The sequence below is a fragment of the Papio anubis genome, chromosome 7 (assembly GCF_008728515.1).
Source record: "Papio anubis isolate 15944 chromosome 7, Panubis1.0, whole genome shotgun sequence".
In the NCBI taxonomy this organism is placed as follows: domain Eukaryota; kingdom Metazoa; phylum Chordata; class Mammalia; order Primates; family Cercopithecidae; genus Papio; species Papio anubis.
The window spans coordinates 105578815-106069819 of NC_044982.1; the positions used below are offsets into that span (position 1 = coordinate 105578815).

At 40.2% G+C, this 491005-nt stretch overlaps 2 protein-coding genes, 1 non-coding gene and 1 pseudogene across 9 annotated transcripts; 3 read left to right on the forward strand and 1 right to left on the reverse strand.

Moving 5' to 3' along the window:
- The first annotated feature begins 20542 nt into the window (after nt 1-20542).
- On the forward strand, nt 20543-188069 carry SH3GL3 (SH3 domain containing GRB2 like 3, endophilin A3). Of its 6 annotated transcripts, XR_649338.4 has the most exons (11): nt 20543-21055; nt 127657-127725; nt 133594-133666; nt 137265-137408; nt 139872-140048; nt 141676-141809; nt 146061-146219; nt 156455-156558; nt 158132-158241; nt 178957-179153; nt 187410-188069. XR_649338.4 is itself a non-coding variant. In XM_009210789.4 (10 exons), exons 1-10 carry the CDS (start codon nt 21011-21013, stop codon nt 187613-187615), a joined length of 1221 nt encoding a protein of 406 aa, XP_009209053.2. In that variant the 5' UTR covers nt 20550-21010; the 3' UTR covers nt 187616-188069. The 6 variants fall into 6 exon arrangements, 4 of the variants coding, with proteins under 4 accessions (XP_009209053.2, XP_009209054.2, XP_003901360.1 ...); XM_009210789.4 differs by lacking the exon at nt 178957-179153 and having other exon boundaries at nt 20550-21055; XM_009210790.4 differs by lacking the exon at nt 178957-179153 and having other exon boundaries at nt 20553-21055; nt 137272-137408.
- A 35506-nt stretch (nt 188070-223575) lies between these two features.
- Nucleotides 223576-485530, forward strand: LOC101025385 (ADAMTS-like protein 3). Of its 2 annotated transcripts, XM_031668415.1 has the most exons (15): nt 223576-223766; nt 225225-225326; nt 271227-271346; nt 347077-347204; nt 378814-378859; nt 399442-399678; nt 411265-411391; nt 444222-444296; nt 450191-450348; nt 468192-468303; nt 473258-473396; nt 474604-474654; nt 475956-476160; nt 481046-481193; nt 482826-485530. In XM_031668415.1, exons 2-15 carry the CDS (start codon nt 225258-225260, stop codon nt 482912-482914), a joined length of 1704 nt encoding a protein of 567 aa, XP_031524275.1. In that variant the 5' UTR covers nt 223576-223766; nt 225225-225257; the 3' UTR covers nt 482915-485530. The 2 variants fall into 2 exon arrangements, with proteins under 2 accessions (XP_031524275.1, XP_021797518.1); XM_021941826.2 differs by lacking the exons at nt 223576-223766; nt 225225-225326 and adding an exon at nt 259117-259496.
- Nucleotides 284042-284142, forward strand: LOC116276043 (annotated as a pseudogene).
- On the reverse strand, nt 402252-402358 carry LOC116275998. The gene has a single exon (XR_004185462.1). It is a non-coding gene; the product is annotated as a U6 spliceosomal RNA (small nuclear RNA).
- Nucleotides 485531-491005: the final 5475 nt, after the last annotated feature.

Here is a 491005-nt window from a genome sequence, read left to right on the forward strand (position 1 = left end):
CTATATATATATATGTAAATAAATAAATAATCAGAAATGTGAATATCAGATAAAACGGCATTAAATGCAACACATTTTAATGGAGCAGGCTGGGCATGGTGGCTCATGCCTGTAATTCCAGCACTTTGGGAGGCTGAGGTGAGTGAATCATGAGGTCAGGAGATAGAGACCATCCTGGCTAACACGGTGAAACCTCATCATAATACAAAAAATTAACTGGGTGTGGTGGCACACGCCTGTAGTCCCAGCTACTCGGGAGGCTGAGGCAGGAGAATGGCATGAACTTAGGAGGCGGAGATTGCAGTGAGCCGAGATTGCGCCACTGCACTCCAACCTGGGTGACAGATCGAGACTCCATCTCAAAAAAAAAAAAAAATGTAATGGAACAAAGAACATATTTTCACATAAGTAAATGGTGTAATTGCAATGAAGAGGTAAATTATAGAAGGCCATGCATTACATAATTGTTGGACAGAAGATAGAAATCTTAAAAAATAATCAGAAATGCAAGGTAGTAACTTTTTTTTTGAGAAGGAGTCTCACTGTGTCACCCAGACTGGAGTGCAGTGGCATCATCTCAGCTCACTGTAACCTCTGCCTCTCAGATTTAAGTGATTCTTCTGCCTCAGCCTCGGAGTAGCTGGACTATAAGCATGTGACACCATGTCCAGCTAATTTTTCTATTTTTTGGTAGAGACGGGGTTTTGCCATGTTGGCCAGGCTGGTCTCAAACTCCCGACCTCAAGTGACCTGCCTCCCTCGAACTCCCAAAGTGCTGGGATTATAGGTGTGAGCCACTGTGCCTGGCTGCAAGATGGTAACTTCTGGTTCAAAATTAATGTCTGGTCAGCAATTCCCAATGCGGCCTCTACTGGCTTCTCGTTAAAGTATTTTGAAAAGGCTGGGCGCGGTGGCTTACATCTTCACCCCCAGCACTTTGGGGGACCAAAGTCGGTGGATTACCTGAGGTCAGGAGTTCGAGACCACACTGGCCAACATGGTGAAATCCCGTCTCTACTAAAAATACAAAAAAATTAACTGAGTGTGGTGGCACATTTCTGTAATCCCAGCTACTCGGGAGACTGAGGCAGGAGAATCACTTGAACCCGGGAGTCGGAGGTTACAGTGAGCTGAGATCGCACCATTGCTCTCTGCCTGGGTGACAGAGTGGGACTTGATCTAAAAATAAAATAAAATAAAATAAAAATAAATAAATAAATAAATACATTGAAAATTTGAAAAAAAAATGGGGAAGGAAAACTCACCACTATATTGAAAAAAAATTGTGCAGAAAACTCAGTAAATGATTCTAAGAAAAAAAATCACTCTAGCTAGAAAGCAGACAGAATTGCACTGAGAAAAAGCCTGTGAGAATTGTGTAATAGGAGTTGCAGAAAGGGAGAGGGCAATAAAAAATATTTGAAGCAATAATGTCCCAAGTTTTCCAAATTTATTTAAAAATATAAACATACATATCCAAGAGGTTTTGCGTTATGTACTGAATGTGTTCCCCTCAAATTCCTATACTGAAGCCCTAATCCCTAATGTGATGCATTTGGAGGTGGAGGCCTTTGGGAGATAATTAGGTTTAGATGAGTTCATGAGGGTGGGCCCCTTATGATGGGGTTAGTGTCCTTATAAGAAGAAAGTCACCAGAGTGGGCTTGCTTTCTCTCATGTGCAGCCTCTCTTTCATTCTCTCTCTCTGTCTCTCTATCTTCAATGTAAAAACATTGCAAGAAGTTGGCTGTCTGCAAATGAGGGAGAGAGCCCTCACCAGGAACCAAATCTACCAGCACCTTGGTCTTGAACTTCCCAGACTCTAGAATAGGGAGAAATACATGTCTTTTGTTTAAGCCACCGAACTATGGTATATTGTTGAGCTAATACACTCAACAAACCCCAAAAAGGACAAAGAAAACTACAGTAAGGAACATCAGAGTAAAATTGCTGAAAATGAGGGATTAAAAAAATTCAAAAGACTCCCAGAAATTAGAGGAACACTACAAACAAGGGAACAAAGCTAGGAGAAGAAAAATTGTAGACTACTGGGTTATAAAATATGCAAGCCAGAAGAAAATGGAATGGTTTGTTTCAAGTGCTGAAAGAAATCTGTCAACCTAGAATTTTATACCCACCGAAGGTATCTTTCATAAACAAGTATGGAATAAAATTTTTTCCCACACAAAAAAGCTGAGATAATTCATTGCCAGTAGACCTGCACCACAAAAGATGTAACAGGAATTTTCTTAGACAGAAGGAAAATGACACCAGATGGAAATTGAGACTTGAACAAAAGAAAAAGAAAAAAGAGCACTGGAAATGGTAAACATGGGTAAATATAGGATACACGGCCGGGCGCGGTGGCTCATGCCTGTAATCCCAGCACTTTGGGAGGCCGAGGTGGGCGGATCACAAGGTCAGGAGATCAAGACCATCCTGGCTAACACGGTGAAACCCAGTCTCTACTGAAAATACAAACAATTAACTGGGCATGGTGGCGGGCGCCTATAGTCCCAGCTACTCGGGAGGCTGAGGCAGGAGAATGGTGTGAACCCAGGAGGTGGAGCTTGCAGTGAGCCAAGATCGTACCACTGCACTCCAGCGTGGACAACAGAGCGAGACTCCATCTCAAAAAAAAAAAAAAAAAAAGAAAAGAAAAGAAAAAGATACAATTTTTTCATTAAAAATTTATTTTGAAATAATTGACTGTTTAAAGCAAATAAAATAAAGTATATTATGGAGTTTATGATATATATAGACATAAAAAGTAAGAAAAGAAGAACATGAAGGATGGGAGGGAAAAATAGAAGTACCCTGTTGTAAGTTTCATATGTAATATGTGAAGTGGTAGATATTATTTGTAGGAGACTGTGATGTTGTTAAAGATGAATATTATAAACCTAAAGCAGCTACTAAAACAAAACACAATGAAAAGCTATAGTTGATAAGCCACTTGTTGAAATGAAATGGAATCCTAAAAAGTAATAATTAACACAGATGAAGATGGAAAAAGAGGGAAAAGGGAATGAGGAACAAATGGGAGAAATAGAAAACAAATAGAAAGATGGTAGATTTAAACCCAAACTTATTAATGATTACATTAAATGTAAATGGTCTAAGCCTCCAACTAAAAGATATTGTCAGATTGAATTTTAAAAAGGAAGAACCAATTATATGTTATCTATAAGAAACTCCCTTTAAAACGAATATATATATGGGTTAAAATCAAGGATGAACAAAATACTGTGTAAACACTAACTAAGCACCCAAGAAGCCCACTTAGTCAGTACACCAGCAAATGTGGAAGGCCAGCTCAATTTTGTTTATAGATTTGCCATCCTTCTAGAAGTTGACTCAACTTTTAAAAAAGAGTTACACCCTACAGTGAAGTTGTACCCACTAGTTTCTATGGGCTACTTCCTCTTGCATATGTTCTGGGAGGCCTGTGTGGGAAGCATCTTCCATATTGCAAAATAAGGTGTGATCCCAGTCCTCAATTGACACATCCATTCTCAAACCAGGTGCCTTTTCAGTAGCTCTAGCACAGATACCACTGCTATCTCTAAATAATCTTTTCTCCTTCCATGCAACATTACCACCTGTCCTGGGGCTATTTTCACCCCTGAGAACCAATCTGTTTAACTTCCGAGGCAGGTACCGCTTGGCTCAGTTCGATGGAATTCAAACAAATATAGCTAGACCCTGCAACACAGCTCTCTAATTCTAGGCAGCTATGCACTTTAAGTTACAGAAAAGGAAGGAGTAGCCGGCAGACCAAATCAGTCTTACTGGTCCGCTGCTAGGTTGGTCACATATTGTGGTCTCTTCCAATCCTCCTCTTATACCATGAAGAACTCCACACATCTGCTGGTGATTAGGAGCAGCAAAGTAGTGGTCTAATTCTTTCTCAACCAAAAGCACACATGCATGTGCACACACACTTAATTTTAAAAAAGCCTAACAAATTCCCTTTTAAAAAGTAATTTAATTCTGACCAAAGCAATATATGTGTATAATTTTAAAAGACAAATGATACTGAGTGACTTATAGGAAAGTAGGTAGTCCTCTACTCTAGTCTCCTGGAACCTCAGTTTCTGCTTCCCGTCTTCCCTACTCAGAAGAAATGCTTTAAACTCTTCTAAGATTTTCTTCTGTCTCTCTTTTTCAAATCTTAATATTTCTGTACAACATGTTTATACTACTGCTTACGATTTTTGAAATTTTAGAAATCATCTATTGACTTTATGATTGGAATTCTATTATGCTTTCTAAACCACCATACATTCCCTCTCCCCATCCTCCCAATGAAGTTATATCACTTTTTTTTTGAGATGGAGGCTCACTCTACCGCCCACCCTGGAGTGCAGTGGTGCTATCTCAGCTCACTGCAACCTACACTTCCTGAGTTCAAGTGAATCTCCTGCCTCAACCTCTTGAGTAGCTGGGACTACAGGTGCCTGCCACCGTGCCTGGCTAACTTTTTGTATTTTTAGTAGAGACGGGGTTTCACCATGTTGGCCAGGCTGGTCTAGAACTTCTGACCTCAGGTGATCTGCCCACCTTGGCCTTCCAAAGTGCTGTGATTACAGGCATGAGCCACTGCTCCCAGCCTATATCACATTTTTTTTTTGTCAAGTGAAGATGTTGTGTTGTCATTATGATTATGAAAATACTGTTCATAGCTAGAGCATGTATTATGATTTTATTTAACTTATACTATTTTAAATAATTGTCTTACTTTTTATTTACTGAGTTTTATAGACATTAATTATCACTGATTCAGCCCCGAACATTCTGAAAAAAAGTCTTACACATTTCTGATGCTGTCACACACACTCAAGTAACATCCGAGTTTCCTGGTTTTCCCTTACAGACAGCCCTCCTGGAGTGAGTTCTGCTTTTAGGGACTCACTCGCATTGCTTAACCTGTCCTGTCCTTTCCCTTTGCAAATGCTTGTGTCTCAATTCCTGAAACTTCCCAGGCTTCTGGGCTGGGAGTCAGTTTCTTTTTACCAGTTTCTCTTCCCCTGCAGGCAGTCAGATTTCTGCTTTCACAGCTAAGTCGGTACCATTCATACAACTGCTTTACATTTTCCCAAATTTGATTGACATCTCTGGTCTGTCATCTCTCTCATTCTCCTTCTTATTCCTTTAGTGTTCTTCTATGAGATTTTGGGAAGAAGTGGCGGTAAACACGGTGTTCCATCTGCCTTGGTTAAGTGAAAAACCTCCTTCAATCAATTCTTAACTTCATTGTTCAAGTGATAGAATCAGTCTAAAGTCATGCTTAATTAACAATGAGGTTCTGAGAAATGCATCATGAGGTGATGATGAGGGTATGCGTGTACAAACCTAAATGGTCTACTCTACTATACACCTAGCCTATACAGTGTGGCCCATTGTTCCTAGGCTACAGACCTGTACAGTATGTTACTATATTGAATACTGTAGGCAATTATAACACAATGGTAAGTATTCGTGTATCTAAACATAAATAAGGTACAGTAAAAATACAGTATTAGGCCTGGTGCAGTGTCTTATACCTATAATCCCAGAGTTTTGGGAGGCGAGGGAGGAGGATCGTTTGAGGCCAGGAGTTTGAGACCAGCCGGGGCAACATAATGAAACCCCATCTCTGCAAAAATGTTTTAAAAGATTATCTGAGTGTGGTGGCTTGCACCTGTAATTCTAGCTACTTATTGGGAGGTAAGGTGGGCAGATCGCTGCAGGCCAGGAGTTGGAGGCTGCAGCGAGCTGTGATCACATCACTGCATTTCAGCCTGAGTAACAGAGTGAGACTTGTCTCTAAAAACAAACAAGCAGCAAAGAAACAAAAACAGTATTAAAATCTTATGGGACCACCATTGCATATGTGGTCCATTGTTAACCGAAATGTTGTTTTGTCATGATTATATTTGGGGTAAAAGGAGTGGTTAAGGATTAGTCTACTCAGCTTATCCCCATGTACCATTTCTGAGTAGTAGGCCTTATTCCAAGTTTGGGGGCATCCTTTATAGTCAATCATATTTCTCTGTCTCCTCAGTATCTCTTCCACATGTGCCCATAGTCCATAATGACTCTGTCAGGGCAGAGGCAGAAAGAGATGCCCTTGGATCTCTTCCGTTCCATCTCTTGCTCTCAGCCCTTTTACCCCTCATCTTTTCCCTGGGCCCTGGCCCTGGCTGTGCATTGTCAATCTGTGGATTAGCCCTTTGGAGTGGGTTTTCCTGTTTTGTCCAGACCCACTGCTGGAGACAGGGTAAAGGGAGCCTCAGATCCTGCAGGTGGGATGGAAAAAGGCCATTATGGTCATCTGGTCTCCAGGTGGATTACCTAAAATATATCAGATATCTTGTGCTGTTGGCATATCTCCTGTGTTTTATTATCCTGAAAAGTGTCTATCTTCTTCTAAGACTTGGGTAATATTATTAGCATCTTGTTCAATTATCTTAGCCTAGAGGGGGTGGGCTCTAGGAAGAAAATAGAGGAGGGAAAAAAATTACAAAAATATTTTTTAAGTTTAAGTCAATAATGTTGGATGTATCAATTAGAATTTTATGATCCCTAATTCTTTGTTTTTAAAGGTACACAAATAAACAAATAAAAGTGCAAAGGAGCTGAATGAACTTATGTGATAGCTCTTGCCTCTTTTCATTCTATTTGGGCAGGCCTCATTAATTTGGTATAAACCCTCTGTATGCCACGACTTGCTTAATAGTTTTCTAAGGTGTAGCAAGTTCTATAAAATCAATTTTTAGGCAGCAAAGTGGAAATAAGACACTTCAAAGAGATACATCTGATATATTGGATATAAATTCTAGGAATTTGTTAAATGTGTACTAGAGACAAAAGTTGAAGTACCCTTAGAAGGATTGGCTAAAAAATAGTCATTGATGTGATCAAAAGTTACCCAAAATCTCCAAAAGCATGGGTTGTGCATTGAACAAGGTGCCTACTCAAGGAAGCACACTTACACTTCACTCCCTAGGTTAAGTGCCTGTGGGAATCTTATGTCATATGTGAACTAGATCATACAACTGTAAATTTTAGAAAAATGTGTCATTAAGGGAATCGATGCTTTGGCTTTTACACGAACAGCTTCTCCAGGGCCCTCCAGCAAGTTGGGACCCAGATCGGGTGGCAACTAGTACTTCTCTCCTACGCACTTTATCTGGATCTTGTGAAGAACAGAAAATCAAGAGCTGGACCTTGGACTCTGAGACTGCATAGCCAAAGTACTCAGTTTAGAGAGTTAAGAAGTTTCAGGTATTCAGGGAAACTCGAGTGTTTCAGTCCATTCAATCAAATTATTTGCAAGAGCCTGAACATCCAAACTTCCAGAGCCACTTAAAATAGACCCCATATTGGGAAATCAAGAAAATGTAAGACAAAAATCAAAGGGTCAAGATTGTATAAAAGATAAACTCACAAATCCCAGGAAAGAACTCTACCAATGTCCTTCAAAGGTAGAGAAGAGTCTCAAATTATTTTCCTGAAATTGAAGAACTTGGAAAATGAGCTGGGGCCAGGTCTGGAACATTCAGCATTTGTTGCCTTAGGGTGGGCGTGCTCCCCTCCTAGGGGGAGGTGTGAGGGCCAAACTTTCCTGGAAGTGAGCCGCAGAGAGAAGATGAGATGGGGGTCCCTTTCCTCACAATCAGAAGGAAGTATCAGAGGAAAACACGCGTTCCCAGGATCACATTCAAGTGGAGATGAGCGGGCTGGAGGGAACTAACACCAGCTGGACACAATTTTCTGTATAGAATCAGGTGAGGTCATCCAACAAGTGTCAGTCGGGGGAAGGGCAAAAGCAGAATGGAAAACAGGAGAGGACGGGTTGTTTTTGAAGTTTTGAGCCTTAAATGTATTGCACGGGGTGGCCAGGATTAGGTGATTGGTGATTTGTTTTGTTTTTAAACAGAAGTGATGGACCTGCAAAGGAGAAAATTCAGGGCATTTGTGCATTGTCATTGATTTAAGCATTATTATTTAATTCCTCTTTTAAAACTTGCTGCTAGATCTAGTGAAAAGCTATGAACTTAATGTAGTTTCCTCACGCATATAGAAAAGCGCACATATTTTAAGAATAGGACACAATGGACTTTCACAAAATTAACCCTCGTGTGCACACAGACTGAGAACTCAAATATTAGCAGCACCCACGGCTTCATCCTGACCCGTTCCTGTCACGACTGCCTCCCCTAAGGGTAAACAGTATCCTGATTTCATACAGCTTACATCAGTTTTCCCTAAAATCAAATGAACTTTAAAGTCAGTCCCTTCCTGCTCTGCAAACCCATGGTTTAAGTCATTCAATGGCTTCTCAAAAATTGTTTTGTGTGTGGGCAGAGTTTGTCAGGTTCTGTACTAGCTAGGGGTGTGTGTGTACAGAAGCAGGCAAGGTAAACTTCGTCTTCCAGAAGCTTGATCAAAGTGAGCTGGCAGAGCACGAGGAGGCTGGGTGTGGAGTGTGTGCGTCGGCACCCTGAAAGTCCTCCATAACTTCACCTGCACTGGCTCTCCTTCCCCAGTGGGAGTGGGTAGGAAAGGGTCAGGAGTCAGGCAAAGCCACAAGGATAGGACAGTGCCAGTGGGTCTAACACAGGTTTAGCCAAATTTTCCAGCTCAGGGTCTGGTAGGGAGGAGAATAAAGCCATCCATCACTACAGTGAAATAAAGGTCACATTAAGGCACAAAGTAATCCAGTCTCCAAATACATAGCATGTAATACCAAATGAATAGTCTTGCATTTCTCTGGTCAGGGAAAAGCACTTGAAGGAGTCAGAGGCAGGGACTCACTAGACTCCAGCCACTTCTCTAGACTCTTGCTTTTCCTAAGACCACATGGGACACTTTACGGAAACCTGCCCATGTGTTTCAAATGTGAGCTTCTTTAGAATAAAAACCTTCATCTCTACTGACTTGGCTCCCAGCACAAGGCCAGACACTTTTAGGCGCTTAATAAATGTGTGTCAAATAAATGAGCCAATGAATGAAACCTAGTGTGCTTTAGAGCAAGGAATAATCAAGTGCACCCAGGTCCTGGTTCTCTCTAGGTCAATGTGCGGGCTTCTGTAGCCACAGCCTGGGAGGCAGGTCAATCACATTTTGTTGCGTAACATTTCATCTTTCTGAGCTCTGTCTCCCCATCCCTGACTTGGTCACGCATATCTCAAAGAGTGGCCGTGAGAGTGCACCATGGACCTGGCATGTTCTGTGCACACTGTGAATTCTTTCCCCTCGCACGTCCAGGGGCCTCCTATGGCCTGGGCTGTGGAAGGTGGCTGCAGGCCACTAGTTCTGTGCTTCATGGGTTGGGGCATATTCTATTCCTTGGAAAAAATCTGGCAAAATCAGGCTCAGAATTTTATATTCACCAGGGACAGAGTGATGATGATATCAGCCTCTGAAGTTTACCAGCAGAGATGCTAACCCAGAAGAGAGAAAATGCCATCCCCATGGCCAAGGGGAAGACATATCTGGTACTCAGCTGTTTTCCATCCAGTCAGTTTATTGAACTCAGGAGCTATTGGCTGTGCATGTTCACTATTCACGTAACGAAGGTATGTTAAGTAGAAAAGCTGCATCCTGGGTTTCTGTGAGACTGATGGGGACTTGTCACATACAACCTTGCTACTAACTGTGGTCCCGGGCCAGCAGCACTGTCATCACCTTGGAGTTTGGTAGAAATGCAGAGGCTTAGGCCTTGGGCCCTTGTGCAGACCCAGGGAATCACAACCTGCATTCTAACCAGTGCCCCAGGGAATCCACGTGCACATTAAAGATTGTAAAGCACTGCTTTAGAGAGCGATGGAATCACCCTAGACAGTGTGCATTTTAAAGCTCCACTGTTTCACTTTCAGGTCCCTTGCTGCCCCCTATAGACCATAATCCTAACAGCAATAGACTAACTAAAATGCAAATCAACCCAGGGATAGACACAGTCTAAACTTTTCTTGTATGATTAGAGGCACACATAGCACAAGGGGGAGATTCTTGAAATACCAGATGCTAAGTACATTGCTGCTACCTTTGCAAATGCAGCAGCATCTTACACTAAAAGAGAACCACAGTTTCTTTTCATAAGGACAGTTGAAAAGAGAAATACAAAGTCAATCTGGGGATTTATTTATTTTTTCTATGACTCATAGAAAAATGGGTGGAAAAAGCACACTTTTTTAGTAGCCCAGCAAGCATTTTGGCCTTAAAATTAAATGTGTCATTCTTTCTGGATTTTCTTAGAATAATTTAGTAAAATACAATTCCATATCTATTGCCTCTGAGTCTTGATGATTGGTGTCTTCAATGAATTCATTTAGCGTATTTTATAAAAAGAATTTGACATTTTTTCTCAAAGGGAAATGGGGACAATGGGCACAGTTAAAGCATTAGTCCCAGTTGGTGCCTGGAGTAGACAGGTAGAGGAGTTTAGCAAGCTTGGACTGTTGGGATCTAGGGCAACAATCTCCCATGGCCAATGAAGGCCACAGATTTCTATGCAACCCTGACCAGTGACCTGAGAAGGATCAAGCCATAGGTAATAATGCTACTAATTAAATGTCTCGTGCATTTAACAGAACTTCCTTGGGTCCTACAACACCTGTGAGGACACTGTTATCAATCTCATAGTGCTCTTAAGGGGCCAGGACTCCCACAAGATCAGGGACAAGGCCACATTAGATGGGAACTTCCTGTTTTTCGTGACAGCTGCTGTGGACACCTAGCCAGATGTTCCCATGAGAAGACCCTATTTCCTGTGTTCCCTCCCCTGCTGACCATCACGGCAGGATTCCCAGCTGTTAGTGCAACCTCTGGCTGCAGAGCAAACACACCGTTCCATGGAGGTCAGTACTAGCAGGACCACTGCTCACATCCCCCTGAATGCACAACATGACAATGACCTCTCACATTTTCTTGGCCCTTCAACACCACCTACTTTTACCACTACTCTTCTTTAATCATCACTCTCAACTTCATGTTAAATCTGATACATTACTTTAGGTGCTCATCTGCTCTATTCGTGGTTAGTTACTTATTCATTAACTGAATATTTATGTTTATTGAGCAGCTCTAGGACTCCAGCTATTCTCTGGTATTGGGAGGCTGCAGTAAATAAAGCAGATTAATTCCCTTTCCCTTCTAAAACTGCGTTGTCCAACACAGTAGCACTAGCCACGTGTAGCTATTTAAATTTTAATTAATTAAAATTAAATTAAAAATGGGAAGCCTCCATTATCAACTTTTCTGTGATTGATAGCCACAGTTGGGTAGTGGTTGCCAGTATTGGACAGCAAAGATAGAGAACATTTCCATTATCATAGAAAGTTCTATTGGGCAGTGCTGCTTTCACTCACTCTGGTAGTGGGACATAAATGACAACCTAAAATATATATATATGTATGTGTATATATATACATATATATACTAAAACATCAGGTAGATAAAGTGCTACGGAAGGGAATAAAGTGAGTAGAAGGAATAGATAGAAAATGATGGCATTGTGTGCTTTTTGTTGTTTTTGTTGATTTTTATTTTATTTTATTTTATTTTTATTTTATATTTTTTTTGAGACGGAGTCTCGCTCTGTCGCCCAGGCTGGAGTGCAGTGGCCGGATCTCAGCTCACTGCAAGCTCCGCCTCCCGGGTTCACGCCATTCTCCGGCCTCAGCCTCCCGAGTAGCTGGGACTACAGGCGCCCGCCACCTCGCCCGGCTAGTTTTTTGTATTTCTTAATAGAGACGGGGTTTCACCGTGTTAGCCAGGATGGTCTCGATCTCCTGACCTCGTGATTCGCCCGTCTCGGCCTCCCAAAGTGCTGGGATTACAGGCTTGAGCCACCGCGCCCGGCCGTTTTTGTTGATTTTTAGAGACAGAGTCTCTCTCCATTGCCCAGGCTGGAGTGCAATAATAGCTCACTGCTGCCTTGAACTCCTGGGCTCAAGTGATCCTCTTGCCTTGGCCTCCCAAAGTGCTGGGATTACAGGTGTGAGCCACCTCACTATACCAGGGGCTGCTGTTGTAACAATTGACTCTAGTGGTCACTTCCTTTTTCTCGGAATTCTTCCTCTGGTAGCATGACACCATTCTCTATGTGTTCTTCTACCTATCTGGCTAATGCCACAGGGATGGGACAGCCCTTCTTGAGATTCTTCCAGTAAGAACTGAAAATTTCTGTGGCAACGTTTTTGCACACCACACCATTAAAATGAGCTGTTGTGTCAAGACTCAAGATGCTAGTGTGCTTTTTTTAAAGGTAGAAGTAAATGACATGAAACTAACCACTATAGACTCATGGTTCAAAGGCTTACCTCTGTCGCTTCTCAGCAACACCACAAGGTGGCAGCAGGGGTTTATGAAGGCCATCTGTGTCGCTCGGCTAATTCCTCATCCCCAACACAAACTTGATGCATCTCTATTAGAAGTGAAAAATGAATCCTCTGGGGTAAAATATGGAAATGTAAAACGGCACCTATGTAACTGACAAAGGCTATTTGGAATTACAGCATGACCCAGAATTCTAATTGAATGTTTGTTTATAGGTTCCGGAAAAGCAGAGTCAAGTATTGTAGATAACTGTGATATGCATTAATTCCCTTTTGCCTTTACTATTGAGATGCATAGCAGTTGTGCAGTGTGCCCTTTACCCCATCCTTTTTTTTTTTTTTTTTTTTTTGAGACAGAGTCTCGCTCTGTCACCCAGGCTGGAGTGCAGTGGTGCTATCTTGGCTCACTGCAACCTCTGCCCCGGGTTCAAGTGATTCTCGTGCCTCAGCCTCCCAAGAAGCTAGGATTACAGGCAAGTGCCACCACACCCAACTAATTTTTTTTTTTTTTTTTTTTTTTGAGACACAGTCTTGCTCTGTCACCCAGGCTGGAGTGCAGTGGCGCCATCTCTGCTCACTGCAAGCTCCGCCTCCCAGGTTCACGCCATTCTCCTGCCTCAGCCTCCCAAGTAGCTGGGACGACAGGCGCCCGCCACCACGCCCCGCTAATTTTTGTATTTTTAGTAGAGATGGGGTTTCACCTTGTTAGCCAGGATGGTCTCAATCTCCTGACCTCGTGATCCGCCCGCCTCGGCCTCCCAAAGCCCTGGGATTACAGGCGTGAGCCACCACACCCGCCCTTACCCAATTAATTGTATTTTTGAGTAGGGACAGGGATTTGCTATTTGGCCAGGGTGGTCTCGAACTCCTGGCCCCAAGTGATTGGCCTGCCTCGGCCTCCCAAAGTGCTGGGACTACAGGCGTGAGCCTCTACACCCGGCCCCATCCTCATTTTTAAACAAATAAAAATACTTCAGATTTTTCCTCTACATTTTAAAATGAAAAGTCTTTCTGGCCTTTTCTTAACAGTCAATTGATTTTCCCTCAACTTCATGTAAAACAATAAGCAAAGAAAATCTATACATTTGCTCCCAGTTGTGATCTTGTGAGTTCAAGGCAAATTGCCATGTTCAACATCTGGGATTCATCATGTCTGCTGTTACCTCATCGGTGGGCACACATCTTTCCCAGATGTGGGGGGGAAAAAAAACCCACTTACGAAGTTACAAGGAAAGCAAAAACGGTATCTGTGCTTTCAGCTTTCTGCTGCAGCCAGGTATGTAAGGGAATTCAACTGAGAGAAATAATGCTTCTAGATCTGGTTTATCTAAATACTTGGCACACTGCACAACTGTTATGCAGTTAGCGGGCCAAAGCCCCACCCTTTCATGCACAAGTAAGCCAGGAGGCCTCCTGAGAAGAAAGTTTGGGTGAGAGATTTTTTTCTTTTTTTTTTCCAGGAAAAAAAAAGAGGGAGAGAAAGCTAGAAGTAGAGAGGTCAAGGTTAGCCTAACATTTTAAGGTTAATAGAAGGCATCAGTTCAGTATTTGAACTTGGCTCTCCGAGGTCTGCCAGGCACTGCAATCTGGAGCTTGTGTTAGGCTACATGTTGATGAGTTGTTGTTGTTTTTTTTGGTTTTTTGTGTTTTTTTTTTTTTTTTTTTTTGAGACAGGTCTCACTCCGTCGCCCAGGCAGGAATGCAGTGGCACAATCTCAGCTCACTGCAACCTCCGCCTCCCAAGTTCGAGTGATTTTCCCACCTCAGCCTCTGAGTAGCTGGGACTACAGGCGTGCACCACCACGCCCGACTAATTTTTTTGTATTTTGGGTAGAGATGGGATTTCGCTGTGTCGCCCAGGCTAGTCTCCAACTCCTGGCCTCAAGTGATCCACACACGTTGGCTTCCCGAAGTACACTGGGATTACAAGTGTGAGCCATTGCACTTGGCCAATGAGTTTTTTAATGACATTAAATTCAATTCAGGCAAATAGAAGACACAAATCCCATATCCATGTTTCTTTGCCTCCTTTCTTCTCCCCCTGCCTTTTTTTTTTTTTTTTTTACAAGATGCTTCTCTAATGACTGTGTATCATGGGAGCAATGAAAACTGCATTTTTTATATATATATGTGTGTGTATATATATATATAGTATTTAGGATTGTTCAAATTCTTTAATGCACTGATTTTACATCTCAGAGTGGAGTCCATTCTGAGGAAAGTCCATTCCTAAATATAGAAAGAAAACTTTAATATGGAAAAAGATGTTTAATGTGGCATTATTTAAATCATGAAAAATATGGGGGGTGGGAACCTTTAACTGTGTATTAATGGAAAATGAACAATTATAATTTGATATATCTACATTGGTTTAAGTGGTCATTAAAATGTTGTGTGTGAAGACCAGACAATATAGGAAATGCTCAGTTAACTAGGAGAACAAAGAAAATATAGTATGCATAGTCATGACACTGTTATGCTTAAATTTTGCACAGGAAGAATCTCTACAAGCAAAATATACCAAAATATTAAGAGTGATTGCTTCAGATATGATTCCAAAGGTAGTTTTTCCATCCTTTTACTTTTTGATAATTTCCAAATTTTCTTTAAATGTTATTGTATAATAGAAAATATATACTTATGAAAATATTTTGAATTTAAAACAAGTTCACAAATCTTTTATTTCAAAACTTGTTTTTAAATTGTCTTCACTCCATCTTTGCCCTCATGTCTTAAAACCAACACTCTGCACCCTAGTCTCCTCCTGGTTCATTTGCTGTTTCAGACAAAAGGTACTGGGCCCATTCTGGTCTCTGCTCAAGGGTTCTCATATGGAGCAGGAGGTGGCCTGAGTAGAAGGAGGTGATGAGGTGGCCCTAGTGGAAGTGCCCTGACCATGGCTCATTCTAGTCATGCTGTGGCTTCCATAAAGTGTTTAATTATTGATGCTGATAGAGAATATAAATTCAAATATATTTTAGGTAAGTGGTAATCACTCATTGAGTAAAGATTAGATGAACAATTTCCAAAAGCAAAGAGGAAGAAAAAGCAAAGAAAATCTGAATAATAGATAGATAATAATCATAGAAGAAAGAACTATGGCTGGGCATGATGGCTTATGCCTATAATCTCAACATTTTGGGAGGCCAAGGCAGGAGAATCACTTGGGCCCAGGAGTTTGAGACCAGCCTGGGCAACATAGTGAGACCCCATTGTACAAAAAATTAAAAAATTAGCTTAGTGTGGTGGCATGTGCCTGTAGTCCCAGCTACTTGGGAGGGAGAGGTGGGAGGATCACATGAGCCCAGGTTGTGGCTGCAGCGAGCCATGATTGTACCATTGCACTCCAGAGCCTGGGTAACAGAGCAAGATCCTGTCTCAAAACAACAACGACAACAACAAACCCCCCCCCCCCAAAAAAAACCGCAAAAAGGAACTATGTAGAAGAAAAATAATAACATACCACACAACGACAATATTTTCCTTTTTTTTTTTGAGACAGAGTCTCGCTCTGTCGCCCAGGCTGGAGTGCAGTGGCCGGATCTCAGCTCACTGCAAGCTCCACCTCCCGGGTTTATGCCATTCTCGTGCCTCAGCCTCCCGAGTAGCTGGGACTACAGGCGCCCGCCACCTCGCCCAGCTAGTTTTTTTGTATTTTTAGTACAGACGGAGTTTCACCGTGTTAGCCAGGATGGTCTCGATCTCCTGACCTCGTGATCCGCCCGTCTCGGCCTCCCAAAGTGCTGGGATTACAGGCTTCAGCCACTGCGCCCGGCTGACAATATTTTTCTTTTTGTAATAAATATAAATGCTTAAATCTCTCTAGGAAAAGGCAAAGACATATTTTGGTCCAGAAACAAAATTAAATTTTATTCTGTTTATAAGAGCACGTGTCTACAACAAAATGAAAAGTAAAGCACCAATTAAGAGATAAGCACATATACACAAAAAGTAAGGATACAAATATGGGTATGCGCAAAGTAAAACAGAAGGCAAAAAGCTGTAAGTAGGAGAAAATATGTTTTTTTCCTACAGATAAAAGAAAAAATCGACAAGGAAAATATGACAGTAATAAATACCCATAAGTAAAATACCATAGCACTGAAATGTTTAGAGCAAAAGTCCCAAATATAACATGCAACAGACATAATCACAATTGTAGCAAGAGATTGTAGAGAAGAATATCATACCACTCTATCTTTGACAAATAAAGTAGAAAAATATTGAAACAGAGCATTTGAACATGCTCAGACCTGATTTATGAGATATATGATGGGATATTTTGAACATTAATAAGCATGCTTCCCTCCATTTCTAACTCCTATCCAGAATTCTTCTGCCCCCCGACCCTGCCCCCCAGATAGATATGAGTCACTCGCTACAGAATGCAAATACTCATTAGACTCAAAAGCTGGCCTAGGCATAAGACAGATGAATGTCAATGTGTACTAGCATAGCACTCTGTGGACCAGAAAAGAGAAAGGAGGTGAGTCAAAGGCCACAAGAAAAAGAGCATAGGCTGGGAGCAGTGGCTCATGCCAGTAATTCCAGCACTTTGGGAGGCTGAGGTGGGCTGATTGCCTCAGCTCAGGAAAACCTGGTCTCTACCAAAACACAGAAAAATTAGCCGGGCATGGTGGCGTGCGCCTGTAGTCTCAGCTACTTGGGAGGCTGAGACAGGAGAATAACCTGAACCCAGGAGGTGGAGGTTGCAGTGAGCCAAGTTTGCGCCACCTCACTCCAGCCTGGGCGACAGAGCGAGACTCCATCTCCAAAAAAAAAGAAAAAAAAGAAAAAAGAAAAAGAGCATAAGAGAACACTCAAACCTCTGCCAGAATATGGGCCATCTGGCAGAGTGCCAGAGACAACCACAGTGTCCTTCTTGTCATTGACTTGTGAAGATCACCAAATGCCCCAAATTCCTTCAGTTCATAGGGATGTGTGTCTGTGCCTCAGGACACTTCCCAGTCCCCATCAGTTTTATTCCATATGTAGACAAATCTGTCAAACAGTCTAGGATACTTGTATACACTTGTACACCCCTTCCGTAAACAGAGGAGCTGTGGGCCCTTGGTGATTGAAGGGTGATGGTGATGTGAAGGGGAAAGCCTTGAGCTGGCCAAGGGGGATCTAGCTAGCATGACTTGGAAATCTTCCTCTGAGCTAGAAGCTGTGTAGAATACACACTCCTGTTACAGATGAACTAAACATCTGTATGTTTGAAATGGAAAATGAACAGTATTTCCAACCCCTATGATATGTGTTTACAATGAAACAACAGGCTATGTTAAAAAAAAAACCTTTTCAAGATATGTTATTTAACAATAGTATCACAAGTCTAGAATTTAACATAGAATAAATTTTAAAAAATCAAACCACCTAGAAAAGGTTTTTTGGTTTGTTTGTTTGTTTGTTTGTTTTTAGACAGAGTCTCACTCTGTCACCCAGGCTAGAGTGCAGTGGCATGATCTCGGCTCACTGCAACCTCCACCTCCTGGGTTCAAGCGATTCTCCTGCCTCAGCCTCCCGAGTAGCTGGGACTACAGGCGTGCACCACCATGCCCAGCTAATTTTTTTGTGTGTTTTTTTTTGAGACCGAGTCTCACTCTGTTGCCCAGGCTGGAGTGCAGGGGTGCGATCTCCGCTCACTGCAAGCTCCGCCTCCCAGGTTCATGCCCTTCTCCTGCCTCAGCCGCCTGAGTAGCTGGGACTACAGGTGCCTGCCACCATGTCTGGCTAATTTTTTGTGTTTTTAGTAGAGACAGAGTTTCACTATGTTAGCCAGGATGGTCTCGATCTCCTGACCTCGTGATCCGCCTACCTCGGCTTCCCAAAGAGCTGGAAATTGCAGGCGTGAGCCACCATGCCCGGCCTAGAAAAGCTTTTTAAAAAATTGTCCTGAATAACATTTGGATCAAAGAGGAACTCAAAACTATAATGACTACAGGCGTGTAATTAGAAAATAGGAGATCTATATTATTCATGAAAACAAGGTATGAAACCAAAGCCATACTCAGGAGGAAAATTTATAGTTTTGAAAAAATAAATAAAAGACATAAGAGATTAAGGATACCCAAATACACTTTAATGGGCATTTGTTGTTGCTCATATATAATATTTTAATATATATTCTCTAATATCTATGTTCTCTAACATATGATATATATTAAAGAATGTATATATTATATATACATAAAATTTGGCTGCCTAACCTCTGAAGCTTCTTCCTATAGTACAGAAATCTGCCATGGAGTGAATCCACCAATCAGATGCTGCCCCTGCTACTTTGCAGCTGGAGTCACTGCCTGAAAGGGCAGCCTTCATATTCTGGTAGCCATGGCCAGTGTTCAGTGACAGAGCCAGCGCACCCTGTGGATCTCAGTGCTCAGATTCCTACTTGCTGCTCATCCCCTCCACCTTGTTCTGTACACCCCTCCTGTGAATCTCTGGGCTGCCTGATATCCTTCTCCAATACATTATTTTCCAGCGTACGTTAGCTAGAGTCAGTTTCTATTGTTAAAACCTTCAAACTCTCACTAGTCTTCTGAACAACACTGAAGGAAGGAATGTGTAAGAATAATGAAAGAAAAATCAATGAGAGAGAAAATTCTATAGCAATGATTGAGTACATTCAAAAATATTTTGAAAGACCAATAAAATCAGCAAACCTCCAATGAATCTATTCACTGCAAAAATTAAGACAAACCACAAAAACTTTTACAAAGAAGAAAATGTATATGAAAGATTCTGAAGTTTAAAAAGTATGATCTGCAACTCTATACTTGATTAATGAAGAAGATAAATTACCAAAATTAACTGAAGTGGGAAACTTGAATGTACTAACGACTGTGGAGGAAATGCCAATAAGCTATTTTAAAAAAGCACCCCCCCTCCCAAAGGGCACAGAGCCAGATTGGTCTAGGGGGAGGCACCATAAAACCGGTGCTATTTAAACCCCTCTGGAGCACGCAGAAAGAAGAAGCTGAGCAGCCCTGAATAGCCCAGGACAAGAGAGACCCGCCAGTCCTGGACTCCAGCTGCAGCTGGCTTTCTGCCTTACATATTGGTTGGCCTGCAGTGCAGCCTACTGCTGAGAGGCGTTTGGACTGTTGTGTGGACAGGTCATCTTGCTCTGCCATTCTGACCCAGCTGTCACCACCCTCACACTTTTTAGTTATCTATCAGTGGCTGGTGTCAGGCAGGTAAGCCCACAGCACTCACCTAAGTCATGCTCATTAACCCTCTGACTGGCTGTCCTTATCCCAGGACCTCCACTAAGTTCAAGCATTTTTTCCCCAGTATCAGAGGAGGAACACTGTTTATTCCAGTCTACATGCTCCAAATGGAAGTGAGGAAACCAAGGCCCAGAGAGGTGTGTACTCACTTGCCCAGTTGTCATTAGGATGAAGTCAGGGTTAGGACTAGCTGGGCACTGGGAGCTAACGGCTAGGGTAGGAACTGCATGACTTTTGTCTGGAGAAATGTTATGGCAGATGGACACCAGGGCACAGGCATATACCCGAAGTGTCCAGGGCAGACAGGACTGCTGGTCACCCCAGATGGGACCTGGTAAGGGCCCAAAAAGAGACTGAAGGTGGGAAATGTTTTTGTTTTTCAGTGTGAAGCGTTGTCAAATGTATGTTCTAGGTCTTGGGAATCCTCGGGACCTTTGGAAGCCAGATTCAGCGAAGATGCTGTACCTACTGGGGACAGCTCTGACAAGAGGTCAACGCAGTGCTCCAGGTCCCTGGCTGGGTTTGGCTGTCGAGTGCGCCGACCTCTGGACCCTGTGCAAATGGACTGTAACTGACCCAGCTGGTAGGGGTTACTGAGGGAGCTGGGTCCCTGGTCTGGTGGACTCCCCCGGATTTGCAATGAGCTGTTTATGGCACCTTGGAGATAGTTGCTTTTAGTGCAGTTGACAGTGGGCTCAGAGCACCAAGTGGGCTAGCACCATATTTATTAGAAAATTACTCCGTAACTCTAGGGCTCCCAGAAGACCAAAATAATCTGAGCAGATTGCACCCAGAGCACCGCGCGGAGAGAGAAGAAAGCCCGTCACCCACAGACCGCTTCCTCCTCCCACAGGTCCCCCATCCAGTTGCATTTCTCCCTCCCTAGGCGCATTTCGGAGCCTTCCTTTCTTAAACATACACCTAGCGAAAATTCGCCGGAGGGAGGCGATGTTCCCTGTGAGCCAAAGCCGGTTTCGCACCAAGACCCAGAAGCAGAGAGAACTGATCTCTCTCCCGGTACCCATGACAATCTCAGAGCTAGATCTATACCGTCCCGCGCCCAGCAAGAAGCACTGTGCGGCTGTGCTCCCCCGACCCCCAGGACATCCATCCCCACGCCCAGCTTCCCAGGCCGGTCTTCCGCGCGGCTCCGGTCGCCCAGGTCTCCACGCAACAATGAAGCGTGGGCGGCCCCAACGGCTTCATTTGCATATCGCTGCGGCTTGGCCAATGGGCTGTGCAGGGGCTTTGGAACGCAGTGTTGCCATCGGCGTGCGCGCGTGTGTGCGAGTGTGACAGCGGCTGTGGCTGTGGCCGTGGCCGTGGGAGGCGGGCTCGGCGGAGCCCAGCCGCGCGGGGACCGGCCCGGGCTCCCGCTCCCCGAGCGTGTCGCGGCCGCGTGGCCCGGCCGAGCCTTGAGACCACCTCGCCCCGGCCGGTCGCAGTCGCGATGTCGGTGGCCGGGCTGAAGAAGCAGTTCCACAAAGCCAGCCAGGTAGGGAGGCGCAGAGGAGGGAAGGAGGGAGGGGGACGCGGAGGCTGCGGCCCCCCCGAGGCTCCCGGGCCTTTGGGACTCCTGTTCCCTGAAGGGCCTCTCTCGAGGCTCAATTTCTTCCCGCCTAGGAGGGCGCGAGGGTGGGGTGAGGGGCCGCCTGTTTCTCCTCGGCGTCTTGGCGCCTTCCCCTTCCCATTCCCTGGCCCCCGGCTCTGCCCTGGGCCGTTGTAAATCGGAGAGATTCTGCGTCGCGGAGGGCAGAGGTGGCGGCCGCGGGGACTCGGGCGGCGGAGACGGAGTGGGCGTGGGGAGGCCCCTACCCCGCGCAAGGGGAGGACGACCACAGGGAGTTCGATGCCTACAGGGCCTCCCCCTAGTCTCCAGCCGTTTGGTTGGGAGCGCCTCGTGGGGGGCCCATCCTCCACCGGCCACCGGCGTCTCCAGAGATGCTGTGTATTTGGCGCTTGGCTGGGTCCCGCTGAGCTCCCCGCGCGCGCCTCGAAATGGTCCCGGCTGGACTGTGCCCGGCTCCCTGGCTGGGGCTCTCCACCGCAGTCCTTCCCCTTCCCACTGTCTTCCCGGTGTGGGCCTGCGGCTGGGCATTAGGCTTCTGCTCTCAAAGAGCTGACAGCCTGCAGGGGAGACACGGAGACAGACACGTAAACAAACAGTGCTAGACACACCTCCACGCACAGAGGATGGCAAATAACACAGTGGGGACGTCAGGGAGAGCTTCCCGGAGGAGGAGACATGTCATTTGAGAATTAAGTATGAGGAAGAATTATGGTTGAGGGTGTGGGAGGATAGGAGGAAAGCCGTTCTGAGCAGAGGAAACAGGAAAACAGGCAGGGAGACATGAAATTGATGTGTGTGTGTGTGTGTCTGTCATGAAATTGATGTGTGTGTGTGTGTGTGTGTGTGTTGATGACAAGCAAATTTGTTTTTCAACATCAACATTGCAGGCTCTTCCAGCTATGGCAGAGCTCATGTTGTAAAACCTGTTCCCCACCAGCACTGCTGGGTCTGTTGCTTCTCACCACCTCTCTCCCCAACCCCAGCCCCCATTTTGCTAGAGCCAGGGTAGACAGATTTCATTCAACGTCCACATTTGTGGTGAGGTCTCATCCTGCTTCTCCCACAAGTTGGCCCATAGAAAGCAACTGGAATTAGAAGATTCTCTTCCTCTAGCCCCAATTCCAGGTTGAAGGCCACTGCTGTCCCCTCACTCCCACTCTTTCCATATGGAAACTGGGTGATGCTGTTTATGGTTGTGGGCACTGGGTAGACAGTGCTGCTATTCAGGGTGTTAAGGGGCCCTGGAGGAGAGGCTATTCATGCGAGGGTGGAGATGATGGATTCACCGCTGAACCCAGGGACTTTGAGGGGTCTCTGGGACATTCAGATGTCACTGGCCTGGGTTGGGGTGCATATCCTGACCTGGAGCTCAGGGGGTGAGGCTGGTACTGGAGCTACAGATTTTTGGTGATTTCCAGCCTAAACGGAGATTTAAAAATGTGTGTGTAGACAAAAGTGAGAAAAGGCACAGTGAGTTAAAGACAGACTCTAGAGAGCACCCACATTTAGGGACAATGTTTAGCCCAATACTTGATGAGCAGTGACGACTCAATAAATATTTATTGAATAGATGAAATTTTGGGGTGGCACAACACAGGAAAGAAAAAACTGGTAGGTTACAGGAGAGAGAAGAACATCATGGAAGGGGGGCATTTAAAGGCAGGAGCAATCAACAAGTGCTGCTGTGAGCTAGGTATTGTGGAGTGCTCTCAGCTGGTACAGCCAGGAGGCCGAGTGCTGCTGTGGGCAGAGCAGTGCCAGAGTAATCGCTGGCTGTGCTTGTTACACTGGCTTCCTTAGCATTGGCAGGAAATAAGCCTCCTCTTTCAAAAACTTTTCCTTTATTGGTTATGGACTTCATAGGAGCAAATCTGAAAGATAAGCAAATCTCAGAGATAATGTAAGCCCTTGGGTGATTTAAGTTGGTTTCTGACCAGTAACCAGAATGAATGATTGAAATCCTTGGAAGTTATTGGCATTGGAGAAATATTTTGCCAGTCATGGATAGTTTGGTTTAACTATCTGTAATCAGTCCATTAAAAATGAAATGAGCAGAAGGTCTAATTTAGTCTTTTTTTTTTTTTTATTTTTTGCAAGAACTGAAATAATTTATGTCTTTACCTGAAAGGAGAGACATCACAGATTCTCTCTGGGCTTCCTAGCCATGTTTTGTGGTTAAAAGTACTCAGTAGATATGTTTTAGTATGTTCTAGAAGTCTTTCTAAGAAATCTTGCAATGCAACAATTTGGTGGAGAAATCAGATCGGTTTAATATAATATGAGGGAGCGCAATAATAAAAAATGCCAGATGTTTTTCTCAGACAACATTTTAACAGCAGGTTTTAATTCATACAGAATTTTCCCCAGGCAGGGGAAGGGAGCCCCAGATGATGTCAATGGCTAAAATAATTTCCAGGGATCTAGGTCTGGCTCAGCCACTGACCAGCTCTGTAACCTTGGGAACATAACTTAACCCATGTGGACCTTGGTTTCTATCTGTATGATGACTCAGGGAATTTAGAAGCTATGTTTCTGTTATAAAATTGATTGTGGCAATGGTTTCACAACTCTGTGAATATGCTAAAAACCATTGGATTTTACACTTTAAGAGAATTGTATGGTATGTGAAATATATCTCAATAAAGTGATATGCATATGTCTCTGTGTCTCTGGGTGTGTATGTATGTAGACATCTGAGTGCTGAAATTCTTAAGTAATTTACTTTAAGCATTTCAGAGTAAGACAAAGATGATAAAGTGGACCTTTTACAGATAAGGGATCCAGGACCATGGCAAACTGAGATTAGTTCTCTGAAAGATAGGCAAGGTAAAATTAACTATAACCTGGTTAACTGTTCCTTTTTTCCTGATACCTTCCCTATCTCTGGGGGAAAAAAAACCCTGCTTTACAGAGAATGAACAACCGTAAACCCTGGGGATTATGCATCATTTTGGCAGCACACGGAGACCAACAGGAAAGAGGAAGAAATATGCTAAAATGAGAAGAATATAAGTTGAGTTAACAAAAACATTTAATTCTAAGTTTCAACATTTGAGACTAGAACCCAAATTTTTCAAGTGCATAGTTAAATATTTTTTCTCTTGACAAGATTTTTTTTTGACAGAGCTGTTTACTCTTCTGGTAGAGATGTAGCTTGAGCTGTTATAAATAAATACAAATAGCATAACTATGGCATTGTGGTTTCTTGTTAAACGTGGTGCCTCACCAATAAAAATATAGCTTACAATAATTACGTTTGTGTTTCCACTCACTGATTTGTATTTGTATGCTTATTTCATAGTAATTTTTCTTGACAGCATTTATTGTTGAAGAAGGAAGTTCAGGGCACACCTGTGTGTGCTCTGACCTGGAAAGTACCAATAGCCATATTCTTTCCATTTCTGGACCTTCTTGTCTTCCAGCGTTCTTGTTCCGCATCCCATAAAAGCCCAGGGACCAGTTTCATCTCTTCTCCTCCTCTCCTTCTCTCCCAAGACTAACCATCTACTGATGACATTTGTGGGCTCCATGCTAAATTTACTTCTTTGTGCCTTTTAACTTCCGTCATGTGACTCAGCAACACATGCCAGAGATTAAAGGACAGTGCTTGTAGGGCAGAAAGAAGGGGAACTTTGAACACAGTGCTTTTTTACAACTTTTTCCCCTTTCTCTTTTAATGCATTAGCCAGAAAAATGATAAGGGGTCATGAGGGGCCTGGACATATTCCCTGTAATCACTGACTGTACAGCTGGCCATTTAGGGGTAAATGCTTCAGGGAAGGATATTCTTTGTAAATCATGAGATTCCCTAGGGAGGCAATGAATGTCTCTTGTTTCACTATCTCATTAGAGAGAAAGATAAAAATGCATTTTGCAAAATCCATAATGATTTATTTTTTTCTCTTAGACGCATCAGAAAATATATTAAAGCTAAAACATTCTTGCTCCTTTTCACATAGATTGCTTGATAAATTAATTGATCTGTTTTTTTTCTTTAAAGTCAGGGTGTGAAGATAGCTGTTTAAAAAGAATTTTTTTTTTTTTTTTTTTTTTTTGAGGCGAGTCTCGCTTGCCTCAGGCTGGAGTGCAGTGGCCGATCTCAGCTCACTGCAAGCTCCGGCCCCGGGTTTACGCTTATTCTCCGCCTCAGCCTCCCCGAAAGTAGCTGGGACTACGCCTGTCCCCACCTCGGCTAGTTTTTTGTATTTTTAGTAGAGACGGGTTTCACCGTGTTAGCCAGGGTGGTCTCGACTCCCGACCCTGTGATCCCACTCGCCTCCGCCTCCCCAAAGTGCTGGGATTACAGGCTTGAGCCACCGCGCCCGGCCTGATTTTGATTTTTTAAAATATCTTAAGGATATAATACAATCTACGTATTTCTTACCACTGGGGACTTTTTGTTCTATAAAGTAAATGTAACTCACGGTATCACTTGGAATTTGATTAAAAAATGCATTTGAAAGCAGGGATTTTTTTTCCTATTGCTTTAGTTTAATTTTTCAGCTTTATTAACAAATTGAATGTAAATTAATTTCCCAAAGTTAAGTGTGTGTGGGGGTATGTCATGTGTATTTGGGGAAGCTATTATTGGCATGCTTTACCCAGAAAATAAAACTGTCAGGAAACAAGTGACACAGTGTTCGGCTAAATGGTGAACATATTCTGGAGAATCTTTATCAGCAAAATGTGGATAGTTAGCTTTTGCTTTTCAGTAGAAACCTGGAAAAGTGTTGAGCTGGGGGGAGAGTCTGAGAGAAGTACTATTGACGAGATCAGGGAGGCATTGTTTCCAATTCTAACTATTCCATTTCTTTGAAATGCCTTCCTCATGGGAATTCCTTCCCAATTTCCAGGGTCATCCCACTGTTTTTACCACACACAGCACCAGCAGCTAGTGACCTTCCTGAGCCAGGTGTCGCCCCTTCTGACTTCCAAATCCAGTGGATAATGGGGTCTTTTCCCTGTCCCTGGCTACATCTTCCTCAAACAGTATTGCTACTAAGTACTTCACCTGTTCAAATCATCCGTCAGTGGTAGAGGCTGCTGCTTAGAGGCTGCTGCTATTTCAGGCTGGATGACTGAGTCCTCCCTAGTGAATCTGATATCCGAGTCACATCTCATCCTTGTCCACCTTTCTTCCTTGTGGGCTACAAATCAAAACTCTGGAGGGTCTTGTGAGCTCATATGTAGTGCTTCAGTGCTTCTCCAGTGCAACAGTGGAAGACACACCTGGCTAGTCACACCACTGTGTTTCCAATCCCATCTCCTCTCATTTTCTCAGGGACTTTACTCTTTTTGCATCTCTTCTCTGCACTATTGTTTCTTCTCTCCTGGATGAATTTCACTGTAGGACAAAGAAGGGTGTATTCTCCAGAGGGATAGTACTAATAGGCTAGATGTATATATGAAAGGGAGTTTATTCAGGAGTATTGACTCACACAATCACAAGGTGAAGTCCCACGATAGGCCATCTGCAAGCTGAGGAGCAAGGAAGCCCGTCTGAGTCCCCAAACCTGAAAAGTAGGGAAGCCAACAGTGCAGCCTTCAGTCTGGGCCCAAGGCCCGAGAGCCCCTGGCAAACCACTGGTTTAAGTCCAAGAGTCCAAAAGCTTAAGAACTTGGAGTCCAATGTTTGAGGGCAGGAAGCATCCAGCATGGGAGAAAGATGAAGGCCAGAAGACTCAGCCAGTCTAGTCTTTCCACATTCTTCTGCCTGGTTTATTCTAGCTACTCTATCAGCTGATTAGATGGTGTCCACCCAGATCGAGGGTGGGTCTGCCTCTCCCAGTCCACTGGCTCAAAAGTTAATCTCCTTTAGCAACACCCTTATAGACACACCCAGAAACAATACTTTGCATTCTTCAATCCAATCAAGTTGACACTCAACATTAGCCATCACACTAGGGTTTAAGAAAATGATGGCAGGTCAAACAAGTCGTGGAGGATTTATAAAAGATGGGTCTTGTAAAGGGAGTTTTGTGTATAATCAGGTTGGCTGGGATTGGAAGGGAATTTAAGAATTTAGCCTTGGTATCAGGGATAGACTGATGCAGGACCAGAGCAACAAGATTTTCTCAGAATGTTGATCTACTCCTTGTAAAAACTTGCAACAGGATTTGACTTTAATTCTGAAATCTATTTCTTTGTATTTTCAACCGTCTTCTGAACTACAGCTTTTTTCATGTTTTACGATTTCTGCCTAATTTCAAACTGAAAGTGCTGCCTTCTTCATTTAAAATGATAATTTCATTTCTTGAGATAGAGTTTTGCTCTTAAAGCTTTCCAGAGTCACATCTCAAGAGTTCGGCTTTTTGCCACATCTCACGACATACAATTTGCAGGTCATGCATTATTGCCTTCTGCTCTTCTTCCTTCTCTCCTTGAAAAGGTACACCTTCTTGTTTAACTGGAGTGGTGACTTTCTCACTCACAAGTTTTTCATCAGTTCCTGTGGCTGTTTCCCCTCTACCCCTCCAGTTCTCACTCTGTTATTGTGGTCTCCCCTCCCCTCCCCTCCCCTCATTTCCCCTCCCCTCCCTTCCCTTCCCTTCTCTTCCCTTCCCTCCTTTCTCTCTCTCTCTTCTGTCCCTTCCTTCCCTCTGTTCCTTCCTCCCTCCCTTCCTTCCTTCCTTCCTTCCTTCCTACCTTCCTTCTTTCCTTCCTTGACTGGATCTTGCTGTGTCGCCCAGGCTGGAGTGCAGTCGTGTGTTCATAGCTCACTGCAGCCTTGACCTCCTGGGCTTAAACGATCCTCTCACTTTAGTGTCCTAAGTAACTGGGACTAAAGATGGATGCCACCACGCCTGGCTTTGGCTTTTCTTGATGTGTCTAAATTGTTCCATATAACCAGGCAATTTCATGTGCCTTTAATTTTTCTAAAAGCCATGCATTCCACTGCTCAAGGTACTGGTTTCCTTGTTTACATTTTTCTTCTATAATATGATATATACTCATAACCTTGGACACATACTTTTCCAGTGTCTAATTGAATTCAAATACCGTTTCATCAGGTTTGACTTCCAGTTTATCTAAATGGGATTCCCAAAGGAAGAAGTACTCATGTCGCAGGAGGTTTTTCTTTGCCTTTTCAGTAAATGGCCTGGGAAACAGAGCTTTCATGTTTTATTAAGAGTTTACTGTGCTTTGTGCTGTCTTTATTAGTTTTTTGATTATTTAGAAAAACTGCATCATCTTTAATAAGTGATGTTCATCTTTAAAAAACTCTGTGTGTGGATGTGTTGATATGAATATTCTAAAAACTATGTAAACTGTATGAGAGTCTGATGGTCTTGGTATGATGCTGTGAATCATAATTCTGGTTGTTATCTTAAAATATTGTACCCAATAGAAGTAACTAAATTTCCTTGTTAATTGTTTGTTACAATGAATTCTCATCGAATTTTTAACCATGGCTATTCTAAATTTTTGTCATCCACAGTTTTAATTTTTCTCATAAAGTCATCTGCAGTCAGATTCATGGAAAAGACTAAGAAGTAGCCTTGAATATGTTACTGATAACTTGAAAATCAATGGATTAAGTACAGATTTCCAAAACTCTAATTAAAATAACTGACATATTCATGAAACTGCTAACCGAGATCAAACAGAGCAACAATGAATTACATGGGACTAAACTGATAATGGATTATGATTTTTATTACTTTCATTTAAAATATTGCTAATTCTTTAATATTTTATTTTCCGGATTTAAGGAAACTTTTCTCTTAAGGTACCTATAGCAATTTGGTTATGTTTACTCTTGTAAATAATATTAAAATGTTTGCTTTTTCTCCCTACCTTATCTCTCTAAAATTAAAAAAAAAAACTATTCATGAGTATTTTTTATTTTATGACAATGTATTTACATAATTTTGATAAAAATCTCTTTTTTAAATAACAAGATACAATTTAAAATATTAATTGTATTAGCAAGGTTTGACTTAGACATCATATTTAAAAATTCTTGTAGGTACTTCGGATAAAATCTGAAGCCCACCTTGATTTGGCCTTCTTGCTTCAAAAGTTAAAAAAAAAAAAGTTCAATCTGAGATTCAATCACTGTTCTCACTGTACTTACGTAAATACTCAGAACAAATCTGGTAAAACTAATTTATTTTACATACAAATTAGTCTTGCTCTGAGTACTTTGGTAAAATTAGGATGACAATTGATATACCCTTTATTAGATGTAGTCTTGTAAATTGTTTTCAGGTTTTATTATATACTTGTAGAAGGGATTGGATCTTAAATTCTTCTAGGTTCCTCTAATCCAATTTTCTCCTATAGAGTTTTTAAATAGAATTACTAACAATGGAAACCGTTCTTTTCTAAAGTGCTGTAAGCTAAAACTAAACAACTTAATATAAATTACAAGGGACAAGCCTTGCGCCTGATATGTGGGCCACACAGAAAGTTCACCAAACAGCCTGATGCCATAGCCAGGGGCATTTAGACTGCAAAATTGCTGACTTCATGCTGTGGACAGTGTTTCCCAAAGCCGTTGGAACAAGACATCATAACGAGATTCTTACCCCTTGTAATGCCTCCTTTTTTGACTTGACAGGATAATGCCATAATTAAAATTTCACAATCAGTAACAATTACGGGTAACTTAACAAAACCTGATCTAAGAAATCCTTTAGTCCACCTACTGAGTAGCTTTGGCAATATCCCTAACAACTTTTTGTTCATATTGTACTAGTGGTTCCTTTTACAGAGTTAGCACTGTCTGCTTTAATTTAACCCAGTCATAGAATACTACTCAATGGCTATGGCAAGTCTTACCCAGTTTCTCCATGGTCTTTTGATTTGTTTGGTTGATTGCCCTTAGGCTTGGCAGAACCATTGCATAAAGTAGATTTGTCATACTCCTGTTGTTTTTACTTTGTATTTTCCTTTTAAAAATATGTACCTAATGTCTGTCAAATTTCTGCAGAAATGCAGCTTCTAATAGAGTGATGTTTGTCCAGTGTCTTAAAATGATAGCCGACATCTATGGAACAGACAAAATCAAACTTGATGACATCCAGACAGACAAAGCCTGAGAGCTTCTCCTTATGGCCTTCTTGTTGCTCAAATGTGGCTAAAATGGCTTGATAACTGACTTCCAGCTGATAATCACCTGCCCCTGATGTTGTATAAGAGTATCTATCCAGGACAGGTCCATCCCAGCACCCAGGGGCATTCAAAACCTGACTACAGGCTGATCGATCTTTCTCCGAAGAAAGATCTTCATTAAAGGGGGAAGTGCGAAAGTTGCAGATATGAGGAAAAAATCTGTTCTGTCAGACTCAGACAAATTTGAGACAGGGAAGCATTAAGGAGAAGGGCTCATGCTTGCATATCCGAGATAAGGCTATGTCAAGGACTTTCTAAAATAACTCCACAAGAAATTCCTTCACATCTTTCACATATCTCATTCTTTTCGTGACTGAATGTTCTGCACATATGCTTACATTTCTATGACCAGGTTTATCATTAGACATTCTTTAGAACTGCAGCAATTCAGATAAGATGCTCTTGAAAGAACCCTTGCCTAGTAATGGCATCTCCACCAATGAACTAATGCCGAGTCTGGCTTTGAGCTTCTGGAAAAAATGAACTCTTTCCAAGCAGCTTATATGAGCTTATCCATTTTGTCAATAAAGGCTTCCCCTTACCATCTCCTCTTTGGGTGTATCTGTGGCTTTACTATAGCTGTGCTATGGTAAGATTACATTACAGTAAGGTTATATTATAGTCTGGGCAGATTATAATATAGTATAATTTGTGCCCAGATTATAGTTCTTTTTACTTACTGCTGGAAAAATACATTAAATTGGGAGATAATTTTCTCTGATGTCTTTTTTAGCTTGATGCCATCAGCATGCAGACGTCCTCTCTAGTATCTCCTGTCTTGAAAAAGGAAAGGAGGAAACCCTCCCTTGATCTTAGGTCCCTCTTCACCCCTGTCCTATTTAAATATGTGAGAAGGTTATTTGCTGTCCCATGTCTTCCTTCCTTCCTTCCTTCCTTCCTTCCTTCCTTCCTTCCTTCCTTCCTTCCTTCCTTCCTTCCTTCCTTCCTTCCTTCCTGACAGAGTTTCATTCTGTTGCTTAGGCTGGAGTGCAGTGGCACGATCTCAGCTCACTGCAACCTCTGCCTCCGGGTTCAACCGATTCTTCAGCCTCAGCCTACCTGGTACCTGAGGCTACAGGCATGCGCCACTGGCTAATATTTGTATTTTTAGTAGAGACGGGGTTTCACCATGTTGGCCAGGCTGGTCTCAAACTCCTGACCTCAGGTGATCCACCCACCTCGGCCTCCCAAAGTGCTGGGATTACAGGTGTGAGCCACCGCGCCCGGCCATCTGCTTTCTTATCTATTGTCTTCTCAACCTATTCAAATTGGTTTTCTTTTCTTGTGCTCTGAGACCATGCTTGCCTAGGTCTTGAGTGACCTCTACATTGTCAAATCTCATGGTCACTTCTCCATCTGAGCTCTCAACAGCATTTGACCCAGTGGACTATTCTCTGCTTACAACTCCTTCTATACTTGCTCAGTGTTCCTCTGGACTCAGTGGCTGTTCCTTCAGGTGTCTTTGAATGGGTCCTTCTCATGCCCTTGACTCTAAATCCTGGAATACCCCAGGCCCTGGCTTGGGCACTTTCTCTTTTCTAACTTTGCATGCTCCCAAGGTGGCTTCCTCAACTGCACAGATTGACACACAATCTATACATTGATTTATCTCTAAATTATATTTCTAGCCCAGATGCTTCTCCTGGATACAGACTCATAAATCTAAGTACCTGCATCACCTCTGTCTTTGGATATTTAAAAAATCTCAAATTTAAGATGTTCAAATATGAACTCTTAATTATCTCTACCCCGAACTGTTTTTCTTCTTGTGATTTCAAAGTAAAACAAAAACCAGGACTCATCCTTGACATTTCTTTCCCTTATTCCCAATTAATCAGCAAGCCTTTCCTCTTGGTTCTACTTTCAAAATACAACCATTTGCTTTTCTCCATCTCTGCTACTATCATCCTGGTCCTATCCATCATTTCTTGCCCCCATGATTGTAGTAGCCTCCTAACCAATTTCCAGACCAGCTACAATTCATTTGCCCACAATGGCCAGGATATTCTTTTAAAAAATGTATCTCAGGCCAGTTGCGGTGGCCCACACCTGTAATCCTTTAGAACTTTAGGAGGCCAAACATGTCTACATATGTAACAAACCTGCATGTTGTGCACACGTACCCTAGAACTTAAAGTATTAAAAAAACAAACAAACAAAAAACAGCTCATGTGAAAAAAAAAAAAGAAAAAGAACTTTAGGAGGCCAAGGCGGGGAAATGCGAATCACCTGAGGTCAGGAGTTGGAGACCAGCCTGGCCAGCATGGCGAAATCTCGTCTCTACTAAACATACAAAAATTAACCGGGCATCGTGGTGCGTGCCTGTAATCCCAGCGACTCCGGAGGCTGAGGTAGAAGAATCGCTTGAACCCGGGAGGCGGAGGTTGCAGTGAGCCAAGATTGCGCCATTGCACTCCAGCTTGGGTGACAGAGGAAGACTCTTGTCTCAAAAATAAATAAATAAAAAATAAAAACATGTATCTCGGACCATGTCATTCTTCTGTTTGTATGTCTTCAGTGGCTTCCAGTTGAATTTAAAATAAAACCTAAGCTTCCTCTTTGGGCCTGTGAAACTTCACTTGACTTGGCCTCTCCCATTCCTCTCCTGATGATGTTTAGCCTCTTTTTTCTCCCTCGGTATTCTAAGTAAGGTCATTCTATCTTGGGGCCTTGGTGGTAGCTGTTCCCTTAGCCTAGCATGCCTTTCCCCTTGATTCTTGCAAAGTAGTTCCTTCTTGTCATTCACATCATAGCACAGATCAAGGTCTGCTCTTAAGAGAGGTCTTTCCTGGCTATTCAATTCAAATAGACATTTGCCCTTTCTTGTCTGTTAATCCAGTTGGGTGGATTTTTTTTTTTCCTATCACAAATATTTTAATATTTTCAATATTTTGATAATTGTTTTTTAATATAATTGGGTTCCTTTATTCTATGTGTTTTTAATTAAACATTTTATTTTGAGGTAATTGCAGATTCACACGCAATTATAAGAAATAATACCAATCTTGGCCGGGCACGGTGGCTCAAGCCTGTAATCCCAGCACTTTGGGAGGTCAAGACGGGCGGATCACGAGGTCAGATATAATCATCCTGGTTAACACGTGTGAAACCCCATCTCTACTAAAATACAAAATTCATTAGGCTAGGTGGCGGGAGCAGTCCCAGTTACTGGGAGCTGAGGCAGGAGAATGGCAGGCCCCGGGAGGTGAGCTTGCAGTGAGCTGAGATCCAGCCACTGCACTCCAGCCTGGCCAGAGCCAGACTGCATCTCAAAAAAAAAAAAAAAAAAGAAGAAGCCAATACCAATCTCTTGTATCCTTTGTTCAGTTTCCCCCAGTGGTAACACTGTGAAAAACTATTGTACATATCACAACTAGGATGTTTTTATTGATACAGTCAGGATATAGAACAGGTCCACTACCACAAAGATCCCTTGTTTCACCCTTTATAGACATACCCACTTCCCTCCTGCCTCCACTCCCTCCTTAACCCCTGGCAACTACTATTTTTTTCTTCATTTCTATAATTTTGTCATTACAGGAATATTATATAGATGGAATCATACAGTCTGTGACGTTTTGTGAATGGCTTTAAAAAAGTGTCAGTGTAATACTATATTCACTCAGGTTGTAGTGTATATCAATAGTTTGTTCCATTTTATTGCTGAGTAGTACTCCATGGTATGGATGTATCACAGTTTGTTTAACTATTAACCTGTGGAAGGACTTTAGGATTGCTTCCAATTTGGGGTTATTATGAATAAAGCTGCTATAAATATTTATGCACAGATTTTCCTGTGAATGTAAGTGTGTGTTTCTCTGGTGTAAATGTCCAGGAGTGCAATTGTTAGATTATACACACACACACACACACACACACACACACTCGGGGAAAGGCATGCTAGGCTGAGGGAACAGCAACCACAAAGGCCCCAAGATGGAAACACGCACCCAACTGGATATATACACACACACACACACATATATATGTTAGATATATATATCTATATATAATCTAACATTGCACTCCTGGACATTTATCCCAGAGGAAAGGAACTACTTTGCAAGTATCAAGGGGAGATGCATGCTAGGCTGAATCTGTTTAGGTTTTTAAGAAACTTAACCTCTTTTCCAGAGTGGCTGTACCATATTACATTCCCACGAGTTATGTGTGACAGTTTCAATTTCTCCACATCCTCTCCATTATTTATTGTCATTCTTTTTAATTTTAGCCTTTCTGGTAGATGTGTAGTGGTATGTCATTGTGGTTTTAATTTGCATTTCCCTAATTGCTTGTGATGTTGAATAGCTTTGCATATGCTTATTGGCTTTGTGTATCTCCTCTTATGGAAAATGTCTGTTCATGTCTTTAGCCTGCTTTCTAATTGGGTTTTAAAAAAACTGTTGAGTTGTAAATTCTTTATATATTATAGATATTAGTCCTCTGTTGGATATGTGTTTGCAAATGTTTTCTACCAGTTTGAGTCTTGTCTTTTCATCCTCTTGAATCAGATCTTTTATAGAGCAAAAGTTTTACATTTTGATGAAGTCCAATTTAAGAATTTCTCCGTATATGGCTCATACTTTTGGAGTCTAAGAACCTTTGCTTAGTCAGAGATCATGAAGATTTTCTCCTATGTCTATTTCTGAAAGTTATATAGTTTTATGTTTTACATTTTAGTCTGTATCCATTCTGAATTAATTTTTTTTAATAAAGTGTGAGACTTAGGTTTTTTTCTTTGCCTGTGGATGTCTACTTACTCCAGTACCATGTGTTGCAAAGGCTATCCCTCCTCCATTGAATTGCTTTAGCATCTTTGTCAAAATAAACTGGGCATATTTCTGTGGATCTATTCATGCCTTCCCTATTCTGTTCCATTGACCTATATATCTGTCCCTTGGCCAATACTATCCAGTCTTGATGACTGTAGCTATATTCTAAGTCTTGTATCAGGTAGACTGACTTGTCCCACATTATTCTTTTCCAGAATTGTTTTAGCTATTCTAGTTATTTTGTCTTTTTGTGTAAATTTTAGAATAATCTTGTCTATATGAAAAAATCTTGCTGGAGTTTTGATAGATGGGAATTGCATTAAACCTGTATATCCATTTGGAAAGCATTGATAAGTATTGATGTGTTTCCTGTTGTAAGTCTTCTAATCAATGGATATGGTGTATCTCTGTGTGTATTTTGCTCTTTGATTTCTCTCTTCAGCATTTTGTAGTTGTCAGCACATAGATCGTGTGCATGTTTTATTAAATTTGTAGCTAAGTATTCATGCCTTTTTTTTTAGTGATTGTAAAAGGCATTGTATTTTCTTTTTTCTTTTTTTTTGAGACGGAGTCTCGCTCTGTCACCCAGGCTGGAGTGCAGTGGCACGATCTCGGCTCACTGCAAGATCCGCCTCCTGGGTTCACGCCATTCTCCTGCCTCAGCCTCCTGAGTAGCTGGGACTACAGGTACCCACCACCACGCCCGGCTAATTTTTTAAAATATTTTTAGTAGAGACAGAGTTTCGCCATGTTGGCCAGGATGGTCTCCATCTCCTGACCTCGTGATCTGCCCGCCTCAGCCTCCCAAAGTGCTGGGATTACAGGCGTGAGCCACCGTGCCTGGCCAGGTATTGTATTTTCAATTTAGGTGTCCATGCATTTATTGCTAGTGTATGAAGATATAATTGTTTTTGTATGTTTATCTTGTGTCCTGTGACCTTGCTGAATATATTTATTAGTTCTAGGATTTTTTGTTTTTGTTTTTTAGATTCCTTGGGATTTTCTATATAAACAATTATGTCATCTGTGAATAGGGACAGTTTTATTTCTTCGTTTCCAATCTGTAGGCTATTTATTTCATTTTCTTGCCTTATTGCACTGTCTAGAACTTCTAGCATTATTTGAATAGGAGTAGTGAGAGTTGACATCTTTGCCTTGTTCCCCATCTTAGGAGGAAATTATTCAGTCTTTCACTATTAAGTGTGGTGTTCACTGTAGGATTTTTGTAGATGCTCTTAATCATGGTGAGGACATTTCCCTCTATTTCTACTTTTCTGAATTTTTATCATGAATGAGTATTGAGTTTTGTCAAATGTTCATCAATTGATATAATTGTGTAATTTTTCTTCTTTAGCCTGTTAATGTGGCAGATTGCATTAATTGATTTTCAAAAATCAAACCAGCAAAACCCACTTGGTCGTGATGTCTACTTTTTTAAAGATACTGATCAATTCTGTTTGCTAATGTTTTGTTGTATTTTTTTGGTGTCTATATCCATGAGGGATATTGGTCTTTAGTAGTTTTTTTTTTTTTTTTGGTAATTTGTCTAGTTTTAATACCTTAATAAAATTAACTGGGAAGTGTTCTTTCCTGTTCTGTTTTCTGAAGGAGATTATGTAGTATTGGTATTAATTCTCTAGACAATTCAGAGAATTTTCCAGTGAAACCATCTAGGCCTGGTGATTTCTCATTTGGAAAATTTCAAATTACACGTTTAATGTCCTTAATAGTGATATAGTGTTATTCAAATTATCTATTTTTTATTGAGTGAGTTTTATCAGTTTGTGTTTTTCAAGGAATTGGTTCATTTGAATTAAGTGATCAGATTTAGGCATGAGAGTTATTTATAGTATTCCCTTATTATTGTTTTGTTGTCTGCAGGGCTATAGTAATATCTCATCTTTCATTCCTGATATTGGTAATTTTTGTCTTCTCTTTTTCTTTTTCAATCCTGGTAAAGGTTTGTCAATTTTATTGATCTTTTCACATGACTAGCCCTTTGTTTTATTTTCTCCATTGTTTTGCTCTTTTCAGTCTCATTGATTTCTGCCCTTATCCTTATTATTTTCTTCCTTCTGCTTCCTTAGTTTATCTGCATATTTTCCTTCCACACCAGGTTCTTGAGGGAAATGAGATTATTGATTTGAAACCTTTTCTGTCTTCTAATGTACAAAGTTAGTGCTATATTCTTTCCTTTTATCTCTGCTTCAGTTGTGCCTCATTAATTATGATATGTTGTATTTTAATTTTCATTCAATTGAATGTGTTTTTGACTTCCCTTCAGACTTTTTCTTTGATTCATGGACTATTTAGAAGATTTTTTTTAGTTTCCAAGTGTTTGGGATTTTTCTTATTATCGATTTCTACTTTGAGTTCATTGTCATTATGTAACACATTCTGTGTGATTTCAGTTCTTTTAAATTTTTTGAGGTTTATTTTATGGCTCAGGATATGGTCTATCTTGGTATATGTTCTATGGGTACATTAAAACAATGTGTATCTGTTGTTGTTGAGTGGAGTATTCCAAATAAATCATCTAAATATTGATTAGCTCTTGTTGGTTGATAGTGTTACTGAGTTCTTCTATATCCTTACTGATTTTCTGTCTAGTTCTATTAATAGTTGAGATAAGTCTCCAACTATATTATGGATTTGTCTCTTTCTTCTTTCATTGCTACCAGTTTTGCTTTACATAATTTGCAGCTCTGCTGTTTGATGCCTACACATTTAGGATTGCTATGTCTACTTGGTGCACTCACTCTTTTATTGTCATATAATGTTCCTCTCTGTCTCTGATAATTTTCTTTCCTCTGAAGTCTACTTTATCTGATATTAATATAGCCAATCCTACTTTCTTTTTCTTTTCTCCTGTTGTCTTTGGATTAATGCTTGCATACTGTATACATTTTTTGACTTTCAATCTGCCTATGTTGCTATATTTGAAGTTTTTTGTTTGCATTTTTGAGCGGAGTCTCACTCTATCACTCAGGCTGGAGTGCAGTGGCGTGATCTCAGCTCACTGCAACTTCTGCCTCCTGGGTTCAAGTGATTCTTCTGCCTCAGCCTCCCAAGTAGCTGGGATTACAGGCATGTGCCACCACGTCAGGCTAATTTTTGTATTTTTGGTAGAGATAGGATTTTGTCACATTGGCCAAGGATTGGTCTTCAACTCCTGACCTCAAGTTATCTGCCCCCTTTGGCCTCTCTAAGTGCAGGGATTACAGGCATGAGCCACTGAGCCCAGCCTGTTTTTTATAGACAGTATATAGTTAGGTTATGCTTTGTAATCTACTCTGTAATCTACTCTGCCTGTCTTCCTTTTAACTGGTGTATGTAGATCACTTACATTTAATGTAATTACTTATATGTTAGCACTAAAGGCTGCCATTTTATTTTGGGGGTATTCATTTGTTTGTTACTCTGTTTTTAATTTCTTTTCTTTCCTGTATTCCTGTGTGTTAGGTGAAATTTTTTAGTATTCCATTTTGGTTTATATAGTGTTTCTGAGTACACCTCTTTGTACTGCATTTATCATGGCTGACAATGAACTTATTATACACTGTATATATACCGTGTGTATATATACATACAGTAGACTTATCAAAGTCTACTGATGCCATCATTTTATCAGTTCAAGTGAAATGCAGAAAACTAACCTCTCTTTGTCTTCCATTGGCCTTCCTTATTTATAATATAATTTCATTAAATATTTCTTCTATATACATTTAGAAACACATTAGACAGTATTATAATTGGGCTATAACCATCAAATATAATTTAGAATACGTATGGAAAGGAGTCTGTTATGTTTACCCATACTTTTGCTTATCATGTACTTTTTTCTTTCCCGATGTGCCAAGATTCTGTTTTTTATTGTTACTTTTAGTTTAGAGAACCTTCTCTAGCCCTTCTTTTAGGGTAGGTCTGCTGGTAACAAATTCTCTTAGTAGGTCTGCTGGTAACAAATTCTCTTAGTTTTCCTTCATCTGAGGACATCTTGATTTCTCCTTCATTTCTGAGGATATTTACTTTGGATATAAGATTCTGGATTGATGGTTCTTTTCTTTAAGCAATTGAAAAATATTCTGCCACTTTCTCCTGGCTTTTGTAAGGTTAAATTAAATAAGCAGGAGGTTATTACCTTGAGGCTGTTTTCATTCTTTGAGTTTCTACTTGATGAACCACAATCAAACAGTATGTAAACAAATTAAAAGCTAACTTAGAACTATAACAAACAGCCAAGTTTCAGCCAATCACAGGCAGCTAGCTGATTAGATTATACTCAAATAAGGCAAGTAACTCATCACACCCGGCTCAAATAAAGCAGATGCCTAGCTGTAGCCAATCCAGTGGTTTCATGACTTTGCTTCTGTGTCTGGCCTATAAAATTCACTAGTCATACTACTGGACAGAGGTCTCTGAACCTTTTGTGGTTCTGAGTGCTGCCTGATTCATGAATTGCCCTTTGCTCAAATAAACTCGATTAAATTTGTCTACAGTATTTCATTTAACAGTGATTTCTGATGAGAAGTCTGCTATAATTCAAATTGTTTTTCTCTGTAGGTTAGGTGTCATTTCTCTCACTGGTTTCAAGATATTTTTTCTTTGTCTTTAGATTTTAGAAGTTTGACTATGATGTGTCTTGGTGTGGATTTCTTTTCTCTTTTCTTTTTTTTGGGGGGGGGGACAGAGTCTCGCTCTTGTCACTCAGGCTGGAGTGCAGTGGTGTGATCTTGGCTCACTGCAACCTTCGCCTCTCTGGTTCAAGCGATTCTCCTGCCTCAGCCTCCTGAGTAGCTGGGATTACAGATGCGTGCCACCACACCTGGCTAATTTTTGTACTTTTAGTAGAGACGGGGTTTCACCATGTTGACCAGGTTCATCTTGAACCCCTGACCTCAGGTGATCCGCCCGACTCGGCCTCCCAAAGTGCTGGGATTACAGGCTTGAGCCACTGTGCCCTGCTGGATTTCTTTTGCTTTATCCTGTTTGGGATTTCCGTAGCTTCTTGAATCTGTAGGCTGTCTTTTGCCAAATTTGGAAAGTTTTCAACTACTGTTAAGTGCTTTACCAGTCCTGCCTTTTTTTCCCTTCTCTTTTTGGAATGCTAATAACATGAAGGTCTTTTGTTGTGGTGCCTCATGTCCCTGCAGCTCTGTTCTTTTTCTCATTTTTCCCCCACAGTTTATTTTCTCTCTGTTGTTCAGATTGGGTAATTTTTATTGTTCTATCTTCCAGTTGACATTTTTTTTTTTCTGTTTCTGCATTCTGTGGGTGAGATATAAGCTAATTTTTTATTTCAGTTATTATATTTTTCAGTTCTAAAATTTCCATTTAGCTCTTCTTCATATGTTCCATTTCTGTGCTAGGACTTTCTATTTTTCACTGCTTCTAGCATCTTCACAGTGGCTTGTTGGCTTCTTTAGAAACTTTGTCAGATCATTTTAATGGTTCTGTGATCTTGGTGTTGGCATCTAGTGATTGTCTTTTCTCATTCAACTAGAAATCTTTCTGGGTCTTGCCATGATTTTTTTTTAAATTAACATCTGGGCATTTGGGGCTATGATATTATGAGACTCTGGATCTTAATTAAATTGTCTGATTTTGCTTGTTTTCTTTGACATTGCTCTGGTAGGGGACATGAGGGGCACTGCCTTGTTACTTCCAGGTGACAGAAGTCTCCTCTCAGACTCCACTGACACTCAAGGTGAGGTCTCATTATTGTTGAGGGGGAGTGAGAGTTCCGGCCATTAGGCCATCACTCCAGGTCTCTGGTTGGGAGGGGTAGGAGTGCCTTGTTACTGCTCTGCATTTGGCCTCAACTGACACCATGGGAGGGGCAGCCTCATTACCACCAGGTAGTTCTGACTCTCCACTAGGCATCCTCTGACATCACCGCAGTGGGAAGGAGGAAGGGCACCTCATTACTGCTGACTGAGCCGAAAGTTCAGGCTCCCCACATGCTCTCCACCACCACCACCAAAGGTGCGGGGGCCCGGGGGTGGGTGTTGTTACTGCCTTATGGGTCTACTTGGCCTTCTCTGACACTGCCCCAGGGGTGAGGAGAGGAGGGGACTGTTGGTTACCTCATTTCAGCCTGGCAAGGGTAGAAGTCTGGGCTCCCATTCATCCTTTGCTGGTGTGGATGGGGGTACGGCCACATTTTGTTTTCTTTGTGGTGTGTGGCTGGAGTAGAGCAGTTACTGTCTAAATGTTTTCTTTATTCTTAGGCTGCCCCTTGCTTGGTCCCTTGGCTACAGACAGCAGATCTTTGTTGGGGCTTTTGTTTTTTTTTTTGAGACGGAGTCTCGCTCTGTCGCCCAGACTGGAGTGCAGTGGCCGGATCTCAGCTCACTGCAAGCTCCGCCTCCTGGGTTCACGCCATTCTCCTGCCTCAGCCTCCAGAGTTCGTGGGACTACAGGCGCCCGCCATCACGCCGGGCTAATTTTTTGTATTTTTAGTAGAGACGGGGTTTCACCATGTTAGCCAGGATGGTCTCAATCTCCTGACCTCGTGATCCGCCCGTCTCGGCCTCCCAAAGTGCTGGGATTACAGGCGTGAGCCGCCGCGCCCGGCCTGTTAGGACTTTTTCTTATGCCCATGGGTATTTCCATGTTGCTGGCTTCTTCAGCTCCAAATCTTGGACACTTGAGGGAAAAATAAAACTGAGGGACCCATGACCATGTCCTTTCTTGGGTCCCAGGGTCCCAAGCTGGTGTGCCTTCTTCTGTCCACCTTTCAGAGTCGTCTTATGTTTGTGTTCTATATAATGCCCAGGGTTTTAAATTGTAGTTAGTGTGAGGAATGGAGAAAAGTATATCTACTCCATCATCCCTGAAGCAGAAGTCCTCTGTGCTACCCAATTTTAAATCCCTTCTTAGCAGACATTACTGTCTGATAATCTCTTGTCCTATTTATCCCTGTGGTATCCCAAGTCCCTCAAACACTGCCTGGCACATAGTAGTTGTGCAGTGATTATATGCTAAATGTCGAATGAACATTCAGCAGGTAGCGGTGATGGTGAATTGGGGCCTGAATGTCCTACTTCTATTTACTTTCAGCCTATTCTTTGCCTAGATCCTCTTGATTTTTTTGGAGCGGGGATGCTAAAAATCCAGATTTTCTATGAAATGTCCTAGTTTTGAAATATTGGCAATTACTTTAAATTTTTAAAAAGCTGTGCAGGCCAAAGAAACGTGTGATTAATTATGATCCACTGCCAAATGGCTGGCACATTTTTTTTTTTTTTTTTCCCAGAGTGTTGGGTAAGCGTATATTGCTTGGATAGTTCATCTTCAGGTTGCCTTTTTCTCAATTTTGAATAGTGGAAGGAAATTACCTGCTCACCCATAGCGTGGCCAGTATTTGCTCAGGAGCTGCACGTGGTCTCTGTAGAGATAATTCCTGACTTTTTGTTTGAGGATGTTCCTGTAAACCTTATTGGAAGGCAGATTGGCTAGTAATGAACTGAGCGCTTGTCCATATACTGTTGTGTTAATCCCTTGAAGGAGCTTGGCTGGCAGAATATGAGAGCTATGGCATGATAGGAGATAAGGGCAGAGAGCTGTCAAGTCATGATACAGATTTGTCGATGCTGGGTGGGCAGAGTAGCAGAAGGCAGGCTTTGAAATGGGTGGGCAGCCTCACAAGTAGGCTGAGCAAAGGCTGGCAAGAAATGAGATGGAGGGAGTGCTTTGCTTGTAATGACCTATTTAGGAATCTTTTGAGAACAGGATGCAAGAATAGGTATTCTCTAGAATGTTATAAGGCAGATATAATTCCATTCTTGGTGGTCTCATTGAGCCTTAGCTCAATGTAAAAGTGATGCATCATAAAACCTATTTTAATAAATTTATATAACTGTAATATAACTATATATATAACACTATAATTTTTTGTAAACATTTGTTTTAAAAAAGTTAACCAGGCTGGGCACAGTGGCTCACACCTGTAATCCAAGCACTTTGGGAGGCCGAGGCAGGCAGATCACATGAGGCCAGGAGTTCGAGACCAGCCTGGCCAACATGGTGAAACCCCGTCTCTACTAAAAATATAAAAAATTAACCGAGTGTGGTGTTGTGTGCCTGTAATCCCAGCTACTTGGGAGGCTGAGGCAGGAGAGTAGCTTGAACCTGGGAGACAGAGGTTTCAGTGAGCCTAGATCACGCCATTGTACTCCAGCCTGGGTGACACAGTGAACTTCCGTCTCAAAAATAAATAAATAAATAAATATATAAATAAAAAGTTAACTAGCATTCTTGAATTTTACCCATCCTGGATCTCTGCTATTCACATTGAGGTCACCAAGTGCATTTTCCAAGAAAAAACAGTCATTGCCTAAAACAAATTGTCACCTGTTGTATTGAAATTATTTTGGTTACTTCCTGTGCCTGTCTACCAGATACTGCTTATACAAGTCTTGAGGAATGCTTGCTGAGTGAAGCAATGAATGCTTGCATTCTTTTCTCATGACTTTGCACTCACAGCGCACAGAAATCTGAGGTCTGTAGACTACTGATTGCTGAAGAGTTGGGATGCTGCACCAAAATTAAAATTTTCTTTATTGTATTCGTTTTTGTATTTAACTCTGGCATCTACTTTGTTTGGAGCTTTGTCTTTTATAAATAAATAATTAGAAGTCAGGATTTCTAAACATTTTATCTTCATATCCAGGAAAAATGTTTTGCAGTCAATTAACCAACCATTAGGTGAGTATTGATCATAATACTGGTTAGATTTATTTTGCAGATGTGGTGGATGCTATACAAAGTGTTTTAGTGGAAGGGTCTCGCTTAATCCTCATAATAACTATCAAAAAATAGTATAAACTGTCAAATAGTATATCAAATAGTATAACTATCAAAAAATAGATAAAAATAGTATTATTTTTATCCTCCTACGAAGGAGGGAATTGAGCCTTGGCAAGGTCAAGTAAAATTTGCTGAAGGTTATACAGTTGGAAAGTGGTCTTTCCAGGACTCAAGAGCAGGCTTGTGTGATTCCAAGGCAAGTACAGTACAGTATTTGTTACCATTGCATGAGATAAATATTTGTGTTTGTATTTGTCACCGTTGCATGAAATAAATCTGTTGCTAATTCTCTAGCCTCTTTCCTATGAATCTGAATCCTTATATACATTTGAGGTGCTTTCATCATTCATTGGAGCCAGATGTCACCTGTTTACACTCTGTATTACATAGAATATTCTAAAACAAGGGTTGGCAAAATTTGGCCTGTGGGCCAGATATGGCCCACTGCCTGTTTTATTGTACAGCTTGTGAGCTAAGAGTGGTTTTTATAGTTTCTTCTAATGGTTGAAAAAAATCAAAAGAATGAAAATATTTAAAACACATGATAGTCACATGAAATTCAGATTTCAGTGTTCATACATAAAGTTTTATTGGAACACAGCCATGCTCATTTACCTACATGTTGACTGTGGCTGCTTTTGTATTACAAGGGCAGAGTTGAGTAGTTGTAACAAGAGACTGCATGGAGCACAAAGCCTGAAATACTACTATGTGGCCCTTTACAGAAAAAGTTTGCCAACAGTTTTTCTGAACTATAAGTCTGGGGAATTGGTGGTATGCATGCTTCTGAAGCCCTGGATAGAACACTAGAAGCGTTTTGTCTGAATATGCAGTTTGGTTGTGCATTTTTGGAGGATCCTCAATGCTTAACAGTTCTTTTTCATCCTGGTGACCTGGGGAGGGCCTCACTCTGGAATACATTCTTACTTTGTAGTTCAGGAGATACAAGTACCAAAAAGTCACCTCTGCTAATGCCTCACTTGGCTGTCCCACACCAAACTCTTCTAGCCAGATATTACAGTACTGGGGAAGAATGACCGTGATATGTTGACTAGGATGGGGACTCTCATTTACTTAGATGGAGGAACTCAAGAAGCATTTTTGGGTTGCAGGTTGTTTGGCATTTTGCTGTGCATTTCATTGTAATTTCTCACCAGGGAAACACTGCTTGCTCTCCTGGCTGGGTTTACTTCATTTCTATCATCTTTCCTTTCTTGTTTTAATAATTCCAACTTCATCTTGCCTTCTCCTTCACTTCATTTTGAAAGAGTCCCAATTTGCTTTTCTTGCCAATTCTCTACTTACTTTTCCCAGAGCTCGAAAATTATTCGTGGGGGTGATGTCATTTTCATGTTTATCTTTCTTCTCTCATGTGACTTAATCAAATAAGTATGTAGATTATAATTTGTGAGCTGTGTTCTGAGGGAATTAATTGATCTTCATATTCTTTTAAAAGGACCGTGACCAGTTTTAGCCTCAGTTCACTTCAGTCAGTTTGTACAATAACAATGGAATGTTTTGGCGTCTATTGGAGCAGGCGTGGACCATATATGTTCTATAGCCTTTTCAGAAATTCTATGCAGAAATTATGTGAACCAGATGGTACCCTTTTGATTTGCCAGACATGCATACTTAAAGAAATATGGCGCATTTATTCTCCTTAGGAGACTTAGAAGGGGTTCTTTTTGAATGTAAATCAGCCAAAATTGTCCTAATTGAAAAATTTTTTGGAGTTTGTCATCAAAATAAGGAGTGTACTATCAGAAGACCAGCGCAGATTTTGCGGCAACAAAGATTACTGGATTTATTTGATTTACTTCTCTGAGAATGAAAAGCCGCATAGACTTAGGTAAAAGAAGATATAATCCATGAGATATTTTTATTTTGATAGGGCTATGGATTTGCTCACTTAGGCCTCTTTGGGGAGACTTTCAGCAGTGAGAGTATGTGGATGTGAGGTGGGTGAGGGAGATGGCATGGGTTCCAGGGAATGAACAGAGAATGAGGGCCAATTCATTAAACCAAAAGCTGAAGGGACAAGGTCTAGTCATTCTGAGAAGACAGGACTTTAGGGGAACTTGCAGATCATGGCAGGGGCTGAACATACAGGAGGGCAACTGTTGGGCTTCCTCTGAGCAGGTAGAAGGTGTACATGAGTCATAGTTACATCTAAGCACAGAGATTTGGGATTCAGCAAGGATTGCAGAGGAGGAGATAGTGTCTTTCTGCAGGTAATATGAAGAGCACAGTGGAACTGGAAGCCCCAGCCAGGTGGGGAGAGCTGAGTCTGGTTTGCTGTCTGCACTGGCACTTGCTGGGGACTTTGGAGAAATGTCTTTCAGTGCCTCAGTTTTCTTACCTGCAAATTGGAGTTAATACCTCAAAGGGCTGATGGGTTTGTGCTGCTTACAAAGTGTTTGGCTCAATTCTAACTTGTAATGTTGTGCTGAAGCTTAGAAATTGTGTATCTTAGGTGCTTTATACATGATATATGGTTTAATTAATGGGAGCTTTAGTATAGTAATCATTTAGCATATTGGTTAAGAGTTGGGTTCAGAATCAGAGAGATCTGGCTGGATTCCCAGCTCAGCCATTTTGGTAGCTGTGTGATGGTGAACAAGTCACATATCCTATGTAAGCCTCACTCTTCTCTTCCATATACTAGGGTAAAGAGCAGCTCCAATATGGTGGACTCAACTTTGGGGATTAAATGAGCTAATGCACGTGAGGTGCTTAGCACAGGGCTTGGCCCGCAATAAACATATAGTAAATGCTAGCTGGTAACTTTCTGCACTGACCTCCTGCCTGGAACAGAAAATGAAATTCTGCTTCTTAAAACCAAATGTTACCAAGCTTCATCCATATAAACCAACTGTCTTTAAAAATGTCCTCTTTCTACTCTTCTCTGGGTCCCTGGGGAGCAGAAAGCCTGCTTAGGTGATGACTTATGTCTCTCAAATCCTTTCTACGCCTCCATGGTATCACACATTTCCGTACTGCATGAACTAAGGTCTGCACTTAGTTTATGATGTAAGGACCAGGTGCATATTTTCAGGACGCTTCAAAGGCTGAGTATATTTGGGATTGGCTCTGAAGGGGGAATCCCCTGTTGTTTCATTCATATAGTAGGTATAGCCTGATGGTTAGAGTGTGGGGTAGTATAAGTGGGCTGCGCAGCTTGTTTTCTTGGTTTGCGCTCTACTGTAAGCAGACCTCGATTTGTGTAGAGGTAGTGTGTGTGTGTGTGTGTGTGTGTGTGTGTGTGTGGTGTTGATGTTATTCTTGCAGTGATCCCAGGAAAACTAGCATGGGAGTAGGGAGAGAGACGGGGAGGAGATGGAAACCAATCAAGGTGCACTATTAATCAAGTTACTTACCGTGGATGGTAACTGGAGCTCATTCTTCCTAGGGAACTCTCACGGACAGCATAGAAGCCACCAGAGAGTTATCCCAGCAAAGGCAGGAAGCTGGGGGATTTATCCACCAACTGCCCTGCCCATCATTGGCTGAGGACTGCTTCTGGGATGTTAACTCTCTGGCACTTCCAGTTTGCCTGGCACATGGGCTAATGTTGTTCCTTTGGTTAGGGGGTAAAAAGCCTCCAGACTGAAATTTGCAGGTGTTTGTAGTAACAGACTTGATCTTGTAGAAGTGAGTCCTGGGGGCCATCGGTGGGGCACTGACAGCATCTGCCCTCCTGTCTAAGGTGGAAGGCTGTCTCTGCCACCTACCCACTCTGTGATCTTGGGCACACTACTTATTATGCCTGAGTTTCCTCATCTGTAAAATGAAGATAATAATAATACCTCCTTCCCAGACTTGTGATGGGAATGAATTGAACTGATATGTGTAGAGCACTTGGTAGAATGCTTGCCATGTTTTAATTGCCAAATAAATGCTAATTTTTATTATTTTGTGATTATTCATTGAGTTTCTCCAGGTTCTTTGTCAGTGTAATAAAATTTACCATGTTTATTGTGATATAAGATGAAGATTCTTTGGATGGAAACTACTTAGTTGTTTCTTTGGGCATCAAATTATTTCCCCAATTTTTATTTATTTGAAAACTGTTACAACAAAAATGCAATCTATTTTAGGGTTAAAAACATCCTCTTTAATTCTATCACCCTTCAATTATTACTTTCATCTTTTTGTTCCTTTGGAGTCTGTTGATATAAATTCATATTTCTACACTGTTATAATAAATAATGGCAAAACTCCATTTTTATCACTGTTTGTTCTAAAAATAAAATAGCACCCCTGTACCCAGCATACTTTACAGGTTTTATAAAGTTCTCACAGTTTATGAAGAAGATGCCGCCTTCCCAATTTTATAGATGAGAAAACTGAGGCACACGGACATTATGCAACTCTTTTCAAATCACACAGTTGTTACCTTGTGGGGCCAGCATGAGCCTGGGAGGATTGCAAGGCTCGGGCCTCCCCTCTGCTCTGTGCCTCTCACAGTGGCTGAGGTGGAATACAACTTGGAAGTTCAGCCAGCCCTCAGTATCCATGGGTTCCACATTTGTGGAGTCAACCAAAAGAAGGTCAGAAAAATTTGAGAAAAACATCGAAACATCTGGGTTGAACATGTGCAGACTTTTTCTTGTCATCATTCCCTAGACAATACAGAGTAGCAACTATTTATATAGCATTTACATTATATTAGTTATTATAAGTAATCTGGAGACAATTTAAAGTGCTATATATGCAAAAATGTGCATAGATTATATGCAAGTGCGGCTCCATTTTACATCAGAGGCTTGACCATTCAAGGATTTGGGTATCCCATGGGAGTCCTGGAACCAATCCCTCATGGATATTGAGAGGCAGCTGTACATTTATTGGTGCGTGCCTTCTTGCCTGGTGCCTGTTTGTTCTTTTTGGATTAAGAGAAATAGGCCGGGCGCGGTGGCTCAAGCCTGTAATCCCAGCACTTTGGGAGGCCGAGACGGGTGGATCACGAGGTCAGGAGATCGAGACCATCCTGGCTAACACGGTGAAACCCCGTCTCTACTAAAAAATACAAAAAACTAGCCGGGCGAGGTGGCGGGCGCCTGTAGTCCCAGCTACTCGGGAGGCTGAGGCAGGAGAATGGCATAAACCCGGGAGGCGGAGCTTGCAGTGAGCTGAGATCCGGCCACTGCACTCCAGCCCGGACAACAGAGCGAGACTCCGTCTCAAAAAAAAAAAAAAAAGAAAATGCAAAATAATTACTGGTGGATGGGTACGGTGGCTCACACCTGTCATCCCAGCACTTTGGGAGGCCGAGGTGGGTGGATCACCTGAGGTCAGGAGTTCGAGACCAGGCTGGCCAACATGGCGAAACTCCGTCTCTACGGAAAATACAAAAATTAGCGGACGTGGTGGCAGCCACCTGTAATCCCAGCTACTCGGGAGGCTGAAGCAGGAGAATCGCTTGAACCCAGGAGGGGGAGGTTTCTGTGAGCTGAGATCGTGCCACTGCACTCCAGCCTGGAGGATAGAGAGAGATTCTGTCTCCAAAAAAAAAAAAAGAAAAGAAAAAAAAGAGAGAAATAATTCCTATCACAGGGAGTGGAAACATGCTGAAATAATTATTTGCTGAAATTGTTTTTCAACAGATGACTTTAGGAATCAGGAGATTTGACACTAGGGCATTAGGTGGGCAATGGATTTCTAGTAATTTGTCAGCTTTGTTTTACTGAGGTGGAGCTGCATTTAACTTGCTACTTCTCCCTGCTGGTTTGGTTTAGTTCTCTTCAGAAATGGCTTGCTTTATTTGTACTTGACTTGAGTTACATTAAACCAGGCGAAAATATTTCTTAAGAGCTGAAATTTCAGGTTGGCAAAAGGAAGCAATACAATCTTTAATCATATATCTGAAAGAGCACAGTGGTGCATTATGATGGCAGAACTTCATTCCCTAACCCTGTACAAAGATTTTGGAGATTAAAGGATTGATCATTTTTTTTCCCTGACAAAACACCTCTTTTGACATGTGCAGAGAAATATGTAATTTGGGTTGCATTGAAAGAAAGCTACTCTTGCTATTTCTCTCTCCAAAAGGCTGTGCTCTTGGATTTAATATTTTCTACTGGAGACAGTTCTACTTGAAAGGTAAATATTACAAAAAACCACTAGAGAGGCACTGAAATCTGTTGTGGGAAGGAGTCATTTTAAATTTTCTTATTAAAAGAAGATGGCAGTAAAGAGGGGGGAGTCATTTCCAATTTATTACTTAACAGAAAGATAAGCAATTTGTCTTCTCACCAATAGTGTTTCTGTCAGAGTTTCTGTTTGCCATTTCCTTGCCAACACTGGGTCTTGCCAATCTTTTGAAATGTTTGCTCTTGTGATCTATTTAAAAAATTTGTATATATTGATTTTACGTATTTGCTGATCATTTGCATTTCTTTTGTGAATTGCCTTTTGATGTTTTCCATTTTTAAATTGTCATTTTCAAATTTACCTTTATATATTAAATATATTAATCCATCATCATGTATCTTGTAATGGTTTATTTATCTGATCCTTTGTGGTTGTTGCAAGCTTTTTTGTGTATTGTTTTACAGTTTGCAGTTTTTGTCACAAATTAAATCCATTTTTTGGGATATAAAGTAGACCTTACTTTTTATACATTCTGTTCTTTTCTATACCAGTGGAAATCTTGTTATTAATGTATACTGCCTTCCACAGGGTTTATTTTCCAAATCTCTTTTCTTTCTACAAGCATACTAATCTGTTGAGCCTTCTTAAGTTTTTTTTTTTTTTTTTTTTGAGACAAAGTTTTGCTGTTGTTGCCCAGGCTGGAGTGCAGTGGCGCGATCTCGGTTCACTGCAACTTCTGCCTCCTGGGTTCAAGTGATTCTCCTGCCTCAGCCTCCCGAGTAACTGGGATTACAGGCACGCACCACCATGCCAGGCTAATTTTTTGTATTTTTAGTAGAGATGGGGTTTCATCATGGCCAGGGTGGTCTTGACCTCCTGATCTCAGGTGATCCACCCACCTCAGCCTCCCAGAGTGCTGGGATTACAGGTGTGAGGCACCGTACTCAGCCGAGCCTTCTTAAGTTTTGAGAGAATTTTCTCAAGTTTGCCTTCTAAGTCTCTGATTTGGTTTCCTTTGATATGCAAGCTTGTTTTTCTATGCTATACCATTTTTAGTGTGACCAATTCTATTCTAGGAATAGAAATCTTGATCTCAATTTTTCCTTCTTCCAGGGGGCAATGTCATCAGGAATCCAGCCTGGAAATCGGAATCAGTGCACTGTTTTGACTTTTCCTTCCCTTGCCTTCTATGAGTTTGTTTCTTATGGTCATACTTACTTTGATTTCTCCAATTGGTTCTCTTATTTTAAATGACTGAGTTTCTTCATGTGTTGGATTATTTTCTCCTGTGCTCTTCAAAGAAAGTGACTTTAGTGTGTCTAGTTTCAGCAGGTGAGATATAGTCTGTTGTTAGCCCAGACAGAGTGAGAAGGGAGAGCTTCAGATTGATAGTTTAGCTTTCTCAAAGGAAGGTTGCAAATGGAGGGCCTTGCTCTGGACCAGTGTGGCCCAGTGCAAACTTTCTGTGCTGATGGAAATGTTCTTGGATCTGAGCTGCCTGGTATGATAGCCACTCAATATGCACGACTACTGAGCATTAGAAATGTGGCTAGTGCAAGTGAGATGGATTTCTAAACTTGTAATTTACTTTTGGTAAATTAAAACGTAAATTTAAAAGCCACATGTGGCCAGTGGCTATGTGTTAGATAGCACCATCATGGTGAGGACAGGCTTCCTGTGTGATTTGTTTACTTTTGTGTTCCCAGCCCCAGTACTTGTCACACAGTAGACACTCAATATTCATAGAAATTAATAGATGCAGCCAGAGGAAATCTCTGGTAGGGCTTCTTTCCTTGCCGTGCCAAGAGTTCCTTTTCTTTTTGTGGGTCTGCCCAAAGTTAGAGAAGTCATGCTACCCTTATCAGTAACTACCACAAGTGCTGTTGATAGGGGCATCTGTAGGATTCCCACCCCCATGGCCCTTTTTATGTCCCACCGTGTGTGCCAGAATGACCAGTGAGATCAATCCTTAGAAATTCCTGCCTGCTTTCTGTCTTTCAGAAATTTCTCAAAGCTGCTGCCAGGTAGTTGGGAGTTGTCCTGGTTTGTAAAGCTGATCTAGATACTTCCCGGTTTTATAGTCCTATGGCCGTTCCAGGGAGAATGTTGGTGCTAGAGAGAAAAGGACTGAGATCTGTGTTTTGAATCAAGAGCCTATTGTCATCTTTGTGTGTTTTAATGGCTTACCATGTCTTGATGCAAAAGCTTCAGTGTTTACAAGGCTCCACTACTGATTGTATCTTTCAGCAATCTCAAGTGACCCTCTTTAACCCCGTTTTCTGCCTTCTTCTTATACTCAGAATGATACAAATATTGCCTCCTAATTTAATTTTTTCCTCACATTTGCCCTCATCTTTTGGTGTAATACTATGGTGTTACTTTAAAGTGTTTTTAAGGAGCAGGTAATTTATGTTTGAACCAATTTTGATTGTCTTTGCCTATTATTTAATGAGGAAATCTAAACCATATGTACTATTGACATAGTGGTATGTCTTGTCATCTGCCGTTTCGTTTTCCTTGTTTTTTGCTTTCAGTTCTGTCTTTACATTATCATTACATTTACTTTTAACTTGTACTTTTGTTTGGATCATAGTTATGCCATTTCTAATTCTAGTAGTGGATCCTATTAAGTTTTTTAAAAATCCGTATTAAATCTATATTTATGAAATTGGTGAAGTCAGTAAAAATAGTTTTTTTTTTTCACTCTCCCTGATAGACAATCCCACATTTCTTTGTTTTGATTGTTTTTCTGTATGTCTTGTCTTTTCTTCCATTTCCTGAGACTTTTGGCAATCCAATCTAGTACTATTCAAGTCAGCATTTCACAAATAACCTCAGTGATTTTCTTTTGTATTTCTCTTCATAATCCTGTTGTAAATTATGCATGCATTTATATTAAACTTAGTTGATGCTCACTTTGCCATTTTGAGTTCTTAGGTTTTCCAACTGTCTCTGACATGAAGCACATTTTCAAGTACATTCTTCAAGAAGGGTACACCATATGTTTTCTGAGACTTTGCATATTTAAAACATTTTTTTTGGTTGCCTTCTGTTGAGAGCAACAATGTTTCTTAATATAGTAGTTTTAAAGTCACAAGTGTTTAAATATTAAAATGTAGATATTGCTGCATTATCTTCCAAAACCTCGTGTTGGGGGTAAATATTGAGGCCATCCTGGTTTTATTCCCTTGCGGATAATCTCTCTCTCTCCTATTTTCTCACCTTTGAATTCTGATGACTCCTTATGTGTCCTTGAGACTAAAATATGTCACCAGAACATGTCTAACAGTGAATCTCTTTCCATTGATTTTGCTTAATATACGATGAACCATGCAAACTGAAAAAGTCTGTTTTCAACTGAGGAAAGTTGTTTTTCTGGTAAGTGCTTATTTATTGTTTGGATACTATTTGTGTGAGTTTTATTTTGGGAGGAAATAGTTATACATGGGTTGGATGTTTCTTCCGTGTTCTTTCATCTGTTAATGTAGTTGCCTTAACAAATCTGGGAAGAATAACAAAAAAGTGTTGTGTTCTTTGCGATGATTTTTGTTTTTAGGTAATTTTTTGCTCCGTTTCTGAATTCTCCTCTTTTTCCATTGATTGCATTTTTTAGCATTGTAAAGTTTGTGAAGTTTATTTATTCATTTTTTTTTTGAGGTGGGGTCTTGCTTTGTTGCCCAGGGTAGAGTACAGTGGCATGATCATGGCTCCCTGTAGCCTCCACCTCCCAGGCTCAAGCAGTCCTCCTGCCTCAGCCTCCCAAGTCGCTGGAAGTACAGGCGTATGCCACCACACCTGGCTGGTTTTTTTTTTTTTTTTTTTTTTGCATTTTTTTATAGAGTCAGGTCTCCCTGTATTGTCCAGGCTGGTCTCGAACTCCTGGGCTCAAGCCATTCTCCCTCCTTGGTCTCTCAAAGTGCTGAGATTATAGGCATGAGCCACCATGCCTAGCCAGAAGTTTACTTTTTACTGACTACCCTGTGGATTTGTTTTTTACTTCCTATTATGAGAAATTATATATATATACAGAAAACTAAAGAGAAAAACACTATGAATACCTCTACCCCATAACATAGATTAACAGGTGTTAACATTTTGCCATCTTTGCTTTATCTTGTTTTATTCTTGAAGCATTTTAACAGACTACATAACATTTCATTCTCAAATACTTCAGTATGCACGTCTGAAAAATAAGGGCCTTTCTCTACTTAACCATGCTACTATTATCACACCTAACAATGATTTTTTATGTCCTTTAATGCCCAGCCTATATTCGAATTTCCCTAATCTTCCCCAAATGTCTTTTATGGCCAGCCTGTACAAACCTGGATCTAACCAAAGACCATACATTGCATTTGGTAGTTATGTCTCTTATACTGCTTTTTTTAAAAATTGAAATTTACGTAACATAAAGTTTGCCATTTTAAGATGGATAATTCAGTGGCATTTAGTACAGTCACAGTGTTGTACAATGATCATCTCTATCTAGTTTGAAAACATTTTCATCACCCCAAAGTAAAACCTCATACCCTTTAAGCAGTTACTCCTCATTTCCCCCTCCACCCAGCTCCTGGGAATCACTAATCTATCCTCTGTCTCTGTGGATTTACTTATTCTGTATATTTTGTATGAATGGAATTGTACAATATGTGATCTTTTGTGTTTTGCTTCTTTTACTTAGCACAATGTTTTTGATATTCATCCATATTGTAGCCTGTTTCAGTACTTTATTCCTTTTCATGACTGAATAATACTCCATTGTATAAATATACTATAATTTGTCTATTCAATTATCCATTGTGGACATTTGGATTTTTCTCCCTTTTAGTTATTGGGAATAGTGTTGCAGTGAATACTTACCCTAGTCAGCTCAGACTGCTATAACAAAATACTGGAAACTGGGTGGCTTAAATAACAGTTGTTTATTTTTCAGTTATGGAGGCTGGGAAGTTCAAGATCAAGGCACTGGAAAATTTGGCTCTTGGAAGGGGCCTTCTTATTGGCCTGCAGATGGCTACCTTCTCCCTGTGTCTTCACATGGCAGAGAGAGAGAGAGAGAGAGCGCGCACTTTGAGAGAGAGAGAGAGAGCACTCTGGCTTCTCTTTCTTTTCTTTATAAGCACACCAGTCCCATCATGGGGTCCCTACCCTTGTCCCTCTTCTGAATCTGATAACCTTCCCAAAGCCCGGCTTCCAAATACAACCATATTAGGAGTTAGAGCTTCAACAAATGAATTTGGGAGGACATAAATATTCAGTCCATACAATACTCATGTACAAGTATTTGCATCCTGTTTTCAATTATTTGGAGTATATACCCTTGGTGGAATTGCTGGGTTATTCTTAAATGTTTTAATCTTGAAGAATTTTTAACCAGTTTACCTGTTTTTTTTCTTTCTTGTTCCTTCTTGTTCTTTTCCCGCAATGACATCAATTTGATAACATGACTAGTTCAGTCGTCCCATCTTTTAGCTTGGCCTGATTGTTTCCTCTTATTCGTCTTCAGTGTGTTCCTCTGTGCCTTGCATGTCTTATAATTTGGGTACCATGTTTTTATTTTCTCTGCAGTCTCCTTTTTCCCTCAGTCTACTGTTTGATATGTTTGCCTCTTGTGTTTGGTATGTGGACTATTTTGGGGGAATGTGCCCTTATTTTCTATTGGGAACCCAAAGAAGTTTCTATACTTTCCTGCAACAAATCTATGTGCAGGAATGTTTTTGCTTTTTTTTTGAGGAACTGTTTTTGTCCTCTTATGCTTCAAATTCTGGTCATAGGCATCAGACTGTTGTGTTTCTCCTTCCTTATCCATGAATAGACCTAGTGTTGGCACACGGACATGATACACTGGCTATTTACAGTGTACCACTGACCCTGGCACAATGCCTTCTCATATCTGAGGCCAGGGGCTGAGCTGGTGGCACCGCCAATGGGATATTCCTGGTCTGCGGCCCATCCCAGGAAACTCTTTTTGGCTGACAGTTTTTCTCTCCTCTCACTGTCCATTTCTTTTTTTTTTTTTTTTTTTTTTTTTTTTTTTTGAGACGGAGTCTTGCTCTGTTGCCAGGCTGGAATGCAGTGGCGTGATCTCCGCTCACTGCAACCTCCGCCTCCTGGGTTCAACCGGTTCCCCTGGCTCAGCCTCCCAAGTAGCTGGGATTACAGGCACTCGCCACCAAGCCTGGCTATTTTTTTTGTGTGTGTGTATTTTAGTAGAGATAGGGTTTCACCATGTTGGCCAAGATGGTCTTGATCTCCTGACCTCATGATCTGCCTGCGTTGGCTTCCCAGAGTGCTGGGATTATAGGCATGAGCCACTGTGCCTGGCCTCTTCTCTCACTATCCATTTCTGATAAATAAAAAATAGATGTGGGTCCTGCAGAACCCGAGGCTGGCTCTGACCAGTCTTTCATGGATCCATATACCTGCCTGGTGAGGAGGTTGCATGCCTCATAATGCAGTTAGCCTGGGCATCTGTGCACCAGGCTGAGTTCCTGCCTAGGAGCTGCAGATTTGTGATGAATGTGGAACTAAAGTTATTGGGGAGACCAAGAGACTTGACCTGGGAGTGCTTATGTCATTTGGATGGGATTCCTTGAGGCTTTTGTGGAGGAGCAGTCCATGGGGTCAGGGTGTCTGTGGGTCACCATTAGCCAATGTGGTGCTCTTTGCATGAATTAGAAAAAGACGCCTCTTCCTCAATACACTTTACTTCCATGCGTGGGAAAACTCTCCTATCCTGAGTTGGTGAGAGCTGGTGATTTGACAGCCGCCTGCTGGAAAATTATATGGTAAGTACACAAATCTGCTGCAGGACCGTGTGCTCCCTTCCATGTGGCACAGTTGTCACCCCCTGCCCAGCTACCTCTGCAGCCACTTTGGGTTTTGTGGCTGATGTTCACTAGCCACTGACTATACATCTGAATTCCTTCCTGTCAGTAGAAGATCCTTCTGATTCGGGCATATGGCCAACGTTGTATTGTTCATAACTGCTGCTACCCCTTCCCTCCACTTTTATTAGTTTTCATGGGACTTAAGTGAGCATCCAGGCACTGTTGCTGATCTGCCTCCCTGACCCAGAAGACAGTGTTGGCTTTTGGACAAAGATTCTGGATAGTTCTGAAGCTATAGTGCTGTGCACCAGGGTTGAATGGGGGTCCTGAGAGTCCAGCTTTGCTTGTGCTAGCAGCTTATGGCAGCTCAGCTTGTGTAGCAGAATGGGTGCCTTGTAATAGATAGCCATCTGTTTTTCAGTTTATGGAAGGCTTCATTTCTTCTGACTACATTCTGACAGGCAGGTGTTACATCTTTTGTGACTCGAAGGTCATGAAGCTGGTTCTTGGGTTTGACTCTGGGAATCATGCTCATTGATCTGCTTTTCTTATTCATGTCAATGAATACCTACATGTGAAGAAAACTCAAGCTGCACAGTAAACCTAAAGGCAGAAGGTAAAAACCACCTCAAATTTCCATGATCTAGGAGTAACTGCTGTGAACCTTCACTTCCCCATCCTGGTCCCATTTCCCGTTTCCACCCTCATCCGGTTTGCTTTTCCAGGATCTTTACTGCTTCCTTTGATGGGGTTAAGGACTCTCCCTAACCACCCCACCTCCTGCGGGAACTGTTACCCCATCCATAGCCAGCATTTGCTAGCCCAAGGGCAAGTTTATGTTTGCAAATGACATTATTCTTCTATAACTAAAAACATAAAGATCCTTTAGTATTAAATAGTCCAGTGTCCTTAGGGCACAATACTTTTGGATTTCAGCCTGCTTCTGCTGTGTGATCTTGGGAAAGTCACTAACCCCTCTGGGCCTCTATCTCTAAAATGAAGAGGCTGAACCTTTCCAGGTGAATGCAGGTGGGGAAGTTAGGCCTATTTAGGGAATAGAGAACAGCCTGTGGGACAAGTTTGTGCCTACTGTTGGTGCAGTTTAGTAGGAATTGTCAGAAGCTGATAGATGACAGATAGATGATAGATGATAGATGGTTGATAGATAGATAGATGGATAAAAGGGAACCAAATACTGTCTCTGTGGCCTGGGCATTTTTGCCAGGCAGGGGGAATCGCATCGTTGGTGACAGAGTTGTATGGCCCACAGAGGTCAGCTAAGAGATTGGGAGGAGGTTGATGACCTTGTGTGGGAACCGACCTCAGGGGGATGGATGAGGTTGGGGCCCCTTAGGGGTCTCTGCGCTTGGCGTTTGGACTCCCCTTCTCTGTGGGTCTAAACTGGCTTCCTTCTGCTGTGGGATTGTGTTAACACTGCCCCTTTAGTGATTTTGCATTTTTTTGTTTTGTTTTGTTTTGTTTTCTGCTGACCCTCATTAGCAGAGGTTTTGCTCTTACACACTGCATTGTCCCAGTGACTTCTTATATGCCAGTCACTGGTGGGTAAATGCCAGAGGGACACTGAGGACTCATCAGGAGGGCTCAGCCTCCTCTCAGAGAGGAAGCCAAGGTGGCCAGATTACAATTTGTTTTTTTCTGGTAAATGTCATGGATAGGAAATGTTATTTGTGAGTCTCAAATATCCACCAAGGGCAAAGGGTGCCCTGAAGACAAACAGGAATTGAGTGCTCATTTCCTTGGCCCTGAAGTGATGCGTTGCCTCTGTGATGTCACAGTTGGCCCCCTACAACCTAGTTCAGCCTAGCACAGTATATGACAGTGGTCACCGGCTTTTTACCTGGGCAGGATAGCACCTGCACATCAGGGAAAAGAGACCAAGCTCTCACAAGGGCAATATCATCCTTTGGAATTTGTTTACTTTTAGTTACATACTGGTCAGGAGCTTTTAAGTGGATAAGACCATTTTCCCAATGAGCAGTGTCATAGACATTGAGGACTCTCTTAAATCAGAAGATGAATGAATGGATTGAATCTTTGCTGGGATAATATGCAAACCAGCTAATATGTGCCTTACCTGGACATCCCAACAGGTAATAAATGGGAAAATGTTAAAGGGGAGTAGTTGGGGAAGAACAATGAACTTGGAAAAGCCATTCTCATCAGCACAGAAGCACTGAAAGAAGGTGTAGATCTTCATGGTGAAAAGTGGGAAGCAAGGAGTGATGACTGACAAAGACCTAATGTCTAATGTCTAATGTGTGCTGGGGACAGTCGGAGAAGCCTGTGGGTACAGAGAAAAGTAAGACATTACAAGTCCTTATGTATATTTTGGAGACAGAGTCCCTAAGCTCACCTGGTCAGTAAGTGTCTCTTGAATGAGTGAATTGGACAGTGTGGACTCCATTCTGCAAAAAGCTTGATTGGAGGCAAGTGGAAAGGACCTTGGAAAATTAACCAAAATACAATGAAGCTCCTTCCTAAATACCGATGGCTAAAGAACTTCAACTTGTCACTTTTGTATGAAACACTTCATTGGACCGAATTGTCCTCTAAATTTAATGTTAGCATTCCTTCAAGAGTCTTGGCTTTCTTTTTTTGCCTGCACTGTCTGCATTACAGTGCAGTAAGGCAGACTTTTCTTGTGAAATGGTATAGGTAAGATTTAGAGGATCTGAACACCTCTCTGCTTTGGAATTCATGGTAGCTAAAGTGTAAATAGATTCACACATCTGACAATCAAGTCAGAAATTCACGTGGTCTTGCACTGTTCTGGTGTACAAGTTGGTTTCAGAAGGGGCTTGGTGTTTGAAAGGTGCTGTAAGGAGTGGAAGAATCAATGCCATCTTCAGATGTTTGTTCCAAGTCACAAGCAAACCCTGCTTGAAATCTGCTGGCAAGGCCTTTGAGTGACACAGAGCCTGACTTGTTCACTTCATGTTTGTCCAGCTTCCATGGCATGCGGAAGAAGTTGGTCGGCTTGGGAATATGCTGAATCAAGCCACATAACCAACCAATGAGAGGGGGCTCAAGCTTCTTTCAAGCCGGGCAAACCTTTAGTTGTTAGAAGCCCATACTTCCTATGTAGTGGTTTAGGAAGGACACAGACTTACCTGTAGGTTTCTTGCCAAAAAATAGAATTGTGATCTGATCAATCTTCCAACTATTTAATTTATAGAAAGTATGGGCCAGCGCAGTGGCTCATGCCTGTAATCCCAGCACTTTGGGAGGCCTAGGCTGGCGGGCCATGAGGTCAGGAGATCGAGACCGAGACCATCCTGGCCAAGAAGGTGAAACCCCCATCTCTACTAAAAATACAAAAATTAGCCGAGTGTGGTGGCACGCACCTGTAATCCCAGCTACTCGGGAGGCTGAGGCAGGAGACTGCTTGAACCTGGGAATCGGAGGTTGCAGTGAGCCAAGATTGCCACTGCACTCCAGCCTGATGATACAGCAAGACTCCTTCTCAAAAAAAAAAAAAAAAAAAAAAAGTATGGAAGATAGGGGTTCATATCAAACAACACTATGGGAATGAAATCCACTGGATTCAGAATGTGGAAATTCTAAAAGAGGCCACATTTCTTCAGTAAATACATGGGAAAAAAAAGACGGGGGGGAAGTGGTGTTAATGAAAGAAACTTTGAAGGGACTGTGGCAGATGCAATTGATGTTCTGCCTACCTTCACTCCACTTCTACCTCTACAGCTTGCTGGAGGCTGTGTGCCAGGAACACCTGTGACCCTTTCCCCAAGGGCATTTATTCTTTCCCCAAGATTACACATGGTAAGCGGAGCAGAGTGCCGGAGAATTAATGACCTAGAGAGTTAATGTCTCTGGAAGCAGTGCTCGGCCAAAGATGGGTGGAGAGCTGGTGGACAAATACCCCAGCTTCCTTCCCTCTACCCCCAGGGTTGGGAAGACTCTCAGTGATGCCCCACACTGTTTTCCAGAGTTGCCCAGAGAGACTGAGCTTCATTTGCCCCCAGCGGTAATGCACCCTTTGTTGGTGCTCCTCCCACTGTCTCATTTTCTGGTTCCCCTACCAGTTTCACTGGGGTCACCTCCCAAATAAACCATTTGCACTGAAATCATTGCCTCCGGGTCAGTTTCTAGGAGAAACCAAAGTGGGACAGGGACAAATCAATCCAGTGCAACAAGTGAACCTTATTTTCATCTGGATTCAAACAACCCATCTGTCAAAAGGCATTTATGAGTTTAATATGGAAACAGGATCATAGATGGGATATTAGATGATTTTAAAGAATTGTTCTTTAATTTCTTTAGGTTTGATTGTTGGTTCTTGGTTATTTTTTTAAAAAAGAGTGCTTATCCGCTAGAGATCCATGTTGCAGTATTTACAAATGAAATGATAACGATGTCCGTGATTTGCTTTAAAATAATCCAGTGGTGGTGGTGGTGGTGGTGGTGGTGGTGGTGGTGGAGGGGCACCAGGGAGGGGATCCAGGGGATATAAGGGGGGCAAAACTTTAATAACTGTTGAAGCTGGGTGATGGCGACATGGCGGTTCATTACAAAGATTTTGTGGTATATTTAAAATCTTTCATAGTAAAATGTTAAACAAAAAAAACACATGTATACCTTTCTGGTCTCCCTCCTCTGAGGCAAGATTAAATGATCCTCTTTCCAGCCATGTCACTGTGACACACCAGCTCTGTCTTGGGGGATCCGTGGCTCAGCAAGTGAGTCCTTAGTGTCTTAGTTCATGGCCCTCCTCCATGCTGGTGGCCTTCACCTCCTCCATTACATCCACCCATCCCATAGCCAGACTGGAGCTTTGGCACCACCCAGACCTGCTTTAACCTGAGTTCTTAAATTCCATCCTGTGAGCTCCTGCCCTGAGCGATTCCTCTGGTTCTGTTGCAACAACTTTCCAATTTGTAACCCCCCATGTAATTATAACCCATGTGGTCTTGACTGTTAAGTACCAGAACTGCTGGGCGGCAGGGAGGGTAAGCCTGGAGACCAGAGGTCAGGCCAGGTTGTGGGGCTTCTCCTGTAAAGAGTCTTCAGCAATTCTAGTGGGATATCCAAGAGGATGTTGTGACTTTGGCCTTGGCCAAACACCCCAGGGGTATTATAATGGGGGCAGCCACTGGGAGAGGGAGTGCCACCATGGCTCTAAGAGGAAGAATAGAAACTTCAATTGGGAGGGATCCAATAGGGGAAGAGTTCAGTTCTCAGGGAGAGAGGATTGGAGAAGGCTTGAGTTGTTGTTAGGGCATTAGCCAGATGGCCAGGACTTTTCCAGAGGGAAGCTGGGATATAATCAGGAAACTAGGGCAGAAGCCTAATTCTGCATACTGGATGCATGGGCCAGGTTTGGGTGGGTCTCCTGCCCAAGGCTTGCTGCAGCTATGCCAGGCTTTGGGTGGCAGGAGGAATGGCAGAGCTCAGCCACTGGAGGGAATGAGCCTGTGCCCACGGGGCTAGTTTCTCATGGGCTCGGTCACTGGAACAGGTTGAGTGAGGGTGACCATGGAGAACCTGCAGCCTGAAGATCTTTTATATTTGGCTTATTTATTGAGAGGTCTCAGCTCTGCACATACATAGGAATTGGTTTTATTTTTGCTAATCACTGCTTTCCACTGTGCTGAAGCAAATTCTCTGCTTCTGTGGAGTAGGACTCTTGAGAATCCTTTGACTGGAGCCATGTATTTCCTGCCATGTTTAAGTTTTAAAACCTTTTTATTTCTGTATGACTTAGTCCCTTTTTTTTTTTTTTTTGAGGTGAGTCTTTCTCTCTTTCTCTGTCACCCAGGCTGGAGTGCAATGGTGCCATCTTGGCTCACTGTAACCTCTGACTCCCAGGTTCAGTGATTCTCCTGCCTCAGTCTCCTAAGTACCTGGGACAACAGGCCCGTGCCACCGTGTCTGGCTAATTTTTGTACTTTTAGTAGAGACAGGGTTTCACCATGTTGGCCAGGCTGGTCTCGAACTCCTGGCCTCAAGTGACTCGCCTGCCTCAGCCTCCCAAAGTGCGGGGATTACAGATGTGACCCACCATACCTGGCCCCTTTTTGTTTTGAAAACATCAGTTTCTACCCTGATTGACAGTTTGTCCTCAGCAGCATGGGCAAAGATGGGATCCTGGCTGCTGGTAGCGGAAGAGGGTGCTGTGGTCAGGCTCTGTACACCTCCTCCCTCTCCCTTTTCCAGATGCTCCTTCCCTTGGTGCTGGGCACAGGAAGGACAGCTGGAGAGGCTTAGTTCTATGTGTCTCCCACCTGCGGAGGGTGTCTTGGGGTTCCTAGTCTTGCTCTGATCCTAGTCTTGCTCTGATCCCCCCAGTTCTGCTGGTGTGGCATCTGTGTCTTCCTGTGGTCCCATCTGTGGTATATAGTTCCACCCTCTTTTCCTGGTGCTGTTTCCCTTACCCTTGAAGCTGTCTGGACAGGCCATGGCTCCTCTCCTGCTGCTCTCCCAACCTGCACCTTCTTGTTGACTCAGGGAAACCACTGGAGTCTTCTTTCATACCCTCTGAGGGCCATAGAGAATGGTATTCCTTCCCTGAAGGCAACTCTAGTCTTTGCAAGTGGTTTTCTTGGAGTCCCTCCGAATTGGCTTTGAGAAAGGGAAAGCATCAGTTTCCTATGAGAATGTGAGGGAATAAGAAAAGTAGCTAATAGTTCAGGTGTGGTGGCTCATGCCTGTAATCTCAGCACTTTGGGAGGCCGAGGTGGGCGGATCACTTGAGGTCAGGAATTCACGACCAGGCTGGCCAAAATGGTAAAACCCCGTCTCTTCTAAAAATACAAAGAAGTTAGCTGGGCGTGGTGGTGCATACCTGAATTCATAAGTACTTGCCAGGCTGAGGCAGAGAATCGCTTGAACCCAGGAGGCGGACAGTGAACCAAGATCACGCCACTGCACTCCAGCCTGGGTGACAGACTGAGACTTGGTCTCAAAAAAAAAAAAAGTGTTGTGTTAAACATCTTTTTCCATGTTAAGATTGTCTTTCTGTATTTAGGAATGGACTTTCTTTATGATAGACTCCACTCTGAGATGTAAAATTTGTACATCAAAGGATTTCAACAGTTCTAAGTACAAATTTTTATATGTGTGTGTGTTTGTGTGTGTGTATGTGTAGTACAGTTTTAATTGCTCCCATGATACATAGTCATTAGAGAAAAGCCTTGTTAAAAAAAAAAAAAGGGGGAGCGGGGAGAAGAAAGGAGGCAAAGAAACATGGATATGGATTTGTGTCTTCCATTTACCTTGAATTGAATTTAATGTCATTTAAAAACCCATTGGCCAGGTACAGTAGCTCATGCCTGTAATCCCAGCACTTTGGGAGACTGGGGCGGGCGGATCACTTGAGGCCAGGAATTGGAGACCAGCCTGGCCAACATTGCAAAACCCCGTCTCTACTAAAAATACAAAAATTAGCTGGGCGTGGTGGTGCATGTGCCTGTAGTCTCAGCTGCTCGGGATGCTGAGGTGGGAGAATCGCTTGAACCCAGGAAGTGGAGGTTGCAGTGACCTGAGATTGTGCCACTGCACTCCAGCCTGGGCAACAGAGTGAGATTATGTCTCAAAAAAAAAAAAAAAAAAAAGAAAAAGAAAAATAGCTAATATTTACATAGTGCAGTTGTAAGAATGTTAAATATTTTAATTGGTTTAATCTTTGTGATAACCATTTCGAGTAGACATTATTCTCATTTTATAAATGAGGAATCCGAGGACCAGAGTGGATGTATATATATAGCCCTACATCACATGGTTTATAAGTTGGCAGATCTGGGACTTGAACCTTGTCTTTCTGGCTTAGGTGTTACATGTCACTCTTGTCACACTGAAGGGTCCTTCTTTTCCTCTCTTTATGTTGATTTCCTCTCTTATATTGATTGAGTGGGAGGCAGGGGAGTGGTAAGAGCAGGGGACCAGTTTTGACACCTCTTGGAAAGTTGTGCTGTAGTAGCTGGCATCATGGCTAGAAACTTGTCGGTGACTCTGACTGTGGACTATTGTGAGCTTTCAGTCATTAGCTTCGGACCTTAACTGTGATTCCAGGTCAGGAGGAAAGTTCCACTCAACTTGCTATTTGTCCTCTAGCTCTGCAGTATTGACAGGCCTGGCTCTTTTCCTGAAGCTCTTTTCCCCAAGCTGGATATCTTAGGATATCTTCCTTTCCTGCCTGCCCAGATCCCATGCAGGGCAGCTCCCTTTCTCACAGACCCCTGCAAACTGCTCCCTCCACTATCTTTCCTATGTCTTTTGCCAACCTCAAGCCTTGGAGCCCTCTAACATCTGTCTTCTCTCCTATCCAGGGGCTGCCAGGAACTGCTGGAGAAAATCTTATAATTGTGCTAATGTTACATATTTATGGCTTCAGCTTCAAGATAAGTCATTAATCCTTTATTATGTTCTTGAATGGCTTCCTCTTCCACTCTTTGTCATGGCTCTTGAAGACCCTTTACAGCCCCAAGACCCCATGGTATTAGTCCTACCTTCTTGCCCATCCCCCCATCTTCATGCTCTCCTTTACTGACACTTACCTTGAGGTTATCTACTGGGTCATCTAGAGCCTATTGTTCAAGGAATGCAGTCTTGCAAGCCTACTCTGGACCTCTGGACCTGAGCAGCTGACCTCTTCTTCCATGCCCCCCTTCTCACTATCTCTTTTATCAATAAATACAGAGAGCTTTGTAAAGCTCAGGGCCCTTCTCCACTAGAGGCAAGGTGCCCCCGACCCCTTCTTCCAAACATATTTTTTTGTCTCTTATCTTTATTCCCACATTTGAACTCCTTTGTTCAGTCCCCCAAGGTCCATGCAGGTTACAATTAAGCAAGTTTAAATCTTATTGTTTAAATCCCCCCCTTGACTCTGTCTCCCCTTAGGCCTCCCGTGTCTCACTCTTTTCTTCATTGCTGGACTTCTAGAAAGCATATCTCTACCCACTGCTTTCACTTCCTGATCATGTATCACTGTCAGCCAATGTAATCTACTGCCCCCTCCGTCACACAATGGATCTACTTCAGTTAAGTTACCAACATCTTCCTAAAAGATGAATCCAGCAGGCATTTATTTTTCACAGCTCTGCTTTGTTGTGCATTTTGACCATCTTCTTCTGGAAACGTCTTCTACTGTGATTCCTACCACACCACTGCTGGTTAAACTCTTAACTCTCTGTTCACTATGTTTTATTTTCTGGCCTCTCTTTCTCTGTCCAACTTTTTAAAATCAGTGATCACGAGGAGTTTGCTATTGGTCATCTGGTCTTTTCACTTGGTTCATGTTTCGTGTGTGATTCCATGACTCTCATGATAACCCATGTGATCACCTGTTCATAATTCCTGTCCTGACATTTCTCTTGAGCTTTAGGCAGCCTATCTGGACAGCTCTACTTGGACACCCCCACACACCTCAAATTAGTTTTCAAAAAATATATTTTTTAAATCCATCCAAACATTTTCATCACTCCAATTTACTAGAAACTATAAAACCAACCTTCATCTTTGGGCATAGCACTCTGGAGCTGATTACCTCCGCTTCAATCCCGACTCCTCTCTTGATTAGGTGGGTGAGCTTGGGCAAGTAATCCACCTTTCATGTGTCTTAGTTTCTGGAAATTAAGCATATCTTCCTTGAAGGATGGACATGAAGATAAAATTAGATAATAAAGGCAAAGCTCTTGGCAAAGGGCTCAATATATAGTAACTTCCACCAAATGCCGTGTTTTGTTATTGTTGCCATTATTTTATTCATTCAACACTTTTGAGTGTCCTCAGTGATTCACTTGGCATTGTGCTAGGGACTCACTCCACACCCTTATCTCTCTACGTTCTGTAGATTTTTACCTCTTAAGTGCTCTAAGATCTGTCAATCTCTCTCTGCACCACCATCACTCCTCAGGGTGGGGCCACATTACTTATCATCTACATTGCCACCTCTCCCACCTATTTTCTCTCCCACTCCAGGCCATCCCACTGTGGCCAGAGGGATCTTCCTAAAACAGGAATAGTCACCCCCTACTGAAAATCCTTCAGTGGCCCTTCAGTATAAACTTGTACTGCTTCCCATTGGTTGTCAAGCCCTTGTGTCTGCTGGCCTAGCTCTAGCCATCTGAGCTACTTGGCAGTTTCCATACCATGCCCTGTTGGGTTATCCCTCTGGACCAGGCCCATGTTCTTCCTTCTGCTGAAATAAGCTTCTCCTCCACCTCCCTCTATTGTCCTCCTGGTGTTTTGCTTTCTCCTCCTTTAAGATTCTGTTGAAGCATTACCTGCTGCTTTAGAAATTTTAGGAATTTTTACCCCCTTTTCCTTCCTCTTCCCCCACCTGCTCAGGGTGGGGGATGGGTTGCTTCATTCTCCGTGTTCTTACAGCATTTTATACGTATCTTGCCTCTCATGATAAGGGTCTCTATCTTTCTTACCCCTAGGTTTTTTAATGTCTAAGGCCCAGAAAGGGAGATTTACAGTTAGCAGTATTTTATTAAATACTTAACTCTTTGAAGTCATAAATGTGAAACTGATTCTACATTAAACTTTAAAAAATAACTTACAAATCTTATAAATTCATTTGTAAATCTGATATTTATGTTAAAATGAAAAGCACTTGTCTTTGAACAATGTTTAATTTATAAATTTAACCAATTAAATCCCTCAATTAATACTATTTATAAATTCTGTTAATTTCCCTTAAACATTTTAAAGGGTAGTCATATATGTAATCATATTTCAGTTAGTCATCCGGTTCTCACTAAGATCCAAATCCAACCAAAGAAACAAATGTCATTCACTAAATAAATGTTTACTGAGTGCCTAGCATGTGTGGTAACTGCTCCAGCCTTGGAGACTCTGATTAATAGTCAATGAAATGACCACTGAATGATAAATACCAAGAATCGTGCCAACTGTAAACCTGAGTAAATGATTATTAGTGTTTTAACTAGTGTCACTGCAACCTGAGTAAAGTATATAAAATTCTATCAGTACACAGGACCTTAGAACAAACAAATACACAACAATTACACAGTAGGGCCTGGCCACAGAATGAGATCTGAATAAAATCCTGGAAGATGACACAAGAACCCCAAAGCCTCGCAACTCCCTGATATTTAAAAGCTGCATTATTTCAGGAAAAGGTACCAGTCTGCTGAAAAATGGACAGAGGACACTGGAGAAGATCATCTGAAAGGGAGAGGGTTGGGAAGTCCTGTTGACTGCTAATGTGGCAGCTACTTGATTATAATGAGGGGCTGAACAAATGCCAACTCAGATGGAATCATTCTGGAAGGTGCACCCATATTCTGAGTCCAGACCCTAATCTCCAGTCAATAACATGGAGCTTGACTTTATTGTGGTTCCCAATATGTTATAGAGTAACCACAGCTGGCCTGAGGTGGTCATTGTGCTGTCCTTGATTGGGCAAGTTACTTGGAAATTTGAGATAAGGAAATAAATCCCTGGTGTCAATGCTTCTGTATTGGATATAATGATAGTAATAAGGTATATTGATAGTAATAAGCTTTGCAGGCATTTTTAGGTGTGTGTTTTGTTGCTGCCTTCTTTTGAGACCCTCCTCCCTGACCACACTTTCGCTGGAGTTTACAGAGCAGGCTGGAGTTCATCGATGAAGCCCTGGACCAATGTGGCCTTCAGGCCCCACATGCTGAGCCCTGTCAAGTGCCACATCTCTCTCCACCATTGGTCTTGGATGAAGTGCCGCACCAGGGGCCTAGAACCTGGCTTCTCGAGTGGCTGTCCAAGGGCTGGAGGGTGAAACCCGGAAGTGTTGGGTCTTTGGCTCCTATGGTGAATCTTAACCAATGGGAGAGGATAGGATGGCACTGGACAGATCAATTTCCCTTCCTTTCTCCCTTCCAGGGACTACTCTAAGGTGCAGTTTCTTCTTGCAGCTCTTTCTAAGAAAGTCCTGTGTGCTGATAGACATACTTGCCTAGTGGCCTGGCTTGTTTTGAAGGTGGCTGGTGCAGTTACACCCTTTATCACACAATCCTTGCACTCTTTCTTGGCCTTGCTCTCTCTTTCCTCACTCTTACTGTTCTGGGCTAGTACCTCGCACAATAAGTTGTCATCACTTTAATCCTTGTCTCAGGCTCTGCTTTCTAGAAGACAGGGGCTAAGAAGGCCCTTTGAAAAGAGTTATAACTGTGGATTTTGGGATATTTTTTCTTGTCCTCTGTGTATCCTTGAAACTTAGTACTTTTTGGAATTGGCTTATGCTGTTAATGACCTTTAGACCAGAAAATATTACAGTTTTAAACTATTTTCACCTGAAGTTTTTAGTGTTCCAGAGTTATATGCTTCTCAGAAATAAGCAAGAACTCTGCAATTCTTTGAAGGCCAACAGGTTGTAACACTGTTTATAGCATAATTAACAACTTTATGACATTTATGAAAGTAAATGGATTAAATTTTTGATTATTGTCTGGAAAAACTATTTTTGCATTTTATGAAACTTAAGTAACTCAAGTTATGCTATATTTCATACATAAACTGAACTTTAATTTTAGATTCGTGAAGTATTAATACATCATAAAAGTAGTTTCTGTGCTAATATTTTTTTCTCTTCCTGACTTATATATTAAAAAAAAAATTCAGTTTGCTAATCATGATCCTGTTTAATATTCTTGGGAAAGTTAGAGGTGGAATTCAGAGTGAGATTATTAGCATCACAAGAGGAACAGATATTGAAAGGTCAGTTTATTCAATTTCATGTTTGGATGCAAGATCTCAGTTACTCATCCTACACATGAGAAAACGCATCTTGCATTTAAGACTTACCGGCTTCTGGCCAGGTGCGGTGGCTCGCGTCTGTAATCCCAGCACTTTGGGAGGCCTAGGCGGGCAGATCACCTGAGGTCAGGAGTTCGTGACCAGCCTGGCCAACGTGGTGAAACCCCGTTTCTATTAAAAATGCAAAAATTAGTCAAGTGTAGAGGCCCACGCCTGTAACCCCAGCTACTTGGAGGCTGTGGCAGGAGAATCTCTTGAACCCGGGAAGCTGAGGTTGCAGTGAGCTGACATCGCGCCACTGCACTCCTGCCTGGGCGAGAGTGAGACTCCGTCTAAAAAAAACCAGAAAACTTACTGGCTTCTTTTTAGACACAGTTTGCAGGAAAGGAAGGGAACCTAATAACTCATTAGAAAAATAGGTGTTTTATAAATAATGTTAATTGCAGCTATTTGACTAAGCTTTACTCTAGGAATAATATAAACTTAATCTGAAGAATAGTTTCAAGTTGTTGGAAGAAGTGATACATCTTTAGATCAAGTGACAACTATGTGTCTAAATTATAGCCTTTTCCCAAGGGTCTACTGACTTTTTAGGAATGCCCTTCACCTGGGTGGGATGCCTTCCCCTCATCAGTGTGTGGAAATGGACAGCAGATCAGCATCCCGGAGCCTAAGGGTTTGCTGAGTTGGTGATCACAATCAGCAGCACCTTCCTTCGGTGTCCCAGGGCAAGCGAGTAACCACTGTCATGTTTGGTGTAATGGTGAGTGGAGGCACCCCACACACAGTAGGAAACAGGGGAGGCCGAGGCCTCCACACCCACATGTGCATACTTCCTGGATTCAGCGTGTGTCTCCCAAATTACCCAGGAATAGGACTTAATGCCTTATATCTGTGACTTTTGGAGCACCCAGCTGTGCATATTTGGAGGTACCTTATATATGCGTGTGTGAATGAATAAACGGATGGATGTGAATAAATGAATGGGCCTGAGGTTTTTGTTTTGTTTTGTGGCAAAGTCTCAGTCTGTCACCCGGGTTGGAGTGCAGTGGTGCCATCATGGCTCACTGTAGCCTCGACCTTCTGGGGCTCAAGAGATCCTCCTCCCTCAGCCTCCCGAGTAGCTAGGAGTACAGGCATGCTCCACCTTGCCTGGCTAATTAAAAAATACATATATTTTGTTGAGAGGAGGTTTCACTATGTTGCCCAGTTTGGGGGCTCAAGGTTTTCTCATGGGTTTATTTGCTAATTGTATTTTTCCTGTTATGACTTGTTCATACCCTTGGCCTAGCCATCCTTTGGAGTATTAGTCTTTTTCTTATGAATTCGGATCAACTCCCCATATATATATCAGAGGCTTATGTGACCAGAGACTTGAAAGAACCTAACTTCTATTTCCTTTAGGCTAAAGCAGTGGTTCAGTATTCATTAACTGAGTGTTTGTAGTGACTTAATAGAACATAATTACTTTTAATAATGAAAATCCACTGTATTTCATACCTCTTGATTTTTCTGTTTGTTATTTTGGATTGTTTTTAAATTAATCATGTATTTCATACATCACTTATGTTCATTGATGAAACATTATAAAATACAAAAACAAAGAAAAAAAAACTTTATAAAATACAAAAAAACCCCAGCAAAACCATTATCCACATCTCATTACCCTATATTGTTACTCTTAATATTGGATATATACCCAATATTATTATATTTACATATGTTTATAAAAATGCAAAAATTAAATGTACTGGCTTCTAACCTGCATTTCTCACTTAATATGTTGTGATGATATTTCTATGAAAATATAGATCCACATCATAATTTTTAGAAGCTGTATAATATGGAAAACCTACAATTTAAAGTTTTCTAATTGTTGGATATTTAAGTTGTTACCAATTTTCACTAATAACAGTAAGTAAGATTTATTGAGTACTTGCTGTCTCAGATTATGAGTTTAAGATGTTTTTATGCATTATTTGACCTAAGCCTCAACAACCTTACGGGGTAGGTATTTTCTTCTCCCCCGGTTTTACAGATGAGGGGACTGAGGTACAAAATAATATACCTGAAGTGAAAAATAAGTATTGCAGCTGGGATTCCAGTCCTGGAAACCTGATTTCACGTTTGTGTTCCCAACTAGAACAAGTATAATTAGTGATTTCATGCTACTGTCTTTGGCAATTTCCTAGGGGAAAAAAGTAATCCTGAAATAAAGTTGTTGAGTCAGCATTGGATATTTTAAGGACTTTTGTTATGCATCACCAAGTTATGTTCCAGAAAATTTCCCCCTCAAATAGTGTAAGAAAAGGCGGATTTCCCCATGTCTTTATTAACACTAGGCTGAATATAATATTTTAAAATCACTATTTTAATTGTCATTTCTTTAACTGTAAGATGAAATGTTACATTCTTATCCACCTTTTTTGTTATTTTATGAATCACTGTTTATTTCCATTGTGGTGTTTGTCTCTTACTGATTTCTAAGAACTCTTTACACATTTTACATATGATTGTTGAATTGCTGCAAATAATTTTCCTGTTAGTCATTTGAAATTTAAATAGGCTTTTCTATTTACATTTTTATTGTGGAATCTGACATAGATTTGGAACAGTGAATAGAATATAAATGTACAGTTTATCAAATAATTATGAAGTTAACAACTGTACAACCACCAATTCAAGCAACAGAATCTTGCCAGTTTCCCAGAAGTTCCCTGTGTGTTCCTTCCTGATACAATCTACACCCAACTTTCTAGAAGAAGTCACAATTGTGGTAGCCAACTTCACAGATGGCCCCCAGTGATTCTCTCCTTCTGGTCTTCATACCCACCGAGGATTGTTCCAAGGTGGGCCAGTGTGACCAACAATATGACAGAAACAGTGGGATGTTACATTCCAGATTGGGTTATAAAAGACTGTGGCTCCCATCTTGGGCTCACTTACTCTCTCGCGGATGAATCACTCTGGGGGAAGCCAGTTGCCATGTCTTGACAACACTCAGGCAGCCCTGTGGAGAGGCCCCGGTATCCAGGAACTGAGGCCCTCCTTCCAAAAGCCCTTGGAGAACTGAGGCCTGCCAACAACCATGTTGGTGATTTGGGAGGCAGATGCTCCGCCTTTCAGATCACTGCAGCACTGGCCCACAGCTTAACTGCAGGCTCATGAGAAATCCTGGGCCAGAATCACCCACCTATGCTGCTCTTGGATTCCTGACTCTCAGAAACTGTGTGAGATAACAGCCATGTGAGCTGTTTTAAGCTGCTGAGTTTGGGGGTAATTTTTTAGCAGAGTAATAGACAACTAACATAACTATCCTTTTATAATAATTTCTTTCTTTATAATTACAGTTTTACCACCAATAGTATGCATCTCTAAACAAGATAGTTTAGTTTTGCCTGTTTTTACCCATTTTATACATGGGATCATACCATATTTTAAATTTGGGTCTTATCTCGATATTAGGCATATCCATATAGTTGCATATAGCCAGAGCTCATTTTATTCGCAATCTAGAAATTCATTGTATAAATACACCGCTTACGTATGTATCTGTTCTCCTGTTCATGGTCATTGGTATTGTCCTGGGTTTGAGACTATTATGAAAACTGCTGCAGCAAATATTATGGGCGTGTTTCCTGGTGCACATTCCACAGGCTTCTCTAAGTTGACCTTGTAGTGCACTCACTGGCTAAAGGACATCGGCGTCTTCACTTTTTCTTTAACTTTACTAGATAATGGCCAGACCTCATCAAATAATATGGGATTGTACTCCAATCTGCAGGACGTGAGAGTTCCCATTATTTTACATCCTTGCCAATCCGTGGTATTATTGGTCTTTCTGATTTTTGCCCATCTGGTGAGTATGTAAGTGATACCTCATTGGGATTTTAATTTTGCATTCCCTGGCAGTCACAAGGTTGTACATTCTTTCATTTATTTATTGGCCAGTTGAATTTCCTTTTTTTTTTTTTTTAAAGAGATGGAGTCTCATTCTCTCGCCCAGGCTGGGGTGCAGTGATGCGATGTCGGCTCACTGCAACCTCTCCCTCCTAAGTTCAAGCGATTCTCCCACCTCAGCCTCCCAAGTAGCTGGGATTACAGTAGGTGTGTGCCACCACACTCAGCTAATTTTTGTATTTTTTAGTAGAGACATGGTTTCACTAAATGTTGGCCAGGCTGGTCACAAACTCCTGACCTCAGGTGATTTGCCTGCCTTGGCCTCCCAAAGTGCTGGGATTAGAGGCGTGAGCCACCGTGCCTGGCCTGAATTTCCTTTTTAGTGACATGTTTGTTCAAGTATTTTTCCGTTTTTAAGAAATTAGTTTTCTTTTATTTATTTGTAGCAGTTCTTCACATATTCTGGACACTAGCCCTTTGTTGTTATATGTTGTACAAATATCTTCTCTTGCTCTGTAGTTTATCTTTTCACTCTCTAAAGCCTAAAGATGTCTTTTGGTAAAAAGAAATTATTTTACTGTAATAGGGTTTATTAATCTTTTCCCATATTTGTTTTTTAACATATAGGTTTTTTTTTTTTTTTTGTAGTTGATTTTATTAGCCTTTGCCATTATAGGTCTTGACTTCTGAAATCCTGTTTAGAAAGGCATTCCTACTCTGAGATTACACAAATGTTCACCTACATGTGGTGGTTTTATTTTTATGTTTTCATTTAAAAATATTTAAACCATTCATCTGAAATTTTTTTAAAGCTTTGGTTGTAACATTTTTTTTTTCCCTGAATGTGATGAATATGGTTAGCAAATTTATGGGATAATCTGACCTCTTCCTATTGTAAATGCTACCTGTATTACGAAGTGGGATCCTATATATTGGCTATATTTCTGAGCTTTCTCTTTTGTTAATTGCTCATTCTGTTGATTCTGGCACTTTCTGCCACCTACTTGTAGTTACTGTGCTCTGCGGGACACATCTGATAGGGCCTGCTCCTGCACGTTACTCTTGTTTTTCGGCATTTTCCTGATATTTTTTACATTTTTGTTTCTAGATGAGCTTTAGGATTCCTTTAATATTAACATAATTATTTTTGGCTGTGTTGTAGTCTTGTCTGTGACTTGTTAGAAATTAGTCTTCCCACTTAGGAATGTGGCATGTCTTGCCACTTACTTTTGAATCTTTTTATGTCCCTCAGAAAAATTTTGTAGGTTTCATTTCAGTAGAGGTCTGGCAAATTCTTAAATATTCTACGTTTTTAAAATTTCTTCTTTCTGGTGTGAATTGGCCCTTTTCTCCTATGCGTTTTCTGATGCATAGGTTTTCAAACTTCCACTCCTTTAGCGATAAAGGCTCCCGAGGAGTGGCTGAGGGCTGGGGAGCATCGCAGCTCTGCCCCATCTCTTTACCATAACAGGTTTTGTTTATAGAAATCATTCTCTTTTGCTAAAAAAAAAAAAAAAAATCACTTTCCTGATTGGTTATTACTGAGGTTTGAAAACCTGTTTTTGTGTACACTTTTTTTTTTTTTTTTGAGACAGAATCTTGCTGTCGCTCAGGCTGGAGTGCAGTAGCACGATCTCCGCCCACTGCAAGCTCCGCCTCCTGGGTTCACGCCATTCTCCTGCCTCAGCCTCCCAAGTAGCTGGGACTACAGGCGCCTGCCACCACGCCCAGATAATTTTTTTGTATTTTTTTAGTAGAGACAGGGTTTCACCATGTTAGCCAGGATCTCGATCTCCTGACCTCGTGATCTGCCTGCCTCGGCCTCCCAAAGTGCTGGGATTACAGGCGTGAGCCACCGTGCCCGTCCTTTGTACACTTATTTTTAATGAATGACCTTTACTGATATCTTTTGTTGGTTTTCATTACTTTTTTAGTGATTGATCTTGGATCTTCCAGGTATTCATTCCTTTATTATTATTTTCTTTTATTTTTTTGAGAGTCTCACTCTGTTGCCCAGGTTGGAGTGCAGTGGTGTGATCTCAGCTCACTGCAACTCCGCCTCCTGGGTTCAAGTGATTCTCCTGCCTCAGCCTCCCGAGTAGCTGGGATTACAGGTGCATGTCACCATGCCTGGCTAATTTTTGTAGTTTTAGTAGAAGATGGGGTTTCACCATGTTGGCCAGGCTGGTCTCGAACTCCTGACCTCGGGTGATCCACCCACCTTGGCCTCCCAAAGTGCTGGAATTATAGGCGTGAGCCACTGCACTTGGCCTTATTCATTTATTTATTGAAAAAATATTTATTCAGTGCCCACCCACTATGTACCAGACACATTTCTAGGTGCTTGGAATATATCTATGAGCAAAACCCATGTATATCATATGGTAAGCTCAAAATGAGTATATTACACGGTAAGTACTTTGGAGAAAAAGAAAATGGATCAAGGGTGCTAGAGGTGGGATATGGGGTCCAGGCGCAATTTTATTTTATTTTATTGATTGATTGATTGAGACGGAGTCTTGCTCTGTTACCAGGCTGGAGTGCATTGGCTCACTGCAACCTCCACCTCCCGGGTTCAAGCAATTCTCCTGCCTCAGCCTCCCGAGTAGCTGGGACTACAGGCACACACCACCATGCCCAGCTAATTTTTGTATTTTTAGTAGAGACGGGGTTTCACCATGTTGGCCGGGATGGTCTCGATCTCCTGACCTCATGATCCACCTGCCTCGGCCTCCCAAAGTGCTGGGATTACAGGCGTAAGCCACTGCTGGGCTTACATTTTTAAAAGATCATTCTGGTTGCTCCTTTGAGAATAGATTTTAGAGGGGCCGAGGTAGAAACAGGGAGACTGATTAGAGGTGATTGTAAGGCTTCTCACCCAGGATCTTACTGTGCATTGAGCAATTGGTAAGGCTTATGGAATGAATGTTTTTACATACATTGAGCATTTTAGTGTGCATTAAGAAACTACACATTTAAAAAATACATATTTTTCTTGAGAAAGTGATGTGACAGAAAAGTGAGAGCAGGGGAATTGCCTTTGGAACAGGCCATTTTGGTCAAGCCTTGTCCTGGATAAAGAAGATGGGGAATGAAGGCTGACCTGGTGTGGAGGGGAGGAATGGGCAGGCATGCCCTGCCTCGTCTCATGGAGTGAGGGCAGAATCCTGGGAGCACGTTCTTAGATGTCCCACCGACTTTGGAGAGGACTGGAGGCTGGGGATAGACAACGACTATTATGATGAAGGAAGCTCATAACTTCGTGTTTTGCTTCTAAATGATTGCTGTGGCTTTCTGGCTTTAAACTGGTTTATATTTTCTGCAACCTCACTTCTTCCTATTTAGTAGACCAGAACTTCTTGGTAATTTATTGCTCAATAATGGGAGAAAGGAAGAACTTAGTTTTCAAGTGAAGACTTCATATGTCAAATCCAGTTTTATTGGTGTGATAAACACTGGTTTCTGTTAAATTTACCAGGTTGGTCAGTGCTGGTTCCTGATATAAGAATCGTATTAACCCTTTTAAGAAGATGATTTAAACTTCTGGAGAAAGGAAGAGGGCAAAGATCTTTAAAGAGTATGCTATTTTTATGATGCCTCCCTAATTATTCAGAAATATGAATACTTCAGGGATTTAACTCTAGAATAAGTATAAATTACCCAGTTACTGCCTTGAAGGAGTTTACAATCAATTTGAAGAGAATCCTCCCCTCATCCCCACCAGTTTCACAAAGCCTATTTTAAATTATACCCTTGGAAAAATTAAACCAAAACACTGCACAAATATGTTTGGTGTGGAGTTCATTTCTTTGATTTTGGCCTTTCACTTTGGGCCCACACACTTTTGCCATCCTTTAGGGAGCATGCCCAGGGCTAGATTCGAAGTGAATATATTAATGTATGTGTTCACCCATCAATGCCTTGTGTTGAGGGAAAAACAGAAGAGAGTGTCATGGAAGGCTTAAGGATTCTTTTTTTTTGTTTGTTTGTTTTTGCTGATACAAAGTGCTTTTTGTTACTCAATGCATGTGCCATCATCAGACAGCTTCATCCAGAATGCACAGCAATTCTGTAATATAGCTCTGCCTGGTGCAAAATACCTCATTTTGTATAGAAATGCAGGATTGCTTCATGTAGATAGAATAGAAAGAATCTTTGCTTTATTCATGTATGAATAAAACGTCTTTGTTCGTGGAAGAGAAAAGTGCCTCTTATTGTTTGGAAGCTGTGTGAATTTTAAATTCAGCTGATGGCCCACTATATTATATCTTTAGGGGGAAAAATTAGCTTTGCTTATATAAGTTTGGAATCTAATGTCTAACCTAGTGGCCTAAATAATTTTTGCTTTGGAGTTTGGTTACTATGTAAAGACATTGTGTTTGCCACAGCCATTGCCTATCAGTGAATTGCTTTAGCAAAATTTTATAGTCCTAATTTTAAAAAATTTTATTTATTCCCTTGTCCCACATAAGATTTGAAGCAACTTGCTAAAAATTAAAAAGTACAATGTAAATAAGAGTCATAAATCATGATCCGGGAACATATAAATATTTTATGGAAAAGTCAAAGCTTGTAGAGGCATGTGCAAGTGTATTTGTGTGTCAATATACATGTAAAAGGGTGCATGATGTTGCTATGTGGATCCTCAGATTTGATGTTGAGCTTCCTGGCAGCCAAAGTGAAAAAAGGAAGGCAATCAATTAATCCTTTCTCTGGGTTTGCGAAGGACTACTTAGAGCATATCCACCACCAAGCAGGGGTACAGCATTCAGGCTTTCCCAAAAGAAAGCTGGCCAATCAGATGTTCTCAATCATAGGTGGGAATTGAACAATGAGAACACTTGGACACAGGGTGGGGAACATCACACACCAGGGCCTGTCGTGGGGTTGGGGGAGGGGGGAGAGATAGCATTAGGAGATATACCTAATGTAAATGACGAGTTAATGGGTGCAGCACACCAACATGGCACATGTATACATATGTGACAAAGCTGCACGTTGTGCACATGTACCCTAGAACTTAAAGTACAATGAAAAAAAAAAGCTGGCCAATCAGAAGAACGGATTAGGTAGGTCCTGGGATGCCCGTGATGGTGCCTTAGGCTTTTCTCTTTATAGAAGGTACTGCCTCTGGCAAGTGACCTGCAGGATTACAGGCAGAAATAGGGCTGGCAGAGTGCCTGGTGTGCAGTCACAGAACCCTCCAGCTCCAGATGTAAACTTTTGGCTTTCTTCAAAGTGTTCGCTGGTTCTTAACAAAATGAGAAAAAATAAGAACAAATAAGGAAAAAAAGTAAATTTCCTTCAAATCTGAATTTTTGTGATGTCAGATATTATGTTCCTCCTATAATTTTAGTATTAAAAGTTCCTTTTTAAAATGAAAGCAGCAATAGTTAAAAAGGTTGTGTCCTTTCCCGGGAAAATGAAAAAAGTTGAAAATACTTTGTATACAGTAATAATAATAACTATTACTACTACTGTGAGCATTTACTACTTATGAAATCTAAAAGTCTAGAAACTCCTATTTCTCTTGGGCTCTAGAGCATCTCTGTCAGCTGCTTCGTCTCCAGGATCACAACGTTTCCAGTTTTCTCTCTCCCAGTGTACTGCGCACCTGCTGGTTCCCTCCCCCAGCACACCTTGGCTCCCAGGAAGCCGCACCCTTGACGTTTACCATGCTTCCTGGGCATTTCCTCCTACCATCTCCACCCTGGACAGGGCTGGTATGGTATCAGACCTTAGTGTTGCACAAGCTTTCAGGATACAGGGTAAGAGGGGAGTTTGACACTTGGAACAATACTGGACCTACTAGGAGCCAGACCTTGGATGGACAGTCACTCTGTGAGTTTTTGCACCATGTCAGCACTATAAACTGCAGTGGAGTTTCGCACTGACAAGGGTCTTCAGACCTAGGTCACCTCAGAAGGCAAGGAGAGCCTTGACAGGTCCTCTCAAGGGGGATAAGTACCACCTGCTATTTAAGGTGACTTGACCCCATCCCTGCTTCTATCCATTAATGGGTGATTTTTAAATTCTTCTGGAACTCTTATTGCCAAGGTCTTGGTGGGACTGAGGGTGAGATCGCTTTTCTGTAACCCAGATGCATTGCCATTAGCTCCTTGATAGTGTAAGATAAAGATGTTTAAGTCAATTAAGAAAAAAATGTGCTTAATACTCTTTTCATTTGCCTTAACAACTCCGTTTATTTAATATCAATTTAATTCTTTGCTGCAAGGTCTGGGTAGTTTTCATTTCGAAACTACTGCTAGGGTGAGAAGTCTCATAAGTGCTTGTGGTGTTCCCAAATAATTTGCTTTTGTGCGGCAATCAGAGCCTGGAAGTGCGCTGCTTTCTTTGCTCCTGGTGTCAGAAAAGCTACTCCTGGTTTTCAGATTGGGCTTTCCTGCACATTAGAATTGGAAAGTCCTCTGTTCCTGCCCGTGTAAGGGAGCCAAACAAAAGGTGCCAGGCAGAGTGGTGGTAGGGCAGCATCATTGCTTCCTAACCTTTACCCTCCTCCTTCTCTCTTCCTTCCTTCCCGTCCCTGCCTTCCTGACCTCCCTATTCCTCCATCCCCTCCAAGACTCTCAGTGTAGTCAGCGCTCTGTTTTCCCACCTTTGCCTGGCTGCCTCCCTCCCTGCCTCTCCCTACCAGCTTCCTCCAGATGAGGTGCTATTCTGGATGGACTCCTTAGAGTACTCATTAACTAGATGAATAAGCTGCCAGCAATATTGTTCCTGCTTCCCACATTTTAAAAAGGTTATATCTTTTTTTTCCTTCTAAACTGTAGAGCCATTTGAAAATAATCTTTTGGAAATATATTTACATAGGTCCTCATGACAAATCCACACACTCCTTTTCAGACAGGTTTCAACCACTGCATAATGAGATGGTCTGGGTCAACTTTACACAAAAGTTGTACTTTTCCTGCTGTGAATCTGTGTTTTTCTGCTGTGTGTATTCGCAATGCCTTTCCTGCCCTGCCTTCTGCTAGTGATGCATTTATCACAGCATGGAGCTGAGAGGTGTGGGGTTGGAAGGGTCTTTGAGAAATTGTTTAATCGCTAGAACGAGGTCAAGGTTTTGAACATTTAACTTGTGGGATGTTAATTACTTGGCAATGAAAAGGAAATTTGTTTTCCGTAAGTTCAACTATAGCTACAGAATAAAGACCATGGAAAGATAAGACATGGTGTCAAGAGGTTTCATGATCTTATTCCACGTCCTTTTCAGGCCCCAACTGCACTCAAACCCTCCACTGTTGAGCCACACCGGATTAGTCACCCTCTATCCCTAGACGTGCTGGACATCTGCATCCTGTGGTGCCTCGGCTCAGGCTTCTTTCATCTGGGAAAACCCTTGCCCCTCTCCTAGACTTCCCAAATGCTGTTTCAAGGCATCATCCCTGCCCTCCTTCCTTTAGGAAGTCTTTTCTACCACTGAGAACACTTCCCTCATGCTCTACTGCAGACTGTACTTCATGCTGCTTTTCTCTTTGTGGTTGATGCATCTGTCTCTCCCACTAAATCATGACCCTCCATTCATTTCTACTTCCCACTTGACCCAGGGCACAGTAGGTGCTCAATAAATCTTTGCTGAATGGAATTTTTCCATCTAACCCTAAGAGCAACCTGAGCAGAAAATCATAAATGAATAAGGATCGTAAATGGATGATCATCATAAATGACTGATCATCGTAAATGAATGATTATGGGATACACACAATTGCAGAACACTGATAGCTATGGCATAGCTCTTATCCTAGAGGGTGTTTCAATTCACTTTATGTTAGGACATAGAAAAGACAAGGAGAAACAACTAGTCCATGAGGATTATTTTCCATGCTTCGTTCCTTCCATCTGTGCTGTTCAGTAGCCAGTTTCACTGCGCTTCCCTGTAGTGGATGTGTAGAGATTGTGTATTATAAGTACTTGCTCATCAGTGGATCAAGGGCAAAAATCTCAGTGCCTGGAGTTTGGGATAATATTATGTGAAAAATAATTTTTTGCAATATAATGAGATGTGACACTTCCCACTTTCCAGAACAAGGACTTGTCTCCTTTGGATTTCCAGACCCAAAGAAGAATATCTCCCTTGGAAACTTTTCCCACTGACAATTCAGCCCTCTGTTTTCCAAACCCGCTTAGAAGCTAAGTTGCACTGGAAATACACAATGAAATGTTTAGGGGGAAAGGGGGCATCATATCTGCAATTTGTCCTCAAAATGATTTAGTGGAGGGAGAGAGAGAGAGGGTGGAAAGGGTGGGTTGGAGGGAGAAAAAGAGAGAGAGAGAAAATTGATAAAGTAGATGAGATAAAATTGAGGGAATCTGGCGAAGTCTATTGGAGCATTCTTTGTAGCATTGGGGAATTCTTTTGTCATATGCTTGCAACTTCTCTGTAAACCAGACATTATTTCAAAATAAGTTTTTCAAAAGCAGAAGCAAATTCTTTGAGTTCTTACCCAGTTTAAAAGGATGAGATGATTGCAGAAATGTTGTGTTTCTCTATCTATAGGCATAGATGGTAGTGCTTTGCAGTTTAGGATCCATTCACACAGAAACTGCATGAGGCAGGTGTTCGTGAGCACCTTTTGACCCCTTGACATTTAAGCAAAGGAGAAGTGGGTCCCTCTTATTCACAGCTGTCATAGGTCAGACTCTGCTTGTTGGGTGTGTCAGGCTGGGAAATTCCCCTCACCCCCAAGATGTCCATGTCCTAATCCCTAGGACCTGTGAGTGATATCTTATATGAGAAGGCAATGTGAGGATGGAAGCAAGAGATTGGAGTGATGTGAAGGAGAGATCAGGGTCCAAGGAATGCACATGACCTCTAGAAGCCAGAAAAGGCAAGGACACGGATCCTGTCTCCTGGAGCCTCCAGAAGGAACCAGGCCTGCCAGCACCTTGATTTTAGCCCTGGAAGACTGATTTTAGACTTCTGACCTCTAGAGCTGTAAGAAAATAAGTCTGTATTGTTTTGCCACTGAGTTTTTGGCAATTTTTTATAGCAGCCAGAGGAAACAAATCTACCTGGGTGAGTGAATTCTATGCCCGAGTTCATAAGTGAGAGTGAAGTCAAGGCATGAGTTTTGGATTATTGTCATTAGCATTTCAAAGAATTGTCCTCTGGCCCAAATCAGCGGTGTTCACACTTTGCTTAATTACCTGTGTCTTATTTTGTTCTCCAGCTTTGATCACATGTATGACAAATGGAATCGGAATGAATTCCAGAACTAGCAGGTTGAGTGCTTGACATCACTTCACAGAGATGTCACGGATGCTTTGGGAAGTGCTTTGGGAAGTGCTTTTCTTGATGGTGCCTGGATTTATGTAGCAGGATATTTTGTCCTGGGGTAAAGGGAGCCCACGCAGGTGGGATGGGGAGGGGAAGGGAATGGGAGCTGATGCCTAGGCAGGTTTCTCAAACCTATGTGAATTAAGGACCCCTTTCCATAAGGGACTTTTTGGTGTATTGACTTAAATTTAGTTTTATTATATTGCTACTTAAATATGTATAAACATAAAACTAAGTGTTAATTTATGCTTATAGCTTTAAGACAACTATGAACTCCAAACATTTCAAATTAAATGCAAATAAAATTACAAATCTAATAAAATTCAAATTATCATCACTGAGTTAATGTCATGGATAATGTTTTGCTGATTTTAAACTGGTGTTCTCAATGTGTCTTCACACACACTCGTGAAGTTATGGAACATTATCTTTGTTTCTGCTGAACTATGTTTAATTCACATATTTAAAAAATATCGTTATGTTGAAGGAAACATATACATCACAGTAATAAATTGATTTATCAAGAACGGTTTTCAGACTCTAATGCAAATATTCAGTTGGTTTCATTCCAGGAAAAATAAAAAACAGACCAAGATAAATCATGGTATTTAGTGATGTACACTTAGGGAATTAAAGTCAGCGTAGTAATAGGCTATGAGAGGAGGTGGGAGGTTGTGTTAGAAAGGGATCCATGGGGGGCTTCTGGGGTACTGGCAAGGCTCAATTTCATGATGAGCATGCATTTCTTGAGTCTCTTGTTTTCTGTGGGCATAAAACATAAGTGTACAGACTGTTGGATTATTATAAAGTGAACACTAATGTTACCCCATTAAGGGCAAGAACTAGGACATTGCTAGCATCCCAGAAGCTCCCATGTACCTTTTTATAGTTATATCCTCTTCTTTCCCAGCAAAATAACTACTAATAGTATGTTTTCTGGCAATGACTTATTGCTTTTATCTATAGTTTTACAACCTAAGTAGGTGTATTACACCATTCTTGCATTGCTATAAAGAAATACCTGAGACTGGGTACTTTATAAGAAAAGAGATTTAATTGGCTATAGTTCTGTAGGCTGTACAGGAAGCATGGTGCTGGCATCTGCTTGGCTTCTAGGGAGGCTTCGGGAAGATTACAATCACAGCGGAAGGCGAAGGGGCAGCAGGCACGTCATATGGCAAAGCAGAACAAGGGTGGGGGAAGGTGCCATACACTTTTAAATGACCAGATCTCACGAAAACTCACTATGACCAAGACAGCACGAAGCCATGAGGGGCTGCCCCATGATCCAGCACCTCCCACCAGGCCCCACTTGCAGCATTGGGGATACTGTTTCACATGAGATTTGGATGGGGACAAAGACCCAGACTATATCAGGAGGCATTCCTAAATACCGTGAATTGAATTTTGCCTATTTTTGAACTTCTAAAAATAGGGCCATATGTACTTTTGCATTTGACTCTTTACACTCAACATTTTTATTTTTTTAAGATCCATCCATGTTGTTCTGCATAACAGTAGTTCATTTTTATGGTGGTATAGAATACCATCGTATAACTATACCATACTTTATTGAGCTATTTTCCTGTTGGTAGGCTTCTGGGGTCTTTTCAGTTTTTGGCTATTACAAATAATGCTGCTATGAACATACTCATACATGTCTCCTAGAAGACTTGTGTCTAAAAATAGAATTGATGGTTCATCTGGTGTTCATTGCTAGATGATGACACAGTTTTCCATGTGACTTTCTTTCTTTTCTTTTTTTTTTGAAATGGAGTCTTGCCCTGTCACCCAGTCTGGAGTGCAGTGGCGCGATCTCGGCTCACTGCAAACTCCGTCACCCAGGTTCAAGCAATTCTTCTGTCTCAGCCTCCCGAGTAGCTGGGATTACAGGCCCCCACCACCATGCCTGGCTAATTTTTGTATTTTTAGTAGAGACAGGATTTCACCATGTTGGCCAGGCTGGTCTTGAACTCCTGACCTCAGGTAATCCACCTGCCTCACCCTCCCAAAGTGCTGGGATTACAGGCATGAGCCACCATGCCTGGCCATGAGTTTCATTTGTGTTTCCCTCATTTTGATTGAGGTTGAGAACCTTTTCATATGTTTATTGGTCATTTGGATTTCCCCTGTTGTGAAGGGTCTGCCCAACTATTTTGTCCATTTTTCTCTTTTTCGGTCTTCTTACTGATTTGTAGAATATATATTCATTCTGGATATAAGCCCTTATTGGTTTTATGTCAAAATTATTTATTTTGCAGATCAATCTCTCTTCTTTTAAAAATAATTTTAACCTTTATTTTAGATTCAGGGTGTACATGTGCAGGTTTTTTATATGTGTATATTGCATGATGCTCAGGTTTGGGGTACAGTTAATGCTGAGGTTTGGGGTACAGTTTATCTTGTCACCCAGGTACTGAGCATATTACTCAAAAGTTAGTTTTTCATCCCTTACCCCCAATTCTCCCTGCCACTTCTAGTAGTCCCCAGTGTCTATTGTTACCATCTTTGTGTCCACGAGTACCCAATATTTAGCTCCCACTTTAAGTGAGAACATGCAGTATTTGGTTTTCTGTTCCTGTGTTAACTTGCTTAGGATAATGGCCTCTAGCTGCATCTGTGTTGCTGCAAAGGACATTATTTCATTCTTTTTATGGCTGCATAGTATCCCATGGTATGTAAGTACCACTGTTTCTTTATCCAATCCACTGTCGATGTGAACCTATCTTTGCTATTGTGAATAGTGCTACGATGAACATACATGTGCATGTGTCCTTTGGGTAGAATGATTTATTTTCCTTTGGGTATATGCCCAGTAATGGGATTGCTGGGTTGAATGGTAGTTTCATTTTAAGTTCTTTGAGAAATCTCCAAACTGCTTTCCACAGCAGTCGAACTAACAGTGCATAAGTGTTCTCTTTTCTCCACAGCCTCACCATTATCAGATGTTTTTTGACTTTTTAATAATAGCCTTTCTGACTGGTGTGAGATGGTATCTCATTGTGGTTTTGATTTGCATTTCTCTGATGATTAGAGATGTGGAGCATTTTTTGCATGTTTTTTGGTTGCTTGTACATCTTCTTTTGAAAAGTGTCTATTCATGTATTTTGCCCATTTTTCAATGGGGTTATTTGTTTTTTGCTTGTTCCATTGTTTAAGTTCCTTATAAATTCTGGATATTAGACCTTTGTTGGATGCAGTTTGCAAATATTTTCTCCCATTCTGTGGAGTGTCTGTTTACTCTGTTGATAGTTTCTTTTGCTGTGCAGAAGCTCTTTAGTTTAATTAGGTCCCACTGGTCAAGATTTTGTTTTTGTTGCAATTGCTTTTGAGGACTTAGCCATAAATTCTTTCCTAAGGCTGATGTCCATAATGGTGTTTCCTGGGTTTTCTTCTAGAATTCTTATAGTTTGAGGTGTTATATTTCAATCTTTAATCCATCTTCAGTTAATTTTTGTATATGGTGGAAGGTGGTAGTCCAATTTAATTATTTTGCATGTGGCTAGCCAGCTATCCCTGTGTGTGCAGCTTTATTTCTAAGTTGTCTGTTCTATTCCATTGGTCTACATATCTGTTTTTGTACCAGCACCATGATGTTTTGGTTACTGTAGCCTTATAGTACTGTTTGAAGTCCAGCAATATGACGCCTCCAGCTTTTTGCTGGCGATTGCTTTGGCTATTTGGGCACTTTTTAGGTTCCATATGAATTTTAGAATAGTTTTCTGTAGATCTGTGAAAAATGATGTTGCTAGTTTGATAGAGATGGTGTTGAATCTTTAGATTGCTTTGGGCAGTTTGGACATTTGAACGATATTGATTCTTCCAAACCATGAGCATGGAATGTTTTTCCATTTGTTTGTATCATCTATGATTTCTTTCAGCAGCGTTTTATAGTTCTTCTCGTAGACATGTTTCACTTTCTTGGTTAGATGCATTCCTAGGTAATTTTTTGTGTGACTGTTGTAAACAGGATTGCATTCTTGATTTGGCTCTCAGCTTGAATGTTATTGGAGTGTAGAAATGCTACTGATTTTTGTGCGTTGATTTTGTATTCTGAAACTTTACTGAAGTTGTTTATCAGTTCTAGGAGCCTTTTGGTGGAGTCTCTAGGGTTTTCTAGGTATAGAATCATATCATCAGTGACGAGAAATACTTTCACTTCTTTTCCTATTTGGATTTCTTTTATTTCTTTCTCTTGTCTAATTGCTCTGGCTAGGACTTCCTCTTCCACTCTGTTGGTGGTATCTGTTGGTCAGTGGAAGTTCTTAATTTTAGTGTAGTCAAGTTTATCCTTCTTTTCCCTATATGGTAAGTAGCTATACATATAAGTATTTATATGTATCTATTTTAGACATCTTTTTCAATTCCAGATTATGAAGCTACTCTTTATTTCATCTTCTAAAGCTTTATAGTTTTGTTTTTCACATTTAATATTGTAAGTCAAGAACTGTGGAGTGTCTGAAATTTTGCCTTACTTGCAAGCTAACAAGTTAGCCTGCCTCAGTGTCACAAATGTTGGCAGAAGACACAAGACTCCCAGGTCAGAGACAAATGACTTGGCCAGAGTATCAGCATCTTCTTGTGCCAGTTCCCAGAGCCCAAATTCCCACAGAGCAAATGTGTAGAGGGTCATGTGACTTGTACACCTGGAGTGAACTGTGTTAGAGGTGAGGAGCCCTGAGCCTAGGGAACCCAAGTCTTTCATAATGGGCTGCAAGCTTGCCTGACCTTTGCCCAGAGGGAGAAATTGTGTTTGTATACTGGACAGTAAAGAAGTTTGTCATTTTCCTTGGGGAGAGACACTGTATCTTCTAAGACTGTTTGCCATACAAATATCCGTGAAGAGACAGCAAAGAACACAAAAAAAGCAGAGCTTCTGCCTTCAAGACTTGCAGAAACATGAGAGATTTAGGGAAAACTATCTCCCCTAAGGTGTAATCTACCTGTTAATAATTTGTGTGTGCTGAGAGGTAAGTTTCATAATTTTCTTTGCCGAAACTAAATTATCCCAGCATCATGCCTTGGAAAAGTGGGAGAAAGCTGTCTTCCAAGGCATAGGTGCTGGTGAATTAGACTGAGGTTGCTGTAGTGGAGGTGAGGAGTGGGTACAGACAGCTACATGCTTCAGAGATGACAGAGCTCCATGGGCTGTTGGGTTGTTGAGGAAGGGGCTGAAGGAAGGACAGGTGTCAGGAGTAAGAGTCTTCTTTGTTGAGTCTTAAAATGTATTGTGTCCCTAGAGAGGAAAAACAAACATTTAAAATAGGCATTTACTATATTGAATACTGGAAATTTGCTAAGATGGTAGATTTTAGATGCTCTTACCCCTCCCACCCACCCTTACAACACAGACAACTATGTGAGATGACAGATATGCTAATTGGCTTGAGTGTAGTAATCATTTCACTATCTATATATATAGTAAAATATTATGTTGTATATCTTAAACATATGCAATAAAAATTAAGCAAAAAATAAAGAGGCCTGTATTTTTCTTAACCTGTTAAATACTCAGTATAAATTTGAATTTAGAATCTGAAGTGGATCATGCACCCGAACTTCCTGCAATTCCAGCTGGCCTCTTTCTGAGGTGTGTTTCCTCTTACTGATATTTATTCTTCCCTTTCCAGTCTGAAAAGCAGTCTCCATGGCAGAATAATCGGTAACCAAATGTAGAGCTATCTGCAATGGAAAGTGATATTTTATGAGCAAAACCTCAACTTTTTTTTTTTTTTTTTTTTTTTTTTGAGACGGAGTCTCGCTCTGTTGCTCAGGCTGGAGTGCAGTGGCGTGATCTGGGCTCACTGCAAGCTCCGCCTCCCGGGTTCACGCCATTCTCCTGCCTCAGCCTCCCGAGTAGCCGGGACTACAGGCGCCCGCCACCACGCCTGGCTAATTTTTTGTATTTTTAGTAGAGACCGGGTTTCACCTTGTTAGCCAGGATGGTCTCTATCTCCTGACCTTGTGATCCGCCCGCCTCCGCCCCCCATTATGCTGTGATGACAGGCGTATGCAACCGCCCACCCCCAAAAACTTAACTTTTTTTTTTTCCTTTCCCGAGACGGAGTCTCGCTCTGTTGCTCAGGCTGGAGTGCAGTGGCCGGATCTCAGCTCACTGCAAGCTCCACCTCCCGGGTTTACGCTATTCTCCTGTCTCAGCCTCCCGAGTAGCTGGGACTACAGGCGCCCGCCACCTCGCCCGGCTAGTTTTTTGTATTTTTTTTAGTAGAAACGGGGTTTCACCGTGTTAGCCAGGATGGTCTCGATCTCCTGACCTCGTGATCCGCCCGTCTCAACCTCCCAAAGTGCTGGGATCACAGGCTTGAGCCACCGCGCCCGGCCAATCCCCAACTATTCAGAGGTGGCGATACAAAATCCAGGTGCTCAGAGGAGGAGCTACCTTGGGTGGTACTGATGAGGGAGAGGGGAGAGCTGGGAATGGAATGGCGCAGGAGATACCACAGCGCTCCTGCTTTACCCACTGCTAGAAGGATGACTGTCAAGGCTAAAAGCAGGAGCAGAGTCCTTTCTTCCCAGCTCTTTCTTTCCACTGTCACAACATAACCAGAAGCCAGCAGCAAGGAAGCCTGAGAAATGTAGATTGCAGAGTAGAATCACTGAGTGGAGGCAGATGAGTGGGGTTGGGGCTGAGAGACAATAGGCAAATAACCAGCAGAGTCTAAGCAGCCAACTGTTCAGATTAGCTCCTCCTACAACAGTGTGAAAATTGAAATGCTCATTTTGTTGCTACTTCTAGGAACTGTGGCCCGTGGGTCAGTTGGGAATTAATGGCAAATAAAGGAGATTCTGGGACAGTGTTTGCTTATGTGTTGTGTCTGATTAATTTCCAAAGTCAAGTTGAACTAATTTTGGATTCATATGCATTTTTGAGGTCAAGGCTAGAGGTCATAATATCTGAGGTCTCATTCTAGCCACTTTTCCTATCACCTGAGTAGTTGGTGCTATGTCGGGGAGAGGACACAGAGAGGAACAGGCACTGAGAAAGGGAGGGAAATAATGGGTTCAGAATTGGGACATCCAGGAGGCAGCTGGAAACGTGGGTGAGATTTGGGGCTAAAGATCACAATCTAGGTATTTGATGGTAAGCACATCCTTTGAGAGTGTATGCAGTTTCCCAGGAGAGAATGTGGGAGAAGAGATGAGGGAAGGGTTGAAAACCCTGGAGGACACCAACATTTTCAAAGTTAGAGGAGCCATCAGAGGCGAGCTCATCCTAATGGAGAGCCAGATTATTTGCTTGAAACTTTCATCTTTGGTATTATTTGCACTTTTGCACTTTAGTGGAATGAACAACCATAATGAGAGTTTAAAACCCAGATACCAAAATATTGTTTGTTTATAGTTTCCCTCAATCTTCCATAAATGCTGGCATGGAGATTATGTACCTCTTCACTTCCCTTCTCTGCACAGTTGATAAAGGAAGAGGCAGGCTTTGCTGACCTCATTTTGGCAAATCTGTTGGCTCTTTCTTGGGCGTTCCCATGCTCATGGTCACAATACCGTTGTTATGTTAATTTAACTCGAGAATTGAGTTTAAGCTACTGATCAGAATTTCTTTTTCTTACTTTGTCATTATAGCTGTTTTTGGAAAAGCAAAATTACTAAATTTCTTAAGTCAATAATTTCAGTTTGACAAAGAAGAGGCAAAAATATGTGCAGGCTTTAAAACATGCTCTGAAACCACAAAAGGGTCTTTTTCTGATCCAAATATCCTATTGAAACTGTGTGACTGTAGGAAAAAAATCTGTGTAGGCTAGAGCAAGTTCAGTTGAAATCTATTTTTAAAAACACTTAATTACCTTTCATCCTAAATCATAGACATGTTCAGCATTTTAAGAAAAGCTTATACACCCAAATCTGAATATATATGACGAAGAAATCATTAACGCCCTTTCATTTTACCAAAGGATTCTTTGATGATGCCTTTCAACAAGCCAGTTTCTAAAGTAAATTTAAAATGTTTTGAATTATAAAAAATAGATTTACATGTGATGTTTCAAGGACATATCTTGTAAAGGAAGTACAATTGTAAAGTGTTGACCAAGGTCATGAAAGTTTTCACGAGAAGGAAAAGAATGAGGTTTATTTCTACCTTTTCTTTTCTCTTATCAGCATCTCAAAATAGACCAACAGTATATTCCATTGTTACTATTTGTTTGCTGCAATGTAAATGACATCTCATTTGATTTTAGCCCTTTAACCTTGGGCTAAAACGACCTCGTGGAAACAAATGAGCTCTGTAGAGACCCCTGCCCCTCAGAAGAGTTTGGAAGGGCAGAGTCCTGTGGGAGAGTTTGCCTAGAAATTGGTGCGGGGTGGGCTGCCCGGGACGGGTGTGTGGAGTAGCAACCAAGAAGGTGCTGAATGCCATCTCCCAGGAACCTGCCCAAGACTGACTTTTCTTATATGAGGCCCCCAGGCAGAGTTGGGGAAATCCCCAAGCCTTCCCAGAGGGCAGTGAGGCTTTCTAACCTTAACTTTTGAGTTAGGAATGAGTTCACATTAGCAGTTTTTGGCTCCCTGAGGCTGAGGTTGGGAAGCTTTTATGAAACAATGGAAATGTCCGGCCCTTATCTCTAGATGGAATCCCAGCATATGGTATGCATCAGCTTATAGCTAAACTATTGTCCTCTTTTTCTCTCTGTCCTCCTTCTCCCCTGCCTCCCTCCTTCTCTCTCCTTTCTTTCTTTCTCTTCCTCCCTCCCTTCCCCTCCCCTCCTCCCTCCCTCCCTCCCTCCCCTCCCTTCCTTCCTTCCTTCCTTCCTTCCTTCCTTCCTTCCTTCCTTCCTTCCTTCCTTCCTTCCTTCCTTCCTTCCTTCCTCTCATTTCCCAGTGGCCTGGTCTCCAAAAACAAATGAGTGTGTGAAATCAGTGAGGATTCTCCTCCCTGAAAACAATGTGTTGTTGGCAAAAAGCAACAACTGCCCCTGCAACACCAGAACCCTCCAACAGAGTGAATGGGGAAGATCATATTTGGTGTTCAGCAATCTTATATTAAAAAAGCAAAAACCCAGAGGAAGTGAAAAAAAGTTAGTAGAAACTGGTCATACTATACAGATGATTTCTTCTCCACCTGTTTGGAAGTTTTGCTTAAGTCTGGCTTTTCTTGTAGTATTGGGAAGTGAACATCGTTGGTGTGAGAGAATGTGACAGTGAATACTATACTATACAGGGAGCTCTGTGGAGCCTTGCAGCCCTGAAAGTTTTTATTTGCAAGGTGTTGGTTGAATCATCCTTTCCTCCTAAAAGTTTCAGCACATACAAGTTGCTGACTTATTGGCTGTTTTCTTCTTTTAACCCAAATTCTGTATTCTTAGTTGTGTTCTCATGAAGAATGCATCTTCTCATTTTCAAAGTGAAATCAAATGGATCCATGCCTTTCACATGTAACTTTCTGTTCAACTGCTTAAAATTATTTTTATTGATCCATAACATTTGTACGTGTTTATGGAGTACATGTAATATTTTGCTACATGCATACTGTAATGGTCAAGCCAGGGTATTTAGGGTATCTACCGCCTTGTGTATTTATCATTTCCATGTGCTGGGAACATTTTGGGTCATTCTCTTTTGCTGTTTTGAAACATACAATACATTGTTGTTAACTATAGTCGCCCTACTCTGTTAGCGAACATTAAAACTTATTCTATCTAACTGTATGTTTGTACTCATTAGCTAACCTTTCTTCATCCCCTCACCCTGCAACACACCCTTCTTAGCACCTAGTAACTGTTATTCTGTTCTGCCTGCATGAGATCAGTTGTTTTAGCTCCCACATATGAGTGAGAATATATGATGTTTTTCTTTGTGCCTGACTTATTTTACTTAACATAATGACCTCCACTTCCAACCATGTTGCTGCAAATAACAGGATTGTATTCTTCTTTATGGTTGAATAGTATTCCATTGTGTATATATTCCACACTTTCTTTATCCATTTATTTGTTGATGAACACATGATTCTGTATCTTTGCCATTGTGAATGATGTTGTAGTAAACATGGGAGTGCATGTATCTGTTTGATAGACTGATTTCTTTTCCTTTGAATAAATACCAAATAGTGGGATTGTTGGATTGTATAGTTCTATGTTTAGTTTTTTGAGAGATCTCCATACTGTTTTCCATAATGGCTGTATTAATTTACATTCCCACCAGGAGTGTATGGGAGTTCTCTTTTGTTCACATTTTATTAGCATCTGTTATTTTTTGTCTTTTTGTTAATAGCCATTCTAATTTAATAAAATATCTCCATTGTGTTTTTGATTTGCATTTTCCTGATGATTAGTGATGGTAAGCATTTTTTCATATATCTTTTAGCCACTTGTATATCTTCTTCTAAGAAATGTCTACTCAATATGCTATTTTAAATGAGATTGTGTGTGTGTGTGTGTGTTTTGCTGTTGAGTTGAGTTTCTTTGTAAATTTTGGATATTAGTTTCTTGTTAGATGAATAGTTTGTGAATATGTTCTCCCATTCAACAGGTTGCCTCTTCACTCTGTTGATTGTTTCCTTTGATGTGCAAAAACTTTTTACTTTAATATAGTTCCATTTGTTTACTTCTGTTTTTCTCACCCATGCTTCTGAGATCTTAGCCATAAAATGTTTGTCTAGAACAATGTCCTGGAGTGTTTCCCCTAAGTTTTCTTCTGGTAGTTCATAGTTTTGGGTCTTATGTTGAAGTTTTAAATCTATTTTGAGTTGATTTTGCGGTATGGTGAGAGATAGGGGTCCAATTTCATTCTTCTGCATATGGATACCCAGTTTTCTGATCATCGTTTATTGAAGAGGGTGTCCTTTCCCCAGTGTATGTTTTGGGCATCTGTGTCAAAAATCAGTTGGCTGTAAATATGTGGATTTATTTCTGCGTTCTCTATTCTGTTCCGTTGGTCTGTGTGACTGTTTATATGCTAATACCATGATGCTTTGGTTACTATAGTTTTGTAATGTATTTTGACATCAGGTAGTGTGATGCTTCTAGCTTTGTTCTTTTTGCTCAGGATTGCATTGGCTATTTGGGCTCTTTTTTTGGTTCCATATGACTGATGTTTCTATTTCTATAAAAAATGTCATCGGTATTTTAATAGGGATTGCACTGAATATGTGGATTGCTTTAGGTAGTATGTTCATTTTAACAGTATTAATTCTTCCTGGCTATTATTAAAAAGTCAAAAAATCACAGATGCTGGTGAGGTTGCAGAGAAAAAGGAACACTTATATACTATTGGTGGAATTAGTTCAATCATTGTGGAAAGCAGTGTGGTGATTCCTCAGAGAGCTAAAAATAGAACTGCCATTTGGCCCAGCAATCCCATTCTTGGGGTATACCCAGGGAAACATAAATTGTTCTGTCATAAAGACACATGCACACGTATGTTCAGTGCAGCACTGTTTGCAATAACAAAGACATGGAATCAATCTAAATGCCCACCAACCAGTGCTAGATTGAATAAAGAAAATGTGGTACATACATACCACGGAATACTATGCAGCCATAAAAAAGAATGAGATCATGTCATTTGCAGGAACATGAATGGAGCTGGAGGCCATTATCTTTAACAAAGTAACACAGGAACGAAAAACCAAAACCACATGTTCCCACTTATGAGTGAGAGCTAAATGATGAGAACACATGGACTCTTAGAGGGGAACAACAGACACTGGACCTTCCAGAGTGTGGAGGGTTGGAGGAAGGAGAGGATCGGGAAAAATAACTAATAGGTACTAGGCTTAATACCTGGGTGATGAAATAATCTGTACAAAAAACCCCAGTGACAGGAGTTTGTCTTATAACAAATCTGCACATGTACCTCTGAACATAAAAAAAACAAAAAACAAAAAACCAACAGCAGTATTAACCCTTCTAACTCATGATCATAGAATGTCTTTCCATTTACTTGTGTCCTCTTCAATTTCTTTCATCAATGTTTTGTAATTTTCCTTGTAGAGATCTTTTACCTCCTTGGTTAAATTTATTCCTAGGTATTTCTTTGGTAACTACTGTAAATGGGATTGCCTTCTTGATTTCTTTTTCAGCTAGTTTATTATAGGTGTAAAGAAATGCTACTGATTTTTGCAGGTTGATTTTGTAGCCTGAAACTGTACTGAATTTATCAGATGTTAGAGTTTTTTTGGTGTAGTCTTTAGGTTTTTCTAAATATAAGATCTTGTCATCTGTAAAGAGGAACAGTTTGACTTCCTCTTTTCCAATTTGGATGCAGCTATTGGGTGAAATTTTCTGTAAATGTCTATTAGGTTCATTTGGTCTAAAGTGCAGTTTAAATCCAATGTTTCTTTGCTAATTTTTTGCCTAGATGATCTGTCTAATGTTGATAGTTGGGTAAAGTCTTCCACTATTATTGTATTGGAGTCTAACTCTCCCTTTAGATATAATAATATTTGCTTTATATATCTGGGTGCTTCAGTTTTGGTGCACATACATTTAGATTTGTTATTTCATTTTCTTTATTGGTCCCCTTATCATTATATAATGATGTTCTTTGCTTCTTTTTACTGTTTTTGACTTAAAGTCTGTTTTATCTGACATAAATATAGTTATTCCTGCTCACTTTTGGTTTCTGTTTGTGCAGAATATCTTTTTCCATCCCTTGACTTTTAGTTTATATGTGTCTTTACAGGTGAAATGAGTTTCTTATAGGTGGCATATAGTTGGGTAATGTTTTTTAATTCAGCCAGTCTATATTTTTTAAGTGGAAAACTTAATCTGTTTACTTTCAAGGTTATTATTGATATACGAGGACTGATTCTCATCATTTTGTGAATTGTCTTCTGGCTTTGTGGTTCTTTGTTCCTCTCTTACTGTTTATCATTGCCACTTGCAGGTCTTCTGCAGTGGTAACATTTGAATCTCTTTTTTTTTCCTCATTTGGGTTTTTGCTCTACCAGTGAGTTTTATTCTTTTGTGTGTTTTCATGATGGTAGCTATCATACTCTCACTTCCAGATTTAGGGCTCCCTTAAGCATTTCTTATAGAGCTGGTTTAGTAGTGATGAATTCTCTCTGATTTTGGTTGTCTGGGAAAGACTTTATTTCTTCTTATTTTATGAAAGATAACTTTGCTAGGTATAGTATTTTTGGCTGTCAGCTTTTTTGTCTTTCAGCACTTTGAACATAAACCTCAAGTTCATTCTCTCCTTGCCTGTTGTCTTTCCACTGAGAAATCTGTTATTAGTCTAATGAGGGGCAGTTCCCTTATGTAACTAGATGCTTTTCTCTTGATGTTTTTAGAATTCTCTATCTTTGGCTTTTGGCAGCATGCTACAGAGAAGACCTTTTCAGGTTATATCCATATCTGTTTGGGGATCACTGAGATTCCTGTATCTGGATGTCTTAATCTCTTGCTAGACTTGGGAAGTTTTCAGCTTTTAACAAGTGTATTTAACAAAACGTATTTTGTTAAATACGTTTTCTATGCCTTTGTCTTTCTCTTCATTTTCTGGATCATCCAAAATTTGGATATTTGATCACTTTATGGCATCCCATATGTCATGTAGGCTTTGTTGATTCTTATTCATTCCTTTTTCCTTTTTCTTTTTTGTCTGATTGGGTTATTTCAAAACACTTGTGTTTAAGTTCTGGAATTCTTATGCTTAGTCTATTGTCGAATCTCTTAAATGAATTTTTTATTTCATATATTGAATCCTTCAGTTCCAGGATTTCTGTTTGGTTCTTTTTTTCATATATATCTCTTTAGTGAATTTCTCATTCACATTCTGAGCTGTTTTTCTGGTATCTTTGTATTGTTTATCTGTGTGCTGTTGTATCTTACTGAGCTTCCTTAATATCATTATTTTGAATTTTTTTCTGGTATTTAAAAAATTTCTATTTCATTGGAATCTGTTACTAGAAAATTATTGTGTTCCTTTGGAGGCATCATATTTCCTTGCTTTTTCATGTTTCTTGTGTTTTTATGTTGATATCTGCATGTCTGATGTAACAGTCACTTCTTCCATTTTTTTGGATTGACTTTAGCGGGGGAAGACATTTTCCTAAAAATATGTTTATGTTGATGGTTAGGTATAATGCTTTAGCTTTGATTCTGGGTGCAGACAATGGTGTAGTCTCTGTATGATTTATTTGATTGTGAACAGCATGGTGTCTGTGATTTTCTCAGTGGCCAGGCTGTGGTTGTTAGTGAAGGCTGTGGTGATGCTTTGTTGGGGATACCTTTGCTGGCCCCAGCACGTGGGCCAGTCCTTTGTGCCCAGTGGTGGCAGGGGTGGGCCAACTATGCTGGCCATTAGGCTGCTGGGCAGTGTACATGGGCACCAGTGTTAGCAGGTCCAGGCAGGCCAATTCTTGGGCCTCCAGGTGGCTTGCTCAGATTCCAGCAGTGGCAGCAGTGGGCTGGATGAGTGGGCAGGTCCTGAGGCCCCTGGGCAGTGTGTGTAGCATGGGAGATAGTAGTACCAGTGGCAGGACAACCCTTAGGCTTCCAGACAGTACTTGCTGATGTTAGTGATGGCTGCGATGGGCTGAGTGGCCCCTCCTCAGGTCGCCAGGAGTACAAAGATACCAGTGGTGGTGGACTGGGTAGAGTGATCCCCAGGCCCCTGGGTGATGTGCTCAGGCACTCAGGTCAGGGGGTAGTCGTGCCAGGCTAGGTGGTCCTGTCCTTAACCTTCTGGTGGTATGCACAAGTTCAGGCTGTGGTGGGGCAATCTGTGGTGGTGGGTGGGAAGAGCTTGTCCCCAAGGTTCAGATAATTGCACAGCATCCCTGCTGCTCAGTGGGTGGGGCGAGGTGGGGGGTGGTGGCTGTTAGTAGGAGTGACCCTAGGCACTTGGGCAGCTTTCAGGCTCTTGGGAGTGTACACATCAGTCCTCAGCAGCAGCAGCAACAGCAATGATGACAGTGGGCAAGGGAGCCTATCCTCAGAGTGCATACTAGTGCACAGTGGCCACACAGGCAAACAGCTATCAGGCTTTGGGGAACATGCACATTGGCTCCCCTTGTTTCAGCAGCACAGCAGCGGCTTCCCTGGTGTGCTGCACCACCCATTCCCTGTGGTGTGGGACTCTTGAGTGGACTAGAGTGCTAGGGACTCTGCTGCACTGCTGGGTCCAGCCAACAATATGCTGCTGCAGTCCTCTGGTGTAGGGGGTTGTTAGTGGTGCTTCAGGCATGTTGAGATGCAGGGGCTATGGCGTCCCGGGGCAGGATGCCCTGGTTGAGGTTAGGCACTCAAAATGGTGCTGTTCTGCAGTTGCTTAGGTATCAGGGGAGTGTGTAGAGCACCGTTAGTTCCCTTTCTGGAGCAAGGCCTTTGCACAATCTCTAGGCAGCTCCTTATGCTAGTCTCAGGGCCCGGGAGCGTAGAGAGGTTCTTCCATGGCTAAGATTGCAGGAGTCAATGGTGGGAATGTGGACTTCTTGGGATTTCTTACCCTTTCTCTGCACTGGGAACCTCTCCAGGCTCCCAGCTGATGCCAGCTGAACTGGCCGCCTTGCTTTCCCTTACTTTCTGTGCCTCAGGTGGTTCCTGTAACTTCTCTGCTAAATTCCAGTGTTTTCTTTTAGATATTCTATTTGAAATGTGATTCTCTGTTTCCTATTTTGGTTCTTCTTTGTGGAGGTGGCAAGTGCCAGATACCTCTAGTCAGTCATTTTGAACCTCCCCGGCCCCTCCTCAGGTCAACTGTTTTTTTTTCAATAAGAGGATTTTTGCCCCTTAATTTTCTGGGATTATGTCCCATGTAATTCTTGTAAGGCAATCTAGACAAAATTTTAAGTCACTAATTTTGTGCTTTTTTCTTACACTGAAACTACTAAAACGACAGGTTGGCTTTTCTTCAGTTAATCATCATGATTCCTCTTTTTCATTATTTGTTAATTTGCCATCTAGCAATTATACGATGAGAAATTCTTTTTTACCTTTTAAACTTTACTGAAGGCACCTAGGCCAGGAGATCACATGGTTATAGACATTACATTTATTTCCTTCCAAAACAAAGAAAGACAGCAAATAGTAACAAACCCTCACCCACACCTATACTCAAGCAAAACAATATTATCATGTTTGCTATCCTACAAGATCCAATTTTCTTTGACTTTTATCGGAGAAAAGTGTCAGTACTAGAAATTCAAACAGAATCCTTAACATGCCCACAGATTATTTCAGGGATCCTTCAGTTCATCTTCTAGAGCAGTCGCTGGTCAGAGGGCCTACTACTTGGTGTGCACCATTCTGGTGCTGAGGATACCAAAATGAGTAAATTCATGAGTAAGACCATCATGAGTAAGATCATGTCCCCAGGCATCTCATAGGCCACTGTGGGAAGCACATCAGTAAATTTCAGTGCAGAATGGTTATGTGCTGTGTAAGTCTTTAATATATTAAGGAGATTTACAGAGGGGGCAGCCAACTAGGTGTGAGGAGTCCTAATGACCTTCAAAGGCTGTGCAGGAGTTAGCTATACGGAAAAACTTCCAGGCAATGGGAACAGCATATAAAAAGGCAGAAAGGAATAGGGTGATTCTGAGTGAAAAGAGTTTAGGAATGGAGAAGTGTGAGGTGTTTATGAGGAGGGCAATGAATGAGACTGGAGAGAGGTAAGTGGCAGGCAGAGCATGGAAGGCATAGTACACTGTGTTGAGTATGGATTTTATTTTAAAGGTGATGGAATCACTGAATCACTTTGGGGAATGGCATTATTCAATGTGTGTTTTGGATAACTCGTTGGCAGTGGTGTGGAGGAAGAATTTGAGGAGTCAGTTAGGAGGCTGTTAGAGCAGTTCAGAGATGAGATGATGGTAGCCTGGACTGAGGATATGTTTATGGGAACGGAGAAAATAAAATGGAGTCAAGAGATGTTTGGGATGTATAATGGATAGCACTTGGGGTGGTGTGTGTGTGTGTGTGTGTGTGTGTGTGAGAGAGAGAGGGAGAGATGGAAGACATATATGTTAGGGAGCTCTATGCAGCATTTTTGGCCCTGAAATTTTTTATTTGGAAGGTGTTGATTGAATCTGTCTTTTTTTCTGAAAACTTCAGCACATACAAGTTTCTGACTTACTGGCTGTTTTTAAAAACATCTAAATTCTATATATATTTCTGAGAATCCGTTAAAATTTTCTTAGGTCTAGGACAGCTTTTAGTTTCCAGACATTATCAACTGTGTGGGTGTGGTGATTCCACTAATTGAGAGAAGGGAAGATAGGAAAACAAGTGGAATGATGAGTTTATCAATTGTGTTTGAAGTATCTTTGGAATATCCAAAGAAAATTTCCAAAAGGCAATTGGATGTGAAAAAATTGAAGTTTGAGAAGTTTGAGTTGGAGTTACGGATTTTGAAGTCAGTAGCAACACAGGTGATTAACGAGTTCATGGTAATAGACAAAATCATCCAAGGAGATTATTTAGGGCAAGCATGATAGAAGGCCAAGGTTATAACACTGGTTGAGAAAAAGAAATTATAAAGGTAATTGAGATGTGTCTAGGGAGGAAAGGATGATATTTAGACCACAGAGGCCAAGGGAAGGGGTGGTTTCAAGATGAGAGTGGACAGTAGATTTAGAATGTCTCAGATAATCTAAGCTAGGAGCCTGAATGTATCCTGGGTATGAAGGAATTGGATGGTCAATGATGAGAGCAGATTGTAAGGTGTATCAGTTAGGAATGAGTTTGGCTGCAAGTTAAAGAAAATCTAACCATAGTAGCTTACAGAGCTAGGCTCATTTTTCTCATCTAGCATGAAGTCCAGAGATAGGAGGCTGCTGGTGTTTTTTCAAGAACTTAATGATCATCAGGGTCTTCTTGCAATTCTTGAAGCTTGTTCCTTATGATCTCAAGCTGATTGATACATGTTCATGTTCAAGATAGGAAGAAGGGAGGAAGAGTGGCATCTTCAAATCAGGAAACCAGTAACTTCCAAGAAATCACCACCTGCAGCTAACTACTTAGGTCTCATTGGCCACAAGAGACATATGACCTGTAGTCACAGGAATGCTGGGAAAGCAGGGATTGTTCTGGCATAGTGATCCATTGCCTGGGCTCGGCACATTGGCACTGTAAGCAAAATTTGGGTTCTGTTAGTGAGGAAGAGGAGAGTGTTTATCAAGTGGCCAGCTAACAGTGTTGGACTTACATAGGTTGAGAAATGAATGGGAAGTGAGAAAATGGGGACAGTCCATGCCTATGGCTCCTTAAGAGGCAGTTCTGAGGAATATGGACTAGAGAAGTTGGTAGCCTGAGTAGAATATGGGGAAATAATGGAAGGTTACATTCTAGAATATGAAAGGCTTGAGTACATGTAAATGTTGATGTGAGTGGGAAAGGTTGAAGATGCATAGGAGTTTTCACACCCCAGGACAATACCTAGAAACTTGGAATGGGCGAGGGCTGTGCTTTTATTTTGTAAAATGATGGAAGGGGTTAATATAGGAGCTTCTGAAGACGAATTGGTTAATAGGAAAGAGCATATACAGAGGCTGAGGATCTGGAAATACATTCACTTAAAACTATTCACGTTCAGTATCCATGTGTTTCCAGTTTAAAGATTACTGCTTTAAATCATATAACAGTTTCAGTTCAGTCATTAGCATTTCCACTTCTATGTGATAATCACAAGTTGAGTGCTGACTTGACATTAATTTTCTCCCCCTCCCCAGCTGGGTTGGCCTCAGGTAGGGCATTGCCACAGGGAGGATGTGTGCTCCCTTTGAGTCTTCTACCCCTGAGTTTCTTGCCCTCTGGGTTTGAAGTGTAGGATGAAAGGAGGGGAAAGTGAGGCAGGGAAGTTTCTACTTCTTTGGTGATTGCAGTATGGCTTTGATCTCCCTGGTGCCTGGCAGGTGTTCAGAGCTGACTTATTTGCAAGTGTCCCATTTCCTTGCTGGGCCAATTTGTCTTCCCTCTGGTTAGTATTTACTTGACTCATGCAATGTGCTTTTTTTATTTCTGGTGGCACTAACCTCTTTAAGGATCCTCTTGGGAAGTATCTCCTTAACTTGGGACCCACTTCTGGTCCCAGGGTTTACCAGCCTTTGATCTGCCTTGATGTTGGGGGTGCTGTGTTTCAATATGTTCCCATAGATTGTGTTGGAAACTCAATTGCTACTGTAACAGTATTAAAAGGTGGGCCTTTAGGAGGCGATTAGGTCATGAGGTCTTTCTCCCATGAATGGAGAGAGTTTGGCCCGTATTTTCTCTCCATCTCATGTGCTCCCTCCCACCTTCTGTTTTCTGCCATGGGATTTACCCTTGCCAGATGCTGGTGCCATGCTCTTGGACTTACTGGCCTCCAAAACTGTGAGCCAAATAACTATCTTTTCTCTATAAATTACCCAATTGCTGTTATTCTGTTACAGTAGCAGAAAATCGGTCAAAACAGGAGTGGAGTTACTTCTAGTGCAGCAGTCTCTCTCTGTCTTTCCCTCTCGCCCTCTCTCCCTCCTTCTTATTGGCTTAGGCCAAAAGATTCTAAACCTTTGTGTCTATGTATTTTTAAAAATTCACAGATCCATTGACCTGATTCTGATATTCATAGGGGCACCCTACAGACCAAGCAAATTTAATGGGAAAAGCACACTTGACTTCATAAAGAAGAAATTTAAAATATATTTTATAAGAAAAATGAATAAAATTTAAGACAATAAAAATTAACTCCAGGTCCTAAAAACAAAAAATTCAGAAAAATAGTTACTTACACATGTTCCCCTCAGACTTGTTCTCAGCAACATTAAATGTCAGAAAGCAGCAGAAATTGCAGTATTTCCAGAGTATTGAGGAAGGAATAGAATGACCTTCAAATACTGTACTTAGCTTGATGCATAGAAGGCACTAATTTTGTTGTTGTTGTTAAACAAATACCAGAATGCAAAGTCTTTTCTCTGGGGACGGTTGCAGAAAAGTATGTGTAACTTATTGTACTTTTGTAAAAGAAAAACATGTGTTTGTATATGTAAATTTAGGTAAAAGGTGGAAAGAATTGTCTCAGATTGATTAAACCCAGGAATGCAGGGAACTTTGCCTCTTAATTCTTATAATTAAGTCAAAGTTTTGATAAAATTTGGTAATATTTTACATTTTGTATTTTTTAGTTTTTGAAAAATACCATCTATATTTAAAAAAAAGCAGACATTATCATAGATCAAAGCCTAATTATACAGTTTTTTAATTTAAAACAAGTTGTTCTTGCATATTCTTTAAAAAAAACCTCAGGTATATTATTTGTGCCAGAACAGTCTTTAGACCCATATTTATTGGTGATCTTTAAGAATAAAACATTATCAGCTTCAACCTTCTACGTCCTTTTGAAGGTGATTAAACTTTCCTAGGTTGGACAGGATGGCTTGAGGAGAATGACATACCTTTTTCTAGCCAAATTATTTCATGTGGCTCAAAACCCATTCAGTCATTCTATTATACAATCTGATCTTTTAAACTCATCTAAAGAGCTACTCGACATTGTCCTTATCAGGCCTAGGTCAATGAACAAGGTACGTAACAGAATAAATCTCCCCAAAGGAAGAAAGGAAAAGATTAACTCTATCCCAAATCCCCATGAAACTTCATGTTCCTACATGGACACGTTTGTAGTCTGGCCCCCAGACACAGTTGAGATCTGGGAACACGAGGTCCGAGAAAGAAAGCAGCCTTCATGATTAATTCACTTTCAAAGGCTCTGCCTTAGCCATTCAGGCTGTTCTAAAAAGAATCTCCTGAAAGACCACGTTTTGCTATGAAATGAATTAAAAACAAAATACCAGTTAGAATCAAACTTTTTAAAAGGTCAGATTCGTAGAAACCTCCAATTAATGATCATTGGGTACATGTTGACAAGCTTTTTAAGAAACATAGAAATTTATGGGGAAGATATCAATCTCATCTATCAACCGTAATTGAAAATGGGCAAAAAAATTACAAATATTTTAAAACTGGCATCAGTGCTGGAAACTAGAGAAGGGCATTGCCCAACTGGGAGAGGTTTTGCTCAGTATGATGCAAACTGTAGGAAGCCACACGGGCCAAATCGTAGATGTCCTTTCTGAAAAAAAGATAGGATGTGCAAAAAGTAAGTACAAGTAGATCCTACCAGACCAGGCTGTTACTGAGCAGCTACTAATTTCTATTTGTGAGAGCACAGAGGGGTCAGCCCCTGTATGGATTGGGAACATTTATTCTAGTTGGAACCCATTTTCCCAGAGTGGGTCCACACTTAGAATCAGCTCCTGCAGGAAGCCCAAAGCTGGGCCTGAGGACAGCAGGACTTTTTCTGGATATGGTGGGGCAGGGCATCCAGAAAGTGTGGGGTCCTGGGCACACTCAGCCAAGACAGGGTGGGGCCAAACCTTTTTCTATTTTGTCTCATGTTCCTATGCTGGGACATGTTCTTGATTCTGCCTTTTTTTTTTTTGAGACAGAGTCTTGCTCTGTCGCCCAGGCTGGAGTGCAGTGCCATGATCTCGACTCACTGCAACCTCTGCCTCCGGGTTCAAGCGATTCTCCTGCCTCAGCCTCTTGAGTAGCTGAAATTACAGGCATGTGCCACCATGCCCAGATAATGTTTGTATTTTTAGTAGAGATGGGGTTTCACCATGTTGGTCAGGCTGGTCTCGAACTTCGGACTTTGTGACCCGCCCACCTCAGCCTCCCAAAGTACTGGGATTACAGGTGTGAGCCACTGCGCCCAGCCAACTCTGCCTTTTTAATAAGTAATTCTGATTTCAATTTTATCCGTTCTGTGCTCACTCTTTTTTTACTGAGTTTTCCTCCCTTCATTTTTCATAGTAGTCTTTTCTTGTTTTGTGCATATGAAATCTTCTCAAATTTTCCTATTAGGTATTAATGAAAACTTTAAAAAGTTCCCCTCTATACTTTGATTATCTCTCTTTCCTTTGGGTCATTCTAAAGTTTCCTCTTTGACATTTCCTGTCATGCTCCTGGTTTTCCTAAAATGTCTGTGGTTTCTGATTGTCAGTGTATTGGAATGAAGGACTAGACCCATCACTGTAGGTAGCTGGGGTAGGTTTTGGTCTGTTTACCTAACAGTCTTCCTTACTTACTGGAAGGACTGAGTATAGGGGTGGGTGTGGCGATCAGTTTTATACTAGGGTCAGTGGCCAAGGGGGACTCAGACAGGAAGGCTGGAAAGAAGGGTTTTACCCTGGAATGCAGGGCTTGGCTCTTGGGCAGGGCTGCTTCTTCATGTTGCCCCTTCTATCTGTTGGAATGTTTGGAAGGATCTCTAGCTTCTCTCAGATCTTCACATCCACTTTGGGGCCATCAGCAAAGTCCACTCTCTTTAGAGTGTGGGTGCAGACTTCAGTCTGGGGACAAACACCCCAGCTGCCTGTTGCTTAGTTGATAATATTAATGGCTAATATTTAATGGGACTTAACAGTGTCAGATACTGTTCCAAATGCTTTCCATACAGTAATCCTTACAAGGCAGATACTGTTATAATCCACGTTTTGTAGATAAGGAATTGGAGGCACAGAGAGGTTCACAGTTGCAGTGGAGCAGAGATTTCAATCAAGATGCTGTAACTAAAGAATTTGCCTTTGGGTATAGAGATGGCATGTGGGGATGGGGGTGGAGGGGCTCTGTTGATCCTTATGGCTTTCCACCGTACTGTTATTTTATTAAGTCCCCTGATGATTCTCCAGGCTTACTCTGTTCTTTTTATTTTTACATTGTTTAGACTTGGAATTTCTCTGTATCAACTTTTATCTTGGGAGCAGTTTTCTACCATGCATATATTGGTTGGCTTTACCCTCAGCTCTCTAATCCCATCTGCTTTCTGTCTTCTAGGAATTTCTCACCATTTATGATCTGTTGCTGGCACCCTTTCTTGTTTTTCAGCTGTTATGGATGTGTCATATGCCTCTCTCTATATAGATATAGCTATATAGATATATATAGAGAGGAATGTGGTACACAGAGAAGATATGTGTATTTGGTCCACCATCTTGATTCAATTTCTGTAATATTTACTGTATGCGTTTTATCTATTTACTTCCTGGAAGTGAGATTAATTAATTTTTTATCATGCTGCTATAATGATTAAATTTTGAGGTAGCATTTAGTGTGCAGGGAGTACAGTCACAATGTAATAGACCCTGGAATTTTTGTTCCCTTGAGTATAGGTTATTAGACTCTATATGGTTTTGTTGTGATTCTGCTGAACAGAGACTTCCAGATGCGGAATGTCAGACATGAACATTATTTCTACTATTCAGACAGATAGGGACGAAGTGGTCCAGCATTGCTTGTTAAACATCCTTCTAGAAAAATAAATCAGAATAAAAACAATCAATGTAAATTTTAAAAACATTGAATGCAAGGTTCATGGAAGGGGTAGTTTAATATTTTAAAAATTGAAATAAAATGTACATACAGGAAAGTGACAGACCGTAAGTGTACAGTATGATATATTTTAACAAAGTGACACATTCATGTGATCAATTCAAGATACAGAACATTAGTGGCACACAAGAGGATCCCTTATAACCTTAATTTACAAGTAACTACCACACCAGCTTCTATCACCGTGGATTAGTTTTTCCTGTTTTTGAATATTGTGTGAATGGAATAATGCAGTATGTTCTCTTTTTTGAACTTTATGTAATTAGATGTAAATATCTTGAGCTTCTTTCATTCAATGTTATGTCTGAAATTTACCCATGTTGTTACATACCATAGGAGCAGTTAATTCTTTTTCATTACAATACTTGTAGAAATAGCCACAGTATAATTATTAATTAGTATGGGCATTTGAGTTGTTTCTAGTTTTTGGTTACTGTGAGTAATACTATTTTTATATGGATTTTGGTGCACATATGTAGGAATTTCTGCTGAGTATATACTAGCAGAATTGCTGAGTCATAGGGTATGGTTATTTTTATGTTCAGCTTTAGTAGATTCTGCCAAACTGTTTTACAAAATAGTTGCACCAATGTATACTCCTACCAATAGTGTATGAGTGTTCCAGTTGCACCATTAATTCTTGGAAACACTTGTGTTGTTGTTTTAAAGTAATTTTGGCCATTCTGATAGTAATGTAGTGGCATCTCATTGTGGTTAATTTGTATTTCCATGATTATAATTAGGTGAAAACATTTTCATATGCTTATTGGCCATTTGGATTATTGTCTTAGTCGCTGCAGGCTGCCACAACAAAAATACCATAGACTAGATAGCTTAAATAACAAATATTTCTTAGCTTCTGGAGGCTGGTAAGTCCATGATCACTGCACTAGCAGATTTGGTGTCTGATAAGGGCCTTCCTGGTTCATAGATGGCAATCTTCTTGCTGTGTCCCTCTATGGTAGCAGAGTGGGAGAGCTCTCTGAAGTCTCTTTTATGTGGTCACTAATTCCATTCCAGAGGGATCTATAATACCTTCACGGCCTATCATCTTCTGAAGACTCTACCTCCTAATAATATCATTGGGCAGTTAGAATTTCAATTTATGAATTTTGAGGGGACGCAAACATTCAAGCCATAGCAGAAATCTTCTTTTTGTGAAATTGCCTATACAAGGCTCTTTTGACTGTTTTTTTTGTTTGTTTGTTTGTTTGTTTTGAGACGGAGTCTCGCTCTGCCGCCCAGGCTGGAGTGCAGTGGCCGGATCTCAGCTCACTGCAAGCTCCGCCTCCCGGGTTCACGCCATTCTCCTGCCTCAGCCTCCCGAGTAGCTGGGAATACAGGCGCCCGCCACCGCGCCCGGCTAGTTTTTTTTTTTTATTTTTTAGTAGAGACGGGGTTTCACCGTGTCAGCCAGGATGGTCTCGATCTCCTGACCTCGTGATCCGCCCGTCTCGGCCTCCCAAAGTGCTGGGATTACAGGCTTGAGCCACCGCGCCCAGCCGACTGTTTTTGAAAATATTGAATCTATTTGCCTTTTTCTTCGTGACTTATCGGAGTTCTTTTTTAATATTTGAATGTGATTCTTTGTCAGACAGATGTGTGGAAAATATCTTCTACTCTATGGCTTGATTTTTCACTCTCCCAGTCTTCTCTTAGGTTTAATGAAGTACAACATATGAATCCTTTTCTTGAGAGTTAGTATTTTGGGGTCTGGTTGAGATGTCTCCTATGCTGGGGTTACGTTATCTTGTATATATCATAAGATTCTAGAATCTTTAAGTTTTTACCTTAAGCATTATTTTAAGGTCAATGAGGAATTATTTTTGACGTATGGTATAAAGCAGGGGTCTTAAATTATTTTTTAAGAATAGAAAGGATACCTGAAATCAAATAATTTGAGAACTGGTGATTTAAAGCTATAAAATTCCCAAACAACAGCTTTAGCTGCATCTCACAAGCTTAGGTATATCTATATATTTGTATTTCTTATTTAAAAATATTCTCTAATCTTCATCTTTGACTCAGGCTGTTTATGCATGTGTTGTTCAATTTCCAAAAATTGGAAAATTTGCAGATATTGATTTCTATATTAATTTTTGTGGTCAGGGAACCTACTTTGAATGATTTTGGTCTTTGAAATTGTTAGAAATGTGCTTTCTGGGCCGGGCGCGGTGGCTCAAGCCTGTAATCCCAGCACTTTGGGAGGAGGAGGCCGAGGCAGAGGCCGGATCCACGAGTCAGGGTGAGACCATCCTAGCTAACAAGGTGAAACCCGTCTCTACTAAAAAATACAAAAGCAGCAGGCCAGTGAGCTGTGGTCCCCAGCTACTCAGGGCCAGGGCAGGAGAATAAGTGAACCGGGGCCGAACTTGCAGTGAGCGAGATCCGACCACGCACTCCAGCCTGGGCGACAGAGCCGGGCCTCCAAGTCTCAAAAAAAAAAAAAAAAAAAAAAAAAAGAAATGTGCTTTCTGATTCAGCATATGGTCCGTTTTGGTAACTGTTCCATGTCTCCTTGAAAATAATCTTTATTTTGTAGTTATTTGCTGTAATGTTCTACATATGATGGTTCAAGTCATATTCATCTACCGATTGTTTTCATCTGCTTGTTTTATAAGTTGCCGAAAGAGGTGTATTAAAAAATTTAAAAATATTTGAAATTGTTTCTAGTTTTAGTTTTATAAGATTATGCTTTATACATTGCAAGGCTACGTTACTAAGTGCTTAAAGATTTAGGATTGGTATGTCTCTTTTAAATTGACTGTTTACAATTGTTTAAATGTTGTTTATTCTAGTAATAATGTTTTCGGTATAAAAGTCTATTTTGTACAATATTAGTATAGATTCTAAAGGTTTTTATTGTTGATGTTAGTGTTTTCTTTTTTCAGATTTAAAATTTTTATGGGTACATAGAGGTGTAAGTATTTATAGCATATATCAGATATTTTGATATAGGCATACAATGAGTAAGGATTATTACAATGTGTAATGATTGTCAGGGTAAATGGGGTATTCATCACCTCAAGCACTTATTTCTTTGTGTTACGAACATTCTAATTGTACTTCCTCAGTTACTCTAAAATGTACAACAAATTATTGCTGACTGTAGCCACTCTATTATGATATCAAATATTAGATCTTATTCATTTTATCTGACTATGTTTTTGTGCCCATTAACCATCCCGATTCCCTCTACTCCCCTACTACCCTTCCCAGCCTCTGGTGACCATCCTTCTACTCTGTCTCCGTGAGTTCAATTGTTTAAATTTTTAGTTCCCACAAATGAGTGAGAACAGGTGATGTTTGTCTTTCTGTGCCTGGCTTATTTCACTTAACATAATGTCCTCCAGTTCCATCTGTGTTGTTGCAAATGACAGGATCTCATTCTTTTTTATGGCTGAATATGTACCACATTTTCTCCATCCATTCATCTGTTGATGGACACTTAGACTGTTTCCAAATCTTGGCTATTGTGAATAATGTAGCAATAAATATGGGCAGCAGATATCTCTTTGATACACTGATTTCCTGTCTTCTTTCCTAGCAGTGGGATTGCTGGATCATATGGTAATTCTATTTTTTTTTTTTTTTTTGAGGAAATTCCAAACTGTTCTCCATCGTGGTTGTACATCCTTACCAAGGGTGTATGAGGGTTCCCCTTTCTCCTTGCCAGCATTCGTTATTGCCTATCTTTTGGATAAAAGCCATTTTAACTGGGGTAAGATATGTCATTGTAGTTTTGATTTGCATCTCTGGTCATCAGTGATGTTGAGCATCTTTTCATATACCTGCTAGCCATTTGTATGCCTTCTTTTGAGAAATGTCTATTCAGATCTTTTGCTCATTTTTAAATTTTATTAGATTCTTTTTCCTAATAGAGTTGTTTGACCTCCTTATATTCTGGTTATTAATCCCTTGTCAGATGGATAGTTTGTAAATATTTTCTCCCATTCTCTGGGCTGTCTTTTCACTTTGTTAATGTTGAAAAGCCTTTGCTATGCAGAAGCTTTTTAACTTGATGTGATCCTATCTGTCCATTTTTGCTTTGGTTGCCTGTGCTTTTAGGGTATTACTCAAGAAATTTTTGCCAAAATTAGTGTCCTGGAGAGTTCCCCCAATGTTTTCTTATAGTAGTTTCACAGTTTGAGGTCTTAGATTTAAGTCTTTAATCCATTTTGATTTGATTTTTGTATATGGTTAGAGCTAGGGATCTAGTTTCACTCTTCTGCATATGGATACCCAGTTTTCCCAGCATCATTTATTGAAAAGACTGTCCTTTCCCCAATATATGTTCTTGGCACCTTTGTTGAAAAGGAGTTCACTGTAAATGTATGGATTTATCCCTGGGTTCTCTGTTCTGTTCCATTGGTCTGTGTGTCTGTTTTTTACGTCAGTACCATGCTGTTTGGTTACTACAGCTCTGTAGTATAATCTGAAGTCAGGTAATGTGATTATTCCAGTTTTATTCTTTTTGCTCAGGATGGCTTTCGCTATTGTGGGTCTTTTGTGATTCCATATAAGTTTTAGGATTATTTTCTCTATTTCTGTGAAGAACGTCATTGGTATTTTGATAAAAGTTGCATTGAGTTTGTAGCTTGCTTTGGTAGATATGAAATTTTAACAATATTGATTCTTCCAATTCATGAACATGGACTATCTTTCTATTTCTGGTGTCCTCTTCAATTTTTTGCATCAATGCTTTTATCTTTTTGAATGTAGAGATATTTAACTTCTTGGGTTAATTCTTAGGTATTTTATTTAATTTGTAGCAATTGTAAATGTGATTACTTTATTGATTTCTTTTCAGATTGTTTCTTGTGGACATATAGAAATTCTACTGAATTTTGTATGTTGATTTTGTATCCTACAAGTTTATTGAATTTGTTTATTGGTTCTAATAGCTTTTGGTGGAGTCTTTAGATTTTTCCAAATATAAGATCATGTTATTTGCAAACAGATAATTTGACTTTTTCCTTTCCAATTTAGATGCCTTTTTTTTTTCTTTATCATCTCATTACTCTAGCTACTTTTTTTTCTTTATCATCTGATTACTGCAGTACTATGTCGAATAACAGTAGTGAAAGTGGGCATCCTTGTCTTGTCCTTTATCTTACAGGACAGACTTGCATTTCTTCCTCACTCAGTATGATACCAGCTATGAGTCTGTTGTATATGGCATTTATTGTGTGGAGGTATGTTCCTTCGATATCCAGTTTTTTGAGGGTTTTTATAATGAAGGGACATTGAATTTTATCAAATGATTTTTCAGCATCAATTGAAATGATCAGTGGTTTTTGTCCTTTATTCTGTTGATATGATGTATCACTAATTGATTTGCATATATTGAACCATTCTTGCATTCCTGGGGTGAATCCCACTTGGTCATGATGAATAATCTTTTTCTTGTGTTTTCAAATTCAGTTTGCTAGTAGTTTGTTGGGGATTTTTGCATTGATGTTCATGAGAGATATTGGCCTGTAGTTTTATTGTTGTTGTTTTGTTTGTTTGTTTGTTGATGTATCTTTGACTGGTTTAGGTATCAGGGTAATACTGGCCTCATAGAAGGAGTTTGGAAGTCTTCTCTCCTCCTCTATTTTTTAGTATAATTTGAGCAGGATTGGTATTAGTTCCTCTTTAAATGTTTGGTAGAATTCAGCAGTGAAGCCATCCTGTCCCAGGCTTGTCTTGCCAGAAGATTTTGTATTTCAAACGAGATCAAATGAGAGGTTTGATCTCGTTACTTGTCATTAGTCTATTCAGACTTTGGATTTCTTCATGGTTTAATATTGGTAGGTTGTACATGTCTAGGAATTTATTCTTATAGGTTTTCCAATTTATTGGCATATTATTGCTCACAGTAGTCTCTAACGATCCTTTGAATTTCTGTAGTATTGGTTTTAATGTCTCCTTTTTCATCCTCGATTTTATTTGGGTCTTCTCTCTTTTTTTTAGTCTGGCTAAAGGTTTGTCAATTTTGTTCATCTTTTCAAAAAACCAACTCTTTGTTTTGTTGACCTTTTATATTACCTTTTCTGTTTCAGTTTTATTTCTGCCTGATTTTAATTTTTTTTCTTTACTAACTTTGGGTTTGGTTTGCTGTTGCTTTTCTAGTTATTTAGATGCATCATTAGGTTATTTATTTGAAATTTTTCTGCTTTTTTGATGTAGGGGCTTATTGCTATAAATTTTCCTGTTAGTACTGCTTTTGCTGTATCCCATAGGTTTTCATGTGTTGTATTTCCACTTTCATTTGTTTCAAGGAATTTTCAAATTTTCTTCTTCATTTCTTCATTGACCCACTGGTCCGTCAGTAGCATATTGTTTAATTTTCATGTGTTTGTATAGTTTTTAAAGTTTCTATTATTGATTTCTAGTTTTATTCCATTGTGGTCAGAGAAGATACTTGATACGGTTTATCCTTGAGAATGATTGCTGAGGAGAAGAATGTGTATTCTGCAGCTGTTGGATGAAATGTTCTGTAAATATCTATGAGGTCCATTTGTTCTATAGTGCAGATTAGGTCTAATGTTTCTTTATTGAAATGCTAATGAGTAGTTTACACACCACAACTACAGTGTTATTATAGTCTGTATTTGTCTATGTACTTACTGTTACCAGTGAATTTTGTTCCTTCAGATAATTTAGCTCATTAATGTTCTTTTCTTTCAGATCGAAAAGCTCCCATTAGCATGGTGAGTATTAGGGAGTGAAAAGCTCCCATTAGCATAGGTCTGGTGTTGATGAAATATTTCAGCTTTTGTTTGTCTGGGAAAGTCTTTATTTCTCCTTCATGTTTGAAGGATATTTTTGCAGGATATAATATTCCAGGATAAAATCTTTTTCCTTCAGCTCTTTAAATGTATCATGGCATCTCTTCTAGTCTGAAAGGTTTTTACTGAGAAATCTGCTGCCAGACATAATGGAGATTTTTTATTTGTGATTTTTTTCTTTTATCTTGCTGCTTTTAGGATCCTTTTTGTATTCTTTACCTTTGGGGGTTTGATTATTAAATGTCTTGAAGTAGTCTTATTTGAGTTAAATCTGCTTGGTGTTCTATACCCTTTTTGAACTTGAATATTGACATCTTTCTCTAGGTTTGGAAAGTTCTCTATTATTATCTCTGTGAATGACCTTTCTATCCTGATCTCATTCTCTACCTCCTCTTTAAGGTCAGTAACTCTTAGATTTACCTTTTGAAGATATTGTCTAGATCTTGTTAGGTTTGCTTTATTCTTTATTACTCTTTTTCCTTTTGTCTTCTCTGTGTATTTTGAAATAGGCTCGCTAATTCATTCCTCTGCTTGATCAGTTCTGCTGTTTAGAGACTGATGCATTCTTCAGTTTGTCAGTTGAACTTTTCAGCTCCAGAATTTATGCTTGGTTCTTTTTAATGTTTTAATCTCTTTGTTAAATTTATCTGATAGGATTCTGAATTCCTTCACTGTGTTATCTTGGATTTCATTGAGCTTCTTCAAAACAGCTCTTTTGAATTCTTTGTCTGAAAGGTCACATATCTCCATCACTCTAGAATTGGTCACTGGTACCTTATTTAGTTCATTTGGTGAGGTCTTGTTTTTCTGGATGGTCTTGATACTTGTGGATGTTCATTGATGTCTGGGCATTGAAGAGTTACATATTTATTTTAATCTTCACAATCTGGGCTTGTTTATACCTATCCTTCTTCAGAAGGCTTTCCAAGTATTTAAAGGGAATTGAGCATTTGATCGAAGTTTTTGGTCACTGCAGCTATATGTTCATTAGAGAGTGCCCTAAGCCCAGTAACTCTGTGAGTCTTCCAGTCTTGTAGAGGAAATGCCTCAGTGGTCTTGGGTAAGATCTGGGAGAATTCCTTGGATTACCAGGCAGAGTCTCTTGTTCTCTTCCCTTACTTTCCTCCAAACCAATACATTCTGTCTCTCCATGCTGAGTTTCTTGGAGTTATTGGAGGGGTGATACAAGCACTCTTGTGACCATCACTGCTGAGATTGTGCTGTGTCACACCTGAAGCCAGAGCAGTACTGGGTCTTGCCCAAGTTCTATTACAACTATTTCCTGAATTCTGCTGATGTTTATTCAAGGGCCAAGCAAAAGTTGATTCCTGCCAGAACTGGATCTTTTCCTTCAGGGCAGTGGATTTCCTTCTGGCCCAGGGTGGATCTAGAAATGCAGTTCAGGAGCTAGGGCCTGGAATCCGGGGCTGTAGGAATCTGCTTGGTGCTTTACTGTGGCTGAGCTGCTACCCAAGTTGCAAGACAAAGACCTCTTTTTTCTCTCCTTTCCTGAAGGAGAAGGAGTCTCTGCCCAGACAATCACTGCCCCAGGCCCATGGCAACTATAGCTTGGCTACTGCTGATGTTTATTCAAGGCCCAAGGGCTCTTTATTCAGCAGATGGTGAGTCCTGCCAGGTCGGGGTTTCTCCTTTCAATGCAGTGGGTTCCCTTCTGGCCCATGGTGGGTTAAGGAATGCCCTCCAGCAGCTAAGGCCTGGAATTGAGGAAATGAGAAGTCCTCTTGGTGCTTTAGTATACTGTGGCTCTGCTGGTACCCAAGTCACAAGGTGAAATTGTTTTTACACTTCCCTTTCCTTTCTTCAAGCAGAAGGAGCCTTTCCCTGTGGCTACTGTAGCGGAGAATGTGCTGGGTCACACATGAAACCAGCACAGTACTAGGTCTTGCCTGTGATGACTGCTGCCTGGCTACAGATGGTGTTTATTCAAGGCCCAAGGGTGTTTGTTCAAGGCCCAAGGGCTCATTAGTCAGCAGGTAGTGAATTCTGTGACACTGGGTCCTTTCCTTCAGGGTAGTAACTTCTTTTCTGTACCAGGATGGGTCTAGAAATGTTGTCCGGAAGCTATGGCCTGAAATGGGGGCTCTAGGACTTTGCTTGCTGCTTTATTTTACTGTGACAGAGCTGGTATCCAAATTGCAAGACAAAGTCCTCTTTACACTTCCCTCTTCTCACAGAACTGTGAGCTGCATTGCCTGGAGTTGGGGAAGGGGTGATGCAAGCACTCCCTTGGCCACTCCAGCTGGTGTCTCCCTGGAAAGTTCTCTATTAATAAAGTTTCCTGGGTTGCATGCACCCTAGTTCCACTGGCTGTAGGCCCAGCATAGCACTAGTATTTGTCCAGGAATTGCAGTCCTTGTGGCCTAGACTGCCTTTCAAGTTTACTTAGGACCCCAGAACACTTTATCCCACAGTGGTGGGGCTAGCCAGAATTCAGTTTCTGTTTCTGACTGCTGGGATGGATGATTGCCCTTTGGCTAGGGCTAGTCTAAGTGCTCCCTCCATGGGCACTGGCCAAAGCTGGTGGGAAACACTGGGAAAGGCCTGTGTTGCTTTCCACTGTGACAGGGCAGCACTGAGTTCCAATGCAAATTCCCAAAATTACTTTGCCCTTCCTCCCCTAAGTGCACAGATTCTCTCTCCATGCCATGCTGCACTGCTGGGGGATGGAGGAGGAGTAGTGTCAGCAATTCAAAACTGTCTTTCCTACCTTCTTCAGTGCCTCTTTCTTTGACACAAAGTTATAATCAGGTACTGTGATTGCTCACCTGGTTTTTGGTTCTTATGAAGATGCTTTCTTGTGTGGATAGTTGTTCTATTTGGTGTTCCTGCAGAGGAGATGATTGTTGGAGGGTTCTTTTGAGCCATCTTGCTCTGCCTCCTCCTCCAGAAATCAATGTTAGTGCTTTTCTGATGTATCTTTTCGCACCTGTTTATTTTCCTTTCATGTTATTACCTTTAGTGTGCATCTCTTATTGGCAGGATATAGTGTAGCTTTAGTGTAGCCTTTTTTTTGTTTTGTTTTTAAATCCTGGCTGATGCTTCTTGTCTTTTAATTGGAATATTTAGTCCATTTTCATTTAATGTAATTATTGATATTTTTACATTTAAATCTGCTATGTTATTATTTGTTTTCTATTTATCTCATTCATTGCTTCTTTCTCCTTTCTTGCCTTCATTTGGATTAATCACTTTAAAGAATTATTCCATTTTACTACTGTAGTAGCTTGCTAGTTATATATTATAATTATTTAAAAAGAAATCCTAGAAATTATAACACACATTTTTTAATGTGGAGGAGTCTTCATTAAATTAGTACTGTATCACTTCCAAGCAATAGAATAGACCATACAACAAGAGTCTCACTTAACTCCCTTAGTGGTGGCTTTTGTGCTATCATTTTTATGTTTTTGAAATTCTACATACATTTAAAACCTCATAAGACATTACTTTTATTTTAAGCTGTGAATATTCACTTAGATTTAACTTTCTGGAGCTCTTCATTTCTTTCCCTATTTTCTTATTTCCATCTGTTTCCATTTATATATGTGCATGTATATATAATACAAAATTTTATGTATGTGTGTGTTTCCATTTATATATTGTTTTATATATAAATTCACATATATTACATAAATGTGTGTATATATAATACATACACACACACTAGATATATAATTTTTTAAAGAACTCCTTTTAGTGTTTCTTTTAATGTTTGTTGTGAGGAATTCTCTCAATGCTTTTTTATGAAGCATATATTCATTGACAGGGAATAGAATCTTAGATTGGCAGATATTTTCTGCCAGCGTTTTAAAGATGTGATTTCATTGTTTTGTAGCTCCTTGGTTTCTCTTGCAACATCAGCTAAGAATCTTTTTGCTGCTTCTTTGAATGCAATGTGTATCTTTCTCTTTGATTGCTTTAAAATTTCTCTTTGTCTTTGGTCTTCAGCAGTTTAACTATAATGTGCCTAGGTATGTTTATCTTCATATTTATCCTGCTTGGTATTCATAGAGAAGTTTCAATCTGTAGCTTGGTGTCTTTTTTCTATTTTGAATAATTATTGTCCATCTCCTCTTCAAATATTGTTTCTCTCTCATTTTTCTGAACTCTAAAATATACTTGTGTTAGGTATTTTCACCATGTCTGATGTGCTTATAGTGCTTTTTTGTGTTTTTCATCTTCTTTCCCTTTATGTTTCAATTTAGATACTTTCTACTGACTGAACTTCCAGTTCACATATTCTCTCAGTTGTCATGTCTAATTGTTATTAAACACTTCTGTTGGGTTCTTAATTTTAGTTATTGAATTTTCATCTGTAATTTTCATTTGCTTTCTTTTTATGTATTCCAATTTTTGATAAAAATTTTACATTGTCATTTATTTTATTCAACATATTTATCATAGTTACATTAAAAATCATTTCAGATGTCAATATTGGGATTACCAGTTGGATCATCTATTCTTTTCTTAGTTTTCCATTGTTGGTTCAGTATCCTGGTATGCCAAATGATTTTTATTTGAATGGCACATATTGTGTGTGAAGAATTGTAGCAGGTCTGAATAATGTATCTTCCTCCAGAGATTATCTAGTTTTATTCTGGCAGATAATGAGGGTAAAGGCTTATAACCTTGCTACAGATGGACTGAAATGATTGAAGTTTGCGTTCCAGGCTTTCTGAGGGCATGTCCCCTTGCTTGCTTTTGCTCCTAGGGTTTAGGCGTTCAGGAATGAATTAAAATCTCCGGATGTTTTTCGTTTTTGGGCAGTCCTGAACTCCAATTTTTGTCTCTTGATCACTGTGATACTGCAGAAATATCTGTTTAGGTATTTAGCCTTCTAGGAGCCTCTTTGTGCTGGTTTCTTATCATTCTGCCTTGTGTATTCAGCTTAGGAATTGTCAAAAGCCTCAAGAGGAAATTGAACATAGCTTGTCAGGCTTGCTTCTTTACGTTTCCCTTTTTCCCAGAAATTTGGCCTCTTATATCCCGGTTCCCTTGGTTACAGTGTATTCAAATTTTTCTCTTACACAACCTAGTGAGACTGCTGCAAGTTCCAGGCTGGTGCTTTCTGCTCAGACTTTATGTCCTATGTTGTAAGACAGAACATTTCCCAAAGAGAACAGTCAGCTATAGATGTATCACTCACCTCAATTCATTTCCCTTCCTCCCGATTTTGGCCCCTCAGATCCTGGCTGCCTTGGTTGCTCTGATGACCTCAGAGATCTCTTTAAACTTTGAAATTTGAAAAAATTTTAGACTTACAGAAAGGGAAGTTGCAAAACTAGTACAGAGAGTTCACATATACTCTTCACTCATCTTTCCCTAATGTTAACAACTTACATATTACCTTTACTATTGATACTTAAAATTGCATTGCCATATTCTCCAAGCTGATAACAACAGAGCATGACTGCCAACTGGTTGAAAGAAGAAAAAGGAACCTTTCAAAACGGTGACATTTTTGGCACAGGGCTTCTCAAAGTGTGTTCCTTAGAACACCAGTCCTTGGAGATTTTCCTATTAGACAACTTACACAGCCCAATGATTGTGGAAAATGCCACATCTTACATATATGTGCCCCTTTGGAAATCCACAGTGCCCATTACCATTTTATTTTATTTATTTTTTTTGAGATGGAGTCTTGCTCTGTCACCCAGGCTGGAGTGCAGTGGCGTGATTTCAACTCACTGCAACCTCCGCCTCCCGGGTTCAAGTGATTCTCGTGCCTCAGCCTCTTGAGTAGTTGGGACTGCAGGTGTGCACCACCATGCCTGGCTAATTTTTGTATTTTTACTAGAGATGGGGTTTCACCATGTTGGCCAGGCTGGTCTCAAACTCCTGACCTCAGGTGATCCGCCCGCTGCGGCCTTCCAAAGTGCTGAGATTACAGACATGAGCCACTGTGCCCGGCCCTCCATTACCACTTTAAAGCCTCTGAAAATGTTTTAGTAAAGAAATCTGCTTAATTTTGTTTTCCCTGTATTTCCAAATATATATAGTCAAGAGCTCTTTTTGGTTTTTTGTTTGTTTTACTTTGCCTGGCCCTTAGGTACATCCCATGGAGCTAGTGTTTTGTGGCACACATACTGGAAAATACTATTCTAGAGCATTTTCTAAAATCCTAAGTTATAAATTTTGCTTTTTTTACATTTTCTTCTGGGTTCTGGCTTTCTTGCTGTTTAATTTCTTGCTTCGTGAAAGGGAAGAAGATGGAGACGCCAAGGTTTCTTTGAAAACAGATATTTGCACAAGAAGGCAGCCAAGGCTGTGTTAACATTTACCATTAAAAATCCAACACATCTAGACAAAACACCAAATGCAAAAGCTTCATGTTTCCCAAATAAATTTCTTTTATAATTTGTCACTGCTCAGTTGTAGTCTTTGAAAATAGTTTTCATTTTCCTGTTACTGAGAAAATTAAAGCGGCCAAGAAGTAGATGGTGAACAAGGGTTTTATCTCTGACTGTAGCACCAAGGCAACCTGAGAGAGGTCTAATTTGCAGCATAAATCTTCTTTTCCACTGGGGGAAGAACACACGAGCCACGTTGAGTAGCCACCCATTTGTATTTTTGATTTGCAACTTCTGTCTAGTGAGCAAAGGTCAGGTGTAGTATTTGTGATGGGGAAGCTGAATAGGTGAGTGAGGGTAGCTTGTGTTTGATGCTGAAGAAGGTAATTAAGAGGGTTTTAGAATGTAATTTTGGCATTTTTCCCCACTCCACCTTCACCTCTTCAAACTATGTGTCCCCTGTCATTGCCTAACCGATCTGCCTGTCTACCTTCTGGTTCCTCTCCAGTCCATTATCTCATGACCCACTTGACTAATCTTTCTGAAACTCAGATCTGTTCTTATCACTTACCTTTCTAAAAGTCTCCATTGTCCCCAGAATTAAGTTTAGCCCCTTGGTCTGGCCCCTGCATGTATGCCTGTCTGCTCCTTTTCTTTTAAGCTGAGTCTTTCATATCCGTTACCCTTGCTGAATTATTATGCTGTTTCCTGTTATGTTGTATGCATCTCTTAGAAGCTGCATATAGCTGGATTTTTAAAATCCACTCTAGTATTATTTAATATGTTGAATGTAATCCAATTATGTAGATAATCATTACTGATCAATTTGGACTCTATTTTTTAATCAACCATTTCTTTGCTTATGCTATTCTTTCTGATAGAATTGCCACTTTTCTTCTTATCTCCCTGTCGAACTCCGTATATCCTTCTAGGCTTTGTTCTGGAACTTTCTTGGCACATTCTCATTTATATAATTGCTTCCTTCCATCTGGGTTTTAATGGCAAGTTCTGCATCTCTATTACAGAATAGTATTGATCTCATTGTGGATTGCTGTTTGTGTTTCTGCTTTCCAGTGGGCCTGTAAGAGTGACTGATCTTTGCATCTCTAGCAAATTGGCACAGTTGGTAGACTTTCCAACTTGAGATATTAGATGTTTTAGAACTTAGATTGGATGACATGGTGTCAGTTTGAAACATTAAATTGAGGTGTTCTTTGAAATGTATTTAAGGTTATATGTTGATTTCTGAATACAGCTTTAGCTGTATACCACAGATTTTGATGTATAGTATTTTTGTTGTTGTTAAATTTTTTGGTAATTTCTGTTGGGGTTTTCTTTTTAATCTGTTTAGCTGCATACTACAGATTTTGATGTATAATATTTTTATTGCTAAATTTTTTGGTAATTTCTATTGGAGTTTTCTTTTTAATCTGTTATTTAGGACAGAATTTTAAAATTTTGTGCTGACATACTTATTTTTATTGTTGGTTCCTAATTTAATTGCGTTATGGTTAAAAAACCCAAAACCTAATAAACACGCTCTATATGGTATTGATTGACTTTGTTACCTAGTATTAGGTTGGTGCAAAAGTGATTGTGGTTTTTGCCACTACTTATAATATTTTGCAGCAACATAATATATGGTCAGTTTTTGTAATGTTCTCTCTGAATATACATTTTTTAAATTTATTGGCTGAGGGGATATATGTATATGTGCATAATATTTGACCAAGGTTATTATTTTAGTCATTCAGATAATCCATATCTTTTTCAATTTTTTATCATGTTTGATATGTCAGTTTTCTGATGGAGTTGTATTAAATCTCCTGCTATAATTGTGGGTTTATCAGTTTCACTATTTCAGTTTTGCTTTATATTTTTTGGAGGTTATACTATTAGTGGAAACAATATCATTATTATAACAATTTTGGTGGATTGCTCCTTTTATTATTACATTGAGTCTCTATTCCTATTAATGCTTTGCCTTAGGAAGGTATTTCTTAGGTCGGGCACAGTGGCTCACATCTGAAATCCCAGCACTTTGGGAGGTGGAGGCAGGAGGATTGCTTGAACCTGGGAGCTCAAGACCAGCCTGGGCAACATAGAGAAATCCCATCTCTACAAAAATACAAAAATTAGCCAGGCATGCTGGTGTGCCCTGTGGTCCCAGCTATTCCTGAGATCACACCGCTATACTCCAGCCTGGGCAACAAAGCAAGACCCTGTCTCAAAAACAAAAACAAGCAAACAAACAAACAAAAAAAACAAAGAAAGGTAGTTCTTGTCTGATATTACTGTTACAGGCTTTATTTTGATTAGCATTTTCCTAGTATGTATATTTTGTCTTTTCAGTCTTTCTATGTGTTGTGTTTTAGTTGTGACTCTTAGAAGATATATATAACTAGCTTGTTAAAATTCACTCTATTATTGTTATGTTGAATTTAATCCAGTTATATAGATAATCATTACTGATCTATTTAGACTTATTACTATCTGATTTTGTGGTTTCTATTTGCCATTCCTTCTTCCTCCCTCTCCCTCTATTCTCCCTTGTTTTCTTTTGGATTGAAAAATACTGGTTTTCTAACAGTGTGCTGGTATGGATACTATGTTATAACATGCATAGTACTATATGGATATCATAGTTTTGTGTTTTTAGGAGTTACCATTAGTTATATAACACAGATACCTGCTGTGCATTATTTTAATTATGCCTAAAGTTATACCCATTTCTCACCTCCTCCTGAACACACATGAATCTTAGTGTGCTTGAAATATTCACTCAACACCCTTCCCCATTTCTGTGTTATTATTGCTTAAGGTTTTAATTTTACCCTTGTGTAAACTCAGACACATTGGTTTTTGCTTGTTTGTTTGTCTTTACTCAATGATAAATTTACCACCATAGTTTCTCAATTTCTATTCTCACCATTGTTTCCTATGGTCCATACTTTCCCTCTTAGTTTGGTTTTTATTTCCTTGATGTAATACTTTAGCATCACTGTTATTTGAGTCTGTGAAGTCTGAATATGTCTTTATTTTGTAGTGTGATCTCAGCTCACTGCAACCTCTGCCTCCCAAGTTCAAGTGATTCTCCCACCTCAGCCTTCTGAGTGGCTGAGATTACAGGCATGTGCCACCACATACAGCTGATTTTTTTTTTTTTTTTTTTGAGATGGAATTTCACTCTTATTGCCCAGACTGGAGTGCAATGGCGTAATCCCGGCTCACCTCAACCTTCATCTCCCGGGTTCAAGCGATTCTCCTGCCTCAGCCTCCTGAGTAGCTGGGATTACAGGCATGCGCCACTACGCCCAGCTAATTTTGTGTTTTTAGTAGATGGGGTTTCTCCATATTGGCCAGGCTGGTCTCTAACCCCTGACCTCATGTGATATGCCACTTTAGCCTCCCAAACTGTTGGGATTACAGGCGTGAGCCACTGCACCCAGCCTTGCTCTTAAACAACAGTTTAGGGAGAGAGAAAATTCTAGATTTTTATTGCACCACCACACCCGGCTAATTTTTGTATTTTTAGTAGAGACAGGGTTTCACCATGTTGGCCAGGCTGGTCTCGAACACCTGACCTCAGGTGATCCACCTGCCTCAGCCTCCCGAAGTGCTGTGATTATAGGCATGATCTGTAATCCTGTGCCTAGCTGATTTCTTTTTAGCACTTTGACGCCGTACCTTCATTGTCCCTGGCATCTGCTGTTGCAGAAGAGAAATCTGCTGTCAGTCTTATTGTTGCTCTGGATGTTTTTTGCCCCTGTGATAGTTTTAGGATTGTTTATTCTTGAGATTTTGCTGTGTCTGGGTGTGAGTTAATATTCATCTTGCATGGCACTTGAGTGTACTTCCAAACTGTAGACTCCTAACTTCCTTCAATTACAGAAGAGAAAAGAGCCATTTTACTAGTAAATACTGATGCTCCTGTATTCTGTTCTTTTTTCTGGAGTGCCTGTTGGATATATCTTGGAATCTCTCACTTATCCTTCATATCGATTAACTGATATTTCATTAAAAAAACTCTTCGTCTCTGTTTATGTTCTTTGAGTAAATTCCTTAATATTTTCCAGCTTGCCAGTTCTTTCCTGATTGTGCCCAGGCTGGAGTTTGTCCCATCTATTGGGTTTTTCATTTTTATGACTATATAATACTTTTTTTTTTTTTGAGACGGAGTCTCGCTCTGTCACCCAGGCTGGAGTGCAGTGACGCGATCTCGGCTCACTGCAAGCTCGGCCTCCCGGGTTCACGCCATTCTCCTGCCTCAGCCTCCCAGGTAGCTGGGACTACAGGCGCCCGCCACTATGCCCGGCTAATTTTTTGTATTTTTAGTGGACACGGGGTTTCACTGTGTTAGCCAGGATGGTCTCGATCTCCTGACCTCATGATCTGCCCACCTCGGCCTCTCAAAGTGCTGGGATTACAGGTGCGAGCCACCGTGCCCGGCTATATAATACTTTTTGTTTCTAATGTTTTATGTCTATCTTTAAAATTTCTGTCCTTTTGTATAATTGCTTGCTCTTCATTAATAGAAGTTATTCCTTTATCATTTTAATAATATCCTAAACACACATTAAATAGTCTTTATTACATTGTTTCATAAAATCGTTTTCACTAGAAGTGAATTCATGTTATGTTATGTTATGTTATGTTATGTTATGTTATGTTATGTGATTTTGTTGGCTCTCTTTCTTGGTGTTATATTTTATTCATGTGCCTTAGAATTTAGATCTAGGATGAATTTTAATTTTAACCTCTTTTGTGCTCACTTCTGTCTAGTGATTGGGGCTTCTTCCACCCAGCTTTCCAAGGCCCCAGTACAAAACTGTGGTTTCCGTTCTGTGGTGATACTGGGGCTATCTGGATCCAGTCACAGAGCTGGGGTGGGGAGGAGGTGTGACTTGACTTATTCTTTGTCCTTCAGTCTCCTTGGGCCTGCAGATTGCCACATGTGGTAGCATCAGACAGAGATTTACATCTGAATTTTTTTTTCCAGCCTCATTTGCTTTTCCATCCCCAGCTGTAAGCAGAACTTGAACCCAGACTCTGGTCTCATGGAGCACTATTTTAGATCGATTTGTATTCAGCAGGAACCAGACTGCTGGCTGTCATAGCCTGTGTGCAGGCAAGAAGCCCAGCAGGCCTGAGGCCTCAACCTTGTTCATCATGTTGTGTTTCTGTTCATTTTCAGGTTCACAAAAATGTTTATTCTGGTTTTGAGCATTGCTTATCTTTCTGGTTTTCTTTTTTTGATATTTAATCTATCCTTGCTACATATTGAAGGCATAAGGAGTACATATTTTGATATTTAATCTATCCTTGATTTGTATTCAGAGCATAGGGAGTGCATCAGAGTTGAATTTGAATAGTCATCTTACCAGAAATAGAAGCTTGAGTATTTATATTTAGCTTCCCGCACCTAAAGGAAATAACCCTGTAACCCTGGAATGAGGCCAGGTGCCCTGTAGGAATCATGTCTCTTTTTTATCTTTCTATCCCAAGTACCAGTCATGTCCCTGCACATAGTAGATGCTCAACAAACAATATTTGTTCCTTGACTGACCTCTGAAATATAATTGAGTGGCCTAAACAGCTAATGCTATGTGTGTATTTATACTTAATGTATCAAAACAGCTAAACATCACTGGGAAATTCAGGAAAAGCAGAAACGAATGATGACTCTTACCTGTGACTCCTGTTGAAAATGATCCCATATGTTGTCTTTTCAAACAAGATATATTCATGTCACTAGTTTCTGTTCTTGAAAGTAGAAATACTATTCCTTCTATTAGACATTTTGGTTTCTGAAAATAGAACAAGTAAAACCTGAATGAGTGAGAACTGGTTCGGATTAAAGAGATTTCGGGTCTAAGTCTCCAAGCCAAAGGGATTTTCAAATAGTTATTTTAAAACGTGGATCTACGTGTGGGCTTCTGTGGTTTCAATAGTCATAGGAAATGGCAGGCCTCTGTATCAGTCGGCTTTTGCTATATAACCCACCATCCCAAAACACAGTGACTTAAGACAAAAAAAATGTTCATTTAGTTTATGATTCTGCGGGTCAGCAATTTGGGCTGGGAGCACTGGGTGGGTGCATGTGCTGGTGTGGCTGATCGCTGCTGGGTTCAGTCACCTGTTGCCGGTCAGCTGCCAGGTGAGCTGAGGGCATGATGGTCCGAGGTTGCTCAGGTGGGATGGCTGATCTCTGATCCACATTATCTTTCATTCTCCAACAAGGCAGCCCAGACTTAGGTGGAAGTAGTTACAGTGGACCTCACAGAGTGAGCAGAAGTATCTGTAGAGCCTCTTTGTGAGTACTGATTGGGACTTTATAGCTATACAGTGTGGTTTACACTCTTCTATTGGCCAAAGCAAGTCGAAGGGTGGAAAAATAGACTTCTTAATGGGAGGAGGTGCAAAGCCTGTGACCACCTTTGCAATCTACCATGGCGACAAAACGTGGAGGTGCCACTCCTCACCCCAGGAGAGATTGTGTAACTTTCCTTAGATTCTCAGGCTATTACCTCCAAAGTTGAGAACCAATATGTTGGATGATTTCACTACTGAATAACAACAGCAAAAATGTTTAGGAGAGTTAACTGCTGATGGATACATCTGTTACAACACTGCTTGGTGTGTGGAAATGAAATTCTTGATTTTTTCTGTTGGAAGTTATGCCTTGTATCAAGGCATTAGGATAATTCTCTCTGACTTCTGTACTCAATCTGAAAAGTAAGAATTCTTGTCCAGTGTACCAGATAACTTCTATTATATAGCAAACCACCCCAATTCAGTGGTTTAAAGCAATACCGTTTATTGGACTCCTGTTCCCATGCCTCAGCAGATGGGGCTGATCTTGGCTGGGGTCTCTTACGTTACTGCAGTCACCTGCAGGTCAGCTGAGTGGCTCTGATTCTGAGGGTGGACTGGTTGTACCTTGGGGGGTGTCTGGGCCACTTGTTTCTCTCCATTCAGTTAATTTACCTGGGCTTGTTTACAGGGTAGCAACAGTGTTTCTAGAGAGTGAGTGGAAGCACACAAGATCTTTTCCTGCCTAGCTAGGCTTGTTTCTGTGGGGTCAAAACAAGTTACAAGCCCAGCCCAGATTTACTAGGTGGGGAGATAGACTCCAACTCTAGCTGGGAGAAACTATAAAGACGCAGGACAGGGAGGATGGAGAACCCTGGCCAATTTTGTAGTCTTCTCTAGCTATTGTCTTCAAGAAATTCCTTCTCACACTTCGAATTTAAGTAAAATACTGTCTCCACTTATATTGTTCCTATTAAATAGTAATACCGCATGTGTGTAATAGTAGTAGTAACTACATTTGCATTTAAAACAACCTGCAATCTTTTCACCATTAATTGATGGCACCTCCCTTACTATGAATTTGAATATTCATATTACTATTTTAAGGGCATAGATTATGTTAATGTATTTTGCTAAAGAAAATGATTGAACGTATTTTTTTCTTCCAATTTGTCTTCCTTGTTCTTTAATCCAACCCTACTGGTGGCAGACTTGCTTTTCTAAAGGGTTTCTCTGTGTTTGATGAAGACTCTTTAGGGATCTCTAACTTGTACCCTTTAGCTTGGCATTTGAGAATCTGTCTGCTCCGGGCGTTGCGTAAGTTTCAGATTTTATTTTCGTCCATTCTCCCTTGTGCGCTAGTTTTCACAGTTAAACACAATTTATTGATGTTTTTTGAGCGCATTGGCCATACACAAATTGTCCTCAGCTCTTGGGCAACATTTTTGGTTGTTACGTGTGTGTGTGTGTGTGTGTGTGTGTGTGTGTGTGTGTCCATGCTTGCAGTACTGGCCTTTAGCAAGTAGAGACCGAGGATGCTGCTAAACATCTTGCAGTGCACAGGACAGCCCCCACAACAGATAATTATCTGCTATAAATATCAATAGAGCCGGGGCTGAGAAAACTTGCCGTATCCATTCCTGCCCCTGGCTCTTTTTTCCATGGTGCCTCATCCCAGAAGGCCTTTTCTTCAATGCTGCCCGATGAAATGTTCCCTGTCCTTGAAATGCCAGCTCAAATGCCACATCTTCTAGGAAACAGATCCTGCATGAACCCACTCCCAGTGCTGTGGGTTCTCAAAGTCCATTCTGTGCATCACTGAAGTGACTACCACTTAGTGCATTTACAATAATTTGTCTCTAGTACTATTATTTTTTAATGGTTCTTATTCTTTCCTTGTTTTTTAGTTGAATGTGTGTTGACTCTTTGGGTGAACTGTGTGTTCCTTGATGACAAGTATCTCTCGTGTCTTTGTCCTACAGCACTTACCATGTGTTTTACACATAGTAGGTGCACAATAAATATCTGTTGACTGCATGAGAAATGTATGTCTTCCTATGCCTTTAGATATGGTTACCCCTTCCAACAATTTTCTTAAAGGACTTAGTTCAAAAAATCCAACAAGTTGAATCCAAGTTTGTTTCTGTTTTTAATAATTTAGGTAAAAAACTGTGACAAGAAATCATTGTACAGTGCAATTATTTATGTTTATTTCTGCAGCTATTTAGTGAAAAAATAAGTGGTGCTGAAGGAACTAAACTAGACGATGAATTTCTTGACATGGAAAGGGTAAGAGAGCATTTTAATTTGTAAATTGATTAGAAACTGACTTTCATTGTGATATGAGATATACTGCTATTGTAAAGGATATTCGAGTGGAAATCTAGGATGTTTAAATATAGGTGTGGATTATGCAGTCTACGAGGCAATGCTTTCCCACGTCCCAGCCCAAATCAGATCCTCCCCCTGTAGCTATATCCAGTTTGCGCAGGTCGAGTAATGAGATCGATGTGGCTAACTGGTACCCTCTAGTGGACAGAAGTCTGAATGTGCAAAAGATGGGCAATCTTGGCAGTTACTGCAAGGCCAAAGTAATTTGTAGTATATATTTTGGAGAATCAAAATGTATTTCTGGGACAAGATTTTTCAAATGCATAATGATTTATTTACCGTGTGGAAGACTCGGGTTCTGCTCCCATGTGTTGGCAGGAGCTGCATAGCAAACAACTTTTATCCTGGTTCTGCCACTAGAACCAGAGTGTGGGAACTTGGATAAGTGAATTCATCTTTTTGAACTGATACAGAGATGATAAGTGTGCCCTGCTTGTCTCAAATGGATTTTGTGAGAATTATGCAAACATTAACATATTTGAAATAACTTACAAAAAATATGAAGGGCTTGGGACAGAAATGATTGTAACATGCTCCAAAGAAAAATGGTATCGTCTCTGTCCCTTAACATGTTTCCCAGTCAGCTGTGTGGAGTTGCTCATGTGGAGGCAGAACTAGAACCACCAGTATTAACAACATAGTGTTTCTTTCCTCATTGTCTGGGCCCTTTAAACATAGCCTTGTTTTAATAATTAGACACCTGCCCCGCCCCCTCTGTCAAAGGAGAGAGGGAGGAAATGACACAAGGCGTCCACCCTCAGGTGTAACATCAAGGCTGCAGACACAGTAGGTAGCAGAGATGTGAGCAGGTACTGGGGGAGGAAGTCCAGCCCCAGGCTGTCCACCGCCCGGGAGAGTATCTCCTCAGGATACCTTGGCTCTGGCCAGCTCATCTTCCAGGGAGTTCTCTGTTCTCTGGATGAGAGCTATTGAGTGTCTAGAAATGTTAATGCCTTGAGGGGGAAAAGCTTATTTTGTTTTTGCTTTTGACAAAAATTAATTTCTGAACCTTTAAACCATGGAAACATGTTCACACCATTGACATACCTTAAATTACTTTAAAAAACTCTTAATATACAAATATGTGATGTATAGCTTTGTTACTAACAAAATGATTTAGTTGAAATGTTAAATTTTAAAGCATTTTTCAAGAGTTTCAGTTTCAGTTAATGGATTGAGATCCTTCTTGCTTACCTGCTTTTACCTCCAAAAACCCCAGTGAGTTACAGAAGAAACATAAAGTCTATTATCTGTTTTATTGCAGCAGTGAAAAGCATGGAAACATAACAGATGACCAGAAGTTTTAAAAACCTTCCAGAAGAGATGCATTAGATGATATTAGACCCACCTAAAAATGATACAGAAATGCCAAAGTAGTGGGAAAAAATATTCTATAATTAATGCTAACAATATAAAAATAGAGGAACAATAGTAAAATCATAATAAAATTTGATGCAAGAAAAGCACTAAATTTAAAAAGCTTTTTAATTATAAAAAGATACAGTCAATGTAGTCTATCAGGAAATTATAATGGTTATGAACCATTCTGTACTACATAACATAGCATTTGAATTTGTAAGGTAGAAGCTGTCAGAAATAAATGGAAAGTTGATAAAAATATAAGTAGACTTCACATACCTCTCTCATAAAATAATAGATTAAACTGACAATAATCAATAGGCTCATGGAGGATTTGCATAAAATATGATTAATAACTTTGATTATAAATAAATATAGATATCTGCATTCCCCAAATGGAGAATGTGCATAGTTTTCAAATTCCTTTGGGACAAATACGGTAATCAATTATGTACTAAGTTATAGAAAAAAAAAAACTTGATAAATTTCCCCAAGTGATACCATAGAACACAAGAAGTATAAGGGAAGGTAGAGCTTCTAAATTCTGGATGTTTGGAAATTTAAAAATATGTAAGAGTAATTCTTAGTTTAAAGAGGAAATGGAAAGTAAAATGACGTTATTTAAGCATGAGTGACAATTCTTTATGTCAAAGCCTGTGATATGTGGCTAAACTGTAAATGTATTTAAAGAAAATAAATGTTGGGAGAAAGTGAATAAATCATGCAATCCAAGAAGCTAGGAAAATAACAGCAAGTTAAATTACTCTAGGTAGAAGGTAGAAATCAATATGGATAAAAAAAGAGATTAATAAAATAGAAAACAATAATCACAAAAGATCGAAACTACAAAGCCAAGAGCTTTAGAAAAGCTGTAAAGCAACAAACCTCTACCGAGTGTGGCCAAGAGGGAGAAAAAGGAAAAACACAAATAAATTACATAAAGAAGAAGAAAGAGGATATGCCCACTGATAGCATTTTTTAAAGAGAATGCCGTATATAAGTGTCAGAAATGAGAGTTGCTAGCAGCTGTCTTACTCAGGGGCTGGGCCTAAGGGAGTCAGTGGCACAGCCCTTGGGACATCTCATGGGCAGGGTGCCAGCATTAAACAGAAATTCCAGATTTAACTAACCAAGATGCTGCCATACCAGGTTGACTTCACAAAAATAATTTTTACCACTCTGCTTTCCTCTATTTTTCTTAATGGTTTGGCAAGATATTTTCATAGCATTTGGTAGATGTGAATAGACACATACACACACACACACACACACACACACACACAATAGTGTCCTTAGTTATTCTAGGAGGGAGATTTTGTTTGTTTTTAAGCTACATGAGTTTTTGTTGTTTTTTTGTTTGTTTGTTTGTTTTTAATGCTCATCTTGACTCCATATTAGCCAGCATATTTACTCTTCAATTTGTAAAGGGTTTATTTCTAGTTTTGATGCTTGAGCTGGTGTGGAGGCAGCTCCAGTATGTGCATGTCAGGGCCTACGAGGCCCTTGCAAGTTTTTGGTCATTTGTTTCTTGGGCTTTTTTGTTTCAAAAGATATAAAAAAAGATCTGAAGTAGAAAATGTCCCCATTCTAATTCCTCTCATCATCATCATCATCATCTTCTTTCGGAAGTGACTCAGCTTTCTGATGGCTTTTCATGTCCAAAAAGTTTTGTATATATCAAAGGGAACACTATGTTTTAACTAATATCTAATTTGTTACATTATAAATCTAAAATCTTCAGTTTTCTTAAGCTTTAAGCTGAACTTACGAATCTTATTTCCAAATTTAGTAATTTTGCTATAAGATGATAATCATTATAGTTAATTTTCATTCAAGGTTGCATTAATTAACACATAAGCTTAACAGATTCAATCCTTAAATATTTACCACCAGTTCTATAATTAAGTAAATTCCCTTAGACATTTCAAGCTATAATCACAAAGGCAATGTATAGGACTCCCTCAAACTTCACATAAAATCTATTAACAGCATTTTCCTAAGCCCTTAACATTTCTTGTGACTAATAAGACATAAATATCTAGGTTATCGGATTCTCTTAAACATTTTAACGATCTTGGCAAATAGCTGAACGTACCAAAGAGATCTCAAAGTCACAAAACTTGTTACTAGGCCAAACGCACATGCACATGCCCACTTGCACACACAGCACACGTGTATCAGTAATATAGGTTTGACTCCTTTTTTTTCTTTTTTATCATTTCTATACTGTCTTTTAAAACTTTCCTGGGGCTCCAGATTAATTTATTTAGTCCAAATTAATGTATTTAGCTAAGGGGAACAAATGCGATTTCAGGCAGGATAAGATTGCTTGCTTGCAAACTTGTGACCCTGGCAGGATCATAGTTCTCTAAATTACAAAAATGATCTGTCTTCTATTATAAATCAGTCTGCAGCTCGCTTTCTTCTTTTGTATGTACTTTGAATGTCGATCCTCCTTATTTTTTTTCCTTATGATGAAAGAGTATTCCTTTACTTGGATGTTTCATAATGTATCCAATCAGTCTCCTATTGATTTCCATTTTCAATATTACATAAGATGGCCTAACAAACATGTTTTTCCTTCACTGCAATTTGCTGGTGTGTTTCTAAAAGGTTAAATCCTTAGAAGTATAATACCTGGCTCATTAATATGTCCATTAATAAGAACTTCTCCCTTGACCTCCAAAAACATATCATTTTGCATTCCTGTTGTGTATGAAATGACCCATTACTCCACACCCATATAATACCTGATATTGAGTATAACTGATTTTAAAAATGCTTTTATCAATCTGGAGAATGTAAAGTATCTCCTTTTTATTTACAGTTCTGAATATTTTTTTCAAATCTTTGTAGGCAGCTTATGTTTTTCCTCTTTACCTTCTTTCTTTTTAAGACCTGGAGTCTCGCTCTGTTGCCCAGGTTGGAGTGTAGTGGTGTGATCTCGGCTCACTGCAACCTTCTCCTTCCAGGTTCAAGCGATTCTCCCACCTCAGCCTCCCGAGTAGCTGGGATTACAGGCACCCATCATCATGCCCGGCTAATTTTTGCGTTTTTGTAGAGATAGGGTTTCACCATGTTGGCCAGCCAAGTCTTGAACTCCTGACCTCAGGTGATCCACCAGCCTCAGCCTCCCAAAGTACTGGGATTACAGGTGTGTGCCACCATGCCCAGCCTTTTCCTTCTTTCTTGTTTGTTTAAATGGGAGTTTTGAATATTACGGATACTAACCCTTTGTCCTTTGTATATTTTTGTTTGCCACTTTTGGCAAATGTCACATACTGTATCTTTTCGTGTTCAGTTTTTGAGTTTTTATGGAGTCGGAATTTTGGTCTTTTTATTTATGACATTTGAATTTCAGGTCCTGGTTAGAAGTTTCTTCCCACTCCAGTATTTCAAAATACTCTCCTCTATATGTTAGTCGTTTTATACTCTGGTTTTTTTAGGTTGATATTTTAAATCATGTATATAGTATGAAGACTCACTTTATCAGTTTGCCAAATTTTAACAAAAAAAAAAGAAAAAATTGAAATTATGATGGGATTTGGATGAATTTTGCATGTTAATTTGGGAAGAATGCATATCTTTCCAAAATTGAGTTTTACCATCTAAGAATGTGGTTTTTCAAATAGGTGTTGTGAATTTCTCATAGTGGTTATTCTTTGTTATTACATTTTTATTGCTTTTATGAATGAGATATTTTTCTTTACATTTTCTTTTGGCCTATTGATGGTATAAATAAAGCTATTGCAACTTGCATTTTAACTTTATTGTTTATTCTCATATTAGCTCTCTGGTTAACTAAGAACCAGAAAGTCCAGGAATGGTTTTGCAGAAGGAAAGATTCAGTCTTAACCAGAAAGGGTTAACTTTCAGGGAACGTTTGGAGAAAACTTTGATGTTAACATCTGACCTAGCACAAATGAGTATGTTCATTGTATTATAATACTAATGATTATGATTCTTTTATTGTTGATTACTGAGGCAGTTGCTAATATGGATCATTATTGTGGCATCCTTATATAAGTATAGAAATTCAAGTTCACCCAGCAGATAAGGAGAGTTTGGTTCATGTCTAGTGTTAGTTTTGAGAGACTTCCAAGTATATCTGATGATCTAGTGGAGCATAATAACTTTTCCAGATTTTCTAAATATTACCTTAATATTCATTTTAATGTTAAAAGGAAAAGTAAATTAATGTTCTCCAACATCACTGGAAGGAAGTGATGTTCCAAAAATCAGAAAGTGAGAAAATATTGCATCTCCCAAAAATGTTGAAAACGTTCATTTGGATTAAAATCATCATAATGGTGTTAGAAAAATTAAATTAATGAAAATTACTCCTCTGTTCTTTTGTGAATTTATTGAGTTTGTCATTTACTAACTTTTTTAAATTTTGCTTTTAAGAAAATAGATGTTACCAATAAAGCTGTTGCAGAAATTCTTTCAAAAACCACTGAATATCTTCAGCCAAATCCAGGTAAAGTTGAAATATTCTCTTGTTCATTTGCTGTCACAGACCCTAATAATCCATGTTTACTTGGTGTTTAGTTGACATAATGTAGAAACAATGTCATCTGTGTCCCAATAATGAAATTCAGTTTTTAAAGCTGAGTCTCCAGTGACCAAAGGTAGTTGCATTCAGTCCTATTGATGAGAAACAGAACATATATTTGTGAACTTCAGTTGACGTCATCCGAATGGAATGCTGGTCATAGCAACAAGGGAGCACTGAGCAAAGGTTTTTTTATGAGTTGCTTCAGAAAGCCACTAAACATTTGGCAAATATTTTCTTACTCCCTTATTTCCTCTTTATTCCTCTTCATAATTTTTTTAAAAAATTCTGCCCTTGTGTACCATATACATAGAGGTATATGTTAATTTGAAAGAGCTTTCTCTTCATGGCTTAAATGCTGGAGAAACAAGATGTAGTGAATACGAAAGACTGCATAAATCCAGTGTCACATCAGCTTCTCCACTGAAGGTCTGGGTTTCTAGGTCCCCAAGCAGCATCTATTGATGAGATTTTCCCAGGTTGTAAATTATAAGAACCAATAGAGGGCGCCCAAGCCTTGAATTCTGTGGATTTCTGAAGCCGCCTTTCCTTTTTAGGAATTTATTATTTGCGTGGAGTTTCTGTGATTCCCTTGACTGTAGGAATCAGCACAAACCTAACCATTTGAAAACTGAGAAAGTAAAAATTTAAGAATATAAATTTTATCAGATGTATCCAGGCAGGTCTAAAGTTCTTTACAATTGTGTTGATGATGATAGCTTTGAAAACCATAAAAATGTATCTTCTCCTCCCTGGCCACATGAGTGATTGAAATCAGCCCCACAGATTGCTTTTCCTGATATATCAGTCAACAAATATTTATTAAGTGCTTTCTCTGCACTAGAGGATTTTGGGGTGCTGGAATACACTATGAAATCAAACAAATGTTTCACCCTCAACCAGCTGACTCTTGAATGGGATAAGGAGGTGTTGGCCAACAATGAAAGTGTCCACTGGCTAGAGGTCTCTGGTTATTCCTAGAGAAGAGGCAGCCCTAGCAACCTCTTATCCAGTTTAATGGCTCTTACCCATATGCCTGCTGCATCCCACACCCCACTCCAACAGCGGGAAAGATGGGCAGAGAGAGAGAGAAAGAGTGTGTGTGTGGTGTGTGGGAGTGAAGCCTTTGGGCCTGGGGACCTGGAGGATAAATGCTTTGAGGATAAATGTGAGGTTCAAAAGTCCAGCACTGGCCAGGCACAGTGGCTTATGCCAGTAATCCCAGCGCTTTGGGAGGCCAAGGCATAATGATTGCTTGAAGCCAAGAGTTCAAGACCAGCCTGGACAATATAGCAAGACTCTATGTCTACAAAACATTTTCAAAATTAGCCAGATGTGGTAATGCGTCTGTAGTCCTATTTATTCAGGAGGCTGAGGCGGGAGGATCGCTTGAGCCCAGGAGTTTGTGGCCGCAGTGAGCCGTGATCATACCACTGCAGTACTGGGCAACAGTTGTTGTTTCAAAACAACAACAAAAAAGGCTAGCACTGTGAATGCCAGGTGAATGTAAGTGGCATTCACAGCTGGCACTGTGAATATCACTATTCACAGTGCGGTCTATTGCTGGAAATGTGGAATCTTAAGCTCAATCCAGACCGATGGGAATCACTCTACATTTTAACAAGATCCTTGGATTATTTATGTACACATTAAAAATTTGAGAAGCACTGATTTAAAATACGTTAAAAATAAGTACAAAATTATTAAAGTAGGGAAAAAAATGTATCTCTTGACTACCTAAAAGTATCTCAAATACCACAAACTAGTATGTGATTCACTCTCTCACTTACAGGATGAAATCTCAAATCCTTAGCTTGGTCACATTTTCATAGTCACATTTTCAATCATAGTCACATTTTCCCATAGCTGTCTCCCACTTTGTCCTGTATTAATATCTTTTTAGGTCAAACAAGCCTTCTCCTTGTCTACTGATTATGCCACAGTATTCCTTCTTCTACACGTTACTGACACTGTTCTCTGTACTATTCTCTGTACTTTCCATCTTTCTTCAGCATATTGCTGCCTTTCCCTTGCCCTGCACCACACAGGACTTTATTTTCATAATTACGTCCTGTATATTCTGCCTCCCAGTAGCTAGACTTTGAGCTCCTTGAGGGCAAAGGCTGTCTCTGGAGTCCCGGTAATGAGCACAGTGTGTTGTTGCACAGGGCCCAGTGCAACAATGAGTAAATACTCAGTGCCTGAGTCAGAGGAAGGAAAGGAAGGTAAGACGCAGTGATGCCCATCACCTCCCTAGGGAGCAGGGGCTGAGCTGCACCTTGGGACCAGCCACACAAGGCTAGCATTCACTAAGGGTGGGTGGTCTGTCTCCTCCTATGATTCTGCCTCCTAAACAGCAGCACCTGCCTCCCATAATACTGAGAATCATTAGGCTGAATCAGTCCTTGGGAGCACAGTGTGTGTGTGTGTGTGTGTGTGTGTGTGTGTGTGTGTGTTAATGACCGGTTGCTTGTTTGAAATATCCTCCTTAGGCCGGGCGCGGTGGCTCAAGCCTGTAATCCCAGCACTTTGGGAGGCCGAGACGGGCGGATCACGAGGTCAGGAGATCGAGACCATCCTGGCTAACACAGTGAAACCCCGTCTCTACTAAAAATACAAAAACTTAACCGGGCGAGGTGGCAGGCGCCTGTAGTCCCAGCTACTCGGGAGGCTGAGGCAGGAGAATGGCGTGAACCTGGGAGGCGGAGCTTGCAGTGAGCTGAGATCCGGCCACTGCACTCCAGCCTGGGTGACAGAGCGAGACTCCGTCTCAAAAAAAAAAAAAAAAAAAAGAAATATCCTCCTCAGCAATTCCATTTTTGTTTACATTTAAACAAAAGAAAAAGCATATCAGTGTCACACAGGTGTCAGTGTCTGACTTCACGTGTTAGCAGCTGCAAGCTTTCCAAAGGGTCTCACTCAAGGGGTGGTGCTCACAAAAGCCTGGTCACTATTATTTGAAGTCAGCAATGTGCGCCATCATTTCTTTTTTTTGAGACTAAGTCTCTCTCTTGTCCCCCAGGCTGGAGTGCAATGGGGCGATCTTGACTCACTGCAACCTCCGCCTCCCGGGTTCAAGTAATTCTCCTGCCTCAGCCTCCCGAGTAGCTAGGATTACAGGCATGTGCCACCATGCCTGGCTAATTTTTTGTATTTTTAGTAGAGATGGAGTTTCTCCATGTTGGTCAGGCTGGTCTTGAACTCCTGACCTCAGGTAATCCGCCCGCCTTGGCCTCCCAAAGTACTGGGATTACAGGTGTGAGCCACTGCGCCCAGCTGATGTGCGCCATCATTTCTATGGTTCATCGTGGCTGTGGAACAGTGCACTTAGCACCCACCTTTGTAAAGAACCTAGAAAATTACGTGAGAAAATTAAATAGTTTACACACAATTGTTTCAGGCCTCAGGTCTCTGGCATTTTGTTTAAGGTGACCTCAATTTTGGCAGCTGCATTTATTAAATGCTATGTACCTGTCACTCCAACTTGTAACTTTAAAGAATTACAAATGACAATGTTTTTAAGCATACAGAGCTAAGCTAGGAATGCTGAACACTGTGTCAAAGATCCGAGGGCAGGTGAAGACCACAGGATACCCGCAGACGGAAGGCTTGCTGGGGGACTGTATGCTGAAATACGGGAAGGAGCTTGGGGAAGACTCCACCTTTGGTGAGTTATTCCGAGATAACCTCAGGGAGCTGAGAACTCCTCCAGTATGGTTTTAGGTTATGCACAAACCCTTCAGTTTAACAACCTTTATTATTTTTCCATATTACAAAAGTAATACATGTTAATTGCAAGAGGTTTAGAAAACATAGGTAAGTAAAATAAAGAAAAATGCTAACATCACCCATAATCCCATACTCACTGATAGGCCCAGTTAAACTCTGTTGTGTATCTTCTCTTTTTTTTTTTTTTTTTTTTTTTTTTTTAGGAGACAAAGTCTATGCCCAGGCTGGAGTGCAGTGGCGTGATCTTGGCTCACTGCAACCTCTGCCTTCCAGGTTCAAACAATTCTCATGCCTCAGCCTCCCAAGTAGCTGGAATTATAGACTCAAGCTACCATGCCTGGCTAATGTTTTGTATTTTTAATAGAGACAGGATTTCACCATGTTGGCTGGCTGGTTTTGAGCTCCTGACCTCAAGTGATCTGCCCACCTCGGCCTCCCAAACTGCTGGGATTACAGGAGTGAGCCACTGCACTCGGCTTGTTGTATATCTTTTATGCCTTGTCTGTTCTTAAATGTATTCATATGTACTTTTAAAAACCACACTAAGGCTATAGTACATATACTCCTCGGTAACACTGACTATATAATGATCCATATCATAAAATAATTAATCTTCCATGATATTGTTTTTAATGGCTACATAATATTCCATGTATCATAGTTTGTTCAGTCAATCCCATTTACTAAATAAATATTTCTTTATGTAAAAACATTTTACATAGCATTTACAATAACTGTTTTCGTAGGTAAATCTTTGGGGATATCCAAAATTATATTCTTTGACATAATTTAGATAACATTTCTAGTATAAAATTGCTGAGTCAAGGGTATGCTTCTTTCGGCCTGGTGCGGTGGCTCACGCCTGTAATCCCAGCACTTTGGGAGGACGAGGCGGGCAGATGACGAGGTCAGGAGATCAAGACCATCCTGGCTAATATAGTGAAACCCCGTCTCCACTAAAAATACAAAAAAAATTAGCCAGCGTGGTGGCGGGCACCTGTAGTCCCAGCTACTTGGGAGGCTGAGGTAGGAGAATGACGTGAACCTGGGAGATGGAGATTGTAGTGAGCTGAGATCACGCCACTGTACTTCAGCCTGGATGACAAAGTGAGACTCCCTCTCAAAAAGAAAAAAAAAATTTTTCAGGTTTTGAAAGCATACTCCCAACCTACCTTCAGAAGGGTTACACCCATTTGACACTGTTGCCAGGAGTGAGTGAGGGTGTTTCCCTACACAGTTCCTAACCCTAGAGGTTATCTTTTTAATTTACTTTTAAATGACTGATCATTTGATATGTAATATACAAAAATGATATCTCATTGCTGTTTTAGCTCCATCTTTTGGATCACATGTGAGGTGGAATTTTTATTTGTGTTTGTCATTATTTTTGTGAATTGTGTGTTTGTGTCCTTGGCCTGCTTTTGCATTAGGAGGTCCATTTTCCCCCCTCCTGTCTCATGAGCTCTTTAAATGGTCAGGATATTTGCTCATTGGCTGTCTTGTATGTTGATGAAATTTTGTCCCAGGTAAGCATTTACCTTCGGACCTTGTGTATGAAGGTCACTTCAATGGAGAGAGATTTTTATTTTTTATTTAGTGAAGCTCTTTAGTCTTCTTATATGGTTTCTAGCTTTTTGGAATCATGTTTAGACAATCTTTTTCATCCCACTCCCTGGCAAATGATATACATATTTATTTATACTTGTTTTTGAATTCTATATTTTCTTTTCTTGCCTTTAAATTTCCAAGCTCCTGCATTTATTGGAGCTACAGTGCAATAGGGTTCTAATTTTGTTTTCTAACAAATAAATAGCTGTTTCAGTACTTTATTGAAAAGTCCAACTTTCTCCTGATGATTTGAAATGATTCTTTTGTTATAGACTAATTTTTATAAATTGTTTGTTTATGGTCTTTCTCTTCTGTTTCTTGATCTATATCCTGTTTTGATTCAGTGTCATATTGTTTTAAGTATTAAAGTTTTAAAACATATTTTAATATATTTTACTAAAAATTTATCTAGGTATTGTATTGCAAAAAGTTTACGGACACACTTACTGGTTTTATTTTTCCAGGTGAAACTTAAGTACCTCTTATTTAAAAAAGTCATTACATTTTGATTGAGATTCATTTAAATTAATAAATTAAATTGAGGATTAATTGGATTTAATATACTAAGTATTCCAAAAGAATTTGGCATATTTGCTATTCATGTAGTGGTAACAAGGCAGGAGATGGAAGTTGAGAAATCAAATATTTGGCCACAGTAATCATTCTAGGAAATTGAAGGAAATATCTTTTGAAAAAAATGTTAAAACTCAAGCATTAAAACATGAATTAATTAGTGACAAAGGGTAGCATTATTCCTCAGAGCAGTATAATGTGAATTTTATTTTCTTCTAAGGGCCAATGGGGACAACATGGCCTATCTCTTACTCTGAAGGCACATCAGTGAAGGGAGCAGGTGAAACTGCCAGGCAGGCCCTGACATCCAAGGACACTCCTGCCGTGCATCTGGCCTTGGTGACAGCCAGACAATTTGGTAGCTTCCCATGTGCGCAGCAACCTAAAGAAACTTGGGGTAAGGAAGAGAGCTGATGTCAGCAGGGCGTCAGGAACAGATGGATTTCTGCTGTTCCAAGGAAGAGGCTGTGCCGTTGGATGTTTTCTTTTGGGGGGGCCACATGCTGGGACTTCCTACAGTGCAGAAACCTCAGTGGGTGGAGGCTGAGCCCCACACCCGTGGAATTGGACAGCGCCAGTCTCAGGCAAGGAGAGGGAATGTCGATTCCAGGGAGGTGGCGGCCCATGTTCAGAGCATCATCTTTGGAGTCTCCAACGTATTTGAAAATGTTTCTGTCAAGGTGAAATGAGCTGACATTGTGAGGCACTGGCACTGGTGGCAGAGGGGCTGGGTGTGGGGTCAGTATATGGTGACCATTTCTATCACCCAAATGGGACACTGTGCTCCCAAATGGTGAGAAATATCATTTCTCACCATTTGGGCAGGAAATAGTCCACAGGCTAGGAAGGGATATTTCATCTTCATTTAGGAATTATTTAGACACACTTTGGAGAGTTGAGCTAAGGAAATTTAGCTTCCAAGGAGGAATGAAGCTACCACTGGGTCCGTGTGGAGTCCTGGGAAGCCTTAGTTTAGAGTAATGGTTCCTACTTCTGTTTTGCAAGGTCCTATCTAGTATCTTTCTGTTTATTTTTTTATTTTTTTTATTTTAAGGGAGGTGAGGCACATGTTGCCATCTGTGTTTCACAGGTGAATAAGTTGTCCATGCCCTCGCCTGGTGGGTGAAACAACTCAAAGGTCAGACTTAGGCTGGGCTTTACAGTCTTCTTTAAGCCTAGGAATTGAGCAACCCCAATCTCCATCTTTTTACAAGATCAATTTGGAAAAACTCAAATATAGGAAAAATAGTTCATTCTAGTGCAGCATTTCCCAGGGATGTTTTCTAGAGACCCTGCAACCCTCATTGTACAGAGAACTAGAGGGCACGTGGTCTGTAATAATATGGCAAATTACTGCCGATTAACTGGACTGAGATACCACACTGTAATCCAGGAAAAACTACCTGTCACCACCCAAGCCAGGAAGGCTGGCCTGGGCTCTAGTGCACCAGCAGACCCCCACCCCACCCTGCTGACAGGATGTCCCATGTGACACCAGCAGGCTTTCTTTGACATCAGAGAGGGCAGGGAGCCTTAGAACCTTCTAGAAGGATACAGGGAGTAGCCTTGAGAAGATCCCACAGCTAGAAGCTGAGATGTTTTATTGGTTTATTTCTATTGTAATTTTTACTGGTTAACAGCCCCATGAGTGAATCCTTTCATTGTTTACAAGGAGATTTTATTCTTAAGCTTCTAAGGAACCCTCTGTGCCAGAGTCCCAAATTACTAGTTTTTTTTAAAAGGATCTTTATCCCCATCTAGTGGCCCAAATGGTAAGTACTTCGGTCTGCTAGCCTCAGTTGTATTTTCTGTGGTGGTGAAAGTGCAGAACATAGAGAGGAAAATGCAGAAAATAGGAAGCCTTGCTTTTTCTTTTTCATTCTGTTCCAGGATTCAGAGGTCCTGGAGCAAGGACCTTGCTACACCATCATCCACAAACTTTTGGTAAAGAATGAAATAAATAGCACTGTTAAACCTGGAGTAGTCTCCCAAAGAACCTTTTGTATTTATGTTTTCTATTCAAGGCAATGCATTGATAGAAGTTGGTGAATCCATGAAGCTAATGGCTGAGGTGAAAGACTCTCTTGATATTAATGTAAAGCAAACTTTTATTGATCCACTTCAGTTACTACAAGATAAAGATTTAAAAGAGATTGGGGTAAGTCTTCCAGGCTATAAATATACCTGTTGCTACTTAAGATGATGTTTATATTTAAAATCATTAGAATGTTTCAGCAGGGACTCACTGAAAGCATCATCTTATGATGCTTGTGGGTAGGGTAAAAATAACCCAGTTCTATTTTCCTGGGCTCACTGGGAAAGAGTGCCAGGATCTATCTGCCCTGGAGATGAAGCAGGATAATGGGAGGGAATGCAAGCATGTTCTTTCAGCTGGAAATTCTGTATCTAGTTGAAGCCAGCTCAAAGCCAGGCTAAAAATCCATATTTCTGCAGCCATTTATCACACAACAAAGTAATTACTTAACTTTGTAGTGCATTTCTTATTATCAAAATCATACCATAGTTGCATATTCTGATGCATTGCCCTGGTGGTCATTATTTTCCATTACTTCTCAAGAAAATCAACACCTAGAAACTGAATTTTTCATTTGGAAAACTGTTAAAAATGATATGCATGGGAATTTTCAGGTACCTGGAGATAATTGCATGCCACTTGCATGGTGGCATTTTTGTAGATGTGGGAAAACAGCCCCGAGACTTCTACCCCACCAGGGACTTCTACTCTGGAGGTACAAGCACGTTCTTATGGATATGTACAGAAGATGTTCCTCCGGGTACCTTCCAGCATGATCTCAACTTGGAGGTCATTTGAACCTTGGGCATATCCTGTTTTCCCTTCTTCAGACCTATTGATTCTCGAAGTGTGGTCCCTGGACCAGCAACATCAGCATCACTTGTGAGAAATGCAAATTCTTGGGCCCCATCCCTTACCTCCTGAATCAGAAATCTTGGGGGTGAAGCCCAGCAAGTCTGTGTTTTATAAAGTCCTCCAGGTAATTCGGATGCACACTAATGTTCAAAAACCACCGTTCTAGCCCATTTTTTCCAGAACCCGAGGGGGAAGTGTGAATCCCCACTGGTCTAGCCTGTGTGACAGAGATGAGGCTGATGGGATGTGTGAGCTTGGGTGGCCTTCCCTGCTTGGACCGTGGGCCTTGAGATGGCTTCATATTCCAGGGACCAGAGAAGGAACTGATGAATGTCAGATTATTGGTTCTTTCTTTGTTCATTTGTTGATTTATTTATTCATCCATCATCTGTGTATAGAGGGCCTGCTGTGCCTTGCCACTGTGGTGGGCAGTGGCCATATGTGGCTAACCAAGACCTGGTGCATGCCCTTGTGAAACTCACAGGTGTAGGGTAGAGAGACAAGTCAACAGATATCATGCACTTTGACAGTTGTTGGAGAGATTAGCCCAGGGACATGAAGGAGAGGCACCTCCCTCAGCCTGGCTGGGTCAGGGAAGGCTTCCCAGAGGAGGAGAAGCTGGCTATGCAGACTGGGAGACTCAGGTGGGCAAAATATCCAGCACAAGCTGACCAGAGGGCCAGGGCTGTGAGAGCAGGCAGGCTCGGGAACCTCGATTGTGTGGTATGGCCAGGGGATAGGGTGTGTAGGGGCAGAGGTGCTGTGGAGGGAGGAAAGACTGAGAGTCACGGAAAGCCCTGGATGCCTGTCCAGGCATTGCATTTAGAGTTTCTGCTGAAAGCAAAGTGTATGAGGGAGAATTCAGGAAGTCTGAGTGAGAAATGAAAGCACCCATTCAGGAGCTCCCTAAACATCCCACTCCCCACCTGCACAGCCCTTGGCCCCATCATGCATACCATCCTCTTCTTCCATCTCAGGGGAAACATGTTCCTGTTGCTGTCAAGCCAGGGACATGTTTGTTGCTCTCAAGTCCTCTACTGGGCCGCCGGGTTTGTCATCTCTCACTTCCTCAGGGCCGTTGTGACATCCATCGTCCTCTCTGCTGTACCTTCATTCTTTCCCTTTCTATCTGTTGGCTTCTTCCTGTTAACATTTACGCACATCAGCACAGCTGCCCTTGACCCCTGGCACCACATCTCACTCCCTCCTGTCCATTCTCTAGCCCACAGCAAGGGCATCCTTCCTGAGCTGCAAACCTTTCTGGCTGCCCACCGGAGGTGGGGTGAAGATACAGCCCCTCAGCCCTTCACAGCCTGGCCCCTCCTTTCCTCTGTGGCCTTATTGCCACCCCTTCCCCATGTGAACTCCGTCCAGCCTCACTGAATCATTTCCAGCTCCCTGGTGACATTTTGCTTTGTGCTTTCTCGCTATTTGCTGTCTTTGTCCTTTCACCCCATCTCCTGGCTGTGTCACCTCACCCCTCAGCTCGGATGTGCTTTCCTTTGGGAAGCTGTTTGTTCTTTTGCTAGACTCTGTGGGGTACCCCTTCTGTGCCCCTGTGCCATGAGCACTGTTGCTTACCTTCTGCTCATATTGAGCAGTCCATTCCTTGGGGTGAGGGATCGTGGTTTGTTCCCTGTAGTCACAAGCCTGCCACATGGTTTGTGCTCACACACATTATTTTATTTTTTATTTTTTATTTCTTTTGAGACAGAGTCTCGCTCTGTTGCCCAGGCTGGAGTGCAGCGGCATGATCTCGGCTCACTGCAAGCTCCACCTCTCGGGTTCACGCCATTCTCCTGTCTCAGCCTCCTGAGTAGCGGGGACTACAGGCGCCCGCCACCACGCTGGCTAATTTTTTTGTATTTTTAGTAGAGACGGGGTTTCACCATGTTAGCCAGGATGGTCTCGATCTCCTGACCTCGTGATCCGCCTGCCTCAACCTCCCAAAGTGCTGGGATTACAGGTGTGAGCCACTGCGCCTGGCCTATTTTATTTTTTTTATTTTAATTTTTGTGGGTACTTAGTAGGTGTATATGTTGTTTGGGTACAGGAGATGTTTTTCCAAATTATTTTTGAATGGTTGATTCTAGAGAAGTGACAGTCTGGGTTCTGGGGATGCCAAAACATCTCCCCCAAATGCACAGCTGTAAAACCAAATGTCTCCTTTGCTGACATATAGCAAGTTTTATTTCTTCTTGTGCGGTCATCATGGAGGAAGGTCATATGAAAAGTCAGCATTGCTCCTCCACCTGGCCAACCACAGACACATATGTGGTCCTGAGTAGTAAGTGGGTGAAATGTGTAAAATACACTTATTCTGAAATGTTGCAGTTCCTTATGCAAAAAAATAATTTTCTAAATGCCATTTTGTTACTCAGATACTGTTTGATATAGAACTGTAAATCTAAATTTAAATTATGTGGATGATGGAAAGTTAAGAGTCCAAGGTTTAGGAAGCCTTTCACAGTCTCGCCTATGCTCCATGTCGCTCAGAAATCAGGGGTTGGGAGCCTGTTCATTTGACATATGACTGACTTTCAGGTGTTCATGTAGAGGTACAGAGGGATTAGGGACCAGCCCAAAGTCACAGCATAGGAGACAGATGCTTCTGACTCTCTGGGTGCTCTTTTCACCGAGTCATGAAAGTTAGAAGCAGTGCTTCCTGCTAAAATGCATAGTGCAAGCTATCCTCGTGCTTCAGTGGGATGATCAGTTTCTACATACACTTTCGATACCCAGTGTCTGATTTCTGAGGATTATAGCCATAAACTCTCCAGGGACCCCTCCCTTGTCCTGTATAGCTCTCCCACTCGACACTGTTCTGACACGGGGTCTCTCTGCTTGGACACAAACTATGATGGGAAACCTGCTACGCAAGGCAGCCTGTTCCATGAGTAGACAGTTCTGTTAGATTTTGTTAAAGGGGTTATAATATTGTTTAGAGTTTTTCCCATTTCAGAGGTTGTCTGTGAACTCTCTCCTTTGCATTCATTAACAGCATTTTATACAACTTATTTCTTGATTGTTTGGGAACTTTATGGAGATCCATTAATATTCTAAGGGATTGTAGAAGTTTGTGATTTTATAGTCTACTACTTAGTCAGGAGTTGACAATAGTGCCAAAAGAAATGTTCCTACTATGTTTTGTTTGGTTTACCTGGTTAGAAATTATCTGGACATTAAGAAGGCTGAAGTGAGGGATCGTATAAAGAACATTGAAAAGAATATCTGAGCATGGCTACTGCATCTTTATGTTCCATACAGACACTCATTTATTCTATCACCTATCTGTCCATTCATTCATTCATTCATTCATTCCACAAATATTCCTTGAGCACCTGAAGTGAGGAGAGCCTCCATCAGGTGCTGAGGTGCTCCCAACAGCAGTGTAAGGTGGGTTCCTGCCCTCTGGAATCTAGGCCGAGAAAAAGCAATGACCATTTTAATAGAAATAATTTTTTTGTGCCAGGTTTTGAATGTAGCGCCTCTCTGAGGGACTCCCTTCTCTTTTTTTAGCATCACCTGAAAAAGCTGGAAGGCCGCCGCCTGGATTACGATTATAAAAAGAAACGAGTAGGTAAGATACCAGACGAAGAAGTCAGACAAGCGGTAGAAAAATTTGAAGAGTCAAAGGAGTTGGCTGAAAGAAGCATGTTTAATTTTTTAGAAAATGATGTAAGTATTTAAACCAAACAGGAGATTTTAATGTAAATGAATGAAACATTGAATATATGACTATGACCAGCATGTTGAAAAGCTCTAAAGCAGGGGTGCCCAATCTTTTGTCTTTCCTGGGCCACACATAAAGTACCCTAACAATAGCTGATGAGCTTAAAAAAAAAATCGCAAAAAAAACCTCCACAATTTTTTTTTTTTTTTTTTTTTTTTTGAGACAGAGTCTTGCTCTGTCACCAGGCTGGAGTGCAGTGGCGCCATCTTGACTCACTACAACCTCCGCCTCCTGGGTTCAAGCAATTCTCATGCCTCAGCCTTCTGAGTAGTCGGGATTACAGCCACGCGCCACCACACCCAGCTAATTTTTATATTTTTAGTAGAGATGGGGTTTCACCATGTTGGCCAGAAGGGTCTTGATCTCTTGACCTAGTGATCTGCCCACCTCGGCCTCTCAAAGTGCTGGGATTAAAGGTGTGAGCCGCTACGCCTGTCCAATCTCATAACGTTTTAAGAAAGTTTATGAATTTGTGTTGGGCCACATTCAAACCCATCCTGGGCCACATGCGGCCTGTGGGCCACAGGTTGGACAAACGTGCTCTAAAGCCTTAGCTGTTATGCAAGTTTCCAGAATTTTCTCCTATGTCCTGCCTCAGAGATTGCTTCAGACATCCAGCAAGCCCTGACTCACATACTTTTTTGGAGACAGGGTCTCACTCTGTTGCCCAGGCTGGAGTGCAGTGGCATGATTGTGACTCACTGCAGCCTCGACCTCCCAGGATCAAGTGATCCTCCCACCTCAGCCTTGTGGATAGCTGGGACCACAGGCATGCCACCAAACCCGGAAAATTTTTTGTCAAGATGGGAGTTTTGCCATGTTGCCCAGGCTGGTCATGAACTCTTGGGCTCAAGGCATCTACCTGCCTCAGCCTCCCAAAGTGCTGGGATTACAAGTGTGAGCCACCATGCCTAGTCCCTGGCTCAGTATCTTAAATCTTGAGGAGTCCTGTTTATCCCAGGATTGCTTCAGAGGTTGTCTCTGAAGATTGCGAAGTAGACTGACTTTTGTATGTGAGGCCATAGCATTTGTGGTTTCACAGGAGAATGAAAAGTCCAGGTCGTGTGGTAATTTGCCATTTTGCTAAGACTGAAAAGTACTTGGCAAGGCAGATGTATAAGGGAGAGCAGCTCTGTTAGCTGGTGGAGGGGGTGGGGGAGAGCTGCTGTCATCCCCCAGCTCTCTGATGCCTTTACCTGTCATAGCCCACATTCAAGGCACCTAAATTTTTCAGCTGTTCCGTAGTGGTGCTTGTGGGCTCGGGAATTGTGAAGGTCTTGGATCTTATCCCTCAGAAGTACCAATCTTCTATTGTAGTGTGGTTCCTGCCATTTGCTTTGATTTTATTTGTCCAAGTAAAGTCAAATGAAATGGAATTAAGGAGGACAGTGACTCCTGACCAGGCAACACGCAGCTGGGGGTGGCCTCCCTGCTCGGCCTTGGGTTTAAGGGGCCATTGGCACTTTGACTGCCTGAGTAGAAGAGGTGTCAGCCACCTGCCTCCCTCCTGAGCCCCTGCCCTCAGCCTGGCCTCAGCAATGCCAGGAGCTGTCTCAGCCCCAGTATTAGCATGGGACCTAATTGTTAAGTTTTTAAACCTGTGGGAACAAGTCAGGAGGTTTATTTATCCTCAAGACCATGCTGTACTTATAACAGTTTATTTAAAGGTACACTGAGGTCTTACTTCTTTTGAGACAAGTCAAAATGCATTGAGCACCTTTTATTTACCATGGTGATGTGTGGAGGGATTGTGTCCAATACTGACAAGACATTCATCCTGGAGAATGAATTCTCCCAACTGGAGATGCCAATTTGAAATTTCCCATGCCCATTAAACCACTGAGGCCTGAAAAGTACTCTACTGTGTTTCTCCTTTTAATTTTTTTTTTAGGAGGAGGGGGAATAGGAGGAGGTGTGACAGTTCGGTATCTCTGTTTTTCTTTAAATATATGAATTTCCTCTTGAAATTGTCCCTAAGCAACAGCCATTTTGTTTTGTTTCAGATTGCCGTGTTGTTTTGAAGTCTTTATAAAATGTAATTTGAAGTGTGACATGTATCAGATACTCTTTGAGGGGCCATATGGAATGTTGCCCTGCTGGCTCCAGGCCCATTCATGGCTTAAACTCTGAGATTGTGTCTTGTGTCAGATGTGCTGTCTGACCCATTTGTGCCGTTTATTACCCATGCGGGAACCACGATGATGGGTTTTCGCAAAGTGCTCCATGAGGGAAGCCTGTCTCAGCCACGCTGGCCTTAGCAGTTGACTCAAGAGACCTCAGTTTTCCCCCTCAGTGTCAGTCAAAAGTCAAAAAGGATCCCTTCATTATAAAAGCTCAATCATTTGTCCATGTTTTGACAGTGACACATATTCTGTGTGTCACAGATGGGTTAAGCCCCCCCACCCTGCCCTGGCAGAAGTAAGAGCTGGTTCCTAGCCCAAGCTCTGCAGGGGCCCTGGTGCTGGCCTTGCTCCGGCCTGGTTGTCATGTTTCCTCCAAGGCTTCCTGTGGGAAATTGACCTGCGGGTGAGTGGAGGTTTCCCCTGTTCAGCTCTGGGGAGTCGGGGCTGCTCCCTCAGCCTGGATCCTGGGGTCTTCACCTTCACAAGGAGGGGTTTTCTGGCTTCTACTTCTGCCATTGAGGTGGGAGGAGACCAGTGTTATGAAATGGAGAGGGACCGCCCAGGCTGCCTGGAAACTAGGCTCTTTCCTTCCTCCCTTCTCCCTCCCTCCTGCTGTCTGTAGCTGCAGTGGCTACTAGGGGTGCCCTGGCTGCTGGTTCTTGCGGTAATGGTGGTGATAGTGATGGTGATAATGATGATGACAATGACAAGAGCTATCATTCACTGACACCCCATGGTAAAGAGGCTAAGGGGGTACTGTTGATGGTCCCTGTCATGGCGCCCGTGCATTTACCTTTTCCCCTACCCAGGTTTATAGCTGAGGAGACTCAGAAGTGATTGTGTAGGCTTCAGAAGCCCATCTTACTCTCTTCTTGGGGTAAACAACATTAGATCAGAGGGCACCACCTCAGCCTTTCCCATGTCAGTGTGTCTGTGCCATAACCAGGTGGTCTGACCATCCTCTCCTGTTGACCAGGCAAGGTAGAGAAAAATCTCCTCCGGGTCACTCCTTGGACCTGACATGCAAATGCCAATACTGCCTGGTGCTTGGGGATAAACAGAGAATGTGACTTGCTGGGAGAAAGACAAAATGCCAATACATGGTGGATGGGGCGTACTTGAATCCTTGGCCCTGCATTTGATCCATCTCCAACAACCAGGCCAGAGCTGGTGGCTCTGCAGCCCATGGGACTATGGCTTCCTGCTCCCTCTGAGTCACCACCCGCACGTCCAACCTTGGTCACTCAACCTCTTGTTGCCATGTTGCTTCCTTTCCTGTGGGGAAGTCCTGCATGAGGAGCTGTGCTTCAGGGTGGCGGGGGAGGGCTGGATTTCCTGGCAGAAACTAAAGATGGCTGGGACCTGTTCTAATCGCCATGTCAAACACAGTGGGTCTTCGGGTGCTGCTGCCTGATGGATTGGACGGTGTTTCCACTTGATCCGGTACCTGCTGGAGACAAGGTGTACAAACTGTCAAATAAGCGGCTGCAAGGGAAGCCTGGTGGCAGGCAGCGGAGGCCCTGACACTTCCTCCAGACACAAGTAGAACATGCTTCTGTTACTGTGGGGATATCACAGTATCAGATATCTGTGGGGATATCAGTCCCAGCCATTCACCCTTTGGATTCTGACCAATGGAGGAAGTGACAAAAAAGCCAGATTGGAATCAAGGGACATGTCTTTAACTGATGAGAACACTTGAAAGTTGTAAAATACAGACCTCCTGGTCAACTTTGCTGAAGGACATGGCCTGGACTTAAAGTCCTGATGACACTTTCTCCTCCTTGCACCTTCTTCGGTGGATGACAGCCAGCTCTAGGGGAGAGCCAGCCTGTCTCACCACCTAGACACAGCCTGAGACGCTGAAGCTGGGTGAGTGGGAGCCTTGCTGGCCGCAACCCTGCAGAGCCAGTGACTGAGGCAGAGCAACCCATCCTACTAACTAGGGAGCATCCCCAGCCTCATCCATGAGAGGAAGAGGAGGAGGAGGAGGGCCTGGTGAGAAGACTTAGAAGCATTCACTCCAAAGAGAAAGTGAATAAGCAGAGAAAAGCGAATGAAGGGAAATCCTCTGAGATGGGTGTGCTTGGTGCTCTGGTGCTACCTGCCCATCTCTGTTTGGCACTGACCATTCAGAGACCGAAATCTCACCCTGGGGGAAGAGCTGATGCCTTCTCTAGCCCTCATGTCTCTTCGTCCTGCCTTAGACACAATAAAAGCTTCACCGGGGAATGCCTCAAAAGAAACTGTTTGCCAAAGCTCTGTCTGATGTGAGGAGAACCCTGGCTGGAGTTAACAGACTTGGTCTTTCCTGGGTCTCCAGATGTAATACTTCCTAGGGTTTTCTGGCCAACAGGCCATTTGCAGGGATTTCCAGGGTGTGGTCTTTCATCTGTCCTCACCTCTGCATTCTCCCAACTGAGAAACAAACCGGGGGAGCCACATAGGATCACATGCCAGCCCCTTGCTCAGAGAGCAGGGCTCTCTAGAAAGCCATGTTGGAAGGGGCAGCTTGGGCCTGGGCCCACAGTTTAAGTCCAGTGAGCTATTCCTGGCCTGAAGTCTAGACCTTGGAGCCCCTGCAGAGAGAGCGGGTGCAGAGACCACAAAGCCAAATGACACACGATCTTGTGGCCACTTCACAAACCCACTTTCTTGAGAAATCCGGAGCCCACAGCCAGGCCCCTACTGCCTTTCCTTGTAGTGTCCAGATACCCTGGTTATTAGGGCCAAGTGGGTGCCACTCCTGCAATCTCACCAGTTAGATGAATCACCAAAGGAAGGGGAGGTGGAGAGATATGATGTGCTCACTCTAACATTCCTAAGCAGAAGTTGTATCTATTTTCTTATCTATTTTTGGCAGAACTGGGAATGGGAGAATGAAGAAGAGTCTCCTTTGGCCCCACACTGTAGCCTTTGGTTGTGTTGTGAGTGGCAGCTGGATTGGAGACATTGAGCATTTCTTCACATTTTGCCTGAGGCTGAACAGCATCATTATTCTATAGGCAATGATGCAAGCCAGGAGGTGTTTTGGTTCTCCAACTTTCCAGGGATCCAGGAGGGGCAGTCCCATGACTAATTTCTCGCCAGGCCAAGTTGGGCCTGGCAGGGTCCTGAGAGGTACCCAGGGCAGCCCTCCTCTTGGAGAAAAGTGTGGGAAAGTCAGCAGACTGGTTACCAGCCTTCATTGCCATTTCTTGGGAACAGTATAACAAACAGTATATAGGTTTGTTAACACACTATCACCTCTTCTGTCTTTGCAGAGAAGTTTATTCCTCACAACTTACCATTAGCAAATGTAGGTCTTTGACATTAGCAGAAATCAGAGATTATTCCATAGAAGATGCTTATTTCAGTCCAGTGAGTAAAGGCATCTGCAGTCCTGGCTCACTTGGTATACATTCCCCAGCTACAGGACCCTCCTTCCATCCATGGGTTTAGACCCATGGAATTACTAGATTCCAGATTCCTGGGGTCTTTCCATTGGTCTAGGGTAGCATTTTCCAAAATCCATCCCATGGGATGTTAGTGTGTTTTGCATTAATAATGTCTCTGTGGTCAAACACGTTTGGGAAACCCTGGGTTAAATAAAACAGAGTTTCTTTATCACAAGACTTTTCGGAGTCTTTATTTGATGGTAAGAAAGATTAATTCCTAAGAGAAAATACAGTTGGCAGTTTACCAAACTTATTTGACCACAGAATTCTGTCACATTATTATATTATTACCAATGTTTCAGAGACTGTAGTGTGTGGAATAAGATACATTAGGAGGTACTGAACTCATAGAAAGCATATCCAGCAAGGAGTGAGATACCTGAATTCTGTTTCCAGTTTTGCTTCTGCTAAGCCTCTGGGAAAATCATTTCACCTGACTGGTATCAGGCAAATTAACAACTGCATTTGAGAAATTCTTTAAAAGGATAAAGTGGAGAATAAAAGTGTAAGGGATTATTATCCATGTTATTAATTTAATTGCCTTACTCAAACTTTCTCAGAAACTCTGAATAAAGGCTTTTGCCCCATTGGAAAATGCATCTGTTTATAACCAGATTGCAAAATTCATGAGAAATTTTCCATAGCTTCTCTGAGGAATCCACAGAGAGTGGAGGTCTTTGACATGATAGAGCAAGAAATTACTGGTATTATTACACTGTAAATTGAAGATGACCTGTATGGGAAATGTGCCTTTTCAGTTGTTAAAGAGAATGACTTGTCGTCTTTTGAAGATGTATACTTCTTTATTCATGCTTGCCAAGCACACTTGCAGACCCCAGGTGTCTGGACAGGTATCAGCTGCTCACATCACAGTTCTCTCTCTGTCCTCGCCATGGGCTTCAGGGTGTGCTACTCTCTGCTTACTCACCCGGCTGCTCACCAAGTCCCCTGGTAAGTGATTGCTCAAGGGTCAGAGGAGGAGAGTTCCCAGCCCTGCTCCTTCTGGCCACCCCAGTTTCCATAGTCCTCTTGCAGAGTTGACCTAAGACAGTCTTTGTTACAGTATGCAGTCCTTTGAGCCATTCTTCCTTTAGGTACAGCCTAAGCCCTTTGCAGTTGGCCCTCAAGGCCAGGCTAATGGCTCAGATCTTATGCAAGTGTCCCTGAGGTTTCCACAACTCCTAGAAACTTCTAGTATCCTTAGTCCACTGTAGTTGGGGACATCTATTCTCTGTTTCCATCCTCAGGACTAAAGTACTCCCAACGGCCATATATGCTGCTAATTATCCATTAGTTTCCAGCTAAAGAGAGGTTTGGAATGAAATGTATCCACAGGGGACACATGTGTGTCACTTGTGGATTGTACATTGTGTGTAGTCTGCCATGGGAGATAAATTGAGTTAATTCCTGTTTTGGGGTTATCCCTCAGAAGAGAGTGAGAAGCCCTGGGATACAGCCAAGCCAACAGTGAAGTCCCCAGGCCCAGTCACGATGGGTCCATTACCCCCTGAGTTTGGTTCCTATGTGTCTCCAGGCAACAACTCCCATCACCATGAATGGGGGACCCTGGGCAGCACTAATCTCATTGTTAGGTTTTTGCGTAGTTTGAGGATGGGCTAAAATAGCTCTGTATCAGTTTCCTGTTGGGGCCATAACAAATGACCACAAACTGTAGCTTAAAGCAGCACACATTTATTGTCTTCCAGCCTAGAGTCCTAAAATAAAGGTGTGGGTAGGGCCACGTTTGTTCTGGAGGCTCTGGAGGAAGAAGCTGCTTCTTTGCCTTTTCCAGCTTCTACAGGCCACTTGCATTTCTTGGCTCATTCTTCGCTTCCTCCCTCTTCACAGCCAGTGGCACAGCATCTTCACATACCTCATTCTGACCTCTACTTCCATTGGCACATCTTCTCTGACCTTGGCACTCCTGTCTCCCTCTGAAAGGACCTCATGATTACGTTGAGCCATTCAGACATTCCAAAATAATCTCCTCATGTTAAGATCCTTAACTCAGTCATAACTGCAAAGTCCCTTTTGCTATGTGAAGTAACATATTTGCAGGTTTGGGGAACTAAGATTTGGACATCTTTTCAGGCTCCGTGATTCTGTCTACCTCAGGCCCCCTCTGGTTTTATGGTTCTGTGCATCTCCCAGGTAGCTTCACAGCCCTCACTTCACACATTTGTCAGCCACCAAGGCCTGTGCCTCCTTGACCTTTAACCTACGTGGAAGTCTGCTTGCATTATGAGTTTCTCACTTCAAACATCAGCTGAGTGTGAGCCCATCTGTAGGAGCTAGAGTGCTTCATTTTCAGAAAAGGGAGTGGATTATCTGGAAATCCAGTTCCTCGGCATATATTACGTGAACATTTTTATGGGTGAGGTCACACTTTGCTCTGAATAGATGGCACCAGCAAAGTGTCAGCCCAGGTCTCAACCTAGAAGTGGAATTAAGCCTTTCTTCCCATCCCAGGTGACTTTCTCTGATTCAACAGATGGACTGCTAAAATTCCAACAATGGAAGAAATGTTTTACCTTTTGGTCAGGTTTTGGCTCTTGCTAGGCCTGAGTTTATTGCTTTATCTTGGTTCTGCCTGTCTAGGTATTTATTTCTAATCGTTGTTTGGGAAGCTCAATCCACCTGTGTTGGTCCCCGTGGTCCCCAGCACACATCTCAATGCTCATGATCTGGGGGACAGCTGGAAGCTTCCATTTTTTTCAAGGAGGAAAATAATCTACTTGTAGCACACCTGGTCTTCACAGTCAACAAGAGACTTACAGCCTAGTAGCCACCCCTTCAGGACTTGTACTGAGCACCTACTAGGTGCAGGCATTGGGCAGTGCTGCCATTATTTCCCAAGGTTTAAGGGCTTTCAGGATTCATTTCCTTCCCAGAGTCAGCCACCCAATGAGCAGTTACAAATGCATCTCTAGATTACGTCGCCTTGTGTTTTAGCCACGACAGAGAGGATAGCTTGTAATCCCTTTGCCCCCTTCCCGTTCCCCAACCCCAAATATGTTTCAAGAAATACTCATTTAGTTATCTTTCACAATTTCTTTAAAAATTATAAAATACAAGCATTTTATAAAGTGGGTAATAAGACAGGACAAATAAATTTTACTAAAGGCAGAGAGGCATGGCATCGTTTTCACCAAGCACACCACTCTAGCACTGTAAGGAAGAAAAATTGTTTCTATAATAAATTCTACTCTGATTGTGCTAGGCCATGGCCCTGGACTTATTTAAAAGTATGTGTAAAAGCCAAAGATGTGAAATTTAAGAAATCCTTAGGATTTGGTAGGGGCCAGGCTGTCTTTGTTTTGTTTATTGGGTTTTTGGAAATTTAAGGCTAGGCTTGTTGCTTTTCCAGCCACAGAGCATGGTAAAGTAAATGAAACTCGACAGGATTTCATTGTTCGGATGCTGATCGCAGCTTGGCACACATGGAGTTCCATGTATACCTTACATGCATATTGAGCCCGTGTTTAAAATAGTATAAGTGGGTAAGAAAAATTTAAGTACAGGCAACTAAAGAATGATTTGCAACTACAAATGAAAGTAGCGTGGATCTTTGAAGGCTGACAAGTCCATGATTGGTTAGGCAGGGTGAGATTGTGTGAATGAATCAGCAGGCAGACTTTGCCCTAAAGCTGAGTAGAAAATGAAGTATGGAAATGATGCATAGGCTTTAGGGAAACCTGCGAAGTGTAGGATTGATTTTGATTTGTGTCTTTGTCCAGCTCTATAGTTGATTGGATTCTTGCTGGGGGAGGCCCATCACCTCAACCCTCTGGGGCTTGCCTCTGGGGCTTCCAGAAATAAGCTTAATCTCTTTCCTATAGCAGCCCCTCAGACACGTGGGGGAGCAGGAAAGCTCTCAGGCCTTCCTCAGATTGCTCTTCCTCAAGTTATACAGCCCCATATCATCCAGGTTTTTATTATAAGACACAGCTTTTAAAAATTCATTGTAAGTTAGTCATTAATTTCATGAATGTCTTGATTTGTGGGAAACAGAGATGCCAGTGTCTTTATAGTTCATTCCCTTTAGCTCTATGTTTCAGGGAAAATATGTTGAGTGGATAGCAACAAAAAGCGTATAGGGGACAGGGAAATCGCCCCCATTCACATATTGCTCTCAGCCCCCTTTCTTATCTGTTTCATTTACAGTTCTTAACTGTTTAATTTACTTAATGTCTTGATTTGGCTTAGCTAGAAAGTGCGTGTAGAGACACTTGACTAAGTAGGCAGTTCCTTTGCTAAATGTTGGCTTCATTTATAACTGGAAGAGCTTTATCTCTCTGTTTTCAGATCCATGAGCTTTATAGCATAGAAAATCTCCTGAGAAAAATCATCATCTAATTGGAAAAACAGGCATTTTATTGAGTTAAATCAAATTCATGATCACAAATAATTTTGAACATGTTTTTCCAGCATTTATAGCTCCATACCATGACCTATATGATTATTATACAGAGCTCCTAGATGAAATTAAATGAAATGGACCAGAGCCGAGGCAGACGCTGGCCTTCCCTGCAAAGCTGGGTCTTTGTTGCTGGTCTCCTCTCTTTCTGGACATTACATAGGTTCTGGCCTCCATGGAGTAATTTTCCACTTCTGCTGCAGGTAGAACAAGTCAGCCAGTTGGCCGTGTTCATAGAGGCAGCATTAGACTATCACAAACAGTCCACAGAGATTCTGCAGGAGCTGCAGAGCAAGCTACAGATGCGGTAAGCGCCTCCACGTTTCTTACAAGCCAAGGGCTGCGGAGGTAACATCTATTGAAATCCATGTGTCTGTCTCTCCATCTCTCCATCTCCCCTTTCCCCCACCTCATTCTGTTCTGAATTTTCTTTCACCGGCTTTCATGGTTGGATGTGGGATGGGACTGAGATAATAAGTACTGGCTTTGGCCATTAGGGTAGAACTGGGAAAAGGGACCTGGCAGCTTTTCTCCTTTTTCTTTTCATTAAATCCCTTTTTTGGTGACCTGTGTTTAGGGCAACTAACCAAAGTTGCTCTCCCACCTGGGACATCAACTCCTACAGAACTACCCTGGCTTCACTGCTGATTTGATGAGAGTTTAGCTCTCCATTCACAAAGAGTTGGAAAACATCCAGAGCTATGGAAAAAAGTGAGATGCTCTATGGAAAATATGTAAATATCTGTTTTTTAAAAAAAGATAATGTTTTCACTTCACCAATACGAATTTCAGGCTATGTTCATATTATTGACTGGTATTGAAAGAGTCAAAATATTGACAAATTTGAGGCTGTGTTCATAATATTGACAGGTATTGAAAGAGTCAAAAATATTTTCTGAACAATCAAAGAAAGGTTTCTGTGTTCCTTGTGACTTTAATAATAGATGTAGTCTATACTTTTCTGAAAATTAGTAATATCATATCCTGTTTGCATGGCAACCCTACTTATTAGAATATTGGGTTAAAAATACCCTGTTTTTAAACTAGATTTGATAACAGAAAATTGTTTTACACAGGATTATGGTAATGCATAAATTTCGAGGGATTTTTACTTAAATCAGTGACTTAGTTACACAGGGAAGACAAAGATGTGTTAAGTCCCTGAAACATCCACTTCTGCAGGCAGATAGTTTACCTATTACTCACAGGAGGGTATTTTCATAATTCTATTGTAATCTATATGAGTAGAGTGAGGGAGAAGGCAGCTCCCATCACTGGATGCTGGCCGCGTCCCACGCACTTGCTGGATGCCTCAGAGACTTGATGAAGAAAATTAGTCTTTTTTTTTGAGATGAAGTCGTGCTCTGTTGCTCAGGCTGGAGTTCTGTGGTGCGATCTCAACTCACTGCAACCTCCGCTCACTGCAACCTCTGCCTTCCGGGTTCAAGAGATTCTCCTGCCTAAGCCTCCCGAGTAGCTGGGATTACAGGCGCCCACCACCATGCCTGGCTAATTTTTGTATTTTTAGTAGAGATGGGGTTTCGCCATGTTGGCCAGACTGGTCTTGAACTCCTGACCTCAGGTGATCTGCCTGCCTTGGCCTCCCAAAGTGCTGGGATTACAGGCATGAGCCACCATGCCTGGCCCAATTAGTCTTCTTCAAGATGAATTTCACTCACAAGCTCAAATAGAGTTGAAAAGCTACATTTGTGATATCACCTCCATCACTTTTGGCTACTCAAGAGTCAGTGTGTAAAAATCATCCCTTTCATGACCACTGGCTGTAACCTAAGTTCCTGTACTCAACAAGGCAGAGAGAATGTGTGTTTGGAAAGCTTTCAACATCAGATGTCTGGCTCATCTTATGATGTGTGTTACAGAATATCAGCTGCATCCAGTGTCCCCAGACGAGAATACAAGCCAAGGCCTGTGAAAAGGAGTGCTAGTGAGCTCAATGGGGTTTCCACCACCTCTGTAGTGAAGACGACAGGTAAGTTTACCATTCTAATATGCTAAGTGTGCCTTTAGTAAAGCGCTTCTAGAAACACACACTTACGCTTGTTTCTGGGTCAGTGAATACACACAGACCCTGGATATCTTTCTTTGGTTGTTTGGTAAGTTCCCTTTTCCCCTAAAAGTGCCCCTTTTTTTCTGTTCCCTGGGGAAGAATTCCATCACTTATATAATGTGGCATTTAGAACCTTGGCCATAGAACCATTATTGCTACATCATCCTATATTTTTTTAACTCTTTGAAAATATTTTCTTAATTTATTTTTAAGTTGAAATTAGCATTTCTGAGCAACTGTTATATGCTAGATACTATCTTAAGTGCTGCATCATTATTTTTTATTAAACAAGTGACGCAAATGTGTCTTTTAGTAAAATAATCAAACAAAAAAATTGGTAAAATAGTCACACAGAAAAAAGATTTAATGGTGTAAGTCATTCTATAGTCTCTTGTGATTACCCACACCATCCCAGTTCACTTCCTAGATGTAGCCACTGTTAAAAATTTGGTATAACTATTGTCATATCTATTGATGTACATAGATATACACATAAATACAGCGTTTTGGATTTTTTTCTGTTTTTTTTTTTTTTTCTTTTTTGAGACAAGGTCACCAGGCTGTAGTGCAATGGCATGAACATGGCTCAGTGCAGCCTTGACCTCCTGGGCTCAGGTAATCCTCCTGCCTCAGCCTCCCATGTAGCTGGAACTACAGGCATATGTGACCCTGCCAGGCTAATTTTTTTCTTTTTTGTAGAGACAAGGTCTCACTTTGTTGCCCAGGCTGGTCTGCAACTCCTGGGCTCAAGCAATCCTTCCGCCTCAGCCTTCTGAAGTGCTGGGATTACAGGCATGAGCCACTGTACCCAGCCTTGTTGCTATTTTTTAAATGCGAGATTATACTAGGCATATTGTTCGGCAGTTTTCTTTTTAAAATGTATCACTGTTTCTTGGAGTTATTTCCATATCATGCATATAGATCTATCCCACTGTTTTAACAGCTTCATAGTTTTCTATTATACCATTTCCCTATTAGTGGACATTAAGGTTTTTTCCAGTTATCCACTGTGCTGGCTACACTACTATTAAAGCATGAACACCTGCTTCTCCACACCCATGCCAGTTGACTTCCATTTCTGCCAAGCACTCATGAGAAAAAAATGGTATCCCGTCTTAATTTGCATTGCCATGATTATTAGTGAGGGTGAACTTTCTTTTCTGTATTTTAATTTGTATTTCCTTGTGTCTGAATTCAGTCTGTTTATGTCATTTATTTGTGGTTTTTGGGGGTAGTTTGCTTTATCTTGTTGTTTTATAGGAGTTCTTTCCATATGGGGATATTAATAATTTTTTTCCCAGTTTGTCATTTATCTTTAAACTTTGCTTATGGAGTGCCTTGTCTCTTTGTTGCTTTTGCTGTTGTTTGCTTTGTTTAGTTTTTCTTCCAGTATACAGAAGCTTTTATTTTGATGTAGTCAAATGTATCTGTCTTTTGCTTATGACTTTTACATTTTGTGCCCTGTCATGATTACATTTTGTGCCCTGTTGTGAAAAGTCTTCCTATCCCTGGAGTTACTCTTCTATGGTTTTCTACTACTTTGAATAATCTTTTCTTAATATTTAGATCTTTATCATGAGGATTTATTTTTGTAAATGAAAAGAGGTTCCCAAACTATCTTTCAGAGTTGTGCTACTGTTTCACATCCCCACCAGCAATGCATTAGTGATCCAGTTTCTCCACATCTCTGCCAGCATTTGGTGTTGTCACTATTTTTTATTTTAGCCACTTTGATAGGTGTGTAGTGAATCTTACTGTGGGTTTAATTTGCATTTCCTTAGGGATTTAATGATGTTGAATATCTTTTAATGTGTTTATTTGCCATCTGTGTATCCTCTTTGGTGAAATGTTTCTTCATGTCTTTTGTCCATTTTCTAATTGGATTGTTTACATTTTTACTGATGAGTCTTGAGAATGCTTGATTTATTCTAAATACAAGTTCTTTCTATATATGTGATTTGCAAATATATTCTCTCTGTAGCTTATCTTTTTATCCTTTTAACAGGGTCTTTCACAGATCAAAATTTTTAATTCTTATGAAGTCCAGTGTATTCATTTTTACTTTTATAGATTGTGTGAAGTCTAGGAATTCTTTGCCTAACCCTAAATACTAAAGATTTTCTTCTATTTTCTTTCCTTTTTTTTTTGAGACGGTGTCTCACTCTGTAGCCCAGGCTGGAGTAGAGTGGTGCAATCTCAGCTCACTGCAACCTCTGCCTCCCAGGTTCAAGCGATTCTTCTGCCTCAGCCTCGCGAGTAGCTGGGACTACAGGCGCACACCACAATGCCCAGCTAATTTTTGTATTTTTAGTAGAGATGGGGTTTTGCTGTGTTGGCTGGGCTGGTCTCGAACTCCTGACCTCAAATGATCTGGATGCCTCAGCCTCCCAAAGTGCTGGGATTACAGTTGTTGAGCTACCATGCCCGGCCTCTCCTATGTTTTTTCTTAAGTCTGTGATCCAGTTTGTGTTAATTTTTGTATAAATGTGAGACTTAAGTTGAGATTCATTTATTTTGCCTAGGGGTGTCCAATTGCCCTTTCAAACACACATTGCTCATATAAGCTGCACAGTGTGAATTTTCTTCCATCCCTATTGCTATCCTTAAAGGTTTTTGGGTTTTTTTTCCCATTTAAAAACAAAAATTATCAGAGTAATATGTATATGTAGTTTAAAAAGAAAATGGTAATATGCGTATGTGGTTTTAAAAATGCAAATGTAGTTACCTCTACCTCTGTGTGAAAACATGGGCAGGCCCCATGAATTTTCTCATTAGTAAAACTATAAATTATCAGAATATATGTGTATACATTTTTTAAAAAAACATGGTGCAAGCTTTTTCGTGAGAAATGGTAGTTTCCCCTTCAACTCCTTTCCCAGTGCTTATTTTCTGCTCTCAGAGGAAACACTTTCAACTCTTTTGCATATTTATTTGGTACTTAACTTCATGATGCTTGTTTTTTACAATTTCTTGATTTTTCAGTTTTGGATAAATGTATTGATTTCCTGACATGGAAGATAAAGGCTTAGCTTTGTAACCCTTGGTCTTCCATAGACTTCTCCCTTCTTTCACCCTTCCAATTTACTTATAATCACTGTTATTGTTAAATAAATATTCATTGTATAACCATCACTTCCATCATGTGGGACTCTTAAAATGCCCTCCTCCCCTTTTTCCCTGCTCTTATTTTGAATTGCCTGCTTCTGGATGAAAATGTGAGCAGTCTCCATGGCTTCTCTGACCACTCTTGGGTCACATAAGTTCTCCAGTCACTTGAGTGTGTACGTGCAGGCTCGTGCAGTAGTCAAAATGCTAAGACCCATGTCACAGTCAAAGCTTTCATCTTGATTTAAAGTTCGGCTTTCACTCCTCCCCAAGCTCTGGCCTGTTGCAGTGGGAACACTGGTGTCAGGGAAGAGGTTGTCTTTGGCTTTTTCTCTTTCCCCATCTACTCCTTCTGTTCTACAGTCCCCAGAGAATGTATTTTAAGCTCCCTGAAGAATCTTTTAAAAGTCCTTCTCTCTTGATTTGGTGTGAAATGAAAAGGTCACAACACATCCTGCCTCCTCCACACTCTCTCCAAACATTTTTCTAAAAATCCTTTTTAATGTCCATCTTCTGACCTGTTAATGCCATAGATGTAGGCTGGGATTGAAAGTTACAAAATTGGCTTCCCTCATCTCTTCTCTTTTCGTTTGTTTCCAAATCCTGCATAAGTTGTCTTCTGCACATCAGTTAAAACAAAGAAACAAACAAACAAAAACAGTTCTGGGGCCTCATCCAAAACTTCCATTTTTCCATCCTCTAACACTTGTTTACAATGTCGTGAGCACAGAAATAATATTCACAGCAGTATCACATAGTATACTATCATTGCATTTCTATTCTTATACAATTGTTGTTGTCTTGATGACTGTAGCTTTGTAAGTTTTGAGGTCAGGTTCTGTTAGTCCTCTAACTTTGGTCTTCATTTTAAAAATCGTTTGACTATTCTAGTTACTTTGCATTTTCATGTGAGTTTTAGAGATCAAATTTTCAATGTTTCAAAAAAATTCCTGCTCAGATTTTTATTTGGATTGGGTGAATCTGTAAATCAATTTAAGAGGTATTGATAGCTTAACAATATTGAGTGTTCCAGGCTGGGCGCGGTGGCTCACGCCTGTAATCCCAGCACTTTGGGAGGCTGAGGCGGGCGGATCACAAAATCAGGAGATCGAGACCATCCTGGCTAACATGGTGAAACCCCGTCTCTACTAAAAATACAAAAAATTAGCCAGGCATGGTGGCAGGCGCCTGTAGTCCCAGCTACTCTGGAGGCTGAGGCAGGAAAATGGGGTGAACCTGGGAGGCGGAGCTTGCGGTGAGCCAAGATTGCACCACCACACTCTAGCCTGGATGACAGAGCGAGACTCTGTCTCAAAAAAACAAAAACAAAAACAAAAAAACAATATTGAGTGTTCCAGTCTTGAACACAATCTATTTTATTTCCCATTTATTTAGGTCTTCTTGAATTTCTCTCAGCAATGTTTCGCTATTTTTAGAATATATACAGGTCTTTTAAATTTTTGCATCAATCTCTAAGTATTTTATATCTTTATGCAATTTTAAACAGCATTTTAATAAAATTTCCATTTCTGAATTTTTGTTTCTAGCATTCATAATATTCCATTGATTTTTGTATATTGATCTTGTATCCTGCCATGGTGCTAAATTTACATCTTAGGTCTAGTAGTTTTTTAATAGATTCCATAGTTTTTCTACATAGATGTTCATATCCTCTGTAAATGAAGACAGTTTTACTTGATATCTGCATACCTTTGTTTTTCTTGCCTTTTTTCACTTGCTAGAACATGCTGAGTACAAAGGGTTAGAGTGGACATCCTCGCTTTGTCTCTGATTTTAAGGGAGAAGCATTCAGTACTTCATAATTAAGGATGATTTTAGCTGTAGAGTTTTCATATAATTTTTTTTTTTTTTTTTGAGACGGCGTCTTGCCCCGTTGCCCAGGCTGGAGTGCAGTGGCACAGTCGTGGCTTGTTGCAACCTCAACCTGCTGGGCTCAAAAGATCCTCCCACATTAGCCTCCTGCGTAGCTGGAACTACAGGCACACACCACCAAGCCTGGCTAATTTTTGTATCTTTCGTAAAGATGAGGATTCTCCCTGTTGCCTAAGCTGCTCATGAACTTCTGGGTTCCTACTATCCGCCTGCCTTGGCCTTCCAAAGTGTTGGGATTACAGGCGTGAGCCACTAGGCCTGGCCTTCATAGATTTAAAAAATCAGATTGAGGGAATTCCCTTCTAGTCATAAATAGTTTGAAGAGAGTTTTAATGAGAAACAGTCTTTGAATTTTGTCAGATGCCTTTTTTTGGTATCTGTTGAGATGATCATTTGTTGTTTTTTTTTTTAATTTGTTAATATGGTGAATTACATTATTAGTTAAATCAACCTTTCTTCCCTAGGATAAACTCTTTGTGGGAAAGTTTTTTAAAATTAATTTTAAATTTTAGAATAGTTTTAGACTTACAGAAAAGTTGTGACGATAGCACAGGGCATTCCCATATACTCCTCCATTCTTCTATATTAACATTTTATTAGTATGTTACATTTACTCTAAATAATGAACATATATTTATATTAACTAAAGTCCATACTTCATTTACGTTTCCTTAATTTTTACCTACTGTGCTTTTTCTGTTCTAGGATCCTATCCAGAATAGCACATTGCATTTGGTCATCACATCTCCTTTGGCCCCTCTTGCTGTGGCAGCTTCTAAGACTCTCTTTGTCTTTAATGAACTTGACAGTTTTGGGGAGTACTGTTTACATATTTTGTAGAATGTCCCCCAATTGAGATTTGTCTGATGTCTTTACATGGTTAGACAGGAGTTGTGGGTTTCTGGGAAGAAGATCACAGAGGTAAAGTGCCATTCTCTTCCCATCACCTACCATCTCACACTAGTCAGAATGGCTGGTATTAAAAAGTCAAAAAATGATAGATGCTGGCAAGGCTGCAGAGAAACGAGACAGCTTATACACTGCTGGTGGGAATGTAGATTACTTTAGCCACTGTGGAAAGAAGTTTGGCAATTTCTCGCACAACTTAAAGCAGAACTATCATTTGACCCGGCGTTCCCCTTACTGCGTATATACCCAAAGGAATATAAATCATTCTACCATAAAGACAGATACACGTGTATGTTCATCACAGCACACAGCACTATTCACAATAGCAAAGGCGTGGAATCAAACTAAATGCCCATCAGTGGTAGACTGGATAAAGAAGACGTACATATACACCATGGGACACTACACAGCCGTAAAAAAGAATGAGATCATGTCCTTTGCAGCAACATGGATGGAACTGGAGACCGTGATCCTAAGTGAACTAACTCAGGAACAGAAAACCAAATACTGCATGTTCTCACTTGTAAGTGGGAGCTAAACATTGAGTACACATGGACACAAAGAAGGGAATAATAGCCAGTGGGGACTGCTTGAGGGTGGAGGGTGGGAAGAGGGTGAGAATTGAAAAATATGCTGATCACCTGAGTGTCGAAATAATCTGTACACCAAATCCCCATGACACACAGTTTACTCATGTAAAAAACCTGTGCATGTACACCTGAACCTAAACGTTAAACAAAAAAATATGTCCTATCAACAAGATTAATCACTGCTGATACTGATCTGGGTCAGCTGGCTGAGGCAATATTTGTCAGCTTTCCTCTGTAAAGTTACTCCTTTTTTTGTTTATTTGTTTTTTTCTGCGTGAAGGCTTTAAACTATAAATTCAACATCTTTATAGATAGAAGGCAATTGAGGTTATCTGTTTCTTCCTGAGTGAACTTTAGAAGTTTGTGTGTTTCAAGGAATTTATCCCTTTCATCTAAGTTGTCAAATTTATTGCATAAAGTTGTTCATAATATTCCGTTATTATCCTTTTAAGATATATAGAATTTGTAGTGATTTACTTCTCTCAATCATTTTTGAAATTGGTAATTTTTGTCTTTTTCTTTTCTTAATCATTTTAGCTATAGATTTATCAGTTTTATTAATCTTCTTAAAGAGCCAGCTCTCTGTCTCATTGATTTTTCTCTGTTGTCATTGAGTCCTTTTGCCTTTTCCGATGTGTTAAGTGCTCTCAATTTCCCCTTAAGTACCACTTGAGCAGTATCTCATGCACTCTGATATGCTGAGTTTTCCCTTTCATCGTTTTTACAATTGTTTCTAATTTTACTTTTGATAACCTCTTTAACTCTTGGTTTCTTTTGAAATGTGTTATATATCATTTCCACATATGTGGATATTTTTCAGATCTCTTTCGGTTTTAGATTTCTATTTGATTCCATTTTTAAATTTTATTTATTTATTTATTTATTTTTTGAGACAGAGTCTCGCTCTGTCGCCCAGGCTGGAGTGCAGTGGCCGGATCTCAGCTCACTGCAAGCTCCGCCTCCTGGGTTTACGCCATTCTCCCGCCTCAGCCTCCTGAGTAGCTGGGACTACAGGTGCCCGCCACCTCGCCCGGCTAGTGTTTTGTATTTTTTAGTAGAGACGGGGTTTCACCGTGTTAGCCAGGATGGTCTCGATCTCCTGACCTCGTGATCCACCCGTCTCGGCCTCCCAAAGTGCTGGGATTACAGGCTTGAGCCACCGTGCCCGGCCTGATTCCATTTTTTTAAAATCAAATAACATACTTTGTATGAATCATACCCTTTAAAATTTTTTGAGACTTGCTTGATGGGCCAGAATATGATCCATCTTGGTAAATAATCTGTGTACACTTGAGAAGAATGTGTGTTCTATTCTTGCTGGGTAGGGTGTTTTATAAATGTCAATTAGGTGAAATTATTTAATAGCGTTCTTCAAGTCTTCCATATTCTTACTGATTTTTTAGTCTATGTTTTCCTATTAATTTTGTGGCAGAAGGTATTAAAATCTCTGATTATAGTTATGGATTTGTCTATTTCTCCTGGCAATTGTATCCAGAAGTATGGGAAGTGGGCTACATTCCCTTCCCTATTCCTCATTTGCATTGACCCTTTTAATCTGATTACTTGCATTTTTTAAAACATGGAAAGCGTGTGTGGTTTTTTTTGTTTGTTTGCTTGTTTTTTTTAAGATACGGGGTTTTGTCGTGTTGCTCAGGCTGGTCTCCAACTCCTGGGCTCAACATTCCTTCCACCTCGACCTCTAAAGTGCTAGGATTATAGGCGGGTTTTTTTTTTGTTGTTTTCTTTCTTTCTTTCTTTCTTTCTTTTTAATGCCTTAAATATCCTTCTCTATTCCCTTTCTTTTTGCCCTTGTAAGCAACTACTAGAGGTTGAAACTTTTGGTCCTTCCTTTGCCTCGTCTTTTCCTCCTTGCTCTCTGTACTTCTGTCTTTCTATTCTGCCCTCTGAGGACATTTCACCTTCTTACTTTATTCCTTGATCCATTTATTTATTTAGCATATCTATTGAATTTCTTACTCCAATTGTATTGTTCTCTATTGATGCTGCCATGAAATACCACAAACTGTGTGGTCTAAAATAACACAATGTATGATCTATTTTACAGTTCTGGAGGTCAGAAATCCTAAAATCAAGGTGTTCGCATTCCAGACAGGGTGAAATCCATTTTCTTGCCTCTCCTGACTTCTAGAGGCTGCCTGCATTGCTTGCCTCATTGCCCCTTGATCCAGCTTCCCAGCTGGTGCCATGACATCTTCAGATCTCCCTGCCTCCATTGTCAGATCTCCTTCTCTAACTCGGATTCTCCTGCTTCCCCCTTATAAGGACTGTTGTGATTATACTGAACCTACCCACATAAACCCAGGTAACCTCCCCATCTCAAAATCTGTAACTTAATCACATCTTCATATTCCCTTTCGCTGTGTAAGGTAACATATCCACAGGTTCTGAGGATTAGGAAGCAGACATCTCTGGGGGAGGCTATTGCTCTGCCTACCATGATAAGTGTTCAAATTTACATTTTTAAAAAATTTTACAAGTAACTAGACCCTTCATATTCTTATGAGAATATTAATTATACTTCTTCTTATTATTATTATTATTTGAAATGGAGTTTCGCTCTTGTCACCCAGGCTGGAGTGCAATGGTGCGATCTTGGCTCACTGCAACCTCCACCTCCCAGGTTCAAGTGATTCTCCTGCCTCAGCCTCCTGAGTAACTGGGATTACAGGTGCCCATCACCACACCTGGCTAATTTTTGTATTTTTAGTAGAGACGGGGTTTCACCATGTTGACCAGGCTGGTCGGGAACTCCTGACGTCGTGATCCACCCACCTCGGCCTCCCAAAGTGCTGGGATTATAGGTGTGAGCCACCACACCTGGCCCTTAATTATACTTTTTAAAAAATCTCCTCTTAATTCTTATCTCCTTGAGTATTTGCTGGGATCTAGGGTCTACTTTATGAAGTTGTTTCTCATACGTTGATGATTCTTGGCTCTGTGCACAATTTTTTATTTGAGAGTGCTTATGAGGTTGCCTCCTGTGGTTAAGGGGGAATAAGGGATGTTCTGTTGAGTGCAGTGGACTGGTTTCTGGTTTTCAGCGCTGCCCTGACTTTCTGTTTCAGGTGCCCACACTCAGTCAGTACCCCTTCCTGAAGGCAGTTGCCAGGGCTCCCGGCACTGGTACAAACCCAGGATGAATGGACTCACCTGGCTGCTCTTTTCTCAGAAAGCCAGCCAGCTTTTAGGATCCACTAACACTGAGCTTTGGGCGCCGTTAGATTTCACTGTCATGGCATTCCGCTTTGGGAGCCATGTTGAGCCTCATTTCCTCCATCTGCTGCTTTCCGTCTTCCAGATATTCTTGTGTTCCTCATAATTTCTGGTCTACCAGCAGTATTTAGTCTCATTTTCCAACATTATTTGCAACCTTAAAAAGTCCTATTTTATAAGTGATAGGGATTTGATACATGAAAGGAAGGCTGCAGTCTTGTACTTCATCGTGCCATATTAATGGAAATTTCCCTTAAGACATTCAGTGCCACTTATCTCACTGGTTACATCTTTGCTCTTCCCCAAGATGGCTTTAGGTGCTGAATGGATACAGGCAAACAATCTTAAATCACATGATGAGAAAATATTCTTGTTTTCAATTCTCTTTTATTCATTCCAATTTCAAGAAGATAAGCTACAGTTTTGTGCTGGAGTATATTTTTAATGCTCAATTTTAACAGAGAGGAGAGGCCTCCAGTTAAAAGTCATTTACAGACTAGAGAATGTACCTTTTGGATGTAATAAAATTGTCTATTTTCCATTATATTATTCCATAATTATTTTCATGGTTACAGTCTCTTTATAGCATGTGGTACTAGTTTTCAGTTTACATTTTTTGATGTAATGTTTCAGTGAAGGTTAATAAAATTGATTTTATAAAAAACGTATCAAGAGGATACTCAGCTACAATTCTCTGAAGACTATTTTTTGTTGTTTGTTTTTTAAGATTTTAATGAAGCAGATATATTTTCAAGGTAGAATTCATTGGTGCCATAACAATTTTCTATCTCTTCTTATTTACTTATTTTTTCACCCTGTATATTTCTGTAGTTGGGGGAGAGATTCAACTTTCCATGTGAAGCACTCCCCCTTTCCTTTCTTTATTTTTTTGATATTTTAATTTTTTTCCATAGGTTTTTGAGGAACAGGTGGTATTTGGTTACATGAGTAAGCTCTTTAGTGGTGATTTGTGAGATTTCAGTGCACCCATCAGCCGAGCAGTATACACTGAACCCAATTTGTAGTCTTTTATCCCTTACCCCCTCCCACCCTTTCTCTCAAGTCCCCAAAGTCCATTGTATCACTCGTATGCCTTTGCATCCTCATAGCTTAGCTCCCGCTTATGGGTGAGAACACATGATGTTTGTTTTTCCATTCCTGAGTTTCTTCACTTAGAATAATAGTCTCCAATTCCACCCAGGTTGCTGCATATATATGTGTGTGTGTATCTCACACACACACACACACACACATCCCCCCCCCCCACAGTTTTTTTATCCACTCATTGATGGGCATTTGGGCTGGTTCCATATTTTTGCAATTGCGAATTTCGCTGCTATAAACATACGTGTGCAACTATCTTTTTTGTATAATGACTTCTTTTTCTCTGGGTAGATACCCAGTAGTGGGATTGCTGGATCAAATGGTAGTTCTACCTTTGGTTCTTTAAGGAATCTCCACACAGTTTTCCATAGTGGTTGTACTAGTTTACATTCTCACCAGCAGTGGAGAAATGTTCCCTTTTCACCCATCCACGCCAACATCTATTATTTTTTGATTTTTTAATTATTGCCATTCTTGCAGGGGTAAGTTGGTATCGCATTGCGGTTTTGATTTGCATTTCCCTGATCATTAGTGATGTTGAGCATTTTTTTCATGTTTGTTGGCCATTTGTATATCTTCTTTTGAGAATTGTCTATTCATGTCTTGTAGATTCTGGATATTAGTCCTTTGTCAGATGTATAGATCGTGAGGATTTTCTCCCACTCCGTGGGTTGTCTGTACACTTTTACTGTTCCTTTTGCTCTGCAGAAGCTCTTCAGTTTAATTAAGTCCCGGCTATTTATCTTTGTTTTTGTTGCATTTGCTTTTGGGTTCTTGGTCATGAAGCCTTTGCCTAAGTCAATGTCTAGAAGGATTTTTCTGATGTTATCTTCTAGAATTTTTATAGTTTCAGGTCTTAGATTTAAGTCTTTGATCCATGTTGAGTTGATTTTTGTATAAGGTGAGAGATGAGAATCCAGTTTCATTCTCCTACACATAGCTTGCCAATTATTCCAGCACCATTTGTTGAATAGGGTGTCCTTTCCCCACTTTACGCATTTGTTTGCTTTGTCGAAGATCAGTTGGCTGTAAGTATTTGGGTTTATTTCTGGGTACTCTATTCTGTCCCATTGATCTATGTGCCTATTTTTATAACAGTACCATGTTGTTTTGGTGACTGTGGTCTTATAGGGTAGTTTGAAATCAGGTAATGTGATGCCTCCAGATTTATTCTTTTTGGTTAGTCTTGCTTTGGCTATGCGGGCACTTTTTTGATTTCATATGAATTTTAGGATTGTTTTTTCTAGTTCTGTGAAGAATGATGACAGTATTTTGATGATGGGAATTGCAGTGAATTTGTAGACTGCTTTTGGCAGTAAGGTTATCTTCACAATATTGATTCTGCCCATCCATGAGCATGGGATGTGTTTCCATTTGTTTGTGACATCTATGATTTCTTTCAGCAGTGTTTTGTAGTTTTCCTTGTAGAGGTCTTTTACCTTTTTGGTTAGGTATATTCCTAAGTTTTTGTTTTTGTTTTACAGTTATTATAAAAGGGGTTGAGTTCTTGATTTGATTCTCAGCTTGGTCTCTGTTGTTATATAGCAGAGCTACTGATTTATATACATTAATTTTGTATCCTGAAACTTTGCTGGATTCATTTATCAGTTCTAGGAGCTTTTTGGAGGAGTCTTTTGGGTTCTAGGGTTTTCTAGGTATACAGTTATATCATCAGCAAACAGTGACAGTTTGACTTCCTCTATACTGATTTGGATGCCCTTTATTTCTTTCTCTTGTCTGATTGCTCTGGCTAGGACTTCCAGTACTATGTCGAACAGAAGTGGTGAGAGTGGGCATCCTTGTCTTGTTCCAGTTCTCGGAGGAAATGCTTTCAACTTCTCTCCATTCAGTATTATGTTGACTGTGGGTTTGTCATAGATGGTTTTTATTACATTAAGGATGTCCCTTCTATGCCTATTTTGCTGAGGGTTTTTAATCATGAAGGGATGCTGGATTTTGCGAATGCTTTTTCAGTGTCATTGAGATGATCATGTACTTTTTGTTTTTAATTCTGTTTATATAGTGTATCACATTTATTGACTTGCGTATGTTAAACCATCCCTGCATCACTAGTATAAAACCCACTTGATTGTGGTGGATTATCTTTTGGATATGCTGTTGGATTCATTTAGCTAGTATTTTGTTAAGGATTTTTGCATCTGTGTTCATCAGGGATATTGGTCTGTAGTTTTCTTTTTTTTTTTTCCTATGTCCTTTCCTGGTTTTGGTATTAGGGTGATACTGGCTTCCTAGAATGATTTAGAGAGGATTCCTTCTTTCTGTATCTTGTGGAATAGTGTCAATAGGATTGGTACTAACTCTTCTTTGAATGTCTGATAGAATTCAACTGTGAATCCTTCTGGTCCTGGACATTTTTTTTTTTTTTTTTTTTTGGTAATTTTTAAATTACCATTTCAGTCTTGCTGCTTGTTATTGGTCCATTCAGGTTTCTCTTGCTGCTTGTTATTGGTCCAAAAGACTTTTTGTATTGTATTATGCTAACACTAGTTTCTGTTTCAAAAACAAAAACAAGAAAAGCCCACAAAACCGAAATGCAGTAAAATAGAATTTCCTCACTCCTGCCACAGTCCAGGGAGAATATTCCAAGAAGATAGGTGGTTCTAATGCATAAAGTCTCTCAGGGGTCTAGGCTGATGGCAGCTCTGCCATCTTCATCATATGGCTTCCTAGTTATTGCCACTCAAGCCAGCAGGAAGGGGAGAGGGAACAAACATTTAGGCTAGATATTTCCTCTTATACCCACAGGTGGAAATGACACAGACATTCCAGGGATGAGCGCTCAAACAGCCACACCTAGTAGCAAAGCAACTTGGGAAGTACAACCTCTAGCTAGGCAGCTGCTATCCAGTTGTAATGGCATCTTTGTTTGGGCTGCTGTAACAAAATACCTTAGACTGGGTAGCTTTTACTTACAGTCTGGAGGCTGAGATGTCTAAAATCAAGGTGCCAGCAGAACTGGTGCCTGGTGGAGGCCCATTCCTCATAGATGATATCTTCTAGCTATGTCCTCACATGGCAGAAGGAGCAAATGAGCTCCCTCAGGTCCCTTTTATAAGGGCACTAATCCTACTCATGACCTAATCACCCCCAAGTCACTAATTCTCATTACCTAATCAATTCCTAAAGGTCCCAGCTCTTAATACTATTGCATTGGAGATTACATTTCAACAGATGAATTTTGGGGGAACACACACATTCAGGCCATAGCAAATAGAAATACACTGCATACACCAGTCCATAACAATGATGGACTCCTGCTGGACAGAAATTTCAAGGACCCCCTACCCTGGCAGTAAAGAAAGTGTCTTGATTAGACCCTGGTTCTGCTCTCTGGATTTTGGATCAGGGAGATGCTTTTGTCTTTTATTCTGTGAGCTCCTAGATTTGCTTTCTGAGAAATGTGTCTTCCAAGACCACATTGTAAGTGGGCTTTGGAGGGCTGCCTTCTTTGACATCTGTGCTTATTGCTGCTCAGGGACCTTGTGGGTTCCTTACAGTTTAGTAGATACAGATGTCTTCAGGTTAGGTTTACACTTCTTATCACAACTTGATTTCTTTTTTTTTTTTTTTGAGATAGTCTTGCTCTGTCGCCCAGGCTGGAGTGCAGTGGTGGGATCTTGGCTCACTGCAACCTCTGCTTCCCAGGTTCAAGCAATTCTTGTGCCTCAGCCTCCCAAGTAGCTGGTATTATAGGCATGCACCACCACACCTGGCCAATTTTTGTATTTTTAGTAGAGATGGGGCTTCACCATGTTGGCCAGGCTGGTCTTGAACTCCTGACCTTGAGTGATCCACCTGCCTCAGCCTCCCAAACTGCTGGAATTACAGGTGAGTCACCACACTGTCCACAACTTGATTTCTTAAAAAACATAGTGATCTTCTGATCTATATACTTCCAGGCAGTTCCATGTGCCTGTAAATACATTCAAGGTTCTTTCTTAGATATAGCTCTTAAAAGGTTTCTTTCTTTCCTTCCTTGTCTCACCCATGCTTCACTTTCTTAACTTACAGAGGCTACCTTGAGACCACCTGAAACAGCAGATTTGAGTAGGAAGGTGACACCTTTCATTGCATCTTTGCCACACAACTGAGTTCCTTTGGTTTAGGGAGGTCTCTGAGAATGATTCGGAAGAGCAATCTGCTTATTTTGTTTTCTTTGGGGTACAGAAGCAATGATTTGGAAGAGCAATCTGCTTATCTTGTTTTCTTTGGGGTACAGAAGTTTGATTTTCTAATGCATTAGGAACCAACCTCTGCTCTTTCTTTTATCTTTGCTTGCAGACTGGGCAACTTTTGTCTTTCTTATAATAACTTGCTACACATACCAAGGTTTAGCTAACATCCAGCCTTCTGATTTTATTCACCTTCTTTCTTTAGCGCTGCTGGTATGTGGTCTGCTTCCAGAGTTATTATACGCAAAAAGTTTTTCAAATGTTTTGCCATAATCTAACGGTCACTGGGTTTCAGCCTGTTGTGGTGGCTGATGCCTGTAATCCCAGCACTTTGGGAGGCCAAGGCGGGTGGACCACCTGAGTTCGGGAGTTGGAGACCAGCTTGACCAACATGGAGAAACCCCATCTCTACTAAAAATACAAAATTAGTCAGGCACGGTGGTGCACGCCTATAATCCCAGCTATTTGGGAGGCTGAGGCAGGAGAATTCCTTGAAACCCGGGAGGCAGAGGTTGCAGTGAGGTTGCGGTGAGCCGAGATCGCACCCTTGCACTCCAGTCTGGGCAAGAAGCAGCAGCAGCTAGGTATAAGCAAATTAACTAAAACTTTTCACAGTGAGTTCAACCTCAGCTTCCCTCCTTCAATGCCGGTAGGAAAGGAGAACCCAGAACCCCAGGGCTCAGTCCTTGCCCCATTGTCTTTACCTTTCCAGCTTGCAACCGAGTAGTTCTTAGAGATAGGACCTCAGGTCAAGCTCCCAAGACACCATTCTCTCATTTGCCACCAAAGAGAGAGCTCAACTTTCCTTTGATTGAGCTCACAGACTGGCAGTGTAGAGTGTGTTAAGCCTTATAAAAATGAAAAGGTATTTGAATTAAAGTATCCCTTAAGGTCATAGGGACCTAGCATTTGAGTGCCAACAGTATGCCAGGAGTTAGTATTTGGTGCTGTGTAGACATAGACATAACTCATTTCATCCTCATAACAGTACTCCAAGGAAGTGAAAATTAAAAAAAGTAATAAATAATAAGATAGTGATAATAGCAACTACACTTATTGACTACTTACTATGGGTTAGATATTGTATAAATACTTTGTATACATCTCTAGTACTATTTTTAGTCCCCATTTTACAGATGAGTAAGTAGAGGCTCTGAGAGGTTAAGTGAGATCTTCTCAAGATCAGAGAGCCAGGAAGTAGCAGAGCTGGGCATTTTACCTTATAGATATTTCATGTTATGTCATTAAGAAGGAATACTAGGGAATGTTATGAAACGGCCAGGAGCATTGGGAATGATTTATTTCCAAGATTCGTGATTATGGGGAATCTGTGGTCAGCAAGTGGTTGCAAAGGGAGCCCGCTGAATGCATCTGACTTGGAAGGGAAAAACAGAAGACAGTGAGGTCTTTGGCTTCCTCACTAAGGTCGCGCATGTCAGTACTTTGTCCCCTCTTTCTTGGCCAGTAGCTGGGTCCCTAGACTGATTAAGTTCCTAGAAGGGCGATGTTCAGACAGAGATCACAGATGTGCAGAAGCTGGCTTTTAAGAAGGCTCAGTGTCCCATATGCTCCACTGCAGCAAACTCTACTGTGTGCCACTGTGTGTCTTTTGCCTGTGCCTGTCCCAGGCTGCCTCTTCTAAGTTTCCCTCGGTGGTAGCTTCAAGTCCCCATCTCACACACCTAGCACTGGGCTTCCTTGATTTGTGGGTGGAATTTGTGAGTGTAAAGGGGGTCCTGTACTGTTTGTTTTTGAGGCACAGTTTCAAAAGAAAATGACATTTATAGCCTACATTAATGGGAAATTACTTTCCATTAGGATTCTGAATGATTTGCACATAGTGTTTATAAAGTAAAGGAAAAATGTCAAGCATTTCTCTAACAAATGAAAGCAAAGCTCATGAGACTGCCAGAAATGAATTCCAAGAACATTTTCTTCATCATTTCTTCTTTCTAAAGAAAAAAAGAGAGATGAAAGAACATAAGTCAATTAAGCAGAATGCATCGTGGGACTGAGATGGAATCTTTGATAATATCATTGCTAGGTAGTTAAGAGAATGAGTAAAGTGAGCCAAAATGGAGAAGGGGGAGAATCACATCTTGAAATGACAGATTGCAGACAAAATCCAACTTTAGGTCCTGGCTGAGAGAAACGACTGCCTGTTCAAGCCCACGAGTGTAGGGTCATGCTGTTTCATCAGTGTAAGCTGCCCCTCTGTCCCCAAAGAGAAAAGGAGGCCAAGAAACATCCTTGAGCTGAAACGTGTGCCTGTGTAGCTCCCAGAAAACCACTGATTTTGAAGAAAATAGTGTAGGAACTTGTGACCCAGGCTCAAGTATCTTCCCCGCCCGTGAGGAATTTTTATTGGGTCCCAGGTTGTCACCTCCTGAATTATATATTTAAAGACTAAGGACAAAGTGTATTTTATCAACTCATTTTTTATGAAGTTTTTTTTTTTCTTCTTGCCGAAACTCTTAAAAGGGGTACCACTTTGTGTAATCACAACTAAGGGTTAACATGCCCCAAACTGGGACCTGCTTTAAACATATAGGAGACTGAAATTAGTTAACAAATATGCATTCCAAATGTGTGCTACAGGCACATCAGAGTGAGGTGAAATAAATTTCCCAAATGGCTTGTATTAAGACATTCTAACTCTCTTTAGGTATAAAAGAGACTTTTATAAATTTCTTGACACTTCTAAGGCAGCTTGGAAGTAATTTCTAGAGCCTAAGTCATTCCCCTCATTGGCACAAAATGTCTAGGATTACATTAGAAAATAAATATTTATTCAAAAGTGAAATATGAAGTTTGAAAATTAAAGAAGATGAACACTTTACAAATAGAAATACGTGCAATTTTTTTAACCTACATTTCCGTAGAGGAAATTAAAATTTCACAGAGCAGTGACAATGGTGATTGTTCGGTCAGCAGGTTGTTTCTTACATTTCTTCCCTTCCACCTCTTTTCTTCTATTCCCCTTCCCCACTAACAGCCTTCCCCCCAGATCCATTTCTAGGTATTATCAGTAGTGCTTCAGAGTCAGAGTTATAGGCAAGAGAGAAAAAAATAAGGAAACAGGAGTCCCATGTTGTAGTTCAGATTCTGAACTTCTTAGTTGTATCAGTTGGGGTGAGTTTCTTAGCACCTCTAGACCGATTTGAACTTGTTCCTAGAGGAAGTGATTGGACTTAATACATTCCAAGGTACTTTCTAGCTCTAAATTCTGTGGCTGCAGTAGTTATCTTTTGTGAGTACTTAGCATTCTTAATAATTTGAAACGTGGATAGGTTGAACATTTAATATTTTCTATATTTTAAAAAATATTTTAAAAATTAAAGTTGAAATATGATTATTATTGCTGATCAGTAGCCATTGGTGAGGTGAACAGGAAGAGTCTCTCTGTTATTTTCCAGTCTGAAGGGAGATTTAGAGAGGGAAGTTTTCCTCACTGCAGGGAATGATTTTCTGCAATTATTCTAAATAGCCTGTAAAAAGAGTTTTGAAAAGCCATAAGACATAAATTCCGACTTAGTTGTGGGAATTTTGACTTTGCTGAAATGATCTCAAATGCTGCATATTTTAAAATCTTAACATATACTTTATAATGATACATTTGATCTGTAAGCTAAAATGTAAAATACCATCATCTAAATATTAATTTATGTACTTGTTTTAAAAAATACAGTAGAAGTCAGCTGTTTCCTGGGATTACAAACCAGGCAACAATGGTGTTGCACCATCCAGAGGACTCTGAACCCATATGAATGACAGCCCCTAGAGTTGTCCAGTGGATGTGGCTGCAAGTGCAAACTTGAATGCCAGATTATAGGAATGAGAGACATAGGAAAAGTGTAAGAAGGTAGTGCAAGGCTGGTGATAAATGGCTGACTCTAAGCTTCCAAGTCAGGATCATGACAGAGAGAGGTGTGTCCTTCAACAACTAGAAAACACTTATTCTTTCTGAAGGGGATGGCCAATAGTCTACGACAAGTGCCCCTTGCCTGAGAATGTGGGCCCATCATAGCTAGCCTTTCTGATTTTTCAAGATTAGCCAGAAACCCTATGTTTATGTGACATCTCCTGACTTTTAGATGTTGGCAACTAATCCACATTGTGAAAAAGCAAGGAGCAGGCCAGACAAGGTATCATCTGCAAGCTGATCACTATGCCAGTGGCCAGAAAGCCAACTCTAATGAAGGCTGCTGTTTGCATTTTCATTTTCCAGAACTCAGAGTGGCAAAATAAGAATAATAATAATACAAAGAACAACAACAGCAACAAAAACAAACCACACACATTGGATCTGGTTGCAATAGAGGGGTCACCTGCCAGAAAGTTTATTTTGATAAATAAATGGGCCGCAGGTTTTGATATTTATCTGCAAACGTCATCTCAGTAGACAAGTCATGGTTTTGTAAGGTGGAGGAGGGCACAACTTTATTAATTAAACCCATCTAATATAACTCGAGTAAATTGAGGAAGATTGGCATTAAGCTTAACATAAAGCACACATGCTTATTTTTACAGATTTTAATGGTTAAGCTTGAGTTCCATTGACAAGTAATTTCAATAAATCACATCTCCTGTGGATAAATACAGGGCTGTTATTTCTAGAAAGACAGTTCATAGACTTTTACTAGATTTTACTTGGTAATGTACAACTTAACCATCATAGACCAACACTTAAAATTTCCAGATAAGGAAATCAGGACCCAAAGATGACCTAATCCACAGCAAAGATGCAGAGATCTGAAGCTTCTGTCCAGTGCGCTCTTACCCATGGAGAAAAACAATATGTTAGAGATGTTGAACTAGATAGTGTCTGTGGTATCTATCAGCATTGGACACCAGTGTTGTGTCTGGGTTAGATAGCGAGAAAGTATGTGCTTCAAACGAATTCTGCCATAACAATTTGAGATTATAAATGGGAAAAAAGAAACTTTTTGAAGGGAGTTTGAACCAGATATGCTTGTTTGGACTCAGAGGAGATGGTATCTCACAGATTGAGCATGGTGCCTGGCTCCATGCTTTCAAACACTCGGTGAGAGTTTGAAAATGAATTGGAACCAGAAATAAACCTGAAAGTTCCAAATCAGGTTTCTACCCCACCGTGGTAGGAGATGAACTCTCTAGTCGGATGGCGCAGGTACAGTCAAACCTCAAGGTCACCTGGGTTCTGGAACCGAAGCTTCCAGGATACTTGGGGTCCCATTCCTGACTGGGGTGTGGACTCCCCCTACCTTCCTGTCTGTTCCTCAGCTGCTCTACAACTGATGTAAGTAATAAGGGAACACGTTTGGATTTCCTGACTTCAGGCCAGGAAGTGAGCAGAATATGAGCCCACCCAGCCCAAAGGGGTGTTACCTGCCTTACTGCAAAGTGGGCTTTGGAGTCAGAGGGAAACCCGAATCCTGTCTCAGTTCATACCTTTGGGTCTCAATTTCGTCATCTAACGAATGCGGATTCTCATTAATACCTCACAGGATTATTCTAAGGATTAAATTGGATCTTGTGAATTAGGGGTACTGGGCAAGGGACTCGGTACAGAGTAAGAGCCCACAATGCAGCACTGTTAATGTTACATAATCGGTTATCTGATTTCCCAGCCTACAGCAGACTGGAACCAGCAGATTAGGAAGGCCCAAGGGACTGCTTCGGGAAGGCCATTGACGGCAGGAAAAAGTGACAGGTCGCAGCCAGACTACAAGGGAGGCAAGAGAAAAACTATAAAAAGCAGGAACAAAAACACTCAAAAGACACAACAGTCTGGGGGATTTACTAAAAGACAAAGAGCCCTTCTCAGGTCAGTAGCTTCTGGGAGACTCCATACCTTGTACCCCAACAGCGACTTATGTTGACAGCATTGTGTGAATTACTTCTCTCTCCATCCCCTTTGCCCCTCAAAATAGCTGTGGGGGTGGGTCATAGTTTGTCTTTCAGTGGGGATGCTCTGACTGAATGCTTCCAGATCACGAAGTCCCCACAGTCAAGGCCAGCAAAGGAGTGAGCACAGTGGGCTCCTTCGGTGGTCTGAAAAGAACCCAAGTTCCACAAAAGAGCTGTGATTTTTAGTGCAACAGAGAAAAGGACGCCCCTTTCACCACTGACCAGTCCTTCCACCTTCACCTCCCTTAAAGTCAGGGTTAGAGATGGAGCCCTGGAGAACAGGCTTCCAGATCCTGGCATATGGGAGAGAGAGAGAAGATGAGAAGGCCAGGCTGCAGACATGCCAGTCCCTTCTGATGCCATCTCTACTCTGGTGTCTAATTCACCACCTGGAGTGGGCACTATTTTTAACTGAAGCCTGAGCTGCTCACTTTGAAGCTGGAACTCAGGCTGAAGAAGACAGGATAGAGACTAAGTGCCCGGAAGTTATCCTTCCGGTGTGACAGGCAAGGCTAGGTGGGACATGGACAGACCTTCCTGGGGATCTGGGTAGGATTTAGGTAGATAATGCTCTTAGAGATCCTTCCAAGGCCTGGGAGCATCCTGAGGTATGCCAAACTGAGGACCCAAAGGCTCATTCCAAGCCCAGCTGATGGGCCACCCCATTGGCTGGAGTTGGCTCAGAAATGGTGTGGGAGAAGGCCGGGCGTGGTAGCTCATGCCTGTAATTCCAGGCCAAAGCAGGAGGCCAAAGCAGGAGGATCACTTAAGCCCTGGAGTTTGAGACCAGCCTGGGCAACATAGTGAGACCCCACCTCTATAGAAAATACCAAAATTATCCGGGCATGATGGTGCCTGTAGTCCCAGGTACTTAGGAGGCTAAGGTGGAAGGATTGCTTGAGCCCAGGAGGTCAAGGCTGCAGGCCGATAGCAGGGCACTGTACTGCAGCTTGAGGGACAGAGCAAGACAGTCTCAAAAAAAAAGGAAAACAGGAAAAAAAGGAGTAGGGATAAAACCACAAACTAACCATTTTCAGAGGGATATATGGCATAGGGATCAAGAACACGGACTCTCAACCTGGCCCGCGGTCAAGTCTCAGTGCTGTGGCTTAATTGTGTTAAATTTGTATGCCTCAATTTCTCCATCCCTCATATTGGGGGAAATAGTGGTACCTACTCATAGAATTTCTCTGGGAATTAAATCCATAAATCCACTAATATCTCTGAGGCACTTAGAATATTGTCCTGGCACATGGTAAACACTAACACCTGGGAGTTATTATTTCATCCCTGTAGCTGAGTGGGGCTGAGGAATTGTAGACTGGACTGCCTCTACCTTAATAAAATGTGCTCAGCATTTCTGCATATGCAAGTAACCCTTTGCAGCAGCAGAGACTTTAGCCAAAATATATATATGTGTGTATATATATATGTGTGTGTATATATATGTGTGTGTGTGTGTATACATATACATATATATAAAATTAGTGGAGTTGGGGGAGGGGAACTGCAAATAATTTTCCTGCTGTTAAAATAAGAGGGACTGAACCATATTAATGCCAAGAGGGAAGTTCAGTTTATTTCAGGGGGAACGTGGTTTTCCTACCTCCTACTGTGTTACTGATACAGTACTTACTGACCAGCCATCTTAAACTCTTGGGGTAGGGTCTCTCTCTCTCTCTCTCTTTCCTAATGGTGTGGAACAGAGCTTGAATAATAAATATTTAACAGAGACACTCCCTTTTCTCCGTTAAAATAATCTTTGTTTCAATACTTTAACAAGGAAGACTGTGTTTTCCCACCTTGGCTGTCACGTTTGGTTGAAGTCAGGTCTCAGGAGTAAGAGAAAATAAACACAGGGCCACTTGGGGAGGGCAACCCTGGCTGAAGCCGTCTCACTGGACGGCCCAGAGTCAGGGGTTTCAGCCGCCTGTTCAAGGGCACCCAGATCCACAGCAGCCAGCTGGGAGCTCCTGTGCAACTATGCCCAGTGATTCCAGGTGCCAGCTACTGAATGCGAGAGAGCAAGGAGGTGGAGGTAGACGAGGAACTGCCAGTTGCAGGACCACAGGGGAAAGGGGAGGGGGTTGTCAACAAAGATGGGACACTGGTTAGGACCAGTCTTTTCTTACGAGATGTTTTCAGCTGAGGTGCTGGCTTCTGATGGTGGGAAACCAGGCATTCAGCTCTCTTGGAGAGGCTCATATCTAACAGAGTTGGAAAGCCTCCATTGAGGAAATCCAGCCCCTTCTGCCTGGACTCTGGGGCTCCATCCGTGGTGACTTTTGTGTCAAGGGAAAATTCACACACTGTCACTCAGGCGGGCAGCAACTTAATTTCTCTTTAGCTGAACTGAACTTGCTTGCAAGCCTCTATGTAGACCAATGGCGGAAACAACTTAATCTTTTTTCCATTTCTGCTGTTGACCAAAAAAAAAAAAGTTTTAAAATCTTTTTTCCATTTCTTCTAATGGTGGAAAAAAGCACAACCTTGCCATTTCAAGGTAGCTCAGTCTCTTCCAATAGAAAGCGTAGACTGTCCATTTATGACTTAGGCGATTCCGGATTTAAACAGTCAATTCAGAGTAGAAATTCCCTATCAGGGCTGTTGGTTTTTCTTGAAGGTTCTCTCCTCCCACTGATCCAGTCCTAAGATGTTGCCTGGATGTGTGGGGAGTTTACAGAACGTCATGGTGTCAGGTAGGGAAGCTTGCTTCCACAGCTGAGGTGACTCGTCACAGGAGGCCTTGGGCCTGGGTCAGGACCTGCTGACATCTGTGGCCCAGGCCTTCTTCTCTGGGTTGCTGAATCTCTGCATTTGGAACCCTGTGTCACTGCCCCCAGGCTGTCTCTGGCCTCAGTGACCCCTCAGCATTCCTGCTGGGAACTTGAGGGCATTTGTTCACAGTTCACAGGGAGCCACCAGCCTTCAGGCCCCATCTCTACTTAGTGACGCCACATGGTTTCCACTGGGCTGCAGCCCCCGTGTTAGTCCAGAGAACTTTGATAGCTGCCTTCTCCCAGAATTTCTGTGGAAAGTGGAGTCTAAGACCCCCTTCCCCAGGGTGGCATCCAAGGAGCATTTCAATTTTCTTGCTCATCCTCTTCTTACTCCAGGCCCCTTCCCTACTTCCTTGCCTCCAGGAAGAACTTGTATCTCTTCTCTGGATGGCAGGAAACAGCTCCTCCTCCTCCATGGCTTGTAATCAAAATGCTAGGCTCTGAGTTCTTCAAACTCTAGTTCCTTGGAACCCAGGAGTTTCTCTCTCTCTCTCCCTCTCTCTCTCTATCGCTCTCGCTCTTAAATCTTATAAAAGCCTACCTGGCTCTAGCATGAAAGCCTAAAAGCCTTGGCTTTCACAGTGTGTCACAACTGAAATGGTTTTATTTGGGAACTTAAAAGCTAAACATTGACTGCTTTGTTCATGTCTGGGTTCTACCCTCCTCCTCAAGTAAAAGAGGCAAGCCCCAGCTCCTTGGGTTGAGGGCCCCAAGCAACAGAAATGACCCAGAATGAAAAAGGCATTGATACTTCAGAATATCATCTGGCTGCATTGTGTAATTCAGGGCAGCCAGTCTGAGCTCTGGTTGGGGTGGATTTAGCAAGTGCCAATTGCTCTTAGTGTTTTAGGCAGCCCAGTGGTGGCTGGTGGGCCAGGTGCACTTGCACTGCGTGAGTCAGGGGGCTCTCGAACAGGGTCTTTCTACTCAGTGGTCTCTGGAGAGATGCCCTGTCTTGGGTTTAGGTGCTGATGGAGTGTGATAGGAGTGCTGGTCTCTTTCCAGCTCTCAGAATATCAAAGTGGGCAATGTGGCAGTGGTTCCTTGCCAAGAATGAATGACATGAGAAGTGAGTAATGCAGCTTTTCCATGATTTGTTCTGTGTGTGTGTGCAGCAAGAACAGGTTTACACATGGAGGTGGTACATACACTTGGACAAGTGTATGCTTGCCACTAAGCATTTTGGTCATTACAGGTGGCTTATAGAGTAAATAGGAGGGAAATATATAAATGTATCTATCTGTCTATCAATCAATCAATCATTAGCCCTGTAGTCAGTGTATCAGCCTATGAAATGTCTTGGCAACCCTTAGTAGTATCATGTAGGAGGTGACATGGAGCAAGGTAGGTGATGGCCTGGGGTCTGGAGCCCTCCTGTTTCTGGCTCAGCCAGTAGCCCTGGGGCCAGGCCATTGTGACTTCTCAGAGGCATTGATGGCTTCTTTTTGAGAAGGGGAGGACTCATGGAGGACTGCCAAATTCCATTCTAGCATTAACATTCTGTGTTCAAGGAAATGTTTCCCAAGACTACCATGTGGTTTGGCACCTGACTGGTAAAAACTAGTACCTGACTCTGTTAAAAACTAGTAGTGGGAGAAATGCTAAAAGAATAAGAATTATTTTTATAATCCACATTAAAACAGTATACATTAATAAAGTAGACTTTGACTCACGGCTCAGGTTGCCCTTTTCAGTGCTCAGCCCCCGCCTATCCACCCATATATGTACTCCATGACCCAAGGAAAATGAAAAGTTCTGTATTGTAAGCCCTCTATTCCCCTATGCTTTGTTTGAAATCGTTGAATGTTGTTCTGTTCAAATTCAAAATAGTGAACTAAACCCCAATATTTACAGCCTTCTACCCCCTAGCTTTCATCATTATGACAAGAGGAATACACAGACTTAGGGAGGGGTGGGGTCTGTCATGGAAGGAGCCATCCAGAGGCAAGAAACATCATGTAGATCGTAGAGGTTATATTGCAGGTGGGTCCAGAGTTTCAAAGTCATCACCCGGGACAGGAGCTGCCTCCCTGAAGAGGAAGAAGAGCTCCCCTACCATTACCCCCTTCCCTTTCCTCGCCAGCTGAGTCTCTTTAACCTTTAACGCTTCCCTGGGGGAAGGAGAGGGGAGGATCATTTCACTGGTAGTTGTCAACCTCCCCTGGACATTGGAAGGACCTGAGAAACAAACAATACTGATGCCGGAGCTTCTGATTTCATTGGTTTGGGGTTCAACCTGGGCAGTGGGCTGTTTAGTGCGCCACCAAGTTGAGAACCACTGCCACAGGAAGGCAACAGGAAGCCACCTTGGTACAACCTGTGGAACTTCGCTGATGAAGGCTCCTTAGAGTGCCCTGTTCCTTAGAGAAACAGGCGCTACTCTGTGAATTTCAAGCTGTCTAAACAAACATATTATAATCCTTCTCACACCAGGAATCTCCACTGCCCCAATCCTTCTCTTCCTCCTCCCACAATGTTGTCACCTCTCTACCTCTCCCCAGGACAAAGGGGCATCTCATTTGGACAGCCATAGAAATACCCCATACCTTCGGTGGGGAAAGAACATAATCTCTGGCAGAACTTGCTTCAATTCTCACTTGAAGTCTAGAGGGAGGAAAATGTCTTATAACAGAAAAAGGAAATAAAAATGGAAATCATCAAATAGGATGGCAAAAGTCACTTATTAAGAAAAAAAAACTCCTAGGATTAATCTTATTAATACTCAAAGAAAAAAATATGAACCAGTCAAAACTGAAGTGAGATTTTTGTGAGAGAAACGTGTCACATTAATACTAAATATACCTAGTTAAATGAATTCATGAGAATAGCAAGGAAATATTGAAATAGAAGAGTAATGACTATGAACTAGTTTTACTAGTTATTAACATTTTATTTATTTATTTATTTTTATTTTTGAAATGGAGTCTCACTCTGTCACCCAGGCTGGAGTGTAGTGGTGTGATCTTGGCTCACTGCAACCTCCACCTCCCAGGTTCAAGCGATCCTCCCGCCTCAGCCTCCTGAGTAGCTGGGATTACAGACATGTGCTACCACACCTGACTAACTTTTGTATTTTTAGAGATGGGGTTTCACCATGTTGGCCAGGCTGGTCTCAAACTCCTGGCCTCAAGTGAACTGCCCACCTTGGCCTCCCAAAGTGCTGGGATTACAGGTGTTGAGCTACCACACCTGGCCTATTAACATTTATTATAAAGCTACAGTATTTAAAACGATATGGTACTGTTACCAAAATGAGTCAGTGGGACAAAATAGAAAATCCAAAAATAGATCTAAGTCCCATGATAATTAAATATGTGATAAAGATAAAGGCAATACTTGAAATCACTGGAGAAAATATGGATTATTTAATTATGTTGGTATAACTGCATAAGCATTATTAAATATAATAGATATTTACCTCTTTTTGCCAAAATCCAAATGGATTATAAAAGTAAAAGTTCTGACATGAAAAATAAATAAATAAAAATACTAGAATAAAATTTAGTTGAGTATTTATATAGAACTGTGGAGAATAAACCAGGAACAGAAAGTGTGATTAGTTTGACTGTTTATACTGTTAAATTTGTGCATTCATGCCACCACAAAACAGAAACCCTTTCTCTGCCCTACCGCCAGCAAAAACTTCAAAAACAAAACGAGGAAAAAAAAAAAAAAAAGAAGAGATGATAAGTTGGGAATAATGTTTGTACCAGAAATGACAGATAAAGGGTAAATATGTGTAGCATAAAGGGACTTCTAAACATTTTAAGAAAAATAGTGATATCAGGTCGGTGCAAAAGTAATTATGGGTTTTGCCATGGAAAGTAATGGCAAAAACTGTGATTGCTTTTGCACCAACCCTAATAGAAAAATAAATTGACACTAAATGTCAGATATTTTAGAACAAATTCATGTTCTATGACCATGAAATCCTTTTCTTGGAATTTATCCTCAGGAACTAATTGTGCACATTTGTGGATATTTATGTGTAAGCTTTTTTTTTTTTCCCCCAAAGAATTGTCTATAAAAGCCAAGGGGGAATAAAAGAGACAACAGAAAGAAATGAAGCAAAAGGAAGAGAAGTCGAGAAAAACAGGGAGGGAGAAGGAAGGAAAGAAGGAAGGAAGGAAGGAAGGAAGGAAAAGAAGAGATGAAAAGAAGAGAAGGAAGGAAAAGAAGGAAGAACCATAAATGTCCAACAACAGGAGACTAGTTGAAGAAATGTTACATTGTTAGAGTTGACAGCTAGTCAGTAACTAAAAGTAAAATTGGAATATATTCACCCTAGTGGGTACAAGAAGAATCTTTTATGAAAACAACTATATGTAAATATATGCACAAATGTAATCATGAAGACATCTGGAATCTGAAAGCTAGCCCAGTTATCTCTGGGGTAATGGGTTACAGCTTTGATTTTTCTTTCTCCATTTTGCATACATGTATTTTTTCTTTACAATTAGCATGCTTTTGTTTTGAAAAAAATTGTTTTTGATGTTATTCTGGGAATAGATGTCAGTAAATATTCTTGTCTGTAAATTCTGGTCTGTAAATATTCTTGCCTTTCTTGTCCTGGTTTCTCTCCTCCCAGCCCTCATCCTGCCCATGCACTAGGAAGATCTTGCTGACCACCAAGGTCTTCCCTGCTACCCTCTCCCCAGAGCTCCTGAACCATGAGTGATATACACTTCATATTTGTTCTCTAAAAGTATTTTGGCCATGCACAGTGGATCACGCCTGTAATCCCAATACTTTGGGAGGTCGAGGTGAGCAGATCACTTAAGGCCAGAAGTTCGAGACCAGCCTGTCCAATATGGTGAAACCCCACCTGTACTAAAAATATAAAAATTAGCCAGGCGTGGTGGAGCACACCTGTAGTCCCAGCTGCTTGGGAGGCTAAGGCACAAGAATTGCTTGAACCTGGGAGCCAGAGGTTACAGTAAGCCAGGATCACACCATTGCACTCCAGCCTGGGCGACAGAGCAACACTCTGTCTCAAAAACAGATTAATAAAAGTTTCTCATGTATTTTCCAATCCCCACAAAGAAACTGTAAGCTCCCAGAGAGAAGGAGGTGGGCCTTGTGATTCCTCTGTCCCTCCCTTAGGACTCCAGTTGGAGCTGAGTGACTGCTTTTGGGAGATGGGCTGGGCATGACTTCTCTGCCTGGGAGTATTGAAAAGACAGACACTGGGCTTATGGGGTCAGCGCAGGCAACTGGGAGAGCTGAGGCAGCCAGAGACCACAAACAGCACCCGTGAGCTGGGTGGAGCTGGCCTTGTTGTGGGAAGGAAGCAGGGCCTGCTGTTAAGGGTCTAAGTTTTTCCACATTTCCAATTTCCCATGGATAATCTATCATGTTAACTTGTACTTTTTGTCTCCATATCATGCGGACAGGTTCTAACATTCCCATGGACCAGCCCTGCTGTCGTGGTCTCTATGACTTTGAGCCAGAAAACCAAGGAGAATTAGGATTTAAAGAAGGGGACATCATTACATTAACCAATCAAATAGATGAAAACTGGTATGAAGGAATGATACACGGGGAATCCGGATTCTTCCCCATTAATTATGTTGAAGTGATCGTGCCTTTACCTCAGTAAATGTGTAACACACTCTGGACATACTTTCATAACTGAAATGAATTCACACCAATGTGCTCTCAGTGTGGTGTTCTGTGACATCCTTTGCTATTTGACCAACTTAATGACTTTTGTATGTGTGTTCTCTTTATAATGTATTTTGTATCACTTTAGTTTGTATAAATGATTTTCTTGTCTTTGCTACATGAAAATATTTTCTTTTTTGCTTCTTGTCCTAAAAGTCATTGGTTAAACGTATATGCTTCCTGTTACTAAAAATAAGTCTCACCCATTGCAGTTCTGTCAATGAATGGCCTGTATTCCTCAGCTGCAATGAAATGGTAACATTTGAAACTAAGAAATGCTAAATATTTTGTTTCTCGACATTCCTGATGACATCTGGTCTTTTTTCTTCATTGTATTTTAAGCTTACCTGTGAATAGCCCAATAAACATGACACACTGTGTTGGCAAAAGGCCTTGGTTATTTTTAAGTTGAATTGTTGATTTTTAAGTCTTCCAGCTGCAAACTGACACCCCATGGCCAACCAAAGTGTCACAGCACGGATGCTTAGATGATGCCTTCTGATGGGAGCCTTCACTTTCCACCTGATTCAAACATGACACTCATCCTCCTTCCAGTTGGGGGATGGAAAGCCCTTCTGCCTACCTTCAAGTTTATTTATGGAAGACCCCAAATCAAGCTTCTGCTGCTGCCACATTTTGGATAGGTTTTTTGAGCAAGTTGTGTTATGGATGCTCAGGAAGTAGTATGGTCAAGAGTTGGTTGAGTCCCCAATAACATCCTCTTAGGCTCAGTGAACCAGTGCCTGGCCTTGCCTACAGTACCCACTTGTCACATGCTTTGGCCCACTGGAGTCTACAATCCTATTATGGGAAGGGGCAGGTATTATTTCCCATTTGAAAAGAAGGAGGCTCATTGACTGACTTACCTAGGATCAAACGACCACATACAGGCACACCTCAGAGATATTGCAGGTTCTGTTCCAGGCTACTTACTGCAATAAAGCAAATATTGCAGTAAAACAAGTCACACAAATTTTGGGGGTTTCCCAGTGTATAGAAAAGTTGTGTTTACACATAGACACAAGGAGGCGAACAACACATACTGGGGCCTGTTGCTGGGGGAGGGGAGGAGGGAGAGCATCAGGAAAAATAGCTAATGTGTGTCGTGCTTAATACCTAGGTGATGGGTTGATAGGTGCAGCAAATCATAGTGGCACACATTACCTATGTAACAAACTTGCACATCCTGCACATGTACCCTGGAACTTAAAAAGAAGAGGAGCTGTGTTTACACTATGCTGTAGTCTATTAAATGTGTAGAAGCATATGTCTTAAAAAACCAAAATACACACCTTAATTTAAAAATACTTTACTACTAAAAAATGCTAATGATTATCTGACCCCTCAGCAAGTGGTAATATTTGTGCTGCTGGAAGGTCTTGATATTGATGGCCACTGACTGATCAGGGTGGGGTTGCTGAAGGTTGGAGTGTCTGGCAATTTCTTAAAATAAGACAACATTGAAGTTTGCTGTATGGGTTGACTCTTCCTTTCACAAAGGATTTCTCTGTCACATGCAATGTTGATAGCATTTTACATACAACTTCTTACAAAATTTGAGTCAGTCCTCTCATCCTACCACTGCTTTATCGATTAAGTGTACATAATATTCTAAATCCTTTGTTGCCATTACAATAATGTTCACAGCATCTTCACCAAGAGTAGATTCTATCTCAAGAAATCACTTTCTCTGTTCATCTGTAAGAAGCAATTCCTCATCTGTTCAAGCTTTTTTATGAGGTTGCAGGAATTCAGTCACATCTTCAGTCTCCACTTCGAGTTCACCCGTTATTTCCACCACATCTGCAATTACTTTCTCCACCGAAGTCTTAAACCCTTCAAAGTCATCCAAGAGGGTTGAAATCCACTTCTTCTAAACTCCTGTTAATGTTGTTATTTTGACTTCGTCCCATGAATCACAAATGTTCTTAAAGGTATCTAGAATACTGAGTCCTTTCCAGAAGATTTTCACTTTTCTTTGCCCAGATCCATCAGCAGAATCACTATCTATGGTAGCTGTAGCCTTACAAGATGTATTTCTTGAGTAATAGACTTGAAAATAGAAATTACTTCTTAATCTGTGGGCTGAAGAATGGATGTTATTTTAGTAGGTGTGAAAACAACATTCATCTCCTTGCATATCTCTATCAGAGCTCCTGGATGACGAGGTGCATTGTTAGCAGAAATATTGTGAAAGGAATCTTTTTCTCTGAACAGGAGATCTCAACAGTAGGCTTAAAATATTTAGAAAGCCATGCTATACACAGATATACTGTCATCCAGACTTTGTTCCATTTATAGAGCACAAGCAGAGCAGATTTAGCATCATTCTTAAGGACCCTAAAATTTTTGGAATGGTCAGTGCGCATTGGCTTCAACTTAAGCTGTATTAATGCCTAACAGGTAAGTTAATCCATCCTTAGAAGCTTTGAAGCCAGAGATTGACTTCTCTAACTAGGAAAGCCCCAGATGACATCTTCCAATGTAAGGCTGTAGCCTACATTGAAAACCTGTTGTTTATTGTATCCAACTTCATCAATAATCTTAGCTAGATCTTCTAGGTAACTTACTTCTCCATCAGCACCTGCTGCTTCACCTTGCACGTTTATGTTATGGGAGTGGCTTCTTAAACCTCATGAACCCACCCCTGCTAGCCTCAGAATTTTCTTACGCAGCTTTCTCACCGCTCTCAACTCTGGGTTAGGCTTTGGCTTCAGGTAATGCAGCTGGTTGTTCATCAGACCACTCAAACTTTCTTCATATCAGCAAGAAATCTGCTTCGCTTTCTTATCATTCGTGTATTCACTGGAGCAGCACTTTTAATTTCCTTCAAGGACTTTTCCTTTGCATTCACGACTTAGCTAACTGATGCAAGGGGGCTTTCAACCGACCCTGGCTTTCAAAAAGCCTTCCTCACTAAGCTTAATCATTTCTAGCTTCTGATTTAAAGTGAGAGACCTGTGACTCTTCTTTCACTTGAACATTTAGAGGCCATTGTAGGGTTACTAATTGGCCTAATTTCAATATTGTTGTATCTCAGGAAATGGGGAAGCCTGAGCGGGGGATGGCCAGGCAGTGGAGCAGTCAAAACACACACAACATTTATCAGTCAAGTTCACCATCTTATATAAGCATGGTTAGTGGCGCCCCAAAACAGAATAGTAACATCAAAGATCACTGATCACAGATTACCATAACCTATATGGTAATGAAAAAGTTTAATACATTGTAAGAATTACCAAAGTGTGACAGAGACAGAAAGCACGTGCCGTTGGAAAAATAACGCAGATAAAAATAGGGTTACCACAAACCTTCAAAGATTTTACAAACCTTTCTAAAAATCACAGTATCTGTGAAGTGCTATGAAAAGAGGCATCCCTGTTGTGGCAGAGGCAGAGTTTGAAATCAGATTGTCTGCTGTACCTCACTGCACACTTAAGTGTTCACCCACGTCACTTGGAAATGCACTGCTGTTCATTGACTTTGTAACAAATGCCCAGAAGCCAGACTGATCACCTAAATCAGGTAACTTAAGCCAGGTTTCTCGGTCTTCTGATTCCATGGTACATCAGTAAATTCACGACAATATACTTTCCCTCCAGCTAGCTATACACACACACACACACACACACACACACACACACACACACCCCACTTCTCCAGAACAGTTGTACATTCAGTGTCTTAACCAAATAATGATGATAATAATAATACCTAACTCTTGTAGGCTTATTATGTGCTAGGTGCTCTTCCAAACATTTTGCCTGAATAAACCCATTTAATTCTCATTAACAATCCTCTGAGGCAGATCTTATGCCCGTTTTTCAGATAAGGGAACGGCAATGCCATAACACTGAGTAACTTGTCCACAGTCATACAGTTAATCAAGTGGCAGAGCTAGGATTCTAACCCAGTCTCCCTCTCATGCCCATGGTCTTTGCCTTTCTGCTATACTACATCCCACTATGTATTTGTTCATGTATATTCACAAAGCAGCCTTTTTCCACCCTCCATCAGCATTCATTCTCTAGATGTCACATTAGAAATTTACCAAGGGGCATGAGAAATGCAGGACTATTCTCAATGCCCATGATATGCTGAGCTGTCTTGTTTGGTTAATAAATAGTAAGTGAAGTTTATTGGGAGCTATAGATTAAACTAATGATAACAACAACAAAAAGGTTCAGCAATTTACATCGGATTACTGACATGGAATTGAAATGAGACTTGTGTCTGTTGACAGATACCTGCCAAGGAGGAGATACAAGGATCATGACCTGGCAGTGGCTGTAAATGAAAGTGTTTGTATGTACAGTGCTTCTTCCCTGGCTTCTGGCCTCAGCTGTAGGGCAGGATGTTGTCTCTACAGAGTCTGCACCCAGATAGTGTCTCACACATGCTCAGGGAAAAATTGGGCCAGTTGCAACATGGCAGTAGCCACTGTCTTCCCTTCACCCGGCTCTACTACTCCTAATTCCATTATACCCTTGCACATCACTTCTTCTGGCATTGCCTCTGCTACTGGCCTCCTCTCCCTTCTGTTGGGCATGGACTGGTGCCCACAGGCATTGCACCTGAGGCAATGGAGGCTTTGACACACCAAAGCAACACCATATTCTGTTGGAAAGTGCAGAACGCCCCTCCTGCTGCCTGCATTGCTTCCTGGAGATGGGATCCCAAAGCAAGTTTGCTTATCCTCTGCTATTTCCCCCAGACTAATAACCAATAATTCTATTGGTTCTGCCTTAAAAACATCCTCAATATAGGTTTCAAGTATGAGTCCAGATAGAAGCTAGACCAGAAAATGAATACGGTTGGTAGATATCACCATACCTTAATAAGATTGTGCTACTGTTTCTCTCATAAGATTGTGCTACTGTTTCAATTATGTATTGGCACATAATGCTGTGTAAAAAGCCACCCCCAAATCAGTGACTTAACATAATACATATTTACTGAGCTCACAAGTCTGCAGTTGGTGATGTAGTCTGGGTAGCTCTTCAGGTCTCATTCACAGGACTGGGGGATAGCTGGCTGTTGGTTGGAGCTGCACAGGTCTGGAGGTTGGCTGGGGTGAATCAGTTCTGCTCCACATTCTCCCTCCAGCAGGCTAGCCTGCGCATGGTCTCAAAGCGAAGGCAGAGCTAACAAAAGCACAGGTGGAAAGGTCAAAAAGTTTACTCAAGTCCCTGTTTACATCCAGCCTGCTACCATCTCACAGGCTGGGCCCAGCATCGGAGTGGGAGGGTTTTTCAGCATTGCATGGTAAAGGGTAAAGAAGTAGGGACATGAATGTATCACAGTTCTAATATGAATAGCCATTAGCTATTCTCCCATAAAGCTTGTCTGTCTGGCTTCCCCTTCCTTGAGGATATATTTTCTTCTGAGGTTCCTGTCCCTCAAACAAATAGCCTTTTTTTTTTTTTTTTTGAGATGGAGTTTCAATCTTGTCACCCAGGCTGGAGTGCAATGGCACAGTCTTGGCTCACTGCAACCTCCGCCTCCTGGGTTCAAATGATTCTTCTGCCTCAGCCTCCCGAGTAACTGGGATTACAAGTGCCCACCACCACATCTGGCTAATTTTTTGTATTTTTAGTGGAGATGGAGTTTCACCATGTTGGCCAGGCTGGTCTCCTGACCTCAGGTGATCCGCCCGCCTTGGCCTCCCAAAGTGCTGGGATTACAGGCCAAATAGGCTCTTGACGGGCACATTTTCCAACTCTACATATGTTGCCAGATGTGTCTGACCGTCAGTATGGGCACTGCTTAGCTTCAAATTGGTATGCAATCCCTCACCTTTGCACCCCCTTCTCCAATTCTCCTTTCTCGTTTTACTATAGAGACAAATAGATTGGGTCCCAGTACAGTCATGCAGTGTCTGTCTTTATGAGACCATGCCTGGCCCCAGTGTATAACTGGATTTTGTTCAAATCTCCCCCTACGGCACTGAGCAGGGCTAGCTACAGATCTGACCGATGAGCAACACCAGGGTTCGGCTCAAGGGGCTAATTGGGGAGAGTGTGATCCTACTTGACGAAGGTGAAAGCACGAAGAGCAGGAAGCGGGGATAAAAACCTATTTATATGAGAAACAACAAGAGATGAGCTAACGGGGACAAATATTAAATCAAGGTGAGTTGCAGAGGGCAGAAGCAGGACCATTAAAGAGATGTCAGAGCATAGAGGCAGGGGACTGATTGAGGACAAGTACGGTGAAGTGGGTCTAGTAGAAAGAAGCACTAGTGTTTTAAGATGCTGAATTACTGGGCCTTTGACCTAAAGATTCCTCTCTGCTTCAGAGGTAAGCCAAGGGCAGGGGTCTAGGAATAAAATATCTGGGATGTTAAGGCTCCTTGGGAGGCCAGGACTTTGAAACCAGGCTGGGCAATATTGTGAGATCCCATCCCTACAAAAAAGTTAAAAATTAGCCAGGCATGGTGGTGTGCAAGCAACAGTTGTTCCAACTTCTGGGATTGCTGTGGGACCAAGGAACCCTGGGAACCTTTGAACTTGGAGTGATTCAGGCCTGAAGTGCTCCTTTTAGGAGCTGCTTTTCATCTCCCACTCCACCTGAAGGAAGTATTTGTTATGTTCGCTTCCATAAGAAGAGAGCACCAGGCCAGGTGCGGTGGCTTATGCCTGTAATCCCAGCACTTTGGGAGGCCAAGGCGGGTGGATCACGAGGTCAGGAGTTCAAGATGGTGAAACCCCGTCTCTACTAAAAATACAAAAATTAGCTGGGCATGGTGGCACACGCCTGTAATCCCAGCTACTTGGGAGGCTGAGGCAGAGAATTGCTTGAACCCGGGAGGTGGAGGTTGCAGTGAGCTGAGATCATGCTACTGCACTCCAGCCTGGGCAACAGAGCGAGACTCTGTCTAAAAAGAAAAAAATAAGAAGAAGACAGCACATTCCCAGAGCAGCTGTGTCATTTACTTTATACATATTTTCTTGTTTAATATACCTACTAACACTGTAAGTCAGGTTATAATGTTTCTATTTGCAGGTGAAGAAATTGAGGCTTAGAGATGTTAAGCAACTTGACGAATATCAGAACTGTGCTCTAAAGGCCATGCTATTTCTGTACCACTTTATCATTCTGTCATATTTACCTTTTTGTAGTGTCTGCCCTGCATGTAACTTCTACTTTACCCACTGTAGACGGAACCTATCAGTCACATTGTACATTGTGGCCCTACCCCACTGGCCACAGCTAATTGGACCAAGGACATGCAGCCAAACCAGAGAAGGCCAATCAAATTCTTCCTGGGAATTTAGAATTTTCCATTTGCTGTTGTGGTTATATAATCATTCCAAGTTTGATTCCAGCATTTTTTCCCTCTGTTCTCTTTTACCTAACTACCTAAATTTCAATTTTATATTTTATTTTTATAGCTTATCTACTGTTATCTTTTATTTTAAGTCATTTTATTGGAATTTTATCCATTTTTTCCCCTCTTTAGGTATATATATAATGACTAATTTTAGCCTTTATTTCCATCACTTAAATTTTATTTTTCTTAAATTTTAAAATTATTTCTGTTGGAATTAATTTTTTGTTTTGTTTTTTCTGTTTTTTTTTTGTTGTTGTTGTTGTTGTTTTGAGATAGAGTCTCACTCTGTCACCCAGACTGGAGTGCAGTGGCACGATCTTGGCTCACTGCAACCTCTGCCTCCTGGATTCAAACGATTCTCCTATCTCAGCCTCCCGAGTAGCTGGGATTACAGGCGCCCACCACCACGCCCGGCTAATTTTTATATTTTTAGTAGAGACGGAGTTTCGCCATGTTGGCCAAGCTGGTCTTGAACTCCTGACCTCAGGTGATCTGCCCACGTCGGCCTCCCCAAGCGCTGGGATTACAGGCATGAGCCACCGCACCCAACCGATATTTTGTTTTTTAAACACTGTGTGACTTTCACTTTTTTTCTTACCATTAAGAGGTTCCAGATTTTTCTCCTAAAGAGCTCCATTACCGCAAGACTCCTGCTTCTCCCCATCTCCCACTAACTCTATCCCGGAGCAGAAGAAGTAACAATCTGATTCATTGGTTTAGAGAGAGCATCATGTGCCAACCAGTAACAATCCGATTCATTGGTTTAGAGAGAGCATCATGTGCCAACCAGTCACTTCCTCTCCTCTTCTTCTCTAACTTGCAGAGCTCATGTTCTGAATCACTCCTGACCACGCCATGACTTTAGTGATAAAGATTCTGGTCTGTGGGTGAAGCCGGGGTGGTCTGAAGCCTTTGATGACTGGGTGGGTAAGTCTGCCTGTTTCTGAGGTTCAGAATATGGAAGCCCCTTTGCCAAGAGATCTGAGTCACATTTTCCATTATTGGCTTCTCCAGGAATGAGATGATATTTTGGTTTCCAGATTTCTTATCTTTTGTCTTACTTCTCAGTTGATTCTTAATTTGGGGCCTTGTTAAACGCTAACAACTGGCATGTTTGTGCAGGAACTTTGAGAACGAAGTAGGAGGGAATTCAGGGATTAGAGTAGCACTTGGTAGAGCCTCACAGTGGGACTTGGGCATGTGTCTTTGGACATTAGCATGTGGCATTTGTCTCTTTGTCCTTGACAGCTTTCTGTAATTTCCATTAAGGCCCACTTTGGAATAGCTTCTGTGTTCAGCTGTCAAACGTGATACAAGTTGAGCAGTTTTTACTCCCTCTATTGTGTTTTGTCAGTTAGGCCCATCAACAATTAGGGTATTTTTCTCTTCTGGATGATAAACACTGATTTTCATCCAGGTCTAAGACAGGTTGATCCAGAAATATCATGACCTTTCTGTATTAACATTCCCTCTGTGGCTTTAATTCTCCCAGATGCTAAATTATACTTATCAGTCCTGAAGATGTAGATTATAGCTTTACCTATAGAAATGTGGTGGACTTTGTTATCAGATAAAAAGAAAAGGGATGTTCTACTTAACTATAAAAAGGCAGTATTTCATATGTCCTAGTGTTGGAAATTAGGGTGACCCAGAAACTATACAAGGATCTAAAGTAGAGACAGAGGCCTTGCAGAATAGTTTAAATGGTTTAGATGGGTGGTTCTCAGATCTTCCTGTTCATTAGAATCTAGACAACTTTTTTTTAAATAGTATGTCTGGTCCTAACCCCTACATTTTGTTTTAATTTACTGGGGAGAGGCTAGGGCCTTGGGCCTTGGTATGTTTTTAAAGCCCCTCAAATTATCCTAAGGTACATCCATGATTGAGAAAAAGTCTTTAGATAAACAGAGGATGGTGCCTTAGGCAATACTGGGCAATACAATAGGGAAGTACTGACTTTGAGAGTCTTGTTCCAATAAAGCCACCCCTCTTTTTCATCTGAGTTCTAAACAAACTGAGGCATAAAACAAGGATTAGAACAAATGCCAGTCAGTATATGATCTGAGCTGTAAAATGTTAAGTTACAGTATGCTACTTAGGATGACAGCCTATAGACTCTACTAAATGAACCCCAAAGTAATCAGATATACCTACCTATTCCAAAAAGAACTGAACTACCACAGCCTCTTCCTACAGGGACAGAGCCTGTAACACTGAACTTACCACAGGGCTCAGGGCACTCAAACACACATTTTCTGCAGGCTGCCCTGCTTCTAAGTGGGGGAAGGGGCTATGATACACATGCCCAGTTTCTAAGCCAACTCACAAGTCAAGTAATTCCACCCACCTATCCAACTAGCTAGAAATGTTAAGAGAAAAACCCTCCTTATAGAAACTAGAAGAATGGGAAAGAGGTATGTCTCTAATTCTGGAGAATGAAGATGAGGAACATATAATACTTTAGAGAAGACTCAAGTTTTCAGAGGCCAAAATACACCTATATGAAAGGGAAAAAGGAATATATATATATACACACACACACAGGAAAAAAGGAATATATGTATATGGAAAAAAAGGAATACATATATACGAATATATATATAGGAAAATATATATAAGAATATATATAGGACTATATATAGGAATATATATAGGACTATATATATATAGGACTATATATACAGGAATATATATATACATATGAGACATATTCTTTATAACTGCTTTTCTGCTTTTTAAGTTTACATCAGTGGGATAAAGCAAGAAAAAGCAATCCATGGAGTAATGATTGTAAAGCAAGAAATAGGCTGAGTGTGGTGGCTCACGCCTGTAATCCCAGCACTTTGGGAGGCCAAGGTAGGTGGATCACATGAGGTCAGGAGTCCGAGACCAGCCTGGCCAACATGGTGAAACCCTATTTCTACTAAAAATACAAAAATTAGCTATGTGTGGTGGCAGGTGCCTGTAATCCCAGCTACTTAGGAGGCTGAGGCAGAAGAATTGCTTGAACCCAGGAGGTGGATATTACAGTAATCCTAGATCACGCCATTCACTGTCCTCTATCCTGGTTGACAGAGCAAGACTGAGTCTCGAAAAAAAAAAAAAAAAAGCAAAAAATGAAACTGTGTTTATGTGCAGAAAACAAGAGAGAGAATATGTAGAAAATCCCAAGAACCTGTAAAAAAAAAAACAACCAAAAAACTAATGGAACTTATAAGCAAATTTACTAAGGTCATGGGATAGAAAGTCAATATACAAAAATCAATTATGTTTCTATGTACCAGGAACAATTATTAAACACAGCATTTAATATTAAAACTATAAAAAGCAGTGCCATTTACAATGACTTCAGAAAGTACAAAATACTTATGAAGTATTTCAACAAAAGATATGCAAGACTTTTATACTGAAAACTAGAAAACATTGCATGTAAAAAATAAAGACCTAAATAAATGGAGATATACTCAATATTGTTATACTATCCGTTCTTGCTAAATTGATATATACATTCAATGTAATTCAAATAAAAATCTCAACATGGTTTTTTCTCAAAATTGACCAGCTTATTCTAAAATTATACAGAAATGCAAAAGTCCTAGAATAGCCAAAACAAAGAGAAGAACAAAGTGAGACAACTTATACTGTCTGATGTGTAAAACACAGTTATGAAATCAGTGTGGAATTAGCATTATGTTACATCGTTCAGTGGAACCAAAGAGTCTCGAAATAGACTTACATGTAAAAGCATGGTCAATTTATTTCCAACAAAGGTACTGAGGTAATTCAGTGGGGAAATAAACGTTGTTTTCTGCAAACTAAAAATAAACCTTGACCTTTACTTCACACCATACATAAAAATTAATTCAAAATGTATCATAGCCTGGGTGCCATGGCTAACGCCTGTAAACCCAAAACTTTGGGAGTCCAAGGCAGGAGGATCACTTCAGGCCAGGAGTTCAAGACCAGGCTGGCCAATACAGTGAGATCCCATCCCTACAAAAAAGTTAAAAATTACCCAGGTGTGGTGTCATGCACCTGTAGTACTAGCTACTTAAAAGGCTTAGGTGGGAGGATCACTTGAGCCCAATAGTTTGAGACTGCAGAGAGCTATAATCACAACCCTACACTTCAGCCTGGATGCCAGAGCAAGACTCTATCTCAAAAAAATAAAGAAATAAAGTATCAGCCGGGCACGGTGGCTCAAGCCTATAATCCCAGCACTTTGGGAGGCCGAGACAAGTGGATCACATGAGGTCAGGAGATCGAGACCCTTCTGGCTAACACGGTGAAACCTCGTCTCTACTAAAAAATACAAAAAAAACCCCAAAAAAACTAGCCGGGCGTGGTGGCGGGTGCCTGTAGTCCCAGCTACTTGGGAGGCTGAGGCAGGAGAATGGCATAAACCCGGGAGGCGGAGCTTGCAGTGAGCTGAGATCAGCCAATGCACTCCAGCCTGGGCAACAGAGCGAGACTCCATCTCAAAAAAAAAAAAGAAAAGAAAAGAAAAATAAAGTATCGTAGACCTAGACATATAGGCTAAAACCTTAAAGCTTTTGGAAGAAAATATAGGTGAAATGGTTTGGCTGTGTCTGCAGCCAAATCTCATGTTAAATTGTAGCTCCCATAATTTCCACATATCATGGGAGGGACCCAGTGGGAGGTAATTGAATCATGGGGGTGGGTCTTTCCCATGCTCTTCTCTTGAAAGTAAGTAACTCTCACAAGATCTGATGGTTTTATAAAAAGAAGTTCCCCTGCACATGCGCTCTGGCCTGCCACCATGTAAGACATGACTTTGCTCCTGATTTGCATTCTGCTATGACTATGAGGCCTCCCCAGCCATGTAGAACTGAGAGTCAATTAAACCTCTTTCCTTTATAAATTACCCAGTCTCACATATGTCTTTATTAGCAGTGTGAGAATGGACTAACACAATAGGAAAATATCTTCATAATTTCTTAGGCCATAAAAAGCACTAACCCCAAAAGATAAAATTGGACTTAATTAAAATTAAACATTTCTGCTCCTCTAAAGAAAGATACTTTAGAAAAATAAAAAGATAAACAGACTGGAAAAAACATTCATAATATATATCTGTGACTGTATTAGTCCGTTCTCATGCTGCTGTAAAGAACTGCCCAAGACTGGGTAATTTATAAAGGAAACAGGTTTAATTGATTCACAGTTCCTGAGGGCTGGGGAGGCCTCAGGAAACTTACACGCATGGCAGAAGGGGAAGCAAACATGTCCTTCTTCACATGGGTGTAGGAAGAAGTATGAGCAAAGCGGGGGGAAATCCCCTTCTAAAACCATCAGATCCTGTGAGAACTCACTCACTATCATGAGAACAGCATGAGGGTAACTGCCTCCATAATTCAATTACCTCCCACCCGGTCCCTCCCAAGACACGTGGGCAGTATGGAAACTACAATTCAAGATGAGATTTGGGTGGGGACACAGCCAAACCATACCATTCTGCCCTGGCCCCTCCCAAATCTCAAGTCTTCACAGCTCAAAAACAATCATGCCCTTCCAACAGTCCTCCAAAGTCTTAAGGCATTCCAGCATTAACTCAAAAGTTCAAATCCAAAGTCACATCTGAGACAAGGCAAGTCCCTTTCACCGATGATCCTGTAAAATAAAAAAAAGTTAATTACTTCCTAGTAACTAATGGGTATAGGCATTGGGTAAATACACCTGTTCCAAATGGGATAAGTAGGCCAAAACAAAGGGACTAGAGGACTCATGCAAGTCCAAAATCCAACAGAGCAGTCATTAAACCTGAAAGTTCCAAAATGATCTCATTTGATTCCATGTCTCACATCCAAATCACACCGATGCAAGAGGTGGGCTCCCACAGCCTTGGGCAGCTCCATCCCTGTGGCTTTTCAGGGTATAGCACCCTCCTGGTTACTTTCACAGCTGGCATTGAGTGTCTTCAGCTTTTCCAGGTACATGGTGCAAGCTGTCAGTGGGTTCTGGAGTCTGGAGAATGGTGGTCCTCTTCTCATAGCTCCACTAGGAGCTCCCACTGCCTCAGTGGGGACTCTGTGTGGGGGCTCCAATTCCACATTTCCCTTCTGCCCTGCCCTAGCAGAAGTTCCCCATGAGAGCCCCATCCCTGCAGCATACTTCTGCCTGGACAGCCAGGGGTTTCCATACATCCTCTGAAATCTAGGTGGAGGTTCCCAAACCTCAACTCTTGACTTCTGTGCACCCCAGGCTCAATACCACATGTAAGCCACCAAGGGCTGGGGCTTGCACCCTCTGAAGCAACACCCTGAGCTGTACCTTGGCATCCTTTAGCCACAGCTGGAGCTGAAGCAGCTGAAACTCAGGGCATCACATCCTGAGGCTGTATAGAGCAGGGGGCGGCCCTGGGCCTAGCCCATGAAACCATTTCTCCCTCCTAGGCCTCTGGGCCTGTGATGGGCCTGTGATGGGAGGGGCTGCCATGAAGGTCTCTAACATGCCCTGGAGACATTTTCCCCATTGTCTTGCTGATTAGCATTCGGCTCCTTATTGCTTATACAAATTTCTAAAGCTGGCTTGAATTTCTCCCCAGAAAATGGATTTTTCTTTTCTATTGTATTGTCAGGTTGCAAAGTTTCCAAACTTTTATGCTCTGCTTCCTCTTGAACGCTTTGCCACTTAGAAATTTCTTCCACCAGATACACTAAATCATCTCTCTCAGATTCAAAGTTCCACAGATCTCTAGGGCAGGGGTAAAATGCTACCAGTCTCTTTGCTAAAGCATAGCAAGAATCACCTTTATTTTGGTTGCCAAAAAGTTCCTCATCTCCAAGACCACCTCAGCCTGGACTTCATTGTCCATATCACTATCAGCATTTTGGTCAAAGTCATTCAATAAGTCTCTAGGAAGTTCCAAACTTTTCCTCATTTTCCTATCATCTTCTGAGCCCTCCAAACTGTTCCAACCTCAGCCTGTTACCCAGTTCCAAAATTACTTCCACATTTTTTGGTATCTTTATAGAAGCACCCCACTCTCTGCAGTACCAATGTAATGTACTAATCTGTTCTCACACTGCTATAAAGAGCTGCCTGAGACTGGGTAATTTATAAAGGAAAGAGGTTTAGTTGACTCACAGTTCCACAGGGCTGGCAAGGCCTCAGGAAACTCACAATCATAGTGGAAGGGGAAGCAAACATGTCCTTCAAATGGTGGCAGGAAGGAGAAGTATGAGCGAAGGTTGGGGAAAAGCGCCTTATAAAACCATCAGATCTTGTGAGAACTCACTGTCATAAGAAAAGCATGAGGGTAAGCACCCCCATGATTCAATTACCTCCCACTGGGTCCCTCCCATGACATGTAGGGATTATGGGAACTACAATTCAAGATGAGATTTGTGTGGGGACACAGACAAACCGTATCAGTGACAATAGACTTCTGTACCAACTTTATACAGAATTCTTGTAATAAGCAATTTAAAATGGTCAAAAGATTTGGAGAGACACTTCACAAAAGAAGATATACAAATGTTCACTAAGCACATGAAAAAGTGTGCAACATCATTAATCATCATCAGAAAAATGCAAATTAAAATCACAAGTTAATCCACAGACCTATCAAAATGGCAAAAATGGAAAAGATTTATCATACCAAGTATTGGATAGGAAATGGAGTAACTGAAACTTTCATACACTGCTGGCAATGTAAAATGCCACAATGTAAATGGATATGAAAAGGAAGATAGGAAAACCGATGCAAAATACTCAAAGTATTATTGGCAGGTTTTAAGGTGATTTGGTATTACAGAAAATGCAAATATCACTCTGGGCTATGAGGGAACATAGTAAGAAATTAGTAGGATTAGGATGCTAAGCGATTGTAACCGAGTATCCCCATTTTTCTAAGAGAAAGAGAATTAATGTTTTAAAAATTATTTTTCTTCTTTTCTCTTTCCTCCTTTTCCCCTGTTCCCTACTTCCTACTTAGCTCTTTATAAATGCAATTATGACCCTTTACCTTCCCTTCATCAAACACTCCCTACAGGGCAAGCTATCTAATCATGTGCTTAGAAGCTCCAGAGCAGAAATCTCTTCCACCAGGAGATTGCCTCTAGAGACAACAGTCAATTTACAACTCATAGTATGCCCGCTATGAAACTGTCTCCTACCTGGAGAGTATCTGGAGACAAGGGCCACCTTTACAACCTAGTTCTGCCTGCAGAGGCGCCAGTTCAACCACCCAGTGGCACCAAAGCAAGTCATGGAGGCCCCCACCTGCTTGCCATTTCCTCTGTATGCCATTCATGCCAAGTCCCCCCTTTAAAAGCCCCTGCTTTGTGCCTTAGAAGCAAGGTGTTTCCCTTAAGGCAGGAAGCCTGTATTTCTCCCCCTAACCTAGCTTTGGAATAAAAAGTTACTTTCTTTATACTAGATCTTACTCTTGTTAATTGGACTCTACAAATGGTGAGCAACTGAACCTGTGTTTCTGTTATGGGATGACTCAAACTAGAGGGGAGACAGGCAGGTCTGGGCTAGATGTGGGACTGAGAGAAACCTATGGCCTATGTATATTAGCAAGGGTAAAAGTTAAGTTGCTGTAACAAAAAGATTCAATCATATTTCTACTAAAAGATATAGAACTTCATTTTGCTCTCCTGACAGGCAATCCAGATATGAGGGCTAAACTGCTTCATGTAGTCATTCAGGCGCTCAGGTTCCTTTCTTCTTACCATTCTCCAAGATGTTATCATCATCTGCATGGTCAAAGTTGGGTTGCTGTCATATCAACATTTCAGCTGGGGAGAAGAAGAGCAAGTTCATGTACATTCAGTGAATTATGCATCATATCTGCAAACAGAATCATCATTTCTACCCACAGTTCATTGGACTTAGTTACATCACTACACCTAAATGCAAGTGAGTCTGGAAAGTCTAGTCTTACTGGGAAAACAGGTACCCAGCTCAAACTCTATTTCTTTAGAAGAAAGGAATAGCAGATTTTAGGGGGCCCCTGGCCATCTCTACCACACTTTAGATAAAATTCAGAAAGAGAAAGGCAGACTGTCTCTACTGACTGAACAATGGAGGCTGTTGGCAGTCCTAGAATTTTTACTTTTGTAAATTTTACTTCTGTCTTTCTGTAGCTGACTCCACTAGGCTAAATTTGGAGAAATACTTTGGAAATACAAATATGTTGAAATATGTGTTTACCTGTGAACTGAGAGAGGATAGGGCTAGCCTATAGTTCAGAATAAGAAACGGATATATAGCTCATGCCTAGCTACATGCCTATAGTTTAGAATAAAAGATAGATAGATAGATAGATAGATAGATAGATAGATAGATAGATATAGATAGATAGATAGATAGATAGATAGATAGATAGATAGATAGATAGATAGATAGGTAGATCAGAGCAGCCCCAAGGGAAATGGCCAAGATAGACGGATAGACAGAATTGGGTTGATAAAATTTTAGAAACTCCAGGAAACCAAAGGCAACCAAACATGATTAGATGAGACCAGAGCTGTCTCCAGAGGTCAAATGATGACATTATTCATTTTGTAAAGCCACAAGCTCTGCCGCCAGGATTGCCTGCAACAGGAGAAAGCAGAATTTATAGAAATGCTTAAGACTCTGACCAAAAGAAAAAATATCCTGGTAAGAGTTATTCTGTCACCAGGACAATTGCAGGACGATTGGAACTCTGAAAACAGGCAGGCCTGTAACCGTTAGTAGCGATACTGTCCAGAGTCAGGGCGGTCAACTTTTGCTCCAAGACCTGGTCAATAATCTAGGTCTACAGCTGTAGATACTGGTCTAGGGCTTCATCTAGCATGATTAGATGCTGAACCTTCCACAAGATACCCAGGAAAAAGGTCACGGGCAGCATCTTTAGCCTGGTTCCTGGCACTGGGTTGGCACCCATTGACTTCCAACAAACTGTCAGAAAGAAAACTGCACTGTGTGCTCCTGCCTTAAGGCTCTCATACATCCAAAAGTTTGTTGTACAACTTGAATTAAATAGTCTTTCTTTTTTCAGTCTTTAGAAAGAATCATGCAAATTTTATGTTTTTTCGTAAAATATATCCATGACTTTTTTTTTTTTGGAGATGGAGTTTTGCTCTTGTTGCCCAGGTTGGAGTGCAGTGGCGTGATCTCGGCTCTCTGCAAACTCTGCCTCCTGGGTTCAACCGATTCTCCTGCCTCACACTCCCGAGTAGCTGGGATTACTGGTGCGCACCACCATGCTCAGCTAATTTTTTGTACTTTTAGTAGAGACGGGGTTTCATCATGTTGGTCAGGCTGGTCTAGAACTCCTGACCTCAGGTGATCCACCCACCTCGGCCTCCCAAAGTGCAGGGATTATAGGCATGAGCCACCGCACCCGGACAAAATATATATCCATGACTTTTTAGATGTCAAAACAATTTTTAAAATTAAAATAGCTTTATTTCTCTAATTATAAAAGTAATATAGTCATATTGTAGAAAAATTCAGAATGCATGTAAAATCGTAAGAAAAAAGTGAAAATCACCTTTAATCCCACAACCTCAAAATAATTACTATTATCAACATTTTCATTATATTATTCCAGTTTTGTCCTTGCATAATTATATCTATTTTATGTATTTTTATATATATTCATTCACACAAATGAGAATTCCATATCGTAATTTTATCTTTCTATATTAATAACTGTAGATCTAAGTCTTATGATTTATTGGCTACATGGTATTTTATTGTATGTCTATATCATAACTTATTTAACTAACCTCCTACTGTTACATGTTTCCAGTTTTCTTACATTATAGAAGAACTGGTAACAATCATCTATATATCTATAACTTCAATTATTTCCTTATGATACATTTCTAGAAACAGAAAAAAATGGGTCAAAATGACAAACATATTGAACTTAGATATATTTAAATTTGTATATTAATTAACCTCCTCCATATTATACTTGAACTTCTTGATGGTTACATCAGTTTATATTTCTTATACCAGCATGTGGATATTCATTTGCTCTATTCTTATTAATTCTGGATAAAAATAATTATTGAAATGTGTCCATCTGACAGATAAAAAGATATACCCTTATTATTTAATTTGCATTTCTTTGCTTACTAGTGACGCTGATCTTTTCATGTAGTTATTGGCAATTTTTAGTTCTTACTGTATTTGTTGCCTAATTTTCTATTAGCATTTACCTCTGATTAATGAGTTATTTATTACTATCTTTGATCCCTTATCTATTCTGTGAATTTAAAATATATTTTCCAGTTTGCCAATTGTCTTTGTGTGTGTGTGTGTGCGCACGTGTGTGTGTTGTTTGCCTATTATACCAATATTCTTAAAATACATATAATCAAATTGATCATTCATTTCCTTCCAATTTTCTAGCATTATTCTCAACTCTAATATTTAAAAAATCACTGAATTTTCTACTTTACTTTTTTTCTTCTTGCATACGAATCCTTAACTCATCTGGAATTTATTTTATAGAAATGAAGGAAGTTGATATGTAACATTTCCCACTAAATATCTAGCCAATAATTTACACTTTTTTTCACTGAATTAAAATGTCACCTTTAACACATACTGATTTTTCAAACATATTTAGATATAATTACTTACTCTTTCTGTTTCACTATGTATTTTTTCCTCCCATTCCCTTTATTATTAGTAGCATTGTTGCTTTGGTAAGAACACAATACAAGATCTATTCTTGTAGCAATTTTAAGTGTGCAACACAATATTGTTAACTCTAGGCACTACGCTACAGAGTAGATCTTCAGAACTTATTCATCTTGCATAACTGAAAGTTCGCACCCTTTAACCATCACCACTCTAGTCCTCCCTTCCACAAGCCCCTGCCAATTACCATTCTACTCTCTGCTTTTATGAATTTGACTATTTTAGATTCTACATATAAGTGAGACCATGCAGTATTTGTCTTTTGGCGTCTGGCTTATTTCACTTAACATAATGTTAAGTGAACATTAAGTTAACATAATCCATCCATGGATTTCCTTCTTTTTATGGCTGAATACTATTCCAGTATATGCCATATACCATAATGTCCTTATCCATTCATCTGTTGATGGACATTTAGGTTGTTTCCATATCTTGGCTATGGTGAATAATGTTGTGATGAACCTGGGAGTGCAGGTATCTCTTTGACATACAGATTTCATATCCTTTGAGTGGATATGAAGTGGAATTGCTGAATCATATGAGTTTTATTTTTAATTTCGGAGGGAACTTCCATACTGTTTTCCATAGTGGCTGTACTAATTTACATTCCCAATAAGAGTATAAAAGAGTTCCTTTTTCTCCACATCCTTGTCAACTTTTGTTATCTCTTGTCTTTTTTTTTTTTTTTAAGAGATCTGTGGCATGATCACTGTTTTTAAGTGCACTGTCACTGCTTAACCATCGTAATAGGTGTGAGGTGATATCACATTGTGGTTTTGATTTGCATTCATGATGATTAGTGTCGTTGAGCACCTTTCCTTGTACCTTTTGGCCATTTGCAGTTGAATGAGTTCCTTATATATTTTAGGTGTTAACCCCTTATGCAATATATGGTTTGCAAGTATTTTCCCCCAATCCATATGTTTTTCATTTTTTTTCTGTGCAAATGCTTTTTAGTTTGATGTAATCTTGCTTATTTTTGCTTTTGTTACCTGTACTTTTGGTATCATAGCCAAAAAATTCTTGCCAAGACCAATGTCAAGGAACTTTTTCCTATGTTTTCTTTCATGGTTTTAGATCTTACATTTAATTCTTTAATCTGTTTTGAGTTGATTTTTATGTATAGTGTAAGGTTAGGGTCCAATTTCATTCTTTTGCTTGTAGATGTACAGTTTTCTCAGCACCATTTGTTAAAGAGACTATCCTTTTCCCATTGTGTATTCTTGGTGCCCTTGTCAGAAATTAGTTGGCCGTATATTTGTGGGCTTAATTCTGAATTCTCTATTTTGTTTCAGCTTTGTTCTTCTTACTCAAGATTGTTTTGGCTATTTGGGGTCTTTTGTGGTTCTGTATGAATTTTAGGATTCTTTTTATATTTCTGTGAAAAATTCTATTGGAATTTTGATAGAGGTTGCATTGAATTTGTAGATCACTCTGGCTAATACAGACATTTTAACAATATTGATTTTTCTAATCCATGAATATGGTTTATCTTTTCATTTATTTGTGTCGACTTTAATTTCTTTCATCGATGTTTTATAGTTTTCAGTGTAGAGATATTTCACCTCCTTAGTTAAATCTATGCCTAAGTATTTTATTCATTTTGATACTATGGCAAATGGAATCGTTTTCTTAATTTCTTGTTTTTTTTTTTTTTTTTTTTTGGATCGGTCTTTGGTAGTGTATATTATGCAACTGATTTTTGTATGTTGATTTCATATTTCTCAACTTTACTGAATTCATTTATTATTTCTAACAGTGTGTGTAGTCTATGTATAAAATTCTGTCATCAGCAAACAAAGACAATTTTACTTCTTATTTTCCAATTTAAATACCTTTTATTTCTTTTTCTTGCCTAATTGCTCTGGCTGGGACTACCAGTACTATGTTAAATAGAATTGGTGAGAGTGGGCATTCTTATCTTCTTCCTGATCTTAGAGGAAAAGTTTTCAGCTTTTCACTGTTGAGTGTCATGGTAGCTTTGGGCTTATCATGTATGATTTTTATTACCATATATGATGTGGCATATTCTTTCTATACCTAATTCATTGAGAGTCTTTATCATTAAAGAATACTGAATTTTGTTAAATTTTTTCTCCATCTACTGAGATGATCATATGATTTTTATCCTTCATTATGTTGAGGCTGTGAGGGCTGTTAGGCTCCTCAGCTGCACCTCTGGGTCCAGTGGCCAGGGGCCAGGGCCAACGGTGTGCACATGTTATGCTATGGTGGCTGGCTGCAGGCACATCTATGACAGCAGAGGCTAGTTGCAGGCTCATCTCATGCATGGTGGCAAGAACTGGGGTAAGAGGAAGGGCCTGGGGCCAACTATGAGTGCACAGATGGCAGGGTGGGCTGGCAGATTGCACATGCAAAAGTGCAGGGGCCAAGTGCAAGCTGGTGAAAGGGGTTAGAGGCTGTCTTTATGTGTGTAGAAGGGTGCATCTGGGAGGCACACTGGATATGTATGTGCACGTGCAGCTGCAAGGGCTAGCTGTGGGTGCAAACATAGTAATGGGGGAAGAAGCCAGGGGACAGGGCCACTGCTTATGCATGTACAGCTGTGGAGCCAGGGCTGACAGCATGCAGTAGCCTGGCTGCAGTGATTAGCCTATGGTACACATGGCAATGGGATAAGGCCCTGTGCTGGGGGGCCTTGGAGTTGTTTGCAGGCACACATGTAGTAGCTGTGCTGTGTCCCAGGACCAAATCACCCATGGAGGCAGCAGCTAGAGTGGTTCTGGGCACCTAGAGAATGCAAAGGCCACTAGGGTGAGACCCTGGGCTAGGGGGATCATGGCAGGAGCAGCTCAGGTGGTTTCAGGGAGGGGTGATGGAGAGGGGTGGTGGGTCAAGCACCCAGAGACTGCCAAGGCTATTGGGCTGGATATCCAGACGGAGCCACTGCAGCAGCAGCAGTCTTGTGGCTCTAGGTGGCAGCTCAGGTGGCTTCAGGGAGGTGGGAAGGGAGGGGGTGGTGGGTCAGCCATCTGCAAACTGCCTAGACTGCTGGACTTGGTCCCTTGGCCAGGGCAGTTGCAGCAGTATACGATATGTCACATTGATTGATTTGCATATGTTGAACCATTCCACTTGATCATGGTGTATGATTCTTTTAATGGGCAGTTGAATTCAGTTTGCTGGGATTTTGTTGAGGATTTTTGCATCTATATTAATTAGGAATATTGGTCCATGCTCTCCTTTTCTTGTAGTGTCCTTGGCTGACTTTGATAGCAAGGTAATGCTGGCCTCATTGAATGAGTTTGGATGTGTTCCTTCATTTTTAATATTTTAGAAGAGTTTGAGAAGAATGGGAATTCATTCTTTACAAATGATTGGTAACATTGAAACAATCTGGTCTTGCGCTTTTGTTTTTTTCGAAATTTTTGATTACTGATTAAACTTATTTTCTCATTACTGGTCTGTTTATATTTTCTCTTTCTTCATGGTTCATTCTTGGTAGGTGTATATTTCTAGGAATTTATCTATTTCTTTCAGGTTATCCAATTTGCTGTCATATAATTGTTCATCATAGTCTCTTATGATCCTTTGTATTTCTGTAATTTCAATAGTAATGTCTCTTCCTTCATGTATAATTTTGTTTGGGTCATCTCTTTCTTAACTTGGTTAAAGTTTGTCAATTTTGTTTATCTTTTCAAAAAACCAGCTTTTAGTTTTTTTCTTTGTGATTACCATAAGGTTTACATAAAACATATTATAGTTATAATGATCTATTTCAGCTGAAAACTTAATTTTGATTGCATACAAAATCCCTACACTTTTATTCCCCCAAATTTTATGTTATTAGGGTCACAATTTACAGCTTTTTACATTGTGTAACCATTAACAAATCACTGCATATTTTAATATTTTTGTCTTTTAACCTTATATTAGAGTTAAAAGTGATTTATGCACCACCATTACAATATTAGAATATTCTGAATTTGGCTCTATACTTAACTTACCTGTGAATTTTATACCTTTATATGTTTTCATGGTGCTGATTCGTGTCCTTTTGTCTCAACTTGAAGAGCTCTTTTTAATATTTCTTATAAAGCAGATCTATTTGTGATAAATGCTCTCAGCCTTTGCTTGTCTAAGAAAGTCTATCTCTTCTTCATTTTTGAAGGACAATTTTGCCAGGTATAGTATTCTTGGTTTGCAGTTTGTTTCTTTCAGCACTTTGAAAATATCATCCCACTGTCCCAACCTGCTGAGAATCTGCTTATCGTCTTAATGGGGTGGGTGGCAGTTCTCTTCTATGTGATGTCACTTTTCTCTTGCTGCTTTCAAAATTCTCAGTTTGTCTTTGGCTTTTGAAAACCTGATCATAATGTGTCTCAGTGAAAACTTCTTGATGCTCAACTATTTGGAGTCCTTTGGGCCTCATAGAGATGAATATTCATTTTCCTCTCCAGATTTGGGGGATATTCTGTCATCTTTTTTTTTTTTCTTTGGTGGGAGAAGATGGAGTCTCACCCTGTCGTCCAGGCTGGAGTGCAGTGGCGCAATCTTGACTTACTGGAACCTCTGCCTCCTGGGTTCAAGCAATTCTCCTGCCTCAGCCTCCCAAGTAGCTGGGACAACAGGTGTAAGCCACCATGCCCAGCTAATTTTTTGTATTTTAGTAGAGACAGGGTTTCACTGTGTTGCCCAGGCTGGTCTCAAACTCCTGAGCTCAGGCAATCCGCCTGCCTCGGCCTCCCAAAGTGCTAGGATTACAGGCTCGAGCCACTACGCCCAGCCCATTTTTTAAAAATAAGCTTTCCACTCCTTTCTTCTGCCCTGATCCTTCTAGAATTCCTGTAATGCCTATATTGATTCACTTGATAATGTCCCATAAATTCTGTCAGTTTTCTTAAGTTTATTTCTTTTTTTTGTTCCTTGAACTGGATAATTTTAAATGATCTGTCCTAGAGTTTGCTGATTCTTTCTTCTGCTTGACTGAGTCTACTATTGAAGCTTTCTATTGAAATTTTCACACATTTTATTCCTCAGCTTCAGAATTTATGTTTGGTTCTTTTTTTAATGATTCCTATCTTATTGCTGAACTTCTCATTTTGTTCATGTACTGTTTTCCTGATTTCATTTAGTTGTTTCTCTGTGTACTTTTGTAGATCACTGGGCTTAAGATGATTATTTTCAATTTTTGTCAGCAATTCATAGATCTACATTTCACTGGGGTCAGCCACTGAAGCTTTATTTTGTTCCTTTGGTAGTATATTTCCGTGATTCTTCATATTCATTGAAGCTTTGCATTGCTATCTTTGCATTTGAAGAAGCAGTCATGTCTTCCAGTCTTCACTTCACCAGTGAGCCTGGCTAAAGATATTGGGGGTATCTTAGATCTCTTTGTTATGGATATACCCACACTGCTCCTCTTGTTCCCTCTCAGATGACAAGCCCTAGGATTGTGTATCTTCTCTCGATCCTGCAGCTCTACATTTTGTATTGAAATTCTCCTGTTTATTTTCTCTAGGGCAGTGTCCTGAAATATCAAGATTGTGGTGGTTCAACCAAGCCAGTGAAGTTGAGATGATTGCTAAAATCCACACCTGCTGTTGAGATCCTTGTGCTGCTTGTGAGAACTCATGCAGGCTGTGCACAGGGATGCATAGGGTGCCATCCATGGGGAGGTGCATGAGGTGCTCAGGAAATGTGTTGGCTGGTTCAGGGGAGTCCTCGAGTGAGTCGTCCTGGAGGGGTCTTGGGAGGGCTGCTTGGTAGAGTTTATGTGTTGGTTCACAAGATCCATGACCGGCTGTTAAGACTGTGTGCCAGTTGTTCTGCACTTTCTCCCCTTCTCCTGGCTTCTAGCTGTCCACAGACAATTTAGTCTTGCAGATCCCCTCAGTGTTCTAGATGGGGCAGATAGAAGTGGGCCTCCTAGGCAGCATTTTGCAAGGATGGGGAAGCTGAGCACTGACTTCATTCTCCCTTTCCCCTATGGAAGAAGTCATGGGTCAAGGAGGCCTCTCTTGGCATCAAGCTGTGCCACTTTGGGGGAGTGGTGATCCAGACAAAGTGAAACTGTTCTTATCCGTTTAAATGTGTTTATGCACAGATTCTTTGCTCCACTAGGGTGCTGGGACCTCGGCTATGCTCTGGGGCTCCCACAAAGTTATTCTCATCTGTGCGTGGTTGCCTAACCCTGTATTCTGTTAGGGGAAGAGAGCTGGAACCTCCCATTCTGCCATATTGCTAACATCACTCTCTCAAGTCTTCTTAAAGCTGTCTTTTCACATTCTTCCTTGCAAAATCCCAGCTATCACAGCAACTGTTCCTCTGATCTTCTGATCTCTCAAATTCTACAGACTGCTTTCAGCTGCCTGGCTGTTTCTCTTTTTTTCTGGTCTCCTAGATCCTTTTTTCTTTAGGTGATTTCATACATTTTTTAAGTAAGAAATTAATCTGATTCACTCTAATCAGAGAAGTATCATGGCTGATTGAACAAGTAAAGAATCATTCTATCTTTAAAGGCAGAAGGAAAAAGCAATATTGTAAACCTGTATTAGTTACTCTCTGTATTTCAATACTTGTTACACTATTTATTTTCAGAGTGCTCTCCCTACCTTCCTGGTAGAGTCAAAGAAGGACACTCACAGTGCACAGCTCTCTTCTGTCATCATGAGAGCCACTGCTGCCAGAGCAATACCAGGGCTGTATCTCATCAACCCTCCCTGAGTTGCAGTTCTAGGGATGATCATCTTCCCCAGTTTCCAGCATTCATATGGAATTTTTAATCTTATCTATTTGATAATTTCAGTGAGGAATGGCTGGTTTGAGTAAAATGTTAATGCTCAAATCATCCTCTGGGATCAGAAGTCTCCACGTGACCTGAAATTTCATGTCAGTATCAGTTTTTTAAAATTTCTTTTCCATTTTCCTTATTTAGGCTTTGCAGAACACTGGATAGTTTGTTCTTAATTTTCCTGGCCCCATATATGAATTTAGGGATACTTTTTTCATAAAGTCTTTTGATTTCTTTCTTAGTCTTTAAAAACAACAATAAAAATACACGGCTCTGGAACACATTTGATGAAATAGCATTTACCAATTTCATGGGAAATGCTGAGTAAGTCCTACTCTTGCTTTGATGGTTAACCAGAGACCCAGGCTCAGATTAAATATCAAATTTGCCTTGGAGGAATCAGGGGCTTCTGGATGTATCTTTCAAATTGAAGTTCACAATGGAAGAGCAAAAAAACAGAGCCGGGAAAACTTCCTTCAAGCCAGAGTCACTGAGCTATATGAGCAAATGGTGAAGACCCAGGCTGAAATCAAAAGTGGCTCACAATGAATGGATTGCAAAACCTTGATTTTGGTTTTTTGAGAAACAGAAATAAACGTTGATATTTTCACTGTTTGGGGGGAATTATACATGTATTACTTGCACATTATATAACATTTAGAAATTCCTTTCCTGATAGACATATGAATAGATGGCAGATGAAGGTAGCTAGCTATTTTTACCCACACCATGAACTTCCATGGTTTCATGCATCAACCATATGCGTTGATGAGTCATCAATATACATCTCCAGACCAGGCATCTTCCTGGTTCTAGATCTAAAGGCATTTCCAACTCAAAATGCCCCAAGTGAAGCCATGATCTCTGTGTGCCCCCTCCTACCTAACATAAGCCTCCTCTTACGTACCCTATATCAGTGAATGACACCAAGCTGTCCATTTCACATGCCAGAAATCAAGAAGTCAGCCTGAACTTCTCCTAGTGCCCTACTCTTTAAATCAATCACCACATCTTATCAATTCTACCTTTCTAGTAACTCTCAAATCCATCTATTTTCTTGTATTCCCACTGTCACTCATGCCAGGTTAGGCTATCATGAGCTCTTGCTTATATTACTAGAAAAACAGCCAGAGTAAGGGCCAGTCTTACTATGTCATTGCTCTGCCAAATATTATCCTAAGCAACCCTTTGCTCTTAGGGTAAAGTTTGAAACCCGATAGCATGGTATACATGGCCTTTAAAACTTAGCCCCTGCCTACTGCCTACCTCTGTCTACTTAACTTTTTTTTTTTTTTTGCCCAGGCTGGGTTGTAGTGGTGTGATCTTGGCTCTGCCTCCCCAGCTCAAGTGATCCTCATGTCTCAGCCTCCCGAGTAGCTGGGATTACAGGTGCCCACCACCATGCCTGGCTAATTTTTGTATTTTTGTAGAGATGGAGTTTCACCATGTTGCCCAGGCTGGTCTCGAACTCTTGGACTCAAGTGATCTGCCTGCCTTGGCCTCCCAAAGCGCTGGGATTACAGGCATGAGCCACTGTGTCTGGCCTGTCTACTTACCTTTTGCCAATTCCATTTTCACTTTGTGATTCAAATGCATTAGCACAGACTAGGTTTATGCTGCAGTAACAAATAAAAATTTCAGATGCTTAACAGATAAAGTTAATTTCTCATGCCTGTGAAATCTGGCATAGGTTGGCTGACTGCCCATAGTAACTGTCCTTCATGGGGTGGTTCAGGGAGCCAGGATCCTTTGATCTTGTGGCTCTGCATGCCAACCCACAGCCTCTGTGTTAACTGCCCAAGGGGAAGAGAGAGCCTGGAGAATCCACAGTGAGCTTTTCATTGCCTCAACCAGAAAGTGATATAGATCACTTCCATTTTTATTTTATTGGCTAGAAGGACTCAATGGCTCTGCCTAACTGCAAGAAGACTGGGAATTGTAACCTTCCTAAAGCATCTGGGAAGCAGTCATACCAAAGAGATTTGGTGAACACTTTGCTTTGCCTCTGCCACACTAAACACAACGGTATGAATACCAGGAGGTGATAGTCATTGGAGCCCCGCTAGAATCTGTTTACCACAGATACCCTATAATATTCCCTCAGTTCCTTATTAGGCTGAAGGTGTGTGCACACAAACCCATATATGGGAACAATATGAAAGTGGGCAGATAGGATTTGTTCTAGAACATGTGATAAATGTATTCATTCTTTCCTAGACATACCCCACCTCCCAGCCATTTATTTTGTTTTATTTATTTTTTGAGACAGGATTTTACTCCCACCACGCAGGCTGGAGTGCATGGTGCAATCTTGGCTCACTGTAACCTCCATCTCCCAGGCTCAAGCAATTCTCCTGCCTCTGCCTCCCAAGTAGTTGGGACTACAGGTGTGCACCACCACACCTGGCTAATTTTTTTTTCTTTTTTTGTAGAGACAGGGTTTTGCCATGTTCCCCAGGCTGGTCTTGAACTCCTGAGCTCAAGTGATCCTCCAGCTTTTGACCTCCCAAAGTTTTGGAATTACAGGCATGAGCCACCAAGCCTGGCCCATTTATATTATTTTAAAACATGTATTTGGGATTGTAGATTGTTTTGACTGGAGAAAAATCACAGAAGGAGAATACAAGTTTTAATGACAAAATCCTGTGCTTATACTAAAATTTTAGTTCTGAATTGAAATATTTTCCTAAGAAACGTCTAATATCCTCACAACTGAATTAGTTGCTGTTTTACCCAGTGCATTTATAGCTTCCTGCCCTTAAACCTCTGAGAACATATATCACACTGTATCTCATTAGCTTCTGCAGGGCAGGTGCTATCTCTTGTTGTGTCATTGTATTCCAAAGACTTTGCACATGTCTGACACAAGGTAGATTGTCAATAAATATGTACTGCATCATATTGTGTTGAATTGAATTGTTCTTTAGGTCTAAAGCTGACCAGATGCAAATGGTGGGGTCTGAAGAAAATTGGTTCTTCACTCATCCATAGAACATTTTTGCCTGAGTCTGGGAAAGGAAGGGATAGACATGCTTAATTGGCTATCAAAATCCTCCCAAAGTTAATGTGTTTTGCAAAACTTAATACATAGAAATGTTTTTATTGAACTTATATTTGAAAAAATACTTTTCAAGTATTCCTTTCTGGTGCTTCCAACCCAAATATTGCCAAGCGGAGAGTGTAAGGAACACAGGAAAGCAGACTAAACAGGCGAGTCTCATTTTGTGGTGCATAGGGAATGACATGCAAGGCGGCACCAGAGAAAATGCTTTCGTGCGCGACTCTTCTTGATGATTTGTCAGAAAACCGATGTCACGTTTTTAAACAATAAAGAGTCCTGTCTTTAGAGGAATAAGATTTCTTACTTTACACTCTGCTCTTTTGCTCAAATTAATTCTGGAATAAAATCCTGGTGATCTAGAGTTGTCAGAGATGATGTTTTAGATGTGAGTTTTTGGGTAAACCAAGGTGAATTTTTACAGGAATATGTATTACTTGGTTTTTGTTTTCCTTTTCTTAAATTTAACTCTTTTGCATGTGAATATTTTTCTAAAATGTAACACGTACTTTCACACATTCATAAACAGAATCTCATGGACAAATGGGTTCATAACCTGGTTTCGTGAGCATGAACACAGTACTGTGCCTTCTTTTCAGGCTCCACTGAGGTGAACTAAGCTTCACCAAACAATGGTGATTTTTGACTTTTTGGGTGCTTTTATGTTTTTCTGTAGCACCTTTATCCTGTCAATATGCCTTTTAGCCGCCATTTTGTCCCTTTCTAATTTATAGCTTCTGATTTACTCTTGAAACTCAGAGTAGAATTGTTAAAATTGTATGCAAAGTAAGAATCAGTAGTCTTGACTGAGACCTAAATGTTTGCTAATATGCAATATGCTCAAATCTGTGATGTTAGTTGGATGCTGAGAGGTGTTTTCTATTACCAATCTGGTTGTAGTGAAACTAGGAGAGACCTCCAGGGTTGAGTTCTAGATTTGCAAGGTATTGCTGTAATACACAAGCAAAGTATAAAACAACCTCACAAATTACACCAGAAGGAACTTTTTATTTTTTATTTTATTTTTTATGTTTTTTTTGAGATGGAGTCTCTCTCTCCTGCCCAGGCTGGAGTGCAGTGGCATGATCTTGGCTCACTGCAACCTCCACCTCCTGGGTTCAAGTGATTCTCCTGCCTCAGCCTCCTGAGTAGCTGGGTTTACAGGCACATGCCACCACACCAGGCTAATTTTTGTATTTTTAGTAGAGATGGGGTTTCACCATGTTGGTTGGGCTGGTCTCGAACTCCTGACCTCGTGATCTGCCTGCCTCAGCCTCCCAAAGTGCTGGAATTACAGGTGTGAGCCACCATGCCTGGCCAAAAGTTTCTAACTTTTATACTTTCACAATATAAAGGGGAAAGCCGATGCTCAGAGAGGCAAAATGGCCTGCCTAGAAGCCCTCAATCTGTGGCCACGCCCGCACTGGAACTGGAGTTTCCGACTATAGTTCTAGTACTCTCTACACTTGCCTTGCACCTCTAAGGGGAAGACAAGGGTCTTGTGAAGGGCAGAGTGAGATGAGTCCCAAGGCACTAGCCAACCTATTATCCTCAGAGTATTTGTGTTCTGCTCGTGTTCCACAGTGGAATCTGCCTAGAGATGGGCATGTGTACACGTGCATGCTGATCAGCACCTTCCTAGCCCTGAAGGCCAGAGGGGAATTGGCCTCGGATTTGGGGTCTGGAGAGTTTGCTGGTCCTGGGAAGGCTCACCAAACCCCAACGCTATCCTTCACAGAACCTTAGGGCACTCTAGCTCTCCCTGCCCCACCCTAAAGACTGGGGACTTTCTAGAAAGAGACTGTCCACCACCACCTTCACCCTCCTGACAGAGATTTTGATAGGCTCAGACCTCCAGTGCTGCAGCAGTACTAATTCCTAAGCTCCTGACTTGAAATCACAGACCTGGCACCTCTAAGGCTCCTGAAGACCTGGGATCTAAATGAAGTCTGAGGGGAAAGACCAAAAGTGAGGCTCTGCCAAAGCAGACAGAGCCCCTCACTCAGCAGAAACACTTCCTGTCACTACACTTCCCTCCCAATGGCTGTTCTTGCTTATGAGCAACAGTATGAAGACTTGAACAAATTTTATACAGCAAATTTCTATTCAAAAGAAGGACCCACTCTAGTCAGAAAACCATCAGTGCTAGCTGAGCATATTTCCTGTGTGGGACTAGGGATACATCCTGAAAACCAGGCATGGTAGATGCAATTGGGGAGGATGCCCTGTCCGATTTCTCTACTAGCAGGCATGCCTCTCCCCAGCACATATTTGGTGCAGCAGCTAAAGGCTGATACCTTCCTGGAGCATTGTCCTTGGCCACTGGGAGCCACCTTGGAGGTTATACCACCGTATACCACCACCCAGCTCCAGTGGAGGCAGTGACTTACTGGCACTTGGGTCAGCAGTTGGTCCTGGTGCTTCAAGTCAGGGCAAATCTATGGTGTGGTTTCTGTTCCAGGATCTCCGAGGATCACATGAAGGTTAGACTTGACCTCAGTCACAGCTTGCTCTAGTCTTGCCCCTTACCTATCCTGCTTCCCTCACTCCTTTATAGGTTTTTCCTGAAGAACACTCGCTAGCTAATTTTGTGCCCCTAAGGCACCATGTTCACCTAACATCCAGATGTGTTCTTTTTTTTTTTTTTTTTTGAGATAGAGTCTCGTTCTGTTGCCCAGGCTGGAGTGCAGTGGTGTGAACTCAGCTCACTGCAACCTCCGCCTCCCAGTTCAAGTGATTCTCCTGCTTCAGCCTCCCAAGTAGCTAGGACTACATGTGCATGCCACCATGTCTGGCTAATTTTTGTATTTTTTAGTAGAGATGGGGTTTCATCATGTTGGCCGGGCTGGGTTCAAACTCCTGACCTCAAGTGATCCACCCACCTTGGCCTCCCAAAGTGTCGGGATTACAGGCATGAGCCACTGCACTTGGCCCCAGATGTTTTATCTCTTGGTGGCTTTAGCTGAGAGTGAATCTTTGTTGCCTGCTGCAGTCAATGGTACCTTCTACTGGAGTACTTGCCTCCAAGTAGTCTTTTTCTCTAAGCCTCCAACATAGCCTTCTTGAGTGTGCTTCCCAAGCCCACTTCACAACTCTAACCAGAAAGAGCATTTCTGTATCAATAACAAATTAAGGCTGATGCCCAAATTGATATTCCTTGTCTCTAAGGATAAAACTTACACACACCCCAGCGCCACCATCATCAATAGTTCCTTTCTTAGTCTTCAATGTGTATCTCTCATGTGAATGTTGTACTGTGTGTTTGTTGGGTTGGGGTCAACAGGCAAGGCTGGGAGTGCGGGTAGGAATCTCTGAAATTCATCTAGGAAGAAGCAGGTCCTGAGACAGGTAGTGAAAACCAGGAAGCCAAGAAGATGGATCTTAGGGAGGAAATGGAACTCAGTTTCCTTGACCCTTCAGAGTCTAAATGCATTGCCATTGTCCCCAAGTGGAGGGTATTCTCACAGGAAGGGAGCCCAGGAGGTAGTCAGGGAGGGGCCTGAACCTCCCCAGATAGTGATTGGGTAGGTGGCCACACTCAACAGCCAAATCAGCCAGATTAGCTCCTTTGGGGTTTATTCATTTCTGTTTTTCCCACTTCCCAATCTCTCAACACACCATGCCTTTGGCAATGTCTTATTTAAACATTTGGGCCAAGCCTCAGCTGAGGGGGTAAGGATGGAAGGGAAGTGTGGGTGAGTGACTGAGGGGTGGTGAGGCCATGATTCTGTGCACAACATCTGTCAGGTTCAGCCAGCACCCCCAGTGGAGGCTCTCCTCTGCAGCTCTTTGTTGTCCCAACTAACAGTGCCTTGGCCACTCACATAGGATTGCTTGACCTGCTAGGGTTACCTGGAAGGCAAAAGTTCTATAAAGGTATTGGTGATGTTTTCTCTACTGCTTTTCACTCCTGGAACACCTGCTCTTTGAGGGGGCTGGCCTCCTGCTAGATGGAACCTGTGGGAGAGAAAAGCTCAGTCCTGGTCTGAGTACTTGGTGTGGGGCACTCCTTGGAGGCTGGCTCAGGAATCAGATTGCCCAAGGGAAATGAGACAGGAAGTCCTGCTGAGCCATTCATACCTTAAAGCAGAGCAGTGCATCTCAAATGTTCCCAACAAAGTCCCCCAACTCCAGAGGCATTCTCGGTGCCTTCTTGAGTTGCAGACACCGGGAGCTCTGCTTAATGCAGCTGCCACTGCACAAGCATAATATTTCTTTGAATTCTTCATTTCATCTTGCATATTCATATGACTTTTTTGCATTTGACTCCATATGGCAGGGTTGGTTTTAGAATATGAAGGATGTAAAGAGTGGTATCGTCTAGTTGCTAAGAACATGTGGTGTTTAAACCTTTCCACTTCAGTTTCCTCATTTGCAAAAAGGGAATAAAAATAATATCTACCCCATAAGCTGTTGAGATGACGGGATGACTCGGTACAAGCAAAGTATCTGGAACAGTGCCTGCCGCATCCTAAGTGTTTTGAAATGTTAATGTGGCTATTCCTTTACTGATACTCTGATATGAGAAGCACGAAAAATCAGTTCTCATTATTTGCAGATTCCCTATTGTGAATTCAGTTACTTGCTAAAATTTGTCATCTCCGTTATATTAAGTTTAGCCTAAAGCTGCCTTCTTACATATTTTAAGTTCGGCCTAAAGGTCTCTCTATACATAGTGAACTGTAACCTAATGATGTGTAAACAGACTGTAACCTACTCTTGAAGCAGTCACAGAGTTTTGGCCAATCACAGGAGGTCAACTCTTCAAACCATGTTTAAATAAGGCAAATGCTGAGCTATAATCAATCCAGCTGTTTCTGTACCTCACTTCTGTTTTCTGTCCATAAATATTATCTGATCATGTGGAAGCCCCAGAGTTGCTCTGAACCTATTTTTTTGGGGCTATGTGAGGGGGGCTGCCCAATTTTCAAACTGTTCTTTGCTCAATTAACCTCTGTGAAATTTGTCTAAAGTTTTTATTTTAACACCTCATAATCAATAGCTGAAGCACTTTCAAAGTCATTGAACCAGTGCTGAACATTTTGAATCTCTTGAGGCACCTGTTGGAAGCTAAGGTCCAACTAATCAACCCTCTGTCTTCTTGTTTCAGCTTTCATACTGTGAATGGGTGGCCAGAAGTTCTCTTCATTGCCATGTTTTCACATTTTTTGTCTTTTTTGTTGAGGATTTTGCTGCTTAAAGCACCCCCCAGGCACAGTGCTGAGGTGAAGTCTAGCGTTCCTAAGTGGAAGAAGGCTGGGATGAGCGTTGCAGAGAAAATATGTAAGTTAGATAAGCTTCATTCAGGCATGAGTTACAGCACTGTAGGCTGTGAGCTCAGTGCTCAGGAATCAACAATAGATGTTAAGTAAGGCGTCTTTAAACAGAAACATGCATAAAATAAGGTAATGTGTTGATTGATTGACAAAAATGTTGTGAGCTTGTAGGAACCCAACTCTGTATTTCCCCTAGGAACAATGGCTCTATATTCACAAATTCATTGTTCTGTGACTTTATAGACCACAACTACAGTGAATAAAGAGGATCGATTGTCCATAGATGAGTTAGTTCTAGTTTAGCCTAGCCCTCCCTACCCTTCACTGACTACTCTTCCCTCCCCTGTCTCCACACTGACCTGTCCTCTGCTCACTTGCCACAAGTTCAGTCATTTTACATAGAGTGGAGAGACAGCCTTGAAGATCCTCTTCTTGGTCAGAGGAAGTCACCAGAGTGAGTAAGGTAAGAATGGGTGAAGAAAGCAGGCAAGGCCAACTGCTCTTGGCAAAGCTCTAACAGTAACTGGAAGGCAGCAACCACAGAGAAGGCAGGAGAGCAACTTTAGGGGTGAACAGTCCAGGCTCTAGAGAGAGGCGGATAGGGGTTCCAGTCCTGGCTTCTCCACTCATGGTGGGCAAGTTATCCTCCCAGCCTCAGATTTATCCTAGGTGAAATGCGACAATGCTCGAACTACTGCCGCTGTGAAGATCAGATAGACACAAAGAGCTTGGTACTCGACAGACACCCAAGGAAATGATGACTGTGGTAGGACTTAGGTGCGGGCATAATGCAGGCTTTAAGATGAATCTCCTGGCCCTTGGCTTATCCTGCTGAGACTAGGACAAGGACAGGGACAACTATTTCCTCTTACTTCTCTTCACCTCCAGAAGTACACAGGCAACTCACCCCAGTCTCTGGTCCGCGACACTCTCTTCCCAACCCCAAATCCCAGGCCTGGACACTGCATGATCCTGGCACCTGCGGAGCTCTCAGTTCCCCAAGCCTGGCTCAGACAAGGGGGCGCCAGGTACTCAGTTAAGAGCTGCTCCTGAAGATCCTCGTGGTCCCTGACTGCCAAAGGTCCTAGGCTCCTGGGCGGTGAGCGCTCCACAGTCCATGGTCCCTTGTGTGGGGTCTGTGCTGTGCGGAGGAGGCGCAGGCCAGGAGAGGGCCACTGATCTCCGACTTTGGTCCTGCCTGGCCAGGAGTGCCTAAGGCTCTTAGGCACGAGCCAGCGGTTCCGGGCAAACCTCCGTGTGGCTGCTGGGCCTGACTTTGCAGAGCTGGCGCCCGGGTCTGGGCGGGGTGGGTGGAGGCTATGGGAGGTGGGGCCGGGGGTGGGCTTTGAGGGGAGCGACTGCATCCCTACCCCGGCTCCGGCTGAGGCGGGGCGGCCAGGCTGGCTCGCGGCGCAGCGGCCGCCTTTCCCCTGCGCGCCTGCCGGCGGCGGCGGTGGCGGCCTCGGCAATCCCGGCTCTTGGCACAACGCCTGGCGGCCGGCCCAGGGCGAGGAGTGGCTTCCAGGAAGCGGGCGGAGGAGCGTTCCAGCCGAGTCTCGCCGTCGCCGCGGCCCCGCGCGCTCCGAGCGGCCCGGGCCCGGCCCCACATTGGGTCTCTTCGCGCCCCCGGCGCCTCCGGCTCAGGCCGAGGGCGCGGTGCCGGCGCGCAGGCGGACGGGCGCCTGGGCGCGCCGTGCACTTGCCGGGCGGTGCAGGTGGTGGCGCGCGCCCTTCGCCTCTGGGCCGGGTCCAGCGCCGCGCTCTGCGCGCCCGGAGGGGGCGGGAGAGGCGGGGCAGCCCCGGTCCCAGCCCCATTTAACTTCGCGGCGGCGGCGGCGACTGCGGCGCCGCGGGCTGGAGGCCGGCGTCGGGGAAGGTCCTGGTACCGGATTCCGCACGAGGTGTTGACTGGCGGCATCTGCCAGCTTCTCCCCAGCGCGCGCCGAGCCCTAGCGGCCCCGGGGCTGCACGTTCCAGATACTTCTGCGGCGCAAGGTGGGTGTACCGAGCTCCGCGCAGGGCGGCCCCGCAGCGGTCGGGGGAAGGCACTCCCTAGGGGGAGTAAGACTTGGAGCAGTGGCCTCTCTAAGCAAGTTGGGGGACCCCAAGCAGAGTCAGGGCGTGCCACGCGGGCCCCAGGGGGCCTCAGGACCGGGATGCTCCTCACGGCTGGGCACCTCGGGTCGGGCGGGCTCCATGGCGTCCCGGAAGGTTCAGGGAGAGTCTTTCGGGGGCACTTCGCGGGCTGAGGGTCGTTCTTGATTATGGGGGAGCTCCACAGGGTTGGAGTTTTTCAGGATTGGGAGTTAGTAAGCAGAAACCTCGCGCGTCCGAAGGTCCGTCCGACTGGCAACTGGGGAGCGAGCGCCCAGAACGCCGGGGGTTGAGGCGATGCGCGATCGTGGAAAGTGGGCGTGGGGGTGACCAGGACGCGGCGGAGGCGCTGGAGGAGCGACTTTGAGGCAGCGGGTAGTCGGAGGAGTGTGCGCTAGGAAGGCTGGTGCGAGCGGGCGAGGGGGGCGCAAAGTCCCAGGGCCTTGCGCTGGCCGCCTCCCTTCAGCCGGGAGTCGCCGCCTCAGGTCGGAAACAGCAGCACATTTGCGGATCGCATTAGGCCAGGCCCTTAATGCTTTCTCCAGATGGAGAGAAGCCACCGACCCGCCCCCGGACACCAGCTCCGCCAAGGCGCCCGCGAGGCGAAGCGAGTGGAGTGTGACCTCGGCTTTTCCAGTCTCGACTCATGCTGATTTCCCTGTAAATTGACAGGAAAAGTAAGGGAAAGAGTCCCTGCTTCCCTCCTGATTTCAGCTGACCTCTGCTGGCTCGCCCTAACCTACTTTTAGGAGATTGTGTTAGGCTGGCTTGGGGGCTATGTCCTCCAAACCTCCCTGAACTTAGCTGTCAGGCGTCTCTGTGGTTGTGGGTGCGGGACCTTGAGGGCGCACGTGTCATCTAGCGAGGAAAGCCTTGAACTATCAGAGTCTGCGTTTCATTCCTAAAATGTCACTATCTTGCTGTGTGACCTTAGGCAGGTCCTTTCCCTCTCGGGGCGGCTTTGTTGTTTTAGTCTCATTTTTGCCACAAGCAGCAGAAGCTGGCCTAAACCTTGGCTCTGTGCTGGCTTCCTGAGTCAAATGCCAATAGCCACACCCTGCTGCTGACAGATGGGCTGGGAGGTGGTTGGGGCAGGATTATCTCAGCTTCTGAAGAGCTGGAGGTATGAGTTGCCCACTGGAGACAGGTACAGCCCTCGCCTGACTTTGATGTGGACCTTCTAAAGGGAGCCCAGTTAATCCTGCACCCTGCAGTAGGCAGCCCCAACCTGGGCCAACACAAACCTTTCCAAAACAGTATCTGGGCTTCAGGGTCCTTCTGTCTAATGGGTCTCTTAAGTCATGGTTACTGCCATGGGGGCCAGAGCTGGTTGGTAATGAACTCTTTCCTCTTTTGTAGGCTACAACTGAGACCCAGAGGAGACCAGACCCCATGGCTTCCTGGACGAGCCCCTGGTGGCTGCTGATAGGGATGGTCTTCATGAACTCTACCCTGCAGGAGGTAAGGTCATAGAGAGGGGAAGGGAAATGGTGGACATCCCTCTGTTTACTCAGAAGGATTATTGTAGACCACCTGAGATGTGGCATGATTAGTGTTAATCCTACACCAGAGAACTAAACTTTCTTTCCTGTCTCCAACCAATGGTATTTCTGGTTGGCTTAGCTGTAAGGATTATCTAGATCCCTTGGGTCCTCTCTGAATCCTGAGTAGGGCCTTAATAGCACTGTGGATACCGTACACCAGTGATGACCTGGGGCTGTGATGGACCCTGTCATTTCAGACTAGAATGGCTGTCTGCATGTGCCCAGTAGAGGCTGGATTGCTGGAGACCAGGAAACAATTAATGGGCAGAGCCAGGTTCTGGCCCTAGCTAAGCTGCTAAATAAATATTCTGAGTTTAAATCTATCATCACATATCCCACTGTTTTATCCCACAGTCCTCTCTTTAGACTTCTGCTGTCTTTTCCAACCAACTTGAGAGGACCCGGCTCATGAATTGCATCCTTATTTGCCTATAGGACACTCTCAAACAAAGGAGCGAGGCTAGCATTGCCTAAGAGACATAGGGAGTAATGGGGACAGTGGCAAAGTGCAGAACACATGCTCCATCTATTAAGAGCAGCCTCTACTCAATTCCATCTGATCATTGCTAAGTGGAGACACAAGCCCAGGATTGCCAGATCTTATTTTTCAAGCCAGCTGGATCACCTAGATTTCTCACAAAATTTCCCAGTTTTTAAAGCATTGAAAGGCACATAAATGTGTTTGCACCCTGGATTCAGCCAAGCAGTTTGCAGCCCCAGATCTAAAGGTAGGGCACATCTTAGTATTGTGTCCCAAGGGCTGCTGCTAGCTCCATACAGTGTCTTATGAATTAGAACAAGGCAATCCCTCCCTGCAGACATAACTTCTCAAATACATGGCTTGGTGGCCTGTGTATCCTCAGGGTCTAGGAAGGGACTTGTCATTAAGGGTTTAAATGTCTGTTAAATAAACATGCATCCATGAATGAAGATACATACCCTGGGATAAATTAATCAGACTTCTCTGCCTCTTGTTTCACTTTCTTGGACTTAGTGCCTCTAAGGTCTCTTTCGACTCCAATGCCCTGTGAATTCTGTGATGCACAAAGAACTGGTCAGCAAGGTACATCTTCTCCCCATTATCCCATTTTATTAATGCTATCCTATAATCATATTAATAGAGATCTTTTGTTAGAACAAAAATTAAGTCTTTTCAGGATGATGTTAGGGTTCCCTGGCCAGCGAGATGACTGTTGAGGTAAAAAGGTGGAGACTTACGTTTCTGTCTCATCAGCAGATCTGAAACAGGCTTTGAGAGCTTCAGAGATTTGTTCCTGGTCAAATGGGGCTGAGGCTTCAAGGCACAGTGTTTCATTTTGCCTTCTTTCACCTTATAAAATTTAAATATGCTTTGAGGCAGTCTGTTGACCTTTGGCCAAGGGCAGTGTTTGCCCAGCTTGAATCACTCACTGACCTCTTTTGGATTTTTCCATATCTTTGTGCCTGTGGCAGTGCTGTTTCCATGTATCAAGACAGTGTGCATAGAAGGTCATAAAAGGAGATTTCAGACCAGCGATCTTCATCATTCACGCCACCCACTGTTCGGATCCCAGCTCTACCGCTTCATTGCTGTTGTCACGCAACAGTAGTGAAGCGGTATAATGAACTAGTGTAATATTAGTATAGACCTCAGAATTATTTGGAAGAGTTAATCCATTGTGAAGTGGAAAAAACTGGAAAATCAAACCAAACAGTGTCTGGCACGTAGTAAGTGTACAATAAATGTCAGCATTCTACTGTTGCTGCTGCTTGTCAGCATTAGAAGCTTGAAGCAAGCGCAGTGCCTGTATTTTCTGGTGTAGAGCCTGTAGGGGGCACTCAAGAGGTATCAGCTGTGGAGGGCCTGATCTTCCGGGAGTGCGGGTGGGCGTGGCCAGGTCTGCCTCACCACAGACCCTGAGAGAAGGTTCTAATGAAGGGTGATTGGTCAGCCCTGGGTCCCTGTCCATGGGTTGGACGCTCTGTTTTTTTCGTAGAGTCAGCCTGAGTTTGACTTAAAGCCGCCCCTCTGAAGTATCTTGTGATTTTGGTGTTTAGGTGGGGCTTAAGGTGGTCCCTAGCATCTACGCTTGCTTAGCATGTGCTGCCACCAGGTGGTTGTTAGAAAACTACTAGATGCATGAGGCTGAGCTGTGAGGAGCAAAGGATGCGCCAACTAATTAATGACAAATAGAGTTTCTTTTCTTTTTTTTTGTTTTATTTTTTTGAGACATGGTTTCACGCTGTTGATCAGGCTAGAATGCAGTAGCATGATCTCGGCTCACTGCAACCTCTGCCTCCTGGGTTCAAGCAATTCTCATGCCTCAGCCTCTGAGTAGCTGGGACTACAGGCGCCCACTACCATATCCAGCTAATTTTTGTATTATTAGTAGAGATGAGGTTTTGCCATGTTGGTCAGGCTGGTCTCAAACTCCTGACCTCAAGTGATCCGCCCACCTCAGCCTCCCAAAGTGCTGGGATTACAGATGTGAGCCACTGCGCCCGGCCACAAATATATTTTCTTTATTGAATCAGCAAAAATGTAAACTCTTATATTCACTGCCCACAAATAAGTGTGATAGATTGTAGAGCAAGGTATGAGGCTGGCAGTTCCTTGTTTTTGTAACTCGTTCTTGACCATTCCTGGAGGAGATCACTGTTCCCCTCATCCAGGCAGCTGGAGCGGCCTCCCTTCTTCCTGTCTCACAGGCCCTGGAAGCTTCCTGTTGCTCCAGGCTTCTCCTTACGGACCTGATTTTCCCAGAGAAGACAGCAGCTGCTGTTCCTACTCTCTCTTCCAGCCTGGAGTATTTGAAAGCTTTTCAAACTTTATCCAGCCTGGAGTATTTGAGAGCTTTCCAAACCTTATCCTGAACACCTTGAAGATGAGTCCTGTGTTGACTGTGCCCTGAATTACAACTTGCCCCCTCCCTTTTTTTTTCTCTTGCCCAGGAGAAGAATAAACAACCTTATCTGTTCACTAATTTAATTGTCATAGGACGGCTTCCTAGCTCTCTGGCCAAGTGCCTTTAGAAACTGTTTTAACATTGGTCATGTGGCTTGCGATTATCTCTTTAAACAACCATGTCAAGATGGCTTCATGTATATCTGAATGGCCTTCCACCATGTTTTCCCCTGGGGAGGTGCTGTACTGTTTAGATTCTCTGGCAAATTCTGTCCTCTCCCATTTCCTGTGACTCTGGATGGAATAGCCTTTTCAGAAGAATGACTCGATCTTTGACCGTCTGCACTGCCAAGTTCATAGATATCTACTGGAACAGATCCCTCGAGGTCGCAGTTTTGAAAGACAGGAGACATTTGGATAAAGTCCTGGAAGGTCTTACAAGTCTGTGGTGACCTCCTCTGGAGGGAGGATTTTGAAAATTTCAAAACACAACTTGTAAAATAAGCAATATCTGAGTTGGCTCTGATCCTGTCCCCTGGGTCTTGTTGGTGCATAAGTATAAGACAGAATTATTTAACTGGTTTTTTTTTTTTTTCTGATCCTGAGGCTGGAGGCTAGTGTAGAAGGCGGATCTTGCAGAGGGCTTTGAGGTAGGGTGGGAATGGAAGGCCAGGTGGCCTCGGGTAGATGTCCTTTGAACTCCTGTTGCCTTCATCATAATGTTTGGTGGAGCTGCCAGGCTGAGAGTGTGGATGTCCTTGGGATGTGTGGCAGGTTGCCTAATGCCCCCCAGACATGTCCATGTCCTAATCCCTAGAACTCATAAATGTTCCCTTATATGGCAAAAAGGACTTGGCAGATGTGATTAAGAATATTGAATTGGGGAGACTATCCTGTATTACGCAATCACAACAGTCCTTATAAGAGAGCCACAGGAGGGTAAGAGGCAGAGGAAGTAGAAGATACTACCATGGAAGCCAGAGGCTGGGAGAATGTTGCCAGGAGCTAATGCATGCCAGCAACCTCTAGAAGTTGGAAGAGATAAGGAATGGATTTTCTGCTCAAGTCTTCAGATGTAGCTGGCTATAGTGACACCTTGATTTTAGTCTTGTAAAAACGCATTTCAGATTTCTGACCTTTAGAACTGTAAAAGAATAAACTTATGTTGTTTTAAGACCTAAAATTGTGGTAATTTGTTACAGCATCAAGAGGAAACTAATACAGGATGTCAAGGGTGGCCTTTGAATCTTGCCCTGCTTGCTGCTGCCAACACAGGCATCCCTTCTCCACCTCCAGTAACCCAGGTGCAATCATAGGTGCTGAGAGAGGCTGACAAAGTCACAGAATTGACATGAGGACAAAAAAAGTGCCATTTGAGTGTTGGTGGCTTAGCCCAGGCCTCTTATTCACCTTCTACAACAATCTCACACTCCATAGCAATTTCACCATCCCAATTCCCCCAATTGACCCTGCTATTGCTATCACCCTTGATCATGTCAATCACGGGCAGTGAGGATGGAATCCTAAGGAAGACAGTCCTGGGTCAGGGTTCAGGGAACTTCCTCTGTGGGTAAATCAACTCAGGGTAGCCCTGACTCTGACATGGCACATAATTCCTTTTAGATCAGCTTAGATTTGGCTGGGTTTGGCCCCTCGAGAAGTCATAACCTTGTGTCTGAGTGTTGCTCCATGTTGGGTGATCTGGGAGAGTTGGGGCCTCTGACAGACACAGATTTATTGAGAAGTCTCATTTCAGTAAGGTATAAATATGGAGCCAATCACTGGTCCAGTCATGCCTTGTGAAATCGCCTTTTCCCATCCCTTAATGGAATCTTAGGAAGATTCAATTTTGATTATTAAAAGTTCAGTTCATTTAAAGTTTTGATTCTCAACTTGATTTAAATCTCGTCTCCCTTTCCTGTAGTCTGGGCTTGACACATGGCTTCAGGTACCCAAAGTTGCACAGGGCTCTTTTCCCCCTACCATGGAATGGTAAGGGGGTGGTGGGGACTGGTTCTGAGATGCTTCTTCCTTTTATTTCTTCTGGATCCAGCTTTCCAAGGGTAGGAAACAAGGAGAGGGGAAGAGAACAAGGGCAATCAGCTCTTTACTTAACTGAATGCCTCTCTCTGGTAGTTGTCACTGCCACTCCAGCTCTCTCTCAACCCTCTGCCCTCTGGGTAGCAGATGTGAGTTCTTTGGAGGCCTCCACAGGACACTTCCTGCAGCAGGCAGTCCATCTTCAGCTTGCCAATTGCTACCGGGGTCTTCTCACCTAGCAGGCAGCCTTATTGGATGAAGTGTTGGCTGGAGAGCTCAAACCTAGCTCCCTTTGGTGTAGTCTAGCTGACCCATAGGAAATACTGCATCTTACTGTGCCAGACAGTGGGAAGATGGAATGCTTCAATGCTGCCGCCTCTCTCTGTCCTGCCAACTCCCTTCAGTTCTCCTTTCCTTGCTCTGATAGACCTAGGGAGAGATCAGCAGGCCCACGGTCTAAGCAGATGTCCATCTGCGGAGTGGATGGACATTCTCTTCTTGCAGCCGCCCCCAGTGTCTATGAGTGTTTCTCGTTTTCTTCATTTTCATTTCCAATGGCTGTGTTCCACTGTACTTATGGATATGCCATAATGGCATAAGTGGCATTATGTGTTATTTAAACCCATTATTTCTTTATTGAACATTTGGGTTGCTTCCTGGATGGTTTGTTCACTCGTGTTTACCATCAGACACCTGAAATGAACGTCTTATGCTCACATCTTTGCTCACTTGTTTGAGTATTTCTTTAGAATAATCCTTTCTTATTGCATTGTGCTTTGCTACACACTTGATACACATTGTGGCCTTCCTCCTTTCTCCCTGTTTCAGTTCTGCATAGAGCTTTTCCAGCACTCCAGGTTTAATGTCATAAATGTACTTCCCATGACCTTGTCCCCCGAGTAATTTTGGATCAGTGCTCCAGTCTGTGTTGACACTGGTGATGGAGTCTGAGCAGGAAGATATTGGGTCATCCTGGATGCAGACTGAATTTCATTACAACGTTGCCCCAAAGCCTGAAAATCTGCAAGACAGAGTCATTGGCTAGATCCAGTGAGAATCCTGTGGGAGAATGAATGGGAGCTCTCTCCTTGTGTGTTGCCTGCGATCCCTGCACTCCTTTTTCACCTTCTACCTCTGACCTTTCCATCTTACTCTCTTTCTTTGGCTCCTCTCTAGCTTTTAAAAAATGCTTTTCAATTCCAGAGCTCTGCCTTTGCCCTCCCCTCTCTCCCTCCACATGCTCTCCCAGGCAGCCTCCATCTCTCCAGGGGCTCCTGCCTGGGGGTTATCACGTGGAGACCCAGGTCTCATGACGATGCAGTCTCTCAAATGTAAATTTTTGAGGTTTTCTTCAAATAGCGTTATATATACCTTGGTAAGTGGGATTGAGAGAGAGAGGGAGGAATCAAAATTCTTTCAGGTTCCAAGCAAATGTTAGGGACAGATGAAGGTGGAAATTCACCCTGATCTTGGGAAATAATTGGTTACATTTGAAGGAGTAGTTTGGGGGACTACATGGAGTCTCACCTTTGGGGGAAGGTGAGGCACTGAATAAACGAAGTATATACTACTCTTTGAGAGAGAAACAGGGTCATTAGAGAGGTCTTCCTTAGCAGAGTGTATTCAGTATATTCATACCGTAAAAAGAAAGCAGCCAGGAGAAAGGGAGAGATTGAAGATAGAAGAGGAAAAAACCAATTACATGTAATTGTTTCATAACAGAAAAAATGTAGGCAGTGTTCCTCCATTGCATTACTAATGGATCTTAAAGCACCAAAACTAACATCTTATGGAAACCACATTTCAGGGTTTATGATTGTGATTGCTTTCAGTTTATTTTTACAAAGATGCTAATTTCCATAAATAGCATGGAAGCATAAAGCAGTTTCCTCTCCAAGTATTTCATGCAATTACTTTCTGGAATTTGTCAGCACTGAACAGCTCCGGCCAACGTATGCTATAAATTATTGTGGTCAAATACTCAGAAATGCTTTTATTCTCCAAGCCTTCATTTACAAATAAAACGACATTTTATTTTGAAAATAATTTAAAAACAAAGGGTAACTATTTTACTAATAAAATAATATTTACAGTTTTAAGGGGCTTTAAATTCTCTTTACTCTTTTGAAATTACCTTTGTGATTTTTTAATTTAAAAACAGCACATATTCATTATAAAAATATAGAAAACACAGGAAGGGACAATGATGAAAATAAGCATCACCTTTAATTCTACGAATTGTTAGGATTTTGTTGTATAGATTTCCGATATTCTTCTTAGAATATTAACAAATATGTATATTTTAAACAGTGGCTATACTCTATTTTGATAACTATTTAAAAAATTTAACATTATAAGGAATATTTTTTACATATCATTAAATATTTTCCCATAGTAATATTAAATGTATTCCTGCTGTTACATCATTTGGATGTGTCATGCTTTATTAACTAGTTCTTCACACTGAGCGTCAAAATGTATTCAAATAAGTATTTGTTAAGACATAATTTTTGGGTCAAGAAGTTTGTGAAATTTTAAGACCTTTAATATATACTACAAATTGTCTTTTAGAAAATTCCATTAATGTCTATGCTTACCTTGCAATAGTTGGCACTATAAGATTAAGGAAATTTCATTAGTTAGAGGTTATTAAAAATACTTGGGGCCATTTGTATTACTGCTTTTTTGTATATTGTCTCCTTAAGGCATTAGAAATGGAATAGCAGGACTGGGCACAATGGCCACACCTGTAGTCCCAGCACTTTAGGAGGCTGAGGTGGAAGGATTGCTTGACCCCAGGAGTTCAAGGCCAGTCTGCACAGTATAGGGAGACCCCCATCCCTACCACAGATAAAGATAAATTATCTGGGCGTGGTGGTGTGTGTGCCTGTGGTACCAGCTACTTGAAAGGCTGAAGCAAGAGGATCACTTGAATTTGGGAGGTTGAGGCTGCAGTGAGCTCTGATTGTGCTATTGCACTCCAGCCTGGGTGACAGAGCAAGACTCTGTCTCAAAAAAAAAAAAAAAGAAATAGAAAAATAAATTTTCGTCTTCATATGTATGCCCATTTCTCCATGAGAATCTTATTAATTTGTAAGTACTCCTTATATACAAAGAGTATTAATTTTTTATCTTATGTTGCAAATAATTTTCCCATTTTGTCATTAACATTTTATTTTTGTTTATGTTTTGGATATACTGCCATTAAAAATTTTTAAGTAGTCTACTCTAGGAGTCTCTTAATTTTTTAACTCTCTACTTTTGTCATGCTTAGAAGTAACTTCATGTTGGGAGAAAATATATGGATATCTATATTATCACCTAGTCTTATATTTCATTTTAAATATTTAAATATTTATTTTAGAATATATTAGTCAGTTAATCTTTCAGTCTTTTCCTGTGCTGATTCATACTTTTAAAGTTATTGTACCTTTGTAATGTGTTGGTATCCACTAAGGCAAGACCTCCCTTCATTATTATAGTTTTGACTAGTCCAGGTCTTTAAATTTTTGGTCACATTCCAAGAACAAAAAGTTCTGTTGTTTTAAATGGCATATGGCATAATGGAGGAGTAACAAAAGTTCCTTCTCTCAAAACTTTGAAAAACGAACAGCAACAAAAAGAACAGTTTATCTCTAATGAAGCAAGGAAATGGTGCCAGCTTCCAAACACAAATTATGAAGGTTTTTTTTTTTTTTTTTTTTTTTTTGAGTACTGTGGTCTGGATGTGGGGGAAAGAAGATCCTGAAGATTGGCATGTGTTTCCTTGGATTCTGAGCAGGACAGAGATTTCTGTAAGGATGTCCTATGTAATAAACTTTTGTAAGAACAGTGAAATTGGTGGCCCTGAGTGGGACTTGAAAGAAGCAGGTATTGTCCCCAAAAAGGCCCAGTTTGACACCAAAAATGACAAGGTACATAGAATTGACAGGGAACCCTTATTGACCAAAAATTTTATTGTCCATGTGTACAACACAGCCTCCTACAGAGGGAGATTGGTGGAGGTGAAATGGGATGAAGAGGTCAGTGGGGTGGAAGAGCAACCCTTTCCATAACAAAGAGCCTATAGGTTAGGGTCTCTCTTGAGATCCCTGATGACTTGAATGCTGAAAATGAAGAGACGATGGGACTCCAAAGAAAAGAAAATAACATATTTAGTGATAGGATTAACCAAACACCAACGCATAATGGAAGTTAGGGACTACTCTATTCATTCTCTGTCTCATACACCATGTCCTCTTTATGCTGTTCTTCAGCAAACAGCTGACACCACTAGAAACAACAAAAATAAGTGCCATGGAATAAGCAATTGGGAACATGCTAGACAAAACATGCACCCAACAAGATGAAATATAAAAAACAAAAATATACAAATGATGATAGAAAAATGATGACAAAGGAGACCCAACATATGCATAGTTAATATTTTTGAAAAAGAGAACAGAAAATATTCAACAATCCAAGGAAAACTTTTCTCACTCTTTTTCTTCAGGTCTTTGTAAATATTGATTCTGTTTTTTTGGCATTGAGTATTACTGAAGAAAAGTCCGTGGTCAATTTGATATTTTCTCTGTTTTTTTCTCACTTTGTCTGACACTATACCTACATGATTTCTTCCTTATTCTGAAGTGTCATATCAGGACATGATATAAACAATTTTTATACAATTTTTTTTTATCTGTGTGTGCGTATGTTTGTGTTTCAGGAACTTTAAAGATGGGGTCATCAAATATGTAATGTTTTCATTTTTATTTTTGCTATTCTTTTCCTAAGCTCACTTTTTCTGTTGTCTTGAAATGTTTCCTTTAAACTCATATTTCTACCTGAGCTTTTAAGAAGGGAGACCGAGTTGTTCATAATGTGTTTTTGACTTTTTTTGAGTAATTTATTTAGTAATACATGTTCTTTGACTACATTTTCGTTCTGTTTCTTGCTATTTTTAAAAATTTGTGTGCATCGATCCTGTGAACATTCTGTTCTGATGGGTGTTCTCTTCTTAATGGGGCTCTGCTCTATGTGTTTCCCATCCTCCTTGGACCAAGAGACTAACCAGAGCATATTTTCTTTCTTGGTAATGATAGAGATACAGAAAACCCAAATGCACATGAGTCTTTTAAGCTTCTGCTTATGTTATTTCTGCTAACATCCCACTGACCAAAGCAACTCACACAGCTGAAGCCATAGTCAGGGAACAGGGAAGCATTCTTACCTACTACGAGGCCAGAGGGCAGAGCAAATTATACAGCCTTGTCTGAAGTTATTAGGGCAGGGGAGTGTGCTCCTCCCATGGAGATTTTCTATATCTGTGTGTGTTGGAGGAATGAGTTGTTTTTTTTTTTTTTTTTTGATGGAATAGCACTCTGTGGCCCAGGCTGGAGTGCAGTGGCACGATCTTGGCTCACTGCACCTCCGCCTCCTGGGTTCAAACGATTCTCCTGCTTTAGCCACGCCAGTAGCTGGGATTACAGGTGTGCACTACCACGCACAGCTAATTTTTGTATTTTTAGTAGAGACAGGGTTTCACCATATTGGCCAGGCTGGTCTTGAACTCCTCGCCTTGTGATCCGCCCGCCTTGGCCTCCCAAAGTGCTGATACTACAGGTGTGAGCCACTGCACCTGGCCAGGAGTGAGTATTTTTGAAAAATAATCTAATCTACTGTTGTGGCAGGCTTTTCTTTAAGGCAGCCTAGTTCCAGGGAGCATGCTTTAATCACTACACTCTCACAACCCTCATAAATGAAATTATGACTTTGGGAGGAGTTGACACAAATCAGGTCTCCATGATCTGCCACAGCCTTACTTCATGAAATAGATGTTTATATAACATAGGGGCTGAGCATGGTGGCTCACGCTTGTAATCCCAGCACTTTGGGAGGCCAAGGCAGGCAGATCACCTGAGGTTAGGAGTTTGAGACCAGCCTGGCCAACATGGTGAAATCCCGTCTCTACTAAAAATACAAAAATTAGCCAAGCTTGGTGGTGCAGGCCTGTAGTCCCAGTTACTCGGGAGGCTGAGGCAGGAGAATTATTTGAACCTGGGAGGTGGAGGTTGCAGAGAGCTGAGATCACACCACTGCACTCCAGCCTGGGTGACAGTGCGATATTCTGTCTCCAAAAAAAAAAAAAAAGAAAAAAAAAAAGAAAAAGAAAGATGTTCATAATTTATAGGAAGAGGCTTTGATTCTTTATTTACTATCTCACTCATAATCCTAACTCTAACTCTAGACTGAAGTCTATAGCAGTAGAAGTCCAGAAAATAATTCCTCTTAATCCCCTAGGTCAGTGGTATTATTTAAATTTTTTGACTGTGACTCACGGGAAGAAATGCATTTTATATTATGACCACACACACACACACACACACACACACACACGCACACACGTATGTTTTTCATATTACTGAAACAAAAGTTTCAGGAAACAATACTTATCCTATTTGTTTTTCTTTTCCATTCTATTTCATTTCATTCTATTCCAGTTGATTCTGTGAAAAAATGGCTAAGACCTAATCAATTCATTTTATAACCCACTAATGGAATGTATTCACAGTGTGAAGAAATACTGCTCTGGTTAATAGACCCCATTCTCTGTCTACCTGTGTGTGTATTGAGGTTGGTGTCTGGTAACTGAGACACTCAGCATAACTGCCTGATTCTGGTCAACTGATGTCTATATTAACTTTGCTCCCCTGGGATGGTGTCTCCTGGGCTAAACCAACTATTGCCAATGGTGTGCAGATAAAACTGTAATTTACAGCATGCTTAGTTATCAGCGTTCTTCAGAGCTATCTAGATGTTCATATTCTTTCACTCCTTTGACCTAGTAACATGAGGAATTATATTAATAGGTTTCTGAATATTGAATCATCCTTGTGTTCCTGGCATTAACTGTACTTGGCCATGGTATATTGTTTTTTTAATATTCAGCTGGATTTGGTTTGCAAATATTTTATTGAAAATTACTACATCTGTATTCATAAGAGATGTTGGTTTGTACTATATTTTTCAGGTTTTTATATCAAGATTTTTACTAACCTCATAAAATGCATTGGGTACTTTTCATAATTTTTCCTTTTCTGGGTCTGTTTAAATTGCACAGAAATAACCTGTTCCTTGAAGGTTGGAAAGAACTTGCCAATAAAATAAAGAGGACACAGAAGTTTTTGGGGGCAGTACTACTTTGACATCCTCTTTACTTTTTATACAATTGTTGGAGTGTTTGGGATTTCTCCAGATTCTTTAATCCGTTTTAATCAATATAAAATACAAAAAGATAATTTGTATTTTCCTGGAAACCTTCTGGACAGCAAAGGCAAATATTTTATACTTTTTCAAAAAATTTTCAAGTTATTTTGCAATGACATTCTGATTTATTCTCTCTTCAGAGAATGTGGGTTTTATTTCGTTTCATTTTTTGAAATGTAGTAAGGTGCTCAATTTTATGTGTGTCCCAAAGATATTTGATAGTTGGACATTTTGTGAATTTTCACAGCTATTTGACAATAAATTATATTCTCTGCATTGAAGAATATTGTTCTGATGTCCCCGACTCTTCTTTACTAGTTATCTCCCTCCGCTTTTCCACTCCCACACTAATTCCCATTTAGTTCTAGTGGGGAGCAATCTAATTCTTTTGTTTTCTTGTCTCCTATTGATCTGTGTCCTCAGGAGCTCTGTCAACAAATGCTTGCCTAGCTGTTTTCGTATGCAAAGATACTTCTCTCCTTAGGAGGAATAATGGGCCTAGCTGTTGGGTAAGATTAAATTCTGCTTTCCCATTTGCTGATTTTGCCTCTGGGTGGCTTTTTAGTTTTTACAATATTATCAATAAAGGGATATTTAACACCTTTGTGCAACAAGCATTTCTCTTTATTACTAAGTTGTACCATTAGTAGCCTGGGAGAGTGTCTTGCCGACCTATGCTCACTCGCATTTGAGATCACTAATAAAATGTTAACTGCATAGAAGCCTGGGCATTTTAAACCCTGTCACCCTTAAATCCAAATAGAAGTGGCCACCCTGGGAATCAGAGTGGAGAATTCTGAGGGTTGGTATGGCTCATTTAGGAGTACATTTTAAGATATATTATAAAATGGATACTCTGTGAGTCTATAGTTTGTGAAAAGAGTGACCGATATATGTTAGAATGCAAAAATAAGGTGTCAATGATGCAGGGGTGTAAATCATAAGCAAAGCTTGCTGGTACTCCAGGGGGTCTGGAAGATAGAACTCAAAGTGTGTTTGGAAGGGAGAAAGCACTATTGGCATCTTTTGCTAAGGTGAAGGCAGGGCCTGTGAAGAGGCTCTTCCTGCCTGGTTTGGGTATTCTCTGTGAAGCTGAGGGATAACTGCCCATTTGCTGGGTGTGCAGATTGTAGATCATAGTGGAAAGAAGCCAGCCTGAATGTGAGGGACATGCCTGCCCTTCTGGAGGAAAGTTGCCCATTTGTTGGCAGTCATTTGTAGTCATTATTCCTTCCAGTTGAAAGAGAAGAGAAAAGAGGTGTGGGATGGGCAGATGAAACAAGTCCAACGCCCTTTACTGTTCAACCCAAATTCCTTTCAGAGCAAACACTTCACATGTAGAATGCAGAGCTTCCTTTCCATGGAACAGGGATAAGTGGGACATTTGCAATGAATGCTGTCTTCTGCCATGACTCTCCAAGGGAAACAGACCTTCCCAGAGCCCAGTCAGGCCTTTGCTGAGGGCCTGAGCAGCGGCCATACTTCTCAGGACAGGCTTTGTGGGCTTGCATCTTGGAGGTAGACCGGTTACTTTGAACTGACCTTGGAACTCTCCTTCCCGTCCCTGGGAGGTCCAGCATGTGGCAAGCATCATTGTTCACAGCTCCAGAGGCGGAGCACTTATGCTGCACGCTCTGTAAACACTTTCTGGGATGCATTAGCAGCTTCCATTGTCAGAGCCAGGAAAGCATTTTGGTGCATGGAGCAGAGAAGGAATGCGTGGAGTGGCAGGCAGCCATGCTGTGGCGGGCTCTGTTCAGGCCCTGTTTGTGAGAGGGCTGTTTACCTAGGTGGTGCCTTCTATGCACCTGGCTGATGATTGCTGATGTCTGGTGAGTCCTTAGCAGTGCACTTAGCAACCAGACACTTTAAAAGATAACAAAGCTTTTGGGGAGAGGGAGAGAAAACCCACCTACACCATGGAATAAACTGGCCACTGTTTATTATGGTGTTAATTGATAAAACGAATAGACAGGCACACATACGTATTTGTACGACACAGAGCAACACAGATAATGTACTGATTGCTATCCTCAGTTTTTCCCAGTGGAGCATTGGTGAGTCCCTAGAGTGTGACAGGCCAAGGTAATGTCTCAGTCTTTGTTGGCATCATTGCTGGTTTTTTTTCTATGTTGTCTGCTGACCCTCTCTGGTGCTGATGCCCTTCCCAGGACACAGAGTGCATTGAGTAAGCCTTGGCTCCCAACATGCTTCATTCGCCAGCCCTGGGGTAGTGTCCTAGATGTTAACAGTTTTTTTCCACTCTAGGAATAACCAAGGGAAGCTTGTCCTTCAAAAGACACATGGCACGCAGGACATAGGCATCTTTTTTAAGCTGTCATGTGGAAGTACTCACTGACCTCAGAGCTCTGTTTTGTAACATAGGATTAGCACGTAATTCTGAGATGCAATTAATGAATCCATTGACTAACAATCCCTGATAAGGTCAAGAAAGAAAGCTATCTTAAGGGAAACTAATATGAGACTAGGGTTGGCAGGCAGTAGAAGTGCAAGTGGAGTCCTCATCTGTATTCAGCATTTAGAATTCATGGCTTCTTCCCTGCTTTCTGTTTGTAAGGTTGTTGTATACCGAGGACTTTTAGCTTCTTTTTTTTTTGAGACGGAGTCTCGCGCTGTCGCCCAGGCTGGAGTGCAGTGGCCAGATCTCAGCTCACTGCAAGCTCCACCTCCCGGGTTTGCGCCATTCTCCTGCCTCAGCCTCCCGAGTAGCTGGGACTACAGGCGCCCGCCACCTCGCCCGGCTATTTTTTTGTATTTTTTAGTAGAGACGGGCTTTCACTGTGTTAGCCAGGATGGTCTCGATCTCCTGACCTTGTGATCCGCCCGTCTCGGCCTCCCAAAGTGCTGGGATTACAGGCTTGAGCCACCGCGCCCGGCCCTTTTAGCTTCTTTAATATGGAATGTGTGGTTTGTAAATATTTTCTCCCAGTATGTAGCTTGATTCTTTTATCCTCTTACAGGTTTTCATTTTTATTTTTATTATTTTTTTGCAGAGGAAAAGTTATAGATTTTGGTGAAGTTCTATTTATCAAAAATTTTCACTTATAGATCATGGTTTTTGGTGTCATGGCTAAGAATGCTTTGCCTCCCTTAAGTCCTGAAGATTTTCTTCTATGTTTTCTTCTAAATATTTTATAGTTTGACATTTTATATTTAAGTTAATGATCCATTTTGAATTACTTTGTTCATACAGTGTGAGGTTAAGGTCACAACTTACATTATATGGTGTGAGGTTAAGGTCAAGACTCACTTTTGCCTATGATGTCCAGTTGCACCATCGCCATTTCTTGACAAGACATTCATCCTCCATTACATTACTTTTGCTCCTTTGTCAAAAATTAGTTGAGGGTATTTGTGTGGGTCTGTTTTCAGATTCTTCATTTTGTTCCATTGATCTATTGTTCCTATTTGTCCTACAGTGTCACACTATCTTGATTACTGTAGCTTTATAGTAAGTCTTAAAGTAGAGTGATTCCTCTTACTTTATTATTCTTTATCAAAATTATTTTAACTATTCTAGTTTCTTTGCATTTCCATATCAGTTTTGCTTGTCTATACATACATACACACACACACACACACACACACACACACAGAAAAATTTTGCTGGAATTTTGATAGGAATTGTGTTAAACCTATAAGTCAGTTTTGGGGGAAGGATAAACATTTTTACTGTGTTGAGTCTTCCCAATCCATGAATATCGTCTATCTCTTCATTATGTAGCTGTTTTTTGACTTCTATCATAAGTGTTTTGTAAAATTCTGAACAATCCTTGTTGGTTCTATAATTACATATTCTATATATTTTTTGGAGTGATGGTAAATGGTGTTGGGTTTTTCATTTCATTACCCATCCATTGGTTGCTAATACACAGAAATACAATTGATTTTTGTGTATTGATCTTGTATCTTGCAACCTTTCTGAAATCATATACTAGTTGTAGGAAGGGTTCTTTTTCAGATTTCTGGGATTCTCCACATAGACAAAGGGATATAAGACCTAAAATTAACAACCAGTACTATGTGCTGCCTTGATATCTGGTGAAACTAGGAAGTCCTTGAATGGCTTAATGTTAAGTTTCTCTCCCTAATCCATTCCCATGGATAAGGTCCATGGAAGAATTTTTAAATCATGAATAGGTGTTATAATTATGTGAAATGCTCTTTTCTGCATCAGTTTGTATGATCACGTGATTTATCTTTTTTTTTTAAACACTGTTGATTTGATGTATTACATTGATTTTCAGGTATTGAACCAGCCTTGCATCCCTGAAATAAACTCCACTTGGTCATGGCATATCATTCTTTTTATATATGTTGCTGAATTCTATTTACTAATATTTTGTTGAGAATTTTTGCATCTAAATTCATGAGAGATATTCACCTGCTGTTTTCTTTTTTTTTTTGTCCTGTCATTGTCTGGTTTTAGTACTATCTTCACAAAATGAGTTGGAGAGTGTTTTCTCTTCTGTTTTCTGAAGAGGTTGGTGTTCTTTACATATTTGGTATAATTCTCCAGTGAAATTTGGATATTTCATTTTTGACAGATTTTAAACTGTGAACTCAAGTTTCTTAATAGTTATAGTATTATTCAGGTTATCTATTTTATATTGAGTGAATTTTGGTATCTTTTGTTTTTCAAGGAATGTGTCTATTTCAAATCGTTGAATTTTTCTATGTAGAATTGTTTCTTGCATTTCCTTGTTATCCTTTTAATGGTTGCAGGATCTGTAGTGATATCTATTTCATTCCTGATACTTGAAGTTTGCATTTTCTCTCTTTTATTCTTTGTAGTATTGCTTACTTTTTTCTTTGTCAGCTTCTTGTTTTGTTCATCTTTAAAAAGAATTAGGTTTTTGTTTTATATATTTATTCTAGTGTTTTTCTATTTTCTATTTCAGTGATTTTTGCTCTTTATTATTTTCTTCCTTCTGGTCCCTTTTTTTCCTTCTGTTTTCCATTTTATTGGGGATGGGATTAGATTATTGATTTGAGATCTTTTCTTTTTTTTCTAATGCAAGCATTTAGTGCTATAACGTTCTCTCTAACTGATTTTGCCATAACACAAAATTTGATATGTTTTACTTTCATTTTCATTCTTATTAAACAATATTTTTAAGCTTTCGTTTGTGCTATGTGCTCAATGTTTGTGTCCATCCACCTCCAAATTCATATGTTAAAATCCTACCCTCTGGCCGGGCACGGTGGCTCACACCTGTAATCTTAGCACTTTGGGAGGTGGAGGCAGGTGGATCACGAGGTCAGGAGATCGAGACCATCCTGGCTAACACGGTGAAACCCCGTCTCTACTAAAAATACAAAAAATTAACCGGGCGTGGTGGCGGGCGCCTGTAGTCCCAGCTACTTGGGAGGCTGAGGCAGGAGAATGGCGTGAACCCGGGAGGCGGAGCTTGCAGTGCGCTGAGATTGCGCCGCTGCACTCTAGCCTGGGCGACACAGCAAGACTCTGTTTCAACAACAACAACATCCTACCCTCCAAGGTTATGGTATTAGGAAGTGGGGCCTTTGGGAGGTGATCAACTCATGAGGGCAAGCCCTTCTGAATGAGATCAATGCCCCTTAAAAAATAGGCCAAAGGGAGCTTGCTTGTCCCTTATTCCACGTGAAAACACAATGCAAAGACACCATCTATGAACCAGAGAGTAGGCCCTCAGCAGATACTGGACTTGCTGGCACCTTGATCTTGGACCTCCCACTCTCCAGAACTGTGAGAAATACATTTCTGTTTTTTATAAGCTACCCAGTTTGTGATATTTTGGTGAAGCATCCCAAATGGACTAAGACATTTTGAGAATTTCTCTTTGACTCATGGATTATTAAGAAACATGTTATTTAGTTTCCCAGTGTTTGGAAATTTTCCTGTACCTTTCAGTTACTGATTTCTAGTTTTATTCCATTGTTGTCAAAGAATAGACTCTGTCTGATTTTAATCCTTTTAAATTCATTGAAGTTTGTTTTGTGTCCAATATGGTCTATTTTGGTGAACGTCCCATGGGCACTCTTGAAAAAAATGTATATTCTGCTATTGTTGGGTGGAGTGTTCTTTAGATGTCAATTAGATTTTGTTGGTTGACGGCGTTGTTTAGTTCTTCTATAATCTTGCTGATTTTCTATCTAGTTATTCAACCAATTTCTGAGAGAAAGGTGATTAAATCCTCAATTATAGTTTCATTGAGTATAATTTTACTTTCAGTTGTATCAGTTTTTGCTTGAAATATTTTGAAACTTTGTTGTTTGGTGCATACACATTTAGAATTCCTATGTCTTCTTGGTGGTGGAACTTTCCTCTATGTCTCTGATGTTTTTCTTTACTCTGAAGTTTACTTTATCTAATATGAATGTAGCCACTTCTTTTAAAATTTACTATGAAATATATTATTAGCATAGTATATGTGTTTTCATCCTTTACTTTGAACCTGCCTATATTATCATATCTGAAGTGAGTTTCTTATATAAAGCATATAGTTGAGTCATGTTTTTGAAAAATTCATTCTGCCCATCTCTATCTGGTATATTGGTGTATTTGCTATAATTTGACTATTTACATGAAAAGTAATTATACTAAATAATACTTCAGTTTTCCAGTTTTAAACTTATTTTGTCTTTAGTCTCACTTTTTTTTGTTCTGCTGTTTCCCTTTTCTTGTCTTCCCGTGGGTTACTTGAATTTTTTTTTAAGCTTTTATGTTGATTTTCCTATGGGAATTTTCAATTTCTCTCTCTCTCTCTCTATCTCTCTCTCTTTCTCTCCCTTCCTCTCCCCCTCATGCTTTATCTTATTAAAGTCTACTGATACCAACTTTACCACCTCACTTAGTGTAGAAACCTTGTCTCTATTTAGGTCCCCTTACTCTTTACCCTTTTGAATATAGCTGTCTTAATATGTCCTCAACATAGTTTGAGCACCACATCAAATGACATAATTTTTGTTTCAACTGTCAAATATATTTTAAAAAGTCATAAGGAGAAGGATATTCTATTATCTTTACCCATATTTTTACCCATTAATTGTTGTTTCTTCCTTCCAAGAGTTTTGAAGCCATCTTCTGTTATTTTATCCTTTCTTTTTAGAACACTTCTTTTATCTCTTCTTTAATGGTAGGCCTTTTGGCGACAGATTCTTAGTTTTGCTTCACTTGAGAATGTCTTGATTCTAGAAGGATATTTTTGCTGGGTATAGAATTATAGGCTAAGAGTTCTGTCTCTTTTTCAGCACTTGAAACACGTTGTGCTACTGCCTTCTGTCTCTGTGGTTGCAGATGAGAAATTTAATGTTATTCAAATTGTTTTTTTCCTGTAGGTAATGCATTGTTTCTCTCTAGCTGATTTTTAGATTTTTGTTTGTCCTTATATTTGAAATGTTTAATAGTGATATATCTTATTATAGTTCTTTGGGTTAGTGCTGCTTAGAATTCAGATTCTTGAATCTTTAGTTTTAGGCTTTTCCCCCAAATTGGGAAAATTTTAGCCATTATTTCTTCAAGTATTATTTTTAGGCTATATATATATGTATATTTATGTATTATATATATATATTCTCCTTTTTGTTCTGTGATGGTGAAAGTATTATATCCTTTGTTAATCTTCCATAGGCCTTGGATGTTCTGTTTATTTTATTTTCAGTATATTTTCTTTCTGTTGTTCAGATTGGGTAATTTCTCTTGATTTTTTGTTGAAGTATACTGATCTGTCATCTCACTGTGCTAAAACCTCTATCCGGTGAGGGTTTAAAAATTTTTTAAAGTTAAGATGTTGCATTTTCAGTTCTGTAATTTCTATTTGGGTTTTAAAAAATATCTTCTATTTCTTTCATGAGATTTTCTATTTTTTGTTTGTTTCAAGAGTGCTTGAATTGCTCATAGAAACATTTTTAAGATGGCTGCTTTAAAATCATTGTCAGATAATTTGAACATCTGAGTTCGTTTCAGTGTAGGTATCTGTTGATTGTCTTTTGTCACTTAAGTTATTATTTTCCTAATTCTTAGTAAAAAAATGATTTTTAAATTATATCCTAAACATTTCGAGTATTATGAGATTCTGGATCTTATTTGATTCAATTTAAATCTATCTTCTATTTCAGCAGACAGTGACCTTGTTTAGATCTAGTGTGTAGGTCCTTGCCTCCTTTTGTAGGCCATAATTATAAGAGTTTAATTTTTACTGCCCTTGCAATTCTATTCTGGTCTGCTTCATTCACATGCAGTGGCATTCCACACAGTAGTTCAGTTCTCAAACCTTTCGCATTGTTCATTCTGGTCAGTTTCATGTGTGAGTTGGTTAGGGGTCTGCCTAGAGGTTTATGTGCAGTTTTAAGGATTTCCTTTCTCCAGCTCCCTCCTCTCCAAGTTGCGCCTCCCCAGCCGCCACTCTATTTGTGAGGGAGAGGAGCACCATCTGCCACTGCTGGGTAAGGGTGGAAGTCCAGGCTTCTCACTTCATCTTAGCAGATATTGTCCAGCAGTGGGTGAGGGGAGTGTTACTCTGTGTTACCTATTATTACCAGGATTAAGATGGGAGTCCAAAATCCCAACTTGGTCTTTGCTGACACCATGCCACCGTTGGTGGGAGGGTAGCGTGTCCCAGAGTGTCTACTACCACTTATTAGGGTGTGGAAATTCAGACTTTTCACTCTTTGCTGGGCAGGAGTTGGGGAAGGCATCCATGGTGTTTGATGTAAGGGGGTTATTGTCAAAAAGATGTTTGTTGTGCTGGGCTGTCTTCTAGTCCTTTGACTGGAGAGAGCAGGCTTTTCTTTCCTTTTTGTCTCTGCTTGTAGGCATTTATGAGTTGCAGTGTTCCCTAGCACACAGTCCAGAACATATGGAATGTGAAAGGAAAACCCAGTGAATCCACCACTATATTGTTCCTTAAGTTCTGAGGTTCCTAGCCAGTCTTTTCTCTTCTTTTTACTTTTCAGAGACTCTTCTTATGATTGTTTGTGTGATTATGTCCAGGGTGTTTAGTTGTATTTGGGTGATGGGCAAGGGGGACATGAGTGTACACGATTTTGTCCGTAATCCAAGATTCTTTTTTATAATCTTTAAGAATTTCGATACTTTTACTAAGATATGACCAGGTTCTGATTTTTGATTGGCACACTTTAGTTGTGTTTTTTTTTTTTTGACTTAGGAATGTTTTCTTCTAGTATGGCTTTAAATATCTTTTCTTCTCTTTTAGTTTTTCTGTTCTCTTCTTTAATAACATCAATTTTCCATATGTAGATATTGTACTCTTTATCATCTTTTATAATTTTTGTGTTTTCCTTTTTTTTCCTAAGTCTCACACTGATCTGCCACTTAACTGACTCTTAATTTTCTGTGATGTAATTTCTGCTCTGTACTTTTTCTAGTGCTTTAAGACATTATTTCCTTTCATTATTTTTTATACCAGCTCTTTTTCAAATTTCACATTATTATCTTATCAATAAGATATTGTTCATTATATTGTTCATGTCTTATTTTTCAAAGGTCATGTTTTCTTTAATTTCGTTAAGAGTTCAAAGCAAATGTTATCCAAAATTTAGTTTATTTTCTAGAATAAAATTTTAAAAAATGTTCTCTTACAGGTTATGTTATTATTATTTTAATGCTACAGATTCTCGTAGTTTTCAAGTTGGTTTTATTTCTGTTTACATGTTCTTGAATAAGCATTTGCAATAGCCCTACGACTATTTGCAGTATTCCCCAGACTTGGGAGGCACACTTTTCCTTGGATCTGATATCAGCTAGAATAGGCTAGATCATGCTTCAGTAACAAATAATCAAAATATTTTAGTGACATAATACAGAAAGGATTTTTTCTTGTTCATTTACATATCTATCACATTTCTTCTCAGTGCTTTTGCCATCTGAAACGTTGCAGATTTCCATGTCAGACAAAAATAGAAAATGTGGCAAATTGGGTGCTTGATCTTAAAGGCTTCTGAATAGAGGTGACACATGTCATTTATATTTTATTAGTTAAAGTAAGTCATGTGGACATACTCAACTTCAAAGGGTTGGGGTCGTACACTTCTATCATGGACCCAGGAGGAGAACTGAAATTATTTAGTGAGCAGCACTAATGGCTACCATAGGTCCCCCACTGTTTGCTTTTGTGCCCTAGAAATTCATCTTTAAGATGATCAAGAATGGATTTGAGATTAATGTTGGCAAATATTTACGAGCCTAGACATATTCATAGTTCTGGCTGACATTTATCTGATTGGTTAGTGCCTGTGCATTAAATACTTTGAATAGTACTCTGAAAGGGCTGGCTCTGGAAGCTGGGGTCGTGGACAGCCCTATCTAGAGACTCACATTGGGTGTGGCCCACTTGCTTTCCCAGCTTCCCTGACTGCTGTCGGTGCATGGTAAGAGACAGACCTCAAGTGAAGGTGTTCCTGTTTCCTCTGTGCCCTGTTGTGGTCTTCAGCTGCTAACCCTCCATATCAAGGATACTTCTTGAATTTTATTTATTTACTCCCCATAACACTGCTCCTCTTTTCCTAAGAATGGACATTTAAAAATCTGTCATTAGTGACTTCTTTTTTTATTTGATCCTACCTGTACTTGATCTAGCAAAAAATGCCTTAAAATTTGTGTCATATAGTTGGCATTGTTTCCAATTTCAAAACTATTTTTGATATTCTCATTCTGTTTTTCTTCAGTCTTTTTGGACAGTTTCTGGCTAGAGACGCTTGGGTATCTTAGTTGCCTGAATGCTGGCATCTTGACTTGGTGACCCTGGGAGAGGGCTCTTGACTGTATGTAGCAGGCTTCTCTGTATTCTCTCTGGCATAATTTATAGTTGGCCAGTTGATTTAGAGACTCAGGGATGGGATAAAGAGAACATCAGAGATCATGGAGCTCGGGACAGACCTGCCCAAGGTTCATAGAAAAAGAGAGAGCCAGAACTAATAGCAGACACCTATAGCTTACCAGATGTCTTGTTCTGGAAAACCTGTGGTGTCCAGGCCAGAAAGTAGCAGGTAGGGAACTCTACTTGTCACACTACCTTAGATGCATTTACCTTTGTTCTTTCTCTGTCTTTTGTCACTCTTTCACCATCCCATTCTTCTTTTCCATTTCTTTTTATCCTTTTTCTCTGAGATATGTTAGGTCTGCCAGAAGAGCCTACCAATATCACTCGTCCTTGCTGTTGGCACAAATGGCTGAGTAGATTGATGACTAGTATATTGGAAGAGGAACTAAGTTGATGTCTCATGGGAGAACATTGGTGTTAAAGTGTAAAGAGATTCAGTGTTTGTTTATTATACAAGGAAGCATGATAGTGCCGTAGTCTAAATAGTACTAATTGGTGTTTCCCTTGGTTTGGCCTGAATCACACTGTTTTCTTTACATTTTCCATTAGAGAGCAGATGTCATCTAATGACTTTCCTACAAATGTTTGCTTTCTTAGAAGTGAGCTATGTTTATTTCTTCAGTTACAAAAATGTGTTGTTTACAACTTGTAAAAAATTGTGACTGTGTTCTGATTTGCCTCCCATCAACTTTTCTCCCTGGTTGATTACCCAACCTATGTCTGGTGGACTAAACTGCCTAGTGGTGAGAAAGACTTCCCAGGCAGGCCATCAAAGCTTGCCTGATGTTTTTCAGAGGTTTAAGAGTACAAGGAAATTCACTTGGAAATATTTGGACTTTGGCCACAAATTCAATTTAAGGCATTGGCTCAACAAAATTGGTCATTCCTTGGAGCCAAGATGAAACTAGCATTAGTGGGGAGAATGAAAGATGGTTGATACTTGCTCAGACCTTCTGTACGCAGCCATCAAGATAGGTATTGCTGAGTTTTTACTTTGCCCTTGCATGTGGCTTGTTGTTTCCTCCAAATAATGTGGCCAATTGTGTACTCAGGCTGTAGTCAAACTGAACTTGCACTGCTCCATATTTTCCTCTTCTTATTTTCCCCTCCTCTCAGTCCTTCCTCCCTGCCCCTCTGTTGTTAATCCTAGCTATCCTTCATCACTCAAGACATCCACAAAGTCTTTCCCAGTCCTCCCACTGGCATACATCTCCCCATTTTTGTATCCCACCATGTAATTATTTCTACACGTCTTTTCTCCTTCATTGGACTTCCCATTTGACTTTTCTTCCCCATTCCTTGAGGCCTATGTCTATTTTACCTTTGGGTCTCTCACACAATCTAGAGCAGATCCTGGGACATAATGAGGACTCATTTGATGATACGGTATCTGTCTGGAAGAAGTCCACGTCAAATTGAGGAGGTAAATGGGTAACAGGACCTAAGTAGCAGAGAACAGTTCCTGGCAGTCTTGTTGCGTCTGGACTCCCTGTCCATACAGTACCGTACCCAGCGCCTCTTTCACACCCTCATTCTCTAAGGTCAGTAGCGCTCTGTTCCATGGCCCTTTATACACTTGTCTCATACTTTCAAAACCTGAGCTTCTCATATAGGAGCTGCTATTGTTTTCTCATATAGCTGTGTTTTTTCCTAAGACATCTTAAAGATCTGGCTTAACCTTTGATAGCCTGACACATAATCATTTTGTTTTTGTTTTCTCATTCTGCTTTTAGTAAAAACATTTATGTTTTCTCCCTTGCATAATAGTATTTTAGGCCATACATATGTCCCCGGCTAAAAACTTCACGTTGGTATTCCAACCTTAGAGCTTCATGGTAGATTTGAAACCTGAAGCGAAGATTACTTGTTTACAACCTATCAAGGATAACATTAATTTATCTTTTGAGCATCCTTGCTTATGCCTCATAGATATTATAATTTTTGGGAGATTTCTGCTTAGTTTGTTAATAAGTAAATATATTAAATAAATAATACAGACACACACATTTACCACCTCCCAGTTTACAAAATAAAACTTTGTCAATACAAAACCCTAGCCACATTTTCCTTTTTCTCTCCCTTTTGTCTTCAGAGGAAACGACCATTCTGAATTTTGAGTTCATAATCTCTTTCCTTTTCTTTATACTTTTGCTACATATTTCTAAACAAAATATACAGTGTTGTTTTGAACTTTTAAAACTTTGTATAAATGGCTAGGACCTGAAGTTCCAGCCACTTGGGAGGCTGACGGAGGAGGATCACTTGAGGCCAGGAGCTTGAGGCTGTAGTGTGCTATGGTTGTGCCTGTGAATGGCCACTGCATTCCAGCCTGGGTGACATAGCAAGACCCCATCTCTGGGGGAAAAAAAACCCCAAAAACCAAAAAACCCACTTTTTGTAAGTAAAACTATACTGTGAGTATTCTGTAACTTGCTTCAATTACTTGGCATTATGTTAGTGAGATTATTCGTGTTGTTAAATATAGTTTATAGTTCATTTATTTTCACCGTTGTGTAGTATTTCACTGTATGAAGGCATCAAAATTCTTTATTCTCTTGTACATTTAGTTGTTTTCAATTTTGTTTTTTACAAACAATTCTATATATCTTCTTTATATACGTTCATTTTTCTAAGGTCTATACCTAGGAGTGGAATTGCTGGGGGAAACGATGTGCCCATCTTCAGGTTTACTAGTTATTGGAAAAATTATTAGGTAAAATACGGCAACAATGTATAGTTTAACTGAACAATTAAGAATCCTTGTACCGCATTATCTTCAGTACTTGATATTGTCAGTCTTTTTCATTTTTGCCAGTTCATAGTTATAAAATGGTATCTCTTCAGTATTATAATTTATATTGCCCTGACTACTAGTGAAATACCCATCTTTTCATGTTTACTGGCATTTGCCTTTCTACTTCTGTGAATTACTTATTCTTTTGCCCTTAAGGGTCTTTTTGTTTTCGTTTTTCTTTCTTTTAGTTTATTTGTTTAGTTTAGTTTATTTATGTATTCTGGATACAAATTCTTTGTTGGTTATATACCTTTTCTCAGTCTTTGGCCTGTATTTTTTATCTTTAGTGGCGAACAAAAATGTTTATTTGAATTTATTATAGTTTCTCTCTAGAAATATAAGCTCTTGGACAGCAGGGTTTTTGGTCTCTTTTGTTCAGTGATGTATCCTAGGTTCCTGGGGCAGTGTGTGACAAGTGTCACATGTTCAAAAATATTTGTTGAATCAGTGAATGGAAGGATGATTACTGATCAATTCTCTTATAGTTTGCCTTTTTGTGTGTCTTTTTGAAGAAATCCCTTCTTACTTTGAGGCCACAAAGATTTCCTCTTATATTTTCTTCTAAATGTTTAACTTCATTTATTTTTTGCCCAAAGGAAAATTATTTTATATCCTGTACGGCTCTGGGAAGAGGAAATGAATGAGTTTTCCAACAGGCTCTGCCACATTCTAACTGTGATATTAGACAGCTCTCTTTACCTCCAGAACCTCATTTCTTTCCGTGTTTCTCAAACGGAGATGATATTAACTTCCTTGTGCAGGGTTGATATGAAATTAATGTAGATAAATTATGCCAAACATCTAGTAGATGCCTGGCATGTCATAGTCATTTAACAAGGTAGCTGTTTCTTCTTTCTCCTTTATCTTCCTTGAGGACAGCAAAATGAAAGTGAGGCCCCAGGAATATGAAACTGCCTTTCCCTGTGACTTCCCTCAGTACGTGGAGAAACCCCGCGATGGGCTCTTTCCAGCCTCTTGCTGGCAGCTAGCTCGTCCTCCCTCCTCCTTCCTCCTGGTCTGGCCTCTTCTCCACAGCCTGGGTTTCTGCCCTAAGCCAAGTAGCAGACGCCTCTCTTTTACAACCTGTCACAGACCTCTGAGTAGATGCAGGCAAGCAGCTACACCATTTTTCCCTCTGAACACTTAAAAACGCTTTTCATCAAAGCAGAGCTGTTTTTAAAGAAGGGTATAGACAGGTTTTCTCACAAGCAGCTTTTGATTCATTTGCATTTCACTTACTCCTAAACACAACCAATCACATTGGTCAGTGTTTTACTGTGGGCAGTGACTTGCTATGTGATGGGACAAACAGATTTGTAGTAACGATGAGATATCATCGTCAGAAATAGATATAGTCACTCTGTTTGAATTATGCTTGAGTTGCAGCTGCTAAAAATGGAAGAAATGGAAGAAGCTTCATGTCTTGGGTTGTGGACAACATTGCAGTTAGAACATTTGTGCTGTTTTATGGCTTCCTGCTTAGCAATCAAATGATTTAGTAGTTCTGTTTCATTGTGGGATTCTTCTATGTTGTGTTCTTGCAGTTAGGTCCTTTCACAGTGGTTTGAGGTTGGTGGCAGAGCTAATAATTGATGTGTGGGTGGGACCCCTTCTTAGGTATGGGGTCTGCAATGCCATGAGGTCTTGATTATTCTTTTGTGAAGCCCCTTTAGATATCATCTTCTTAGTCTTGAACCAAAGACTGCATCTTAGTGAGTAAAAATGTATTGGAAACACTTGCCTGACTTAAATCAGTGCCTTTGCTTCTCCTCAGAACTTTTAGGGAAGGAAGAACTACTCCAGGATCCTATATAGCAGCATTGTTCAATAAAAATGTAATGCAGGCCACATATATAACTGTACATTTTCTAGTAGCTATATTAAAATAAGCTAAAAGGGGTGGATTCAGTGGCTCACACCTGTAATTCCAGTGCTTTGAGGGGTTGAGGTGGGAGGACTGCTTGAGATGAGGAGTTCAAAGCCTGGGCAACACAGCAAGACCCTGTCTCTACAAAAAAATAAACAATTAGCTGGCATAGTAGAGGTCCCTGTTGTCCTGGCTACTTAGGAGGCTGAGGTGGGAGAGTCCCTTGAGCCCAGGAGTTTGAAGTTGCAGTGAGCTATGATTGCCCCACTGCACTTTAGCCTGGGCCACAGAGTGAAACTCTCTCTCTAAAATAAAATAAAATAAAATAAAATAAAATAAAATTAAGTTAAAAGTAACAAGTGAACATTAATTTTAGTAACATATTTCATATAACTTAATATATCCAAATATTATTTCAACCTGTAATCAATATGAAAATTTTAAATGCATTATTTTAAGTTACTTTTTTTCCTACTAAGTCTTTTGAAATCAAGTACTTATTTTACACTTTCAGCCCATCTCAATTCAGACTAGCTGCATTTAGAATGTGCGATAGCCACGTGTGTCTACTGGCTACTCTACTCAACAGTGCAGCTCTTAGGACTTCCTGAGGTGGCATCAGCATATCTTGCTCCATCTTCTTCCTTTCATCTCTCAGACCACAGCTAGCTGTGACGTCCTCTGTCTTCTTTTGCTTGCAAGGAGATAACCAATGTAGAGTTTAATCTTTACATAGCCTACAGCTATCCCCCTCCCCGTTAACATACTGATAAGCTACGTATGATTTCAAAATATCCTTCAATATTACTTCTTAGATTGTGTATGTGAAAGAATATGAAAGCAGCACACCTAGGGGGCCTAGCAGCCAGAAGGAGGAATAACAGGCCATATGTCCAGAACAGACAGCTCTTATTGAAACAATACTGATGCAGGGGACGGAGGAAAACTGGAACAGCCACCAACTAAGAGTATATGAGGAGATTCCACTACAGCCCAACACCACTTTCTTAAACTAAAAACCAAATGAGATTTTCCAAGCAAAAATTCAGTGGAAGAGTTGAAGGAAAACCAAGTGGAGGAAATACCATCTAACACAGTGGAAAACCACGAAGTGTAAAGCATGAGGGAAAAGCTAAGAGACTTGGAGAACAGGTTTAGAAGTCTTAATTGTTCAAACGATAGAAGCAGCAGGAGGAAAGGAAAGGACGGAGAAGAGGCAATAATGAAACAACTGTTAGAAAGTTTCCTTGAATGGGCCGGGCGCGGTGGCTCAAGCTTGTAATCCCAGCACTTTGGGAGGCCGAGACGGGCGGATCACGAGGTCGGGAGATCGAGACCATCCTGGCTAACACGGTGAAACCCCGTCTCTACTAAAAAATACAAAAAAAAAAAAACTAGCCGGGCGAGGTGGCGGGCGCCTGTAGTCCCAGCTACTCCGGAGGCTGAGGCAGGAGAATGGCGTGAACCCGGGAGGCGGAGCTTGCAGTGAGCTGAGATCCGGCCACTGCACTCCAGCCTGGGCGACAGAGTGAGACTCCGTCTCAAAAAAAAAAAAAAAAAAAAAAAAAAAAAGAAAGTTTCCTTGAATGAAGGAAGACTTGTATCTCAAAGGGCGCACTCTCTGGCTAACAGCCAGGACTGATGAGAAAAGACACATACTGAGACATATACATAATTGGTAAAATTTCTAACTTCTGAGGAGGAAGATGAAAAGATTTCTAGAGTTGCCACATTATATTATTTAAACTGTCCAGTTTTCAGCCAAACGTTATGAGGCACACAATGAAACAGCAAAGTGTGGCCCATAACATGAAAAGAAAGCAGTTAATAAAAACTGTCTTTCAGGAAGCCAGATGTTGGACGTATTTGACAGATACTTTAAATCACCTGTTACAAATACGTTCAAAAACTCCAGATGAAAGAAAAGTAACTCATAATGGGAAAACAATCTGATTGATAACAGACTCTTTTTTTGCAATTCTTAATTCTAGAAAATAGTGAAATTATATATATTTATATATTTTTAACCTTCACGTTCTTTTATTCATATGGAATTGTTTTAGGTGCATTGATTGAGGGAGGATCTGTGTTTACTCATTTTCCTCCTTATTTATCTATTGAGCTGAAGAATTTATTAAATAATTCACCACTTTCCTATGGATACAAACAAAACTGTATCTAGTGTTAAGTATACACATGCGTACACACACACGCACACACGCCTGATTTAAAACAAACTTAATTAACTTTTTTGAGACAAGGTCTTGCTCTGTCGCCAGGCTAGAGTGCAGTGGCACGATCTTGGCTCACTGTCGCTTCCACCTCCTGGGCTTAGGTGATCCTCCCATCTCAGCCTCCCAGATAGCTGGGACTACAGGTGTGTGCCACCACAGCAGGCTGATTTTTTGTTTTTGTTTTTGCATTTTTTGTAGAAATGGGGTTTCACTATGTTGCCCAGGCTGGTCTCGAACTCCTGGGCTCAAGTGATCCACCCGTCTTGGCCTCCCAAGGTGTTGAGATTACAGGTGTGAGCCACCACGCCTGGCCTAAAACTTATTATAAAATGTATATACAAAAGAATTTATATGATGTGATGTTTAAAGGAAGATGGCCATATAAATTTGTGTAGTGCTCAATTGCACAATAATATGTAAGATGGCTCCGTAATAATGACATAGTGGAACAATTAGGTGCCCACCGTGGAGCTTAGGAAATGGAACCTTATCAATACCTGTGAAGCTTCTTGTATGACTTTTCCTTACTCTCTCCTCCTCTCTGCTCAGATGTAAGCACAGCAAAGGTGAATTTTGTTTTTATACTTCCTTATCTTTATAGTTTACCATTTGAGTATGTATCCCTAAATAATATATCATTTGTTGCTGTCATTGTTTTGGATTTTATACAAATGAAATCATACGTTGTCTATTCTGCTCAGTATTGTAGTTTTAAATTTCATCTCTGTTGACCTGTGAAGCTGAGCTCACTCATTTTTACTGTTCTATTGTATTCCAGTGTGTAAATACACCATGATTTACTGATTTATTCTACTGTTGATAGTTTATTTTTGTACAATGTTAGATTTATTTTGTCTGTCTTTTATTTAGAAATTTTGCCTTCATTTTAGAGCGAGACTGATGTGTAATTTTTTTCTTTTATTATTCTTACTTGGTTTTGTTTTCAAGATCATAATAAACTCATAAGATGAATTATTGGGTGTCCTTTCTTTTACTATTCTTTGAAAGAGTTTTTTTTAAAGATAATAATTATTTATACTTTGAATGTTGTGTAGAGCACACCTCTAAAACCTTGTGGTTGTATGGTTTTCTTTATGGAAAGAATGTAAAAAACTGATTCTATTTTTTTATTGGTTAAAGGACTATTGAGATTTTCCTCTTCTATTTGGAGTCAGTTTTTGGTAATGAACCAAACTGTTAACGTAGTTTGCCTGAAACTTTGCCACTTGTCCCAATATTTCAAATATATTAGGATAATTTTTTCTTGAGTTCTGAGATATGTTATTTTGTTCTGGTTCATTTTCCACTCAATCCTTGTTGCCCCATCATTTGTCTCCTGGAATGTTACAGTGGCCTCACTAGTTTCCCTGCCTTCTGTATCGTTTACCCTCCCATCTATTCTTCATAATAATAATTTCACTTCTCTACTTAATGTCTCTCCAGTGCTTCCTCAGGATGAACATGGACTTCATGGTCTGCCTTCCAGACTCCCTTCAGGATCCAGCCCATGCCTACCTCTCCAACTTCTCTTCTCCCAACTTCCCCCACATTCTAGAATCCAGCTCTGCAGAGCTACACACCATTCATGCAACTTGGACTGTTGCCCCCCGTCTCCTGTCCTTGCCTATGTTGTTCGTTATGCCCCTGTTGTTCTAGAAGGTCTGTTCCTCTGTCCTCTCCATTTTTCTGGCTAATTCCTACTTATTCTTTACATCTCAGCTTTGTGGTCATTGCCTCTGTAGTGCCACTTATGCTCCTATGCCCGCCAGCACTGTGTTCTTCCCTGTCTTGGATAGTCCTTGTCACATAGCATCATAATTGCCTACTTGCTTGTCTGTTTCTCATTCCACACCCAATCCCAGACAGTGAGTTCCATGGAGCATGGAGTGTCTTGTTCCGTCTCTCATGGCCAGCACCAAACACAACGCATGCTTGTACAGTAGTACTAAGGTTTACATTAAAACCTTGCCTTTAGAACTTTGTGATTATCACAATCATAATATCATACATTTGTATAGCTCCTTACAGTTTAAAGAACACTATCATATACATTATTTTAGGAAACTGAAGCCTTGAGAGCACAAATATGCCTTGTCAAAATATGCAAGCTGCTTCCTCTCACCAGTAGCAGTGGGGTGAAGAAATAAGCATAAAAGAATGTTGATTCTTTTATCATGAAGTTATTCTACATTTTCCTTTTATCACTGAGTTGAGTGTGGCTCTATCTGAGGGCTCTTTGAGTCAGTGAGAGGGACACTGTGCAGTTTTTCTCTCCTGTGCCTCCTTTTGATTTAAGAAAATGCAATGATTCTCACGACAAAGGATACCAGAGTTTTATTTTTTGACTACTGGGTATTTTTCTGCTCAGGAAACTTTTTTTCTAAATTCACATCAACGATATTACTTTGATAATTTAAAAAAATGCAGTAGAGAAACAAAATTACTGCAACTTCATCCTCCTGCCTGGCTTTCCTTCTGCTGTGGAGAATTTTGGAGTTCATCTAGCATGAAGCCCGCCTTTAGCAGTGTGGAGAGTAAGACCTGGAGACCTGAAAGGACATGTGAGGAGCCACATGGCCACTTTCTTGCAGAGGTGGGTTGGACGCTTGGGCTCCCAACTGCAAGTCTGGCTCCCTTTCGAAATCTGAGCAGCCATCACCAATATATTATAACAGATGTCCAGTGTCTGCAAGTTTGTCTAGTTTATGAATGTGATTTTCCAAGTATCTGCTACCAGTGACTCCAATGTTTATTCAAACCCCAAACCAAGTGACATTTTCTTTTCTTCGTTTATTTATTTATTTTGAGATGGAGTTTCATTGTTGCCCAGGCTGGAGTGCAATGGTACGATCTTGGCTCATTGCAACCTCCGCTTCCAAGGTTCAAGCGATTCTCCTGCCTCAGCCTCCCGAGTAGCTGGGATTACAGGCACCTGCCACAATGCCTGGCTAATTTTCGTATTTTTAGTAGAGACGGGTTTCACCATGTTGGTTATGCTGGTCTCGTGCTTCAGCCTCCCAAAGTGCTGGGATTATAGGTGTGAACCACGGCGCTCAGTCCCCAAGTGACATTTTCATGTCAAATAAGTATAGAATGGTATGATGATGTTTTAAACACCCAAAAGTATTCTTAATTCCATATATTAAGAAATTTAAAGTATACCCTAAAATGTGCCAACTTCAAGTCACACCCAACGTACTGCTTGGATCAGGGACTGTAGTTTGTATTCTTTTTTTTCTTTTAACAAAAGATAGTATATTTGTAACAGGTTTTTTTTGTTTTTCCTGCTGATTTATGACTCCAGTATGGCTTTTTTACCATCGTATTGCGGGGGTTGATGTTAGCATCTTAATATTGTAAAAGCATCACCTTTTGTTTTTAAGAAGTCTTTAATATGTCCTGCTAACCCCCAAGGATTTTTTTTTGTGGTTTATGGAAATGAGAGTGATGCCATTTTATACACATTGAACAAAGACACCCTGACTCTAAATCTCTGTCTTCCTATTGTCTTGCTTGTTTAAGAGCTTTGAGGCTGGGCGCGGTGGCTCACGCCTGTAATCCCAGCACTCTGGGAGGCCGAGGTGGGCGGCTCATGAGGTCAGGAGATCAAGACCATCCTGGCTAACATGGTGAAACCCCGTCTCTACTAAAAAATACAAAAAATTAACTGGGCATGGTGGCAGGCACCTGTAGTCCCAGATACTCACTTGGGAGGCTGAGGCAGGAGAATGGCGTGAATCCGGGAGATGGAGCTTGCAGTGAGCTGAAAATCGCACCACTACACTCCAGCCTGGGTGACATAGCGAGACTCCATCTCAAAAAAGAAAAAAAAAAAAAGTTTTGAAAGGCATGAGCATCCAAACAGCAAATCTGGCAGCTCCACTGATGTGTTCGCACTGAACACTTCCTGCCCTGAAAAGCTTAGAAAAACAAACCAGCTTATGATGAATATAAATGTTTTTCGGAGTATGTGCAAACAACACATTTCTGTCTTTTTCTTCTCTTGGAAGGCTGCATTTTGAAAGCCTGCATGATTTCAGCTACACAGACGAGCTGTTTCCTGAAAGAAATAAAGCTGTAGGGGTGAGAAAGACCTTGAATAAACATGAATATGTCCCCGGCGTGTTTCTGGACTTTGTCAGGTTGGGTGATGTCTCATTGCCAAATTGGGAAGAGCTGGTAATGTGTTTTTTTCTTTCTTTCTTCTTCTTCTTCTTTTTTTTTTGCTACTGAATTAACACAAATGCTGATACTCAGTAATGGTCTCAGAGGTTGGCAACAAGAATATCATGTCTGCATAATTAATCAGTTGTTGACATGTGCGTGTTTTCTGCATATGTCGGTTGCACTGGTGTTATAAGGTGTGAGCATTGTTGGGCTATGTCTCACTGGGAAGAAGCATGGCCAGGAGAACAGCCAGGGACAGTAGGATGGCAGAGGCCCCCACTTGTCCAGGAGGCAGGAGGTGCTTGGAGAGCAGCCATGCTCGGGCCTAACCAGGCTGGAGCTGGAGGGCTGTGGAGGCAGAGAGGTACTTGAACCAAGGAGGAATGGGTCACTCTGCTGCCTTGGGTAGAGGCAGACGGACTCCAGAGTCCTGCAGGTCCCAGCCAGGTTCCTCGAGAGTGTAGACCCTTTGAAATCTCCAAGGAAGATGGCAAGATCCAACTTGTCAGTTTAGATAATCAGAAAAAAAATAGTGATTCTTTAAGGAACCTAGACCTACTCTGGTCTGCCCTGAACACTCTATTTAAAGCTGCAATTTATATCCCATCCCCCAGCACTTTGGATCTCCTTTTTGCAAATGACATAGTATACAATTTACTTCTCTATTGTGTTTATTTCTGCTTCCCCAAGTTAGAATATGAGCTCCTTGGGAAAAGTGATTCTTGTCTGTTTTGTTGACTGTTGCACTCTCAGTATCAAAAACAGTAATTGGCGCATAGTAGGTGCTTAATAAACGTATGCTGACTGATTGAATGGGCCCTGTGAGCCCCAAGAATTACCTAACACTCCATGCTTTTGAGATTCTCCCCCTGCAACCATTTTGGTAAAATAAAATATTTATTTGTACTCAATTTAAAAGACAAAGATGCCTTTTCTCTGCCAGAGAGATAATGATGAGTGTTAGTGGTGAAGAGGCTGTGGGAAAATACATGCTTCACTTGAGGATCAAAGTGCAGATTCCACTGCCTAGTTGGGGCCCTGAGAGCATGTTCTTCTTCAACACGGAATTCCTGTCAGGGCGTGGAAGCGATTTTTGGGAGAGAAAGACCAAGATCCACCAGAAAACAGCTCACTTCTGCACAGCACTTTTTCTGGTGGCTCTCACAAACAGCACTTCCTCTCACCAACAGTGACTCATGCCCCTCGAATAACCAAATAACCAGCATTCTCTTCTCTCCTGAGTGCTTTGGCAGGAATGGTGTCACCCCTCACCTAGTGGCTAGACCAGGAGGAGGGGGAGGATGGTGGAGAGTGAGGTAGGGAGTTTACAATTTGTCAAGATTTGAGACAAACATCTCGTTTTTTTTTCTCTAGCAATGGAGCCATGTTCATAGAATACTGTTTTCAGTTTTTTCCTGGGGAACTTTAAAGTAGACTTTTTTCCATGTGACATTTTGCTAATTGAGGCTGTTTCCAATAGGTCAGCTTACTTCAAGGTCTTGAAAAATGGACTCTTAAGTAAAATTTTTGGGGGGGCAGGCCCTAGGGAAAGAGGATCTGCATTGTGTATATTGGCAGGGCAAGGCTTTCTTTCCGCTCCCCATTCGGAGGAATAGTGGAGTTTTTAAATAACCCTTTGTGAAATGCCAGCATGCTACTCAGCCAGAGCCTTTGGGCCTTCTGTGGTGCAGAGAATATTCAGACAGCAGGCATGCAGGCCTTGCGGGGAGAGGGCCAACCTGGGCCAGCTTTCCTAGGAAACATGTTAGTTACTGAAGGTCTTCCATGTGTGAAGCCCAGTGCTGAGCACTAAAGAACGTTCAGATATGTAGAGATGTCTCAATGTTTAGGTTTTCTCTTTTTGGGGAACTGAAAGGTGAAATGTATTCCAGCAAGATCTTTTCACTGATTACTCTGGGCCCTGCTTGTCAATGCTAATTAGGGATGTGTGAGTCAGTGTAATGTGTGCTATGTGGTGTATATGTATTTGGCGTATTTGTGGCATGTGCATGTATGTAGTGTGAGTGGGGTGTGTGTGGTATGTGTGGTATGTGTGTGTGTGTTTTGTGTGTGTGTGTGGGGGTATATTTGTGGATGTGTAGGTATGTATGTGTGTGTATGTATTTAGTATGGGATGTGCATGATATGGCCAAAAAGCGTGTGTTTATGTGGTATTATGTGTATGGCAGTAGTGTGCTGTGTATGTGTATGGTGTGTATGGATGGTATGTGGGGGGTATGTTGTGTTTATATGTATGTATGTAGTGTGTGGTGTGTGTTTTGTATGTGTCACGTGATTGTAGTGTGTGGTGTGTGAGTACATCTGATGTTTGGTGTATGTGTGGTATATTTGTGGTGTGTGTGTATGTATATAGTGTGGGTAGTAGTAAGCCAAAATTATGTTTGTGGTATGCATATGTATAATGTATGAGTATGTGATTAATGTATAATACATATGTGTGGTATGTGGTGTATGTATGTAGTGTGTTGTATGTGTTTTTGTGTGCGGTTTGTGGTGTGTGTGCATGACATGTTTGTGGTATGTGTATGCATGTAATGTGTGGTTATATGTGTGTGTGTATGTAGTGTGTGGTATGTATTTGTGTGTTTGTGGTATGTGTGCAGTGTGTGTGTGTGTGTGTGGTGGGGTCTTTGAGAAGGGGAGGAAAGGAGAGAGAGGGAGAGAGAAAATTCCAGAGAAAATGCATGTTTCGTGGTAGAAGGATGAGTGGTGCTCTGAGAATTCCAGTTTGCTAAAGAGAGTCTTCCTGTGATAGATTTAAACTCGGGGAAGGAACCTGTCCATGTCAACAGCTCATTCTGAGTAAGGGAGGCACTCGCAAGGCCCTGCCCAACTCACTGCCCTAGGAGGGGTGGAGAAGGGCCTGAGGCTCATATTTCTTTTGGAAATGTGACCCAGAGTGAAGCTGAAGTTCAAAACTACATGGTATTTTGGCTGAGATGTATCCAGACGTTATTCAAATGTTAGGTCTTTTATATGAACAATATTAGAAGAACATATAATTAACTGATGGTAAATAGAGAAAAAGAATCTTAAATACCTAGAAATAATTTTTTTATCTCAGAAAAAAAAAAAACGTGAAAACTCCTTTTCTTTTAACCCACCCTTCCAATCCTGCCAAAGTAAATGTATTTTATATTTCATCAGGAAAGTTCTGGACGCCTAAGACTGAAAAGTTTCAGCATGACGGCATTCTACTTGAAAAACCAAAATGATCCGGAAGGTTTATTTTTTAACTTTTGTTTCACGTTCAAGGTACCAAATGTACATCATGGTTTTTTTGAAGAAAAATGTGTTTGGTGCACTGAGTTTAAGTTCTGCTGGTTAACTTGACTTTCCCTCATGGGCCTTGGAAGCTACAAACTGTGAAGTCCCATGTGCCATCCAGGCCAGGGGGAGCAGCTCCCTGAGGCCCCCCAGAGGAATACAGAGAATGTATCCCTTGCAGACTGTGACTGGCTTTGAGCCTGGGGATTCTGCCTGATTTGCCTGGAAGGTACACTTCCTGACTCATGGAATATTGACATTTAAAGGACCTTTCACCATAGGAGTGATCCTAACTTCCCATTCAAATCCTAAAGCCTTCCTGGCCGATCTTGGTTTGTCACCCAGGCTGGAGTGTGGTAACATGATCATGGCTCACTACAGTGCAGCCTTGACCTCCTGGACTCAAGTGATCCTCCTGCCTCAGCTTCCCTGAGTGCTGAGATTACAGGCATGAGTCACCGCGCCCCGCTTTGGTTGCCGTTAACAGAGATAGGCCTACCTATGCATTAATATTCCTGACAGTGACCTTACATGGTGTCTGGCTAAGCGCTGGTGTCATGGGAAGAGTCCAGCAATAATGGCTCAGGGCTTCGCCTTTTTGGCATTTAGCTTTTGCCCAACCTGTTAAAATCTGTTGGAATCTCAGTTCTTCCTTTTAGCATCTTACCTTCTTGTGTTGTCTGTCAGTGTAGATTTGAAGCATCTGACAGTGTATTCCTTGAATCCTTAGTGGCTAACATGAGGACATGGCAAATGAGGAACTATAATTGGGTAAATTTGCCATCAGCCTGGATAAGTAGAGGGCTCAGGCCTCAGCCCTATTCCTGTTCAGTGTTTGTAGCAGTGACAAGGATGCAGATTGTGAGCATGCCCCACAAATTTGGGCTGATGTGGAGCAGGGGGAGAGTGCTGCATATCCTGATAAATGCAGTCTAGATTTAAAGCAGTCTCGAGATGCCAAATCTAAAGAGAAAGTGAATGGCAGGAAAGTGTGCAGTTGGGCTCTCAATCCAGAGCACAGTAACATGGCTTAGCAATGGCATGTGGGGGAAAGGCTAGGGCCCTTCACTGACCACAGTTCTGTAGATGTTAGTGGTGTGATATTTGGCTGTTTGTGCTCTGGAGAGATGGGTGTAGGGGCTCACACCAGGTCAGGAGAAGTGTTCAGACTGGCTTGTTTAATTGCAATGGGAATCACATTATGTTTGTTTTAACTGGTGACTGCTTACCTTTTGAGGCACACTGGATTCTGCTCTTGACTGTAGGAATACCCTCTTCTTCCCTGCTTCTCTCTCTTCCCATTACATCAATCTAAGAAATAGGAAAAAACAGAAAACAAAAAACTAAAGTGCTTTTTTCTTACTCTCTATTTTCCACTCAACACAGCACTTGTGTGGGGGTATTTCTGTACACAGCAAGCAATTCTTCACTGGACACCACTGGGTGTCCTCTAATTCAATTCAATTCAGAGACTATCTACCTAGAGATAGCATCAGACCCCACAGGCTAAGGGTTCAGTCCCACAAGACTGCCGCCCACTTCAGAGGCCAATCTCAAGCAGTAGGTTGAGTATAGGTTATCACTTACACTTCTGACAAACAGGCTATAAATTGAGCCTGTCCTTGGCTTTGACTAATTTGCCAGAGCAGCTTGGAGAGCTAAATGAAACACTTTACTTACATTTTCTAGCTTAAAAAGGGATGCAATATAGGATACAGATGAATGCCCAGATGAAGAGATACGTAGGGTGAGGTCCGGAAGGGCCCCAAGTGCAGGAGTTGGGGTGTGCCACCCTCCAGGCACACAGATATGTTCACCAACTCAGAAACTCCCCGAACCCAATCCTTCTGAGTTTTCATGGAGGCTTCATTACCTAGGCATGGTTGATTACCTCATTGGCCATTGGTATCAGCTCAACTTTTCAGCACCTTTCCCTTCACCAGAGGTTGGGGGTGAGGACTGAAAGTTCCAACCCTCTAATCACATGATTGGCTCCCCTGGTAAGCAGCCCCCATCCTGAGGCTATCCAGGGGTGCACCAAGAGTCACCTCATTAGATTAAAAGATGCTCCTAGCACCCAGAAAATTCCAAGGAGTTTAGGAGCTGAGTCAGATGCCCCTGTCACTCAGAAAATCACAAAGCCTTAGGAGCTCTGTGTCAGGAACTGCAGTCAAAGACCAGACAGTAGAACAAAAGATTCTCCTACGGCTGAGCTTTATGTCAAGAACCTTGGTCAGAGGCCACATATGTATTTCTATTGTATCATAATATGAAAATCAAGCAGAACTTTCACCCATCTTTCATAGTTATTCTTGACCCTTTACAATGTGTAGATTAAGGTCTAGAACACTCAACTCTTGTCCTTGAATAGCCATCCCATATACACTTCCTCCTGCTTGAGTCAAATTCTTCAGCTGGATGGGGATCTGGAGACACAGCTGTATCTCCAAGTCTCGTATTCATAGTCCCTGGAGGTACTGTCTGGATTCCTCTTGACCTCGTCTCTGGTGACTCAGCAGCTGTGGACAGTGGCTGGTGGAGATGATGCATTTTGGCAGCTTCTCTCCTAGGCCTGGCTCAGTGCCCTGGGAAGATCGCACACTTCCTGATCCAGGCTTGTTTCTTCTGCTTTCCCTCCAACTTTTGCTACTTAAGGGCTCTGACCTCTTTGGTCACCCCATCCTGTGAGGGGCCGCATGCCATTGGGTCTTCCTAAGATGTAGGAAGTCAACTTCCTTCTGGGTGGAAATGTCAAACACATGTTTGGTATGATGCTTGCTTTCTGAAGCCTTGTGTGAACTCAGCCATTTCTCCTAAGGGAAGGCCCAATTTTTCTAAGAAAAACTGCATCATAACTACCCTTGTCAAAGTCAACATTGACTTCCCTGTTACTAGATCCAAGGGATACTTCTCTGGCCTCATCTTCCTCAATTTCTTGGCAGCATTCAAGACACTTGACTATTCTTTTTGATGCTAAATCTTCCCATGACCTAATATAGGGTTTTTTCCTTTTTATTCTGCTCTAATTGATGTTCATTTTTAGTCTCTTCTGCTTTCTCCTCCTCTTCTACTTAATTTCAAATATTAGAATTGAGGGTGTCAGGCAAAGCCCTCTTGCATGCCAAACTCTTTCTCTAGGGAGTGGCTTTTCTGGTGTAATGGGTGTAAATATATGTAAATATACATACATACATATATTATGAAAATGTTAAGTGATGACTTCCAAATCCCTGTCTCCAGCCTCAGATTTCCTTTCTGAGCCCTGGACTTGCATATTGAATGGCAAACTCAGGCTCTTCACATGGATGTTTTATGGACACCTCCAACTTAACATGACTCAAACAGAACTATTGACTATACCCTCCCCAACAAATCTGTTTCTGCCTCAGGGCTGTCCATCCATTGCAATTCCTTTATAGCCATTGCTCAAACCAAAAACCCAGAAGTCACCCTTGATTCCTCCCTTTTCCTCCCTCATCAGCAAGCTTTGTTGGTTCTACTTCTAATCCATGCACCTCTCCCCTTCTCTACTGCCATCAACCCAGTCCAATGAACCATCCCTTCTCACCTGGGTTAGTATCAACAGCCTTCCAACTAGTCTTTGTGTTTCTACTTTGCCTCCTTCTAGCCCATTCTCCACAAAGCAGTCAGTGTTATTTAAATACTCTTCTGTGATTCTCCATCTCCTTGCCATAAGGCTTTAAATGTCTTGGGTGGCTTTTCTCTTCCTTCCTTTATCCATTTCTTGCCACTCTTACTTGTCCACACTGAATCCAGCCACACTCTAGTTCTTCCAACTCACTGACTTCCTTTCCACTTTGGAGCTTTGGTACTTGCTCTTCTTTTGCCAGTAATACTCATCCTTAGCTTTTTCCATAACTGGCTCCTCCTGTTTGAGGTATCATCTGAAATCTTATCTTCTCATGGATGCCTTTTTTGATAATCTTATCTAAAATTGAACAGTCCTCTCCCAACATTATTCTCATATCACCTTGTTTTATTTCCTTTATAACTTAGAATGTAAATTTTCTTATTTATGTATTTGTTTACTTATTTTACTGTGTATCTCCTCCCCTAGGATGTAACCTCCATGAAAATAGGAACCTGATCTTTGTTGTTCCTCATTGTATCTATAGCACTGAGAACTGTGCCAGGCATATACTAGGTGCTCAATAAATATGTGTTGAATGCATGGTCAACTAAAGATAAGCATCACACTGGAAGGTCCACCATATGCAGGAAGCTGTTTTAAGGTGGTGATCTTTGACTGCTCCCACTCTGGTAAATGGATCTGTCCAGGTATTTGCACATGGCTGCTAACAGGTTCCAGCCCTGGCTGTAAGCCTGGGTCTGCTCCTCAAACTCACTGACTGCCTTTCTATTTTAGGGCTTTTGCACTTGCTCTTTTTGTGTGCCAGGAATAGTCACTCTCAGATTTGGTAATTGGTAAGTCTCCTAACTCTATAGTTTACTCATTGTTAAAATAAAGAGTTTGACCTAGATGACTTCTAAGGTCTCTTTAGGTATTTAAAAATGATGATTCTGGCTGGGCGCAGTGACTCATGCCTGTAATCCTGGCACTTTGGGAGGCCAAGGCGGGCAGATCACCTGAGGTCAGGTGTTCGAGACCAGCCTGGCCAACATGGTGAAACCCTATCTCTACTAAAAATACAAAAATTATCCAGGTGTGGTGGTGGGCACCTGTAACCCCAGCTATTAGAGAGGCTGAGGCAGGAGAATTTCTTGAATCTGTGAGGCGGAGATTGCAGTGAGCTGAAATCACGTCACTCAACTCCAGCCTGGGTGACAAAGCAAGACTGTCTAAAAAATATTAAAGTAAAAAAAAATAAAATGATGATTGAAGCCAGTAGGTGCAATTAACAATAGTGGTGCTAAATCTCTCACATAAATGAAATTTAATAAGAAAATCTTCAAATTATTTTAACAGCGTAGTGCCATCTAAACCATCTAGTCTAGTGGAGTTATTTCTTCTGTGTTCTTTGACAGAACGATGTTGATTTACCTTTCTAAAACACAGTATTCAGAGGGATATTTTGGCATAAACCATAGTACCTGCTGCAGTTTGAGAATGAGTCCATTGGAGCAGCAGAGGTGTCAGAGGAATGTGTTTATTCTCTGCTCCTCCTGTTTGCAGAGAGCAATTTTCTTAGAGTAACACCTGTGGCCTCTTACGTTATTTCTGACTCATTTCTTCCCAAGCAGGGGAAGTGAGGTATCCAGTCGGGGGTATAGTCACAGATCCATGTATTTTTGACTGGATGGGGCTAAGCACTGCAGATTCTGTCTCCTTTATTACTTTCCTCTTTGACGCAATCAAGGCAGTGATCCTGGTAAGCCCCCTACCTCCTCAGTCTTCCCTTGGACAGGCTCTCCCAGGAGGTGGATGATAGTGTGATGGTAGCAAGTCAATTGGGTCATGATATTCAAGCCATATTTCCCCAAAGAGGATGTCCTTTCTGACTCCCTCAGACTCCAACCATTGTGATTTATGTCCAGTGATTCAGATGCCAGGTAATATGGTTTGGTTCTGTGTCCCCACCCAGATCTCATCTTGAATCGTACTCCCATAATTCCCACATGCTGTGGGAGGGACCCGGTGGGAGATAATTTGAATCATGGGGGAGGTTCCCCCCATACTGTTCTCGTGGCAGTGAATAAGTCTTACAAAATCTGATGGATTTATCAGTGGTTTTCACTTTTGCATCCCTTTCATTTTCTCTTGCTGCCATCATGTAAGAAGTGCCTTTTGCCTCCTGCCATGATTCTGAGGCCTCCCCAGCCATGTGGAAATGCAAGCCCAATTAAACCTCTTTTTCTTCCCAGTCTTGGGTATGTCGTTATCAGCAGCATGAAGATGGACTACTACAGTAAATTGGCACCAGTAGAATGGGATGCTGCTGAAAATATGGAAGCAACTTTGGAACTGGGTAACAAGCAGAGGTTGGAACAGTTTGGAGGGCTCAGAAGAAGACAGGAAAATGTGGGGAAGTTTGGAACTCCCTAGAGACTTGTTAAATGGCTTTGACCAAAATGCTGATAATGTTATGAATGAAAAGGTCCAGGCTGTGGTGGTCTCCGATGGAGATGAGGAACTTGTTGGGAACTGGAGCAAAGGTGACTCTTGTTATGTTTTGGCAAAGAGACTGGTGGCATTTTGCTCCTGCCCTAGAGATTTGTGGAATTTTGAACTTGAGAGAGAAGATTTAGGGTACCCAGTGCAATAAATTTCTAAGCAGCAAAGCATTCAAGAGGTGACTTGGATACTGTTGAAGGCTTTCAGTTTAAAAAGGAAAACAGAACATAAAAATTCAGAAAATTTATAGTCTGATTATGCAATAGAAAAGAAAGATCCATTTTCTGGGGAGAAATTCAAGCTGGCTGCAGAAATTTGCATAAGTATCAAGGAGCCTGATGTTAATCCCCAGAACTATGTGGAAAATGTCTCCAGGGCATGTCAGAGACCTTCATGGCAGCCCCTCCCATCACAGGCCTGGAGGCCCAGGAGGAAAAAGTGGTTTTGTGGGCTGGGCCCTGGGTCCCTGTGCTGTGTGTAGCCTAGGGACCTGGTGCCCTGTGTCCCAGCTGCTCCAGCTGTGGCTGAAAGGGGCCAATGCAGAGCTTGGGCTGTGGCTTCAGAGGGTGGAAGCCCCTAGTCTTGGCATCTTCCATGTGATGTTGAGCCTGCAACAGAAGTCAAGAATTGAGGTTTGGGAACCCCTGCCCAGATTTCAGAGGATGTATGGAAATACCTGGATGCCCAGGCAAAAGTTTGCTGCAGGGGCAGGGCCCCCATGAAGAAGCTATGTCATAGCAGTGCGGAAGGGAAATGTGGGATCAGAACCCCCACACAGAGTTCCTACTGGGACACTGCCTAGTGGAGCTGTGAGAAGAAGGCTACTGTCCTCCAGACCCCAGAATGGTAGATCCACTGACAGCTTGGACCATGTTCCTCGAGGAGCCACAGACACTCAATGCCTGCCCATGAAAACAGCTGGGAGGGAGGCTGTACCCTGAAAAGCCACAGGGATGGAGCTGCCCAAGACCATGAGAACCCACCTCTTGCCTCAGTGTGACCTGGATATGAGACCTAGAGTCAAAGGAGATCATTTTGGAGCTTTAAAATTTGACTGCCCCACTAGATTTTGGACTTGCATGTGCCCTGTAACCCCTTTGTTTTGGCCAATTTCTCCCATTTGGGATGGCTGTATTTACCCAATACCTATACCGCCATTGTATCTAGGAAGTAACTAGCTTGCTTTTGATTTTACAGGCTCATAGGCAGAAGTGACTTGCCTTGTCTCAAATGAGAGTTTGGACTGTGGACTTTTTGGTTAATGCTGAAATTAGTTAAGACTTTGGGGGACTGTTGGGAAGGCATGATTGGTTTTGAAATGTGAGGACATGAGATTTGGAGGGGCCAGGGGTGGAATGATATGGTTTGGCTCTGTGTCCCCACTCAAATCTCATCTTGAATTGTATTCCTATAATTCCCACGTGTTGTGGGAGGGACCCGGTGGGAGATAATTTGAATCATGGAGGCAGTTTCCCCCATACTGTTCTCATGATAGTGAATAAGTCTCATGAGATTTGATGGTTTTATCAGGGGTTTCTGCTTTTGCATCCCTCTCATTTTCTCTTGCGGCTGTCATGTCAGAAGTGCCTTTCACCTCCTGCCATGATACTGAGGCCTCCCCAGCCATGTGGAACTCTTAAGTCCAATTAAACCTGTTTTTCTTCCAAGTCTCGGGTATGTCGTTATCAGCAGCGTGAAAACGGACCGGGGTATGAGCTTTCCATGAACTAAACAGAGTCTACAATATCCATGTTTATTTAAGCTTGGATCTTTAAACAAAGCATTACGAGGAAAACATCTCAAAGGACACACGCCAAAACAATTAAAAGTGGTTATTACAGGTTGAAAAGGTTATGGGTGATTTTAATTTTCTTCTGTGCTCATTTATATGTTCTAAAGTTTCTACAATGAGGTGCATTTTTGTTGTAGTATGGAAGAAAATTTTTGTTTCTCACTCCTTTGCCAAAAAAAAGAAAAAAGAAGAGAAAAAGGAAGAAAGGAAGAAGAAAATTCTAAAAATGATAGATTTGCAACAACAAAACAAAGTTAACTACTCTGTGACTGAATTGTTGGAAGATGGGGAGCAGAGGTAGCAGGGAGGGGAAGAGAGGCAGGTGTCAGGGAATAAATGTCGTGGCCGCCAATTTGATTCAGGCCACTGTGATATCCTGGCCTAACAGTGCCCCGACGCAGACACTTGGTGTGCCTCACCTTGGTCTTTGCCAAGAGAGGGCACTTCCCTTTTTGTTTCTTGGTATAGCTTTTAATGGTGGATTCTCCTGGAATGGCCTTCTTGTACTTTACTTGTTAGGGGGTTCTTACTGGAGCCTTGCTTGTGACCAAATGATCTTGTTTTTCAGACCACAGCTGAGAAATCTCCTGGAGCCTATTTCCTGCCCGAGTTTGCACTCTCTCCTCAGGGAAGTTTTCTGGAAGACACAACAGGGGAGCAGTTCCTCACTTACCGCTATGACGACCAGGTAAGAACATTGGGCAAGGATCTACCTTGGGCTTTGCTGTTTGCCAGTGGTCAGGAAAGAGTGTCTCTAAAAGACCTTCAGAGTAATTATATTTTCCTCTTGGCAATACTAGTGCAACAGACCCTTGACACCCTTCAAGGATCTCAGAACATCTGAATTGCCTATGTTTGTATATAATTTCCTATAGAATGTGCAGTTCTTTCTCTACATTTGCATAAGAGTCACTTTTTCTTATTTTCATCAGAAATATATGGTGAATTTGTTCATCTTAGCTATCACCACGTTGATGATTCAGTTCTGAAATTATCCAAAAGTTCTGTTTTCTGCTTATGTGTTACTTCTTTGCCCTCAGCTTTTACTTCATTTCTTTTACCAGCACCAATATTGCATGCTTTTTTCCTCAAGGTTACTTTTCAGAAAGGAACGCAGTGTGTATGCCTGTGTGTGCATATGTCTGTGAGTGTGTGTGTGTGTGTGTGTATGTGTTTAAATCATTTTAGGAAGGCTAACTAGAGAAGGCCTTGCTTGGCTGACATGTGCAAGCCGAACACTGAAAGTTGTGATTCCCTTCTCTCCTCAATTCACCTTGATGCCATAATAGCATTTAAGATTATCCATCTTTGAAATCACTCACAACTTGGTGAAACAGAGAGTTTCAACTTTGCCTAATGCAAACCTGGTAAAGCCTGAATTTATGGGGCAGTTGAGCAAACCAGGGTGGACTTTAAGATGATGTGGGGCCTGAGTAGATCTGGCAGACCTCGGCACCTATAGGGCCCAAGTGAAGGTGAGGAGCTGGGGCAAGATCACCTTCTCATGGTACATGATAGAGTGGAGGGAGATGGCCCAGTGACTGAGGACAGCTGTGCTGTCCTCAACTGTGTAGCTAAAGGCCAGTGCTTCCTGGTTTGATTTAGGTAAAACCTAGTCAGGGTACAGAAGACAGTACTCAAAAGGAACAGCTCTGAGAAATTCAGTCTGCCAACATGGGTAGATCCAAGATGTGACCAGAGGGAGTGGGACCCAGTTCTGGGGCTGACTGGAGCTAGGCAGAGTTCTGGGGGTGGGCTGGGAGAAGGATTATAGTCTTGTAGAGCATCAGTGGCTGATGCAGGATGGAGATTAGAGCATAGAGGGCAGGTAGAGGAGTCTGTTGCTCAGTCCTCTATCTCCCAGCTCAGGGGGAGACACTGCACACTCTCCATCCTTGAGGCTGCTGCTCAGTGACCTACCCTTGATGGGCTTAATTCCAGAGCTGGGACTGGGGTGAAGGACAGGGCTGCGACATGCCAGACCCTTGTGGGCAGGAGCCACACTGTTCATTGGGGCAGGAGTGGGATGAGACCAATTTCTTACTGAAAATGTCAACATTCAATCATTTTTTCAAGTTCCTTTGAAAGTGAGTGAGTGCGTTACTAGTCATTGTGGGGAGCAGGGGTGGGCTGGGGAATAATTCTATATTTGCATTGCAGAGCTCAAACATTTGGGTCTGGTTGCTAATAAGGGCTAAATCATCATTAAGTCACTTTCTGCCTTCCCCCTTCCCCTGATGGATTTTGAGAGGGGCTATAATTTATAGCCCCTTTTAATCCAGAAATCAGTAATCCAACAGGTTTTCATATGAGAACTTCAGAGGAACTAATTGAGAGGGCCATAAAGGATAAAAGCGGGTGTCTGGAAAATACCAAGCTATGCATTTTATAATTAAAGAGTGGTTAATGCCTTCTCCAGGTTCCACAGATACTTTATATTTAATATAATCATAATAATATAAAAGCTGGGAAAAGGGGAAAACAAGCCCCTTTAGTCTTTTCAAAAGGTCTAAAGCAGATCTGAAAAGTGTGTGGCATGCTGTGGAAATTTCATCCTAGGACATGGTGTTCCAGAAAGCCCTAGTGACTAGCATATGAAAACACTCTGTGTTGCCCCCACTGTGTATTTCTTTTAAGAGAAAGGAATAATTTGAGACTATAACAAGCCAATAATAGCACCCACTTTCCTCTACTCTTAAAGGCACAGAAAATAGGCGCTTGGACTAAACTAGCTGTATCTATTGAATGAATCTCAGGAATTTAATTAGCTAGAGACTGTTAATCCACCACCCAAATCCTGATTCTCTTTCCTCTTTTTTTCCCCTTTTCTTTCCTTTCTTTTCTTTTCTTTTCTTTTTTCTTTCTTTCTTTCTTTGATTGGGTCTTGTTCTGTCACCCAGGCTGGAGTGCAGTGGCATGATCACAGCTCAGTGCAGCCTCAACCTTCCCCCCACACTTACGTGATCCTCCTGCCTCAGCCCCATCCCCCACCCCAGTAGCTGGGACTATAGGCATTAGGCATACACCACAACCCCTGGATAATTTTTTTTGTCTGCACTTTGTAGAAATGAGATTTTGCCATGTTGACCAAGTTGGCCTCAAACTCCTGGGCTCAAGCAATCTGCTCTCCTTGGCCTCCCAAAGTGTTGGGATTATAGGTGTGAGCCACTGCGTCTGGCCAATTCTCTTTTTTCTTAATGCCGAACATGCTTCTCAGGCACTGGGGAAAGGACAAAACCAATCAAATACTATCAAACTTTTAAAAAATCCCCTGATCCTGCAGCATGTGATGAAACATTAAGATCAATTAAGAACAAAGTCTCTGGAGTCAGACTGCTTTGGGTTTGAATTTGACTTTTCAGTTCTGCTATTTGATTTGCTGTTTTACTTTGGACAAGTTACTTTACTTCCCTGTCCCTTAATTTTCTCATCTGTGAAATGGAGATTTGGATGATACCTACCTTATGTAGTTGTTGCAAGGACTTGAAGCAGATAATTCATATGTCTCCCTGCACAGGGCCTGGTACATACATGTAAGCATTTAATTTAGCTATTGTTATTACTAAGAATGTTATTTGCAAACATTCAATTCAAAGAATCTCAGATATCCTTATGCTAAAGGAGAGGAAGAAATTTATTCTTCCTTTACATTAGGAGATCCCATGCAATATTTTCAATTAATTTTTTATTGAGGTATAGCATATGTAAGTAAAACACACACGTATCTGAAGTATAGAGCTTGATGAATTTTTAAGTATTTTTACATCTGTGTAGTTGCTACTTAGATCAAGAAAATGAACATTTCTAGCACCCTATGAGGCTCCTTGAACCTCTTTCCAATCAATATCCCACATTCAAGAAGTAACCACCATTCAGACTTTTATCAGTATTTTAGATTTGTTTTGCCTGCTTTTAATTTTATTTTTGATTTTATATAAATGGAATCATACAGCACATACTCGTTTGTGTCTGGCTTCTTTCACACATCATTATGTCTGGGAGATTCAACCCAGTTGCTGGATCCAACATAATACAGGGTTTAATGTCTAGCAGCCAGTTGTACTCTTTGGAACAAATTGTCTCATGTTGGAACAAATTGCAGCACACTGGGTGGCATGCAGCATTGCTCTTGCACAGAAATTCCCAGGTTGTCCGTAAAAGGTTTTCAGAGCAGTCTCTCCAAAGATTTCATACCTGGAGAAGTGGTGGGGACAGTTTTCCAGTGTAGCCTTTGTTATACGCCAGCAGCCACCGGCATTCCACAGCCAGAAATAGGTACAGGGTCTGTGTGAGTGGCTGCCAGGGCAGAACCTGTGTCAGGTGGCATGGGTACCTACTTGTGGAATCTCCATATATATGCCAAGGGTGCCATCCTGCTGTCACAGTGGCCTGAAGCCAGAGTGAAAAAGTGCTTACGCAATTGAGGCTGCAGCCTAGTTTCTAATGCTATTGGATCAGATGTGGGTTCACTAGGATCTTCCTACCTATAAAGTACTCTTTATAGGTACACAAATGGATGGTGTGTAGATATTTGCTGTCTTGGACGAACCTCACGGGACTTTTTAAAGTATTTTATCTTGGGCACATTTCATGAAGACCTTCAGGTCATTCTTCAAATGTCTCCTGGGTTGGATGCCTGGAAAACTAATAACCCTGAGGCCAGTAACACACAGCTGTGATGTAGGCTGCATTTAATGGGAGGCATAAAAGCCACACTATGGATCATACAGGGGGCCGTGGCAGCTTCTAGTGAAGAAAGCTGTCTGAAGCCAACTGAGTAACAATGTGGTTTAGTGCAAACAGGACTAGTCAGGCAGTCTGGTCTTGCTTCTACCACCAATCAGCTTATAATTTAGCAGAACTATTTAATGTTTTGGATTTTGGATTCTTTATTTCTTTTAAAAAACTAAGTGACTGGATTTCATGATCTGAACTCTTTCCACTCTAAAATAGTCTATTTTTGAGACTACAAATAGAATATTCCACGTTGCAGAGTGTTAATTGGATCATTCTGATTATTGAGGCAGCCTTGCCAGCAATTCGGTAAACTATTACTTAGAGAATTATACAGTTTTACAGTTGGTGGAGACTTTGGCCCAAATGCCTCATTCTACAAGTCAAGAAAACAGAGACCCCGAATGTGCAAATGACTTACTCAAGGACACCTGTGATTATTTGAAAAACTAAGACCATTACACTCCAGACCCAAGGCTTTCCTGCTCTGAGATATATCGAGGAACTTCTCTCAGAAGAACCACCTAGAAAATTATCTCCTATCCTAAAAATCCTGATTCCACTGTTTACAGTTAGTAGAGCTTTGGAGATCTTAGTAGACCCCAGAGAATGACTTAAGATTAACGGATGCCTTATCAGCTTATTCTCATCTCTTTCAGGAATTTGGAATTAGCTATGCTGAGAGCATTCATAAGCATATTTATTCCTTTCCAGTTTTTTAATAGAAACCACAATTTTTTTGAAGCTTGAGTGAAACATTAACTGAAATTATAGTGGCACTGACTTTCTATTGGATGGGCACATTCTTAGAATGAAGGTGTTCTAGCACTTGGTTGCATCAGGTACATGAAGTAGCTAGAATGTATTAGTTTGGGACAACTGGCTAAGAAGACTGTGGTTTCAGAGTTACCAGCCAGCCTGTCTCTGGGGTAGATTCTTTGGTCATTCCTCATAGTGATTTTTGAGTTTTGTCCCACAGAGGGACCTGTTCATAGGCAAACAACTGGATATTGGTCAGCTGCACATGGTTCCTTTCATCGTTGAGTAAGGCAGTTTTTGGAGATCTGCTCTGTCTTTCTCTGCCTAGGTCACCTTCTGGGAAAGGGGGATGGTGTGGTTGTTTTCTATCCTTACCTTGCTTCAACTCACTGAAGATTTAAACTTGGAGCTTTATTATGGACACTGATTTAAAAGCCTGTGGCAAGCACAGTGTTTCTCAGTTAAAGGGCATTTATTTTTTAAGGAGTTAGGAAAAGTTGCCTTTTGCATAAATATTCTTTCATTTCTCTTTATTTTTAGCATTTGTTAGGCATGGGGGAAGGTGGAAGGTATGTCCTCCCAGACTTAGTGGATTGGCCTCCTCACTGGCAGCCACCATAGGATAAAGGACATTAAGCACGAGCAGTAGGTGACTTAGAAATTAGGGCCTCATGCACACTTTCCTATGTTTTATGAGTTCTTTATGTGTGTACCTGTTAGTATGAATACAGGGTATTAAAATAATTCTGACCTTGCCACTTTTAGTCTACTAGGCACCAAAAGGCAGGAAAAAAGGTTAATAGCTTGGATTCAAAGCATGTAGGACAAGTAGTGGGTTCTGATTTTCCTAAAATTAACCAGGGATAATCCCACTAATGCAAGTTTGAAGCCATTTAGAGGAGAACCACCTTGATCTCATGTTGGAGAGGTCCTTTTATACCTATTTATACCAGGCCATCCCTTCTCCCCTGTAAACTTCCTGCTCCTCTGCCCTTGACTAATTTAGTATTTGCTGTATCTCTTCCTGACCACATTTAAGAGGATTGGAGATTTTTTTCTAGACTTAAAAATGCTTTTGCCTGTACTCTAATCTACCATGCTTTCAGTGACCACTTGGTTTTCAAATTCTTACTGTCTCTTGATGCTTTCTGCTACTCATTCTGCTACTCATTTTTAACCTTTAAAATCTAACTTCTTCTATGTTCTCCAACCTCCCTCCCACCACCACCTTCAACAGGCATCCTTTTTAAGAATTTCAGTTACTTTCTTAAAGTCACACCTATATTCTGGTATGAATCAGCCTATATTTATAAAAGTCTGTGTTGGTACAATTCCATGTTTGTAAAGTCCTAAGGCCTTAATGACATCATAGGTGAAGTCATAGTTGACTCTTCTCTTTCCTTCCTGGGATGTCATTGGCTGCCTATTTGTATGATTCCTTGTTTCAAAACACCTCTCTAAATTGTATTTTCTTTACTGTTTCCTTCCCCAGGGAGGCAGAGGGCTAGATGTGCGGCCTTAGTAGCATCTGGAATTATATTAATAGCATGTCAGAGTTGAAAGAAAGTATAGAATTCTGGCTTTTCAGGTGAGGAATCTGAGCCCTGGAGAGGAACAGTGTCTTGTCCAAGGTCACACAGCCAGGCAGTAGCAAAGCCAAGTGCCCGTTCTTTGCCCTTAAGCTCAGTTAAGACATTTTTACATCTAATCTGTGGGCAGGAAAAGTATGAGAGAAATGTTTGAATGAATTTTTAATACTAGTAATAACAATAATATATTAATAATGAAGTCTTTGTGTAGTCTTATTTCTAAACTTCTTTTAAATGCCTTTTTTCTTATACTATTATGATAAACATAATTTTCCTTTTCCTCATTTAACTATTGATTTATGCATTCTTTCTAAAGAGAAGAAATGTTTTTGCTGTGAGTACATCTTTCTCAAAGTAACTTCTTCTGAACTTTTCATGAATATCTTGGCCAGGAGTTTCAATGTGGTTAAACTGTTGGCAGCCTTCAGAAATATCACTTGGCGTTTCCAAGTTACTTATGTAATCGTTTTTAGGTGGAAAGTATACACCAGCTTCTGAAACTTCTGGTAAAAGAAAATGGACATAGCCCATGGGTCTACTGGGTATTTTCATCTTCTTCACTGATCAAAATGAGCAACTTATATGTTCTCCACATAGGAGAGTTTCTGTGTTGTTTCTGGCCTGTGTGTATAATATTTTTAAGCAGCAAGCCATTTGAATTTGAATAGTTCATTCCTTTGTTAGTGAGTAATCTCGGTCAAATGTAGTTATGCTGCTTAAATATTCCAAGATTTAGCGATCTAACAAGAAAGCAAGCTCATGGTCTGTTAAGAGAAGACAAGAACAAATTAATTGGAATAACTTGTACTCTGTTCCCAGTTCACATGTGTAGCAAATGCATGAATACTGCACATGTAACTATACATGCTGTTCTGATTGACTGTGGCACACAGGAACTCTGAATTTCATTATCACTGAGCTTTTCACAAATCATAAAAGCATAAAAGAACTGTGTGAGTAGAGATTTAATATCCAGCTTTTGAAGGATGCAGACATTTTCCTCTTTCAATGTCATCTTCCTAGACTTGTATTTGGGGTACTGTGTGATTTTTATCACTTTCACCCTATGGGTTAAGTGGTGGGTATAGGGTGGGGATGTTCAGGACAGACCCAAATGGATCTTTCCTTAAAAGTCCCTCACTACACTTAAGAACGCCGAGAGACAGGTTCTGTTCTGACAGGGCCCTTACTGCCTGCCCTCGGATCATCCTTTCTCTTTGAAATCAGATCAGTCCCTACTCACAGATCCTCAAAGTCTTCAAGTGCTTTGAGACGAGGTTGTTTTGAGCAACTCAGTTCTGTCACTCACAGTCCCTGGATGAAAGAAAGCAAGTAGGCTTTCCTCTCCTCCATCTTCTCTCTTCAGCGGCCCTTTATGCCTTGCTTTTCTATTCTTCCTCCTGTTTTATCCTTTGTTTATTGATTCCGCCTTCCCAATGCTTTCCATCGTCCCCTCATGGTCAACAGGACCCTATGTCCTGACTTCCAACTTTCTGCTGCAACTGAAAACTGGCCTTGGCCAGGCTCACTGTCTCCCTTGCAGGCCTCACCAGTGGAGGCTGCTCATACCTCACACCCCAAGCAGTACACGGCTAAGGGGGGGGGGGGGGGGTTGACCTTCTTTGAGTCCCTACTGCTGCTTCCTAGCTAGTCGTCTTCTCTCATCTCAATGCTCCTCCTTTTTGGAGGCTCATGTCACCTGTCTAAACCACTGATCAGAGCATTCACCAAAGCCTTTATGACCTAATCATGACTTCCTTCCTTCCAAGGTCCTGCCATGGTCCTGGGAGTGTTCAAGAATTAACACTTGGAGCAATTTCTGTTGAGCCTCCTGTCCCTGGGGTTGGCAGTGATAGCTCAGGGCAGTGACTTATGGCCCTTAAAATTGCCTGTTCCAAGAAACCATTTCAATTACATTTGTCATTCTGCAAGCTTCAATCTAACCCTGTCATTTATGGATCTCTCTGGCTTCAGTGACCTTCACAGACCTTCCATTTCAGTCACCCATTCCAAGTGTCCAAACTGGACCTTATCATTCTTCACACTATTCTGCTTTAGAAATATTAAATCCTGCAGTCTCTCTGTAATCTGAGACCCCTCTCCTACACATCCTCCTATGCATGCTCCTACTATATGCATTCCTTTTGATCTCTAAGACACATCTAATTCTCTTACCTCTCTACTTCTCCCAGGTGATCAGCCACCTTTCAGCATCCCTAGGTTTCCTACCCATGTGGCCTCTCCTAGTGTCATCCCTCACCTTCTATGCATGATTTTCCTGGACCACTAGCCTAGTGGAACTTTCTATCGGGTTCTCTACAACTTGGTGTCTTTCCCTGTCTTATACTCAGAGCTCTGCTAAAGAAGATCAATCAGCCATGAAATACAGCCTCATGTAGTGGGGGAACCCTCAATGTCACCTTTGATCATCTCTAATTCTTTATTTTGACCACATTCATCAACCCCCTTCTATTAAACATCTCTGCTACTGAATGTGTGTTTTTCTTAAATGAGTGCCAGATTTCTGTTCTGTTGTAGTCTGTCCTCCTCAGGCATAGTGAAGGGAGTAGATTTTCTTAGTGTTTGTGATCTTGAGAAAATGCAGGAAACTGGACTTGCAGGTTTGCTGTAAGAATGGGGAGTAATGGCAGGTGGAGGAGTGGATGGGACCATCTTTTTTTTTCTCTTATTACAGCATAAAACAAAGACAGCTACAAAACAAAGGTGAGTTAATTTGCTGGCCAACAAAGAAGGGCCATGCCAGACAGAAAAAGATTTCGCTGATTCTCTCCAAGCAGAATTTTGAAGGACCAGATGTAGAAGCAGTAATGGAATTTATTCCCTATCACAAGGGATTTGAGGCATTATGTTTTGATTGGCTTATTTGGAAATGTTTCCTTTTGTTTGGCCAATTCTAGCCTACATCAAAAAAGTGTAGGCACAGTTTGCAAAGAGGTTCCTGGTGGGTAAAGGCTCCATGGGGTTTGAGTCTCTCAGTGGACACCTTTGTCTGCTCATGCTTGGAGTTTTAACACTGGAGTGTGTTTCTTGGTTCTGGACTTTGGGAAGCTGAGACATGTTGAGGGCTCTTCCAGATGATTGGGAAAATGGCACTGACATATGGATACCTGAGGCCAGGCAGATAAATATCTTGAAAGTATCTGTTGTGTTATTCTCTGTGTTCAGTTACCTTTGGTAATACTCTTAATCTGCTTCTTATGTAAACCTTTTTAGGATGGCCAACTGTCCTGGCTTTCCTGGCCCTGAGACAGTACCAATTTCCACCCTACCTTCCAGCTTGGACTTTAATGTCCACTCAGGCTGGAGTTCTCCAATGAAACTGGTAACCTGAGGTCAGGATCCTGCTAGCTACTGTTCTTGGTGGGACATCCCAAGGGCAAGTGGGGGCACAGGTGTGTAACTGTTAGCGATGCCCACTGGAACACCCTGTCTGCATTGCTGTCCAGCACATTTCTAGGCCAGGTGTTATTGATGAAGCTTGTATGTTTCCTTTCGGTTCATGTTGCTCTTCAACTGCAACCTTTGCATAAATTGTCCTGTTTGTTTGGAACATCCCCTCTGCTTTGTATACACTGTTCCTCCCTCTGCCGTCCCTGTCTAACCCTTGCATATCCTTCAGCTCAGTTGTTACTTCCTTTCTTTCTTTCTTTCTCTCTTTCTTTCCTTTCCTTCCTTCCTTCCTTCCTTCCTTCCTTCCTTCCTTCCTTCCTTCCTTCCTTCCTTCCTTCCTTCCTTCCTTCCCTTCCTTCCCTCCCTCCCTCCCTCCTCCCTCCTCCCTCCCTCCCTCCTTCTTCCTTCTTTCCTTCCTTCCATCCTTCTCTCCCTCCCTCCCTCTCTCCCTGCTTGCTTTCTCTTTCTCTTTCTCTTTCTCTCTCTCTCTCCCCTCTCTCCTTCTTCCCTCCCTCCCTCCCTCCCTCCCTCCCTCCCTCCCTCCCTCCCTCCCTCCCTCCCCTTCCTTCCCTTCCTTCCTTCCCCTTCCCTTCCTTCCTTCCTTCCTTCCTTCCTTCCTTCCTTCCTCATTCTGGAATTTTTTTTTCTTATAGCATTTTGACCTCCTGACCCACTGTAACCTTCATGGGTTGCAGTGGGAGAGGAGAAATTAGATTAATGGTGAAACAATTGCACTCGGTGGATTTCTCATGTTAGTCTGGGTGACTTACTTATCCAAACAACAAACCCTGTGGGGATGCTGCATCATGAACTGTTTCAAGAAAACACAATGCGGGATGTGAGGTTTGGAGCAATTTCTGCTGAGCCTCATGTCCCTGGGGTCAGCAGTGATAGCTCAGGACAGTGACTGATGGCCCTTAATATTACCTCTTCCAGGAAACCATTTCAATTACGTTCATCATTCTGCACATGCATACATGCATGATTATTTTGGACAGGTTTCTATTTATAAAAGTTAATAATACGTGGCTACATACATGAATACATTTGGATTATGTGGAAATTAACATACATAACTTACACCTCCCTTCCCAGAGCTGGATTTAACTAATTGAGTACTTTCTCCAAGTCTTCTCTCATCCCCTTTGAGATTCTCATATTAATTCCTTCTCCTCTGCATCCAGCACTGAACATTTCCTCCTCTGTTTTTTCCACCAGGCTTTGAACCCCTAGGGGCAGGGACTATGTCTTCTCATCACTATAGCTCCAGATTGTACTCCGCAGCCTGGCACATAGTAAATGCACAACAAGCATATGTTTGTTGAAGATTATATCCCTTGTCAAAAACCTTAAATAGGTCCTTGTTTCCTCCTCTGAAATAGGCCAACTGCTGACTGGTATTAAAGCCCCTGCACAGCTTGGCCCTGGGTTACCCCTCTTTCCTTATCCCCCATTTCTCTTTGTGTGCCCTGTGCTCTGGCCAGACTGGACTCCATGCCTTCCGCCTTCTGATCTTTGCCTGTGCCAAGGGCGTGCAGAGCTCTTTGTTGAATGTCTGTGTTTTCTGCAATGTCCAGCTTAGTGCCATCTCTTCCAAGTAGTTTTCAGTGAAGTCCTTAGCCTAACAGAGTTTCTTCCTGCTCTTTGAAATAGTCACTTATCTTTGCTTATGGCCCTAAGGATTCATCTGGGTTTGTAATTATTGACATGGATGTCTTATCGTGCTGGAGTCAGAACAATTCTAGAGCAAATCTGCATAACTTTGCTGTTATTCCCATGGACATAGAATAGCTAGAAGATCTACTTCTAGGAGTGACAAGACTTGAAGAAATTCTAATTACATTTTTATTTCTGAGTTTGCTTTAAGAAATAAATTCTTAGGCTGGGTGCGGTGGCTCATGCCTGTAACCTCAGCACTTTGGGAGGCCAACATGGGAGAATCACCTGAGGTCAGGAGTTTGAGACCAGCCTGGCCAACATAGTGAAACCCTGTCTCTACCAAAAAAAAAAAAAGCAAGAAAGAAAATAAATTCTTAAAAAATGTTATTCTTTGTGATAATAAAGAGCCTATCTTTATTTCTTCCTTGTGTATGTGTGTGTGTGTGTTTGTAATTATTTCTATTTTTCACTCTCTTCTTACAACTATGAGGAAGTAATAGTCTCTCCTCCAAATACTGTTAGTCCAAAGGCTTGTTTGGAGAATCAGTCTGTTCTTTGTTTGGACCCTGGCTGCTTGCTTCCAATTCTCAACTCTTTCCACGTGGCAGGCCACCAACAAGGAATAGTGTTCCTAGTCCATTTGGATGAATCCTTCTCTTAATCCCTTCCCTCTGGGATTTAATGCTAACAGGTTTTTAAATTTTACCTTTCAAAATGATTGAGTAAATTTTCCTTTATAATTGGGAAAAGGCAAGATTTTTAACTAAGAATTTTGCTTTTGCATTAGGTTTACACTGCATTAAGATATATATGTATGAAATAGAGCTATGATATACTGTAAATATACATTAAATAAAGCTATGCTCTATTTAAAAACCTGATTCTGAACACATGGTTCTCATGAAAAATTATAATACCTTGAATGGAGACTGACACCTGAGCTGATAGTAGCAGTAGTTTGAAGGAGTAGTCATTCATTCCATCAATCCCTCAACAAATGTTGATTGAATCTCTGTAATGTGGCATCATTCTGGATGTGTGATATTGTAATGTGAAATAGAATTGTATCCAAAGTAATTCCTGCAATTTCAATTTTGAAACTAGAGAAGAAGAGCTTTTTCTTTTTGAAGACCAAGATTACAGTTGCCCTTTATTAAGCAACCTGCATGTATAAGAACTGTATGAGATGTGCCATGTGCCTTATAATTACAGTTTACTCTTCTGCTCCTCTGTGTTTGCTTCAGCAGCACATATATTAAAATTAACAATACAAACAAGATTAGCATGGCCTCTGTACAAGGATGTTGCTTCTCTGTATATACTTATACATTTGGCTTTGGGATCATGCAAATATTTTATATATTTGTAGAATAAAATTAGATTTTAAAAGAACAATCCCTAAGAACAAAAAATAAAATAATAAAAGCAAAAAACCTATGATTCCTATTGGTGATGTTAATCACATAGAGAATAATTATTCTAATTGACTTTAATACACATGAATTTCACTGAAGGTCAGTATATTAAAGGATAAAAGAACTAAAAATGAGATTTAAAACTTTTTGCAATGACCTTATTGTTGATGGTAGATTGGACTTGCTGTTATGAGACTGCTGTGTGGGTGATGTGAGACAAAGCAAATGAACAATACAAATGTGATCATTTGGATTTTTATTCTGGTAATCTTGAAAATCCATTTTCTTGATATGGGAAGAAGGAGACAGAGAAAAAAGACGAAATTAAGTGAAAACTTTATAGTCCTAAAATTGAATTGTAAGTATCTGTAAAAGCTCCTGAGGTCTTTTATCTTAAACAAAACAAAACCAGGACATATTTTCCAGATCCCTTCACTTAAAAGGCCTAATAACAATGAGCAAATGGCCGACTTAATATCAATGATCAAATGCCCAGGTCATGGTCTCTCAACACCATGTCCCATTTAAAAGGAACCAGGAGTCCATGGCAAAATTACTTATTCTGGGTAAAAATATGCAAAAGTAGCCTGGAACATTATGTAATTAATAGGTAGTAAGGAAGCTATCAAGACTACTAGAGTCTCATCAGAAGGACCCAGGAATAAACTTGTCAACACTTTTATAAGCAGAAATTGGGACAGTTTGAGACCAGGTGTGGTGGCTCACATGGGCAATCCCAGAATTTTGAGATGCTGAGGTGGGCGGATCACTTAAGGTCAGCAGTTGGAGACCAGCCTGGCCTACATGGTGAAACCTCATCTCTACTAAAAATACAAAAATTAGCCAGGCGTGTTGGTGCATGGCTATATAATCCCAGCTACAGAAGAATTGCTTGAACCTGGGAGGCAGAGGTTGCAGTGAGCTGAGATCCTGCCACTGCATCCTAACCTGGGTGACAGAGTGAGTCTCCATTTAAAAAAAAAAAAAAAAAGAAGAAGAAATTGGGACAAAATTTGAGCATCAATAAAAGCAAAAGCTGCAAAGGACTTAAGCATGTCAACTATGTTTATACCTCTAAGTTAATAGTAATACTAAAACACATTAGTCGGTGTTGCTGGGTGCTCAGGAATCAACTCATTACATTGAAAACAAATAGAAGGAAAAAACCCAAATATTTTTACTGGCTTTTCTATATGAATGATATCACTGGATAACCAAACACTAGATGAGGAGAATTTGTCTTTACAGAAATATTTCAGTCAATAAATAAAGAAGGGACAATAGAATGAGAATGTCATCATTTTGCAACCCTAATGAACTGATATATGCATTGAATATCAAAGCCAATAAAGTTGCAAAAAGAGAGACAGCCAAACAGTATACATCTCTTGATGGAAGAGCCCAGTACTACCCGTGTAGGATTCTTGCCTTCTGTGGTGCTTCTCGGCCTCCCCAAAATTGAGGCTCTAGATCTAACCACCCATTTATGAGAGTTACAGTGTACAAGGAAACACATTAAACTAAGTCATGGGTTTGCAACCACCAAAATCCAGACAGTGGGAAACTTTACAGGACAAACAATTCAGTTTCTTCAACAAATAAATTGCAAAGGAAAAAGAAAACTAGATAGAGAACCAAAAAGAGTAAGTGAGACTCTAAAGATGTATCCACCAACTGCAAGGAGTGGCCCTTATTTGGATCTTTATTTAAATGAACAAATAGACAAAAAACCTACGACAACACTATTTATGACATTTATAAGAAAATTGGAAAATTAATATTTTCTTGTCAACTCCTAATTTCTAAGGTGTGAAAATGGTATTGGGAATATGTTAAAAAGTATATTTTATGAATACACATGAAAATATTTACTGGTTAAATGATGTTTTGTATAATGGGTGTGGGTGAGTAGTAGAATAAGATTGGACTTGGGTTGCTGATTGTGAGGTTGGGCTATGGGTACTTGGGGTTCATTAGACTTTTCTGTCTACCTTTATGTATATTTGAAATCTTGCGTAGTAAAAGGTAAAAGATAAAAGTAACAACAACAACAAAACAGCATCAACAAAACAAAAATGAAAATCAACTTTGTTGTGAATTGAATAGTTTCATTCCATATTATTAATAAGGAAGTTGTGGCTTGGAGGAGCTAACAGCCTCACCAGGACACAATCAGTCAATGACAAAGCCAATTTCATACCCAGGTCTTTTTCAAGAGGAAACATGTTTGGCCCGGTGCAGTGGCTCATACCTGTAATCCCAGTACTTTGGGAGGCCGAGGCGGGCAGATCACTTGAGGCTAGGAGCTTGAGCACAGCCTGACCAACATGGCAAAACCCCATCTCTACTAAAAATACAAAAATTTGCTGAGCGTGGTGGCTTATGCCTGTAATCCTAGCTACTCAGGAGGCTGAGGCAGGAGAATCACTTGAATCCGGGAGGCAGAGGTTGCAGTGAGCCGAGATCACACCACTGCACTCCAGCCTGGGTGACAGAGAGAGACTCTGTCTCATAAAATAAATAAATAAATAAATAAATAGAGAAAACATGTTCACTTTTTTTTTTTTTTTAAGACGGAGTCTCACTCTATCGCCCAGGCTGGAGTGCAGTGGCGCAGTCTCAGCTCAGTGCAAGCTCCGCCTCCCGGGTTCATGCCATTCTCCTGCCTCAGCCTCCCGAGTAGCTGGGACTACAGGCGCCCGCCACCACACCCGGCTAATTTTTTTGTATTTTTGGTAGAGATGGGGTTTCACCGTATTAGCCAGGATGGTCTCGATTTCCTGACCTTGTGATCTGCCCGCCTTGGCCTCCCAAAGTGCTGGGATTACAGGCATGAGCCACCACGCCCAGCCAACATGTTCATTTTTTTGCCATACTACATTGCATACCTAAAATTAAATAATGCAATTTCAAAAATATCAAATTCACAAGAAAAAATTAATTAGCAGAAAAGCATTTTATAATTAAACGTTTCTTCCATAGATATTTCTTAAATGTTTGGTCCCTGACCTCATTGTCACATTAAAATAAGATATATAATCATACTCAATTAAGTCCAAACTTATGTGTGCAGTAATTTAAAGTTTAATTTTTGAGTATTCCATGAGGCTTTGTAAAAGCATCCCCGTGATACTTCACACATTCTGACACCAGAACAGTTTGAGAAATATTGATTTAGAGGTTGGTGACAAAAGGTTTTTTGAATTTTCAACACACACAAAGGTTAGAATGTGTCAGTGGGCATTACACTCTGAATAGCCATGTTAAGTACTAAAATATTTTAATGACAGAGAGTATGCCCTGCTGTTGGCGGTGAAACTGTGTTACCATTAGCATATTTTACAAGTTGAGTCTATTTTGTGTTCTAACTTGAAGCAGCTTTATTTCCTGCCCCATTACACGATAGTGCTTTTATAATATGTAATAAATATCTCCAATTCAACTCATTTTAAGACATGGATTTATAATGCCATGAACTTGGTGCAAACCTTTAAAATGTTTTAAAACCTATTTTTTCTTAGTTTTAAACCTTAAATTATTCCACTCATGGTTTTTATGTTAAAAAATATTTCATTAAACTTGCCAAATTTTATTGTAAAATACTTGAATAAGAAGTCTAAAAAATAAATGCACAAGATATTTTGTTCTTCCTCAGGTTCAGATGATGAGTATAGGAAATCTTTTTTCTGTGTAGCTCAGTTAGCAATTTTTTATTTTTTGTTATATTTTATTTAGAAGCAGCATATATACTTTTTAAGTTAACAAAATTGGCCCTACCTGGGACTGGAACAGTTTGGCAGAACTATAGGAAGTTACCCTGGAGTTCCATTTTCTCTGCCAGATGTGATTTTGCCATGACTTGATATCTGTCTGTTAGGCCTGACTCTTACCACGTGGCACAGGGAACCTTATTTTAAACAACCAGAGTTCATCAGCAATCTCTTTAAATACCTGGCATGTCTTATCATTCATGAGCATTGAGTGGTCTTGGACCTCACAGTTACATTGTCCCATCTGCACACAGGGAGAACTCTGATGCTTCAGACTCAGAAGCCTCTTAGTAAAGGATTTGGGTGAACAAAGTAGCTTTCCCAGAGGGTCTCTGAGAGCCCCGTGTTCGACTCATACTCAGTTATAATCCAATTCTACATAGATTAACATCTTTACATGTTCCATAGTTTGAGAGAAGGGGACCTCCAGTTCTCTAAACACTCTTAGATGTTGCCTTCTTCTGAAGTAGATTTACAACAAGAAACCTAGAAAACACAGGACACTAGCAGATTTATGTGTTTTTTGTTTGTTTGTGTGTTTTTGGGATGGAGTCTTGCTCTGTTGCCCAAGCTGGGGTACAGTGGCTCGATCTTGGCTCACTGCAACCTCCGCCTCCTGGGTTCAAGTGATTCTCCTGCCTCAGCCTCCTGAGTAGCTGGGACTACAGGTGCACACCACCACAACCAGCTAATTTTTTATTTTTAGTAGAGACGGGGTTTCACCATGTTGGCCAGGCTGGTCTCGAACTCCTGACCTCATGATCTGTCTGCCTCAGCCTCTCAAAGTGCTGGGATTACAGGTGTGAGCCACTGGGCCTGGCCACAGATTTACGTTTTTAAGAGGACATTGCCTTTATGAAACTGCCTTAAACTCATGAGGCAGGACAGGCTGAGATGAGCAAAGATAAACAAAGATGAAAGGCATAGTTTCCAAATAAAATCAAGAGGGAGGAGATGTCAAGCATTCTGGATTCAGCAGAGAATCAGATTAGTGAAAATGAATTCAGAAAAGTTCAGTTACAGAGGATAAGGACAGGGAAATAAAATGAATGAGGAGACTGTAGCTATGTTGGACAGATCTCAGACATCCAATGTAAGTACTTACAAAAGAGAGATCAAATGGAAGAGAGGAAATTCAGTAAGTGCTATAAGACAGTTTTGATTTACTAAAAGCTTTTGTGAAAAAAAATCAAAGCTATCGTTAAATATGTGTCAATTGTAAGATGTATTGCATTTTGATTTCAAAAAATGAAAAAAGGTAGGAAGCAGCTGTAAAGGTAAGCTGAGGCTGGAGCCGAACCGGGATTGAAGACACAAGGCAAATGGCAGTGAGAATAGCCTTTTATTAGGGCTTGTGGGCAAGGTTCCTCGGTCCAAAGGCGTGGGCCGAGGAAGTCGTGCTGAGGGAGGAGGGTAGGGGCTTTTTATAGCCTGAGAGGTAGGGAAGCTGGTTGTGCAAACAGGGCCTGGGGGGTCTTGAAACTACTAGGGCAGGAGTTGAGTAAGGGTCATGAGGAAGGGGTCTCTGGAAACTGTTAACCGAAACTGCTGAACTTGTGGAATGCAAGTGAGCTGCAGGTCATGGGGGAGTGTGGTTGCCCAGCCAGAACTCTGACGCGTGTAAGTCTGCGGGTGTGTACAAGGGTGAAGGGAGTCTTTAACAAAAGGCCTGCTACGCCGGGTAACGCCGCCATGTTGGGTCTAGATTCCTGCCTAACAGCAGCAAGTTAGAATTTAGGAAATGCAGAAACAGAAAAAAATTATGATACAGAAATTGTTATAGGCCATATCCTCTGAGCCTAAGTAGTTCAAATAAACGTCAAGTAAAGAGGTTTGAATCAAAACCTATAAACATTACAAATTTTAAAACACTCTCCTGAAGAAATTATTCATGCAAGAGGAAATGAAAATATAATTACACATTATGTAGAAGATAACAAAAACAACGGTATTCATTTCAGAAATTATCATGTAACTACAGTCTATACTGAGAGGACCTCACATTCTTTTAATAAATGTAAACAATATATTCAGTAAGTGGTGTTGGAACAGTTGGTTAATTTAGAAAAAGTTAATTTAAATTTTTAACATATGTAATTGTAAATTCCAGAGGGATTGAAGAGTTAAATAAAAATTAAACCATAAAAACATAAAAATACCATGAAAGTAAATGCTCCTCAAATTTCTGAGGGAGAAGCTTCAAATGAATGGAAAGTAAAATGTATTCATGGATTTAACTACATAGAAGGCTTAAATGAATACTTGTCGAAAAACATTCAAATGAGAAGTTAAAGTAAAATAACATGTAATACAAATTTTGTAAAGTAGCATGTAAAAGAGTTTTCAAATGGACAAAAAGGAGATAGATGAATAGGTAAAGGAAAATACTTTATTGTTCTAATAGAAAAGCAAGTGACTGGTTAATAATCATATGGACAGATTCAACTTTATTTCTAATCAATAAAATGTAAACCCAAGCAATGACTAAATAGCATTCCCCCACCTCCAGCAATTACTTTCAAAAAAAGAAGTTTGCAAACCCAGTGCTAGTGATGGTGATGGGCAGAGATCAAGTTTATATTGTGCTGTTGAATACTGCTAAGTGCAGTGCTTTTGATAAGCAGTTTTGCAACATGTATTAATGTGGGGAAAAGAAAGAAAGATCAGACTGTTACTGTGTCTATATAGAAAGAAGTAGACATAAGAGACTCCATTTTGTTCTGTATTTGAGATGCTGTTAATCTGTGACCCTACCCCCAACCTTGTCCTTGCAAGAGACATGTGCTGTGGTGACTCAAGGTTTAAAGGATTTTGGGCTGTGCAGGATGTGCTTTGTTAAACAAGTGCCTGAAGGCAGCTTGCTGGTTAAAAGTCATCACCATTCTCTTAATCTCAAGTACCCAGGAACACGTACGCTGCCAAAGGTCGCAGGGACGTCTGCCTAGGAAAGCTAGGTATTGTCCAAGGTTTCTCCCCATGTGATAGTCTGAAATATGGCCTCGTGGGAAGGGAAAGACCTGATCGTCCCCCAGCCTGACACCTGTGAAGGGTCTGTGCTGAGGAGGACCAGTACAAGAGGAAAGAAGGCCTCTTGGCAGTAGTTGGCAGTTGAGATAGAGAAAAGCATCTGTCTCCTGCCCGTCCCTGGGCAATGGAACATCTCGGTATAAAACCTGATTGTATGTTCTGTTTACTGAGAAAGGAGAAAACCGCCTTAGGGTGAAAGGCGGAACTTCCTAGCCCAATGCTGCTCTTTATGCACTAAAAAGGTTTATGGAGATGTTTACATATGCATATCAAGGCACAGCACTTTTCCTTAAACTTATTCATGTCACAGATCTTTATTCATATGTCTTACTGCTGACTTTCTCCCTACAAGGATCCTATTATCCTGCCACTTCCTTTTCTTTAAGATGGTAAAGATAATTATCAATAAATACTAAGGGAACTCAGAGACTGGTGCCGGCATAGGTCCTCTGTATGCTGAGCACCGGTCCCCTGGGCCCACTTTTTCTTTCTCTATACTTTGTCTCTGTGTCTCATTTCTTTTCTCAAGTCTCTCGTTCCACCTAACGAGAAACGCCCACAGGTGTGGAGGGGTAGGCCCCCCCTTCATATTAAGAACCTCAGAAATATCTTTAGTTTTTGACTCAGCAAATACTGTTTCAGGGAATTTCTCAAGGGAATATTTGAAGTAAAAAGAATGCTTCCTGCAAAAATACATTGATATTATTTATAATACTTGACAACCAGAAACAATCTAAATGTTAAACCATAAGGGAATGGCTAAGTAAATTATGGGATTTCTGAGATGGAATATTACTAATTTTTATTATGCTTATACATTTGAAATAACAGGAAATGCTAACTTGATATCCTTAAGTTAAAAGATCAGGTCACAGAATCACATAGCAAATCTACAATTTTATTTATATGTGAACAGAAAGAAAAACCTCATGAAAAAGCAAAAATGGTAACAGTGGTTATCACTGGGTTGTGGAATTAGGAGTGTTTTAAATTTTCTTTTAAATGTATTCTCCAGGATTACTACAAATGAGCATATAATACTTTGATCATTAAAATATGATTAAAATTTTCTTTCTATATAGTGATGAAGAAGCACTTGGGAAAGGATTAACAATACTTAATTAACAATTAAGATATTTTGAAGGTTGGCGGCAATTTTAATACAAAGAAAGGATTAGGGGAATGGACATCTGAGGCTCAACACTTGTTTAATAGTGTCCACTTTTTTCTATTCCTGGTTCTGATTTCCCTTCTTGTTTTTTTTTTAATTTTTAAATTTTATTTATTCATTTATTTATTTTTATTTTTATTTTTTGAGACAGAGTCTCACTCTGTCGCCAGGCTGGAGTGCAATGGTGCAGTCTCAGCTCACTGCAATCTCCACCTCTTGGGTTCAAGTGATTCTCCCACCTCAGCCTCCCGAGTAGCTGGGATTACAGGCACATGCCACCACACCCAGCTAATTTTTGTATTTTTAGGAGAGATGGAGTTTCACCATGTTGCCCAGGATGGTCTCGATCTCCTGACGTCTTGATCTGCCTGCCTTGGCCTCCCAAAGTGCTGGGGTTACAGGTGTGAGCCACCATGCCTGGCATATTCATTTATTTTTAACATTTGTGGGTACCTAGTAGGTGTATATATTTATGGGATATGTGAGATATTTTGAATCAGGCATGCAATGCACAATAATCACATCAGGGTAAATAGGGTATCCATCACGTCAAGCATTTATCCTTTCTTTGTGTTCAATCAAATTATACTCTTAGTTATTTTAAAATGTATAGTATATTATTGTTGACTCTAGTCACCCTGTAGTGCTACCAGATACTAGATCTTGTTCATTTTATCTAACTATATTTTTGTACTCATTAGCCACCCCCACTTCCCCCACCGCCACTATCCTTCCTAGCCATTGGTAAGCACCATTCTACTGTGTATCCCCATGAGTTCAGTTGTTTTAATTTTCTTTAGCTTCCACAAATAACTGAGAACATGTGAAGTTTGTCTTTCTGTACCTGGTTTATTTCACTTAACATAATGACCTCCAGTTTCATCAATGTCATTGCAAATTACAGAATCTCATTCTTTTTTTATAGCTGAAGAGTACTCCATCGTGTATATGCATCACATTTTTTTTTTATGCATTCATCTGTTCATGGACCCTTACGTTGCTTCCAATTCTTAGCGATTGTGAATAGTGCCGTAAAAAACATGGGAGGGCAGATATCTCTTCGATATACTGATTTCCTTTCTTTTGGGTATATATCTAGCAGTGGGATTGCTAGAACATATGATGGTTCTATTTTTAGTTTTTTGAGGAACCTCCATACTGTTCTCCATAGTGGTTGTGCTAATTTACATTCCCACCAACAGTGTATGAGGGTTCCCCTTTCTCCACATTCTTCCCATTATTCATTATTGCTTGTCCTTTGGATAAAAGTCATCTTAACTGGAGTGAGATGTTATCTCATTGTAGTTTTGATTTACATTTCTCTGAAGATCAATAATCCTGAGTACCTTTTCATATGCCTGTTTGGACTCAAGCAATCCTCTCATCTCAGCCTCTCCAGTAGGTGGGACCACAGGCTTTTTAACTTTATGTGATCCCACTTGTCTTCTTTTGCTTTGGTTACCTGCACTTGTGGGGTATTACTCAAGAAATCTTTGCCCAGTCCAATATCTGGGAGAAGTTCCCCAATGTTTTCTTTTAGTAGTTTCATAGTTTGAGGCCTTAGACTTAAAAATTTAATCCATTTTGATTTGATTTTTGTGTATGACAAGAGATGAGTGTCTAGTTTTATTCTTCTGCATATGGACATCCAGTATTCCCAGCATCATTTATTGAAGAGACTGTCCTTTCCCCAGTGTATGTTATTGGCACCTTTGTTGAAAATGAGTTCACTGTAGATGTATGCATTTATATCTGGGTTCTCTATTCCATTGGTCTATATGTCTGTTTTTTATGGCAGTACCATGATGTTTTGGTTACTACAGCTCTGTGGTATAATTTGAAGTCAGGTAATGTGATTCCTTCAGTTTTCTTATTTTTGGTCAGGAAAGCTTTGGCTATTCTGTTTCTTTTGTGGTTCCATATAAATTTTAGTATTATTTTTTCTCTTTCTGTGAAGAATGTCATTGATATTTTGATATGGATTGCATTTAATCTGTACATGACTTTTGGTATTATGGACATTTTAATGATAATGATTCTTCCGACCTATGAATATGGAATATCTTTTCATTTTTTTGGTGTGTCCTCTTCAATTTCTTGCATCAACGTTTCATAGTTTTCATTGTAGAAATATTTCATTTCTTTGGTTAAGTTTATTTCTAGGTATTTTATTTTATTTGTAGGTATTGTGAATGGGACTGCTTTCTTGATTTCTTTTTCAGACAGTTTGCTATTGGCATATGGAAATGTTACTGATTTTTGTATGCTGACTTTGTGTCCTGCAACTTTCCTAGATTTGTCAGTTCTAATAGTTTTTTTGTGGTATCTTTAGGTTTTTCCAAATATAAGATCATGTCATCTGAAAACATGGATAATTTTACTTCATCCTTTCCAATTTGGATGCCCTTTATTTATTTCTCTGTCTGATTGCTCTAGCTAGGAATTCCAGTACTATGTTGAATAACGGTGGTGAAATTGAGCATCCTTGTCTTGTTGTTGATCTTAGAGGAAAGGCTTGCAATTTTTTGTCATGCAGTATGATACTAGCTGTGGGTCTGTTTTATATGGCTTTTATTATGTTGATGTATGTTCCTCCTATATCTAATTTTTTAAGTTTTATTTTTATCATGAAGGGATATTGAATTTTATTAAATGCTTTTCCAGCATCAATTGAAATGATCATATGGTTTTTGTCCTTCATTCTGTTGATATGATGTATCACATTGATTTGCATGTTAAACCATCCTTGCATCCCTGGGATAAATCCCACTAGGTCATGATGAATGATCTTTCTAATTTATTGTTGATTTCAGTTTGCTAGTATTTTGTTGAAGATTTTTGCATCAGTGTTAATCAGGGATATTGGCCTGTAGTTTTCTTTTTTTTGATGTGCCTTTGGTTTTACTATCAGGGTAATACTGACCTCAGAGAATGAGTCTGGAAGTATTCTCTCCTTGATTTTTCAGAATAATTTGAGTAGGATTAGTATTAGTTCTTGTTTAAATGTTTGGGAGAATTCAGTAGTGAAGTCATTGCATCTTGGGCTTTTCTTAGGAGCCTTTTAATTGTGGGTTCAATCACATTACTTGTTATTGGTCTGTTCAGGTCTTGAATTTATTCTTGGTTCAGTCTTGATAGGTTGTATGTGTCTAGGAATTTATCCATTTTTTTCTAGGTTTTTCAATGTATTGGCATATAGTTGCTGGTAACAGCCACTAATTATCTTTCAAATTTCTTTGGTGTCTCTTATAATGTCTCCTTATTTATCTCTGATTTTGTTTGAGTCTTTTTTTTTCTTTGTCTGGCTAAGGGTTTGTTGATTTTGTTTATCTTTTCAAAAATCAACTTTTTGTTTCATTGATTTTTTTTTTGTATTTTTTGTGTTAATTTCATTTATTTGTGCTCTAATGTTTATTATTTCATTTCTTCTGCTAATTTTGGGTTTGTTTTCTCTTGCTTTTCTAGTTCTTTAAGATGCATCATTAGGTTGTTTATTTAGAGCTTTCCACTTTTTTGTTTTGGTGTTTATTGCTATAAATTTATTAGTACTACTTTCGCTGTATTACATCAGTTTTGGTATGTTGTATTTCCATTTTCATTTTTAATTTCCTCCTTAATTTCTTCATTGGCCCACTGGTCATTCAGAAGCATATTGTTTAATTTCCATGTGTTTGCATAGTTTCCAAAATTCCTCTTGTTACTGATTTCTAGTTCTATTCCATTGTAGTCAGAGAAGGTATTTGATATGATTTCAATTTAAATTTTTTTTGAAGACTTGTTTTTGGCCTAACATGTGGTCTATCCTTGAGAACGAGCCATTTGCTGAGGAGAAGAATGTGTATTCTGCAGCCATTGGATGAAATGTTCTATAAATATCTATTAGGTTCATTTCATCTGTAGTGCAGATTAGGTCCAGTGTTTCTTCGCTTATTTTCTTCTGGATGATCTATCCAATGCTGGAAGTGGGGTGCTGAAGTCTCCAACTATTATTGTATTGGAACCTATGTCTGTCTTTAGCTGTAATACTATTTGCTTTATTTATCTGTGTGATCCAGTGTTGGGTGTATACATATTTATAATTGTTATATCCTCTTGGTGTTTTGACCTCTTTATCATTATATGATGACCTTCTTTGTGTCTTTTTTATAGGTTTTGTCTTGAAATATATTTTGTTTAAGTACAGCTACCGCTGCTCTTTCTTGGTTTCCATTGACATGGAATATCTTTTTTCATCTCTTTTTTTCAGTCTATGTGTGTCTTTATAGGTGAAGTGTGTTTTTGTAGGCAACACATCATTGAGTCTTATTTTTTATTCATTTAGCCACTCTATGTCTTTTGATTGGAGTGTTTAGTCCATTTACATTCAATGTTATTATTTATAAGTTTGGACTTTTGCCATTTTGTTATTTGTTTTCTGGTCTTCTCCTCGTTCCCCACCCCCTTCCTATTTTCTTTTTAGTGAGGGTGATTTTCTCTGGTGGTATGTTATAATTTCTTGTTTTTAATTTTTATATATCTGTTGTATGTTTTTTGATTTGAGGTTATCATGAGGCTTACAAATACTATCTGGTAACTCATTATTTTAAACTGATGACAACTTAACACTGATTGTATAAACAAACTAACAAGCAAAGAGAAAACTAATATAAATTCTACACTTAATCTACACCCTCCTGCTTTTAAACTTTTTGTTTCCATTTATATCTTATTATACTGTGTATGTCCTGAAAAGTTCTAGTTATTATTTTTGATAGGTTCATCTTTTAATCTTTCTACTCAAGATTTGAATAGTTTATGCACCCGCAATTACAGTGGTATAATATTCTCTGTTTTTCTGTGTAGCTACTATTACTGATGAGTTTTGTACCTCAGATGATTTTTTATTGCTCATTAAAGTCTTTTTCTTTCAGGTTAAAGAATGCCCTTTAGCGTTTCTTGTAGGACAAGTCTGGTGTTGATGAAATCTCTCTGTTTTTGTTTGTCTGGGAAAGTCCTTATTTCTCCTTCATGTTTAAAGGGTATTTTTGCTGGATATACTATTCTAGGATAAAGGGTTTTTTTTTTTTTTTCTCCTTCAGCAGTTTACATATGTCATGTTACTCTCTCCTGGCCTGTAAATTTTCCACTGAGGAGTCTACTGCCAGATGTATTGGGGCTCCATTGTATGTTGTTTCTTTCTCTTGCAGCTTTTAGGATCCTTTCTTTATTCTTAACCTTTGGGAGTTTGATTATTAAATGCTTTGTGGTAGGCTTCTTTGGGTTAAATCTGCTTGGTGTTCTATAAGCTTCTTGTACTTGAATACTGATATTTTTTCTGTAGGTTTGGGAAATTCTCTGTTATTATCCTTTTGAGTAAACTTCCTACCACAATCTTTCTCTCTACCTACTCTTTAATATCAATAACTCTTAGATATCCCCTGTTGAGGCTATTTTTTGAACCTATAGGCATACGTCGTTATTTTTAATTTTTTTTCTTTTGTCTCCTCTGTGTATTTTCAAATAGCCTGTCTTCAAGCTCACTAATTCTTTCCTCTGCTTGATCAGTTCTGCTCTTAAGAGATTCTGATGCATTCTTCTATTTGTTAATTGCATTTTTCAGCTCCAGAACTTCTGCTTCATTCTTTTAAATTATGTCAATCTCTTTGTTCGTTTTGTCTGATAGAATTCTGAATTCCTTCTCTGTGTTATTTTGGATTTCATTGAGTTTCCTCAAAACAGCTATTTTGAATTCTCTGTCTGAAAGGTCACATATCTCTGTCACTCCAGAATTGGTCACTGGTGCCTTATTTAGTTTGTTTGGTAAGGTCATGATTTCCTGGATGGTCTTGATGCTTGTGGATGTTTGTCAGTATCTGGGCATTGAAGAGTTGGATATTTATTGTAGTCTTCTCAGTCTGGGCTTGTGTGTACCCATCCTTATTGGGAAGGCTTTCTAAGTATTTGATGGGACTTGGGTATTGTGATGTAAGTCTCTGGTCACTGCAGCCATATTTGCTTTATTGGGCATCCCAAACCCAATAACCCTGTGGCTCTAACAGACTTGTAGAAGTACCACCTTGGGAAAATCACTGGGTGTAAAAACTATACCTCTGTGGATCTCAGTTTCAAAAAGACCACCTCAGGGTGATGATTCAGGGACAGAATTGTCAGAGAACAGGCAACAAAGTGGAGTGCTATCTGGTCCTCATTTTCATTTTTAGATGGATAACATCTAAAAACTGAAGTTAAAAACCTGATGCTTAAGAAGAAACATGAAACATTATAGAAGATACTGGATCACTCACGAATATTGATTGCCCAGAGAAGGTGCTAGTGGATGAGGCCAGGAGCACTGGCCTCTTAGGGTATACCAAACCAATGGATTTTACAGTTGGAGGAACTATAGGAATAAACTCTGCAGGGCTGAATCTGAAACAAAATTCCAAACCTGGGATGGTGAACCAGTAACGGTTAAAGCTAGAGGATCCTCCTTGCAGTGGTGCTCAGGTTGCTGTGAGTGGAAAGAGGTGAAAAAGGGAGGTCAGATGATGGAATGGAGAATAGGGTAAAAGAAGCCATAGCAGTTTCGTAACAAAGCAAAACCAACCTCAAGCACCCAAAAAGTATAATGGTTAGGAGCATTTAGAATCACAACAATTTTTTTTTTTTGCTGTTGATTTGTGTGAATTTCTTATATATTTTGGATATTAATCCTTTCTCAGATATATGGTTTGCAAATATTTTCTCCTAATATGTAGGTTGCCTTTTCATTCTGTTGATTGTTGTCTTTGCCATGCAGAAGCTTTTTAGTTTAATGCAGTCTCACTTGTTTATTTTCACTTTTGTTGCCTGAGGTTTTGGTGTCATATTTGAAAAATTCTTGCCAATGCTAGTACCAAAAAGCTTTCCCCTCTGTTTTCTTCTAAGAGTTTTACAGTGGCTTTAGGTCTTACACTTAAGTCTTTAAGGCATTTTGAGTTGATTTTTGGGTATGGTGTAAGATGAGGGTTCAATTTCATTCTTTCAAATGTGGCTTTTCAGTTTTCCAAACACCATTTATTGAAGACACTTGGCCCCCATTTTGAAAATTAGTTGGCCATATATGTATGGGTTTATTTATGGACTCACTCTTTGGTTCCATTGGTTTGTGTGTTTGTTTTTATGCCAGTACCATACTGTTTTGATTATCTTTGTAAGATAATTTGAAATCAGGAAGTATAGTAGTAAGTGTGATGCTTCCAACTAACTGGATTAAAAAATGGGCAAATGACATTTCTCGAAAGAAGACATACAAATGGCCAACAGGTATATAAAAAGGTGCTCAGAATCACTAATCATCAGGAAAATGCAAATAAAAACCACAATGACAAAACATCTCATATCTGTTAGCATGTCTGTTATCAAATAGACAAGAGATAATAAGTGTTGGTGAGAGTGTGAAGAAAAGGAACTCTTATATGCTGTTGGTAGGAATGTAAATTAGTGCAGCTATTTAAGAAAACAGTATGGAGGTTCTTCAAAAGTTTAAAAATAGAATTACTGTATAATCTAGCACTCATGATTCTAGGTACATATCCAAAGGAAATAAAATCATTGTCTTGAAGAGATATCTGCACCCTGTTCATTGCAGTGTTATACTCAATAGCCAAGATATGGCAATAACTTAAGTGTCCATTGATAGATGAATGGATAAAGAAAATGTGATATACATACACATTTACATACATATATATAACTATTATTTATGAATTATTACATTATAATATTATATTATTCAGCCTTAAAAAGGAAGGAAATCCTGCCATTTGCAACAACATGAATGGACCTGGAGGACATTATGCTAAGTGGAATAAGCCAGACACAGAAATAAAAATACTGCACGATCTCACTTATACGTGAAATCTAAAGGTTATATAGCAACAGAGAGTAGAACTATGGTTACCAGGGCCTGGAATGGAGAGGAGATTTTGGTTAAAGGGTACAAATTGCAGTTATAAATGATTATAGTTTATAATGCAGTATTATATACTGGAAATTTGCTATGAGAGTAAATTTCACCACACATACACAAAAGTCACCATGTGAGGAGATGGATATGTTAATTTGCTTGACTATAGTAATCATTTCACTATGTATATGTATATCAAAACATGTTGTACCTCTTACATATGTACAGCTTTTACGAAAAGAGAATCACAACAAACCCATGGTTTTGATAGTAATTTGTGTTCCAGAAAATGATTCTGAGTACTCAGAAGGGTTTACATTATTTTCTAGGTACCTTATTTCCAGACTGTAATGTGTATTTTCCATTTAAAAAGAGTTAAGCTAAAAATAATACAACTGAAGGGCATCCTTTATTACCTAGAAAATAACTAAGTGTCCTCATTCTGTCAGATAAGTGAGTCAACACTGTATATTTTATTGGCCTAACAGATGCTTCCTTTGTCAGTTTAAAACATACATGAGTAAAAGTGAGATTTAAAGGAACAGCTTGGAATGAATGATATTTCTTAAAATTTTGATTTTCCCAGAAAATTCAATTCTGGTCCAATAATGATGGGCAATAATATATACCAGGGCTATTGCTTTCACGTTTATTAATGAATTTGGATTACAAGAAATACTCTAGAACTCTATTAGAAACTGTATAAACAGTATTCAGCTGTGTCTTAACTAGTTGATTGCATTCCATAAAACCATTATTTTTATTCTGTTAACATTTCATGGAAATGGAATTTATTGAATTTGCCTCATTTATGCTAGATTATCTTTCAACCTCATACACAGGGTTGAATTTTCATCAGAAAGTCACACATAACTGTTTATCTTTTTTTGTGTTAAAAGGGTATGTTTCTTTAGAAACCACCAGCTTAGGATATGGTGTCACTCCAAATGTGATTCCTGTCAGACTACAGTGAGCACAGGTAATGGATATTGTCATAAATGACATTTGGTTCATTAGAATCTGTCAGAATGGACTGGGTAAATTATGGCTGTTGGAAAGAGCACAATACTGCATTGTATTGGGGAAACACACTTGTAAGGAATTCCTGAGCTGGTATTTATTACAACCTGCCACATAATTTCCATTTTCTGCGTTTCATTAAATTTACCGTCTGGGTGTAATCACAAGAGCGAAATGGAAAATGTAATGTAAAATATCTCCTTAAACCCTCCTAAACAAAAATGAACTGAATCATCCATTCAATCAATACAAGTTGAACACCTTCTATACACCAACCCTCTGCAATAAAGTGAGGAACAAGACAGTTTCTGTTTTCAACTAGGCCAGAGCCCAGCAGGGAAAATGAATGGACAAAACTAATACTAATGTGATACTATCGTAGAGGTGTTGACAGAGACTGTAGAAGTGGAAAGGAAGGTTCTCTTCCTGGGGGTGACAGATTTAGTCATGGGTGTCTACAAATTAGGTACTGACCATGTCGGGTAGAGACTGTGAGTCACACCTTCTCAATGTGATTGGAATTCTGGGGCTGGTGCTAAGTTAATTGTCCTTTGGCATTTTTGTGGGCTGTGCGCATTACATGGGTGGAATTTAGTGTCATTTTAACTCACCAGAGAAAGTTTGTGGGTCTAGAGGTTTGGAAAACAACTCCCTCTGTAATATGCTGCGTTTTAGTGAAATCTTTCAAATGATTGCACCGTACTTGCTAATCTTTGTCTGATGGAAGCTATCTCATTGTCTGAAGAAAATGGTGTTGATTAAATTTACAGGTAAATGACTTTATTAAAAAATCTCTTCTAGTTTGTTGACAGCATTCATGTTTCATAAAATAGGGGGCATGATCCTGAATTTCATATGAATAAAAAATTATTAAATTTGACATCTACTTTGAATGCCTTAGATAATTTATTTGGCTTAGTGCCCAGTAAAAGCATGGAAGTGACTTGGACATCAACCACAAAATGGCCTCGGGACCCCTTCCTACTGGATAGACATCTGGAATGGCATATTAGGAAGAGACAATGCAGGAGGACATTTAATTAAAGATTGGTATTCAGACAGGAGGGAAGCGTGGTGAGTCTCTCAGCATAAATGGAATAGTGAGTCTCTGAGACAAAAGTTATTTTTTGTGTTTTATAATGATGCTTTGCAGCTTGAAACATTTTAGCTGTAAAATATAGACTATGAACTCATAATGGCATTAAGTCCAGATAGTAATTTTTATGGCAACAATTTATGATATATTTTTAATGGGTTTTTTAAAGGGGAAAAGTCTTTAACATTTAATATTTTGCAATTTAAAAAATCCCTCTTCTTGAGCCTTCAGAACCAGAGTGAACACAAAAATTGTAAGGATTTTATTGAGTTACCTATTATGTGAATCTGGATTTGTAGACATTATTTCCATAGTTAATGAAACTGGCAAGAATCATGATCTAAAACAAAAACATGTTAACTGTTTTGTTTTAAATTTTCATCCACGAGTTGTCACTGTGTTGGTATTGGCATTACCAGGACACAGCTGGGAAAGCCAGGGTTGGAAGTGCAGGTTCCCTGTGTTTGCAGATGTTCATGTAGGAGTTCCTTGACCAAATAGCTGTAGCTGTTCAGCATCCCAGCACTTGTGTGCCTGCTTTATGATGAGCTGCCCTGCTCACTCACACCTGCCAGTTCAGGCGTGGGTGTAGCCATTTCTGGGAGGGGTGATGCTCAGCAAATAGTCTTCAAGGCACAAAGGAATTAGAATATTTCTCTCCAAACCATAAACTGTTGTGGAGCTTAAGGAGAATTAATTTCCTTTTAGACCCCAGAGGACATTATGCCCAGACTGCCCCCAGAGGTCACTCTCAACTTGGGAATGATTTTTGCACATGGTGGAAGCATATATTCTCTGGATTCTCCTCTGCTAGTGGGAAGGGCTGGGTTCTCATGTTTGAAATGGCATCTTGAGATGATCATCCAGCCTCTCTTTGAACACCAACAGAAAGTAGGGAACCTGATCCTCCAATACTAGTTTTCAGATACTATTGTCTGAGCGCCACCTGTAGTTATAGTAGTTCATCTAATGGATAGTAAAACTCTATCAGGCAGCCTCACTATGCAAATCTTATAGAATAAAAGTATTTATTTTTAAAAATTATATCTAATATTAAACAAAGCAGTATATCAGAAGAAAGAAAATTTAACCAGGAATAAAATAAACCAGAAGTAGATGACAAAGAGAAGAATAAAGGTATCTGATAAAGCCAGGAATAAGACTAAAATAAAAATTCACACCACAGAGCTCTCCATACTTACTACAGGGGCACAGATTTGATCTGAGCTTTCTAGCAGCCAACTGGGAGAGAGAAACACAATCAGTTGCATAAGTCACAGGTTCATAAGGTAATAAACTAACAGTGTGTCTCAGGAGCAACACAACTGTTTCTTATTTTAACAAGGAAAAAGTTACTGATTTCAGAAAGAAAGTAGCCTTAGCCCACAAAGATGGGGTACTTGATTTTGAAAAGGAAGTATTTCAAGGTTGTGTCTCTTTATTCTTCTTACCAGATTCATAGCCTGAATAATTGTTTTCCAGAAGCTTCTTCCATGAAGAATTTCCTTTTAAGTATTCATAAAGGTCATCTTGGGGGATCAGTGGGTGATTTTTAATACACTTAAGCATACTTTTTTTTTTGCTTGTTTTGGTAATCTCACTAACTTCAAGGTTTTTTTTTTTGTTTGTTTTGGTTTTTGTTTTTGTCACTGAGCAATTTTTGTCAAGTCACCTACCATCAGGATCAAACACTTAGTACAGTAAATTGGGTTTGGATATCCATTAACTGCTGGTGATAAAAGAGGCAGCCCCATATGTAAAATAAAATTTTAAGGAGTTTTTGGCTAGAGATAGGCTACCAATAAAGTTTGAAAATGCCCCAGTCTCTGCTACTTGAATCTAATTACGTGACAGAAGAGATTTGGGAAAGATAAGCCTGCAGTGAAAACAAGGGAGAAATAATCCTGTTTGCTCTGCAGTAACCATTCTAAGGACAGGAGGAAAAAAAAGAAGTTGACTAAACTTAATATACTCAATGTTGCCAAGATACCAATTAGCAACATAAGTACAAATTTTCCTCAGGTTCTTCCAACATACCATCCTGTGTAATAAGCTAGTGTTCATAAAGAGGGGAAAGTAGTTATTCTATTCCTCAGCAATCTTGGTGGGATTACACTGGATTTTTCTGTTAATTCTGGCCTTTAGTCCCTTTCCAATATTAACTGCAGCATGGAGTATAGAATATTGGATGATTAAATAATTATTATTTAAAAATTAGACCTCATGTCAAAGAAAATAAAATATTAGGCATTTTTAAGAATTTAAGACAAGACACAGACTGTGGATCAAGATGACAGCTTATAATTTTGCGTCTACTTCATCGCATATGGCAGATCTCATGAAACGACCTCAAAGTTGTATAAAGAACAGTATCTCTGTGATAGCCCTGGAAAAGAAGACAAAGTTGTACCAACAAACTAAAAACTCTGGGAAATTCCTAATGGTTAAAAAGTGGGCAGTTTATACACATGGATAAATAGGATTATAGGAAACTAGCCCAGAATATATTCAGGAGGAATTCTGTGGTGGAAGCCATTCTGAGAAGTCCCAAGTACTGAATCAGCAATTAAAAAGGAGGTGAGAGGAGAGAAATTGGCATGTGGCCCTGTTGGAGCTGAGCAGTGCATGACAATTGTATTCTCTCCTAGGTAGGTGGTGGGTAAATGGAACACAAGGACCAGAGAATAATTCATGCTCCAGGTAGCCAGAGACCTCTAGGAGAGATGGGAAGCCCCCAATCTAGATGATATATTACCAGCATATTCTACCAGACCATAATCCTCCCACTTCTCCACGACCACCACAAGCTATAGTAAACAGTTTTGTCAAACAAACAGATGCTTAAGTACAAAGAGAAGAAGACAACCAAGACACAATACTCACCCTGGAAGAGAAGGACCAAACACAACAGAAGAGTTAACGCCCAGAGAAACAGAGCTACCAAAGGGAACAGAAGAATATTTTAAAGTATAGCAAATTACTATCCTTATGTAATGTTAAGGAAACTATTACATTATGGGAAAGTAACAATTAGATATTTTGTACACTAAAAATATGATCATGAAATCATAGATTGACTGATAAGCAGAGTGGAAACAGGTATAGGTCATGTTGGTGAATTGGAAAATTCAGCACAGTGTAAAAAGGCTTAGAAATGGGAAGTGTGGGGGAAGATAGAGAAAATTCTAAGATAATATCTATGAGTAGAAAGATGAGACAAGGGAATGGAAGGAAGACTATAATTGATATGGTTAGGCTTTGTGTATCTTCCCAAATCTCATCTTGAATTGTAATCCCCAGGTGTCGAAGGAGGAATCTGGTGGGAGGTGATTAGATCTTGGGGGTGGTTCCCCCATGCTGGTCTCATGATAGTGAGCGAGTTCTCATGAGATCTGATGGTTTTATAAGTGTTTGACAAATTCCTCCTTTGCTCACTCTTCTCTCTTGCCTGCCCCAACGTATGACATGCCTGCTTCTTCTTCTGCTGTGCTTGTAAGTTTCCTGAGACCTCCTCAGCCATGCAGAGCTGTGAGTCAGTTAAACCTCTTTTCTTTATAAATTGTACAGTCTCGGGCGGTTCTTTATAGCAGTGTGAGAATGGACTAATACAGTAATCAAACAATTGGAGAAAACCTCGCAGACCTGGAGAAATACACAAATCTTAAGATGAAAAGAGTCCAGAGAATATCAGTTGGAATGAAAACACAAACATATACATACCCTGATACATTGTGTTAAAATTTAAGAATGTTAAGAATTAGGAGAAATATCCAGAAAACACTCATGATACAAAAAGCAAATTATCCTCCTTTGTTTATGACGATAGAATTGGTGTCAGAGTTTCTGCTAGTAATACTTTGTATCAGAAGACAGAGACACTATTAAGGCCTGAGAAAAACGAATTTTAATTTAGAAATCTGAACTCACCTACACTGGCTGTGTTTCAACTATGAGAGTAAAATAAAAATACCTGTTCAAGTACAACAAGATTATTACCCAAGACTCTCTCTGAAATAATTAATCCAGAGTACACCTAGCAAAGCAATAATAACAACAAAAATAAGAATCTAACAAAGAGGAAAACATGAGATGTGAGAAAGAGGGATGAACAAAGAAACTAGTAAAACTTGGAGTTAAGTTCAATTTTAAATTTAGAAAAAAATGGACCAGGTAATATGTCGCATAGTTCAAAATTCAAAATGTATAAAGGAGTATTTATAAATCTTTCTCACCCACTTTCCCCAATCAGTAGGTTTCTCCTCAGAGGAAGCCAATATCATTAATTCTTGGATCTCCTTTTAGAGATATTTTATGTGTATATAAGCAAATTAGCATCTATATGCATGTATGTCACTTACACTTTTTAAATTAGATGGTGGTATACCATATTTTGAACCTTCTAAAATTCTGTGAAGATTTGTCAAGGCTCTGTTTCTTTTATTTGTGTCAAGGATATAGATACTTATTACCCTAGACACAGAAGAAATTTGTTTAATTTATTTAATTATAAAGTTGTTAAATTTTATTAAATATGTGTGTTAGAAGAATGAAATAAGAGGCCAGGCATGGTGGCTCATGCCCTTAATCCCAGCACTTTGGGAGGCTGAGGTGTGGGGATCACTTGAGGTCAGGGGTTTGAAATCAGCCTGGCCAACATGGTGAAACCCCATCTCTATTAAAAATACAAAAAAATTAGCCAGGCGTGGTGGCAGGCAGTTGAAATCCCAGCTACTTGGGAGGCTGAGGCAAGAAAATTTCTTGAACCCAGGAGGTGGAGGTTGCAGTGAGCCAAGATCGTGCCACTGCATTCCAGCCTGGGTGATGGAGCGAGACTCCATATCAAAAACAAACAAAATGAAGAATGAAATTAGTTATTATTTCCAGTCCACAAGAAAAAAATAAAATGAAATACAGAAAATATGATCATTTCAACAAAATACAGGATTAAAAAAACGAGAAACCAGACAAAAAGTGTGATAAAAGGAAAACAAAATAAAATAGCAGAAAAATCTAAATACCCCAAATTACAGTAACTGTATATGAGTTAAATGTCTTCATAAGCATGTAGACTCTGAGATATGTTTAAAAAAAAATAGCTAAATGCTTTTTATAAGGGGATACATAAAATCATGCGGAAGGATGGAAAATAAATGGATGGTAAAACGTGGATCATGCAAGTGTAAACTAAAGGAAAGATTATATAGCAATATTAATATTAGAAAAATAGAATTTAGGGCCAAAGATATTAATCTGAATAAAAGATTCTTGCATTTCATACAGGTTGAGCACCCTGAAACTTTTTGTACATTGACATGATGCCACAATGGAAAATTCCACACCTGATGTCATGTGAACGATCACAGTCAAAACACAGTCAAAACTTTGTTTTATTCACAGAATTATTTATAATATTGTAAAAAATTACATTCGGCCTATGTTTATAAGATGTATATGAAACATAAGTGAATTTCATGTTTAGAATTGGGTGCCATCCCCAAGATATCTTATTACGTATATGAAACTATTTCAAAATCCAAAAGAAATCTGAAATCCAAAACAGTTCTGGTCCCAAGCATTCTGGATAAGGGATACTCAACCTGTACTATTAGAATATAGTCATGGATTGCATCTCCCCTGCACTTCTTGGTAGTCTGTTGGTGGGAGATCCTTGTCACCATCCAGATGCCAGTGACAAGACTAGTGGGGGAGAAGACGCATCCTTCAACACCTTCTTCAGTGAGATGGGTTCTGGCAAGCATGTGCCCAGGGCAGTGTTTGTAGACCTGGAACCCATGGCTATTGACAGAGTTCACACTGCCACCTATTGCCAGTTCTTGAACCCTGAGCATTGCATCACAAGTAAGGAATAGCTATGCCAATAACTATGCCGGTGGCCACTACACCATTGGCAAGGAGATCATTGACCTCATCTTGGACTGAATTTGCAAGCTGGCTGACCAGTGAAGAGGGCTTTAGGGTTTCTTGATTTTCCACAGATCATACGTGCTCATTTTAGATACTCATGGAACACTTACAAATTTGATTAGGTATTAGTACACAAAAAACTCAATATATCCTAAAAAGTAGAAATCATGTGGTTTATTTTCTCCACACTTAGTGCAATAAAATTATACATTTACCACCAAAAAGTACTCAAATCACACCAAATCTATCCATTTGGAATTTAAAAACATCCTTTTTTATGAGTTGATGAGGAATCCAAACTAAAATTACCAATTACTTGGAAACAAAAGATGTAAGAGAACTGCATATCAAAACTCATTGGATTTTGCTGAAGCAAATTAAGAGAAAATTTTATGACCTTAAAGACAGGGAAAATTGAAAATAAAAATAAATCAACACATTCAACTAAAAATGTATAAAAGACAACAAAATAACACAAAGGAAATAAAGATAAGAATAAAAGAAATGCAATAGAGACACAGCCACAAAACCACAGTATGCTTCATCAGTATACTAAAAAGCTCTTCCTTTGAGAAGACCAATACAGTATAACAACTTTTGACAAGTCTGACACAAATAATAAAAAGACAAATAAATATCAGACAAATTCTATAGATTGACATGATATAAAAAGGATTATAAATTATGAGCAGTTACTTTGTATAAATTTGTAACAGAATTGAATAATTAGGTACAATAAATACTTTTAAAATAAAATCCAAATTCCTAAAAAATACAGAAAAACTGAGTAAACCAGTATCTGCAGAAAAAGTTGAAAAGGCAGCCAGCTGTTTATTCCTTAGAAAGACACCAGGCCAATGTATTTTTCTATGTGAATTCTAACAAGCATTCAAGAGGACATGTATTTCCTATGTAATATTAGCTTTTCTGGAACATAGTAAGAGAGAGAAAGCTTTCCAGAAGACTGGTATAATATGGATACTGAAACATCAAAGATAGCACAGAAAAGTAAAATTATACTCCAATCTCATGGACCAAATGCTAAAACTCTAAATATATATTAATATATAGCAATAAGTTAATATATTAATTATAATACACTAAATATTATATTAATAAATATTAATGGAATTCCACAGGGTGTTTTTTTCTTTTTAGGTTACTACATCTTCACCGAGTGTGGTTTTTTCCTAGGAATGAAAGAATGGTTTAAACTTCAGTCATTAACATTAAAAAGTCAGTCATTAACAGATTGTGGAATTATCTCTACAGCTGTCATGAAGGCAGGTGATGAAATTCAACATAAAACACTACTAAATTTTTTTAATGCTTGAGGAGTATAAGGAAAAAGTTTCCTAATGAATATCATCCACTAGCACCATACTTAGTATTGAAACATTTCATTGAAATGAGGAAAAACATAATGAAATAATACGAAATAAGTGGTATTATGACTGTAAAGGAGGATACAAAACTGTAATTATTTGAAGAAATTATGATCAATCTAAACATGTAAGAAAACCAACTGAAAAATCATTGGAACTATCAGGTGAGACCAGCAAGGTAGATATAGATCAGAATATATTCAGCTGGGTATGGTGGCTCATGCCTGTAATCCCAGCACTTTGGGAGGCTGAAGCGAGAGGATCACTTCCATCTAGGAGTTTGAGACCAGCCTGGGCAACATAGCTAGACCCCTTATCTACAAACAAAATAAAAAATTAGCTAGACTATTTAGGAGGCTGAAGTGGGAGGATCACTTGAGTTTGAGGCTGCAGTGGGCCATGATCATGCCGCTGCATTCAGCTTGGATGACAGAGTGAGACCCTGTCTCAGAATATGTATATATTCAATATAGTTAGTCTAATAAACGTATATTGAACCCTCTGCTTTCTAAGTAGAAAATATGTCTTCTTTTACAAAGCCCATGGGAAAGTTTGAAAAAAATTACTATATATTAATTCACAAGGAAAAGTCAGTAAATTTCTCATATAAGAGATATATACTACAATTTTATCTTCATGCAAAAAAATTAGAAATGTGTAACCAAAGTAGCAATTAAATAAATCTAGCCACTTGTAAATTGAAACAAACCTCTCTCCTAAGCCAACAGCATTGAATCAAAGGAAAAAGAAAATGTGTAATTATAAGTTATTCAGAAAACCATGAAAATGAAAAATTTTCAAACAGCCTTATGTTAAACCTTGGCTTAAGTTGACTACAGCCTAAGCTTTAATTAGAGAAAATTTCCTATTAAAGGATGAATAGAAATGAACTAAACTTTCAACTTATGACATTAGAAAAACAAAATATACCTAAAGGAATTCAGAAGAAAAAATTAATATAAACAAAAGCAGATATTTAGTTAATTAGAAGAGTTAAAGCTTTCAAAAGGCTACATTTAAACCCAGTCATTTGGGATCAACAGTAACAAAATGGATAAACTTCTAATTAGTTTTTACCAAGAAAGAGATGAGGAAATACAGGTTCACAAAATTAGGAATAACAAAGTGGAGTAAAAGATAAAAATAATAAAGTAATTTTTGGACTGCATGGTTTTGTAGTTTGTAATCATTTGTGCTTTTCTTGTCTGGAAGCTAGTAAGATTAGTTCTAAATCTTTCTGTTTCAGAAATTTTGCCTGGCTGTGTTTATGGGAGAGTTTCTTTCCAATGATTTTGCCTAAAATGGGGTCATCTTCTTCAGTCTGTGTTTGTAGATCTGACTTCAGCTTGGAAAAGTTTCTCACTATTACAATTGGAAACGCTGGCTATGCCCACATCTGTTATTTTCTCTCTCATTGTTTTAATTTCATTATACTTTCCATCAGCATTTGCAGAGAAGCTTTAATATTTGCCTGTTTCTATGTGATTCAGATTTTTGAATTTTCTGTTCATTACTGCTTATATCTAGTATTTAAATTCCTGTGGTATTGTAACTGCCCTTACCTCCTAACTTTACTACACTAGCTCCCTCTTGGCAAGAGTCTGTTACCTCATCATTCCATTTTTATCCCTTATATCATTCTGTCCATTTGCCTTGCATTTAAAAGAGCAAAATCAGGAATTCGTCTAGCATTTACTTTTTCTGATTTTAATAAATGCTTTAAAAAGTGTGCTTTCTCTTGCCTTTTGAGGAGTATACCATTTTGTTTTCCCTGCACAAAGCATCAAGATTTGTTATAAGTTTGACATTTTTGACTGTCTGATTTCTCTGTCAGCCATGGCCAGGGAGGGGAGGAAAGTAGCCACAGGGTAGATGAGTAACTAGAGTCTAACACTGTGCCCGAAGATATAAGAACAGACAACAGTCATATGAGGAGATTGGGTGAAGCTATTTAAAGGGCTGTATTTCAATCCAGTGTAATAATGGATGTTTATAACAATAATGGAGTCAACAAGAAAAGATTTCCTTAACTCATGTATCTTTTTAATTTTTTTTTTTTTTGAGGTGGAATCTTGCTCTGTCACCCAGGCTATAGAGTGCAGTGGTGCGATCTCGGCTGACTGCAAGCTCTGCCTCCTGGGTTCACGTCATTCTCCTGCCTCAGGCTCCTGAGTAGTTACAGGCACGTGCCACCACGCCCAGCTAATTTTTTGTATTTTTAGTAGGGACGGTTTCACCGTGCTAGCCAGGCTAGTCTCGATCTCCTGATCTCGTGATCCACCCGCCTCAGCGTCTCAAAGTGCTGGGATTATAGGCGTGAGCCACTGCGCCCAGCCATATCTTTTTTATTTTAAAAAAAGGCAAATTTTCTTCATGTGGGAAGTTCATTTATATAGCATACTTAATTCTAATAGTCCTAGAAAAAGCAGGGCTTTGCTATATAGTGGAAGATAAAACCACACACATGACTTAATATTTGCCAAAGACACCAAAAATATTTTTATTCAAATTTACATCAAGATTCTATGATTTTCTCATTCTCACTCTGTGTAAAGTAGAATTTTCTATTTCCATTAGCTAGAATGAGCAAGAATTGCCATATGGACACGCAAGTACATGTTGTCTCTAAGCATTAATTTTCTTTTAAAAAAGTAATTAATTTTAATTGGCAAAAATTGTATATATTCATCATGTACAACATGATGTTTTGAAATAGGCATACATTGTGGACTGGCAAAGCTAATTAACATATGCATTACTTCACATACTTATCATTGTTTTTATGGTGGGAACACTTAAAATCTCTCATCAATTTTCAAGAATCCAATACATCATTATTAAGTATAGTCACCTGTGTTGTACCATAGGTACAACTATGTTACAATTTATTTTACCTATCTAACTTAAATTTTGTATCCTTTGGCCAAATCTCCCTACTACCATCCCCACCAATGAGGATTAATTTTCAATCAATGGTTTGTCAGCAGGACTGTTGTGTTTGGGGTGTCTTACATATGCCTTTCTAGAGAAGCCATTTGTGTAATGTCAAAAAAGTGTGTTTTTTTATTTTATTGATAGGGACAGGAAGCAGGGAAAATCGGGCGTAAGAGGGCAGGTCCCTGGCTAAGGCCCCACCCTCAAGCCTGGAACCACAGCCCAAAGTGAGAACATGCATTCCTGTTTTCCTCCTCGAATGTTTGCCTTTTCCAAAACTACCCATGGCCTGCCCTACCCCACATCCTGGGCCCCTAAAAACACCAGGCTCAACTGACAGAGAGCAGAGAAGAGGAGAAGCAGCTGGACATCAGGGAAAAGCAGCTTGACTTCAGATGGACGGCTTGACGACATTGCTTCAGAGAGGAGTCTGGGTGGGGAAAGATCACCTTCCTGCTCCATCCCCTTTCTAGCTCCCTTTCCTGATGAGAGACACTTTCATCAGCAATAAAATCCTCTGTATTCACCACTCTTCAATTCATTCATGCAACCTGATTTTTTCTGGATGCTGGACAAGAGCTTGCGTGCCATGGGTGCGGATGCTGAAGGCTGTCATGCTGACCCTCTGTCCTCACTAGTGGAGAGCAACTGCCTCACATGAAAAGGCAGAGGGCCACTGAGTGGCTTGACACTTAAGCCAGCAAAGCTAAAAGAGTACTGACTGTAACACTCCTTCTGGGGCTTTGGGGGTCACAGGTACTTCCTCCTAGACACTGCTGTGGAGTCTGAATGGAGTTTTCCTCCTGCCAGCACCCAAAAGCACTGCCCCGGCTCCTGCACCTGCTCACCTGTGTGCTTCCTTCCACGAGGCGTTGAGCGCAATAGGTTCCAGTGAGTGCAGTCTACCCCTGCCAGCACCCAAGCCACTGGCTAGTTATAGCGTCCATGCACTCCAGTTCCTACCTATGAAGGGGTCAAGGAAAATTTTCTGTTTCAACATGAAGCTATCTACTACATTAATTCAATGAAGCGAAAAATACATAGCGTGACACTTGGTTTATCTAGTGCCGTTGGGCAAAATGTGTGATGAATAAATGCAATCTCATAACTGCCTGTTGTCATGGAAAGAGGCTGTCTTTGGAGCCAGAGAAAGCTGTGTCAGATACGTTATCAAATGACTTTCACATAATGTCTTCTTTAATTCCACAACAACCCTCTATCAGTTATTAGTGTTGTCAGCTGCAAGGGACATAATGCCATACCAAAGGTATTTTAACAAATAGGCCTGGGACAGTGGCTCAATGATGCTCTCAAAATCCAGGCTCCTTTCCCTCTGTTCTTTGTACTCAGTGGGTTGGCTGTTCCTCTTGTGGTTGCAAAATGGCACTGCACCTTCAAGCACCACATTGAAGTCCAAGGAAGAAGGAGAGAAGAGGGATAGAATTGCCTATGTCCCTTTGTCTTATTAATCAAGAATGTAATGTTTGCCCAGAAGTACCCACCCCACAGAAAATGACCAGTTTTCCCAGCCTCCCTTGCAGTCTGAGTGGCCATGTGAACCAGTTCTGGTCAATGACACATAACTGGTTCACATGGCCACTCAGACTGCAAGGGAGGCTGGGAAATTGTGAACACTGTAGTCTTGTTGACTTACGATTCACCACCTGGGATTCTATTAGCAAAAAAGAAAGGAGGGTGTGGATATTGGGTGTTAACTATTAGTGTCTGTCACAAATCCTCTATTTGCTTTACCCATGAAAATGTTCATATGTAAATACATAACTAGATCAAAATCACCAGCTCTTGAGTGACAGAGTTAATACATCATCTGAGGTCTATTGCTCATGTTGCTGACGAGTTTGCAGTTAACTGGGATCCTTTTGGGTAATGTTAATGATATTTACAATGATAGTTACATGATGAAGCCAGTCTCTTGTGAAAACAGTATACTTCAGGTTGGAAGTAGTTTTCTGATTTTTTAAAAAGTGAAGTCAGCCAGGCATGGTGGCTCACACCTGTAATCCCAGTGCTGAGGCTTGAGCCCAGGAGCTGGAGGCTGCAGTGGGCCATGATTGTACCACTGCACTCCAGTCTTAGTGACAAAGTGAGACCTTGTCTCTTAAAAAAATGCAAGTTTTCTTTTCAAACTGATGGAATAAATACTTTCCAGTTTGTACTACTTTAAGGCAACAATGTAATACATGGCAATAATATAAGGCAAAGCTTTGCTATGGATTTTCTATGGGGAGTGTGAATAAAAGGATTAGAACTTAGAACTGTCATATACTTTACCTCTATGTGGACATTGAGAAAACGCCAAGACTAACAGAAGTGATGGGTTAGATGGAGTTTAAAAGAATGCTGCCCAGATTATATGGTGTAGGTGTCATTGGAAATTAGGTTAGATAAGGAAGTGTTGGGCTGCCTTCTTGCTGCAAGTCTCTGAAATCCTAGTTAGCTGAGAGCCAGTTCTGGCCATTCCTGAGGTTTGCTGCCTCCCTGATCCTACACTTGCATCCTGTTCCTGTTTTGCTTTCCTCTGCTGCTCATCTTTCACTTTCTCTTCCCTCATTTGGAAAGAGTGTTGAAATAACATTTCATTATTTGGCACCACAAGGCGGTAGTCGTGTCCCCACTTTGGCCAGTTTCTGCTCTGGCAGGAGAAATGGTTTCAGTAAGTTTTTCCATTTCCTATTTGTTAGATTTCCTCTCAGGTACCCATCCACATCTGTCCACAAGTGTGAGAGAAGGTTTGGACGCTGTTCCTTTCACCATTTCAGAGCAGTAGTGGAAGTGACCCTGTGCCCTGGCTGAAGGACATTCTCCAAGGTCAGCTTTTAAGTGTTCCCCTGGAGGACGAGAGGATTTATCTTTCCTTTTCAGACCATGTTCACATGTCATGAAATTCAAAATTTGGCCCTAACTGTTCGTCATAGGTCCTTGCTTACTTTTTGTCTACTTTGTAAGAGTGACTGTGATCCAGTTTTGTTTTAATTAAGACAAACTGATGTCTCCCAAACATCCATTGCTCTCTGTGAGAAAGAAACAAAAGGAACAGTTTTGATTGGCTGTTTAAGGATGGAGAAGCAGCTCCTATTTCAGTACATGGGTCATCATAAATGGACAAGGGCAGCTCAGGGCAGAGCAGCCATGAGATCTGGCAGGTCCAGACTCCCTGGCACCAGAGTGGCAGCTCTCAGCAAGTGTCTGCTTGCCGTTTCCTGGAGTCTTGGCATGGAAGAGAGACCTTGTGCAACATTCCTCGTATGTCATTCCCCTTAAAGAAAACATTTCTTCCCCTTTCTGTCTTCACCTCCAGTCCCATGTTTGAGAATACAAATCAAACTTATTCTTGTTCATTCTAAAGGGAGTAGCACATCAAAAGTACACTGCTCCTTTCTTCATTGCCTCTTACAAGGAGCCTGTGGGGATAGCAGAACTCTGCCCTTAGGGAACTATAGTCTAGCAGGGAAAGAAGAATGACATATTAGTTGAAATGTATTGTTGATTCAAGATTAGTTACATCTTCATTATCAACATTGTCATCCTTCATTGATCACTCACTGTGTAACAATGTCATGATGCTAGTTCTTCGTGATACAGAGTGGACAGGCTGGGCATGGTGGCTCATGCCTGTAATCCCTATACTATGGGAGGCTGAGGTGGGAGGACTCCTGGAGCTCAGGAGTTTGAAACCAGCCTGGGAAACATGGCGAAACCCTGTCTTTACAAAAAAATACACAAAAAGTAGCCAGGCATGGTGGTGTGCGCTTATAGTCTCAGCTAGTTGGAGGCTAAAGTAGGAGAATCACTTTACTCTGGGTGGTCAAGGCTGCAACGAACTGAGATTGTGCCACTGCACTACAGCCTGGGTGACAGAGCAACACCCTGTCTTAAAAACAACAACAACAACAACAACAACAACACACACACATAAAGAAGGAAGGAAGGAAAGAAAAGAAAGAAAAAAGAAACACAACATGCGTTTGTGGCTTCACATACCTAAGAAGGAATTATTGGTATGAAGTGGTTCTTATTAATGTAAAATAAGTGAACTGATCTATATGTGCTACAGGACTTCTAAAGAGGAGTGGCCTGGGGAGTAGACCTTGAAAGACAGTGGGAGCCGGTATTTTAGGGCTGGGAGTGTTGCATGCTGGATTTTCCAGGGAGCGGACTCTGAGAGGAGTTTAACATGCAAGATGGTTACTTGGGAGTTTCCTTGGGACTGACACTCATGGAAGGAAGAGAATGAAGCAGGATGAGCAGTGGGAGGTGTCAAACTGAAATGCAGACCCAAAGAAAGCCTTGGCCCACCCCACAAGAAACTCTGGAACAAGAATGGCATTTAGAGTTGTCCCAAGTTGGACTGAGCTGGCCAGGACTTTAGACCCCTGCTTTGGTGAGTCACTGAGTGTGTCCACAGGTGTGAGAGAAGGACTGAATGCTGTGCCTCTCTCACCATTGCAGGGCAGTAGTGGAAGTGACTCTGGCTGAAGGACATTCTCCAAGATTAGCTTTTAAGTTTTCCCCTGGCCAGGGATATGACCCTCAGAGAGATGCCTTCCTGCAACTAAGTCAACCGCAGAAAAGACTGATGGCTAAAGGCTGTTTATAGTACACTCTTGCAGCTAAGGCAACAAGGGCTTTATTGATGGGGATTCTGGGCAGCTGTCAACATGTCACCATAGGAAGGATGGCATAAGCAAATGCATGCAGGATGGTTCTGATGAGCTGTGATGGACAGAACAATTGGACGGCAGTGGCTGTTATGTTTGGAAGTGCAGCAGGAGGTGATGTTGGAGTGTTGGTAGGAGGCGGGTGGAGGGTCCTGACTGCCCAGCTAAGGACTCTGAACTTTGTCCTGTGGACATCAGGAAAACACTAAATTGTATGAGCAGTGGGGAGGTGTTACTAAAGTGTGAAATTATGTTTTAAACGGATACATCTGGCTTAGATGTAGAGGATGAATAGTAGTGGCAGGAGGTCCAAGGCAGGAATATGGCTGTAGACTAGTAATTCATGAAAGCGAATAGAGTGGTTCTTGAAAAGAGTCCTAGGTTGCAAGCTGAAATAACTGAGTTCTCATCCAAGCACTTTGTCATTGACTTGACTGTGTAGGTCTTCCTCTTGGACCTCAATTTTGCCATCTGTACAAATGATAAGCTCAGAAATCCCTTTCCAGATATAACACTTTGTGGTTCTACCTTAAAGAGATCTGTTCATTTGTGTTCCTTCAATTGTGTGCTCATTGAAAGATGTTGAAGACTAGTGTAGACTAGTCCAGACTTCTGGAAACTTTATTTTGGATATTTGTTTATTAACTGATTCCTCCACTCTTATGGCCTTGCAAATCTCCATATTTCCACACAAAATTTGAAGCCAATGGATTATGGATTCAAGCTGAACCAGAGTCGTGTATCAGCTATTAAAAGCCTAAGGGTTTTGTTTCTTAATCAATTACAGTGTATCTGGTAACTCAACACAGCTACCTAGAATACAGAATTAGCTTTCTGTATTGCACAGGGATGGAATGTCTTCATCTAAGCTTCTACTTAAATAATAATGAAAATAGGATTAACACTGGCAGTAAAGAAATGAACCAGTTTGAGCCCATACTTGTGGAGGACTTAAGTAAATAATATTTCTTTTTCCCTTGTAAGTTTTGCATCATAGCTTTGTGTCATGCCCATAATCAGCAGATAATTTAGGGAGAAACAAAAGTAAGATAACAAATGAAAAAGATAAATGCACTATCAGAACTCTGGTCCCCTTCTTTTTCAAAATGGTTCACAGACAGATTTTTCCATGGGGGAGGCTTTTTTTTTTTTTTTTTTGAGATGGAGTATTGCTCTGTCACCAGGCTAGAATGCAGTGGCATGATCTCTGCTCACTGCAACCTCCGCCTCCCAGGTTCAAGCGATTCTTCTGCCTCAGTCTCCCGAGTAGCTGGGACTATAGGCACACGCCACCATGCCCAGCTAATTTTTGTATTTTCAGTAGAGACAGGGTTTCACCATGTTGGCCAGGATGGTCTCGATCTCTTGACCTCGTGATCTGCCTGCCTCAGCCTCCCAAAGTGCTGGGATTACAGACATGAGCCACTGCGCCTGGCTGGGGGAGACATTTTAATTCATTGATTCATTGACTCAAAACATGACTTTTCATTCATTTATTACTGAAAGTATTAACTCTATGCATGTTTGTTCATTAACTAAATTATTAATTCTTGCATTCATTTGGTAAATATTAAGCCCCTCTTGTATGTCAGGTACAATGCTAATTGCTAGAGACACACTGGTAGGTAAAACAAGATCAAACCCCAAATTTTATGGAGCTTATGGTCTAGTTCATGAGACAGATATTAATCCAATAGTCACATGGTTTGTTCTGTAATTACAGACTGAAGTCAGGTAAGGCTTCTTTGAGGAAAATTGAGCTGAAATTTGAAAAATGAAAACTCAGTGAACTAAGTTAACAATGTGGGGATGAATTGTAGCTTTGAATCGATGAATACAATTTCAACGTTATTAAATTTTTGGCATTTTATATTATTATGGACAAAAAGAAAAACCAATATACTGACTTAACCAAGTGTTGGAGGTCATTTTCTAGGTTAGAAGCAGAGCCGAAATTAATAGTGACCCTGAAATTAAGTCTCACATGTTAGGGGGATGGACATAATTCTTCCTAGAGCCTTGTTGGCTGCTCTGGGTCAACAGTATTTGGAAGCTCATAGTCCAAGTAATTCAAACATAAGAAGTGCAACAACAAACATAAACCTGTGGGTGTTGGTGCTTTTTTTCTGATGTAAATTTTTCCCAGTGTATTTGTGTCCTTTCCAAGAAGGTGGCCAGCTGTGCCAGGAAATTCGGTGTATACGGTATGGAGATAAGGTGACTGGAATGAACAGAAAACTGTACATAGAAACCTTAACCCTTTGATGCAGCATTTTTTTTTTTTTTTTGAGACAGAGTCTCGCTTTATAGCCCAGGCTGGAGTGCAGTGGCATGATCTCGGCTCACTGATGCAGCATCTTTAATAAATGCAGAGGAGATACTGCAGAGGTGACATCCTCTTTATGGAATTACTTTCATCTTGATTCACTACCTGGTCCTCATTCATCTGCTAACCCCAGGTGTGTAGAAATTTCCCACAGTGTTCAAGTGAGGAGTAAAAAGTTTTCCACCCAACAAGAATCCACCAACAATATTTTGGGGGGCAAATACCAGCCTAGAATAGATTGCTCTTTGACAAGGAGTAAAAATCATCAATAGTAGCATGAGAAATGTGAAAAGATTCTGCATCATAACAACAACGTATGCCCTAAAGAGGTAAAGAGAGAATTTTTAGAAATTGTTTTATTATGAGAAGCAAATTTTCAATACATTTAACATTTCACTGATGCAATTGAAGAAAATATTAAGTGTTATGAAACAACAAAATGAAAAGAAAAGAGAATGAAGAGCAAAACTGGCTTCGTAGAAAATCAAATCAGTAGTATAGAAGACAAAAGTGCTAAAAAGAGAAGATGCTCTGTTTGGTCTGTATTTCTTCTTACTTCTGTTATTTTCAGTTTATTCCTTTATCATGTTCATTTTTTGAATTTATAATATGCTTGTTTTCTTTATTTTGATTACTTCTTTCTATGAATAAAATTGCTGATTATTCTCTATGGTGATTTTGAAAGTTTGAATTCTGTTTTTAAAAAATCCCATACTGGATATTACTAAAATTTATGAAATATATGATTAAATCTAATGAATGATTAATTTAATATGTAGTTCTATTTTACATCCATACTTAAAGTGAATGTGCATGTGTGATTTTACATGCATACACATTGCACTTTTCTTTTCAAAGAGGATTTTAACTACTCAACTTTGTGACTTTATTTCCAAATTGCTTATATCTTTCTAATGTCTATTATAACTTTCTGTAATTATGGAAATTTCCTATATTTACGGTATCGTGCATTGCTCCACTCATTCACCTTTTAGGGTGTGATGGCGGCTGCTGTAAATTTAAAGATGATAAAATGAAGAAAGTAGATAACAATATAACTTAAATGACCCAGCTCTGTAGAAGTTACTATATTTCTTTGATAACTCTATTTACAATCCACTGAAGTTTATACAAACATTTCTTCTCTTTTCCTCTGCCAAAATTATAGAGACTGTTTGCTCATATGCTCACCTTTAGGTTTGTTCAACTCTCTCATCCATCAAGATTTAGCTCAGTTGACTCCTTTCCTGAGAATTATGCCCTGACTTCACAGGCTGAGGAGTCGTTGTCCGTCCTTGTTCTTTCAGTGTGTATTGCCTGCTTGCAGTCACGAGTTTTCCTTTATCTTCCAGTGAGATTAACCTTTTTGAGGGCAGCTACTAAATAGGGCTTGGTGAATGCTGTTGAGTCGGTAAGTGACTTCTGACTGTTTAACCTGCAAAACCCTGGCTACCTTTCTGAAGACTTGATGGTCTGAATGGTTAGGGTTCTGAACCATGCAGCAGTCATCGACATGAGGCCATTATTACCTAACCAGGGAGACTCACCTACCATTTTTAGTCAAGGAATTGGGATTTTGCTGTCAGCTTTTCCATTTTTTGTGCCACTGGTCTCAGGTGTGCAGAATTCTCTGTCCCAGTTTTCTTTTTTCACCTAGGGCAACACAACCCCTGCAGGTGGTCCAGAGCATGCAGACCGCCAACCAATCCCAGAAGGAGAGGTATGAGATAGAAACAATGCACTGGCTTCTTTCATTACTTACTTTAGTAGCTGTCAAATAATATTTCTTGTGGGAGTTTATTTAAAGCCTATGCCCCTAAAATGTGGTCTGGGTAATATTCTTGATGAGTCGTTGGCACAACTCTGTGTTTTTCTGTGTGAAATGGCTAACCATGGATGGAAGTAAATCACTAAGAAAAGTCAAAAAAGAATTTTTTAAAAAACTTGATATCATTAAACTTGAAAAACTATGCTTTTTTTTTTTTCTTGGAAAGAGAAGCCCACTGTGGATTGTCAAATATAAATGCTTTGATTATGGTTTGGGGTATGTTGAAATTAAGAGCTTCGTATGGTTATTTTGTGGTTGTAAATGGAGAGCAAGAAAATATATAAAGTGATCTATAGGAACCTTCTTGGAAGGGATGAAAAACATTACATCCACAACGAAAGTGAAGCAGTTTGCATTGTTTTAACTTTATCTGAAGGTTGAGGATTTTAATAACATGTGGTTGTCATAATGATTTAGAAAGGATTTTTATCTTCATAAGTCATCATGAGAGTAAAGAGGTTTGGTTATGTGGACACACATCCTCTAGAACAGGTTTCTCCATCTCACCACTGTTGACATTTTAGATCAGATAATTCTCTGTGGTGGGGACTGTGCTGGGCACTGCATGTCTGGCCTCTACCCATTAACACCAGTAGCACCTCCCTCTCCTCAGTTGCAACAACCATAAATGTCTCCAGGCATCTCAAAATGTTCCCTGGGGGACAGAACTGTCTGACAGAAAAGCACCATTCTAGAACATTTGTTGAAATATGTGAGGCTGGAAGTTAATAATCTGTAGCATCTGACTGCAGGCCTTGTTCGATCTGCCTTGGGATGCCCTGAGGCCGTTTCCATAAATACTGCTCACAGGAATGCCAGCCACCAAGACAGGCTTCTTGGCAAGCATTCACTGGAGAGACCCGGATTTAGGCCTTGGGTTTTGAAGGCACAGTGAGATGACTTCTTTATACCCAAGTTGGATTGATTTATTTGTCAGAATAATTAACATTTTAAAAATGTTAAATGTTGTTTTAAAAATCCAGCAGTTTGGAAGAGGTACAAAGAAAACTACAAAACACCCTACATCCTACTTTCTAGAAATAACTAGTGTCCATATGTGGTCAATAGCATTCTAAGCATTTTCATACACATACACAAATAGGGTTTTGGATAAGATAAATAAACAGACATAGTGCTATAGAAATGCCATTACATGATGCATGCCATTTTAAATTAAAAATATTTAATTTTATGTGAATTTAATAGATGATAAGGAAATTAAATAAAACTGAAGGATTTGCTAAACTTGAGATCAATGTTCAATCACAGCAGAATAAATTATTTCCTTAAAGATACCTCTATCACAAAAGGTGAGGAGATTGGCGTTACTACATTTTAAAGTTTCATATTTAAATTTCAGTCAATGGTACTTGATTTCCCTACAATTTTCTTCCATTCGTAACCAGATGTGAATTTGTATTGTTCTATGTACTAATTTAATATAGTATATGTTCTGCAACCTAGAGGTGCACCTGTTGTTTATTTCAAAGTTTAATGTTTAAAATGGTTGTCATACCTTACCGATACCCTTTCCCACACTGACTTTATAATCCTGTTGTAAAAATTTTGAATCATCTCCTAGCTGGTTGGATTTCATCATCACCTTTTTAAAGAAAAGCTCTATTTACTGAGTTTTTCAATTTTTTTTTTGTTCATTATTTTTATTATACTTTGAGTTCTAGGTGCATGTGCATAATGTGCAGGTTTATTTATATATACTTATTGCCATATTTGGGTATTCTTTCACAACCATCAACTTCGTCGCTTTTCCATCAACTTCGTCATTTTACATCGATTATAACTCCCAGTAAATCCCTCCCCTCCCACCTCCTACACTTATTAGGCCCCAGTGTGGCGATGTTCCCCTTCCCGAGTCCAAGTGATCATTGTTCAGTTTCCCACCTATGGTGAGAACCTGCGGTATTTAGTTTTCTATTCTTTGATAGTTTGCTAAAATGATGGTTTCCAGCTGCATCATGTCCCTACGAGAGACTGCAGAGCTCATCCTTTTTTATGGCTGCCATGCATGGTGTATATGGTACCACATTTTCTTCCATCAGTCATCGCCGATGGACATTTGGAACAGTTCCGAATGCTGCTGTATTGAATAGTGCATAATAAACATGCGTGTGCATGTGTGCTTTTATAACTGGATTTATAATCCTTTGATATATACCCAGTAATGGGATGGCTTGGTCATATGAATTTCACATCTAGTTCTAGATCCTTGAGGAATCGCCATACTGTTTTTCCATAATGGATTTAGACATGGTTTCAATCCACCAATAGGGTAAGGTGTTTATTTCTCCACATCACTCTCCAGCACCTGTTGTTCCTGACTTTTGAATGGTATAAAATTTCTAACTTCGGGTGTGAGATGGTATCTCATTGTGGTTTGATTTGCATTTCTCTGATGGCCAGTGATGATGAGCATTTTTCATGTGTCTGTTGGCTGTATGAATGTCTTCTTTTTGAGAAATGTCTGGAAGTTCATATCCTTTGCCCACTTTTGATGGGGCTGTTTGTTTTTCTTGTAAATTTGTTTGGAGTTTCTTTTGGCCAGGTTCTTGATATTAGCCCTTTGTCAGATGAGTAGAGTGCAAAATTTTCTCTCCCCATTCATAGCAGGTTGCCTGTTCACTCTGATGGTAGTTCTTTGCTGTGCAGAGCTCTTTAGTTAATTAGATCCCATTTGTCAATTTTGGCTTTTTGTTGCCATTGCTTTGGTGTCTTAGACATGGAATGCTGCCCATGCCTATGTCCTGAATGGTACTACCTAGGTTTCCTCTAGGATTTTTATGGTATTAGGTCTAACATTTAGTCTCTAATCCATGCTTGAATTAATGTTTGTATAAGGTAGGAAAGGATCCAGTTTCAGCTTTCTACTTATGGCGTACATTTTCAACGCATTTATTCGTGAGGAATCCTTTTCCCCATTTCTTGTTTTCTCTCAAGGTTTGTCAAAGATCAGATGGCTGTAGATGTGTGGTATTATTTCCTGAGGACTCTGTTCTGTTCCATTGGTCCTATCTACATTTTGGTACCAGTACCATGCTGTTTTGATTACTGCTTAGCCTCGTAAGTATAAGTTTGGGGGAGTAATTGGTAGTGCCTCCAGAAAGCGTTCTTTTGAGCAGTTGTGCTTTGGAGATGCGGGCTCTTTTTGGTTCCATATGAACTTTAAAGCAGTTTTTTCCAATTCTGTGAAAACTCATTGTGGTAGTTTGATGGGGATGGCATTGAATCTATAAATTACCTTGGGGAGTATGGCCATTTCACGATATTGATTCTTCCTATGCATAAGGCATGGTATGTTTGTTGTTTGTGTCCTCTTTTTATTTCACTGAGCAGTGGTTTGTAGTTCTCCTTGAAGGTCCTTTACATCCCTTTATGGTTAGTTCCTAGGTATTTTATTCTCTTTGAAGCAATTGTGAATGGAAGTTCATTCATGATTTGGCTCTCTGTTTGTCTGTTACTGGTGTATAAACAGTACTTGTGATTTTGCACGTAATTTTGTATCCACAGAGACTTTGCTACAGAAGTTTCTTATCAAGCAAGATTTTTAGGCTGAGAACAATGGGGTTTCTAAATATACAATCTATGGCATCTCTGCAAGAGGGACAATTTTGACTTCTTCTTTCCCTAACTGAATACCCTTGATTTCTTTCTCTTGCCTGATTTCCCTAGCCAGAGCTTCAACACTATGTTGAATAGGAGTGGTGAGAGAGGGCATCCTGTCTTGTGCCAGTTTTTCAAGGGAATTTTTTCCAGTTTTGCCCATTCAGTATGATATTGGCTGTGGGTTTTGTCATAAATAGCTCTGTATTTTGAGAGTACGTTCCATCAATACCGAATTTGTGAGTTTTTAGCATGAAGGGCTGTTGGAATTTTGTCCATACTTGCATCTATTAGAGATAATCCATGTGGTTTCTTATCTTTGGTTCTTTTTATATGCTGGATTATGTTTATTTTTTTTTTTGGTAGTCTCGCTCTGTCGCCCAGGCTGGAGGTATGCAGTGGCGATCTGCGACTCACTGGCTCCGCCTCCTGGGTTTCACGTAGCCATTCTCCTGCCTCAGCCTCCCGAGTAAGCTGGGACTGCAGGCACCTTTTCATGCAAAGCTAATTTTTGTATTTTCGTAGATGGGGTTTCACTGTGTTATGGGATGATCTGATCCTCCTGACCTCAAGTGATCCATGCGTCTGAAGCCTCCCCAAAGTGCTGGGGATTATGTTTTATTGATTTCTTGAATGTTGGACAGCCTGCATCCCAGGGATGAAGCCCACTTGATCATGGTGGATATTTTTTGATGTGTTGTTGCTAGAATCCAGGTTTGCCCAGTATTTTGGCCAGGGATTTTTTGCATCGATGTTCATCAGGGATATTGGTCCTAAAATTCTCTTTTTGTTGTGTCTCTGCCAGGCTCTGGTATCAGGATGATGCTGGCCTCCCATAAAATAGGTTAGGAGGATTCTCCTCTTTTTTCCTATTAGTTAGGTGGATTTCAGAAGGAGATAGGGTACCAGCTCCTCATGGCCACCTCTCAAATGAAATTTGGGAGTGTGTAATTCATCTGGTCCTGGACTTTTTGGTTGGTAGGCTATTCATTATTGCCTCGTTTGGAGCCTGCTATTGGTCTATTCAGTTCAACTATTTCCTGGTTGATCTTGGAAATTAAAAATTATCCAGGAAATTATCCATTTCTTCTAGATTTTCAGTTTATTTGCATAGAAGTGTTTTATATTGTCAGTTCTCCGATGAGTTTGTATTTCTGTGGGGTCGGTGTTGTTCTCCTTTATCATTTTTTATTAGATCAATTTGATTCTTCTCTTTTCTTCCTTTGACCGAATGCATAGCGTCTATCAATTTTGGTGATCTTTTCAAAAATAACTTTCTAGTTCATTCGATTTTGGAAATTTTTATCTCCTCTTCTTCATTCTGCTTCTGATCTTGGTTATTTCTTGCCTTCTGCTTTTCCTTATGTTTTGCTCTTCTCTAGTTCTTTTAATTTGATGTTAGAGTGTCAATTTTGAATCTTTCTACTTTCTCTTGTGGGCATTTAGTGCTATATATTTCCCTCACTCTTTCAAATGTCCCCGAGATTCCTGGTATGTTATCTTTGTTCTCGTTGGTTTCAAGAACTGTTTGACTGCAAACAGTTGTCTTTTAGTGATCATTCGGAACGGGTTGTTCGGTTTCCATATGGTGGGGGCAGTTTGATTAGGTTTCTTGGTCCTGAGGTTCTAGTTTGAGTTGCACTGGCGGTCGAGAGACAGTTTGTTATAATTTCTGTTCTTGTATTTGCTGAAGTGCTTTGCTTCCGATATCTTAGATCGGTGCACCGGAAGAATCACGGTCATGGTACTGAAAAGAATATATTCCTGTTGATTTGGGTGGAGAGTTCTCTGGAATCATCAATGGGTCTGCTGCAGAGAATGTGGAGTTCAGAACCCTGGATATCATATTAACTTTCCTGTCTCGTTGAATCTGTCTAATGGTTGGTTCTAGAACCGTAGCGTGAGTCCCGTCTCTTTGCATGAAGTATCCCAAGGACTTTGCATGAATCTGGACGCTCCTGCCATTGGATTTACTTATTTGGGGACAGTTAATCATATTACAGATGATCCGCTTACCATTATGTAATGACTTTTGTCTCTTTGATCTTTGATGGTTTAAGATCTGTTTTATCAGAAACAAGCTCATGCAACCCTGCTTTTATTCTCATTGTTTGATAAATCTTCCTCATCCTTCATTTTGACTACTCACCTTAATACATGTAAAGGATGGTCTCAGAATAAACAAGACGATGGTCTTCCCTCTTATCCGGTTGCAATCTGTCTCTTTTAATTAGACATTAGTCTTCCATTTAAGGTTCATGTATTATGTGAACAGTCTGCATTATAGTGTGGATTGCATCAGATGAAGTAGGATACGGTTCTTCCTAGGCTCGATAGTCCTTGCATTTTGGCATCATTTTTGTCTGGTACCAGTTATTCCTCCATATTCAAGTACTTCCTTCAAGGGTCTCTTGTGAGCAATTTAGTGGTGACAAATCTCCATTTGCTTATCTATAAAGGTTACAGCTCTCCTTCATATGAAACTTAGTTTGGCTGGAATCTTGATTCAGGGTTGAAAGGAATACTTTCTTTAAGAATGTTGAATAATGGCCACTTCTTCTGGCTATGGAGTTTCACAAGAATCTTTGATGATCTGATGGGCCCTTCTCTTTGTGAATAACCATTTCTCTCTGGCACTAAAGTTTTTCCTTCCATTTTCAACTTTGAATCCAATTATGTATGTGGGTTATCTTCTCAAGGGTATCTTTGTGGCGTCTCTGTATTTTCTGGTTGAATGTGGCTCTTCGTTAGGGAACGTTCACTCTGGATTGTTATCTGAAGGGAATGTTTTCCAACTTGGTTCCATTTCCCCTCCTTTCAGGCTGCAATCAGACGTTGATTTGTCTTTTTCTGCAATCCATAACACACGGGCACCGTTTCAGTTTCGCTTGTTTTCTCACTTTTTCTTTACCAGGTTTCTCTATTCATTTCATTCATTTCTGATCCTCGATGCAGCTGATACCTCTTTCTTCGGTTGATGCAGTCGTTACTTCAAACTTGTGCATTTGTCATATTTCGTGTCCATGGTTTCCATCCTCATTCGTTACCATGATAGTATGTATCAATTCCACTTTTGTTCGGGGCGCAGTTCTTTGGCTGGGTAAATGAATTCCTCGCTTTAGCTCGAGAGTTTGGTGGACTGACCATACCCTCATCGTCAGGAGTCATTCTCTATCCGCTTTGATCGAAACGCGGCGGATCCAGCCTTCGCTCTTCACGGGGAGGATATATATTTTACAATTTCAGCTTTTCTGCTTTCCCCATCTTGCTCTGGTTTCCCATCACCTCCTATTCTTTGGTGATATTTATTGACGTACTGATGGGGATGGTGCTATGAATGTCCTTCCTGTTTGATAGTTTCTCGCTGTGGGGACCTCAGCTGGTCATTGGGCCTTGAGGTCCTCCAGACCCTGTTTGCCTGAACATCAGCAGCAGGGCTGCAGAGATAGATCTTGTTCGGTGGCAGGTGCCTGTCAGTTGCCTTTGGAAGCTTCTCTGAAGGTGCCACTCCACCTGTGAGGGTGTGGGGAGTCAAGACTTGCCTAGTGGGGGTCTCTCAGACAGGCTACTCGGGGATCAGGGACCCGCAGACAGTGATCCTGTCCTCTCAGCTCTCAACACTCCATGTTGGGAGATCACTGCTCCTCTTCAAACTTCATCAGAGTGGTTCATCACCACAGGACTCTTCATTGTGTTTTACTGTGGCACTTCATCCACAGGCTGGAGTCTACAGAACAGGCAGGGTTTCCTTGACTGCTGGCCAGGCTCCGCAGTTTGAACTTCCCGGCAGCTTTGTTTGCCAAACTCAGCCGGGAAGCCTCTAGCCTCCTTCCTGCCTGACATCACCAATTCTGTGCTATGAGGGCTCGTGAGTGTGGGACCCCTCCGGCCAAGTGTAGGATAATCCTAGGTATTGCCGTCCAACCCCGTGCAGTATTGGGGTGGGAATTACCGATTTTTCCAGGTGTTCATGCTCAGGTTATTTGGAAAGGGATTCCCTTCCCCTTAGCTTTCAGATGAAGCGATGCCACTAACTAAACTCCGCTAATTGAGACTGCAGCTGTGACCAGCACTAAGTTATCCCGGCACTCCTAAATGGAATAGAACTTAAATTACCTCAGTCGGTATCTTGCTCTGCCCAGGGAGTGTAACCTGAATGTTTTTCTTATGTGGGCATTTGTTGTTTTGGAGAAATAGTCCTTTGTGTCCTTTTGTGAATGGGTTGTTTTGTTTTGTTGATTATAAACATTCTGTGCGGCTCTGATCTTCAACCTTTCAAGTGATTTGCAAATGTTTTCCCCCATTCTGTGGGTTTCCTCTTCCCTTTATTCATAGTGTCTTTTATTTTCAAGGGATGGTGTGATTTATTCAATTAGATCTTTTTTCATGTGTTTCCTGTGCTTTTAGTGTCATATCCAAGATACCACTGCCCTATTTTTTAACCTTCCTTTTTTAAATCTTCAATGTATATATTGGCAGGCTTTCCATATCAGGTCTTATAGCTCCTTATCATTACTTTTATCAATTGTAGAGTATTCCTTAGTATGGATGTTCTTGTTTATGTAATCTTTCCCATATTGATGGATATTTAGGTATGGTTCAGTCTTTTTATCCTTTTGTTTTTGACTTATTTCACTTATCATAATGTCTTTAAAGTTCATCCATGTTGTAGCCTGTGCCCAAATTTCATTCTTTTCTCTAGCTAAATAATATTCCACTGCATGTATATACCATATTTTGCTTCTCTACTTATTTGTCAGTGAACATTTGGGTTGTCTTCCCCCTTAGGATTTTATGAATACTGCTGTTATCAACAAAGTGGTACAAACATTTGTTTGAGTCCCTGCTTTCAATTTTTTTTTGTTTGAGACATTCTTACTCTGTTGCCCAGGCTGGAGTGCAGTGGCATGATCTCAGCTCACTGCAACCTCTGCCTTCCAGGTTCAAGTGATTCTCGTGCCTCAGCCTCCTGAGTAGCTGGGACTATGGGTGCCCGCCACCACATCTGGCTAATTTTTGTATTTTTAGTGGAGACAGGGTTTTGCCATATTGGCCAGGCTGCTCTCGAACTCCTGACCTTAGGTGATTCACCTGCCTTGGCCTCCCAAAGTACTGGGATTACAGGCGTGAGCCACCGCGTCTGGCCCCTGCTTTCAATTCTTTTGGGTACGTACACAGCAGTGGAATTGCTGGATCATATAGTAATACATCAGACTTTTTGAGGAACTACCATAATGTTTTCCACAGTGGCTGTACCATTTTACATTCCCACCAGCAATGAACACATGTTCTAATTTCTTCACATCCTCACTGTATTAGTCTGTTTTCACACTGCTGAAAAAGACATACCCAAGACTGGGTAATTTATAAAGGAAAGAGGTTTAATCGGTTCACAGTTCCATATGTCTGGGGAGGCCTCATACTCATGGCAGAAGACAAAGGAAGAGCAAAGGGACATCTTACATGGTGGCCAGCAAAGAGATTATTTGTGCAGAGGAACTCCCCTTCATAAAACTATCAGATGTTGTGAGACTTATTCACTATAATGAGAACAGCAAAAGAAAGGCTTGCCCTCATGAATAAATTACCTCCCCGTGTATCCCTCCAATGACACGTGGGAATTATGGGAGCTGCAATTTGAGATTTGGGTGGGGACACAGCCAAACCATATCATTTCACCCCTGGCCCCTCCCAAATCTCATGTTCTCACATTTCAAAACCAACCATGCCTTCCCAACAGTCCCCAAGTCTTAACTCATTTCAGCATTAACTCAAAATTCTACAGTCTAAAGTCTCATCTGGGGCAAGTCCCTTCCTATGAGCACTGGGAATCAAAAGCAAGTTAGTTGCTCCCAATGAAATTTTAGGAATTGGGTAAATACACCATTCCAAATGGGAGAAATTGGCCAAAACAAAGTGGCTACAGGCCCCATGTGAGTCTGAAACCCACTGGGGCAGTCAAATCTTAAAGCTCCAAAATGATCTCCTTTGACTCCATCTCTCACATCCAGGTCACACCGATGCAAGATGTGGGCTTCCATGGCCTCAGGCAGTTCTGTCCCTGTGGATTTGCAGGGTATAGCCCCTCTCCTGGCTGCTTTCACAGGCTGGCATTGAGTGTTTGCAGCTTTTCCAGGCACACGGTGCAGGCGGTCAGTGGATCTACCATTCTGGGGTCTGGAAGAAGGTGGCCCTCTTCTCACAACTCTGCTAGGCAGCACCCCAGTGGTGACTCTGTGTGGGGCCCACACCCCAAATTTCCCTTCTTCACTGCCCTAGCAGAGGTTCTCCATGAGGGCTCTCTCTGCAGCAAACTTTTGCATGGACATCCAGCTTTTCCGTACATCCTCTGAAATCTAGGTGGAGGTTCCCAAAGCTCAATTCTTGACTTCTCTGCACCCACAGGCTCAACACCATGTGGCAGCTGCCAAGGCTTGGGGCTTTCACCCTCTGAAGCCATGGCCTGAGTTGTACCTTGGCCCCTTTTAGCCACAACTGGAGTGGCTGAGATGCAGGGCACCAAGTCCCTATACTGCACACAGCAGGGGGGCCCTGGGCCCTGGCCCATGAAACCATTTTTTCCTCCTAAGCCTCTGGGCCTGTGACAGGAGGTGCTGCTGCAAAGGTCTGTGACATTCCTTGGAGACGTTTTCTCCATTGTCTTGGTGATTAACATTTGGCTCCTTGTTATTTATGCAAATTTCTGCAGCTGGCTTGAATTTTTCCTCAGTAAATGGGTTTGTCTTTTCTATCACATCTCAGGCTGCAAATTTTCTGAACTTTTATGCTCTGTTTCCATTTTAAAACTGAATGCTTTTAACAGCACCCAAGTAACCTCTTGAATGCCTTGCTGCTTAGAAATTTCTTCCACCAGATACCCTAAGTCATCTCCCTCAAGTTCAAAATTCCACAAATCTATAGGGCAGGTGCAAAATGCTGCCAGTCTCTTTGCTAAAGCATAGCAAGAGTCACCTTTGCTCTAGTTCCTGACAAGTTCCTCATCTCTGTGAGACCACATCAGCCTGAATTTCATTGTCCATATCATTATCAGCATTTTGATTAAAGCCATTCAACAAGTCTCTAGGAAGTTCCAAACTATCCTGTCTTCTTCTGAGCCCTCCAAACTGTTCCAACCTCTGCCTATTACCCAGTTCCAAAGTCGCATCCACATTTTCAGGTATCTTTATAGCAGAACGTCCCCCTCTATCAGTACCAATTTACTGTATTAGTCCATTTTAATGCTGCTGATAAAAGCATACCCAAGACTGAGTAGTTTATGAAGAAAAAAGGTTTAATTGACTCACAGTTCCACATTGCTAGGGAGGCCTTACAATCATGGTGGAAGAGGAAGGAAGAGCAAAGGGACATCTTACATGGTGGCAGGCAAAGAGAGAATGTGTGCAGGGAAACTCCCCTTTATAAAACTGTCAGATGTTGTGAGACTTATTCACTATCATGAGAACAGCCCAAGAAAGACCTGCCCTTATGATTAAATTACCTTCCACCTGTTCCCTCCCACAATAGAATGAGAATTATGGGAGCTACAATTCAAGATTTGGTTGGGGACACAGCCAAACCGTATCACTCACTAACAGTTAACTTTTTTCCTGTTTGTTTTATAATAGTCATCCTAATGGGTATGAAGTGGTATCTCATTTATGTTTCCCTAATGGGTATAAAGTGGTATTTCATTTGCATTTCCCTAATGATTAGTGATGTTGAACACCTTTTCATCTGCTTATTGACTTTTTATATATCTTCTTTGGGTAAATATCTGTTCATGTCTTTTGCCCAATTTTTAACTGGGCTATTTCTTTTTTCGTTGTTGCTGAATTATAAGAGTTCGTTATATATTCTGGAGATTAACCTCTTGTCAGATATATTATTTTCAAGTATTTTTCCCATTCTGTGGATTACCTTTTCACTCTGCTAATAGTGTCCTCTCGTGCACAAAGATTTTAATATTGATGAGGTGCTTTTATTCTTGAATAGAGCTTAGGTAGTTTTAATATTCTTGGGTGATTTTTTTTCTTGTGGGATTTTGTAGGCACTGCTTCCTTGTGTTCTGGCATTAGATGTTGTTGTGGAGAAGGCAGACCTTTCCTCTTGCAGGTTACTTGTTTTCACTGCTTGAACATCTCAGAAATTCTTCTGAGCCACATTTTTCCTTTTTTTGTTTTAATTAGAAAAATAGAGAAATAGAAAAGTTCAGAGACTAGTATAATAAACTCATGTGTACCCACACCCAGAAGTAACTCATGTTAATATTTTATCATTTTTGAATGGCAGTATTTTTTTTGTTTTTGAGATGGAGTCTCACTGTGTCACCCAGGCTGGAGTGCAGTGGCATGACCTCTGCTCACTGCAACCTCTGCCTCCTAGGTTTATGCCATTCTCCTGCCTCAGCCTCCTGAGTAGCTGGGACTACAGGCACCTGCCCACCACGCCCAGCTAATTTTTTGTATTTTTAGTAGAGATGGGGTTTCACCAGGTTAGCCAGGATGGTCTCGATCTCCTGACCTCGCGATCCACCCACCTTGCCCTCCCAAAGTGCTGGGATTACAGGCATGAGCCACTGCACCTGGCCAACAATATTTTTTTAAATCGATGTTTTGACATGCACATAGTTTAATAAGTTTCTTGGGTTGGATTCTAAGAAGAAGATCTGAGATGAAGATTGGTATCCAAGTGATTTATTCCAGTAGAACCCAAAAAGGAAATGAGGGAAGTGAAGGACAGGAAGGAGCACAGCAAAGATGGGATTTGAGGTGAATCTCAGCCATTGACTATCCCGTGGCAGCTCTGGAGGGTAAATTACTCAGAAGAGTTTGTCCTGCCTTAGGGCAAGGGAGCTCGGCCTACATCTAAATTTTGAAATATATTAACATAAAGATGTTTTTCATCCTCTTATCATTTTAGGGCCTGTGGAATCTGCAGTGATTTCATTCTTAAAATTCATTTTTAGGGACTTTTCTCTGTCTTATTCTTTCATAGTCTTGCCAAGGAATTTAATTTTATTAGTCTTTTTTTATTTGTTGATCCTCTTGCTTATATTTTTGTTTTCCATTTCATAATTGCTCTTCTCATCCTTATTATTTTCTTTCTTCTACTTTCTTTGAGTTGTATGTGTTGTCATTTTTCTATGTCTTGAAATAGTTTAAGATCATTGATTTTTTTCATCTTTCTTCTTTTCAAATATGTGCATTTAAAACTACAGATCCCCTTCCAAGCATAGCTTTAGCTGCTTTACTCAAGCTTTGGTAGGTAATATATTCATCTTCATTCATTAAGAGTATTTTCTAATTTTCATTGTGATTTATTTCTTAACCTATGGAATGTGTTTGGACATTTTCTAGTTTTAAACTTACTTTTTTGCTTTGTTGTCAGAGAAAAAAACTTGAATTATTTCAATCCTTTGAATTTTTGAGATTTTTCTATATGGCCCAGATCATGATAAATGTTTATAAACATTTCATAAATACAAAAAATATATATTCTGAGATGGTTAGTTATAGCTTTCTATACAGTTACATAGTTTCAATTTGTAATTTAATTGTTTCCATATTCTATATCATTATTGATTTTTTTCACTTGCTCGATAAATTAATGCTAGTTGTGTTAAAACCTCCCACCATCATTATGGATTTTTCTATTTCTTTTTACAGTCTGTCAGTTTTTGCTTTATATGTTTTGCGGTTATGTTGTTAGGTACATCCACTTTAGAATTTGTTCCATCCTAGTGAAATCAAACTTCCAACAGTATGTAGCATCTCTCTGTCTTAAAGTCTACTTTGTCTAGTCTTATGGTATATATTTTTTTCAATCTTTTATTTTTAATCTTTCTGGTCATTATATGTAAGGAATGTCTCTTTTAAACAGAATATAACTGAATTTTTAAATTTTATCCTGACAATCTGTCTTTTAATTGGTGATTTATTCTATTTGGGTTTAATGTAATTGATATAATTGATATATTTGCATTTAAATCTTCCATTTTACCATGAGCTTTTAAAATTTATCCATCTGTCTACGTTCCTTTTTCTCTTCATTTTTGCCTTCTTTTGGATTGAATGTGTTTTCTTATTATATCTTTCCCCATATACATTAATTTGGAATTCATACACTCTTTTCTGGTTTTTTTAGTGGTAACTCTAGAGCTTAAAGCATCTATCCTTGACTTATCAAAGTCGAATATTAATTGATTCTTTTATCTTCTTCACGGATGGATACGAGGACCTTAGGATACTTTAAGGCCATTTATCTCTCTTCTGACTCATAGGCTGTCATTGTCAGATATGTTAATTCCATATAAATATTTAAAACTTCACAATCCATTACAATTGCTGTTTTATACAGTTGCTCTTCTTTTAATTTACCCACAGGTTTACCATTCTTATTTTTGCTCTTCATTTCTTTCATCATCTCCAAGCTTCCTTTAATCTTAAAAACACCGTTTAATATTTTCTTTGAGACTGGTCTGCTGAAGATGAATTCTCTTTTTGTCTGACAATCTCTTTATTTTACTTTAATTTCCTGGAGGACATTTTTGCTTTTGTAGTTGGTCCTCAATGGCATGGTTGATCTATATTATCTAGCCCACCATTCCTCTCCATCAGACTTTTAAATTTGGCAACCTACAGTTATCTCTTTTCAATCTTACCTGATGTTGTGTTACATATGCTTCATGATAACTAACCCAAGAGCATAGATAATATCCTGTTAAATCTTCCATCATGTAAAGTATCTTTATGTTTAAGAATTTATTTTTAACAAAAATAAAGTCAATATGAAACAAAGCTCTCATTGTATTTGAATGTTGCATGTCTCCTGCTGCAATCTGAGAGGACCTGATTATGATTCTTAGAAAAGAAAAGAACAAGTTACTTGTCTGGTAGGTATGAACACTGATTGCATTAATAGGGAAAAATAACCTAGATATTGTCACGCATGATATTGGTTTGTATGGGAGTTGTCACTGGAGATGTGGCCCATGTGATTCCTTAAATGGTCTCCTGCAGGGCTCATGGTTTCCTGTGTGTTAGTGCTAGCATAGGTACCTTCCAGAATATGATTTTTTTTTTTTTTTTTTTGAGACGGAGTCTCACTCTGTCACCAGGCTGGAGTGCAGTGGCGTGATCTCGGCTCACTACAACCTCCACCTCCTGGGTTCAATAGATTCTCCTGCCTCAGCCTCCTGAGTAGCTGGGACCACAGGCATGAGCCACCACATCTAGCCAGAATATGATTCTTAAATACACTAATATCTTATGTCTGAAATACTGCAAAGTCCACATGTAGAAAGGGAGTAGAGTTTAGACACTGGGCATCATGGAATGACTTATATTCTTCTTCTGAGGACACACTCTGATCTTACCGTGCAGTAAAGACAACTAGTCAATTTGTGCTGCTATAATGAAATACCTGAGACTGGGTAATTTGTAAAGAACAAAAATGTATTCTCTCACGTTCTGGAGGCTGGAAAGTCTGAGTTCAAGGCACCGGCAGGTTTGGTGTCTGGTGAGGACTGTTCTCTCTGCTTCCAAGATGGTGCCTTGTTGTCATGTCCTCTAGAAAGCATGAATGCTGTGTCCTCACGTGGTGGAAGGGCAGAAGAGAGGGAACTAAATCTCTCAAGCTCCTTATAAGGGCCCTAAGGGCTCCACCCTCATTACTTAATCACCTCCTAAAGGCCTCACCTCTTAATACTATCACGCTCGTGATCAACTTGCAACATATAAATTTCCAGGGACACATTCAGACCATAGCAACAACCAAATGCCCTTTGTTTTATTTTTAAGCTACATGTTGTATGTATGTTTCTTACTTCTGATAGCAATACTGTGAAGAATCTTAGTTATAAATATACGTGTCTTTTGATTTACTTTTTTTTTTGAGATGGAGTCTCACTGTCACCCAGGCTGGAGTGCAGTGATGCTGTCTCAGCTCATTGAAGCCTCTGTCTCCCAGGTTCAAGTGATTCTCGTGCCTCAGCCTTCTGAGTAACTGGGACTACAGGTGCACACCACCACGCTTGACTAATTTTTGTATTTTTTTAGTAGAGATGGGGTTTCACCATGTTGGCTAGGCTGGTCTCAAATTCTTGACCTCAAGTGATCCACCCACTTCAGCCCCCTGAAGTGTTGGGATTACAGGCATGAGCCACTGCACCCGGACTTGATTTACTTTCAAGCTGACAGTCATTTGTCACCAACAAGCTCCCAGTTTGATCTACAGAGGCCAGGAAGATAATATCAATCCTCACAGTGGCTGGATGGGGACTGGGCATATTAGAGGCCACATGCGCTTCAAAAATGGGATGGCCACACTTAGTTTTAATTATTGCCATGCTGTGATGCGAATTTTATTTTATTTTCCTGAGGTCAGAAATCTAGATTTTTTTTTTTTTTTTTTTTTGAGACAGGGTCTCACTCTAGGCCTCAGACATCTACATTTTTATGTGAAATCTTCGTATATTTAAACCTTAACAAATAATTATTTTTAGGGCCTCGTTTGGCAGAGTATACAATCATTGTTTAAAAAATTGGACCTGCAAGGCCAGATTCTTCCCAGAGACCAACAGCTTGCCCCCTTTATCTTAACCATTATCAGGTAAACTGCTCATATTCTGTACATACAGGTGCTGAGAATCCTACCTCAAGGGTGGGCTTGAGGATGCTTGGGAAGCCTGGATAAAATTGACATTTGCCACAAATCATTTAATACAGAAACCTGGGAGTCATTCTAGCATCTCCTTTCTTCCTGTGTCTGGTCAGCTGCCAGCACCTATTGATTCTAGCACCTTTGAACTTTGCATCTATGCTCTCCTCCTCCAGACACTGGTAAATCTAGTCTAGTCTCTTATCTCTTGCATGTCAGTGGCCTTCTAGCTGTGCTGTCTGATGTGAGGCTTTACTCCCTCAATCCTTCCCCATACTCCTGCCAGAGTAATTTTTCCAAAATACAATCTGCCTAAGTCACTCCTCTGCTTAAAAATATTCCAGTGAGTCAATAAATTACTGTGCTGGAAAGCTTCTCTTTGCCCTCCAGATCCACTTTCCACCCTTCCCTGCCCCGCGCTCCACCCACTGGGAAGCTGGCTTGTATGGACAGCATCAATGGTCTCCCTTGCCCTCTGGCTCTTGGTTGGGTTTGGCCAATAACAAGCACTGCAGGGGGATTGGAGAGAGGGAGGACAGAAGTGTGTTTATTTCCCCAGCTCTCTTTGTGGGTTGCTATGGGCTCTGATTCTCAACTGAAGGCCTTAGCTCTGGTCAGGCAGCCCTGTATACACAGCCCCTGCCTGCCCTTGCCCCATCTAGCTTGCAGGGCCAAGGCAGATCATGAAAATCATCAGATCCACAGAATCTGGCTGGCACCAGGCTTCATGGTTTCCCTGTACGCTGTCCACCACCTTGGTAAATAGCGTGTTTCAAAAATGCTTCCCAAGCAGGATTGGCAAGTGTGTTAGTGTCTGTGAAATAATGAAAAATGTTGTGTGCTCAGCATATGTGGTATAAGCAGGAGCCACCAGAGATGAAGCTGGACAAAGGGTGGGATAGGGCACAAACAGCCTAAAGAGGCAGAATGTATGTCCTGAGGAATTAGTGAAGGGCTTTAAAGGTGGTAAAATAATTAGGAGCACATTGACTAGGAATGTGTCAACCAAATCCTAGAGGCCATCAACTGTCAGGATAATGAATTTTGGAGCAGTAGAGGGTAGAATGGACTGGAGAAGGGAGACGTGAAACACACAAGGTACAGAGCATTTCTGAATAGTACCTAGCACACAACTTTAGATATATGGGTGTTTAATATATCCTGGTCAGACTGAATTGTTGAGTCTGTGTGACAGCTTGAGTGACATTTTTATGCCGTTTACCCAATTCATATTTTAAAATTTCTTTTGTTAAAGACCTTAAGGTAGTATTAACCTGAAATAATGTATTTACTGTTAACTAAATCTGGGTCATTTGAGATCTCCTTAAATAACCTTTGTGGTAACAGTGGAATGAACATTTATTTGATGTCTGGGAAGTAATACCCCAGTGGAACTCATTTTATTTTGGGTTGTTTTTAATATGGAGCTGTTAATATAGCATTTCCAATAAGTGACCTTATATGTGAAATCTGTGTTTAATTACTAACATTTTAGCAAGACTAGTAGAACTGTACTATTCATTATAAGTCACAGATTTAAGAACTTGTCACGAAAATATTTTATGATTTGATTTATGCCTGGGGATCCAAGAAAGGCAAGCAGTACTCGAGTCTTTATGAGATGGTGAACATACTTATTCCTACAATATTTTTGACTTTTACCAGCCCTATTATATAATGAATAAACAATATCTTTTTTGGAATTTTTCATCCAACATATTCCCCAGCTAGAGCTTTACTTAGGAAAATATGATTTCCTAAGAGATCTTTAAGCCTGATAGTTTGAACCAAACAACACAAAGTGCATATTGCTTCTTTGGAAGTGTTTTCATAGCTTTCCCTTTAGTGTTTTCCTTTTCCTTAAAAAAAGAACTTTTATTGGGTGTTTTATTGTGCAAACTATATATGTTTGTCATATAACATTAGAAATTATAGATGATCATAAAAGAAGAAAGTAAAAAGTGTTTGTAATTCTATCACAATTAGAAAACAGAAGTGAGCACAAAATAAGGACTCACATGTAACCTATCATACGGAAGAAGGTGATAGGGATACATGAGGTGCTGCCTGTGCTTCCAGCAGGGTTGGTATGTTCAGTGGAAAGTCTATCCCAGCTCTCCTAACCAAGGTACAAATTGCTTCTGTTTTAGGGTCTCCTCCCTCTGGGCCCTTTGTGTCTGTTGCTCTTGACAACCAAGGATTGCCATTGCCTCACCACAGCCCTTGTCCCTCTCACCTGATGCTTGTTGACTTGTGAGCTACTTGAGGACCAGATCCACACTTGTATTCCCAGGGCACTGAGCACAGAGCCTTGAACTTAGCAAGCTCTTGTTATAGTTTGTGTGAGAAAATGAACGAATGCATGTGAGTTCATGAACATCAGTCAGGAATGTGAATTCCTCATGAAAGAACCTAGATAAAATGAGATGCTTTTGAAAAGCAGAAGTGTAGCTCTGCTTGCAATATAGAGGGGGAAAAAGTAAAAGACTTCATAGAGATATCGAAAGAATGTTGTGGTCAAGCAGATCACAGCAGCAGATGTATTTGATCCAAGAGGCGAAATGCTAACTGAATGATGATAGCTGGGCTGCTATATTTGACTGGATTCCTGGTCATGAAAGGAAGTGGAGCATCAGTGGGGAAAACACACAGATGTCCATAAGGAAAAAGCAGGCTTTGTCTGGGGTAAGACAGAAAAAGCTTCTGCCTGGGCCCCTTCTTTAAGAAGAAAATAACTTTTATTAGATGTTTTATTGTAAAATCATACATGTTCATTGTATGACATTAGAAATTATAGATGATGGCTGGGCGTACTGATTCATGCCTGTAATCGCAGTACTTTGGGAGGCCTACGTCGGTGGATCACCTGAGGTCAGGAGTTCAATACCAGCTTGGCCGACATGGTGAAACCCTGTCTCTACTAAAATACAAAAATCGTCCGGGTGTGGTGGCACGTGCCTGTAATCCTAGCACTTGAGAGGCTGAGGTGGGAGAATCGCTTGAACCTGGGAGGCGGAGGTTGCAGTGAGCCAAGATCGTGCCACTGCACTCCAGCCTGGGTGACAGAGTGAGACTTTGTCTCAAAAAATAAATAAAAGAAATTATAGGTGAGCCTTGGACACACATGGTTCTCAAAGCCACAGTTGTTCACCTGCAAAATGGGGATAGTGATATCTATCTTAAAGGACTTGTTGAGAAGGTTAGAGAGAAGGTAGGAAAAGTACTGGCAGGCAGTACTCATGCTGTGCATTAATAATGATTAACAGTGCCTGAATTATGTAGGACAAAGTTGTTCAGGTCTTCTTCTTCCATGCTCTGCCTCAGATTCTGGCCCCAGACAGGGTCACAGGGTGATATGATATTGATGGACGCAAACTTGGATTGGGTCCGCATAACAACTTACCATATAAAATAATAACAACATGGAATTTAAATGATTATTTGAGACAACCTAAAGAGATGTTTGAACAGGGGGAATTGGGAGCAGCAGCTATACTCAACTGACAAACACAGACATTCACCTGGGTTACAATCAGGCCAAAGATTGAGCTGATATCAGTCAGCTGTATTTTATTGTCATTAACCTTCAGAACTGGGGCTAACCAATTTGGGGCTGCTATATACCTCTTCTCTCAGGAGGCTTACCACCACCATGCAGCCCAAGAATACAGGTTCCACCCTGCCGGACCCAGTTCCTTCTCGTGGCTGATTTCTTCCCTCCCCACAAACCTTTCTGCCTCCTGACATTTGATGACGGTAATTGGTATTAGTTCATATTTTTATTGTAACATTAAACTGTGTTCACAGATTCCAAGTCTGATTAGTTGGCTGCTTACTTGGCATTATGGTCGGCTTACTAGTTTAAAAAGCAGAAATATGCATTAATGGAATGCTGTAAGATTAGAGAGCTATGTCCCGCACGTTTATCAGGGACTTGGGTGAAGACATGGAAGCTGCAGAGCTGAGCACAGTGGCTCATAGATAGGGTGACAGGATCAGGGTTCAAACAGATCTCAACAGGCTGGTATTCTGGGCCAAAACAAACAAGAGGAAATTCAGTAGTGATGAATGTTAACTCTTGCATAAGTACAAATGGAGAGAAGCTGGCTCTCCCATCATTGTTTTGAAAAAGACATTGTGTTTGAAGAAGAAAATAAATTGCTTACCTTTACTGAGATATTCACCAACTGCATTCGTGGAGATGCTGCCTATACTTTATATGTGTTATTTTATTTAAATCTTGTTTGGGTAAAGATTATCATCTCCATTTCACAGATGAGTTTTGGAAAGTTTAAGAAACTCAGAGTCAAACAGCTTTTAACCATTATGTGACGCTGTCTCCAGAGCAGATTCCAACAAATGGGCTGGCTGAAAAAGGAAGGATTGGAGGGAGGGAGAGAAGAAGGAAACTTAGGTTTTATCTAAAGAAACCTGGATCATAGGTGCAATGTATAGTCTGTGTTCTTAGATTCAGTGTTGTATTCTGGGCACTACATTTTAAGACTTAAAATGTGCAAATTTTGATGTGTGCCAAGAGAAAACACAGTTGCAAAGGATCTGGGAACATAGAAGGAACTAGGAGACTTTCAGAAAGCTTGAGAAGGGCTCTTCTGTAGAAGAGGATCAAGACTCTGTCCACTGCTCTAGAGGAATGAAAGCTCCAGGGAAGCAGGTTCTGTTTCACTGCAAGGAAGATGACACAAACATACATCTTCAGCAGTGGCCCAAGTGGTGCTTCATTCTGCTTCAGTGGAGTTATTTCTGAATGTGTGTGTTATCATTACACTGCTAGGATCAAAGGGAAGAGAGCATAACTGGATGGAAATCTGGGATATTATTGCTATTACTCTCCAGAGAAATAATAACAATCAAAAGGCAGAAGGGCTGGCTGCTGGAGACGGCATTGGGGTTTCAAAACAAAATCCAACCATCTTCCTGGCTGAGGAGAGGAGAAAAACTTAAGGACCCCTCTTGAGGTGCCATTCGTGCTCTACTTCAAGGAAAAATATCTTACCTATCCAATCAGAGAAGCCAAATGCTTCCACTATAACATGCCTATTTTAGTTATTTTAGAATCAAGATTCTTTTTTTTTTTTTTTTGTAAGTTAAGGTAGAGAAGTTGTGGAAGGAAACCTGATTCTAACTATGAACTGAACAGATGGGATAGTGGGAATAAAAACAAATTAAAACGGTATTGCAAAAACTCTCAACTTTCATTTAAAAATATATATGATGATGTTTTTCAACTTTTCACATTCAACCTTTCGGTATATCGAGTGACAAAATGAAAAATCAATTTCAGCTGTGTATATTTTAAACATTTACCTAAATGATTTGGACTTACCCAACCTAAAAGTCCAGATGAATGTATTAAACTGCTTATTGTATTTTTTGTGAATTAAAACTTTATTTTTTTATTATGTTATAGACAGGACACGGTTATGTTTGGTGACATTTACTATAGAAAATTGAACTGAACAGTGGTCTAATTAGAACAGTAAATAGTATGGGTTTAATTAGCCCCTATTCCTGATGACAGATTTGATCAGTCACCAGATATTTATCCTTTCCTTTCACTTGACTGTTACTGAAATATTGCCTCTAGTAGGACTGCTTACTGTGCTATAAATAGGTAGCTTGGCAAGAAGCCATAAAGCCTGCTGACCAGTGAGACTTGAGTGAAAATTATTGGAAAACCCCCTCTTTGCTTCCAGTCATTATTTCTTCATTTCACTTTTGAAGGTCCTTTCCACAGATCCCTCTTTTAATTTAATTTTTTTTTTTTTTTGGTTAGATGAGGTAACTTGCCTAAGGGCTTAAGGAAACCTGTGCAATATCTAGTTCAGTCACATGCTGCAGTTTATTAGTATGTCAGTTTCTTTCATAAACTTTGCTGTTCTCCAGCTTAGAACTTACCTATTAAATTCTGTCTGACTTGAACTTTTTTGTACACCAAGAATATGTGGTTTTTGTTTGTTTGCTTCCTTGTTTTTAATTAAGGTATGATGTGTTTTATTAAGACTGCAAAATGCAGAGAAACAGCAATAAAAAAAATATGTTTAAGTCACCCAAATCCCTCACATGTAGAGGTAGCAACTGTAACATTTTAATTAACCTCTCACTCTTCTCCCTATGCATGTACAAAGTTTACATGTATGAAAAATGGTATAGATTTAATATGATTATCTAATGATTGTCTTTTTCCCCACCCCAATATTTTTAAAATGGAAATTTCAAAAACCATGAAAGTTCAAATAGTAAAAAAACTGGCATTTAACAATTTATCATATTCTGGGGGCAACTAGGGAAAATTAAACGTTCAGTTGAAGTTCATTTCCTGTCTTTTCCCAACAACATTCGTTCCTAGTCCTACTTCCTCCGTTCTTAGAGCTAATTTGCTATGTTTCCAGCCTATATACCTCCAGCCTATGTACGCGTTCTTTTACTAGTATGTTTTGCATATATATGCCTATGCCTATAGCTTTATCTGTAGAGAAGAGATAGAAAATGATATGTGTTTTTATTTTAATATAATTAAGCCTATCAGTCTTTTCCTTTATAATTTCTACTTTTATTGCTATATATAGGATAGTCTTTCCTATATACAGCTATTGGTATAGGTATATACCAAGATTAATCTATTAATCTATAATATTTCTAATACTTTATAGTTTCAGTATTTTAACATAAATTTCTAATGGATCTGGAATTTATTTTGGTATATTCTATGAAGAAGTTATCTATGATTTTTAAAAACACAAAACATGCCGGGCACGGTGGCTCACGCCTGTAATCCCAGGACTTTGGGAGGCTGAGGCGGGTGGATCATGAGGTCAGGAGATCAAGACTGTCCTGGCTAATATGGTGAATCCCTGTCTCTATTAAAAATACAAAAAATTAGCCAGGTGTGGTGGCATGTGCCTGTAGTCCCAGCTACTTGGGAATCTGGGCCAGGAGAATTGCTTGAACCTGGGAGGCGGAGGTGGCAGTGAGCTGAGATTGCGTCACTGCACTCCAGCCTGGGCGACAAAGCAAGACTCCATCTCAAAAACAAAAACAAAAACAAAAACAAAGCAAACAAACAAAAAGCCCACAGAACATTTGTCATGTTGATTTGTGGTGCTATACTATGTCCTTGTACTTGGTCTGTTTCTGTACTCTTTTTTTTAATTTAATATGTCCATTTGTTTATTGCTGTGCCAATTCTCTACTCTTAATTGAGACAATTTTCCTCTCATTTTACTTCTTTTACAGTTCTTTTAATTGCATTAAAAAAACTCATAACTTGAGATCTACCCTTTTAATAAATTTTGAAGCATATGGTATAGTATTGTTAATTATAAGTACAACGTTGAAAAGTGGATCTCTAGAACTTTTTAATTTTGCATGGTTGAAACTTAATACCCATTGAACAGTAACTCTTGATTTCCTCATCACCCCAGTCCCTGGCAACACTATTCTACTTTGTGCTTCAATGAGTCAGTCTATGTTAGATACCTCATGTAAGTGGAACCATGCAGTATTTGTCTTTTGTGAGTGGCTTGTTTCACATAGCCTAATGTCCTCAAGATTCATCCATATTGTGGCATGTGATAGACTTTCCTTCTTTTTAATGGCTCCATAGCATTTCATTGTGTGTATACCACATGTTGTTTATCCATTCATCCGTTGATGGACATTTGGGTTGCTTCCATTGTCTTGGCTATTGCAAACATCTCTTTGCGAGATCCTGATTTCAGTTCTTTTGGATAAATACCAAGAAGTTGGATTGCTGGATCATATAGTATTTCTATGTTCTTTCACAACTTTTTAGCTTTTTTTTTTTTTTTTTTTTTTTTTGAGACAGAGTTTCGCTCTGTCACCCAGCCTGGAGTGCAGTAGCACAATCTCAGCTGTCACCTCTGCCTCCCGGGTTCAAGCAATACTGGTGCCTCAACCTCCCGAGTACCTGAGACTACAGGCATGTGACACCACGCCCAGCTAGTTTTTTGTATTTTAGTAGAGATGGGGTTTTGCCATGTTGCCCAGGCTGGTCTCAAACTCCTGAGCTCAGGAAATCTACCTACTTCAGCCTCCCAAAGTGCTAGGATTATAGACATGAGCCACCACGCCCAACCTTGCTTGGCTCTTAAAGATATTTATGCCACTATATGAACTTTAGAATCATTTGTTATGTTTCAAAAAATGTTTCTTTGGGGATTTTGATGGGACTTGCTGTAAACTTATAGATAATCTTGGAGAGAAGTAGCATTTTACAGTATTGAGTCTACTTATTCAGGGCTATGGTTGTTTCTTCATTTATTCAAGTATATTTTAGGCCCCTTAATAAAGTTTTGTAACTTAATAATAAGCTTCATTTCTTTTCACGTCTATACCTACATCTATCTATGTACTTTTTACTTGTAATTCCCCCTCTTCTCTGTAGTATTCTGAATTAAGTCATTGGTGGAAAGTCTAGGAGACCAGTTAAACCAAACTGTACTCATAATTGACTCTTTGCTATTTTCTTGGATTCGAAACCTTCATGACTTGGCCAAGTATGTTCGTATGACTTTGTTTTCTTTGTTTTCTATGAATGGAGGTTCCACAAAACCTTATGCAAGGTTTCTTGGGAGTTACCGCCCGTCTGCCTGACACACAAGCAAGCCAGCATTCACTCATGAGCGCTTCTTTTTTTTTTTTTTTTTTTTCCTGAGACAGAGTCTTGTTCTGTTGCCCAGGCTGGAGTGCAGTGGTGCAATCTTGGCTCACTTTAACTTCCGCCTCCTGGGTTCACGTGATTCTCCTGCTTTAGCCTCCCGAGTAGCTGGGATTACAGATGCGTACCATCACACCCGGCTAATTTTTGTATTTTTAGTAGACGGGGTTTAGGCTCAAGTGGGGTCCCTGCTATGTAAGTTAGAAAACAGAATAATATAATTGATATTTAGCCAACTTATTTAAATTCAGGACTGATAAAATTTCAGATATAATACTGAGCTGAAAAGCCATCTCCACAAAACCTTCTTAAGATGGAAAGGCATGTATGTGTCAACTGATTTTCATATAAACTTGTCTTTTTTTTTTTTTTTAATGCGATCATTCCAAAGCAAAGCACTTTTCGGTAGCATTGGTCTTTGTGAAGAGCTTAGAAGATGACTCTGGATTTGGGAGGCTGAGGCGGGTGGATCACCTGAGGTTAGGAGTTCAAGACCAACCTGGCCAACATGGCAAAACCCTGTCTCTGCTAAAAATACAAAAGTTAGTTGGGCATGGTGGCAGGCGCCTGTAATCCCAGTTACTCAGGAGGCTGAAGCAGGAGAATTACTTGAACCCAGGAGGGGGAGGTTGCAGTGAGCTGAGATAGCACCAAGATTGAAACTCTCTCTCAATTAAAAAAAAAAATTAAAGATGACTCTGGAATAACTGGGGAAGCTTTGGGATATTTCTACCACATTTGTCTAAATTTATTGTGTGTGTGTGTGTTTTGTTTTGTTTTTAACATCTAGACCTCAAGAAACACTCATTCAGATGAAGACAAAGATGGCAACTGGGATGCTTGGGGCGACTGGAGTGACTGCTCCCGGACCTGCGGGGGAGGAGCGTCATATTCTCTGCGGAGATGTTTGACCGGAAGGTCGGTGGTGGCTTCACTTGCTCCTGCATGTGGAATGTGTCAGTGCCTGTGGATGGGTGGAGAGGAGAGAGAACTTTATTTGGCTTTGGAATGTACTGTGATAATGGTATAACATTTCCTTTGTCTAAATATGAGTCAACCTCCGGTTCACATATTTCAGCAGCAACGATCCCGTTTGCGTGGGTGTGGCCATGTTGCGCACAGGACCCAGGAGCACCAGACACTTTGGGCTTTGAGGAAGGGAAATCCTGGCACCTTAAGTCACTGATTTAAAGTTGTCAAGAGTTGGGGCAAGAGGTCAAGTCTTCTGAGTTCTGCCCTTGGGTTGCTGCAACTTAATCCAGTTCTTGTTCATCTATTCTGAGCAACCCATTGATTAAGAACATGATGCAAGTTCTATTTTCACATTTTAGATATGTTTATGTTAAATAGCATTTGCAAAAATGTAAAATCAGCTTATTTTTAAAAACCTGTAAATTTGTAATAAGCCTGTGCTTATCATTGTTTTTGAGACACTGGAAGGTAATTCTTTATGGGACAGTTTAATTCCCAGTCAAGGATTTTGCATCAGTTCTTAGGTAAGACAGAGACCCAGATTGATGGAATCTGACGTTCTAGTCTTGTACAAAAGAAGATTCCAAGATTATGTCAGTCATCTTCAGATTTGGGATATTGTTAGGTAAAAGAGTAAATTGGCCTTTGACAATTAGCTTCAAGATATAGAGTAGAAATGCAGGGAGAGCATATTTTGGCTTGAGCTTGTATTTCACTGAGGTCACTGTTTTACCATACATTAAACAGTGACCAAGTATGTCCTCCAGTTTTCTTGAGACAATGCAGAGCAGGGCAGATGAGGGACTGTACATGTGGCCTTTGAGAAGAAAGACTCACTGGTCTACTCCAAGAAGGCATGGGAAGGCTGCTGGAGGTACTATAGTAGCATTCACCTAGGGTGAGTTCTAACTCAGAGCATGGAAGCTTCAGTAAAGTATTGTAGAACTAAGTCCAGGGATTTTCTTGCAAAGACAAAGTGTTACGTCTGCCTTCCCATATTTCCACCTTGGTGAGGAGATACAGGCTCTGGTACTCTGTGTCATGCTGTGTGGAAGAATGATGGAGTATCATGTTGTATTGGGATATATTTATTCTGCCAAGGAGGCTGCAATAGGAGAGCTACACCCTGTGGGCAAGGGGAGGGGACTTTTATTTATTTATTTTTTTTGAGATGGAGTCTCACTCTGTTGCCCAGACTGGAGTGCAGTGGCGGGATCTGGGTTCCCTGAAACCTCTGCCTCCCAGGCTCACACAATTCTTCTGCCTCAGCCTCCCAAGTAACTGGGATTACAGGCACCTGCCACCATGCCTGGCTAATTTTTGTATTTTTAGTAGAGATGGGTTTTCACCATGTTGGCCAGGATGGTCTTGAACTCCTGACCTGAATGATCCATCTGCCTCGACCTCCCAAAGTGCTGGGATTACAGGCGTGAGCCACCATGCCCAGCCAGGGGGCTTCTTATGTAAAGGGTAAGTTCTTTCCCACTGCTGGCCAGCCACATGGGGGAGAAGTTTCCAGCCTGGAAATGAGTGGGGAAGGGAGAACTTTGGCATCTCTTTCCAAACTTCAAGTCTGAGAAGTCTGAATAATTTGCAATTAGTGGTAGGGTTAGAGTGGGAAAGGAATGGAATTTATTTGCATTGGTCTTTTTGTTTTTCTAGTACATACTTGCATTTGTTAAAAACAATTTAGAAGACTATATTAAGGACCATGAATAACCACTTTCATCCTATTGTCATACAACTAAAATGTTCACATATTTATTATTTAGTTCATTTAAAAAATTTCTTTGATTTTGCTTGGAACATAATTTTGCCAAGTGATATATCTCCAGAATGCTTGTGAGTTTCTGTCTTCTGTTTCCTAACTGGGCCCTGCTGTTGATGAAAAAGGCTGCAGGTAAGGAAGGGCAGTTGCTCAACTTCTTCCATCTTTTCCACTCGTATTCAGAAGGGGAGACTTGGGTAAAAGGAGAGGAAAGGGAGGCAGGAGGGTTCTTAGTCGACTTTATTGTTGAGAGCAGGTATTGGTGCTCTCTGTTTGGCAAGTGTCGTAAGCTGACTGTTGTGAGCACTTTGATGGATTTTCTGAGAACTTGCCTTTGCCCTCCCAAATTCCCTGGGATTTCTTGCCTCCAATTCCCTTGAAATGTGCTATTCACAACACTTTGTCTTGGTAATATTGCTCTTTCCTCAGCTCTGGGACTGCTAGACATGCCCCCAGCTTCTCCCTATTTACATGTGCTAACCCCTCTGTGGCCATCCTAGTAAGTTCCTAAGACAACCACATGCTGGCACTCATGCACGTGCCCACATCTGGTTCACAGGAAACCCTCATGTAAAGTTTGCTAAACAAACTCTTCAAGTCCAGGGAGCCAGTGCTGCAACACCTACTCTGCTTACATAGGCTGCTGCAGCTGTTCTCTCAGCCCTTAAATTTCTCAGGTGTGAATTAAATACCAACCGACTGTTGGCGATACATATTGAACTCTTCAAGTGGTATCCTTAACATTTCTTCCTCTTGATTTGGGGTTAGCAGACTGAAGCCCTCATCCCTTCTCCTTGATGGAGTAGAATGAGAGGTAGGCTCATAGCATACCTTTCTCAATGAAATCTTCAGAAGTTCTTCCTGTAAGTCTCTGGCTCCAGATCCTTTTAATTCCCTTGATGTGGGTAAGGAGTTTAACTCCAGTGAATTAAACTAACGCATATCCTGCCTTCAAGGTTCTTACATCTAAAGAGACAAACAATAAACAAGTAAATAATCAAATTATATATAATTAAAAATCATGTCACTGGCCAGGCACGGTGGCTCACACCTGTAATGCCAGCACTTTGGGAGGCCGAGGCAGGAGGATCACCTGAGGTTGGGAGTTTGAGACCAGCCTGACCAACATGGAGAAAACCCATCTCTACTAAAAATACCAAATTAGCTGGGTGTGGTGGTGCATGCCTGTAATTCCAGCTACTTGGTAGGCTGAGGCAGGAGAATTGCTTGAACCCAGGAGGTGGAGGTTTCAGTGAGCCAAGATTATGCCATTGTACTCCAGCCTGGGCAACAAGAGCGAAACTCTGTCTCAAAAAAATATATATATATAGTATTAAGGTGATGCATAAAATGGTCAGGGAAGCCCTCTGTGCTGGGGCATGTTTATGCTGAGACCTTACTGCTAAGAAGAAATCAGTTATGTGATGGGAAGGGTTATGAGACCAAAAGAGTTCAAATAGTGGGAGCAGCATATGAAATATCCTGAAGCAGGAAATGAAAACAGCTTTTTATGCCTGGCGAACAATTAGATAAGAGTGAGCAGAATGGGCAGTCCCCTGCTGACTGCCACTGCAGACAGAGCCTTGGTGGGCACAGAGTCAGCCAGCATCCCACCCTGGGCTAACACTGTGCAGAGAACAGTGGATCCTGCCCCACCCTGAGCAACCACTCTTGCTTGTGGGGCACACAGAAGGCACTCAGACCTGCACCTGCCAGTGCCCTGCCCCCAAGCCAACACCACCTCCAGCATGACTGTACACACAGTCACCAACAGGGGCCTCCCACCTACCCCCAGCTGCATTGCCTCCACCACTGTGGTGAATGCCTACAGGGAGGCAGGACCCCCTGAACCTGCTAGCACTCCACTGTAGTTGCCACTACCTCTGCTGCTGGTATGTACAAATGAGGATGGATCCCGTTGTCATCGTGCTATGAAATGCTTTGGCTGACATGAGCAATCAGAGTGTAATGACCAGCAGTCCAAAAACACCTTGGCCCCCCAGTGCAGTGGATTCCTAACATCAAGGAGCCAGAGAACAAAATGGGGGCCCAATACAAGTACCCCAGAATTAGAACATCCAGTCCAGGTATTGGGAGCTGAGTGTTGGCCCCCTAAAATCTTTAATAAATGAAGCCAGTTGGCTGAATCCACCTTTATACTAGAATCAAACCCTCAAGGTCATCAAAAAAAAAAAAAAAAAAAAAAGGATAAAAGAAACAAAATTATGGAAAAAGTCAGCAACCTCAAGGATTAAAAGAAGATAAGCCCACAAAGATGAGAAAGAATCAGCACAAGAACCCTGACAACTCAAAAAGCCAGAGTGCCTTCTTTCTAACAAATGACCACCTTGCCTCTCCAGCAAGGGTTCTGAACCAGGTTGAGGTGGATGAAGTGACACAGAGTTCAGAATACGGACAGAAATGAAGATCCTTGAGCTATAGCAGTATGTTGAAACCCAGTCCAAGGAAGATAAAAATCATTATAAAACAATACTGGAACTGGCAGACCAAATAGCCAGTATAGAAAAGTATGTAACTGAACTGAGAGAGCTGAAAAACATCCTACAAGAATTTCATAATGCAATTGCAAATATTAATAGCAGAATAGACCAAGCAGAGGAAAGAATCTCAGAGCTTGAAGACTGGCTTTCTGAAATAAGACAGACAACAATAGAGAAAAAAAGAATGAAAAGAATGAACAAAACCTCTGAGAAATATGGGATTATGTAAAGAAACCAAATCTATGACTTATTGGTGTTCCTGAAAAAAAGGGGGATGATGGAACCAACTTGGAAAACATTTTTCAGGATATCATCCATGAGAACTTCATGGATGAACCCAACTAGCTAGAAAGGCCAACATTCAAATTCAGGAAATGCAGAGAACCCCAGTAAAATATTTCCCAAGAAGATCATCCCAAGAGATATAGCCATTAGATCCTCCAAGGTTGAAACAAGATAAAAAAAGTTAAAGACAGAGAGAAATGTCAGGTCACCTACAAAGGGAAGTCCATTGACTAACTGCAGACTTCTCAGCTGAAACCTTACAAGTGAGAAGAGATTCTGGGCCAGTATTCAACTTTCTTAAAGTAAATTCCAACCCAGAATTTCATATCCAGCCAAATTAAGCTTCATAAGTGAACAATAAATAAGATCCTTTTCAGACAAGCAAATGTTGAGAGAATTTGTTACCATCAGACCTGCCTTATAAGAGCTCCTGAAGGAAGCACTAAATATGGAAAGGAAAGACCATTACCAGCCACTACAAAAACATACTGAAGAACATAGACCAGTGACACTATAAAGCAACTACATAAACAAGTCTGCAAAATAACCAGCTAGCATCATACTGACAAGATCAAATCCACACATATCAATACTAACCTTGAATGTAAGTGGGCCAAATGCCCCAATTAAAAGACACAGAGTAGCAAGCTGGATAAAGAACCAAGACCCATTGGTATGCTTGTCTTCAAGAGACCCATCTCACATGCAGTGACGCACATAGGCTCAAATGAAGGGATGGAGAAAAATATACCAAACAAATGGAAAACAGAAAAAAGCAGAGGTTTCAATCCTAGTTTCAGACAAAACAGACTTTAAACCAGAAAATTTTAAAAGATGAAGAAAGGTATTACATAGTGGTAAAGGATTCAATTCAGCAAGAAGACCAAACTGTCCTAAATATATATGCACTCAACGCAGCAGCACCCAGATTCATGAAGCAGGTTCTTAGAGACCTTCAAAGAGATTTAGACTCCCTCAGAGTAATAATAAAAGACTTTAACACCCAACTGACAATATTAGACAGATCATCATGACAGAAAATTAACAAAGATATTCAGGACCTGAACTCAGCACTGGATCAAATGAACCTGATAGACATCTACAGACCTCTCTACCCCAAAACAGCAGAATATACATTCTTCTCATTACCACATGGTACTTACTCTAAAATTGATCACCTAATTGAAAGTAAAACACTCCTCAGCAAATGCAAAAGAACTGAAATCATAAAAATCAATCTCTCAGACCACAGCACAATCAAATTAGAAATCAAGAGTAAGAAAATCACTTGAAACCATACAATCATATGAAAATTGAATTAACTACTTCTGAATGACTTTGGGGTAAATAATGAATTTAGGGCAGAAATCAAGAAGTTATTTGAAACTAATGAGAACAAAGATACAACATGTGAGAATTTCTGGGACATGGCTAAGGTGATGTTAAAAGGGAAATTTATAGCACTAAATGCTCATATCAAAAAGTTAGAAAGATCTCAATTTAACAACCTAACATCACAATGAAAAGAACTAGAGAACCAAGAGCAAACCAATCCCAAAGCTAGCAGAAGACAAGAAATAAATCAGAGCTGAACTGAAGGAGACTGAGACACAAAAAAACATTCAAAAGATCAATGAGCCGGGTGTGGTGGCTCACGCCTGTAATCCCAGCACTTTGGGAGGCTGAGGCGGGTGGATCACCTGAGGTCTGGAGTTTGAGACCAGCCTGACCAACATGGAGAAACCCCATCTCTACTAAAAATACAAAATTAGCTGGGCATGGTGGCACATGCCTGTCATCCCAGCTACTTGGGAGGCTGAAGCAGGAGAATCACTTGAACCTGGGGTGAGGGGTTTGCGGTGAGCTAAGATTGTGTCATTGCATTCTAGCCTGGGCAATAAGAGCGAAACTTGATCTCAAAAAAAAAAAAAAAAAAACCAATGAATTCAGGAACTGGTTTTTTGAAAAAAATTAATAAAATAGATAGACTGCTAGCTAGACTAATAAAAAAGCAAAGAGAGAAGATGGAAATAAACACAATCAGAAATGATAAAGGACATATTGCCACTGACACCACAGAAATACAACCATCAGAGATTATGAGCACATCAGTGCACATAAGCTAGAAAATCTAGAAGAAATAGATAAATTCCTGGACGCATACACCCTCTGAAGACTGAAGAAATCGAATCCAGGAAGAAATCAAATCTCTGAGCAGACCAATAATGAGCTCTGAAACCGAATCGGTAATAAATAGCCTACCAGCCAAAAAAGCCCAGGATGAGATGGATTCACAGCTGAATTCTACCAGAGGTACAAGGAACAGCTACTACCATTCCTGTAGAAACTATTCCAAAAAACTGAGGAGGAGGACTCCCCTAACTCACTCTATAAGGCCAGCATCATCCTGATACCAAAATCTGGCGGAGACACAACAAAGAAAGAAGACTTTGGGCCAATACTTTTGATAAACATTGATGCAGAAATCCTCAACAAAATACTGACAAACTGAATCCAACAACACATCAGAAAGTTTATCTATCACAGTGAAGTAGGCTATGTCCCTGGGATGCACGATTGAGTCAACATATACAAATGAATAAACATGACTCATTATTTAAACAGAACTAGGCCGGGTGCGGTGGCTCACACCTGTAATCCCAGCACTTTTGGAAGCTGAAGTGGGCAGATCCCGAAGTCAGGAGATTGAGACCATCCTGGCTAACACTGTGAAACTCTGTCTCCACTAAAAATACAAAAAAATTAGCCGGGCAGGGTGGCACGTGCCTATAATCCCAGCTATTCGGAAGGCTGAGGCAGGAGAATTGCTTGAACCCAGAAGGCGGGGGTTGTGGTGAGCCGAGATTGTGCCGTTGCACTCCAGCCTGGGCGACAGAGCAAGACTGTCTCTGGGAGGCTGAGACAGGTGGATTACCTGAGGTCAGGAGTTCAAGACCAGCCTGGCCAACATGGTGAAACCCTGTCTCTACTAAAAATACAAAAAATTAGACAGGTGCAGTGGTGCGCACCTGTAATCCCAGCTACTCAGAAGGCTGAGGCAGGAGACTCGCTTGAACCCGGGAGGCAGAGGTTGCTGTGAGCTGAGATTGTGCTACTGCACTCCAGCCTGGGCAACAGAGCAAGACTTTGTCTCCAAAACAAAACAAAACAAAACCAAAACCAAAACAAAACAAAACAAAAAACAGAACTAAAGACAAAAACCACATGATTATCTTAATAGATGCAGAGAAGGCTTTTCATAAAATTCCACACTTCTTCATGTTAAAAACTCTCAATAAGGCTTGGCATGGTGGCTCATGCCTGTAATCCCAGCACTTTGGGAGGCTGAGACAGGTGGATCCCCTGAGGTCGAGAATTCAAGACCACCTGACCAACATGATGAAACCCTGTCTCTATTAAAAATATAAAAATTAGCTGGGCGTGGTGGTGGGCACCTATAATCCCAGCTACTTGGAAGGCTGAGGCAGGATGATCACTTGAACGCAGGAGGCAGAGGTTGCAGTGAGCTGAGATTGTGCCTTTTAGCCTGGGCAACAAGAGTGAAACTCCATCTCAAAAAAACAAAAACAAACAAACAAACAAAAAGACCTCTCAATTAAATAGGTATTCAAGGAACATACATCAATATAATAGCCATCTATGACAAACCCACAGTCAACATCATACTGAATGGGTGAAAGCTGGAAGCATTCCCCTTGAAAACCAGCACAAGACAAGGATGACCTCTCTCACTACTCCTGTTCAGCATAGTGCTGGAAGTTTTGGATGAGGCAATCAGGCAAGATAAAGAAATAAAGAACATTTAAATAGGAAGAGAGGAAGTTAAACTGTCCCTGTTGGTAGATGACATATCCTATATCTGGAAAACCCCATAGTCTCAGGCCAAAAGCTCCCTAAGCTGATAACTTCAGCAAAGTCTCAGGATATAAAATCAATGTGCAAAAATCATTAACATTCTTATACACCAGCAGTCAAGCCAAGAGCCAAATCAGGAAGACAATCCCATTTACAGTTGTCACACACACAAAATAGAATACCTAGGAATACAGCCAACCAGGGAGGTGGAATATTTCTACAAGGAGAACTACAAAACACAACTTGAAGAAATCAGAGATGACACAAACAAGTGGAATAACATCCTATGCTCATGGATAGAAAGAATCAATATTGTTAAAATGGCCATACTGCCCAAAGCAATTTATAGATTCAATGCTATTTCTATTCAAGTAACATTGAAATTCTTTACAGAACTAGAAAAAAAAAAACTATTTTAACATCCATGTGGAACCGAAAAAGAGCCTGAATAACCAAGGCAATCCTAAACAAAAAGAACAAAGCAGGAGGCATCATGCTACATGACTTAAAACTATACTTCAGGGCTACACTAACCAAAACATCATGATACTGGTGCAAAAACAGACACATATGCTAATGGAACAAAATAGAGAACCTAGAAGTAAGGCCACACACCTACAACTTCTGATCTTCACAAACCTGACAAAAACAAGCAATGGAGAAAGGATTTCCTATTCAACAATTGGTGCTGGGATAATTGGGTAGCCATATGTAGAAGACTGAAACTGGATCCATTGTATACATCATATACAAAAATTAACTCAAGATGGATTAAAGACTAAAATATAAAACCCAAAACTATAAATACCCTGGAAGACAACCTAGGCAATACCATTATGGACATTGGAATGGGCAAAGATTTCATGATGAAGACACCAAAAGCAGTTTCAATAAAAGCAAAAATTGAAAAATAAGATGTAATTAAACTAGTAAGTTTCTGCATAGCAAAAGAAACTATCAATAGAGTGAAAAGACAGCCTATAGAATGGAAGAAAAATTTTGCAAACTATGTATCTGACAAAGGAACTTAAATTTACAAGAAAAAAACCAAACAACTCCATTAAAAGTGGGCAAAGGACGTGAACAGTTTTCAAGAGAAGACATGTGGCCAAAAATCATATTAAAAAAAGCTCATCATTGATCATTAGAGAAATAAAAATCAAAACCACAATGAGATACCATGTCACACCATTCAGAGTAGCTGTTACTAAAAAGTCAATACATAACAGATGCTGGTAAGGTTGTGGAGAAAAAGAAACATTTATGCACCGTTGGTGGGAGTGTAAATTAGTTCACCCTTTGTGGAAGACAGTGTATTGACTGCTCAGAGACCTAAAAACAGAAATACCGTTAGACCCAAAAATCCCATTACTAGGTATATATGAAAAGTAATATAAATCATTTGATTATAAAGACACTTGTATGTATGTGTTCATTGCAGCACTATTCACAATAGCAAAGACATGGAATCAACCTAAATTCCCATCACTTGTATACTGGGGCCAGGCGTGGTGGCTCATGCTTGTAATCCCAGCACTTTGGGAGGCTGAGGTGGGTGGATCACTTGAGGTCAGGAGTTCGAGACCAGCCTGGCCAACATGGTGAAACCCCATCTCTACTAAAAATACAAAAATTAGCGAGGCGTGGTGGCGGGTGCCTGTAATTCTAGCTGCTCAGGAGGCTGAAGCAGGAGAATCTCTTGAACACGGGAGGTGGAGGTTGCAGTGAGCGGATATCGTAAGCCTTGGAGACAGAGTAAGATTCCTCCTCAAAAAAAAAAAAAAAAAAAAAAAAAATTGTAGACTGGATAAAGAAAATGTGGTACATATGCACCATGGAATACTATGCAGCCATAAAAAGAATGAGATCATGTCTTGTGCAGGAACATGGATGAAGCTGCAGGCCATTATCTTTACCAAACCAATGCAGGAACAGAAAACCAAATACACATGTTATCACTTAAAAGTAGAAGCTAAACTATGAGAACACATGGACACATACAGGGGAACAACATTCACTGGGACATATTGGAGGGTGGAAGGTGAGAGGAGGTAGAGGATCAGGAAAAATAACTAATGAGTACTAGACTTAATACTTGGGCGACAAAATAATCTGTCCAACAAACCTCCATGGCACAAGTTTTCCTATATAACAAACCTGCACATGTACCTCTGAACTTAATATAAAAGTTAAATTATAAAAGAAAGAACAATGGATAACATATATATACACACACACACACATACATATATACATATGTATACATATACACACACGTGCACACACACACACATATATATATTATATACTGTTTAGCACAATAATGTTTTCTGGAGTTTAAATGTATGTAGAACTTTAAAAACATGGAAACAATAATATAAAATTTGGAAGAAAGCAAATGAATTTAAAGTGTTCAAATGTCCTTGAATTGTTCAGAAAGATGTAAAAATAGACAATTAACCTTCAACTTTTAAAAGTCTGGGATGCACATTAAATTTCTAAGGTTACCATTAAAAGCAAAATAAAAGAATGTATAACTATTCAGATATCACAAGGGCAAACAGAATCTTGCTAAAATACATGATTGATCCAAAAAGTTTCAAGAAAGGAGAGGAAAAAGAACATAGCGCAATTGTGACAAATTGTAAAACGGTAGATTTGAACCTCAGAATATATATTTTACATTAGATGTAAATGGACTAATTACTTTGGTTAAAAGAAAAAAGATTGTTAGACTTTTAATCTAACAAAAATTATGTGGTTTACTAGAGTCAAACCTTAAATATAAGGACACCGAAAGACTGAAAATAAAAGCATGGAAAAAAGCTATAATGTGAACCAAAATGAAAAGAAAATTGGTGTACCTGTACTAATATCAGACAAAGTGAATTTAAAGGAAGAAGCATTAGCAGAAATAGAGGGATCATGAAAATATAATATATTAAAACATGGGGATACATCTAAATTCACCCTTATACAGAAGTTTAATAGCCCTGAATACACATACTAGAAAAGAAAAATTGGTTGAAAGGAAACAGTGGTATAAGCTGCCATTTAAGAAGTTTAAAAAAAGCAAAATTTAAAAGTATCTGCATATATACTCTGTGTGTGTGTGTGTGTGTGTGTGTGTGTGTGTCCACATTTCTTTACTTCAAATATCAGGGATCTGGATTAGAGTCAAAGTTTGATCAAGTCCCTTGTTAATCCAGTTATGGCTGCCTATGGGAAAAATGCCCTTCTTCTGCCTAAAGAGTTGCTGCTTTAGACCGATTGCAGCTTTATGTTATTATGGAGACCAAATAGGAAGCTGCAGTTGAAGGCATTCACAAGAAGAAACATTGCCTTTCTGTCAATGAATCTCATTTTTTATTATTTTGTGGCTTTCCTTCATTTGGAGATAGTTTCTGGAGTGTCTGCATTTTATTTGATCTCTTCAGAATACCCTATCCCTTGTAGGCACTGAGTGTTTTACAGGGACCCTCATTGAGTAGGACCTTATGTGCCCTTACACTTTTGTCTTAGACTAACTGCCCGCATGCCATTGATTGGCAGGAATTGGCTATATCATCTGCCACTCTAATATAGTGGGAATTGGTGGATTCTCCTGTGGATCTCTTCTACTTACTTCAAAGGCAGACTTCTCCTTTATGTACAGTGAATAGTTTATGTACTCTCTTTTAATTCAGTCTTGCTAACCCTATGTATAGCAATAATCACCTAAAGTTTCTGCCTTGTGTATAGCTTCTAAGAATTTCCAGGTATGATACGGAGTTATTCACTTATTAACATACTTAGTCATTTCAATGGGAATTTGTAAGGGGGAAGTTCAATGTATGTGCTCAGATTACCATCTCTATTTAAAATCTTTCCTCCTCTCTCCATTTTCCTTAAATTTTTTGCCCTGAAATTTTACCTCTGCTAATTTGGAAATTATACACATATCCTGTTTTTATTTTACTGATGATTAAATTTATACTTAAAAACCACATTTTAACAATTACTTTATAACTATCTTGTCAATAGTAATTTCTTTTGATTTCTCCTTCTGTAAGAGAATGACTACTTAGGCTTTTTTTCTTTATTCCCATTTCTTGAGTTTATTATTAGAATTTGGGATTTTATCTTCAGTTTATTGGCAGTTTTTTCTTTATATCTTTTTTTTCATAGTAATAAATCAAAGCATGGTTGAAACTTAATTGTGTGTGTGTACACATTATTTCAACGCTCATTGTCTATCTTAATTGTGCGTGTGCACACAAGCAGCATTATTTCAATGCTGATTGTCAGTTGCTGCTTTGAGTCCCCATTTCTTCCTTTGAGCATTCAGTTCTTCAGGTTGAATCATAGCTTTGTTGGCAGAGATATATTTTGAGCTGTGCTTCCGGAATTTTAGTGTGCATATGAATCACTTAGGGATCTTGTTAAAATGTAAACTTTGATTCAGTAAATCTGGAGTGAGGCCCAAGAGCTTTCATTTCTAACAGATTCCCAGGTGATGTCAGTGCTGCCTGTCCATGGACACTTCAAGCAGCAAAATTTTATAGACTTTTTAATTTCGGGAAAAAGTTGTAGGTCTTATACTTTATGAATTCTTATATATCTGAAAATGACTTTTTCTTGCTTTCACACATGAACAGTGAATGGCTTATTTGAATATTCCTAAGATACAACCTTTTCCTTTTTAGACTTGATAGTTCCTTTTCCATAAAGCTTGGTATATGATGTTGCTTATAGACCTCCCAGGCCAGCTAGCTTTTTTTGTAGATAACCTATTTTTTAGATAACCTGTCTGCCCATAGGCGTCTTTATTTTTTCTCTCAAGTTCAAGAGTTTTACAAGGCCGTGTCTAGCTGTCAGTGCCATATTATTTATTTTACTCTGGCACACGGTGACCAACTTTTTGATACAGATTTAGATCCTTCTTTATGGTAGGCAGATTTTTCTTCTATTATATTATTCACTCTTGGTTCTTACCCATTTGTTCTGGCTTTTTCTTTATGAACACCAGTAACTTCTGTCTGTCTTCCACATTTATCATGTTCTCTTTAATTACTTTCCTCTTTTTTTTTTTTCTTTTCCTGTGCATGTAGGGGTGATTTTCAAGCTCTCTGTCAATTGAACTGTTTTTCTTCTTTTGAGACAGAGACTCGCTCTGTCACCCAAGCTTGAGTACAGTGGTGCGATCTCAGCTCACTGCAACCTCTGCCTCCTAGGTTCAAGTGATTCTTCTGCCTTAGCCTCCCACATAACTGGAAATACAGACGTGTGCCACCACACCCGGCTAATTTTTGTACTTTTAGTAGAGGTGGGGTTTCATCATGTTGGCCAGGCTGGTCTCAAACTTCTGACCTCAAGTTATCTGCCTGTCTCAGCCTCCCAGAGTGCTGGGATTGCAGGTGTGTACCACCGTACCCACCTAATTTTTGTATTTTTAGCAGAGATGGGGTTTTACCATGTTGGCCAGGCTGGTCTCAAACTCCGGACCTCAAGTAATCCGCAGGCTTTGGATTCCCAAAGTGTTGGGATTACAAGCATGAGCCACCACACCTGGCCTGAACTTTTTTTCTGATCTGTTAACTTCTAGTGGGGTTCTTTGTTTATTTTTATTTTTTATTTTTATGGGTACATAGGTATATATATTTATGTGGAATGTGAGATATTTTGATACAGTAATACAGTGCATAATAATCACAGCAGGGTAAATGGGGTATTCATTCCTTCAAGGATTTATCATTTCTTTATGTTATATAAGTTCCAGTTATACTCTTTTAGTTATTTTAAAATGTACAATAAGTGGTTGTTGACTGAAATCACCCTATTGTGCTATCAAATACTAGATCTTATTCATTCCATTGAACTATATTTTTGTACCTAACCTAGTGATGTTTTAAATACTGCTATGGCATTACTTATTACTTAACATTCTTTCCTTCACTTGAAACCTGCACCTTTTATGTCTATTGTTTTAACCACCTGTGTCTTTTCCTGTATTTTTTTTTTTTTGGTCTATTTTTAGTGTGATATCTGGCTAATTCTTACTTATTCTTCTCTTTTAGGAAGCCTATCTTGACTGGTTAAACTTTGGTCTTCCTGTTTTGTGCTTCCTTGCATCCATTATAGTACTAAAATTGTTGGCAAATTAGGACCTCTTTTGGAGAAAGGAGAATGACTTCATCATTCCAAGATCTTACATAGTTTCTCACATGTGATGAGGACCCAAATAGCATTTATTGAAGGAATAAATAAATGAGTGTGTGCTCACTATCGCCTTGCATCTTTTGCCAATGCTCTTCTTTCTGCCTAAATCATCCTTTTCTCCTTTTTCTCATTGGCACATGGTCGATCATAAAAATGCCTTTTGAGTCCTCATTTCTTCCTTTTGCATTCATTGGCAGTTCTCACCCTTTACCAGGATAGGGACAACTCTTCTAGTGTTTCCATAGTATCTCATGAATACCTCTATGAGAGTGTTTATTCCACTGTATTGTTTTATTTTTCTGTTTCCACAATTGAGACAAAATTTTAGGTGGCATAGATGGTGTCATTCATCTCTTTATCCTGTGCCCAACATTATTATTGATGTATGGTATAAATTGAATACATTTTATTCCATAAAATTGAGAAATGATGTAATGAATTTCTGGGTTGATAAAAAGCTGCATGACTATAGTATGGGTCTGTGGGATAGGTAAGGATGGGTAGTTCTATGAAGAATATTGAAAGCTATGTTGGGGAATATGGACTTTTAACAAATATTTTAAAACATCGTTTTTTTTCCAACAATGTACATGTATATAGTTTAAAGAGCCAAATGACTCATGTAGGCTTGAGGTAAAAAACAACAGCCTCTTGATTCCCTTCCTTCCATGTCCTCACCCACCAGGGGCAACTGCTGTTAACATTTCTATCTGATTCTCTTGGTATTTTATCCAAATTTCCAAATAACATGTTTATATTGCTGCTTCTTGATCTTTCAGTTGTAGGCACAACTCATTAGAGTCATACTATAGAAGATGAAGATTTAACAATTTTTCACGCCTCCTGCTCCTTTCTCTTCCTTTCTCTCTCCTCCTCCCCCTCCTCTTTGTCCTTTCTGGACCTCTCCCTCCACTCTGTCTTCCAGTCCCATACCACAGAGTTTTATATAACTTTGACTGGGCCAATATGCAGTGTTTAAATTATTATGAAGGCATATTATTATTAATGCCTTCATTAAATTATTATGAAGGTATATTATTATTATAAAGACATACTATTAAATTATGCCTCTATACTGTTCACAGCTATGTCATGTAATATACTGCAATTATTTTTCCTTTCCTGAGTTTTTTTTCCACTGGAGTCAATAACTACCTCTCTTTTTTGTGTGCTTGTTTTATTAGCTTTTACATGCTTATCACTAATTCAGAAAAACATCATCATTCTAATTTTCACTTCGCTAATTTCATTCACTTTTCTAATTTTCATTCAATTTAATTTTCTTTTAGACCCTTCTTCTGGAGAATTCTTAACAACCTTTAGCTGAGCTGATTGCTATCTAACAAGAAATTCGGGAGGCATCTTGGAATCTCATTTTTCTGTTATCCTGGGAGGGTCATTTACCTCTTTCCTGTGTTAGATCTCCTGTTTCCTAATCACCTTCCTTCTTCCTCCTCATTTTTATGGATACATTCTCCAGAAGCTTCCTGCTTATCTGAAAAGATCTTTATTTTCTTCTCAAACTTGAGTGATGATTTTTCCATGTATATAATTAGGTAGAAATGATTTTCCCTCAGAAATTTGAAGGGTTTGCTCCACCATTGTCTAACATCAAGCAATGTTTCTGAGAAATCTAAAGGCATCTGAATTTTCTGCTCTTTTTTCCTCCTCTCTGGATGCATGTAGAAGCATACGTTTTCCCCCAGTGTTCTGAAATTTCCTAATGTTATGCCTTGGTGTGGGTCTATTTTCATTCGTTGTACTGGACACTCAGAGTGTCCTTCACTATAAAAATCCATTCCCTTCAGTCCTGAAATATTTCCTTGATGATTTCTTCTATTCATTTTCCTCTGTTTTCTTGTTTCTTTTCTTTTCTTTTCTTTTTGAGACAGAGTCTTGCTCTTGTCACTCATGCTGGAGTGCAGTGTCTTGATCTTGGCTCACTGCAGCCTCCGCCTCCTGGGTTCAAGCAACTCTCCTTCCTCAGCTTCCCGAGTAACTGTGACTACAGGCACGTGTCACCATGCCTGGCTAATTTTTGTATTTTGTAGTAAAGACGGGATTTCACCATGTTGGCCAGGCTGACCTCAGGTGATCCACCCGCCTCAGCCTCCCAAAGTATTGGGATTACAGGCGTGAGCCATCACACCTAGCCATTTTCCTCTATTATGTTGAAACTCTCATTATTCAGATATTAGATCTTCCAGTTTTCTCTTTGTTCATTTGCCCTGCCTTCCAGGAGATTTATCAAAATTTATTTTTCAACTCTCTTTACTATTTTCTCTTTCTATACGTATATTGTTTCCTGAGTTATTTTTTGTTCCTTGAATTTTTAGAAACAGAGTTCTGTCCCTGATTCTCAGATGGAGTATCTTCTGTTTCATCTCTGAGAGTATGAATAGACATTTGGGAGGAAAATTTTCTCCGTAGTCTCAGTTGCTCCCAAATTGCTATTTTCTTTTAATTTTTTTTTGTCACTGTATTTAAGGTTAGAGATCTTTCTAAGATTTCTAGTGATCCTTGTTTGTTTATTCAAGTTTAAGGAAAGGAGCTGTGAGCTTAATTGGAGGGAGATGTGGCTGGTACATCTCATTGCCTGATGATGCCTTTGGGTGTTCTATTTTGAAATGCTTTGATTTCCCAGAGAAGTCCCTTCTGAATCCAATATTTTAGGAACCAAGTGAGGCAGAAAGCTGAGATTTCAGCATTCGGTACATTAATTTGTATTTAATCCCTGTTTTCAGTATAGTACTCTTGCCCTTAATTGTACTCAGTTATCTCTTGGTCCAGAAAATTGCTGTTTTACCCTCTTTAGATAATAGCACACAGTCATGCCAAAGTAAAGGAGGTCAGCTGGGAGTTTAACCTCTTTTTAAACAAACTTTCAGTCAGTCGTACTGTTTTGACCCCAACTTCATCCCACTTTCAGAAGTATCTGATTTACCACTTCTGAAGACTTCCATGAGTTCCGCAGAGTGAATTGAGTTGCTTCTAGGAATTCCCCACTGCCATCTTAGGATTTACCTTTTTTTTGGCCTGAGAAATCAAAAGATATCCTTAATATGAAATAAGTAATTTAAATAACACCATAATTATTATGGAAATTGAATGTATAATATAAAAACTCTTTACCCTCAATCTTAAGGTCTAGATGGTTTCACTGGCAAATTCTACCAAACATTTAAAGGAGAATTTACACCAATTCCATATAATTTCTTCCAGAAAACGGAAGAGAAGAAATACTTTCCAATTCATTTTATGAATCTAGTATGACTTTGATACCTAAACCATACAAAGACTATACAAAGAAGAAAACAACAAACCAATATATCTCATGAATATGAAAGTAAAAATTATTAATACAATCCTGTCAAAAGTATTAAGAAATATATAAAAGGAATTATACACCATAACCAAATGGGATTTATTAGAGGAATGTAAGGCTGTTTCAGTATTTGAAAGTCAATCAGAGTAATCCAGCTAATCAATAGACTAAGGAAGAAAAAATGTATAGGATCTTATCAATCGATACAGAAAAAATATTTGACAAAATCACCAATTCATGAAGAGCTCTCAGAAAAATAGAAACAGATATCAACTTGATAAAAATTTAAGAACATTTAACTAATATTGTATATTATAATTGATGGTAAAAGACTGAATGCTTTCCCCCTAAGGTGTAGAATAAGGCAAGGGTGTCTATCTCACTACTCTTACTCAAAGAAGAAGAAAAATAAAACTGTCTTTGTTTGCAGATGACATTTTTGTCTACATAGAAAATCCCAAGAAATCTACAAGATAACTTCTAAAACTAAAAAGTGAGTTTGGCAAGGTCCTGGATACAAAATAAAAATACAGAAATCAATTGTATTTCTCTTACTAGTGATGAGCACATAGATAACAAAATTTAAAAATACAATGTCATTAATAATCATTCACAAAAGTTAAATACTAAGGGTAAATCTAAGAGAACATGTATGGGACTTGTACACTTAATACTGCAATGTGCTAATGAAAGAAAAACCCTAATAAAATACCTGTAATACATTTACCCAAGGAGATGAAAGATCTCTACAATGAAAACTATAAAACACGGATGAAAGAAATTGAAGAAGACACAAATAAATGGAACAATATTCTGCATTCATAGATTGGAAAAAGTAATACTAAAATGTTGACACTACCCAAAGTGATCTACAGATTCAGTGTAATCTCTATAAAAATCTCAATGACATTCTTCATAGAGATAGAAAAAACAATCCTAAAATTTGTATGGAACCATAAAAGACCCCAAATAACTTAAACAATCTTGATCAAAAAGAACAAATCTGGAGGCATTATACTACCTGACTTCAAAATATGCTACAGAGCTGTAGTAAACAAAACAGAATGGTAATGGCATAAAAACAGACAAGTTGTCCAATGGAACAGAATATAGAGCTCTGAAATAAGTTCATATATTTACAGCCAACTGATTTTTTTACAAAGGTGTCAAGAACACAGGGGGAAAAGATGGTCTCTTCAATAGATATCCACATGAAGAAGAATGAAATTAGACCTCTATTTCATGCCATATAGAACAATCAACTAAAAATAGATTACAGATTAAAATGTAAGAAATTTTACATCCAGAAGAATCATAGGAGAAAAGCTCTATGACATTTGTCTGGGAAATGATTATTTTACACATGACCCCAAAAGCACAGAAAAATATGGACAAATGGGATTACATCAAACTAAAATGCTTCTGTACAACAAAGGAAACAATCAACAGAGTGAAGATATAACCTACAGAATGGGAGAAAGTATTTGCAAGCTATGCCTCTACCATGGGGTTAATATTCAAAATACATGACAAATTAAACTGAATAGCAAGAAAAAAATTACCTGATTAAAAATGGGCAAAGGACCCAAATAGACATTTCTTAAAAGATATACAGTGGCTAAAAGATATGTGAAAAAATGCTCAACATCAGTAATTATCAGGGAAATGCAACCTAAACCACAATGAGATATCATCTCACATCTGTTAGGATGGCTATTAAAAAGACAAATACAACAAGTATTGGCAAGGATGCAGAGAAAAGGGAACCCTTGCACCCTGTTGGCGAGAATGTAAATTGGTATAGCTGCTATGAAAAACAGTATAGGGGTTCCTCAAGATATTAAAAATAGAGGTATCAGCCGGGCATGGTGGCTTATGCTTGTAATCCCAGCACTTTAGGATGCCGAGGGGGGTGGAGCACCTGAGGTCAGGAGTTCGAGACCAGCCTGGCCAACATGGCAAAACCCCATCTCTACTGAAGATACAAAAATTAGCCAGGTGTGGTGGCGCATGCCTGTAATTCCAGCTACTCAGGAGGCTGAGACAGGAGAATCACTTGAACCTGGGAGGCAGAGGTTGCAGTGAGTCAAGATTGTGTCACTGCACACCATGCACACCAGCCTGGGCAACAGAGTGAGACTCTGTCTCAAAAAACAAACAAACAAAAAGATATGATATGATCCAGCAGTCTCACTATTGGATATATATCCAAAGGAGATGAAATCAAGATGTCGAAGAGATACTTGCACTTCCATGTTTGTTGCAGTATTTTCACAATAGCCAAGGTATGCAAACAACTAAGTGTCCATCAGTGAATGAATGGATAAAGAAAACGGTATATATACACAATATAATACTATTCAGCCATGAAAAATGAAGGAAATCCTATTATTCATGACAATGTGGATTAACGTGGAAGACAGTATTTTAAGTGATGTAAGTTAGGCACAGGAAGGCAAATACCACATAATCTCACTCATATGTAGATGCTGAAAAAGTTGATCTCATAGAAAAAGAGAGTAGAAAGGCAGTTGCCAGGGGTTAGAGTGGTTGAGGAGGGGAGTTGGGGACATGTTGGTGGAAGGATTCAAAATTTCAGTTAGGTAAGAGGAATAAGTTTAGCAGATCTATTGTGCAACAGTGTCATTGTACTTAATAACAATATATTATTGAAAAATGCTGAGACTGGATGTTAAGTATTATCACCACAAAAATGATAACTCTGTGAGATAATGGATATGTTAATTAGTTTGATTCGTCATTCCACAATGTATAGATACTTTAAAACATCATATTGTACATGATAAATACATACAATTTTATCTGTTGGTGTTTTGTTGTTATTGAGATGAAGGCTCACTTTGTTGCCCAGGCTGGAGTGCAGTGGCGGGATCTCTGCTCACTGCAACCTCTGCCTCCCAGGTTCAAGCGATTCTCCTACCTCTGCCTCCCAAGTAGCTGGGATTACAGGCATGTACCACTATGCCTGGCTAATTTTTGTATTTTTATTAGAGATGGGGTTTCACCATGTTGGACAGGCTGGTCTTGAACTCCTGACCTCAAGTGATCTGCCTGCCTGGGCCTTCCAAAGTGCTGGGATCATGGGTATGTATCTGTTGATTTTTAAAAGATATTTTAAAAGAATAGAGTGGGAGGAATCAGCTTACTTAATATCAAGACTTACTGTATGGCTGCAGTAATGAGAGCAGTGGTATTGGCAGAGGAATAAACAAATGAGATCAACGGGAGAAAATATTTGAAAATGACCTAACAAAGGAATAGTATCTCTATTAAGAACTCTTAAATATCAACAATTAAAAATCAAACAATCTAATTAGAAAATGAACAAAGGACGTGAATGGATATTTTACCCAAGAGAATTCACAGATGGCAAATAAGCACATAAAAATATGTTCAACACTACTGGCTATTAAGGAAATGCAAATTAAAACTGCAATAAGATATCATTACCTACCTATCAGAATAACTTTCAAAAAGTTCACAACATGAAATACTGGCAAGGATGCAGAGAAAGAGTGTTACTCTTATTTCGGTTCTGAGAATGTATAATGATATAGCCATTCTGGAAAACAGGCAGTTTCTTTTAAAAAATAAACATGCAACTACCATACAACTCAGCAATTGCACTCCTGGGCATTTTTCTCAGATAACTGAAGACTTAGGTTCACAATAAAACCTAAAACCCGTACATGAATGTTTATACTGGTTTTACTCACAGTGGCCAAAAGGTGGAAACAACCCCAATGCCCTTTAGTGGGTGAATCGTTAAACAAATGGTGTTACATCTATACCAGGGACTGCTACACAGCAGTGAATGGAAATGAACCATTGATAAACACAACAATCTTGATGAATCTCCAGAGAATTACAATGAAGTTATAAAAATCCAATCTCCAAAACTTAAATACTGTATTTCACTTATGTAATATTCTTGAAATGACAGAAATTATAGAAATGGAGAATAGTAGTTGCTAGGTGCTAAGGAAGAGGATAGATGGGTGGGGAGGAGATGCAGCTTTATAAAAGGCAACTTGCAGGAGCCTTGTGATGATAGAAATGTTCTGTACATTACCTGTATTAATATCAATCTCCTAGTTGTATTCTTGTTGTAGAGTTTTGCAAGATGTTACCCTTGAGGGATCCAGGGGGTCTCTTATTATTTTTCTACAAATGCATGTGATTTACAATTATTATTATTATTATTATTTGAGATGGAGTCTCGCTCTGTTGCCCAGGCTTGAGTGCAGTGGCACAATCTTGGCTCACTGCAACGTCCGCCTCCAGGGCTCAAGCAGTTCTCCCACCTCCACCTCCTAAGTAGCTGGGATTACAGGTGCACGCCACCATGCCTGGCTAATTTTTTGCATTTTTAGTAGAGACTGGGTCTCACCATGTTGGCCAGGCTGGTCTCGAACTCCTGACCTCAAGTGATCCACCTGTCTTGTCCTCCCAAAGTGCTGGGATTACAGGCGTGAGCCACCGTGCCCAGCTGATTTACAATTATTTTAAGTGGAAGGTTTAATTTAATTAAAAAAAAAAACAAAAAAACTAGAAATGCCAGGCAAAATGGGACATACATTTAAAACAACACCACCACCACCACTAAAGTTGAACCTACAAGAAATTAAGGGAAATCCACAGGGCCAAAAAGCAAAGAGTAAACTGAATGCCAAACTAGTAAGTGCATAACTGATTCTGTGCCTGCCCTGGTGATGGAGATGGGATTTGATCGTCGCAAAAACTCAGGCTGTTGAGTTTCAATTCTTTCACAATCACAAAAGATCAAGTCTTTAGTGTATGTGAGTTCACACCGTGGGAACTGCAACCCTAAGATAAAGGCAAGACCCTTGAGGTTCAGACACTTAAACAGAAGGACTAGGGGAAAAACGTCCACACACCAGCATAGGGAATTTAAATATCTTAGTCTTAATTCCATATGAAAAAAAAAATCCACGTTGGAGCAATGAACCTGTTCTCCCAAAATTTGGAATTGCGTATATATTGGCCTATATGTATTATATATATTGCATTGAATACATATATCCTATATGATTGTGGAAACATTTACTTGGGAAATTATTATGGAAAGTGATCTTGTAGCCTGTGATATCCTTGAGGTTATAGCAGCAGTGAAAGATCTGAGAGTCAGGCCACCAACCGGCTGCATAGGATTCCTGTCAATAGAGCCATGCTAATTGACAAACTTGCAATCCTAAAACTGGTAACACACAAGGAAATACTTGGGAGGAGTAAGCACCAGGAGGCAAAACATTGATGATATACGAGAGAAAAGCCATACAGTTATCTATATTGATGCAAAAGTAGCACTTGATAAAATGAATACTTATTCTTAATTGAAAAGTATCAGCAAACTAGGAATAAAGGTATACACTCTTAATGTACAGTAGATAATCTTGATAGTAAAATGTTACCACATTCTCCCTAACATTAGGTGAGAGATAAGAATGCCCACTGTCATTGTTTGTATTCATTATTGTATTTGAGGTCCTAGTCAGTGTAGTAAGGCTAGAAAAAAAAATGAAATAGAAGGATAACTCATTATTCAGAGACTACTAAATTGTGCAGATGGAAAAATCCAAGGTACTTGTACATCAAATAATAAAACTAATAAAATAATTCAATAAAGATTACTGAAAACAAATTAATGCACAAGTGACTGTGCTCTTACACGGTACCAAAAACTAAGTAGAAAGTAAAATTTCAAAAGGCACTACTAGCAAAATATATGGTATGTTGTAATAAATTCAATAAAAAATGTGTAAGACTTTAATGGAAGATTTAGAAGCTTACCTAAATAAAAGGAGAGATACAATATGTTCATAGATAGGAAATCTCAGCATCATAAACATGCCAGTTTTTCCCTTTGTTAATCTATAAGCATAATTTCAATTCTAAGCATCATATAGGAGTGCAAAGAAATGAAAATAATTTTGAAAAAGAACAAAATAGGGGACTTGCACAGACAATTAAAATGTTTCTTTTAACTATACTAATGGCATAGGCAGGAATAGCAAGTGTGGCAAAATTGAGAGCCCAGAAACAGATATATGCATATGTGGAAGTTTGGTACATATTGAAAGTGGCCCTGTAAATCAGTGCAGGAAAGAGGGGTATTCAATACATGGTGCTCAGATATGATTATCAATAGTCAAAGGAAAATATTAGAACATATCAATTCATGTAAAGAATAAATTCCAAGTGCATTAATCTCTACTTGTAAAAAGCAATGTCTGGAAACATTTATAAAGAAATACAGAAGATTATCTTTGTGATTTCTAGATAGTAAAATATTCCCTAAGATACAAAAAGTTTGAGTTACAAAGGAAAATATAGATAAATTCAAGCACAATAAAAATGTACATCTGTATCACAAAAATATAAACCTAAAGAAAAGACAAGCCATAGAGTGGGAGAAAATCTTGACAATGAATATAACTAATAAAGGACTAGTATTTGAAATATTAAGTAACTTCTACTTACCAATAAAATAGAAGCAAAAAGAGCCTAGTAGAAAAGTGAGCAAAGAATATGAACAGGAAATTCACAGAAGATGAATCTGCATAGTAAAAAACAAATGAAAATAATAATTTCACTGACAAAAACCTGCAAAAGCATATGAAATGAGATTGGGTGTGGTGGCTTACACTTGTAATCCCAGCACTTTGGGAGGCTGCGATGGGTGGATCACTTGAGGTCAGGAGTTTGAGACCAGCATGATGAAACCCCTTTTCTAAAAAATACAAAAATTAACCTGACGTGGTAGCACATGCCTGTAATCCCAGATACTCGGAAAGCAGAAATACAAGAATCACTTGAGCCCAGGAGGTTGCAGTGAGCTGAGATTGCACCACTGCACTCCAGCCTGGGTGAGACAGCAAGACTCTGTCTACCCCAAAAAGAAAAAGAATATGAAATGACATATTTCACATTCTTCATATTGGGAAAAAATTAAAAAGTTTTAAAATGTGAAATATTGACCTAGATGTATAAAAATAGGAACCTTCCTGTACTGGTAATGAGGGTGAAAATTGGTATGCCCATGTTAGAGAGCAATTTGTCAATATCTGGTAATAGTGATGCTGTAAACACCTGGAACAGAACAACCCTGCTCAAGTATATATCCCAGAGAAATGTGTAAATATGCCTAACATGGTGATATAAGATTGCTCATTGCAGAACTGTGGGTGCAGTTTAAAATTTGAAACCAACTTCCAAATGAAGATTTGGAATAATCTTCATCAACATTTAGGAAAATTGATCAATGAAGAATAAAGAGAATTGATAAATAAATTTGGTATATTTATAACTGGGATTCCTACAGATCTCTAAAAGTGAATGAATTATAGAGTTACATCTGTTAACATGGATAGTCTCAAAAACAGTTTTCAGAGAAAGAAAAAAAACTGCAGAAGTTTTTTTTGTACATTATGATTCCATTTACTCAGTTACCTCTCCTATTTCTGATGTAGGATTTGCTTAACTTTTTCATTTCTTAGGACTAATATAGCATTCTTTAGTCTATTTCTGCACAAACCTTAGCCTACATTCTGAAATTTGCTTTTAGGCCTGAGAATCTCCAAATTTGCCTGGTCCCTGAGCTCATCTAATTTAAACAGGTATCTGAGGGTAGAAAACATCCTAAATCAAATATGTATATATGTATTTGTGCATATGTGTGCATATATTGAGAGAATAATAGGTTCTGTGGTATTTCAGAAGTAAGATAAATGCATGTCATTGCATGTGCTCTCCCAGCTTGGTTCCTGGCATAGGATCAGGCCTGTGGCACACCCACTTTGTCCATGTCTAAGAAACAGGGACAGTAACACCACTTTTTGGCTATAATGAAATTAGTTTAATTCAAAAGCATGGTAGCAGGTTCTTTAATAATTCACTCATTCTTGCTCCCCACATTTTAAGCAGCTGCAAACCTTAATCATTCCTGACCCATTCCCATGTTAAGAACTTTCACTGTCGTTTTGGAAGTACTCTGGGATTTTAAAGAAGGAAACCTACTTCCCTTGGAATGCTTATCAGGTCTCTTTATCCTTGAACTGCCTTGGAGACTTATTAAGTCTTCATAAATATTGAATACTTGTGGTCAGTTTTTCTTGGAAGAGGAATATGGAGGTGATTACATATAAAACCACGCTGAAAGCCATCCTAAAGCTTTAGAAAGCATTTCAGTGCCTTCCCTTTTATCAGTGTGCTTCTTCAAATTCATGATTTAGGGCATTCATGATTTAGGAAAATAGCAAATATAGCTATTTTGCTTATATATTTCTTGTGGATAAAGTTATTTCAGAATTTGATTACTTTAAATAGTCAGTTCTTTTGCACTGCAAACCATATGCCAGCCAGAATGTCTCTTTCTCTTGCAGAAGTGTGTAACTTGATATTCTAGTTAAGTGCCAATCATGGGAAACACAGGTTTAAGTTAAATACTATTTTAAAAATTAATATATTTTTATTCTTCAAAACACATACTTCTCAGGCTTTATGACACCAGTATTTGAGTCAATATATCATCAAATGAATATAATAAATTATAGTGCTATGAACTCCAGGGAAATTTTATTAATGTTTTTAATATATCCTCATGTGGAATCAACATATGTTTTTTATATATTCATAAATTTATGACTTCAAAACTCTTCAATACAGGGTGTTATGAATGTTGTAATGGATAGAAAATACATAATTGTGAAATGATGCTCTTGAATTTTCAAATACTCTTGATAACCATTAGCTCTTGCATATACTAATTACAATGAAATTTAAAACTTGTATGTAATATTTCTGCAGCTTAGTTGCTTTGGCCCAAAGGAATTATTCCAGAATAAGCTGGCAGGTTCCTGCTTGGGGAATTAGGATTCCAATGTCCTTAACTTTAAAATAACTTGCATTTCATTTTATGCCTGTTTCATAAAGTAGTCATTCGTTTTCATACTAAATTGTAACCAAAGCAAGCCACATCAATAGAGGCCAGTCACTGAGTTTACTATGTATTAGGTTGGACAAAGTAAAATAGATTGTTAAAAATGGTCACCAGGTGGTTGGGTTTTAAAAAAAACCTTGCTACTGACTTATAAAGGAAATAGAGAAGTAATCTCCCTGAATCTTTATATCCATATCCTGGTAGATAGTAGGATCACCGTAAGACATTGTTGAAGGAAGACTGAGTCTAAAATGGTGCATTATGTTTTGAAAATTCATGACATAAAATGCTCTCTTTTTCATATCACCATGCTGCAATTGTAGTGTGATTTGTAGTAGAGTTGTACATACTTTTTAGGTTTATATTTTAAGGCTCAACACTCAAGATGCAAATTAGTGACTCCTGGAAACTCAGCTTACAATTAGGACACAGCAGGTGGCAATGGAGTTTAGGCCGTTGCTATACACATGGTCTACACTGAAGGCCTGAGACACAGCCATAAGATACCTTTGATATATTCTTTCCTTACCTTTTAGTTTTAAGTTTCTTTTTACAAGAACAGTTTTTAATATAAATAGCTAAAATTAAGCAACTACTAAAAATGCATCTAAAAATTATTTCTGAAAATGTTTAAAGAAAATGCCATTTTTATTAAGTTTCAACAATTTTTGTATTCCAGTATTCCCATCAATTCAAATATTTTTTTTAACCTGTGACTCTCTAATTTGCTTGTTCCTTTGAAATTAGCATCAAATGCTTTTTAGAGGTGCAAGTCAGCATGGTACAAAAAGCTTTTTGGTTATCACTTCACTAATCAATTAGCAACTTCCCTCAACTGGGGCTTTTCCAAAATAAGAGAGTAATTTCAATTACTTCTTCACTTTTCCTATTATTTATTTTCTTCTTTTGTTCATACATAAAAAGCAAAATGAAGTAGGCCATGTAAGTGAATGACCTTTTCCATAGGCGTAGCTGTTGTTTCCCAGTAGAATGGAGTCATTTTCTCTTTGACCAAGAGAAAGACTTCTCCACACCAATATATTTTTTTTCTACCAGCCTCCCAGTTTGGTGCTGCTTGAATGATTAAAATTTGATGTACTCTTAGCAAGATTTTAATAAATTTAAGAATAAAATACCTATGACAAAATTTTAAAAACAGAAATATGCAGTGCTGCAAAATATTAAGAGACAGCCAACCCATTGTGATAATCTGGGAAGATGTTCTGAACCACAAATCACGAAAGCACATCTACCTAAATACGATTTAACTACAAGTTAGGTAATGCTTTTGGAGGCAGCTATAATGCTGTTCTTTTCACTCCAAAATGTCCTTCTCCCAAAGCCTTCTAAATCTAATTAGGGATTATACCACCTCAAAAACACAAGATGAGAGGAGACAATGGGTACAAGTTGCAGTTGGAACAGAAGTTTAAGGTGAAGGTGGTATGAAATGGAAATGGAGGAGGGAGAGTTTGAGAAAAACTGCAAAGGAAAAAGTGTGGAAGTTAATATTAAAAGTTCACCGGACACAGTAAAATAGAAAATAACCACTACAGAAAATTAAAACCAGTAGTGTGGAGGAATATCTGTAGAAGATTTCTTATAAGCACAAGAAAAGGTCAATGAAATGAGATATATATATATATATATGAGGAAATCATAGATGGATTAATGAAGAAATAATAGATGCAGAGAGAGGGAGCTCCAACCTCACAATTATAGGCATTTATGGACCAAGAGCAGTAATCAAAATCATAATCTGAGAATAATCAGCAGCATTGTAAATAAAGACCTTGAGTATTCCATTCAAAAAGGCTCACCATTTTCAGTAAAGACTGATGAAACACACCACTGGATACATCCTGATTATAACTTAACTTTTATATCAAATACTAACACAACAAAACAAGAGTACTATAACCTTTCAGGCAGAAACATAAAACACACAAGCAAAGGAATAATCATATTTCTCCTCTGCAAGTCTAAATGTCAAGGGTCAATGAAGTGTGTTTACAGCTTTGAGAAAAAAGGATCATGTAAGAAGTAATACCATATCATGCAGCATTGCCTTTCCTGTATGAAAGGCAAAGATTTAATCATATGCCAGCCATACATCCAACTAATTAAATAATATTTAGCCAGCCAAGAGTTAAAAACTCATACATGAAAAAATTCATATTATGAAAGGACTGGGATTTGTTTTAAAATACTTCTAAATATGTATTGTATGTATGGACAAAAATGAAAACCTAAAGATGTTTACCAAATAAATTTTATATTATATAAAAAAGAATGGACTCAGAAATCCCACTTCTAGGTATTTACCCGAGAAATGAAAAGCTTTGTTAGCATAAAACCTCCATGTGAATGTTTATAGCATTTTTTCATACTTACCCAAAACTAAAAACAACTCAAATATTACCTGGTGAGTGAATAAACAGTTGTACATTTGTGCAATAGAATACCACTCAGCAATTTAAAAAGTGCAAACTAGATACCTGCAACCACAAGAATGATTTTCAAATATATTATGCTAAAAAGAGCCAGTCTCAAAAAGCTACATATGGTGTGATTCCATTTATATAACATTTTGGAAAAGACAAATTATAGGGACAAAACCAACCAGTGGTTGCCAGGAGCTGAGGGTGGGGGAAGAGGCTGACTATACAGGGGCAACCTGAGGGCATTTTTGGGGTGATGGAACTGTTCCAAATATTCCTTGTGGTAGTAGTTACACAATTGTATGGGTTTGTCAAAACTCTTAAAATTGTATACATACCAAATAGAATTTTAATATATGTCAGTTTTTAAGTAGGGAAAAAGAGAAGCAATGTAATCACAAAAGGTAATATTGGCATAGCAATGTGAACATACTTAAACACTGAACCACACACTTAAAAGTGGTTAGGATGGTAAGTTTTATGTTATGTGTATTTTGTCACAATTTTAAAAGTTTTAAATTTACAGCTACAAAAATTATGTTTGTATAATGGACTGTGATGTAATCATTAAAATAATTTTTCCAAAGAATTATCAATGAAATGAGAAAATGCTTATAATATTAGATTAAAACAAATACTAGGATGAATTAACAGTATGATTTTCAATCCTGTAAATGGCAGAAACAATGGAGGGTTAAATGACAAAAGAATAAAGTTTTTGGTGATAGGATTTTGAGTGACTACCTCTATACTTCCTGGCACATTACTGGTTTCCACTTATTCCTTTTGTAATCACGAAAAATGGAAGCATCAGAAAATATATGCAGTGAGTTTAACATTGCTGACTCTATCAATCATTTCATATGGGCTCATATTTAAATCATAGTGGCAAAAAAATGACCTCCTATCCACTTTAAAATTATTTTGTTCCCATAGAAATAAATATTTTAGTAACAATTGAAATAGTATCTATTGACTTTTAATTCAAAATGATTATTTAAGCCTGTGTTTAGCTTTCCTGACTCCAAATTTGCCATTGAATTCACCAGGAAAACATAAAGGGAAAAAATATGTAACTCCATTGAAAAATTGGGAAAAGTGCCATGAATAGATTAGATATCTTTAAGGAGTTTATGTAAAATATAGACGGACAAGCACTGGACTAAGGGAAGTACCTGTTGGATGGAATTCCAGTCTCCCAAAGGAAAACTGCCTGGAAAATGAGTGGCGGGGTCCCAGAGCTAGTGGCTGTGGGGGAAGATAGGTTATGTGGTGGTCATCCCTGGAAAATTCTCAAACTTACCAGTATTAGCATCCCAAGAATGCTGTTCCAACATGACTTTGTATAATCCCATTTGGTAAGGTCAATGATTGAAATAAAATAGGCTGGGTACAGTAGCTCACGCCTGTAATCCCCCCACTTTGAGAGGCTGGGGCAGGTGGATCACTTGAGGCCAGGAGTTCGAAACCAGCCTAGCCAACATGGTGTAACCCCGTCTCTACTAAAAATACAAAAATTAGCCAGGTATGGGGGTGTGCGCATGCAATCCCAGCTACTCTGGAGGCTGAGGCTGGAGAATTGCTTGAACCTGGGAGACGGAGGTTGCAGTGAGCTGAGATCAAGCCATTGCACTTCAGCCTGGGAGACAGAATAAGACTCTGTCTCAAAAAAAAAAAAAAAAAAAAAAGGAAGCATTACTTCAAGCAAATTTCTAACAGACACTGTTGTACTAATTAAAGGAAGACAGTGAGTGCCCTGCTAACTTGAGTTGCTTCAGTAAGGGAAGAGAAATGTCCTAGTTGAAACATGCTACACAAATGCTTCTGCATGTAGCTTTTCCCTTTTCATTATAGAAAAGAATACACATATTCACACATGAGACACACACATATTGTACATTAATTGTAATGGTTATACGGGCCCTTGGGTAAGAATTGCATGTGAGTACTACTATTACCTAAAGAATTCATTCTTTATTTAATGTGACACTTCCACAAGACTTCTTGGCCCCCAATCCTTGAAAATTAGTTTCTTAGAATTAAACTTTGAATCTTTGGGGTAATGTGCACTAGTGAAAGTTTTACAGGGAACCAATGCCTTGTATTTGATTTTTTTTTTTTTAAATGCTGCCTCTTCTATGAAATCATGATTTCTTCTTTCTTCTTTCTTTTTTCCTTTAGGAATTGTGAAGGGCAGAACATTCGGTACAAGACATGCAGCAATCATGTAAGTCCTAAAATAAAAATATTTTATCCAATACAATATGTTCTTGTTTTAAGTTACAATATTCCAATGTGTACTCTAAAACGAATGGTCTCTTAATACCCTTTGTGGAAAATTTAAGTATTTCTTTAATTGACAACAGATTATGTATATCAAATATCTTCCATTTATACTACCTTTTTAGGCCATATCACATTCATGATCTAATTTGTTAAGTATTTAATAATTTCTGAAGTCATAGAAACAATACATAATATCTGCTTTTATGTTCATTATCTTACCTGACCTTCGCACTGTCTCTAGGCAGGCAAGGTCCGGTTATTTCTCTTTTGCAAGTGAGAGGACTGAGGCTGAGCAAGGTAAAATTATTTTTTGAAGGTCACATAGGAAGAGTAGACTTACTTGATCTGGTCTGTTGCTATTTCTACCTCAGTGTCAAGGAATACTGTAGGTGACTTATCAGCAAATCACACAGAAATATACAAAACCCTACTCTTATTTTACATCAGTCAACACTAAAAATAAAAATTCAAATATCTTACTTTAGAAATTTGAAAATAAGGCTCATGCCTGTAATCCTAGCACTTTGGGAGGCCAAGGCAGGCAGATCACTTTAGGTTAAAAGTTCGAGACCAACCTGGCCAATATGGTGAAACCCCGTCTCTACTAAAAATACAAACAGCTGGGCTTGGTGGTACGTGCTTGTAATCCTAGCTACTTGGGAGGCTGAGGCAGGAGAATTGCTTGAACCTGGGAGGTGGAGGTTGCAGTGAGCCGAGATCACACCACTGCACTCCAGCCTGGGCAACAGAGTGAGACTCTGTCTCAAAAAAAAAAAAAAAAAAAAAAAAATTGAAAATAAAAAATAAACACCAGAAAGAATCCATTCTATTTTCCATTCAAAGCATTTCCTGGTTATCAGTAAGAGGCTAACTAGAGGTACTTGGCACTTACTTCCTCATACACAAAAAGACCAAAACAACAAATAAACAACTACAATTAGACTAGAGTATCTGAGGGAGAGCACTGCAGTATAGCAAGGGAATGGCAGAATCTCTGTGGCAAACAGTAACTCAGGATGGCAGCATAGAGAGGAGGGTGAAGTACTCTGCCTCTACTACTACATCTCCTCTGTCAGGTAAGCAGGGAGCCCCCAGCAGCGCCTGTTACCAGTACAGATACAGGTAGTCCTTGCTACAGGTGAATGTGGCAGTCCTCACAGGCCCTTGGGGGAGCTGTCTGGAGTTCCCACAGCGGCATTGTTTCACAGTAGGAGCTCACATTGTACACTGCCCACCTCCCATGACCCAGGCTGTTATGGCACAGTGACACCTTGAAACTGGAGCCACTGCTGGAGTGTGCTCTACTCTGGGGAACAGTAACCACTGATCTTTCCATCCCTGAGACTCCACTGTCATTCTTACATGCTCACACAGATGACTGCAGCACCACAACCCCAGCTGTTTAGAACCTAGGCCCAGTGAAATGGTGATGACCCTTGCATCCAAGTCCACATGACACCCTTCCCTGCAAGGCACAGGTGATCCTGCACAGTTGTGCATGTACCTCCAGCTTAAGAACCAGCCTGGTGGCCCTTTCTGTGGCAAAGCTGCACCACTACTGCCCTAAACTCCTGCAGTCTAGGCCATTGAGGCACTCACAGATATTACTACATGGATTATACCTGATGAAGCTGTATGGAGACCCAACTACTGTGTCCACCCAGAACCAATGTGAATTCACACTACTCAACTGACACCGTAGGACACATCTGTAGGAAAAAATCTTTCCTTATAAAAGCTACTCTGTAAAATTGGAAGCAGAAACGGATTCAGCAGATGCACAGATATCAAAGTAGATGCACAAGGCTAGGTGTGGTGGCTCATGCCTGTAATCCCAGCACATTGGGAGGCTGTGGCGGGCAGATAACTTGAAGTCAGGAGTTTAAGACCAGCCTAGCCAACATGGTGAAACCCTATCTCTACAAAAAATACAAAAATCAGCTGGATGTGGTGGCACACACTTGTAATCCCAGCTACTTGGGAGGTGAGGCAGGAGAATCTCTTGAACCTGAGAAGCAGAGGTTTCAGTGAGCTAAGATCACACCACTGCTCTCCAGCCTGGGTGACAGAGCCAGATTCCATCCCAAACAAACAAGCAAAAAACAAAACAAAGTAGATACACAAGAAACTTGAGAAAGCAAAGAAACATGACACCTTCAAATGAATGTAATTCTCCAGTAATAAACCCCAAAGAAAAGGAAACTTACAAAATGCCTTAAAAAGAAATCAAAGTAGTGATTTTAGGGAAACTTGCGAGATACAGAAGAATACAGATAAAAAATGTAATGAAATCATTTGAATTTACAATAGCTACATTTATAATAGCTACAAAAAGTAATATACTCAGGAGTAAATTTAACCAAGAAGGTAAAAAATCTGTACATTAAAAATTATAAAACATTAATGGCCAGGCGTGGTGGCTCACGTCTGTAATCCCAGCACTTTGGGAGGCTGAGGTGCGTGGATCACGAGGTCAGGAATTCGAGACCAGCCTGGCCAACACTGTGAAACTCTGTCTCTACTAAAAATACAAAAATTTAGCTGGGCATGGTGGCAGGCACCTGTAATCCCAGCTACTTGGGAAGCTGAGGCAGGAGAGTCACTTGAACCCAGGAGGTGGGGGTTGCAGTGAGTTGAGATTGTGCCATTGCACTCCAGCCTGGGTGACAGTGCGAGACTCCATCTCAATATATAAATAAATAAACTATACAAAACATTAATGAAAGAAATTAAAGAGGATGCAAAAAGAGGTGTTCATGGATTGGAAAAATTCACATTGTTAAAATGTCCTTACTATCCAAAGTGATACACAGATTTAATACAATTCCTGTTAAAATTCCGCGCGGTGGCTCACGCCTGTAATCCCAGCATTTTGGGAGGCTGAGGCGGGCGGATCACGAGGTCAGGAGATCGAGACCATCCTGGCTAACACGGTGAAACCCTGTCTCTACTAAAAAAAAAATACAAAAGATTAGCTGGGTGTGGTGGCGGGCACCTGTAGTCCCAGCTACTCGGGAGGCTGAGGCGGGAGAATGGCGTGAACCCGGGAGGCGGAGCTTGCAGTGAGCCGAGACTGCGCCACTGCACTCCAGCCTGGGTGACAGAGCGAGACTCCATCTCCAAAACAAAACAAAACAAAACAAAAATTCCAGTGACATTCTTCACAGAAAAAAAAAAAATCCTAAAACTTGTATAGAATCACAAAAAGACTCTGAACACCCAAAGCAATCTTGATTAAAAACAAACAAACACACAAAAATCAAAACTGGAGGCATACCACTACCTGACATGAGAAAGTGATAATAACTAAAACAGCATGGCACTGGTGTAAAAATACACACAGATCAATGGCACAGAATAGAGAGTCCGGAAATAATTCCACATATCTACAGCCAACTGATTTTCAATAAGGGTGCCAAGAATACACACTGGGGAAAGGACAGTGTCTTCAATAAATGGTGTGGGGAAAATTGGATATCTATATGCAGAAGAATAAAACTGGACCCCTATCTCTCACCATGTACAAAATCCAACTAAAAATGAAGTGAAGATGTACATGTAAGACTTGAAAATATGAAACTGATAGACAAAAACAAAGGAAATGCTTCATGACATTGGACTAGGTAAGGATTTTTAAAATATGATCTCAAAAGCACAGACAATAAAAACAAAAATAGACAAATGGGATTATATTAAACTAAAAAGCTCATGTACATCAAAGGACAGACACAATCAAGAGTAAAGAGACAACCTATAGAATGGGGGAAAATATTTGCAAACTAGACAGCTGGACAAGGAAATAATATGTAGAATATATAAGGAATTCAAACAACTCAGTAGCAAAAAAACCCAGAACAAATAATTTGATTTAAAAATGGCAAAAGGCCTTAATGAACATTTCTCAATAGCAGACATAAATACCAACCCAGGTGTATGGAAAAATGCTTAACATCACTAATCATCAGAGAAATACAAATCAAAACCACTATATCACCTCATTCCACTTAAAATGATTATTATCACAAAGACAAAAGACACAAGTGTTTCCAAGGATGTGGAGAAAAAGGAACCCTTATATGCTATTAGTGGGAATGTAAATTAGTTCATCGTTTGTGGAAAATAGTATGGAGTGCCTCAAAATATTAAAAATAGAACTACCATATGATCCAGAATCCTATTACTAGGTATATATTCAGAGGAAATGAAATCAGTGTATCACAGAGACATCCTCACTCACATGTTTATTCTAGCACTATTCAATGGAATCAACTTAAGTGTCCAACAATGAATGAATGGAGAAAGCAAATGTGGTATATATACACAATGAAATACTATGCAGCCATAAAAACAAGGAGATGTTGTCATTTGTGACATGGATGAATCTAGGGGATATTATGTTAAGTGAAATAATCCAGGCAGTGAAAGACAAATACCACATAATCTCATTCATATGTGGAATCCAAAAAAAAAAAAACAACTTGATATCATGAAAGTAGGCAATAGAACAGTGGTTACCAGAGACTGGGGAGGGCCGGGGGCAGGTAGAGATTGGGAGAGGTTAGTCAAGAAAGTTACAGCTAGGAAGGAAGGATGATTTTTGGTATCCTATTGCACAGTAGAGTAACTATAGTAAACAGTAAGACATTGTATATCTCAATTTAGCCAGAAGAGAGGATCTTCAGTGTTCCTACCACAAAGAAATGATAAATTTTTGAGGTGGTAAACATGCTAATTACCCTAATTTGTTCATTATATAATGTATACATGTATTGAAATATCAAGTTGTACCCCATAAATATGTGCAATTTGTGGAGCCCTAAGGAGTTGAAAGAAAACTGAAAAATGAGCTTAGCTGGCAGAAACAGAAGTAGGGGGTAGAGAGGAACAAATGTTCTGAGAAATAGGGTCCTGCAAATGGCTCACTAGCACCCAAGCATCCTGTTACAAGCATCCCAATCAAAGCCCACCTGCACCTAGCATCCTGTCTGCAAACATTAAGCCCAAGTAACACGACCTAAAAAACTCCCCTCCAGTCCCTGCCTCTTTGCAGACAGCAGACAGCCTTCCCTCTGCTGTATTGCCCATTGCTCGCTGGCAGTGTATCTCCCCTTTTCTTTAAATAAATCTGCCTTTCCAGACTTATTACTGTCTTGGTAAATTCTTTTACTGACTATGTGTTGGCCCCAGGCAGTCACTAACCATGACATTTTATATGTTTATTAAAAATTTTAAAAACATTTCCCTCATTGGTGGTATGGACCCAAATAAAAATGACAGGAATTAAAAGGAAATTCTGAGAATCTGAAGATCTCATTTAAATGAGATTGATTGATTTATTTTTAGCCACTTTTCTCAATTGGCTGTAACTAATTTATTTTAAAAGATCAATTACTGGGGCTTTGTCTCTCTTTCTTCTTTCTCTGTCCCAAGTCAGTGTGAGATATCGGTCCTGGCTAAGGGTTTCTAATCTACGGATCAAGCTTTTCCTTGGTGGGTAGGCCCCCAAGTTCTGTGGGAGTAGAAAGCTGGCAGTCTTTAGCAACACCTTTTGACTGAGAGCTCAAGCCGTATTTGCAGTCCGTTTCTATCAACGATCAAGCTGACATTTCTATCTGTATCTCTCCACTGGTTCCGAACTTGAATGGGAAAAAATGGATGCTTATTTACTGGGGCACTCAAACTCAAATATCACTTAGCCAGAAGTAACCAGATTTTTATGAAATGAGTCCTCGGAGGGATTTTGGAGCACTACACAAATGGCTTCACATCTCTGGTGATTTGAATTGAATCACGCTTGATGTTGAGTGACACACCTGCTTGTGAATGCTGAATTAACTGAACTGGAAGTCCAGGTGGGGCATGTAGGAGGGAGAGATAGAGACCTGAACACAAAGGCAAGCATGTCAGTGCCAACGTAGTCTAGCCTTCCTTTTAAACAGGCATGTGGGTGCATTAGCAACCTCAGAGTTTTATCCATGAGGCTTTTAGATCTACCACCTTTTTCATGGGTGCATTAGTTGTTTTTATTGCTGCAGTAACATATTACTATAAACATAGTGGCTTAAAACAAGACAAATGTAGTACCTTATGGTTCTGACCACCAGAAGTCTGACACAGGTCTTACTGGGCTAAAATTAACATATAGGCAGGGCTATATCATTCTGGAGGCCTAGGGAAAAATTAATTTCCTTTTTTTCCCAGCTTCTAGAGGCTACCCATATTCCTTGGCTTGTGATTCCTTCTTCAGTCTTCAAAGCCAGCAACATTATGTCTGTTTGAACATTTCTCCTTTTCTTTTTTTTTCTTTTTCTTTTTTTTCTTTTTTTTTGAGACTGAGTCTTGCTCTGTCGCCCAGGCTGGAATGCGGTGGCACGATCTCGGCTCACTGCAACCTCTGCCTCCCAGGTTCAAGCGATTCTCCTGCCTCAGCCTCCTGAGTAGCTGGGATTACAGATGCTAACTACCATGCCCAGCTAGTTTTTGTATTTTTAGTAGAGACAGGGTTTCACCATATCGGCCAGGCTGGTCTCGAATTCCTGACCTCAAGTGATCCACCTACTTCGGCCTCCCAAAGTGCTGGAATTATAGGCATGAGCCACCGCACCTGGCCTGAACATTTTTTCTGCAGTCATGTCTTCCTGTGACCACAGTTGGGCATTGTTCTCCCACCTGGATAATCCTAGAGAATTTCTTTGTCTCAAGGTCTCTAACTTTAGTTATATGTGCAAAGATCCTTTTGCCATGTAAGGTAACACAGTGACAGGTTCCAGGGGTTAGGTCATGGATATCTTGTGGGCCAAGGTGCTGCCCACAAGATATTTTGCCCACCACAATGGGATAGCTAAAGTTTTCTTTGGTCTGACAATTTCCTTGTAGTCTTTCAAGAACAAATTTCAAAACAGTATGATTTCCAGCAATAATTTGTGAAACTATTTAGAACATTCATTTTAAACCCCAGATCAAGGTGTTACATTTTGGGATCTCATTCTAGAGTTTCTCTCTGTGTGTATCACTCTGCTGTAGCTAATTCCAAAAAGGAACCTATTATCAACACAAGTGTTAGAGTATTATGCCGCACAGTACAGACATAAAATGTAATCTACTAAAATTAGTGCACATTAGGTGCAATGGTTAGTACTTTGGTGTACTTGAGTGAAGATATAATGCCCCTGAAGCTCTGTGGGCCTTGGGGGTTACCTGTGGTCTCTAATTTATGGTCCCTCTGGGAGAATGCAGCAGAAATCTTTCTAGGCTGGTAAGAAATAGGTGCTTGGGGTAGGGTAGGAAGGAGGTGGAGAAGCAAATGCTGCCCTTTTTAGTTCTCAGAGTTGGAATCCTTAGAGAGTCCTAAGAGAGGTTTCATAAGAATATAGCATCAGTTGGCCGGGTGCGGTGGCTCACGCCTGTAATCCCAGCACTTTGGGAGGCCGAGGCGGGCGGATCACAAGGTCAGGAGATCGAGACCATGGTGAAACCCCGTCTCTACTAAAAATAGAAAAAAATTAGCCGGGCGCAGTGGCGGGCGCCTGTAGTCCCAGCTACTCGGGAGGCTGAGGCAGGAGAATGGCGTGAACCCGGGAGGCGGAGCTTGCAGTGAGCCGAGATTGCGCCACTGCACTCCAGCCTGGGCGACAGAGCAAGACTCCGTCTCAAAAAAAAAAAAAAAAAAGAATATAGCATCAGTTGCTACGCTTGTCATTGCAAACTCAGAATTTCCAACAAAATTCCTTATTTGCAAAATAAAGGAAAGTTGTGGCAGTGGAAGTGTCCAGAGCATCACTTTGTCTCCATGTGCCACAGTATCTGTAGCTGTGCATGCCCAAACTGTGTTGCAAACCAGAGGTACATAAATGCAGCCCCAGCTTCAGTATTGATAATCTATAAGAGTCCATTCCTATACAGGAGAGATTATACAAGTATATTCCTGAATATACTATGGAAACATTGCAGACATGTTGAGTGCCATAAGTGGATGTAACCACAATGAACTTGGAGTATGCATATGGTTACATCTTTTTTTTCCATATAATTATTTGAGCTGCTTCCTGCTTTATTAACTGGGGGCTCAAAACATCCACCTCACCATCATCCACTCTAAAGAGCAGGAGTGGGGACCACTCTGCAACCCACCCCACCTCAAGTGGAGAGAGGACCAAGTTCTGATGAGCATACCCCTGCTGTTACTTCTCACTGCCTTCTCACTGCCATTCAATGCCTTACTGAAGACTGGCTACACTAGTTCAGTGGTTAGTGGATTTCATTTTACCTGGAAATGGGGATGGTCATTCACTCTTTTGAAGGAAGTTGCCTTTAGTGATTCTAAGATGAGGAGCTCTTTTGAGGGAGACTTGCCCCCTGATTCAAACATGCCTACACCTATACATCCAGTACCGTAAAAGCCCTGTATTAAGGGATGGCAGGGTCTTTTCAGTCCCATCCAAGAGATGTCATCATCAATGGCCAAACTCAGTCTCTATCAGAGAAGTCTGCTATATGGAGAAGGAGGTGTTTCTGTCAGTGAGCCTTGGAGATCTAACACTGTATCATATTCCAGAGATTGCTAAAAGTTCTGTTTCTCCATGGGAATGTCTGAAGGCTCAGACTCTTAGCCTTAGGACCATGGGCTATTGTCTTATATGTGTTGACTTCCTCACACTTAACCCAAATAATAATAATAGCTCATACTTATTAAGTACTTCCTGAATGCTAGGCATTATTCTAAGTGCCATTTCATGAATAAATTAATGTAATCCTCACACTAACCCTGGGAAGTAAGTGCTGTTTTTATTTCCACATTTACAGAGGAGATTTAAATAACCTGCCCAAGGTCACAGAACTGAATTTAACCTCAGACAGTCAGGTTTCAGAAAGTGCACTCCTAACCACTCTACTACACTATACATGGGTATGGAAAGGCTGTAAGCTTTGTCAGATAATAAAATGATGCTGCAGACAGCAGTAGCTAAAGCATGGTAGCTTTTAGTAACACATGAGCACAAGAATTGCTGTGGTATTGGAGGGACATTATACTTCCAGACACCATTGTAGAAAATCTAACTCTGAAACAGTAGGGCAGACCTTCTACATAATCTTAGTTGGCAAGGGCCAGAGATCAGGGAAAAGCAGGGAATTAACTGAAAGAGACACAACTGAAGGGAGTCAGAGAAAGGAAATCCTCTATGGCTATTGGTTTTCTACTACTCCAGCAGCCTGGGGTGGATCCCTAGCATAGGGATGGATCCAGCTTAACGAGGACAGACTCTGACAGTCGCATTTCAGAATTCTGCCCACCTCAGCAGAAGACGCTAAAGAAAAAAAATTCAGGCACTCAAGAAAAGATCAAATGTTCTTTTGTTATGAAGTCTAGTTGTAACAGGGACATGCATTCACAGCACATAGATGAAGATGAAGAAATTCTACTCCTGGTGTGCAGGAGATCATGCCTCAAATGGCAGGAGCAGAAGGCATACCCAGGCCACAAAGACCACACCACCCTCCTGGAGAATTCAGACTTTGGTTCAGTGGCTTTCCTCGGGTTCACTCTGTCGGGAGATGGAGATTTGGGCTTTGGGCCTGAAAGAATATGGAACAGAACATGTCTGGGTACAGTGCCTTGGCTCCCGGGTGACTGCTGTCTTCAGACAGAACCCACTGATCAGCACTTAGCATATATCCTTATAGCCAGAACTGGCCCCTGAGCCCTAGATAAAGAATTATCTTTATCAGGGGTATTTTGGAGCAAATGGAGAATTTCTAAGAGAAGTCATGCATGTCAGCAGGGAGATCTAATACCTGAATTCACTGATGAGTCATTTTTTTTTTTTTATACCAAGGTTTATAGGATTAAAGGCAATGCTGGAAGAGGTAAAGGGAAAATAATTTTAAGATAAGTATATCATAATTTGGTAAGGATATTTTTGTAGCATGAACACATTTTTATATGAGCACAGAGGGAGGCCTGGTATACTTGCAGAAGGGGCTCCCAGGGCTCCTTCCTGACTTTACAGAAGGGACATTTGATGTGACCCTTGAAGGATCCCTCATATTATGGATCCTATGAATGGCTAGAATCTGACAATTTTCCATTCAGTATTTCTCTTGGAGGTGTTCTTTTCTTTTCCTTGTCATCACTCCTACTCTGGGCAAAAGTCACCCCCTCTCACGTCTGTCTCCAGACCTCCAGACCATCTTACGATTATACTGTTCCTCAAATGCCATCTTTTATATTTTAGTCCCCTCCGTGGATCCTTAATGCTTTCAAATCTCCTCGCTTGCATTCAAGGATCTTCTTGTCTTCAGATAAGATCTATCTCTTATTTAAACTCCCAGCTTTCACCCTTTCTGGACAAGGCTGCATACTGCTCCATATAGATAACAAATTTATTTCTGCTGTTTCTCTTTTGTTATGTTGTTTCCCGAATCTTCTCCTGTTTACATCACACCATCCTTTAAATTCATCTGAGATTTCACTTTTCCACAATTCCTTGTTTGCCAATTCTAGTTTGCAGTGGCCACCAACAATTTATTTTTATGCTAGAAATGCAGTCATTTGTTATATAAAATAATCACAAAACTCAGCTCATAGTACAACTTGGATATGAAGTTAAAATAAAATTTTAAAATTTGCTTGTGGCAACAATATTATTTCTCCTGAGTCTCTACTTGCTGGTTATTGGGAGAGAGGACTGGGGAGGGGAATTGCCTAAATGTCTGATCCACATGAAAGCTTGGTCCAGTCCTATTATATAAATAATCTCGTAGATAATGGCCTGTCTCTCTTGCATAAAAATACTCAGTTTATTAGATAATCTTTCATTCCTGGCTTCTCTACATAAGTTGCTCCCGTGTTTTACATATCCTCATGGTTTCAGGAGGGGAAGGAGAACTTGTTTTCAAGATGATTTGGGAAATGGGTGCCTTTTGTCATTTGTTGGCTGTGGCAGCCTTCTTCATTTCCTTTCTCTTCCCTTCTCCTCCTCTCCATCCTCCTCTTCTCTATTCCTCCTATCCTTCTCCTCCTCTTTCTTCTTTTCTGAGCTTCCCAGACTGGCTACCCTCACTGACTGACACTTCCTTTTATTACCTCTATCAGGTTAGAGTCAAGTCTTGCTGACATGGAATCTATTCTTATTAACTTCATCTAATCAATTGTACAGTTTAACTCTTGGATAACAATTCTACATCCTTCATTGCATTCCCACTTTAAGTCTACAAATGCCAGTGATAACACTTGTTCGGTGTGTTTCATGCATATAGAAGCTACATCTCCAATAAGATAACAAGCTCATTGAATGACAGTGGTGGTTTATGTTTTTGTTTTGTGTTCTCCCTAGCATGTGACCTAGGGCAAAGCTCATTAAGTATATTTCATAAATAAATGTTGTCTTCAATTTAACTGAAATGAAAAAAATGCTTCTCAGGGAAAGGAAAGCAGAAGAATGTTTGGCATTTTGCTCCCTAAATGTCAAATAACTGTTTAAGACACAAGAATCCCTAGCTTGTCTTGAGCCGGGATGTGGGACCTAGCTGAGCCAGATTAGGCAAGCTTAGTGTTGACACTGGAAGAATGTGAAGTGAATGAAAGCATTTAATGTAAGCAGTCAGTGTCCCTCATGTGTACTAGAAAGCAGTATTCTATAATAGAGTGCTTATTACTTTGAGAATCAGTCTTGGCTCTGTCATCTCCTAGTGTGTGTCTTTGGACTAGTGGCTAAAAACTTTCTACGTCACAGTTTTTTTTTTTTTTGTATTTTTGTATTTTTTATTATTATACTTTTAAGTTCTAGGTACATGTGCTAGCGATGCAAGGTTTATTATATATGTATACATGTGCCATGTTGTGTGCTGTACCCATTAACTCATCATTTTACATTAGGTATATCTCCTAATGCTATCCCTCCCACCCCCTCCCAAAATAGGCCGATTGAGTGATGTTCCCCTTCCTGTGTCAAGTGATCTCATTTCAATTTCCACCTATGAGTGAGAACATGTGGTGTTTGGTTTCTGTTCTTGTGATAGTTTGCTGGAATGATGGTTTACAGCTGCATCCATGTCCCTACAAAGGACACAAACTCATCGTTTTTATGGCTTCATGAGTATTCCATGGTATATATGTGCCACATTTTCTTAATCAGTCTGTCACTGGTGGACATTTGGGTTGATTCCAAGTCTTTGCTATTGTGAATGATGCGCGGTAAACATCACGTGTGCTTGTGTCTTTATAGCAGCATGATTTATAATCCTTTGTGTATATATCCAGTAATGGAATGGCTGGATCAAATGAGTATTTCCAGTTCTAGATCCTTGAGGAATTGCCACACTGTTTTCCACAATGGGTTGAACTAGTTTACAGATCCCACTGCTTGATTGTAAAAGTGTTCCTGGCTTCTCTCATCCTCTCCAGCACCTGTTGTTTCCTGATTTTTTAATGATTGACTTTCTAACTGGTGTGAGATGGTATCTCATTGTGGTTTGATTTGCATTTCTCTGATGGCAGTGATGATGAGCATTTTTTCACAGTGTCTGTTGGCTGTATGAATGTCTTCTTTTGAGAAGTGTCTGTTCATATCCATACTTTTTTGATGGGGTTGTTTGTTTTTTCTTGTAAATTTGTTTGAGTTCTTTGTAGGTTCTGGATATTAGCCCTTTGTCAGATGAGTAGATTGCAAGAATTTTCTCCCATTCTGTAGGTTGCCTGTTCACTCTGATGTTAGTTTCTTTTGCTGTGCAGAAGCTCTTTAGTTTAATTAGATCCCATTTTGTCAATTTTGGTTTTTATTTGCCAATTGCTTTTGGTGTTTTTAGACATATGAAATCCTTGCCCATGCCTATGTCCTGAATAGTATTACCTAGGTTTTCTTCTAGGGTTTTATGGTTTTAGGTCTAACATTTAAGTCTCTAATCCATCTTGAATTAATTTTTGTATAAGGAGTAGAGGAAAGGATCCAGTTTCAGCTTTCTATTTATGGCTAGCCAATTTTCCCAGCACATTTATTACATAGAATCCTTTCCCCATTTCTTGTTTTGACAGGTTTGTCAAAGAGATCAGATGGCTGTAGATGTGGTATTATTTCTGAAGGCTCTGTTCTGTTCCATTGGTCTATATCTCACTGTTTTGGGTACCAGTACCATGCTGTTTTAGTTGCATGGCCTCATTGATATAGTTTGAAGTCAGGTAGCGTGATGCCTCAGCTTTGTTCTTTTGGCTTAGGATTGTCTTGGCAATGCAGGGTCTTTCTTAGTTCCATATGAACTTTAAAGCAGTTTTTCCAATTCTGTGAAAGAAACTCATTGGTAGTTTGATGGGGATGGCATTGAATCATAAATTACCTTGGGCAGTATGGCCATTTCACAATATTGATTCTTCCTATCCATGAGCATGGTATGTTCTTCCATTTGTTTGTGTCCTCTTTTTATTTCACTGAGCAGTGTTTTGTAGTTCTCCTTGAAGGGTCCTTTACATTCCTTGTAAAGTTGGATTCCCTAGGTATTTTTATTCTCTTTGAAGCTATTGAATGGGAGTTCATTCCTGATTTGGCTCTCTGTTTGTCTGTTACTGGTGTATAAGAATGCTTGTGATTTTTGCACATTGATTTTGTATCCTGAGACTTTGCTGAAGTTTCTTATCAGCTTAAGGAGATTTTGGGCTGAGATGATGGGTTTTTGCAAGAAGGGACAATTTGACTTCCTCTTTTCCTAGCGGAATACCCTTTATTTCTTTCTCTTGCCTGATTTCCCTAGCCAGAACTTCAACACTATGTTGAATGGTGGTGAGAGAGGGCATCCCTGTCTTACAATGCCAGTTTCAAAGGGAATTTTTCCAGTTTTGCCCATTCAGCATGATATTGGCTGTGGGTTTGTCATAAATAGCTCTTATGATTTTTGAGATCGTTCCATCAATGCACAGATTCACGTCTGAGAGCTTTTAGGATGAAAGAGCTGTTGAATTTTGTCAAAGGCCTTTTTCTGCATGTATTGAGATAATCATGTGGTTTTTGTCTTTTAGTTCTTTTTATATGCTGGATTACGTTTATTGGTTGCATTATGTTAGACCAGCCTTGCATCCCAGGGATGAAGCCAACTTGATCATGGGGGATAAGCTTTTGATGTGCTGCTGGATTGGTTTGCCAGTATTTTACTGAGGATTTTTGCATCGATGTTCATCAGGATATTGGTCTAAAATTCTCTTTTTTTTGTTATTAATGTCTGCCAGGCTTTAGTATCAGGATGATGTTGGCCTCATAAAATGAGTTAGGGAAGATTCCCTCTTTTTCTATTGATTGGAATAGTTTCAGAAGGAATGGTACCAGCCCCTCCTTGTACCTCTGGTAGAATTTGGCTGTGAATTCGTCTGGTCCTGGACATTTTTTAGTTGGTAGGCTATTAATTATTGCCTTAATTTCAGAGCCTGCTATGGGTCACTTCAGGGATTCAACTTCTTCCTGGTTTCATCTTGGGAGAGTATAAGTGTCCAAGAAATTATCTATTTCTTCTGGGTTTTCTAGTTTATTCACGTAGAGGTGGTTATAGTATTCTCCGATGGTAGTTTGTATTTTTGTGGGGTCGGTGGTGTATCCCCTTTATCATTTTTTATTGTGTCAATTTATTTTTCTCTGTTAGTCTTGCTAGTTGTCTATCAATTTTGTTGATCTTTTCAAGAAACCAGCTCCTGGATTCATTGATTTTGGAGGTTTTGTGTCTCCTACTCCTCCTTCAGTTCTGCTCTGATCTTAGTTGTTTCTTGCCTTCTGCTAGCTTTTTCATATGTTTGCTCTTGCTTCTCTAGTTCTTTTAATTGTGATGTTAGGGTGTCAATTTTAGATCATTCCTGCTTTCTCTTGTGGGCATTTAGTGCTATAAATTTCCCTCTACACACTGCTTTAAATGTGTCCCAGAGATTCTGGTATGTCGTATCTTTGTTCTCATTGGTTTCAAAGAACATCTTTATTTCTACCTTCATTTCGTTATGTACCCAGTAGTCATTCAGGAGCAGGTTGTTCAGTTTCCATGTAGTTGAGTGGTTTTGATTGAGTTTCTTAGTCCTGAGTTCTAGTTTGATTGCACTGTCTTGTGAGAGACAGTTTGTTATAATTTCTGTTCTTGTACATTTGCTGAGGAGTGCTTTACTTCCAACTATGTGGTCAATTTTGGAATAAGTGCGATGTGGTGCTGAGAAGAATGTATATTCTGTTGATTTGGGGTGGAGAGTTCTGTAGATGTCTATTAGATACACTTGATGCAGAGTTGAGTTCAATTTCTGGATATCCTTGTTAACTTTCTGACTCGTTGATTTGTCTAATGTTGACAGTGGGGTGTTAAAGTTTCCCGTTATTATTGTATGGGAGTCTAAGTCTCTTTGTAAGTCTCTAAGGACTTACTTTATGAATCTGGGTGCTCCGGTATTGGGTGCATATATATTTAGGATAGTTAGCTCTTCCTGATGAATTGATCTCTTTACCATTATGTAATGGCCTTCTTTGTCTCTTTTGATCTTTGATGGTTTAAAGTCTATTTTATCAGAGTCTAGTATTGCAACCCCTGCTTTTTTTTGTTTTCCATTTGCTTGGTAGATCTTCCTCCATCCCTTTATTTTGAGCCGATGTGTGTCTCTGCATGTCAGATGGGTCTCCTGAATACAGCAAACTGATGGGTCTGGACTCTTTATCCAATTTGCCAGTCTGTGTCTTTTAATTGGACCATTTAGTCCATTTACATTTAAGGTTAATATTGTTATGTGTGAACTTGATCCTGTCATTATGATATTAGCTAGTTATTTTACTCATTAGTTGATGCAGTTTCTTCCTAGCATCGATGGACTTTACATTTTGGTATGTTTTTGCTATGGCTGGTACCGGTTGTTCCTTTCCATGTTGAGTGCTTCCTTCAGGGTCTCTTGTAGGGCAGGCCTGGTGGTGACAAAATCTCTCAGCATTTGCTTGTCTGTAAAGGATTTTATTTCTCCTTCACTTATGAACCTTAGTTTGGCTGGATATGAAATTCTGGGTTGAAAATTCTTTTCTTAAAAATGTTGAATATTGACCCCCACTCTCTTCTGGCTTGTAGAGTTTCTGCTGAGAGATCTGCTGTTAGTCTGATGGGCTTCCCTTTGTGGGTGACCCGACCTTTCTCTGTGACTGCCCTTAACATTTTTTCCTTCATTTCAACTTTGGTGAATATGACAATTATGTGTCTTAGAGTTGCTCTTCTCAAGGTGTATCTTTGTGGCGTTCTCTGTATTTCCTGAATTTGACTGTTGGCCTGCCTTACTAGGTTGGGGAAGTTCTCCTGGATGATATCCTGCAGAGTGTTTTCCACCTTGGTTCCATTTTCCCCATCACTTTCAGGCACCCCAATCAGATGTAGATTTGGTCTTTTCACATAATCCCATATTTCTTGGAGGCTTTGTTCATTTCTTTTTACTCTTTTTTCTCTGCATTTCTCATCTTGTTTCATTTCATTCATTTGGTCTTCAATCACTGATAATCTTTCTTCCAGTTGATCGAGTCAGTTACTGAAGCTTGTGCATTTGTGACGTAGTTCTCGTGTCATGGTTTTCATCTCTATCAGTTCTTTTATGGTCTTCTCTGCACTGATTATTCTAGTTATCCATTCATCCATTATTTTTTCAAGGTTTTTAATTTCTTTGCACTGGTTACGTAGTTCCTGCTTTAGCTCTGAGAAGTTTGATCAACTGAAGCCTTCTTCTCTCAACTCGTGAAAGTCCTTCTCCGTCCAGCTTTGTTCCCTGGGAGATGCGCTCTTATTTTTTCAATTTCCAGCTTTTCTGCACTGCTTTTTCCCCATATTTGCGGTTTTATCTGCCTTTGGCCTTGATGATGGTGACGTACTGATGGGGTTTTGGTGTGGGTGTCCTTTCTGTTTGTTAGTTTTCCTTCTAACAGTTAGGACCCTCAGCTGCTGGTCTGTTGGAGTTTGCTTGAGGTCCACTCCAGACCCTGTTTGCCTGGGTATCAGCAACGGAGGCTGCAGAAGATAGAATATTGCTGAACAGCAAGTGTTGCTATTTGATTCTTGCTTTGGAAGCTTCGTCTCAGGGTGTACCCAGCCATGAGAGGTGTGATGTGTCGGTCTGCACCTCAGTTGAAAATGCAGAAATCACCTGTCTTCTGTGTCACTCACGCTGGGAGCTGGAGGCTGGAGCTGTTCCTGTTTGGCTATCTTGGGCGCCACCCCTCCTAGGTCACAGTTTTCTCTATTTATAGAGTGAAGGTAATAATCCTGACCTACCTAGTTCAAAGGGTGGTGGTGAAAAGAGAATGTCAGTGATTACCCCTGGGAAACTAGAAAGCATGATCTGGATATCAGGCTGCCTTAATCAGATAGCATCATATGCTAAGAACAGAAGTCTACTTACATTAGCTCAGGATAAAGGGGATTCACTGGATGGATATATGGGTTTTTAAGGGAATTTAAGCATAAGCAGGCCTTGAGGGCCTGGAGCCAGAAATCAGAAAATGAGGACCACAGGTTACTTATTCCTATTTAAATGCATAGTTTACTATCTTTCCTCCTCCTTTCTTATCTAATTCATTCTTCTTTGCTGTGGGAACTGGCTTGCTTTGCTTCAACATGAATCTTATAAAAGAAATGGCGAGTCCAGCCCTAGATTGATATGAGTTCTTCACTCTCTTGGCTCCAGCTCTTTTGTTGCAATTTCAAATTCCTGGGAAAGATTGACTTGGTGTGTACCAGATGTTTGCCTCTGGATAGTCAGCTGTGGCCAAGGGGGCTGGTCACATGTACAAATCTGGCTACCCTAAGGCTGACATTCTAACGTGTCTTCTGCTAATTAACTCTTGTTAATTTTGTGAAACTTCATTGGTTTATGGAATTTAAGGGAGTTGAGAGTTAGCTAGTCGGCCCATTCAGTCCCTAGAGAATGTTGCCATTGAGCCTAATGCAAAGAAGTTGCTTGCATCCTGCTCTCTTAGACACTTTCCTTTGGTTGGTTTCAAAGAGTGAGATATAGAGAAAACTAGCCATGGCTGGAGGAAGAGGAGGTGATGTAATTTTGTAATTGATGATCCTTCCTATGGCCAGATGGAGGATACAGTCCTCATTTCAACAGAGAAAAGTCATCTGGCCTGGCATGGTGGTTCATGCCTGTAATCGCAGCACTTTGGGAGGCTGAGGCAGGCAGATTGCCTGAGCCCAGGAGTTTGAGACCAGCATGGGCAACATGACAAAACTGTCTCTACAAAAAATTAGCTGGGTGTAGTGGCACATCCCTGTAGTCCCAGCTACCTGGGAGACTGAGATGGGAGGATCACCTGAGCTCTGGAGGTCGAGGCTGCAGTGAGCTGTGATCATGCCACTGTGCTCCATCCTGGGTGACAGAGTAAGACAGTGACTAAAGAAAAAGTCATCCAGTTTTAGTCTTCTTCAGTTTGACTTGCTTCTATTAGTGTAACCTTGTTTAATTTTGCTAAGAAAACAAAAATGTGGATGCAATATAGGATTTTGGAATGTTTCACAGCAAAATAATGCAACTAATCTCAGAAGAATGTTTGTTAATTATATTCTATTTATTCCCTATCTGCTTCCAAAAAGGATTTAAGGAAGTTTATAAAGGCCCAAAGTGTAAACAATAAAATACTAAAGTCAAGTAGCAAAAAGAGGAAAATTGTATTTAAAAATCCTGGCTGATAATTTATCAATATCTATTTGTGAAAAAAAATAAAGCTAGATTTCTAACTTAAATGATTCATCTAAATAAATTCCAAATATAACAAATAGTTAAATATGACTGCTAATCTATAAAGGAACTAGGAAAATACATTTAAGTATTTATCTGTTCTCAGAGCAGAGTGGGAAAGCATTTCTAAGCCCATTAATAAAGAAAGAAACCTTAAGGGGAAATATTAATAGAGCTGACTACATGAAAATGTAAAACTTTTTGACTTTACAAAGTACTAAAAACAAAATGAAATGGGGAAAATATTTCCAACAGAAATGACGAAGAGTTGATAATTTCTCTATGAAGTTTAATAGTTTCATCTGATGAAAATAATAAAAAGACAAAAATGCCAATGGATAAAGGATATAAAACAAGAGATTTTTGTAGAATTAATACAAAAATTTGAAGAATTAACACATGAAAAGATATTAAACAATAAAAAGAAAATGCAAGCTGGGCATGGTGGCTCACACCTCTAATCCCAACACTTTGGGAGGCTGAGGTGGGTGAATCACTTGAGGTCAGGAGTTTGAGACCAGCCTGGCTAACATGGTGAAAACCCATCTCTATTAAAAATGCAAAAACAAATTAGCCAGCCATGGTGGCAGGAACCTGTAATCCCAGCCACTCGAGAGGCTGAGATAGGAGAATCTCTTGAACCTGGGAGGTCCAGCCTAGGTGACAAAGCAAGACTCTATCTCAAAAAGAAAACGCAAATGAAAACAATGAAGTATTTCTGATTGGGAAAAAAAACTAGAAAATTATAGTGGAGGGCAATTTTGCAATATTTTGAATAGTCTATAAAATGTGTATAACCTGGGATGCAGAAATTTAATTCCAGAAAGAGTTCCTTGGTAAATAATCAAGATTTGTGTGAAGATTTAGATACAAAAGATCTATGTTATTTATTCTTTTGTTGAGTAGAAACTATTTTCCAAAGTTTTTAGAATGAATATTCATTACTTTCATAATAAAAATATAAAATTATGGTATGTGTGAGTTTGGTTTCTTTTTTTTCTTTTTTTTTTTTTTTTTTTTTTTTTTTTTGCGACTGAGTCTTGCTCTGTCACTCAGGCTGGAGTGCAGTGGCACAATCTTGGCTCACTGCAACCTCCACCTCCCAGGTTCAAGCAGTCTCCTGCCTCAGCCTCGTGAGTAGCTGGGACTATAGGCATGCGCCACCACACCAAGCTAATTCTTGTATTTTTCGTAGAGACAGGGTTTCACTGTTTTGGCCAAGCTGTTCTGGAACTCCTGACCTCCAGTGATCCGCCCGCTTCAGCCACCCAAAGTGCTGGGATTACAGACGTAAGCCACCGTGCCTGGCGGCTATATTGCTTTTTTGTATCTGTTTTCTTTAATTATGAAGTTTGACATATCAAAAGTAGATTTTTGATGAATAAAGTAACACTTTTCTCAACTAGTATCTTGCTGTGGAAATTCTGGTGGGTGGAATCAATAATTTGGTAAAAAGATCAATGAGTCATCAATATTTGTACAAACACTTTTTATTATGAGAGCAACTTAAGGCATTTACTTAGAATTTATTTGCTTTTGTTGTAGACAGAATTTGAACAAGCTATGTTTTCTGCCATCCATCCTACAGCCAGTTGAAGGCAGGTACTTGGTACCAGTGAAGATATGGGAGGGAGCCTGACAGGGGAGGAAAGACAGATGAATTAAAAACAACAATGACAGGGAATTAGGTGACTCCCAGATAGAGGCAAGTGGGGTGTGGTCTCATGAGATTCTGGTTAACTTATTTCACCTTCTGTTGGCCTCTCTCACTGGGTGATGTGCATGTGGCCTTTTCCCTCTGTCCCCAGGACTGCCCTCCAGATGCAGAAGATTTCAGAGCCCAGCAGTGCTCAGCCTACAATGATGTCCAGTATCAGGGGCGTTATTATGAATGGCTTCCACGATATAATGATCCTGCTGCGCCGTGTGCACTCAAGTGTCATGCACGAGGACAAAACTTGGTGGTGGAGCTGGCACCTAAGGTACTGGATGGAACTCGTTGCAACACGGACTCCTTGGACATGTGTATCAGTGGCATCTGTCAGGTAAGCACACTTTCCTCCGGAGCCCCTGCTTCAGGGATGTGCTACGCCTACTGTCAATAAACAGAACCCTTTTCTTCTGTACTTTTGTTCATGCAGATGAAAATATTGCTATTGGCCATGTACAGTGGCTTACACCTGTAATCCCAGTTTTGTATTTTTGTACACCAAATACAAATTATATTTGTATCCCAATTTTGTATTTTTAGTACAGATGAGGTTTCATCATGTTGGCCAGGCTGATCTTGTACTCCTGACCTCAGGTGATTCGCCTGCCTCAGCCTTTCAAAGTGCTGGGATTACAGGCATGAGCCACCGCCCCTGGCTATAGATTAGTGATTCTCTAACTTGGACATGCATCAGAGTCACCTGGAGGGCTTGTGATAACAGAATGTTGTGCTCATCCCCCAGAGTTTGTGATTCAGTAGGTAAGGGATGGGGCCCAAAGATCTGCATTTCTAACAAGTTCCCTGGAGATACTGAAGCTGTGGGTCTGGGGAATATACTTTGAGAACCACTGTTTTGGAAGAGTAATACTGGAGAGTCTCTTATTAAATTAAGCTTTCTTATTAAAATTAATTCATTGTTTTGGATCTTTGGGAATAATGATTTATTTACTGAAAAACTAACATGAATGCATTCCAGCAGATTTTTCAGAGTGGTCTCTGCAGAGCTATGACAAGTGTGACTGGGATAAACCTCAGTGGCTTGTAATGAGTGTAAGGATTCAAGACACTTTAGGCCAGGTGTGGTGGCTCACCCTGTAATCCCAGCACTTTGGGAGGCCAAGGTGGGTGGATCACTTGAGGTCAGGAGATCAAGACCAGCCTGGCAACATGGTGAAACCCCATCTCCACTAAAAATACAAAAATTAGCTGGATGTGATGGTGTGTGCCTGTAATCCGAGCTACTAGGGAGGCTGAGGCTGGAGAATCACTTGAACCCAGGAGGTGGAGGTTGCAGTGAGCCAAGATCACGCCACTGCATTCCAGCCTGGTGACAGAGCAAGACTGTCTCAAAAAGAAAAAAAAATTAAAAAGACACTATGACAGGTTATGAGGCAGGGATGGCAGGGAAATTATAGGATTCTGCATCTATTCTTTTGACTTCTGAAAAATGTTTTTTAAAAATAATGAATGTGTCTAGTATTTCACCTACTCTGTTGTGCTCATAACAAAAACAGTAGTAACAACAGCAGACAAGCAACCTGACCACCTACTAAGTGTGAAGCACTACCAGGAGTTTCAGATTTAAAGTGCTCAAAGGTGAACCTTCATCCTGCTTTTCAAACTAGCTTCAACTTTGTTCATCCCTTTATCTAAAAAATGGCTTCTAGTTGCTCATCCCAAAACTTTGACATCATTCTGCCTTTATTTCAACCCACACATTTGATCCATTGCCACGTCCTGTCAATTTTCCCTCCAAAGATTACTTTTAATTTAGCACATCTTGCCATCTTTACTGCCTTTCTTGTAGCCTAAGTCCTTATTAGCTAATCTAAATCGCATTAACAGCTTTCTGTTCTGTTCTCCCAGCTCCCACTATGATTCCCTCCAGTTTGTTATTCACACAGCAGCCAAAGTGATTATGTTAAAAGGCAATCAGAGCTTGTCATTCTTGCATTCCCCAAAACCCCTCAATGGCTTGTCCTTGCATTAATGATGAAATTGAGGATTCTTGTCAGTCTCCTGTAGGCTCTTCCTGCACTATCCACCTCCCTGCCCTTTTAAAACAGACTCAATTTCTTTCTTTCTCTCTTTTTTTTAAGAGACGGGGTCTCACTCTGTCACCCAGGCTGTAATACAGCAACATGATCATGCCTCATTGCAGATTCATCCTCCTGGGCTCAAGCAATCCTCCTGCCTCAGCCTCCTATGTAGCTGGGACTGCAGGCATGTGCCATCATGCTCAGCCAATTTTTTGTTTGTTTGATTTCTGTAGAGATGGGGTTCTCACTCTGTTGCTCAGGCTGGCCTTGAACCTCCCAAAATACTGGCATTACAGGCATGAGCCACCATACCTGGCCTGACTCAATTTTTAGAGCAATTTTAGATTCACAGCAAAATTTAGTGGAAGGTGGAATTTTCCCATAGGACCCCCCTGCTTCCTTATATGCACCGCCACCCCTGCTATCCACATTCCCCACTAAAGTGATACAGTTATTACATTCGATGAACCTACGTCGACACATCATAATCACCCAAAGTTCATAGTTTACATTAGGTCTCACTCTTGGTGTTGTAAATTCTATGAGTTTGGACAAATGTATAATGACATGTGTCCACTATTATAGTATAATGCAGAGTAGTTTCACTGACCTAAAAATCCTCCATGCTTTTCTCTTTCATCCCTCTCTCCTCGTTAACTCCTGGCAACCATGGATCTTTTTACTGTCTCCATAGTTTTGCCTTTTCTGGAATGCCATAGAGTTGGAATCATATAGTATGGAGCCTTTTCGGATTGGTTTCTTTCATGTGGTAATATATTACACATTTCAGTTTCCTCAGTGTCTTTTCATGACTTGATAGCTCATTTCTTTTTTTTTTTTTCATTTAAAACATTTAAGAGAAAAAATTAAATTAATGGAATGTTTCACAAATTTCCATATCCTCCTGGCACAGGGGGCATGCCAATCATCTCTGTATCATTCCAATTTTAGTATATGTGCTGCCGAAGCGAGCACAGCAGCTCATTTCCTTTTAACACTGAATAATATTCCATCGTCTGGATGTACTGCAGTTTATTTATCCATTCACCTACTGAAGGACACTTTGGGTGCTTTCTACTTTTGGCAAAAGGTCAAAGCTTACCATGTAATTCTTCCATTTTATAAACAGTCTATTGTTGCCCTTTACTGCCATCAGTTAAGTTTTGGGCTCTTTGACCAAATGATAATAGTAATCCTTCTCAGTGGGATTATGCTTTTGTTTTCCGAGTTCTTGACTATGATCATGCATTGCTTTTATAATTAAAATGAATCGTTATTAAAAGTAATTTAGGTTGGGTGCATTGGCTTCTGCCTATAATCACAAGACTTTGGGAGGCCAAGAGAGGAGGATTCCTTGAGTCTAGGAGTTCGAGACCAGCCTGGGCAACATGGGGAAACCTTGTTTCTACAAAACCTTTTTAACAATTAGCTGGGTGTGGTGGCCCAAGCCTATGGTCCTAGCTACTTGCTACTCAGGAACCTGAGGCAAGAGACTGGCTTGAGTCCAGGTGGTCGAGGCTGCACTGAGCTATGATTGCACTACTGTACTCCAGCCTATGATAGGGCGAGATCCTGTTTCTAAAAAATAAAAATATAAATATAAATAAATAAAAGAAATTTAGTCTGGGCTCAAGGAGTGCACTCTGGATAAGGTGATGTTTGGACAGTGAGGTTTTGAAAATTTGAGTAAACGTTAGATAAACCAAGGTGAGGAAGAATGACAAGCAGAAGGGACAGGAATGTAACAGCAGGTACAGATGTGTTTAAGGGTCCAGGAGTACATTCTGGAGAGTTGAGATGAGAATACCCACGGAATAGTGCTAGGAGATGAGGCTACCAGTGGAGGTGGAAACCAATTGTTAACTTATTCTGAAAGTTGAGAGAGGAGCTGTTTCATAATTTTATAAAGAATTTCAGCTTGTCTTTAGAAAGGTCATTTCAGTGGCAAAGTGGCAGGTTATTTGCAGAGGACAGGGATCTAGCCAAACAATAGAAGGTCAAGTATGGGATAATAAGAACTTAAAATAAGGCAAGAGGTAGAATGAATTCAGTGGAGACAAATTCTAAAGGTTAAGGATGCATTTTTTTTTTTTTTTTTTTTTTTGAGACAGGGTTTTGCTCTGTTGTCCAGGCTGGAGTGTAATGGTGTGGTTACAGCTCAGTACAGCCTTGAGCTCCTGGGCTCAAGTAATCCTCCCAACTTAGTCTGCACTCTACCCCCAAGTAGCTGGGACTACAGGAATGTTCCACCATGCTAGGATAATTTTTATTTTTTGAATTTTTTGTAGAGATCAGGTGTAACTTTGTTGCCCAGACTGATCTCCAACTCCTGACTTCGAGCAACCTTCCTATCTTGGCCCCCCACAATACTGGGGTTATAGACGTGAGCCACTGAACCTGGCCCTGGAAACAGATCTTTTAGGACTGAATGTTTGGTTGGATATGGGGAGCGAGAAAATGATATCTAGATTTCTGATATCATGATTTAACTAGATAGATAGTGAGACCATTCATCAAGACAAAATATTGGGTTAGAACCAGGGGCATGGGGCAAAGGTGATGAGCTAGATGTGCCTGTGAATATTAAGTTGATATATGAATTTAGAGCTTAGGAGAGAAATCTAGACTAGAAATATAGATCTAGGGCTGTCACATGGTTAAATCTAATCATCTAATGTCCTTGGGGACTGAGTAAGAAGGACAGGTTGTACTCTCAAGTACAGAGTCCTGGTGCCCATGATTGACGGGACAAGCACAGGGAGAGATGCCCCTGATGGGGCATTAATTTAATTTAATAATTTAATTGTGGAAGCATCACTCTAATCTCTGCCTTCATCTGCACCTCACCTCCTCTTGTCTATCTCTATGTTTTCCCCTCCTTTCATAAGGACACCTTCATATGATTTCATCTCAACATCCTTAATTACATTTGCAAAGATATTTTTCCAAATATGGTTACATTCACAGGTTCTAGGTGCCATGTCTTTTTTTGGGGAGAGTGCACAATTCAACCTACTACACATAGTAAGGAAGGAATAGGCTGAAATGAGTAGGGATGGTGAGCATAAATCCATCTTTCAAAAAGTATGAATCAGAAGAATAGAGGGAAAGATACAGCTACAGCCAGAGGGGGATGTCAGGTCCAGGAAGAATGTCTTCAAGATCAGAGACACTTGGAAAAGCACTGGAGCAGATACAGTTTTTAGGGTACCTGAAGCATATATAATTAGAAGGGCCCTCTTTATTTGTTAATTTTTGCGACAAGGTCTCTGTCACCCAGACTGGAGTACAGTGGTGCTATCATGGCTCATTGCAGCCTCAACCTCCTGGGCTCAAGTGATTCTCCCATCTCAACGTCCTGAGTAGCTGGGACCACAGGTGTGCCACCACTGGCTAATTTATGGCAGATTCTTACACAGAAATCCTTCCCAGTTGCAGTCCAGCTTCCCCTCCCCAACTCAAACATTTCAGTTCTCAGCAACTCTCAGCATTTGTGGGAGCCCAGACTGGGAACAGCAGGTAGGCAAGACAGAGGGAAAAGGAGAGAGTGGTTGACTGTGAAACTTAAGCTTCATTAACTTCATGGTAAATCCATGAATGAACAAGTATATATGTTGCCAGGCCCTTGGGTGAGTGGAGTATTGACTGAGAGGTAGAAATATACAACTAATGCAGTGAAGTTCCTGGGCTCTTCAAAGGAGTTGATAACAGAAACAAAGGAGACAGATTGCCCATGGACAAGGACATGTTCCCTTGAGGCAGGTAGGAAGGGTGAAATAGGGGCCACTGATCAGTTTGTATGGGAATGGACAGGAGGGTGAGATATTGTTTGATGGCCTCAATTGAGTGAAATATGAAGCAAAGGCATCTAATCAGAATGAGGGGGCAGGATTTTGAGGAGGAATGAGAAATTTGAAGATGCTCTGAAGAAAATGGAGATGACAAAATATGGTTAGAGAATAGTGCCCTATGCAGCTAGAGGGAGTAGAAAACCATTGCCTTTGGCACGGTTGGTGTGTGAAGCTAAGGTCGCTTTGACTTTGGGTCAAGGTCATGGACCTACTTGGTGGTTTCCTGTGATGAATAGCTGTGATCAGGACTGTGTAGACTTCAGATTTAGAGAGAACTGCATTCGGATTCAATTTCTACAACTAATTAACTGAAGACCACTTGGCAACTCCCTTACCATCTTTGAGCCTTGGCCTTTTCATCAGGTAAAAAGGAGATATTATCCTCCTTGTAGGTCCTATTTTAAATTCATTTTTCCACAAACCAGCATTCCAAGTGCCCAGCACAATAGCTGATGCACAGGAGGCCTGCAGTCAACATGAGCTCCCCTTCCCACGTTTACCCTTCTGCTCACTGCTCACCACCCCCTGTTCTTATTAATGGTCTAAGTCCAGTTGCATAGTTGGCTCCAGGAGTTTCCAGGATTTAAAGGGACTTGCAGAATAAAGGTGGTTTCAGTATGAATTAGTCCATTTTAAATGAGTGCTTCTCATCACTTTTTTTGTGATTCTAATGAGTAAGCCAGTTCTTTGGGTGATGAGGAGTGATACCCTGGTCGCTGAAAGCTGGATGCTCTTTTGGCTAGGTGATTTGAATTTAATAATTACATGTACTTCCTAAGAAGTGACTCAGACACTTCTTGGTTGAATTCAGTATCTTTCCTTCAACAGGATAATGTTCACATAAATTTCCTTTCTTGTGCCACGTGGCCATGGGCATCAGTTAGGCAGATTCAGTGTCTGGTGAGCACCTACTTCCTGCTTCCTGGTGATTCTTTCTGCTTGCCTCAGGATCACTGATGTGAGCCATAATGACTACTTGGCATAGACTACACGTAAGTCTTGTAAATGTCTGTATAGTTTTCTCATTTAAATGAACATGTCACAATGCTCTTCGGAACAACTTTCCATTAGCCTGAGCACAACAGACAGCCTGAGACAGCAGTGCTCACTGAATGAAATTTGCTTCTGCTTTGGAGGTCTGATTTTTATTAGAGGCATGACCTGGTTGGTACCAGCTCTGCAGACCAAATCTGATTTGTCATTCATGTTTATTGAATTCCCTGATAACTGTGCAGATGAAGAAACCACTTAGAATTTAGAATAAAAATAATATCAACTAACACTGGGTGCTTAGCCCAGGTATCAGGCATTGTGGAAGCCCTTTACTGTTAGCTCATCATAATCCTATCAAGTAGGTACAGTATTTATTCCCTGCTTTGTTGATAAGGAAACTGGAAATTGAAGAGGCTAAGTAAATTGCCCAAGTTGTACGGTATCTTAGTCAGTTTGGGCAGCTATCACTAGCTGCCGTAGATTGGGTGGCATATTAACAACAGAAATTTATTTTTTACAGTTCTAGAGGCTGGGAAGTCGAAAATCAAAGTGCTGGCAGATTCAGTGTCTGGTGAGGGTCTGCTTCCTGCCTCCTGGTTCATGGAAGCTGTGTGCTTACATGGCAGAAGGGATGAGGGAGGTATCCAGGGTATCTTTTATAACGGTACTAATCCTATTTGTGAGGGCTCCACCCTTATCACCTAATCCCCCCACAATGTTTCACCTCCTAATACCATCACCTTGAGGGTTAGGTCTCTGCATATGAATTTGGGTGCAGACACAAACATTCAGTCTGTTTCTATTGCACATAGCTAGGAAGTGGTAGAGCTGGAATTTGAACCCAGGGAACCTAATTTCAGAAACCAATGTCTTAATTATTAGACTATACTGATCATACTTTTTGTATTGATACAAGTGTAGCTGAAGTTTGTAACTGAAAATGAGGTATAATTCGGTAAAGAACAGTCAGTTCAAGAGATGATTCATGCTTAGATGGCTTAGTACAGAGATTAAAAGTCAAATGTCTACACACTGCCCCAGAGAGAAACTGCTCAGATGTAGTCACATTGGGTGGTGACTGTGGTGGTGAACTGGAGGATACATGCTTATTGTGAAGGGGGCAACTATGTATAAACATGTTGGAAGTTTTGTTTTGTTTTTGTTTTTGTCAAGAGAAGCCGGAAAACTGGATTTTAATGTGAAACTTCTAATTTTAAAAACCATCTTCTTGTTAATAACCGTGCTTTATCCATTAATGGTTATAGTCCTGTATAGCATAGGCTGGATTTTCCTGCAGTAACCAACAACCCCCAAAGCTCAGTAGCTTAAAACAATTAAAGGTTACTTCTTGCTGATACCACTTGCCCAACAGCGGTTGACAGGAGCCTCAGCTCTTAGAATGTCTGGGAGACTAAGGTTGAGGTAGGCTTTATTTGGACACATTTTTTACATAATAACTGCAGTAGTGCAAGGGGAACATGGGACTCAGACACTGACCCTTGAATCTTCTTATAGAAGTGACACAGATCAATCACTTAGACTCATATTTCATTGGCCAAAGTTAGTTAATGACCACACCTAACTTCAAAGGGAGTGGAGAAGTACAGACCTTCTGTGGGCTGAAAGAACCAAAATGTTTTTGAGTATCCCTACTGACTACCATAGCTCCATATACTCTGATTTTTAAGACAGAAATGTCAGATTTTTTCCCCCCAAGTTAGAATCCAATTTGCAGGTATTTCAAACAGTTGATTTAAAAAAAAATTGTTTTGTTCTTGAATGATTAAATTTGACTGCTCTGAAAAATTCATATTTTGCTTCATTTGGACTAGTGCCACTTATTTAAGTATTATCGTCTTTTAGCTGATTAGGAAATCATAAGCAGGAACTGTGAAATAATTTTTAACTGAAGTGATGATTTATAGATGAATATTTATTCCAAAAAGCACTACTCATATATTTAAAATATTTGTTTATATCATCCACTATCTTGTGTGACTTGTCTCATTAACTACACTGTAAAGTAAGAATCTTGTGTTATTAATTTATACTCTGTAGTGTCTGGCAATATATAAGATGGTTATTTAATAGATGTTAATAAATTTTATTGATATATCTGTCAATTAGTAGTTAATAAATCACTGTAATTAGAGATCATGACTTCAGACGATGTCATAGAAGTTGGAAACACTTCAGGCAATTTTTTAGAAGTTGCTTATTGTTGATTATGATGGGATATGAAAGCCAAAATTCAGTAGCCCCTCAATTTCAAAGGCATTTCTGGCTTATTCCTTATGAATTCCAATGCAAGACTTTCTTTTCAAATATCATTTTTCTGTGATGTTTTCACATGCTTTATTTGGTTATAACATTTGGATGAATTGTAACTTTACAAAAATTATGAAGCAAATATAAGTGCTCAGGGAGGTATTCAATTGCCCGAGATCTTACAAGGCCTTAAACACTCTTCAAAACAAGCCCCTCCTAGGTCCTAAACCCACACCCTTCCTGGATGACTAGATAGAGAGTGATTCTCCTTCTCATGAAATGCAGAGTGCTCAGGGACATGAATGTGTGAGGATAGAGCTTGGCCCAGGAGCAGAGTTTCTATAATTTAATAGTGGAATTACTCCCCTTGGAGAAAGTTGCATGAACACAAGTTACTCATTGATTGAATCTCGACCATACAAGTGTGTTTCCAAAATCAATCACTCTTAAGTTGTTCCACATGTACTTGTAAATATTAATACAATGGCCTGTGTAACTGGGCTTTTATTGTTGTCTATCTGCTGATACTTAAGGTAGAGGAAGTTGTAATGTAGTGTTAAGATTCTGGGTCGGATAACTTGGGTTTTAAAACAATTACCAACACTGTATACTAGCTGTATAATATTGGCCAATCATTTACTCAGTAATGTTTAGATTCCTTATTTATAAAATAGAGTGAAAGGTATCACCTACATCATAAAATTGCTCTGAAGATTAAATGAAATAATGTGTACAATATTCATGGCATAATGCCAGGTACATGCTAAGCATTCAATAAAAATCAGCAGTTATTAATATTGTATTACCATCTTTATAAAACCATATAATCAGGATTAAAGGATCTCAAAAGTCATTGGATAAAAGCACTCATCCAATGACTTAATCCCCCCTACAATTGTTCCACCAAGAGGTCTCCTAGACTATGACTGAATACTTATAATTAGATAACTCTGACTTTTCAAACTTTCTCATATTGAACCAAATTATGCTTAAACCTGTAGCTTTCACCATTTGGAAATACAAAGAACAAAAGTAGACCCTTTCCTCATGATAGCTCTTTGTGAATTTGAAAATATCTCTAATCATAAGCTATTCCCTAAACTTCCTTGGAAGTTACTACCTCTCCCTGAAATTTTCAGTAGGTCTTTCTCTTTCCCTTCGACACCAAAATGTTGGAAAGAATAGTGTATAAATAATTGTCCCAACTTCCTCTAGTTTCATTTCTTCTTCAACAGCTTGAATATAGAGTCTAATTCAACAACTCTCCAAGCTGAAGCATGGGGGCTACCCAGGAGTCAAGATGAAAAACAGAGAGAAATAATAACATTGGCCATCTTTTATTGAATCCTTTATAATGTTTGAATCATTATACTAAGAATTTTACATATGTTTTCTCATTGAATCCTCACTAGGCCCTATGTGAAGTATATATTGGTATTATTCTCTCTATTTTACTGTTGAGGAAAACGAGTCTCTGAGAGTTTGAATTTTTCAACATCCTGCAGCTTAAAAGGTTGGTGGGTGGATCCAGGTTTGTACGTGGGTGTTTTCTTCCTCCAAAGTCCCTGCGCTTAAACACTAGGTTTATAAATAAAGTTGGATGAATATGGGAAGGAAGAGATAAACCATCAAATCAGTTGATATTATTGTCTTTTACACATTATGTAAAATATATGCTTACAAAATAAAAAAGAAATATAAGACATGGCCTTTTTTTCTCATATAAGCAAGCCTGTAATCTAGCAAATACACACACATATGTACACATGAAAAATGACAAGAGAAGGAAAGATAGCGTATAAACACATATTTTATATGAGACATCTCTCCTTTTAGTTCCTTTTTATATTTTAAAAATTGTTTATAAATATATAGGTATGACAGAGGTGGAGATACATAGGCCTAGGTACAGCTAATGATAAAGATGAGGAGCTATAAACATATAGATAAAGGCTACAGACAGATATTAATATAGGGATATAGAGATACAGGTCTTTAGAGATAGAAGTAAAAACAGAAAAAAAAGATATTTAAAGTAAAACTATGAACCAGAAGGTTATACATGAAATTTAGGACAGTGGTTGTTTTGGGGAGGAAATGAAAGAACAGGACAAGTGTAGGACTGGGGAGAGAGGAAACGTCTGTCATGTTCTGTTTATTTTATATACATAAAAATACCTGGACTGGGCAGTGTGGTACACGCCTGTAATTCCAGCACTTTGGGAGGCCAAGGCAGGAGGATCACTTGAGCCCAGGAATTCAAGACCAGCTTGGGCAACATAGGGAGACCCTGTCTTTTCATCACATTTTAAAAAGCTGGGTGTTGGGGCACAGGCCTGTGACTCAACCTCCCAGGCTTAAGTGATCCCAGCTACTTGGGAGGCTGAGGTGGGAGGATCACTTGGGCCCAGAAGGTTGAGGCTGCAGCGAGCCACAGTCCTACTATTGCACTCCATCCTGGGCAACAGAGTGAGATCTTGTCTTGAAATAAAAAAAGACAGAAATCTGAATAAAAATATAAATAGAAAAGGGAGGGGGTATGGAGGGACAGCTTCAAATCTTTATTAATATTTCGGCCTTGCATTAGAATCATATAAATGATACTATCCTGTAAGACATTATATCATTTACATTTATAAAACTATGTTCTCATAAAAGAGAGCCAAACTGTAAATTTAAGGATTACATCACAACTAAGGTTCCTGAAATGAAGGGAGTTCCCCATCCCCTGGTTTTGGGCACCACTGACTGCCATGCTTCTGTTGGCAGGCAGTGGGCTGTGATCGGCAACTGGGAAGCAATGCCAAGGAGGACAACTGTGGAGTCTGTGCGGGTGATGGCTCCACCTGCAGGCTTGTACGAGGACAATCGAAGTCACACGTTTCTCCTGAAAAAAGTAGGTTTTAAACCCAATACGGTATTACCGTCATACAAGATGTATTTTAGACCATCTATTGCTAGAATAACATTTTCTGAATGCTAACCTTTTTTAGTTGGAAGTAGCTTTTGTACCAGTTTTCTAAAAGTGAAATTTCTTCCAAAAAGTGTGTATCAAACTTTTGTTCCCATTATATCTTTGAAGAGGGCCTGTTTCTTTGAACCTTTGCCAATGCAGGGTATTACTGTTTTAAAAAAATATATTCGCCAATTTTTTAGGTAAATCGTGAAATAATAATTTCTTTTATTTGTCTTCCTTTGACTGCTAACAAGGTAGAAAATATTGTCATGTATCTATTGACCATTTATACTTTTTAATTTCTCAGTTAGCTATTGAAGCCATTTATCAATTTTCCTATTTGGATGTAGATCTTTTCCTCATTGTTGAGAGCTTTTAATATATCACCAATACTAACATTTTTTCTGTCATATCTATTTCAAATGTGGGTTCCAGTTTGTTAATTGACTTTCAATTTTGTGTAATCAGAGTTTCTAAGTATTATGTATTTGGAAATTTCCATCTTTTCATTTTAATAATATGTCTTTTAAAACATCCTTTAGTTTGGGGATTCAGTAAACTTTTTCTGTAAAGGGGTAGATAGTAAATATTTTAGACTTTGCTGACCATATAGTCTCAACTACTCAACATAGCTGTTGCAATGTAAAAGCACACACAGACACGTGTAAATAAGTCAGCATGGCTACATTCCAATGAAACTTTATTTACAAAAATAGACTGAAGGCTGAATTTGGCCCTCAGGTTATAGTTCGTTAACTGCTCCTTTAAAGGAAACAAAAATTATTCATGCGTATTTTCTGCAAGTACTTTTTGGGTTTGTTTTTCTTTATAATAATTCTTTCTGAATACCCCATTGTTGGTGGTATTCAGTTATAAGTGTAGGTGAGTTCAGCCAAAGATTTGATTTTAAATCTTTTATTCATTTGAATTTAGTTTGATGTAACTTATAAAGTTGGCATCTTACTTATTTTCGCAAATGGGGAAAGCATTAAGGGGAGGGGTAGAGGGTTTTTCAGGCAGAGGAAGCACAAAGTTCGTGGCGTGACACTGGAGAAGAACCTGGGTTTTTTGAGGAACTCCTAATATGTTGTTCAGGCCTGACTGTACATTGAATAGGGTAGAAGGTAAGACAGAATGGCATTTGGAGTCAAAGACTTCATTATTGTGTTTTATTTTTCAGATTAAGTGGAGCCATCAAAGCGATTTAGGCAGTGGAGTGATATGGTTAGGTTAGTGTTTTAGTAAAATAGTTATGGTGGCATATGGAGGCTGGATTTACCTGTCAGATGAGCTTGGAAGCAGGGAGTCCAAATAGGAAGTGTCTTTCAAAATATTCAAAGTGTTTAAAATAATAAGGCCTTGATGTAGGGTAGCATGGCAGGAAATGTACAGGAAGGAACAGGTGGAGAGATCTTTAGGATGTAGAATGAACAGACTTTGGTAATTCTTTGAATGAAGGTTACAAGAGAAAAGAAGCAGCTTGAATGGCCCAAATTTTCCATCTTGCACAGCTGGGTGGACATGTTTGCTATTCATTTGGGTAAGGAATTCATGAAGAGGAGACACATATCAAAGGTGAAAGTCCATCTCCCTGAATTTTATTCTCTCCAAAATTTTCACCCTGTAAGTATCCAGTGCCTAAGTATCTTTCTGATGCCTGCAAACAGATGTTGATTATATTTTGTTTGTGGTTGGAGGGTTTATCTGAAACATGCTAGTTTATCATGGTTGATAGCAAAACCCCTTGTTGGTGGTATTCAGTTATAAGTGTAGGTGAGTTCATCCAAAGAGAGTATGTAGAATATAAGAGGAAGCCAATAATCTCATCCTGAGGAAAAGCTGAAGTCAAAGCATTTAGCCAGGGAAGAAGTTTAAGGGAATCCAACTGCGAAGGAATGAATAGAGTAAGTAGGTAAATGCAGAACTTAGCAAGAGCAGTACCATGGACCCCAAAGGAATAAGTAATTTCAAAAATGCGATGGGGGTGGCCAGCAATGTTCAATGCTCTTATGAGTTCAACTGGAATAAGGGCCTAAAAGTTTGTCTTTAGCAATTTGAAAGTCATTTATGATGTGAACAAGCATGATTTTGATGAACTTCAGGCTGAAATCAAAGCTTGATTGCAATGGGTTGATGAGTGAAGAGAATGTATAGAGGGAAGGATTTGCTCAGGACAAGAGGATGGGAACAGACCAACACCCTGTCAACAACTGGATAGCTCTACAGGGTTGGTTGGAGAACACCGTGAGGTGTTCCAGTCTATTGCCTTTATTTGGCTCTGCATTAGGAGATAGAGTTGGCCACTAGGAGTGAGAGCTCAGAGACTTGAGCCTGTTCCCATGAAGGAAAGAAGAAGGAACCATCAACAATAGTACAAAGATAGAAGAGTAGCTGTAAGGGCCTAGCTGAGACTGGAAACCATGAATTCATGGAGATTCCAATTTTTGGACTTCATGAAGGAGGTGGCTTTGAATGGTGGTATATCAATGAGGAATGTATTCTACTGCAAATCACAGAAAATTCAACTTAGAAACATTGGAGTTTATAAATCTTTTCTAACAAAAAGCCTGGAGTAGGCAGCTAAGGCTGAGGATGCTGTTTTACTGTGTCTTTCAGGAACCAGGCACCTTTCTCTCTTCTTCACATCCTTAGAGGGTGGTTTTTGCCTATGTGGCTACAAAGTCATTATTGGACATTGAGATGTTACATCCACATCCCAGATAATAAGGAAGAACATAGTGTGAAAAGCATTTTTTAAATACTGTGCTCTTTATTCAGGAAAGGATATTCTCCCCAGGGAATTTTGCTTCATTGACCAGAATTATGGTGTGTGACACCCTGGCTTCCAAGGAGGCAGGAAACCAAGTAGTTAGCATTCTATCCATTTGGTTATTACTAATATTGATCAAATGCTTTGTAATTACTGAAGTTCTCTTCAGACATATCATTTAATTCTACCAGCATTCTTATATTATAATTTGGATAATGTCCTACCTGTTTTACAGATGAGGAAACTAAGGATGAGAAATGTTAAGAAACATCTCCCATAATTAATTATGTGGGAAGTGGTTAAGAAATTGGGGTCTGGAGCCAGCCTTCCAGGGTTAAGTCCTGGGTCTGTTGCTTATGAGCTGTGCAGAGTTATTTAAGTATTTCACTTCCATGGGTATCTTGGATCTCTAATTTTAAACTGGGAATAACAACAGTACTGCCTTTGTAGAGATGTTGTCAGGATTTAAAAGATCAACCCATGTTGAGAACTCCAAATAGCATAGTAATTAGACAGTACTCAGTAAATGCTAGCCACGTTTTTGTTAAAAATATTACTCATTGGGGTCCCAAAGGGTGTCACACTGATACGGGAGGTGGGCAGGAAATTGCTGGGTAGAGAAGGGCGGGGTTCCTGGCTAGGGCTCCCCCCTTGGGCCTGTGCCCACTGGCGTGGGTGAGGACAGGGACTCTGTTTTCGCACCCAAATGTTGCATTTTCCAAGACCACTCTGGCCTGCCATGCCCCCCATTCTGTGCCTGTAAAAACCCCAAGATCCCAGCGGTCACACACACAAGTGACTGGATGTTGAGAGGAACACACTGGCAGAAGAACACACAGACGCTGACAGGCCGTTGACAGTGGAACGACACAGATGCAGAGGGAAATTTGGTCAAGGGTAGATGGACGAGAGCCCAGCTGCTAAGCGACCCAACTCCAGGGGAAGACCACCTTCCCACTCCATCCCCCTTCTGCCTCCCCACTCATCTGCTGAGAGCTACCTCCCTCCACCATTCAATAAAACCTTGCACTCATTCTCCAAGCCCATGGTACTGGAAAAAAAATGGATCGCACATGGGCTTGGACAATGAGTGCAAAGGTTTATTGAATGGTGGAGGTAGCTCTCAGCAGGTGGATGGGGAGGCAGAAGGTGGATGGAGTGGTAAGGGATACAGAAAGCCCTGGGATACAGAAAGCCCTCTGTCCTGGAGATGAGGCAGAGGTTCCAACTGAGCTGATTAACACAAGCCACCTGTGGACAGCTAAGCTGAAAGAGCACACTGTAACACACGCTGGAACTTTGGGAGCTGTAAACACTCAACTCTAGACACTGCCCTGGGGTTGGAGCCCCAAACTCCCCATGACCAGCCTGTCTGCATGCTCCCGCTAGGGGCCTGAGCTGCTGGGCACAGAGGAAGCAAGCCACTCCCCCTGTTGCACGCCCTGTGAGGGGGATAAGGGAAATTTGCCCCTTTCAACACATCTTATATACTTTAAGTGTAAATGTGGGTGTTTGTAAACATATTTGAAAGTCAACAATCAGTCCATCTGGGGATTGATTTTAAGAGAGCTACTCCTTGGTATGGAGGAAAACCTTGAAAGTGTGAAAACAGAATGAATTGTAGGACAAACCAGTTTTAGAACTCAGATCAGTGAACACAGTTTGAAGAGACAGGCTATACTGAGAAGTGTTCATTCAGGAAGCCATGTGGTTGAGGGGAGTAAGAGAGAAAGACAACAGCCGGATAGGGGTGTAATGGAAGTATGTAGAGTTAGTGTTGACCTTAGAAAGTTTGGAAATCTCATCAGAAAATACCTCGTTTTGTCAGGGTCCAGGAAAGATTAGAACTTGAGAAAATTCTAATTGAACCAGAGTAGACGCCAAATGAAATTGTGCCAAAGGGCAGTCTTATTTGGAGAAGTGTGCAGAAGAGGTACTGAAATGCAAGGTAGTTCATTATTTTCTCTCACTCTCTTGATTTTCAGCTTTTGGATTACATATGCTTTTGAGAATCTATTAAAAGTTATACATTTTCCAAAATGCATGTGTACTTATAAGCCCCAGATTTGCCATTCTGATTTTTTTGTGAGGTTCTCAGACCCCTGATCCCTGTTTAGGACATTCCAGGTTAAGAACCCCTAAAATGTCCAATTTTTAAAAATCAGTTTCTACATAGAAAGTGAAACTGGAGTACACAGACAGATCCTTCAGTACAGGGCATGATGTTCATATGCATTTTACACAGGATGTTCATATGCATTTTATCAGGTTTCATATGCATGTGCTTGAGCTAAGGCTAAAGGTAGCAAAGATTCCTGCCTGTATGAAAACACAGTCCTTCACCATCTTGATTCTAATTATGGCCCCATCATGTCTGTTACAGCTCTGAAACTGACCAGCTGAAGCTGTTTTTGGCTGGGCTTTTCCCTAGGCCATATGGAAGCACTTCCCTATAATCATTCTTTGTGTGAAAGAAATGTGGGAAATGAAGCCATGTCTCCTCCTGAGTGTGCATCACTGGAGCCTGCAGAATCCATGCAGCTCCTACATTCCATACCTTGCCAAGAATTAATTCCGATCTTCCTTGGGACTCACACTGAGTCAGGACATGGCAATGAGATGCTGTTGGCACAGCCCTGCACTGGAGAAAGTGCACAAGACTGTACACAGGATATCATTTCCGTCATGCAGTGAGGCAGACACAAGGTGTAAGAGCCTGGAGCCAAAAGCTTTGCTATGAAAAAAAATCAGAAATTTATCCAGATACAACACACAGATTTCCTGTTCAGAGGGAGGAGGAGAGAGACGGAACTGACAACCAACATAAACAGCTTTGGATATTGGAAAAGGGAACTAGAGGCCACTCAGTTATTAAAGTGAGAAAGCTCCAAAAACAACAACAAAGAAGCAAACATATCTATTTGGAGAGTCTTGACTTGGCATTTAGAAATTTAGTTGTATTTCCAGGTTTGTTCCTTATTTTGGTCTTGTCCACATCAGGGCACACATGTGTGAGGCAAATAAACAAGATCGGCTTGTCTATTCTAAGCTTTTTGTCCATTTTTACATGGTGGCAGCCAAGTCTATTGATATGGTGATACCTAAGGCCAGCTGGGAACACCAGCATTTTGCTCAAGTTTTGACAGTATGAAGATAAACACACACTCTTCTAATGCATTCCTTGACACAAATAGAATCCTGGGCTACGTGGGTCGTGGGGCTGCCTCACAGGGTAATTCTTAAGATTTTTTCCCTTCATCCACTGTTCATTTCTCCTTTGACTGTCACTCCCAAAAACAATTTACAAATTTAACTTGTTCCATCACAGGAAGATTGTATAGGATATAAAGGGTCTGCTAACATGGTAACATGGATTGGTTTTCATTCTCCTGTCTTCCCACATTATCGCTTGCTCCCTCCCCATTCGTCTTTCTAGGGTGAGATTCTGGCTGGTCATACTCTTCTGTCAGAACTGTGGCTGGGAAAGGAATATTCAAACCAAATATCTGTTCATTTTAACGGAATTAAAAGTTGCCCCCTCCTCCATTTAATTCAGCAAGGGAGAGTGTGGCCTGGAAGGAAGACCCTGTGACTACAAATAAAGACTCCTGGGTTCTAGTCCTTGCCTAGCTCTTTTGCATGTTTTTGTGTGTCTTCTGGCCCTGTTCATGAAGAGAGATAATGAAAAAATAGCATGTAGACTGTGTTGCAAAGGAATGTCATAGATTGTATTTTACCTGGAGAAGCAGACAGACTGTGAACTCCCTGGCCTCTTCATGAATTGCCTTACACCTGTGATAAAATCCGCATCCCTCTCCAAAACCGTTAAAGCCTGTATCATCTGGCCCCTGTGTGACATCATGTGCTGCCATCTGCTCTTCATTCCCTAATCTCCAGTTACACTGGCTTTCTGGGAGATTCCAGAATGTCAGGTACCCATTCCCCCCATGGGCCTTTGCATGAACCCGTCCCTGAATCTGGAACATGTGTCTCCCAGCTCTTCAACATAGTTACCTCTTTCTCAACCTTGAGCACAAGTGTCGCCTCCTCAGAGGGGCTTTCTTTGACCACTCTACGTAAAGTAGGCCCTTCTCTTTCTGTTTAGTTCTTGCTTAGCCTTTAGGGAAAGAAGTGATTATTTCATTTATTTTTTTTAATTTGCGTCTCCCACTAGTAAGCTTTGCAAGAGCAGGTGCCATGGTGTTCACCATTTTATTCCTAGTGCTAGTGCAGTACTGAACACATCATAGGAGCTCAGTTAATGTTGAACAAATGAATACATGGCCTTTGCTGGAGATGATTCTGCTTCCTGTTATGATTTCAGTGGGACTAAATGATATTGTGCAATAGAACTGGACTGGAAACCAAAGACTGGAGTAATAACCTCAGTTTGGCCTCTAACAATCTATCTTCTTAGGCAAGATGCTTCACTTACTGGGGCCTCAACTTTTTCATCTGCACAGTGAGCAGGGATAATTTCCAAGACCTCTTCTAGCTCTGAAAATCTATTAAGTGTATGTGTGATTTGCTCATTGTTTGAAAAAAAAAAAATAGATCTTAGGATTGAATGGAGTTTAGAGAAACAAATCCCAGGAACTTATATGAAGCAATTTTCCAAACTTTTAATGAAAGGCTTGACAGTGATGGCTTGTCTTTGTTCTTAAAGGGCCTAGGAAATTTTAGATACACCACAAGAATGAGTTGGTGTGAAGTTTTCTCTTATCTCCCATGAACTTCTACTTGGTTGCCTTTTAACATATTATTGTCACAACCTGCAAGAGAGAGGTGTAGTTTGTGCACTGATCCCCTCAATGGTACGTGAGCTCCTCAAGAACCTCATGCACCTGGCCCAGTACCTGGCACCCAGTATGTTTTCAGTAAAGGTGTGTTGACTTGCCTTACACAGAACTGAAGAGCTCACTTAGACCAGCATCCCTATGGCAGCAGTCCCTGAGGAATGTGAATTAAAATCAGAAGCAGCTTGTTGGTAGCCAAGCACTGCAACACCCAGGGTCACCCGGGAGACCTGACACCTGCTGACCAGCTGAGAGCACTGGGATTATTAGTAAAAATACTTATTGGGAAAGTAATAATAATAGTGGCCCCCAGAGTTTGTATGCTTACACTGTGCTATGTATTTGTTCATGTATGACATTATTTATTCTTAGCATAACCCTACAAGGCAGGTACTACTGTACCCTGCCCACTTAACAAAGGGAGAAATAGGCTCAGTGAAATTAAGCAGCTTGGTCAAGGTCTCACAATTGGTGAGTGGTCAAGATGGTTTTGACCTCAGAGTTCATGTGCTTAACCACCCTCCCAAAGTGTCTTCCAAGGACAGCTAGATGAGCATGAGGTGAGAGGTGCACCGAGGCTTAGAGTGATGGGGCAGGGAACAAAGATAGCACAGAAATGGAGCCAGAGGGGAGCAAAGGCTGCCTCAACCAACCTACCCCTTGTTTCCCCTTGGCAGAGCCCAGCCAGCTCCATGGTTCCTAACCCAGCATGCACATCAGGAGCACTTGGGGAACTTGTCCCATGTTCTAATCCTCAGGCCCCACCTTAGAATTTTGAGCGGTAAATCTGGGCAATTGTAGGTTGCTAAACTTCCCAGGTGGCCGCTGGTGCATGCCTTTGGTTAACGCCTCTGCTTTTCAGTGTCTGATGCCCCACTACAGAGTCAGAAGGCAGATGACTGTTTCATCCTCACCAGCCTCCTGATTCCTTAGAGGCAGTGTAAAGGGCAGAAAATGAGTGTTACACTATGATGCTCGAGAACATCTGGACAGATATTTGTTATTAGATGCTGTGTCACATAGTCCCCTCTCCTGCATGCCGTTCCAAAGCTAGCCCTGCCAATGAGCACAGAAGCATACATTATTAGTCAGTCTGGCTGTTACCATGGTCTTTTGAGGTGAAGGCAATTTAGGCCAGTAAATAAACATACCTTAGGTTAGGAGCAGATGTTTCTGCATAGGAGCTAAGGGCTGAAGATACTCATTTGCAGATTCAGCAATTACAGACTTTAGTAATGTGGCCTAATAGCTCAAGGCATGAGAGTCAGTTTTCAGTTTGCAGCTGATTTTCTCACCAAGGCAAAACTCTGCTGTGTTCCTTCCTTCCCTTGTAAAAAATTTGCTATTAATTTCCTACATTTGCTTTTCCTACTTTTGCTCACTGGCATATTACATTTTTCTCACCCCCATTTGCAAAGTAGTGTATAGATAGTCCTCCAGCTACAGAATCACTGTTGCCACCCATTGACTTTTCCTTTTCTTGCCTTCCAAAATCCCCCACTGCTCCTACAGAATGACGGATGAGCTTGAAGCAAACTTTCTATCCTACTTTTGAAAAATTGTGCAGACCCTGTTCTGTACAATGCCATGCTAGGTAACTCTTTTTTTTTTTTTCTTTTGAGATGGAGTTTTGCTCTTGTTGCCCAGGCTGGAGTGCAATGGTGCAATCTCAGTTCACTGCAGCCTTCACCTCCCAGGTTCAAGTGATTCTCCTGCCTCAGCCTCCTAAAGAGCTGGGATTACACATGCCACCATGCCTAGCTAATTTTGTATTTTTAGTAGAGATGGGGTTTCATCATGTTGGTCAGGCTGGTCTTGAACTCCTGACCTCAGGTGATCCACCTGTATCAGCCTCCCAAAGTGCTGGGACAAAGCGTGAGGCACTGTGCCCTGCCTAGGCAACTCTTTGTAGTCTAAGTGATGCCAGATAGTTATGGGTGTGTGAGGGCATTAACAAACACTTTATTTTTTTCAGTTTACAAAATGTTTTCACAGCATTATCTCACATTAAAAAAATGTGTTCCTTAAAAATAAAACCTATTTTTTTTGCAATTTTCTTTAGGATTCAAATTATTAGTATTAACATGTATTTAGATGCTTTTCTTATTTTTTAAAAAAAATACTTTATGCCTTGGGAATGGTGTGTGTGTGTGTGTGTGTGTGTGTGTTTGAATCTAAATAGCAGAAGGAGAAAATAAATGCAGGTTCTAGAAATGTAACATGAAAAATACTTGACAGAAAATTTTGTTCAGAAATAAAAACCCAACCTACTAAAAAAACACACACCAAAAAAAAAAAAAAAAAAAAAAAATAGAAAAGTGGGGGTGAGGTTGTCAAAGTGAGAGTCACTAAAACATCCTTTTCCTTGTTTTATGTTGGAATGTATATATTTAGGTTGATGTAGTTCTGGTTGAACTTCATAGTGAAAATAAATGATCTGATATAAATTACAGTCCTTTTGGGCTGAAACTGATGTTTATTGATTAGTTAATATTGTGTGGACAATTTATTTCCTGTACATCTTGCTACTTAGCAAAGCTGTGATATCCAACAGGAAATGAGACACAGAAAAAATCTGATGGAACAGCTGGACTTGAGCATTTCTGTGTGGGAGGGAAAGTCAGTGAATCTTTGGTCAGTACAGTGATTGCAAAATCAAACAAGTGAAACCCATACAATGAAACTCTGTGTGTGATGAGTGAATTTGAGTTTATACAGCATCACTTTTTTTTTTTTTTTTTTTGGAGACGGAGTCTCGCTCCGTCACCCAGGCTGGAGTTCAGTGGTGCAATCTGGGCTTACTGCAAGCTCCGCCTCCTGGGTTCATGCCATTCTCCTGCCTCAGCCTCCCGAGTAGCTGGAACTACAGGCGCCCGCCACCACGCCCGGCTAATTTTTTGTATTTGTAGTAGAGACGGGGTTTCACTGTGTTAGCCAGGATGGTCTCGATCTCCTGACCTCATGATCCGCCCGTCTTGGCCTCTTGAAGTGCTGGGATTACAGGCGTGAGCCACCGCGCCCGGCCTTATACAGCATCACTTGGTCTCATAGTAGAAGGATTTAAAAGTGTAGTTTTGGGTCCTTACCCTGGTTCTAATGCTTAGGAACACTGTGATCTTGGGCAAGTCACTTTAACCTTGTAAAATTTTAATTGTCTTAATTGTAGAAATGAGTTTCCATTAGAATGAATGAGGTAATTTATCTCAAGTTCCTTAGCATGTTGCCTGGTGGCATAGTAAGTGCTCAACATGGTTTTAATAATAACTTATACTTACCCAACCCCTAGTTGGCACCAGGGCCTTTTCTAAGCCCTTTACATATATTACCTCATTGAACACTTATGACAACCCCTTGGAACAGATATTCCTGTTATCCTCATTTCACAGATGTAACTGAGGCACAGAGAGGGTAAGTAACTTGCCCAAGGTCACACAGCAAGTGGCAGTGCTGACATTCCAACCCAGGTTGTCTGGCTCCAGAATCTGATCATAACCACTATACCATATTGCCTCTCCCAGTAGTTTGTAGAGTAAAAATAATGCAAATGGCATTTAAAGAGTGACAAGAAGGAGCTCTGGTGGATGGCACAGTGAGTAGCAGTATCAAGAATCTCTTACCACCAAATTTCAGTGAGACAGTTTTGAAATAATTCCAAACAATGAATGTGATCAACAGGAACCAGTTACCACCATCAACAACAAATCTAGGTGTCCCAGACATGAGCCTACTGTTAGCAACACCATAGGATGGGACGGAGAGGAAACCTTTTCTCTCCATCTTATATATTTTCTTTTTAAAATTAGACATGGTCGCCTAGGCCGAATGCAATGGCATAATCATGGCTCACTGCAGCCTCGACCTCCTGGGTTCAAGGGATCCTCCTGCCTCAGCCTCTTAAGTAGCTGGCACTACAGGCTTGTACCACCACATCTGGCTAATTTTTAAATTTTTTATTGAGACAAGGTCTCACTATGTTGCCCAGGCTAATCTCAAACTGCTAACCTCAAGCGATCTCCTACCTTAACCTCCCAAAGTCCTGGGTTTATAGGCATGAGCCACCACGCCCAGCCACCATCTGATATGTTTTCAATAATTGGCTTATACACCATTAGAAAGTACAGGATTTCAAAGCAGGCTTAGAATCAGACCTGCTTGGCAATGCCATCTGCATTCTTCTGATAGGAGGTTTCAGGCAGTCTATACTGAGCTTGTGCTGAACCACAAGCAGCAGCCTGCTCTTTCTTACTGTACTTACAATTGCTTCCTCTCTTTATCATCGCCTCCAGCCCTAGGTCTACCTCCAGACTGAGGGGGGCCTTTACCAGGAGGCCATTTGTCTGCGATTTATGAATGGCCCATTCTAAAGGGCAAGATACACAAAGCGTGAGTAATAGTCTTTGTATCAGTACAAGTAGAATTTCAAGCAAAAATACAAAATGAGTACTTTGTTGATAATCAAAAAACAAATAGTTTAAAGAATTTGTGAACCAAATGCCATTGCATCAAAATATGTAAAGAAAAATCCCCTGTAGTTATATAAGATGAAATTGAAATCAGTAAAACTTCTGAGAGATTTTAATACATTGAAGTGAGTGAAAATTACATATAGAATCTGCACAATATAATTACTAATATTACATTAATAGGTAACAGAGCGTTGCATGGTGAGGGAATATACTTTCTTTTCAAACATTCATGCACCATTTAATACAAAAACTGATTCTATGCAAGGCTCCAAGGAAGATTAGAAAAAAAAAAATCCCAGCAAAACAGAAACCATCAGAAGAGACCTCGCCCTGCAGCTGTACCCATCCGTTCCCTGCTTTCTCCCGCTACAGAGGCACAAATGTCTGTCTTCCTTTCCAAGACTAATTAATCCCTCCATCTGTGTTCTGCATTCCAGCTCCTCTGTGTCCTCAGAGAACTCACTCCACCCATCTTCCCCTCTCTTTCCTTTATCTTCTTTCACTCTCTCTTTCCTATCAGGGTTAATATGACCAATGGGTGTCTCCCATCTTAAATATAAGTATAATTTTAAAAATGTCTATGTATATACGTGTATATACATATGTGTGTATATATACATGTATGTTTATATATGTGTATGTATATAGGTGTGTAATATTTTTAAATTTTATATATATATAGAGAACACTATTTTAAACATAATCATGTCTCCAGCTACCACCCTAATCTTTCACCTACTCTTTACTGCCAAGTCTTGAAAAAACTGTTTACACTTGCTGTCTCTAATTTTTCATCCTCATGTATTCCTCAGATCACAGTTTCCTGTGCCAGCTACTTGATTGAAACTGCTTTGGCAAAGCACATTAACAGTCTCTTTACTGCTCATCCAAAAGGCACTTTTAAGCCCTCATCTGCAGAGCACCTGGTACTCCTGGCTCCTCCCTCCTTAAAGTCCTCTGCCTCAGAGGATTCTCATTTCATTTCTGGTCAGACCTAGAACTGGGTCATCTCTTGCAGTACAGTGAAGAGGTGCTGAAAAGTTTGCGACTATGGACCAGTCCTCCCTTTCTGCCCTTTATGATTTGAGTTCTCCCCCTCTATATCCTGCACCCATGCTGCTCAAAATGTGGCTCACAGTCTAGCAGTATCAGCGTCACCTGAGAGGCTGCTGGTCGGGCACATTCTTGGGCTCCACCCTAAACTGCTGGATCTGAATTTCTATGGGTGGAGCAGGTATCTGTTTTAACAAGTTTTCTAGATGATTCATATTTAGATAAAATGTTTGGGAGGTACTGCCCTATCAGCGTATCACAGAGACTTCTACAAATGTATCAAACTTTAATGGAGAGTTACAGAAATGAAAGGGAATTTGAGTTTAGGAGATGATCCTTATAGGATGCTCCTTGTTCCTAGCTTTGCCTAGGTGCTCTGCAGTGTGCTTTCTCTCCAAGAGTTATATAGTAGGCAGCTCCACCCAGAAGAACATTTTCCTCAAGTTTGAGCCTTTTTGGCTAAAATCAATGGCAAGGGGGTTTGATTTGCAAAGTTTCACTAAAGTGTGTAATTATCAATGGGGCGATGGTTGGAATATATACATGTACGCACACACATCCCTAGACAAATGCTTCCCCAAGATACCACAGCCTACATTCACAAAGATTTTGCAAGAGAGCCCAACCAATCTGCCCAGATAGGTTTTCTTCAGTTCAGTAAAGCTTTCTAATTTATATGTACTTTCAAAACAATTTTTATTACATATATAATGCGCTGTATATTTGTTGTAAAAAATCCAGAATATCCAGGCAAGGAAATTGACAAACATATCACATATTCAATCACACTGCCAAGAGATTACACCTGTTATCATATTAGTGTGTCCTTCCTGGGATGAGGATGAAGTGGTTGAGGATGCATAATATATATTGATAATTTATATTGTAAAATTAAGACATGCTTTTTATAAAACTTATAAAAACTTCAAATGGCACAGAAGGATATAAAATGGAAAGTAAAAGTCACCTTCTACCATCCACAAACTCCTAACCAGTTCCACTTTTCAGAGGTCTAAACAGTATGAATGGTTGCTTCTATTAAGATATTTACTATGGATGTGTATGTGTGCACCTTTCCGTACAAACATCTATGATTTTGAGAAGTATACAGAATTGGATCATTAGGTATTATTTTTTTTACAATTTGTTTTTATTCACTGAGGGTTTTTGCCTATCAGTTCTCATAAGTTGGCTTGTTTTTTTGTTTTTGAGATGGAGTCTCACTCTGTCCCCCAACCTGGTGTTCAGTGGTACGGTCTCGGCTCACTGCAACCCCTGCCTCCCAGGTTCAAGCAATTCTCATGCCTCAGCCTCCTGAGTAACTGGGATTATAGGTGCATGCCACCATGCCCGGATAATTTTTGTACTTTTTAGTAGAGACAGGGTTTCACCATGTTGGCCAGGCTGGTCTTGAACTCCTGACCTCAAGTGATCTACCCGCCTTAGCCTCTCAAAGTGCTGGAATTACAGGTGTGAGCCACTGCACCCAATTGGCTTGTTTTTTAACTGGTGGTATAAGAGGATATTACATAATTTATTTAACTAGACTCATATCAATGAGCATTTAGATTTTCTGTCTGTGTTACAACATCTTTGTACATTTGTGCAAGCATGTCTTTATGTGCTTTTAGTTCTCAATGATACTGTAATTTCTCTTCCCTCTTTTCATAATCTTCTTGACATTTTGATTTTTCTGTGAACTAGTTTTTCAAGTGTCTGACCAATTTTCCTGCTAATTTCTGTTTTTTTCTTACTGATTTGTAAATACTCTGGATATTAAGAAAACAGTCTTTGCCTATAATTATAATTTTTCCTTCTTCGACATTTTATTTTGCTTAATTTTTATTTCAAATGAATTAATATTTTCCTTTGATTTTCTCAAGGCATTTTTTTATGTCTTGAGAGAGAGAGATTTAAATGTTTTTGAAGGTTGTGCCCATTTTTTGGGGGGTGGGAACGGAGTCTCGTGCTGTCGCCCAGGCTGGAATGCAGTGGTGCGATCTTGGCTTACTGCAACCTTTGCCTCCTGGGTTCAAGTGATTCTCCAGCCGCAGTCTCCCGAATAGCTGGGATTACAGGCACGTGCCACCACACCCAGCTAAATTTTGTATTTTTTAGTAGAGACAGGGTTTTGCCATGTTGGCCAGGCTGGTCTTGAACTCCTGACCTCAGGTGATCCACCTGCCTCAGCCTCCCAAATTGCTAGGATTACAGGCATGAGCTACTGCGCACAGCCAGTTGTACCCATTTTTTAAAAGTTCATTCCAACATATTCCGTCTTTTTTCTAGCCATTGCAAATGGGGCATTTTCTCCCATTGTTTTTCTAAATGATTATTCTTGGTATTTCTAAAATCTAATAATATTTTAATATTAATTTCTTCTTTTTTTTAATGGTTAGACTCCTTTTTCTTGCCTAACTACCTTGGCTAATCTTTTAAAAACTCTTAAGTCATATGGTGCTAACTGGCATCTCATCATTTCCCCAATTAAACAGCAGTGTTTCTAATGTTTACGCATGAAGCATATTAATCATGACTTGGCATTTGTAAATGGTGTTACAAACGTTTACTTTATTTTATATACAGAATTTTTATCAGGAATCATGACTGAATTTTACTAAATGCTGGAAACTTATTTGAGGTAATCAAATTTTTCTACTTTGTCTATTAATATGGTAAATTACATTAGTACGTTTCCTAAATTTGAGCAACACTAGCATTTATTGGGTAAACTCCATTTGCATATAGTGCATAATTCAAATTTATGATTAAATTTTCTTTTCAAATATTTTATTTAGGAATTTGGTGTCAAATAGATGTTAGTGACATTGGAATGCGGTTTTATCCCCAAAATTGTACTGTGTATAATTTTCAAGCGTACATAAAAGTTGATAAAATAACACAATTAACTACTGTACATTTTTTCAGCTAGATTCAATAATTACTTATATTTTGCTACATTGGTTCATTATCCCTATCACTCTATATCTATCTATTGATCTATCTATCTATCTATCTATCTATCTATCTATCTATCTATCTATCTATCTTCCTTCTATCTATGTATCTATCTATCTTATCTTATTCCTCCATCCAACTAGCTAGCTGAGCCTTGTTAATTTGCAGACATCAAAACACTTACTTCTAAATAGTAATACTTTAGCATGACTCTCCTAAAAATAAGGATCTTCTTTATAACATCATCTCACTAGTATGCCTAAAAAATTATAATTTCTAAATATTTTCTAATATCCAATCTATGTTAAAATTTCTCCTTTTATAGTTGTTTTTCCCCTTGATCTGGTCAAGGCTCACTCATTGCATTTAGTTTTTCTGTCTCTTTAGTCTCTTTTATTTCATGCGCTTATTTTTTCATGGTATTGACTTCTTAAAGAGTTCATTCCAGTTGTATTGTAGCATGTCCCATATTCTGGATTTGTCTGATCATTTTCCATTTAATTTGTTGATCTCCCTCACATAATACCTGTGAATTGATCAGTAAGGTCTGAGGTTTAATTAGAATTGGATTGAACATTTGTGGCAGCAGCACATCAAAAGTGATGCGTGATTTATGTTGCATCATATCAGGAAGTTCATGGTGTCAGTTTGACTCAGTATTACTTGCACAGGTGGTAACCTACACATACTCTGTTGTATAGATCCGTGTTTCCCTGTAAGAAATCTGCAGGGTGATACCTTGACAAGGTATAAATATTCTGTCTTGCAACAATCTTTCACACCATGGCTTTAGTGTACATTGATGATCCTTGCCTGAAATAGTGTTTAACATGGAGAGTTGCAAACGGTTATTTTCTAATTCTGTCATTCCTTCTTCGCTCATTCTTCTGTTTTTTTAAAAAAAGGTTCTGTTTTTTAATTTCTCTGTATTCAGAGATTTTTATTTATTTAATATTTTATATATTATTGACAACATTCTTTTTAGGTTTCAAATTGTCCAAAATGTAGCCAGTGGGAACACTTTAAACTGTCTTCTTTTGTCATAATTCCATTGAATTTTAGACATTGCCTTGGTTTCTAGAGCAACAGGTGTTCTAAGCGCACCTTGAATTTTCCCTACCCCAGACCTGGCATTACCTGGTTTTTCATGGGAGACTTGGTTATTTTCGGTGGGCTGTGTGTGTGTGTGTGTGTGTGTGTGTGTGTGCGTGCACACATGTGTCTGTGTTGGGGTACACCTTCAACACTCAGCCAAGGTAGTTGACAACTTTGTTCTAGCCTTTACTTCCTGCTTCCTCAGAGTCTGTAGGTTAGCCATAGATGATAGCTTAGGACCTTCTCAGGTCGTTTCTGGGCATGCACAAAGCTCTGGCATACGCAGAGCCTCACGTAGACATGCGGTCTTCTAGATTTTCAGGAATATGTTGGAGTTTTTCAAGGCCACCTGTGGACATCTCATTCCCAGCTTTTTGGTTAGCTTATTGTTTTCCCCAATTGTTATTCACCACTTCATGCAGCCTCAATGTTAAACAAGTATCTCTGATTGTTTTGGACAAATGCCTCCTGGGGAAAAGCTGTTTACACTGGGCAAACTCCTAGTTAGATAAACCAAAGACACCTTTGTGAGTGAAGTCTTCCAGGGAACCACTACACAGGTCAAATAATAATTGGGAATTGGGCATTGAAGGAGCTCCAAACCCATTTTACCCCTGCAGAGTCTGCCAGGCTGCTGGTTTGCTCTGTGATTACGGGCTGTTGTTTTCAAGGTTACCATGGAGGTGGAGAATGGGGGAGATGAGAATAGGCAGCTTAGCATGCCACAGAACTCACAGTTCTTACTGAGCACTTTTCTTTGATAATTACTGCTCAGATTGTTGCAAGCGTTTGGTTATTTTCTAGAGTTTTAAAAATGTTGCTTTTGACTATTTTTGCTGGTGTTTTTATTGATTTTATGGAGGAGAGGATTTTTCAGAAGTCTTTATCACTTTTGCTTGTTTGTTTAAATTAGTCTCTACAAAAAATTCAAAAATTAGCCAGGCATGCTGGCACACAACTATAGCCCCAGCTACTCAGGAGGCTGAGTTGGGAGGATCACTTGAGCCCAGGAGGTGGAGGCTGCAGTGAGCCTAGATCAGGCCACTGCACTCCAGCCTGGGTGACAGAGTGAGACCCTGTCTCAAAAAACAAAAACAAAACAAAACAAAAGAAAAACAACAAAGCATGATGAATGCATTAATATTTTCTTTACTTACCAGTTTTCAAAATGATGAGCTGGTTGCTAGCATCCTTAAAATGACTGATGTTGTAGTATGCGTCATTTCCTTTCCTTTTTTTTTTCTGAGGCAAGCTCTCACTGTGTTACCCAGACTGGAGTGCAATGGGTTGATCATAGCTCACTGCAGCCTCAACCTCCTGGGCTCAAGTAATCCTCCAACCCCAGACTCCCAAGTAGCTGGGATTACAGGCACACACTACCATACCCACATTTAAAAAATTATACAATTTTTTGGTAGTGACCAGGTTTCTCTATGTTGCCTGGGCTGGTCTTGAACTCTTGGGCTCAAGCCATCCTCCCACCTTGGCCTCACAAACTCTAAGACTACAGATGTGAGCCACCGTGCCTGGCCCTCTCCTTTTTTTTAAAAAAAGCTAAATAATATTCCATTGTAGGTATATACCAAAAAACATCTGAGAACCACGATTTCCAGTAGGTAATTGTGTAGGCCAAGGATCACGAAATTTTTCTGTGAAAGGCCAGATAGCACAGTAAATATTTTAGGTTTATTGAGCTGTATGGTCTTCATTACCATGACTCCATTCTGCCTTTGTAGAGCAAAAACAGCCTTATCCATTCATCCATGGATAGATACTTGGGTTGTTTCTTCCTTTTGGCTATTGGGAATAATGCTGCCGTGATCGTGAATGTACCAATATCTGTTTGTGTCCCTGCTTTGAATTCTTTTGGGTATATTCCCAGAGGTGGAATTGCTGGATCATATGGTAATTCTGTGTTTAATATCTTGAGGACTTGCTGTACTATTTTCCATGGTAGTTGTACCATTTAACATTTTCACCACCAGTTCACAAGGGTTTTTTTCTCTGCATCCTCACCATTCTGCTTCTTTTGTTATTATTATTTTTTGTATAATTCTCAATCTAATGGGTGTAAAGTGGTACCTGATTTTGGTTTTGATTTCAGTTCCCTAATAATTATTGATATTGAGCATTTTCTTTTTTTTTTTTTTTTTAAATTATACTTGTTCTATGGCACGCAGGTTTGTTACATATGGCTACTTGTGCCATATTGGTGTGCTGCACCATCAACTCGCTTTCCAACACCTGTACCAACCTCATTTATAATGTGCACCTCTCACTGCACCCTCCCTCCCACCTCCCTTCGCGGATAGGTCCCGTGATGCTCCTCCCAGTCCAGGTGATCTTGTTCAGTTCCCACCCCATGAGTGAGACCACGCGGTGTTTGATTTTCTGTTCTGCAATAGTTTTAGTTAAGAATGGCTTCAGCCATCCACATCCTGCCAAAAGCACACAAACTCATCCTTTTTTGGCTGCATAGCATTCCTTATGGTGTATATGTGCTACATTTTCTTAATCCAGTCACCATGAGACACATCTTAAGTTCCTTTGCTATTGTGAATAGTGCTGCAATAAACATACATGTGCATGCCTTTAGCAGCATGATTTATAATCCTTTTGATATATACCCAGTAATGGGAAGGTTGGGTCATATGGTACTTCTAGTTCTAGATCCTGAGGGAAATTTACAATTGCTTCTCCATATAATGGTTGAAACTAGTTTACAATCCCACCAACAGTGTAAAAGTGTTCCTCTTTCTCCACCCAGCACCTGTTGCTTCCTGATTTTGAATGATCGCCATTCTAAGTGGTGTGAGATGGTATCTCACAGGCTTGACTACTCTCTTGATGGCCAGTGATGATGAGCATTTTTTCATGCGGTTCGTTGGCTGCGAATGTCCTCTTTTGAGAAATGTCTATTCATATCCCTTTGCCCAATTTTTGATGGGGTTGTTTGGTTTTTTCTTTGTAAATTTGTTTGAGTTCTTTGTAGGGTTCGACATGCAGCCTTTGTCTGATGAGTAGATTGCAAAAATTTTCTCCCATTCTATAGGTTGCTCCTGTTCAATCTGATGGTAGTTTCTTTTGCTGTGCAGAAGCTCTTTAGTTTAATTAGATCCCATTTAGTCAATTTTGGTTTTTGTTGCTACGGCGGTTTTAGACATGAAACTCTTTGCCCATGCCTATGTCCTGAATGGTATTACTACCTAGGTTTTCGTCTAGGGTTTTGCCAGTTTTAGGTCTAAATACTTTCGGCCCTGAATCCATCTTAAATTTAATTTTCATAAGTATAAAGTGAGTGATCCTAGTTTCAACTTTTCACTTCATATGTTTCAAATTCTTCCTTAGCAATTATTTATTAAATGAAACCTTTCCCATTTCTTGTTTTTTCTCAGGGTTTATCAAAGATCAAATGTCTAGGTGACATGGCATGGCTTTGAGGACTCTGTTCTCTGTTCCATTGGTCTTTATATCTCTACAAAATTGTGCAATTACGCTGTTTTGTTACTGTAGCCTTGTAGTATGAAGCTGAAGTCAGCATGGATGCTCCAGCGCTTTGTTCTTTGACTTAGGATTGTCTTGAGATGTATTCTTTTCTTTTTTTATTCCGCATGTCCCTGAAGTCCAAATTCGTAAATAGTCATTGTAGCTTGGATGGATGGCACAATCTCATGAAATACCTCAAATATTGATTCTTTCCCAACCATGAGCATGGTATGTTCTTCCATTTGCTTAAGGCCCCACGGCCACCATATGTCGTAGCTCTCGAAGAGGTCTCACATCCCTTTGTAAGTTGGATTCCTGGGTATTTGATTCTTTGTGCTTAAATTGTGAATGAAGTTCATTCATGATTTGCCTCTGTTTGTCTGTGCCATTGGTAAGAATGCTTGTGGGATTTCGCACACAATTTTGTATCCTGAGATTCTGCGCAGTTTTATCAGCTTAAGGGAGATTTTAATATACTTACGGGCTTTTCAAATATACAACTAAGTGTCATCTGCAAACAGGGACACTTGATTCTCTTCTTTTCCTAATGTAAATTCCTTTATTTTCTTTTCGCCGATTTCCTAGCCAGAACTTCCAACACTATGTTGAATAGAGTGGTGAGAGGGCATCCCTGTCTTGTGCCAGTTTTCAAAGGGACTTTTTCCAGTTTTGCCCATTCAGTATGATGGTTGTCATTGCCAAACAGCTCTTATGATTTTGGAGAGATACATTCCATCAATACCCTAATTTATTGAGAGTTTGAATGAAGAGTTGAATTTGTCAAAGGCCTTTTCTGCATCTATTGAGATAATCATGTAGTTTTTGTCTTCAGCTCTTTGCGCTGGATTACGCTTATTGACGGCGCATGCTGGAACCAGCCTGCATCCCAGGGTGTTTCCACTAACGCGGTGGATGTTTTGATGTGCTGTTGATCCGCTCGCTGGCTTTACGAGGAGTTTCGCATCGATGTTCATCAGGATATTTGTCTAAAATTCTCCTTTTTGTTGTGTGTCTGCCAGGCTTTGGTATCAGATGATGTTGGCCCCTATAAAATGAGTTAGAGGATTCTTTCGTCATTGATTGAAATAGTTTCAGACGGAAACGGTACCAGCTCCTCCTTGTACCTCTGGTAGAATTCAGCTGTGAATCATCTAACCGACCTTTGGCTGGTATTAAATGGTCATTCTAAACTGTTCCACGGTTGGTCTATTCAGGGACTCAGCCTTCCCTGCTGTCTTAGAGAGTGGTAAACCAGGGAAATTATCCATTTCTTCTAGATTTTCTCTAGCTGGTCATGAGGCGCTTATAGGGGCATTCTCTGACTGCTGCCTTCATTTCCTGTGGGGTCGGCGTGGTGGGACATCCCTGGTCACTTTTTATTGATTCATTTGATTCTTTTCTCTTATCTTCTTTTATATTTCCCATATACCTGTCAATCTTGTTGATCTTTTTTCAAAACCAAACCTGACCATCATCTTTTGAGGGTTTTTTGTGTCTCATTCCTCTGCCTGGCTCGGCCCATTTCTTGTCTTCTCTCACAGCCTTTTAATGTGTTTGCTCTTGCTTCTCTAGTTTTAATTGTGATGTTAGGAGGTCCGTTTTAGGATCTTCCTGCTTTCTCTTTGTGGGCACGAAAGTTATAAATTTCACACCTGCTTGAATGTGTCCCAGAGATTCTTGGTATGCTGCATCTTTGTTCTCATTGGTTTCAAAGAACATCTTTATTCTGCCTTCATTTCGCTATGCACCCAGTAGTCATTCAGAGCAGGTTGTTCGCTTCCATGTAGTTGAGCCGAGATTTTGATTATGCTTTCTTAGTCCTGAGTTCTAGTTTGATTGCACTGTGGTCTGAGAGACAGTTTGTTATAATTTCTGTTCTCCTTGTACATTTGCTGAGGAGTGCTTTACTCCACCACGTGGTCAATTTTGGAGTGGGCACGAGCAAAAGTGCTGAGAAGAATGTACATTCCTGCTGACTGTGGAGGTTCTATAGATGCCCACAGCCTGCCATGCAGGAGTCTAATTCTGGATATCCTTGTTTAACTGTCTCACATCTGTCTAATGTTGACAGTGGAGGTTGAAGTCTCCCATTATTATTGGTTCTAAGTCTCAAGTCTTCGTGCTCCCCGCGACCTTGCTTTTATGAATTGGGTATTCTGTATTGCACATATTTGTGGTATAGCCTTTCCGCTTAAATGACCCTTTACCATTATGTAATGGCCTTCTTTTGTCTCTTTTGATCTTTTTGATATTTAAAGCCTGTTTGACGGTAGACTGCATTGCAACCCCGCTATTCTCCATTTGCTTGGTAAATCTTCTCCTCCATCCCTTTATTTTGAGCTTCCAGCATGTCTCTGCATGTGAGATGGGCCTCTGAATACAGCAGACTGATGGGTCTGACCTTGACCCAGCTGCCAGTCTGTGCTCCTTGAATGAAGGCATCCTATTTACATTTAGTGCTAAGACGGCAGAACCTGACCCGCCATTATGATGTTGTCCAAGGTTTTGCCCTTATTGATGCAGTTTCTCCCTAGCCTTTGTCTTTAATGATTTTCAGCAATGCTTTGCAATGGCTGGTACCAGTTGTCTCTTCCATGTTTCTAGTGCCTCCTTCAGGTCTCTTGTACAGCAGGCCTAGTGGGCATGTAAAACTGGGCATTTGCTTGGCTCAGGACGGACATTTTCCCACCTATGAAACCAGTTTATTGGATATGAAATTTGGGTTTAAAATTCTTTTCTTTAAGAATGGAGACATTGGCCCCCACTCTTCTGGCTTTCTGTAGAGTTTCCGCCAGAGATCTGCTATTAGTCTGATGGCTTCCTTTGTAGAACCCCAACTTCTCTGAATGGGTTCTTAAGATTTTTCCCTTCATTTCCACTTTGTGAATCTGGCAATTATGTGTCTTGAGTTGCTCTTCTCGAGGAGTATCTTTGTATGCTCTCATTTCCTGGATTTCCTGAATGTTGGCCTTCGTCTTCAGGGTTGGAAGTTCTCCTGATGTGATATCCTGAAGAGTGTTTTCCAACTTGGTTCCATTTTCTCTCGTCGAAATTCCACCCAGATCGATTTGGTCTTTTTACATAATCCCATACTTCGCAGGTTATCATTTCTTTTTCTTCTTTTTCTTTTAGGTTCTCTTTCTCGCTTCATTGTCTGGTCGACCTCAATCGCTGGATACTTTCTCCAGCGACCCAGCCTTGTTACCAGCCGCGGCCTGTCACTTATTTCTCGTGTCATGGTTTTCATCTCTGTCTGTTCGCTAGTATCTTCTCTGCATTAATTATTCTGGTTATCTATTCTTCCACTCTTTTTCAAGCTTTTAGTTTCTTTTGCGCTTTTCGGGCACGTAATTCTCCTTTAGCCTGAGAGAAGTTTCTGATGGACTGAAGCCTACTTCTCTCATCTCACAAAGTCATTCTGTCCAGCTTTGATCCACAAGCCATGCATGAGCTGCACTCGGAGGGGAGATGTGCTCTTATTTTGAATTTCCAGCTTTCTGCCCTGTTTTTCCCCATCTTTGTGGTTTTATCTGCCTCTCTGGCTTTGGATGATGGTGACGCATCGATGGGGTTTTTGGGTGTGGGTGTCCTTCCTGTTTGTTGTTTTCCTCTAACAGTCAGGACCCTCAGCTGTAGGTCTTTTGGAGATTGCTTGAGGTCCACCCCAGACCCTGTTTGCTCTGGGTGTCAGCAGCAGAGGCTGCAGAAGATAATGCCATGAGTGCACCCTGTCTGATTCTTGCTTGAAGCTTCCCTCCTCAGGGGTGCTCCCAATCGTGTGAGGCCTGGCCCACCCCTAGTGGAGGATGTTCTTGTGTTAGGCTACTCAGGCCAGGACCCACCGGCGGTGCGTCACTGCCTCGACCAACCTCCTGTTGGGAGATCCATCGCCTCTTCTCAAAGCTGCCTTGAGCCTGCAGAGGTTTCTGCTGCTTTTTGTTGTTGCTTGTTGTTGTTGTTGTTGTTGTTTAGCTGTGCCGTGTACCCAGAGGTGGAGTCTACAGACTGGCAGGCCTCCTTGAGCTGCTGTGAGCTCCACCCAGTCTGATCTCCCCAGGGCTTTGTTTACCTACTCTAAGCCTCAGCAATGGTGGGCGCCCTCCCCCAGCCTGGCTGCTGCCTCGGGTTAGATCGGGCAGGACTGCTGTGTTAGCAATGGAGTAGCGCCTGACCTCCCGCCAGGTGTGGGATATAATCTCCTGGTGTGTGCCCATTTGCTTAAAGTAAGTATTGGGGTGAGAGCCACCCGATTTCTCCAGTGTTGTGTGTCCTGCCCCTGGGCCAGAAGGGATTCCCTTCCCCCCAGCTTCCAGGTGAGGGGATGCCTTGCCCCAGCCACTCTCGCTGGTCAGGCTGCACAGCTGACCAGCACCACCGTCCACCTCCCGCGAGATGAACACAGCACCTCAGTTGATACCGAAATCACCTGTCTTCTGTGTCACTGGCTGTTTATGCACCGGTTTCATCCTATTCGTCCATCTTGCTCCGCCCCCCGGGGTGTAACCTGGATATTGAGCATTTTCATGTGTGCTTATAGGCCATTTGTATAGCTGTTTTGGAGAAATCCGGGTCCTTTTGTCCTTTTTATTGAATGGGTTGTTTTTGTTGTTGTTGAGTTATAAGCATTCTTTATATATTCTAGATAATAACCCCTTTCTAAGAAGTGATTTGCAAATGTTTTCCCCCATTCTGTGGGTTTCCTCTTCACTTTATTCATATAACCTTGAAAGTAATAAAGGTTTAATTTTGATTTGGTCAAATTTAGTCTGTTTTCATGTGTTTCCTGTGCTTTTAGTGTCATATCCAAGATACCACCTCACTTAACCTTTAACCCTCATACATATTACAGCTCATATCGGCCTCATAGCCTCATCAGCCTACTTTTATCACCAGAGTATTCCTTATATGGATGTTCTTGTTTTATGTAATCTTTCCCATATTGATGGATATTTAGGTATGGTTCAGTCTTTCCTTTTTATTATTGTATACATGAAAAAAGAAAACAAACAAAATCTGGAATGGATGATCACCATGTTAAAGGATTGTCTCAAAGTAGACGAAAGCCTTGGTTTTAGGTTTGCTGATTCTGATTTTTCTTTTTTTATTATTATTATACTTTAAGTTCTAGGATAATATGTAAAACATGTATTATTACATATGTATACATAAAGTTAGGTTGGTGTGTCGCGACCCATTAACTCCGCTATTTCATATTAGGTATACTTAATGCTATCCCTTCCCTCGCCACCCACAATAGGCCCCGGTGTGTGAGGTTCCCCTTCCCAAAGCCCAAGACTGTCAATTCCCACCTGTGAGAACATAGAGCTGGTTTTCTGTTCTTTGCTATAGTTTGTTGAGAATGATGGTTTCCATCTGCATCCATGTCCTACAAAGAACACAAACTCATCCTTTTGCGGCTGCATAGTATTCCATGGTGTATATGTGCCACACATTTCTTAATCTAAATTCGTCTACTGATGGACATTTAAATATCTCAAGTCTTTGTTAATAGGAATAGTGTCAAGAAACACACGTATTGTGTCTTTATAGCAGCATGATTTACAATCCTTTGAGTATATATCCAATAATGGAATGGTTGGGTCAGCCGGTTTCTAGTTCTAGATGCTGAGAACTGTTTTCCACAATGGTTGGAACTTAGCGAGAACTCCCACCCAACAGTGTAAAAGCGTTCCGCTTTCTCCACATCCTCCCAGCACTTATTATTTCGATTTTTAATGACGCCACGGAATTGGTGAGATGGTGACCCGCCAGGGTTTTGATTTATTTCTGATACAGTGACATGAGCATTTTCACGGTCTGTTGGCTGTATGAATGTCTTCTTTTGAAGTGTCTGTTCATATCCTTTGCCCACTTTTTGATGGGTTGTTTGTTTTTTTTCAAACTGGATTGAGTTCTTTGTAGGTTCTGGATATTAGCCCTCTTTGTCAGATGTGAGTAGATTTCCAGGCACTTCTTTTCTCCCATTCTGTCGTTGCCTGTTTCAATTTGATGGTTGCTTCTTTGCTGTGCAGCCCTTTAGTTTAATTAGATCCCATTTGTCAATTTTGGTTTTGTTGTCGCTATTGGTGTTTTAGACATGAAGTCCTGCCATGCCTATGTCCTGAATGGTATTGCCCTAGGTTTCTTCCAGGTTTTATGGTTTTCGGTCTAATATTTAAGTCTCTAATCCATCTTGAATTAATGCTGTATATGAGTAAGGAAAGGACCAGTTTCAGCTTTCTACTTATACAGTCAATTTTCCTAGCACCATTTATTAAATAGGAATCATTTCTCTCCATTTCTTGTTTTTACTGTTTGTCAAAGATCTAATGACTGTAGATGTGTGGTATTATTTGAAGGCTCTGTTCTGTTCCATTGGTCTATATCTCTGTTTTGGCATCAGTACCATGCTGTTTTGGTTACTGTAGCTTTGTAGTATAGTTTGAAGTCAGGTAGTGTGATGCCCCCAGCTTTGTTCTTTTGGCTTAGGATTGTCTTGGCAATGCGTGGTCTTTTTTGGTTCCATATTAAAGCAGTTTTCTCCAATTCTGTGAAGAAAGTCATTGGTAGCTTGATGGGGATGGCATTGAATCTATAAATTACCTTGGGCAGTATGGCCATTTTCACAATATTGATTCTTTCTATCTATGAGCATGGTATGTTCTTCCATTTGTTTGTGTCCTCTTTCATTTCAGTGAGCAGTGGTTTGTAGTTCTCCTTGAAGAGGTCCTTTACATCCCTTGTAAGTTGGATTCCTAGGTATTTGATTCTCTTTGAAGCAATTGTGAATGGAAGTTCATTCATGATTTGGCTCTCTGTTTGTCTGTTACTGGTGTATAAGAATGCTTGTGATTTTTGCACATTAATTTTGTATCCTGAGACTTTGCTGAAGTTTCTTATCAGCTTAAGGAGATTTTGGGCTGAGACGATGGGGTTTTCTAAATATACAATCATGTCATCTGCAAACAGGGACAATTTGACTTCTTCTTTTCCTAATGGAATACCCTTGATTTCTTTCTCTTGCCTGATTTCCCTAGCCAGAACTTCCAACACTATGTTGAATAGGAGTGCCAGTTTTCAAAGGGAATTTTTCCAGTTTTTGCCCATTCAGTATGATATTGGCTGTCAGTTTGTCATAAATAGCTCTTATGATTTTGAGATACATTCCATCAATACCGAATTTATTGAGAGTTTTTAGCATGAAGAGCTGTTGAATTTTGTCAAAGGCCTTTTCTGCATCTATTGAGATAATCATGTGGTTTTTGTCTTTAGTTCTTTTTATATGCTGGATTACGTTTATTGATTTGTGTATGTTGAACCAGCCTTGCATCCCAGCCTTGAAGCCCACTTGATCATGGTGGATAAGCTTTTTGATGTGCTGCTGGATCTGGTTTGCCAGAATTTTATTGAGGATTTTTGCATCGATGTTCATCAGGGATATTGGTCTAAAATTCTCTTTTTTTTGTTGTGTCTCTGCCAGGTTTTGGTATGAGGACTATGTTGGCCCCATAAAATGAGTTAGGGAAGATTCCCTCTTTTTCTATTGATTGGGATAGTTTCAGACGGAATGGTGCCAGCTTCTCCTTGTATCTCTGGTAGAATTCGGCTGTGAATCTGTCTGGTCCTGGACTTTTTTTAGTTGGTAGGCTATTAATTATTGCCTCAATTTCGGAACCTGCTCTTGACCTATTCAGGGATTCAACTTATTCCTGGTTTAGTCTTGGGAGAGTATAAGTGTCCAGGAAATTATCCATTTCTTCTAGGTTTTCTAGTTTATTTGCGTAGAGGTGTTTGTAGTATTCTCTGATGGTTGTTTGTATTTCTGTGGGGTCGGTGGTGATATCCCCTTTATCATTTTTTATTGCATCTACTTGCTTCTTCTCTCTTTTCTTCTTTATTAGTCTTGCTAGCGGTCTATCAATTTTGTTGATCTTTTCAAAAAACTGGTCCCTGGATTCATTGATTTTTTTGGAGGTTTTTTTGTGTCTCTGTCTCCTTCACTTCTGGTCTGATCTTCGTTATTTCTTGCCTTCTGCTAGCTTTTTAATGTGTTTGCTCTTGCTTCTCTAGTTCTTTTAATTGTGATGTTAGAGTGTCCGTTTTAGATCTTTCCTGCTTTCTCTTGTGGGCATTTAGTGCTATAAATTTCCCTCTACACACTGCTTTGAATGTGTCCCAGAGATTCTGGTATGTTGTATCTTTGTTCTTGTTGGTTTCAAAGAACATCTTTATTTCTGCCTTCATTTTGTTATGTACCCAGTAGTCATTCAGGAGCAGGTTGTTCAGTTTCCATGTAGTTGAGCGGTTTTGATTGAGTTTCTTAGTCCTGAGTTCTAGTTTGATTGCACTGTGGTCTGAGAGACAGTTTGTTATAATTTCTGTTCTTGTACATTTGCTGAGGAGTGCTTTACTTCAACTATGTGGTCAGTTTTGGAATAAGTGCGATGTGGTGCTGAGAAGAATGTATATTCTGTTGATTTGGAGTGGAGAGTTCTGTAGTTGTCATTAGGTCTGCTTGGTGCAGAGTTGAGTTCAATTCCTGGATATCCTTGTTAACTTTCTGTCTCGTTGATCTGTCTAATGTTGACAGTGGGGTGTTAAAGTCTCCCATTATTATTGTATGGGAGTCTAAGTCTCTTTGTAAGTGTCTAAGGGCTTGCTTTATGAATCTGGGTGCTCCGGTATTAGATGCATATATATTTAGGATAGTTAGCTCTTCTTGTTGAATTGATCCCTTTACCATTATGTAATGGCCTTCTTTGTCTCTTTTGATCTTTGATGGTTTAAAGTCTGGTTTATCAGGACTAGGATTGCAACCCCTGCTTTTTTTTGTTTTCCATTTGCCTGGTAGATCTTACTCCATCCCTTTATTTTGAGCCAATGTGTCTCTGCATGTGAGATGGGTCTCCTGAATACAACAAACTGATGGGTCTTGACTCTTTATCCAGTTTGCCAGTCTGTGTCTTTTAATTGGACCATTTAGTCCATTTACATTTAGGGGTAATATTGTTATGTGTGATCTTGATCCTGTCATTATGATATTAGCTGGTTATTTTGCTCGTTAGTTGATGCAGTTTCTTCCTAGTATTGTTGAACTTTACATTTTGGTATGTTTTTGCAATGGCTGGTACCGGTTGTTCCTTTCCATGTTTAGTGCTTCCTTCAGGATCTCTTGTAGAGCAGGCCTGGTGGTGACAAAATCTCTAAGCATGTGCTTGTCTGTAGAGGATTTTATTTCTCCTTCACTTATGAAACTTAGTTTGGCTGGATATGAAATTCTGGGTTGAAAATTCTTTTCTTTAAGAATGTTGATTATTGGCCCCCACTCTCTTCTCGCTTGTAGAGTTTCTGCCAAGAGATCTGCTGTTAGTCATGGGCTTCCCTTTGTGGGTGACCCGACCTTTCTCTGTGGCTGCCCTTAACATTTTTTCGTTCATTTCAACTTTGGTGTATTTGACAATTGTGTCTTGGAGTTGCTCTTCTTGAGGTGTATTTTTGTGGTGTTCCCTGTATTTCCTGAATTTGAATGTTGGCCTGCCTCACTAGGTTTGGGAAGTTCTCCTGGATAATATCATGCAGAGTGTTTTCCAACTTGGTTCCATTTTTCCCATCACTTTTCAGGCACACCAATCGGATGTAGATTTGGTCTTTTCACATAATCCCATATTTCTTGGAGGCTTTGTTCATTTCTTTTTAGTCTTTTTTCTCTACACTTCTCTTCTTGCTTCATTTCATTCATTTGATCTTCAATCATTGATACTCTTTCTTCCAGTTAATCGAGTCAGTTACTGAAGCTTGTGCATTTGTGATGTAGTTCTTGTATCATGGTTTTCATTTCTATCAGTTCTTTTAAGATCTTCTCCGCATTGGTTATTCTAGTTATCCATTCATCCATTATTTTTTCAAGATTTTTAGTTTCTTTGCACTGGTTACCTAGTTCCTCCTTTAGCTCTGAGAAGTGCGATTGACTGAAGCCTTCTTCTCTTAACTCGTCAAAGTTATTCTCCATCCAGCTTTGTTCCATTGCTGGCGATGAGCTGTGTTCCTTTGGACAGGGAGATGTGCTCTGATTTTTTGAATTTCCAGCTTTTCTGCCTGCTTTTTCCACGTCTTTGCTGTTTTATCTGCCTTTGGTCTTTGATGATGGTGACGTACTGATGGGGTTTTGGTGTGGGTGTCCTTTCTGTTTGTTAGTTTTCCTGCTAAGAGTCAGGACCCTCAGCTGTAGGTCTTTTGGAGATTGCTTGAGGTCTACTCCAGACCCTGTTTGCCTGGCTATCAGCAACGGAGGCTGCAGAAGATAGAATATTCCTGAACAGCGAGTGTTGCTGTCTCATTCTTGCTCTGGAAGCTTCATCTCAGGGGTGTACCCAGCCGTGTGAGGTGTGAGGTGTTGGTCTGCACCTAGTGGGGGATGTCTCCCAGTTAGGCTACTAAGGGGTCAGGGACCCACTTAAGTAGGCAGTCTGCTCTCTTCAAAGCTGTCAAACCGGGACATTTACATCTGCAGAGGTTTCTGCTGCTTTTTGTTTACCTATGCCCTGTCCCCAGAGGTGGAGTCTACAGAGGCAGGCAGGCCTCCTTGAGTTGTGGTGGGCTCCAACCAATTCCAGCTTCCTGGCAGCTTTGTTTACCTACTTAAGTCTCAGCAATGTCAGGCACCCCTCCCCCAGCCTCGCTGCCGCCTTGCTGTTAGATCTCAGATTGCTGTCCTAGCAATGAGGGAGGCTCTGTGGGCATGGGACCCTCCCGGCCAGGTGTGGGATATAATCTCCTGGTGTGCCTTTTGCTAAGACCCTTGATCAAGCGCAGTATTAGGGTGGGAGTTTCCTGATTTTCCAGGTGTTGTGTGTCTCAATTTCCTTTGGCTAGGAAAAGGAATTCCCTTCCCCCTTGTGCTTCCCAGGTGAGGTGATGCCTTGCCCTGCTTCAGCTTTTGCTGGTCGGACCAGCACTGACTGTCCAATATGCCCCAGTGAGATGAACCTGGTACCTCAGTTGAAAATGCAGAAATCACCCGTCTTGTGTGTCACTCACGCTGGGAGCTAGCGGCTGGAACTGTTCCTATTCAGCCATCTTGGGCGCCCCCCCCTGCATTTCCTAATTTTTAATTATAAACAGGTATTTCTATTTAATAAAAACTTGCAAACTAGTCAATCAATATATTGATATCCTTTGCTTCACTACTTTCACTCTGGAGAGTTTATCCAAAAAAAATTGTTTTGCATAAGTTAGACAAAAATATATGCTTGAAGTAATTCGTAGCGTTAATAATGTTCTATTTTCATTTAGAAACAGACAATGTTCAGATAGGGAACTAGTGGGATACAATATCATACATGAGCTTTGATTATTATGTGAACACAAAAATTAAATTATCAGATCGTATAGCAGTGTCAAAAAACATCTGTGAGGACCAGGATTTCCAGTAGGTAATTGTCTACGCCAAGGATCGTGAAATTTTTCTGTGAAAAGTCAGATAGTACAGTAAATATTTTAGTGTTATTGAGCCATATGGTCTCATTACAACAACTCAATTCTACCTTGAAGAGCACAAACAGCCTTAAATGAATGAATGAAGAGGTGTGACTAGATTTGGCCTAGGGGCCACAGTTTGCAGACCCTCATCAAAGCACATGGATTGGGTCATTAGAGTAAAGGCAATTGAGGTAGTAGTTATTTAAGGGTGTATTTAAATGAAATTATGTAATATTCATCTGCTTTACACATAGTTAGTGATTTCCAAAGATTTCCTGTTTTTTTTTTTTCTTCAGACAGAATCTTACTCTGTTGCCCAGGCTGGAGTCCAGTGGCATGTTCTCAGCTCACTGCAGACTCTACTTCCTAGGTTCCAGCGAGTCTTCTGCCTCAGCCTGCCGGTTAGCTGGGACTACAGGCATGCGCCATCACGCCTGATTAATTTTTGTCTTTTCAGTAGAGATGGGGTTTCACCATGTTGGCCAGGCTGCTCTGGAACTCCTGACCTCAAGTCATCTGCCCGCTTCAGCCTCCAAAAGTGCTAGGATTGCAGGAATGAAATATAGTTAAGAATATTTTACAGATGCCCCCAGTTTTGATTGACTTGATCATTTTCATAGGCCTTTAGCGTACTGGTTTTATTGCAGTTGTGTTCTATTCTTTCCCAGGAGAAGAAAATGTAATAGCTGTTCCTTTGGGGAGTCGAAGTGTGAGAATTACAGTGAAAGGACCTGCCCACCTCTGTAAGTAGAATTTAATCTTAACATTTTTTAATATCCTGAAAGTTTAGTTAGCCAAAAAACAAAAACAAAACAAAACAAAACAAAAAAAGCCGCAAACCAAACCTACAAGCAAAAGAAACTTTCTCTGAGTTGATGGGTAATGTTACCAAACTTGTGTCCACCTGCTTGGCATAGCAAAGCTAAACACTGACACTAGGATTTGCAGCCACAGACAGTCAGGTATTTATTGCAGAGCACCAAGCAAAGAGAATCAAACAGCTCATGCTTAAGACCTGAACTCCCTGATGTCTTACATGTAAGGATTTTTAAAGACAGGGAGATAGACATTACAGGCAAAGTCACAAATTAATACATGGAGGCTATGTACTGGTTTGACCTGAAAAGGTGGAATATCTTGAAGTGGGGGCTTACAGACCATAGGTAGATTCAAATGTTTTCTGATTTGCTATTGGTTAAGAAAGGGAAGTTTTGCCTAAGACTTGGAGTTAGCAGAAAAGAATGTTAGATCTGGCCCTTGGGCGTGATCTCCAGGTGCCTCAGGAAGAAATGTAGGACAAAGAAAGGCAGTCAGTGTTCAGCCTCAGTTCCCTCTTAATGGAGGTCTGTGTGCCAGTGGATCCATTTGGTAGGGATCTAGATTTCCTGAAAAACTACTCAGGGACATATGTTAAAATGTTATCATTAGTTTCTATAGGGAACCATACATCCTGTGACTCCAACATTTTTTGGCTATTGTTGTAATCCACCATTACCTTCCTGCTTGTGAAGTTGCTCATTTACTTCTCAAGGCTAGTTAGGTGCCTGGAATTTCTCTTGAAGAAATTCAAGATTTTCCTTTATTTCCATTCTTGGGGGTGGTAGTACCCTGTTGAATACCCCCAACTATTCTGTAGTGGGTAAAATAGTCTATATAACCAGGGAAATTATCTGTATTGTACCCTGAATTTTTCTGTTCTCATACCCCAATGGGAAATTTACTGTTGAAGATTAATCCCCTCATGGGAAAATAAAATCCGAATAATATGTCAAATAAACTATTTTGTATAGGATGGCTGGGTGCGGTGGCTCACACCTGTAATACCAGCTCTTTGGGAGGCTGTGGCAGGAGGATCACTTGAGTCAGGAGTTTGAGACAAGCCTGGACAGCACAGGAAGACCCCATCTCTACAAAAAATTTTTAAAAAATTAGCTAGGCATAGTGGTGCATGCCTGTAGTCCAAACTACTTAAGAGACTGAGATAGTCCAAGGAGTAGCCTGGCTACTACAGGCGTGTAGTCTAAGCAACTCCTTGAGCCTAGGAGTTCAAGGTTGCAGTGAGCTCTTATTGCACCACTGCAATCTGCCACTCCAGCCTGAGTGACACAGCAAGACCGTGTCTCTAAAATAATAATAATACATGGAGAGTAAAGTAAGATTTGGGAATGTTCTGGGGATTTCAGCAAAGTGGTACAAAAAAATAAAACAAAACAAAATTTAAAACACAAAACCTTATCAGTGAATATGGCTGATCAGAACAAGCCTTGCTGCTAGCACTTCACAGCTTCCCGTCTAGGGGTTCCTGAAGGCCGACACTGGTTTCCCAGAATACTGTGAGTTTGAAGTAATAAATAGATGATGGTGATGGCTTCACTCTGTGAATACACTGAAACCATTAAATTATGCATTTTAAAAGGGCAAAGTTTATGGCATGCAAATTATATGTGGAAAAGATGTTAAAAAACAAAAAGACGCAGTGAATGGTCTTGATAGTCTCATGATATTAAAGGCCATTCCCCAAAATTCAGCTCCAAATATAGTTTTATAAATTGTAAAAACAGAATAAGGAAACAGTAAACAGAATAAGTAAAGGTGAACACTTTGAGACAAAAATTCGTTTATGTGTGTATGTTCTGGCATATTCAACATAACTTTATATTCAAGACTGGCACTCTTCCAAGAACAGGGCTCAAAAATGTTCCCATTTCTTCAAGAGTGACTATTGTTGCTTGGACTATTTCCCTCTCTGAACAATCTCACAATTGGCAGTAGAAGTATTTCTGAAAGTTATCCTTCTTTGCTGATGAATAGAACTGGCTTCATTTACTAAGCACTTAGTTAACATTTCTGAATATCTAAATATAGAAGTGGTTTTATTTTCTGGATTTATGGAACTTTTTTCTTAATTTTTATTTGTAAAAGAGATATTTCTGAAATGAAGCTTATTTTGCAGTAATAAGTCATTCTTTTTAACATCCACATTAACTATAACTATCCAAAAGACTGCATTACTAAGAACCGAAAATACCCAGCAACATTAATGTCAGTCTCTTTGCTGTGGAGTGAATTTTAATTACAGAATATCCATCTTACATACTGCCTAGAAGTGTTTGTTTAGATCCTGAATTTCCAGTCCTGTCCCAAGTCTTGCCACAGCATTATGGGGAGCACACAGCCCCAAATTTTCCAGGGGTGCATCCCTTAAAAAATGGAAGCAATAAGCAGATCCCTGCAAAACAGATTTTATTGCAGCAAAACTTCAGCGTTAAATGTGTTTGACTAGCAATAAACTTAAGAAGTCAAGAGATCATAAACCAAAAACCTCCAATTCAATTGGAATAATATTTTCCCTTTAAGCCCTGATTACCATATATAGAGATGTATAAATAAACATGGGTACTGTACCTAATGACCAATCAAGGGAAATTGACATGAATGAAATTAGCATATACAATTACAGCTCTACTGTACATATAAGTTTGATGTGTTTATAACTATGTTAGCCATACTAAACACCCATTCCACATTTACCTGACAGTACTTTCATGGCCTTTAGAATTTAGGGAGACCTCTTGGGGATGGTTACCATGACCCTGCCTTTTTTGAAAGAAGCCTGAACATTGATACTTCTCAATGCAGACCCTTCAACTAGAAGCAGTTAGAAGCATCTGTCATTTTTCTAGGCGTAATTTCTTTTACAAATAGCTAGTAATGGATTAAAATATTTAAAGGCATCACTAGAGACCTGAGTTGTGAAGACTTGGGGATAAAAGAAAGTCATGATTTCTAATTTTTACTCTTTTTGAGACTACCTATCATGTCTTCCCCAACACTTCCCTCCCTCCCCTCAGTTTTAAGTCTGGAGAGGAGAAAGAAGTTGGGCTGTGGGCAGCAGAAAAGAAGGCTCACACTCTCTTCCCTTAATACTGGTGGGGATGTTTATAGGCTTCTTGGGGTCTCCCACACACTAACCACCTTGCTGCAGAAACCACAGAGGGTCAGTGAAACCTCTGAGAACTGAAGGGCTTCCACATGCAGCTCTCACTAGCCATGAATCACACTTTGTCACAACATGGGGCTGCAGTAAATATGGGGAAATGGTGGAAATTAATAAAAACTTAAAGGTATCCGTAAGTCATCATCTGAATTGTTGATTGAAACACCACAAACTCCTTTATCAATCATTTATTTTTAAGAGGCACCAGCACAGAGGAGAAGCAAGTTTGCCACCAATAAAAATGACAACTTTTAAAGAACTGCATCGGCCTCCACCTTGCTGTGGATTTGGCACAATGGCTTTGTTAATCCAGATTATCAGAATTGTTTGTGTCCATAAACTCTACTTTCACTGAATCACTTCACCAGTCTTTCTTCATTCACCTTTGATTCTGCTTACCCATTTACACAATCGAGGTCAAAATACCTGCTTTCTGCCTCCTAGAAAGGCAACCAGTGTTTGTGCTTTAGAGAACTGGAAGCCTTTTGAAATACTGAAATTAAAAATATTTTACAATAAGTGTACCATTTAGTGGAGAAGCAGAGTGGTTTGGGTAATTAACGTGAACTTGAACATTGTTTTTGCTCCTTGTGTTTTTATATCTGTGTCACTGAGACTCTTAGACACTGTTAAAATAGTGGCTAGATTCTGTATTAAAAACAAAATATCAAAACCAAGTTAACAAAAATGCTGGCCTTTGGTTTAGGGAATAGATATCATAGCAACTGGTCGTCCCTTCCTCCCAGATCACCTTCCCAGATTTTTACACCCCCTGCCCCAACTCTGCATCCCGATCTGCAACTTGGAACGCTGTGGTCCAGAAGGTTAGCACAATGGTAAAACAATTACTACCCCAACACAGCCGCGGAATCCATTGCACGCTACTTGAATTTAATCAAGTCATTTCAGGCTAAATCAGTGTCTAGAAACTTGTATTTTGCATGCCTTCTGTGAGGATGCGTTATGTCCAACTTCATTTTGCGTCTTGATATTGCCTTAATGCTCATGGTTTTTTTTTTTTTCTCATTGACTTTAGAGACATCCATTGTAGGGCCCCCTTACTATCTCCAGTTCCCCATTTCATTTTTACTGACAACTCGCTTTATAACACTCAGTTTTATATCTTCATTGGAACTAGGAAATGAATTTAATCTCACACTTTCCAAAAATCTATTGCGGTCATGGAGATCAGGGCCAAAGTGGTTGGGGTTTTGTGTGCCTGAAAGTAGCCAGCATTATTCTTCGACCGCTAATGACTCCTCCAGATCAAGTAGCTCATGTCCAGCCTTTGAATTTTCCCAGAAAAGTTCCCAGCCTGCCTGTCAGGGATAATCAGGGATGTCTCCTAATGCCTGTTATGCAGTCTGTCCAGGGCACTTGAATTCCTGCAGCTGCTCCAGTGACAGAGAAAAATCCAGCAAATGAAAACAACCAAAGCCCAGGAGCCCATGGATGGAAGCTCCCTAATGCCAGACTATTTTGTCACATTTTATCAGCTTTCTATTTTTGACACTCAGTGGAATTTTGGTTCCTTTGTGTTCTTTGTTTGAAATTGTTAAAGACTGGTATAATATCATTGAATCAAGTGTGGGTTTTAAAATAGAGTTGGACCTGGGAGATTGACTGCTCTGACTCCTCATTTTAGATATGAGGCAATGAAAACCCAAGGCAGAAAGTTAGAGAAAAATATGGGGCCAGAAATGCAGGTGCCCCAGAATCTAGCTGTATATACATTTTTTATTGCCTCTCTCAACATGAAACCAGATCTACTAAGTATGGTGACACTTAGAAAATAAAAGAAAGAAAAGAAAGAGGGAAGAAAGACAAATTTAAAAGAAAATAAAAAAAAAAGAAAGAGGGAGGAAAGACAAATTTAAATAAAGTAGAAATGCTTTTTTGTTTAAACTGTGATAAGCAAACATTTTTTTCTGTAGGAAATCTTAAAAGCACTTTTGTTCATGTGAAAGCAAATTCGAAAAAAGGGGTTTCATGCACAAGGGACGTCTTTGTGGCAATGGAATGGTTCTGTATTTTGATTGTGATGGTGGGTGATAAAATGACATTGAACTATATGCACATATTGTACCAGTGTCAATTTCCTGGTTTTGATATTCGACTATACTTTTGTAACATGTAAACATTAGACAAAAGGGAAGGAGGGTTACAAAGGACCTCTCTATACTATTTTTGCAACTTCCTGTTAATCTAGAATTATTTCAAAATGAAAAGTTTTGTTTGATAAAAAGCAAATTTGAAATTTGCTGTGATTTTTGTCTAAAAGAGTAGGCATAAGATCTTTTGACAAGTAATAAAATGAGTGAACATAGCTTTACTTTGAGTATTAGCTACATCATGAAAACATATAAAGAAAGAAAAGTTTTCTCTTTCCCCTTATGCTAGAAATGTCTCCAAAGAATTGAGTAGAACTATTAGGGCCTGACACCCTTGTTAGCTCCTTTTCTATAGACAATTAAAAATCTGTTATATCTATTTCATCAATATCAATTAATGTTTGTAAACTGAGTGGCTATTTTGACATTGTTTTGATATCATATACTGACATTGTACTTGCTAAAGTGTCTTTTGTAATAAAATGCCTTTAAGATTGTTTCTTATTTGAGTCATATATTTTAATTGTAGTTATTGAATCAAAAACACTTCAAGGAAGCAAAGGAGAACACAGCTTTAACAGCCCTGGCGTCTTTGTTGTAGAAAACACAACAGTGGAATTTCAGAGGGGCTCCGAGAGGCAAACCTTTAAGATTCCAGGACCTCTGATGGCTGATTTCATCTTCAAGGTAGGATGATCCTCTTCATAAAATTCATGTACCTGAATCCCAGAACATCTTTATTTTTAAAACAGTAAGTTTGTTTAGCAAGAGGTCATCAATGATTGTTTTTTAATACAGAGCATGTGTCATCAATATTTCCATCTTGGCAGTTCATTCTTAAAGATTGTTCAGCACTCTTAAATTTCTGCTGCTAACCCTGACAGTTAAAAACAAACTTCACTTTTATGGGGGAATAATTGATTCTCTATTTATAATCTCTGGTTGCTTTGTTGGTTTGTTTGTTGATTTAAGAAACAGGGTCTCTCTGTGTTGCTCAGGCTGGTGCAGTGGCTATTCACAGCTGCAATCGTAGCCTTGAACTCCCGGGCCCAACTGATCCTTCTGCCTCAACCTCCCAAGCAGCTGTGTTCAGTTTTAGATAGAGTTTGGTGAAAACAGCGGATGGTTAAATGCACCATATCCTAAACCAGTATTGTGCCGCTGCATGTCTTCGCCTTGCAAAGGAGAGCAGAGACAACAGGGGCTCATTCCTTACCCTCCTTTAAGATAGTTATCCTTAAGGGATCTTTATTTCAACCTTCAACCCTTAGAATATGCAGTCTTGCAGTGGGCTGATTGAAGATCAGGATTTGCTTCCCCAGATGTTCTATGACAGACACTTGTCACAAGTGTCTGTATCTTCAGAAGAACTCTTCTTCTCTGGAACCATGAGCCTATGTCCCCTTTCTGGATACTGCTGGGGCATCTTCCCTCATTCAGAGGACATGAAGTATAGTGGCCAATATATTTCCAAGGTGACACAGTTTGAAACTCTTCTGATAAATTTGAAAATGCCAGGAAATGAAAAAGATAGTTCAGTGTGTGGTTTTTTCCTATCCTGTTTCAGAAACCTGTTCCAAAATGTAAATGGAAGCTAGAAAATAGCCCCAATTACCAGTTATATTTTTCTATATGAAAAAAACCCATTAACTTTAAAAAGCTGTCTATGTTCTATATATTAATTTGTCATGGAATGTTTCACTGAGACATCAGTTGTGTCAGCAGAGGAACATGCACGAAGGTAGATGAGAGTTGCTAACCCATCCCAATCCCTGAGATATAAATTCAGCCTGCAATGGGACCGGCCAAGTATTGGCCTGCACACTGTATTGTTTTGTTTCTGAAGCTATGGATTTTGAATAATCAACACTTAAAAATCGAGAGATTTTTACATCAAAAGATCAGGTCTTTTGTTTTTTGTTTCCCCCCCCCCCCCGCATCTCTGTAAAAATGGGAAGAGCTGACAACTAGCTTGCATTTTACAATAGCAATAATTGACTGTAACTGGGGAACAGCTGCCTTCCAGTCTCGGGTCTGCAGTGGTCCACACCACTGCGTATTGTGTCCCTAACACTAAAGGCATAAGTGGTTGGTTGCCATTCATCCTGATCTGGCATTTATATCATCTGCCTAGCCTCCACAGACATTTATGTTTCTGACTTCTGTGTCATATTCTTAAAGCATTGACCCAATATTCTTCTTAGACAGTCATATTGTGAAAGGTTTTGGGGAAGCCATAATTACCTTTTTTTTTTTTTTTTTTTTTTTTTTGAGATGGAGTCTTGCTCTGTCGCCCAGGCTGGAGTGCAGTGGCCGGATCTCAGCTCACTGCAAGCTCCGCCTCCCGGGTTCACGCCATTCTCCTGCCTCAGCCTCCCGAGTAGCTGGGACTACAGGCGCCTGCCACCTCGCCGGCTAATTTTTTGCATTTTTAGTAGAGAGGGGGTTTCACCGTGTTAGCTAGGATGGTCTCGATCTCCTGACCTCGTGATCCGCCCGCCTTGGCCTCCCAAAGTGCTGGGATTACACGCGTGAGCCACCGCGCCTGGCATTTTATTCTCTTTTAAGTACTACTCAGAGAATCTGTATTCTTCTTAAGTCAACTTGGAGGTCCCTGACTGAATAGGAGAGAGTAATACAATGATGAAATGAGGAAAGCACCCACAAAGATTAGTATTTCGAGATATTGTTTGGTTACAGTATCAGCATCAGTAGATCTTAACAGTATACTGTTTATTGATACCATTTATAAAAACACACACATAAACTGCATATTTCTATGTGTTTGTATGTACTCACACATATATGTATATGTGTGTGTGCATATTTTTAAAAATAATGTGGAAGGATACGTTTCAAAATGGAAACACTGAAAACAACAGTGACTATTTTAGAGGGGATAACATTTTGTAGTATCTAATTCTTAAAATAATGTTTAAAAGGAAGAATGTGACTGGGCGGGCGTGGTGGCTTATGCCTGTAATCCCAGCCCTTAGGGAGGCAAAAGCGGGTGAATCACCTGAGGTCAGGAGTTCGAGACCAGCCTGTCCAACATGATGAAACCCTGTCTCTATTAAAAATACAAAAATAGCTGGGCATGGTGACGCACACCTGTAATCCCAGCTACTCAGGGGGCTGAGGCAGGAGAATTACTTGAACCCAGGAGGCAGAGGTCGCAGTGAGCCAAGATCACACCACTGCATTCCAGCCTGGGCAACACAGCAAGATTCCATCTCAATAATAATAATAATAATAATAATAATAAATAGAGATATGCTTTTACTTTGGATAAATACCTAGGATATGAATGATGGAGCAATATGATAGGCATATGTTTAACTTTTAAAGAAATTTTTCAAACTGTTTTTGAAAGTGATTATAACATTTTTACTTTTTGTTGTATATCCATACAGCAGAGTATTACTCTGCAATACAAAGGGATGAACTGCTGATACATCCAACAATATCAACAAATCTCGAAATTATGCTGAGTGAAAGAAGCCAAAGACAAGTACATACTTATGATTCTACTTATACAGAATTCTAGAAAGTGCAAAATTAATCTATAGTAATAAAAAGCAGATCAGTGGTTTCCTGAGACTGGAAGGAGGGTTAGAGAGAGAAGATTAGAAAGAGACAGGAAGAAACTATTGGAGGTGATAAATTCATTATCTTGATTGTGGTGATAGTTTCTTGAGCATCTAATTGTAGACTTTAAATATGTACAGTTTACTGTGTGTCATTTATACCTCAATAAAGCTGTCAGAAAATGTATTAAAGTAAACGATAAATACCAAAAATAATAATAATAATAATAATAATAATAATAAAAAATAATAAAAAGCAAATGGAAGAATGAATTCACATACTATGTGCATAATTAAAAATTACACCTTCTTGCCCAAATTATGTACTCATCTCTTAATAGAGTAAATTTTAAAAAGTGTGTGTGTGTGTGTGTGTGAGAGAGAGACAGAGAGAGAGAGATGGCACGATCTCGGCTCACTGCAATCTCCTCCTGAGTAGCTGGGATTACAGGCATGCACCAACCACACCTGGCTAAATTTTTTTTTTTTTTTTTAATTTTTAGTAGGAATGGGGTTTCTCCATGTTCAGACTGGTCTCAAACTCCTGATCTCAAATGATCCACCCACCTTGGTCTTACAAAGAGCTGGGATTACAGACGTGAGCCACCGCGCCCGGCCAATAGAGTACATTTTAACAGCACATTCAGGATACAGTGTCTGCATTCATATTCAGTCCTCTATGTTCCTGTCTCTAAGTTCTGGCTCTCTCAGATTTAATAAACAGTTCTGGACTTTGACTTCAACTCCTGGAAAGCTTTTGATCTGTCTAGACTGAAAAGGTGTTTTGAAAAATACATTTATCAAAGAGGGTGTTACAGACAACTGTCTGACTCATGCATAAATAGAGCCTCATTTTCATACCTACAGCAATTGTCTCTCATGGATGTGTTGTACTTAGTAGGGGAGAATGTGGCAAAATTGGAGACACTTATGTTGAAGTAAGAGTGGCTCTGATGTTGTTTTTTTCCTGACTTGGGAGCTTGTCCAAATAATGTGGGTTTCTGGGAAGTATCCTTTTCCATCATTTCCTTTTTTTTGGTTCCAAACATTGTAGTATTTCCCAGCCTGTATTGTTGCTAAGATAAGGAACTCTGCTTCCATTCATCTCTTCCTGGCCCATCACACAATCAAGTCATGGCTGTACTTTGAGTGGGAGGTTAAAAGTGCCTGTGAGGTCACTGATGACAGTCAGACCTGTGTCCCTGTGTTTCATTGTATCTCTTTCCATTCCAGTCAACCAACAAAAGCTAGTCTATAACTGGAAGACCTGGCTTCAACCTGAGAGAGGATGAGGCAGTGAATACCAGTCCTGCATAATCAGTGCTAATTTAGCACCGCTGTGGGTGCGCTGAGCGAGGTTGAGGCACACACTTTGCTACAGTTCATGTAGTAGACCTTATTTCATGGGCTTTTGATAACTATACTGTTGAACACTACTGTATTCTTACATAAAGAGTAAAATATGTAGACATCAATGAGATGTTAGGTTGTCTTACAGGTATTGTTGCTCAGATTTTGCAGCTTAGCATCTCACTGTACCAATGAGAAAAAAAAATTTCTTTTTTCTACTCTTTAAGAAGCTATATTTTCATGGTTGGACCATTCTTGAAAATTGCACATTTCCTTCTTCCAGTGGATTTCTCATTATATATGCTTGTTTTCCTGAATAACCTGTTTCCGTTTTTTCTTTTTTTTTTATTTGTGTGTGGCTACAGGGCCTCACTATGTTGCCCAGTCTGATCTTGAATTTGTGGCCTCCAGCAATCCTCCTGCCTCAGCCTCCCAAATTGCTGGGATTACAGGTGTGAGCTACCGTGCCCAGCCCTCAATGACCTGCTTTTCATGGATGACCCTTGTCATAACACTAAGGGATATTTTGCATTAGGGCCCTGCTTCTTCAATATGTGCAGGTTGCCCCCAGGTAGCAGTAGTGAGTCTTGGCTAAGTACAGTAGTTGATGCCATGTGCTTCATGGATTGACAGCAAGATATACACTATTAATTCAGTGAGAATTTACTGAATATTTGCATCTATGAGTAGACGTTTGTGAATATCAATTTTAAGTATATTCCCATGAGGATATCTGAAAAAACAAAATTAAATGACTTTGATAAAGACATATCTTTCCATGGTTAATTTTTAACTACTTTTGGTAGATTTTCTCATCTTTTAAAAAACATATATATCTTCGGGGAGAAAAAAAAAGTTTCTCTTCTTGGGCTCTGAAATCTTCCTTTTTCATCTAGTTGTCTTCTTAGGGATTCATTTTTTTTCCACTCTGATATTTTGTGTTTCTTCAGGAAAATGTTTTCTGATTGCTTTTCTACTAGTCCTCAGTTGTACAATCTCCATCTTCAGTTTCCTCAGCTCTAGATATCTTTTATGCTGTCAACCCATGAGCTTCTTCTCTTTCTGGGGAGTTATGATAGCATATTTAACTTATCCGGGCACAAGAGGATTTGAAACTGCCTGTCTTGGTTCTCTGAAAGAACATGTTGGAGGCTTTCAATGCAGTGCAGATAGTGGCTACATTTATACGTTCACAGGTGTTTCAAAACTCAACAAGACACAGTTTTAGAGTCAGTGCCTATACTAGTTTCACAAGACTGTTGTTACTGAGTACTCCACAACTGAGTGGCCTAAACAACCGAATTTATTGTCCCACAGTTCTGAAGCCTGAAAGTCCAAAACAGGGTGTTGGCAGGATTGGTTTCTTCTGAGGGCTGTGAAGGAGAAGCTGTCTTATGCCTCTCGCCTCAATTCTTCGAGTTCAGGAATCACCTTCCCTCTGTGCATGTCTGCCTCTGGGTGCAAATTTCTCAGTTTCTCCCATGCAATTTTTTTTTTTTTTTTTTTTGAGACAGAGGCTCACTATGTCACCCAGGCTGAAGTGCAGTGGCACAATCTAGGCTCATTGCAACCTCCACTTCCTGGGTTCGAGCCATTCTCCCACCTCAGCCTCCTGAGTACGCGCTCCACCACGCTGGACTAATTTTTGTATTTTTAGTAGAGACGGGGTTTTGCCATGTTGGCCAGGCTGGTCTCGAACTCCTAGGCCCAAGCTATCTGCCCACTTTGGCCTCCTAAAGTGCTGGAATTACAGGCATGAGCCACCACACCTGGCCAGTCCAAACTTCCTGTTTTTATAAGGACACCACTTATACTAGATTAAGTCCTCCCAGTTACCTTACCTTAACTACATTGGCAAAGACCGTATTTCAAATAAGATAGTATTCTGAGATACTGTGGGCTACGCTTTTGACATGTTGTTTTTGGGGCACACAATTCAACCCCTAACAGTGCCAGCAGAAAAGAAAATTTACCTGTTTCCTCATGCCTCTCAGTCATTGGGATTCTGTCTCATTGTAAGCATTTATCATTCATTCCAAAGGCAGAAACTTTTAGAATATTGCATATTTTTCTGTAATGTGGTCTGTTGAGGGAAATTTCTTGGTTAAAGCAATTCATACACTGCTTTAGTAATTACCAGAACTCACAGCTAAGATATGTGTAGAAATGTAGATATACTATGAATAGTTTTACATAAAAATCTGTTTCACAAATTTTGGAAATTCTTTTGAAGTGGCCAAGTCAAGTAGTTGAATTTGAATTCATTTTTATACCATCGGTTTTGTTTGTTTGTTTTTGAGATAGGTCTTGCTCCGTCACCCAGGCCAAGTACAGGCTGCAAGTAATCCTCTGGCCTCAGCTTCCAATTACCTGGGACTAGAGGCACACAGCCCCACAGCCAGCTAATTTTAATTTTTTTTTTTGTAGAGACAGAGTCTTACTATGTTACCCAGGCTGGCATTGAACTCCTGAGCTCGAGCAACCTTCCTGCCTCGGACTCCTAAAGAGCTGGAATTAGAGGTGTGAGCCACCATGGCTGACCACATGCTTTTATTATAAAACTCATTTTCCTCATCAAACAGTGGTAATACACTTTTGCAGATGTTAATATGCATTTCTCTTTTGCCATTCTCTGTACTTCACCATTTCCTTTTTCATCAGAGCTGTTTGCCCTGTGGACTTGACAGCAGTGGTATGGCAGATGGGTGATTAGCAGGAGTGCAAGAGAAAGCATTCATGTTCATCTTTTCATTATTAAAGTAGGGTTATTATTATTTTTAGCTTAGTCTGTGGAAAGCCACGCTTAGTGGAGAAAGATGAAGATTTTCCAAATTGATTTAGTCCCCATAACATTTCCAGGGCCAAGCCTGGGGTCCTAATCCATAGCACATCTTCTATAACATGGAGAGGATGCGCCTTTCTCCAGTAAGGGTGCGTCTCGGTCCAGTGTCCTCAGGAGGACGTGCACTGCAGGGCATATCCAGCCGGGATGTGGAAAGCCTTCTCCCTCTCCTGGCGCCAGGACGAAGGAAGCAGGCAGCAAGACGTGTTTCATGATGGTGGTCGCTCTCCAGGGCAGGGAGGCTTTCAAGGAAAGCTAAAAGCAGAAAAGGAGCTTTTGCTCCCTCTCCAGGCAGAGCTTCCAGAGGAAAGTGCCTCATGGGGATTCCACCTCCATCAGCAACAACCCAGAGAAGCCACATGAGAGTGAAAGTGGAATTAGTGCCATGAAACGTTTAGTCACAGGCTGAGTCTGAGTTTAGCTCCCCGTAGTCTCCTTCAGTTCCTGAGTGGTAATGGAAGACATCTAGAAAATTTAATGTACTCTTGGCTGGCCAGGGGGTGACATGGTGGTGGCAAAATGACACTTTAGCAGAGAGGTGTGGGTAGAGAGACTATGGGTCCTATTTTGTTCAGAAAAGGCCCAGTTTGTGCTTGTTACCCCAACTTAATTGTTAGTGGCTCCTCCTTTCACTCTCAGAAGCATCCTGGCATGAACAGTAAATCCGATGGTCTCCCTAGGTGCAGAGCTGTAAGGCAGCCAAGGATTGGATAGGGGTCCCAGCCACACCACCAAGAACGTGCAGCAAGACAAGAATGGCAGTGTCGAGGGACTAGGGGAAAGATAGTGTGCCCACTGGCAGCATTTAGGGCCCATTTGAGGATATCATGCATGGATTTGAGTAAGCTGTTGTATATTTGCCCTGCACTGAAAGTAAAAGGCACTGGTCCAGGTGTCACATGTGGACAAGACGATGTGATCTCTGGAAGCCCAGTAGGCCTTTTTCTTTCCTGTGGACTTTCTCAGCAAGGAAACCCCAGAAACTCCACGGTAGACCTTTTACCACCTCTCATCAACAAGAATTGGGTCACGTGCCCACTTTATACCACCCACTACTGTGTTCATCTGGGTCCTCTAAGAATCAGATGCCAAGGCAGGATGAGAAGTACAAGAATTTATTCAGGAAACGCCTATGAGAAAAAAGTGGGAGAGCAGGATGATGCTGGGAGAGCCGTCAGCCTGCACTGAAAATCTGACCATGAGTGAACGAGAGAGGGAAGGAAGGAAGGTCAAATGCAAGCACCTTAGATGCAGTAGGTTCTAGGACAATTCAGCAAAGCTAGAGAGGAGACCCTGAGCCAAAGTCATTCATCACAGGACTCTAGTGTCTCCCAGGAATAGCTCTGCCTTCAGTATCCCTGCTGTGCTTAGTCACTGGCTAGGAGCATCCCATGGGAAGCTTGACCCAGAACTGGGGCTGTTGGCCAGTGACACTCTTTGCAGTTGTGTATCTGAGCGGAACACTCATAGGTCCTGCCACTAGCAAGGTAAATGTGACCATGGTGATTCACTCAGAACAATCAGGATGTGCAGTGGCTCATGCCTGTAATCCCAGCACTTTGGGAGGCTGAGGCAAGTGGATCACGAGATCAGGAGATCGAGACCATCCTGGCCAACATGGTGAAACCCCGTCTCTACTATAAAAATACAAAAATTAGCTGGGCATGGTGGCAGGCACCTGTAATTCCAGCTACTTGGGAGGCTGAGGCAGGAGAATCGCTTGAACCTGGTAGGCAGAGGTTGCAGTGAGCCAAGATTGCAGCACCGCACTCCAGCTTGGTGACAGAGCAAGACTCCATCTCAAAAAAAAAAAAAAAAAGAACAATCAGGATGTATGTATGTATATGTAAGACACAGGAGGGAGGAATGAGCATGAACAAAATTGAGTGTCTATAAAATGGAAAGGAGAAATGGATGTTGGTAGGCAATGAAATGTGTCTACTGCGCTAAGGATTTCTCTTTCTGTATCACATCTGGCTTAATGCCTTTTATTTCTCTCTTTTATTTTTCTTTTCAGTGGTAATGGAGAAGACTTAGAAACCATTTATGTTTTTCTTAGGCTTATTATTTTAGCCAATTTTGAAATTTACATTTTTCTAGAGAAGTATCCAATTCCTCTCATTTTTCAAACTTAGCTCTTCAAATGTAATCATGGTATTCCCTTATCGTTAAAAATAGTCTCCTCTTTACCTATAACTATGTCTCTTTCATTCCTAAACTCGTTTATTGGTTCCTTGTGTAATTGTTGTTTTACTCAGACCATCCAAACATTGTCTCTGAGACATCTAACAACTACATTTTTGTTTTGTTCATTAACTCAGAGTTTTTTTTTACGTGTCTATTTATATAAATTTTTATTTATTTCTTTTATTTTTATATGGGTTTATTTTGGTGTTATATTTTCAGCTTCTAGAACTGAATTCTTAATTCATTCTATTTTCATTTTTTTCTCCATTAAATGTATTTAGGGCTATCAGTTTCCCTCTACAGAAGTTCTCAATTTTACTGTAATGTAGTTTATCAGTCTTTAACTTTATTCTTAGTGCTATTTGTATCCTGGTTGAGAAATCTGCCTCATCCAGAATCATGAAGATATTCTTCTTTTTGTCATTGTTTGTGTGTGTGTTGTTTTTTTTTGAGATGGGGTCTTGCTCTGTTGCCCAGGCTGAGGTTCAGTGGCACAATCGTGACTCATTGCAGCTTTGACCTCCTGGGCTCTGGTGATTCTCTCACCTCAGCTTTCCAAGTAGTTGGGACTACATGTGCACACACCACCATGCCTGGCTATTTATTTATTTATTTATTGGAGACTTGCTCTGTCACCCAGACTGGAGTGCAGTGGCATGATCTCACCTCCCTGCAACATCCACCTCCTGGGTTCAAGGTATTCTCCTGCCTCAGCCTCCCGAGTAACTGAGATTACAGGTGTATGCTACCACACCTGGCAATTTTTTTGTATTTTTAGTAGAGACAGAGTTTCACCCTCTTGGCCAGGCTGGTCTTGAACTCCTGACCTCTAGTGATCCACCCACCTCAGCCTCCCAAACTGCTGGGATTACAGATGTGAACCACTGCACCTGGCCAAATTAAAAAAAAAAAATTTTTTTTTTTTGTTGTAACAGGATCCAGCTGTGTTGCCCAGGCTGGTCTCAAACTCATGAGCTCAAGTGATCCTTCTGCCTTGGGCTCCCAAAGTCCTGGGAATACAGGTGTGAGTCACCATGCCAGCCCCTAAGATATTCTTCTATGTTTGCTTTTAGAAGTCTTATTATTTTTCCTTCCACACCAAAGGCTATAATCACTCTAGAAATTGTTTTGTATATATTGTGAGGTATAATAGAATCAATTTTTTTTCTATATTACTGTTTAATTGACCTGGAGTCATTAGGTGAATGATCCATTGCCTATTCTGAAGTCTGATAACAACAATGTATTTATGGACTGTACTTTGTTTCATCAATCTGTTTATTTGTGCCAATACCACTGTGATATATCTACTGTAGCATTAAAATAAGTCTTGATATCTGGTAGTGTAAGTTTCTGCTTTGTTCTTGCAGATTATCTTTGCTTTTCTTGACACTGCATTTTTATATCATTGAAAATCAGCTTGTCTGTTTTTAAAAATCAGCTGGATTTTGATTGGAATTGCATTGGATCTCTATGTCAATTTAAGGAAAATTGACACTTTCCAATACTAAGTCTTTCAATTCATAAATGTGGCATATCCATACATTTTTTAGTTCTTTAAAAATTTTCTCAATAATGTTCATAATTTTTACTCTATGTCTTTAATGTCTTTTATTAAATTTATTTTCAGGCGTTTGTTATTTTGATGTTATTATAAATGGTATTTTTTAAGTTTCTATTTGTTTCTGGGGTGTGGGAATACTGATTTTTGTGTATTGACATTATATTCTGACTATATTCATGTGTTAATACTTATAGTTTGTGAATTCTTTTGGATTGTATACATACACAATTGTGACATCTGCAAATAATGAAGATGGCAGCTGTCCTTGTTATGCATCTCACTTCAGGAGCAAAGTTCCCTATAATTCACCATTATATATAATGTTTACTATAAAATTTTTTATAGATATTTTGTTTGGTGAAAGAATTTTTTTCTTTTCTAGTTTGCTTCATTATGTACAAGCATAGAGCTGTATCAAATGCATTTTCTGCATCTTTAGAGATGATCACATGGTTTTCTCCTTTTTCCTTTTTAATGTAATAAATGACATTGATTTTTCAAATATTAAACCAACTGTATATTCCTGTGATAAACCTACTTGTTCATTATTCTTTTCGATTAGAATTTATTGTTAGTTGCCGGGCGTGGTGGCTCACGCCTGTAATCCCAGCACTTTGGGAGGCTGAGACAGGTGGATCATGAGGTCAGGAGACCAAGACCAGCCTGGCTAATGTGGTGAAACTCCATCTCTACTAAAATACAAAAAATTAGCCGGGCGTGGTGGCGGGTGCCTGTAGTCTCAGCTACTTGGGAGGCTGAGGCAGGGGAATCACTTGAACCCGAGAGGTGGAGGTTGCAGTGAGCAAAGAACATGCCACTGCACTCCAGCCTGGGTGACAGAGCGAGACTCCGTCTCAAAAAAAAAAAAAAAAAAAATAGCATTTATTGTTATTATTTATTATTTTATTGTTTGTAAAAAGGTATATCCTTTTATATATCACTGGATGTGATTTTAAATTATTTTACTTAAGGTTATTGTTGTTGTTTTGGTACCTATGTGCAGGAAAGGGTTTGTTTGTTTGTTTTCTTGGAATGCCTTTTTCAGGTCTTGGCATTTTATTCTGCTTTTATAAAACAAGTTTAGAAGTGTTTCCTCTTATTCTCTGCAATAGTTTGCAAACGATTGATGTCATTTTTTTCTTTAAATGTTTGGCAGTGTGCACCAGGAAATATTTAGAATTATGCATTTAATGTCTTTGAAAGATACAGACTCTTTAGATTTTTTTATTTCTTGTGTCCATTTTGTTTCAATGAATTTGTCTATTTCAACTAACTTTTAAAAAGTTATTGGCATACTTTCTTTTCATAGCATCCTCCTATTATTTGTTCACTTTCTGAACATCCTGTAGTATGTCCTCTTTCTCATTCCTGATATTGACTATTTGTGCCTACTCTTTTCTCCTTGCTCAGTCACATCAGAGGGTTATCAATTTTATTAGACATTTCACAGAAACAACTTTTGGGTTCATAACTGTATTACTCTAGTTTTCTTTCCATATCATTAATGTCTGCTCCTATCTTTATTATGTCCACTCTTACTTCTTTAGATCCCATTAGCTGTTTTTTTCTTAAACTTCTTGAGATGGATTATGAGATCATTAATTTTCATCTTTTCTCTCTAAAGCGTATACATTTAAGTCTACAAATTTCTCTCAAAGCATGCCTTATATTTAATTTCATAATTTTGATATGAAATGTTTTCCTTCATCATTCAGTTACATTACTTTGTAAGTTTCATAATTATATATTCTTTGACTTGTGGATTATTTAGAAGTATAACATCCAAGCATGAGGGAATTTTCCAGTAATCCTTTTTAAAATTTATTTTTATAGCTTAATTCTACTGTGGTCAAAGAACATACTCCATATTATTTCAATATTTCAAAATTTGTAAAACTTGGTTTGTGGCTCAGAATATAACAAAGTTTGGAAGAATGTGATGTTGTAGTCTTCTGTTGTGTTCTACGTTTGTCAATTAGGTCATGTTTAGTAATAGTGTTATTCAAAATTATTACCTTCCTGATTTTTGTCTGCTTATTCTATCATGAGAGATGTGCTAAAACTACCCCATGACTGTGCATTGTGCCTTATATATCTTAAGGCTAGGTTGTTAGGTATGTTCACATTTAGAATCATTGCATCTTACTAGTGAATCCACCCTTCTGTTATAAAATGTTTCTTTCAGCACTTTGAGGATATCTCCCTGTTGTCTTCTGACTTCAATTTATTCTGTAGATAAGTCAGCTGTCAGTCTGCTTTTTGTTCCTTAAAAGGTAATTTGTCCTTTTTCTTCATCTGCTTTTAAGTGTGTTCCCTTTGGTTTGAGTTTTCATTGGTTGGGCTATGGTGTAATTAGTGCCTTTCTTCAGCTTGAGGTCCAGGTGTCTCATGAATCTGTGGCTTGGGATCCACCATCAGTTTTGACAGATTCTCATTTATTATTAACTTCTGTCCCAAGCTCTTTGTTCTGTATTTCTGGGACTGTGATTGTACCTTTACCTGTATCCAATTTGTCTCATTTCCACTTTCTTTTCATCTTTCATTTTACTGATCCTCTGCTCAGGTGTGTCTAATTCAGGGATCAGCAGATTATGACCAGCAGGCCATCACCGTTTTCGTAAATGAAGTTTTATCAGAACAGCCACTCCATCTGTTTACATATTGTCAGTGGCTACTTTTGCACTATACTAGCAGAATTGAATAGTTGCAACAGAAACCATGTAGCCTGAAAACCTAAAATGTTTACTATCTGGCTCTTTATAAAATATTTGCCAAAGTCTATTTTAATCCACTTTTAAGTTCATCCATTGAGATATTGATTTAAATTATTGCATCTTTTATTCCTAGACTTTCCATTTTAGTTATAGCTTCTTTTTTTCCAGTGAAATTCCCCATCTTATGATTTGATTTCTTGAATATTTTAATCTTATTCCAAGTTCTCTGAAAAACACAGCCCACAGCTGTGTTCCATAACATAAGTGTTCCAACACTTATGTTATGATCATAGGGAAAGCATAAGGTGTTGCTAGGCCCCTCCTACGGGGAAACAAGACTGAAGCCAAGGCCTGGGTTGCAGGAGGTAGTAATGGTGTACTTAAATTTTTATATTTTCATCAGTTAATACCAATATCTGGATTTCCTGTCACTATGTTTATAATGTCTATTTTTTTTTTCACTTTTTTGGGTTGTCGTTAAATTTTGTTTTTTGTATTCTTAGTTACTTTTAAAGTTTGTGCTGTATATTATAGAAGAAAGGTTGTGGATATAATTTGAGATTGTAGCAGATTTATTGATACTCTTTGTTAAAATCCCCTTTAAAAATTATCAGATTATTTTTGCTTCTAGATCTTCAGTCTAACACTCTTCCAACTGGATTATTTTGGATATCTTATTTTTGCTTCTGGAAGACAGCTAGTTTAGCAACCAGTCATCTTTATCCAACAAGGAATTGAAATAACTTGAACCAGGGCTTTATTCCCTTTGAAGGTTGTCCTGTTTCCAGTTTACTTTATTCCTGTGATAGAGCTTTCTGGGGTCCTGGGTTGGGAACCTGGGGTGTTTACCAACACCTGACACCTTGGAAGGCCTTGAGCTCTAGGTGTTCGCTTTCCACTACATGAGGCTGATGACAGATTTGTCCAGTTTCTCAGCTGCTCAGCCACCACTTGCAAACTGGAAAATGCCTTGAGCAAAAAGGTAGAGCGAAATGTCATGCCAAATTTGCTTACGTTTCTAAGTTTCTTTTGTGTCTGTGATCTTAGCCCTGCAAATCCTCACTAGCATGGTAGTTTTCTGATGCGTTAAAATACACTAAAAATATTTTATGGGCCAGGCGCTGTGGCTCATGCCTGTAATCCCAGCACTTTGGGAGGCCGAGGCAGGTGGATCACCTGCTGTCAAGAGTTCGAGACCAGCCTAGCCAACATGCCGAAACCGCATCTCTACTAAAAATACAAAAATTAGCCAGGCAGGGTGGTGTGTGTCTGTAATCCCAGCTACTCAGAGACTGAGGCAAGAGAATCCCTTGAACCTGGGAGGCAAAGGTTGCAGTGAGTTGAGATTGCACCACTGTTCTCCAGCTTGAGTAACAGAGGGAGACTCCATCTTGAAAAAAAAAAGAAAAGAAAAAGAAAAAAGAAAATTTTATGCAGCATTTTTACTTATTCTCACTGGGGAGATTCATCAGAAACAAGCAGTCCTGCTACAGCCAGAAACAAAGCTCCTTAGCAGTGTATCCTATCTCTGTAAACTGTGCTGTTTAAAATAGTGGTTTTAAAATGTTTTAAAATAGTGGTTTTTAAAAATCTAAACAAAAAATTGTTTAGATTCTCTCATAAGCTTTACTGATTTATTTAATCGTTATTGCTTCTTGCATCTCACTACTTCTGTATTTATATTAGTTCTTAGTTGGTACATTCTTTAGTAGTTTTTTTTTCTTTTTTTCCAGTGAATATCTCTGAGTGGTAAAGTTTCAGAATCATTTTGTGTCTGAAAATATCTTTATTTCATTGATTAATGATTGATCATTTGATTATAGATGGATAACTGATAACTGATTACTGATTAATAACTTGGTTATAGAATTCCAGATCCAATATTCTTGTCCCTCATCACTTTGAGGACTTGACTTTGTTTTCTTGAATCCAGTATTTCTTGTGAGAAATGTGATGTTAATCTGATTTTTCACATTTTTCTAGGTAATCATATTTTTCTTTATGATAGCTTTTAGGATTTTGCTTTATGCTTTTTGTTTTATTTTTTTAAATGTCTAGAACTGAATGAAGATTTTGAAACAGAGACTTCTGTCTTTCTTAAAGTCTAGGAAATTCTAAGCGATTATATCATTAAATACTGCCTCTTCATTGTATTTGTCTATTATCTCTATTTTTTAAAGAAATATTGTAGCAGATTTATTGATATTCTTTATTAAAATTCCTCAAAAAATTAAACTGTATTATTTTGATAAGTTGTTTCTTCCACTAAATATAGCATTTCTCATATGAAATATCTTTTATAATACTGCATTTATTTTATTTTATTTATTTTATTTTATTTTTTGAGATGCAGTCTCACTCTGTTGCCCAGGCTGGAGTGCTATGGCGCGATCTTGGCTCACTGCAACCTCTGCCTCCTGGGTTCAAGTGATTCTCCTGCCTCAGCTTCCTGAGTAGCTGGCATTACAGGCATGCGCTACCACACCCAGCTAATTTTTGTATTTTTAGTCGAGCTAGGGTTTCACCATGTTGGACAGGCTGGTCTTGAGCTCCTGACCTCAAGGGACCTGCCTGCCTCAGCTTCCCAAGGTGCTGGGATTACAGGCGTCAGCCACCATGCCCGGCCCACCATATTTATTTTTATTGGTAAAATTTTTTATCCTAATTTTATTTCTTGTTTTTGTTTGTTTGTTTGTTTGTTTTTCCAGTTGCATTTTTTAGAGATTTTTCTTTTTCTTTTTTGTGTTTTTTTGAGACAGAGTCTTGCTCTGTTTACCAGACTGGAGTGCAGTGACGTGATCTTGACTCACTGCAGCCTCAAACTCCTGGACTCGAGTTGTCCTTTTGCCTCAGCACCCGCAATAGCTATAGCTGGGACTACAGGTGCATGCCACCCCACCTGGCTAATTTTAAACTTTTTTCTTTTGGAGAGATAGGATCTTGCTATGTTGACCAGACTGATTTCAAACTTCTGGCCTCAAGTGATCCTCCTGCCTTGAACTACCAAAGTGCTGGGTTACAGGTGTGAGCCACTGTGCCTGGCCTGGTTTTTCTAACACATTATTTTTTTCTTTTCTTTTTGTTTTTTTGAGATGGAATTTTGCTCTTGTTGCCCAGGCTGGAGTGCAACGGTGTGATCTCAGCTCACTGCAACCTCTGCCTCCCGGGTTCGAGCTATTCTCCTGCCTCAGCCTCCTGAGTAGCTGGGACTACAGGCACATACCACCACACCTGGCTGATTTTTGTACTTTTTAGTAGAGACCGGGTTTTGCCATCTTGGCCAGGCTGGTCTCAAACTCCTGACCTCAGATGATCTACCCACCTTGGCCTCCCAAAGTTCTGAGATTATAGGCATGAGCCACTGTGCTGGCCACATTAATCTTTTCTTAGCATTTTTAATTGACAAAAATTGTATATATTTATAGTGTATAACATGATGTTTTGAAATATGTATATATTGTGGAATGGTTAAATGGAACTAATTAACATATATTATCTCATTAGTGCCCCTATTTCCCTTTTTTTTTTTTTTTTTTTTTTTTAGACAGTGGTTCAAGAGATTCTCCCACCTCAGCCTCCTGAGTAGCTGGGACTACAGGCATGTGGCACCATGCTGGGCTAATTTTTGTGTTTTTAATAGAGATGGGATTTCACCATGTTGGCAAGGCTGGTCTCGAACTCCTGACCTCAAGTGATCCACTTGCCTTGGCTTCCCAAAGTACTGAGATTACAGGTGTGAGCCATCGTGCCTGGCCCCCATTTCCTTTTAATTAGATACTAGACTGTTTAAACACCATGTATTTGTACACTTAAGTCGAGTTCTTGCAGTTGCGCTTCTAGAAGAATTTTTCAGAAGGGTGTGCTTAAATATATTATTATTAAAAATGTAAGAGCCTCCGCTATGTGCTATATTGTGAGCAAACCCAAATCAATTCTCAACCTTTGTTGTCATGAAAATTAACATCAAATGTTTCAGGAAGAAAAACAATATGAAATGAACAAATAAAAAAATGTCTACCTACATTTTTTGTGAATCCATTCACAGGCATGGAATTATCTGGAAAAATGACTCCAGGGAGATTTGCAGAAGATCACCTGAGCCCCCATTTATGACAAATCTTAATGAAATGTTATCACATCTTAAACTTATTGGACTCCTGCCCCATAGTTTTTCTAATGGATGGGTGGTTGTCTGCATACATGAAGAACATTTATCTTATTCTGAAAGGTGTGGAAAGCACTAGCTCCTTGTTTGCACGTGTGTTCTCACAGTTCTTTTTGTCCAGACCAGGTACACTGCAGCCAAAGACAGCGTGGTTCAGTTCTTCTTTTACCAGCCCATCAGTCATCAGTGGAGACAAACTGACTTCTTTCCCTGCACTGTGACATGTGGAGGAGGTGAGGCCCAGGCTTTGTTCATGAATATTTAGAGCTCAGAGTTAGAGAAATTACGCATTTGCATTTTTGAAGCTGATTTTAAAATTGGCGTGGTGATTAGAGATGTCTGATCACACAGCACCTTACTCAGCAGCCTGAATGCAATGGTGTTAATGGATAAGATACTTTTGCCTTTACTCTTGAAGACAGGTGCAAAATTGGATTTGGAAAACACCTTTTACTTTTAGCCCAAAAAACCCCCCAAAAAACAAAAAACTGTAAACAAACTTGTTTGCGTGTGTTACTGCATTTCTCTTCTTGATTGCCCTTAAAGTATGTATTATTTTTAATTTTCTATGAAAAATCTGAGAAGCAGAAAGATGGAGTGACTTGCCCAGCCTGGTTGAGTCAATGGGTATGTTGGTTCTAACATTAGATTTACAACTTTTTTCTTCTCAGGTGCAAGAGTAGAAGCTTATTAAAAAGAGAAAGAGTCTCTACTAAGTGTTAAGGGGAAAGTCTTGCTTATTGTCTGCTTAGTTAAAAGTTTTCTTTCCTTCTCTTCTCTTTCCCTTTCCCTTTTCTTTTCCCTTTCCCTTTCCTTTTTTGAGACGGAGTCTTGCTGTGTTGCCCAGGCTGGAGTGCAGTGTCATGCTCAGCTCACTGCAACCTCTGCCTCCCAGGTTCAAGTGATTCTCGTGCCTCAGCCTCCTGAGTAGCTGGGATTACAGGTGCCTGCCACCTTGCCTGGCTTATTTTTGTATTTTTAGTAGACACAGGGTTTCACCATGTTGGCCAGGCTGCTCTCGAACTCCCAACCTCAGCTGATCCACCTACCTTGGCCTCCCAAAGTGCTGGGATTACAGGTGTGAGCCACCGTGCCCAGCCTAGTTCAAGATTTTCATAGTCGGTTGAGGAAAGTTTTAGGACAAGTGTAATGCAGGGCTCCACACACGCTACAAAAGCAGCATCTTTCATGCTCTGGTGGAAGATAATTGTCCGTTTGATACGGAGAACTGGCAACTCCCTGGACCAAATGAGGAGGCAACTAGAGCTACTGTCAAAAGAATTCTTTTTCTGAACTGACCTTTTAAATCAAAGAATAAATGCATGCAACCCAGGAACCATGACTTACTAGAATAGGGATTTATGTTGAAGCTTCCCCTTAGAGTACCAGGCGGTGATACTAGGTGTTTACCATGTGTCAAGCCATGGATTAGTTGTTCATAATCACATTTATTCTTCAAGAAAACCCTAAGGAAGGTCTCTTTTATTTCTCTTATACATGAATAAACTGACACTTAGAAAGTGTAAAGAGCATACAGTAGTATGTTGTTCAGCTAATAAACAGTGCAGCTAGGATCTGGTGCCAGGTCTGCTTGATACCAGAGTCATGCTCTAAATGACTTTGCCCTTGTGCCTCCCCTAAACCACCTACTACACCTGGGACCAGGTCAGGGTACGCAGGCTCAGGTATGGTCTTGTTTGAAGAGCTAGAATAAATACTCCTTCAGCCCAACCTAGCTCCACATGTTTTCAGTCCTTGAAGCCTACGGAATATCAATTTACTTAGAGTCAGAAACTGGCCTATCTCCTTTAAACTACAGGTATATGAAGGAGGGCTCTTCAGTCAGTGCCAGGTTGCTGTGAATATGCAGGCAGATCTCTCTCTTCTGGAATTTAGGCTCCCCTTGAAACAACAGGGCAGGCACTTTTGTGGAAAGCACTGGGCAGCCCAGGCCCAAGAAGAAGTTTACATCCCTAGGAATGGAAGAGAAAACTGAATAGTGCCACAGAAAGAAAGTAAAAGTGAATCTCCCCAGTTCGCCAGTTAGTTCTTCCTAGGGCCAGGGTTGAGGCAATAGACCACTTGATTATGATCTTGCAGCAGTGATTCTCACAGTGGACTTCCTGGACCTGTAGCATCAGCATCTCCTGGGAACTTACTAGAAATGCAGATTCTCAGGCCCCACCACAGACCTACTGAGTCAGAAACCCCAGGGTGTGGTTAATCCTCCAGGAGATGATGGTACATACTCCACTTTGTGTGTACCACAAAGTGTACATTGCCTCTTTAAGCCAGTGTCTTTGGATAGCAGCTGGAGCCATATTGCCATCACTATTTTTGCCATATCTGTGTTATTCCTGCACTATTATTTACTTAAGGATTTTTCTTTAAGGGGACATTTATTCAACTTAAATAAACATATTCACAAAAAGAATTTAATAGTACTACCTTAAGTGGAAATCTATTCCTTGTCACAAATAGAGCACAATCACAAAATTAATACAATGAAAACAAACCAGTGGAGTAAGTCCTCTTCAAGTTTCTACCAGCTCTGACATTCATTCAGTTTATTTTCAATTCCTCCTGAATTTTCTTGAATGTTATAAGCATTTTTATGAGGCAAAGGCTCCTTTACATCTTTGGGTCACTTATGACTCTTTGGATACTCTTACTCTGCAGAAAAACAAACATCTCTCTCTTTTGTTTGTTTTAGAGGCAGGTCTCACTAAGTTGCCCAGGCTAGATTCAAACTCCTGGGCTCAAGCAATCCTCCAGCCTCAGCTTCCCAAGTAGCTGGAACTACAGGCATGTGCCACCATGCCTGGATAATTTTTAAAATATTTTGTAGAGGTGAGGTCTCACTATGTTGCCCAGGCTGGTCTCCAACTGGTGGGCCCGAGCCATCCTCCCACTGCAGCCTCTCGAGTAGCTGGGAGTGTGGGCATGTGCCACCACGCCTGGCTCAAACATCTATTTTTTTGAAAAAAAAATATTTCTTTGTTCTTACACACAGTAATTCAGAGAGACGTTCACATTTGGATCCATAAGATAAAAGACACTTTCTACTCTAGAGGAGACATTTTATAGTGGGATTCAGCTTAGTCCAGTTGATTAAATTCTTGGGAAGCGAATAGGTGTTTCTCATACTTGGGTGCCCATGGAAAGACATAGTCAGTCCTGCTGGAACTATAAATGTGCATGAGCACTTAGCAGTGAGATCGTCTCCAAAGATAGCAGTGGATGTAAGAACAGAAGGGAGATTTTAGGCTGCTTTTGGGGTGCCTGCCATTTTCTGTACACTGGCAGCATTTCAGTATATTTGTTCAAGATATAGAAAGGCAATCTGCCTCATTTCTTTTGCTTTTTGTTATCTCTAAACTGTGATAAAACAAAAGAGGAAAATTAATTGTCTCTCCCCAAATTATAAACACTGTTTATGCCCTGTTTTCATTTAGAAGTCTATTTCTATGTAGAACAAATATATATTTTTTCTGACTCAAGGAGCTGTAATCTCATTTTGTATTTGTTTTGGGGAAAATAAAACACACACATAAAACCCACAAGGAAAGCATTACCAAAATTTAATTATATTAGTAATCAAATCTGTGTGATGTCTGTGAATGGAATTTCAGAATTTTTTGGATAATCAAGAAAATTAGTTCATTGATCTCTAAGGTACTGGGGTACTTAGATGGACTTTCCTAGTCTTCGTCTGTAATTGTCGATGTGAGACACTTGAGATCAGTCTGGATAAAGTACCTAGATTGCCATTGCCATCTGATATCGTCAACTTTCAGGCAGATGTTGGCACCCAAGTAACATTTTATTGACTCCATTTGGATTTTCATTCTTGCGGTTTCGACCTTGCTTTTATAATGCATACCAGTCCGTCCTTCTGCACTTAGCTTACATCCAAGCTGTGTCTTGTAGAAAGCTGTCTAGTGGTTTATAAAATCAGATTCCTCTCGACAATCAGGACTTTAAATGTATTTTTAGACCTTTAGATCAACTGGCAGAAGCAGAGCGCTTGGCTTTGGGCATTTTTTCTTTCCTAAAGAGCTCATTCTAGTTTTGAAAAATTACCTTTTTTTGAAAAAGTTTAACTTAACAAGACACTTATGTAGTGACAGGAAACTTGGAATCAGATCTTTCAGGAAATAGAAGCATCATTTTGTGACTTGCTTTTTAAATTTATAGCACTCATCTATTTGCAATGTTCACTTTCCTCAGAAACTCTACAAATTAGATTTAATAGAATCAGGAATAAGTCTTCGTTCCTTCTGTTCGAAGGCTTGTGAGATGAGGGCTGGGGAGTGACATGGGGAGATGGATTTTGTTCCTTTTTGTATAGACAATGCTTAATTCCCCATTTGGAAAGCTTATTGGTATTGCAGGTGCCTGTGGCATCCCAAGGGAGCAGAGGAGTAAAATGTGGTACTGCATATGCAAATTATAAAATGTTATGAAAGAAATATTCAACCCAGCAATCACCCAGCGCAAGAGTAGTTCTCAAAAACATGATGTTGAATGAGAAAAATGGAAAATGGAACAAGATTTAAAACACATTATCATTTATTCAGTTAAAAACAGACACACAAAAACAGCAGCATTACATAAGACAGTTGCATATTTAAGGACATATCAACAACAAATCAAAATAGGTGTGTTGCGGGGATTGGAATGGGAGTGTCAATAAGGGAAGAAGAAAGATTACATGGAAATGAGAGAAGGGCCTTGCACAGTGCCATGATGACAATGAGGAGAAAAGACAATGAACTGAGGAGAATGAATAACTCACCTGCACCTGGGCTGCAAACAGTTCTTGAGAGGAGACTATTGTAATTTTTCAGTTAGAAGTGCTGAGAGTACTGCAGTCGGTACTAATTGTCATTCTCAATTTTGGCCGCGCATTTTAGTCATCTGAGAAGAACCTGAGAACCTTTTTTAAAAGGTACTGTTTTCCTGGATCCCAGAGACAGGGCTTCTGACTTAATTGGACCATGAAGGAACCTGGGCATTAGAGTATATTAAAAGCTCCCATGTGGTTCTGTTATAGAGCCAGGGTTGAGAACCACTGAGTTAAGTTTCCTAAAGAGGAAAAAAAAAAAAGTGTGTTGCAAGTGATAACTCTGCCAAGTAAAAATGAAACGGTTGCAATATTCAGACTTTCCTTTTCTAACACTTTAGGTTATCAGCTCAATTCTGCTGAATGTGTGGATATCCGCTTGAAGAGGGTAGTTCCTGACCATTATTGTCACTACTACCCTGAAAATGTAAAACCAAAACCAAAACTGAAGGAATGCAGCATGGATCCCTGCCCATCAAGGTTTGTGTCATTGTCCACACCCTTTTTACTTCATAAAGAAACAAATCAGCTTCAACTGAGACTGAGCAATCTTTACAGGGCAATACATTTCCATTTCCTGACTTTGTCTACTGGTGGCAGGTGCCTACATTCACATTTGTAACTATGGTGCATAGGAATTAGGATATATTCCTAATGAGTGTCCGGATTAGAATTGCCATACACTGGCAGCATTTCAGTACATTTGTTCAAGATATAGAAAGGCAATCTGCCTCATTTCTTTTGCTTTTTGTTATCTCTAAACTGTGATAAAACAAGTCTAGCTTTCTCTTGTCAGTCTAGCTTTCTCTTGTTGTGGGCTATGTGTTCCTAAGTGTTTTTATAATGAACTTTTTGAACATCTCCTGCTCTCTTCATCCAAGTACAATGTCTAGTCCATCTGCCAATCATAAATATCTTCCACTCACCATTTTAGCTTTTAAACTGGGTCACCCATTATCACGTTTTGGCTTTTGAAGTGTTCACATTAAATTCAGTATAAATAATGCATTGTGCAAGGAAGTAAAAAGTTTTAATGCCAAAGCAAAAAAAGCTATGCGTAAATTATCCTATTGCATAATTTAGTACCTGCTGACTTGGATTGCCTGGGGAAGTTTCCTGGCTTACTACAATACCTTAAAATAACAAATATCAAGTCCCAGAATCCTCCAGATATCTGCCAGCTGGCTTAGGAAGAAGTGTGCAAGTGGAAAAGGAAGCGTTCTCAGTGGATTTCATTTCCTGTTACTAAACTGCCCGTTTCCTATAAGCCTGGTTGAACGTAATTATTAATAGAGACCTTTCAAAGGACAAATTCTGTGAAATAAAGTGGTTTTTGAAGATCCTACTAATATGACAGTGTGTTAATATCACTGGTATATTAAGAGAGTAGTGATTATAAAAAGGAATAAATTTATCTAAATTGCAAGGTACTTTTTTCCTTTAATTAATATACTGCTAGTTTAGTTTTCTATATTTTCAAATAGAACTGGAGAATTTGTGTCGTAGGTATTCCTGACAATTAAAGAGATAGTGGCTGAATTTTTGGGAGTGGTTGATAACACTTGACATTTTTAGTTTCCAATTTGAAAGAGCTGTGTCTCTTGGGATGTCAAATATTATATTAGTCAATTAATAAATGTGTTAATTTATTATAGAAATGATATTCTCACAATGATTTCATTTGTAGTGATGGATTTAAAGAGATAATGCCCTACGACCACTTCCAACCTCTTCCTCGGTGAGTTATATGTTTCCTTTTCCTTTTTGCAATTTAAGTAGTTTGCTAGGAATTGTAGCATCTGTAGCAATAGCCTAGAATGTCTGAGGGTTAGATATTAGATACTTTACAGAGCTAAGGGAAAACAGAGTTCAACTCAATAATAGGAGAAATCTTTCTAAGAATTAGATGGAATAGGCTGCCTCAAAAGATGATGTTCCCCATCGCTAGAGCTGTCAAGCCTATCTTGGACAACTGAGTATCATAGCAGGAGCTCAAGTGTTGCAATTAATCAGAAATTTTAATCCCCTTTTAAACCAAGATGAATAGTATGGTCCTTCCTGACTCTGAGGTTCTGTGATTCTCTGATAATATTGTCCATTAGTATTTTACGGTTTAGAGGCAGTTTGAAGATGCAGCCACACTATATATTTTAATTGATTTAATTTTCACAGTGGTCTTATGAAGGTTAAGTAGGGAAGGTATATTATTCCCAGTTGACAAAAACCCCAGATGTGAGGAGCTAAGTACCTTGTGACTAGAGATTGTGTGTGGCAGTTAAGAATAAAGTCTTGGCCGGGTGTGGTGGCACATGCCTATAATCCCAGCACTTTGGGAGGCTAAGGTGGATGGATCACTTGAGGTCAGGAGTTCAAGACCAGCCTGGCCAACATGGCGAAACCCCCTCTTTACTAAAACATACAAAAATTAGCTGGGCATGGTGGCAGGTGCCTGTAATCCCAGCTACTTGGGAGGCTGAAGCAGAAGAATTGCTTGAACACAGGAGGCAGAGGTTGCAGTGAGCCACGATCTTGCCACTGCACTCCAGCCTGGGTGACAGAAAGAGATTCCATCTTAAAAAAAAAAATTAAAATTTTAAAAAGGCCGGGCATGGTGGCTCACGCCTGTAATCCCAGCACTTTGGGAGGCTGAGGCAGGCGGATCACGAGGTCAGGAGTTCTAGATTAGCCTGGCCAACATGATGAAACCCTGTCTCTACTAAAAATACAAAAATTAGCCGGGCATGGTGGCGCACGCCTGTAATCCCAGCAACTAGGGAGGCTGAGGCAGGAGAATTGCTTGAACCTGGGGTGTGGAGGTTGCAGTGAGCCGAGATTGTGCCATTGCACTCCAGCCTGGGTGACAGAGCAAGACTCTGTCTCAAAAAAAAAAAAAAGTAAAGTCTTATGACTCCCAGTCCCAGGCTCATTCAGCTGAACCACAACTGATACCTTAAGGCCATATTTTTTGCCACCATCTTTGCAAACTTGAAACAAACAAACAACAAATAAATAATATAATTTTATTTGTTTGCTTTTGAGCTGGGAACATAATCCTTGGACTGCATGTTCCGTGTCCTGTGGAGGAGGGATTCAGAGACGGAGCTTTGTGTGTGTAGAGGAATCCATGCATGGAGAGATATTGCAAGTGGAAGAATGGAAGTGCATGTATGCACCCAAACCCAAGGTTATGCAAACTTGTAATCTGTTTGATTGCCCCAAGTGGATTGCCATGGAGTGGTCTCAGGTAAGATTTGAGAATATGCCACTTTTAATTAATTCTCATATTTTAAGGGATATTTTATATATGCCCACCATGGTACTAGACAGCATGGAGACCAAAAAAAGTGGTAAAAGAGCATGGTTCCTACTCCAAAGAGCTTAGGAAGACAGTTGGAGGACAAGGTAAGAAAGACCACAAGCATCATCATAGGTAAAAATAATTAACATTAAGGACATTAATAATAATATTTCCATATAATTACCAGCATAATTAATATTAAGTACTGTAAAGAACAAATGTATAAAGAACGAATGTTGAAGCAGAGTCAGTCAGGAAGTATTTGTTGCCCCTGTGGTGCTTAACCCATCTTTGAAGAATTTAAACAAGAATTAAAATTTAAATTCTTTAAATTCTTTGACAAATGTAAACAAGCAAGAACCTGAGAAGCATCACTGGGTTAGGGTTAGTGTTAGGGAGATGGCCAAACAGAGATGGCTGAGCAAAGGCAGTAATGACAAGAAGTGACTCGAAGTTGAAGATTTGAAGAGATGAGCCATGTTACTAAGAATTGGAAGATTAAGTTGGAAATGCTGACACGACATGAAGCGTGTGTCCTTGATCCAGCAGCTACTAAGAAGCTTCACAATTTTTGTGAAGACATAATATATTTTAAGTAACTGAGGCAAGATAGCCTAACATTGAGAAAGACCGGAGGCGGGCAGCCTATTTAGAAATCATCCGTGGGGTCAAGTTGTATATAAAGGAAAAGAGAAGAAGGAAAACACCCCAGAGGTATAACAAGGGTCATGTCAAATTAGCGTAGTTTTCACTTTTTAAAGAGATGACTGAGTGAGCCTCCAGAACAAATAAAATGCAGCTGGATTAGTCAAAGATGAAAAATGCAGACATTGGTATTTAATAATTTAATCTTAATCCTTTAATTTTCTGGAGAGTGAGATGTAATTGACTCAAGTTTCTCCAGCTTTCTTAAGTGATCTCCCCACACACATAGTTCATCATATACATACATTAATATATCTATTCATGTATTTATTCAATGTGTCAGCTACCGTGCTAAGAAGTAAATACAACTTGCTCCTACCACCCAAAAGCTTAGAATCTAGTTGCATAGACGTTCATGCAAACAAAGTTGTGATACAGTATGGTATTGTGCATAACTAGTATCATGTGCCCAGTACTTCAGAGGCACAAGGTGGAATGATTCACTCCACCTGAAGGTGTCAGGAAAGCTTCAGAAAGGAGGTAGCACTTGAACTTGAAGGATAAATGAGTGTCAGGTGAAGACCATATCAGTCTTTTTCTGATATCCCCAGACTAAACATCATTACCCTGTAGAACTTTATTCAAACTTGCTAGGAAAGAAGTTATCAATTAATTTTTGGTCACATACTCCCTAAAAAGAAGATTAGAGAATTTTGTATTTCTTCACATATATTTAGGTTGACATTTGAAATTTCCTATCACAAGTTTAAATAATTACAAAGAATATCATTTCAACATGTTGTGAATGTTGACATTTTACAATAAGAGTGTTGCAGCATTCAAAAAAATCTGTCTAGTGGAATTTAAATGCCATGATAATTTCTGTCTTTGCCATCTTTCATTTAAAAAATACAGGAACGAGCTCTTCTTTAACAATTTGGATATTGTGCATATTTTTCCCTTTGAACTCACATTTGCAATCTACTTTCCCCACAGAATTTTATTCTATTATAATGTATTTTTATGCTTTAAAGTCTTTTTTAAATTACAGTATTCTACTTCTCTCCAAGAAGATACATATGATCATTGAAATTAATTTATTTTACTTTCCTGTGGCCATAAGGCCCTAACTATTTAAAATATTCCTCTGAATTGAGTTAATTTTACACAGTCAAAATAACATATATATTTCAAAGTTTGGTAAATAAGAATAACAACACAAAAACTACATTTTCATTTGAGTACACACTTAGTTCATCATGTACATGCATTAATATATCTTTATAGAAGATAAGTGGAGCTTAAAAAATAGTCCATCACCAGAATTAGCCATGTTCAGCAATGATTTTATTATTAATTTTTACTATTGGTTTCTTATTTTGTTTCGTTTGGCTTTGCATGTATACACTGGGAAAGCCTGTTCACATAAATCAATAGACCAGGATGGAAGGATTTTATTTTAGCAAGGTCGTTCAGTTCTTTGAACTCTTGAGTTATGTGCCAAAATTCATGTGATGGTCTATCATCAAAAATTATTTTTAAGGATCTGTCTGCTGGCAATTTAAGTCTTCTTTCTATTTTGTTGAAAGCAAAGAATATCATCTCAACTGCAAAAGGATTTGTTATTGAGACATTAGGGACTTTCACTTTCTCAGCCCCAAATTAACATTATTTCTACAACTGCAGAGCTTGTTTTCAGCTCTCATAAGTTCTAGTCATATGTTTTATGTTGGCTTTAGAGCTTTTATATCACCCTCCATCCCCATAAATATCATGACTTTATCATTACATGTATTATCAGAATAGAGGATGTTAACTAGCTCTTCTAATGCACCATACTTCACCCTTAATACTTTTCACTTTTTTCAAAAATCAAATATATTCTCAGTGATGAGGATTTTCCATCATTGAGGACATATGCAGCTCCACAGAGGAGTTCTGGAACTGTTGTAAACACTGACAGTGCCATTGGGGGAAGTGTCTGGCTTCCCAAAAGGGTGGTTTAAAAGGAGAGGATGCTCCTTTGGATTAACCAGTTGTAGTATAGTTGTATCTTGTACTGTTTTCTTTCTCTTTGGGTGAAATTTTTTCTTTCTTGGCTAAAACAGCCACTCAATATTATATATATCTTGAATTGATAAATTAGGGGGTAGGTGAGTCAATTTTCCAAAAACAGGGTAATCTCAAACTTCACCAAACTCATTAAAGTATTTGTTCAGTGGTTTCAAGAGTGGCATCATGAACTAGAGAAATTTCCCAATATTCTGCCTAATGTGCGTACACTGAGAAAAGCCTCCATATCCTTGAAACATGTCTTTGAAACTTGTCCCCAGGGATACCCAGGCACAAAGTTGCTTAGGGGGTCAGAAAATAATTTTCAAGCTCCTTAAAGCAGTGACTTGGCCATGGCTTTGGCAATAGATGGCTCTGGGAGGGAATTCCACTCTGCCTGTTAGGAACTGTGTGACCTTGAGCAAGATCCTTAGATGGTGGGCCGTTTGCTTATCTGTTCAATAAGCCTGAAGCCACTGACCTAGAAGTGGGTCAGGAGGATTCATGAGATAACAAATGAATGAGGTGCCTGTCCCATAGCAGGTAACCAAAGGCAATCAAGAACTCTCAGCCCCTCCCTGGGGTGGATCCAGAATTGGTGGGGTCTGAAGCTTGTACAGATTTGAGGGGACTCCTCAAAAACAAGAATATAAAACACAAATATTGAGTATTGAAGAGAATGTTTATTTAGAATAAGAAAGGAAATTATAAGAAATTATAAATTTAAAAAAGCTGACAACAACTAATTGTGAACTCTGGATTTAATAATGATAATATTTAATAATGATATATTAAGTGATGTATTAGTTATGTTAATAATGATGTATTAATATGGGTTCCTCAGTTGTAACAATGGTATCACACTAAAGCAAGACATTAATAATAGGGAAAATCATAGGGGGGAAAAGGGGTGAAGGGGAATATTGGGGCTTTCTGTACTGTCTGCTCAATATTTCTGTAAACCCAATACAGTCCTCAAAAAATATAGTCTATCAATTTTTTAAATGCATACATATATATACTCCCCAATATGCAGATTATATTAGTCCATTCTCACACTGCTATAAAGATACTACCAGAGACTGGTTGATTTATAAATGAAAGAGGTTTAATTGACTCACAGTTCCACATGTCTGTGGAGGCCTCAGGAAACTTACAATGATGGTGGAAGGTGAAGGAGAAGTAAGTACCTCCTTCACAAGGCAGCAGGAGAGAGAGAGAGCATGAAGGGGGAAGAGCCCTTTATAAAACCAGCAGATCTTATGAGAACTCACTATCCTGAGACCAGCATGGGGAAAACTGCCCCCATGATCCAATCACCCCTTCTCAGGTCCCTCCCACGACAAGTGGGGATTATGGGGATTACGATTCAAGATGAGATTTGGGTGGGGACACAGAGCCAAACTATAACACAGATAAATGAAAAGCTAGTCTCGATTTTTATATGACATGAAAACATTCCACTCATAGGCAAGAGTAACTTTCAAATCATAAACAAATAATCCAAGAAAAAAAATGCTGCAAAAAAATTCAGGAAAACATAGCATATTTTTATTAACTTTAACTGCAGGCAGTTATAGTTATAGATGTATCAGGATACATCTGTAGTATTTTTTTCTATAGTGTTTGGCTGAATTATCTTTGATGGCCTCATTTTATGACAGCAGTTTTGCAAGACTGACTTCTATAGTCAGAATAGAAAAATAATCTTCTGGCATAATTCATCAGAATTTTATTATATTTTTATTGACAGTTCAGAAAGGTTTCATTCATCTTCAAAAATTATTTTGGGTAGGGTCATGTAAACTTTTAATCAAACTTGAGAAAACTTGTAACAAGTTTCTTTGATATTTGAGCAGTAAGATTTCAGGGCATTTTCAATTTTCTTGAACTATGATCACACCTTAAATACTTTTTCAATTGAGAAGTAGAACAAGGTTGTACAAAAGAGGGGCCGTGAAATACAGGCATCACAGAAAATTAGCCTCGGTACCCTTCCTTACATACTATTTGTCTAAAAGTCTTTTGTGTTTAATATTTATGTAGTTTAATGACTTTCCTTTACATATGATAAAATATTGCCTTTGTGGTTCTCTTAAAAATAATGCATTGGCTTGTCTTTTCTTCTTTGAAGTGCACAGTGACTTGTGGCCGAGGGTTACGGTACCGGGTTGTTCTGTGTATTAACCACCGTGGAGAGCATGTTGGGGGCTGCAACCCACAACTGAAATTACACATCAAAGAAGAGTGTGTCATTCCCATCCCGTGTTATAAACCAAAAGGTAAGTCTGTGGTGCATTGTAAATTCAAATCAAATAGTATTTCTAGCTCCCATTCCAATATTGTAGCATTTCCCTTTCAACTTACTACTTTCTTATAAAAATTGTTTTACTGACAGATTGCAATAGACCTTCCCATCTAGATAAAGAAGTTAGATATATGTGAATTATTCATCTTGAGGGAAAACTGAGCTCCTGTTGATTCCGTACAGATGGAGTAGCTCCTATCTATCTAGTTTTATACTAACGTTTCTTGGTGGACGTAAGAAAATTAAATGCAGTCTCTCCCTTGAAGAAAAAGAAGGAGAATGGCAGAGGGGGAGATTAAAAAAGGAGGGGAAGGAAAAGTAGGAGGAGGAAGAGAAAGAAGAGCAAGAAAAAGAGGAAGAAATAGAGGAGGAGGAAATTATTCTTTTCTCAAGATTCTCGTTCTTCTTTGTAGCTACCTCTCCACTGGAGTGTAAGATTTTTGAGGGAGGAATGATGTCATCTTTATCATGTGTACTAATGCATGGAATGAATGAAAACTTCCAGTTCCCAGTGGAGATCTATGGATGCATTTATAATCTCTCCAGTAGTTCACATTTGTTCTACATGAAAGAGCAGAAATGGGTAGCATCGATGGATAGGAGGATTTGGCATCATTTCTCTGATATATGATCTTCTCTGTACATAATTATTTCCATATTCTTTAATGTTAATCATCCTCATGAAAAGTATCTTCCATCTTGAAATTGGAGAAAAGATTATTCCCAACTATTAGTAAGGACTCCTCCTTAGTGTTTGAGAGAGGATGGTAAAACTCTCTTTTGTTATTTTTGGGTTCATTATTCATACAGAGAGCCTCATAATTAGCCATCCAATAAATATTTTTCAGTATGTCTATCTTGCAGAAAAATCACTAGTTGCCATGACAGGTACAGACATTGACTACATAACTCCATCAGTGAAGTCTTTTCTCCTTCTTTCTGCACTTACGATACTTTCATAGCCACTTTCATTGTGTCCACAGTTTCCTTGAAGAACCCCAAAGTTATTTTTATTTCTCACTTCATAGATAAATTATTCCTTTCTTCACATCAAGGAGGCTTCAAAGGACAGAAAGGGGCAACAGTTTGTTTTTCCATGCCAGATGTAATTGGTAATCATCTCCCTCAACAACTACAACAACAGTAAAAGTTTGAGTAAACTATAACACAGACTCTTTCATCCCTCCCAACTTTCTTAACTTTCATGTTATTTCTCTTTCTCTATTAATGTTTGCATTCCATGGACAAAAATAAAATATAACCAAAGATAGCAAGCTGATATGGTTGAAGTAAGAGCTTCAATGTATGAACAACAGAAATTGGTATTGATTTATAAAAGGCATTTTTATGTTAACTTTGACAGCATATTCAACTGTATCATGATCACTTTGGTTGCTTTTTAATAATGTATTAATTTAAAAAAAAATACAACAGAAATGTTTAATTCATTCCAGCAGCCACCTAATGTATTTTACTAAGGAACTCAACTTGCATTTGAAAAACATGACCTCTTTATAAATGAAATCTTCAGCCAATATGATCATATATCCAACTCCTTAATGATTAATAGTAATTAAGCTTATTGTTTATGTTCTCTTTTTCTTAGAAAAAAGTCCAGTGGAAGCAAAATTGCCTTGGCTGAAACAAGCACAAGAACTAGAAGAGACCAGAATAGCAACAGAAGAACCAACGTGAGTCCAGGACCCTTTATGGGAATAATCAGGGCATAGCCAGTTAACATGATATATGTAATTTTTGTACTCATTGGAGTACAATGATACATTTAATATCCGAATGACCTGGATTTACAGACTCTAGAGAGCTTGAGCTGGCTAGAGTTTTTCTTTATTTCACAATTCAGCAGTCCTCCTTTGGCAGTTTCTCTGAGCAGCACAGAAAAGAACAGTGTTACTTAACTCAAAGCAGATCCAGTGGTCTGTTGCACTTAAGAGATTGGGGATAATTTCTAGGTTTTAACGCATGTGATTTGACCATGAACCATCATAGTATTGTACAAATAAACCAGTCATTCCATGGGTAAGTCATGGTCAATCTCTATAAAATTAATTAAGTTGGAATGCATTAGTTGCTTGAGTGATCATAGGGAAATGGAAGGAACAAGGTACTAAGAGTATTGGAGCTTAGAACCACCCCTGCTAACTACATGACCTTAGACAAGTCTAATTTTTCTGTCTCTTATTCTCCTTACTTATAAAAGGGGCAGGTTGGGCTTGATCTCTCCAGGGTTCATTCCAACTCAAAAATCCAATGACTACCATCTGCATGTGATTTGATGAATCTGGATTGTAACAGTGCCAGTGGAAATTAAGAATCAAGAGGAAATCAAAGAAGCATTCTGGAGGCGGTTATATAGGGACAAAAAGAGAGCAAGAAATCAGAGGTGCTCTGAGATTTCTAGTCCAGGAATCTATAAGAACAACAGCACCAATGATAGACTCAAGTAATTGAACAGAATGGCTGATTCCATGTCAAACATGTTAAGTCTTTGGTGCTGACAGGCTGTCTATGAAGAGAGCGATTCCCGGAGCATCAGAGGAAAAGGGGTCTCAGCAGTAATCTGGCCACTTTCCCTCTCGGAGCAGGCATTTCTTCTTCAACACCTTCAGCAATATGCAGAGTTCACTGCATTAAGAGAAGCCTCATTCTTGTGTTGGGCAACCCGAGTTATTTGCAAGATCTTTTTCTTCTGTTGAGACAGAATAGACCTCCTAATTTGTGTTCTCTGAAGCAGAAAAAAAAAATACATCTATGCCCCATCCCATGTGACAAGTTTCACAAATACGAAGAAAGCTGCCATGGATCCTGAGAGCTTTGTCTTTCCCAAGTTCATCATTCTTAGCCTTTTCAGCAGGCTTCATGCACTGTTGTTTTTAGATCCTTTCCCAACCTCCTATGCTTTTCAGAACCCACTCTCATTTGTCAATCTCCCTTTTTACTGTGGTCCAGCCCAGTGGTGAGCCCCAGGCCAGTGTGGGTTACTTCTCTCTGAGAAGGCACATGTGGCAAAGTGGTGTGGGCCAACATAGCTGGCATATCACACTCATGACAAGCACAGACTTCTTCACGTGGACCACTGTCAGTGCTAGCTATGACCACAGAAGAAACTGTGGACCGTGTGAGGGCGAATGGCTTCACAGTATTTGAGTAAAAAGAGAAGAGTGTTGGGCTCCTGACAGAAGCTTGGAGATTTAGAGGAAGAGGGGGAATCAAAAGAGGAAGATGGTGAGGGAGTAAAGTAGTGAAGAGAGGGAAGAGTAAGACCCAGGAAAGCTTATTATTCCAGAGACCAAAGGAGGAGGGAGTTTAAGGAGGCAAGCAGCAAACAGGATTCAAATCTCTCAGAAAGACAAGGAAAATCCATGAGGAAAGAGAAAAGGCTGCTTTGATTAACAAGAAAGGCTTTTTCAGTGAATTCTAGAATAGTAGCATTCAAAGGGTGGAGAATAAAACATTGTGGATATTTCAGAAATAAATTTCCAAAAAAGAAGGAAATGGAGCAATGGGTATTTGAGTACTACAGAAGGAACAAAGATTGGTAGTCAAGCTGATGGAAAAGCCTATGTGTATGTGTTTGTTATTTTTCATTTTGAAGTTAGGGCAATCTTAAACAAATTAAAAAGGGTTTTGCACAAGTCAGTTAATATCTGTAGACCTTCCAACTATACAAGGAAGGCATTAGGCTACATGCTGCTGGAACCTTCTCCCATCTCTGATCACCTACAATCCTGTAAGGGAAGGAGTCTACAGAAAGAAAAGGGTTTGAGACACTTGAGAGAGAGTGTGTAGTTGTCACAGAAGGAAGGTCACAGAGTCCTCTGTCTAGAATGATGGGTCCTACCAAGAGCTTTTGTTTTCAAAACACAGTTAGATGACAGTCGATAATCCTTCTGTACGTCCTCTTTTGGTTAATAGGATTGCAGCCTGTCCAGTTCCCCAAACTAGAAGCCTGGAGTCTTTCTTGGCTCCTTCTCATTCTTCCCTGATGTTTAATTAGCCACTGAGTTGTGCCGACTATATTTACTAAAATCTTCCTTGGTTCCAGTTCCTCCTCTCCATCCAAACTACCATCCTTGTATAGGTCCTGAAGTCAATTCCTAGGACACCTACAACAGCTTTCTAATTTGCTTCTGAATTGCTTCCCTCAAATCCACCCCTACACAACACAGCCACCAGAGTAGTCTATCTAGGTAGGGTGCAAGTCTAATTCCTTTTTTTTTTGAGACGGAGTCTCACTCTGTCACTCAGGTTGGAGTGCAGTGGCACGATCTCTGCTCACTGCAACCTCTGCCTTCTGAGTTCAAGCGATTCTCCTGCCTCAGCCTCCTGAGTAGCTGGGGTTACAGACACGTGGCACCACGCCAGGCTAATGTTTTGTATTTTTAGTAGAGATGGGGTTTCCCCATGTTAGCCAGGATGGTCTCGATCTCCTGAGCTCATGATCCACTCGTCTCGGCCCCAGAAAGTGCTGGGATTACAGGCGTGAGCCACCGCGCCTGGCCAAGTCTAATTCTGTCTTTGCAATGTTCAGAATATCCAAATGTCTCCCCATCACTCAAAGATTTATGTGGGTTCATATGCCCAACAGGACATGGCAGGGTATTACTCTTCCTGCTCCCCAGCCTTATGTCTGGCCCCCTCCTTTTTTTGCCTTGAGTGGGATGCTCCAGCCACACTGACTTACGGGCTGTTTCTTGCCCACAGCAAGCTGTCTCTTGCCTCCTTCTCTTTAATCACACTCCCCTCTTAGTTGGGAATGGCTCCCACCTATTAAGTCTTTTTCTGTAACTTTCTTTTTAATCATAGAAAATTGCAAACCTATTTAAAAGAGGAGAAAACAGTGTAATGAACCCCTATGTCATGTTCATAACCCAGTATCAACAATTATCAACCCAGCGCCACTCTTGTTTCATTGAAACCATCACCACTGCCACTACCCTCTGATCATTTTTGAAGCAAGTACAGACAGCACATCATTTCATTCATAATTATGTATCTCTAAAAGAAGTTTTTAAAAAAATTAACCAAAATACCATCAGATACTGTAGGAGTGGGGCTCTATCACCAACATTTTCTTTTTCTTTTTATTTCGGCTGCCAGATTTTTTTTTAAATCATGTAAGAGATATACAACATAAAACTTACCATTTAAACCATTTTGAAGGGTACAGTTCAGTAGTGTTAATCACATTCACATTGTTGTGCACCCATCACCACCTCCCATCTCTCGAATTTTCTCATCATCCCCAACATAAGCTCTGCTCACCTTCAGCAATAACTCCCTACTCTCTCCCTCTAGACTCTGGTAACCTCTATTCTACTTTCTGTCTCTCTTTCATTCAACAGCACTTTTTTTTTTTTTTCCCCCGAGACGGGGTCTGGCTCTGTCGCCCAGGCTGGAGTGCAGTGGCGCGATCTCGGCTCACTGCAAGCTCCGCCTCCCGGGTTCACGCCATTCTCCTGCCTCAGCCTCCCGAGTAGCTGGGACTACAGGCGCCTGCCCCCACGCCCGTTCATTCACCAGCATTTTAAACAAACACCCCAGGTAACTTTGGCAGGGGAGTGGGCATATCTAAGTTTGGGAACCACTGGATCAGATAGTCTCTAAGATCCCTTTAAAGTTCAGAAAATATTGTTTACTTTATTGAATTAGAAAAGGGGGATATCTACCGGGCGCAGTTGCTCACGCCTATAATCCCAGCACTTTGGGAAGCCGAGGTGGGTTTATCACCCAAACTCAGGAGTTTGAGACCAGCCTGGCCAACATGGTAAAACTCCGTCTCTACTAAAAATACAAAAATTAGCCGGGTGTGGTGGCACATACCTGTAGTCCCAGCTACTCAGGAGGCTAAGGCAGGAAAATTGCCTGAACTCTGGAGGCAGAGGTTGCAGTGAGCTGAGACCCTGCCACTACTCTCCAGCCTGGGTGACATAGCGAGACTCCGCCTCAAAAAAAAAAAGAAAAAAAAAAGAAAAAAGAAAAAAACAGAAAAGGGGGATATCATAGAAGCTACAGTGAGGTTCAGGGCCTATATTCATTCCAAGCCTGCCTTTTCTGTCAGCCCCACCTGACTTTGCTAGCGGTTTCTTCCTCCTCATATTCACAGAGCAAAGCTAAAAAGCTCTTTACTCCTGAAGGACACCACCCTTTCCTCCCCCTTGTTGGAGACTGAGCAGACAGCACCTGTTCCCTGGCCTGAGCAGCTGCCTCTTCCCACCTTCCGCAATCTCTCCCTCTGTGGTCTCTCTGCAATTTTCCTGCATAATTCACACTGCCTGGCAGTTTCTGGCCTGGTCCTAGCCATCTAGTGTGAAGTTTATAGTTTCCTGCCACCACTTCTGACTCTATTCATTCCCTCGATTTCCAAACAAAACCGCAGCATATCTCAGCTTCCAGTGCATCCTTTTATTACCACTGTCTTTTGTGGTTTGGGTTTGGGGATGCTTCCTTGTTGACAATGAAGGGGAGGGTGAACGCAGCTGTATTTTACATCCCTCCAGTAGAGCCTGCCAAGCCGGCCTGGAGGAGATAAATATTTCTGCCTCTGTGGTTTACCATGACTCAAGCTCTGAATTTACATAGGGAGCGGATGTTCAAAGGGCTTTTTTGCTTTTTTTTAAATTAGGAAAATAAAAATTATAGCATATAAATCTAAGCCAAGGGAACTGCAGTACTGACCTTCTTAACTTTCAGCTGTGGAATGTGTTGACAGTTGATATGGTTCATTGGTTCATGGTTGTTTTAAAAGTTCCTCCCTGGAGCCTCTTCGTTTGTTTCAGCAAACTTGTTGCCCTCGCTCTTGTTTTTCATGTACAAAAACTAAGGAAATAGGATGGACTTAGCACACCTTGTATGTTTCCTTCACTGCTGTCTTAAGTTCTCCATTTGTGGAGATCGTATTTCCTAAAGTCAAATTAGGTGACATTTCAGGAATCTGTTTTTCTAACAACAACAGTGATAACAACAACTAATATTGTGAAGTGCTTTGTGCCAGACCTTGTTCTGAGTGTTCTACGTGGATTAAGTTGTTTAATGCTCACAACAACTCTATGAGGAGGTGCTTTTCTTGTTTTCATTTTGGGCTTAGGAAACAGAGGCATAGAAACGTAAAGGAATTGTTTTGGAGATATTAAGTGGTGGACAGTGATTCTATGGCACATAAGACTAGAAAGAGCTGCAGTTTCGTGTCAGATGTCCTGAATTCAAGTCTAACCCATCCTTGGGTTTATCTAATGGAGTAGACAGAGAAGTGAGTGACTGCATGATGGTATTGTAAGATTGCAATGCATTATAATTACATTATGGTGTTATTTGGGATCAGGGATGGTTTCCGGAAATAGATGGTACATGAACTGAGATCCTAGAGTGTCCTACAGCGTCAGAAGAGTAGCATGTCAGGTATTTGGAATAGAGGCTTGTGTGCAGGCTCACTGGCCCATGTAGACCACGCAGGTTACTGAGGTGGTCTGATGGGGTTGAGGGGCCGGGGGATGGGCGGGGGAGCAGTAATGGCAGCAAGGATGCAGCTGGAGGAGACAGCGAGTCTTGAGGGTCTTCCATGGTTCACTAAGGAGCTTAGACTTTATCAGCAGGCTGTGGGAGCCATTTAAGGATTTTAACTAGAGAAGTGACATAATGTCAATTACATTTTTGAAAGATCCCTCTGGTGATCTGCAGTTTGTTTACAGTTATTCACAATGATAAATAAAACTGCAGCGAATTTCAAATTGCACATCTCTAATTGTCTCATTGGACGTAATTTCTGGCATGGAATTTCTGGGCCAGGGATAGGCATTTAATTTCTATTGTCAAATTTCCTTTTAGAGAGAAATCAGTGCTGGCTTCTCTTGCCAGCAGCAGTTCCTCCAGCTTGCCTTTTTCCCCACACATGCATCAAAATCAGGAGATTATCTTTCTTTAAAATGTTATTTTGTAGTATTTTTTGTGGTTCATGTTTTGCACTTAACTTTGATCCATGGGAAATTTACTTTCACATGTAATATGTAATCTCAATCTAACAATTTTTTCCAAATAATTAACCAATTGCCCTAGCACTATCTGTTGAGTAAACTACCCACTTTGGTTTTAAAATGACATCATTGTACACATAATACTCCAGTGCCAGTACCATATTATTTGAATTACTGTGTCTTTAAATACTTTTTTCTATTAAACTGTGCAAGTACTCTGTAATTGTATTCCTTTTAAAAATGTTATTGATTGTTCTCACCTAACCTTACATAAAACTTTAGAGTTGTATTGTCTGTTTGCAACTTCCCGCACAAAAAAACTGCTTCAGCAGTTTGGCTCAGAACTGCATTTTTTTCTTAATTAATTAGGGGAGAATAAACATCTTTGTAATTTTGAGTCTTCCCATTCAGGGGTGTGTGGTCTCTCCATTTATTCAGGTCTTTAGGCTTAGAATCCCCTGAGTATTTTATACTTCAGTTTTCCTCATCTGTAAAATCAGGAAAATAATGATCTTTATTCATCAGGTCATGGCGAGAATTATATTAAATAATACATGTAATGTGCTTAGCATAGTGCCTGGCAGCTAACAGTAAGTGTGGCTGAATTCGGGAAAACTGGTAATTTTAGTATATGTATCTGTATATTTGTATAGTGCAACATACACACACACACACACACTCAGAGTTATGGACTACTTTATTGAACTGTTTGGTTTTTTCCAAAATTTTTCTGTTAATTTTAGTACTTTTCATAGCTGTGTCATTTTCAAATATGATGATTTTGTCTATTATGTTTATTCTTTCCTAATATTTACACCTGCTTTTTTGCTCTTCCACTGTATTTTCATTTGTATTTTTCTTATCTCATTTTGTTTATTCTTTTACTTTTTACATGTCTGAAGTCATTTTGTGTTATTTGTTTTATCTATAGGTTTTTAAATTACCAGCTGGGTGCAGTGGCAGGCCTCTGTAGTTCCAGCTACTAGGGAGGCTGAGGTGAGGGGCTCACTTGATTGAGCCCCAGAGTTCAAGGCTGCATTGAGCCGTGATCACACCACTGCATTCCAGCCTGGGTGACACAGCAAGACCCTGTCTCTGGGAAAAAAAATAAAAAGAGAGAGAGAGAGTCTGTTTTTAAAAGGAAAGTTTAATCCATTTAAATGGAGTTTTATTGCTGATAGTTCCGGTCTCCATTTTAAATATTTCCTTGTTTCTGATGTTTTCCTACATGATCTATATGAACTTGATTTGTTTTCTATAATAGGAGATTTATCTACTATAATTTCATTTTTTAACAAACTCAAACCTATATAATTTTTATCATAAATATCAAGAATGGTGCCATTTCTGCTGATTTCTCTAGATTTAAAATGAGTAAGTTGGCATTTGTTGTTGTTGTTGTTGTTTGTTTTTCATTTTGAGATGGAGTCTCGCTGTGTCACCCAGGCTGGAGTGCAGTGGTGTGATCTCAGTTCACTGCAACTCCACCTCCCAGGTTCAAGCAGTTTTCCTGCCTCAGCCTCCCTAGTAGCTAGAACTGCAGGCGTGCACCACCACACCTGGCTAATTTTTTTTTGGATTTTTAGTAGAGACGGGATTTCACCATGTTGGCCAGGCTGGTCTTCAACTCCTGACCTCAAGTGATCTGCCGACCTTGACCTCCCAAAGTGCTGGGATTACAGGTGTGAGCCACCATGCCCTGCCAGATTTCATTCTTTTTAATGGCTGAATAGTATTCCATTGTGTATATAGGCTATATTTTCTTTTTTTTTTTTTTTTTTTTTTTTTTTTTTTTTTT

Bases quoted from the DNA above. Each gene is read 5' to 3' on its own strand.
- LOC101025385 (XM_021941826.2), top strand. From the start codon at position 259,272: ATGTTTTTCGGAGTATGTGCAAACAACACATTTCTGTCTTTTTCTTCT. The intron at 259,497-271,226 runs GTAATGTGTTTT...CTTGTTTTTCAG, and splicing joins TGCCAAATTGGGAAGAGCTG to ACCACAGCTGAGAAATCTCC. The intron at 476,161-481,045 runs GTAAGATTTGAG...TCTTCTTTGAAG, and splicing joins TTGCCATGGAGTGGTCTCAG to TGCACAGTGACTTGTGGCCG.
- SH3GL3 (XM_009210789.4), top strand. From the start codon at position 21,011: ATGTCGGTGGCCGGGCTGAAGAAGCAGTTCCACAAAGCCAGCCAG. The intron at 133,667-137,264 runs GTAAAGTTGAAA...AATGTTTTTAAG, and splicing joins ATATCTTCAGCCAAATCCAG to CATACAGAGCTAAGCTAGGA. The intron at 137,409-139,871 runs GTGAGTTATTCC...TTTTCTTCTAAG, and splicing joins TGGGGAAGACTCCACCTTTG to GGCCAATGGGGACAACATGG.